At 40.0% G+C, this 509281-nt stretch overlaps 1 protein-coding gene and 1 pseudogene across 1 annotated transcript; one reads left to right on the forward strand and one right to left on the reverse strand.

The window, feature by feature from the left end:
- Positions 1-4270: 4270 nt before the first annotated feature.
- Pappa2 (pappalysin 2) lies at positions 4271-248145 on the reverse strand. The gene is made up of 22 exons (XM_027935059.2): positions 247236-248145; positions 221538-222609; positions 159275-159420; positions 139747-140040; positions 137833-138025; positions 134514-134635; positions 130970-131459; positions 127829-127957; positions 122555-122646; positions 118108-118301; positions 116004-116150; positions 95251-95386; positions 94835-95048; positions 75309-75480; positions 71793-71970; positions 70572-70785; positions 53176-53344; positions 51704-51839; positions 49955-50064; positions 41968-42039; positions 6496-6594; positions 4271-4345 (listed from the first exon to the last, which is right to left on the reverse strand). Exons 1-22 carry the CDS (start codon positions 248143-248145, stop codon positions 4271-4273), a joined length of 5364 nt encoding a protein of 1787 aa, XP_027790860.2.
- Positions 248146-315051: 66906 nt separating this feature from the next.
- Positions 315052-315498, forward strand: LOC114092329 (calmodulin-1-like; annotated as a pseudogene).
- Positions 315499-509281: the final 193783 nt, after the last annotated feature.

The raw sequence follows: 509281 nt of genomic DNA on the forward strand, positions 1-509281 counted from the left end.
GCCCATGGATGGCCATAAAGCATATAAAAGCACTTTGCAAATTGTTAGAGAGAAAGTCAGGTAAGGTTCTTTTCACTATAAAATGTTTATTTCCAACGGGAAACTTCTTTCCCAACTTACAAGCTCATATTTTCAACAATCTTGTCTATAGGTTTTTCCAAATGGCTGATAGGTGTGTTGCTCCCCCCCCCCCCGCCCCCCCCCGCCCCGGCCTTTCAAGAAGCTAGATGGGGCCTGGCATGGCCAGGGAGCTTAGAGCCATGCTGACCCAGCTACAGAAGCCTCCTCCAGAGAGCTGAACACTGGTTTATATAACATTTCCAACAATTATCTACCTGGTGTTCAGACCAAGTTTATAACCAAGCGAGCCCATGCTCTTGGTCTGCAGGCCTGCACCTGTGGGCTTCCCTTTTCTGTCAGTGATGACCACCACCAACACACTTTTCAACTCTTCCATCTTACTTATCACCAGTTTTCTTTCTCTTCATGTATCTTGGAGTTCCACAGACCAGGCTAGATTGACTTAGTCATGTGACCCAGGAGAACTTTCTCCTCTAGGCTGGGGCTTGCTGTTCTCATCTGTGAAGTGAGACTTTGTGATGTTCAGAACTGTCATGGGAATTAAATAGGTTGTGTTTACCAAATACAGGGTACATGTGAACTTGTTGGTTCTACCTTCCAGAGATATCCAATAATGCACAACCCTCTCACATCTTCAACTCTATTCTTCACCCCCAATTTCTGCCTATCAAATTATATGTGTCCTTCACATATCAGCCTCCAAATGCCTCCTACCTTTGGCATCTAGGGGCAAGGATTATTTCCTCTGAACTGTAAACAATTTTTGCACATTTTTTCACAACTCCTGAGGCATTTGACATCATCACTAAGTACTCGACTTTTGTATATATCACCTCTTGTGAATTTTCATGTTCATTTTCCTTACACAACCTATTTACTTAAAAAAATAGTTTTTAAATGACTGAAAGGAACCATCCATCCACTCATAACCAATGACTGATGCCCAGACCTGGCAGGGGACAATGGAAAGTGATTCAGAAGTGATGGAATGATTCAAACAAAGAGAAAAACACCAAACACACTTTACATTTTGTGTGCTTATTTTTTAATGAACGTCTTATAATCTTACAAAATAACTGGCTGTAGCTGTTTTACATTACAATACAGTAGATCAGCTCCTTTCACTATGTTTTCAATCAAACTGTCCCCTTGGGTGCTGACTGACACACTCAATAGTGATCACACAGAATAGAAGTGTCAAGTCCAATGCTGTACAGTGGAGGGATGAGAGGGGGCATCGAGAAGGGCTCCTGATGTCCTTTCCTGTTGGGCTCTGTCCATTCTCCCCACTCTGACCTCTCCTCTGTCTCTCTCTGATTGGAGGCTGCCATGCTAGTCATTGGAGTCAACCAGCCCTAGGCAACCTGGGCACTAGTGCCCCTTACTGTTAGGAAAAAGAAGAGACAGAGAGTGATTTTGGAACCAAGAAACAGAAGAGTCCCTGGGAAAGGCCTTCAATGACCTCATGGGTGGGTAAGAGCAGCGGAAAGACCAACACATAGAGCAAGTGTGAGTTGTCCCTGGGATCTGTGGCCATGATACCAGTCCTTTGACTCTCGATGACCTAAGGTGCTCACAACACTTGGCCAGTGAGAAGGACTGGGAGAACCTGCCACCTCTGAATGCCCACAGCTGACTATGGCTGGGCAGCCTCAGCCTCAGCCTGCTCACACTGGGAATTGTCCTCTCTATTTCCCAGGGTGGTGGTGAGTAAATTGCAGATGTTACCAATAGAGAGCAAAGTACTTTAAAATGAAGTATAGGACAGAAACCTTCTCACCATTAGTCTTATGGAGAGATGAATCCCAGCGCCTGCTGGCCCGATTCACAGGCTCCTTGTTTCTTATTGGAGGTCAGGTCTCCCTGGGCTGGGTAACGCCCAAGATAACGAGGACTCTGCCTCAATAGCAAGAAGGATTGCCCACAACAGAGCTTGACATGTGTCGAGAAATTTGGATATTTTCCCCAAGAAAACAATTTTGCAAAGTGTTTGTGTGTCTGTGTGTTTAAATGGAGAACCTAAACTTTTCCATTGTCCTCTCCATATTAAAACCTATCAGGACTATTTCTTGTCTTCCTTGGGGCACCAAGGGTGACCTAGGCAGTGAATGGTATTTAGGCTACAGTTACCCTAGTGGCTAGAATACTGGGGACAAGGGGTTTTCGGGTGGGCAAACTCTGCCCACCACTTCCCAAGGCCTGCAGCCTTTGTTCCACACAACACAGACCGATGTGTGCGGACTGCTCTATCCTCATTTTTTCCATTCCTGATATTATTTCTTGTGCTGAGCATGGATAAGATTTTGATAGTAGTGGATCATGTTTTCCTTTTCTTGTTTTTTGAAAAGCCGTTGCTTCAGTGTTGATGGGAGGAGTAGAAGACTTAATCAGAACAGAAAGCAATGGTGTAGAGGCCATGGCTGAACTCTGAGGTTTGCCTGTTCCTGGTTTTCCCTGGAGAGGAAACTTTGAAGGAAACAGGCTCAAGGCCCTTCCTAAGGTAAGACCGAGCATTGAGTAGAAATTGGCTCCTTCCTCTCTTTCCCCAAGGCCTAACCCAGAAACTATTAAAAAAAAAAAATAACTACCATAGGCCATGTGCAAAAATAGAAGAGTCCAGGATGCAAAGAAAGGCAGGGCCAATGCAATCACTCCATGTGCTATCCATCTATCCACCAGGAAAGGAGAAAGACAACAAAATGGACCCTAAATAGTTGAAATTCTTCTTTCTCCCACAGAGTGTCAGCCTTGCTCCATGTTGTTTCCATGGCTTGCCCAATTGAAATCTCTGGTCACAGGTTTTATGCACCCACTTGAATAAAATTCATTGCAGACCCCGCAATGCTCAAAGGATCCACTGTGAACTTTGGAGTCTTGGAACAAGGACCAAATTTCCTTGACTTGTTCCATCCTGTCACTCTTGGCCCTGATTTAACCTGACCCCTCACCTCTCCATGGCCTCCTTTGGCTCCTTCATCCCCACCTGTTCTTCCATCTCTTCCCATCCTTCTCCTGGGTCATTTTTAAAACGTTTTCCCCTGCAAGATCAACAGCTAGTGATGTGGGTGTGCATGATGAACAGGCTTGGGGAATTCTAACAAAGAGGCCAAGTACAAAGCGTGTGAGTTTCTGTGATCCTGGTGCTCAGAGGATGAGCCTGAACACAAACTTGCTGACCAGCTGGTAGATGGCCACATTGGAATAGGCACATATGAAAGTGCAGAAAATCCAGTTGACAGTTCTGAGAATTGGGGAGGAAACACTACATTCTTTTTTGATAGATGCTTAAGAACCACTGCCTTGTTCCCCTGGACCCACCCCCAGTGGGTGTCACGCCCAACTTCCCATGCCGTTTAGTGCTATCATTCCAACTCCCATCCACTTTAAGTGGGCCCAGCTCCCAGGGCATAAAAAGATGATTAGCTGGCACGCTAGCATACAGAATCCTATCTGATCTCCCTCTCCTCCACTTCCCATTTAACCTGCCAATCCCTACACATAGAAATATGGCAGAAGAACTTGTGTGTCTGTCCTCAAAGCCTCAGCATTCATTTTGGACATGAACTTCACAGCAGCATGTGTGGAACAATGGGTAATTTTCAGCTTAGTAAACAGCAAAAAATATAATATATAATATATTTATATAATTATGTTTAAATACTTATAAAGAATTATTAACTAACCTCATTATTTAAGAGAGACTACACAAAAGGAAGGGAAAGGCCAGTTTAGAGCAGACAAGCCCTGAAAGGTGACAATCCATTTGAAATGGGCATTGACAGAGTGTCCCTGGCAACTTTCCTTCTAGCATTCTAATAATGGATTACACGTTTGGTGGGGCTGAGCAGTCAGTGGGGTGCAGAGTGGGGAGTCGGGCAGGAGCTAAGGTGGGTGGACTAGAATATTGATGGGGAGGAGGGTCCTTGTTTATCTATCTGATTTCTCCTTCCTCTTTTAATCAACTGCCAATTTAAAGAAACTTTTGCCTATAATTCTTCCCTACTTGGACTAGTTGATATGTTAGTTGACACCTATAAATATCGTGTTTCTTAACAGATGGTCCACACGCTCTCCTTCCTCCACTTGGTGACCTTTCTCCTTCACCTGCCCTGTGTTTCCTCCTGTGGAGGCCTCTCACTCTGCCTGCCTCCAGGGCAGAGGAGGGATGGGCTCAGTCCAGGTCCCACAGTTACTGATTTTCTTCTGCCTTGGGGTCTCGGCAGGTGCACTCATCCTGGTCACAGTCAGCAGCAAATGGAATGACCTAGGGGAAGGAAAGAGAAGTTGAAATAATGGGTGTGCGTGCCAGGTGCCACATGTTTCCACTGGCTTCCACAGTTCTCACTCGGTCCTGGAGGAAGTAGGATCACAATTCAGTATCACAGAGCTGGAATGAACCCTCAGTTCTCACACACCATGTCATTTCAGACAAGATCGTCCTTCTTCACTTTGCTTTCTCCATACAGAGAGTGAGAAGGACAACATAAACAGGGTGTGTGGTTTAAGTGAACTGATGGGTGTGAGATGCTCATCGTGGCCAGACACCTAAAGTGACTACTTCTAATGATACCTCGTATGTCTTACACTATTGTTTTTGTTGCTGTTAACATCGTCACAATATTCCTGTGTGTTGGAGGGATTGATGTTAGCTCATTCCCTCCTATGGAAGGCAGGGCTACCTGCTTTAACTCAGGACAGTGGAAAGCCAGCTCTGGAGATTGTCTCTCTGGCTCCACTCTTCAGTGGTCTTGGGACACTAGGATCATCTTTGACATTTCTGAACACATGAAGTCTTGCTCTCCTGAGCCCAGGATATGCTTTGGCATGGTGCCACCCACTCACTCTTTGTGGTGGTATTGCTTCCTTTCGTGTAATTCTCCCTTCTTTGTGCCAGGAGTGGTCAAGCAAAAGTTGTCTTCTTCCTGCTTTCACTGATACCAGCAGATGAGCGCCCTATTTGAGTGTCTATAACCAGCATCAAAGAGAATTGGACATTTTGGAAACATGGTGTAAAAGATCAAAATGCATAAATGCATTCTACTGTCATGTATAACTAATTAAAACAAATAAAAATTAATTTAAAAAAGTTAGATATTTTACCCTCTGGCCACTGGCAATCAAATGAGATAAAATTGAATAGACATATCATATACAAGACTGGTCCTAGTACACTGGAGAGATGGGCTCGGGATTGGGCAAGTGGATTAGAGAATGGGTGGGGTTGTTTGGGGAAGTATCCCAGCATATTTGCACAAATGAAGTAAAGTGTGTTGTAGTAGTCAACAGAGGGGGTGTTCCTCTACACTCCAGTTCTTGTGAGTGACAGGCACTGACGTCCATTAAAGATAAGTCGTAGGTTTGCAGAATGAGAGGGGGAGAGCTGCCTGCCTTCTTCCTCCAGAATCCAAGCTTCCTGTATAAGAAAGATGGTCTCTGTCCCCAGTTATTTTCACAAGATGGAACAGAACCAGCTGGCCTGATTTCTGACCTGTGGCCCAAGCTCTTGATCTGTTTCTCTTAGTTCAGGATTTATTGATTTTTAGAGCAAATGAGGGCCAAATTGAATAGTGATATGATGAGCCCCTACATGCTTTGTACTGAATAAGTTAGTTCATTTAAATGGTGAAAATAGTGCCCAGCACACAGTGATTCAGCAAAATATATTAGCAAAGAAAGAGAAAGTATTCAGATCCACATATGGGTGACCTTGGTAGGCGTGGCTTTATTGTGGAGACAGGTAGGAGGGAGGAAGGAAATAATGGCTGCATTTTTCTGATTCATCAAGCTCGCCAACTAGCTTCAAATATCTTCAGAGCACTTGGATTTTCACCTATTTTATTATAAAATTTCAGCCTATTTAATTTTATAGACTTCACTTGAGCCTGTCTATAAATTTAACAGAGCCAAGCATAACAGCAATCAGAGGTATCAAGAAGGGGATTACGACTGTGGTCTGGTTCAGAGAGCACTCCAGGTGGTGCTCAGCAGCTGATGAACATGTGCCTGCAATACCGCTGTATGATGCCATCTGACTATTAATTTAATTATGAAGATGAATGATAGAGGGGAAGCACTTCACTGGTAACCTAGTATCCTTAAGGGCTAGAAACCATTGTTTTCCCTGCCTACAGAAGAATTTCCCGGACAATGATGAGCAGATATGAGAATTTCATTAGAAAAAGCCATTGCATTTATGATTGACAATTTAAAGGACTGGTGTTTTCTAAGACCCTATACTAAAGACTGTTACCCTCAATCTTGTCACTTTAGACATTCCAATGTTTATAACTTCTAATGTCATTATCATTCTCTTGGGGATTAAAAATCAAGTCTGCTGCACTGTGAAGCAGAGCTGGCCAGAGAACCTGCCTTCCTTCCACTGTCCCCATGCTGTCCCCAGGCACCCTCACGTACCTTCTTGGAGGAGAGTGTAGAAGAGCAGCAGTCTCCTCCATCATAGTGGCAGTAGGCCCGGTTGTTGATCGTGTCACACCAACCATCTGCTTGAAAAGGCTGTAAGGAGGCTGAGGTCAGAGTCCAGTGCAGTTTTGCTATCTCTGGCCCTCTTTCCCACTCCCCGACCCCAGCCCCCCATGGAGCTCCAGAGAGACTATGGATGAGCACCTCAGGAGCAGGACACATCCTCAAGAGGTGGAAAAACCTTGAGATAAGACCATCGGGCCTAAGAAATTGTCAGATTTATTTCTCTTGCAGAACCTGCTCCTGGCCTACTGTAAGGTCTGGGATATTCATTAAATTCCTTGATCAACTTTTTTGCCTTCTTATAAATACTAGGTCTTTATAATATGTAGGTTACAAAAAGGTTCACACATTTTAGCTTTGTTGACCTCAGAAAAGGTCTGTGTATTAGACAGGATTTGCTTTAAAAGTCCCACTTTGTCAGTGAGAAACCAGGGGTGCATAGAGATGATAGGAATCGTCTGGTCACACAGCTAGCAGCTGGGCTCAGGCAGCGCTTGGCACATAGCTTGGCTTTCTGCAGCTCCTCCCACCTTGAGAACCACAATCCCCGGCCTGTCACCTGGTGTACTCAGGACTGGTGCTTAGAGACTCTAGCAGTCCTTGGGTGTTCTAAAGACTGCAATGATGTCTGTCCGGAGTGCAGTGGTCCTAGGGTTGAGGACACCAGGGCTAGCACAGGAATGTTCCCACACACGCAGCCACCTGATGCCTAGCAGCTTGGCCCAGGGTTAGAGCAGAGAAAGTGAAACTGGTTCACTCATTCCTGTTACTGCTGCCAGTTAACAGGAACCAAAATGGGAAAGGGGCCCAGAAGAAACCAGAGTTAATGGAGTGTTTCACCCCCGAAGGGAATGTGTGATAAGAACAGCAAGGAGCAGTTACAGATAGCTCAGCAGCCCACAACTGCCTCTCCAGGGAACCACCTCTGAGGGGAGCACGGCCCACAGCACCCTGGGCGGCAGGCAGGCAGCCCACCTTCTCAGGTGCAGCAGCTGCTCACTGTCCTGAGCTCACGCCCAACTGTAAAGCCTCAGCGCACATCTCGCACACAAACTGTTTGGGTCACAAAACTCTGGGATTCTAAGGTCACCTCCCAGTTTCCATGTTCAAATCACTTTCTCTCCCCGTGGCCTCCCAAAATGTCAAATAGAAGGATTATTCCCTATTTCACTGGGCTTTGATGAGATAGATCACTGAACTCAGAAATGATCATTAAATAATTTTCAGCAATTGAGCTATGTCAGAACAGACTCGTCCCAGCGATTACTTCAACGTTTTGATGTATTCGGTGGGGCCCTGAGCTCATTTGCACAGCCCATTCCACATGCAGACCGGGTTGCCAACCTCTGCGAAGCTGCTGCGCGTGTATGGAGCACAACAGCTGCTGCACATCTGTATGGCAATGTCAGCGGAGAGCAGGAAGTGAGAATGAATTCTGTTTTCAACACAGGGCGCTCTGGGATGCAAGACAAAGATTTCGAGATGGGCGTTTGTCTTTAACACTGGAGCCTGTCCCTACAGTTCTGGAGAACTTGGACTAAATGTACATTCAGGACTTGGGTCCAAACTTGCAGCCAAATAGTCAGAGTTAAAATACAATTGGCACATCCTGTGGATGCTCTTGGATCCTCCTGGGAGGACCAGATATCTGCTGAGATTCCCCAGAGTTTCCTAGGCCTTTTTCAAGTGTTTAGAGAATATTTTTCTCATCTAACACTACATCTGTTTCTTTTCCTCCTACCTGGACTGACACATTGACAAAAACTTCATCTGTTCCTTTTTTTCTTTTCCATGTATTTTTCTATAAAAATTTAAAGAACATCCAAAACAGTTTTCTTATACACATGTAAGTATGTTCTTCAAATGGAGAATTAAAGGTGAGTCTAAAGATGTCTTCCTTTTCATAAAAACAACCTTCACTTTGAATGGGTTGAGTAAGGAATGCCTGGAAATCTTGATTTGCAGAGGCCTCACCACAGAGGGCTTCTTATCGCAAGAACACTAGGGAAGGTATTTTGAAAAGGGCAGTCATGGTCAATGTGAGCTTTTCTATGTCCCATTAGACTTCTACTGTGATGATCCCAAATGATTTCTAGAAGCTCCTTCTTTTCAACTTTTAAATGATCATTTGGGAAGAGAAGAAAATTTATGAAAAGGAGCAGAAATTCAGAGAAAAGGTTGAAAAGACCCATGTATTTAATGTACTCTATACCTATTAGAATTAATTGCTCCTCCCCAACCTGCCAAAATCAACCACTCCACCCTCAACAAACAGAGTCTCCTATGGCAACATGTGCCTGGGACTCTTGACAGCTTGAGTACAAAGTTACAATGGAAAACTAGGAGGGAAAATGACTAATTGATCCAAAGTTTGAAAGCCTCTGAAGACTGGATGTAGAGTAGGAGATTCCAACCTCAGTGACTGCAAGGTGTTGGATCTGGGCCACCACTGCTCCCAGGAAACATCCCGAGGGAGGGTCCTGGGCTTGCTCTCCAGGCACACTGTGTACGTGGCTGAGTTTCGCCACACAAACATATGCTTACTTTTTCCCATAACACCAAGTGCATTTTTCAAATACCTGAAACTTACTCTTTATGGGCCCCTTTTCCATTTTTATTTCAATTATCTTGATAAAGGAAAAAATGTTTAGGAAATACCTGTTTATCTGCCTTTTAACCACTGAGAGTACACATAGGCATCAACACAAAGACTGTTATTTTCACTGCACGGGAAAGCTCTCCTCTTTCCTAAATGTGCCTCCTTAACACACACACACACACACACACACACACACACACACACTTCAGGTCTGATTTATCTTTGAGGCAAACATTCAAGCCCTTAGAATTATAACTCATTTAAATACCTAAATCTGAGAGACAGCCTGGGCTGCCCTTCTTGTGGGGCATGAGCTTCAGGAGACCTGTCTCAATTGTCACAGGAAGGCCTGTCATGCCAGCCTCCAGAGTTAGCTGTGTTCCAGGACGTCAAGGTGGCCAAATGGATGGCTGTGTGTGAATCACGGCGCGCTTGCAGGAAAGGCTCTCCGTCCACACTACCTGTACCACTTTGGAAACTTCCCAAATGTGCACATAATTTTGTCTTTATGTATTAATGCTATTCCCACAGCAGAGCATCCTTATAGCAGGGCAAGGGCAGCCCCTTTGGCCCAGTGGCAGTTCCTATTTTAAAGCTTCTTTGCCATAAGGTGAGGGCAGAGATGGTGTCCTCTGTGATGCCTGTGGTTGTAGCTATTCATTTAATCTCTCTGTGTTCTTTACTCTGTGCCTACATGGATGAGGTGCTAATATGGGGACACGGAGATAATTAAAACATGCTTCTGCCCCTTGAGGAAACCCACTGTAAGAAATTTTAGCTAAGTGTGGTAGCTCAGAGCTAGCATCAAGAAGTGGAGAAAACTTAATTGGGGTCTTGGGGGTGGGAGAGTCTGCTGTCAGAGGTTGGTTCTGCCTAGGGCTGGGAGATTCTGAAGAGGAGGTGGTCTAAGAGGGAGGAGAGGATGAAAATAGAGGGGCGGGGGAGTCCCAGGCTGCCCATCCCAGAGCCCACCCTCAGGGAAGCTCCTCAAACTTTGATTGGCTAATAAAGCCGCCCTTACTCGAATCAGATTAAGGGCATTTTTCTTCCACATATTGCAATAGCACTGGAGACTACACTGAGGTTTTAGGAAGGCCACCTGCTCTTCAGACCTTCTGCTCTGCTCACCTACAGGTTGGGATCTCAGCCAAAAGGAACTGTCTCCCTGTAGGTAAGGTGTGGCGGGGAGAATCCTGTTCTGTTAGTCAGAGAGTGTTTCAGACAAGGAGAGGTTAAGCATATCTTCACCTGATGCCAAACACCAGTCTTTCTATCCAACTTCCCAATTTTGAGAGTAACAAATCAGACCCACATCCATTTCTTCACATTCACTAGGCTACAGCAGGCCCCAAAGAAGCCCTTTTCCAAAGTAGCTGTGGCACGGCACCTGGAGGAGCCCTTGCAGCAGGATGAAGCTCTAGGTACAGTAGATGAATCTGTGCACTTCTTCCCTTTTTCTTCAGTGCTTCAGTGAATGGTGACATTCTGTCTGATTGTCATTCTCCTTCTCATCCCATGTGGGTTGAATATCTATGCTCCCAAACGTGTGTTGATGTAATTGCCATTGCAACAATATGAAGAAGTGAGGAGTTTTAAGAGGTAATTGGGCATGAAGATTCTGTCTTCATGAAGTGTTGTGGTTTAGAAATGAGGTGTTTCCCAAAGCTTATGTGAGATAATGCGAGAAGGTTCTGAGGTGAAATGACTAAAGTATTAAAGTTGTGTCCTGATTGGTGGGAAAATCCACTGATGTGGATTAACTGGGTGAAAATTGTAGGCAGGTAGCCTGATTGGAGGAGGCAGGTCAAGGCAGGTGGGCCTTTATTTTGTCTCTGGACAACAGAGCTCCCTCTACGTCCTGATGCCACGTTGTGAGCTGCTTTCCTCCACCACGCCCTTCCACCAGGATGTGCTGCCTTACCCGGGCCCAGAGCTAGGAGTTGACCATCTGTGGACTGAAACCTCTGGAACCATGAGCCAAAATTAACTTTTCCTCCTCTACTTTGTTCCTGTCAGTTCTTTTGGTCACAGTGAAATAAAGCTAACTAAAACATGAAGGGATTGATGCTTTTATCAAAGGAAAGAGCTCCTCATGAAAGGACACATTTGCCCTCTCCCTTGCCCTACCCTACCTTCTGTTATCCTTCCACCTCTGCCATGAGTAAGCCTCACAAGATGCTGGCCCCTTGACTTTGGATTTCTCAGCTACTAGAAAAGTGAGCCAGTAAATTTCTGCTCATTTTAAATTTCCTTGGCTCAAGTATTTTGCTGTAATAGCACAAAACAGACACCATGTCTCCGCCTACTGTGTCTGTCCTGCCTGGGCTTCCTACCCAAAGACAGCAAAGAATATAAAAGGGGGAGACCTATTACAGCACCTCTCTTAGGATCTCAGGCAAAACTTGGGAGACCTTGGAGGGCCTTCAGGGACACTACTTGCTTCTCAATAAGACAGAAAATCACAAGTGCTTGCAGTGATATGGAGCAAAGGGAATCCTTGCTTACTTTTGGTAGGAATATAAATAGTACAAGCATTGTGAAAAATAGCATGGAGGCTCCTCAGCATGCCACAGGGACACAGGCCCATCAATGACCACAGCAGCACAACTCACAACAGCCAGGTTATGAAACCAGCCCAGGTGCCCATCAACAGATGACCTGATAAAGAAAATGTGGTGATATACACAATGGAGTTTTACTCAGTCATAAGGAGGAATGAAATGATGGCATTTTCTGGCAGATGGATGGAGAGCATCATGCTAATTTAAATAAGCCAGACATGGAAAGTTGAGGGTCAAGTGTTTTCACTCATATGTGGAAGCTAGAGCAAAATAAGGGGGGGGGGAGCAGATCCCATGAAGACCCAGGGGAGATCAGTGGAGTAGAGAAAGGGACTGAGGGGGAGGAGGGGAACAGGAAAGGAACAAATTGCAGAATGAAACTGACAAACTTATGCAATGAATGTACAACAGTCAATTCCAACTTTATGTATATCTATAAAGCACTAAATAAGAAGTGGAAGGCCAGTAGTAGTAGAGGAAGTGGAAAAGGGGGAGGGAGGAGAGGAGGGGAAAGAGGATGCAATTATATTCCATGCATGTATGATTATGTCAAATGGACCCCACTATTATGAATAACTACAGTATACTAATTAAAAAATTTTAAATAGAAATAGAACTACCATACAATCTAGCAATCCCACTACTGGGTATATATCCAAATGAAATGAAATCATTATGTCAAAGAGAGTTGTCCTCCCTGCACTCCAAAGGGACATAGATAAATGAAATTCTAAGAATAGATGAGCCTTGAAGACTATTTGTATAAAACCTTCATTTTATAAATGATGAAATGGAGTCTTAAAAAAATGAACTGTCTTGTGTTTAAGGATAATTAGTGGCAAACCTGGGAACAGAGCCAATTCCTTCATTCCTGGTCTGGTGTTCTCTCTGTGATGCCACATGAACACTATCTGATGATTTCACTATGCATTTAATTTGTTGGGAACAAAGGGCAACTTAAATTCCTTTGGTGTCTCTACAAAGGGGATTTAGAAATCATTACAAGTTGATATGAGGTACTCTCCAAAACCTCCTGTGATAATGCAGGAGGCAAAATGATTGCATTGTGAGGGTTTTAACCTTATCAGTGGATTAATCCATTTGATGGATTAATCATATGGATTGACTACCTGGTAACAACTGTAGGCAGGTGGGGTGTGACTGAAGTAGGTCACTAGAGGAAGAATACTTTTGGGGTTTATATTCCTCCCTGGATCCTAGCTCTATTTCTTATTCCAAGCCACCATGAGCCGAGGAGCTTTCTTCTACCCCACCCTTCCACCATGATGCTTCCCTCACCTCAGGCCCAGAGTGATGAAGTCAGATGACTATGGACCAAATCTCTGAAATCATGAGCTCAAAATAATCATTTTCCCCTCTAAATTGTTCTTGTCAGGCTTTAAAAAAATTACCTTTATTTTACTTATCTATCTACTTATTTTTTATGTGGTGCTGAGGATGAAACCCAGGGCCTCACCCATGCTAGGCAAGTGCTCTACTTCTGCGCCAAAACCCCAGCCCCTTGTCAGGTATTTTGGTTGTGATGAATAACACATACATGGGGCATTTGTGCAAAATGAATCTAGCAATCCAACACAGAGACAAAGAAAAATCATAATCTCAATTCCTCTGGGGCTCACAGCCTCATTTCTCTTTTCCTCAGTTGTGGGTCTAGTTTTATCCCAAATAAGCTCCCTGGCATTCTAGTTTCTCTGAGGCATGGGACTTGGTAGACCCATCGTTCTCTAGAGACCCATGTCTCCAGGAAGAAGCAACCTTGGGCTCCATGCACATCAAGAGCTGCTTGCAACCCAGAGCATTACTTCTGGGCCTCAGAGTGCTCAAAGCAGGTGCTGGCTGCTCACTGCAGTCCTTTGAGGGAAGGAAGGGATGGCGCTCTTGCACTTTTCCAGGGCTCACCCCATGGGATGGGAGTGTCCCGTGAAGTCATATCTTTGGGTTTGCTGCCATCTTGGAAAACGTATGATTAAAATAGATACCTTGGAGTAGATTGGGCAGGAATATTTCCTTAGCTACAACTTCCTCTGGAATATCTCATCCATCTTCCTGGATCCAAAGTTTTTCCTGCCTCCAGTTTCTATGGTTTAGTTCATGTAGGTGCATTACCGAACTTCATAGTCCAAATATACTGTCAATCAAAAGCTCAAGCTATACTATCCAAATACACTATCAAAGGCCTCTAGTTCAGTGCCTGATGTAGTATTTTTTTCAACAGATAAATTAATAGGATTGCCCTATTTGAAGGGGGAAGTTAACTTCATCATGAAGCAGGAGTACTCTTTATGTCCAGACCCCTTCCTTTCCATTATTCCTCTACTGTTAGAAAATCTGCTAGGCATGCTACTCTATAAGAATTACATAATTTAGACTCAGGTCTACTTTTAAGGGCATCTAGCACTTTTCTTCTTATTATATTTACTTTTTTTGTGTGTTTCTGGGAATGGAATACAGATATACAGCTACATCCTAGCTCCTCTTTCTTCTTATAAACATAGACACCGTGCACACTGGAGCTGAGAAAGATTTGTATACATATATCTATAAATAATGTATATATATGCAGATTTGTATATTTCTACTAGGTACAGAGTATTGTATGTATCCATTTATGGAAGTAGAAAGAAATAGGAATACACCATCTGAAAGTTCTCCCTCTATAAACCATCTAAAAATGCTGAATAAAATTTAACAACATTCCCTCGGTTCTACAGCTGGGATCTTAAGAAAGGAAGGGAAACTCCTGAGGGACCCAAATCAGAAAGAGATGAAAAACTCGAGCAGAAAGAAGGCAGCAAACCAGGGCTAGCCTGGGAACGTTTGCAAATCCATAATCAAAGAACAGAGGACTAGGTTTGGGCCCTTGCAAGGCAGGGGATTATAAGTAACTTGGCTGATATTTCATATGGAGACTCTGCAAGGACTGATAGCGAATGCCACAGTCATGCTAATGCTGCACAGGTTGGCTGGCTCACTTGGGAGCTAGGAAATCTGCTCATCAGCCCCGAAGTCTTCATGACTCAAATCCAGGCCTTGGCTAAGTCTTTAGTTGCTAAGACGCCAAGGACTTCTGGGTTACAAGCTGACAGGTGAAACTGCAGAATATCTCCTTGAAGGCCAAAGGTCAATTGTGCAAACAGCTATAAGCAAAAGTAGTTGAAAGAAGGAAAATGAGGACACACGCACTTGTTGGACAGGGGAGGGTGCAGACGTGAGGTCTGGTCTTGGGGTCTGCAGAGGGTTTCTGACCCATATGCAGTTGTGCAGCTTCTTTAAGAGGCCTCCAACCTCCACTTGTGCTGTATGCCCAACCCACAAAGATGGCAAAAGTGTATCTTTCAGGGGCCGAAGGCAAAGCCTGATTGTGATCAGCTCTCCTGGGTCTGACACTAGGACCAGAGCAAATTCCTGAAGGGTGCAAATGATAGTCACTGGAAAAACAGGTGAGATGAATTGAGTTGGAAAAAGAAAAGCTAAGAAAAACGAGATGGAATGACTTCCTTTACCTGCAATGTTCCCATCTCCTTCAAGGTGCCCAGAGCTTAACAGCTTCTGTCCAGGAAAACATCAAGACCTGGAGGTGTGCTAGTTGGACCATTGCAGAGCCCAGCCCCGCTCCTTATCTACTACCAGAATCTGGGCAAGTTACGTAGATCCAAGCAGCATCCTCGTGAGAAAACGAATAACACCCCTCACAGGATTGTTGTGAACCTATGAAGGAGTGAATGTCCGTGCCTGCCCCACAGTAAGCCCAGTACCTCATGGATTCTTGAAGGTGGCAGGAGTCTGCCATCATGCTAGCCATCCCAGGTTGGTGGGAAAGTTCTCTGCATAGACTCTGGTCAGAAAAACTTCAAACTTCTAACACCTTAGAGTCAAAACCATCAGTGCGCTCATCCCTGAGAGCCTCCTGCCCATTCCCTCACCACAAATGTACATCTGAGTGGGAAAGGGATGAGGGAAGTGGGCCTGAGGCATGTGAGAACAGACATGGGCCTTTCTAGCTTCCAGAAACTAGGGCACTCCTCAAAACCAGAGTGGTGACCTGCACATATTAGCCTCTGAAAAACCCCAAACCATTACAGGTACTTCTTCTATGACATGTGCCACAGAAAAACAGGAAGGTGAGAGAATCCTGGGGACTGATTTTCCAGTCAAAATGAACTTCCTCACAGCCCCTTTTATTTAGCTGCAAATGAAGCTGCAGAGTCACAGACTGTCCACCTTAAGTCTCAGGACACCAATCTGTGGCCCACCTACCTGTCCTCTAGGCCCAACATGGCCCAACCCGAGTGAATTGTGCCTACCCCAAGGCATGGGAGGAGTGGAGGGGGGACAGAGGTACAGTTGCAAAAAGCGAGGATGGGCAGGGGAATTTTCAGGTGAGGTCTGCGTACATCTGTGCCAGGAAACATTGGCTCAGTCAGAACCTGGCTTCTCAAGGAGAAAGGCATACACCTCCACTGGGTCCTGCATAAGCCATGGCAAGTGCCACCTGCCCCTCTGTCGAGAGCCACCGCATCAGCCACCCGGTCTAGGGCAGGTGTCCTGGCCTTCTGATGGCCCAGAGGCCTCAGTGAGGTTAGGTGCTCAGGACCTCTTGCCCTGCCCCTCTCCCCTCTTGCCACCAAGAGAGCATAGAAACCTTTGCAGGCTGTGGGTGCTCCCTGGGCTGGATTCCAGCCACCCTGTTTATTCCTTCACTCTGAGTCACTATGTGGCCTTCTGCATCGAACCCCAACTCCACGTCTTAAAACAAACAAAGCCACCAACAAAACCTTCCCTTCCCTTCCATCAGGTCACTGGTACACTCAATCCAAATTCTACAAAGGACACAGGGTCTCTGTCCTTTGCTGTCAAAATCTAACTTCATGGTAGCCTCATCTCCCTCCTTCTGGAACCACAGAACCACACTTCTCAAAATGCTGTCCAGCAACAGCAGGCAGCTGACCTCTGGGACCCCAGAGAATGGCGTTCACGGTGCAGTAGAGTCTGAGCCTGGACTCCCTCAGGAATGAGCAAGGACACTCTATCTCCCCTTGCTGATGTCTCCAGTGTGGGTGGGTGGGCCTCTTTGTTCTCAGAACTTCCTTGTCCTGCTTTCACAGCCTGAATGGTGGGCATAGGTGGCTGCAAGGTGGCCTGATACAGTCTTGCTCAGCACACCTGGCTTTCTTCTTTAAAAGAGCAAAAGCTTAGCAATTGTCTGCTTGGGAACATTTCTGACTCCTCTCCAGCTAACTGGAGCCAGCCTACTGGGTCTCCAGGTCAGAGACAGAAACCTGGAACACAGGAGGTTCCAACTCTGCAGGGACCGAAGGAAAGAGCGCTTCTTTGTTGTCCTGCTTTCTGTTTCCCTGCTTCCCTCAGCAGGAAGCTGCGCGCCATCACAGCTCCCAAACCAGTCAGTGTCTAATGAACACTTGGAGTGCATCTGGTGGAGCCGCCTCAGAATTGACTCTGTAAACTAAGAAGTGAGAACTTTTCCCACTCTTCTTGCCTTTCCCCCAAGATTAGGTCACCTTTCCCCAATCTTGTTCTCTAACTGCCGCAAGTATTTGTTCTAGCAATTACTGACCTTAAAGTATCACCTGAAAATAGCTTAGCTGACCTTCCAGAAATAGGCTCACGTAGGCTTTTAACAGACACCAAATTTAAAGATCCAGACCAACAAGACAGAGCAGAATCTCAGGCCACCGTAGGCACCAAGCTGATTGGAGCAGGACCTCCTGTGCCTGCACCTCCTAGACAGCCACGCCTTGGCCACTCCTCTCTGGGCCCTGCACCAGTTGTCTTGTGTGGAACATTTAGTGGTACCTGCTCTGCTCAAGAACTCACATGGTTCTGGAAGGAAAAGGGGAGGCTGGGATGAGAGAAAACCTGTAGCTGGGACAAGAGCAGGGAAGGCAGGTGGACCCTGGCAAGGACGGAGCCTCTGGGGACTCTGGGTCCTGCAGGCACCTGCAGCTTGTACTTCCCTCTGCTCCATCTGCTGGCTTTTTGGCCTGCCTTCAGTTTATGGCAGGTTAAGGCAGGACCGAGCTGGCCACCGGAGGTCCCACCACGGCCCCAACCCGTGTGCTCTCCACCCACACCACACTCGCACACCTGCCGGGCAGCTCGGCATTTCTTGGCTCCTGAGCTTCCAGATCCGCGGTGGAAGGTGCCCAGGGACACAGACGGTGGGAGGAAACACGGTATTCACTGTTTGGTTTACTACTTTTCTTGGCCTTTCTGCCGCTTGCTGAGTATTTTTTTCTTTCTCAATCTCTCTCATCCTCTCCCTCCTTCCACCTCTCCCTCTTTCTCCCTCTGTCCCCTTCTCAGGAGCCAGATACCCTGGGGAAACCCTGAGGAGAAAGCCGAGACTCCCAGGGCCAGAGAAGTTTCAGAACCGGAACAGCTGGCGAAGGCCTTCCCGGCCGTGGCCACAGCCCACTCTCTCGGAAGTGTTCACCAGGTGGACCTGCGCCCTCGGCTCTTGGGCTTCATCTGTGTTCATGAGATGTAGCTCAGGGCACTTGTCTCTCTTCCCCACTCCCTTTCACATATATACAGTGCATGTGGGTATACATATGTGCTTACATTAATGTATGAATATATGCCCGTACACATGCATAGTACAAATATGACACACATTGATGTTTCCTCTCATACATGTGAGACATATATAGGAGTAGCAATTACTAATACATAATTATATTACATACAACAAACATTTTTTATACACACTCACCTATACACACACACACACAATTTCTCAGGAAGTTTCAGGTACAGGGAGCAAACCTGCAGGTAAAACTTTTTATGAAATATAAACCATCATGTAGAAGCAAAGCACTATCCTTTTATTTCCTATGTGCACAGTCAGGCCTGTGCACATGATCTCACTGAATCCCCGTAATGGCCTATTGGGGTAGGTTCCATTATCTGGCTATGTTCTAAGGGAATGTCCAAAAACTGGAGCTGTAAAGGAATGAGTCTGAAGACAGGAGGTGGAGCCGCTCTCTGAGGCCCAGGCCTGACCTGCCCATGCTGCCTCCAGCTTTGTAAGTGACATTCTCCACTTTGCCTCTCAGTCCTGCTCGCCTGGGCACGCTCACTGACACCACTGGCAGGAGGCAGCCACCCTCTGTCTCAGGAAAACTCGGTGTCACACAAATGTGTAAGTGTATCACATCAGACACGAAATGGCAAACAGCTCGTAAGAGCCAGGACCAGGCTCCTGGCTAGATTCTGGGATTCCTGCCCCATACATACTTAGTGCGTCTCATGCACAAGGGACCAGTAGATTCCATGCATGATGCAGTCTATACATTAAAGAGGCTTCTGTGGGACAAGCACTGAGTAGGACCAAACTCTGACATGTGAGACAGTGCAGAAGGGTCTCTCCTGTGGTTCTAGGCAAATGGAGGGAAAATTCCCAGAGTCACTGATGGCACCAACGCTGAGAGCTACAGAAATGCCGAAAGGGAAGGAGAAGGCGCTTTTTGGAAGAGCTTTATGGAGTGCTCAGGATTAGGCCTAATCTTTGAAGGATGAATAGGATTTGGGCAGAGAAGTGGGGAGAATAATCCCCCCAGGAAGGCCAGATACCAGCCAAGAGTTGAGATGGGAAAAGAAAAGATATATCTGTGGTTTTCTGCTTTGAGTGTTAGCAATCCAAGTTTGGAACTCAGTCAAAATCTCTATCCAGGAGAATTTGGTCCATATCCTAAAGACAACAAGGAACAACTGAAGGTGATTGTTTATTTTTTTGAACAAAAGAACATGACAAAGTTATGCTTCAAAGGTTGACTCCAGGGACAATGTAGGGAAGGTTCAACAGAGAGCTAGAGGGCCCCAGAGCAGGAAGAAGTTGATTTCAAGCAACATAAACTGAGAACAGAATTGGCCATCTGTGACAGAATAGAAAGGGCAAACAGAAATGGCATTAGGGAGGAAGGTTGATGGTACTGGGTGAGTGGTTATATTTGGGGAGAAGATGGGTAGACATGAAGGTTAATGACATTTTGACTATTTAAATCATGATATGGTTTTCTCAAAAAATTTGCTCATTGTAAAGCTAGAAAGAATCTCTACCACCATCCAAGGCCTAAGTTACAGGATGCAGATCAAAATCAGGGAGCAAGTGTGTCGTAGCTCACAGTGAGAGGCTGCATACATTTTCTTTTCCCACATAAACATAGAGGGTCTCAGCACATTTCTGTCCTGCCTGATTTCCAAGCTTTCTCCACAACTTAGACACAACTATTTTATCACCCCCAGCAACAACCAGGCCCACTTGAGTTAAGGAATGACAAGAGGGGGGTATCATGTTTATTCTACAGTATTTTCTTGCCAATGTCTTGTTTCTTTTAGCCTCCGTCTAGTTTTCAGATCTGGTATCTATGGACAATTCAATTTGTGTGGCTGATTATTGTGGTTCTCATCCCCAGGATGTCATGCACTCGGGTTGTCAGCCTGCCTGTTCTGTTCTCACTAATTTGTTGATCCATCCAGACTCGCTCTCACCCACATGGAACCTATTCTCTGCGCAAGTGTCTCATTCGCGTTTCCTTTCCTCTTGCTTGTCTGTGTACCTTATGCTCTCATCTGCTGACCAGCGCATCTGGCTCCTGAGTCTCTGACCCTCACTAAGCAGGGTTCACTGGAACACCTCTTTCCCTTCTCCCTCTAGCTTAAATCTTACTAGGGAGGTGTCCTAATAGGTGGTCAGCCCCCCATGTTCCTCTCTTAGGTTTTTTTAAAAGATTTTCATTTCTAGTGTATAGGTCATGTATTCGTTTCTCTGGTTTTAGATTTCCTACCAGTTTAAAAACACAGATTGGAGAATCAGGCTACCTGGGTTCACTAACTGGCCCTGTGGTTGCTAGCTCGGGAACTTGGGAAGTCAAGTACCTTATTGGCCACTCAGTTTCCTCTTCAGTGTGACAAGATTGGTTATAAAAGTAATAATTCCTCACCATGTGCACCTTGCATACAGTAAGCACTCAGTAATGTTATTAACTATACCATGTAACCGCAGCTACTTCACCTCGCCCCCATGAGCAACAGCCTGGAACCTCTGGATATCAGTGGTTCCTTGCTTGTGAAAGCAGAGCTATCAGATAACCTAGTCATTCTTCCTCTTTTAACTATGCTCTGTAACCCAGCGAATCTTACCACTTACCTTGCCCAGTTATGGGATAGAATGATCACATGTAACGCGGCTGCAGGGCAAGCAGAGAATCTCTGCAAACCTTCCTGAAGCACACAGCATAAGCCCCGGGTTTTGCTGTTGGTAATTGAGGGGCAGCAGCAATGCTGAGCCACAGCTGATCTCTTTCCCTGGTTTCTCCTTCTCATCCATCATCCCTACCTGTGCTGAACTCCCCACCCCAGGATCAGCTTACCCATCCCCACCAGCTGACTGCACCTTCTCCTCCTCCCAAGGAAAGCAGGTGATATACTAGGAGCCAATGACTAATGTGTATGTGTGTATATATATATATATATATATATATATATATATATATAACTAAATAAAAAATATCAAGGCAAAATGAAACTTCAATTGTGAGAAGCTTGGTACTTTATGAACCACACTGAGCAGACAAGTATTTGAGGGAAAAATGAGAACATACATAGCACCCCAAAATGACCTAGTGGAGGTAGAGATCTGGTAAACAGAATTGGAAAACCCAACTCTAATGAATGGGGCATTTTCTGCCCAGGTGAAGTGACAATGAACAGAATACATGAATTTATCAATTGATCTATTTTGCTGATTCATCAACCCACAATTTTCAAAGCTCCCATCTGAAAAGAGAGGCATGAGGAGGGGGCCCGAGGAGCACAGGCAGGGCAGCTCTCCTCCTCAGTTCCCGGGCTGCTCTGGATAGGTTTGGCCCTCAGGCTGGGCACATGGGGCATGAAACCAGGACAGGGGAGAGAGGGCCAACCTGGCCAGGCTGCAGGCACCCCCTCCTTAGCTACAGTGCCATCGGGGTCACATGTGGTTCCAAAGGCAGAGACCATTTCCAGAAATCTAATGCATTTCAGACATGCACCACCAAGTTTCATATTTCTCACATTAGAAAGACTTCGGTTGAATTTAATCTCATTTTTAATTAGTCCTCACATCGCCTGGTGAGGTAGATTAATATGATTATCCATATTCCACTGATGGGGAAAATGAGACAAAGGGTCATGTCCCAAGGTCACTTGGGGAATGAGCAATACAGGCAAAAATTAAACTTAAGCATTTTAAATTTCCAAACCAGCACAGGAGAGGACGTCGGGGAGTAGGGCTCATCTCAGTTTGTTCAGGGTCTTCCACGTCTGCAGAATACACATTCAATTTACTACTTGGTGTCTCTGATTAAAAAATAAAGTAAAAAGCAAAGCACTACTTCTAGCTCTAGCTCTGAACCCCAATATTCCATATTTAATGCGTAAGGAAGTTACCAAAAAATATATGACAAGAACAGCCAAATGAGAATAAAATGAGTATCACTTAGCCAATTGTAAGTTTTTATTAACTATTTATGGAATGTTTAATATTAAATTAGATTGTACATATGGGGTGAGGTTTAAGCACAGGAGATGGAACATGCGGCCTGCTCTCCAGAAGCTGGTCTTCCTGAGCATCCAGAATAGGTACAGCAGCAGCACACTCATAAGCACTCACCCTCCAACGGTGCAGGCAGGAGCCAGGCATTTGCTTCCCACAAGGGCTGTTCAAAGCATGTATAATGAGGAGCTCTTGACTGCACTTATTTCAGAGCAAACTGAGATATTAGTGTGGCGGGTAGCCCATAGCATTGGAATACACCACCCCTGCCCTTCCAGTCCAGTTACTTTCTCTCCACCTCCATTATCATTACCATGCCCAATAATCAAACACGTGTCCTTCCATTGCAGAAATGGTTTTTCATTAAGCCTCTTTTCTCCCCTCCCTTTCCACTTCCTCAGTTGAGTGAGGTGGCCCTCCATTGTAACATTAGTTCAGGAAGGTAATGATAAGGTTTCACCTGTCTGGTCCCAATTTGCCAGTATGATCCCTTCCTGAATTACCAGTCCTCTCACCCTTTCTCTCTCATAGAGACATCGTAAGCTCACCAGTTAGCCATATGTTTCTGTATGTTTCCCTGCCTTGTTTATGGCGCTATTGAGCTCTGTGACCATGTTCTGGGAAATGGGATCAAAAATCAAAACCATGCTTTACTTTTGGCCCAAGGGACTCAAAGAGTTACTAGCCTATCTGTATTTCTTCTCTGCCTCTTTAGAGAAGATACCAGATTTCACATTAGTGAGAGGTAAATCCTTTGTGGTGTTAAAGCACAGAGGTTTCATGGTTAATTTGAGATTGTAGCCCATCCTGGTTAATCCATATTTTCCTATGTATAACCTTCGTTAGGTGCAAGGTATACAGACTCAGTGATCTACCCCGTAGTCACCTCTTTGACTTTGAATCATTGCACACTTCCCCAAGATGATATTTGTTTGCTTCACTGAGAAAACTAATAATATTTTCTGTTATATGCCACTGATATTTTGGGGTTGTCATGTGACATTATTGCAGCAATGGCTGACTGACAGAGGGATTAGTATCAGAGGTGGATGTGACCATAACAGAACTAAAACATGTGGTTTGGATCTCAAGTAGAGCAGCAAGAAGCAAAGGAACTGCCTTAGAAGGCTGGAAAACTGATGTTCCTCATTAATGCAGCAGCAAAATATTTAATACAATGTTTCCTATAGTTACTTGTGAGTAATTTACATTGCTAACTGTTATAATTTGCAGGTCAGAAAATTTATTAATACCCTATTGGCTTTGAGTAAAGAGACTTTGAAGAAGACTGTCACTAGGATTAGTTGGTGGTTATCACATTAATTTGAAAAGATATTGCAAGAAAAGATGAACTCAGAAAATGCTGCTGCTTTGCCAGCACAATTGACAGGGAATAGCAAATACTAGAAATTCTATGACTTGTAGTACTAAAACAATAAAGCTGTTTCTCAGCTCCAGCCAGCCAAAGATAAAATAGTACATCAACCTTCAGGACCCATGGGGAATGGGTCTAGGACCCCACATGTACCAAGCTTTATGGATCCTCAATCCCTTTATAAAATGGTGCAGTGTTTGTATTTAATATACACACATCCTCCATACTTTAAATCATCTCTAGATTACCTTTTAATGCCTAACATAATGTAAATGCTGTACAAATAGCTGCTATATTATATTGTATGGGAATCACGGCAAGAAAAAGCCTGCACATGTTCAGTTCAGATGCAATTATTTCCCCCAATACTTTTAAGCTACAGTTAATTGAGTCCATAGATGTGGAACACGTGGATGTGGAAGGTCAATTGTAATGCCTTGTGTTAGAAAAGCTTTCTAGGACTGAAGAGAAGACAACTTCAGGCAAAAACAAAACAAAACAAAAAATAAATAAATAAAAACAGGCCAATGGTAGACCAGGACCCCATTTGTTAGGACCTCTAATTGGATCACATGGCACCTAGGAGATCCATGAAGCCAACAAAGAAAGTTCTGAAGGGGAGACCAAGACCTCTGTCTGAGGGAAGCTGTGCAAATTCAGAAGAGCTGTAATTAAAAAAGAGGCGCAGATTGAAAAGACTTGTGAGGATAGCGCCTGACATATGAATTCGACTAGAATTAAATATATACAAAACCACAAATCTTGTAAGAGTTGAGTTTCCAAAAGCACCATTAGCTTGGATTAAAGGAGACTTATTTTTTAGAGAACAGAAAAGGACCTTTGAACTCACTATCTTCTACCAGGAGAAAGCAGATGGACAGAGCTGCCAATTTTCAAAAGGGAACGTTCCCTAGTGCTCCCTATGTGTGACCAAAGAAGAGGACAGGACTTCCATGACAAGAGCAAGGGCCATGAAGAGGGATTCCCTGGAAGCTAGGCCCAGGGAGTAGTCAAAAGTTTCTACACAAGAAGTGCTCCCGCCCCTCACGGCAGAGGTTTTTGCAACTCTTGCTCAAAGGGATTTCAGAGTTGCTGTGCATCAGTGACTTTTATGTGCCTCTCATTATTCTTCTTGAATGGGAATGTTTATTGGGGTTGTTTTGTTTCTGCTCCACTTTGTACATGAGATGAGTAGGAGAAGCAGAGTTTGTTATTTTACTGTGTGGGGCTCAGACTAAGAAAAGCTTCACTGCAATCTGATATAAATCATGAGAATCCAGATTCTAAATTGATACTACAAATGATAATATGACTTTTGCAAAGTCTTGGAGTAAGGTGGAGTGAATTTGAATTTGTGACTCGAAGGGCTGACTAGTATTGATCTACAGTTCTTTGGATGCTCCTTTCTTTGCCATGAATTCACTATTAGAGTATGTTCTACTGTCTTTGGACTTAGCCATGTGGCTTTCCTGACTAATGGAACATGAGTGACAGAGGCTACGCTCAACAAGAAGATTTAAATGCACTGGCATGCCTTAGCCCTTCCTTCTGTGCCCAGGTGTTCCAGGATGAGAAGAACAAACCTGGGTAGCTGCTGGCCTGAAACCTGGATACCTGGGTGCCTGAGAGGAAACTCATGGAGTATCCTTGAATGCATTCCATAACCTAATGTAGAGTCACGTTACCCAACCTGCAGGTGCAAGGGTGGGAAAAACATTTTGCTCCTAATTACGTTGATACTTGTGGATTCCTTGTTATGCAGAATTATTGCAGAAAATCCAATAGCTATCTCCAGCCAGCTTATTCTTGCATTTCCTTTCGCACCTTTGACTTTCCACACACTCCTCTCTCTCCTTTAAGCCCATTTCAAATGTTTGCCCTCTACGAAACCTTCACTCGTGACCAAAGTTATTTGCTTTATTCTCTGTGACCCCCATATGACTTGGCTCATATCTTTTGTGTTATTGTTCCTTGGACAGGAACTTGTGTTTTGGTCTCTGTTGTATTCACTCTCTTGGGGGCTCCTTGTTGAGTTTTGCAATCTCAACCCATGGTGGGCACTCAGAAAAATATAATTTTAAGAGAAGAAATGAGTGAACGGCCCTGTAGGAGTGACCAAAGCTTTGTTATTGTGGTGTCTATTGGGAAGGAGTCTATGACATGCCTGCAAATCTTAGTCACTGGGGTGAATGGCAAACTTGGAGACTGAGAAATGGTATGAGCCTGATACAAAAAAAGCTGGACAAAATGTTTTCTTGTGTGCTGGAATTTGGAGACCTGGTTTTTGTAGCTAAACTTGGAGAGGGGGAAGATGCTTCGCATGCATGCAGTATTGTACATTCCTGGGATAGAACATGTTTTCATTGGGGGTTGTGGTTTCTCCCCCCCCTCCATATTTCTCTCTTACTCTTCTCTCCCTAGCACTGGAAGTATCTGTGTTTGCAATAACAAAACAAAACAAAACAATACAAGTCTACTCCAGTATGAACCAGGAGAAAATTTGTACATCAGTTGGTGTAGGGAGCAGAAAACAAGAGGTGAGGGTGGGGAGAAGAAAGGAAAAACAGTTGCCATGAGGTGAAAAGAAGGAAATACCACGTGTGGCAGACACACGGCTGGCACAAGGGACAGCAAGTTCTGTTGTCAAGGACACCGGTGTGTGCATGTGTTTGTGCGTGTGAGTGTGTGTGTGTGTGTGTGTGTGTGCGTGTGCGTGTGCACACGTGAGCAGACACCCAGGGTCTGCACTTCAGGAAGCTGGCTCTTGGCTGGAGCCTTGCTCGGGTGGAATGCGGCCTCAGTGGCGGCCTCACCATGGCTTAGATCTCCAGCCAACTTCTTCTTGCAAGTATATTGCAGGCTAGAATGGGTGGTGGAAAACAAGCCTGACAGGAGCCACAAGGGCCTCCTGACCCATTTGAATCATTCTCCTGCCAAATTTTCATGGCTGATCTTAAATAAGGAGGAAAGCCATGCATAAGGCTGAGGAGGCCATGGAGAATTTCTCCTGGGAAAATGTCTTAGAGTCACTGGGCCAGGGGGACTGAGACAAGCGTGAGGTAACAAGTCTGTTTTCAAAAGAGGTATATGGTTCTTTGGTCGTGTTGGGTTCAGTTTGGTTTAGATAAATTTTCAAGGACTCATTTTCTGTCTTCTAGTCACTCTGTCAATGAATAGAGTCAAAATGTGGCAGAAGATGTGTCTGCTCTACAGAGGGTGACTCCTATTAGGAGAGCTTCCCAAGGAAGGCTCCCCAGTCGGGTTGGGGCGTTCTGCTGGGAGGCCAGGATGGAGCTGTAGTTGACTTCCTCCATTGAAGCATTGACACCAGCTTGGAGAGGAAGAACCCAGGAGAGGAAAAGCTCCCTCAGAGCTGTGGGCCTGAAAGGACCAGGTGGAGTTGAAAGAAGAAGAGCAGAGTTGTCCCTCCTCTCAGTTCTTTTTTTTTTTGTTTGTTTGTTTGTTTTTATATATGACAGCACATATAGAGCACAATTTTTCATATCTCTGGTTGTATACACAGTATATTCACACCAATTCATGTTTTCATACCTGTACTTTGGATAATAATGATCATCACATTCCACCATCATTAATAACCCCATGCCTGCTCCCTTCCCTTCCAGCAACTTTGCCCTATCTAGAGTTAGTTTTAGTTCTGCTGCAGCTTTACCTGCGCAGTTCCTGGGAGAGGCTCAGCTTCCTCTGCGGGGACTGCCAGGGGTTGGCACTAAGGGACAGCCACCTGCAGTATTGCTATGTCCAGGCTAGGCCTGCTGCAGAACCCGCCCCCACCCCTCGGGCTCCATGGTAAGGATGCCATTCCCATGCATGCGTGTGGCATTTTCTTGTCTGAAGATGCTTTCGCAAGCATTGTTTTAAGACTCAACAGAAAAAAACTTTATAAGTCAACCTAGAGAGATATTTTTTTTTCCTATAGGAGTTAAGAGACTTTGATTGAGGTCACACAACTAAAGAGAAGAAAAGCAATATATGCAACTAAGTCTTCTTTGTCCAGTGCACAAACAGCCTTCAAAGAGCTAAAGGGACCGTGGGAGTCTAAATTCCTTCCACCACACCAAAAGCCCTAAAACAGGGAGATGCTAACTATAAGCTCAACAAAAAAAGCATTCACTAGAAAAGACTCTTGAAGGAGTCATAAAACTCAGGGTCTTCTGTGAATCTTTTTACTCTGCACATGTTGGCAAAAATCCCCCTCCCCACAGTGGTGAGGCTGCTTCTTCACACCCCCAGCCCACTGCTGATGCTCTCCTCAACCTGTGGATTTCCTGCCTCATCCCTCACTGCAGATCTACTGCCACTTCACTGTGGTGAGCACTGGGGCTGTAATGATGAATAGAATACACCAGCATTCCCTCCCTGTGGAGCTCACATCCCAGAAGGGAAAATGGGCATTAAACATAACAAATACTACAAAGCAAATTAGAAAGCAGTGATTCTCTAAGAAATGATGGCAGTGTAAAGCAGTCAGGAGGGCCCTGTGCTAGGGGATGGGCAGAGGAGGAGGGACAGAGGAGAGCTGTAGTTTTCAATCCAGTGGTCAGAAAGGGGACATTGGAGGGGTCATGTAAGCCATTGTAAGGACTTTGGCTTTTGCTGTGGGTGAAATGGGGAACTGTTGGGTGCCTTAGTAGAACAATGATTTAACTTGTATAACAACAGGATGTTCTGGCTGTGGTTAAGAAGAGGCTGGGAGGAGGGGCAGTGCTAAGACCAGCCAGGGATTGTGGCAGTAGTCCTGGAAGCTGATGGTCATGGTTGACCAGAGCAGCCACAAGGGCCATGGTGCAAGGGGGTTGGCTTGTGGGTACACTTTAAAGGTACAGCCAATGGGATTGCCCAACGATGTGGTGTGGAGGGTAAGGGAAAGAGGAATTAAGATGGCATTGAGGATTTTGTCCTGAGCAACAGGATGGAAGAACTTGCCATCCACAGAAATGGGAAGTCTATACATAGAAATGAAAATCCACTGCATGCAAAATATCTCGAATTCCATCTTCCACCCCACAGATTTTGTCTGTAGCCATTGTTATTCCCTTCCCACTCGATGCAGAGGCAACAGTAGTGAAAGCCCTCTTATCGCCTTCACCTGGGGTCTCCATCCCCTCACCCCAACTCTCTCTCACAGCCAACACACAGTTCTGGTCTCTCCATGGGCAGAGCCCACTCAGGTCACCACCTCCTTGTGCTGCCTGACTTTTGGAAATAATATTTTGACTTGCTGCATACTGTGTCTTATCTATTTGTCAAATAATTGCTTCTCCTCACTGCACTGCCAGGAATTTGAGTGCCTGAATCGTGAACCTGTGTGTCCACTGTGCTACGGTGAACACTGTGCCCCAAAGCCTCCCTCCTTGTTTCCCTAAGGCCACACACTCCTCTGTTTTCTTCAAGCTTGCTAGTTACTCTTCCTCTGCCTCCTTAACCAGCTTTGCTTTCTGTGTTATTCCCTGATATTGCCTTCTGCTGGCTGCCTTCCCCGTCTGCTCTCCCAGCTCACACTCCCTATGTGACCTGGCTCACTCAGCTGCCTTAAGTGACCACCTAGACCCCCCTCAACTCTCAAGGTAAGTCCCCATAGAGACTGTATTCTTCAACTCCAGGCTTTTATTTCCAGTTCTCCTGAAGTCACTCAACCTAAAGCCAGGCCCATTCTGTTCTCCTATCGGCCTGCTTCCTTTTCTTTTTGAAGGTTAAGGTATTAAGCATACATGTACCAGGTAGTTAGATGACTTCTTTCTGTATTGCAGGTATCTGTGAGACTGGCCCTCACCATCTATCCTTTCAAATTTGTTCACTGTATTATAATCACTTTGGGTCTCATGTCATTTCTCCGTGGGCCTTATCTCTAACAATGTATCACATCTGATTTTATCACTTCCTGGTGGAGAAATGTATGAGGCTGTGAAATGCTTTCAGTAAAATGTTCATATCCCAAGCGAGGCAGCATTCACGATTACTTCCAACCTTGTCCCTGTCTCTCCTGCTTCTCCTGGTACTTCCACTTGTCCCACTCTCAGGAATTAGAAACATTGGGTACCTATACAAGCAGGGTGCAGGTGTGTGTGTATATGTGTGTGTGTGTGTGTGTGTGTGTGTGTGTGTGTGTGTGTGTGTGAAGATCTCACAGTTAAAATCCACGTTTTACATTAGAAAGTCAGTAATGTCCTAAGTCAAAATAATCAAATTTAGTAGAAGTGTTTCATATATGTTATGTAATCATATATATGCACACATATAATATGTATTAAATATACATGCAAATTCTAGAATAAATAGAATGCCACAGAAATAAAATAGACAGCGTCTCCTCTGGGAGGGAGGCAGAGGGACAGGAACTGCTGACCTTCCAGATGAATGCAGGGTGTTGAAGGGCTCTTCACACCCAGCATATGTATGACTTTTATAGAATTAAAATTAAGTTTAAGAAATATTACAAATAAACATACCTAATGAGGGTGGAGTTGAGATTTGAATCTACTAGTTAAGATTTTATATGAACATTTTCCCATTATAAATATTGTTTGCTTAACTTGAAAATAGTTGTAATCAATCATTTCAGGAGTGGTGTCCCTTTCTCTCTTGTCACTTTATTGTTGGATTCATCTAAAGAACAGATACGCAATGTACACACATACACACACACGTATGTATACGTACATTTATAGGTGGACATATACAGAATTTATATACTTAGAAAATAAGGTATAAGAAAGTTAGTAGGAAGTATTGTAGTACACGGTTATTGTAACAGACAAGAATTTAATAAAAATTATTCCACTTAAAGGAATATTCATTTTAGTAGGATGAATGAGAACGACAACTTGCATGAATTTCCCAAAGAGCTTGCCTACATAATTATTTATTAAAGGAGTCATACCAAATATCACTATGGTAAACAGTAAAATAATCAATGCCCTATAGAATTCATGAATAAGTCTCAGTGACTGCATTTGTGTCATGGTTAAAATGTATTTAAAACACATTTTCAGAACAAGAAGTTTTATGGAAAGCAGAGCAGGGAGTTATTTATAGACTAAGCTCTGCTTACTGCTCTCACAACCTCAGCATAATCATTGGGAAGAAATGGAAGGACTGGTGGGTTGAAGAAAAGAAGGTAGCAATTCCAGGATGCCCATTTTGCAGGTGAGTAATCTTCAAATTATCTGCAAGCCTGAGCTAGAAATGGAAAGGCTATAAAAACCAGAAAGACCCCACCCCCCCAAAAGGGAAAAATACTTCTGAAAAAGGGTGGGGTGGGAGGAGGGAAAGGGAGAAGGAATGTGGTAGAGAGAATGAGCAGTGTGAGCAAGTGGCTTGCCTGGAGGCACAGAGGACAGAAGTCAGATAGCCCACCAGGATGGCGTGATGGCTCCAGGAGAGCTTCAGACAAGCATAAATTCTCATGAATGTTGTTAATATAAATGAGGTTTTACAATTTGCATGGTTGTGCTTATAATATTTTTACATTTTTAAAAAGCAGAGAGAAAAAAAATAATGGTTTTAGTTTTCAAAGTGAAAACCTAGTCCTAATTAACATTTGGAGTCTGATTTTCAGAGATTCCAGCTGGAGACTCTAAAGTCAAGCCCTGAACCAAATGGGACTCTGAACAAGCCTAAAGACAGGCCTGGATTTTTAGGCTGGTGCATATATTGCACAAAACTGGCAGCAAAATTCACAAACAAATCTCAAGTGGGGTTGGAATTTGGCAGGCAGTGAGCCTGGAAGATAGTCCAACTTAAGCTAATTTTCAATTTCTCTATGGATTTTAACATGTCTAACACATATTTAGATTTAGATTTGTACACCACAGTATCCCTATCAGAAGTCCAGTATCAGTTGCCTTTATTGGCTTCTAGGACATGATGACCCCCACCTGAAGGATCATTTGTATAATTCCCTCTCAACCCTGGATCCTAAAGAACCTGGAAAGAATTAAAAGAAATGTAAGCCCAGAAGATCTGTCCTTTGAGAAGCAGTGAAGGAATGTTTATGATATCTGTTTTGTAAATAATTAAATTGTGACAAAGAGAAGTTTAATTATTGGCTATTATATAGATAATAACATATGAATTAAAAGGAAATAAGAGAAGTTTAAAAACTTCATAATCACATGATGCTCAAGTGATAAAGTTCATTTTCTTTTATCACAACTAGAATTCACTTTGCTCTTTTTAAGACGGAATTCATAAAGTCGTACTCAAGTGATCAAGATCAGCAGAAATTCCATCCAGTCACACTTGGAATTTCATATTGGATTGTTCTAATACTATCAAGTTGGCATTTGTGAAGAGTGATCTGTGCCATCCAACAATGAAAGCCATGTTATTAGAGCACAGTGACAGGAATATTGAGAAAAGAAGTGGGGAGCAGCTCTCACTACACAATTGAGGGCAACAGAAAGGAAGGATAATTTGGGAACAGTGAGGGACATTTAGCATCGGGATGTTCTCCAAGTCCCTCAAAGCTGGCTCTATTCCACTGCCACTGTCCCACTTCTGGGACCAGTGGATCTCAAACCCAAGAGTTCATGGAATCCCTGAAGAGCTTGGTAAGAATGACTGCTGGAACTTGGCTGAGCATTTCCAACTCACTTGAGATCCTGCGTTTCCAGCAAGTCCCCAGTGGGGCTGCTGCCCTGGGACTAGGCTCACACCATGGGCCATTCTGGCTCTTTGCAGGCCCAGGTTTCAACAGCTCTGATTCTGTAGTCCCGAGGCTTTGAGTTCCGTACGTGAAATGCCAAACCATCTACCTCTCATGTCTTAAGCAATTGACCTTGAGAGAAAACCCCCTTCCTGTTTTCCTACAGGTGGGTGTGAGTCTACTTCCACTGCCACAGGAATGCAGGGAGTCTGCGCTGGAGTCTGCTATGCACTCACACATTTCTTTCCACCTTCTAGAACAAAGAGCTCTCACATTCATGGCTGTGCTAACAGGTTGTAGCATCTTGATGTGGAGCCTCATGTGGTCAAGCAGGAAGACCTATTACACACACACAGACACACAACATCTTGTCCTAAAATAAGGGGATAAATCGCTAGCAAGGCAAAAGCCCTTCTTCCAAAAGGGGTCCCACAGGATCTGGAGGCCCATGTCCATAAGTATGCCTCAGACATTGTCTCAGGCAGCCCAAACTGCCAATCTCCATTGCCCTCAGTTCTCTGAGCATCTCATTTCCAATCTGTATGTAGGTATTCTACACCCCAAAATAAAACACATGCCCTAAATAGGGACTCATTAGTCAGACTTTAGTTACTCTCTACCCCTTCTGGCTCAAACTCTGGGCAAGGAAAAAAAATTGTGTAATAAAACTCAATTTTCATGCCACTATTTTCCACCTCGTGAATTATATATTGGCCCCTGCATCCCAAAGAATTACAGCAGCAAACCCATGCAGCGCCCATGAGAGATCAAGAAGCACATGTCCCAGACACAGCTAACAGGGCTACCATCTGGAATATAAATAATAAAGGGGAGGCAGAGAGAGATCCAAGACAACAGAGAAGAAAGAATCCAAGGAATGGCGCCACAGATGGAGTGAATTAGTGATGGAAGCATCGTTGGTACTAGCTACCAGAAGTGTAAAAACAGCACAATTCCCCCCTACTTTCAGTAACACAGCCCCTCCAATGCAGCTGAGTTTGTCCCTAAGGACTCATTTCCCACTCCCAATTCCCTCCTATATCAATTCCTATGGAAGTAGCACTCATAGGACTGACAGATTAAACAAAAATCTACACTGTGCTTTAAGAAAACACAAAAATCTCCACATTTAAATCCAAGGAGTGCTAGATTTAAAGGGAAAGAGAATACCAAACATCTTTGGTGTTTAATACAGGAAAAATGTTTAACCATGTCAGAGAGAGGAGGAAATGTACCCCTTTGAAACTCTCCAAAGACTAATATGCCTTTTAAACACTTCCCTTTATGACCTGTATAAACACTGGCAGGTCATTCTTCCATGGATTTACTTAAAATAGTTCATTCGGCATTTTAAGCCTATAATTTATCCTGTTTTCATTGGACAATGGTGAGTGTTAATTTTTCTCTATGTAAAATATTTAAAACATGAAAATATTTAATATATTAGTCTTTTTCCTTCTTAATTTAGGCTTAACAATCCCAGCTCTTTTGATTGTTCCATGAAGGATAAAGGTATTTTCATGCAGTTTTGATGCCTTTTTTGTCACCCCTCAGCATGTTCTGTATTTTCCAGTGACTGTGAAAACAGAATCAGATTGATGAGAAAACAAGGAAATGCTCAGTTTTTTTGGTGGGCCCACTTACTCATATTAGCTTGTTCCAAGGACAGAGCCGTACTGCTATTTTACTCATGATGAACCATAATTTAAAAATATTTTGCTATAATTTTAAAACAATCTAGGCTTTTCTGGTTTATGAAAATTGTAGTTTTGCCACTTTCTGCCAGACATTTCTACCTTTCTGAACTTGATTTTATCTCAAGTGATTCCTTCATTTACCCCAGAATGTTGGCAGAGCTATCCTTCTCTCCCACAGTGCCAGCTGGGCACTGCTATACATAACCCTCTGCTGGTGTATGAACAAATCCCTGTGCAGTGCTCCTCAATGTGCAGCTGACGACCACTTGCATTAGAAATACCAAGGGTTGGGGCTGGGGTTATAGCTCAGCGTTAGAGTGCTTGCCTCGCACATGTGAGGCACTGGGTTTGATCCTCAGCACCACATAAAAATAAATAAATATATTTTTTAAAAAAAGAAATTCCAAGGATTACTTGTTTAACAAATATGAACTCTTGGACTTCGAAACAGTCTTGACATACAAGAACAAGGAAGGAACCTATGAATCTGCATGTTAAAAATAAGCACAAGGTGTGATTCTTAAGCAGGTTTCCTTCATTCCTCCCTCCTTCCCTTTGGGGCAGTACTGAGTTTGAACTCAGGGGCACACTACCACTGAGCTATATCCCTACCCCTTTTAAAAAGTTTTTTTGTTGTTTTTCTGTTTGTTTTGAGACAGGACCTTACTAAGTTGCCCAGGCTGGCATTGATCTTCCTGCCTCAGCCTCCTGAGTAGCTGGGATTACAGGCATACCAGCTTAAGCATGCTTTAAAAAACCCTATCAGCTAAACCCATTGCCCATGGCAAAAGTTTAAAGACAAGGGGTGACGAGAACAAGTCCTGAGTGCTGCAGGGGACAGGGTGTGCAGGGTGCTGCAGGAGTGCATTTGGACCAGAAAGGATGTCTCCTTTGCCTCATGAACCAATCATTCTGTCACAGGACATAACCTCAGTATTCCTCATCAATATACAACTTGGGCTTAAAGAAATTTGTCCTAGAACTGTTTCAAGTAGCAAAATCAAACCTGTATACATGGAAATGTTATTGTTCAACTCCTTTGTCTTTAAAAATGACAGGTGCTACTTGGCTTTTCTTTATTCTTTCATGAAGATCGAGATGGAAAATCACATTCTGATGGGGTTCTAATGAAGCTGGAGCTCCAAATGGGTTCATTTAGCATCCTCAATTGGAGGTTCCCTCAGCCCTGCTTGGTTTCTTGATCTCTCATATACACACGAACCTGTGTACTGCAGGTCACTGTCTTGTGAGAATGAATAGTGGGAAAGTATCACTTTTGTTTTGAATGATAGAAGTGTTACTGATTACTGTGAGTTGGCTAATTTCTATCTCACACTCACTGTTTCTTGGACAATCATGTACCGCATACCCTTTATCATGTTCCCATGTTCCTCGCCACCGTATCTTAAACTGTTTTTTCTTGCAAGCTAGTGACAGATTGAAGGTAGTACAACCAAATTCAAGTCAGGACTGGCTGTGGACAGATACCAAGAAAGGATAGTACAGGTTTACGAATAATAATTACAAAGAAACTATAGGTTTACGAATAATCCATCCTGGGAATAAGTCAAGATGAATCATGAAGATGGCATCTCTGAACAGGAGAGCCCTATAAGAGGACCTGTACTTGTAAATAAAGACCAAGATCTATGTGGATGGCAGACCTCTCCCCAAAAATAATGTGGGCAGGCTTGCTGTTATTCCTGAGAAGTTAGCGTGAGCCATAGTCTCTGAGGTCCCCAAGTCATTATTGTGTGACTCCATTATTTCCTGAATCTGGAATCTGACAACTTAAAGAGATCCATTTCATCTAATTTAAAAGTTAACAAAACTTAAATTCAGAGAAGATAACAACATTTTCCTAGGAGCCATCCGTAAGGAGTGGGACTAAGGTTCTGGCCTGCCTCCACACCCCAGCACTCTCCTCTTCTTCTTCCTGCCACCCTCACTGCAGGGGCATGGCCTCGGATCCTACCCCTGACAGGGGTTTACTGTCCGCTTCTCCATCTGTTCCAACCCTGCTGTCATTCCACTGGGCTACTTCACAAAGCACTGGCTCAGTCTTCGGCAATCCAGGACTCTGAGAGTCAAAGTTCTGTCTTCATTTCTCCATCTCCTTCTTCAGGGAACAGAGGCAGGTGTCCCTGAAGAATCAGATCTGAGTCCTTTGAAGGGGACACACAAGTGAATAGAACATGCCTCCTGCCATGCAGGAGGCTGCGTATTGTTGGCGGCATAGACCCGTTGGATAATCTTGAAATAGTGTGTTAGGAGACCCCATGGACATTTACAAGGGAATATAAATAATTTATAGAATAAATAGCAGTTAAAGCCCAGAGAGATTTTTTTGAAATTGAGAAAAAAATCTTAAAAGTCTTCATAAATTTTATCAATGATCTCAAGAACATAAATTAACCACAGCTATCTGCAGTATTTAATAAAGAGTCATAAAGATATGAACTGGGTATAAGTGAGCTGATTCTTGAATCTTAATACGCTGTTATGATCATATCTTAACAGTTATGCCAATCTTAGGCAATATTGCTACCAATATGTTATATTATTTGGCAGTTTTATACAACACTTTAATATTCATTATTTTACCTGAGCCTCACAGGAGTTCCGAGAGAAAGCAGATGGTTACTACAAGCAGCTAACACATGTCGAGTCAGAATTTGAACTTTACTCTTTCAACATAGTTCTGCCTTTGTCCTCCACAGCTCTTTCTTTCAAAAAAGAAAAAAAGTACAACCTTACGAGAACCAGCAAAGGGTTACAGAGAGAATGTGAGAGACTGTGTCTAACATGGAGACTGCCAGGAAGAAGAAGATGGACTTGCAAGAATACGGCTGCCAGAAAACACAGAGCCAAGAAGGAGGTGGATTTCAACCAGCTGAGGGAAGGAGAGGCATCAGTGGTCAGCAAAGGAGGTGGCATGTGGCTCCATCCCAGGTGCATTCCCTAGAGATGCTCCAGGGAAGCCTGGGATTGTGTCACAATTAATAAATGCAGCTTTATGAAAGGAAAGTAAAGGGAGGAATGGTGGAAAGAGAAAGGCGGAAAGAAAGGGAGGGAGGAAGGGAAGGAAAGAAGGAAGGAGACACACACAGAGAGAATAACATTATTTTAAAATACTTTTCTATCTGATGTTACAGTATTCCCTCTTTCTCTCTTTACTCTGGGAATAGAGTATATGTTGATGGACAAACATTGGATGGAATAAGCACTATTTTTCTAAACAATTATCATAGAATATTTGTATATACAATTTTATAAGCAATTTGTAAATGAAATTGTATTTTCAATCAATGAATGTTTCTGGAACCTTGGCTGATTCTGACAACGTTGTACTTTAGCTATTCCACACACTGACTCCAACTTGCAGGTAGGTAGCCATGGTGTGTGAGGCAGACCCACCAAAACCAATGCTTCCCCCAGGGTGATAAACAGTAAAATAAAGATCAGAGCACATCGACATAGCTCAGGTGTGGTGGCGCAAGTACTGGGTGGGTGCTAGACAGCAAAGAGTCCCAGAAGAGAGAGGTCAGGAAAATGCATCAAGGGATCATAACAATGGTACCTCTGACATCTGGGGCAGGAGAGTTCTGCCTTGTGGGGCTGTCCTGTGCCCCACAGGGTGTTCAGCAGCATATCCTACCCCCCCCCCCAAGAGGTAACTAACTCCTGCTACTCTCCTAGGCATGACAACTAAAAATATCTTCAGATATTCCAAATGCCTCCTGGTGAGGGGAAGGGGGACAGAACTGCCCTTGATTGTGAATTACTGGCTTAGAGAAACATGGGGTGGGTCAGGAATACAACTCAATATGTACAAAGATACAGGGCATGAAATAACATGGGCAACACCAAAGCTAATAGAGGGAGATAATATTCATTCTGCATTTTTGTGCACAGGACCTTAGGCTGAGTTTACTGCCTCTGATACCTCATTTATCCTCACAAAAGCTGTATGAAGTGGGCATTACTATTAAACAGTTTTACAAACCCTATAAAAACATGGAGAGTAGTTAGGCACAAGGAGGTGAAGTAACTTGCCCCGTATCATCCAGTAGTGGAACCATCGTGCATACCACACCAGGAGGACCCAGAGGGTGAAGCCACGCACTTGTCACTATTGTATGGTCAAAGGCTTTTCCTGTCTGGAGTCAAGAATGCACATAGGATTTGAAAATACAGAGGTCCCGTGCTACCTACAAACTGACTATTGACAGAAATGTGAAATCAAGGGGGACAAGAGAGAAAAGGAGTTTCTGATAATTTTTCTTTCTTTCTTGTTTTTTTTTTTCTTTTCACGAAAGAGAGACACAATCTTAAGAGCCCAGTGATAGGAAAAGACACTCTGCAGGCAGCTGCTTGGCACAGATCTGGGGCAGGCAGAAGAATGAGGAACCTACTGCCACAGCCCAGAGAATGTGACCACCTCAAGTAGGAGGGCAAGAGCAGGAATGAGTAGAGCTATGCAGATCATGCTCTGGTCACCAACAGGCCTGGCAGCCCACCAGGCAGGACAGCAAACTGTCTCCAAGTGATTTGTGAGTTATGGATCCCAACAGGTCTCCATGGGAATGTCCCATTTCCCTTCTTTCTTTTCTTTCCCTTTCCCCATCCTCTGAATATGCACCTGATCATATTAAAGCCACATCAGCAACAGTGGCCCTGCTCTCTGCTTCACTTATTCAGGGAACATTCCCACAGCAGCCAGTAACTCCCGAGAAGACTCCAGGCCTAAGAGTGTGCTACAGCCAGGCGTGACACTGTTCCACGTTCACTATCACCTCAATCCCTCCCAGGGACTTCCTGAGCAGCTTCCTTCACCCACTTCCCAGGAGAGACACAACACTGAAGCTCACAGACCCAGGATTGGAATCTAGATTTGTTTAGCCTTTCCTCTGACCAAGTTGATATCCCTTGTCCATTTTTAACTTATACATGAAGCAGAAAATGCAAGTCTTCATGTCAAGAAGGTCAAATGTGAGAAGCAACTAAAACAATCGAATTTAATGTATGAACAAGTTTGGGTTGCAGATGCATGGTACACACGTGTTCTTGCTGGAACAGTGGGGACACAGTGACAATAAGGAGACAAAATTATTCCAGCAAGACTTTTTTAGAGGACACCCTGAAGGTGCCTCTTAAAGAATGTAAGAAGCAAAGAATAGTGGAGAATTGAAGACAGCCCTGCGGCAAGAGAGAGATGACACAAGGCGCAGGAGAGGCACCAGGCGAGCTGTGGGCTGGGACAGGGAGAAGGCTTATTGCCCTGGGCTTGTTGGGAAAAAAATAACAAAGAAAGCACTCTTCTTTTTCAAGGCTGAGTGGCTAAAGGGACATCTTAGAATTATATTCAGGACAAGAAAGCAAAACGGGAATCCCCTCTAGACACTGGGTAGCAAAGTGTCCCACTTGAGCACAGATTTCCACCCTGCATTTTTAGACACTCCTCCCACCCCCAGGCCCTCTGTGCTTTCTCCTGTTTCTGGGTCCATTTTTCCTCCGACTGTCTTTGACCCTTACATATTAAGCTGACTTTTTCTAGTAAAGAATGAATTATCAGCTAGGTTGACCCTAAAGGACAATAGCCTCGGCTCTCTCCCTTCTTTTCCATGCCCACTCTCTCTCTCTCTCTGCATGTCTTCCTGCTAATTTTCGCAGAGTTGTCTCTCCTTTCCCCACCCTGTCTGGTTCCCTTCCCTTTCCTTTGAGTTTAGATTTTCCTTTTCTTTCTGTCTTCCTTCCTCCCTCTTTGTGGGCTTTCTTGTTCTCACCCTTTGCTTGAAGGAACAGAATACAATAACTAGTTTTTTAAAAAATCTTGCCCTACCCAGAGAATCTGGGAATGATACTGTGAAATAATCAGAACAGTGTAGGATAATCAGAATGTAAATAATGTTGGTTGGAATTATTCCTGGACAAAGAAAGCTCCAGAATAAGAATATACAAGCTGGGAAACTTCAGTGGTCAGGGTGGTGGTTCCAAATCCCCTGGAGGGAGGGCTTGCCTGGTAAACCAGACTGCTGGGCCCCCTGCACACAGTGTCTGCTTCAGCAGGGCTGGGCAGGCCTGGAACGTGCATTTCTAACAAGTTCCCAGGAGGTGCTGAAGGGGCCAGTCCTTGTAGAAACTAGCAGCTTTCAGAAGGTCAAGGATCAGCTGTGTGTGATGGAAGTGGGACAGGGAGATGACAGAGGAAGGGAGGTCTGTTCCTTGTCACATCTGACAGAGGGACTGCAGCAGCCCAGGAAGCCCTGGCTGTGGATCAAGAGGGTGTGCTGGGTGCAGGGAGGGCAGGACAGCAGGGAAAGCATTGTACTGTACCCTGGGAACCACCAGGGCCAGCTCCAGGCCTGCCATCCATGCTCCCACTTGCAATCCCCTGATCCCCTGTGGAACCAGCAAAAGGGAATTCTCAGGCTCCCTTTGATCTCTTCCCAGCTCCACAAGGCCTCTGTCTGTTTATCTCCTCCTTCCCTGGCCTCCTCTGCCCCTTCCCCTTGCCCAGTGGATGATTCACTCCCCTCTCTGCCTCCCCACCCCTCTGCCATGTGTTTTCCTAATGATGGCCCAGGATGAGCTGTTTTGTTGGCCTGCGCTATAACAAAGCGCACTCCACGCTAGCATTTCCCCATGCTTCTCAGAACGCTGTTTTATGGGTATCATTTCCCCACCCAGTTTTCTCTTTTCTCTAAAACCCCACCCTTTCCCCTCTCTGGCCTCATGTGCATTGCAGTTTCCCAGAATTAGATCAAGGGACACAGATAAAGAAGAACAGAGGGATTAACGTGCACGTGGCCTGGGTGGATTCGGGGAGGATGTTGGAAATAGAGGGCAGCTAAACGGCTCTCTCTAGCACACCAGGAGTGGCATGGCTACTAAGTGACTTATTTTCTTCCAGAGAGAGGACTGAATGACAAAACCTGTAGTGACTGAGAATATAATATTTGTATTTCTCCTAGGGTAGGAGTGCTTAAGTGGGGAGGGTCTCCCTTCTCTGTCACCCTCCTCTGCAAGGCTCTGCCCCATTCTTGACCCTTCATTGTTAGGTTAGCTGCAGTTAACCTAGCTGAGGAATTCACAGCCCCTGAAGCGCACCACTGTAGGAATCCACTGTGTGAAGACATAGACGGGGCTCCCGAAGGGAGCAATGATCCAGTGTGGACAACTCAACAGTGGGTTACAGGTCCACCCAAGAGGCCACAACCCTGGGTCCCCTGAGATGAAGGCAAAGAAGTGTTGAGGGAAGCCCCCGGTGAGTGGACATGGTGGTGGGGGTGGGGAAGGACTGCACTCTGGGGTAGTGGATGCTATGCAGATCCAGCTAGTTGCTGCCATGATTGCTGGATGATCTTGTTCTATATGAGAAAAATCTTGCACAAAGAATGTTATTTATTTATTTATTTATTTATTTATTTATTTATTTAGTGTGTGTGTGTGTGTGAGAGAGAGAGAGAGAGGGAGAGAGGGAGAGAGAGAGAGATGTTACATATGTACATAAGAATTTTATGTAAAAATCTCAATTTTTAAACTTTGGCAACCAAAACAAAATTGGTTTTAGACACTGTGCTGGCTCAACAAAACTGTCTGTGGGCCCTTTGTCTGCAAAATCCTGATCTAATTAAGCTGCAACATGATCTAGTTAGAATCCCGAACATATCAGTAATTATGACCTTCCTTTTAACTTATTTTTATTAAGCCATTTAAAATGGAACTCTAAGATTTGGCTAAAACAAAAATTAGGATTACAGAAATCCTAATTCCTGTAAGTTTGGAATTGCAAAGGCAAATACATTAAAGAAACTAAATAAAGGGCAGAGGAGTCGGGTGGGGAACAGGATCCTGAGCTAGAGGGACTTAGTGAATCCTACAGACCCCAGCTCTTCAGCTGGGTTTGGGGAAGAAGAGGCTGACTTACCTCACAGGACTGGATGCAGTGGACCAGCAAGGGGTCTGGGTGCCATTGACGGCGGCCAGTACACACGATGCTCTAAAGAGGAAGGAGGCAAAAACAGTAACATGAACAGAGACTCCTGGTCTATGAGGGAGGGGATCCTGAGCTAGCCCACCAGTCCAACTCCATCCCTTAAGTAGCAAGAGCCTGACTATGCCCCTAGAGAGGACCCGGGCTGCCGGCCCTTCCTGTTAAAGCCTGCTGGATAGAGTAAGGCAGAAATTCTCGATGGAGATGATCTCTTCCTCCCTCTCCAAATGTCCAGAGTGTGGTTCAAAAATCACCTTCAATATTATAATGAGCTCAGTTTGTCCTTAGGCACACTACTGATTGCATTTGTTTTGAAATTTTAAACATTATAAAAAATGATAAGGTAACTTAGTTGTGTTGATGAAGCAGCACCACGGGTTTTCAAACACTGACTAATAGAAGTCTTTAACTACAGTGCATGTGATGGTCCCGGTTGGCTTGGAGGTGTGCCCACAGCTCAGGTGCTGGAGGCTTCGGGGTGTGGAGTGAAAGGTTCTTTAGGAGGTGGAGCCTGATGGGGGTCCATTCATGAGGGATGAACACAGTTCTCTGGGACTCCACTTCTCTACTTAGTTCCCAGCAGAATGAATTATAAAAAGAGCAAGACTGGCCCTTGAATCTCTCACCATTTTCTCTCCTTCTCCAGCATTCTCCTGCTATGATGCCAACTGCTATTTGTGATGCAGCCAGGAAGCCCTCCCTGACCACCCAAATCATAAGCCAAAAATCCTCCTCACTCTGTAAAGTACCCAGCCTCAGGTATTTTGGAATAGCATCAGAAAATAGACTAGCACAATGGATCTTAGGATTCCTTGATTGTGCTGTGTATGTGTGTAAAGCCAGGACCAGAGGCCAAACAGCATTCTCTGCAACTCTTGTTAGCACTATGTAACTCTTCCTTCTAGGAGACAGAATCATGTCCACACAAAATGGGTAAATAAGCTAATGTGAAGTCACCAGAACTCAAAATGCTTGAAGCGGTGGGAACATGAACACTTTCATACTGAAACACCAGTGACGCAGGTGAGCTAATGGTCATCTGTTCTTTGTTAAGTCTAATTCCATTTTCAATGAGTCTTTTCCTTTCAATATTTATATTTTAAAATTTCAAAGGACACACTGCAGGAAAAGAGAAAGTTCCATAATAAGTTTTAGAGAGAAATACAGTTTCTCTCTGGAGCCTCCTACCAACTTGCCCACCGGCAGACACTCATTCTCACGTTTTACTTCAATGCAATAAGAATTCAGTATGATTGGAAGAAAAACAGTACAAGGTGAGGGAGAAGCTTTACATAGTACTTCCAGCAACTGGGGGTGAAATTATACATCCAGAATGCTGTTCAATAATCTGATTGGAGACATTCATATATATTAATATGCAAAAATATGAATATATACTTATGGTCAGTTATGAGATTGGTAATCTATAATATTTTTCTGGAGTCATTGCTACTGCAAACTAAAATTCTTCTTTCACAGATTCCTTAAAGAGGGAAATAAATAGAATAAATATTCAAAAAGTTTGATGTCCAAAACTCTATATTATTAGAAGGTGATTTGACTTAAGTTATCAATTCAATAAAAAAGGATTATTAAAGCAGATATACAAAGTAAACACAACAGGGGTGTTCAAACTACTGAAGAAAATGCTATTTTCCTGCAAATGGAGTCACTCAAACAGAAACATCTGCATATAAACAACTGCTATGCTAAGTAGAAATGACCACTAGTGAAGGTAGCAGAAAAGAAGGCCTCAAGTTGCCACAGCCTTTCAAGGGACAAGTTAATGTGTTTTGCCAAGTCACCACTAAGTGAAGACAGCAAACAAATGTCAAACACCCATATTTTAAATAACAAAAGTCTCAACCACTGCTATATAGAGTTCCAGTGAAATCTGCTTTGAAATACAAAAAATCATTTCTACTTAGCAGAGGGTCATTCGGATGGCCTTAGGCTATGTTAGGCTGTTGCCTGGTTGATTTCTTATTAAAGGGTTAGAAACTGCTAGTAGCCAACAGAAAAAACCCAGTTATTATTATTTTTTTAATTGGCGATAATTGCTTGGCAGAAGGGGCTGCTGATCACATCAGGTCACAAAGTTCTGCCACCACCCAGGTTTGTGACAATGTCCTCCTTGCTGTATATGTATGGCTCCTTAAATAAAACAGCATTGTTTTGTATGTTTATTTGGACAAAAGCAATTTGCTTTGGTTCCTCTCCCCCGACCCCAAGACTCTCTTTCTCTCTTCCCTAGTAATGAGACCCTCAATGCCTACAGGGAACAAATCCACGCTCAGAATAGATGAAGAAAGAGACATGGAATGTCACCATGCCTGAGTCTACACCAATTTGAAGCAGTGTCACTGCAGCTGTAACACAGGGTTGTACCATCAACAGGACATTCTGGGGTCAGGGCTGAGCCTTCAGAGCCAGAGGGAGTGTGAGAGCACTTTGTGGGAAGCTACTGCTTGTTCTCTCTTCTCATTAAACCATTCTGTTTTTCAGTTAAAGGACTACTGATTCTTGGGGACAAATTTGGGAACACACAGTCAGAAATTGTGAGATCTGATATGACTGAGCAACCAGGGGGGGTGGTCCTGTGCCACCACCAGAAACCTCATTAATTTGGACCTCACTAATTTATACTTACCATAGTACTAAAAAAGAAAAGAAAAGCATTTTAAGTCTGTGAGAAAGGAATTATAAAGCAAAATAACAGAGAAAGTAAGATGTTATGATAGATGCCTTTGAACTTCTGAAGGAAACACTTTAAAATATAGTTTAAGAAAACTCATTTACATGCAAACAATTGCCACATTATGTTAAAAAAAATCTCCCCATAAAATCAGTTTCCTGAAAGACTACTACTTTGAAAGTTGAAATATTAATTTTCCTGTTTTAGACACAAGATATAATAAAACACTCTCTTGACACAGTGGGTAAGGAGAGTCATAAAAGTCCAACCTTACACAGGTCTTTGGAATGACCAAAAGGTTTTCTTTGAGAAATGGCTCAGCAGGAGCCATTCTCTTCTCTGAGCTTTTTGGCTTCAAATGCTCTGAGCAGCATGGGGTATGGTCAGACATCAAGGAGACCTGGGGATGCAGGATGAGATGTTATGCTGCCCTGAAGAACCTTACAGCTTAGCGGGGATTAGAATAACAAACAGAAGAAAAAAAATCAAGAATGAAAAAATAGGGATAAGATAATGATGAAGTACTCTCAATAGCAGTCTGAGAGGAGCTTCTCCCACACCTTCAATTCTAGACTATCAGGAGCCCAGCAGCTAAGCAGAGCAGGGAAGCAGATGTCACAGAAAGGTCTAGATCCCAGTGTTTAACAGGAGAAGGAAGAAGACAACGTTACAATAACAAAGGCCCAGAAATCATTTGGGAACCTCCAACTTGACTGTTGTCTCTCACAGCCAGCACACCCTTGAAACACTTAAAAGTAACAGCATATTTTTATCCCTCTCAGTCTCACAACAAAACCTTTTAGAAATTGCTTCTCTAGTCCCAGGCAATCCTACTGGAAATGCTGAATAATGGATTAATTCTCTTTCTTGCAAGCTCAGTTGTCAAAGGGACTGAATAAAGAGAAATGATCTAGGCATTGTCCACACACACACACACACACACACACACACACACACACAGAAACAAACGATAGAATATTTTTCTTTCTCATACAGTTAGGTGGTGATATCTTTACAGAGATGGAGGATATGTCCATGGATAAAATTTGTACTAAATGAACCAAATATCTTTCTAACTTAATGTGTGCTAAAATCTTCCCAAGATATTTCATGTGTTATTTTAAAGTTTTATAGTAATACTGCAAGATAGATAATATTTCTTTCACCCATGGGTTGAGTATATGAGGCTTTAAAGAGTAGGTCATATTGTATTTGAATCCAGAAGGACTTTATTCTTTCTTTTATGTCATTTTCTAGTTTGAGCTATTTTTCATTGAAACTCTATAATACTTAAGCTCTAAGAAATACTTCCTTTAATTTTATATATATATATAATTCTAGGATTCAGGCACCATTGGGATATCACACTGAACTAGGAGTGAGAAAAGCTCATGACATTTCTTTCTCCATTTCTTGCTAGCTCTCAAATCTTGGACACTTCATTCAAGGATCTGCCTAATGTTTATATAAAATAAAGATAATAAAACCTCCTGTCCTAGATAATGGTTTGTGATGAGATTCAAATGAAATCATACACACACATCCACACATCCACACACACACAACTTTGAAGACAATAAAGTGTTAACCAAATGTGAGGGATCATTTTTTTTTTTTATTACGAAGAATGAAGTCATTGGAAGCAGAATAAAGATAATGATGTGATTTAATCCATGCTCTGTACTCTTGCCAGATATGAAGTATTTGAAATATGGCAGATGGTAAGCATCACTTGCTTGTGACATAGGTGAGATCACTTGCTAAACAAAGGAACCACGCACCACATAGGTGTGCTTGCACCTTAAGCTGTTCACTTTGCCAGTATCTCATTTTGTGACAGTAGGTTTCCTCCAAGTGTTACAGAGGAATTACCTGGGATGCTTGTTAAAGATCCCTATTCCAAGGCAGTCCCAGTCTTCCTGGAGGGTGGAAGCTATACTACTCTTACACACTGCCCAAACGATTCTTAAGGACACAAAAATGTAAGTTTTGAGTACAATATGGAGTGATTTCCAACATGAGTCTATTTGAGTTGCAAGGATTTTACTCAGTTTGAGTAAATTTTACTCAAGCTAACACAATTGCTTTGGTTTAGGAAACATTTCTTCCTATTTATGAATACAGGGTTAGCCTGAACATCCCTCATGTGCCACTAAGTGCCACAAAAGGAGACCATGAGATCATTCATAGTTGTTCAGAGTCTGGTCCTAGAAGACCTGAGGTACATAAGGGCAATGGTGTTGTCATCATTTTTACTGCTTCTATTAACTTCATTTCCTTATTTTTTTTAATGATAGTTTCAACTTCCTAAAGGCAGAGCATCCCTGCAAGCTTTGAGCAAGACTCCTCACTGTGTTATCTACACAAAAGCTGAGCAAGCACAGGTGTCAGTAAGCACACTGACAATTTCTGTTAACTGCTAATTTTAATTATTTGATTTTATTTTGGCATAAGGGATATTGATTTGGGGTTCAGGAACACATAAAATGTTAATTACATTTTAAGCCTTTGAAATTATAACTTCTGGTTGTTTTCAGGAATAAATGACTCTTACAGGGTATGGAAAAGGTTGATTTTGAGTTACCTCACTTTTCCCCTGACAATGTTGGAAACAGCTCATTTACTTCACTTTGTTTTCACACAGAAATATGACATGCATCTAAAGAGTTCCCACTGAAGTAATTGTGCCCCTCACAAAATTGCAAACTGTGACCAGCCATGTGGTTTAGAGGTATCCCTAAACCATACAGAGCAGGGCAGTATCATCACAGGTGAGAAGAGGTGGGCATAAGTGAGGGGAGCAACCTGCCTCAGGTAAGAAGGGAAACCCATCCAGAAGGACGGTTACACACCAAGCAATTAAATTCCACCCATACACTTCTCCCTGACTCATGCTAACCCAAGGAAATAGGTATCTCCAATTACAACTGAGGAAAGGATGTTGAGAACAGGAAAGCAAGCTGCCTGAGGCTATGCAGTTCGTAGAAAACAGAGATTGTAAAGAGAAACTAATTTTTTAAAACATATTTTGTTTTAGTTGTGATTAGACACAATAATTTTATTTTATTTTTATGTGATGCTAAGGATGGTACCTAGTGCCACACCCATGCTAGGTGAGTACTGTACTGCTGAACCACAACCCAGTCCTGAGAAACTCATTTTTTAACAAATACATTTTTCATTTCAAGGCTTATAGTGTTTCTCTGATGCTATGGACAATGAATGTCAAACCAAGAGTTGACAGTGTAGACAAGAGTCATCACCAATGCAATAATACAAATGAAAATGTTTCATGTACTGGCTGGAAGAGAAATAAATATGCTACATATTCTTCCTGGGGTAGGAAACTAGACAAGGATATAATTACACAGGAGTAAGAAGCTGGTGAGTAAGAAGCTGCACTCAGTTGGAAGAGAAAATACACATTTACTTCTGAAGTAGAAAAAACAATGGTACCACAACAATTTCTTTGCTCATTCCGCCAATGTTGATAAGACACTTATATAGTGCCAGGCACTGAAAAAAAGCTCTAGGAATACAAACACAAACAAAATACTATGGGATCACAGTAAAGAATAATAATAATTATGATAATAACTCACTTATAGGATAGGTGGACAAGGCAGGCTTTCGTAAAATAGAGAAAATTGTTTTACAGTTTAGAAATGGCAGTCTCTATACTTGGCATTTCTGTTGTTTTCAGGAAGACAAATGAATCATCTTCTTCTGCATGTTCAGTTGCAAAGCAGAGGTAAAGGAGCCGCACTTTCTGGGACACTTGAATTCAGGCCACACTAACCCTGTGCCCACCCTTGGGCGGCTCCTATCTGTGTCTTGTGGGGTAGACAGTAAAAGAGTTGTGGAATGATTTCTGCAGCAGTTTGTATCCCCAAAGGAAGAAAAGCTCTCACCTGTCCAAGCCTCTCCCCATCTGGCTGTTAACAGAGAAGTCTTCGTCATAGGAAACAGGGTTCGTGGACCAGAAGAGAGAGCCAAGACCCCCTGTGCACCACAGAACGTGAGGAGTGGCTCTATCCAGGGCACCACGCCTCTAACCACCACAGCTCAGCCACACCTAAGCACACGTGGGGAGTGGACAAGGTCTAGAAGGCCAGGGAGGGGAGCCGCCGAGGGGCTTCTCTGGCCTTCCTTTCCACTCCCGAGCAGCCTGCACACTGCCCTCAGGCGTGTGGCTTGCTCCCTCTCCTCTGGAGAAGTTCTCAGAAGCCCTGCAGGACCTTGCCGGCCTATCTCTCCCTCATCTCATCCTTTCCCTCCATCTCCCCTCTCGGACACGATCACACATACCTTGTTTCAGCCACAGGGAACTTCTCACTATTCTTTACCCTCTAGAAATTTCCTCTGGATCATGTTAAAGACTCAGAGGGAAACCTCCTGCAGTTTATCCTTCCACAACTCCACCTGGCTCTGGGGCAGAAGAGTTGGTTGCTTCCTCTCGGTGTTCCCATAGCAAGTCCACAAAGGAACCATTCCCCATGTGGCACAATCATAAGCATCTGATTCCAAGGCCAGATTGTAAGTCCTCTAAACAGACAGACTACCATGTTTCATCTTCTTCTCCTAGCATCTAGCACAGTTCCATGGCACAGAGTGAGGCTTAAAAAACTTTTATTGAATAAAGGACTAATAGAAATGATAGGGCTGTGCTATTCTCCACCTCTCATCCCAAATCACACTTAGAGAATGTTTTCCCTGATCTTCTGGTTTAACTCAAATCTCTGCCAACAATAAAGCCCAACTAGCCAGTGATAAAAAAGGGGAGTTGAGAACAAAAAGGGGAGTTGGGAGTGGAACGTATGCGTCTGGAATGCATATTTTGGTGATTCTATAGGAATACCACTGTCATGCTAAAGCAGTCCCATACATGAAGCATCCAAACTCCCAGGTTTCTAACATCCCTATCCTCCCATCCTAAGAAGAACAGATGAGCTTACAAGATCGTCCCACTTAACGCTCGCTTAGCCTTTTCTATCTCTTTCTCGTAGATTCTCATCCTTTAACCTTCCTTTAGATGGACCACTTTCTTCTCAAGCTTTGTTCCTGTTTCTACTTGGCACTTTATCCTTATCTCTGTGAATGATCCACATGGTTGTTTGCTTCAAGGTTGCTTTGAAAACCTCTAAGTGCCCGCAGGGAGCATCCTGTCAGTTGAGGGCCACTTAGCAGCCTCATGTCTTGGACACATCAGAACATCCCTTTTCTCACCTGGACTCTGACAGGCTCCATCCAGTACTCCAGAGTGTCAGCAGTGATGTTCTCCGGCAGCGTCACAGGATCGCTGGGGGGGATTACGCATGACGGGGTGCAAACTGCACCTGTAGGAACACAAATTGACAACAAAGACTTCAACTTCCTGATCTCGGTCTCTTTCATCTTGCAATCAGCAGCTTTGATTTTCTAGGAGCAACTGCTTTCTCCATGGTGGGTCTGCATATTATAGTCACTACAGACAGGCCTGATACTCATCCACACTCACTGTCAACAGCCATGGTCATAAGGTAACTCTCCTTGCACCAAGTGACCCTTCTCTGCTTGGACCAATGTGCCCTCTCTTCTAGGATTCTGAATTTCTCCATGGCCCAGAAATTAAGGCTTGATTCCTGGCCCAGCAGATATCCAAGTTTGCACTCCAGGATTTTAGCTGGCCAAACTCAATCTTGATTATCCGATGCCTTGAAGTATGTTTGCTGTCGTTCCTGCTGTATGGTCTCCTGGTAAATTAACAACTGCAGAATCTACCATTGGAGAACTTGATTAGCTGGGAAAAAACATGACCCAGAAATTATGAAATTACTCCAGGGAATATCCTGTCAGTTGCTACACTGAAGATCATGAAATTGGCAGCCAGGAACCCTGTGTAATTAAAGGAGGAAGCAAGGAAAAATCAGAAGCAGAGATTTTGGTCATGTGCTGGTCTCTCAAAGGAAAATCTTTCTGTATTCCCTTGCATGTGGGGTCCGAGTAGCTCCTAAAATTCTATTCAAGGAAACACATTCAGGGTTTCTGATTCCTCATAGATAGATCTGATGATCTCTAAGTTTCTTTCCAGCTCCATGTTTCTGTTTTTAAGTTAATGTTATGGTAATAACAAATCACATCACTTCTTAGGACTTTGGAGTGAGTATGTGATATCTTAATGCAGAAATCAGAAGCTTTGAAGATGAGTCTGCTCATGAAGACTCTACTCAAGAGGCATGTCAAGCTTCCTGTACTTCAGGCCTGACCACAGATGCCACAGTGCCAACAGCGCCTTGAAATGGTAAAGAGCCCTTTCAGAAACTAATGAGGTTTCTGATGAACTCAAATGATCTTTATTGGCATTACACAGGTTAAAATGCCCTTTCATTTGCCCTACAGAATTACTTTTTGCAATTTAGAATTTAGGAGTGATCTTACAAGGTTACATATCAAACATGACTCTCTTTTATGATGTTTAGGGCCATTCAGGACAAAGTTGGGTCAACATTACTATAAGTGAGCTCTGGCCTCTAAGACCCTTAATTGCAAGTACTTGAATAAGAAGTTGCCCACAGGCTCTGGAGCCTAATCCCCATTGAGGTAGAATGATGAGCAAGCCAGGCAACTACAATCACAAATAATCTCCTTCACGAACTCTCCATATATAGGAGTCCAGCACATGTGTGGATGTGGCCACCCTTCTTTCCTCTTGGAATTACAAATCCTGCCATGAATCCATCCACTTTCAGCCCTGCAGCAGAGTGGGTAACATGACCATCTTGGTGGCTATACCAATGTTATACACAAGTGGAAGAGTAAAAGGAACAAATTTGCCGTGAATTTTGTTAGTTAGGAGCACTAACTAACAAACCCAAGAAGCAGTTAACAGTCAGTTTGCATTTCCATCCACTACTCAGGGGAACAGGGCATCTGCTCCTGCCAGGCCCAATAAGATGATGACTTGGGAACACCCTCCAGCTCCCTTCCCATCCTTACCAATCCCGTATCCCTTTTCACACTTGTACTCCACGAAATTCAGCTCTGAGGGGGGTGGTGGGCATTCCCCTTGCAGGTTCTCACACAACTTGAACTCCTGGGTCCACAGTCCCTCTTTGGTACAGAGGATGGGGAGCTAGGACACCAAAGGCAAAGAGCATCTTTATTACCGTTTACTTCATTCAGAATCGGGGAAAGGGGTCTGATTAAATGATGATGTCCTTCAACTTCTAGAACCTGGACTAAGAGATGCTATTGAGACAAAGAAGTATGTTGAAAGCAGTGAATACAAATCATGTGAAGGAGTCATAGACAATTTTGCCACTAATGAAATTTACCAACAATGTTTTCCCCTTTGGATATCAGGATACGATGAGCTCTTGATTGTAGAATTTTCCCAAGTAGGGTTTTTGACACTGATTATCCCTACTATCACATAAATGCTGGTTGTGGCAAATGTCACATTTCCTTCAAGACGAGCATCATCCAGTGAATGTAATTCACGATTTCCCTGGAGGTATGCTTTGGCCTATCTACTAGAATGAAAACATCACAGTTGCCTTTGCTGTCTTCCTTTCCTCTGTGCATGTACTGGCTGTGGAGCCCTCAGCTTCACACCCCCAATAGTCACAAAGAATGCCCTACCTAGAACAGAGAGAGGAGCACTAACTAACAAACCCAAGAAAATAAGATTTTAGAAATGTAGATAACTCTCCTTTCTCTGGCTGCCTCCTTGGCTCCATACCCAGTCCATGTACACAGATGTGTTGGATTTCTCGGAGTCTTCGTTTGTGGCCTATTCATTGCACATCTGTTCTGCAGTGCTTACCTTGGAGTGCTGGACACCAACTTAAAGACATGTGCCAAAGGAGCCAAGCCATTGATCTTTGCCTAGGAAGTCTGCTCGACTTCCTGTCTCATGGATGTGTGTGGTGCTTGAAAAGATTCTAAGACAAAATTGATTTTAGTCACACAACCACGATAAGACTGTGGTTTTCATTTGAGACCTCTTGTGCCAAAATCCTAGGGAGGATAATAGTCAAACAACACTTTGAGCTTTGCCGAGGAATTTGTGTTTCTGTTCAGGACTCTGTTCTGCTAAAAAACATATAAGCTAGCATTCCTAGCCAAGTTATGTCAGTGGCCATGCATGAGATGAGCCTGCATTACCAAATGAGGATCCCAGAACTGTTTGGAATGTCCCCTGGTGCCTTACTCATCAGGTTTTTCTTCTTATTCCAGAGGAAGTTCTGAACTTGGAAAAGAATGTTCCCAAAACATGGTACCTTCTATCCCCTTGTGAATAATATCAACACCCTTGTTTGTAATCTCAATTAGTAAGGCCCTGTCTGTTGGTCCTTTCTGGGATAGAAGAATCTTTGTTGGGATAATTTCTGCTCAACATTTTTGTCATGGTCATCAAGATCAGATTATAGCCTCATTCAAAACCAAGTTCAAGGAGCCTTCATTACCTTCGCACTTTCCTGGTTACAGTTGAGCACACACTGGCTGTCCAGGTTGAAGCCATCACTGCATTCGTACATGCCTTCAAAAACAGGAGCAGGAGGCTCACACACTACCGGGGTACAGCTGGCTTGCTCCCACAGTCCACTTTCCAGGCACTGTATCTTCAGGAACTTGCTGAAGAGACATGAAAAAAAACAGCCTATAAGAATCCCTCAAGGAGTCGTGGGAAAACTGGATCCTCAGCAATATGAGCCAAGCTTTAGCAAACAGGCAGGATCACATGGTCCTGGCCAGCCAAATGTCCCACCACGCCAGTCCAGTCTCAAAGTCACAAGGCTAAAAATAGTGACATTCATGGAGTAGCAGTGGGAGTAGGTGCTGCAGAGTGACACTAGATGTATTACTCTCATGGAAGTTGGGTAACTAGTGCAGCATCTAGATTGCCTATAGCTGGGGTTTCTTTGAGATGTTCATATGGAGAAGTCTCACATCTAAGTACCATGGGGAATGCCAGGAAATGTGGGATACAGAAGAGGTTATCACACACACTTTCAGGGGACGAATCAGACATGAAGTGGGGATCATCAGTGCTGGAATGGTGACCTAATTGCTGAAGTTGCTAAAATATTTATCTCTTCAGAGAGGAGAGAAGGTGCAGCAAGATGAATATGGTTTTAGAAGAGACCCCGCCTTGCCTTTGGAAGGACTAACCTCCCAACATTACTGCAGCTACTCTGATTGCTTTCAAGTCCAGTTTTCCTTGGAAAGGGGCTGAACCTTTCATCAGATTCCCCCAAACAGATACAACTCAATGCAGTCCTGGAGGAAGCACCCCTCCTTCTCCCTCCTTCCTCTCCTTCCCACGCACAGACATGGCCTCCAACCAGACAGTGTCGAAGGTAGATGGGAATCCAAAGAATTAGGGTTCTCATCACCACAAATTCTGTTCCACTTTGCTTCTGACTCACTGCAGTTTGGAGGTGCTTTCTAGTTTTCCTGTTTTAACATATCCACCCGATTCAGAACACTACTGGTTATAGATAAGCTTGTGATCCTAAAATATAAATAACCCTGTGGCCATTGTCTTTCTCAACCACATGGTAGCCTTAAAGTGCTAGTTTTTAGTATCATTTTAAATTTAAATATGCGCACCCTCCATGCATGCTTGTAACTTATACCTGTCAGCTGTCCCCTGTGTGCCCGTCTCTCACACCAATATGGGCTTATGAATGTCCACTTGCCAGTCTTTCCCATTAAATTAGAGGCTTCCAGAGGGCAGAAGCTGTGTCTTATTCTTGTTTTTATTCTTGGGAACTAAAATAATATCTGGCTTGTATTTGACTTTAAATAAATATTAGTGAAATTGATCATTGAACCGAAATTAACAGCATCAGACCCATTGTAAGACGCATCACATAAACTGAATCATCAAAACACTTCAGATAAAATGGTGTTTCTAATACCCATTTTATAGACAGAAACACATAGAGGGATGTTAAGTTCCTTTTTCAAGATCACATATCACAGAATGCATTTGATTTCAAATAATTTTAATAATGAAATATTTTAAAAGTTGGATATTTTAATAGTATTTACTTAGAAATAAGTGGAGTATTTTATTTATCACTAGTTATTTAAAGCCTTCCCCTTGTTTTCAGGAATATTTTAGTTTATATATATGATTTATGACTGGGGTTCTTAAGCACTGTAGTCCATGTCAACATGTATCTACTGTTAATAACAAATAGCATTTTCATCTGTATTTCACATGTTTGGGAAAAGATCTATGAACATTACTTATTTGAATCCCCCAAAGAATACTTAAAGGTACATGTTATTATCCATATTTTAGAGAAGACAGCTGAGACTGAGAGAAACAAAGGTTACTCAAAGACCCAGTGTAAAACCTTAAGGCAGGATGTGGACCTAGGTCTGTCGGCTGATGAAGCCCAAGGTCCCTTGCTGTGTCAGGATGGGGCCATTCCCACCTTGCTCTATGGTTTGCTGTGGTTATTAATAGCATCCCCATCCTGTTGAACCTTCCAGATATTCTTTGTCCCAAGGCTATATCCATACATGTGGCAAAAGAAGATTCATTTAAAAAATTTGAATGATAAATGACATATAGAAAAACACCCCCATCTTAGTATACAGATTGAGGAATTTTTACATGTGAATACAGGTGGGTAACCATGGCTCAGGTCAAGATACAGAACATTTTCAGCCCCTCAGAATTCTCCCTTGTAGCATCCCCCCAACACCCACAGCACACAGTATTCTGCAATATGCTTCCGCAGCATGGATTAGGTTTGCTTGCTCCTGAGTGCTATACAAATGAAACAGAACACTATGTATTCTTTAAAAATGGCTTCTTTATCTCAAGGAAGGTGTCATTTTAAAATGTCTTCTCAAATCTATTTTCAGTGAGGGGTTTGCAATTCTTTTCACTGAAATAAGGTTCCCTCTGTCCCTCTCCTAAACTGGATATTAACTCTTCCTTCACACTATAGTTTAAACCCTCCCAGGGACTCTCTCCTTTCTACCACCTCCCCCAGATGACATCCTTCCCCTACCTCTGCTGAATTGACATCCCCCAGCTGGAGAGAGCAGGCAATCCCACTATCACCAGGGGAGAGGCGAGGCTGTAAGATCCCTGCATGTCAGCATGGTTATAAAGGAAAACCCTTGCTTGGCCAGGATGATAATATTTTTACTTCATGTGATATTTTTCTCTGAATTGGTTGGAACACTTCAACCATGGAAATAGTCCTTCTTTTCCTTGCCCAGAGTGAGGAACCATTCAAGAATGCCAATTTTATATATTTCCTTGCCAGTTTAATAACCTCAGGGGTGAGGGCAGACAGATCAAGTTTGGATGGGGAAGAGTGAGTTTGGGTGTTTTGGGTGATACCCAGACCATGTGACAGGCCCTGTGCTGAAACCACTGGCAAGACTGGGAGGGAGACTCTTACATGGTAGAAAGAGAAGCACCACAATTCACCCCGGGGTCTCTGGGCCAGAGAGGGGGCAGAATTCTGGGAGGGAATGAAAAGAGGCTGAGAGGAGTGTTCTGATTCCTTAGAAGATCCAGTTTCCTTACGGATCCAGTTTCCTTTCCACAGTTGTTCCTATGCCCCCTCAATTTCATGGAGTCTCCTTCCTCATAGTTTCTAACCCCCTTGTGAAGAGGATGGTCTTGTACCAACGTCTCTCCAACAGCCTCTACCTCTCTCCACTTGAAGGGTGCTCCGTAGGTCCTATCCTCAGTCTTCTTCCAAGGCATCTAATTGGTTCCTCAAGGTCCAATAGCAAGGGCTGTTTCATTCTGCTTGATGCCCACCTGCTGATTCTTACGGTCTCAGTCTTGAGACTCATGATATGGAGCTTGGTGCATGAGTGCCAGGGCTTATTCTGGACATTTTGACCATATCAGGAAATCAGAGTGTCTTAGATGGTTCCCGGTTTCAGGAGGTTTGATTTCCTTCTGCGGCTGCTGAAGGAGACTGAAGTCCAAATCGCACTATTGATATTGTTTAGCTACTCAGAGCTTCGGATCAAGTGTTTGTGCCCCTCCCTAAACTCCCCAACTCATGTGGTAAAATTCAAACCCAAAGATGATGGTACTAGGAAGAGAGTCCTTGGGGGGGGGGGGGGACGAAGATGGGACTAGTTCTCCTAGAAGAGACACAAGAGTTTGCCTTCTGCACTCTGTCCTGAGAGGGCACAGAAGAAGATGGACATTGCGAATTAGAAAAAGTGCTCTCAAATAAGGGGTCCGCCAGCACCTTGATCCTGGCCTTTTCAGTCTCTAGACCTGTAAGAAATCAATGCTCATTGTTTAAACAACCTACTCCATGGTATTCTGCCATAGCAGCCCCAACTGACCAGGATGCAACCATGGCCCTATTTAGATCTCCAGCAATGCTACAGCTGCCTTCGTGTTTCTTCCAATTTGGTGATGTTGAAAACTGGTCTCTGACCAGTTTTAAGATCGTTAGTGAAGAAACCATGTTCATTCACAGTGGCCCAATCCCTTAGATCATATGTATAAGTCAGGAGCCAAGAGTTTCTTTAAAGCTATATAGTGAATGACTTTGCATCTTGAAGATTTTGGTTTGTGTACAAGGCCAATGCAAGACAGGCCCTTACCAGGACAGAGATCCCAAGACTTTTCTGAAAGCTCACTCCAAGTATCTTTTGGGTAACCCATTCTTAATCCCAGTGAAACAAGGGAAGCTAAAATATTTCATTTTAAGGGCAGGAAACTGCACATTGGTAACCAAGTAGGTGAGCCCCCCCAATATCACCTAGCCAGCAAGTCACCAGCAAAATCAAAAATAGATTTCAAAGTTTCAAGTTGTAGCAAAAATACCTCAACCTTTAGACCAATGGTTTCCAAGTGAAATTTCTTAACCAGCCCCATCAGAATCCCATAGGTGCTATTTAAAAACGTAGATTGCCAAGCCTATTGAACCAAATCCCCTGCCTCAGTTTTTTTTATATGCAGTCAGGTTGGTAAACCATCTACTCCTTCCCATGCTAGTGAAAATATGCCCCAAGTGAGAAAAACAGAGATTCAAATCAGTCACCCAGCAAGTCAGTCACTACCCTGTTTGGTTTTTGCTAAGTCCAGCCTTTGGGCAGGGTTGCTAGCTGGGCAGCCTCACTCTCTGACTTCTTACTCATTCTGCCACTGGTAGCATGAGGAGTTCGGGTTAGGGTAAGGCTTGTATTTATTTTCCCTCTAACTTCTCCAGACAAATCACCACTATTTCCAAGTTAGAAGGTACTTTTTCCAATTTCCAGAACTTGTGGTATCCACCTAGTGCTGAAAATCCAGCTGTGCTTTTTCTACTTTTTACCTCATTGCCAGAAAAAAAGATCTTGTAATCAAAACTTGGCTGCAAGTTTGATTGATGTTGCTTAGAAGCACACATGTGTCTACCCCATTCTTTTATCACCACTAAAGAGTTTTCAAAAGAAATATTTATTTTCCATTAGAGAAACAGATGATTGGTTGAGTCCAAGAGAATTATGTCTTTGCCAATCAAGGGCATCTGGTGTCTCCAATGGGCAGTCCTTCATGGATAATAACAACAACAGAAAAAAATATTGAGCACTTCAGAGAGTCATTGTATAGAAGAATGTATATCAAATAATTTTATCTCAAGCCCACCCTGTGTTATAGGGACTACTATCATCTGAGTGCTCGATTCCCTTCTCTCTACATATGCTCCTCTTCCTTCATCCCAGCTTAGTCAATGACACCACTACTTATCTTGTCACTCAAAATTGAAACTTAGGTGACATCCCGATTTCATCCTTTCTCTCAATCTTACTTTTCCTGAGTCCCGTCTGATCTAATGTAATCCATCAATTTGTCCAGTCACTGTTACCTCCCAAATATCTCTGGAATTTGTCCCAATACCTCCACATTTCCACAGTCACATATGTCACCATGAGCTACCATCTCTCACTTTCCACCTGGACAGCACACTTGTCCTCTGGCTCTCTTTCCATCTAGTCAGCAAGTACCAACTGGAGGGAATTTTCATCAAAATAAAGAAATGTATTAGATTGTGTCATTTCCTTGTGTAGAACATTTCAGTGGCTTCTGCTTGCAAGAAAAATAAAAATCTGAACTTTTCATGTTAGTCTGTGAGCCCTGCATGGTATGACCTCACTCTGTCCCCATTCCATGCCATATTCACTTTCTTTAATGCACTTCACACACTCAGGATTTAGAATTCCAAATACAACCCAAGATTTTTCCTTCCATGGGACTTGAGTGCTACTCTCTCTGCTTGTGATCCTTTTCTTTTTGTTATTCTCCTGACTAGCTCCTTCTCTTTCTTTCTATCAAGAATAATTTTCACCACCCCAGAGCATCCTTATTTTATACTTATAACTGCTTTTTAAGTCAAAGCATCGTTGTTCCTTCCATAGAATGTATAATCTATAATTGTTTTGCTTTTGGCTTTTCTCATCTCTTGCCAGTCTCCTGTTACCAAAATATAAGCTTGGTGACCTTATTTAAAGATCTTCAGTGTCCAGAACAATGCTTGGGATATAATAGGTACTGATAAGTTTTGGTTCAATATACTTTATTTCATAGGTGAAGTAAGCAAGGTGCAGATAATTAAAATAACTTGCCTGGGGTTATGGAAATAGTCAGTGTGCCACAATGAGTCTGATATCATAGCCACACAATGAGTCTGATATCCCAGGATGAAACCCCACAATGAGTCTGATATCCCAGGATGAAAGCTGTGGTGTCCCTAGAAATGGAGCTGCACATACCTTACCTCCCCTTAGTGCATTTGTGCAGTTGCCCTACCCTCAAAGGGAGATGAAAGGGAGAGAAGCCAATGGCATTATTCCTATTACACAGATTAAGAAATGGAAGTATTATCCAAAAAATGTTTCTGCATATAAATTGTACCAGAAAATAATATCAAAACATTAACCTTTCACCATTTATTTTTTTTAAAAAAAAGCAATGGAAGTGTTAACTGGTTAAGTGTTTGGCTTGACACATGGCCAGTTTCTGAACTGAAAGTAAAGAACCTCTTTGCTCAGCAGATGGACTGGACAGTTAGCACTCAGAGCGGCTGTGCAGTGTGGCAGTGCTACAGTCATCTGGGAGCCGGATAGAAAGAAATTTCAGGACTCGTCCCAGGGTGTCTCAATCAGAATCTGTATTTTAAGGCCCTAAGTGATTCCTAGGCAGGTCGCAGTTTGAGACAAACTGATCTAGACCATTTTAGAAGGCATAGTCCTCTAACCCACCCCAAAGAGAACCACCAGCACTTCCAAGCCCCTCGCCAGTGTTCCTCTTAGCAAATCGCAGGCCTGGTTTCTCCAGCCACCAGTATCCTAAAAGAGCAGCAGGCAGACCCCAGACCTGACTAGCCCAGGCTGCTCAGAGTGGTCTACACTTTCTGCCCCAGCCCTTTCCACTAGGCAAGAAGTAGCATCAGCCAGGCCACCCAGTCCAACACACTGGTTCTAGCCTTCCTTTTCACTTTTACTCAAGGGAAAAAAAAAACCCAAAAGGTCCCATTCCAAACTCTTCTGTATGTAATATACAGCTGTCCATCAGAGTGAAGAGCAAGTTACCTCCTGTAAGTGGGGACTATCGGTTCTTCATCCCACTCCTTGCTTTTATCTTTGGACTTTCTGCTGCTAAATCTTCGTCTCCAGGTTGGCGGGTGCAGTAACACCCTGTGCCCCAGGCTGAACCACCTAAGCCCAAGTTTAGGGTCCCTTCTCCGTCTTCCACTGCCATTGTCCTCCCAGCCTTTCTCACTTCAACATCAGCTGCCCTTGTTCTATCTCTCCATGACTTTCTGGTCCTTTCCACATATGACGGACAATAGTTTTTCCTACCAACATGTTCAAGTTACTCCCTGGATTGAAATCAATCTGAAGCTTCTCCAAGGCATGTGATTTAAACTGAAACACATACTACATACAATTTACTCCTCAGATCCTACTATCAACTCTTATCTGTGTGTGTTTGAGAAACTGGAGATTTCTTGGCCTTCACCATTTTCACCATTAAATTGTTTGTCCATTCATACGTCCATTCAGCAATTATTCATGAGTTGCTGGTGTATGCCTGTTCATTGCATTGGGCCCTGCAGTTGGAGAAACAAATGTAAATACTACAATAGGGCCAGAACCCATGGGAGCCCAAAAAAGTGAGGTAGCAACACTGCCTGCAGATTGCAGGGTGTCAGGAAGGGGGTAGTCTGAGGTGGTTCTTGGGTACAGAAGGAGAAGGGTGTGCCAGGCAGAAGGAACGGTGTCCACTGGAGCCCAGTGGTGTAAAGGAAGCACAGGTTCCAGCCTTTGCCAAGTGTGAATGGAGAAAGGTGTGTCCGCCTTCCTGGCTCTTCTTCCCTCCCTTGTGTAGTGCGGGGTGGGGGGGGGGTGTCAGTGCAGGGGACAGCCTGGTGGGGGTCCAGTAGGACAAAATTCTTACAGAAAAGGGTAATACACTGTGTACACTCATTTTTAGAGAGCAATTTCTCTCATTTGTGAGAAATCCCTTGCTATCTTCAAAAGTTTCAGTACCAATTTCTCAGTACAAGGATTCTTCCAGGTATTGCTGTGTCCCTAGTCTAGCTCGGTCCGACTCACAGGTGCAGGCACACACCCACACTCATGCCCAGAGTTGACCAACCAGCCACTGCCGGTGTTTCTCTGTGGGAAAGCACAGATATTGGCATGGTCCCCACTCCAGAAGCACAGCAATGAGTCCTGAGCCCACTAGTGTGTTGTCAGTGCACCTGGAAAGCCAGCATCCCTCCCTAAGGACAAGGACTGCACACAGGTGTGTCTTGTGCTTGCCACACTCCTGACATCACAGCCCTTGATGTGAGATGAAGGGAAGAGTGCTGGTCAACATTTTCCTTGCCAAGTGTCCCTGCCCAAAGAGGAAGAGTGAGAAGTCACAGGGCCCTTGGCAGGAGTGCCTGTACCAGGACCCTCTTCAGGGGCGAGTGTGGCAGAGTGGCTGAGAGCAGATGCAGCAGAACCAGGGGACTGAACCAGGCTACAGCCCTGACTGCCAAGAAGTCCCTGACTTGGAATCCATTACTTGACCTCTTGTCCTCAGTTTCCCCATCTGACGAATGGAGATAACCACACATCCCTCACAGCATCATCAGATTATATAAATGGTTGTATTTAAAGTATGTCATGAAAGGAATGTCCCACAAAAGATCTGCTCCCTCACCAAGCCCACTCCAGTTTTCTCTGTGTGCAGAGTGTGGGGTACTATCAGTATTGCCACCCTACTTATTCTTCAGTTTTCTGCTGCCCCAGAGTCCCCCATGTGACAGTTGGGCCTGGCCCCGCCCCATCCCTTCAGAGCAAGGCAAGGTCACCATGAACATGCTCCCCACTAGGCTGAAGACAAGGTGAGCAGAGCCTTCCACGTGGGGTGGGGGAAGGAAGAAAAGACAGCGTGAGTCTTACAGGGAGTTTCATGATAAGGTGCTGCCTTGCTCAGGATCAAAGGTCACAAGGAAACCTGTGAGTCCAGCAGTAGTATCTGAAGTGAGGGTCTTTGTGTCGATTGCCAGCCCTGCAAAGTCTGCAGCCACAAGTTGGCCTGGACCCAGGTGTGTTTGCATGGACAAGGCTCAGAGTGGAGGTTCAGTCATTTTGGAGCCAAAAGAAGCTGTAATAAATTAGCTTAAAGCTCACATTATCCTTCGATGGCAAGAGAATTGAAGATTCTCAGGATAAACTTTGAATATATTTACTACAAACACTAATTATAAAGCCAGAAAAAGCCTTAATGGAAAGAAAACAAATTCCCATTTCTCTCAGACGCAAGAGTGTACACAGATATTAAAGTGTTTACCCTTCTTGGCAAATTGTAGATAGCACAGGTGAAGCATAGGCTTAGCTCCTACTCATTTACATATGTGTACAATGTTATGACTCAGAGCTTAAACATTACCTTGATTATTTTAGTGATTTTTAAAAGTTGTAAGTCCATTGTCAAATGTAGTAACACATTTGCAGTTCATTAGTTGAGTCTTATTTTTTTCTTCCTATAGAAGGATAACATCAATTGTATCTCAGAAGTTCTTGAGCTATTGTTCAAAAAAATTAAGAACCAAAGTATTTGTAACATCTGCAGTACATGCCCTGGTGCTTCTCCTTCCAGACCAGCTTGATTTGCCCAGCCTAACTTTTGAAGTATGTCCAGCTCTATCTTGCTTTTTTATTTCCATTTCTTTTCTCCCATGTCCCTCTTTTTTCTTTTTATGGTCTACTTGAAGCCACTGTAGCACTTGGATTACTCATTGGGTGGCAGTGACATGATTTGAAACACACAGACAGGGCTTTGACTGGGGGAGGGATGTGTGTGTGTGTGTGTGTTTTACTATTTCATGAAATTTCTGTTTTGATGTGTGTGCTTCTTTTATTGGCAGAGGAATAGATTCTCCGCCATCTGGTAATTGAACACCTGTACTTCCCACTGTATGTGCCAGTTCCAGTCTTCCTGGTCTCTCTGCTCTTTTTCTGAAGTACAGGAGGTAGCCACAGATAGGAGCCATCAGCCACTGGTAAGAAATGTGGCTGAGCTGTCCTGTTAAACATACCAGAAGAGTGCCAGGCCAGCAAGGGGTGTTAAGCTCCTTGAAGACATGTTGGTGCTGATGGTGGTGGGGGTGGTGGTGGCAGTGGAAAACAGCAGAAGTTACTGCTGGACTAAAACTGAATATGGCCAGAAATTGTGCTCAGTTCTTTGTATCTATTATCTCATTTAATCTTCACAAAAAACCTGTAAGTGCTCCTATTAGCTCTTCTTTGTAAATAAGAATAATAATGTTCACTACAGATCAGTAACTTGTTCAAGTCAAAGAGCTAAGAAATAGAAGAATTGGAATTCAGATTGAGATATCACCAAGCCCAGAGCCTATATGATTACTAAGCCAGGAGATAAATCTTAGACTGAGTCAGTAGTTTGACTGAACTGCCTTCTTCAGAAATTGTAGGGAAGTACTTGATTTTTAAGCTCAATTCTACAACTCTCAAATATTTTTCCTAACTTTCTATTTTCAGAGGAGACATAGATCTAAGTCCTCTTGAGAGAATGATGGACCAAAACCCATCTAGAAAGGAGAATAGAACTTTGGCTGCCCATTCAGACTAGGAGCTCTCCGAAAGTCACTCTAAGATCACCTTCAGCATTTCCTACTAACTTCATGCCTGGGTGGTATTTGTGTTATAATGATGCCACCCCCCCCCCTTTTTTTTTCTGGTGATAATAAGTTGGCTATATATCACTTCTCTCCACCGTGTGGGAGCAAAGTGTTAGTTCTTCTAATTAGCTGTTTTGTTACAGAAAATAAAATACAGACTTTTTGAGCTAAAGAACATTCAGACTTTATCTTACGAATGTGGAAAAGGAGGCTGACAGAAGTGAAATGATTTCAAGATCAAAAGCCATGTTAGCCAAGAGCACAGGCTCTGGAGTTAGAGTGGTTTTAGCCACAGCCTCACCATTAATTGGCTGAGCAATAAACAGAGGGTCATAATCACATCTGAGTCTCAGTTTCCTCATCTGTAATAGGGGATAATCATATAGTAAAATGGATTATAATATGCCAAATTACATATTATTGTGTCACAATAGATTATATTAGTGCTAAAATGTATTATTGTCATGAGAACTGAATGGGGTTATATATGCAAAATACTTGGCATATGGTGAGTGGTGGTGAGGCATCCACTAATGCAGGGCCAGGCTTGGGCTTTCTGACTCCATGCCAACGAGCTTGTTGTGGGTTAGCGAGGGGTCTAGTGTGCACACCCAACTCCAGACCAGCCCTGGTTCTGCCCCCAGTCAGAGCAGGCCTGGCTCCACTGAAGGCATTCACCAACCAAGCATGAGATCAACAGAAAACACCCACAGCGTGAGGCCTCCCTATCACAGTCTTGATCTGCAGATGTGTTATAGAAGGTAAGTTGAGGTATGTGCTTTGGGAAGGTCATACCGTGGGTAATCTCAGAAAAGATGGCTACGTCCAATTATGTTCAAGCATCTCTGTCTACTCCAGCACCTTGCAGATGGCATTTCAAATGGCATGTCGAAGGAGAGGTTGCCTGAGCAAAACTGGATGGCTGTAATAGTTTAGAAGTTAAATTGTCAGCCTTAATGAGGTTAACTTAAACTGTACTCATACAGATAACATGTCATAAGAAAGAGGCCACTGTGGCCAGGAAAGATAAGGGAGAATAGGAGATGGTGCTTTTGATAACATATAAGTCAAACACATTTATGTTAGCCTTCTAGGAAGTCAGGATAATGAAAGAACAAAGGAGTGATTAATGAAAACCTGTATGTGGAAGTTAATTGTCCAAGAGGAAAAGGAGGTTTGAGTGTGTTGTGTGCTGCCAAGAGGAAAGTGTACCTGCGACTATAGACCCTTCACAGGCTCTTTGCAATTCTGTCCTTATCTTTGTTATCTTCAAAAATAAATCATTCCCAAAGTGACATGGAAAAATCTGCCAAGCAAAAGAGCTCTTGCACAAATTTTGGAAAGATAACTTTTTTACTTTATTCATTTATTGGTTAGGAAGTCCAAAATCTCACCACAATAATGTCTGAGCAGGTACGGAGTTTCCACTAGACCCGGGCTTCTCTACCCTGGCTGTGCACTGGAGTGACATGGGGGGGCTTTTCAAAACACTGACTCCTGGTTCCACCCCTGGAGACACTGATGTACTGATATCCCTGAACTTGGGATGGGTTAATAAGCCCTTTATAAACTAATATGTGTATATATATATATATACACACATATACATATCCAGAAGGTCACCCTCCTGGGCTCTGGTCATGGGGCTGACAGGAAGCCACGGTGCCTACCACAGACTGCTAAGTCAAAATTCAAAACTTGAAGTACAGTTTCTAATGCACCACGGAAAAGTCAAGAAATCATACAGTGGAACCACTATAAGCCAGGGCCCTCTGTTGGCTGGGGCATGAGCTGGACAGCAGGATTTTAAGATGTCTCTGGGTGATCCTCATGTGCAGCCAAGTGTGAGGACAGCTGATGTAGTGAACTGAGAGCCTGGCCTTCCTCTGTTATTATTAGTTTGTGCTCATCAAGTGTAAATGTCTGTGGGTAAATGAAATTAAAATTGTCTTTGGAGAAATGACCATTCCTTCTCTGATACTGCAAAAATTACTAGAAGAAAAGTGTACACATAAAATTTTAAAGTTTTCTTTCCCATTAAAGCACCTGAAATAAAGATCTCTACCAACTCAGATGAGAATCTGTCTCTTTCTTTTACCATCATTTTGAAATTAACTTTCACATCAAAATCCTACCCTGGGTTTTCTTACGAATGCAGTGCTTTCCTCCATCCACACAGTATTTCCTGAGTTCCAACCTGTGAGCACACTGAGTAGTGGGCACATAATGTGAAGCAAAATATTCATGGTCTATTGAAGAATGTGAAGGAGCAACGGGAACACTGGCAGTCAGGGGGTGGTCGATGTCACTGAGGAAGATCTGTTTGCTGTGCAAGTCCACAGAGGAGCTGTTCCTACAGTCTGGGGCATCTGGTAGGCTCCTGGACAAAAATCATACCCATGCGAAACATAGGACAGTAGAATTGGTCAGGCAAAAGGTCACTACTGGGAAGAGCTCTGGGCAGAAGGAAGAGCTTGTGGGTTGGCCCCGAGGCATGCTCCACAAAGCTTCTCAAAAGGAGCAAAAGAAGTTCAGTAGCTGTGAAGCCCAAGGTCCAGAAGGAGTGTGTGGGACTGGAAAGAATTGGCCCCAGGGAAGCAGTGAGAGCTAAGCTGGGGAGGTAAGCAAGGCCCACACAGATCACACATGACAGGAAGCCATTTCCTTTTAAGCTGTTTTCCCTGTCTAAATGGAATGGCAGAGAGGACACTTATTCAGTTTTATGTGGGCACTACCATAATTGAATTTGAGTTTTTTGGAAGACATTATTATTTTCCTTCAAATATCACATCAGAAGTGAAAAATGATAGTGGCCCATTATAGAGAAGTGGCAGCAGGGATAAGGAGCTAGGGATATATGTGAGTCAGTAAGATAATGACACTCGGTCAGAGTTCATGACTGATGAGGGTGAGAGACACCGAAGAATCAGGTGACAGGCCCCAGGGCTCCTGTCAGCCTCGTGGAACACAGATGTGCAGATTTGCAAGAAATTATTAGACGGGCATCATTATCCAAAGTACATGTATGAAGACATGAATTGGGTGTCAACCTACTTTATATACAAACAGAGACATGAAAAATTGTGGTATATATGTGTAATAAGAATTGTAATGCAAAAAAAAAGTACACATATAATGACATGAATTGGTGTGATTATACTTTATACAAAGATATGAAAAACTGTGCTCTATATGGGTAATAAAAATTTTAATACATTCAGCTGTCATGTATTTTAAAAAATAAAATCAATAAAAAATAAAGAAAATGAAAAAAAAAGAAATTATTAAGTGGTCTGTTTTATGTAGTTAAGAATTTGAGAGGCAGCTGGGATGTCCCAGTGGCCACATCTGCAGGTATTTGGCCTTACAGCCCTCATAGCTTCAAAGGCAAAAATCTATGGTGGCAGGCAAGCATTTAGAAGTCATCAGTATGTGAACCACAATCCATCCCTCAAAATTACTTATGTCAAGAGAGAAAAGAGAACTCAGAGAAGCATCAAAATGGAAGATATGGGCATAGGGGGGAAGCCAGGAAAAGAAATTGACAAGAGACAGCGAGGAAGAAGGGAAATTGGGTGTGAGATGGAATGGTTGAAGGAGGGTGTGGCCCACGATTGTTAGGGTCTGTAAACAAGTCAGGATGGCGCCTGGCATTTTGCTAGAGGGAGTGGTTTGAGAAGTAATGCCAGAGAGCCATTAAGTGTGGAGATTCCTTATTGATTGACTGCTGTATCTAGTTTATGTTAAGTAAGATAAGCTGTGTGTAATGTATATATACCCCTCCTGTCCTACAATAAACGGCTTCCACTCCTGCTGTATCAATGTACACAAGTTGCTCGTCACCTCCTGGTTATTGTGCTGCAGCCGGACTGCGGCTCACGATGGTCTCACAAGAGCCTGCCTCTGTGTATTTTTCTTTTAAAATGAAATGAACAAGGGGGCTTGGGCTGTGGCTCAGTGGTAGAATGCTTGCCTTGCAGGTGTGGGGCCCTGGGTTCGATCCTCAGCACCACATGAAAATAAACAAATAAATAAAGATATTGTGTCCATCTACAACTAAAAAAGTATTAAAAAAAAAAAAAAGAAACAAGAAGTAAGACCTGGCATAGTATATGCAGTGAACTTCAGGGTTGTACAAAATGCTTTCAATACATTACCCAACTTTCAGTCTCAAAACAGTGCTGTTTCCTTCATATGATGGATGTGAAAACTAAGACCCAACAAAGATGTTGACTCTGCTTCTCGGAGTCATGCCAATAAGTTGCAAATCTAACCATCAAGTAATAGGGCTTTTCTCCACACTACATTGTACAAATGCATAAAATTAGCATGTCCCTGCTCTCTCTGGATTGATGCCCTGCCTGCTTTTCTCCATTTCTTCTCTTCATGCATGCAAGTCCCAGGAAGAATCTTAGGGCCCCATTTGTACAATGTTGGGCTTTTCCCACATGGGAGAAACAAGGTCAGCACAGTGTGTTGGGTAAACACAAGTGGCAAGGGACAGTGATTTACACCCGACTTGCAAACTTCTGATTACCAATTCGTTGCCTGCTATGTAAACAGGTGTAAACTAAGATTTAATCAGTTTACACAGCACAGTAAATAATTTAATCTCTCCTTAGCACAGTGCTGGCGAATGTAAATGTTTAAGCCAACACTGATGCTGATGTTGCGATGAAAGTGTCCAGTTTCACAGCCAGAAAAGCTGAGTCCACATATGGCCTTCAAGTGCCCCTGACTGGGGACAGGCAGAACAACCAGAGCTCTGGGTGAAACCTCATTTTCCCCAACATAGAGCTCAGCCATTGGCCCAGAAAGCTGGAAATCACCTCTTGACCCTCAATTCCTCCTGTCCTGAGACATTATTGTCCCCCTAGATCATTCTTCACAGCACTGTTCTGCAGAGATCCCAGGGGCTGCCACTATGTAAACAGGCAGGCAAGAAGAGAGCGGGGAGAAGCCAGGGAACAGCAGCCTCGGGCTCTCTGTAAGACCATTCTCACCGGAGACTCCTGTGTGCTTCCTGCCTGGCAAGGTGTGTCTATGCAAATGGCACCTAGATCCTAGGAAAATCACCTGCAGATGTGCTCTTGGTTGTCAAAAACTATTCACTGCACCTGCTGGAGTCCCCTGCTGCAGAGGGTGCCACTTCCTATGAATTTTTCATCAGTGTGGCTTGTGTTCCAGTCAGCCTGGCTCTTCACCTGCTGGACAGGTGGGGAGGATGCCTGCTCTCTCCAATTTGAGCCTGAGCTTTTTCCTGGCGTGGAAGCCCTGGGAAAGGTCAGGGCGCCACAGGCCCCAGACTAAAATGGTAGTCCCATGGGAACCAGGCAGTAGGATGGTAAGAATCCTGATTTTCTTCTGTCCCCTTAGAGAAGTCAAGTTCACAAGTCAAGTTTGCATCTCCTGGCATTGTTGGTATGGTGTGGCTGGATTTGTTAGTTCTTGAAAAAAAAAAAAAGCTGTGAGGTCTGGGGTTGTGGCTCAGTGGTAGAGCATTGTGTCTTGCATGTGTGAGGCACTGGGTTCAATCCTCAGTACACAATAAAATAAAGGTATTGTGTCCATCTACAACTTGAAAGAAAAAAAAAAAACTGTGGTCAGGCTTTGAATTAAATCCTGGGTAAGAAATGGATTTATTTTCTTCCTGTGCTTATATTATGAATGATAGAGAAAGAATACCTATTACTTCCTAAATACAAGGAGTTTCTTTTCTCTGAAAGCTTTTTGTTGTTGCTTATTTTTTATTTGTTCAGAAAAAGCCTCTTTTTCTGAAACCATTGAGTAGGTGGCTCAAGCTGGCTCAATCCTCAACGCATCACTCTGACGTGGGTGCTATACAAAATTTACAAAGGTGATCGAGACCCAAAGAGTTAGGTAACTCACCTGAAGTTCCTCAGCTGGTAAAGAAGAGATGGGGATCTGAACCTCAGCATGACTCTTAAAGCTCTTCTTTTAAAATTATGCCTTAAAGCTTGTTCTTTCTTATCCCCCAGGCCTGTAGAGGAGGGCCCCCTGGCTATGGCTCCAGGAGTGAGCACCCATAAGGTTCAGGGAGGAGAAAGTGGAAATAGCATAACAGCAATAATAACAGCTAAAATGTGTTGCTTGTCTGTTTTAAAAATAAGCTCCCTGTTTTCTTTTACATGCACTAATTCAATTCATCCCTATATCAGCTTTATCAGGTAGCCTTCATCATCATCTTCATTTTATAGATGAGAAAACTAAGTTAGAGGAAGAACCTTCTGACCATTACGCATCTGGTAAGAGTCTGGATGGGGACCAGGCCAGGCAGTCCACCTGCCCCTCAGTTGTAAGTTGACTGATAGAGGCAGTGCAACAGGTGATATGCATGACAGGGGGGCCCCCAACACGTGATTGCAAGGAAAATGGCAACTAGGGCAGACATTCTTCAAAAAGCACCTGGATGAGACTGGAGTCTCCTATGGAGAGAATATCTGTGAAGAAAACCCAGAAGGTCACCTGCCTTTGTGACTGGAGAACATTCCTGTTCAGGGGAGGAGGGACTGTACAGAGAGCAAACAGGGCCAACAGTGGGCAGCCAGAGGGCTCTCTGTGATTTCCAAAGGAAAGTTCTGGGATTGGCCCATGGGGAAGAGGAACAAGGAGGGAGGGCAGGTAAGACTGAAGGCCCCAGCACTGCCACTTACTTCCTTGTTTTCCTCTCCACACCCCCTTCCACGTAGTAGCCGGGTTTGCACTCGTATCTGCAGATGCTGCCCACGTCGTGGCTGCCCTGGAGGCAGTGAGGCAGCAGCAGGTTGGCATTGGGAATAACAGGGGGAGCCTCACATTCCAGCTTGCAGTGGACTTCGGGGAGAGACCAGAGTCCATCTTCAAGGCAGGTCAGCCATGGGATGGGTCCTGGTTCCAGGAAAGAGAAGCATAGGGTGCTTAGAACGGAGAGGCCAAGAAGATGGTAATAGCAGAGAGAATGAAAACCCACCAACGTGTTACATTATTCAACAGACACAGTATTCCCTGGGGAGCGGCATCTCTTGTTACCATAGGACAAAGAACCCAGTGTGGTCTCTTGTATAGAACAGAGGTCACATAAACATTTGAACGAAAGAAAAGCTATCAACCAACTCCTGACTTCCCTCCCTACTTAGAGACTATAAAAAAACAGCAATGACAACATGAAAATCAGGCTCGATGACATTTTTACAGTGGCTATCAATGCCAGGCACTGATTTAAGCCTTTTACATTTGTCAGCTTGTGTAAACTTCAAACCTCAAATGACCCTATGAAATAGAGTCTGTTGTTATTACTTCTTGTGCAGATGAGGAAAGTGGGGTTCAATAACTTGCCCAAGCTTAAAGGGGCAGAGTTAGGGTTTGAATGCAAGCAGTTTGGATGCAGAGTTCTGTACTGAAACACTGCTCAGGCCTCTGTGTCATTCTGCTTTTCCAGTGCAATCCATGGCTAAGTAACATCCCCAGCCCACCCGAGACCGACAACATCTGCATCTCACAGAGGAGGGCCTGAAGTCTGCATTCATCACAAATAATGGCTAGACATGCCAAAGAAGCCTGGTGAGGTAAAGAGCAAGGCATGGGGTCAGTGAGAGCAGGTTCCATCCCACCTTCATCTCTAATTAGTGGTATAATCAGGGAAAAGTGACATAACTGTGTTTGTCTCTTCTAGAAAATAGAACAAAACCCGAATCCATAGAATAGCTGCAAATTTTAACTTTGAACAAAGGACTAAGAAAGGAGGTGCCCTTTGGGACTTTTTCTGTTATCAGGAGGGGGTGTCACCATGGAGCAAATGGGAAGGGTGTAGGGATAATGCAGAGAGCCTCAAGCTACCCCAAAGAGTGAGGGACCAAGGAGAACTTGCACACAGCTGCTGGTTGACCAGGCAGTACCTTGGAGCTTGGCTGGTGGGACACAAGAGATGGAGCAGCGTCTCAGGAAATAGGTGCCCTCCGGGCAGGAGAAGGTGGCATAGTTCACCAAAGATGAGTCAGGAGTGCCACAGTCGAGGGGTGCACAGCTCACATCCTGGCTCCAGTGCCCAGAGGAACATGTGAGCAGAATCTCCTTCTAGAAACAGAGATTTTGTCTCTGTCAAGGTCACAGGTTTCAGCAAAGTTTCAGTGGTCATTTGTCTAAACATTTAAAACAGGTAAAACTCTTCTGCCTTGCTCCCTGTTTCTGCCTCACTGTTTTTAATGTGATGCTGACAGGAGCCTGTTGCATATCAGAGGACCTGCTCCTCCAGGCCATCGTGGTTGGCTATCTCCCCTTGATTTGCCAGATCTGTTCTCTGCCTCAGGGATAATAACCAGGAACACTGGCCCCTGTGGACTTCCTGCCTCTGACTTGTGCTTGGTTCTGCCCTAGTATGCAGTGGCTGAAGGTTGGAGAGGGAGAGAGGAGGGGAAGCCTCATGTTTAATCCTTCTGCTCCCTCTGACAGAGGGGGTTGCCCATCACTCAGCTTCCCCCTTCATACAGCTTCTGCTCCTTTTCCCTATGGGTCCTGTTGCTCCCTGCATAACCTTTTAGGCCTAAGAGTGACAGCTTATCCCCTTTACCCTGGGAAACTGCACCATTTCCTATGGTCTCCCTGTATCCCGCATTAAATTCTCTCGAATATCCTACTTTCGAGCAAATCAACTGATTCTTTTTGCCATACTTATTAATAAACCAACTGAAATTATTACTGAAAATAACTACCTCCCCTGAGAATGGTGCATAGTATCTAAAAAGAGCTGACAGTCAATGCACACAAGGTACCTTGTGGTTAACTGGGAGAGTCCAGTCATTTCCTGGGGGCTGCTGCTTCATGAATAAGTATGAGTGAGTGCCCACAAGGGCCCAGTCCTGTACTAAACTAGATGATATCGAGGAGCTAAAATCCACTGGGGGAGCAGATTGTATGTTAAAACAGTGGCTAAGAAAGTGTCTAAAGGAGGAAGAATGGAAAGGAGGAGAAAAGGAACGAAGAAGTCAGAAAGGAAGTAAAGAAGGGAAATGCTAAGGATTTTGTTGTTATTGTTATAAAATACACCACTACCTACTTCTATATTGATTGGAGAAAATATGATATAAAGAATGCAAATAATAAAATAAAAGAATTAGAAAGCTGGAGTTCAGAAGGAAGAAAACATAAACATGTGAAAGTGAAGCCAAATCCTATGGTACTGTGTGGGGTGGAGTGGGCGGCACACAGGGGATGGAGGTGGGGCTGCCAGCCTTGGCAGGGAGGGACAGGCTGGGAAGTTCCACAGAGGAAGCAGCACAGAGACTGGCCTTGACAGATGATAGAACTTTGAAGCAGCTGGGATGGGGGGTGTTGGTGGAGAAGTGGGTGTTGGGGGTGTTGGGGGAGAAGAAGGTTTCCACAGCAGGGGGATGGAGTGAACATGAACCTGGCTTATTTGGAAAAATCACAGCCAACAGTCACTCTGGACACTGAGTTAGAGGTCAGAGACAGAGAGGGGAGTTTCTATGTCTCAGCCAGCCAAGAGACCACAGTGGCACCAAAAACCAAAGGCACCCCAACATCAACTCCTGGCTAGCTGCTCCTCCCTGTACCCCAATGTTTTCCTGTTGCCTGCCTGAAGAACCCAACTCAAAGCCAGACACATTTTTCTGTTTAGCTTCAGTTCTTGTGTCAACAAAGACCAAACATCCCCACTGTCTTGTGATCAGGAGCTGGGATTGTGTAATTCCCTTCTTTGGGGCAGCCTCAGGTGACAGGCGCTCTGTTGCTCACTCCACCCAGTGGCTGGCAAAGGCTGAGATCCCAGCTTCCCCTCCCAGTCAGGTTCTGCCCCTACACACTTAGCCAAGAAACCTGGCTCAAACCACAAGAAGCCACTAATCATTTAAAGAATGCTCTCGAACGTTGCATCTATTGCCTGGGTTTTCCCTGGCTTTGTACATTTTGCCTTGGATGGGCTCCTAATTTGTATGTACCCCAAATAGTGGCTTTTCTTCTCTCTCCTTCTTTATCTACCACACAAGTGTATTCACTACCTACCTTTTCCCATTCTTTTAAATTATATCTTAATTTTATAGCTTTGCCTGAGTGGAGATGAATTAAGAACAGGTGACAAGTGCTCTGCCTTTTAACCAAAGAATCCGGGACCATGAAGTTGGTACCTCAAGGTTCATTAAAATTGTTTCTCTCTAGGCAGAACCTGAACCCTCTGTAACTCAAGATTGTGTCTTTAAATTCGGATGCTCTTTAAGCAAGTGAAATGCTACTACATGCTCACTACCAGCTAAGCAATCAAATGGCACAAAATGAAAACCACTCCAATCTTCTAAACCATTGATATCTAACAATCACATTTCTACTCTTTTCTTGTGATAATAACATCTTTCCTCAAGCACCATCATCCTTTGGTTCTGTTTGAGCATGAACCTGGAAGGTTCCAAAGGATGATAATGATCTCTATCATGACCAAAACATGGCCATGTTTTCTACAGGTCATTTCTATAGTTTTATAAACCCTCTGAAGGAAGGATGGAGTGCTAACTAAGCTCTTAGTTGGGAATTCATTACCATGCTTGAAATAATGGCAGCTGAACACTAGAGTGCTATATGCTGATCATTTTACTAGAAGCTTTTAAATGATTTTCAGCCAGTCATTATAATGACTCAAAGAGATGAGTACTTTTTGTTCCAATGATTTTACAAATGTGGAAACAAGCTTAAAGAGATTAGTTTTATTTTGTTTGCTTTTATCCAAAGTTACATACCTAATACAGAGTGGAGCTAAAATTTCATTCAGATCTGTCCCTGGAGCCTGCTCTTAACCAGTGTATTCCACTACCTCCAAACTACCTTGCAGTCCTGGAACTGGTGCTGCAGAGACTTGGAACGGGGCTTGTAGAAACGTAGGAAATTCAGCCAAATCCAGCACCATGGTGGAATCTCTGCCTCAGTAACAGATTTGATGCTTTGGGGAGGAGCAGGCTGTAAGGGTCCATCCTCTGGTAAGGAGGGCTGGGGCAGGTAGGGGACAATGTACCACAGACAAGCCACTTACAACCAAGATCACCTAATGGGACAACTCTCCCCTATGGCATTCTCATCTCTAAGGCAAAAGCAGGGAAAATAATTTCTGTCAGGAAGACAGAAACCAGAGAGAAGGTCAGAAACCAGAGAGAAGAACAGAAAAAGAATTAATACCCACTGCCCACCTACAGAATACGTGTGCATCCCAGTTCATGAAAGCTGTGCATGCTCTTCTATACCCCCTTTCCATTAAGACACGCTTCTCTTCACTTTTTAGAGCCCCACATTCTCCTTTCAAATGATTCACAAACACCTACCCTTCCCTCATCCAGCCAGGGAGAAAAATATGAATAGCTTCCTGCTCCAGGAGCCCTGGCTCCATCACTTACTACCTGTGGCTCTCAACTCACCTGAATGGGCCTGAGGTACTGCCCGCTGCTGGTCTGAAGGGCAAACTCCCTTTGACAGGTGATAGCACACTTCATGTGACCTGGGCCGCTAGAGGTACAGTTCACCATATCCACGTGATCAAGCAGTAATGGTGCACAGCTGCCCTGCTCCCCACAGGGCCGACGGACGCAGCTGGGGATGACAGAAACAGAAGCATCTTAGCACTAGTTCAGAAGCCATAGGCAGCAGCAATGACTCCACAGCCCACTCTGGGAAAGCCTCCTAGACCAGAGAGAAGAATTGTTTCTCAAAACTTACATTTCACACACCATTTTCTTCTGAATTACTTAGAATTAAGGGGCATTAGAAACAAACAAGGATAGTCAACGAGTAACAGTTAAACAACTTTCTATGGCCCTTCCAGAAGAATCAAATGGTATGGGATAAAGAGGACAATGGATCTCAAGAGCTTTGGAAATGTGGTAAATGAATAGAAGAGGGTGGTACTCAAATTACTGACCAAACAGTACTTCTGATTCCCAAACTGTCTCAACAGACCCAGGGGAAAGCTTACAAGTGAATCCTGGAGACCCCTGGAGGTCAGGCATGGACCTTCCAGATGCCTGATCACAAGGAGGTCCAAGGGGGCCCTGTATGAAGGGCCTGGGTATTTGAGATGACAGAAAACACAATGTCTGTTTAATGATTGGTATGAAAATATTTTGATACAGGCTCAGTTACAGAAGTACACACCACAGAATATCAGCATAGGCTGATCGTACAGTGGCCCGTTAACAGGAAGAGGAAACACACTCACTGGATACCTATCATATATCTGACATTGTGTTAGGTACTTTCAGAGACATCCTCTCAGCAGAGATCTGCTTCCTGAATTGCTAGGGCCAACCAATCAGGAATAGGAGGTTATATAAATTACCCAGGGCTCAAGAAGACCCAGCCTGGGCCTAGACCCAGACAGCTGCAAGGACACAATGGGGCAAGAAGAGTGTCGCCTGCCTGCCATGGAGAAACAATACGAGTGTTAGCACTAGACCAAAGGGCTCAGATCCTGGCTCCATCATTTACTATCTGTGTGATTGAAGTGAGTTATTCATTCCCTAGTGTTTCACTCCTTCTATATGGGACAATAATGATCCATATCTCATAAGGTCTTTTGTTTGTTTTGGTACCAGAGATTGAACCCATGTGCACTTAATTACTGAGCCACATCCCCTGCCCTTCTGTTTTCATTTTTGTTTGTTTGTTTATTTGTTTTTTGAGAAAGGGTTTCAGTAAGAGGCTTAGGGCCTCACTAAGTTGCTGAAGCTGGCCTCAAACTTTAGATCCTCGTGCCTCAGCCTCACCAGTCACTAGGATTATAAGTGTGCACCACCACACCCAACTTCTCACAGATTCTTATTGTTTCCAGGTTACTTCCCTCTACTGTTCTACTGCCAGTGGCCGGGGCCATACCCTCAGTGTTCTGTTTTGCTGTTGGCCATTCTACCTTTTAGTCCTCCCACTTCTATTTGTTGAGCTTTCTAGAAGGCCTTCTTTTTCAAAAAAGAAAAAGAAAGAAAGAAAGAAAAAAAACCCTCCAGATATCTTCATTTAAACCTCTTAGTGAAATTATGGCAATAACTACTTTGTAACATTTCTTTTAATCTATTTTGTATTATGTATATATTTTCTTGTTTATAAATTTGTTAATTAATTAATTAATTCAATCTCTTATCTACAAGACAATTAGTATCTGAGTGTCTCCTAAATACTAAGTCTCCCAAGTAGAGCTTGCTTCCTAGAGAGAAACACTCCCTCTTATCCACTTTTATGTTCACCTAGGCTTGGCTGCAGTAGACCCAGTAAGTTTGCTAAGTTAAATATGTTAGTATTACAGACAGCAAAGTAAGTCAATGCCTGTCAAGAAGTATTAAATTACATAGTAAGAGACGGGATCTGAAATACAAAATATTACCCAACAATGTGTCAACCATCTTGTCCCATTTAATCACTCATTATTAAACATCTACTAGCACTTGCTCTTTGCAAGACACAGGTCTCTGTGCTGCTAGATTAATAAGAACCTTGCCCTTAAGGAACTCATGGCCCAGCAGGGAGCACATTTTTTTTTGCATGTGTTACCAGTGGTGCTAATTATTAGCCAAAATGACTGCTGTGAATCTCTTCACCATTAATGGGCTCTGTTTGCCCTTGGATTGTGTTAGAGGTCAATGAGTTTATCAAAGAGCTGGGTAATGCAATAAGAAAGCAGGAAATAAAATGTCATTGAATATGCACACAATATCTTGGATAATTGAGAGCTGATTTAAAAAAAAAGCACTAGCCCCAAAAGGGTGGATTTGATCTAACTTTGAAAAATTTGCTGTTTTTGATCTTATACTTTTGGGATTTAAATCACATGCCTGTGACCTTCTCATTTTTTAAATTCATGTGTGTTAGTATGAGCTGGAGGAAGTGGAGGTGGGTGATGTGAAGGAAGCTGTTTTACTCCTTTATGCCTTAGTTACTCCCTGTGATGACATGGCATCCCTTACAGGACCTGATGAGTCAAGGGAGGAGACAAGAGTTAAGAATCAGCATGACTTCCCAGGTCCAATGCTGAGTATTGGGTATGCAGTACAGGAAATAAGTCTTTGTTTCTGAGTCTTCATTCTATGTCTGAAAAAGGCAGGTAAAACCTGACCATCTTTTACAGGATGAGAGTGCCTCATTAGTGGTGCTAAAGAACTCCAAGCTCCATAGATGCTACATGCCACTGCTGTCCAAAATACATATCTTCTTCAGCATATTGAGCAGAAGGTACTGGAAAACAGAGTCATTAGCACTTTGGTTCATGTTGGCCAGCTGCCAAGAAATTATCATGGAAGAGGGCACCAAGTTGGTTTCAGTGACTGTACCTGACTGATCCACATCAGCACTGAGGACAAACATGCTGAGCCAAGACAGTGAACAAATACTTTGAGTGAGTCTCCTTCCATTCAGAGGGGTGACTGCATGGAGCACTGCTGCTGTGATCACCAGGGCAAGAAGCGCATCTAGCACTGACAGTGGGAGGAGGAGTCAGCAGGAGAGCACATGGGATGGAGAAGTGGCATGCAATGAGACCAAGGCCAGAAAAAGGAAAAAGAAGAAAAGGGACCAACCCAGACCTGTTTATGAAGTGAGAAATGGTTTTAGGGCAGCTGCTGCAAATTCTTTCACTAGCTTATATTTCCATTTGCTTCCTTTTTAAGGAATTTATTTTATGAGGACGGTGTTTGTCGGGTCGTTAGCTTCTGGTGGCATCTGGTACTAATTCTAGACTTCTCTCCCTTGCACCCCAACCCCAAAGCCCCTTTAGTGTTTCTTTTTCCACTACAAACATTGCCTTTCTGAGAGAGGTGGTTGTGTTCTCCATTATTCTGTTAGTTCTCCTTTCTCCTAATGCCACGTAAGTCCTGATGTCATAAAGACAATGTGAATAGTAAAAGTAATTCATCTTAAAACTTCTCAAAGCTTTCTTTCTATGGTTTTTGGTCAAACTTAATGAAAGTGGCAGGAGCGGCTCTCACGATGCCCCAGAGAGGCATTTCTCTTGGTTTGACAGACTAGGAAACTGGAAGCAGTTTGGAGACTGGCTGGAGGCCACACAGAGTCAAGGGAAAATCCTCAGCCAGGATCTCAGAGCCCCTCTCTCAGGACCAGCCTAGGCCTTGAGGCCATCTCCCTGGGGCTGAGATGCATCAGTTCTAGGGCAGGAGCAGGCAGCTCTGCCTCCCAGGAGCTCCTCAGCAGGACAGGCAGGGCAAAAATATAGACTGTTTATCTGTCCATCTTTGTTTGTTGCAGTTTCCTTATACAAATAAAAGTAGCAATCTTTGTCCAGCTGCAAGAACCCCTGTTAAGAGCATTTCCACCCTTAGTGACACTCATTTTTTCAAGATCTTTCCACAGGCCTCATTGCAATGAGTTCTCAGGTAGGGATATGATGAACCCAATCAGATGTGATTCACGGGCACTTCCATTTTAGCAAGGGCAAAGTTTTAAGCAAAAGGATTAAATTTTTCATGATGGAATTTTAAGTCAGGAGGCCCTTAAAAATGACATTACATAGATGGCCACCTGCCTATAATTCTAGCTTTGGTCCTGTCCCACCATTTCTCTCAGAAGCCTCTGTGCTCTTTCTTCTTGTCCTTCCTTACTCCCAAAGCCGTTGCATTGAAGGCTTTTTGTTTGGTTTGGTTTTTTTGTTTTGTTTTTGAGGGAGGAATCCCTGCTCAAAATATAATTTAACCCCAGATTAACCTCATTTCTGGAACTCATCCAGGGCCCCTAGGTCAATCCTAGCAACAATGGTATGCGGTTTTCCGTCGGTAGTTGGATACATACAGGACACTGGAGTCTGGGATCCCCAGTGGGCATGGCTCTGTCAAAGAGTGGCCCTCATGTTCTGTGAAGCAGGCTTTCTTAACCAGAGCTGTACAGCAGACTCACTGAAACAGCTTTTAAAAAATGTATATGTCCAGGCCTTATCCTGTGGGAATACTGACTCTGTAGTCCCATGGTGTGATCTAGTCTCTGTGATATTTTTAAGCTTCAAAGTTTTTGATGTTTACCAAAAGTGAAACCCAGCCCCATGAAGATCCGGATATATGTAACCTGAAAGATATGTCAATAAATTCTGTAGGCCAAGACTAAAAAATAGCATAGCTGACTCCAGAAGGAGAAAGGGCCCCCGCTTCATCCTTGTGTTTTAATGCAGTAAACATGAATTATCACATAGAAGCCACAGGGTAGATCAAAAGCATAAAACATTTGCCCTGACCTGAAGAGACTTTAAATACAACTAAAGAGAGAAAATAATTAAATCATGTGCTACTGATTATGAACTCATGACTCCTTCAGAGAAAGTTTTATCATTGCTTTTGACTGGATCTCAGTGAACGAGCAGAATTTAGAAAGGCAAGAAATGCCCTGGAAAGTTACTTTCAAGGCTTTACCGACAGGACACAGGGAAAGGCAGCAACCTCAAAGCATGCTTGGAAACCGCCCCCTACTATGGGGAACTGAACAGAATAGCATGTGTGGATCTCTTAAAATCTTACTAACAGAACAGAGCATTCTATATTGAAAGAAATCAATCTATATCTGAAGACAGACTTAAAGGCAGGTCCTAAAAGCCTTCCCATATCTTTCATTGGTTACCAGGAGATGGGTAAGGGGACACCAGAAAACAGACATCATTCTTTGCTGATGAAGTGGTCAGAACCACTAACAAACTTGACATGTGCACTTCCCCAGAGTACACCAATCCAGATGTCTCTTTTAAATTTTGCAGTTCTTGAGGCCACTTCAGGGATGTTGGCATAGCTTCTAGCCCAGGTCCACCTTGGGGAATCCCAGTAGCTCCCAACAAATGAAGGAAGTCCTGGCTGTTCTGCCTGTAGCTGCCCTGCAGTTTTGGTCCATGGTCCCTCTGAGGGTCTGGGCCACCATGGAAGGACTTCAAGAGTCTGTGACAATATTCCACTGATGATCAGAATCAGCACTAAAACCTTTGTTTCTCGGAGCTAAGAGTTGGGGAAGTTTATGGAATAAAGACTCCACTTCCTATTGTGACCGTTGCGGGTGGCAAGACATTTAACAGCCATCTTATAGCAAACTTGCTAAAACTGAAACAGATCTTAAAGATAATTCAACCTGAATTCCTCATTTTGGACATGAGAGAAGTGGGTCCAGAAGAAATGTGGGAATATTCCAGAATTTTCTACAGCGCTAAGGCTGTAATATAATAACAAACAAGCATTTAATTCATCTTTGACCCAAACTCAAAATAAGATGACATCAGTTCATGAATTTTTCTAAAGTCAATATCTCATCCTCCCTGAGGCATCCAGAAAAGTCTGCCCATAAACGTTTTTTCTTTTCCTAGAATCTAGATCAGTTTAGGAGAAACTGTCTGGCATTCATGCCACAGTTTCAAGAAATAGCCTGGTGTGGTGGAGAAAGCAATAGACGGAGGCCATGTGACCCAAGTTCTGATCTCAGCTTGCCCCTCCTGACCTTATGACCTTGGACAAGTCTCCACCATTCTGACTCTCTCTTTACAAATTTAAAAAAAATGACGGGGTCGAACCATGTTCTAACAAAGATCCCTTCCAATTTTAACATGGTGTTTAATTTCATAGATGAGGTGATGGTGGATTGGGGGTGGGAGTACAGAAAATCCATGAATAGACAGGATGTGGTGGAGAACCCAAGAAACAGTTTCTCATAAGCCTTCTTACTCAGTATAAATCATTTGCTTAATGTCCCAATTTTTCAGTTGTTTAGTTAAACAAAATATTGAATGCCTCTATCCAAGAAGTGCCACCATTGACTAACTCACAATCCCAGTGGTTTCTCTAAACCAGCTTTTTAAGGTTAAACAGTAAAAGAGGATCATATTTTTCCTCTATTCTCCAATTCTGTTTTATTGATTCTTATTGAAATAAGAGGGTGTGGGCTAAGAAAGAAAGCATGCTCTGGATTTGGCAGCAGCTGGGAGTGGGATATACAGAATACACAGTGGACAGCAAGTCACAGAGTCCTCATGAACCTCCCACTACCAACTGCAAAACCAAGAGTAACAACAATAGCATCCATCCTTGGAGAGCAAAATAAAGGATCCATTCTGGCTCTCCCTTCCACTTCTCTCCTCTGGCTTCATCTTTGCTGTGAGGGGTAAGTTAACTGCTAGGTACATTCCTAACAGCTTTCTTGGGTAAAACCAAAGCTGGTACCTTGAGGAATTTTACAGAAGGAACATGCCAGCTGGGAAGCAAAAATTGATTCAAGCTCTTCTCCCCTAAGGATTTGCATCTGAGGGAAACAGAGGAATCTCAGAAGTAATTCTGATTCTTCCCTCATATAACAGAGAAATGACAAATTACTGCACCCAGCAGGCTTTGCCTTCAATTCCTCTATGCTGAGAAAGTGGAGGATGACCATGCCCCTTCCATTAAGTCTCAGCACAGATTTCACTCTTCAGGATAGTCCTCTCCAATGACCTCTGTGTAAGGTCAGGACTGGACTCTAGTGGCCCCAGTACGGGTAATTCACTTTGCTCATTTCTAATTCTGGGCATGGTTTTTACCATGTCTGGCTGTAACACTAGAAGTTCCATCCAAATGCCCCTGTCCTAAGGAGAAACAGATTTACATCAAACAGCCAAAAGCACTCCCTGTCAAATGCCCTGCTTCACCAAGCTTTAGAACCCATGTTTTTCATGTAGATTATAAAATATGTGGGATACCAAAGAAAAAGTCAAAATAATTCAATTGCTGACTAACATGTAGAAATTGTGCTTCCTAGAACTTGGCCAGGGAAGCAGAATTACCCATTTGAAACAGCAAAAAGAGATATATCCATATCATATACACCAGGATCTACAAAGACAGGAGCTATCTCAGAAGCAGCATCTCCTAAAGGGGAATGAATGGTCACTAAAGTCCTCCAAATGATTCCCTTCCTACCTACCATTCATACCCAGATACCAGTTAAACTATTTATTTGGGAGTGACACTTCCCAGCCTGACCTGTGACTAGGGAATTGTAAAAATTGTGAAGAACAACACTGAAAAAGTTTAGTGGGCATGAGCTTCCCACAGTATCAGTCCTAGAACAGGACCTGCTGGGAAGGAGATCAGGCAGCTTGGCTTCTCTATACACTGTGGATCAGTAGAGGGCTTGAAGGTTTGATTGAGTCCCAAATTCACACAGAGAAATAGGACATAAAACACGTGCCAGGCCCCTTTGGAGCTCTCATTCTCTACTTCCACCCTTACCTTCCTTTCCTTAAAGTTTCTGGACTCCCCAGCAGAAACTTCATGCTGCTCCCATAATCCCTTAATCCCCAAATTTGCCAGTCCTTGGTTGACTTCAGATTTGTAATATTATTGCCTCTGTTTCTTGTACTCTCAAGCCTTGTGATATTAGTAACTCACTTGCTTATGAAAAAATAAAGGCTCAAAGAAAGGAAGAAACTAAAGCCATGTTTGAGCCTAGAAAATGCAGTGAAAGTGAGAGGCAGGGGTCTGGAGAGTGGGCTGTTTTTTTGTTTTTGTTTTTTTGCCTCCCCAATTGCCAGACCTCCTCTGCTGCCCTGGCTCTGGCTGTACACAAACCAGACATGGCCTCAGAGTGGGTCCAGCCAAAGTTTATGGTCAAATCTATTGATGGTGTCTGTCTGCCTGGCAGGCTGGCAAAATGACAGGACCCTGGAAATTTGTTTTGTTTTTATTTTCTGTACTATTTCCACCAGCTGCCATGAATACAGACTATACTGACAGGGCCAACCCAGGGCAAAATTGAGAAGTAGGTGACATATTTAATTAATCCCTCATTTTAGCACCACGTTTTCTTTTTTTTTTTTTTTAATTTTTTTATTGTTGGTTGTTCAAAACATTACATAGTTCTTGACATATCATATTTCACACTTTGATTCAAGTGGGTTATGAACTCCCATTTTTACCCCGTATACAGATTGCAGAATCATATCAGTTACACATCCATTGATTTACATGTTGCCATACTAGTGTTTGTTGTATTAGCACCACGTTTTCTATTGCTCCTCTTCTCCCAGAACTTCCAGGGGCCTGAACTAGGTCACATTCCAGCAGGTCCCTGGCCTACCTTTTGAGTTATCAATGTCTCCATAAGAAAACACATCTGGTACAAATAGTTGATAAAGACAGAAAACACATTTACTTTTGAGTATTTACTATTCTAAAGAGACCTCTGGAGACTTTCAAGACCTCACGAAAATAATTTCTTATGGTGGAATTTTAGAGATGAGGAGTCACTGACTCAAAGACCTTGCTTTGAAATCCATCTACCCTTTTGAGTTGGATCCTGGCCATAGGTCTCCCTAAGAGTTTTACCTGTTCCTAGCTTTTGATTGAAAGCTATCATCCAATGTGTTCTCAGAGTGTATCCCACACAGAATAATCTCAGATATGGTCATGATTTAGTAAAGTCTATTCTAGAATTGTCTTAGCCACATTCCATTAAGCCCCCAAATGAGACCATGCCATGGCCATTTAAATGTCCCTCTACAGCCCCATGAGGAAAGACTCAAATGGCTCACTGTGCATCCACTGCAGACCTGTTGGCCACCGGGCCATTTGTTATTGGCCAGGGGAATAAGAATTCTCTCTAGCGGGGTCTCCCCTTTCCCTATTATTTTAAAGGCAAATCATTCTGGGAAAAGAAAGTTAGGCAAGAAAGTTAGAACAACTGAGCAGCTATAATTCTTTCCTTGCTCAAAAAAAAAAAAAAAAAAAAAAACTGGGCAGAAACAAAAACAGATTCAATGCTAATTTGCTAAACTGCTTTGGGGAAGAAGATAATCAAATGAGTAGAAATGTAATACACATTTCATTGCTACAGTGACTTTCCCAGCAGCAAGAACATTTCCCACTACCCTGGAGCATTAAAAGGGAACCCCCCCCCCACTGCTAAAAAATAAAAGATGGGGAGCCAAAGAATAAGCCACAACTTAACTTGCAGGCCCAAAGCAAAAGAAAGGATGGAGCCCTTCACTTCATGAGGCTGTCAAAGGGAGGAAATCTGAAGACATAAGGCTGAACAGATGAAGGAGAGGTCTGGGAAGGTACTGGGATCTGGTCCAGAGGAGGAAGGGAAAGAATTGTCATTTCAAATCTGATCCCAAATAATCAAAACACTATAGGAATTGGTAAAGCATCAGCAATGAGGGCTCCAGTGAATCCTGAAGCATGAAGGTGGAGGGGCAGATAATAGAGATGGAATGATCCTATTACCAGGATGGGGCTTGAGACCTGATTCCAGCAGGATGAAGCACCAAGGCACTGAGCACACTCCAGCTCCCCACCCCTGGGTGGGGTTCCCAGGGACTATATCCAGGCCCCAGCTCTACTGAGAACTTCAAGCATAATCAGAAAGAAATATTTTCACACCTGAGCCCTTACAGCTACTAAAAAGAAAGCACACTACTTCCTCCCAGAAATTTTCTGTGCATTATTAAAGTCATGGAAGTAGAGGACAATGGGAAAACTGTTTTTCTTTCTACCTCATCCCTCTACTCCCAGCCCAAATCCCACGTCTGTAGGGAATTTTCCATGAACAGTGGAGTGTAACACATGAATCATCTGTATATGACCTATATAGCCTAAACCAGCAGACCCAACAGCTTTCGAAGGTGAAACTCATCTTTTGAGTCACAAGCATGGAGGTGCCATTGAAAGGCTATCTGAAGAAGCCAGGTGACTGAGGTAAGTCCACTGAAGAAGCACCTGCCAGATACCTAACTTCACAAATTGTGAATATAAAATTGAGTTATTTCATGGGAGCTGACTGTTGATTTTTCTCCCTGGATTATTTATTTTTCCAGATCTGAGGCTACAAAAAGACTACAAAGGTGACTAAAGTAGTATACACATACATAAATTAACAGATCTCTCTCTACCTGTGGTCCTGAGGCATTCAAACCAAACATAATATTTTTATTTATTATTCCTTTATTTAAAAAATTACTTGATTCTCTTCTTTATGCAACTGTGGCAGGTATATTAATTATGTAGCTGTATGAGCATTTTTACAATAAATATACAAGACATATAATTGCAATTGGAGTTACATATATAACTCCATTTGCTGACCAAAATATCAACCTAAGAATAAATGTTATTAATGTAAAAGGTAAATTCTCAATTTAAGGATTGTTGCTTGAGTATAGAACCATATAAGAGTACAACAAGCTGTTCATTGTTTTTCCTTTATTCAAATGTTATGTGTTCATAAATAATTTCTATAGAAAAATACAGATTTATGCTGAAAATAAAGAAAAGGAGAGAATAAAAAAAGAAGATATTTGGGGATGATATTCCTATTTACAAAAATTTTTTTGCTTAAAAAATTACACACTTTATTACAAAACTAAACATACTTTCAGCCATATGATCCATAAATTTCACTTCTTGGTATTTATCCAAAGGAGTTAAAAACTTATATCCATGCAAAAACCTGCACATGGATGCTTATAGCAGCTTTATTCCTAATTGTCAAAACTTATAAGAAACCAAGAAGTCCTCCAGTAGATAAATGGAAAAATAAAATATTGTGTGCACTCAGACAATGAAATATTATTCAGCAATAGAATGAAATGAGCTATCAAACTACAGGAAGACGTGCAGGAACCTTAAGTGCATATTTCTAAGAAGCCAATCTGCAAAGGCCACATGCTCTGTGAATCCAACATCACAACATTCTGGAAAAGGCAAAATATGGAAACAATAAAAAGATGGGCAGTTGCCAAGGAATTGGGGTGGCAGTGAGGATAGTGGTCAAGGTGAATAGGCAGAGCACAGAGGATTTTCAGGGCAGTGAAATGCTCTGTATGATTTTACGATAGCATACATATACCACTATACCTGTGTCCATGCCCATATAATGTACAATACCAAGTGTCAACTCTAACGTAAACCATTGACTTAGGGTGACTTAGGTGTCCATGCAGGTCCATCAGTTGTAACAAGTTTGGATGGGAGATGTTGGCAATGGGGGAGTTCTTTCAGAAGCAATAACAACAACTCTGTGAACTTGGAAGTAGACCTCCCCAGTCAAGCCTGCAGATAAGAATTTAATTCTGGCTGACACCTTATTGTGACCTCACAGAGGACCCAGTCAAGCCTTGCCAAGACCTCTGGACTCAGAAACAGTGAGATTATAAATGTGTTGGTTTAAGCTGGTAACTGTGGTAACAGTGCTACTCAGCAATAGAAAGCTGACACACCCATAAACCAGGTATTCAAACTTGGGGTTTCCTCTTTCTGGGTTGCTTGCACTTATTATCTCAAAGCAGACTATTTTTTTTTCTCTTCCTTAAAAAAAAAAAAAGATTCTTTTTGTCTGGGTTAAGACCACATAGGAGCTGGGTAAAACCTCTTTTCCTAATGACCCCAAGCCCTTGGATTCTGCCTATGAAATTATCCTGGTATGGGTTATACATTTCCTAAACTTGCCTCAAAGTCCAAAGTATCTTTACAATTCCATCCCTTGTAACCCCCTCCACTGAATCCTTCCACCTTACCAGCTTCACACACTGCCTTTATCTGCCTTTCACCATTTCCTCAAAATAACATCTGTTACTTCAATGTATCCAAAATACAGGTGCTCTTAATTATTCTAGGGCCAGTTAAACTCTTGTTACACCAATCCTGATATAGTTGAGGCAGCAGTAGGATTTCTTGGATGGTAGTAGATATGAATATATTTCTAAGAGTTTGCCATTGTTTGAGAGGAAGCTTTTCCTTCTAGGAACAAATGAAGAGGATTCTAGCTTTGGTTTTGCTAATCTCAACTAAGGCAAATTTGTGCACTGTAAGTTTCAGTTTCCTCAAAGGGAAATGATTCCTGTCATATTGTGGCAATTAAAAGTTTTTTAGATGATGAGTCTATCTCTTTCTATACACAGTGGCAAACACACACACCATATAGAATAATTAGGTTTTTTTGGTGGTGAGCACTGGGGAATGGACTCAGGGACACTCAACCACTGAGCTACATACATATCTAGCCCTATTTAGTATTTTATTTAGAGACAGGGTTTCACGGAGTTGCTTAGTGCCTTGCTGTTGCTGAGGCTGGCTTTGAACTTGCCATCCTCCTGCCTCAGTCTCCTGAGCCACTGGGATTGCAGGTGTGCACCACCACACCTGGAGAATAATTAGTTTCATGGTTTAATTTACATTAAACTTCTCAGAAAGTTACTTGAAATTAAAGAAGGCTTTCTTTGACTTGAAGTAAAATATAGCAATGTTTATGAAACATGAGAACCCATCTATCTATCCGTATTAGACCTAAATTGTTACGAATATCAATTCTCAATTATCTACCATGATAAAAAGAATCAAAACATGAGTATATAGGTGGGGGTAGGCAAGAGATAGAAGAAAGAACTCATGTTTCCACATGGATATTCATTTTAAAAGATTAATATCCTATTCAATTTTGGGCCTTAATAAGCTATAGTTGAAGGCAAACCTCAGTACTTGCTATACTTTTATGAGTATCCATTACTTGTTTTCCATCTCAATCAAAATGTGTACTTATACTAAGTAAGCCAATATATTTATACTTTGTCTTGGACTTACAATAAGTTCAAAACATTAAAAGAAGAAAATATGCATTTCTAATTAGCTCAATCTATTTAGAAGTTATATTTTTAAATAATCTTAATATTAAGCCCAGGAACTTAAAGGAAATCCTATCTTGAACAAAAGGCAGATGAAAGAGGATTTCCTTCTTGGCTATTTGACAAGACTGTCTGCCAGTTATCAACTTCTTGCTGCTCAGTTCCAAATCCACACCTCACTGCCCTACTCTGTAACACTAGAGACAAACCATGCTAACGTTTCTATTGACAGCCAGCATGGAGTTTACTTGGGAGCCAGCACTGGAGAGACATTGTTGATGCAAAAGTTCCTCTCTTCATACCTATGAGGCTTTCCACCCCTCCCTTCCACAGCACCCAACCTGCAGTCCTGTAGGGGAGTAGCCAGTGGTGTTTACCACCTAATAAGGCACAGTATACCCTGCACATTCTACAAGTTCCACCAGCAGCCACTGTCTCCCTAACAAGTCTCAGTGGACCCCTGTGGGTACCTTCTCCTCAAGTTTTATCAGTGCTCCATGTGCCTCCCAGAAAGTTTTAGCTACATCCTAATGGCAGTTTTCTTGCTTAGCAAGTTCCAATAGTTTCCCACAATGCAGCTTTGTAATGAGCTTTCAGCTGCAGCCCACTGGGTGGTTTCCTGACTGCCAGCTCCATCCTGCAGAAACCCAGCAGACTTCTCTACATCCACTGTGCCACATACCCTCTCCAACAAGAACTAAATTCCATCTTGGAATGGAGAGCCTCTTCCATGTTTGTTCTTTCCTTTGATACTCTTCTAATCTTCTAAAGTTAAGATTGTTTCCTTTTCCAACTATTCCTCTATTCTTTAAAGTTTTCTTTACCCCTTAGGAGTTAATCCCCTGTTGCTAGTTATTAACTATATTAAACCTTTCCTATTCTAATTATTGTGTCCTGAAATGGTGGCAGGAGACATTCACAGAGATGGGATTTGGGGATCAGTTTGGCTGTGGCTTTAGGCTTAAGTACAGTACTGAGTTCCTTGTTGATGGGTCATGGGATGCTAATAATCTATGGCACACAGTGACATCACAATAGATCCAGCCATGATCTTTGGTTGATTTTGAAGAAAAGTCAACCAAAACAAATGCCTTGGAAGCCTAAGTGGCCGTGGAGCTCAGCTGTAGGTGTCATGTGCACCACTGGCTGAACACGTCACCACAGCAAAAGAGAAGCAGCACACACACACAAAAAGAAGAAGCCAGGAAGAGAGCCACTTCCTCTCATACTCAAAGCATGCTTAAGAAATATGGCCCTGGTTGGCAAAGGATAAACACTAGCAAAACTCAGCTCTGGCATTGCAAGGCGGGTGATAGGGGTAGATTTGGAGCTGAGAGTCAATAGATTGATGAATAACTGGCACCCCTTCTAAAAGGAGGATGACTAAAAAATAAATAAAGAGGGGGAAAGCATGGAAACTGCCATTGGTGCTGCTCCCTCTTGATGCTAGAATGTTCTACAACTCCAGGTGTGTTGTTTTCAGTTAACCTCAGAATAATACAATAACTTCTGTTTCCTACTCAAAGATCAGCAAAATTGAAAAATATGAAACTCTTATCAATACCCAAAACCAAACTTGAGAGCTAGAATCTATAAGAATGTCTTCTTCATTGCAAAATTTATTAGAGTAAAACTCAGAAACATCATTGGACACTAAAGCATACATTTGTTTTCTGAAGGGGAGAAACCAAGAATGGATTCCTCTAAAGGAAAGAAGGCGTACCTTTGCTTCTTTCTCCTACACTCTCCTCCTTACTAAGAGAGGTAAACAAGTCATTCTTTCTTCATTCCCTGGCGGCTGTAAAGAACAGAACACCGAGAACTGCTTTTTATTGTCTGAGATCTGTTCTCTATCCATTATTCTCATCACCCTCCCTTTACTCGTTTCAAAACTTCAGGTCACAAAGGATAACGGTCTTGGTGAGGCAGGGAGAGGGAGAGTGGGGGTGTGCAGCCACTGACAAAAGCCATTGCATCCTGGGAGATAAACATCCCAAAGGCAACAGTGTTATAGAGCCCTAAAGGACGCTTAGGGCTCATGAGATAAATTTTCAGAATAAAGTTGTGGATTAGTTTTACACACTGCTACTATCTCTCTAAACAGTGCAGTGAAGCAATGTGCCCCGGGCTCATTGGCAGTGAAGATAAAGAAAGGTTGAAAATAAAAGAAAGGCAAATATTCATCAAACAAATACAAACAGAGGGAAAGCAGAGATGGACATTTTCATTCCAGACACAGTAGAATTCAAAGCCAAAAGCATTTAAGGAGGCAAAAGGTTTGGCAAGAAGTAGGATCCTAATAAAGACCAACCATCGCAAAAAGTTTTACACCTAACTGTGTTACATCAAATTAGAAAAAACAAAAGCTGTTTGAAATGCAAGGAAAATTTGAAAGAAGCATGATGTTTGCACTTAGAGAAATCTGGGTAAACAGAAGGGAAAGTGTAAATGTTGTAAGGAGAAGAGTAATCACAGACATTTCAGCCACTGTCGTCAGCCAGGACCTGGAAAGGGCTTTACCTCCAGCAACCCAGCACTGGGGACCCTGTGAACATGCCATAAGACAGGTCAGAGGAGTAACCATCAGTTTTTCCAAAGTATTCATGTGACTGGAAGAACAAAATCCCATTGTAGGAGACGCCTCATATCCATCAGCAATTTCCTATTGGTCAGTTCTTCTAGATTTGACCTTGTAAATTTCTAAAGTAGAAAATGAAGAGTCCTGATTATCTGCAAACCAATCCACTCCTGTAAGTAAATTAACACACTAGTGGCCTGGATTCTTTATCAGAAGCGCTCCAAATCCCAATACACTAACAAAAAAGATGGTTTCCACTTCTCAAAGAACTCATCCGAGATATTTAAAAGTCTGTCTGGTGCTAACAGTATGCAGATTGTGCAGGATCTTTCCCCAAAGTGGGTACGGCTGGAAATGGCAGGTGAGTAAGAATGATTTGAGTTCTTCTTGAGCATAAGAGCCAAAATCAGAAACACCAAGTTTGATTTTCGAAATTCATGGGATTCATGGTCAGTGGAGTAGACCATAAACTGGACAACTATCCCAACAAAGTGGGTAACAAGACCAAGACACATCAGAACCAAAGGGGTTCTCCCTTCCTTCCCTCCTTCCCTTTCTCCTTTCGTCCTTTCCCCTTCATTCCTTCCAAATCTCCACATGATCTAATCTACTTCTAAGGCCTTAATTCTTAATCGTATCCATCCCAGATTCTGTCTCACCCAGAATCACAGAGAGCAGTTGTTGGTGGATTTTCTGACATGGATGCCTGGTAGAGACGACAGATTCAAAATGATCATACCCTAATGTCTTGGTCTGCTTCTCCTTGGACTTGGCTGCAACTCAGACTGCCCATCTAAATAAATGATCCCACTGTTCACCTAAAAATCAAAACAGCCAAAGGGGCAAGGAAATGAAGAAGGAATGACTTATTTCCCTCTCTTCTTTCCGTATCTCTCTATTCCTTTCTTGACTTTTCTTTTTTTCAGAACACAAGTATATGCTTTGGTTCCAACAATGTTTCTTAATTTAATACATTTTTGCAATTAGGAGGAAACCCTCACAGATATTCTCATGGCCAGGTTGGATTTTGGTTTAGCTAAGAATTTTTCTGTAGTGTTAGTATCTAAATGGGAAGGGAGAAATTACTTTGTCCAAGGCAAAGATATGACCGTCACTGAAGAGCCAGACCTATGTTTATTGGCACGCCATTGAGATTCTGTGGGTCAGTCAGGTTGGTTAAAGATGCAATGTTAAAGTAGGGACAGAGCAACAGTCACTAATAATTAAATACAAAGTAAACAACACATCTTCTATACCCAGGCATCTTCCCTACCCATGGAATTACTAATGAAATTCAGGTCATGGGGTAAAAAAGAGGTAGCCGTGTGCAAATTTTGAGAGTTTCATATTATGGCATACCTACATTTAAAACTAATTGATACAAAGCTACAAAAAGACTTCTGTTTTTCAAAAGTACATAAGGAGTCAAACTTTAAATGACAAAATATATGAGATTTATTAGGTTTCTTGTGTATAAAAATTCACTATATTGCACTCATCTGCTGGCTGAGAGGGAAAAGCCAATTTGCATGGCTCCTGTCTGTCATATGTGGTTTGGAAATACTTACGCATTCCAGATACTCTCAGTGTAAACTGGAGAATCATATTCTATTTCCACTGGTTTGCATGCATGCATATAAAACTTATTTTCCCACAGTGCCACATGAAAATAAGTGAAGAACTAACAGCAATGATCACAATTAATCAATGTCTTTGTTGACATTTCACAGCTGTGATGCTGAGGGGGATTCTTGTCCTTCATGTCTACAGCTGTGTCTTCTACTTTGCTTGCTCCATTCTGTTCCACAGAGCATTTAAAATCAGCAACTATCATGGAACACACAGTTTCTGGTACCTACTATGTGCCAGGCCCTCTTCTAATCACCGAGAGATACTAAACAGAACTCCCACGATAGGGAGCTCATAGGCTAACGGGAAAGAACAAGAAGTAAATAATAGCGACCACCCAATGTGACAGCCACTTTTGTAGAGTTGGGGTTATATATTATGTCCTATGGAAACAGGGAGTTGCCAAAACTTCCCAGAAGGTGAACCTGAGGAGCTGCAGTGAAGGAGGACTGGAAGGCATTCCAGAAAGTGGGAACATTGTGTGCGAAGCTCATCAAGAACACATACTTCAGGGACCCGAAAGACATTCTGCATGGCTCAAGGCCAGAGGTAAAGCCAGTAGAGAAAGTAATTTGAAATCACATGAGAAAGAGGCAATAACTCTAATAAGCAATGCTATTTTAATAGTCGACATTTTTGTGTGAATGTTTAAAGGTGTTTTCTCACTAAGAAAACTTACAAGTTGCAGATGAACCAGATGATGTTACAATGCCCAGTATCCAGGCTCTGTCCCGTACTGTTTCTCTCCCAGTACTTAGAACAATACTTGGCACATAGTAAGTGTTCAACTAACACAAACTACTAATACTGCACATGATAGATAGCCTCTAAGGTGGTCCTCAGTGATTTGTGCATTGTGAAAACCCTTTCCCTTGAGTATGGGATAGACTCATTGACTCATTTGTAATGAATAGAATATGCCAGAAGTAATGAGCTGTCAATTCCAATCTCATGTTATAAAAAGACTGTGGCTTCCCTTCTGGGCAGTCTATCATGCATTCACCCTCTGGGGCTTACTTTTTCCCTTGGATCATTTGCTTTCAAGCCTCAGACACTGGACAGCTTATGGAGAGGCCCACATGACAAGGAACTGAGCCACAGCTGAGTGATAATGCCAACTGCCAACACCTATGTGAGGGACCATGGGTGGGGATCTTCTGAGGCCTACCAAGAGCTCCACACGAGAGCTTGGGAGTGAATTCTCCAGTGCCCCTCCAGGGAGCAGCAAGACTTGGCTAGCAGCTTGACTGCAGCGTCATCAGAGACCCCAAGCGAGGGGCACCCAGATGAGCTGCATCTAGATTCCTCACCCCCAGAAACTGGGAGATAACATGTGTATGCTAGACCACTAAATTTTGATAGAACTTGCCTCCGAGCAATACATAATCAAGATACTCTTGTGCTGCCTATTCCCCATTCTTCTCACAACCGGGTTCTTCTGAGGGGATGAACCCTGCTACCTTCAGTTCCCTTCCGATGACTGATGGGATGAGTCAACCCCAATCGCAGTGTAGACTGTTGTATGTATACTCCCTACCCCTGATCTTGGGCAGGCCAGTGCTGTGAAGTAGTCTCCTACAAGCTACTACTAGAATTCAGTGACCCTTGTATGTGTAGAGGGTGACGATCACAGATGTCCACAGACAGACACATGAATATATTCTTTTTTCCCCCCATAGGTAATACTAAATAATTGTGTGACATGCTTCAGCTAGTAGTTGTTAAACTTGCTGTCTACACTGTCCAGGTGGGAGCAAGTGGAACAATATACATTGCTTAGGGAACATTGAGTTTTTGGCAAAGAATTTTTGGCAGTTTATAACAATGTTGATTTGAAGTTAGTGGTTTTATATGTAAAAAAAGATGTTAAGACCTTGTAAAGATGTTAAATATTTATACAAAAATTAAGCTCAGCTAAGAAAAGAACAGAAAAATTTAAAACCCATATGTACCTTCTACAAATTATTCTAAAAAGTTCCTGGGGACTTTTTAGTAGTTTCTAAATCCTAAATTTTAGGATATTAATATCAAGCAGCCACTGTGTACACAACACTGTGCACCTAAATGGTAGCAGTACTTCATAGCCACAGGAAAAAGAGGACAAAGGAAGAAAGGGGACTTGGTACCTCTGTCCCTGATTCTGCCCCTCATGCTCTGCCATGCAGTTATCAGGAACTGAAGGACTGATGTGGGAGGATGTCCTTAGAGCCACTGCGGAGATGCCCACCAGTGGGGATGAGAAGTTCAGCAGCATGGACGTGGTATGGTGGGAGAGTACATTTGTGTGATGGCTCACATTGACAACCAGTGGGTTATGCTGGCACGACAGTTCATAGGTTCCTGAAGAGAAATAAGGAGATGAGAAATAATCCCTCCAGCCATTCAGCCAGCACTGTCTTTCCACACCTATGTCTGTTCCATCCTCTCCATAGCTGTGTGAGGCAGGCGCGCTCCTGAACAACCTTGGAGATAGACATCAAGCCAACTCCTGGGTCAATGGATCATTCTCTAGTGGCTCTAAATGGACTATTCTCAGACTCACCAAGAAAGTGGTTGCTTCCACTGACATCAGTCAGGTAGAGGGTCACTGTTGGCCGCTGATGCTCCCCAGGGGCCAGGCCATCAGACGTCAAGAAAATGAAAATTGCCGCGGCAACTCCTGGTCTATTGAAACAGACCTGGGCATAAGCACATATATGGACGAGTCATTATTTCTGTGGCAATCAAGGCATGTGCTGTGTCATCTCTTTTCTTCTCAGATGGTTCACCATTTATAAAGTAAGAGATTTCTTCTCCTTTACAAATGGGAAAAATATAGAGTAGGCACAGAAGAGCATCCAAGGTCACACCCAAAGTCAAGAAGAGAATGGAAAGAAGATAATTTTCAGCTACCAAGCATCCTATCTACCTTTTTCTGGAACTGTTTACCATAACTGTTTCTTTTTTACTTAGACCCATCATTCTTTAAATTTCCCAAAAAGATCACTCAAAGACAAGCTTGCTGGAGATAATAAACTCCACGGAGCCCTAAATTTCTCCTTTTCAGGAAAGTGAGAGAAGTAGACCAGGAGATCACTGAGCCAATATCCAAGTTAGCAAGCCAACTGGCTCTGAACTACCGTGTGTGCTGCACGGCCACACCTTGCTATCCTTCCCCATCTCCCTCTCTATCCCTCCCTCCCACCACCAATGTTTCTCAGAACCTGTAAGTCACCATGTGAACTATGACACAGAAGGAGGTTTCTGCAGGCGATTGGTTCTGAGATTAAAGCCTGACAAACTCCTTATTTTTATGCAATTGTCCTGGTGTCCCATGCTCATCCACCCTGTCCCTGCCTGGAAAATAAACCCACGCTGAGACATAGAACTACTTTGTTATAATTTATAAGGACTATTCCTAGATGGTTAGGTCGATTAATACTATAACAGACTTTCAAAGTAAACTATGAAAATTTTGTCTCTGAGAATCTTTTAATAGAAAGGTAAACATCTTAGAGGTTCGAGGATGGAATAGAGCCTTTCCACAGGCCTCTCCTAGGAGTTCAGTGCTTACTTTCCCCAAGGGACTTTCTTGATGCAACAATTCTACTTTTGTTTTGTTTTCTATATCTGCGTGTTTCCCCTGATTTCTGTAGAGAATAGTGCCATTTTTCCCTGGTGTCACATGGATGTTATATTAATAGAACAAGGATTTTAATGAAATTCTGTATGCATCTCTTTGGCTTTTTATCAGGTACTCAGGAAATTTGTTTTCAGTGTGAAAACAGGACACTGCTTCTAATGGCAGGGACCTCCTCCAAAGTGGGGAGCAGAAGAGTAAAACACATTTTCCACTTTAATGAGAATTCCCTCTCGTCCACAGACTGGTGTCCCCTGAGTCTTGGCAATGTGTTTTTAGTGTCCATTTGCACTGCTGGCTTAATCAGAGTGGTTTTATGATTTGCAGTGGTCAAGACAGCACAGTTCTCCCTTCTTCCTCTCCTCCTCGAGGGAAAGACCAGCCACACACTCTTTTTATACTCTTTTTATTTCCCTTCTTTGAAGTAATAAATATTCCTTCATAACTTCAGAAGCATCCAGACCCATAGGTTATAGGGTCCAATAGGAAGTCCTCTGTCCCTGTCTGAGTGAGGGCTAGACATGAAAGCACCCGAAGGAAACCAGGAGCCCAGGGCAATGCTCTCCACTCCAACAGCAAATGACATCAAAGCCTCCTGGGAACTCCCATAACCTCTTCCTTCTCATATACCACAAAAGAGACCTGAGCACTAGAAGAAAGTTCTGGGTCATTTCCTGAGCCAGGAACAGACCGAATCCAAACAAGTACCTGGTGGGTCTCCCTCAATAGGCCTCAGACCTAAAGAGGGGGCGGCCTCAACAGGAACAGGAGAGCTCAGTCTTCCCAGCCTCTGTTGGGCCCCAAATAAATGCCACCCACTGAAACTAGTTAGCAGAGGCAGGTCTCATGTTGTGAGCATCTCTGTCCTGAGAGCCTGTGCCCAAAGCTTCCAACCCCTGTTGCATCTCCTAGCAATGCGCCCCTGTGTTCTAAGGCTTTTTGAATACCACACCCTTGAAACTCAGAGGCTGCAATGTCTCTGTGCCATGGTTTGTGAGAAGAGGCTTAAGTAGGAAAACCACAGGTGGGACCTCCAAAGCACATGCAAGCCGAGGCATGTCAGGCTACACAAAGCGGAAGGACAAGAGTTTGATCAAGTTATGGGATGCTGAGTCTTGGATATTTCCTCCCTCAGTGACATAGGAAAGAAAACTGCAGTTCGTTCTTACCCCAAGTATGCCCTGCAGCAGCAACTAGAAGCACAAGAAACTGTAAATTCTTTCACACAACAATTGGCATCTCCAAGCACAGACTAGCCTGAATCTGCACATACGTGAATCACCGGTCCAAGCAGAGGAAAGAGGAATGAAGCAAAGCTACCGACCAGAGGGAGCTGGCCAGGCAGAAGACCTGTATGTGGCTCTTGGATTAATCTCTACTACCTGGATAAATCTGAGTGATCCATCTCTCCTGTATGAGCCTGAGGTTCCTTTGTTTCCCCACAACTGAGAAAGAGACTACCTATTTGACAGGTTACTACAAAGACTAGATGAAACTGTGTGAGAGCAAGGGAGGCATGCCTATGGCATAGTAAGGTCTAGTGTTAGATGATTTTTATACAATGTTTTTCACCTAGTTTGCGTTGTAAAAAGAAAAGGTGAAAGGACAATATTTTAAAATTAAACATTTTCATGTTTTGAAATATAGAGAATTATACTTTTCTGAATGTATAAGTTAAAAAGTTTTATTTCTGCTTTGTTCAGTTACCACTTGTAGAAATGTGGACTGTGGAAATGTGAAATGTGAACTTCAGGTTCTGGTTTCATAGAAACTGTCAATATTTGAAGTTCTTAGTATATTATGTATCTCTATTTTATAAATGGAATATATAAAATACATTTTATATATGATTCTGTTAATTAGAGAAATTTAGAAAATTTCTAGTTTGCTGTGCTTAGAGACATAAAAACTTCCAGAATTGACAGTGGAATTAGAAAATTAGAAGTATATTCTTTATTTAAAGATATTTAAAGAGTCAAGTCACAACTATTTGAATATGTTAGTAGCCTGGAGTATTTTCACTTTGTGTGAAATAGTGAATTTTACATTCTTAGACATGAAAGACAAGTAGTAGCAGGAGTAGAACAATTGGCAACAGAAAGCACTACTATTCTACCTCCATATCACCTCTGCCACTGCAAGGGTGACATCCTCTGATCACATTTAATGTGTGATTCTGCATAGCTATCCCCTCCAGGACCAAGTTCACATGAAGTACAACAGGGAGTGTTCAGACCAGGTATGTGAAAGATCCAGAATGCTAGAAAGTCAAAAGCATTGCTAGTTTTATCTTTCACATTTCAATATTTGTTCTAACAAGGAGACTACACCATAGGTTACATAGGCAATATAAAATTGATTTGATCATGTCTCTTACAGGGAAGAAAATGCATAAATACATATCAGGAAGGAGATAAGGTCTCTCAGAAAAGCGAACAGTTCTAAAGTATAAGAAATTGTTCCAAGATAGAGAGATTGTCAGTGAAATCAACTCAGTAAACCTGTCACAATGTATTTTGAAACAAAGAGAAAACACAGAGCAGAAAGATGACAGTGATGGATGACAGATATAGATAGGTAGATATAGATGATATATATAGGAAAAGATAGTTTCTAAGGAGATAGAGAAATAGACTAGATAAAGAGAAAATTAGGTAGATCTAGATAGTTTATGTAGAAATAGAGATAAATTATAGAAAGATAAGAGATGGGTGGATGGATAGATACATATTATAGAGAAAGAAAAAGATATTAGATATGATGAACTTGGTGATGGACAGACAGATCTACCACAGAGAGAGAGAAAGACACTGATAGTGGGGAAAGCCAGCCCCACACACTAAGTTGCTTTTTCATTCAAAGACTGCAAATTAACCACGCCATCTGACCACTGGCCACTGGAGAAGGGTAAGGTTGAAAGAGTATCTCTCTAATGCTGAACGGTTTGGGCTTAAGAAATCCTTCGCCAGGCTGCCTGCTGGGCACCGATACACTTGATATGCTCCCAAGTCAAGCATGTCAACTTCCAGGTCACCCTTTGTGGTGGTCACTGGATAGCAGACCCTAAAAGCACACCACAAACTTGAAAAGAATCCTCACTGAGGTTTTAAAATGCTTTTGGTTAGTGACTGGGTTGCTGTTTTCCTGTGCTTTTCCATTTTTACTCTTCTGTGGCACTTCCTGATTCCAGAGGGAAAGCAAGGCCCTGGGCCAGCAGAGAACAGGCGGCCTGACTTCCCTTTACAGACCGTGCTTTGCCGGAGCCCCCACCGGCTCCTGAGGCTCATGAGGGTTTATTCTGAGTTGAGCATTTTTATCCTCAGGATAAAAAGGTTGTATTATAGAAGTGAAAACAAAGATTCTCAAAAAGAAGTTTTTTTTTTTTTTTTCCAGGGCAAATGCTAGAGGGGAAGGAAGAAACTTGGTTTTCCCATTTTAAGGTTCGCATTCTTCTGACTGCACCACTGTTCTTAATTTGAGGTGAGCAGGACAGCATAGATTCCTTAGAAAATGTGTTGACCTTTGAGACCTCTCTCTTTCCCCCAAAATGAAATCATGTAGACACTTAGCTAACAGCTTTATACAGTTTTAGGGAGCTGAGAGATAACTTTAAAAGGCATTTGTGGTTCAATTAGGGTCTCCAGAAATCAGATTAAGAATACCTGTACTCTTGGTTAAAACATTAAATGCTTTTTTGATAGGTGGAAGGATATAAAATATTGCCAAATTCATGTCTCAATCTAATAATATATATTTGGGGATACTGGGAATTGAACTCAGGGGGCACTCAACCACTGAGCCACATCCCCAACCCTATTTTGTATTTTATTTAGAGACAGGGTCTCACTGAGTTGCTTAGCACCTTTCTATTGCTGAGGCTGGGCTTTGAACTCATGATTCTCCTGTCTCAGCCTCTTGAGCCACTAGAATTACTGTGCCCAGCATGACCTAATAATATTGTCAACTGTGTGGAATTCAGAAATTTTGACAATGTGAAGACTGACTCCCAGAGTTTCAAAGGCTCTTCCCTAAAGTCCAAATCTAATTGAGGGAAAAAGGCTGAGAGGCAACCAACTTCTTGTCTTCATGTCATCTTGGCTGTATTTATATGGGGGATGTGTCAAATGGCATGGGGAGTTTTGACTACTTCCTCCCCATGTCTAAGCCCTGCCTCTCTGAATTGATCAAAGCCCAGATGATTTCCTGCATTTTTCTTTCATGGTTCAGATAAGGCTATAAATATCATGAGCAGCAAAATGACACCAACCTTATTTTGTGGAACGAAGAGGTTCCCATTGTTAAGGCCTGCACTCACTGTCCAGGGGTACACATTAAAAAATGTGTTATTTGCCAGTTAAGAGGCTTGGATCAAATCTGATGATTGCCTCAATTCCTTCTAAGAGCAAACCATGATTTTAGACACCAATACTAAATCTACAGAGACTCTGTTAGAAGTTTCTGGGACTCAAAAGAGGGTCAGAAGGGGAGAGGACCAAGTGGATGGTCTGATGTGATACACCCCACCCCTTCTTTCGTGCCACTCAGGTCACAGCAAAGTCTTTTTCTGGAAAATGACCTCCATATTCAAGGTCATTGCATTTTCCTGGAGTGGGTGTGTGGGGGGGGCAGTCAAGTCTAATGAAAGAAGATGTCTTTTGGTAGTAGTGGCGGCGGTCGACAGGGTAAGACAACTCTGAAAGGCTACCTCAGCACCCACAGATGTTGATCTCAGGGGAATTCTGCATGCAAATCTTCATTCAGATACTGAATTCTGGGGAAACCCCATTTAAGAACAAGCCTGAAATTGAGAAAAAATAATGCTATGGAAAACAACTGGAGAAGGTCTTCTTGGGACAAGAATGCATAAGTGAGGGAGGAATGAGAGCATTGCTGGGTGAAGCAAGTGTCCTTCCTGCATGAAGAATATTCTATCCCGAGGATTCACAGAACAGGACTAGTGAATAGCTGTGAAACTGCCATGTTTGGGATTGGCAAAAGCTTCCATGTAAAATCAATGAAGAATGAGATTAGTAGCAATCAAATAGGAAAGGGGAAACCAGAGCTTTACCCTTGGGGAATAAACTATTCAGCCATGGTGACATTGACTTTTGGAGTGTACTAGGCTAGGTTTTGATGTATGTGAAAATCACATACATGTAGTCATCTCTTTGCTTTTGCAAGATTCCCAGGGAAGGCAGGTATCCAAAAATGTCAATGTTCAGAACAACAGAATATTTTTCTTTGAAAAATCTTCAAAGCACGAGAACTTTTTTAGAAATTTCAATCATGCATATAGAAAAAATTCTAATATACCTAAGAAAATTTTCTGCCCTTTTAAACAGAGAATTCTGTACTCAACTGAATTTTCTCTTGATGAATTAGAGGGAGTTTGGGAGCATTTGAAAATCAATTATTTCACTGAATGCTAAGAAAACCATCCCTAGAAGTAGTGCATTGCACAGTGAACATACACACACCTCACTGAGGATCTTGTTAGCATGCAGATCCTGCGTGAGTAGAGCTGAGACCCTATACTTCCAACAAGCTTTTTGGGAATGACATTGTGAAGTAACAGGCTTTAAATCGCTTAATAGCATCACCCTTTCCCTTAGCAGTTAGTAGTCGATGACTGTTATTTATCATATTCATTTATTAGTTTCTCTTAAAAATTCACTATCAAGGGTAAGTTTAAATGCAGACCTGGAAGGAATCATCCAGTCTAAACACACATTTGAAAGAAACTTAAAGAAAACTCAAACCCAGAGAAATTACCTAAATTATATAAGGTTACTTGACCAGTTCATGGTAAAAAGCAGAGTTTGCAGTATTGTTTTTAAAATGCACATTTTCTTCCAGTTTTGAAACCACTTTTTAGTTTGTTGTTCCCTTTCTATAGGAGACTGAAAGTTCAAATAACTAATATTGTTAGATAAGTTTCTCTAAAAGAGGGTATTTTCACCTATCTTAAAAAAAAATCCAAAGTAATGATTGGACTACTAACTGCCTTCCACATGTGACTGTTTCTCTTTTGCTAAACAATAAAATCTGGATAATTCCTGAGACATTTGTGGTCATTGCTGAATAAGTGATTAGCATCTGACTGACTAAAGAAAAATTAGAAGAGTTCTAGGCTTAGTAAAAACAAATCAAAAAACAGAATGTTCACTTCAATTCGAATATCTGATAAACAATGGATTTTTAATATTACTTTGCACAAATATTACATGAAGATATTCTACTTACATAGTAAATAATATAGTATTGATAGATATTTATACTAAAATATCATGCACTGTTTATTTGAAATTGAAGTATAACTAGATATCCTCATCTTTAATCCAGTGTTAGAACTCACTTATAAAAGTTTGATTGTGGTAATCATTTCACAGTGTATACTCATATATACGTATCAAGTACATACTGTAAATACATGCAATTTTTTTTTGGCGGGGGGTACCAGAGATTGAACTTGGGGCACTCAACCACTGAGCCACATCCCTGGCCCTAGTTTGTATTTTATTTAGAGACAGGGTCTTACTGAGTTGCTTAGTGCCTAGCCGTTGCTGAGGCTGGCTTTGAACTTGTGATCCTTCAGTCAATCCCAGAGCCACTGGAATTACAGGCATGTGCCATCGCACCCAGCTAAACACATGCAATTTTTTTTTTTAATTTTTTATTGTTGGTTGTTCAAAACATTACAAATTTCTTGACATATCATATTCCTCACTTTGATTCAAGTGGGTTATGAACTCCCACCTTCACCCCATACACAGATTGCAGAATCACATCAGTTACACATCCATTGATTTACATATTGCCATACTAGTGTCTGTTGTGCTCCGCTGCCTTTCCCATCCTCCACCATCCCCCCTCCCCACCTCTCCCCTCCCCTCCCCTCCTCTCTCTCTACCCCCTCCACTGTATTAAAAAGAAATGATGAGTTTTTACAACATACTTGTAACCAAATGATACTGAAAGCTCTATATGTCAAAATTATGGGCACAATTATTGTATAATTTAGAAGAAAACATTATCAAACACCAAGATCTATATGATTTCAATCACTATGAATTTATTGAGACTTGTTTTATGATCCAGCATATGTCCGGTGTTGGGAAATGTAATATTCACCTGCCACAGTTGTTCATTAGAGTATTTCTGTAATGTCAATGAAGCCAAAACATTGTATGGTGATATTGAAACCTGACACATCTCTCATGATTTTCTTTTGTGTTCTTGTCTTATCATTTACTAGAAAATGGATGATAAATTCCAGCTATGATTATGAATTTGGCTGTTTTTCCATCAGTTCTCTCAATTTTAAATTCATCTATTTTGAAGTTCTGTTTTTAAGTGCTTCCTTTAATAACAAGATTATTATGTCCTGATAAATTGACTATGTATCGTTATTAAATTTCCCTCTTTATCTCTCTGGCTGCTCAGTTTTGAACTCTATTTTGTCAGATATTACTAAACCACGTGAACTTTCTTGGGCTTAGAGTTTACATGGTACATCATTTTCTACCCTTTTACTTTCAATCAGCATGACTTTAATATTTAAAGTGCACTTTTTGTAGACAGCATTAATTGTTTTTTTTATTTTATATAATCTGACAATCTCTGCCTGTTCTGTGGCATCCTCAGACAATTTACATTTAATAGAATTAATGATATGGTTGGGCTTAAGTCTGCCATCTAAGTACTCGTGTTCTCTCGGATCCATCTGCTGTTGATTTTTGGCTCTTTTCCTGCCTTATTTTGGTTGAATCGAGTTATTTTATTATTCCATTTAATCCCCTCTTTGGATTTCTTGCCTACAGCTATTTGTTTTTATGTGTACTTTTTGTGATTATTCTAGAGATTATAATATATCTCCAACTTATTCTAATATACATTCAAATGACATTACTATCCTATGAATAATGTAAGGATCTTATGGCAAGCAGCATTTTCCCACTTACTCCTGCCTAGTCCTTTGTGGTCCTCTATATTCGTTCTAGGAGGGGTAGCTGAGCTTGCTCACCTTCTTTTTTCACCCATTCACAGCTCACGGTTCTTTTCCTTCCTTCCCCTAGATGTTGATTCCTAGGTCCCTCCTTTACAATTACCCTGCATGCTCAACTCTGCCTCAGAGCTCACTCTGAAGAAACCAACCTGACACAATCGAAGAGAACCATTCATTCTCCCTATCCTTGAAAGTTTCCCTTTGACTGTGCTTTTTTATTCAACCTATATTCCATATTTTTTAGAAATTTGCAAAAAAAAAAGTTCTGTGTCAGTTTTTTGCTGCTGTGACCAAATTATTTGACAAGAACATCTTAAAAGAGGAATGATTTATTTTGAGTCTCAGTTCATCGATGGACAGCTCCACTGCAGAAACATCATGGCATAAGGGTATGGCAGAGGAAAGCTGTTCAACTCACAGTAGCCAGGAAGAAAAAAGAAAAGAGAGGGAGGGAGGGAGGGAGAGAGAGGGGGAGAGGGAGAGGGGCAGAGACAGATACAGCCCCCAAGAACACACCTCCAGTGAGCTACTTCCTCCAGCCATGCCCCAACTTCCTAGAGTTCCCAACAAAATAGTTCATTCAAATTATTAATCCATCAAATGAATTAATCCACCAATGAGGTTATAGCCCTACAATCCAATCATTGCCTAAACCCCCAATTCAGAATTTTGTAGCACTGGGGACAGTTTTAGTAAGCTTTTTGTTTCTGTGACCAAAACACCTGACAAGAACAACTTAGAGCAAGAAAATTTTATTTGGGTCTCACGGTATCAGAGGTCTTAGTTCATAAATCTCTGACTCCATTACTTTGGCCCAAGGGTGAGGCAGAATATCACAGGGGAAGGGCCCAAGAGGAGAAAGCTGCTCAGCTCACAATGGGGTCAGGAAGCAGAGAGGGAGAGAGGATGCACACAGTCACAGGGAAGATGCACCTTCACAGGGCACACCCCAAGTGACCAACCTCCTCCAGCCACACCCCACCTGCCTACAGTTACCACCCAGTCAGTGCAATCAACCTAGGATGGACTGATTAGGTTTCAACTCTCACAATCCAATCATTTCACCTCTGAACACGCCTGCATTGACACAGGAGCCTTTGGGAGGACACCTCATATCCAAACTATAACAGGGCCCTTGCTTTTACATGTGAGCCTTTGAGGGGATATTCCAGATCCAAAGGATAAAGGTGCTTTCCCCCATTCTGGGCCTCAGCCACCTCCCCTTTTCAATCCAGCTCAGGCACAGTCCTACATCTTCACCTCTATTCTACATCTTGAGTAATATCAATATGCTCCCAATTGCCAAGGCTAAGACCTAATATCTCATTACCTATTCCTTAATTTACCCAACATTTTGAACATTGCAAGTAGGTTTTCTGCTCAGTGCTGGGCACAGCTCCAGGACTGCACATGATCTCTTCCTACAAGATTCATATAGTTCACAGGAGGGACAGACAGACAAGAGCAGTGAAGTATGCAGAAATGATGATACGTGTGCATTGAGTGGGGAGTGATTGACTATGCCAGCTGGGGTTCAGGAGGGAAGTTCAGGAAAGACTAGGCTTTATAAAGGAAACTATCCTTCAGCTAAATCTTCAGAGGTAAGTGTGCATTTATTGGGGAAACCAAGTGGGAGAAACATTTACAGAAAAATTAAAACAGGAATTTTCTACCCAGGAAGTTATGGAGATGTGAAAATTCTGGCATATTCCTACACTGTTCTGCCACTGTTCAAGCCCTGAAGAATGGAGCTGTCTATGGACTGAGACCTCTGAAACCATGAGCCCCTAAACAAACTTTTCCTCCTTAAAATTGTTCTTGTTAGGTCTTTTGATCACAGCAGTGAAAAAGCTGACTGAAACAGAAATTGGTACCAAGAAGTGGGGTTGTTACTGTGTCTAACCTGATCATGTGGTTCAGATGCTTTAAGAACTTTTTGGAGTTTGTGGGAGGAATTTTGGAAAGTTCAGTGACTCAAGCTAGAAAAGTTTAGATTGTTGTAAATGGAGCTTAAAGGGTGACTCTGGTGGGAGCTCAGAAGACCAGAATGCTGATAGGACTGTGCACAGTAAAGAGTAGGGTCAGAAGGTTTCAGAGAAGAACTGTATTGGTAATTTGACTAGAGGCCATTTATGTTAAATTCTGACTGAGAAGTTGTCTGCCTTTTACCTGTGTCCAGAGACTTTCTCTGAGGCTGAATTTAAAGACAATGGATTTCTTAATCTGGTGGAAGAAATTTCTAAGCAGCATAGTATTCAAGTGGTGGCATGGATATTGCTGGCAGCTTTTAGCCAAGTTTATTGAGATCACCAAGAGCGGAAAATAGATCTCACAGATTTGAAAAACGTGCAGTTTAGCCAGAAACTGTGAGTAAAACTGGGGCTAAGGAAGTGGTGGTAGTTAAAGAGATTATTGCCACTGAAGATATGGCTTGAGGGCATCTTGGGAATGGCAAGATCATCCCATCTCAGATTGATTCAAGGTTGTAAAGTAAAAATTCCTTTCAGAAAAGACCATAGGGCACCCTGCTTACACAGGGGTGCCCAGGAAGTTTTTCTCAACATGCTCAGCCACCCAAGCACTCAGAGCCTGCTGTAGCCAAGGTCCCTAGAAGCTGGGCTACTGCTCAACATGGTGGTAGACCTTGGCTGCCCAAGACGCTGGTTCTGCTGGAATGCAGGGTGCTGGAGTTAGGGGGTCACGGAGGCCTCCACCAAGATTTCAAAGGAAAGCCTGGGAGACCAGGCAAAGTACAACAGGGTCAGATCCCTGCAAGCTGCCCCTGAGAGCGCAATGTGAGGAGATGTGAGGAAGAAGCCAAAGCTGCAGTGGAGACCTCCCCCAAGATTAAGAAAGGCCAGTACTGTGGAATACCTGTTGAGAAAACCTGCCGGAATCAGAGAAGGCCAATGGAGAGTGGTGTGGACTGCAACAAGCAAAGCCATAGGGTGGAGCTGAATAAACCCCTGGGCTGCCGACGAGGGTGCCGGACTTGCCTGCCCAGCTGGATTTCCATCTTGTTTTGGTCCAGTCCCTTCTTTCTATGCCTCTATTTCTCTTTTTTTGGAATGGAAATATTTACTCTGTACTTTTATATATTGCATACATGTAACTTTTGATTTTTATGGGAGCTCATGATAAAAGTCTGCCTTGAGTTTCAGAGAAGACTCTGGATTTGAAATTTGGGCAATCTTGTAACTTTTGAGACTGAGGACTCTATTTTGTAATATGAGATGGGCATGAGCTTTTGGGGGCCAGGATAGAATGTTATGGTGTCCCTCAAAATACTCATGTTAGATAATTCAAGAAAGCTCAGAGGTTATGAGAACCTTTAACTTAATCAATGCATTAATCCCTACCAAGGGTGGTAACTGTAGGCAGGTAGGGTGGGGCTGGGGAGGAGGTGGGTCCTTGGGGGCAAGCCTTTGGGGTATGCGTGTTATCCCTGAAAAGTAGGGCTCTCTCCCTCTGCTTCCTGATCATCATATCCTGAGCCACTTTCCTCCACTACACTTTCCACCATGACATTCTGCCTCTCCTACAGCCCTGAAGAATGGAGCTAGCTATTTGTCTACGGAGACCTCTGAAACCACAAGCCCCTCAAAAAACTTTTCTTGCTTGAAATTGTTCTTGTCAGGTCTTTTGGTCACAGCAGTGAAAAAACTGACTAAAAAAAAACCCCAAAAACTGAAAGCTATTTTATGACAACAGCAGTGTGTGTGTGTGTGTGTGTGTGTGTTAAGATGTGATAAATAGAAAAACTCAGCCTAACATGAGCTTTATCTTACCTCCCTATTTCTGATTAGTTGCCATGTCTTTTGAGTCTGTTCTGTACTTTACTGTACCTGTAGCACAACCTATGACATTCTGTCTTCTACAATATTTGTGTACATATGTCTACTGCCATATATGCACCTTACAGATGAAGATGGTAATTCATTTATCTTTGAATCCCTCATATTACAGTATATTGTTTATATATGGCAGTGTTCATTACATTGAATTAAAAGTAGACATTGTCACAGTGTGGAAATAAGTACTCATAAATACCTTATAGCATTTATTGGAAACATGATATAGACCCAGGCTTAGCACACTACTGCCTGTGGGCTAGATCTAACCCATTCTGACCCCATTGCCTGTATAGCCTATGAGATAATATTTTTGTCATTGTTACATTTTCAAATGTTTGAAAAAAATGATGATTAATGTGAAAGTTATATAAAATTCAAACTTCAGTGTCCATAAATACAATTTTATTAGAACACAGCCATATTAGTTCATTATTATCCAGGACTACCTTCATACTGACAGCAGTGTCAAGTAGATGTGACACAGATTGTATGGCCCATGAACCCAAAAATTTTCTTAAGTTGGCTCTCCACAGAAAATATTTCCCAACCCCTGTTATAGAGAGGAAGAATCACCGGTTTTGGAATAAACTGAATTTGAATTTTAAGTTATCTAAAGTGTTAATCATCTCTAATTTTTAAGATAGCCATTTAGTAATGAAGAAAATTATATTTCTAAAAGATAATTTTTATGAGAATTAATAATAAAATATCTGGAATACAGTAAATTTCAATATAGGTATTTCTTCCTTCCTGCATAGTGTCAGGGATACTCATCTTTTAAGTTCAATAAATGACACATGAATTGCATTTTCTGCTTAAGATCATACTCAGTGTTTATCTAGTTGAACCCAAACAAAAAAAGAAAGAAATTACAGTTAACAGGCTTCAGACTTCATGTAGCAAGGGTTTCCAGGCAGACGTCCATAATGGGTAACTGATATGGAAGACCCTGGTGTTTAAAGCCCTGTGAGCATGTGGTGGTTTCTGTTAGGATTGCTAACCAGTCCAGCTTGAGTGAGACCTTTCTAAATTGAAGACATTTTAGAACAACCATGAAAATAAACATGAACATAAGATCTTGTATATGTTGATGGGCTCCCTGTGAACCAAACAAGTAGCTCTTGCATGTCTGCTTCTCAAATTGTTTCATTTGTTGTCCATGTTACTTGCATTCAAAACACTTTCTGGAAGAAATAATGCTTCCCCCCCCCCCCCCCCCCGTCCTTTGCTGTATCTAGAGTTTACAATAAGCACTTAATAAATGCTACAAACTAAGTTCATAGAAACATGGTCCTACAAGGATTTAGAAGGAATTCACAAAGGGAGGAAGCCTTACCTTTAGAGTCTACATTTGTCTCCTTGTTTGAGTCACATTCCCTGTCTATCCTCAGTGCTTGGTTCTGAGGTGCTTGGTATAATGCAGGTGTTTAATGAATGCTGATGGTATGAGGCAAGAGAGTATAGAGGAATGAACACAGGACCAGTCAGAGGACTGAATTTGAGCTTTAGGTTTACCATTTTGTACTTCAGTCATGTAGAAAAAACACTTTTGAATCTTTGATTCTTACTTTCCTCATCTGTAAAATTGGAAAACATTTGCCTTGTCAAGCACATAGGGCTATTGTAGGGACCAAATAAATTAGTCTATGAGACTTTGCAAACCATAAATGACTTCAAAATGTGTGTATCATTATAAATAATAAAAAGGAATCCAGGCTTCATGCTATATAAGAAAACTCATATTCTTGGCCTACTGGCTCAAGATTAGAGGAAAATAATGAAAACAGAAAATGTTACTTCAGTAAATATGGGCTACAATGATATAATTCTTATTGGGCAAGTAGCATTTTAGCAAATGAAAGATTTTGGAAAGATATTTTCAAAACTAATGTTTTCCATCACTGCTGTTTCTCACTTGTGCAATAAGTTTGTCTCTGGTCCACTGCATACAAATCATATTTGTGAATCAAATCAAGATTAAATTATACTAAAAGGAAGAAGAAAGGATCAGAAATTCTTGTAGTCCTCAGAAAACTTTTCTAAAAAGAAAAAAAAATCCTAACAGCTTATTTTTTTAAACCACATTCTAATTTTTATTTGGTATCAAATGGATTTGTGAAATTTATATTTTCTTAATAGATTTTATGTATTAGCATGACTTTCAATGATATTCAAGATTTTTTTCCCCTAATATAAAGACTTTTCCTGGATCAATTGTAAGAATAGGGTACAAACCTAAAATAGATGAGGTAGCAAATTGATGTGCACTAGTAGAATTCCAGTTGGAGATTTCTGCTTCCAGCTATGATAGAGTAGCTTATAATAGAACAAACACTCCTGACAAGAATAATCATAAAATATGAATTAAGTTAAAAAATGTTTGAAAGCATTTGAGAGCAACCAAGACCTAAGAGCCTAATACCGCCAAAGAAAAGAAATCACACTGAGGAGCTTAATGTCCTGTGCTACTTCAGCCTCAGAGGCACTTTTCATATCCCAGGCTAGCAGAATAGGTTGTTAGAAGCCAAGCAAAAGTTGGCTGGAGAGAGGCCCAAGTGCCAAGAGGAGCTTCTGGCAGATATGCACTGCTGGAGAAAGAGACTGCAACTCGGGGACTGTCCAGGTGGAGGGCCCAATGCCAGCTTCCAGTGGAGGCCCAAAGGGCTAGGCCACAGCAGAAGAGAAAGCTGTAACCTATTAGGTCTCATAAATAAAAAGCACAAGTTCAATATTCTTAATTACTTATTGGACTAAGGTGATCTTTTCTGAATCTTAAGACATGTCAAAAAAAAAAATCATCTCAAAGGTATTATTAACCAGAATCTCTACAGTGTATTTTGTGCCCAAGGGCCAGTTAAAACATTATTCAGTACCCCAGTAGAAAGACCAGATGAATGAAAATTAAGAGAGAAAGAGTCAACATAAGTGGAGCTCGGGTCACTAAGATATTGGTGCTTTCAGACACAGATTTTAAAATGATTATGATTTATTTTTAATAGACTATGGAATGAAGAACTTCAAAAACAATAAAAATATATAAGAAAAATATGTAGGTATTACTAGATATTAAAAATATCTATTTCTTATTTTAAAGAGAAAATTCACCAGGAAAATAAAGAAATTCTAAAATTATATACAGGCTGTTTCCAATTTACACAGTTCCCATATCCATAATAACATTAATAACAATTTTCTTAACTAAAACCAGTCTCTCAACAGCATGATTCAAACTTCAGTTAGCACATTATATGAACTGCAACTGAATGAAGTACGAACATCACTTCTAGCCTCTTAATCCAAATATCTCCATGCAAATAACAAATGGGCATCAGGACCCCTGACCAATCTCATCACTTCTTTCAGAGTCTGTCACTGACTGGTCATTAGGTATTTGTTATTTGGGTCACACAGACACTAAATATATCATTGTGCTGATTTCTTGCTCCCAGCGATACACCGCTAGATACTGTGAACATGGATAATCAAAAGAGAGAACTGACCAATAAGGATGAAATTGTAGCAAAGTTTGATAATGCTACAAGTGAAATGTGATCCATGGCAAACAGATCGTAGAAGGAATCACTGACTGAGAATGTTGACACTGGTGCCATTCAAGAGACTCTCAACACACAGCCTGAGAGACTCAGTGAGTGGAATTGTCATCACGAACCAGAAAAGCAGTTTTGACAAAAAGAATGAACACATCCCAGAGGAAACAATGTCAATTTGAAAAGTTCATGTTAAAGGAACTCTCACAGATGATGCATAACAGTGAAAGTGTGAAGAACAGCGGGCCAAAAACTGCGTAGCAAGGGATATGATGATTCACCAAGGCACAGGGACACTGCTGGCTTTGCAATGTATGTTGCATGGTAAGAAAAAAGGCAGGACGTGTTCCAGCTACTTATAGAACTTTTCTTTTTTAAACAAGGAAATGCAACGCTTAAATTCTCCATGTTTCTAACGTTTTGACTGATGGTAAACTAAAGAAATAGTAGTTTCACTGTTTTCTCATTGCCTGACATATGTATAACTGAAAAGTAAGAGAGCATTTCATGTTGTGGAAAAAACTTATAGGTCATGAAATGGTTGTGCTTCTCCCATGGACTACCATTTGATTTGCACAGTTTCAGCCTCATAGTCATTTGGAGGTCCTCCCACACCATCAGGTAAATTTAGGACTGCCTGCATAGTCACTAAGATAATCTCAAAGTGTATGAGTTAAAAAAAGGACAAAACTAAAGAAGAAATAGACAAATCCAAGATTTTGGTGGAAGATTTTAACATACATCTTTTAGGGACTGAGGGAAACAATGCAGAAAATATTGGGGAAATATATATAAAATGAAGATGATATAGGAAATTTTAAGAACATGATGGACCAACTTGACCTCCCAAATACACAGAATGCCATAGCGTCTGACAATTGCTAACTACATATTTCTTTATAAACAGCATTTGTCAGTATTGGCCATAACTCAAGTCTCAACAAATTTCAAAGGATTGAAACATATTAAAAAGACTGATTTATAGAATATCTGTAATTGAAACAAAAAGGTAACCAGGCATGGTGGTGTAGGACTGTAATCCCAGCTGCTAGTGAGGCAGAGACAGAGAGGATCACAAGTTCAAGGCCAGCTTCAGCAACTTTGTGAGACCCTGTCTCAAAATGAAAAATGAGAAAGGCTGGGGATGTAGCTCAGTGACAAAGCACCCTGGCTTCAATCTCCAGTACCAAGACAAATCAAAAAAATGGTAACCAAAAATCCAAAAAATGTTTTCAAGTTAAACAACCCACTTAAAAATAATTCAAGGGTCATAAAAGAAATCACAATCAAAATTTTAAAACATGCTTGAACTGAATGGTAATAGAAATAAGGTATGTGGAAACTTGTGGAATGAAGCTAAGTTGTGCTTCCAAAGAAATGTAGGTCTTAAAGGAATGACATATAAAGGGGAGGGGTAAAAATCAGCATTTTAAACATAATCTCAAGGTAGTAGAAAAAGAAAGCAAGTTAAAAGTAAACATAAAAGGAAAACCAATAGAGCTGGGGATGGAGCTAAGAGGTACAGCACTTGCGTATCCTGCACCAGACACTGAAAAAAATAAACAACAGCAACAACAAAGGGGAAGACAATAATGAAAAATAAGAGCATACATACCTTTGTTTGATTGCAAAGACACATTGATGAAAAACTTATTAAAATGATAAATGCTTAGCAAGACTGAACAAAAATACATACAAATTAATAATAGCATGCTTGAAAAAATATATCCCAGAGACATAGAAATAGTACAAAAAATAGCAAAATATCATAACAAACTTAGTAAGTTTGATATTTTAGGGGGAAAAATAGGCCAATGATTTGAAAAATTCAACTTGAAAAATTGGTCTAAGAAGATATAGAAAACCTAAAATTTCCTATGTTTGTTTAAAACTTTTTTTTAGGATATCAGAGATAATTTTATTTTATTTTTTAATTTTTAAAATTTTATTCTAATTTGTTACATATAACAGCAGAATGCAGTTCAATTAATTCATATTACATAAGCAGAGTACAATTTTTCATTTTTCTGGTTGTATACACAGTAGAGTCACACCATTTGTGTCTTCATACATGTACTTAGGGTAATGATGTCCATCTCATTCCACCATCTTTTCTACCCCCATGCTCCCTCCCTTCTCCTCCCTTCTCTTTGCCCTATCTAAAGTTTGTCTAGTAAATATTTTTGAGAGAATATTTTCACTTGATTTTAGCCGAAGGCCAAGAAGTGATAAAAAAATATTTTCAGATGACTAGTTGTATTTAAATGTAGGATAAATATATCACAGAACAGTGTTTTCCAAATTGAAGGTGCATGTGGATCACCTGGGAATCTTCTTAAGATGCAGAATTTTATTCTGGGTTGGTTTAATTTATTATTTATTTTTTTTTCCTCAAAGAAAATTCCAAGCTCAGATAGCTTCAATGAGTAAGTACCTTAAAAATCAACAAAAACCTTACACAAAATATTCCAGAGGAGTGGGAAAGAAAGACACTTATGTTAGGAGTCACACTCAGTCTTGAGCATAAAACCTGATAAAACAGTAGAATGGAGAAAATTAGGAGCCAAGCTCTCAGGGGAAAGAACAACAAAATGCCTTCAAACAGACTTCAGCACAATTTCAAAAGGGGAATACATCACCCCTAAATTGATTTTTGTTTGTTTTTTTCCTAAGGCATCTAAGGTTGGTTTAATGTTTTAAAATTTATCAGTATAAGCCAGGATATTAATAGAAAGAAGGAGAAATAAGATGATTATCTCAATAAATGCAGAAAAAGCATTTGATAAAATTTGACTCTTCCTCAGAAGACCATAAATGTTAATAAGAGAAATTAAAGTCTTAAACAACTGAAGGACTATATTAGAAGACTCAATGTTTTAGGATGAAAATTCTTTCCAAATGGATTTATAGCTCTAATGAAATCCCAGACAAAATTGCATTTATATTTTTTCACATGTGCAAATTGATAAGCTTATCCCTACCTCACACACACACAGAAATCCCAGATGAATTGTAAACCTGAACATGAAAGGTAAAGCAATTACATTTCCAGAAGACAATATGGGAAAGCAGAACTTTTGTAATTTGTGACAGGCAAAATACTTCAACCCTACCACAAAAGAAAAGACTGTCTAAAGACGTCATTAAGAGCGAGGTACAGTTCTCAGGAGGTGCTGGAAGATACTAAAGAGCAAAGAGTTGCATAGGAGTTCATACGTAGAAAATGGCAAAATATCATATCAACTAAGAAGAAAATGACACACAACCCAATAAAAAATTGAGCACAAGACCTGACCTTGCCTTTCAGAAAAAAAAGGAAAAAGATATACAGATGACCAATATAAATATAAAAGTTCCCAATCTCATTAACCATGCAATACAAATGAAAACCATGGAGGAATACCTTGACATGCTCAACAAAAGGCTAAAATTAATACTTAAAATGCTAAGTACTGATGAAAAGGTGAAGTAATTAAAACATAAACTTCTGGTAGGAGTACAAATTAGTACAACCACTGTGGGAAATTATTTGGGATTATCTACCAAAGCTGGCCTATCAGTGATCTATCATTTCTAAATATATTCATCAGTTTACATATGTTCACTAAAAGAAATGCACAGCAAAGTTTTATAGCAGAACAGTTTTTAATAGTAAAAACTGAAAAACTAGGCATTATCCAAGTATTTAATATATGAAGATAACCAATAATATGGACATTAGAACAATAAAATGTATCACAAGTTCATATATTGGAAGACTGCATTGCACTGAAAATGAACACTACCACCAGGGCAAGCAGTCAGAATTAAGTTGCATGAGAAAGACTCATACACAAGGGATATTGAGGTAAAGTTTTTCTAATAAAGTTTAAATAGGCAAAACTAATCTATGGTGATAGAAATAAAAGTAGTTGACACTCCTATAGCCTAACAATAGACAAGGCCACAAGAGAGCTGGGAATAGCTGATCCATGGGGTGGCTAGAGAGCATGTTCCACTCCTCCAAATTTACTGAGCTGTGTGTTTCTGATTTTTGCACTTTTCTGTGTGCATGCCACTTAAATACAGTGATCATGTGGACAGAAGTCCAAAATTTAAAAAGAGGTGAAAACAAATTCAAGATATAAACTCTTGGAGATAACAAAAGGAAATTTCCTGAAAAACAATTCAAATGGCAATTTTACACGCACACACATGCACTCGGGTGTGTAAGTGCATACACGTGCACTCCTATCTATAACTTTCACAGAAAGCACCGGGGCCACTTACTTTAAGCCAAACCTCATCTTCCTTCTCCAGGATACCTTCTGGCTGCTCACTCCCTTCATCCTGAGGTCTTTTTCCATTGGTAACACAGGGAAACCAGCCAGGAAGGGAATGTTGCTTGGGTAAATCTGGATGGTGTGATGTGCAAATCTGAAATGCAATTTCAATCAAAACTTAAGTGTGGAATGTAAAAGAGAAGGAAAGACAATAAAAGTCTTCAGTGCAAAACCAAGTTGTTACTCTCCTCCTAACTATTAGGAAATAGTTCCATTATTGGAAGAAAAACTTTTCTCAATGTAGAATTTCTCAATGTTCTCTGTTAGCCTCAAGATATAACTTGCTCAGATAGAAAAACATAATGACAACTCTCAATGCACTAGGGATCTTGCCCAAATAATAGTTCTGGCAGATTTCAGGTAACTGTTCCAAAGATTAGCCATAGAAGTCTTTCAGGGATAATGGTTAGGTCTTCACCATGCAGTACCCATTGGCCCTCAAATGAGTGAGGGAGTCATTGAGCATTCAGCTGAATAAAGCAGACAAGAAGCAAAACTCCAGGACACTTCTTCCACTTCACTTAGGAAAGACAGCAGGTTAGACTGAAAGCCACTTGAGAGAGCTGTCATTAACTTAGAATCTCCAAGTTCCCTAGCTTCCTGTCACTAGGCAGGAAATCTAAGGAGAAAGATGGCAAATTAGGCAAAGAGAGGGTGGCAGAAAAGTCTAGTTGCCTGATCAGATCTATTTCCCTTTACCTTCTTATTAACCAACTCCAATTTTGTTCAAGTTTATTTAGTTCATAAATACTCAGGGTTCCTTACCACTAAGCTTGACAAAGTGGCCTAGATCTGACCAATAACATGGGTGAAAGCTTACAGTGTTGAACTTCCAGAAAAGCTGCCATTTCCCCTGCAAATGGAAAGGTCTGCTGGCATGTGCCGATTTCCCTTTGGCTAGCAGCCTTCTTCTGCTTAAAATGCTGACTTCATGTGGAAGGGGAGCAGCAGGCATGATAAGAGCAGAAGGAAGAAAACTGCAAGCCAAGGATGAAAGATCTGGAATCTAGGAGGCAAGTGGGGCCTTGAACAGTCTCTGTGGGGATGTCTCCTTGTGTATAAAATGCAATGATTTCATTCTGGCCTGAAATGCTTGAAGGACTCTCTCACTTCTGTGAAAAGACTATATTGCCCATCATTAGGATGACCAGAGGAGTCTATGTGGCAGTGGAAGCATCTAGAATGATACCCGAGAGTCAAGAACCTTTAATCTTCTTTTAGTATTCGACTATAATTTATAAAGGTCAGTATAACATCTTAAGAGTCCACAGAGGATGTCCTATCTATTTAGGTGGATATTCAGCAACTATATACCCAAGGATTTGCTTTCAGGATTTCTCCAATAATAATGATTATCATTTAAATAACAGTGTACTTTGATCTTTAATATGTACTTTAAATCTTATTGGATCTTTATATTAAATCTTTCAGTTAAATGCAACAGATACTAACATATTCATTGAGTCCTGAGAAGATAAGTAACTTGCCATTACTCATCACCAATAGTGTAACCCAGGTCCTCTGACTCCTTACTGTTGTTCTCTATTATTTTGAGATAAATTGTCTCAAACACAGAACCCAACTATAATTTCTGACATGTGTACTCATGAGTGAAATTGTGAGATGCATGTCTACCTTGGAATCAGAAGTCCCTAGATGAAGCCAGGGAGGTTAAGTGGGGTGAATGCAAAGGGAGGGACTTCATGGCTAATCTGGAATCTTTTCACCTAACATGTTCTGAGATTAGTGAGGACAAAATTTGGTGTCAAAATCTAGAATATCCAGTCGTAGTGGCACTGGGAGGCTGACGCAGAAGGATCCCCCATTCAAAGCCAGCCGCAGCAAAAGCGAGGAGCTAAGCCATTCAGTGAGGCCCCGTTTCTAAATAAAATACAAAACAGGGCTGGGGATGGGATATGGCTCAGTGGTCGAGTGCCCCCGAGTTCAATCCCCAGTACCAAAAAAAAAAAAAAAATCCAGAATACAACGTGAGTGCCCACTAAGTATGTGGAAGCCTCACTTCATAAAACAGTTCATCTGGCTTCATTTACCATGGAATGAGGCTCTCCTGTTACCAGGGAGACAGGACACTTCTTCTTGTCCTCACGAGAAGAGAAAGCCTGGGTGGCCCACTGGTCCAAGTATCCTTCAGGAGTATGGAGGCCGCAGTCCCTGATGCCGGTTTCCTTCTCAAAAGGCTCACAAATCCCATCTCCCTCATACGTGTAGCAAAGGCTTGGTTCCCCTGCCGAGAAATGTGTATGACAGTGTTTTTATATTTCGTGGGGAAAAAGTCAACATGAGAGTGCTGCAGCATTTCTCCTGTGGCCCCCTGAGGTCCGGTGATTGCCAGGTAGCCTAGCGTCCACCCCAAACACACATACCACCTCTCCAAGGGAGAAGGCTCCTTTCTCATTCCTTTCATTAGAATCCACCTCATGATAAAGTCATAGAAAGGGTAGGGACTGGGAAGAGAGGACAGGCAGAACAAAAGCAGCTGTAGGTCGAGTGTGGGAAGAAATTTTAAGTTAAATACTTAGAGGAAGTTGGAGGTACAAAAGAAGGAAGAAAAAGAACAAAGAATTCAAAAAGTGGAGTATTGTATTATATGCTTAAATCCCCTTTATAGTCTTTGAAATATTAAAATATTTAAGAGGGTTGTCCATTGAATTATTTCTTTTAATCATTTTTTGGATAGTGCTTCTCTCATGTAATTGCTTTGAAACTAGATACATGGGTTTGAAGCTTATAAGGTGTCCTGTGTTTTCTTTCTCTCATGTAGGACAACCACGTGAGGTGTGCAGTTTCTGCGTGTTTCTTTAGGGGGAAACCTGAGTCTCAGCACATCTACGTGACTTGCTGAGGCACGCTTGCCCCCGGGGGCAGGTTCACTTCCTCCTGTGGCTCTGTACTGTCTCCTGTTGAGGCAGCAGACAAGTGAGAGGGGACTGTGGGGGGCTGGTGGCTGCAGAGCAAGCTTGCAGGCCCTGGGCAGGCGCGGCACTTTCAGGGTAACTCCCGCTAAGTGAAGAGTACTGACTCCACACAGACATGCAGGCTTGCTTTCTCCACAGGTGGAAAGCTGAGAAGCAGTTACGAAGCCATAGATTAAGTTCTGTTGTTCTTGAACCAAGATACTGGACAATTAATATTAAGTGCATGGTTCTTATTTCTCATACCTACCTAAATAGTAAGACATTAAAATAAGATCAAGATTGATACAAAATCAACACCAAGATGCATGTTCAGTAAGATCACTACTAAAGCTCACTGTTACTGTACCAGGCTTTCTGTCTGTATGTCCTCATGGCAAGCCCATGGGGCTACTCCAGTGATTTGTCAGCAGCTCAGCTCCATGGTGACTCTATGTCTGTGCCCAGGCAGAACACTACACAAGACGCCATGCTGTTTGAGGCCCTCTGCTCCTGCATTCCATCCAACCTATGACCTACCCCAGCCTCTCCCCAAAGTACCTTTGGAAGGACTTTCCCATATAATTCCCATCTTTCTCTCTTTATTTATAGTAATCACACACACACACACACACACACACACACACACACACACAATGTTTTTCTATTTACAACCCAGTGACTGCTTTTTTCCTGTTGTCTATTATTTTTAAACATGGAATTAAAATTGCTGTCATGTTGTTTTTTCAAATCTATCTGAAAACAATAGACTACTTTTAAGACATATTTCCAATGGTTGCTTCAAATCTAATCTTTTTTTTAATATTTATTTTTTAGTTTTAGGTGGACACAACATCTTTATTTTTTATTTTTATGTGGGGTTGAGGATTGAACCCAGCGCCCTGCGCATTACAGGCGAGCGCGCTACCGCTTGAGCCACATCCCCAGCCCTCAAATCTAATCTTTTGAAAAACTAATGAGATAGAACTATATGCTTAACAAAAAATGAGCTTATTATTCCCTGAAAAAGATGTTTAATGGTGGAACACACTGCTGTAAGTTTACCCAGTAAATAATTTAAAGATAGTCTTAAATATAGTATTTAAGTATAGTTAAAATAATTTAGATATAGTCTTACTGGAGTTAAAAGCTGAGGAAATATGAGTCAAACTTTATGGGATCCAATGCGATAGAAAAAGTAAAATCTACTCTTAGGTTAAATGAGACTTGAGCCGCACAGTGTTTGGGGAATGTATGTTTATTTTCAATATGAGACCACTATGTAACTACCAAAAAGAAACGATGCAAAGAGAGGTGGCATTAACAAATACTTGTGCACATGGGGGAGGAAATCAGCTCAGGGTATTCTGCACAGCCAAACCACATCTGGAGTATTGGATTCCTTTCTGGGCATTGACCACACAAAGCATGCCAGTTTGGGGTAGAGAGGGAAGGGTCTGGAAACCTAATCACATGAGGGGATGTTTGGGTTGGCAAGGAGAGTAATGAGGAGGCATTTGAAATATCTGAATGGTAGTCAAATAAAACAGGGAAAAAAATGTATCCTCTGTAGTCTCATAGCAAGGAAAATGCACTTGATTGAACACAGGAAAGCTGAGCTCCAGGGCTGGCTCTGCAGAGACCTTGTTGTATGCCCTAGGATGAGTCACCTAAATGTTCTGAGCCTCAGTTTACAGACTGGAAGAGGGAAAAATTTATAATAGTAAAGCTAAAGGCATTCTGCACTCTTGAATTATGTAAGTAAAAGCTAGGGGTCTCTTCCTCAGGAATTGGTAGAAGGGGTTTCTATAAGAGCGTGAAGCTAGATAGTATCATTAACGTATCAGTTCTCTTCAAGACTCTTGCATATGACGGGCACTGAATTTGTGTTACTACTGAATACATGTACATTGTGGGCATTTGTTTGTTGAACAAATGTTTGGATAGATAGATGGATGGATGGATGGTTACTAACATTCTACAATTTAGTTCTTGCTCAAGAGAGCAAGGATATTTATACGTTCTATATGTACCTGAAACCTTAATAAATTCTACATAATTGAAATCATAGCCTACTTCATCTTGAGATTTGGAGACACTGAAGTGTTTTTAAACACACTGCTGTTTAAAATAACTTTGCTGTATGGTTGTGCTTCACAGACTTGCTGTAATGCATGCCTCTGGGGATGGAAAATACCGCACTGAAGAAACCTTCAGCAATGGCTTGCATCAGAATTGGGAGAAGTGCTGTAGACTGGCTCCCGGGCCCAAGGGTCTGGAGTCAGAGTCATCTCGCCATGATCTATCACCAGAGATTCTCCTGGACTGAAATGATATGGCCTTCTGTTGTCCTTCTGAGCTTATCCATTAAGTACAGACTCAGGGAGTCAGCCTGCACTCTCTTTGGCTTGGAATGTTTCCCTACCCCTATTTGTATGTAGAATCCATGTCATTGTGCTACTTATCTGACATTTTAGTGTTACATTTGAGGGCCAAAGAAAAATCCTTGGCAACATTAAGCCAGGAAACACTAAAACCTCATAGTTTGCTATAGTTTCAATCTAGAAATGTCCCCCCAAAGCTCATGTTTTGATAACATGGTCCCCAATAAAGAGATCTACTGAGGGAGGATTGACTCACATCAATGTTTTTCTACATGGCATCTAGAACACAATCTTGAAGGGCAGTACTTTTATATTTCTATTTTGAAGATAAACTATGCATATTGTGTATCATCTTGTTCAGTGCTGCCCAATAGAAATATAATGAAAGTTACAGATATAATTTTCAATTTTCTAGTAGCCATGAAGAGTAAAAAGAAGCAGGTAAATTACTTTTAATAATATTATAGCTACCTCAACATATCTAAATGCTATCATTTTAATATGTAAGTAGTATAAAATTATTGAGGTTTTTTTTTAGGCAATGATGAGAGCTATAACCTCCTCAGTAGATTAACCCATTTTATTGATTAATAATTTGAATGGCCTACTGGGTGGTAGGCAGGTCAGGCATGGCTGGAGGAAGTAGGCTATGCCTTTGGGGGTTATGCCTTATGTAACTAGCTCCTCATGCAAGTGTGCCCACCCCCACTTCATGTCTGCCTTAAGCTGAGCAGATTTCCTCTTCTTCCATGATGTTCAGCCTCACCTCAGGCCCAGAGCAGGAGTCGGACTACTGTGGAGTGAGAACACTGAAACTGTGAGCCCCAAATAAACTTTTCCTCCTTTAAGTTGTCCTTATCAGGTACTCTGGTCACAGCAACAAAAAACTAATGTGGTTTAATTGAAATTCTAGAGCTGTATTCCCTTGGTTCAAATCCTGACTTGACCACTTCTAGCAAATAAGCACATGCAGGTTATTTAAGCCATCTATGTCTCAGTTCCCTCATAATCATGCTACATATTGAATGAGATAATATATGTGGAATACTTAGTGCCTGGGATACAATGGAAATATAAAATGTCATTGCTATTATTGTTAACATTAAGTTATATGTTAGAAGATATTAGAGACTCACAAAAATAATTCCCAGGGATGCCTCTAAAAACAAGTTATAATTCTTGCCAGGAACCCCTGAACTCACCAACACAGTTGAAGCCTTTCTCTAGTTCACATGTCCTTGAACAGCCATCTCCATTCAGCAGGTCTCCATCGTCACACTCCTCTCCCAGGCTCCTAGGAATATATATAAACACACTCAAAATGCTCTTTCCTGTTCAGTTACCATCATTTTAATTTCTTAAATCTCCCCATTACATAACAATAAGTCAAGCTGGGTACAGCAGGAGTTAAGAGAATTGTTTTACAGGGAAAAAATGCATTCAAAGTGATACAATTTCAGCAAAAATTGTTTATTGGTATGCTCAGTGGGTTGTGGAAATTCCTAGAAGTTAAGTAGCCCATGTCTCAGAAACATCTAGAAAATCCCCAGGAGAGTTCTTATTGTGTTTCTGGTAGAGGATCTTGAACTTAGAAAAGGCTTACTAACCCCAGGATGAATAGTCTTAGAAATTATTCATTTGTAACCTACAACTTGGCTAAACTTATTAGTTCCAACAGTCTAAAATCAGTAGCATTGCTAGACACTACTAGTCAATGATCTGAAATAGAAATCAAGAAAGCAATGACATTTACAATAGCTACCAAAAGATAAAATACCTAGGAATAAATTTAATCAAAAAGGTGGAAGGTCTCTAAAATGAAAATTATAGAATATTGGTGAAAGAAATTGAAAACACACACACACACACACACACACACTAAATAGCCAAAGAAATCTTAAGCAAAAAGAACAAAGCAGGAGGCATAGTACTTCAAAATATACTACACAAAACAGTATGGTACTGGCATAAAACTGACCCACAGACCAATGGAAGAGCATAGAGAGCCTAGAAGTCAACCCACATAACACAGCCAACTGATTTTCAAGAAAGGTGCTGACACATACTGGAGAAAGGGCTTTTCAATAAATGGTGCTAGGAAACTGGATTCCCCAGGCAGAAGGAAACTCGACCCTTCTTCCTCATCAGTCATAAAAATCAACTCCAAATGGATTAAGACAAGTGTAAGACATAAAATTACAAGAAGAAGACATAGGGGAAATGCTTCAGGACATTGGAATGGGTGAGGATATTTTGGACAAGACCCCAAAAGCACAGGAAACAAAAGCAAAAATAGACAAATGGGATTACATAAAAGAAAACTGGTATAGAGTAAATGAATCGGAACAGAGTGAAGAGATAACCTCCAGAATGGGAGAGAATATCTGTGAACTATGCTTCTGACCAGGAGTTAATATCCAAAACAAATAAGTTGATTAAAATGGCAATAGACTTAAATAGACATTTCTAAAAAGAAGACATACCGATGGCCAACTTGTATGGAAAAATGTTCAACATCACTTATCACCAGGAAAATATGAAAACCACAATGTCCTCACTCCAGTAAGATTGAGTATTATTTTTTTTAAGACAAAAGATAAAGTTCTGGTGAAGATATGGAAAAAGGGAACACTTGCACAACGTTGGTCGAAATATAAATTAGCACACCTCTTAAGGAAAAAAGTACAAAGGTCTCTCAACATATTAAAAATAAAACTATCATATGACCCAGCAAGCCCACTACTGGGTATGTATCCAAATAAAATGAAATCAGTATGCCAAAGAGACATCTGTACCACTGTGCTCACTACAGCACTATTCAGAACAGCTAAAACCAGAAAACAACCAAAGTATCCACTAACTGATGAAAGAATAAGGAAATATGGTACATATACAAAAGGGAATATTATTCAGCCACAAAGAAGAACAGGACCCTGTCATTTGCAGTAACATGGATAGAACTAGAGATCAATAAATAAAATAAGCCAGTCACAGAAGGATTAATGCTGCATGATTTCATTCATATGTGGAATCTAAAATAGTTAAATATTTGATCTCATGGAAGTTGAGAATAGAATGGTGGTTAGCAGAGGCTAAGCAATGGAGGGATGAGGGAGGGATAGGAGAGGTCAATCAGTGTGCACTAGTTACAGTAAGAAGTTCTGGTGTCTGTTGACAGTGGAGTAACTATCAATAATAATCATGCACTCTATAGTCAAAAAGCAAGAAGAAAGGATTTTGAATGTTTTCACCATAAGGAAATGATAAAAGTATGCTTAACCTGACTTAAACACTACACAATGTGTACATGTATCAAAACATTACATGGTACCCCGTTAGTATGTACATTTTATACTTTATGTATCAGTTAAAAATAAATTTAACTTAAAAAATCATTTGACCATTAAGAAAAGGGGAGGGGTTAAAAAAAATCCCATGTGGATTTTTTCTATTCATTTTTATCTGACATTTCTTTATATTTTAATCTCATTGTTTTTTTCCATCTAGATGTAGTTGCAAAAGTCGCAGTTTTGCAGAACTCAAATCTCAGGTCTGTTTACTACCCAGAGACTTAGGTGGTGGCCCCATTGCAGCTATATCTCAGTCCAGGACATCTGTTAAAGATTCAAATTCTGTTCTAACTCCCTACTACCACCTGGTGGAAACTACCATATATTTCAAGGGAGAAACAATGCTGAGAGAACAACGTCATTTTGGACCTCCCTGCTAATACAACTCATATAACTACACCGGGATTGAGATGGGTAAAATAGTTTAGAGTGCAGGAAACATGAAGCATGTCTGATGACAAGACATGTGTGGTTTGAGCGCTTATGAAAGAACTAAAATTTGACTGTTCTAAATGGTGCCATTTTTCTCCTTGATTTCATCATGTCCAAAAGTGAATACGTATTTTAACCCATCAAAATAAATTTTGTAATATGTAAAGACTTTCAGACACAGGACATCATCAATAGCTCCAACCATTATTTAAAATATATCTCATGGGATGGATTAACAATTAAATAATAACCTATGAGAATGCTTTAAAATGAAATTGAAGTGTACAATGGATGCAATAGTGTAATAACCATGTTTTAAATGGTAAGCTTTTAAGGGAAGAAAGGATAAAAATAAAAAAAAATTTAAGAAAACACTCTTTTTCTACATAAGGCAATGGAGTTCAATGAAAAGAGGCTACACTAGGGACCTTATCGGATGAGTGATCCCCGAGAAGTCTCCGAAATCTTTGCACCTTAGTCAGCTCATCTATAGAGAGAGGACTGACCCACATCAATGTTTCTCTACATGGCATCTAGAACACAATCTTGAAGGGCAGTACTTTTATATTTCTGTTTTGAAGATAATCTATGCATATTGTGTATTCTTGTTCAGTGCTGCCCAATAGAAATATAATGAAAGTCACAGATAATTTTTAATTGTCTAGTAGCCATGAAGAGTAAAAAGAAGCAGGTAAATTACTTTTAGTAATATTACAGCCACCTCAACATATCTAAATGTTATCATTTCAATATGTAATCAGTATAAAATTATTGAGGTATGTTACATTCTTTTTCCAATTTAAATACTTGATCTTTATGTAGAACTCATAAAATATGTAGTTGAAAGAGTAGATTCACCCACCCAAGTTATCCCAAGTCTTTAAATTAAAGGTTTTCTAATAACTGAATTGAGTTCCAGTTTTTAAACTACATTACTTAAAGTTAGATAAAATCGAATATTCAGTTTCTTAGTTGTATTTGCCACATTTCACAGCCTCAGGAGCCACATATGGCTGGCAGCTCCTGTGCTGGAAACACACACCAAGGGATCATCTTCTGAGGGGCTGCTCTAAATTCCAAGGGGCTTGCTGTGCCTGTTTTGACAGTCTTGTTGACAAGTGGTACCAGGTGGGTGGGATGGTTTGTCTGGCTCCTGTCTGATTTACATGTAATGGGTGTTTCCAGCTGAGGCAGAGCTAGGATTCAGTGATCATCTTCTTGCTGGGTGTCACAGCAGTCCTTCCTCCGCACAGAGGGAGGGTACATGCATAGGGTGAAAAGTGTATTTTGACAAAGAACTTATACAACCAAGTAGTCAAAAAGTGCTGCCTCAGTTGAAGCTACTTCAAGACACAGGAGCAAATGTGAATACATAAAGTTAGGAATAAGGTCCTGCACACTATTCTGCCCCACAACACCTAGCAAATGTGACACCCTGGGGCCTCAAGGTGGCTACATAAGAGATTGGCCTTCACAAGCCTATTACTTAAGGCAGAGTGTTTTGTTCAAGGAGGGCTCTGCCAATGCAGCAGTCAGAACACAGCCACCCAGACACCTTGACTTATGGGCTGTAGGCTTGAAATGAGATAGCCAGAACATGGAAACCAATAGCAACAGTTGGTCTCATTCTGTGTGCATAGGAAGCATCCCCAGGGAGAAACTGGATTTGAGCAGGGGAGATGCGATAGCAGGCTGAGGTGGGAGAGGCAGTGCACTAGCAAGGTTTGTGTAATGAAGTGACCTCATTTGCTTCCATGTCTGAAAGAGGTCTGGGAACGTTTAGTGTTTATACTTGTATGCAAAGGAGTAAACTTACATACAGCTTAAGGATCTTAGAAGACTGAAAAGATAAACAATGTTCAGTGATTTCTAAATGATGGGATGGGATCTCAGAATTGATTCCCATTAGGGCCGTTCACCTGGTTTGGGAAATTAAAAATAGGCTACCTTAATAGAATGAAGACTCTAAGACAAATCATAGTAACTGGCCTTCCAGCCTCCTCCTCCCAGAAGATTTACATAACTAACAAATCAGGCTACATGTGCATTAAGGATACTCTGATGTAGAGTGACAAACTGCCCCGGTTTTCCTGGGACTGAAGATTTTTCAGTGCTAAAATTGGAAAACAGAATGAATTAGTTCCCTATGTTGATATTGAAGGACAACAAGAAAGGAACATGGTATGTTAAGAAACCAAAGAGGTGTATTCCATCTTTATGTTGGTGATGTTTACAGAAAGGCTGGAAATTACATTTTAATTAGTTCTTTCAGGGGTCCAATGAGCAACTCACTTTGCTCAAAGCCATTTGGTAAAATCAAAATCATACAACTTATTAGTATAGGGTTATTAGTAAGGGTGGGCCATTGGTCCAAAATATATCCCCTTCATCATCATTTGACATGGAGCTTTCTGCATAAATTCCTCCCCTGAATAAGTGCCACAGTTATTCACTGAGGCTTTAAGGGGAGCCCTGGAGAATCAACTCCAATATCCCAATGCTCTGGGATGAGCTCTAGATGAAAGTGAAGAGGTGTCAGTGGCTTCTCAAGCTCATCCCAGGTCCCAGATTTTGTAATCTTAACACTAGAACCACCCAGGGCCTTGTCTCTACATATCTAAACAAGCCAAGCTCAAACTGGAGGCTAAACCTTTTATGACCTCGCTCACATACTCCCACACACATAATACTTACCCTGCCACCTTCCCATCTCCACAGTAAGGAGCACCGTGGATGTGGTACAGAGGAGGTGAAGCTTCTCCCAATTCTGATCCAGCCTCAGCTTGAACTTGGTACTGATACATCTGCCCAGGTATAACCTCCCTGTGGAAACCAATGGGTTGGTGACCATGACCTCCTAAAAATGGGCCTTTTGCAGATGGTTTTCAAGAATGTAAGTGAAATGTTATGGGGAACATAAGTATTAAACATACCACAATTATCTGAAGCAAAGATCAGGGGAAAATTGTATAAAGCAGCATGTTTGAATCCATATTTATTTCTATATTCCCTTAATATTCATATAGTAGATGTACAATAAATGTCTGCTGAATTAACACAAAAGGTAAATGTCCCAGACAATCTAGAAGAAGGGTATGTGAAGAGTGTTTTAACCAAGTCAAAACAAAACAACCATTGGAAAACCAGCGTTCTGTATCTTCAAAGTAATCAGCCTGGAGAGGAAAGCTGGGGAATATGGGCTCAGTTGAGGCCATTCTTGGGTGTGTGGATTATAGTTCTCTTAGCTCTCAAAGGAATTCTTGTCTTAAGGAGACGTACCCTTAGGGGTAAGAGCAACTATCTCAGAGAAGAAGGTAAGAACACCTCCCATCACCATTTTGAGGAGGCAAAAATTCATGGTTAGAAATGCATTAAATTAATGTCTATCTACAATACCAGGAACGTGGCTGCAGCAGTTGACATGAGAGATGGAGGGAGTTTCTCAGACTATCTAAAGCCTAAGTACACATATCAGGTGGAGAAAGTGAGAGGCAGGGCACTTAGAAGGGGGAAAGTTCTGGAAGGGAGCTTCTAGTTCCAAAGACAAATTCTGCTTTCATCTTAATTTTGCCCAGTGCTTTCCCTGATTGGAAATCTACCACCAAAGTCAAGGCAGGAGGAGACTACCTAGGAAGACAGGATTTCATGGGACTGCTAAGGCTGCCATTCATGGCAGCCATAAAGCCAAGACCCTCTTTGCTTTTTTTGTGGTGCTCGGGATTGAACCCAGGCCCTTGTGCACATGAGGCAAGCACTCTACTAACTGAGCTATATCCCCAGTTCAGACCCTCTTTTCTTTAACAGACTCTTCAACTCAACCACAAAGATTTCCCACCCTCACCTGATGTAGCAACAGCAAACAGGAAATGTCTTGGGATTAAAAAAAAAATACCTTTAAAAACCTCTGTACTGGTTTTTAGGAATTTTAATAGAAAAGACACTCAAATGTTAAAGACTTTTAAATTTTCAAATTAGCTCTCCTTTTAGGGGGTGGGGGAGCAAGCTTCTCATAAGAGTGCTGGATATTTTTAAAGCAAAATCAATTTTATTTTATATTCTAATCAATGCTGATGGTTTCCCTTTATAGGGGTTTTCTGTGAGACTTCTTGTCCAACCATGAATAAAAGTTGGACACTGTTATGTGGCCGAGAAAAGGATGGATGGAAACACAGGCTTGTGTTTACTGTTCTTGGGGGAAAACTTAGCAGCAGGCCTTCAGTGCTCTGAGTTTGTAAAAGGCAGTGTCCTAATTGAGGAAGCAGGGTGGAAATGCAATTCAGTTGGGAAATCAAATTTAAATCCTGAGTCTGCCATTCACCAGCTTGCAAACCAAACTGAAGTTCAGCCTCAGTTTTCTATCGATAAAATGGGATGTCACTAGCCTTAAACACTATGTGCATATGCATGTAACACCATGTGAACTGACTTGTTAGAGAAGTTCAAAAGTGATATTTTTCTTTGTACATATACCTGTGATATGTCTATATGTTCTCCCATTTGCATTAGGTTTTTCATCATTTTACCTTCTTTGAGCTCTAATTAAAAGAGCAAATATGGGAAGAAAAATGTATTGGAGCTTAAGATGAACATTTTCTTTAGATTTTATAGCTGTGGTAGTGTGCCAAAGGCCACCCCATGCAGGATGCCCCTCTTGAGAGTCTACTTTGCCAGCTCTTGAAGCTGGAGTTGTCTGTATGGCTCACTTGGGCTAGTGGAACATTGTCTTGAGCAACATAAAGCAGAGATTTGAGACATGCAGGCCACTTGGGGCTTGCCCTCCCTGCTGCTGGGAACCTTTCCACCACCATGAGAAGCAGCCCAGTCTGGGACTTGAGAGACCAGGCAGAAAGAGGCCCTCATCTTCCCAGCATGCCAGCTGTCTCTGCTGAGGCTTCCAATGTGTGCACGAGGTCATCCCAGGCCATCTGGCTCCAGCCAAGTCCATCCAGACTAGAACACCCAGCCCATCCATAGCATCATAAGAAGTAACGCTAGCTGTTCTAAGTCACTATGTTTTGTCATGATTTCTACCATGGCAAAAACTGATATAGCACCTCTGACAAAACTTTATTTTACCCTTGTTCTGCCCTCAGGGCAGTCTCTAAGGAATTATGAGGTGAAGGGAATTTGTCTTTGGAGATACCCGTCTCCAAGTACAGATGTTGAATTCTTCGTAGGTAATCCCCTTATCTGAGTCTGTGTCCCCAGCACTGAGCAGACTGTGCCAGGAACACAGCAGAACTCACTAAGCATAGGAAGAAAGAACAGAAATAAGAGAAAGGAGACTTGGAAGAGAAGAAAATAAGAAGAGAGAGGGAGAGATGAGAAAAGGGGGAAAGAATGAAACACACGTTGTGAGTGAGTCATGGGGCAGACTTTGGTGCCTGCAGGGCCTGTAGCCTGAGCTATAGCAGAGTAGACTGTAACTTGTGAATTTTACAGAAGCCATGTCAGATTGTTAGAAAGCTACAGCAAGAATCAGAAAGCAAATTGTCATGGGACCGAAGAATCTAATTCTGATGAACTTACTCTTGGCCAGTACATTCAGTCCAACTCAAAGACCTCATATACTAACCTCCTTTCCCCTTAATCATAATGATGGCCTCAGCAATCAGAACATCTGCTTGTCCCTCTCTGGGAAATATTTTTCATCTCAGACATGCCACTTGAGAATAAAATCCTCCCTGAGATTCTCAACATTTCTCCAGCTAAATGCATATCAGAAGATTAAAAAGTGGAAATCAAAAAAAAAAATAAAATTAAAAAGTGGTAATCAAATTGACTCCCAAGGTTCAGGAAGCCCCATGATTTGGAAGGCCTTGCAACCCAACTCACGTGTCTGTAAACTTCCTGCGAGGGTGTGTCACCACCATGGGCAAGCCGCTGGCAAAGGGTGGCTCCCGGAGAACCTGGTACCTCACAGGCCTGCAGCCAGAGCATAAGGGGCTGTGGGGCTGGGAAGTCAGGAGGGCCGCGTCAATCTCCATTCGCTCATCAAAGGTGTAGACTTTCACCCCTGAGACCTTCCCAGCCACATGCAGTTTGATGGTGAGTGGGGTATCACAGAAAGTGTCTAAGGGACCCAGATGCACAGACTCCTGGTGTTCCAGCAAGATCTCTGTATCAAAGAGTGCCTGGGAAGAGTCCATGGAGAGGTAAGTGACCCAGAGGGTGAGGGTGTCGGCTTGCACTGGGTGTTGGAAGAGCAGCTCCAGGCTACAGCCTTCTGCAGGGCAGGGCACCGTCATGTTCATATGGTACAGGTGGAGCTCAGGACTCCAGGCCTGCAAGCTCGGCTCACAGGGCTGATCGACATCAGGAGGCCCTGAGGCAGGGGAGCAGAAAGGCACATCAGGAACTGCTACTAAAATCTGAAAATGACCCAGAACCCCCCAAATAATAATAATAATAATAATAATAATAATAATAAAATAAAAATTTTAATCCGAAAATGAATGAGTAGCCCGTATCAGCTGTCAGAATGAGGAAAGAAGGAGGAGAGAGCCTTGAATTCCTAGGGAAGTTGGCCAGCATAGCAGATTGTGACTTAAGGACTAATAAGGGCAAAGCGTAACAGTAAAAGGAATGATGCTCTTGTCACTGTCACCTCCACCTGGTGTCCTTAAGGGATTCAGCAGGACCTGGGAATGGGACAATCAGATCCCAGGTGGAACCCTGAGACTGATGCAGAGATGTCAAGTCATGTTCTCCAGAAATTCTTGGGCAGAGGAGAATTGCATACTGAGTTCATTAATAATGTATGGTAAAATTAGTGCTTCTGAAGCCCAAGGTTAACTTCAGTTTGTCACTATCCTCTCTGTAGTGTACTTCATAAGACTTCTCCCATTCCCTAAGACCCCACTGTGGCACCTCATCTTCTCGACTGCTGGCCAGACTCTAAAACCATGTTTGAATTCTCCTGTGAGGTCAGGTGCATGTGAGCAGGTGGGAACTGCAGGGAGGAAATGCAAACACAGAGAGAGGACTGTGGGGAAAGGTGGAACTTGGTAACCAAGAAAAAATGTAATGGTGAAAAATAAAATGCAATAAGGTCAGCTCTGGAAATAATCCATAAGAATGGGTTTTATTTCATATCATGTGAAGGGAATTGAAGAAAATGTGTTGGATTAGAGATCAGCCAGGTTAGGCTCCAGGGGGCACTGTACCCTTACCTTAGCTAGGCAGCCATAGTAGGCACAGTGTTTTAAGCTTTGATTTGCTTGTTTACAAAATACGCACTAATATTTAACTTCTGCCCTATTAGGGGAGTGTAAAATATCTATACAATATTTCATAGAAATGAAGTAATTACATTTGCAAAAGTAGAATTATTTAGTCCTTCAGAATTTGGAAAATAAAGAATGGCCAAAAGCCCAGCAGAATAAGTTGAAACATGTATGTATGTGTGTAAGATGGTCCTTACTGTTTTTTATTGCCAACATTGTGAGTTGATTGATTGATTCATTAAAAACCATGTTTTGCATTACACCCTGGTGCCAATCTAGGTGCTGGAGACAAGAGTGGTGAACAAGAGTGATAACAGTCTAAGCTTCACCCATCTTACAACAGGTGATAGATGTAACAATTATTAAATGGAAGGACATAAAGTGTAACTTCAAGTAGTAATGGCATTTTTGAAGAAAAATGAAGGAATATAAAGGAATAGAGAATTATGAGGTGGGTATGGGAGCTTTTTTAGATTATGAAGCCAGAGAAGTTTTGACCAAGAACATGATAATTAAGGAAGGCATGCACTTGATTCAATTCTCTATTCCCTATAGCATTTAGAAATTAAATGGTGATCAAGAAGAGTTAAGTAAGTGCCATGAAATACATTTTGTGCCTGCATTAAATGTCTGTGCTTGCTCTGTTGAGGGTTCAATTACTTTTACTTCCTGTATTTTAATTACGACCAGGTCCTTCACTCTTTCAAAGTAAAGGAAGATCAGTTCTTTCTCATCCTAAGTTTCCAGTGCTTATCTCAAATGCCAGTAAAGAAAAGGCCTTGAAAGCCAACCCAGGGGTGGCACTGACTGTCAGAAGCTCTTTATTATAATTTCATATGAAAGGTGAAATAAAGGCTCTCAAAATTGACCTGGTTTGCCTGAAGATATAAGAATTAGGACCCAGAACTTCAAATTCTTTCACCTATGCCAGATAAATTTAGAACGCTTCCAAAAACTGAAATGAAAAAAATTCTGAGTTAATGAGTCCAACAGATATAAAAGTCCCAAACTAGATCAGTTTGCCACAGAAAGGGGACTTCTATGAAATGCCAGACTCTAAACGAGTCTATTGCAGCAATCCTACGGTGGCTCTCCATCCTCCAAGGAAATCTCTCATCTGAGAAAAGCCACACAATACATCCTGCGGGCACTTCCCTCCAGCTTTCTCCTTTAGGCTCTGTCACTTGGGTAACTGGAAGCCCAAGATGACCTCATGCAGATACTCTTAGGCCACTGTCCTTTATTTCTTGTCACAGTCAAGACTGCAAATTAATTTAAATAAGCCATGTCTAACACATCTTACTGGAGACTTTTTTGGGTCTTAAGAATTATAAGTGGGCGGGGGGAGCAAAGACAAAAGATAACTATTAGGAAAGCTGCTGCAGATGTCAGAAGACGTCAAGCCATCCATCAGGAGGTGCTAAAAGTCATGTCAACAGCATTTTCTGATCTGGAACTAGAAAACGATCCATGCTGAAATATGTCTTTGGAGCCCTGATGTGCCTATGTGAGTGCGTATGTGACTTTTTGAAAAGTTGGAGGAGGGACAGGAAAAGAGATAACGAAAAACATCTCTCTTGTAGAGCTTAGCTCATATCCAAAGCACAACAAGTACCAGTGATTAATGGACTCGTAAAACAGCATAGATGAGAACTATCAGTGTGGAACACCTAGTCCACCCCACCCCCACCCCGATGCACAGGGCCAGAGTGTTAGTTCCCAGCAACTTGCTGTGCCCCCTGTCAGTCTCCTGATACAGAGGAGGAAGAGATCAGCTTACACTGCCATATGACAAGGCTGCTCCAGAGACAATAGGCATGCGGAACACCATTGGCCCTGTCCCACCTGAAGTCACCCCTAGTTCAGCAGAATTCTCTGTCCCTGTGTGCTGTATGCTAATCTCTGCTTTATCACAGCCATTGGGCCTCATGTTGTGTGCTTATGAGACATTTGGCACACAGATGCACCAGGCAGTCTTTCTAAGGCCCTGGAGACACCCAGCAAGACACACACACACCCCTCTACCTCTCTCTCTCTCTCTCTCTCTCACTGACTGCCTGTTCCTTACCATGCCACTGCTCCCCCCTTCCTTTACTTTCACCCCCATTGTCAATGGCCACTAAGGCTCAAGTTGAAAAGCCATGGTACTTTACCCACAGCCTCCTCTGGGGTCCAGTAGCCAGAGGAATCACACACTCGCCGAGAGGAAGCCCTGTGCACGTACTGACGGAACATCCCATCTTCTGTGCAGGCACCACACACGCTGCCTGGGGCCCTGGGGAGAGGAAGCAGTGAAGGTGGACATCCATTCTGCTGAGCTGGGACAAGAAAACTGAGAAGACCCAGGGGAAGGGCCTCTTACTGTGGGAGGCCCTAGAGGGCAATGGAAGCACAAGTGTTTGTCAACTCAACTTCCTCCTTATACAGACATCAAAATTGCAAAATTCATAGTGACATCAAAATATGAAGGCCATGAAGGAGAAAAATTTAAGTCATAAAGGAGGCCTGTGGAATGTAAGTGGGTAGCTTCTGTCTTGGGAACACTAAACACAAAACAATTACAATCTGAATTGATATAAAATTTCTTTCTATACTGACTGTTGATAAATTATTAAAGACCCCTTGAATTTTCCCCACTAAAACAGACAGTAATTTTCAGAGTAAACATTGTTTCAGACTCCCTATTTTAATTACATACATAAAATAAAAGTCTGTGAAATATAATGTCCCTTATGTCTCCACTGCCTATGAGGACATATCTGAACCCCTCCCCACAATCCAAGGTATAGCACAAGTCAGCTCCAGCCTCCCCTCCTGCAGTTCCTTCATTAGAAATGAAGGAATGGTATATTTCCATCCCAAAGAACATATCATTATTCCACAAAGACATAGCTCCATGAAACACGCTGTCCCCCACTCCGAATGCCGCATGGCCTTTCCGAGCATCTCTGTCTGGCAAACTCCTATTCTTCAGGGGCCATTCTAATGTAGCCTTTGCAGGGGTACACAGGCTGTTTCCTCTAAGCGGCCAGCTCTCCCTCTTGCACCCACGGCACCCACTGGTTCCTCTCCTAGGAGTCTGCTCCGTGGTGCTGAGAATTTCCATTTAACTTCTTTCCTTTGCCGCTAAGCAAGTCCTGGCTTATTCTCTTTCCATCCCCAGCAGTCAGCATAGGGACCAGCTCAGTAGTTTGGGGAAGTGCTTGTCTTATAGATGTCTATGAAATAATTATTGGTTAATGATTAAATACAAGCACCATATTTGAGGTAGGCAGAATAAGTGGAAATAATAATAACTAAACAGCAAAGGGAAATCACTTGATAAGGCTTGTCTTTGGTACTTGGACTGCTTTTAGAAGCCCAATTTTGAACAACACATCTGAAATGCAGGCGCTGAATCAGGAACACTCAATAGGTAGCATGTTAATAGCATATATTAATGTCATATTAAACATCTTACAATGTGCTAGAGAAACAGTGTTGTTAAACAAAGGGCATAGTTATGACAGCAGCTCCCATGTATCAAATGTCTCCCATACCTGGCTGTGTGCCACATGTACTTCCCATAAATTATTTCTAATCCCTGTAACAACCCTCTGTTTACAAGGGAGACAATTCAGGCTCAGGGAGGCTAAGTAAATTGCTCAAGGTCACAAGTTCCTTAATTCTTTCAAGCAAGAGCAAGTTCCCAAACACCGTCTAGTGTCTGGTGCTTTGGCAACTAAGAGGTGTAGCTGAGGCCCCCGCTGACTCCAAATAGAACTCACTCCTAACGCAGATGCGACTCCAAACCACATGTCCCTGATGCACTTGGCCCTTCCGGAGCTGCTCCTAGTGCGTAGCTGGGGCTCCTTTCTGACATAAGGATTCCAAATACCTACTGGGGTAGAGTAAACATAACTCCAGGAATGACACAAATCACCGGGCATGTGACGTGAGTCCCCCCAACACGCGTGTTGGGAGGCCTCAAAGCTAGCCCACCTAGCTGAGGAAAGGAAGCAAATTGCAGTCCTTTCTGCCAACAGGCTCTCAGCACGCCAGCTCTGATGTCTGCTTTATCGTAACGGTTGTACCAGAGAGAGAATTGAAAGATTAAATTGTTTACATGTGTTACATAAACTGATGTAAAACTCCGGTTTGCGCGTACCCACAGAGGACTTACTGTTCAGCCAGTCCAACCGAGGCTGCACAAGGTCACACTTGCAGAAGGATGATTCTTAGACACATCGCATAGATGTGAGCTGAATCACCCAAAGCAGCTCGGGGAAGCCTGGCTTCTGATGGCAATGCAGACGGTTTGGTAGGGTTGTGAGATCTCAATGATGTCATGCACTGAGTGTGGATCAAGGTATCAGGGAAAAGGGCCAAGATCCCAGGAGGCTGAGAGTAACACTGAAAAAGTCCTCAGCAGCTCTGTCCTTTCTTCATCTCTCCCTGTTCTCTTTCCCAGGCTTGTAGTAAAGCTCCAGGGATAGTCAACTCTGTAGCTGGGCCCTGACACCCAGCGGGGAAGTATGGCACAAGGATTCAGAGAGATCATCTATTTCGTGTCCCTCGTTTCTGAATTTTCAGTGGATTCCCCCAGTTGACCTCTCTGTAGTTGTAGGATCTCAGACTGGTTGTGTGTATTCTCTAAGCCTATATTTTTTAAGTAGGAGTTGAGCCTACCACAAGGACTACATAGGACAAGTACAAGAAAATAGCTACACAATGCCTCTCCCATCCCCCACGCAGATGTCATTCATTTTCTATGCTTTGTTTTTTGGCTTTTTAAAAAATAATTACCCTGACATTCATTTATGCCAGTACACAAAAGAAAAAAAATATGATCTAGTTTTAGGTCTCATGTTTTTCTTCAATAAGCATGTAGTAGGTGTCTATTGCAGCAGGTCAAGAAACAAACAAACAAAAAAGTTCCTCTCTTACTCTTAGTCATTGCTAGATGAGTGAGGCTGACAGGAAGACACAGCTAATAAGAGTTCCATAAGCTAGTGGTTCTGGGGGTGGGAGGAAGGCACAGGGCAGCAGGAGGCAGAGATGGTAGAAGAGATGCCACATATGTCAGTTGAGCCCTGATGCAATGCCCTGTGGCATGTTGTACATTCCTACTCACCCATCTACCCGCCCAGTGGAAGCATGCATTCCTCTCTCCCCAGACACCACTGTGAAAGTAGCAAGCTACTGATGCATTGTCCCACCATGGAGGCAGGGGGCAAATGTCCTCTCAATTCCTCCCATTTATCCTGATCACATTGGCTGGCCTCTTCAGGCCCCATCCTGAGGAGCAAGTGCTAGAAGAACAGGTGCTCTACTAAGCAGCCAGAATGCAGCAGGCTGGAAGAGGCAGCCCCAAGTGGAGAAGCCCACATACATAGTCCCATGTGGGGATTCCCCTTGATTTACATTCTTCCTCTCCTACAAACCACTGCAAAGAAAATGCTGCAGCTCACCTCTGGTGAGCACCCCTCTCACCTGTCATATACAACTCCACTAATGGGAGGCAGCCAGTGGATAGTGAGGGACTTGTGGGTCTGCCCAATGACCATGGGTGGGATGGGAATGGGGGTGGGATTTCTGCTTTCACTCCACTGCTGATAAACAAGGTCCAAATAGCAGTGCATTCGGGCCACTTGATTAGGGGTGAAGCTGTCAGTGCAGTCATCATCTGTGGGGAAAAAAAGAAAAACACAAGTAATAGAGGTTTCAACCTGCAAACCACCAAGGCAGGGACAAATCCTGTCTTCTTAGTTGTTCCCAGCACCTAACCCAACACCTTGCACTTGTTAGGTTCAAAAAACACTCGTTGAAAGAATAAATACATTCTGTTCCAGAAAATAACTAAGTTAGAAGAGGAAGAGAGAAAGAACCTCCTTGTCTGCAAGCAAGGCCGTCAACTAATGTTGGGCTGGCCCAGGTGAGATTGGCACCCTGAAGCATAGGCTTGCTATGAGCAAAGATTATTTACTCAGCAAACCACAAGATGGCAGTGTTTCAGCAGAGGGCCTGAGCCTGGGGAGCATGTAAAGTTATAGACACCTGCTTTATTGCTTGGTGATATTGGCCAAGGTTAATGAATTCTCAGGGGAGACGCTGGAGGAAAAGGAAACTAAAGTGTCAAGGGAGCAACAGGGATGGGAGTGGTGGCCCAGTCTTACTTTTGGAACCAACAAATTCTTCCTACTAGGTACATTTCTCACAGAGTTACAAAGGAAGTTCTCTCAGTTTCAGGAACCTTTCCATTTAAAACACCAGTCACACACCATCTGGCTTCCTCAGTGTTTCCCCTGCCCATCTCAAAGATGGAGAACTTTATATGGAGCTCTTATCTCTGCTCCACATCATCCAGTCTCTTGCCTTGGCAAAGGCCACTATGTCCTTGCAACAAGGGAAGGCAGAGGTGTCAGTGCTTATAAATTCAATACACCTGAATTATTCACCAAAATGCAACTTGGATAGAAATATCTTGGTGGGTCACAGGAAGAACTGGTGCAACACTCTTCCCTTCAAAGCCATGATGAGGGTCTGATGATCCTTTAATGCATAGTTCTAGAAATAAGAACCTGGAACTCAAAAAAAATTATCTTCTTTCACCATAAAATAGGTCATCAAATCAAATTAGTCCTGAATTTTTGGGGACAAATTTTCAGTCCATTATAGTCTATTTCATATATTAGTGTTACTTTTTGCCAGAAACAAGGAAGATGTGAGAGACAGGAAAGAAGGAAAATCAAGGAGCTAAATTAAAAAAAAAAAAAAGCCATACAATACAGTTTTCCTAGGATGAAGAAGATACCATCTTAAAAATGAAATGCAACATTCTGGGCAGTGTATTGGAGGGCAAGCTGAGAGTCAGTGTTTAGCCAGGGTTTGAGAAGACAATCTGATTTTTTTTAAAGAACAAAACAAAAGGAATCCTGAGCTTAAATGAACTAAATGGCCTTGTTGGCCAACTGTAAAATAGTACAAAGAGCCAACTTGACCCAGAAACATCTTTCATCCATCCTTATTGGACTCTTCTTTGGAGTAAAAGCCCCAAAACATGAACAAGAACAAGAATCACCAAGTTCTAGAAGTTGAAGAGATCTCAAGAGGGCTTTTGGCTTTGTTTCATTTTTACTGTCCAAGAAAGAAGTGTGCTTTTCTTTTTTCTCCAGTGAAAAAGAATCCATTCGACAAGACCCCTTAGTATCTCAGTATTTCAACAAGATTCTTCAAGGACATGGAAGAAAAATGAACATCCCATATTAAGTACACTTCAGTTTTCTAACATTTCAACTCTCTAACTGCTTGGTAATCTCTCTGGCCCCTACTCCTCCACCCTGCCACCCCCCAGAAGCCCTCAGGTTATCTTAATGAAAAACAAAGGCACCAAGTCTGTTGGGGTACCTGTGTAGCTCATGTAGTTGCTGAATGGAGCCCCTGGGAAGTGGCTGAAGCCACAAGTGTCATTGGCAGGCTCAGGGTCCTGGCATAGCTTGCTCTTGGGAGTGGGGGCGGTGTCGGCACAGAGGTCTCCGGTTTCCATGGACGGCACCGTCTCCCTGCAGGGGTCATCGCAGGATTCTCTTTCACTGACCCCTTTGAAAACATGGTAGAGTCCCAGAACATGCCCCACTTCATGGATCATGATGTTGGTATGGCCAGGCATGCCATAGTAGGCAGGATTGAGGACAACACCACCTGCAAAGGAAGGTTTGAAAAGCATCTCTCAGCAGAGAATGAACATCAGTCCTCCCTCCAGTCTTTGATCATGTCTTCTGATCAAATCTACCAGTTCAGTCTCCAGGGAGATACTTAATAAATAACTTCCAGTGGTATCCAAGTGTTGTGCTTCCCTCTCGTCATGAATATTCTCAGAACTAATCAATACACATTTCTTTATCCCCTATCTTGGTGAGTGTAGTCCTAGATATCAGGGATATCAGAATGAACCAAACAGCAAGAAGAAAGGCCAGGATTCCCAGCCCAGTCAGCACATTAAAATCACCTCTGGACATATAAAAAGTTCAAAACCTTTACACCAAAAATCAAATAACCCAATTAATAAGTGGGCAAAAGAATTAAACAGATACTTCTCAAAAGAAGAAATACAAATGGCTAAAAAACTTGAAAAAATGTTCATCATTAGCATTAACTGCAGATATTAGGTTCAAATGTATATATCAAAATGACACCGAGATTTCATCTCATGGCAGTCAGAATGGCAGTCAACAAAAATACAAATAATAATAAATGCTGGAGAGATTGTGGAGAAAAAGGAACACTTTTACACTGTTGATAGGACTGTAAATTACTACAACCACTATGGAAATCAGTATGGAGGCTCCCAAAAGACTATGCACAGAACCACCATATGACCAGGATATACCACTCCTTGGTATTTATCCTGAAGAATTAAAGTCATCTTACTGTAGTGATACATGTATCCCCATGTTTATAGCAGCACAATATACAATAGCCAAACTATGGAATCATCCTAGATGTCCATCAATGGATGAATGGATAGAGAAAATGTAGTGTATATGCACAGTGGAGTTTTATTTAGCCATAGAGAAAAATGAAATTATGGTATTTGCAGGAAAATGGAGACCATCATGTTAAGTGAAATAAGCCAAACTGAAAAGGTCACGGGTCATATGTTTTCTATCATATGCAGAAGTTAGAGAGGAAAAAGGAAAAGAAAAGTGGGGATAGATCTCCTTAAAATCAAAGGGAGATCAGTAGAAGAAAAGGAGCAAGGATGGGAGGCAGGGATGTGGAGGAGAAGTGCTAGGGAGTTGATGTTAGTCAAATTATACCATTTTATTATGTATGTACAAATATGTAACAACAAATCCCATTATACACACAACTATAATGCACCAACAAAAATGGAGAAGAAAAATAAAATAGAATGGAACAAAAAATACAGAGGTTCAAATGCTACTCCCAAGAAATTAAATCTAAATATCTGGGGATATAATTCATGCATCAGTATTTGTTTTTAATTTTCGAGAGCCATGTGCAGGCAAAAGCTCATGGATTTAATGGAAATTAATGTCTGATACTGGCCCTCTCCATACCTGCTTTGAGGACATCTAACTGGCCTCTGAGAACCAGCTTTGTTGTTTCTAGAATGGGGATGATCACACTATTGTTTGGATTTTTTTTTAAGCATTTGGCACATTCTAGAGGTTAGTGAACGACAGTTGCCTATGCTGCTTCTGATTTCATCACCACTATTCTCAAGGACCTAACAGCCAGAGAGACAAAGCTGAGTCTTGCTACCGTGGAACTACCCCACATTCAGAATGTTGGGCACTGCAGGCACATGGCCAAAACTCACTCCCCAAAGACCTCCATGAGGACACCAAGGGAGGTGTTTTTGAGAAGAGGTATCACATTTAGCGGGGCTTAGATGAACGATGCAATGTGTCACTGTCACCTTTCAGAGAAAAGGCAAAAGCCCTCTGAGTGTCCAAACTTCTGTCTGGTTGTTAAAACTCTAATCCCTGTTTCCCTCTTCTCCCCAGGGTTGAGCCGTTGGACTTGACTGGTTTTCTTCAGCCCTCCACCGGGTCAGGATCACATTGAACCTCATCTCTGCGCTGGCTTCTTTCCTTATCACCAAGCACTCCCTACATCAATAATCTCCTAAGAAGAGTAGGCCCTCCAAAAGGACAGCCCAGGCTTCCCTTTGCCATGTTCTATACCAAGAACTATGCCCTGTTGCTGAGCTCTGTGCAATGTTTAGTAGGCAATGACAGACACAGTTTCACAGGCAGAATGTAATCACAGGTTATCCTGTGGGGGCCATTGGGTTCTATCAAATGAGTGACTTATCTGCCTTTCAGGTAACCATGTTGCTGCAAATGGCAGTTTCTAAATACAAGTTTTAGTCTTTCCTGGTGTTCTCAGACACGTGACAGTGACCCAGCTATGTGCAACAGATCCTGAGATAGTATCTACCCATCTAATCCCAGAACCAGATGTCAATCACCTTCTGTTTTTATCATGTCTACCAGTTGCAATTAAAATTCGATTCTCCAATGTTATCCTTTCCCCCTTTGTCTTTCCTTCTTCATGGTTATTCTCTGGACATTTCTTTTAGTTTATGCACCATCATTATTGTATCATGAAATCAAAGTAACCAGAAAACAGGCCTATTTCTGGAACATCCACAGTATCCAGTATTTGAATAAACCTAGTGAAAAGCTGAACTCTTACTTTCCAAGATGACTGCCCTGCATGTCTCCATACCCAATTGCAGGGATGCCCATCACCCAAGTTTATGTACAATGACATGTTCAATACTGAACTGCACAAATGACCTTCACACCCATGCGAGTCACCTGAGGGGACTGACTTCTGTTTTCTCCCAGTTGCCTTTCCAGTGCTTCCTCCCCACCCTTCTGCCTCATCATGATCCTTCATACCTCCTCCCGTCCTTCTCTCCCCGGCCCCCACCATCTCTAAGTAAGCTTTGGATAAAAAAATAAAATAAACAACATCAACAACAATAAAAAACCTTTTTTTTTCCCCAGAAATAATACTTCAAAAGTCTACCCCAAATTTTCACAAATTGGGTTCATAAATTCTGGTCTTGGGTGATACTTTCTGAAAACAGCAGCATTGTTGATGAAATGCATTCAAGAAAAATGCAGTGAGCCATATTTCTCCTGAAAACTTACAACTTCTATGAAAATTTGTATTAAAAGCTCTGAAAAGTACTGCAGTGATTTTGTTTTAACACTGTGCTTACCAGACTTATTTGAACATACAACCTGTTTAGATAGAATACACTTTGATGTCTCTGGAATACAGATTTCTTAGAGCATCACTCAGGAAACACTATAAAAGATGAACAAACTCCCATCGATAATTATTTTTTTTCACACGTGTCTTATCTCAGAGAAAACCTCAAACATTCCCTCATGCTATTCCTGGACCAGCCTGTCCTTTTGTGGAGAAAGTAATTATAGATGAACAGATAGGAGGTTCCTGAAACAAGGAATAGAAAAAGCATCAGAACCCACAGTGGAAGAATGCCCCAGAGTATGGCTTTAGGGACAGTCAGGGGAAATATAGGGGTGGCCATTACACTGATGGGCTTCCTGCTAATGGCAGAAGTTTCTGCCTAAACTCCAAGTGAGATATTTCCCAGTCTAAGGATATTTTGCAGAGGGGGTTTAGAGACAGCTTTCAATAGCCAGCGTGTATACAAGTGGAGCAAGAGCCTGACAAGGCAAGCCCTGGATACTCCTGCAGGTCCCTTCACACCCAGGAGAGCAGGGCAGGTTCCCTTCCATGCACCCTTGATGTCCCTTCCCTAAACAGGAGAATATGGAGTTAAGCAGACAGGACATAAATTTCAACTAAAAACAAGCATTTTAACACATACTTGCAACAGCTATAATTTTTATGTCAGAGCTATAGGGTTTCTGCTAAAAAGTCATCAGTGTGCCACATTTAATAATGAGCTTATAGCTGTATGTGTTATACAGAATAATGCACAAAATTTAGAAATGTGTTGAAATATAGAACAAAATATTGCTCTAATTTAGGGATAAGTGCTGTGCACATCAGTACATTTTAAGAAAAACGTCCAAGGTCCTGGGCCTCTTGTAGCCATTCTACCTGTTAGTGTACACAGTCATGAATCACCAGACTAGAGATAAAGGTACTGGGAGTGTGGTCTTGCCCTGACAAGCTTAATGGCCTTGGTTCTATGCTTCAGTTTTCTCTAGGTCTCCTCAGCTAAAACAAGAGGGGCTACATTGACTTGTTAAAGTTTTCCCTATTCTCATGCCAAGAGCTAACATGCAGGACTTTGTGAGACCATCATAAATACCACGTGAAGAAGTCTGTTATCATGGACCATCAGCCCTCTCAGCCTTATAGTCTGTGTTCCAAAACTCCCGTCTCTTAGCAGCAGATAGAAGTAGAAAGCTGGGAAGGAGATGTCACAATTCTACCTTCAGGTCTGCTGAAGATTTTCTAGTGGCCCCAATTGGCTGCCCATGAATCCTAACCCCTTCCAACCTTTATATTCCCATCTCCTCTCCTGAGAGAAGGGGTCCCACACAGTGCTCATTCACCTTTTATCCTCCCCCGCAAAACTAACCACCCTTGTTGAATTATTAGGAGAGTGTGTTTAAATCATTCCCTCTCTCTCTCTCCCTCTCCCTCTCCCTCACAAACTCACACACACACATACACACACACACTTATATCCATGTGGGCAAGAGAAAAGTGATGATTTAGTTTAGAAAAATTCTTTCATGTTTTAACAAATATCACACACACACACACACACACACACACACACACACGTATCCATGCCAAAAGCTGACTGAAGCATAAAGACTTATTGCCCAAAATCTAAAAAGAGGATTGAAAGAACTTCTTTTCTTAATTATTTAAAAAATAATAATAATAAAGAAGGAACAAGATTTAATAATAAATAATAAATAAAAATGAAATTCCCAGAAGCAAACCTCTTCCTGTCTTCCCACCATCTGGGTCCACAGGGAGGGTCTAAGGGGCTGTGCATTTCTGCCCTCTCAGGGAAAAGTATAATCCTTTCCCAGAAGCAATACTGGGGCTTGGGGATGATGGAACAACAGTAGAACATGCCTCTGGCAAGTACCATTTGATATCAGCATTCACACAGACCACCATCCCCTCAACGCCAACACCTGCAGCCTATGCTTTCCACCAGCTGCAAGGCCAGCCTCAGTAGTGACCAGCCAACCTTTACATCAGTGTGTGGAGGCTCTTCCACAGATGGTTGCTGGAGTGATCAGAGTCCCTTCTTTGGCTGTAAACATTCAGTGGAAATGTATTGATTCTTCTTAATGTCCTTTGGCGACATTCTTAAAAGCTCTTGGAGCTATTTCCTGATCTATTCAATAGTAATAACAAGAGTTCCTATCTCAAAAGGCTGTTAAGAAGATTAAAGTAGTAATGTTAATAAATGAGCATTAGGCTTATTTCCTAGAGCAAAGCAACATAAAATATATATTAGACATTCATTGACATGATTATAATTCCATGATGCAGCCAGGTAGGAAGTGCTCATTTGCTCCATCCCTGGGGCTCCTACCCAACCAGCTTCCTTCATCAGGAGAATGGAGGCTGGCCTGGCTACAGGCAGGACAGATCTCTCAAGAGGAGGGCAGTCATTCCAGGGAAGGTGGGAAAACGCCTCACAAAAGCTCGATTTGCCCCTAAGCTGCTCACCTTGCTTCCGGGTTGCTCTGATGCTAGACTCATGGGCACCCAGAAGACAGGCAGGCCTTGGTCAGGCCTGAAAATAGACAAGTTCCCTTCCCTTCAGACATCACTCAAATCATCCCTCACAGCCTGAACTAAGTGACTGTGGAATGAAAACGCAATCTTATGGAACTGGGTCTGTTAGGGTAATTCTTCATAGATCTTAATAGGAGGTTAATTTACACAGGATATCCTTGTTCTATAGTACCAATAATTTTCCTTCTCATGTGGTTATTTAGATAGGATATAATTATCATTTCTTATACTCCAAACCACAGTTCTGTTTTGTCTTTCTTTTGTCTTGGAGGATAAAATGAAACCACAGGTAAAGGGTACAATGTGGTGGTGGAATAGGGGGATGCAGTATGGATGGGACTCCCTCCTCTAATGGGACACCTGTACTATGCTCTCTGCTCTCACCTGTTACATTGAAACAGGAAATAGAAATACATGCCACTCTCTATTTTCAAATAGATACTGGTTCCTTGGTCTTCACCCCAAAGAGGTTCTTATTCTGTTCCCAATACAGAATATTTGCAGGCCAATAGAATAAGAACCCCAAACAGCAGAGGGATTTGGACTTATGGTAGTGTTGGATTCCTGAATAAGTAGCCTAGTTCTAAAGAATGGCTGATGTGAGACCAAGCAGAAAGGCGACACAGACCTGCCAGAGATTCTCTGAAGGCGAGGAATCAAGGGTCATCTCAGCTGACCAGCAACCATCTGAGGACTAAATATAAAATGTGCCATTTTCCCTGTGGTCTCGGCATGTAGAAGCCATCACCACTGGTAGGCTCAATTGACTTGGAGTAAATGTCTGCTACTCAGCAACATGGGGGCTCAAAATAGAAATTAAGTTGAATGATAGAAGAATAAAGTTACATTTCTTGCATGCCTGAATGTGTGCGCTGAGACTTGAACTTAATGCAGGCCAGTAACATCAGATTGCATATGGAACACAGAATGAATGGAGCTCCCTGGATTTAGCAACTGGTGGCCACGTGTGGCACAGCTGTTCCTTAATGGACTGGCAGGGGAAATACAAACGCACTGTCCTAGAAGATCTTTCAGCTTTGATTATGAGGGACAAGCTAAAGCAGTAAGGCAGAGTTGTTGTGTGGTCTAGAAAGTGGTGCAGAGGGAAAAAGGAAAGAGAAGTTGCTGAGTAAAGGGTGAGATCTTAGCAGCAGATGGCCAAACTTTCAAGGGGATGGTAGATTTCCAAGCTGTGACTGGTGTTCCCAGCTTTAACACAAAACGCATAAAGCTCTTTTTAAGCATAAAGACTTATTGCCCAAAATCTAAAAAGAGGATTTAGCTAGTGGCTAGTGAGAAGATTGAGTCCCAAAGCCACTTCTATTAAAAGAAGAAAGAAAGAAAAAACACCTCAGTTGGGCCATCTGAGAAAAGGACACTGGTTGAAATGACTTTAAAATGATTCTGTAAAATTTTTAGGGCCAAATGTTATATGCCCATAAACGAGGACTGGCCTGCAGGGGTCTACATAATTACTTTCAGTTACTGGTGAACATGCACTTCCCAAACAGTGAAGGGACCTGTGTGCCTTGGGACCTGAAGGAGGAGCATTCTGGGGTAGGACAAGGAAAGAAAGCAGCATAGGTGAATACAAACACAAAGGGAGAAGGAAATGGAAAAGATAAAAAAGAAGAATGTCAAAGGAGCTAGAAAAAGGAGCAGACCTTTAACAGAATCAGCCCAGGAACGGTGCATCCCTAAGCCTTGGGTTTATAGCCTCTGGTTTACTGCATGGAAGGCCATGCTCCACACAAGACTGAACCAGGACAAGAATGCGTGGAAGATGAAGATTTGCAGAGCCTGGCATTGTTTCTGTCTCCTGTGTACTCTTTCACTGACTCCCACCTGAAAAAGCACTCAGGGCTCTTAGACACCTCAGATCATGGGAGAAGAGTAATCTGATTAATTAGTACTGAAAGTGCTGTTACAGAGGCACTGGAGACTTAATATATTATCATTCCCTGGCTTTTTCATGGGGGCAATGCTTCAAACACACACACACACACACACACACACACACACACACACACACACAAAACCTCATGACAGAATTTTGGGTACTACAGAGCATGCATTGGTGAAGTTATTTTCTATAATTTATCTACTTGTTAAATATTTATTAAGTATCATTTCTCTGCAAGGCACTGTTCTAGACCACTAAAGATTCAAAGAGGTGCTTTATAAAGAAACCTTTCAAATATCCACATACAAAAGTAATTATTTACTTCTCATACTTATAAATACATGAGCCAGTCATTGGGGTCTAAAACTCTGGGGTATGAAGTTCAAATGCTAGGATTATTTTGCCCAATATTTTTATACTTCCTGTTTTCCAAACCCTAAAGCATCCAGAGTAATCCAATCTGATGAATATTATCTTCTAACAATTAAGTAATCTACAATAGCAACCAGTGAGATAATTCCCAGCAGCAGTCCTGTCTTGCTCACGTCACCCAGCCTACCTCTAAGAGGTCCCCACATAGATGCTGCACTGCAGCTCACATACTCCAGATATTCTTTCTCTCAAGGAAGAGTCACTGAGCTTTGGCATTTTAAGGAGAACAATGGATAGCAGATGAGATTGGCATTTCTTTGGCCCGACCATCTAGTGATGGCCGCATCAGTACATGAACTTGTGAACATCCTCAGGATCCATGCTTGCTGGAGTGCCTCTGAGAGGGCCCACCTCTCAGGATTTCCTCTCCCTCAGCATTCTTCCACAGGCTGTAAACATGCCAAGTCCCTTTCAATCTAAGACTTCCTTTAATTCACCACCACTGTCTAATTCTCACACTTTGCATACCAGGACTGGATGACTTCACAGCCAGACTTTTTAAAAGATGCACCTGCCCTTCTCCACCTTTGGTAGACTCACCCCCTAGCCACGTGGTTTCTGCATTGGTGCCCTACAGAAGCAATCTGGCAGAGACAACTAGAGACTTCCCTCTTGTCAAACCCGTCGCTATTTCTTAGCACCTATTGCTCTCCCACATTGTGTACCACAATCTATGTAACAATTTCAGTGTCCAACCATTTGTTAGGAGACAGTTGAGGCTCAACCTGGGGGCTCCTCTACAAAAGTTCTAAGTGGGGGAAAGGTACCTAAGTTAGTTACTGCTGTCATCCTCTTCCCTGTCTCCTATCTGCATTGCTTCCTCCTGAGAACTGCCACACCCACATCACTCCTGGACTAGCTGCTCTCCTCCAGGCCACTGAATCCAAGTCCTTCACAGCCTTTGCCCAGACAGTTGCCCACCTCCCCCAAACTGCCCACCGTCACTTGCCCTACCCTTCTCTCATGTCTAAGGAATCTCCTGTTACTTCTTATGAATAGCTCTACCTCTACAAGCAGTTGGATCTCTAAAAACACATTTATTCCCTCTATAAAAGAGTGAACATCTTTCCAGAGTATTAAAAGATCTCTGGGTTGGAGGTGTGCAGCTGGGGGCACAACCACGAAGGATCACTACAGACATATAACATTTTGAACTTCTACTATGACTATGAAAGCTAAGCCCCTACTATAGGCAAGGCATTCTTCTACAGCTGATTATCCTCATTTTTTATATGAGGAAACTAAGGTTTAGAGAGGTAACCTGATCTCTAACCCATTTGTTGTCATCTGTTTGAAGCCATGGACCACTCTGTCACTCAGGAAAATGCTTTTTCCTACAAGACATGTTACTTGGATTCTCTAGAGAATTCTTTATAATTAAACCCCCATGAAGTGTGAGCCTCTCCCACAGGTGCTGGGCCCCTTGCACACTGAGGCCTCCTGCTTGTGATCTCATTGGGTCCTGGACATTATGTGGCAGCACAGACATTTCCTTGAACAATCAGGAAGATGTTAGCCCAGAGCACTCTGAATGTCTAACTTCTCTGTCCAAATGACCCACACGGCCCTCTAACCTGACCATAATGTCTCCATACTTCATCTATACACTGGTTGATGGATAATCCATGGGGGCCTCCTCAAAACCCCCTCTCCTTTGGTTTCCCACTTCTGTGGAAGCTTCTTCTTAGCCAGATTTGTAGAATCCTCAAACTCACACATCCAAAACTAAACTGGCTCCCCACTTGCTCCTTCTCCTATGTATTTCTACCATGGCACTACCATCCATTCTCAAACAGAGTTCTTTTCCCATCCACTTATTTATGTGAACAAAGTTTCTCAGTATATAGGGGTATAGAAGAAAAAAACAGCACTATAAATGACACTACATCCTATCTCATTATAACAATACTTACTATCCATCCACAGATAAGAGAACTAATTTTGTGTGGGGGGAGCCACACTCATCTCATTAAAATGCACATTTTCCATGTATTTTGTTGTTGTTGTTCACCAGTAATTCAACAACCAGTTGAAATGCTTTTTGTCCAACTGTAGAAATTAATCATTCAAATAATTTTCCAATGGAGCAGAAATTTTCAATATGTTATAACTTATATGAGATGCTAACATTGGGAAAATGGGTAAAAGTAACTCAGAATATCTTTGTACCATTTCTTACAACTACATGTAAATCCATAATTATATCAAAAAATTAAAAGTCTGGTTTGAAAAAGTTATAATCTCCAAAGAGTTATTTTATTCAAAATGTTTTTAAGCTGAGAAACAGGTGACAAACTAAAGATAATGAAAAGAATGTAGTAAGTTACCTTGGTAAAAATTTTACAGGAGAATTGGAACAAAAACATAAATTCAAAGAGAAAACAGGAACAATAAATATTCCCCAATTACTAAAAATAGGTGCATGACCATGAATATTTAAAAATAACAGCGATTAACAAATCAGTAATGTTCTGGGGACATATTACAAAAGTAAATTTAAGATTTATTTTAAAATTGTCAGCAGTTTAAAACAAGATAATAGCAGCTGTCAGCCATGCCAGGAGCCAGTCCTCTCACTCTCAAGCCCTCCTCTGCCTGTCGCACGAACTCTGCTTGTCCTTCTCGCCTCAAGCCTCAACACTCTAGGAACCCCCTCCTGATGCCATCAGTGCAATCAACCACACTTTCTTCCATTCACCTACCTGGCGTCAGCACACAGGGTTTTCAATGTGTCTCACTGGTCTGTCTCCCAGTCACACTGTGCATCCCACAAGAGTGAATCCCTTTCATTATTCTATCTCTGCATCACCACAAAATACATTCTGCATTTGTTCCTTGAATGAATGAATGATGAATGTGTTCTCATGAGTTTGTTATTAGTGGCTTAAAAAGAGCCTGGTCACCACTAATTCATGTCTTCTGTCTTTGAAGATATATCTTCAGTTCTGTGCTGCTTATTGTGGCTAACGATGTTCAAACCACTGCACATTAGAGGTTAAGGGGATCCCATTCATTCACTGATCCATGTACAAAAAAAAAAATTCTTCCCTGCATTTGCACAGCATTAGAAGTACAAAATCTGCTAAAAGGTAGAAATGGTGTTGATGGCAAAGCAAGACCAGTCAACAAATACCTCCATGTATCTACAGAGTGACTTAAGTCAATAGTAGTTGGAATTAGATTTAATTTTCCAACTTTTGGGCTGGCACGCTGATCTGTAAGTCATTCAGCTGACCTTCAAAATGTAGGGCTTTGCATGTTGACACAAACAGATGCCACTATCTTGAATCCTGTAAAAGCTCTATTTAAAAACTTCCAAATGTCTTCTCTAACATGTTATCACAGCTGTCTGTACTACTTTATACCTGATTTAGGTCAATACAACTCCTTTATTCCATCACAGTTAGGATTGAACAAGAAGAAATAAATAAGAGCCTGAGCAATTTCATATAACTCAGATCTGCGAGCTGTTCAGTTTAGTATTCTACTCCTGAAAAGCAACATTAAGAACCAGGTCATAGGAAGCACTTTTATCCCTCAAAAGTTTACAAATAAAATATAAATACCTTCAGCTGCTGCTGCAATTCATTATGAGTCAAAAACTCATGAGAGGAGGGAAACACTACTAGAAGCCATTTACATGCAATACCTTCTCACTTGTTCACCTACCCTTTCAGTCAATGAGACTCACAGAGCGCCTGCTGAATGCAAAGTACTCTGCTTATGTATAGAGGTCACAGACTTTAGATTTCATCACTTTCTAAATGTACTCTGTATATGTATACGTGTGTGTGAGAAATTCTCTGCAGTTTTATCACACGTATACATTTGTGTAGTCATTACTGCAATCAGCTTAAAGAACTAATCCATCACTGAGATCTCTCTCCAGTTGTCCTTCATAATTTTATCCCTATATCTTACTTCCCAACCATCACTGCCCCATTCCTACCCACTGACAACTACTCATCTGTTCTCCACCTCTTTAATTTTGTCATTTTGAGAACACTCCATAAATGAAATTATACAGTATGTAACTTTTGAGACTGGCTTTTTTTTTTTTTTCACTCAGCATGATGCCCAGTCTGTCCAAGTCATCGCTTTCATTAATACTTTGTTTTTACTGCAGAGCAGTATTCCACCGTATGGATGTACCACAGTTTGTCCAGCAGCCAGTACTGAAGGACATATTTTCTCATTTCCAGTTTGGAGCTATTATACATAAAGCTGCTGTGAGGATTCATGGACAGGTGCTTGAGTGGACCTGTATTTTCCTGTCTCAGGGACTGATCACCAGGAGTACAATTACTGGCTCATATAGTAAGGGGTTCACAAGAAATTATCAGAGTGCCTGTGGCATATCATTTTCCGTAAGAATTCCAGTTTTCCTGCATCCCCACCACCATTTAGCGTTGTTTTTAATTTTTTCTTTCACTTCTACAGGCAGGTATATAATGGTGCCTCATGGTGTTTTAATGAGCTTTCCTCTAACGGGGGCTATTTTCCATCTCTGTATCCTCTGTGGTAAAATAACTGTCCATGTCTTTGTCCATTCTACCATTCTACTTCATTTTATTGTTAAGTTTTGCCAATATTTGTGCTTTACAAATAGTTCCTCCACATCTGTTGTTTCTTTATGCAAGTTAATAGAGTCCTTAGAGAAAAAGTTTTAAATTTTGACAAAGTCCAATTGGTCAGTTTTTATTTTTCTGAACCATGCTTTTGGTATCATATAAACACTCTCTGCTTAGCCCTGCCCTAAAGTTGTTTTCCTGTTTTCTTCTAAACATTGTGAGTTGTACTTTTTAAATTTAAATTTATGATGTACTTTGAGCTAGTTTCTGTATGAGTCCTGAAATTCAGTTGAGGTCCACCTTCTTTTGCCTGCCGATGTCCACTTGCTCCAATACCATTTGCTGACACTAATTGTTGGCTTTTAATGTCTATAGTAAATGTGAAGATGTTACCCCATTCACTGCCCAGCATAGTAATATATTCCTCTGGGGTCAAGTTTCTTTTTTCCTTGACAAGTAAGGCTTTCTAGGAATTTACCAATCCTTTTCCCCTGAAAGGCTTTTTGCTCTGTTATTTTTTTTCTAATAAAAGTTTATTTTCTGTTTATTTATTCTTCTCTTATTTTTATTACTTCCTTCTGTCCTTATTCTTTTAGTTCAATATTTATTCTTTGTTGGTTTCTGTAGATAGGTAATTAGTCAGAATTTCTTTTTTTCTAACATACAAAGCTATAAATTTCCCCATATAAGTCTTCTTTATTTTGTTTAAAATTTTTTCCTATTCTCATTATGATTTGTTCCTTAAGCCATTGGATAATTAGAAGTATACTGTTTAATTTCCAAATACTTGGGGATTTTCTTGTTTTTATTATCTTTTTATCATTGATTTTTAGCTTATTTCCAATGAGAGGAGAGAACAAATTTTGTGGTCTCAATCTTCTAAAATTTACTTTTTGGTACAGATACACTTAGTAAATTTTCCACGGTACATGTTTTAGTCAGCTTTTTTGTCACTGTGACCAAAAGACCTGACACAAATAACTTAGAGAAGGAAAAGTTTATTTTGGCTCATGGTCTCAGAGTTTCAATCCATGGTCAGCTGACTCCATAGCTCTGGATCTAAGGTGAGGCAGAACGTCACGGTGGAAGGACATGGTGGAGGAGAGCTGCTCAGTTCATGACATCCAAGAAGCAGAGAGCTTGAGTGCAAGGAGCCAGGGATACTATCATCTCCAAGGACACATCCCCAGTGACTTCCTTCCTCCAGCCATGCCTTATCTGCCTCCAGTTACTATGCACTAATTCATTCAAACTGTTGATCCATCAATTGGATTAATCCAATGATTAGGTTATAGCTCTCACAAACTATCATTTCACCTCTAAACATCCCTTCATTGTCTTACACATGAGCATCTGGGGAATGCCTTGTATTCAAACCATAAAAAGATAAGACAAGAATGTATATTCTATTCTGTGTTAATACACTGGTCTAAGTTTGTTACTGAGTCAAGTTTTTTAATCATGTTTTTCAAATATATGTACTGAATGTTTGTTTATTCTATCATTTTCTGAGAAAATTATTTTAGTACTTTTTTGAGAGAGAGAGAGAGAGAGAGAGAGAGAGAGAGAGAGAGAGAGAGAGTTTTTAATATTTATTTTTCAGTTTTTGGTGGACACAACATCTTTATTTTATTTTTATGTGGTGCTGAGGATCCAACCCAGCACCCCGCACATGCCGAGTGAGCTGTTACCGCTTGAGCCACATCCCCAGCCCCTGAGAAAATTAATTTAAACCAACAAGTATGATTGTGTATTATTTTATTTTTATTATCTTTTTATCATTGATAACATTTTTATCAAATGTTGTTTATATATATTCAAGGTATTGTTCTTGGCTACACTCAAATTTGTCATGTTACATTTTCCCGTTGAATTTACTTTTATAATAAAATTAGTTCTATTCAGCTCTGATGATACTACCTTAGAGTGTATTTTATCTGATGTTAGAAAGTTACACTGTCTTTTTTGGATTACTATTTGAATACATGTATTTTCCCATTCTTTTATTTTCAATCCTTAGAATTCTTATGTTTAAGATGTGTCTCTTAGAAATATCACATGGCTGGAGTTTGTTTTCAGTTTGACAATTTTTGGCTCTGAATTGGTGTGTTTAGGCCATTTATATTTAACGTAATTACTAACAGATTTGAATCAATGTCTTACAATTTGTTTCTATTGCATGATATTTATTACCATTTTCTTATCCTTTATTAACTTCTCTGGATTATCTCCTGCTTTTCTAGTTAGCTAGTTAGAGATAATTCAATTAGTCTTCAATAGATCTCTAAAGATGACAACTTAATTTTTAACTTATTACTAAAATTAGTACCTTTTCTAGAGATATAGGCAAAGAAGCGCTGTGACTTCACATGCTTTTTTCCTGTCTTTTCTGATTCTATTGGCATAATTTAATTATGCAAATATTTTAAAGCCAAAGAGACATTATTATCATGCTTTTAATATTTTTATCCTTTCCAGCATTATTAATTTCTTTCGACATATCTCTGTTTCTAACTTTGGTTATATTCTTTCTGCCTTCATAACTTTCTCTAGCATTTCCTTCTGCATTGGCATAAATTATCTCAGCTTTCATTTGTCTGAAAGTATGTTTAACTTCTTTCTTTTTAAAAGATATTTACCAAATATAGAATTGTAAGTTACTTTTTAGCATTTTAAAAAAGATATAAGTATGTTGTCTTATGACTCAGTTTTTGTTAAGAAGTCAGCAGGTCTGACTTATTGTACTTTTTAAGGTAACATATATTTTTTTCTCTTTTTTGGAGATTTTTGCCTTTGTCTTTGGTTTTTAGCTTGTAATGGACCTAGACAAAATTTTCTTTCAGTTGATCCTGTTTGGGGTTTGCAAATGACCTTGGACCAATAGCCAAGTGACTGAAAGAAAATTTCCCACGTTCTTTTTTTTATATTAAGAAAGGGGGAATATGTGGGAGGCCAACCTTACCGGTGACTGAGTTACACTCCCCAGCTGGGTGCTGAGGCGCTCAGTCACAGAAATGGGTGTGTCTTGCTACAGCCCCATGGGTGAAGCTATGCTCACCTGTTCCTTTGTAATATAACCCCTTGCCCTGTTTAGGATAGAATCTTCCATGGAAGTGCCTTGTGTGTGTCCCCTCCTCTTACTGTGCCCTTGGGTGTGGCCTACCCAGGTGTCAGTCAACCTGCTGACAGTGGACATCATGAAGATAGACTCAGCCCCCTGAAACCTGACCCCTTGCCTCATTTGAATAGCTTCTCCTCAATAAAAGGGGTCAGCGTGTGCTCTCTCTCTCTCTCTCTCTCTCTCTCTCTTTCTGCGGACCCTTAAGGTCAGAGGAGCCGTCACAGCAACCCCAAAGAAAAAGGTTAAAAAAAAACAATAACAAAACAAAACAAAAACATCTTGAATCTGTAGTTTGATTTCTTTTGTTATTTTGCAAGATGTTTGGCCATTATCTCTTTGAATATTGCTTCTGCCCCCAATTTCTTTCTCCTCTTCTAGTACTCCAACTTATATTAGAAACATTTTATTAGTTCTCAAATATTGATCAACCTCTCTTATTTTTTTTCATCACTTTTTCTCTCTGAACTTCAGCTTGTAAACTTTCTAGACCTTTAATTCTTATGCTCATAAACTCATCTACTAATTTCTTTATTTGAGTTACTGGTATTATTTTTTAGATTTAAAATAGCCACTTGATTTGTGATTCTAGATCCCAGCTCTCTGAACAAACTCTTCATCTTTTTATCTATTTTTTCATGTTAATTATAATTATCTTAAAACCTGTGTCCAATAATCCCAACATCTGAATAACCTAGGGTTTGAATCTATTGTTTGATAGTTTATTTTTGTTTTGTTTACATCATTTGACCCTGTCTTCTGGAATAACTGGTAATTTTTTATTAACGGATGGACATTGTACATGAAAACTTGTAGAGGCCCTTGATGGTATTGTCTCCCTCCAGATAATTTTTTATTTAATTTTGTTAGGCACTTAGCATATAGGAAGCTAAGCCTCTTCCAAATAAGGGTTAAGCGTATTGCGGCCTTTGTGTGACTAGGCTATTTCTGTTTCACTTGCATAGAGGGAAACCCAAGTGCCCCCTCAACAGGGCCTCTGCTCCATCTTCTTTCCCCCTGTCATGAGACTCCTGCGATCAATGTTTAGATTTTTTTTTTAATCTTTCAGAAGTTATTTTCTACTTGTTTTCTTGGCCATTGGCCCTAAGAATGTGTAGTTTAATATCTAGCAAATATTGTAAGAAAAATCACAACAGGAAATCAGGCTCACTTGTGTGCTTTCTGTTTTTCTGAAATCTTGGGCCTGAACTTGAATTTCTGTCTCCCCATTAGTGAGACTGAAGCAAGCTCCCAGCTGCTTCTCTCTAATCTGCTTTTATTCCTTTCACTGGAAATTTGACAATGTTCCTGAGTTATATACAGGGCTCACTTCGATGTGTTTTTCTTCTCTCTGGGATTAGACTCCTGAAATCCTTGTGCCTTGGCCTCTGTCTGACGCCTTCAAATAGTTAAGTTTTAACTGGTCTATTTAGTTGTTTAACATTAAATGAATCTTGCCAATGCCCCTAGCTCTGATAAAGTAAGGAAACATTTAGGGATCTGCTTCAGCCCAGTGATTCTTATCAGGCAATACTGTCTCCATGATGGGCAGGAAGATCACTTTTTAAGGTTCAGTTAGCAACAATATTCCTAGGCCCAGGGAAACTGCTTCTGAGTAACTTTTGCTGTCAGGACCCCTTACAGGTGCACCAAGAAGGTTACCTTTGGTGATTTGGGAGGTGCTGTCTTACGGCATGATGAGTACCCTCTGCAACGGTCACTTTTGATGAGGATAATTCAAGTCTCGAAAACTCACTATTCCATGGATTATTTGAATATGACCTTCTAGTCCACTCATTGCCATCATGAAGATGAGACTGGTTCACACTGGCTTTCACCTGGAGCACAGGGTCCTCTCCAGTTTACCTGACCATCTTGGATATGTGTGAAAGAAACCCACGACCCTTCTCTGTCAGCCCCACCATAATCCTTCAGATTTTTTTTTTTTTTTTTTGCTAAAACTATCAGCCACATACTGCTGCCCATCACCTACAAGTCATCTTTATGATGGCATCTATGCCCCAGCCAGCCCTCTTTCCCTGGTGATCTATCTACTTACAATAATTGCAAATGAACCTGAACACATGCTTTGGTTTGTATTGGATCCCTGGAAATACCAGGTTCTTAATTGGAGTACTTGAAAATAGGTCATCAATACAAACAATGCTCTTGCCTTAGTGGCCTCAGGTCACCAATAACATCATAAATTTCTGGTATCTCATGTACTGAGAACTAAAAATATGAAGCTCATGATGAAAGAACTGCTTTAGAACCAGAAAACTGTTTCAGATACAACAGAGCCAATAAAACTCAGCCACACATGTTAACGAAGCATTTGATTTAGACCCATATATACTTAATTTTATCCTCCCTTTCATTGCCTGAGATGTGTGTATATATGTGTGTGTGTATACCTCAAGATAGCAACCTGATTCACTTCATGGTTTTCCATGTTCTGCTTCCTTCTTTTTTTAATATATATTTTTTAGTTGTTTATGGACCTTTATTTTATTCATTTATTTGTATGCAGTGCTGAGAATTGAACCTGGTGCCTCACACACCTGAGGCAAGTGCTTTATCACTGAGCCACAACCCCAGCCCCTCTGCTAATTGACTCAACATCTTTCTCTTTTCCAATTGACAACATTAGCTATCTTTGGACACTTGCTCAGTTTTTCTTTGTTAATTCAAGTTGTCCTAGACTCGATTTCACAATGACTCTATTATACCTGGTGTGTGATAAAGCATTATCCAATATTCCTTTAATTTATTACCCTTTGCTTCACATTTTATAACCAAAAAGAGTAGCTTTACATGACCTCTTTTAAGTCACCTATAAAATGATTTCTAAATTCTAGCCATTCTCTTTGAAATATTGAAATATTACTCCTAATTATGATAATTCATCATTAAAACAAATTTTGGTATAATTATATCTAATATTCTTTGAAAATGCATACAACTTGTACTTGATAATTTTTCTTTCTTTCACATGATAAATAAACCAATTTAATGACCCTTATTAGCTGGTATGATTCCCTATAGAATAAAAAGACATTGTAAAAGGAATTATCTTTCCTAAGTATACAGTTGTTGTACTCAATGTCTGCTCTTCCTAGGTGGGCTGGCATGCCCCACCTTCTGGAATTTCACAGTTTCTCCTTGAAAGCCCAGTTCACACAAAAGCCCACCAGTTTCTGGTACAGTGATTACTGTAAAGCAGGTCCCATCATCTAGTCCCTTCTGGTTAGTTTTCCTCTTGGGGCTCTCTAAGACTTAAAATGAGTCTTATTCATGCCAGCAATTTATTTGAGTCTAAATTATAGCTTCAGTCTAGAATATCTTGGGTGTTTGCCACTGTTTGCTCTAATACCTCTTATTGGCCTACACTGAGATATTTTGATAGAATCTCCAAAAACCTATCCTCAACCAAAGCAGTTAATTCATTGAGTAAATTTATTTTGTCATTCCTTCTTCTTTCCCCAAACTCACTTTCACAAATTTCCTTCAGACCTCCTTGGGTTTTTTTTTTTTTTTTGGGGGGGGGGTTGTTTTGTTTTGTTTTGTTTTTCTGCCATATTTGGCCTTTATTTTACTTACCCAGGTGACTGACAGCTTCCTTATCCCAAGGCCAGGTGGCAGCACCTGCCAGGTCTTCCCGCACTGAGCTGGCAAAGTAGACATTGAGGAAGTGAGTACTGTTGAGCTGCAGGGCCTCCTTCAGCTCCTTCACACTCATGTATGCCCTGGATAGCGTGAAAGAAGAGAAAATGTCACACCAAAGCATAGGTAATTAGAGAAAAGGAGGGCCAGACCTAAGCACTCTGATGGAATTCCCAGCCAGCATGGCCTTTTGGAGGGATGCAGAGGCAGAGAGCAGGCTACCATGAAGATATGAAGAGAGGGGTTAATACACCTGTGGGGTATTATTCCAAGTTACATAATATGCTACATTTCATAACACTATGATATCTGTATGGATACTCAGAATTTGACATCATTCTTAATTCTCCACTTACACCCCAACTATTTCTTCAAGAAAAAAAAATCCAATGATATTACTAATTCTTTGCCTTCAGAATTATCCCCAGGTCATGGTGAAGAGCAACTTCCAACTCTTGGTCTCTGGTACTTTTCCTCACATTGAAGACTTATTACAACAGAAAGTCTAGTGAAGTCACTGTTCAAGCATATGTTTACTATCGGCACTTTTTTTTTTAAAGAGAGAGAGAGAGAGAATTTTTTAATATTTATTTTTTTAGTTCTTGGCGGACACAACATCTTTGTTTGTATGTGGTGCTAAGGATCGAACCCGGGCCGCACGCATGCCAGGCGAGCGCGCTACCGCTTGAGCCACATCCCCAGCCCATGGCATTTTTTTTTTAAGGAAAAGGGAAAATAGTGGCTAGAAAATTAAAGTGGTAAAAGAAGATTTATAGGTGTGAAGGACCTCATAAAGCCACTATAAATAATGGTAAATGTATGTACATTTCCCACTCCCACCCCTGAATCCACAGAAACTCACCCCCTACTCCTACTGCCTTGTGATATTTACTACATATCTTTATTGGTGGCCTCCAAAGCACTAGGCAATATTACATGCATACTTATGCACAGAATTAAAGCTCTATTAAAAACACATGCCTCATGGACCACAAGAAAGGAAACATGCATTTAGCCTCTTTTAGAAGCTCATATATAGTCAAAGACCTTCAGCTTTCTGGCACCAGTGAAATTTAAAACTTTCCATAAGCAAATAGAGTTTTATCATCCTCACTGAAGAGTGGTTTTAAGAAGGCACAACTTAATCAGAGCCCTGGAGCCCCTTAACCTCCCTAGTTGTTTTGCACAGTGGCCATGGTCTACTATTGCAAATGAAGGGACCTTCCAATTGTACATCAGCAGGGAAGATAGCCTCCTCAATCTGCACTGGAAATTTCCTTAATAGATTTCACTTTGCGATCACTATTCCACCAGGCATTGAAGTCTTCCAACTCAGAAGCTCACTTTAGGATACATGACCCTTCTTCTGCTGCGCTGCCTCTCTACCATGCTGTCGATGCCATCTATTCACCCATGGGTAGGATGTGCTGGCAAGGAGCATTAGAGAAATAGAGATCCCAGAGAAGACCAGTTCAAAAGGAGGAATAAAAGCAAAGAAGAAGAAAAATAAGAACCAAAGATGTTTGGGAGAAAAGGGATAGGGCTTTTCAAATAGCATTTTATTAACTTATAATATCTTGGAAAAATAATTCTCAGCCCCAAGAAATCATCCAAGCTCCATGAGGTGACGTCAGATGTGATCAGAGGGATATTCCTTCCACTGCCTTCCTGGAGACACAATGTTTTTGGGCTGTTGCCTGGTTTTCCCTGAACATTAGTCACATTCCCTTTCTCATTCCCTTTCTTCTTTATTAAAATAATTATAACTTTACTGATGGTTTGGAGTGATGACATCAAGTCAATCTTCAATGTGGAGATGTTTCAATAGGTCAGGAGAGGGGAGGGGTAAGAAGGAGAGGAAAGGAGGGAATTAAAGACCAATACTACACTCAGTCCAGGGGACCAAGGCAATCTGCACCCTTTCGCTGTTCTGAGCCAGGTTCCCAATTCAGATTGGGAATTGGAACCTGAACAGTTTTCTCTTTTAGCCTCCCTCACTTTCCCCCAATCCCCTGGGGCCTGGCACGGTCGATTGGGCTATCTCCGTGTTACTGGCTTCTCTGTCTACCATTTACCAGGCTTGGCTGGTATCCCTCTGTCCTCCCTCTACCCAGAAGTTCTGCTCATTTCTCTTGAGCACCTTCCAAGAGGCCTCCTCCTCCACCAACCTCATTAGCTGGTTCTACTCATCTCTCTTTTCTTCCTGTCCAGGCTATAAATTACCCTTCCCCAGGACAGTGCACATGTCAGTCTGGTGGCAAACAGGGTGTGGTGCTCGGATCCCTGCGTGCCACAGAAATAATGGAAGACAGCAAGTCCAAGGGAGAAAATGCATTGTAAACGCTAGAGGCGCCGGACAGGCATTAATTGAATTGATAAACAAAAACCTTATTTTGCTGGGAATAAAGATTGTGATCTAGATTACTCTCTAAATCAGAGAGGATAAAAGTGTGTGAGGTCAGGGTGACTGCTCTGCATGCAGAAGTCCCTTCCTGTTAGATCCCATGTAACCATTTCAGAGTCAATCAGAGCAAATCCAGATAAAAGTCTTAGCTTCTCAACTAATGTGACCAGAGCCTGACTCAGACTTAGAGTAGGGCAAAAATGAATACAGTTCTTAAATGCAAAGCTGAACAACTTGCTCTGATTTATTAAGGGACAAATAAGCTTAATATTCAAGGGAACAACATGAAATACATAAATGGAGTAAAATGTCCATAGGTCATGAACTGACAAGAACAATGCATTCAAAGGGATGCATTTTATCTGCTTAATTTCTGCTGGAATCCCCCTTTTTCTTACTCTCTCCATACTCCAGTTGGAGATGCTGCTTGCTCACCCTTCTGTTTGAGGGACTTGGACCACGCAAAGTGAAGTTGCATCTCAAGTTTCATAAAAATTGTCTCAGAAACCAGCCCTCCCCAAGGCTGATGCATCAAGTCATTTTGCCCCATGGCTCAAGCCTGTTATTTCTGATGAGTCCCAGGAAGAATATATGCTGCTTGACCACTCTAAGACTGATTTGCTAATTTAGGATAGGCCCTTGCCCAGTTTCCACTCCACTGTGTCTTACCATCTCCTGGGCTTTGTGCAGTCACTCTGATTGCTGCCATGCACCCTGAGCACAGACCCCCAGCCACATGCTGGCTTTTAGAGCACACACAAGTCCCAAAGCTTGTTCAGTTTCTATGTAAAAGTGCATGAAGAATGACTCATTATGCTCTCGTTTATTATCCATTAAGTAACCCTTTATAGACTGATAGAAATAACTCAAGAAGGCAGCCATTAAGAAGAAAAAGATCTTGAGCTATCTGAAGGAAGATGAACCAGTATCAAAAACTGGCATGCTGAAAATTAAGACATAAGGGATAAATGTGCATCCAAGACCAAGATCCACAGACCAGGCAGAGCAAGCCCTCACTGGGAACTGCTTGCCCTCTGCAGGTGGGGAGGTGGCCTCCAGGAAACAAAAACACATGCCCCAAGGGCACTCCATAGGTCCTCACAAAACAACTTGTGCCAAAGCTGGATGTTTTGGTTCAGTTAAATCTAAACCTTCCCGTCATTACTATAAACTATGATTCTCTATCCAAAACACACAGAAGGGTTCCTGCCATGCCTCTCATCCCATCTGCCACTCGGCTTCCTATCACCTTGACTTCTCCCTGAACCCTTCCATTGTGCCCACACCTTAGGGCTTATGTGTCTACAAAACAACAATTGGCTTCTCCCAGCTGCCCAAAGCAATTTCAGAGACTTAGCTTTCTCTCTTCCTTTCAAATTCTTTCTGCTCTCCATCACCACACCCGCTCCACTCCCCTTCATTTCCCATTTCCTGGTTATTCCATACACGAAGAGCTTCAGCATCTGGCTCCATCCTCCCTTTCACCCCAGCTCTGATCATACCCCTTAGAAATGTCCACATTTATGTGAAACACCTCTGAGAATAGTCGTATTGTTGATTTCCTTGCCTCGGATGACCTGCACCACATTCTCCTTTGGCCACCTATTCTCATCTCCACTCTTTCTCAAAAAAATTTTTTAGATTTGTGATCTCCTGCAGATTTTTCGTTTCACTTGTCTATACTTTCACTTGTTTATAATCATGTCCTCTCCAGGGATTGCTTGAAATCTTCCATATTCTTCTCTTGCCCCTGTGGGCTCAATCTCTTACTCCCTAGATAATCATGCCTTCTTCTTTGATGATAAAACCAAAGCCACTGGTCATGGACTCGTCACTCCCTACCACACCCCATACCCATGTGCTTAAACTTATTTACTTCCTTACCTATTTTTGCTCTTTCCTCTGATCCCACAGGATGAGGTTTTCTGAGCAAACTGTAACTAACACCCTGCCTTTTTCCTTCTTCCTTTCCAATTCAAACTTCCTAAGAGAATAATTTCCCCATCTCCCATTTGCTTCTTTTTTCCATCTACACTTATAATGCCATTATAACCCAGCTTTCATCTGAATCGTTTTATCAAAATTGTTTTTATTATAGTTGTCAGTGACATCTTAAGTTTTCCTCCCTATAATATAAAAAAAAAAAATTCAGGCACCCTCTTACTGGCACAGAATGCTGCATTTTTATTATTGGTTACTTCCTCCTCCCCAAGCTCTCTGTTTCCTTTGCTTTCACTGCAGTGCACTTTCCTGATTTCCTTCTATTTTTGAGACCATAGATTCTCAGTCTCCTTTGGGGGCTCTTCTTCCCCCTTCTAACCTTTAAGTTATGCCCCAGAGTCCTGTGTGTGACCTAAACTTTTCTTGTTCTCCATGTCCACCACTGAGAACTCCTCAATTTTAAATGTTCAAGCAACATCACTGCTTGGATGGCTCTAAATATGTAAATGTACCCAGTCCCACTTCTCCCTCCAAGAGTAGATTCTTACTTCCACCAATAAGTGAATATCTACCTAGTTTACCCACAGACACCTTGACATCGCCATGTCAGTGTGATGAATGGTTCTACCTAAGCACTAAACAAATTCAGACACAGAAAATTTCAGTGCATTTGGAATAGTGGTCCTTTTGGCAAAGGTGTTGTAGCCATATTTTTCCATAAGTGTATTTTCAAGAAGGGTTGAATTTTAGGTTACATGCAGAGGAGGTGCATGCCTGTGTCCATGAAAAGATAAAAGGTCAAGGACAAGAGAAAGAACACAGTGGCATTTTGTGTCACTTACCTAATTTTACAAATTGGATTCTGAGCTCCTTGGGAAGAAACTAAAATAAGTCTTCATAAGAAATTTATGAGTCCCAGGATATACAGCTATTCTGCTCTAAGGCCTAATAAAAAGTATACAACCAATTGAGGATAAGGGTCACTCTCACCACGGCTGGCAAGAAAGAAGGGCTATCAGCACCATTCTGGCACTTGGGAGTTTTACAGCCTTGAGTTGCCCTAGAAGCCAGTCTTTGAGAAGGACAGCTTTTCCCCAGAATAAATGCAAGGGCAGAATACCATCTGGAAACTGAGTGTCAGCAGATGAGGTAGAGACCATTGCAGAGTTCAGTGGCAAACAGCAGGACAGCTGAGGGCACAGATCTTTAAGGTCCACTTTTCTGGGGATTCCAAGAACTGCTAGAGGAATGGGATGTTGTATGAAGATAAGATTTTGTAATTGTGCATTGAGCTAATGTAACTTGATAGTTAATAGTAGCATGAACTTGTTCATACCCACAGATTATGTAGGCTAGAGTATATTTGTTCTTTCCAACACTAAATTCACAAGCTTCCCATGCCCATTTCTCCTGCTGGGTCCCCCTCTAAATCAGTAGTACTCTTATTACCCTGCCATGAAAAAACTAGAAAACCCAGGATTTCTCCCTCTCCTTCACTCCCTCCAAATAAGCATCCATCTGACAATGACTACGGGAAGGAAGAAGACACATATTGGTGATTATTGTTTTCCTCCCAAAGACCACCTAAAAGGACAGATATCATAATCCCTAAGACAACATCAATGGGAATATATTTATTTCTTGAAATTTATATGAAGAATCTGACAAGACTTATTATACCTAAACTATTAATTCATTTTGCTAATTCATATGAGAACAAACACTATTAAAAGGAAAATGGATTTTTCCCCTCTGGAAATGTTAAAGTTTTATAAGAACTTTTATTTAAATAAAACTAACTAAAATCTAGTGCCATAATATCTCTGGGTAGGCAGAATAATGCCCTCAAAGATGTTTGTGTCCTTGTCCCCAGAACCATAAATATGTTACTTCACATAGTAAAAACAACTCTGCATATATTACAGAGTATAGCCTTTGAGATGGGGAGAGTATTTTGAGGTATCTGAGTAGGCCCAATCTAATTATGTGAATTCTTATAAAGCAAAGGACTTCTCCCTCCTGTGGGTGGAGGAAAAGATGTGGCTATGAAAGGAGAGTCAGAGAGAAGCTATGTTGCTGGCTTTGAAGGAGGAAGGGGATTATGCTCCAAGAAATATGGACGACCTGTAGAATCTGGTCAAAGAAGAGAAACGAATTCTCCTCTAGACCTGGGAAAGAAATGCAGCTCTGCTGCCACCTGATCACCCAGGATGTCAAACTTCTGACCTGCAGAACTATGAGATAAGCCACCAAGCATGTGGCAGCTTGTTACAGCAAGACTAGAAACTTAAACATTGAGCATAAAGGAAGCAGACATCAGGCTTTTAAAGATGTTTTAGAGAATTTTTTCTTAAATCCTTTTAAATCCTTTCCTTGCTTCCATGGGTATTCACAAGGAAACTATCCTTACTATGCCTTAGTTTCCTCAGCTGTAAAATGAGGAAAATAAAAGGATCTACCTTGTATTATTATCAGGAGGGAAAAAAAGAGCAACATTAATCAAGTGTCACACATAAGCATCCAACAAACCTTTTTATAAATAGCAATACCTATGGCTTTGAATGTTCACACAGCCAGCAACAAAGTTCAAAAATCAAAATACAGGAAAGCAAGCATCATCTCAGAGATTTGGTGGAAAACTAATCATGGCTATGTCTAAAAAGGTGCAGGCCTTGCTTAAAAGAAGCAAATAAGCTGGGTATGGTGACCCATACCTGTAATCTCAGCAGCTCCGGAGGCTGAGGCAGGAGTATGGCAAATTCAGAGCCAGCCTCAGCGACTTAGCAAGGGACTAAGCAACTTAGTGAGACTCTGTCTCAAAATAAAAAATAAAAAGGGCTGAGGATATGCTCAGTGGTTGAGTACCCCTGGGTTCAATTCCTGGTACAAAAATATAAAATGAAATAAAGGCTTCATGAGGGTGGAATAAAAGGACGCAAACACATGTCCCAGACCCAGGTAAGCTCACAACAGGAACCTTTAGTGAAAACAGAACAGAAAGGAAATTCTTGGAAGCACAGTTGGCTAGTCAGACAACGAGGAATGCTGCTACTTCCCAAAAGCAGGGTCCAACCTCGACCCAGAACAATTGCATAGAGAAGAATGAGAACCTCAGGAGAGGCTCTCACCAGCAGAGGCTGACTGCCCAGAGCAATAGCACCACTTCTCATAAGTAACCTTTCTTGACTTTTGCAAATTTCAGGAAATGACAAAGAGGTATGATAGCTTGATTTTATATTTTTTCGTGACATGGAATGAATGAGTTCCTTCAATAAAAGAAAAGGTGATACCTTATTATTCCAATAGCCAAAGCTAGACAAGTCACCAAGGTCTCAGGACAAAGTAAAACAAACTTCCAAGGAGGAGGAGTGATTCCATGTCCTGGAACACTCAAGGGGGAAAAGGCCCTTTGGAAGTGGAAGGTTGTAAACCTTTAAAATCAATTTAGTTCTAGATCATCCTAACAAAGCTAGAGAGGAGATGCAAAGGGTCCAAAAGAGAACCAGATTTTGCAAGAGAATCTGCTGAACTAAAATTTTATGAGAACATATGTAGATTTTGGAAGGAGGAATTGCACAGACAGTAAAAGAAAAAGGATTAAAAAATACAAAGTTCAGAGCTAGCATAAACAAGGAAAAAATGCAAAGAAGAATAAATTTTAAAATTTATATTCTTCAGAATATTAAGCAAAATAGAAAGAGAAATCATAATTACAAGAGACAAAAAATCAGAAAGAAAAAAGCTGAGCACTTGCAAGCCTAAAGTGGAAATGTGTTCAATAATTCACTTACCTAGCAATCATTTATTTCTTTCTGAAAATAATAGTTATCATGATTAATTAAGTCCCAGCTATAGCCAGATGCTATATATATATATATATATATATATATATATATATATATATATATATATATATATATATTTCATGTAAATCTGACTATAACCTTATGTGACTAGTATAATTTTTTTTTAATTTTACAGATAAGAAAATAAAGCTTACAGGGATTAAATATCTTACACAAAACCACACATCCTGAAAGTTTGGAGAAAATTTTAAAACTCAAATTCCTCTAAATCCAAAGAATGCGTTCTTTTTTTTTTTTTTTTTCCCTGTTCTTAATTGGTTCTCCTTATTATCTGTGAGTCACCGTGTTGGGCTCTGGTAATGAAAAGGTACATGACTCTTGTTTTCAAGACGCTCATCCTAGTGAGTAAGTCAATCGTGTAAACAAATAATTAAAATACAAGGTGACAGGCACCATAATAAAAATGTGCACAAAATTATATGAGAGAATGGGGGATGAAATGGAAAATATGCTTAGAGAATGCGACAAGAATAAGGCGTTGAAGATGCTCATGATGAATGTTGTGAATTGGCTGGTGTGTGTCTGTTCTAGCCTCCTTCTAGAGTATCTAGCTATTCTATAAAATAGCACAGTTACAGTTTACTTTTTGCCAGCCTCTTACACCCAGGGATATGCATGCCATTTAGATTCTGCCTGTCCGTTGTGCTCTTGTTATAGCTAGAAGGTGGCTATGAGAGGAGGACCTTACTTCTGACTGTTTTCATTTCCTCTGTCTGCAATCATGGCTGGACTAATACAGTGTTCTGGCACCCTGCCATTAGCAGTGTGAGTCTTGAGGAGCAGGCTGTGTAGCCAGTGTACTACACCGGTGTGAATCTAGCAGACACAGCACGGCTCACCAATGGCATCGGTGGCTTCCTGATCTCTAGATGTCTGTGGAAGTAGTCATGGCTTCCATGGCAGGTCAGTCTCCACCCTTCATCTTGATAGATGTTCCTGGATACCCAGCCTCAAACCTGCAACTCTGGCTCCTACAAAAATTGTCTTAAATTAACTCGATTTTTTTTGTATTAAATTTTCTTTTGTTGTTGCTATTGCTGTTAAATAGCTATAGTGGTTTCTGTTTCCTGCAATTAACTCTGGACTGACCCAGAGACAGTATTCCAGGTGTGTTGTCAATACCTGATTTTTGTTCTCAAAGTAGGAAAACCAGAGGAGATAAATTCCTGCTGTTCAGCCACATGACTGAAACTAGAAGTTCCAGTTAACTGATTAAATAATGCAAGAATGATTTGTGAATGAGTTAGCCTCCAGAATAAGAAGAGGAAGAGAAACAGCCTCAAGTCCTAAAAGGACTCATTTTGGTGCTTATATAACAATTAACACTCATCTTTGCAGGCAATGGAGTGATGTAAAAAGGCTAAAGACTGAAATATCTCAACTTCCTGTAGAGAAAAAAAAGAAACTTGGATATTACAGATTAGTGAGCTCAATGTCAATTGTCAGAAATATTTTAAATGTATTATTAAATAAATAATTTCTATTACTTAAATAAGATGTGATTACTGGATCCACCATAAAATCATCAGAAAGAAAGATGTAAAAACACATACAATTCTTTGGTTGTTGTTTTGCTGAATTCCCTAGAACAGGATGATTCCATGGTGAGAGTATATCTTAATTCAACAAGACATTGATAAATATCTTATGAGATCTTATTAAAAGAGGGTAGGGAAAAATGGGTAGAAAGTGTGTATAAGTACAGATTTGTAATAGTTAGTACCCAATCTTGGGACTTCCCCAAAGGAAGATTTTAATAGCTTAGTCCAGATCTCTGGGTTTATTCCTATTTCATTCGGTAACTGATTCAATATCTTCTAAGAATTCATACTGTGTAGGTTTATAGAACTCACAAATGACAAAAACATGAGAGGTAATATTTAATGTCAAAATGGAGGCTCAAGTATATCTCAAAAGCTGTAATAATGGGGATTAAACACAAAATATAAAATTCCAAAGTTTCCAGGTAAAATCTGTTTAAGCATACATGCAAAATTGATAATAATTGCCCCCAAATACAGCATTAGGGTGTCTGTTTAACAACAACTAATAGGAAAAAATACCTATAGGTTTCAGTTTCCAACAGTGTGACATGGGGCAAGATGTAGACTCCTAGGCTTCAATCCTAGGCACAGACTCAGTGCACAGCCATGAACAGATCTATGTGTGATCAGTGCAACCTTCTGTAAGGATACTGGAACTTTGAGATGCCTGCCCAGAAGAGATCATTGAAAAAGGAGGCAGATCTGGCAACCACACCAGGTGAAGAATGACAGAAGAAATTGAGTATATTTAGTCTAGATGGCAGGGGTGAGTCAGGGACAGCTACAGAACTGTCTGAAAATTTGCAATTCAATTATATGTAAGAGCCTGGCTGTTTGCTCTGGAGGAAAGATTTGAGATCAATGGGTGAAAGTATGGGATGCCATATTTTGTCTCAGTATTTAGAAACTCTTACTAAATTTTAATTGAGAAATGACTTCTAGTCCCCTGTAAATAGCTAAGCAGAAGCTAAAGGGTCACTTTCTAGAGATGGTAAAGGGATAAATCTTATATTGAACAGAATACTAAGTTGAATCATCCCTCACAGCTCTGAATTATCACAATCTTGGAGATCCATTGCTTTCTCATTAATTTAATGATTATCTTAATTCAAATGATTCCTACATCTGTATCTCCGTTTTTATTTCCTTGCACTTTTTGAATATGTGCCCTGGGATAGCCATTGTTGTGGATTCAGTTGTGTCCTGCCAATGGCTGGTGAAGTCCAAACTCCATACTTGTGAATGTGATTTTATGTGGAAATAGGGTCTTTGCAGTAACCAGGCTGAAGTCATTAGGGTGGGATTTAATTCACTATGACTGTGTTTTTATAAAAGGGGACATGAGGGACGATTGCAAGTCAAGAAACACCTGGCCTGCAAGCGGCTCATGAGGGCAGCCCTCAGAAGGAGCGAGCTCTTAGGACACCTTGATCTTGGACTTCTGGCCTCCAGAACTGAGAGACAATATTAAGTGCTGTAACTTGAGCCAGTCAGTGTGTGTTACTTTGTTATGGTGGCCCAGGAAATAACATTACCTCCAATCAACAGATGGTCTACCACATGGATTTAATCTTCCCACCTGACCCAGATCTCTGGCTGAATTTAACTTTCTTTTCTATTCATATTATAATGTTCTGCTAGCTGCTTAGCTTTACACTTACAGCTAGAAACCTAACTATTCAATTAGTTGCCAACTTTTATCAAATCTTCCTCCATGAAGTCTTTAAAATACATCCCAATTTTTCTGTTCTTGTGGCCATCTCCTAGAAAAGATGCTTTTTACTTTAGTTTTGATGTTTTGAAATGTCTTCTTCTTTTCCATTCTCTAATATCACATCCACTCTAGGCCCGCCTGAACAACATCAAACTGATGGCCAAGTCCACTCTGGATTCTTGTGGTGAACATGATAAAGTCCTGTCCATTTTTTTTAGGTTGCTGCTCAAGGCCCTTTGATCTGACCCCAACCTACCTCCAGACTCGCCCCAGCACAGCTATGGCATGGATTGAAATAAATCATTTACTTTGCTTTTTATCCCCCTTTTGTTTGATTATTTTGTCCTCCTCTTACTTCTTCAATTATCAAAATTCCCACATTCAAACTCCTTTTCCTATCTCAGTTTTTCCAGGAAGCCCTCCCTGATCACTTCAGCCTAAAACTGAGCCCCTACATCTGGATCCCTTATCATTTAGTCTTCTCTGTACAAACAATAGAATTGTGACATGCAAGCCTGCTTTGATAGTGATAGTCAACAATAGAGATCCTACCTCGAGAGATCCAACATGGCGGCGGGTGCGGAAAGATCAAGTCTCTGACTTCTTCAGCTGCGCGGACATAGGGAGTCTTAAACCGTCTAAATGCTGTTTGCTCAGGATCACTAGGCAATTCTGAGCTGACGTGGATCTGGGGCGAACAGTCTGTGCCTCTCAGAACACACACCGAGCGCGGATCAGCTGAATTCAAGCTCCCGTTCGCCTGTATCTCGCAGACAAACCGCTGTGACTCAGCACTAAACGATCCCGCTGAAACAACTGGTCGGCCCTTCTGAACCTGCGGAGGTTAATACCAGCCAAGCCTTCATAGGCAGTGGCCACAGGATTGAGACGGAGCTTGGGAGAGCCAGTCAGGACCCACCCGTTGCATTGGTCACCCAGCAAAGGGAACGAACTGTCGCCATTTGCATGGGATACCACCATGGCAGAGAACTGACGTCACCAGAATGCGGCGGAGGAGATAACTTCATTGAAACCTGCGGCGACAGGTGTGTAACCCCCTAGCCTTCCCTCTCCACACAGCGGGGAAACCTTAAGGGCCCCTCCCAGCTCTCCCGTGAGCGCGATAGTCAGACCGAGGGAATCAGGAGTGGTGCGGGACCCGCGGCTCAGGACCCCGGCTACCGCTTCCACCAGTGCTGACAACTGAGGTCTCTTGCACCAGCTACCAGGGGCGTGGCTACCGGAGGGCAAGCAAAATACGCTGAGGGTTCTCAGCCCCAAGCTCCACAAACTTAGGGTCTGAGGGAATGGCAAACAGGGAGAGTGTGCCCAGTCGTTCATGAAAACAGGGCTCCCGGGATCAGCAGACCTGGTGTGTAGCCAGTATTGTAGTGAGCATCATCGGTGAGCGGGGCCTGGCTGGAGGAAAAGTGGGGAAGAGACTAGACACAAGAAAAGGCCCTAGGCATTCAGGATTGGAGATCTGCCCAGTCTGGGAGGAGGAGCTGCTGCACAGTGATTGGTTCCCGCGTATTAGGAGGAGAAGCTTGGCCCGGTGGGCACAGCTCCACCTACTGGAAGAGAAGTTAATCAAACTCTAAGACTGCATTTATTAAATTTTTTTTATCTGGGTTTTTTTAAATTTTCATTTCTTTATTTTTTAAATTTATTTATTTATTTTATTATTATTATTTTTTTATTTTTATTTTTTTGATTATTTAAAAAAATTTTTTTTATTTTTTTATTTTCTATTTTTTTCTTTTGTCTTTTCATTTCTTTTCAATTTCCTTATTCCCCCTTCCTTGAATTCTACCTGTTTACTCTCATTCTCTTTAGTGACTTCTTCCCTTCCCTTCTAATACCTTTCCTCCCAAGTATCAAATAAATTTATAGGAGTAAACAGTAACTCAGCAGTCAAACAGAACAAGAAGTAACATGAGCAGCATGAAAAAGCAAGGAAGAAAAGGAGTACAAACAATGCAGGACAGCCTAAATATTCAGGAGGACCTAGAGGCATCAGAAAAAATGGTCAAATAAAGAACTCAAGGAATACCTTAGACAGATGGAATGGAATCTTAAAGAGGATATGAGACAGCAAATTCAAGCAATGAAAGAAAACATTGAAAATGAATTACATAAACAGATAAAAGAAGCAAATAAGCATCTTTATCAGGAGATAGAGATTATAAAAAAATCAAACAATAATTCTAGAAATGAAGGAAACTATAAACCAAATTAAAAACTCAAATGAGAGTATCACTAACAGAGTGGAGCAAGTAGAAGCCAGAACGTCAGATAATGAAGACAAAATATATCATCTTGAAAAGAGTCTAGCCAACTCAGAAAGGCTGGTAAAAAATCACGAGAAAAACATCCAAGAGATATGGGATAACATAAAAAAACCAAACTTAAGAGTCATCGGGATAGAGGAAGGTATAGAGGTTCAAACCAAGGGAATGAGCAACCTGCTGAATGAAATAATTATAGAAAATTTTCCAGAAATAAAAAAGGAAACGGATGTACAAATTGTAGATGCATGCAGGACACCGAGCATACAAAATCACAGTAGACCAATGCCAAGACACATTGTTATGAAGATATCCAATATACAGAACAAAGAGAAAATATTAAAAGCTACAAGAGAAAGTAGGCAGATTACATTCAGGGGTAAACCAATAAGGTTAACACCGGATTTTTCATCACAGACACTGAAAGCAAGAAGATCCTGGAACAACATATTTCAAACACTGAAAGACAATGGATGCCAACCAAGAATTTTGTATCCAGCAAAATTAAGCTTCGGGTATGAAAACGAAATAAAAAATCTTTCATGATAAACAAAAGTTAAAAGAATTTGCAGCCAGAAAACCAGCATTGCAAAGCATCTTGAGCAAAACACTACACGAGGAAGAAATGAAAAACAATAACCAAAACCAACAGTGGGAAGTACCTCAGTAAAGCCAGAGGGTGGGGGGAAAGCTAATCATGGAGAAACAAACCAAATTAAAAAAAAAAAGATAAATAATCAAACATGGCAGGAAGTACAAACCATTTATCAATAGTAACTCTAAACATTAATGGCTTAAACTCTCCAATAAAGCGACATAGGCTGGTAACATGGATTAAAAAAACAAATCCAACAATATGCTGCCTCCAGGAGACACATCTGATTGGAAAAGACATATACAGTCTGAAGGTGAAAGATTGGGAAAAAATATACCACGCACACGGTCCTCATAAGCAAGCAGGGGTGGCCATCCTCATATCGAATAAAATCGACTTCAAGACTAAGTTAATCAAAAGGGATACGGAAGGACATTATATACTGATAAAAGGAACCATTCACCAACAAGACATAACAATTATCAATATTTATGCACCAAATAAGGGTGCTGCGACGTTCATAAAACAAACTCTCCTTAAGTTCAAGAATCAAATAGATCACAACACAATAATTATGGGTGACTTCAACACACCTCTCTCACCATTGGACAGATCCTCCAAACAAAAGTTGAATAAAGAAAATATAGAACTCAATATCACAATCAATAACCTAGACTTAACTGACATTTATAGAATATATCAACCATCATCAAGTGGATATACTTTTTTCTCAGTAGCACATGGATCCTTCTCAAAAATATACCATATATTATGCTATAGGGCAACCCTCAGTAAATATAAAGGGGTGGAGATAATACCATGCATTTTATCTGATCATAATGGAATTAAACTGGAAATCAATGATAAAAGAAGGAAGGAAAAATCCTACATCACATGGAAAATGAACAATATGTTACTGAATGATCAATGGGTTACAGAAGACATAAAGGAGGAAATCAAAAAATTCTTAGAGATAAATGAAAATACAGACACAACATATCGGAATCTATGGGACACAATGAAAGCAGTTTTAAGAGGGAAATTCATCGCCTGGAGGTCATTCCTCAAAAAAAGAAAAAAAAAAAAAAAACAAATAAATGAGCTCACACTTCATCTCAAAGCCCTAGAAAAGGAAGAGCAAAACAACAGCAAATGTAGCAGAAGGCAAGAAATAATTAAAATCAGAGCAGAAATCAATGAAATTGAAACAAAAGAAACTATTGAAAAAATTGACAAAACTAAAAGTTGGTTCTTCGAAAAAATAAATAAGATCCACAGACCCTTAACCATGCTAACAAAGAGAAGAAGAGAGAGAACTCAAATTACTAACATACGAGATGAAAAAGGCAATATCACAACAGATGCTACAGAAATACAGAAGACAATTAGAAATTATTTTGAAACCTTATATTCCAATAAAATAGAAGATAGTGAAGACATTGATAAATTTCTTAAGTCATATGATTTGCCCAGACTGAGTCAGGAGAATACACACAATTTGAACAGACCAATATCAATGGATGAAATAGAAGAAGTAATCAAAAGATTACCAACCAAGAAAATCCCAGGACCGGATGGGTATACAGCAGAGTTTTACAAAACCTTTAAAGAAGAATTAATACCAATACTTTTCAAGTTATTTCAGGAAATAGAAAAAGAGGGAGCTCTTTCAAATTCATTCTATGAGGCCAACATCACCCTGATTCCGAAACCAGACAAAGACACCTCAAAGAAAGAAAACTACAGACCAATATCTCTAATGAACCTAGATGCAAAAATCCTCAATAAAATTCTGGCGAATTGGATACAAAAACACATCAAAAAAATTGTGCACCATGATCAAGTAGGATTCATCCCTGGGATGCAAGGACGGTTCAATATATGGAAATCAATAAATGTTATTCACCACATCAATAGACTTAAAGATAAGAACCATATGATCATCTTGATAGACGCAGAAAAAGCATTTGACAAAGTATAGCATCCCTTTATGTTCAAAACTCTAGAAAAACTAGGGATAACAGGAACTTACCTCAACATTATAAAAGCTATCTATGCTAAGCCTCAGGCTAGCATCATTCTGAATGGAGAAAAATTGAAGGCATTCCCTCTAAAATCTGGAACAAGACAGGGATGCCCTCTATCAACACTTCTATTCAATATAGTTCTTGAAACACTGGCCAGAGCAATTAGACAGATGAAAGAAATTAAAGGCATAAAAATAGGAAAAGAAGAACTTAAATTATCACTATTTGCAGAAGACATGATTCTATACCTAGAAGACCCAAAAGGGTCTACAAAGAAACTACTAGAACTAATAAATGAATTCAGCAAAGTGGCAGGATATAAAATCAACACGCATAAATCAAAGGCATTTTTGTATATTAGCGACAAAACTTCTGAAATGGAAATGAGGAAAAACACCCCATTCACAATATCCTCAAAAAAAAAATAAAATACTTGGGAATCAACCTAACAAAAGAGGTGAAAGATTTATACAATGAAAACTACAGAACCCTAAAGAGAGAAATAGAAGAAGATCTTAGAAGATGGAAAAATATACCCTGTTCACGGATAGGCAGAACTAACATCATCAAAATGGCGATATTACCAAAAGTTCTCTATAGGTTTAATGCAATGCCAATCAAAATCCCAATGGCATTTCTTGTAGAAATAGATAAAGCAATCATGAAATTCATATGGAAAAATAAAAGACCCAGAATAGCAAAAGCAATTCTAAGCAGGAAGTGTGAATCAGGCGGCATAGCGATACCAGATTTCAAACTATACTACAGAGCAATAGTAACAAAACCAGCATGGTACTGGTACCAAAACAGGCGGGTGGACCAATGGTACAGAATAGAGGACACAGAAACTAATCCACAAAGTTACAACTATCTTATATTTGATAAAGAGGCTAAAAGCATGCAATGGAGGAAGGATAGCATCTTCAACAAATGGTGCTGGGAAAACTCGAAATCCATATGCAACAAAATGAAACTGAATCCCCTTCTCTCACCATGCACAAAAGTTAATTCAAAATGGATCAAGGAGCTTGATATCAAATCAGAGACTCTGTGCCTGATAGAAGAAAAAGTTGGCTCCGATCTACATATTGTGGGGTCGGGTTCCAAATTCCTTAATAGGACACCCATAGCACAAGAGTTAATAACAAGAATCAACAAATGGGACGTACTTAAACTAAAAAGTTTTTTCTCAGCAAGAGAAACAATAAGAGAGGTAAATAGAGAGCCTACATCCTGGGAACAAATTTTTACTCCTCACACTTCAGATAGACCCCTAATATCCAGAGTATACAAAGGACTCAAAAAATTAAACAATAAGATAACAAATAACCCAATCACCAAATGGGCCAAGGACCTGAACAGACACTTCTCAGAGGAGGACATACAATCAATCAACAAGTACATGAAAAAATGCTCACCATCTCTAGCAGTCAGAGAAATGCAAATCAAAACCACCCTAAGATACCATCTCACTCCGGTAAGATTGGCCGCCATTATGAAGTCAAACAACAACAAGTGCTGGCGAGGATGTGGGGAAAAGGGTATACTTGTACACTGCTGGTGGGACTGCAAATTGGTGCGGCCAATTTGGAAAGCAGTATGGAGATTCCTGGGAAAGCTGGGAATGGAACCACCATTTGACCCAGCTATTGCCCTTCTCGGACTATTCCCTGAAGACCTTAAAAGAGCGTACTACAGGGATACTGCCACATTGATGTTCATAGCAGCACAATTCACAATAGCTAGACTGTGGAACCAACCCAGATGCCCTTCAATAGATGAATGGATAAAAAAAATGTGGCATTTATACACAATGGAGTATTATGCAGCACTAAAAAATGACAAAATCATGGAATTTGCAGGGAAATGGATGGCATTAGAGCAGATTATGCTAAGCGAAGCTAGCCAATCCCTAAAAAGCAAATGCCAAATGTCTTCTTTGATATAATGAGATCAACTAAGAACAGAGCAGGGAGGAAGAGCAGGAGGAAAAGATTAACATTAAACAGAGACATGAGGTGGGAGGGAAAGGGAGAGAAAAGGGAAATTGCATGGAAATGGAAGGAGACCCTCATTGTTATACAAAATTACATATAAGAGGTTGTGAGGGGAATGGGAAAAAAAAACAAAGAGAGAAATGAATTACAGTAGATGGGGTAGAGAGAGAAGATGGGAGGGGAGGGGAGGGTGGATAGTAGAGGATAGGAAAGGTAGCAGAATACAACAGACAGTTGTATGGCAGTATGTAAAAAAGTGGATGTGGAACTGATGTGAATCTGTAATATGTATACGGGGTAAAAATGGGAGTTCATAATCTGCTTGAATCAAATGTATGAAATATGATATGTCAAGAGCTTTGTAATGTTTTGAACAACTAATAATAAAAAAAAAAAAGAGATCCTACCTCTACATCTTTATCTTAAAAAGGTATTTGTATTTTTAAAATGCACATCAAAAAGAATATGACAATTTTAAAAATATATAGTATAATGGCATAATATAGTATACTATGCTAACGGAATAGGATAATAGCAAAAGAGAATATACTACCAAAATACAAACAGCAAATTTCCATTCACATGGATCTGGAAAGATAACATTCATATCATGTGGCCATTTAAAATGATGATCTAGATCAATATTTATTAAAATGCAAAACACCCCTGTTATGGTTTGAGTTCATCCTCTCCAAAATTCAGCTGTTGAAATTTAATATTCAATGTGACAGTTTTAAGAGATGGGCCATTAAGATGTGATCAAGCCATGAGGGCTCCTTCTTATGAGTAGGATTAAGGCTTCCACCTTCTACCATGAGGACATAGCTTCCTGCCCTCCAGAGGATGTAGCAACAAGGCTTCATGTTGGAAACAGAGAGCAGCCCTCACTACACCTCTACCTGATCCTGGATTTCCAGCCCAGAACTAGAAAAAAAAAATAGGTTTCCATTTTTCATAAATTCCCTAGGCCCAGGCACTTTGTTAAAGCAGCACTAAGAGATGAAGACACCTCCCCAACATATTATTGATTGATAAAGCAGATGATAGAACAGTAAGTATGAAATCCTATCTATTCAAGCCATATTCATTTATCAAACTAGATCTCTAGAAGGGGATCAAACAGGTAATGGGATCTGAGGCAATTTTCTATGCTTTGAACACTTCTGTGTATCTTTTAAATAGTTTTCTAAAACACAATGCATTTCTGTAAGATATATAAGTGTGTGTGTGTGTATGTATATATATAGTCTAAAAATATGTATATATAAAGTTAGAGCACTCATTCTTTCATTAACTGGACAACATTCCCAGAAGGCAATTACTATGCTTTTGTCAGTGTGACAACAATTTAGTACATCATCTTGCATATTATCAAGTGTCTATTCAATATTGACTGACTATATAGTGATAGAGATGAACTCAAAGTGGAAAATAAAGCAGAACGCACCCTCATTCTACCCCTATCCCAAGTTCACTGATATTGCTGTACTGTAAAATCCCCATAAACCAGACAATACAGTTTTATCTAAAAAAGTTGAACTTGAAGGAGTATATATAGGACCTACCCCCTCTGTTAGGCAACAAGGGACAAAAAATACACCCAAGCCCAAACTCCTCTCTCAGTCCTTGACAATGCTTTGTACAGTGACTAAAGGCAGAGCATGTTCTTGGAACAAAGACTCTAGCATGATAAACTCCCAGGGCTTGGGCAGAAATGGGCAGTGCGATTCCATAGGCATGACACTGGGTTTAAAAATAGAAAGCTTCTCCCAGGAGGAGTGGCCCTTGTGGGTAAGTGGAGCAGACACAATGTGTTTCAGATAATAGTAAAAACCCATGAAGTCACTCAGTAGTTTATTCATTCTTTTGTGCCATTTTTTCTTCTCCTGAAGCTCTTCCCTCCATTTAGACAATCTTAAAAGGTTCTCTTCCACTCCTGTTTGCTAGCAAGGCATTCCTCCTGTTAATATGTCACACATGTATATGCATACAACCCCCAGAAGTCAGTTTCTTCTGGAAAAAAAAACATTAAAACTCCCAAATTAAACTCAACAAATTAAATTCCCAACTCTCTTTTTTACTGAAAGTGAATGGATCATATAAGAACACCAATGGTGGAAAATCCCTTATGCTTTGGTTTTAGAAAAGAGAACAACATGCTCATTAATTCCGAAAGGATTTATTGAACAAGTACATCTCAGGCCCTGTGCTGAATGGCCAGGAGACAAAGCTGGACAAGACCAGACAGCATGTTGACCAACAGAATCTATGGCTAATAGTGGAGCAGACTAGGAGCTCTCTGGTAAGAGAAGCAAACAATGCTGTGAGAGCCCAGGGAAAGGAGCGCCTGGTCAGGACCTAGGGTATGGAGAGGTCTTCCCAGAATTGACACCTACACCAAAACCTAGCAGATAGAAAGGGGTTTTCCTGGGTGCAGGTGGCAGGGGAGGAGGAAGGATAATCCCCAGCTCCAAGGAGTTGGTTCATGAGAGTTATACACAGTAGACAGACGGATGCTGGAGAGGTTAGCATCAGTCAGATCCTGAAAGGTCTTACAAACCTCGGAAAGACATTCAGACTTTCTTTCTTTTTCAAATTTCCCTTTAATTCAAAAGGGCTTTTTATTTATTTGTTTTTTTTTTTAATGTGGTACTAAGGAGCGAACCCAGGGTCTTGCATGTGCTAGGCAAGTGCTTTACCACTGAGCCACAACCCCAACCTCAGACTTCTTTCATGAAGGGAAGCAACATGATTAAATTGCCTTTTAGAAAGATGAGTGTTGAGAGTCTGTGGGGTTTGGTCAAGCCCACAAAACAGAGACGCTGCAAAAAGGCTGTGGTTGAATTAGAGTGATATTTATAAACAGAGCCATCAGAAATTGGAAATTCATTAGATGAGGTAGAGTGAGAAAGAGTCCACAATTATTCCTGAATTTTTAAATTTAACAACAGGATAGCTCAGTTACCCAGGAGGTCAAGGTTTGGCTGATGATCAAGCGAGAGATGCATTTAGGTAGTTGTAGATGTGAGCAGAATGTAAGTTTAGAAAGCCATAACATGTAGATAATAATGAAAGGTTAGGGATAAATGAAGAGGTCATTACTGGCTTCTTGATGGGTATACTCAGCACCACACAATGCTTAGGAAACCAGAAGAGAGAGAGATTTCATTTTCAAAAACATACCCAGAATTATGCAACCTGAACATCTAGAAGGAGGCAATATTAATCTTTCTTTGTTTAAAACGCTAACTGTTGCTGTGTATTTAATGACCCTTGAGGAGAACACTGTGACTGAAGCATCAAGCTCTAGGAATCTCGATCTTCCCTCCAGCCCCTGATGAACTACTAATCTGGGAGCTAATGGCATCTCTTCTACATGGACACCTGCCTACATGGCATGATTAGAAATTATAATGATGAAGATGATGAGTCTTCCAGATCACCCACATTCTTTTTAAGATATTTCTGTGAAGTATGTCTACCGGAATCAGGTGGAGAACTTGCTTATTCTTAAATGTTTCTCTCCCTAAGTCTCCCCAAAACACCAGTAAAATCTAGGTGTGGATTTAAGATTTGTCATTAAAAATACATAAGTAATAAAACATATACCACATACTATAACAGTACAGAACAGTGAGCTACTAATTAACATCAAAAAGGAAAATCTTTATAGAGGAAGTGGTATGTATGAGATGAAAATTTGGAGCTGAGAAATTACTCTCTTGGAATTAGCTAAATTTTTTCAAGCAAAATTCAGGGAGGAAATATCAGGTCTGTCTGTTTTTAGAAATCAGTAATGTCAACCTTTCAAAACCAAAAATCTATTGTGTATGCCACTTTTCTTCATATTTGTAATGCTGCTTAAAAATATTTCTAAGCAAAAGATGTAGACCAAAATACATTGCCTACTTCATCATCCCCTGATATAGTACATTTCCTAATAATATGGCAATATTTTAAAATGTAATACTGCTGGGCAGTAAGTAGGGTCCTGTGATGAGAAAAAAAGAATTTCAAAATTAGAAGGAAAACAGATTAAATCACACTTAGGAGTAAATGATATCTAAGAGTAGCAAAGAATAACTAGTGTACATCATTGCTTAAGGCCCTATTTCACTGAAAAGAGTACTAAATTTAAAGGGATTTATGCACATCAAAAGGGTGTTTCATCAAATTAAAACAAACTTCTTCACAATACCTGAAAGGACTTTTAAAAATGCATACAAGATAATAAATATACATGAATATCAAGAATTTTAAGGATAGAAAAACATGAGATAAAGCTGGGATCCAGTTTCATCATTTGTTTTTAATGTAGAGTACTGTACAAATAAATGCCAAGAATATAATCATCTCTGCCTCAGAGAGGTTTGTTATCTCTTGGTGGGAGAGACAACTATGTAAAAGTTAGAATAAAAAACAGCATAATAATTAGGAGCTTACTGTTCTGTAGAGTTATAGTATGTGTGGTATGTGTTTTTATTATAGCATGTTTCATCTTGTATTTTAAGTATTTGCTCATCTTCCCTAGAAGACTGTGTACTACTTGAGGTCAGGAACCATATGTGTTTATTTGTCTGTTTATTGTGTAGTGATTAGCATGGTATCTATTGGATAAACACTCTATACATTCTTATAAAATCAAAGAATACAAATTTAATAAATTATGGTGTTGTGAAAAAATACATAAGTAAATAAAATAAATAACAGTTCATCTTTTAACTGTGCATCATGGAACAGCAAAGGAAGAGATCTTCTCTGAGTTCTCAAAAGCCCATTTTGGCCAAGGAAAAGGTATATGGAGAGAGCAGAGAGGACATAGGACAAGTCTGAGGAATAGTAAATTTTAAGGAATAGGCAGAAGAGAAGCAACTGGCAAAGACATCTGAGAAGGAGCAATGAAGAAGTGGGAAGAAATCCAGGAGAGTTGGCTTCTCCAAAGCCAAGAAGGTCATTCCAAATGTTCCTGGCAATGTAAGTGAGAGAAGAACAGAAAAGTGTCTATCAGAAGTAGAATAAGGAGACGGTTGGTAACTTTGGCAAAAGTAATTTCAGAAGGATAGTGGAGACAGAATCCAGATTGTAGTGGGTTGGAGTGAGTAGGGCATGCAGAAGAAATGGTGGGTCTGGACAGGAGTCTCTGCAGGGAAGGAAGGAGGAGGCCAGCAGAGATAAGTGAGGATGGAAAGTTTTTATCATAGGAGACTTAAGCATCGCCAAAGTTGCTGAACCAGAAGAAGCCAGAAGGAAAAAAAAAGAATGAAGAGTAAGGAAAGAGTGCAGAAAATCAAGAGAATGTGATTCAGAGCCCAGCAGGAGAGATGCACTTTAGACAGGAGTGTGGTGGAGCTATTGGGTGTCACCCAAGTGGGCACCCCAGTCCCTTGCTACTGGTAGCTAACTTCTTGCCCCATCTTATAGAATCCCTGAGTTAAACAGCAACTGGCTTACGGGAGGTTATGCAGCAGCATGTAGCCAATGACTAACTTAAAGAAGGGTACAAAAAGCCAATCCTTTTCCCGATTGTGGAACTGAATCCACAGTGAATTCATGCCTCAGAACTCGCTGAGATCCAAGAGGCACACAGTTGAAATCACATTTTGCTTAGTTCCTTACCATGCCTCATCCTGTTTCTCTCACTATCCACTAAAAGATCCCTCAGTAAATCACCAGGAGCCACACGCCCAACTCAGCCTCCCCTTGTTGGAAATCCTCTTGAAGACAAAGAGGAATACTTGCCCATGCAATAGACAATAGGAGAGGAAGGGACGGAGGTGACATTGCACTACGGCGCTTGCAGGTGTGATCCAATGGCACTTAGGAATTGCCAGAAGTTGCCTGAACCAGCAGTGGAGGCTCACTGGTCATCATGCCTCAGGAGACAGAGGACTCCTATCTGCACCCTCTCCCCTGATAAATTTTCAGAAGCCCCCAGACTCTATTCAAAAATTTTGCTCCATGCCTCCTGATGAAGACACTGAGCTTTGGATGGGGAAATTTTTGTTTGCTTTTTCCATTGTCTTTTGTGAACTTTGACTCTTTTCCAGAAGGCTGCTAGACCAACCCTGCCTGTCTGAATGTGCAATTGTGGTAGTGACCCAGCAGAGAGAATTCCACATGCACACAGGGACACGCTCCATATCCTCCCTCCTGCACTCCCAACTCCTGGCTTTCTCTTTTCCTCTCCTGTCCTTTGAGAGTTAGGGGCCAGAAAGGCATATCCTTCCAGCCACTCTGCCATGTTCCTTTTCTAGGACAGGCTCGTGTTCCATCTAGAGAGCATATTTCTTCTCCTAAACCTTCACCCTCTCCCGCCCCTGACAGTCATGTTTGAAGCAATCTGAGGATCACTTCTTGGCTGAGGGATCCTATTCAGACTATGGGTGGGTGGTGACTCATGCTCTGTGGTCTCCCTGTGTTTACCATGGACGTTCTTATTCCAGCTGGGTTTCCCTTTGCCCATGAAACCTACAGCTAAGTCACTTCTCCATTTTTCTCCTTCTACCCACATATCCTTTCACCACTGATATACTCTAAAAGGCCTGTGTGTGTGTGTGTGTGTGTGTGTGTGTGTGTGTATGTACTCTGGACCAAACACCTGCAAAATCTGGACTGAGGTTCCAAATCCAGCCTATGACTAGTCTTGTATGGCCTATAAACTGAGCCTGGTTTTTATAAATTTTGGAGTTGCAACAAGAACCAAAAAAAAAATGTAGAAAAAGAAGAAAATGTAAGTGAGATTATATGTTGCATGTGACGCACAAACCCACAGACTTCAGATGTTTACTATTTGGTCATTTACATAAAAATAATGTGCACCCCTACTTTACACTAAGGTATGTTTCTAGTGTGTGGGTCTGAATTCAGTCAGACAGAGTTAAGTCCAGCTCTGCCACTCACTAGCTATGTGATCTGGACATACACCTAGCCTCTCTGAGCTTCTCATCTTCTTATTGATGTGCAGACAAAGATGGTATGCTAGATGGAGCACTTAGCATAGTACCTGCCTATAAAAAAGGGAAGAATAAACAGCAGTTTTTTGTTGTTGTTATTTTTTGATTCAGTGAGGTCTAATATATGTTTCATGTTCCTTCAGGAAAAATCAACACTCAAGAAAAGCAAAATGTGTACAAACCAATGAGTGAACCAAGTCTCTCAGCTGACTTGTGATTTAATTTCTTTGCTCTCAAACAAGTGTCATGACATGGTTCTGTAAGGAGTGGAGGTAAGGCAATGTTTGTTTACCTGACTCCACAACGTCCCTGCAAAGCTAGCTTTTCTCCTGTTGTGCTAGGGAGGAAGTCAGGAGTTGTCTTTTTTCTTCCATGTGCATTCTCACCACTTACGAGCACCCAGTTGCTGGAGCTCACCTATTTCACCTGTTATTTTCTACTCCATCCCCTTCACTTCACAGTCACTGCCAGGGGTCCTCATTTCCTTTTGTCCAGCCTATAGCAATGGTCTTTTGTCTTCTTGCCATAGTTTCGTCTTCTCCAAACTATTAACCACATAGCTGCTGGAACAACCCATCAAAGCCATAAATCTGACCAAGTAGTCGTCCTCTTCCAGCCACCTCACCTCTCGCCACAGACTCACTTGTGTTTCAGGTTCCAGCGACATCAAGCAGCTTAGAGTTCTCCACCCAGCTTCTCTGTTTAGAGCTGTTGTCATTTTGCTTGTGGTATGCCTCCTAACTAAGCACGCCTCTTTATAAAAGTACTACCTACACATTATCAATAACTTAGAATACAAAAAACAACTACAAGAAAATTATTAAGTACCCAAATTCTAATCCCTTGGAAATTACTATTATGGATATTTGGATGCATTTGCTTCTATCGTTTTTCTATGTGAGCTTTACACAATAATTGACATAATTGGGGGTACAGTATTCTATCTTGATCTGCTGGTATTTTATCCTTTTTGATCTACACAATTTTTTTCATTAACCAAATGCACAATCAACCATCCTTTCAATTATCGTCATGTAAATACCCACAAACCACATACATCAAACACTAATGCCTTCCTCAGACCTTTACTTTTTAGGACAAAATACTTTTTCATATCACTCAGATTCTTTCCCATAAAAGAAAGGACAACTTAGGCTATGCCCAGAAAAGCGGAATATTCATGGGATGAAAAGGAAATTCTTCCGGTTTCAAAATTTTATCTAAATTTGCTTATAGAGGAAAGCAGAAATTTGGTTATAGACTCAAGTAGTAATTCTGAGGTCATGTATTCACACCTTTGAGCTGGCTTTGAGGTAAAATCACACATGATCACAGAGACCTCCTTAACTGCGTGTGGAGCTCCTAATATGCTCCAAGGGTCTCAGCCTCTGTCACCAAGTGCTTCTAAAGACCAGCATGGGGATGAGACTGCTTGGTCTAGACTGAGCTTTATGAGAAGCAAAGGTTCCTCCAGTGCTGTTGGTGAAACAGGAGGGGAACATACTCCTTGCCTTATTCTAAATGCAGATGGTTAAAAGTCCTAAACCTTCTGCAAAGTGAGGAGAGTGGCGAAGTCTTAGCCCCTACGAGTCCCATGTGCCAAGGGTAATGTTGTAACCGATCAAGATTCTTGTATGTTTTTTCTCTTTCTGGTTAAAAAGTAATCAGCAAATCCTGGGAGATGGCATAATTAGTGATAAAAATTTGAGCTTGGATTAAAATGACCCAGGTTTACCAGTGTTTGTCATTTTCTCCTTGAATGATTGGGGCATTATATCCTATCTCTAAAAATCAGTTTCATGATATGAAAATGACCATGATCATTTTTAAAACAATCAAAATAGTATAAAAATGAGAATAAACATAGTATCTACCTTCTAAAATTGCTACACAGATTAAATGAAACAACATATGTAAAGCACATGGCAAATACTAAATATTTAGAAAGCAATTGCTACTTAATCTAATATTTTTCAAGCATATTTGAAAATGACAGTCAGTGAAAAGATGGAAAAAAAGTAGACAGGGAAATGAAACAAAGACAGAACTTATTACTGTTTCTTAACTGCTTGCAAATTCACAATGAGAATTTATTATTTTAGAAGAACTCAATGTTTAAAGAATAAAAAGGGTAAATTTAATTTTAGTTGGAATATTCACCCTATACTCTGAAATCTTTTTAGACGATATCCCAAAAGCAGCCTCACAATGGTAGGGCCAGGATGCACAGGCAGAGGGCCCCCAGCTGCCAAAGACTTGGAGGCTGAGCTTCTCCACATGAGAGTGTCCTGAGGCAGAATCTGGGATTCTTAGTCTCTATTATTCCCACTCTACTCTAGTATTTGGAATGAAAAGTCGGGTCAACCAATAATAACTAACAGAAAATAGAAACATTAGGGGAAAGGACCAAATGAGTTCATCCTAGTTTTTTTAATCTGGCATTTCTCCCAAGACATGCTTGACAAGCTAAACACAGGATGGATGAGTCGTCTGTTTAGCCTCATGTGTTATTTAAAAAAAAAAAAAAAAAAAAAAAAACCTCAGCATTCCCATCCCCCCAAGATCAATTCACTAAGTATTTTTGACATGATGCATTCTCATTTGCCTGCCCTATGCACACGTGTGAGTGCACACTCACATGCACTCACAGTTTCTTAGGACCCATTTTTATTTTTAGGCCAGAGACTCAGTGTTCCAGATCAAGGCTTTCTGCTCCTGAGCAGACATGCTAAAAGAGCTTTGTTGCCAGATATAAAAAGGCTGCTGTATAATTTATTAGAGGAACTTTCAGAAAGCTCTGATTACTTTTTAACCAGAAAGAGAAAAAATATACAAGAATCTTGATCCGCTCCAACACTGCACTTGGCACATGGGACTCTTGGGGGCTAAGACTTCGCCACGCTCCTCACTCTGCAGCCTGCTCATCTGCAGTGCACCATGGGAGGGTTCAAGTTTGTGGGCTTTCAGTCTTCTCTCTTCCCTGTGAATGTGCAATTCCATTTTCCTAAATAATAGGGGAAACTGGGCCAAAAAAAACTCAAAACAATACATTTGTTTAATACCTCTAATGGTTCTGCTGGGGCCTGCCAATGAAAATGCTGGCTAAATTGTTCCAGAGAGCCTTCTACCGGAGCTAAACAAAACCTGCCAAATCTCTACCCACCACCTTGTGCTTTCTGCCACTTCATTTTTTTTCTTTCTTTCTTATTTTTTTCCAGTTTGGTTTTTTCCAAGTGGAGTATGTAAGATACCCAAAAAATGTTTTTATTTTCAATATGTATTATGTCTGGGGTACAAATGCATGTTTATTTTGCAGGGTCTAGTGAGCATATTTTCAAACCAGAAGTCAGAACATGGTTTTATAGTATAAGGTACTTTGTGAAACAATAGGATAGGATATTTGAAGCCATGCACATCCTAACATGTCTAAGTTGGGTCAACCTTCATTATTAAGGACATAAACATGCCTTAAATTGCATGACACATTTTCTCTAAAAAATATTTTTTTGACAATTTATTATTTTCTATCACTATGCAAGTCACTTGGGAAGATTCTGAGATGTTTCAACTAAAATGACAAGTTCTCCACCCTAAACAATAATTAACAAGTGGACCCCACCCTCTTTTTTCCCAAGGAAAAGGGTTATGGTGACCCTTTTAAGCAAACCTAAATTAGGGATTGAAGAATCAGGAGAAAAGAGGGAAAAATGAGAAAGGAAAAAATTAAAAAACAGAATTTAGGATCAGACTATAAAATAAGAAAAGAAAAAAAGATTATGTGAGAGAGGAGAAAACTAAAATGTTCAAATAAGACAAGGGCACCAATTATTGAATCAAGAGCCAATGTTGTCCACCTATGTCTACCTTGTGTAAGAATAGCAGTTAAAATCAGACAGAATTAGAATCCATGCCTTCTCAACTTCAAATTATCAAGAGAAAGCTATCCAATTCTCTCAAAATTCCTTCAAAAGCATCAAGCTGTCACTGTGATTTGAAACATTGCTTTCAAGTGTTCTCATCCAGTGCAATTCTTATTAAAACTACACGAGTTCCCTGTTTCTACTAGGACTCACATGACATCTAAAATAGCTATAATGCCACTTTCCATGAGTTCACCTTGCTCACAAGCACTCAGAACTCCTAGTATATGTCTCACTGTTATAACGATTCAAAAGACAGGGAAGGAGAATATGGAAATGTTGCTATGTGCATCGTCCCAGAGAGAGTCTGTACGCATGCGTTGACCTGACTCAACAGTGTGTCTTCTCGAGTCCACATGTTCTCATCTGTATCCTCCTTTATTCCACCATCCTGTGCCCCACTGCAAGCTAATTTTTCAAGGAATGAGTACCAGTCATATCAGTCTCTGCTCAAAAACCAACCATGGCTCTTTATTCTCCAATAACTAGTCTCAAAATGCTTAGTTTATGTTAAAGATCTTTTGTACTCTTGTTCTTTAGCCCTCAGCAAGTACCCTAATCAGTGGAATAGTTTTACTTTCTATTCCCTGATGATACCTAGAAATTTTCTTCAAACTTTTATGCATGCTTTCCCCCACTCCCAGCAATGTTACACCTGCTCCTCACAAGTCTTCTTGATTGGTGGATTTACCACCTTCAGAAGTGCAGCTTCATTCCTCCCTCCTCACTTGGGTTGTACTATATATACAGTGAAATCTTTTACCTCATTTTAACATGTAACCATTTTTTTATCTTGTTAAGAATTAATATCAGTGTATCTCCCTGCACCAGCACATTGTGAGTTCTTTTCATACATGATTTACTCCTTTTTGTCTCTCATAAAGAATCTAGGTTCTCGAAGACTATACTAAATAAGTATTCATTTTATAAATGAATAAACCAAGGTCTTCATGTGCCAGAATGTAGCACTTGTTGAAACAGATTTCCAAATATTTTTAGCATCACAACTACCTCTGAGACTTGTCAATGTTCAGTACCCAGGATTTTTTTCAAAAAGGCTGGTGGTTCTGCTGATGATCCTGATGCTCAACAAAACAAGCAAGGTGGCAATCCACAAAGTGTGATGATGGAAGACCATTTGACTCAGTGATCTCAAGTGATCCCAAATTTAGAAGTTGAACTCAGTCCATCAGTTATACTAACTTTCTCACTGTAAGGCATGTTAACAGAATCAAAATCATTTTCTCAAAGTACCCATTCTGACTTTCTACTCAATTGATCACTCGAAGTTATTAACAGATACAGCCAACCTTTCTGAGAAAGAAAAATAATTCAGAGATATTTGACACCTAATTAAATTAATAGTGTATCCAGTTCCACTACTGAAACCTAGTCCTGGCTCTAGATCTAAATTAATAGCTGAGCAACCTTAGTTTAAGCCACTTAAACTCTCAAGCCCCAATTTCCCCAATTAAGATATGAAAACACCTCTCCCCCCAAAAAGCACAGCCAATACTACTTAAAATTCTATATTTATCTTGGCAAATCAAAGAAGTTCCAGGAGAAGTCTCTGGTAACTTATGACTATCACCTTATTATTGTGTTTACTGACAGTGTCCCTTTCAAAATCTCCAAGCAGAATGCATCCACAGTATGCTATTTTATGTGGGTGTCACAGAGGAAGAAAGAGCATTGAGACATGGCTGTTTCATGGTCTTGACTCTGGTTTCCTGGTTTCAGAATTGAAGACAAACTTCATCTGGCATTCCAGGATCTGTGGGTTCTGGGTCTCCAGGATTCATTCCTGGTAATGTCAGGTTAACTCAGGGCATCTGGCAGCTCTGTACGAGGTGCTGTGAGTAATATCAGTTTTGCAACCTCATTTGTCATATAATTAAATTATTATATAATGAAAAGTATGTACCACACAATAAAATGTTCATTCTCATATTGTGGTACAGTATACTTAAGCATAAAACAACCACAAGGGAGGATTGGAAATGACATGGAAAGGTCAGCCTTAAAATTATTTTAATTCATTTAGAAAAAAAAACAATAAAAAGAAGAACAAACCCAAGAAGAATTAATTTCCAAACCAAAGGGACCAAGGAAAGTTGAGTGAAAAACAGGAAATTAAGGGAGACAAAAACAAATATTGGGTCAGAAAAACAGAAAGAGAATGGACCTTCAAGGTGGGGCTACTGTCACAATTCTCATGACACATTACAGAAGGCCATCAATTGAGAGTCATTACTATTAGCTATTACTCTAAGATGGACTGGCCAAGCCTAAGAGCTCCCAGCACTCCTCATGGCATGGAGTGTTGATGATAGCTATAGGGAAATGTTTTCAAGCACTGGATTGGCCTAGTATTGAGTTATGAAATAAATTTAGTGGGTTGCTAACCAGCATGCATTTAAAAAATAAAAAAGGAAAAGAAAAGGGGAAATACCAGCACATTTCATACACTACTCACAATAACCCATAAGTATCTGGAAACTTATTGGTTATCCATGTCCATAAATACACACAGATCTATAAACTCAGCTGTCATAAAATATGTTTTTCTAACTGGTGGTCAGATAAAAACAAATTGAAATTTTCTACTTACATGAGTATTTTTTCTTCTTAAATCATCCTCTGTCTTCCTAGATAGATCCTTTGCTTTCTCCTGGTTTCTAATATGTAATCATTCCCCAAAAGTTTAGTCCTCAAGTAGAAATACATGAAACTTCTAGCTCCAGAATTTCTTTATTTCCAAACTACACAACTAAAATCATGAAACTAAAAGTGATTCCTGTACAATCACTTCATGCAAATGATCTAATTCCTGAAAGCCTCAGGTTGAATCCCTCAAATTATTCATACAACAATGCATACCAAGTGTAAGAGTTCTTGGTGCTCACTAGGTTTTTTAATAATTAATAGTACCCTGCCCCCTTGAGCCCAATCTTTCATCAGATTTCCAAATTTCACAAGATGTCACACCTTTCCAGAACCTGAATTATTGGAACAGTTCAGGACCCCTTTTTTCCCTTGGCCGACCTGCCACTCACTGAGTCCCTCCAATCCTGTAGGGTGCAACTTGTTCACAAACCTTTGCGTTCCTCATCTTCTCCAGAGCCAGCTCCACTTTATTCCCAAATAGACCCATCCACAGCTCCCATCTGTATGGACAAAGGTAGGAGGCTTGAAATCATTCATATCAGAGATTGGCACTGCAGGCGCCCTTCAGCAAGTGACTCACCTCTCGGTACTTCAGTGTTCTCATTTATGAAAATTGAGATAATAAGCTTTCTTAACTCATCAAGCTTCTGTGAGTATTAGATTTAAAGCACTAAGACTGGAGCCTAATACAAAGTAAGTGCTCAAAACCTTTTCCTCTTCCTCCTCTTTCTTCTCCTCACCTTTCTTCCTTTTCTTCTTCCCCTTCCTCTTCATCTTCTTCTTTACTTCCTCTTTTTCTTTACCCTCTTCTTCCTCGTTGTCTCCTTCTCCTCTTTCTCTCCTTTCTTCTTCTCCTCATCCTCCCCTATCTTCATTTTATTGTTTACTGTGGTTAATATTTTCTCCCAGATTCTTTTCTTTTTTCCTACCATTGAATTACATCCTCCATAGAACATACATTTTTAATTTTTGTTCTAAGAGTCCTAGGACCTTAGGAGGCAACTCGGTAACTTCTGAAGCAGGAAGGAGTCTGCTGAGAGGTGTGTCTTCCAACCACTTGTCCTGTTTCTACTAGAAGCTTTGTTATTGCCATTGGAGGTTGTTATTAAATTAATTCCATTAAACAAAATAGCTCCATTGCTAAAACAAGGTTTGGAACATCTCCCAGACCACTGGACCACTATTGGCATGACCAGACTTTGGTTTCTCACCAGTGGTCACACCACAGGTCATGGTGGTCAGCCATTCATCTCAATATTTGATTCTCTGGTTCTCTTTACATGCAGTGTTCCCCCAAAATTTCAAATTTGAATCAATCCCAGCATTTCTTCTTCTTTCCAGTCCCCTGAGAATTACTAGCACTTGTACACATACACACACACACACACACACACACACACACATTGGTGTCATTACTAATTCTTGGTCTTTGACCTCAGTTGAATGCTTGTTGCTGCCCACAGTCCAACATGTCTCTAGTCTCTCCTTCCTTCACTTCCTTCACTATTAAAAATCCCCCTTCCCTCCCTGAACCACTCGCCAAGCTAAACCCCTACAGATTTGCTTCTCAACTTAATGAGGAAATAGAATCTACATGGCAGAGCTTCCTGAAAATTGCTCCTGCCCAGCAACAAACGCCGCCCCCTGTCTTCTGTTTCCTTTCTCCTATAGCTTATCTCCCTTCCTTTCCCTTCCACCTGTGTAATGGGTTCTATTATCTTCTACCTCACCAAATTTCCTTCACCAGCCACCCCTCCTCATGCTTGTATCCTGAAACTTTCATACTCTCTTCTATATCAATGCAAAAAGTTCTTCCTCACTGCAAAGAAATACTGCCTTCACCCGAGCTTCCAGTCTCCCATTCATGTCTCAATGTTGAAAGTATTCATCTCTACTTTTTCACTGCCATTCGCGCCTCTCCCACTATTATCTGCATTTTACTCCCTCATATCACTTAACTTCCCACTATATTTGCAAATGATTTCTCCAAATTGTGGTAAACGAAGAGATTTTTCTGTTCTGATTTTGTTAGACCTCCCCACTGTACTTGATTTTTATACTGTGTCCCTTTTCTTTCCATTTTATTGAGATGGAACACATATACAATTCACTCATTACAGTTTGTTATTTTTGGTATAGGCAAAGATATGTGCTATCATCTACGCAGACAATTTGGGAATATTTTCAATATCACAAAGAGAATCCCCATGTCCTTTAGCTATTATCCCCTGCTCCAATCTTCCTCAGCTTTAAGAAACTGCTAATCCATTTCCTGTCTCAATAGATCTGCCAATTCTGGGCATTTAACATAAATAAAATAATACAATATGTGGTCTTTGATGTCTTGTTTCTTTCACTTAACATAATGTTTTCAAGCTTCACCCATGTTCTGGCACATATCAGTACTGGGCTCCTTTTGTGTGTCTGAATAATATTCCATTGTATAGATTCTATATTTTGTTTATTTACTATATTCTTTCAATTCTTTTATTTTAAAATTCTGAGACAACATACCCTCTGGCTTCCTTCCATCTCTGTTGTTTTCCAGTTTCTTCAAAGAGGTTTTCTTCCAACTCCTCATCATTTAACTATCTGTTGTTAACACTCAAGAGACTTTCCCTGGATGAATTTGTCTAAATGTACTTTATCAATTCTTACCAATTTCTTAATGATTCCCCAAACAATATTTCTGACCCACACACTGTCTTCTAAGTTTCAAAATGTGTATTCGATTTTTCACAGATACATTTTATCTAGCTATACTTCTAAGTATTTCAAATTCAGGGGGTTTAAAGTCTAATTTCCTTCCTATGCCCACTCCCCATTTCCATGCAAGTTACTTCTCACCAGTTCTATATTATGGTGAAGAGTGTTCTCTGTGTAGTCATCTAGGTCAAAAGCACATGAACCATTCTGTTCCCTCCTTCAGCCCCTTCCCAGATTCCATCAGTTCCAGAAGCCAGTACAGTCCTCAGTGTCCCTCACACATCCATCTTCTCTTCTACATTTCTACTTCCACTGCCATCTTATAGTTTAACCACTTGTCATTTTATGGGAGTAAATTACCAAAATAATCTCCATAATGTCCCCCCAAATTATTCTCTATATTTCTACAAAATGCCAGTCTTGTCATATTGTCTATTTAAGTAAACTTCAGTGGCTCCCCTTCATTATCCTGGCCTGATTCTCTAGTGTTATCAATAGCCTTTCCCCCAATACACCTTTTGCTCCAGCCTCACAAGTCTTGATTGTCATTTAACCCTGTGAGCTTTTGTAGAAATTTATTTGCTCTAGCAAATAATATATTACATACAATATTTTATTATCACTTTTACCTAGCTAACTTTTTCTCATTACTCAAAGTTCACTACGTAGGGATGCTTTTGCTCACCTTCCTGGTCAGTGTAGATAATGCTCATTGGTGCCTCTGGTTAAATACTGATGACATTATGATATAAAGTCTCACTTCCACTGAACTTTGTGCCCCTGACTGCTTAGCACATTAGTATGTTTGACTGGTATGTTTGACTGCCAATTATGTTTTTAGAATTTTATGTCTTACATTTTCTAGAAAGCCTTCTACCTAGTATATTTTAAATAACTGACCTATGTGCTTTCACAATCTAACCTATATATTTTGTTGTGATACCCATCACATTGTACAACCATTATTGTTTATTTCCCAGTATCAGTGTCCTCTCCAATGCCTGGTACATCATAGATAATCAATACACACTTACCTGATTAAAGAATATAATAATAAAGAATATAAATATAATAAATATATATAAATAAAGAATATATATAATATATATAATATATTATATATTATATATATAATAAATATATATAAATATAATAAATATATATATATAATAAAGAATATAAAGAGAATTAATCCGTGAAAGAAAGCCTTCATTCTAAGACTTTTACTGCTATGTGCCCTAGCATTGAACTTGGACCTGTATCATCATCCCTAGGTACCTTTCCTTATTACCTGCTCACTACCCTCAGCCCACACAAAATTAGATCCCATTCTAATTCACACAGAGACTCCTTTAAGGGTCTGACACTCTAAATATGTCTTGATATCTGAGGCTCTGACAGATCCATCTATTGCCAGTTGCCACTTGCCAACCTGCATATCTGGGATAAACATACACAAAATTTTCCAGCATCACTGTAATCACCCACATGGAGACCCCATTATTCAATATTTTAATCTGTCACTAATGATAAACAGGATACATTTCCTTTTAACAGGAAATATATTCTTATTTGGCTAAAATTATGTAAATCATGTTCTACATAATTTCAGGCAATACTAACTCAATAAAGGGGAAGCAGCTTTTGATGGACTATGTTTCTCTCAAAGACTAAGAAATCATACTACCTGTATGTCCACTTTTATTGACCTACTCAGAAGGCACCTGGCCCTGACACTATGTGTGACCTCCTACTAGCATAAAGGAGTTATTGAAGAAAATGTCTTCCTCTGGCAAAATAATAAACTACAACAGATGGGGGTCAGGTTGGTCTGTTTACACCACTTCTTGATTGCTTTTCCATTGCTGGTGAAGGCCTGTGTTTTATGGGTAGCATAAATCGCCACTTCAGCCTAGGATTCCATATTCAGCTGTTAACATAAAAGACCTGTCAAATGCAATACATCTTGTAAAGAGCTGAACCAGAAAGGAAGATTGAATTTTATCTGTAAGCAGGCCTTTAAAAATAGGAGGTTGCAAATCCATATTCAACACTGAGCAACAGTTTCAATTCCAGATGATAAACTGAATAAAAAGGGAAATATAGAATTATCTTTTTAAAGGAAACTTTGAAAGCCAGCCTTCATAGGCCAATCATATATATTTCTACTTGGCTTGATTTTATTAACCATAGATTTAATTGTACTTATATGTGTTCAAGAGAGTAATTATTAAAAGAAAGAGTCTAAGAGTAATTAGATGACAGTATCATAGAAGATAAGAACACTCACAGAGGCTTTAATTCCCTATCTCATTATATTTTTACATTATGTCCAATTAATAAATTAAATTATAAAGCACTTTAGAGCATAAATCATGGAATATATCTTTGGGTGTCCATCACATTCCCTCCCTACTCCTAGGGCAGTAGGGCAAACCTATGATTAATGAATGTAAGTAAAAGTCATACATACATTTAACCACTGTGCCCCTGTCTGAAGATAGTTCTGAACTTGGAAAATAGGTGTCAAGGAGATGAAGAGTTCTGAGGCACCGGCATGAAAGATTTTCATCATTAGACCTCTACCCAGCACACCTTTGACTTTACCTTCTCTTATTTATTTGTACTCCCTTGGCCAAACTCCAACCCTAGTTAAATCAACTTTTCAGAAGACTACCTACACTCAAGTAGCTTAAAATGGTCAGAGAAAAACACAAATATGTTTTCTGGATTCCATTTAAAGGCATGATAATAATCTAAAGTGGGCTCCTTTGCCCCCAGATCCCATTGCAATTCCCTGGTCTGCTCATTTTCCTCTTAATCACTTTACGCCTTTCTGCTCTTCAAACCTTCATCACCTACCTCCTTGCAACTTCCTCTAAGCCAATTACCTTCAAGCTTCTGCCACAGTGAAAAAGCATGAGAGGAAGATTCAACCAGGTCTCTCCATTGCATCTAACTTCCATCCTGCACACCCTTTCCTTGCTTCCTCTATTAGGCAAGGGAACTGAGCAACATCTGACCCCAAACCAATCCTCCTGTGTGTACCACACTCCATCCCCTCTCACCTTCCCTGGGACCCTCTCAGGAATTTTGTCCATGGTGAAGATTAAGTTTAAAAATAACAGGTTCCACTTCAGAGCATATCCTGGGTATTCCTTGCAAGGAAGGATAAATTACACTGTGAAAATGGATATTAAATAGTGAAAATAACATCTATGTTCAGGTTATTTTAAAAGAGTAACATCAAAGTAAAATTCAGTTTAGGACACCAACAAAATTAAATCAAAACCTGGAGGCGGCAGGAAGATCTTTGGACTGGAAACAAAGAGACCCGGGTTAAGTAACTGCTCCTGGGCAGCTCACTGAACCCTCTGGAGGTCAGACACAGAGATATTTACTATTCCATTCAGTTCTCAAATTCTTATCTAAAAGCTTTTAGTCAGCTTTTTTTGAAAAAAAAATTATGAGTAATATTGTGAACTTAATCTGACAATTATTTTCAGAACTGGTCAGTTGATAATATTTTGGATTTGATGCCAAATCAGTGAACACTCCTGGACATGGTCTTAGATCAAATCTATACAACTGAAGTTAGTTGAGTAATCATGTACCTTCTTGACAGTAAAATTCCTTTAAAAAAAGTGTCAATGTTTCTTTTGGTGCCAACAATATAAGTCTGGATGTACAGGACTGAATCATTAGAGAAATAGGAAAAAATAAAGGACACAAGAGGAAAAACAGGTGTGCTTTGCCAACTATCCACATACCCAATCTTATTGCCAAAAATTACAGGATTTCCTTCTCTGAGTACCTGGCCCAGAAATGCAGCAAGATTCTCATCACACTGCACTGTCAGAACTTGAAGTTTCCAGCTGTCCTCCCCAATCTCACGCTAATTACACACTCTCCCCTCTTCTTCATCCTTCAAATACCATCAATTTGATCTCCATGTGAAACCAATTCAGGTATAAGTTCATTGATAAGACCTTTATTTTTAACCCAATCATAGTTTAAAACTTTTTGTCAAATAAATAACCACCCTTGACATATGCTTTATTAGTTTGGCTTTTCTGAAAGAGGGGCATGGCTGTACATTATGGCTCATTCAGAAATCTCCATCCCAAGGGTGAAAGACAGACATTCTTTCTAATCATCCCAGGAATGAAATGTTAAAAAAATAGTCTTATGAATATAAAATTTAACTAAACAAGCTAGTGACATATAAAAATATATAGGAAGAGTCTATTTAAACATGGTTCAAAGCCAGGAAGGCTAACTATATAAATCTTAGGAATGTATGCATAGATGATAAAACTAAAAAATAAAAAATAATTATCAGAAAAATTATCAGGGAAAGGAGGAGGGTGAAATCATAAACAGAAGGATGTACACAGGTCTTTTCTAAGGCATGATGATGTTCTGTACTGTCATGAGGGGTAGACACCAACTCTGTAATTTTTCTTTAAATAGCTCATGTATATTTTATATACTCTTCTCTATATATGACTTTTTTTCTTTTATTTCTTTTTTATTTTGTTGTATGTAACAGCAGAATGCAATAAAATTCATATTACACACATAGAGCACAATTTTTCATATCTCTGGTTGTACACAAAGTAGAGTCACACCATTCGTGTCTTCATACATGTACTTAGGGTGATGATGACCATCTCATTCCATGGTCTTTTCTACCCCTCTCCCCCGTCCCTTCCCATACTTTCCCTTAGCCCTATCTAGAGTTCATCTAATCCTCCCATGCCCCACTCCCCAACCACATTATGAATCAGCATCCTTAAATCAGAGAAAACATTCAGCATTTGGTTTGGGGGGATTACAATAAAAAGTAAATTAATACCAACTCTATTTATGAAATAAATTCAAATTATACTTTTCAAAGATTTGGCTCAACAATGGGATGAGGAGATGGGAAGAGGAATTATACTAAACAATTTCAGATTGTATCTATAGGATCTACTGGGTTGGGTTAGTATTCTATTCAACTGTAGTAGATTATATAAGAGAGAAAGGAGGTATGTTTCTCAGAGGCTGAGAATTATGTGTGCATTTACCAATTCATGGCTTTGATCAGCATTTACTGAAAGTCTACTACATGTCAGGCCCAATATTAGGCACAAGCGATGCAAAACTGAACAAGACAAAAACGCTGTTCTGTGTAATCCGCCCCCAGAAAGTGAGTATGAGATTTACTAACGTGACCTTCTCACTGCGGTTCATCCCCACCCTCAGCTGGAGGCTTTGACATCCTCCTCCTATTGTCTCTTCATCTCCAGTTTCCAAGTCAACTATCTGGACAGGAGGGGTTTTTGTTTTGTTTCCATTGCTGGTGTGTTATTTTGTGTGTGTGTGTTTTGTTGTGTGCTTTTTTATTTGTGTGTATGTGTTTTGTATTTTGTGGGTTCTTTTTGGGGGGAGGCAGCCTTGGGACCCATCACTTGGTGGAATGTGGAACTGACCAAGTTGTCAAACTCAGTGTCCAGCAGGTCAGAGTGAGCCCTGGCCTTCTTACCCCTGTGATGCTGACTGAATCTACTGAACAAATTCCCTTCCAAGCACTGGTCTGAATTCCTTCTGTAGGCTGGACTGCCATGAATCCTGGCCCTATTCTCAGTTGAATGATCTCCCAGAATGTGGACCCTAGGTTCCTCCTATCAGAGAGGAACTCTGAAATGGCTCAGTGATCCTTGAATGCAGGACCCTTAGCTGCTAGGACTGCCTATTGCTTATGCCCACCCAACACCCTTCCACCTGCCCTCACAGGAGTCCATTCTGCAAACGTTGAGGGGCTCAGTCCCAGCCCTGCCAAGTTCTCACTTTCCCCACCTTTCTCCTGAACAGTCCCAGGTGGGTCTGCTCAAAAGCCTCCTAAAATCAGGACAACAGCCTTCCAAATGAAGCAATAGAGATGCCTATAGAGTGATGCAAAAGCAGAACAGACTGGGGGTGAGAGTAGAAGGATAGTTCAACTGGGTCTTAATAAGTTTACCAAGAAGGAAGAAAGAGGAATTCTAGCAGGCAAGAATGAATGACGGGGCTGGGAATTTAGCTCAGTGGTAGACTGCTTGCCTTGCACATGTAAAGCACTGGGATCAATCTCATCACCGCATTAAAAAATGAATAAGTAGAGATGTTGTGTCCATCTACAACTAAAAAAAAATAAAAAGAACAAAGGATATGTTCAAAAGCACAAATATAGAGAAGAAGCCTGGCATGTTTGGAAAACAATAAGATGTTTTTGGCATTTGTGGAATGGTGAAAGACAAGGATAGAACAATGGATAAAAGGAAAATAAAGAAAGATCTTAAATACATTGCTAATAAAAATATCTCAAAGTTGGTGTGCATTTAGGAAATTTTGATCATTAAAATGAGGCAGTAACTGGCCTGAAACACAAAAATGCATTCTGCTATTTGGGAATCAGTATGAATTCACTCAGTCATAATGTAAAAGGCTTAGTTTTCAAGGACCTCTAATTCTCAATGTGACAGGGTTGAGAGTATAACCAACCTAGGTCATAGCTACCATCTCTTCATTGAGGGGCTAGAAGTAGGTAGTCAGTCCACTGCCCAGATGTGCAGTTATTTAAAAGGACTTACTTAAGGTAACAAAAGAAGTGGGAGAGGAGATGCATACTAACTGCTAGTGAGTGTGATTAAACTGAATCAGACAAAATCAGATCCTCTGGGAACTCCTCAGAATCCCTAATTCTATTTCTTGGAGATCCAGGACAGCTGGATCCAGGACAGTCCCCTGTAGGAAAGCCAGCTGTACAGGGAGGGCAGTCTTCAACAGGGACAGTCCCAGGTGAAATGAGGACTGGCTGTTTTCTTGGCCCTGCCACAGTGAAGGTTGGCTCTAGCTCCTCCTGGCGTTGCTGGAGTTTACACTACTCGTTTCAATGGCCTCCTGACTGCCAGATCCTCTTTGCTGCCCAACAATCCATGTGGCCAATAGTGAATCATCGGAGACACACATGGACCTGTTCACCCCTCTGTATTAGAGGCACACTGAGTCAGCCAAAAGGATTGCTCGGAACAAAATGAGAAAGGGCAAAACACTGGGCTTGAGAGTAGGAATGAAAATGGACATTCTGGGGACAAACGTGGAATGGGTATAATAATCATAAAGAGAACAAAATATATTGAGCTATTAATTTGGTCAATGACTTCCCTCATCATTTACTATGGTCTAAATGTTTGTGTTCCTCTAAAATTACTGCACTGAAATCTAATTACCAATGTGATAGGGTTAAGAGTGATTAATTTAGGCAGGCCACACCCTCATGAATGGGGTGGGTGCCCTTAAAACAGGGGCAGATGAGAACTGGCTTGCTCCTTCCACCACATGAGGCCACAGAAGATACCGTCTATGAGGAACAAGCCTCACCAGACACAAAATAAGCCAGCACTTTGATCCTGACCTTTCTAGAACTGTGAACAATAAATATCTGGTGATTATTAATTGCCTAGTCTATAGCATTTTCTTACAGCAGCCCAAATGGGCCATTATCATTTCTCTTGGACTGAGGTGGGTATACCTGGAGTACACACTTTGGGAAGCAAATAGAAGTTGGCAAATCAATTGTACCATCATGGTTCATCAGCTCTCTGTACCTCAATTGTGCCCAAAGTCACCATCCCAACCTCAGAAGGGATCATGCATTCTATGACTCATCAGCATCACCGTAGCAATGGCATTTGCTTCAAGACAGCTTGATATCAAACAAATAAACAAACAAAAACTGGCTAATAGGGGACCTCTGGGGATAGTTGTCGGCCTAAGCTGATCATTTTAGGACCCTCAGCCCTTTAGAGATCACCCTCTGCCTCCTAAAGTCAGAGTTTTTACATTTATACTTTCAATACATTTCTGTAGCACCTATCTCTTGAGTACCTACCATGTTCTCTACATGAGACTCCATAAGCAAACTGTGAGGACATTGGCTGTTTCAGTTATTGAATGAGGACAAACTCATTTTTCAAAATGGTAATTAAATGATAAAATAGATGTAAAATACTTGGTTTCATGCCTGACACAAAAGCAGGTATTAATGGTCATTTTCTTCATTTATGGCAGTGCAGAGATAAATTGGTACACTTCTCCTTGGGGAACTCACAGGAGAAATCTCGCAGTGTCCTGAAGTACTGTGAGCTAGAGGTGGACAGCAGTTCCTGACTCAGGTCTAAGCTTAATTCCCAGCATTCTCAGGGAGACCCCCACGAGATGTTTTCTCCTGTGTACCTTCCAGTCCCAATCCTGCCACCCACTTTAGGTACTAAAGTAACAGAAAACTGTGGAATATTTTATATTTAAGTATAACTGATTAATGAGGACACCACGGAGGTGCTGTCAAGTGATGATAGACATGAATAAAAGCTCTGGCCCAACACACTTCATAATTTGAAAAAAAAAAAGTTCCTTAATTATTATTTTTAAGAGAGAAAGGCAGAGACAGCAATGTTCCCTGGCCTGTGGTGGTGTTGTATTTACTAGAGGCAGTTACTACAACAGACAGGCCATTGACCCGGCTCGACTCCTCACTGACAGAGCAGGTGCCTCAAGGGAGTCTTCTGTGCCAGAGAAAAATCACTGCCATCAACTGGTCCTTCCCAATGCTTTTAATAGAATTTTAATCTTTAATCCTAAGAAATTGACTTTGTCAAAAACAACTTCCATTGCTTCTCTCTCTCCTTCTCTTTCTCTCTCTCCTCTCCACCCCCCACCCACTTTCTCTTTTTCAAGTGTTTTTTCAAACATAGGACTTACTATGCTAGGTTACTTGGGAAAATGAAGTTTGTTTGGTGAGTAAAGATTAAAACTTATTGAGATCTCTATCATTACAGACATTGGGAAAAGAAGCCAGGAAGCCAAAGGCAATTACTGTGAGAACAGTGGCTTTGGTACTGTCTGTGACTGTGCCCAAAGCCTCATTAGGTTTTTGGATGAACCCATTCATCCTTCCGGATGTTAGACTTACTATCTTCCATTATAATGAGTGTTTGTTAGATTAAAAAACAAAACAACTACTCAGTCTGGGGATATCTCAGAAGACCCCATGAAGTTTCCAATCAATAATTATCAGATGTCCTTAATCTCAGAGAACAAATTGAGCTTTTAAAGACACACATGAAGCTGCAGTTGTTCCTATAATAAACAGATGAGCGATGCTTCCCTGAGCCTTTCAGAGCTCCCTCCAGCCTGGGGCTTGCATGGCTGCTGTCTTCTCTCTTAGGAGCCACTCTGTGGGCATCTGCTCACCTACCCCATGATCCTGCTCTGTGGAGTTTGTTACATCTTGCTGGCATCTCCAGCATCTGTCTACCTAGAGACAGAGTGTACCTTCAGTATAGAGCGCATGAAGATGTATTACATTTTTATAAGGAAAACAATGAGGAGAAATTAAGTAATATCTATCTAAGGCAATATACATGAATTTTAATGCAAATAGAAGTTTCATTTGCTATCAATCCCTTCTGAGAGTATTTGCTCTATAATAGAGTGACTTTCTGTAATTAAGTCTCATTTTCCATCTTTTCCCCCGTTGACTTCTATTGTCTAAGAGAGCTTGATATTGCCAGCACTCACCTGACATGTCAAGAATGAATTGGATAAATGTGTTCCCTAGAGCTACTTCTTTACCAAAAGAGGTATTGATAGAAATGTAGCAATAAAAATTCCAGGAACATATGCTCAGCAAACTCTTGTGAGGGCTAACAGGAAGCATTTTCATTGAACAAACTGGCCCTCGGAATGCATTGCTTTATGGGAATGGTCACAAAGCCTCAAAGAGCCTGCTAGTTGACTTCTTCGTTTAGAGACAATAGTTTCACACCGTTTTAAAAAATACTTTGTAAAGCCATCTCAGTCAACTGAATTGATCAGATGTCCTTAACCTCAGAGAAGAGATTGGCCATCACAACATGGCTTGTGGCCCTGGAAGTAGTGCGAGCTTTCATGCCCACTGCAAAAGGAGATGCTGTTTAGTTGCCAATCCAGCAGCCTCTCAGGGGCCCAGCCATGGCCAGCACAATCAGCCCTTCTGCTTTCCTGGAGGCACATTACCTGAGAGTCAGTTCTGGGCTTTAATCTTATTCTGAATTTATTTTCACATATTCTTCTAATCATCCTTTGTATATTTTTGTTCCTTCTCCAGTACTGTCTACTCTATTAACAACTATGAAATGTAACGCTGTCAATGACTGTGTTATGCAGGGCAGAAAAACATGTGACCACATAGGCAAAGGGAATCCATGTTTTCAACTTCTTCCGAGCCTCAAAGGATAGTTTTGAGACTCTGGAGTGAGACAGAGGCTGGAAAATGGAAAATCTGGGGCAGAGACTTAGACCCAGTGTCCTCTGCCTCTTGTCTAATACCTTGGGTGTTTAGGGACACTGAGGAAACAAGTGGGGCTAGCTCTGTCTGGAGACAAGCTTCCTCATTCATAACATAAAATGAAAAGTTGAACTATATCATCTCCAAAGTCCATCTGTGACATTTAATGGCTCTGAATCTAAGTAGGCTTATTATATCTTCCCAAATTTACCTGGACTGAATCTCCTTACAGATTTGTAGCAGCTGTTTTCTGAATCACTTTCTTTCATATCAGTCACTTGAGTACAAGAAGACTAATCAGGAACAATCTCCACCTCCCTCCAGCCCCTTCCCTGCTAGCTGCTTCCTTCTTTATCAGGAAGATCAAGCTCCATGCCTGCCTGGACTCATGCTTCTATGTCCACCCTCTTGTCCTTCCCCCTGGTTCTGAAAGAACATGGGCTTCCTTCAGTTCACACCCGGAGCTTGAGTTCTGAGTCCCTTCCACCCTTCTCTCCATAGGTAGCCTACTCTCTAGATAATTATTCTTCTTTAAAACTGTTCCAGGATACCCGGGCATGGTAGTGCACACCTGTAATCCCATTGGCTTCAGAGGGTGAGGCAGAAGGATCACGAGTTCAAAGCCAGCCTCAGCAATAGTGAGGCGCTAAGCAATTCAATGAGACCCTGTCTCTAAATAAAATACAAAATAAGGTGGGGATGTGGCTCAGTGGTTTAGTGCCCCTGAGTTCAATCCCTGGTACAAAAAAAAAAAAAAAAACAAACCTGTTCCAGGATAAAAGTATTCCATCAATTCTCTAAAAGGTTGAAACTGAGTACATAAAGTGTTGTTTACTTGTGCTTACAAGCAGATACCAGACTGACTCTTTAACAGAATATTAGATTTTTGCATAAGAGTTTTGTTCAAACTGCTATTCATTGTACCCCATAGTTTCCTCTGTATGTGATTCCTAGGAGAAATTTCTATCCAGTGGAATTACTCGTGCCAAGTGTTCTCTTGAGCAGCTTTGTATTCATCTTAGAAGTAGGGTGAACAATGTAACTATCTCCCTCTGTATTGATTTCGGTAAAGTCAGAGCTAAATATGTGACCTAAATCTGGCACTCTAATACATATGCAATCATTTAGCATAACAAAGTCACCACTGAATTCATACTTTTCTTATCTGTCTGATTTTTTTTCTTATCCATATTTATTATTTTAAATGTTGCTTCATGTGAAAATATAAATCCACCAAGCCCTACCTGCGGTAAGGCGTAGTATTAACTAGCACCTAAACAAATGAATAAAAATTTCTTCGGAGACCCTTCATTTAGAAATATAGATGCAAAATGTATATGGATTTCTGCAGCCAGAAATAAATAGAAATAAAGTCCTAATATATAAGAAAGTAAAACCAAGAAGACAAAGGAGTAAGTCTTGGGAAAAGATTACTTAGAACTTAAGGTTTAGTAATGTTCACATGTCTTGAAATAAGATGGTCCATCACATCGCTTGCATATAGATGCTGGGATTGCTCCCCAAGATCTGTAAAGATAGGTGACCTACAGCCACCTTAGGCTACTTAGAAAGGAAAAAATGTGATTTTATCTATTTACTTCTTTGGAAGTGCAAAAAGGTACCAGAATGACAAGACTAGGGACAATGACTTGCTTCCATTTTATTAAAATTTATGGAAAAAGTAGACCAAATTAATGAACAGAATAGTCAGGTATAATTATAAAACAAATTTAGCTGAAAATACAAGGCTCCACAGGGAGTCAGTTTAAATAGTTGTCCTAATGTTGCCCTGTGAATGCCCCACAATGTTTTCCTAATTTATAGTTATGATTAGGCTGAATAAGTGGCAGTTATTACTATGATCATTATTCCAAATCTTACACCATATGCCAGGTGCCAATTCTCTGTTGACTGTATTTTTCCATTTAATAAACTCTCCTGTCTGGCCTCTGCTACTCATCTTTCAAGAACAACTTCCCCATATTGAGTCCCTCCAGTTTGGAAGCATCGAACATGTAAATGATTCTGAGAGTGATCAATCAGATGACAGAAAATTAAATCAGAGTTAATTTGGGGCTAGGGTGAAGGGATACTAGAAATAGAAAGACAAGTTGGCCTTAGAAATTCAGATTTAGGAGTCCAGAGATGATTAGAGATAGCTCTTGATTTTATTCTCCTCTATACTGCAATTATGTGCATATGTGCCTCTCTCCCACATAAATGAGGGTAAGGATCACATCCCTAGTGTCCACTACTGTGTCTAAACCATAATACACATTCAATCAATATTTGCTATGAATTGAATAAATTAATGAGTGAAAAAGAATGGGTAGAGGGAATCAAATGCAAAAGAGGTCCCTGTGCCCTTCATACTGGCTCCTCAACCAAGTAAGAAGTAATACTGCACAGCTGACGAGAGCAGGGTCACTTTGTCATCCTGACCATTACCACTCTCCCAAACCTGGAGCTTCCCAGAGCTGAGCACAGACTCCAGACAGTCTGACCAGATCTGTGTCTCCAGATACTTCTCTTGCAGTGATCTGGATGCTTTATACTTTTTCAACAGAGTCCCAGATAGCTGGCATATTTTTAGTGGCCTCATTATGCTTTTGATTCCTATTAAGCTTATGGGCCCCTGACACCCATGACAGCAAACACAGTCTCCACCAGCTTGGTTTACAAACACTGGATATCCTCTTGGTTTACTAATGCTTTATATACTAAACTCTAAGTTCATCATGTAAGTGTCCAGGGTGTTGAGCTCAACCCAGCACTCAATCCTTTTAAAATAATTTTGAGTCCTTACCTCTGTCCTAATTCTCAATGCTATGGCCTCCATCGTCCTAAAGCTTTTCAAAATTCATTATGAAACTCGGAGTTACCTGCTAGGAGATACAGGCTTTCCTGAACAGCAAATCCTTTTGAAAGCACAGTAGAAAGGAGATGTTCGTTATACTCAGCTTTGCATTTTTATACCCATATGAAAGAGGCCTCTGAGGAAAGACCTGGCAGAAGTTCCCTATGGGCCAGAGTGATTAAGGGCTCTTGCCTCATTTCATGATGAATACTAATCAACCCTTCCCTGTGAATTCCAAACTGAAATGAACACCTTTTTCACTTTTATTTTGCAGTCACCTCTTTGACATCTCCTTAAGGACACCTACCATCTCTTCCATCTCACCACTGAATCCAAGGCAATGCCTCACCAAACACTGGCCCTTAAGAAATAGTTTCAATTTATGAATCATTTTGAGCCATCATTTCTCATTTGCATTTTGCAATATGGCTTTGAGTTTGCAGTCAGGCACTTCTTGGCGGATCCTCCAACAATATCATTCTACTGTTTTGTTGCTCTGCTGTTCAAGCCCTGCTAATGTTTGCCAGCTCCCAGAGAGAAAAACTGAAATATGTGCTACAGCCTCCTGGGCTCTCTGTGATCTCTCCTAGCAGCTCATCTCTGCTCCTTTCCTTTTAATCCACCATGCACATTCCCTGCTGCTCCCAATGCTAGGAATCAATCTCCCAGATTCCAGTGCCTTAATTTCTCCACATATCTGCTCTAATACGTCTTTTTAGTAAGGCACTCTGTGGATACCCTTTTATCGCTTCCTCCAAATACTCTGGATCCCGGGTGCTTCTGGATGTCTCCCTTCAGCACCTACTATGATATATAAATCAAGCATTCTCTTGTTTATTTGTGGATTGCTGGTCTTCTCACATTAGATTGTAAGTTCCAGGAGGGGAGGGAAAAAATTTCTTTTTCATCACCATACCTATAGGCCTCAAAAGGTACCTGGCCTAGAACAGACACTCAATGAATTTTTGTTGACTGTGAATGAATGTGAATATGACTAAGCAAATGATTCAACAATGTGACCAGATCAGAGCAAGGATTAGAATCTAATTCTCCTTGCTTCTTCTTTCCTAGTTCTTTCCATTCTGGCACAATGATCTCCCTAAGCAATTTTAACCTACTCTCTCCTGCTTAGGAGTTTACCAACATTTCCCTGCCTCCAGCCTCCCTGGTACATAATATTCATCCTGCATGCTCCCTCTACATTTGTTTTCTAGAGAATCCCAAATACTCAATGACTTAAGACATCCTTTTCTGGCATAAGATGTTATGAAGCTCTGATCATCTTGCCACTGAAAATAGCAAAAACCAATTAATAAAATACAAAAATAAATTTTACATGCATTGCCAATCTGGGAGGAAACTGAAGGATATATTCAGAGTCCACATACAAAGTAAAAACAGGAATACAGAAAAGTAAACATTTCTTGAAGACACTGGCTACCCTGAGGGATCTGCTCATTCTTGGTGTTCATAAACTTCAGTTTTATGGCTTCATGAGCATCTTGAATAGAAAATCAAAATTTAAGGCTCATTCAAGTTAGGGAGTTCAATAAGAGAGACTTGTATAAAATCAGAGCACCCAAGGACTACACTGTCTATAAGTATCAAAATGGTAAAAATTAAAACTTTCACTTTATTAAGAATTTATAAAAAAAATTCTTTCATTCCTTGGCCTTAATACAAAACATATGGGTAAAATTTTCCTCGAGAATTGGGAATAATTTGTACCCCCAATTCTAATAATCCATGGTCTAAAAAACACCTTCATGCTAATAATGAAGTGGTTTCATGTTGCTAGTGCTATAAGCAATTGCCAAAAGTAAATGAGCATATCTTCAATTTATACCCAGAAGAAAATGAACAGGTAAACTTGTAAGGAATACGGGTTAACAATCAAAAAGCATAAAGCATGGCTGGGCAATGTGGCATACAACTGCAATCCCAGCTACTCAGGAGACTGAAGCAGGAGGATCTCAAGTTCAAGGCCAGCCTCTGCATCTTAGTAATAGCCTGTATCAAAATAAAAATTACAAGGCCTGGGTATGTTGCTCAGTGAAAGAGTGTCCCTGAGTTCATTTCCAGTATTGAAAAAATAATAATAAATCATAAAATATACATGAAGAAATAAGACACCATGAGGAAGAGCCAGAAGATATGAATAACAGAATCAGACCAACTGTTGTAAAATACAGAAGAAGGCCTTAATATGTTTTAGTTGAGCCTTTTCTTCTGAGTCAATTTGTAGATATTCACATGTACTAGTAAGAGACATTGCAGAGCAATTCTGTATACACTTTACCCAGTTTCCCTCAATAATGCATCTTACAAAACTATAATGCAGTTTCACAACCAGGATATCTACATTGCACAACCCACTCATCTTGTTCAGCTGTACCCAGGTTTTCTCACACTCCTGTGTACATGTTGAGTTCTATGCAATTGTATCTCATGTGTAAGTTTGTGTGTCCATCACATTCATGTGTTTTTAAAAATAAAAGAGCATATCCATGATATGGATTAATAATAGAATTAATAAAAAATGACTAAATAAACAAGAAAAAGAACCAAATATAATCTATGGAGATAAATACTATACTAATAAAAATTAAAAATTTATTGGTGGGTTATAAGAGCAAGTTAACCAAACCTGAAGAAAGAATCAACTGTGAAATAAACTCAAAAATAGTTACTCAAATGCAACTTTGAAAAGCAAAGATATTAAAAAATCAAAGAGTTATCAAAAGATGTAGAGGGCAAAAAAAAGGGAATAATTAATATTTATTAGGAAATCCAGAAGAAGATTACAGAAAGATCAGAGAGATATACTTGAACAGATAAGACTCATTATGTCCCAGAATTGATGAGGACATGAATACTCACATTAGCTAAGGACAATAAATCTCAACTACACTAAGAAAGAAAAATCACCTCAAACATAACAGAGTGAAATTGTAGAACATCATAGATAGAAAGGAGATCTCAAAAACAGCCAAAAAAAGCCAAATAAATACAAAGGCAGGATGATTAGCTGAATTTTCAGCAGAGTCAATGAAAACAGAAAGCAATATTTCTTGGTGAGAGAAAGTGTTGAGAGAAAAAAAACAGTCATTCTAAAACTATACACCCAACACAGGTATCTTCTAAGAAGCTTGGCACAGTAAATACATCTGTAGAGATGAAAAAGAAAAGCATATGACAAACAAACATTTAATAAATGAAATTTTAAAAGATATTTTTCAGGAATAAGAAAATTTATCTTGGAAGGAAAATCTAAAGAGAGTAGCTATTTAAACTGAATATATATATATATATTTTTTTTCAAACAAAGATACATCTCTCTGTACATCTTTGACTACCAACTGCTGACTCTTCACCCTTAACCAAACATTCGATGACTATTGTCCTAATATAATTTTTCTAGTTTCTCTCCTTCTTACTGTTGTCTGGGGAACTTCCTTCCAGTGGTTATTCTAACAGTAGTCTTCATAGATCTGCATGTGACAGTGCATACCTTGTGTCACTTTATAAAGTTCCTATGATGTACTAGATATGGTAAGCTAAACAGAGGGACAAATAGAATATATGAAAGGTAACTGCTGATAACTTCAAGGAAGGGTTTAGGATCTGAAATCTCTGGATTTTAATCCAGGCTGGGGCATGAGAAGCAGAATGTAGATTATGGTCTGCTGTTCTGAGCCATGCTTGGATTATTCAAAAGGACTTTGGATTTATGGAAACATAGAAATCTGGGTTTCTATGAGGTCCTTAGGACATGGTGGAATTAATGGTCATCTCTGGACTAATTTACCCATATACAGCATCCTTATTATTACAATTAAGTCACAGAGTTTAAATTCACAGTTCTATTATACTGTTACTCTGAAGGGATCCAACTTCAACAAATGCTTTGCCAGATATTTATTGAGCAGACAGAGTGTGCCAGGCACAGAGTCCTTCACAGTTCAGTGAAGTGTAGGAAATGAGGTAGGAAGTGGGGTCAGACCAATAGATAGATAGCTAACCTGCATTAGTAATTGATGTCGATGTGCAAATATTTTCTTCACTTCTCAAATCCTACTCAACCTTCCTAACGGCTCCTGGTGAGAAACTAGAAATCTAGTCCAAAGAGGTTCCTCCCTTAAGGCTCTGAAAGAAGGAGAGAGTTTAAGGAATCCAGCATTGAACATCTGTAACCCAGATGGGCCTATCAAACACAGTATTTATCAGTCTTGGGACCAGTCAGAGGAGATGTGAATTATAGATACATTACCCAGCCAGTTGAACAGGATTACCAAGACAGAAGGACTTGGCTTGAGGTTGGGAGGGCTACATAAGCCAGATGTCTATTTCTACATACCAGTTGCCCTGAGAGAGAGGGGAGGGGAGTGTGTGTCAGTCATAGGAGTTGAAGGAAGGAAGGGGATTGAGGGTTCACTTAGGTAAAAATCACAAATATCATTGACCATTTCCTGTGGTGCATCCCAGGGAGACAAGCCAAGTGAATTTCTGTGCTGTAAGGTGAACTTGGCTTCCCTGACTTACAGGCCTCACCTTCATTTGATTGTTGTATTTCCATTATTTTTCTCTTTAAAACAAGGACTCAGAGTTAAGGTACTTGGTGCTGCACGCCCTTTCCATCCATTGCTTTCTCTCCTTTTCATCAGAGTTCAGCTATGTATTCAACTAAGTCTGGAACTATGTGCCTCCCTCTGTCTTCAGGTTTCTGAGTCTCAGATTTTATAATATTGCTGATGAAGAAAAAAAAATCACCAGATTAAAACAAATTCAAACATTTACTTTCTGAAGCCTGTGGTGGCTAACTTCTCTGTATGTTGACAGTTCCCTGTCTGGTCCCTGAGTTTTGTTGCTGGGGGTTCAAGCAACACAGAGGATGCTAGCAAATGACACACTTCTCTCTGAAGAAGACCTTAAGGATGAAGACTGGGAGGTGCCCAGCAGGGGCAAGAGAGAGTGGTACTTGCAGTTGTATCCAAGGAGAGCTCATCTTGGGACATGAGGATTGATGCATATGGCATCAAAGGGAACAGGTGGAGAAACTGGTGATGCACAGACCTAGCTGCTCAGGATTAACTGTGCTCTGTTCTCCCACACTTGGTGGCTATGGAGCCAAAGGAACGGAATGGTCAGGCTGGGCCTCTGCAGTGGTGGGTCTGTTAAACATTAGCCAGGCTTCATTATAGGTTTCTTTTGAAGTCAAGATTCAAAGTTCCCTGAAGCCAAAAAAAAAAAAAAAAAGAAAGAAAAGAAAATGCATGGGGAAAATAAGTGTAAGGGGTAGAAGAGAGCAGGGTGAAAAGAAATGGAAGGGAAACTGAACCTGAACAGCAACATAATCTCCCATTCCCCCATTTCAGTGTGCTGGAAGTATGCAGATTCTAAAGTGACATGTCTTAATTTCTCTTATGTCACCTGGCAAAGAGGATAGGAAGGAAGAAATGAGAAGACTGATAGATAAGCTCAGAAGGTTTACCTAATCCCAGAAGCATCTCTTGTTTATTTTCCTCCAGGCCAATTTCTCCACAGTTCCAATAGGTGCCATCTTAGAGTGCAAATGAAATTCAATTTTTCTGTTCACCTGGCTGTGTGTACTTTTTTCTCCAGGTGAGTGGGGAGAGGCTGTTTTTCTCCTTTTTGTGTTTGTTTCCTGGCCAAATATACAGACTTGTGAGTGAGCCATGTGGTCTGTCTGGTTACAAACATTTCCTCTTATAAAATTTTTAGGAGAGACCCTAATCTCCAACCACATTCAGTTATTCAAGGTGGCTAGGCATTTTACTTCGAGCTTGGCTGTTAGCCCTGATCCCCTGGTCAGCTGTCAGCCTGTCTCAATTGATTTCACTTAGGGATCCCTTCCTGGAATTTAACCTAGGAATCTGAAAGACAACTGCAAAGTTACAAATGTTTTCCTTTTCTCCCTCTTCCTGAGAACCTTGTTAGTGAGTTATCATAGTGCCTGAAGAAATGGAGGGGAAACTAAACCTAAAAATCTGGTTTTCTGGGGCTTCCCCTAATCCACAGCCTCTTTCTCTTGATGTCAGAGCATAGGCTGGATGGTGGAGGAGCATAGAGTGGTATGGGCATCCTTATCAGAGCTGTATGGGCGTCTTATCAGAGCACCACACCCTGGAGAAAGCTGGCAACTATTTTTGAGTTTCCTAAAGTTCAAGTTTTCTCTCCCTTCTCTTCTACTGCTCTAATAGCCATGGACCTGATTTCCGAAGCTCAGAAACCTGATAACTCCTACTTGTCCTTCAAGTCTGTCAGAATGAAATTTCCTCTTTCCTAGGAACATTCCTTCATCCTAAAATATGGCTATAGTCCCTCCCTGTATCACTTCAGATCTGCTAGGTGCCACTACCCTGCTCTTGGCCTTGCCGTCTCTCACCTGGGTCATCGCAACTGCCTCATGAGAAGTCATGATTTTTGCACTTGCATTCCCACCCAGTCTGTTTTTAACAACCAAAGTAATCTTATTAGAGTGTAACTCAGACCCAGTCAGAGGCAATGAATCGCATGGGTTCTACAGACCTACCCCGCCCAGCACCAGAGACTTCTGTGGCTTCATCTCTTGCCACTCTGTTCTGCTTTACCAGATTCCAGCCACACTGGCCTTGACTTGTCAGACATGCATGACCTTTCCAGTGGCTCTTGGCTGGAATGCTCGTCCTTCCAGATTTCTGTACGGTCGGCTTTCCCACTTCCTTCTGGGCATTTTTCAAAGTGACCTCGTAAGGGAGGCTTTCCCTGTTACCCCATCTAAAATTCCACACATTCCCTTGACTTTTAATGTTCTTTCCTGTTTTATTTTTCTTTTTAGAATTCATCACCACCAGGCTACTTTGTTTATTTCCCTTAATGTCAATCTTCATTGGAATGTAACAAAGAAAGGGTTTTTGAGTGTTTGAGTTACTATCACATCTGAGCACCTAGAACAGAAAAAGGAAGACTAAATATTCAATAAATAACTTGAATGAAGGCACAGAGTTCCTCCTCCAGTACAGTGGTTGGCAAACTACAGCCAGGAGATGAAATTTGGCCCACTATGTTCTCCTAAATAAAATGTTATTGGAACAGCCACAGCCACTTGTTTGCATAATTGTCTATTGCTACTGTCACATGGCAGAACTACATAGTTAAGACAGAGACTGCATGGTCCACAGAGTCTAAAATGTTTACCATCTGGGCCTTTACAGAAACATTTGTCTACTGCTTCCCTGGTGCACATCTTTCTTAATATACTGTAATCATCCATTGTCACTCCTCTCTTTATGCAAGAATTCAGATTCTCTGTTCATGGTTCTTGGAACACAGCAAGTGCTCAATTAACTTAGTAAAAATGGCCTAACATATTAATGGAAAATCAGTGATGAAGGACAACTGACAATGTTGGGCAAAGGCTTAAGGAGGGTAGAAACTTAAAGGCACAGAAACCTCTCTGTATTGAAAGAAGAAGGGTGTCTGGAACTCCCATTGATAATCTTTTGTTCTCATCTATCACTGTTGCCACATTCGAAAGTAGGGAAGGTAGTTGGAGATGCTTGTGGAGAGGAGCGTGTTAGAGTAGCACTAAGCCCTTGGGTCCTTTACTTAACTTTTGAGTAGCTGCACTCCAGATGGCTCTGAAAGAATGAAACATGAAGTGACTTTTGATGAGCAGAGAAGTAGTCCAGTACAATAGCCAGGAAGCAAAATGAATTCTCCTTACCTCGGGAGACAGTGAGTGAAAACACGGACCCCAAAAAAGAGATCAGATGGTCTCTACAATGATGTCACAGGTTAGCCAAGACTCTTACCAAATATTTTTGTTAGGCTTTTGCAGTTGTAAAGAAGAGAGACCACAACTGGGCATGGTGGCAAACACCTGTAATCCCAGAGGCTGGGGAGGCTCAGGCAAGAGGATGCAAGTTTAAAGCTAGTGTCAGCAATTTAGTGAGTCCCTATGCAACTTGGTGATACTCTGTTGCAAAATAAAAAGTAAGAAGGACTGGGGATATGGTTCAATCCTCATTTCCAAACAAACAAATAGACAAACAATTAAAACAAACAAACAAATAAACAAAAAAACAAGAAACTGCTGAAGTTACCTAAAAAAAAAAAAAGACATACAGGATGCCAGTGGATTCAGAAGGCTGCCCATGACAGGCAAGTTCTGGAACTCTGTTTCTCTACATCTTAATGCTCTATACCACTCGGATCTTGATAGCCAGCTACTTGGCCACTCATAGTTTCTATTGCCTCAGAGCTTCTAAAACATTTCTTCAGCTTGCTGTGGCTCCTAGTTTATCTCATTGAGTCCTTTTCTGCAGATTCATATTCTACTGGTAATTGCTGCAGTCTCTTGCAATATCTTGGTTCAAATTCAGTGAACTGTCGATGGGAATTTACCAAACTCATCATTATGTGTGAGGTCAGAAGCCATAGGCTTCTGGCCAATGTCAGGTGTCAGAAACTGTCTGTGGCCCAAAAGAGGCTGGCTGGGAAGGGATCCAGGGCAACTCCTTATCTCAGCTGGTATAGCACTCTGAGGAGAGTGAGCTGGTTTATCATATTTTCTTCTTGGAGATTAAACTCTAGATAAGCATACTTTATTGACATTTAACCTTGATATTCCTGGTCATATAAAGTCTCAGGAATTTTCATTTCAGTTATATTCCTGGGATTCCATGATTTGGAATTTAAAAGCACTTGGGTCATAGTAAGATAGTAAGTGCATTTTGCACTGGTTACTTTATTCAATCTCACAGGAGTTTAAGAAGTAAATGTTTTTATCTTCTACATTTTATATGTGAGAAAGCTGATTTAGTTAGTCAGATAACCATCAGTGGCAGGACAGAGATTAAGCTCTGACTGCAGAGTCTGTATCCCACATCGTGTGTCAGATATATGTCTCATGTCCCCAGCAAAATACTTAATTGAGGGAAACTATAAATATTTGTTGATTTTAATTATATGGTGATTGTTTCAAAGAATATGTACTTGAAGATATGAGGGAAGGAAGATATGAGCTTACTATTTAAATTAAGGACTTCATATAGGTAGTGGGTTCCCCATCATGTGCAGGAAGAGAGCAGGAGGAAGAGTTGCTTGGGCAAAGGACAAATAAGAATTTTTTAAATATTCTTCTCATTTGCCAGTGAGAGCCATAAAAAACATTTTTAATAATAAAAATTCAGCACAAACAATGTACGGCAGAAGATGGAGGAAATTCATACACAAAATAAATATGAGGGAGTGGAGAAAAAAACCTCTCCCCTCCACCATCTTTCTACCTTCAGACTTCTTCCAAAATAGGAGTTTATAGATATTTTTTTCTTGAATTATTATAAATAGATATTTAAAGCTATGGTTCTGTGAACCACACTAGACATGGTTCATGGTTTACCAGGCTGAAAGGTAGGTAGGAAAATTTTTTAGTATTATTTTTATCCTCACAAAAGTTCGCATCATTCAAATAAAAATAGACTAATACTTAAAAAAAAAAATCAAAAGATAAACCATTTCTTTAAAATGTTTGTGAACTGGAGTACATATCAGTGGTGGAACACTTGTGTAATATGCACGAAGTCCTGGGTTCTATACCCAGAACTGTCAAAAAATTTACATATACACATTTACATGTAAATATAACTATTCACATATATGTGTATATATTTATATATTTTTGCATATATCTTTAACAATAAATAAAATAATTGGAAAACAAAATCAAGGAAATATAAAAAAAAGGAACAAAATAAGAAAGGATAGAACATGAGAGAAAAAAGTAAGGTAATTAATTCAGGAGATTCATCCCCAGGTGTCTCAAGGAGAAAATATAGAACAAAGAAAAGAGAATTAAAAAATATCAAAGTAATGACTTAAGAAAAATTTTCAGAGATAAGGGTCACAGTTGTCCAAACTGAAGAAACACACTGAGTGCTCATAGAAGAGAAAAAGGTTAGCCCTTAGAAAAGTTATCATGGGATCCCTAAAGTAAGAGGCTAAGGATAATATTTAAGATTCCAAAATGGAAAAATGTGTGAATACATGTTTTAAAAGACCAAATAATAAATTATCAGAATAGATTCTAGAGGAAATTAATTTCTTTAATATTTGGGGAAAATGTTTTTTAAATCAGAATTTTATACAAAGACAAATTATCAGTTTTTTTGTAAAGGCAGAATAAAAACACTCTTGATAAGTCATTTTCAGAGAAGTTTGCCCAAAACATCTTTTCTTAGAAAGTTACGTAAGGGTATTTTCCAGTAAAATAAGGTAGTAAATTCAGAGAAATTCATGTAATTCAGGACACATTGACTGTATTTCAAAAAATTAGTGAAGTCCCAGAACAAGTATGCAGCCTACCTAAAGATAACTGGCCAATCAATATTAGAAAAATAAAATAGAAGATCTAGAAGGGAAAGCTTCAGGTTAAGTGTGTAAAAAAAAAAAAAAAAACCTGCCAGGCACGTCTATACCCCAGTGGCTCAGGAGGCTAAGACAGGAAGATCAAGAGTTCAAAACCAGCCTCAGAAATGGTGAGGCCCTAAGCAACTTAGTGAGACCTGTCTCTAAATAAAATTCAAAAATAGGGCTGGGGATTGGCTCAGTGATCTAGTGCCCCTGAATTTAATTCCTGGTATAAAAAAAAAGATACAATTAGATTGTGTGATAAAGCATTTAGAAACAATTAAGGGTATCAAGGAAGACTAAAATAAGGAAGGAGAAAAGGAAGAAGGAAAGAAAAGAAGTAAGAAGGGAGAAGAGACACACGTATAGGATAGGGGATGGGAAGAGGTTGTGCAAGAATGAAAATAGGGTGACATTTTGTTCTACATCACTGCTGTAATGTTAATACACATACAGTCATCCCTCCATGTCCAGGGGTTCCACACCTGTGGATTCAATCAAGAGTGGATCAAAAATAGTAGAGAAAAAGTTGTATCTGCACTGAATATGTATAAACTTTTCTCCTGTCATTATTCTTACAACAGATATAATAAATTATTTATATGACATTTGCATGGTATCAGGTATTAAAAGTAATCTAGAGATATGTGTATATTATACACAAATACTATGCCTTTTGTATAGGGGAATTGAGTATCTGCAGATTCCCGTGTCCTGGAACCAATTCCCTAGGGATACCAATGGATGACTATACTGACTCAACTAAAAGTAAAAAAATAATTTGATTGGAAATATGGAAAGAAAGAGACAATTTAAGAGAGTTGGTCTCATCTGTATCATAAGATCAAGTCAATTTTTAATATTGATGAATTAAACATTATAAATATATTTGGAGATATGTAGGTAACCAACAGAAGAGATAGGTAAAAGAATTATATTTGCCTACCGATGACATCAAGGCTAGAGAGTGGAAAAGAATGGGGGAGAATCAGGCAGGAGTCTCTTGTTCTTCCTAAATCTTTAGGTACGACTTGGTATTTTTTATCATAAGCATTTATTAATATTTTTAACACTCAAAACATAAATATTTAGGACTGGGAGTATAGCTCAGTGGTACAGCATATGCTTAACATGTGCAAGGTCCTGGGTTCAATCAATTCCCAGTACCACCAAAAATAAATCATATATTTTCTTTAATTCCACAAAGCAGATATTCTGTGTCAGGATAATAAAGTCTATATGAAGAAATGTTCACAAGCCTTCTGGCTTTACAGATAGAATGGGACGAGCCCTCATGGCAACTCAGAGGCAGTGAGGGGAGTGAATTGTAAACACTCAGATAAGGACAATGCAGAGGGAAAGGGCCACCCTGAGGAAAATGATGTCTGTATACCCTGAAAGACTGCTGTAGTCTGGATGGGTGTCCCCAGAGGTCCTTGTGTTAAAGGCTTGATCCCAAGGGTGGTGCTATTGGGATGTGGTGGAACCTTTGAAGGCAGGGCCTAGTGGAAGGTCTGGGGGCCATTGCAGGTATGCCCTCAGAGGGGATTGTGAGACCCTGGTCTCTTCTTCTTCCTTTGTTGGTTACTGCTTCATGAGGTGAGCAGTTTGCTCAGGCACACACTCCTTCAATGATATGCTTCTTTGTAGGGGGCCCCAAGTGATAAGGCCACCTAATCTTGGACTGTAACCTCCAGAACAATGAGTCAAAGCAAACCTTTTCTCCTTAGAAGGGGATTATCTCAGGTGTTTCCTTATAGTGGTGGACAGCAGTGGGTTGTTATAATGAGCTGGGGGAAAACTGGGAACAGGCCCAATTTCCCTATCTCCCTGGGGATCCTAAGACTTGTCAACCACTGCTATTGGTGAGGTTTAACTTATGCTCAAGATTATCAAAATCTAAAACCCAAACCCAAAGAGAATTTTCTTAAGCAACTATTTCTGTAATGTAATCAATTCCCTATGCATTATTATTATGTAACCAAAGACTTTCCATTTGTCAGTTCTAACAATACTAACTAATGTTATTTGTGTACATTGAAAATTTTAGAGGTAAAACTTCCCTGTGCTTTATTTCATTTGATTCACAAAACAACTTAAGATAAATAGCAATACAAAGTATGACTGTAGTCACCCCCATTTTGCAGGCAACTCTCCTGAATTTCAAAAAGTGCCTTTGTAACTTGCATACCAGTTCAGTAGCAAGGGCTCTAGGATTTAACTGTGTTCCTTGATTCCAAATCTTACACTCTGTCCTCAACACCATGTGCCTGAGCCACAGGCCAGTCTGTTAGTATTAACTGACAGCAGGAGGACTGCCCGTGGATACAGACACCATGAACTACTGAACAAATCATGTCCAACAGAAAGGCAGCCAGCCAGGCCCTGGGAGCTGTGAGCCAGTCCTCCTGCCACCTGCCAGCCTTACACTTTAGCTTAGGTGTTCCTTTTCATAATTCCAACAAAGGTACCAGTTGTACTAGAGACGCCTTGTCCACATAGACAGATTAACAGGTTTACTGCCTAACTCCCTCCTTTCCAACCTCTCTCCAACACCCACCCCCCCGCCTCTGGATCAGACACCAAATGAGAAGCTTTTTATCTATTTCTGTCTCAGAACAGAAGATACATCTGATGCATTCATTCATCAAAATAAACATGAGACAAATAATTCCACATTGGTGGCTGTTCAAGGCACTGGGAACATAGAGACAATACAGACAAGGCCCCTGTTCTCATGGAATCAGCAATCCAAACGGGAAAGACAGAAAAACACATGATTGCATAGAAAAAACATCTGAAGTGGTGTTGGGCAGGTGGTTAAAATTAGATGATAAGCAACTCAGTGAGGACCTGTCTCTAAGTAAAATACAAAATAGGACTGGGATTGTGGCTCAGTGATCAAGTGCCCCTGAGTTCAATCCCTGGTAACCCCCTCACAAAAAAAATGATTGGATAGCTGCTTTAGACTGGGGGGTTGGGAAAGGCTACCCCAGGAGGTAGAAGGTAGATCAGGTAGATATTAGAATGATGAGAGAGAACCCATCAAGGGAAGATCAAGGAAAAGAGAATTCCAAAAAGAATAGTCAAGGTAAAGCCTTGGGGGTGGGAAGAAGATTCATCTATTAAACAGAACAGAACAGAACAGCCAGCAAGGCTGTGCCATGTGGGCAAAGAAAGTGATAGAGAGGAAGAAGCTGGCCATGTAGAAAGGGCCCGATTGCAGCAGGATCTGTGAGCCAGAGGAGGATTTAGGTATTAAGTGCAGTGAGGAAAAAGTCAGAAGGGGAATTACAGGATCTGATTTTCCCTCTACAAAAGATCCCTGTAGATGCCACATGGCAAATGGAAATTACCAGGGAACAGTAGAAGACTTTGGGAACCTGAGGCCAGGTGTAAAGTACGCTTGTGCCCATGAATGCACTGAACTGCTCAAACTTCACCAAAGACCAAGCAGTTGTGAGATGTTTCCGTGGATTTGTCTGACTTTGGTAAGACCCTGTGACCACAGGAAGAACCGCCTAAGGGAGTGCATTGACTGGTTGCTATCATGAACTGCCGTGTTTGTTCTCCTTGAGATCCTGGCCTGGTCAGGTAGAGCGAGTCCTTCCACTCCCCTGTGCCTCAGGTACATGCTACACAGTTGTCTGCTCCACAGATCCTGAGTTCTGTGAAGACTGTCCCTTGTCTTCTGTGGCGCTAATTGCCTAACATGACACCTAGTCCTTCCTAAAAGCACAATAAAGTATGAAAGAGTGGCTTAGTGAGACCCTAAACAACTTATCCATACCCTGTCTCAAAAAAGAAAAAGAAAAATGCTGGGACATGGCTCAGTGGTAAAGTGCCCCTGGGTTTAATCCCCAGTACCAAAAAAAAAAAAAAAAAGTGTGAAGCCAAAGGGCAGAACAATGTTGGAAACGCCCACCATACAGAGGACACCCAAGCCCACTTCCTTACCTGTGGGGTGAGTCGGGGTCGAAGCAGGTCTTGCGTACGTCAGTCACCTCGGGGTCACAGCAGTCCCCATCATCAAAGTCGTTCAGCATGTTGTTGCATTCCACGTGACAGAGCCCGTCCCTTCGGTTCCAGGAATAGCAGCGGCCCTGTAGGCGGCAGTCACCTCCATCATAGCCGGTGAGAGGGTGCTCACACTCAGGGTCACAATGGTCGTTGCCAATCTTGCTGGGCTCACAGTTCACAAGCACAGCCCGGTGGCGCAGGGTGGAGTTGTGGACCTGGTGGATGCTCAGCTGCCAGCTGATGTTGTAGCGACTGAAGGCCTCAGTCAGCGCCTCGTGCTGCCTGCGGATCTGCTCCTCGCTCACAATGGGATGCCCACCTTCATCGTCACAGATGTTCACCACCTGATAGCGGATCACCTTCTCTCCCCGAAGGGGCCAGTGTTTGTTGTACTGGGAGATCAGTTCCACATTGTCACACACAGTTTGCCCACAGAGTGGGGGCTGCAGCGGTGACATGAGCTCAGGCTCTGGCTGGTGGCCCTGGAGAACCTCCAGGCGGGGATATTTCTCATCCCTAAAGGGGACCCACTGTTCCTTCAGAGGATCAAAACTGGCCGTCAGGATTAGGGTGGTCAACTCCTCCACCCCACTGGGATGCTGTGGACTGTGCTGTAGGCGACTTTGTGCCAGGGCAGTTGCCCAGAAGACCAGAGTGCCCAGGTGTCCACGGAAATAGTGCCCGTCATCAGAGCTGTCTCCCCCCAGGAGCAGGGAGCGGCAAGAAGCCATGAAGGGGCTGTTCAGGGGTCCAGACTGGTCTAGACTACTAGCCACCCGGGTGCCATCCACATACAGGGCCATGCGCTGTCCGTCGTAAGTGGCTGCCACATGTGTCCATGTACCTGGTTGGTAGCGGCTGTGGCCAGTCATGATGGTGGCTTTCTTCACACGATCAGTGCGGAGGGAGAAGAAGAAGCGAGCGTCTCGCCTTCCCTTGTCCTTCCCTGTGCGGATCCCCAGGGCCCATCCCTTATCATTGACTGTGTGGGTGCAGTTATCAAACACGCCTGGGAAAGAAGAATCAAAGGGAGACATACCAGATACAAAGGGAGATGGAGAAAAGGAGAAGAAAACCCATGTAAATGGCCAGAATATAGAGTTTTAATGGAAAAAAAGTGAGTGATACAGTTTCCCCACGTGGAGTGCTGGTCCATATCCCAAATTAGACCATCTGCCAGCTTCCATTATCAGAAGGAATCTGATTTGAGAATCCACCCAGTTTGGCCCATTCTGGTATTTTTAAATAACCAAATGGAAGCTGAAAAATGGGTATCCAATGCAAATGACAACCATCCTTTAGCACTTCATCAGGAACACTCTTCATGTGTCCGGGCTCTGAGTCCTGGCCTTCCCTTACTGATCCTAACTCCTTTCCAAATCCTCAGAAGTCTTGTGGACAGTCCCTGATTTTGCAAACAACAGTAATCTCCTGTCCCCTCCAAAAGTCTTTTTTTTCTCTATTGAACATTAAAATGATGATTCTCATAGAGAAAATAAGGAGTTGGTGACTCAAGGAGTCTGTCAAAGACTATACATAACATTGTTCCTAGCCTGCTATTTCTTGCAGTACCTCTCAATGGGCAAAAATAATTTTTTTAAATTTATGGATTTTTTATTTATATGACAGTGGAATGCATTATAATTCTTATTATACATATAAAGCACAATTTTTCATATCTCTGGTTGTACACATAGTATATTCACACCAATTCATGTCTTCATACCTGTACTTTGGATAATAATGATCATCACATTGCACCATCATTAATAACCCCATGCCCCCTCCCTTCCCTTCCAACCCCTCTGCCCTATCTAGAGTTCATCTACTCCTCCCATGCTCCCTCTCCCTATCCCATTAAGAACCAGCCTCCTTATATCAAAGAAAACATTTGGCATTTGGTTATCAATCCCAGGGAACAAATGTTTCCCAGATAAAGCAAAATGGTATCAGTCCCAGCTGAAAAAATCATGGAGTTGATTATGAGAATGACTGTTCTATACCCAAAACTGCCCACCCACTATAACCACAAGCTGAACTTCCCAGATAAATGAAGATCCCTGCCATTCACTGCCTCACCACCTTGCTCAGAGCAGGCACAGGACTGTTAAGTCTATTTGAATGAACAAAGGCAGGAATACCTGCGGATACCCAATCACTGCTATGTTGGCAGGAAGAGAGGGTATAGTATGGTCTAATGTGTCAGAGCCATGGGCACAAGGGAACCAGAGGCAATCTGGAGACCTTGAGTGCTCCCAGCAACCAGTGGCTGATTAACCCACCCTGTCTTCTGGGGGGCCTCTTCTTATAGTCTCAGGGGTTTGAATTTGTAAGATAATGAAGGCAATATACGCTGACATGGAAATATATAATAAATGTTTGTTAATCTGATGAATAAACAATGGGAGAAATCGACTATCCTTAGATTCATGTGCCCAGCAATAGTAGCAAGAGTCCTTCTTCCCCAGACTGTTGAACAAGAATTTTATTTATCCTTGATCTTTTATATAGTCCAAGCCAATACTACTCATCTATGGATGGTCTCGATTTACAAGTAGGATGCTTCCCATTCTGATGGCAGTAGCTGTATTTTTATAAATAACAGAATATCTGTTCTTATCCCAAAGTAAATTACATGTGAATTAAAAGATAAAAATTATTTTTTCCAAAGACAGCTCCTAACCGACCCAGTGATTCAAACAACAACGATACTTGGTAGAACTGATGATGAGAAGCTACGTATAATGTGATGGAGATGCTCCCATTTGGGTTTGGGTTTTACTGTTTTTATGACTAGATTTGTTAAAGAAGCTTAAAAATATTGCTTTGAAAATTCTTGTGTTAGGTAGATTTTCAAAAAGTAAGGCAAGCCTGCTCAGATGGATACTTAGCTTCCTGATTCATATTTTCTTCTTGGTTCATATATTTTTATAAGTACTACAGAGCCTTAATTATGTGTGTCTGCTGACTTGTGAATGAGTGTGCTACAGTATTTAAAATAAGTACCAGAGAGGTACTAATTTGTCAGCTATATGCTGGTTTTTAGGAAAAGAACTGGGTAGTCCAATTTATATATGTTACATTTACAGGTATGTGTATGAATTGGGGTATAAATTACTACATTTGGCATATAAATTACCAGATAATTGACTTGATTATCTGCCAGGCATCTGGTTACCATTTTGAGCACTTTAATTTACTTAAAAACTTCTATTTAATTATCAATAAAATAATTATTTCTACTTACTTTCCTCAAAGGAAACTATAAAATTCACCATTGAGTTGCAAATTTGCCACATTTGCCAATTTCTGTGGTGTAAATTACTCCCACAATGGCCAATTTCAAGTTACCACATGATGTCATAGACATGGGGCTGGAGAGAGAAACACACAATTGGCTCTGGTGAGCCAGTCTGAGCCATTTCCAGCACTGCAGGACTAAACAGGAAAGCAGATGCAAGCTGCCAGAGGTCTCCTTTTCCCTCTGACTAAAGTAGATGTGGCTGCTTTTCTGATGATCTGATTTTCCTGTGATTTTAAAAAGGGTAAATATTGCCTCCACTCTGGGTTTTGACTTTAATAAGACATCTACTTGTGAGCAGTGACCAATCATACCTGGGCACAAAATGCATCCATCCAACACCTGCTTTTCAGTACCCTTTAACCACAAGCTAGGGTCACAGCAGCTGCAGCTGCACAGCCCCCACATATCCTGAGAAGGACTCCAAGGCCTGCTTTCTCTACCTCATTAAACAGAAACAAGACAAAATATGTTTAAAAGGGAAGTTACAGAATCACCACATTCGGGAGACTTCTCTGACTTCTCAGTCTAGTACTATGAGGGCTGACAGACCAACTTCATTTAAGCCAGCACCATCTCCACGGTGCAACTCTGAGCTTGTGTAACATTGCGATTTTATAACTTTGGATGTACATGTGATGGAAGCAAGCACATTATAACTTGTTTATTCATCAAAGCCACATTCTTGGGAAGAACAGAGGGAACAAACAGATCATGAATATGATTTATGAAATCACTCAACACCACACTGAACTATGATAGCTCATCGTTAGAAAAATCAGATCAAATGATGTAACTTAAAAGATGGTGATGGTGTTGAAGCCAAACATTCGGACCACATCATCTTAAAATTTTAAGAATAATTTTTTCATCTCTTGCTTACAACTACCTTCTGTTATATGTCAACATTCATTAAATTTAAACTTGTTTTAACACCTTATCTTGTATTTAAACTGAGTTTAGAAGAAAAAGAAAGTAAATAAAGTGAGCATATCTCTTCTATTGTATTACTGCCCCCAGCTCCAGAAATCACATTTAGAGACCATGGGTATCTTAAAAGAATAATACACTCATATGTGTCCTCCACAAAAATCATTTGTATCCAGTTCTCTACTAAAACCAGCATTTGGAAATATAGAGTCAACTTTCCTCAAGGAAAAAGTCCTCTTCTAAAATTGGAATATATTCTTCCAGACTGATTATGAAAACCTCTACTGAAGTGTGACTGTCATAGTAGAGGTTCACATACAATGTCAAATGGAGAAATCGCAAGGTGTGGCTTCTATATGGGAGTAACCTTGCTTCTTTCCACTTCTTATGGTCTTTCTTTGCACTCAGGAGAACTGCTGCTTATGCCAAGAAAAAAATAGAGATTCAAACTGTCTCCCTTTGGATGTCTACTATGCTCCAACCACTGATCATGTAACAATCCTATTAAACTGTACCACAAATCTATGAGCTGGATTTCAGTATCTTCCCTTAAAGACCAAAAACTGAGCAAGTGACTCACAGTCACATCTAGCAAGTGACAGAGACAGGACCAAAACTAATTTTATTTGATCAAAAATTAAATGTCCTTTTTACTGCACTAAAATATTTCAAATACTAAACCAAAAATGTTTAGCTGTTGTTATTTGGAAACTAAAAAAGTGACATGTAGCATTAATAAATTTGTACATCACTACTGGAAGATAACTGGGATCTGAATCTTTTAAAAATGCACAAATTTACATCCATATGTACATATTTCTCCAAAAATATTTTGGAGAAGAAAACAGAGTGGTGGGCACAACAGTTCACATCTTCCTGTTAGCCAGAGCCTAAGTTGACAGGCTGCCTCAATGAATATTTGGTAGAATTTTGGGGTGGCCCCACAGGGTCTTTTGTGATATACAAGAGTCAGTAGTTACTTCTAGGAGACCCAGAGGCAGAGGGAGTTTGTTATCCTGAAGCCAGGACTGTGAGCAAAGTGGGAGATGGTAACAAGAAGATGATTCACTGAAGACTCCCCTCAGGCCATCTCTATTTCCTTTTTGTCCTTGGTTTCCCCACTAGGTATGTAACTAGTAGAAAAAGAATCTGTGCTTGAAGAGAATGTCATAAAAATAGGAAGTAGGATGGTCCATCTAGGAGCTGCTCCCACCTGGCCACTGCTCTAGCGGAACTGCCAGTGGAACTCCTAATTCTCTACCAGATCATCGCCTTCCCTCCTGACACCTTCTGTCAGTTGGTTTTGTCTGAATGGAGTTCCCTGATAAGACCAGATAGGAAGAGTGATGCATCTACAGTGCTCCTGGCACCAGAATGAAGAGAAGAGCGTTCTCTACTCCAGGAGTTGTAAAAGTCAATTATTAGGCAAGAAAAAACAATCTGAGATCTTTCAGGAATCCACAGCTTTGGCATGCTTATTTTATGCAAAAGGGAAAAGCACCATCTCATCCCTTTATTTTCCTAAAAGCAGAGAAGTATCTGTATTTCAGCTTATTTCAAAGAACTCCAACAAAGGGAAAGCCAAATTGCCTCATTCTGAAAGGCCACATGGGCCCAATGCTGAGACCAGTGCTCTGAGGCCCCATTCTCTTACGCCTCTCCAAAACTGAATCCCTCCTCCCTAGTCCACATGTGCTCCTGGCACCACGATTTTCCTAAACACTAACATGCCAAACACTAACATCCCAGCCCCAGAAATGATATCCTGTCTGCCTCATTGTCTGAAATGTCTGCCATCTATAGGCATGTCATTCCAAAATTCTGAGAAGTCCTCCCTCATTGCCCTCATCAAAGGGATTTTCTATTGCCGTTTGCTGAGCCCTGTGTCCTGCTGATATTTTCTTTATTATTATTCAAACAAGCAAGTTGAGAGTTCCTTGATGACAAGAGCCTCTCTTCGACATCAGTGGACTTCCTCCAGGGTCAAGGGAGAACAGGGTTTTGTTCTTTCATTGCTCCCATTCTGCTATGGAAGTCACATTGAGTAATGAGGGTCTTGACCCAGAGGAAGAGTGTTTCCACCAATCTTGGAGGTCCCTGGTTGCCCTGCAATTGCATGTGACTGAGAGAAATGCACCACAGGGTCTCACAGGTTCTCATTGTGGCTACAGATGGTGACACTGCCCAGAGGGTTGGGTGTGCTTTTCCTGCCATCACATAAGAAACTGCTTCCTTCTGAACCCTACTCAGGTGAATGACAACACCGTGGTAAGACAGAGGCCCACCATCGAGGGAACATCTGTCCATGCAGAGTCTGATAGATGAGATCATTCAGCATCAAGCCCAGCTGACAGAAGGTAAGGCCAGGCAGAAACAGTGAGGGAAGCTCACATCCAGGAAATGGCCCCAGTGGAGCTCTGCTCTGTGCCTCTAGAGGATTAGTCAGGAGTGAGAACCCTGCTCCTCCAGGAAGCCCCAGCAGCTTCCAAGAAGGAGAGGCTCCACTCAGCAAAACAGAGTAGTCACACATGGTGTCATCCATTCTGGTAACTCAAAAAACATGCTGTGTGGTGCAAGTTTGTTTTTAGGAGGAAAATGAGCAAAAAACAAGGCCAGGGTAGGTCATGGCCATGAATCAGCCTGCTGCAAGGCAGGGTCCTTTCTCAGGATGTCATGGCTGGGGCTGCCCCACAGAAGTGCGCTGCTTCTGCAGACCTACTCCACCCCTGCCAGAAAGGATGAGGGGGATGAAAAGGACAAAGGAGAAGGAGAGAAGCCATTCATCAAAGACCCCGCACACCTGGCAGAGAGCAGGACCATGAGCAGGAAGAGTAGGACAGAGAGAGCCCAGGGAGGTGTTTTTCAGCTGCTCTAGATAATTCTCCCTCAAGACAGGAGTAGGCTCAGATTTTCATTTATGAGTCCAAGGATTTAAGAATTAGAGCGCGGAGTGGGAGCCTCCTGGGGATGGTTTCACTGGCATCTTTGCCACAGATTATTCGTCCTCGCCTTATGGAGCACTTCTCACTTTAGTCATGGTCTCCTGTGTGCAAAGATGATAGGAACCCGGTGGAGGGGATTTCCCTGGCTTTCCACAGGCCACCCATGCACAAGGTGGGGGTCCATGAGGCAGGTTTGCAGGGAGAGGGCAGGGCTGCTTTGAAACTGCCTGAGTGAGCAAGAAAACACAAGAAGGACAAGATGGGGGAGAAGAACCTAAAGGAGTTCACAATTCAGGAAAAGCAACCCATGTGTGACACCTGTAGAAGTGTAGTTAACAGTTTCTGGCATGGTGACATTACGCGTTAGCTTCTCTGAGATATTATTGTGACTGATTGGGGGTGTGGGCAGGGCAAGGGGCTGACTCCAAAGCACACTCACCTTGTGTGCTACCTAGTATCAGAAGCACTCTCATGAAAGTCAGGCTGAAATGGCATACAAATGTCCCGGAAGATGAGGCTTCAGACCAGAGGCTCCAGTCTTCTTTGATTTTACCAGGGCTATGAAAAGCCCAGGAATTAAAGTATGTGGAATCTGTGGTGCCTGAAATCCCACCTCCCACAGGCCTCCAGGGGACTGATGTGCTGGGCCCCAGACTACACTTTGAGCAGCAGCTGTTGCTATAGCCCTTGTCATTGGTCGGGGTGAGGGGTGGTTGTTTGGTTGTTTGTTTGCTTTGTTTGATTGTTTGGGGCAGTACTGGAGATGGATCCCAGGGCCTCACACTTGTTAGGCAAGAGCTCTACCACTGAGCTAGCCCTTCAGCTTTGTTTTGTGTTTTGGCTTGTTGGTTGTTGTTTTATTTTTCTGTTGGTACTGGGGATCCAACCCAGGACACGCATGCCATGCAGATGCCCAGCAGCTAAGCTACGACTTCCAGCCCCTCAGTAGCAGGACTCCAAACCAAAGCAGACTGTGTCTCTAAGGACAGGCCTTGTCAGCAGCGAATGATGGATAAAGGTTCATCTAGTGACTATATTACAGTTCACATTCCCAGGTGAGCCTCCTGGACTCCCAGCTTCACCTCACTTATTTCACACACCACACACACACACACACACACACACACACACAGAGATGCAAACACACACCATGGACAAGTCTGTCTAGTGATCAACTGGGACACTTCTCTTTGCTTACTTATTACCTGCACAATATTGGGTGCCAACAATGGAGGAGGGAGCATAGTGGGTGTGAAGACATGAGAGGGAAAATAAGAAATAAAAATTTCAAGTGGAAATAAGAATTTCAAGTGTTCAATGTCAAAGAAATGCAAATGAAGACAAGATAAAAATTCTCATCCCTCAAGTTGGCAAAGAAAGAACAGCAATAGTCTCTAGATTAGATGATACGGTGGAGAAAAAAGGCACACTCGTGCACTGCTGGAGAGAGAGAAACTTGGTAAACCATTCTGGAGAGCCATTTGAAAATCATTTCCCAAAACATTCAGGCCCTCCAGCCCCAGCATTTCAGTCCTAAGACTCCTCTTCAGGAAAACAGTCTGCGAGGTATATTTACAGGATGGTCACAACATTATTTAATCACAGAAAAATGACATTCCGTAGCACCCTACCATTTAAAAAAAATCATACTTTTGAAGAATATTTAAGGACCAGGAAAATGTTCACAGCTTATTTATTAGAAAACAAGGTAAATTCTGAAAGAACATATATACTCTAATCCAAATTATTTAAAATAATAAATGTGTCTATTTCAAAAATTCAGATTCATAGAAAAATATTTTTTAATTTCTACAATAAATAACCTCTCTAAGTCTGCTCATCCTGAAGGATTTTAAGTAGAAAAAGTGAGATAATCGAATTTTGTTGGAAGATTAGAATAAGAAAAGTGTAAGGACAAAAATAAGTTAGCAGTTAAATAGTAAATTGACCATTTCCATTTCTACATAACCTTGAGGTTGAGTAAAGGAATTTTACATTTCCAGAAAAATCTATAGAGCAAAGGGCTCAGGTCCCTGTGAAGCCCATAGTTGTGAAGAACCAGGCCCAGTGCTGCCATGACCCTGAAATGAGTCTGAGGCAACAGGAACCTCCTTCTCCAGGAAGCTTACCTTGCCACCAAGCAAGAAGCCACATGGCTTTGGGGCTTGGCAATGACTACCCCCGTGCCTATGTTACTGTTTTCTTGCTGCGAAAGCGACCCACAGAGAGAGAGACCAAGTAGTCGACCTAGAGTTGTAACATGCCTTGCCAAGAATGACCAGTGCCTTCAGAAGCTTTCTGAGTATCTCTTAGGATAATCCTGCCCCTTTCCCAAATTCTCCAGATTCTCCAAGGCCTTAGAAACCTAGCAGCCAACTGAAAACCAAAAAGATAGCTAAATCTGTTGTAGCTGGAAGATCAGGCTATGGAGCTCAAGAAACTAGATCAATCACATACACTGGTCCTGCCACCCTGAGTAACCTGGTGCACTTCTCCAAACCTCACTTCCTCATCCACGGCAAGTGGAGGTCATAACCATACCTCACTTGGGGAAGGTTAAATGAATGCACACATGCAAAACAAAAGAGTGCTCAGTACTTACTAAGCATGCAATCACATTATTCTCTGCTAATATCATTGCTAGCCTTTTTGCATATTTAGCCCTATCTCTTCAACAGTCTAATAAGCCTGGTGAAAGCTGTAAACCAGCCTTATGCTCTCCACACTCCCATTGTGTCAGGCTGACATCTAGCCCATGTAGGAATAAGTAATACATTAATGGACTAAATCCACAAAAGAGCATCCTCCCAACTGAAAATATGTCACAAGACACTAAAAACTCCATGACCTTTAACAAAGAAAAATATCTCTTAATCCTCCCCTACCTTCTATACCGCTTACTCCCCATAGTAGGAGCAGTTACCAATCTGGCCAGCACATCTCTGCCCCCAGTACTGGTATAAAACCATGCTGGCTTTCCATCTCCTTCTCTGTTACCTAGGAGGGACTAAGAAGAATTGAGCCACCATCAGACTTGCCACCTCATGACTCTTCTGGGCAGTTTCCTCTCAAGTCAGTATTTTGCCTGATATCACCCATTATCTCAGAACATTTAGCAACTTTAATTTATCTTTCCCCACATAAGAAAATAAATAGATAACCAAAATTGAATAAGCATTGTAATGCTCCTTATGTTTAATCATTGCCATCAGGAAAAAGAGACAGACAGAGACACAGAGAAAGAGAACAGTCTTCAGTGTAATTTTAAACATGGATTTTACATATGTATTTATTTATCTACTTATTGTAATTCTATTTTGACCATTTTATATAACCTCTGAGAACAAGCAGTATGAAATTTCCTGAGCACTCAATGGGATTTGCTGGTCTTGTGACTCTGGAATTCTTTCAACAAGACATTGGTGCCCAGTGGTCAGCTAGTGTGGTCCGGAAGGAAGGGTTGAACTAATGTTCCTTAGCAGAGAAACAGACATGGATAGCTGCTCTGCCAATCAAGCTGGCTTTCCTCCTTAACAAAACTAGGAAACTATGTGCTTGAAAAATCCTCAAAAGCAAAAGGTAGATCATGAAGATAGAGTCACCAAATCACACACCAAATCATACACCTGAGAGTCTAGAATATGCTTCACCTTGATAAGTTACCCCAGCACCTGCCCATCCTGGGAAGGACAGAGTGGTACTCACAGAAGGATGCCATCACCCTTCTTCCCCAGCCTGACTCTATCTCTATCAAGGGCTGCCCAAGAAGTCTCTCTTACAGCTACTAAGCAGCAGCAGCACCACCACCACCACCACCAATTCTGTTATTTTGCTCCTCTACCAAATAAATAATTTGGATACTCTCAGAAATTTACTCTGGCATTTATTTTACCAAGTACAATTCATAGAATCAACACTACCTTAAGAAGTGCTTAAATAATATTACATACATACCCAATGATAGGAGTCACTATGTAAAGCAAGCCTGCAGGAGACCCTCTTGCAATGGAAACAACCTCCCGATTGCTTGGAGGCTGAGGGTTTCTAAAGTGAGACACTGTTTTACTCTGCCAGCATTAGCCCGCTGTGTCTTATCGTCATCCACTGTATACCCTCTCTGCTCATTTAATAATAGCTGAGCATTTTTGCCTCCTCTATGCCATCACAAGTAACCCAGAGGACTCTGATTGCCTTCTAGGGAACAAGTTGAGGCTGCTGACCCAGAGACCACACACACCAAATACTGGGGCAGTCATATACTAAATGCTCACTGCCCCTTTTCCACCAGTGTGAAAGTCTGGAGGAACTGAAGGACAGAGTGTGTGTTTCCAAATTGAACCCAGGTGAGTCTATAGAGCCCAGTGTTCAAAGAAGACACTTAAATTTGGCTCCAGGAGTAAACCCCCTGTGGTGACATAGCTTGGCCACTTAGCTCCTGAGTAAGAATGACAAAGAACAAAGGAAAATAGTGATCAATTTTATTGGCATTTCAGGTCAAATGAGGACTATGGTCTTCATCAGTTTTGTTTGTTTCATTTTCTTACTAAAAAATCTTCCTAAAAAACATTTTTCTCTGCTTTCCAATGAGAGATTTAAATCAAGCAAAGGCAACCTGGAAGAGTTGAAATCACATCATATTAGAAGGCAAGAAACCTGGGAGCATAGTCTCAGCCTGCTCCTGTGTAGCATCAGGAAGATGCCTTTCACTCTCTGTGCCTCACTGTCCCGTTTGCAAAGTGGAGACTGGGATGGGTTGTCTGTTGCATGGACAGACTGCCTGGAATCTCTGTCTCTAGGTTTACTGCAGAAGGGTTTTCAGGTCATAGCTAGAACTGTTTCTTACTACCCCACCCTTCCTTGGCTGTGGCTATAGAAGGTGGAAAGGATTGGTTTGAACCCACATGTTAATGGGCTGGGTCTTTTCCCAATGGATTCCTCTTTTGAACTCATCTTTTTATCATGTACCCATGTCTCCTAAAAAGCACAATAGCTAAAACATAGTTAAGGAGTCTGCTTAGATGAAATCCAATTAATCAGGTTTCATTACAATTACATGATAAATTGTATCATATAGATATCCATGCAATAAAAGTTCTGGAGAAGGAGAGTATGCGGAACTAGAATGGGCAGGGAAGGCCACGGGAAAGGGTAACATGAGCCAGGGCTATGAATGTCCTGACAGCCAGCTCTGGTCCCTGTGTGCCACAGAGCTCTACAGATGATAAAAACAGCAACCAACATCCAACAAGTACTCACTGTGTGCCAGGCACTGCTCCAAGCCTCCAATTCATTTTAACTTATTTAAAACATCACAACAATTTTGAGACAGAAATCACCTCTGCTTCGATTTTGCAGATGAGGGGATTGAATTTGCCAAGTGAATAGTGCTAGTAAAAAGCCTGAGCCCAATACAATCAGACCCCAGGCTCAGCATTCCTACCCACTACATGTAGGAAATGAATTTAGACAGACAGTGAGACTGATGCATGACATGAAGACAAGGGGACAGCTTGCACAAAGATCAGGAACTGGTAATGAGCAGGCCATGTGGAGGGGAGAGAAAGGGGTGCCTGGCTCAGGAACGCACCTCATGCTGAAGGATAGAGGTGACTGGAAGCCAGAGGTGCCCCCCAAAGCCTACAGGTGATCAGAGGCTACACCTGCTGCATATAGGAGGTTGAAAGGGGAAGCACAGCATGCTGTGTTGAAGAGCAGGAAGGCTGCATGCTGGCAGGAGGCAGGCTAGGAGGATGATGTTGACGGAGGTACCCAGGAATGCAAGGGCAGCAGTTGCCTCCCCCATTGGCGCCTGGGTTTCTGCAGCATGCAGCGGCACACTGTCACTGTTCAGGCCCCAGAAATGCTGAGAGCAGACAGGCAAAGAGGCAGAGAGGGTGGGATGACTACCTAGTGTCCCCTTCTCTGCCAGTGGACTAGGCTGGCCCCTGGATGAGGTCAATCAAGTGACATCCTACACTCTGCTCAAAGGCCCAACAAGACTGCCACACCCAGGAAGGAAATCCTGCTAGGATGACCTCCTCCTTTAGGATCCATGCCACAGCTGTACCATCAGGATTATAAGGATATTCTATTGTGTAATTATTCCAAATTATTAATGTGCCTTGAAACAAACAATGTCTAAAATAGACCTCTACTGTGGTTAGTGTTTATAATTATTCTGTGTGCAGTTGGAGTTCCTTTCTAAATTAGTTATTGAATACCTACTTTGTGCTCAATAAACATCTGTTGAATAAAGGAACTAGTGAGTGTCTGAATAAAAACTAAACTGATCTAGGAACTGCCAATGAATACATTAAAAGGATTTTACCCCCACAAAAAAATTTATAAAAATCCCAAATTTTAAAAGGACTAGAAAAGGAATAGCCCTGGAAAGAATTGAAGCCTAAAGAACATGCCTAGGTCCTTGCTGGCTTCTTCATCAAGCTGGTTCTAGAGGCGCCCTTCTCCACTTCCACTGAGGGAACAGTGCACAAACACACACAAAAGCCCCTCGATAATGAGAAAGAGACTATGTATGCATGCAAATCCAAAGAAGCACTTAAAGCGAATTTCTGAAATTTTGGAAATAATCTTGGTTAAGCCTAGTTGTAAATTACATGAGATTTTTTTAGATTAGTTTCCAGTCAATATTTATCAAGGATAAATATATTCTGGGTGAAAAGGGAGGAGCTGAGGCAGAGGATAAGTGCTCCTTCTAATTATTAGTGAGGAAATTTCAAATATCTTGACCATCTTCCAAATCAATAGAACTTTAAGATTACCAGGCTTTCCTTGCCTACTTTCAAATAGAATAATTCACTTTACAGTTTGTAAGACTGATTCCTTAGTGGCTTACTTATTCATTCACCTTCTTGTCAAATATTTATTGGAAGAGTTATTTGTTACTATCTGACCATGCACAAGGTGCTAGGGATGCGGCAATGAGCCAGGTACAGCCCTGGTCCCAGAAGGCTTATAGTGAGGATTGGGGAGTTAGTTTGGGATAGAAATGACCAGGAGGTAGGGCCGCATCTGTCTGTTTAATGCCTTTGCCCAGAATGTTGCCTGGCTTTCAGCAGGAGCTCAATGAGTATGTATCTCATGAACAAAAGCAAAATGGAAATTATGGTAAGTTCTTCTAAGTATGTTGATAAAGCAGAGTAAGGGTCCCAGGAAAACACACTGGAGAACAAACCTAGATCAGTCTCTAGGAAGATCAAGGTCAATTTCTGGGAAGAGATATCTGAAAACTCAGATGTTAAACAAGAGACAGACAGGTGAATATGGTTTTGGGGAATGGTTTACCATTAGACAAAGGGCAGACATCAGAGCCCAAGTCCAGAAAGAGATGATATATCTGTGCCATAACAACGGTTTGGTGCTGTTAGAAGTTAAACTGAAGGGATACATGCTTGTGAATGTATTTGATCATGGTTGTAAATGTCTGCTTGTGTGTGAGGCTGTGTATGTGAGAGTAAGCATATGAAAGTGTGCTTGTATATATATGTGTGCATGTGTACACATATGGGTGTGCACATATGTACATGAGTGTGTGTATGCTCATGTGTGTGTGTATGCTCATGTGTGTGTGTGTATGGGTGTGCATACATATATATGTGCATGGATGTATGCACATGTATACATGTAGGTGTGCAAGTGTATGCCTAGCCTAGGGGCCAGTGTGAACTTGAGGAGGTAAGTAGAGTGCCATTTGACATGAAGGTCATGAAGGTCATGAGCTTCAGCTTGAGCTGCTTTGCTTTTGAGAAAGCTCAGATAGTTTGCAGTCAAATACATGAAGAATGAATTAACTTCTCCAGGAGCTACAGGCCATAGGGATGAACATAGAAGGGCCAAAATATAGTGCAGAGGCAAACCAGACATCATTTGGTGATTGATTAGTGGTATTGTATGTGATGTGGTAGAGGGTGTGGGGCAACAAAGCAAGACAGGGACTCCCAGAGACCTAGGCAGCATGGTAGGGCCCTTCATTGACCTGTAGGAAACAGAAGAGTAGGTTTAAGACATAAGAGGGCTTCAGTTGAGCAGGTTGGGGCCCTTCACTCCTTATTTCTCCTGCTGTAAAAAATTAGAGACAGTATCACAAAGTAGAGAAGAACATGAGCTCTAGGGACAAACACCCAGGTTCAAAGCTTGGCTCTGCATGGGCTGGCCGTGTGACCTTAAGTCATGTCTTATTTCTCTCTGTGCTTCAGTTTCTCCATTTCTTCCCTTGAGGAGTTCTTGAATTGATATTTGTGAACTGACTGCTGTTGGGCCTGGCACAGAGTAAGTACTACAGACATATTTGTCAAGGAATAATATCTGCAATAATTCTTGGAATGATTGAGTTTGCATATGCATGCTTTACTTTATATTTATCTTCTGATATTTTTCTTGGTTTATGCTGTCTCCCACTTGAGTTAGTAGTTCTTTAATAACAGGCCTGAGTCTTGAATCTTTCACCACAAAATGAAACCTCTCTGAGCCTGGTTCTATTCCTAATGTCTTCCTTCCTAGCTGAAAGTCTGTATGTAGTGCCCTAGACCTGCTATCTGTCTTTATCCATCTTCTCTTCTGCATATCTCTATATACTATAATGTCAATTCTCCTCCTGGCTGCCACCTCTAGAGCAAAACTGCCCTCTCTAAAGTCATCAGTGCTTCTTGAACTCAAGGTCCAAAGAACCCACTTCAGGTCTGCAGGCTTGCTTGGTGTTCCAGCGCTGCCTGACTGTCTGACTTCCTTTATCTCCCCCACCCCCAATTCTACCATCTTCCAGCCCTTCCTCTGTCTCTCCAGTTACCTTCTTGGGCTCATCAAAACAAGTCTGGCCACTTCCACAAACCAGGATGTAATAATCCATTTATTGGAAGCCACCCACCAGACCATGAGCACCTTTCAGGTGAGCCTCTGTCTTAGCAGTTCTTGATTTCCCAGCATGTGGCTAATTATGTGCTTCATAATTCACCTAATAGAAGCTCAATAATGTTGAGCAAATGAATAAATGTATTATAGAACCAAAGTACTTCTTTAATTTCCTGTCCAGAATGTGCACCAATTACATGTATGAAACTTAGCAAGTGCTGTGTCAGGACCTAAATGATGACTGATTGATCCACTAACTTTTAAGCTCTGTGACTTCTATAATCAAGTAACTAGACTTCTAATCCAGAAATGTGGCACAATGACTGGTCTTGATATCCTAGCTGGTTGTCATGGCAATACCTCAACTTCAGAATGCTCTGAGTCTTTGGGTTCCAGTTGCCATATTGAATATCTGAGCAGAACCACTTTTCTTTACCACTCACTTCTGACTCGTAAAGAGAACTGAGATGTTTTTGATTGCTTACTGAGCTTTATTTCCTCCTTAAGAAAAAAAATCCAAAAAGGAGGATTGTTTTAAAGCAGGTAGTAAACATGGAAAGGGAAGAATGCTGTTACTTTCTGAACATGAACTTGGCATTGAAATATGCTTCTGGAAGGTGCTAGGACAAGGGTGTGTACAACACAAGCAGAAACAGATTTGATGCGCCCCCAGAGTAACCTAATTCCATGTATTCCGGGGCAGAAGCCCAGGATTTATGTACTTGTTTATGACATCAGGAACCAAAGCATGGATATTTGGCATATGAGGCTCAGGATCCAGACTAAGGTGTTGCCTTCCTCTTAATAAACACCAAATAAGGTGTTTATTTGGCCTCCTCAAGGCATGAACTAAAACAGGAAAGAGAAGGAGCCAGACCTCCTGGCATACACGTTCTGAATGAATTAGATGCTCAGAGGAACAAGAAAGAAGTGCACAGAGGAGTAAGCAGAGGTGATCAAGGATGTAGTATTGCTGGTGAATTTATTTGGGCTACCAAAAGCCCAATGAAAGTAGGTGAGTCCTATTCTCCAGCCCTGCCTCTGTCACTCTTGAGTATTTCTAACATAAAGATGTACTTCACTCTAGAACTGCACCCAGAGTCCTTATGGGTTTCTATCTCATCCCAAATTCTGAGAGTAAATACAAGGCTCAAAGAGGATGGGGAATGAGTAACCATGTTACCACCTGGGTCTGGGTCGGTTAAACCTCACTCACTACATTGTCTCTCTGGGATCAAAAGGACTTAGGAGATTCTTTCACAGTAACTGAAGGTTGGGGGAATGATGAGAGGGAGATTAATTACAGGTGGTAGGCACTGAAGCTGCAGAGTGATGAGTAGGATGTCATGTTCAATGGAAATCCCTCTTACCCCCCACACACCCCAGAAAATAGCTCAACTCCAAAGTCCTAGATAGAAGCCTGGGACACCAATTGATTTAGACACCAATCCTTTAACAGAGTGGGCCCAGGCTCTCACCTGGGGCAAGACCAGAAAAAGCCCTGGCATCATAAGTGAGCTATGTGGGCTCCATCTTCCTCCCTGCTCTGTTTCTCTTCTTTTCTTTCTATATCAGAATCTGGTACACTGTGATTCTGCTGTATCAGAATCTGGTACACTGTGGCTTTTTCTGAGTGGCTGAGTGTCCCCCATAAGCCTGTAATTCAGCATTCATAAGGTGGGAGATAACATAAAGTAATGTACTCTGGATCAAAGATGAGCTCCCCAAATGCAGATACCAGTTCATGAAAGACAGAATCCATCTTGGGATACCCTCAAGAAGCTAGAGAAGAGAGCTTGACAAGAGTCCCCATTTCAACCAGTAAAGTTCCCTGGGATTGCAGGGGCCTTGGCATCAAAGGTCCAGGCATGTCTTCTGATTGTGCAGGACAACAGCACATTTCTCCAAGACCTCATGCTTTATCAGACATTCGCAGTGACAAAGTCCTACTCACCAGTGATGCCACAGCAGACCATTTGATTTTCGAGGGACAGCATATAAAACCAAACCCTAATGAATTGGTGGGGATTGCAAAATGGTGCAGCCACTTTCTACAACAATCCAATCAATGCCTTGCAAGCTAAACATAAAGTTACCATCTGACCCAGAAATTCTTCTCCCAATATCTATCTGCCCACCAACCCCAAATAAAAAAATATGTTCCCCTGTGCATAATGTTCATAACAACTCTATTCATAATAGCCCAAAGTGGAAACAACTGAAATGTCCATGAACTAATGACTTTATAAACAAAACAGAGTATATCTATGGAGTATTGCTCAACTTCAGAAAGGAATGAAGCTCTGATGTATGGTACAATATGGCAAACCTCAAGTGAAAGAAGCTAAATACAAATAGCCATATATCTTATGAAATGTCCAGAACAAGTAAATCTGCAGAGACAGTGAGTAGATTAGTGGTGTGCCTATGCTTACGATCAATTTAGGAAGGACAGTGCTAATGGTATTTCTTTTGGGTCTGATAAATATGTCCTAAAATTAGATTGTGGTAACAGCTGCATAATTCTTTAACATTAAAGATGCTAAAAATATTAAGCATACATACACTGAAACATGCTAACTTTAAGTAATAAATAATAAGTAATAGCATATCTCAATATACTATTTAAAAAGAACCTTAAGGTGATAACTGCACATGAATTTTCATCAATAAAAATATTAAAAACTAAATAAAATACATACAAACTTTACCCATAGTTAGTGTTCATCCCTAGAAATTAGCATGACTATTTCCTGTGAACACTTTGCAAATTTTGTTTTTTAAAGCAAAAATAATATTTCCCCTCACTAGTAGTGCAAAGTCTTTCAGTTGGCATTATTCTGGATGGTGTGGCACAGGATGCAAAACAAGAGAGAACTGTAAAAGCATGGCATTTGGGGCAAACCCTCTATAGCAGGGGTAGGACAATTATTGCCACCTGTTTTTGCAAATGGGAATTTTATTGGAACACAGCCATGGCAATATATTTATGTACCTTCTTTGGCTCTTTGCATGTCCTAATAACAGAATTAAGTAGATGCAACAAGGACTGTATGGTCTGCAGAGTCAGAACAATTTTTGGCTGTCCCTCTACAGAAAAAATCTGCCCCCCTCCACACATTTTCTGCAGCAGTAGCACCTAGGAGCCTGTTAGGCAGAACCTCAAGCTGCCCCAGACCTACTGAGTCCAAACTGCATTTGGATTAGAAAGTTGTGTTAGCATAAGAAGTAGATGCCAAGACAGGATTAAATATGCAAGGATTTTATTAGAGGAGACAACTATGAGAGGAAATCTGGAAGGAGCCAGAAAAGGCTGGGAGAGCCACCAGTCCATGATGCAAGCCCGACCCTGAGAGAGGACAGAGGGAAGAGGAGCTGGGTGGAAGCCTTGTAGACTGCTGAGCAGTCGAAGAACTGCTCTGCAAAGCTTTGGAGAGTCCTGGAGCCAGAGTCAACTGTGTCCCAGGGCCTGCTCTGCCATTCTCCCTGCCACCCCCAGGGTGTGGGGCCTCCATGCAACTGCAGTGAGGCTCTTCAGAGCACAGTGCTGGGGTCCCTAGTGGATGCAAGTTTCCTTAGCTGTGCCCCTGCAAGCCATGTTCTTTATGTATCTGCTGCCAGGTATACTCCCAGAGCAGCTGTCCCAGCTGATCTCTGTCACATTGACACTCCAGAAACAATGCTGAAGAAGCAGGGGTTGGCAAATTTTTTCTTCAAAGGGCCAGGCAGTAAATATTTTAGGCTTTGCAGGCTATAAGGTCCCTGTTGAAACTACTAAACTCTGCCATTCAATAGAGAAGAAGCCACAGAAAACACATAATCAGATGTGTGGCTCTGTTCCAATTAAACTTTATTTACAAAAGGCGGTTCTGGCTTTGGAGCCAATGTGGCCCTAGACCATAATATGCCAACTCTGCTCTAGAGTTGTAGGGTTTGAATTTTCTTAAAGTCATCAAAAGTTTTCTCATCTGAAATAGGTAAGAGAGGGGCTATTCCTGATGAAGTGGAGGGGAGCCCTGGGCTCAGCGGTTTCCCTAAGAAGCCCCTAAGACATATCTGCAAGCAGCAAAAGCAGAATTTGAAAGCCACTGCTCTGGATCCTCACAAAGAGCCTCCAGCATCAGAAGTTTCCCTTTCCCTTTCACTCACCCCTGATGGGAATCCAGCAATCTAAATTTCTACATTACTCTACAAACTTAACTGAGATTCTAATACTGTGATAGATGTTTTGTGATGACAAAAGTCAATCATAAATGCATTTGGCTCCCAAGAAATTTTCAGTGGATAGAAATGACACACACATATACCTAGTAAGGAAGAAGCAACCCACACCCCAGGAAAGCGCACACAAAAGGTCGCTGGAGCAGAGAAGAGATGGCTCTCAAATGGGGAGGCAGAGAAGTCTGCAGGGACAAGGGCCTGCAGTGGGCTGCAAAAGGTCATGGTGGCACTCTGTTTTACCTCTCTAACCACACACCTCACGTCCCCATACTGCCTCTCTTCTGGAGGGTCATAAAGCCACGTGATGGGAATCCTCCTAAACTGAGTTGCTAGTTCACAGCCATCAGGCACATGCCCTCTTTGGACATAAAACTCATGTATCTTTTCATCATCACAGTGGCAAATCCGCCCCAGAGGCCAACAACACCTCGATGGCTCGTATAGCTCTTCTACACCAAGGATAGGGCTCTGTGGCCCTACTGTATAGCTAGGTCCTGGTTGGGAGCTGGCAATAGGAACTGGGCCATCCCTTTACGGTCCTATGAGGACACATGTTCTGACGTTGACTATTGCTGCATATGGGAAGAGAGCTAAGGAGGAGGGTCATAGAAACTTCATCTTCAGAGGAGCCCTGTTAAGAGTATGAATGTAAATCTGGAGTCCTGCTGGGTAAAGACAGCTACAGCACACGTGCCCCCTCCTTTCTATTTTCTTTACATCTATATGAATCTGTCTTCTGCAAAGCTCCATATTCCACTGAAAAACTCTTTACTCTGAATACAAAGCTCCCTCATTGGGAGAGAAGAGGATGTCAAGGCATCTGATAAAAATCTTATTTTTTAGATGTCATTCAAAACAGAAAAGCCATCAATAGGCTCTGAACAATGGACTAATGTCAGCAGACCCCGGCCATCAAAATCCAGAAAGCCGTAAATGTTATGTAAGCCATGTGAACATGTACATTTTTCTAGAGTGTGAGCATAGCTTTCATCAGCTTTTCAAAAGGGCTCACAGTTCCAAAGAAACTTTAGCACCATTGTCCAATTTATTTGAAATAGTACTGCTGCCCAAGCTAAAAAAAAAAAAAAGACAATTTTAAAAAATAAAATAAATGGATCCTTTTAGGCCTCTGATTCTAGTCCTTAATTATCCTGAGACCATGCTGTTTAAAAAAAAAAAAAGTTAATATCTCTAATATCTCACCTACAGAAAAATGAGAGGCTAATAGGTTAGAACCAAAGAGGAGTGGGTTGATACACAGCTCTTAGTAATGGAGCCACCCACTGTTAACACCTGCCATGTCATAAATAAGCCCCTTGGGTCAGGCCCTGTGTTGCACACTTTATATACATGACTTATTAAAACGTCATAACAACTCTGCTAGACATTATCTCATTTGTCTTCTGTTTTTCTTCTCTTTCTTTTTAAGATTTTTTTCTTATTAAGATGGAATCATACATTTATATATATTGTTGGGTTTTTTTCTCATTTTTCAATTTGAACAAAGTTCAGAACGTTCAGTGAACTGCCAAGGACCATAGCCCTGATAGTGTCAATAAAATACCTGATTCCAGATCTGTCTCCCTTCCAAATTCCACACTGGGACATTCTCTAAAACTTGGATCCTCAGAGGAGAAAAACTTGCCCTCGCCTCAGGGACAGTTTCTTAGACATCTTTGTATTCCCCACAGTGGCTCACTGCACTCTACATGGCCAGGCACTCAATAAATATTTGTTGGATGAAGAAACCTGGGCTCCAGTCCTGCCATGGACTTAGTGACTCAGTCTCCTGCATCTTGGAGCTGCAGGTGGTTACTCAGCTGGGCCACTTCAGGGAACATTTGAAATCAATTATGGGTACGGAGGAACCTATTAAATTTTCTCTTTTGTGTATGTTGGGGTTGAAGGAGAGGAAAGGAAGTTGAGAAGGCGGGAAGGGAACAGGATGGTTTCAGGGTTGAGTGCTGGAGCGACAAGTGTTCCCCCAAATATGACAGAATTTGGCTTATTCCCCTACTCAGTTCCAATGGCCCAACCAAATGGGCCCCAGGCCTCCGACTACTCTTAGTGGCACACAGCCCTAAATGGCAAGCCCTCAACCAGCTGCTTCTGGGGGGTACCCTCCAGGGGAGCCATTGCATGCAGCCCTCCCCTAGAACTCAGTTGATCTGCATCAGCCATGGGAAACAGGTACCTGCAGAAGGCCTGCCTTGCAGGAAGCCCCACCCACTTGGGGGCCAGAGAAACCCTCAGCACCTACAGTCTGTGAGCCCCACATCATCCTCCACCCTAAATAAACTATTCTGGCAGTTCATTCTGGAGTCCAGCTTCCTATTTTGAAAGAATGTGATTATTGGGGGCGGAAGGAGAGGACAACTCTGGTTGGCTTTGCTTTCTTTACTAGTTGCTACAAATACAAGTCAGTCAACCACCCCTAAAAATGCCATATTAGCTTAAAAAAAAAAAAAACCTATATGAAGCTAAACCCCAGAGGTGCCTACCAACAACATTCTGGGAGAGGATGATTAAATTGCATGCTGAGGCCAGGGCAGGACAGCCCTCCAAGAAATCACAGTCCCCCCTCGGGGGCTTCCTGTTCTCCTGTAATGAGGCAACGCTGCCACCTAGTGCCCTAAGTGGAAAGTATTCCTCAAGGCCCCACCTCTGCGGGTGGGGTCTTCTCTGCAATGGTTGATCTCTACCCAAGAGAAAACACCTCAAGTTTGGTAGAATGAAGACTGGGAAAGTGGGATTAGGTTAAGTAGGCATATGCTGATTTTTGAAAGCTGTTGTAAAAGAGTGTGGGAGCCAAATCTTTGCAGCATCTTGGACTATCCTCAAGAAAGCAGAACTGCAGTAATTGAGTCATTTGTAGCTCCCAGGGACATGATTCTGTATTGTTGTTCTGCATAGGGGAAGCCGACCATCCTAGGAACAGGTAGTGACCAGCTCAAGGACCAGTGCTAGGTGAGAAGGAATAGGGCTTCCTGTTGATAGAGGAGAGTAATTTGGTGCAATGAATTCCTGAGTCCTTGTTTGGTAACTACATGATTCTCAATCACAGGGTCCACAGGTGAGTGCCGTGGTAATTAGTATGAGTAGACAGGATGCCTAAATCCTCAGGAGCCCATCTGCTAGAATCCTGAAGGATGGTGACCTTGTTTCCAACCCCTATGTTTTACCAACTTTTACCCTAAATCCTTATGGGGTACTTCCTGATGTACACAAGACTAAAGAAGAGAACAGGGTGGGAGGTGGAGAAGAGCTGGACCTGGCTGTTCTCTGCCCTCAACCTTCCTGGAGCGAACCTAAAGGGGGAAATCCCAGTATACCACAGGAACCTCTTTGATTTGAAGAGAAGAAACCTCAGAAGCTAGACTGTCTGCAACAGATTTCCTGCCCAATTGTACATGCTTAGGGAGGTTAAGAGAGTCAGATGAACACTTTGAAGAAGGAGCGTGCGCTGTGGCTGTGTGAGGGCTGTTGAGGGTAACAGACAGACAGATGAGCAAGGGAGGGAAGCGGTATATTGGGGTGGGCTGCGGGAGGTGCATCAAGGAATGTGAGAACTGCAATCAAATCAAATCACTGCTTTCCTCTGTGTAGAGCATGAGACAAGACACAGGAGGGACAGGATAGCAGTCAGGTACCACAATCGTGAATCTGCTTCCCCAGGTTTGAGCTTTAATAAGAGCCCCTCAGAGCCTCCCACATATTTTCCTGTTGGATCCTTCTCTAATTCTTTACAGTCAGAAACTGATCCCAGGTCTCTATGTTGCTACTGCAAGAGGAGGGGTAAGCAGAGTCGTGGGTTTCAGTCTAGACGGCAAGCACGCAGTTTCCCTGGCAGATGGGTACTAGGAAGCAAGATCAGGCAGCAAGAAGAAGTCATCTGGGAGGAACTGTGAAACTGCCAGCTCTGATCAGATAATCATCTCATTATTTCTTCCATTTGGCCCCAGAAAAAGGGTTTCCTTCTACTCTTTCTCTGCTCCCACCTAGCTCACAGCCCAGCCCCTTCTCTCACCCCCCTCCCACCCCAAAATAAAGCAAAACCAAAAGACCCTAGCGTGCTCAGTGTCTGGGAATCCCAGCTTCCAACAGAGAAATCACAGCCAAAGGGGGAGAGAGAGAGTGTCCGGAAGGGATGTTCCAGCAACACTCCATTGGAAGAGGCTCCTTCCTTTTCCAGATTTCTTTCCCTCTTCTCAAACTTCTTTGCAGGGTTCCAGCAACCTGAGAAGTTTTTGTTTTGGAAAACTGTCAAGCAATTCATGGGCTCTGAAGTCCCATCCCCAGCCTACCTCTGGCATGTCTTGTTGCCTCAGTTTCTCCATCAATGTAATGGGATAGACAAAGATCAAAGGGTGCTGTGGATAATCCAAATTAATAAAATTAAATTGTTATACTATGTGTCTTGTTTTGGGGTTAGGTTCTGTCATGGGAGATCCATCCAAAAGGATAATGAGATACAAGTGATGAAATAGAAAGCCTAACCCTAAACACCTTTCTTGAATCATGCTTCCCAGTCAGAGAGGCAGCTATTCTTACTCCACTCACTTCTTTTCCCTTCTGAGTGACTTTCCAAAAAAGCCAACATCTGGGTATAGAGAAGAATAAATATAGGCAAAACTCCCAGGCAGGTGTCTCTGATTAACATCGAAGAGTTATACCAGGTTTCATTTGTAGATCCCTCTTACAACAGCCAGGGCTAGAAGCCAAGACCCTGGCTTATGAGTGCCCACCTTTTCCAGTAGACCTTACTGTTCCTAGTCTGTGTATACTGCTGTCAGGACAAAATGAAGGAGACCCCCAGATGTGGAACAGGTGGTGCCTTTCTGTGTACGTTCAGGGCTGCTCAGAGAAAAGGCAACCAGGCAGGACAAGATGGCTGTGTGCCTGACAGCCTTGTTCCCTCCCAGCCTGGACCAGCCCGGGCATGACTCACTGTGCAGGTCTTGGACTCTCCTCTATTTTCAAAGTTGTCTGGGTATCCCAAACTGACTATGAGAAACAGAGTATGAGACCCCTTCTCCTTTGACTAAAGATGAAAAGTCCTTTCCCTTTAAAAAAGGTGAGAGAGCTAAGCCAAGATCTCCTGAGGACAAGCAGGATGCATAGAACTACATGAGATCCATACCAGGGGCAATGCTGTTATGGCAGAGGTCATTATCTTCTCTTTGATGGTGTCCAGAGTCCTGCTGTGCTAATAAATAAAGGGCTTGCCCCTCCCTGTCCCTGGCCAGCTCCCTGTCCTTATTCCTAGCTTTCCTGCTCTGACCTCTTCCCCACCTTGCTCCCTACGTCTAACCCCATCAAAAATGGAGCCAGCTACTCCCCAGGACATCAGAAAGCCCAGGAGTGGGTCATTACCTGCGATGATGGCCGGGTTGTTCTGTCCTCCCTCTGGTCTCACCCAGGCTTCCACTGTGAACGCCTCCCGGGGAATCTCAGCCAGCACTTCTGGACGCAGCAGCAGCCGCTCCCGCCTCCCCGAGAAGTACAAGACAGACAGTCCTCCTTGGGGGTTAAAGGTCTCTGCTTCCCAGTCAGGGCTTCCTCCACCATCTTGTATGCTGTCCTTCAACACGTTTCTAACCCTGTGCCTAAGGGGGTGCTTAGGCCAAGGTTGGAAATGCGGAGGAGAGATACCAGGGTCTCCAGACATGTCCTCTGCCTGCCTCTTCACCACTCGGCGAGGATGCCTGGACTTGGCCCAGCCCTTTCCCTGGCTCTCCGCTTCAGGATCTTTCAGGTATGGAGAGGTGGTGGGAATGGTGGCAGCCACTGTCCAGCTTCCCCGAGCTGCGGCCTCACCTAGAGACTCCTTGAGTCCTTGTTTGCCAAGATAAGTGTCATCATCTCCCGGAGGCTCTGATTGCCCAATAGGACTGTCCCCTACCCACAGGGCTACTGGATGCTCACTCGGCTTCCCCCCCACTCCCACTGTGTTTTCAGTCAGGTCTTGGAAAACAGCCTTTCTCATGGAGTCCGGTTTAGTGCGTCCTGAATGATAGGTTCCCTGATCCCTCACAGGGTAGGACTTCAGGTAGTTCCCAGGACTGCTGGGGTACACCCCAAAGAGGTGATGCTGGGGAACAGCTCTAGGTCTCTGAGCCTTGGCCCCCAGCCAACAGCGCTCCCCTTCCAACAGCACCTGATTCAGGTGTCCCCTCTGAGCCAGGGATTTCCTGCGTGTCCAGCCCAGCTCGGAGTTGGCAGTACCGAATGCCCACCCAGCCAGGATCACCAGGCTTATCCTCAGGATCTTCAAACACATCATCCCTCCCTCAGCTCTCCCACAGAGCCGGAAGTCAACTTCTGGGTACCACACTGGGATGATGGGGAGAAAAAGAAGAGACAGCCTGCAATGAATGTGCAGTCACTGGGGAACTGTTCTGCTCACAAACCAAACTTTGTCAAGCTGCCCCAGTGGAGAGCCTCTCCTGAGGACCTGCTGCTCTGGTAGCTCTGCCAGTCACTTCCCCACTGCTGCGCGGCAGGTGCTTCCCTCATGCAGCTCTAGTTTAGTCCTTGCAGAATGAAGCTAATTGCTCTTGGTTCCTTGGACTTTCCTTCCAGAGAGCTCAGGTTTCTTTCCTTTTTCTTTTTGCTCCTTCTTCAATAATCCCTTCCCACACTGATACTAGAAAGTAGAGCATAAACCAAAGTCTCTCAAATAGCACACTCACCTATATATACCCCTGGCTGCCCCCAAGTCATTCAAAAACACAGTATTTTCCCATTTTCATTTCCTTCTCTTCTTCCTTCCCTTGGGGTTGCCTTCTTTTATGTACTCCTTCACCCAAAATAATGCTCACCTTAAAACAAATTGCTAGAATTGCTATAAACAAATTTATACACAGACACACAATTTGATGGCTATCATCTAAAAATGCAAAAAGAATCTGGGAGCACAACAATCCAAGCTGGTACTTAACTTTCCCTCTGTAGATGTCCTCAGCCAGGTCCCCATTCAGCTGCCAGTCTGCCAGCACAGGATAGGATACTACCCTCACTTGGTGCTCAGGGTTGTTGATGGCCGAAAGTATTTTTTTATCCCCTTCCAACTTGTTGGTATGTGGTAAGTCTCGGTAAAGTTCTTCTCTGGGTTGACAGTCTGCTGTTCTCTTAACCAAATGAGTCTGAGAGCCCTTGACTTCACCTTCTGGGAGCCTTGTGGATCCCTGGGAAAACAGGGAAAAGAGCAAAAAGAAGAGTGTGTACTTCAAGGACCTGTTCCCTCCGGTCTCTCCTCTCCCCTTCTCTCCCTTTCTCTCTGCCTGTAATTATCTTCTTGTTTTTTCATTTAAAGACAAGGATGATGTCAAAGCTAGTAAGTTTGGTGCATCACTCCACCTCCTCCTGTCCCCTCCTTCCTCCTGAAAACCTCCCCATCTCGCCCAGGCACAGGGGACAGCCCGTTTCCCCAGTAAACATCTTGGGCTTTCTCTCTCTCTGCAGCCGCAGCCTACACAATCAATAGCAAACAATCAATACTGTTTTGGAGCACTCTGTGTGTACCTTCTCCCTCCCTCCCTCCCTCCCTTCCTCCCTCTCTCTCTCTCTCTCTCTCTCTCTCTCTCTCTCTCACACACACACACACACACACACACACACACACACACTTTGGAAAGGACCTCCCTAATAAGCCCACATTCGCCTTTTAGGACTATTTGCATGTCTTTCTTTTGTTTTCTTACAAATCTCCTGCATTTTTTCTTATTTCAATCAATCATTTCAGATTTAAAAGAACAATACCTTAAATTCACTTCATATTGAACATTGGGAGAAAGGAGAAATCAATTATCCTGCTATGAGAAACATTAAATGGAAATGCCATGCTTTCATAGTACATAGATCTTCTTTTCCTCTCAGAAGTTCCTCAATCTGAAGTTAGTAAAAGTCACCATATGCTGAGTGAGCAAATAAACAAATGAGATGCCCAAAATAAGTAATTTACAAAAATGAACAGCTAAAGTCAAGCAACAATTTTTTTTCAACTGATTTGAAATGAATGGATAAAACAAGGAGGTAGATACTGTGATTCTAACCTCTGTCATGTTTGCCTAGATGCTCACACACCAGCTTTCTCAAAGGATCCCCATTCTTTATATACATGTATACATCTTCACACAGACAGATGGACACGCACAGAGAGCATGCTTAACCCAGGTACGTTTGACCACAGGTAGTACAAAACAGAGAGAGCAGTACACTGGGTCCTTCGTTCAGGTCCTAAGAAAAATCACTTACACTTTTAAAATCATTGCTTGTGTAGCCCACATTCCAAAACATGCAGCCCACATACCATGGAGGAAGACCTCACTGCCTCCTCAGCCTTGGGACCCCACATTGTCTTTTAAACTCCTCTACCCAGCTAATCTATTTGCTATAAGAAGGCGGTGTCCTAACCACCCCACCCCCAGCACACCTTGTTTCCCCAAGAAGCATCTACTGGAGCCTCAAAGCAAGTCCCTTTGAGGCTATCAGTCCAGGCACGTGGGCATTACTAAGCAGACACCCCTCGGTCTGGTCTGCTTATCCTTTTTCCTCTTATCACTTCTCTAGCTCCATTCACTTTTCTGACTCAGTTCTTTTTTCTTTCTCCCCCCGCCCCCCCGTAGCAGATCAAAATAGAGACTGAGTCTTTGGAGTGGGGAGAGGGGATGTATAAAGTCAGAAAAGCAGGGAAGAAAAGGGGGGAGAGAGAGAAAGAGAGAGGAGGAAAACAAGAAGAGGGAGGGAAAATATTCAGGTAAGAAAAGAAACCAGCTCCCCCTCCACCATGCCACCCCAAGGATCCTCAGAAAAAAGGTTTCCTACCATTCATTTCAGGAAGGAGGGTAACCCATCAGGGAAGAAGGATTCCGCCTGCTTCTCCCCCTGTTAGAGTGTAAGGCAGCTCGCATCCCCTATAGGTCTCTCCTGGCTCCCAGCTGCTGGTAATCCATTCATAAGGTTTCAAGAGGCAACACAAAACTCAAGCTTCCAGCTTAGTTTCTCTCTCTCCCCTTCATTCCTTTGCTCACCACTCTCCTTCAGCTCTTGGCAGTCCAAAGTTTAAAAAAAAAAATGTTGAACCATGTCTGTGTTTTCCTCCTGTTGTAACTTTGGCTGTGACATCATAACCCTGCCCACCAACACCCCACCTCTCTCCCTTTCCATCCCCCCTCATCAACCCCATACCCCCAAACACTCCCCCACCCACGGAGAAGAAGGGCTCCTGTCAGTTCCAATGTGTGAACACACAAAGCCACTGGAAGGTGCCCCCTCCTCCCCTCGGTGCCCCTCCTGGCTCCCCCTCCCTGCCTTACCCACCGCTCAGCCCGGCTCTCAAGGCTTTTAACAATGATCCCATCTGTTTGACATGTGCGGAAAGGTGGGTTGGATTCAAATAATCTGTCAAGTGAATCAGATCAAAAACACAGCACCCCCTCCTCAATTCCATCACACACAAACACACACACACACACCCCAAACCCGAGAAGTGTGAGAGAAGTCAGACTTACACAGCACCCACCCTCCATGCCAGGGAAAAAGACACCAAAAATATGCCAAGGGAAGCCCAGATCTATACATATATAAATTCTGTTGCTTATGTGTTTGTGACAAACACCCACACCCCAAGTCCCCATCCCCTCTTCCTCAAACCCGCCACTCCGCAAGTGCAGGGATTTGAAAGCTGGTAGAATCTGTTTTGAAATCTCCAACGAGAGGGTTTTTCCCCCTTTTTTTTTTTTACTCCAAAGCACTATCTGTGGCGATCAGACTGGAGCAGGGTTGCCAGCAAATGCAGGAGGCCCCTTCTAGGGTACAGGCTTTCAAACCAGCAAAGCTGGAGGGAATGAATTTAAGGACACACAGCAGGAGCTGGCTGCATTCATTTTATTTTGACGGGGGTAGTTGGGGGAGGAATATAATTTCTGAAATGCCCAAGGAATGAAGGGAGAGGATGTGGATTTCTTAAACAGTTTTTGCAAGAGGAGCGGTGTCTTGTGCTGCAGGTAAATGTATAAGGCAAGAAATGGGAGCTCACAGATAAACAAGGACCAGGACAGGACGGGAGGCAGAGGGAGGGAGAGGGAAAGAGGGAAGAGAGGAGGAAGGAGAGGGGATGGGAGATGGGCAAGGGGAGACAGGGGTGAAGGACAGAGAGGGGGCGAGGGAAAGAGAAGGGCAGGGAGGGAGGAGAGAGGAAAGAAAGGGGAAAAAGGAAGGGAGGGAGGCGAGGGGGAGGGGAGGGATGGAAGAGGGAGGGCAGGAGGGTAGGAAAAAGAAGAGAGGCTGGGAGGAGAAGGGACTGAAAGCAAGAAGTGGGGAAGAGAGAGGCAGGAGATACAGAGAGGAAGGGGAAGAGAGAGAGGTGCTGAGGCACATGAAATATGGAGACCAGGAAGGCAGTTAGACCAGGATGGCTAACCGGGAAGAAATCCCAGAGGCAGGTGAAGGGGGACACTGTGAAATGGGACAGAGAAAACAAAGGACACACACAGAGGGACTGTCTCTGGGAGATCGTCACTTTTTAAAAAATCAGACTGCAAAGCTTCAACCTTGTCTCTGTAAGGAAAGCCCCGTCCCCTCCTTCCTCCCTGCCCACACCACCTCCTTAACACCCACCTCCACCTCCCTTCCTTCACCTTGTTGTTCCTGGCAAATCCTCCCTTGGAGAATCTAGGAGTAAAATCCAGAAACCCACCCACCCTTAAGGGCCCCCTTCTTTGTTCTATGCACAAGGGTCTTGGGTCCTCTTCTCTCAAGATTGGGCTGTTTGTAATCATCTGTACTTCATTTCAATCCAAATTATAAGATGTTTCCTTTAAGCCCAGAAGGTCAGAGGTGCTCTGCATTGCTTACTGCACTGTGGGGCTGGTCAGTTTCCATTAGCATTCTCATTATTATTAGGAAGCTTTGAGCAGAGAGAGGAGCCAGTCCTGCTGGCAGCCACCTGCAGAACACAGCATTAGGGAGAAAGACAGAGCTTGAGACCCCTGAGTATGGTCACTGATCCTTTGACTTTCTGATTCCAAAATTGGATCCCTTGACGGAAAAGCTTAGCTGGGAACCAGCCAAGGAGCGTAGTAATAAAAGCCTCCCAAAACACAATCAAACACAGGATCTATATATAGGAGCCGGATCTGTTTTAGCTACTTGCAGTCTAAAATGACAACCGGAAACAAACATTTCAGCAATATGTTTATTGGAATCATGTTCAACTAGTGCTGGAAGGACTGAGCTCCTCTGAAGGATTGCGCTCCAAGGGAAGCTCTGGATCCTTGCTTTGTGTGCCCTCCCCACCGGTGGTGCTCAGAACTGGGAGTCAGTGGCTCTATCCTCCAAGGGGTAACTGGAGATCCCCTCAGGGTATCCTACCTCAGCCGCCTTTTTCATGGGTGATGTAAACTCTCAATGAATGGCAGGGCCAGATTCATCATCCAAGTCTCCTAAATCATTGTCCATTTTTTTTTCTCCTTTAGCTACACATGGGTCTTTCTGGTCAGCTAACTGCATGTCATTGGGTGGGAAGGCAGAACTAGAGACTGGCCTCCCATGTTCCACATCCAGGCAAAAATGCCCTGGAAATCTTTGTTGGTCATATGTGCTCTGTAACTCAAGCTCACATAGCACTCAGAAGGAAAATGCAAATGTGGATTTCACTCTCCTCTCTTGTGAATTTTGAGCCAAGAGAAGCCCTATCTTCTGTAGAACTGTTTGGTGCTCCGTATGTTAGATAATCCTATCTTTTTTCACAATACAATTACTATTATAAATTATTGGCAATGTTAATGGTTGTATTTTGAAAACTGCCTTTCATCCAAATAGATCAAGACCTGATTGGCTTCCCAGCACCTCAGGGGAGTGGTGTAGAAAAGGCAATATGCCAGAGATCTATATTCCCTGGTGATAGTCCTTAGTGGGTGTTTCCTGGAGGATTTTGAGCCTTGGAACCAGCTTGTGAAGCCCTTTAGCTGGGTTAGAGATTCTTCAGTGATGCTGTGCCCCGGCCTGCTCAGCACAGGAGGAAAAGCTCTACAGGGTTCACCTGTCGCCCTTCAAGGCAACACCGCAACCAGAGCAGTACATAGGCTGGTACATAGGCTTTTCCTCTTACCTAAAGCATATTTGTTTTTTTCCCCCCACAATGTTTTACTGGCAAATTATAGTTGTACATATGGTGGGATTTGTTGTTACATATTCCTACATGTACATAACATAGTATGATTTGCTCAATATCGTTTCCCAGTATTTCCCATTTTCCTCCCCTCCTCCCTCCCCCTTTTCCGTTTCCTCTACTCTACTGATCTCCCTTTGATTTTTGTAAGATTCCTCCTCACTACCACCTTTCTTTTCCTTTTTCCTCTCAAACTTCCTCATCTGAGAGAAAACATACAATTCTTGACCTTCTGAGTTTGACTTATTTCACTTCACATAATGTTCTTAAGTTCCACTCATTTTCCTGCAAATGACGTAATTTTATTTTTCTTTATGGCTGAATAAAACTGTATTGTGTATGTATACCACATTTTCTTTATCCATTCATCAGTTGATGGACACCTAAGCTGGTTCCATAATTTGGCTACTGTGAATTATACTGCTACAAACATGGGTATGCTTGTACCACTAGAGTATCATGACATTAATGCTTTAGAATAAATACCCAAGAGTGATATAGCTGGCTTATAGAGTGTAATGGAAATTTCTCGTCTTTTGGGGAAACACCATACTGATTCCCATAGTGTTGTACTAATTTACAATCCCACCAACAGTGTAAAAATGTTCCTTTTTCTCCACATTCTCTCCAGCATTTATTATTATTTGTATTCTTGATGACTGCCATTCTGACTGATGTGAGATGAAATCTCATTGTAATTTTGATTTGCATTTCCCTAATTGCTAATGATGTGAAACATTTTTACATATATTTATTGGCCATTTGTATTTCTTCTTTTGGTAAATGTTTGATTCGTTTGCCCATTTATTCATAGGGTTATTTGGTTTTTTGTTAAGCTTTTTGAGTTCTTTATATATTCTAAACATTAATCCTCTGTCAGAAGAGTAGCTCCCATTCTGAAGGTCCTCTCTTAACATTTCTAATTATTTCCTTTGCTATGCAGATATAGTTTTCATTATAGAGTACTTCACCTCCTTGGTTAGATTTATTCCTAGGGTTGGTTGGTTTGTTTTAAGGATGTTGTGAATAAAATTATTTTTCTGATTTCTTCTCAGCAGATTTATTTTTGGTATATAGGAAAGCTACTGATTTTTGCATGATGATTTCATAACCTGCTGCTTTGCTGGATTTGTTTATTAGCTCTAGCAGTATTTTAATAAGGTTTCTTGGATCTTGTAAGCACAGGATCACATCATCTGCAAACAATGATATTCTCCCTTTCCTATTTTTATCCCTTGTATTTCTTTCTCATGCCTGATTACTCTAGCTAGAATTTCTAGTATTATATTAAATAGGAGTGGTAAAAGTAGAAATCCTTATCTTGTTCCAGATTTTAAAGGAAATAAAACTGTATTGTGTATATATACCACATTTTCTTTATCCATTCATCAGTTGATGGACACCTAGGCTGGTTCCATAATTTGGCTACTGTGAATTATACTGCTACAAACATGGGTATGCTTGTACCATTTCAGTTTTTCCCCATTTACTATGAAGTTGGTTTGGGGGTCTTTTGTATATAGCCCTTATGATGTTGAGGTAAGTTCCTTCTATCCCTAGTTTCTTCAGTGTTTTTTGCCATGAATGGGTGCTGAATTCAACTTTCTTTGTTATCTACTGAGATGACTAAGTGACTTTTGTCCTAAATTCTGTTTATGTGATGAATTACATTTACTGATTTGTGTATGTTAAACCATCCTTGCATCTCTAGGATAAAACCAGCTTGGTCAGATGTACAATCTTCTTAGTTTATTGTTGAATATGATTTGCTAATATGTTGTTTAGGATTTTTGCATATAAGTTCATCATTGATTTCTAGCTCTGATCTTAATTATTTCCTGCCTTCTACTGGTTTGGGAATTGGTTTGTTTTTCATTTACATGGTCCTTGAGAAACATCATTGTTTTTTTTATTTGGAATAGTTCTGATTTTATTGTATAGATTCTCATAACTATGAACTTCCCTCCTAACACTGGCTTCATAATGTCCTAGAGGGTCTGGTATGTTGTATCACTATTTTTGTTTGATTCTAAGAACTTTCTAGTTTTTCTTCTATCATATATTTATTATTCAAAAAATGTATTGTTCAGTCTCCATGTGTTTATATCTTTCTATGGGTTTTTTTGTTATATATATCTAACTTTATTCCATTATGATCTGATAAAATGAAAGGAATTATGTCATTTTTTTGTATTTGCTAAGAATTGCTCTATGGCCTAAAATATGGTCTATTTTGAAGATGGTTCCCTGGGATACTGAGAACAAAGCTATCATTGTATAAAATATCCCATAGATGTCTGTTAGATCCATTTCATTTATATTTTTCAGATCCAAAGAGTTTTTACTGAGTTTATTAGTGGATGACCTATATATTGGTAAGAAAGCTATGCTTAAATCACCCAGTATTATTTCACTGGTGTCTGGGGCTTTATTTCAAGTAGTGTCTCTTTTATGTAATTAGCTATACCTACATTGAGGGCACAAATATTTACAATCATTATATCTTCTTGCTGAATTTACCCTTTACCAATATGAAGTGACCTTCTTTGTCTCTTCTTATTAATTTTGGTCTGAAGTCTGCTTTGTCAGATTTGAGAGTAGATACTTCTGCTAGTTTTGGACCTTCATTCCCGTAATATATTAACTTTCATCTTTTCACTTTCAGTTTGTGGCTGTCTTTGCCTGTTAGGTGAGTATCTTGCAAACAACATATAGTTGAATCTTATTTTTTAATGCATTATGCCTGTGTCTTTTAATTGGAGAGTTGAGACCATTTATATTCAATATTATTATATTGAAAGGTTTATTACTTTCTGCTGTTTTGATTTATTTGTTTAGTGTGGCCCTGTTTCTCATTTGCTCAGCTACTCCTCAAATGAGTTTTATTTTAAAAAAAACATTTGTGAGCTCCGGGATTTATTACTGATTTCTTTCATGTAGAGTATTTCTTTAAGTACATTCTGTAGTGCTGGCTTAGTTTCTGCTTATCTAGGAAGGTTTTCATTTCCTCTTCAATTTTTAAAAATAGTTTTTCTAGATATAGCAATCTTGGATTATAGTTATTTTCTTTCAGGACTTGGAACATATACACGTCATTTCAAGTCCTCCTGACCTTTAGAGTTTGTACTAGAAAATCAGAAGTAATTCTAATTGACTTTACCCTAAATTTGAAATTTTCCTCTTGAGGGTTTTAAAATTCTGTCCCTGTTCTATTTGTTACAGTTTGAATTCTAATGTGTTATAGAAAGTTTCCTTTTTTTTTTTTTTTATCTTGTCTGACTGTGGTTCTGAATGTTTCCTGTATCTGGATGTCTATCTCATTCTCAAGGTTTGGACATTTTTCTGCTATTATTTATATGAAAAGGTTATTCATTTCATTAAGCTACATCTTATACCCCTCTTCAATTCCAATAATTCTTAAATTTGGTCTCTTAATGTTGTTCCAGAGTTCTCGTATATTCTGATCATGGTTACTATTTTCTTTTCTTTAATACTTTCTGAGTGTTCAAGGCTGACCTTTGTCTTCCAGCTTTGAGATTTTGTCTTCAGCATGGTCTTCTCTATTAGCCTTTGAACTGAATATTTTATTTGCTTTATTGTGTCTTTCATTTCCAAGATTTCTGTGGTTCTTTTATAATATCTCTATCTCCTTCTTGAATTTTTCATTCATATCTTTACTTTCTTAATTCATTCAGTTGTTTTTCTGTGTTCTCTTGGAATTTACAGATCATTTTTAGAATCACTCTTTTGATCTACTTCAGTGTTTTGGAGTCAGCTGCTATTGAATTATGAACTTTAGGAGGCATCATGTTACCTTGTATTTTTCATATTTCTTGTATTACTTGGGTTTTATGCATCAGTTGTAATGGATTTCTTTTCCATTCTTATGTGTGGACCTTTTTAGGGCACAGCCTTCTCTTACCAAAGTGTCCTAGAGTGATCTAGATTGAGACCCTCTCATAGGTATTGTATCTACAGTCTTTGTGTTGATTCTGGTTTTGTTGTAGTACTGCGTGTCTGTGACTGGGAAACTGAGGGCCCACCCCTAGCCGTTTATACCTGAGACCTGGTCATTGGTTTGAGATTTTATATTTTCTATTCTTTGTTTTAAAGTATACCTGAAGTTTGAGTGTCATTAATTTGTGTGTGGAGCAAGTTGCACTGTCATTTGGCTGGGTTTAGTTCAGCAGTAGAATCTCTACCCTGTGAACTAATAATGATCCTATAGTTTCCCAGCACCTCACTGAAAGGGAGAAAACAAACCATAGCAACAACTGATGCAAGCAATATACAGTATTAAAATAAATACCTATTTCCTACTATGACATCTACAACACAGTTTTACCACAAAAAGGGGGATGGTGTTTTGCTGATTGCCAACAGCAAAACCAATAAATAACCATAAACTAGATCTGACATTAAAGCAAACAACAGGTGTTAACTATGTCATTCACAAATGTAATAACTGAAGCAATATGAATGTTGGACGCAAGTGTTATATAAAACCATTAGTTTAAAAGATAACATTAAAAATGTTATAGGAAGGTAGAAGAGAGTTAACAATGTTAAAATGTGGACATAGAATGCAGAAGAGATGTAGAAGGTAATGTTTATAAGGAAAGAGGAAAAAAAAATAGGAAAAACAACAAAGGGAGAGAGAAAGAGACAACAAGAAAATTTGGCTACTAGCAGAAGAAAGGAGATAAAGACAAACAAATAAAAACAAAACAAAACTGAAATAAGCAAACCAAAACTCTAACAATCAAAAGACAAGACAAGGAAAAATAACTATATCTAAAAAATGGTAAAACAATGAAAAAAAAGTGTATGTAATATGTCCACAAACCAATCATCATAGCAGAAAACACACACACACACACACACACACACACACACACACACACACACTACAGATTTTTAATGAAAAATGAAAGAATCCTCTCCACTGTGATGGTCAAAACAGTTGAAGAGAATGGATTGTCATTGCCTATTCCCAACTGCACTTGTTTTATTTCCTCTTGGGATAAGTATTGAGAGAAAAAGAAAGAGTAAGAGCTGAGAGTTGTTCACCCTTTACTCTTTTCATGTTACTTACTGCTTCCCTCTCACCAGTATAAGGTAGGATAGAATTGGAAGTACTATATTGCAAGTATTGCTTGACTCCTGAGCCATGGAGCAACTGAAATTGCAGGCTTCTTTTACTCCACCATCTTGAATTTCCACCCTAAAGCATATTTATGTGCATTCTTTCTTCCTAACCACGGGATATGAATGCAAGGTAAGTGCAGTGATCATTTTACACAGGATACAGAAGATAAAGGAGGCTAGGTAACTTACCTTCTGTGCTGCAGGCAGTCAAAAACAGCCAGGAAAAACCTCAAATGTATTGTACAAAGGGAAAGATTCCAGACTCAAAAGATCATGTTCTGAATAGTTCCATTTCTATGATATTCTAGAAAATGGAAGACCACAGAGACAGAGAATAGATTAGTAGCTGCTGGGAGATGAGAGTTGGGAGAAAAGTTGAATACAAATATCTTAGAGATTTTGGAGTCATGAGACTCTTTTCATCTTGATTATAGTGCTGATGACTATGCATTTGTTAAAATTTAAAGCATAATATCCTACAAATGGTCATTATCTATAAGTTAAAGCCTCAGGAAGTGGGAAGGAAGAGATGGAATCAGGGGCAAGGTCATTGAATTTTGAATACAGAGTTCTCTCTATATTTTGCAGGTGCCCAACGATCTAAGAACAGTTTGGCATTGATTGGTCATAGTTATGGGCCCCTCTGTGCCTAAACTATCCACTGATCATCTTACCTAGACTCTGAGAGGACCTCATGGAACAAGACTAGATGGACCACCAAGCTGACTTCATCAATTTAGATGATCCCAACAAGTCAAATACCAATCAGCAAATGAGGACTGGTCACAATTATGACCCTGTTCTTTTATTCAATAGCTGTCTGACCTTGGGCATGTTAATGAATTTCTCTGAGCCATCTGTAAAATGAGAAGACTGGAACTGAGTACAATGGTGCACACCTGTAATCCCTCAGGAGGCTGAGGCAGGAGGATTGCAAGTTCAAGTCCAGCCTGCACAATTTAGGCAGATCCTGTCTCAAAATAATAAATAAAAAGGACTGGTATGTAGCTCAGTGATAGAGCACCCCACCTGGGTTAAGTCCCGAGTATCATGAATAATAAATAATTTTATTAAAATGACAAGACTAGAATAGAACACCTCCCTTCTAGGTTACACCTGAGATTCTTTAAATTTTCAGCCCAAAATTTTCTTAGAATCTGTATTCTTGGTTATCAAAAACAGTCAATGTCCACTTGCTATAAATATGCCAGAGATTCAAGGGTACATAAACCTGAACACTCATGACATTTATTTTGGTCCTTAAAGACAGCCATATGTTTAAATGTAACTTCATTAAAACACTAATATGCAATAGAATAGAAGAATGAGATCAGGGGGAGGAAAGGGGAAGAACTAGAGATTGCGAATTAGCAAACTATGTTATATGCATTTACAATTATATTAAAACGAATTCCACTGCTATGCATAACTATAATACACCAATTAAAATATTTTTAAAATCCAAAATTAAAAAACACTGATAAGCAAAACATAGTTTTAGTGTTTTGCTATTTTAGCAAAAAAAAATGTCCTGTACATAAATATCATTGTCATGTATTTTACAAATAAAATATTAGAACACATGTCTTTTATATAAAAATATTTAAACTGGAGCAATTTTTAAATTTGGGACTGTACCTAAATTTTAAAACTTGGTAATTTCCCCAAGATTGAAATAACATTAACAACAGTAAAAGCTAACACTCATTACTTATAATATGGTGGTACTGTTCTGGTCACTTTGTATATATTAATTAATTCACTCCTCACAATATTTCTGTGAGGCAAGCACTTTTATTATCCTCATTTGCAAAAATAATAGCTAAAATTAATTGAGCACATATTAAACGCTCAATGCAGCATCAATGTAAATTTAAATAATGTACAAACATTATCTCATTTAATCCATCAATTGGCCTATGAGATAGCTCCACCTCAATCCTCATTTTTCAAGGCACAAAGAGTTCAAGCAATGGAACTCATCCACTGTCTCTGAGTCCTCATTCTTAATCACCATATTGCACTGCTTTTTCATAAGGGACATAAATATACACTGATTATGACTTGACTTCTAAAATTAAAAAAAAAAAAAAAAAAAACTTCTCCTAATGATTTTCCTAAAGTAATGGAAAGATTATCCTAAGGTCTTTTCTTAAAGTCTCACCTGGGTGAGGGTCTGATGCCTCCAAGAAATGTGATCACAGCTAGTAACAGCATCCCGGTGTTCTGCCAATGAGATATTTCCCACAGGTCTAAAAACTCATGGGCCACCACCCTCCCTAACAGACCCACGATCATGTCTCCATTGACACCTGAGGGACAAATAACCAACCAATTGTAAACAGAAAACCAGTCATTTCTCCTTATTAACTCCATGGGTATGGAGTTATAGCAGATGGGTAGCGTTAGCTTGTCTATTTAACTAACTCTGACCTTTAAAACTAATAGCAGCTGTTAGTTTATAGTTTATTACCATCATAAATCATACATCATATGCTGTATTTTTACCTTATTCAAGTGAAGATGTAATTATTTCTAATGTGCCCCTGATTTCTTCTACATTTCTGTATCAGTCAGCTTTAGCTAGAGTGTATTATGCTAACAAACAACTCCAAATCTCAGAGACTTACATGTTACAAGAAGCTGTGGTCAGCTGCAGCCCTACTTGTCTTATATATATTTTTTTGAATTTTAAAGTTAAGGATAAGGGAACAACTCCTATGGGACATGCCATTTTGTGTTAGGGCAGCAGTTCTTAACCAGGAATGACTGCACCTGCCCGGTGACATTTGGCAATGTCTCTAGATACCTTTGGTGGTCACAACTGAGAGAAGAATACCACTGGCATCTCGTAGATAGAGGTCAACGGTGCTGGTACACATTCTCCAACACAGGACAGCCTCCATCCCTACTTCCACCCCAACAAAGGATTATCTGGTCCACAATGTCAATAGTGCCCAGACAGAGAAACTCTGTGCAGAAGGAAAATGAGCAAAGGCAAAACCACGTACTTATTCTGAAGACTTCTGCCAGGTTCTTCACGGGCCGTTCCCGTCTATTCCCACTAAACAAAGTAAGTCATGTCCGAGCTGGAAGACCATGAGGCAGGGAAGTCAGCTCATACAAGGAGAGTCTGCAGGAAGTCAAGTGGCGATAGGTATGGTTACATTACATTCTAATAGGAATGGCAACAAGTTATTGGGAAAAATAATGCAATCTACCTCGATTTATTAACTGAATTGACACAATCAATGCACATGAAACTGGAGAGTTTTGAGCTGCCCCAGATTGGTTGCTATGTGAACAGCAGTAAAGAGAATGTAAGGAACGCTTGGAAGATGGGGACAAACCCATAAAAAGCTAGACCTTTTCAAAAGAGTCATGTTAGCTTGCTGACATAAAGCTTCCATGTTTGCAAAACAGAGGCACTAACACCTATCACACAGGTTGTCCTGGGGGCTCATGAAACACGTCACCTGCCAAGTGCACTGAAGCACTTGGCACAGAGTGAACCAGCTTTCACTGTACGGACTGACCGCCACATGCAAGCCAGAGTACTTTGGCCCACTCTTCTGATTAACTTTGACCTCATCATTTTGACTCAGTAAATGCTTTCAAAGCCCCTATTTTGGGTTCTGGGGAATAATCTGAATGCACATTATGAAAATAAATATTAAAAATTAAATCTCATTGATAATAAAAAATAAACATGAAATCAGCATTTTCCCAAAACTAATTAGATGTCAAGAGCCAAATTTATTAAGCCACTTCATTTCTTTGATAAATTCCTATTAGTGTTATTAAATGATGTTCATTATTTTCTATTTTTGTGTTTATTGTACTATAATCAACTTTCACCCAGATAATTTATTAACTATTATCTTATTTAAATAAAAATTTGATTTATAGATTATGAAGCTGTATCAGTTACAATTTCCTCTTTGTGAGTTTTCTTATGGGAAAATTACTGCTACTGAGTCAATTTTCCTAAGACAAATCTTTTATATGTAAACTTGATCATGTGCAATTTCATTCCTTATGAGATTCATTTTGCACTGATTATTTCTATTGGTAATATTCATTATGAGTTGGGTAGAATTTTTGGACTATTTTCACTTATTTACTTATCTAGCTAATCTACAAGAAAAACATGAGCAATTTTTTTTTCAAATATTCCAGAATTGCTCTCTTATTCAGGAATGATTGTCCTATCATATCCCCAAACTAACTTGTTTCCAATTACTTTGTGTGAGGCATCCTAGCTACTTTACAAGAGAAACAAAACAAAAGCATCGGCAAAAAGAAGTTCCAGGCAGCATAAGTCATAGGGTCAAACGGGTAGCAAGAATTAACTTGCTCCAGCAAAGGGTATTACTGGTTTTTAGCAGAGTTTCTCCAACTTCCAGGAAGCAGCCCTGAACAAGGGAGAGTAAAGCTCATGTTAAATTAATTAAAAATTAATCAATTTTGCATTTTACTCCGTAATCTATACATACTTATTTTGACATTGATAAGCTTTTGAGTAAGATTGGTATTCCAGGAATAAACACCCTATGCATCCTGTGTCCCTGCCTTCCCTTTGCACATGCCTGCCACCTCTTCTAATTTGAGAAGAATGCAAACAAATTGCATTTACAAGAGGAAGATCAGTGTGTATTAAGAACTGGATCCTTGGGCTGAATGCCAGCTGAGAAAAAATTACATGATGCCAACAAACTAGCAAGAAAAAATCACCACTGGAAGAGAATGCTGTCACTCACAGAGGGCACTCCCTCCACTCCCCTGCTTACCCCTTCATCTCAGATACAGAAGGCTATGTATCATGATTTATAATAAAAATAGACACAGTCCCCAATTCATGGGGGCTGAACATAGGACTTTTTGACCTTATGCTGGTATAAAAGCATGCCCATGTTACTATTCTACTTTTTCAAGTTCAGTACAGTGTTCAATTAATTAGACGACATATTCAACACTTGATTATACGACAGGCTTGGTGTTCGATAATTTTGCCCACCTGCAGGCTAATGCAAGTGTTCCAAATATTTTCAGGCAGAATATGCCAAGCTATGATGGCCAGTAGGCTGGATATAACAAATTCATTTTCTACTTATGATATTTTCAACTTCTAATCATTGTACATCAAGAAGGGTTTGTGTTTGGGCTTCATTCTCGAAGAAGAAGAAGAACTACAAACCCTTGGTCCCCCAAGTGATTGGAGAGAGAAAAATGAAAGGCATATCTTTCCTTCTAATGAATGAGCCCCTGTCTATCACTCCTTGGTCTATGCTAATGAGGTGACTTGGAGGATGAGATCTGAGTACCAGAGGAACCTACCCCTGGGAGCAGAGGGTTGGAACTTTTGGCACCAACCTGGAGATAGACTCAGTCACTAATTGTCATTAATTTAATCAATCATGCCTCCATAATGAAGCTTCCATAAACACCACAAATAATGGCTTTTGGAAACTTCCAGGTTGGTGAACATGTGGAAGTGCGGAAGCACAACAATGGGCCCAGAGAGGGCATGACAGTCCTGAGCTCCTGGTCTGCACTAACCCCAGGTAGATAGTGTCATAATTGAACTGAATTGTAGGATATCAACTGGTGTATACACAGAATTAGAGAATTGCTTGGTGCAAGGAGACAAAAAATTACACAACTGGTGGCCAGAAGTATGTGTATACAAAAAAAAAAAAAAAAAAAAAAAAGAAACCTTGTTTTTTCCTACTCAAAAGCAGTTGAAAAACGACACAAGTACCACTCAGTATTAGATCCTGGGCTAAAACCTGAAATTCTGGATCAGAACTGACTCTGTTTCAGAACCAAGGGTTAATATAACAACTAACACATCTGAAGAACCTTTTGCATCCCTGTACTAGACACTAGGCATGCATCACATCTTCAGAGGTAGATGCTGCTAATCTTGTCATTTTTATGGATGCAGGGGTTGGTTCAGACTTGGATTAGTTGAGAAACCTTTTCAAAATGATCATAGATGATAAGTGACAGGACAGAGGTAAATCAGCAGGTTTCAGGTACATGGTGCCTCTGAGAGTCCTGTAGTCAAGGTGAGGTTATTGTAGGCTTGGAATGTCAGGACTCCACAAGAGTCCTGCATCTAGAGGTGGACAGACTGGGGATATATTAAGCTCTCAGTTGAAAAAGATAAATTCCAAACCTAAATAGCTTAAATGGTAGCAAGTGGTGATTTAATGCCCCAGGTCTCTGCCATCTGGGCTCTAACCTCCCTTACAGTCCTCGAGTCCTCTGCCTTAGCCAGTGAGTAGGGAAAGAAAGGTGACCACTTCTCAACCACTTCATCTTGGAAGTAGCACAGATTATTTTCCATTGGAAAAACAGTCAGCATCCACACCTGGAAACCAAAGGGTTAGAAATGCTCCCTTGCTGAAATCAGCTTCCCGACACTCCCCCACCATAGAGGAGATGCGCAAATTCCCAACACACAGCTAGTTGTCCTGTCACAAGGGACATACTAACTAGCTCTTCCCCTATCTCAGGATGTGGCATTGGAAGTGGAAGGAGAAAGGAGAGGAAGTCCTGACCTGGGCTTTGAGGTTCTGAAAGGCTTGGGGCAGACAGTTCCTCGAAGTCAAAATGATAGGAGCAGCTGAGCTATAGCACTGAAGGAGACTCTGGGGCCCCAGAAAAATTCCAACACAAGAGGCTAGGTGCAGAGGTGAAGTTGGATCAGGGAGCCTGACATTGAAAGTATAGAGAAGAGCAAGGGGTTCAGAGAAAATGCAGCCAGAGGAGCGGGGAGGAAAGACTTGGAGGGATCTTCTCCAAAGAGGCTACTGCTTCCATATAAAGCAATGGAGGGGACAGTTGGCTAATGAAAGGGGCAGGGCAGAGTGGATGGCATGGAGGGACTTTCCCTAGACACACATATGGAGGTCTAGGGAACCACAGGTGGACTTTTTGTTCAGAGAATGGTTCCCCCTTCTTTTTCCTATGTATGCTTCTGGACAATGCCACTCTGAGACAGTCACTCTGGGACTCTAGGGAAATCAGCATTAATATTTGGTATATGTCAAGGTCATTATACTGTCATGTGCAACTAATTAAAATAAATAAATAAATAAAATAAAATGAAGATATCTTTAAAAAATAATTTAAGCATAACTAGGAAGAAAAAAATATTTGGGATTCATTTTACCTCCATCTGAAATAGAGAAACAGAGATGTGGTAGGTGGCTGTGGAACTTCTCCTGTGCTTTGAAACTACAGGAAAAGGAGCTGGGGTCCAGGAATTTATAGAGATGACAAAGTTAAAATTGTCTTTTTAGAGGAATTTCTTTGGGGAAATTTGTACGGCCTGGGGCATTTAAAATACTTTGAAAAAGAATTCTGAATTCCTTTTTGTAATAGTTGAAATAATAGTTGAAATATGGTCCATGTGGAAGTATCATTTCAAAATGGATAGGCCTTCATGTGTCTTTAGGAAAAAGAACAAGCCTATGGAAAGGACATGTGCCCTTCTTATCCCCAGCCCAGCCCACACATCATAGCCACAACAGAAGTCAAACCTCAGCAGTCTGAGGCCTTAAGCTTGTCAAGTGTCCTTGAACGTAGTCAACAGAGACCCTGTCCAGTAGGTACCAGGAAATGTTTATTTCTTATCCACAACTGAACTCTGGCTAATGAGGCAGAGTTCAGAAGGCAGGCTTTCAGAGGCTGACGGACAGGGTTTTAATCTGGGCTCTGTTCCCTGGCCTGTGGAATCCTGACAAGTCTCAGGGGTACCGAGGAGGACAAGTCCATGCCTATGCCATAGGGAAGATGCCATAACAGAATGTTTTTCAGTAACAGATCTGGCACAAAGAAAGCACTTAAGAAACATCAGTACAAGCCTAGGGCTGGGGCTCAGCAGTAGCACACTTGCCTGACATGTGTGAGGCACTGGGTTCGATTCTCAGCACCACATATAAATAAATTAAATAAATAAATAAAGGTCTATCAACAATATCAGTACAGAAGTCAGCTCCTTCAAATTTTCAGCTTGCACTAACTCCCAAGTGTCCATTTTGATGTCACTTCTCAGAGTACTCAAAAAGTAATTAGTCCTTTCCTATGTTCCAGTTGCTTTTGTGTTTGTCTAAATCTGTTGTTAGCAATCCTCCCAGTCTCAGAAACCTCATTCTTATAGCAAATACTTCATATTGAAAATTCAACCATAGCGTAACCTAACTTGTACAATAAATTACTTTTTCAGTTAATGCATTACCAGCAATGTAAAAGAAACATAAAAGTAAATAATTTGCAATGAAATAATATAAATTTTGATTTGTAAATATTTGCAATATTTGTAATATTTCTATTTTAGAGAACAAGTTGTATAATCAAATGCCTATACCTACTTTCCATGAATAGGTTTAGACTTAAAAGAAATATAAACCAGGCATGGCAGTGTAAACCTGTAGTCCCAGATGCTTGGGAGGCTGAGGTGGGAGAATTGTTTGAGTTCAGGAATTGGTGGCTTTCCCAGGGAACATAGCAAGACCTTGTGCCAAAAAAAAAAAAAAAAATGGAGGAGAAATAGGAAAACATTCAATAAAAATTATAGGATTTTTTTAATGCAGTATTGACATTGTGACTCAAGGGAGTACATTAGTTTGTTTTTGTCCAGTCAGCATGATCACAACAACTCCAAATGCTGACACAGTGGCTAACACAGGTATGTGGCATGAGTGACTCAAATACCATGGGCAGAATTGTCATCAATCGCCTGACTTTCCAAAATGGAGAAAAATTCTCAGTAAAAATTTTGAATAAGTCCAAAAATAATATTTTTCAATAACATGGTAGCTGCATTCTTAAGAATGTATATTTGAAGAGTACAAAAAATATTTTGCATAAAAGAGTTTATATCCAAAATAGAATTAGCTCCCAGGCCTACATCATTATATATGTGTTTTGCATTGACTCAGATGTTAGCAGAACACTGAAGAGTCAAGCAGGATGCATGAAAATGCATTTTATGGGACTCTCCATGCACTGTAAGGACATCTAACATCTCTAGAGCCTGCTCTCTGAATGCCAGTGGTAACTTCAAAATTTTTCAAAATGCCCCCTGGGGACAATATATCCCCCATTGAGAAACACTCATCTAAAACCAAGGCCAAAACATTCAGACCATTCTGGTTGAACCCTAGAATATGTACAGATGGTTTTTGACTTATAACAGTTCAACTTGTGATCTTTCTCTCTATGATGATGTGAAAGCTACTGATAGCATTTGAGTAGAAATCACACTTCTAATTTTGAATTTTGATCTTTTTCCAGACTACCCTTATTCAGTGGGCCATTCTCTCTTGATGCTAGACAGCAACAACACATTGCTCCTTATAGTCATTGATGTTCTAGAGAGTCCCGTATTGCTCAGAAATGATGCTGGGGAGGTTAGATATATTAAATGCATTTTTTGACTTATGACATTTTCACTCAACAATGAAAAGTAAGGTTGGAACCTGTTATTATCTACATATCCCCAGCTCTGAAAAAAAAAACAGGCCCAGTTATGGAAACATGAGACAGTTGGATGACTGGAGAGAAGAAACAGTTTGAAGGAGGCAAATGGCCCTTCCCTTTCCTCATCTTCCTGGTGGAGAGCATACAGCCCTTCCCAGCAATCTGAGATCAGAAGGGGCATACAGAGGTTGCAGTACTGCTCATGGCTGTCCAAGAGACAAGGAAAGAGAAAAATGCTATTTAAATAGCCAAAGGTTAATCTGTTCCTCATTTCTCCTTCCAGAATCAGGTTCAGCAGAGACCACAGCTGGAGGGAAGTGTGGCCTCAGCCAAGGAGTTCTGTAACTTCCCTGCCCAGCATCAGTGTCTTAACAAGGAAAAGTGGAGTCTCACAGAATGAAGAGCGGGAGATGAGTCCTGCTGCCCAGGGGAAGGAGTGCTGTCTTAGGGCAGCAGCATTTGTTTCCAAATGCATAAGTTTCTTCTCCGTGCCACAGCTCCTTGAGAAAAATCCACATTGCATTCAGTGGGAGCCTTATAGCACCTCTTTTCCTGGGAGGTCTTCTCTCCACCTAGACCGAGCTGTTTAAGTTCACAGATCTTTTCTTATTGAGCTGCATGTCCCCGGGGCCTCATATAGAACCTGGACAACAAATGGAAGCTACAGTCAATGTTCATAGAACTTAACAGAAATGGAGGCCATGTCTGAAGATCTGCTCTTCTGGGGGTGGTGTTGAGGCTCGTGCTGGTCAGGGGCATGACCTGAGCTTGTGTTTAACTCCACATGCCTTCAACTTGCCCTTGGAAACCTCCTTACTGCCAGAACCCATATATTTCATTATTTCCCAGCTCATGCCGTATACCCCACACCAACCTTGGTGGATACATGAGGAACCTAGGCAGCTTGAGTTCTCTGAGCTCTGCTGCCCAAGTGGTTCTTGTCTGCCTAGTAGAACCAGGACCCTGGCATTTGAACTGAAAGTGAGGAACTTATCCAGAAGAGAATGAAGGCCTTTCCCTAGCACCTATTTAGCTTGAATCCCAGTTTCATCCATCACAGGGTGAGCTTTAGGACCAGCCAAGACATTAGTATGTAGGTGAAAGGAAAGGGCTCAGGGGCGACTGAAGTCTCCTCAAGAATCCAAGGGATAATCCGTAAAGGTTATGTCAACAGCCATAATTTTAACTAAAACTTTTTAAACCTGTGAGGCCAAGCAAAAACAGACTGAAAGACTTTTTAGAACCAAAATCTCAGCTGGCCTCTTTTATGAGTCTGCCTTTCAAAGACCTGTGAATGAAGAGTTGGCAGCAAGGTTTATAGGTGGCTTGGATTTGTGAAATGCTGGCTAGTGGTGAGGTAAAGGGACTTTAGAGAGGGATTGCCTGATCTGAATTCTGCAGAGGAAATTTGGGCCACCACGGGTGAAGGGAAGATACTCAAGAAGAGCACAGTGACCCAAAAGGGAGTGAAGATAGTCTGTGAGTTTTGTCGCCCCGCCCCCAACTCTAAAAGCAATCATGGGAGCTTTTTCAGAGGAACATGACCCAGTTTGGCTTCAGGAAGTTCCCTGTGTTTGTTAGAGCATAGTAGACCAAGGCCAGGCCTTGGAGGGATTGATATGTGGCTCTGGAGCCTGGTGTTGTCATTACCATCTATGTGACCTTAGATAAATGCCTTCTCCCCTCTGGGTCTTGATTTCCAGGGTATAAAATGGAGAAAAGAGCATTGACCTCACAGGTTGTCATGAGGATTACAATGAGGAAGGCTCACTCTGAACAACTGGAATGGCTCCCATGCCCCTTCCCGCTCCAGGAATGAATGGGAAACCACAAAGGGACACTTGGAAGAGGCAACCCTGCCATTTGAAGTGTAAGCAGAACTAGAGAATAGGAGGGTGAGAAGCTGTGTGTCCAGCGATGTCCAGATGAGGGGCAGAGGAGAGCCAGAGGAGATCTGCAATACTCCGAGCCTCCCACCATGTTGAGATGATGAATAGAATTGGGTCGTGTCTTCCTCAGAGCTTCAGGGTCCTGAAAGAAGGGGGGAGGGGGAGGCAGGGGAAGGAAGAAAAGAAAGAAGAAAGGGAGAGAGGAAGGCAGGCAGGCGGCAGGCAGCAGGCCTTCCTAAATAGTCAGGACTTGGAACTCAAATGGGAAGAAGGAGCCCATGAAACCTGAGGTTAGATCATGCAGGAATGGGTGGAGCTGAAAGAATCACAGAGGTCCAAGTAGCCAAGGGACTAGAAGGCAGGAAGGCCCAAGTCACATGGGTCCATGCAGCAGGACTAGGGCCCCAGAGATCCCTGTACTAACAATGGAAGAGTCTTCTTCTAGGGCAAGGCTACTGTTCTGTTTGCACAGGCCTGGTTCTCAGATGAGGGCTGGTAGATAGAGCCGGGGAGAACCCTGAGTAAGGCATCTCATGAAGGGCTGTTGCTGCAAAATTGAAGGGTTGCTTCTTCTATGCTTCAGGACATGCTGCGCTTAAATCCTTCCCAAATTAATTTTATTCATGGATTCATTGTTGTCAGGAAAAGAACACACATACATGCATACGCACATGCACATCATAACTCCCGCACCTAAAATAGTCACCTTCACTCCTTTCTCTTTTCAGCAGAACACCAAGACATGGCTACTTAAGCACCGAACAGAGATGGAACATAAATGTAAGAACACAGAACTTGGTGCATAGACAAGGTACAAGATGTGCTCCAGGTTAGAATACCAATATCTGAAGTACCAGGTTGAGTGAGGGAATTTTTAAATAAGTCAATGTGGAACTGATTGAACACTTTTGTATTCAGCTGACCCACTTAAAATAGATGGCAGATGAAATAGCATGAGTATCACTAGGTCCCAAGGGAACCATTACAAAGTGGTTGATAAGAGGTGCAAGATAGTATGGCAGAGAGGACAACACTTGGGGCCCTTCACTTGTCTGCTGCCTGGGAAGTGAGTGGAATGAGAGGAGCAGCCAGTGGGCACCTGCTGAGTCAACAATGGGGAACAGAATCAAGTCTGTACCAAGTGTATTCAGAGCAAAGGAGCCATTATAGTACAGGATCATTCCTACAACATGCTTATCCCCATTATCAACCAGCTCCAGAAGATCTACCAAGAAAGATCTCTAGGAAATAAATCCTTTAGGAAAACATTCGCCTTACCTCAATGCTGCTGAGCGCAGGCAATCTGTCACACAGCCTAAATGCCTGTGCTTTGGTGTAAGATAACTGGGTTCCATGCCTACTCTATCAAACACTTAATGTATGGCCTTGCAAAGCCTCAGTCCTCATCCACAAAATCAGGATGGTAATTATATCTCTCTCACAGAGTTCTGGGAAGATTAGATGAGATGATGTATGAACAGAGCTTAGTACAGTGCCAAAGCAGACTCCATACAGGGTTGGGCATCCGTTCTCCTGCTGCTGTGTCTGGCCATGAGAGCAAGCCCAGGCTAACACAGAAGAGAGGAGCATAACCCCAGTCGCCATGGTTGAGGCCATTCTGGATCAGCCAACCACACAGGGAAGCAATCCAACCCAGATCAGCAGAGCCAGTCAGCTAACCTACATCTGGCCTCAGAAACATGAACTGGTCCAGCTGAGATGAACCCAGTCAGATCTACTAACTTACAAGCTTTTGAGCTAAATAACTATGTTGTTGTGTGCCACTGAGGTTTCTGTTATGTGACTGCTGAGTAGCATTGCAGCATGGATAACTGAGTTTGCTATTATTACTGATTTTGCTATTGTCCTCATTATTATAATCATTACTTTTAAGAGGAACAGAAAAAGACTCCCTGAGGCCTTGAGCTGTCAAAGAGAAAACATCTTTCTCACAACCTGTTATTTTTCCTGAAGAAAGGGGAAAAAATAAAAGAAAGAAAGAAAGAAAAGCAGGAGACAGAATGAGCAGGTGGCTGCAACTTCCAAGCTTTCTGCCTGCTTTCCTGACAGGCCGTTGCTAATGATACTGTAATTTCTCTCGTGAGGAGAGATGCCCATGACAGTGCAACCTCACAGGCTGTTATGATGAGTTGTTAATTAGTTTAATTAGTGAAGAACCTTTCTCCTATCAACTCAGATTCTCGCCTTATGTGTTCTCACAGGGACTTTCCAGTATGAGGTCCTAAGAAAGCGTGCCTCAGGAGACCATCAAATCAAAGGCACAAGATGGAGTGGGTCCTCAGGGCTTCCTGCCTTCCCTAGTGTGTTAGTCAGCTTTGTGTTGCTGTGACCAAAATACTCAACAGGAACAACTTAGAGGAGGGACACTTTATTTTGGGCTCACAGTTCCAGAGATTTAGTCCATGGTTGGGCAAGTCCATTGGTCTGGGCCCAAGGTAAGGCAGAACATCATGGCAGACAGGTACGTACAGCAGATGATAGCTACTCACCTCAGGGCCGTCAGGAAGCAGAGCAAGGGGGCACAAGGAGGAACACACCCCCACTGACCCACCTCCTCCAGCCACACCCCACCTGCCTATATTTACCACCCAGTCTAGTCAAACTAGGAGGGACTGATTAGGTTACCGTTCTCACAATTCAACTGTTTCACCTCTAAACAGTCCTGCATTAGCACAGGAGCTCTGGGGGATACTTGTATCCAAACCATAGACTTTGAACGGGCATATCTGCTCTGTTCAGGGCACTATGACAAGCACAGATGCACTATGCAGCATCATCTTTATGCCCACAAAAATTCAAGAGCATAAACTAGTCAGATCCCCAGTGTATGTATGAGCAAACTGAGGTCCCTAGAAGGAATAGAAACTTTCCCAAGACTACAGTAAATGCCACAGTTGGGATTAAGACCTGGGTCTGTCCCATCCAGATCTTGTAATGGTGGTAGGTGCTGCCTTTAGGACACTGGCCTCCTTTCCCCAAGTTGCTTGTCTGTTGTGTCTCTGTTATGAGAGAACTAGTTTAACTGTGAGGAAAAGCAAACTCAGAAGAATGGTAGGTAAAGCCAGATGGAAAACGTTGAGTTTACCTCTTACAAAAATGAAATCTAGAGGTCAGCAAAACAGGATAGGTGTGAGATTCCCAGTCACTGGGAATCTGGTCTCCCTCACTCCTGTTGCTGCACAACTTCAGCACACACTTTTGCCTCATGGTTCAATGGGGCTGCTTGAGCTAGAGCTATCACAGCATCTACACTCCAGTCAGCAGTGTGGGAGGAAATAAGAGGCTGTGGTCCTTTCATTTATGGACACCTTTTCTCATATTTTATTCTTTACTTCTTTTTTTACTTCTTTCTCTGCACTTTTTTCCCACAGTTTTCATTGCATCCTTCTATAGTCTCCCTCTGATTCTCTGATTCTCACTGGAAACTGAAGCATGAGGGACATGATAAAGAGGATTGGGATCTTCTTGCACCCAATTAAATGAGACAGTTAGCAGTTTGCAAGGGATTTAACTGTAATTTGAGCAGGATTCCCAGAGCCAATCATTTCCATTCCAACTATTTGCTACACCTCCCTCTTCTCATCGTTCTTCTTTCCAAATCCTGCCCCATAGAGTCATATATACATGTGTTTGTTGTTGACTCACTTGCAACAAAATTGCGGGGATCGCAGTTTACCAGTTTGGAATGGTTCCACATGAGAAAGAAGCTCTGACTCTGGGAGCTCATGCTAGTCCCAGAAATAAATTGTTATACATGGGTTGTTTTTCTCAGACACATACCTCTCATACGCTCAGATTCGGGTAAGCCACAGCTCATGTTGAAATGGGCTTTCCTGGAGTTGACAAGCCTAAATATAACTGTTCCCTTGTAACTGCAAACCAGTTCTGTTTAAGTCATCAAATGTCTTCACACGTGTTCGTTATTTTTTTTCTTTTTCTTATCTAATGGCAACCTGGACTAACCTGATGTTCTTTTCCTGTTCTAAGCAGCCAGGGTGAGTTCTTACAATCTGGAAATATTTGGGTCACCATCTAGATGAGAAGAAGCTTCTCAGAAGAAGCTATGAATGGTGGAGATTGGGAGAGAAGTCAGGACTAGATCAGAAGCAAGTGAGTAGGCTAACCCAGAAAACACGCAGAAGTCAGTGATCAGCCTAGAATCTAACATTAGAAGCTAAGGGAAATAGGCAGGGAGCCAACAGAAACCAAAACCTGGAACAACAGGGTAGGAATGGAAGAAAGCACCAGACTTCAGGATGATCCTGGCAGAGATGACTCCTCTCCTCTCGGTCACTTCTATTGGCACAACTCTCTAGATCAAAGCTATCCAATAGAAATGTAATATAAGCCCTATATTTGATTTAAATTTTCTAGTAGCCATGTTTAATGAAAGTTAAAAAATGAAATAAATCTTAATAATATGTAATGTTGTAATGTAATAAAATATATTATTAAAATTTTATAAAATCATATATATATAAATATCATCCTTTCAAAACATGAATCAATATATTAAACAATTAATAGGAAACATTTTACATCCTCTTCTATGTACTAAGTCTACAGATTCTGGTGTATATTTTACACTTATAGCAAGTCTCTGCTGTGATGAGCTGCAAATTTCAAGAGTTGAACAGTCACATGCAGCTAGTGTGTCCTTGTGCTGGACAGCACAGCCTAGACCCTTTCTGCTCAAAGTGTCAAACGTGTGGTCCAGAGACCATCAGCCCCTGGGAGCCTTCTAGAATTGCCTTCTCTGAGATTTTCACCAAATCAGAATCTGCATTTTAACAAGATCTGCAGTGACAGGCACATTCAAGTTTGAGAAGTGCTGTGGTAGCCAAAGGCTACCCTTAGAAGAAAACTTAAGTGGCAAACATGTACAAAAATATATGCTTGGCTACAGAAGCAGAAAGGAGAGGGTGAAAAATGTCCTCACTCTTTTGGCTGATTGCTCAAATAAAAATGATTATAATAACATCATGATTGAGCAACAAATCAAAACTCAGTGTCTCCTCAGCAGCCCAGGGCCTTGAAGCAGACCTGCACCCTGGGCTCAGACATTGTGAAATGGCTTTCAGTGATGGTGGCTGTGACCTAGTCCTTTGCCAAGGTAGATTCTCTGCACAGAGTCACAGGGAATATTTCAAGCACAATCACTGCCTACCCCCAAATAACTCCCTTAGCAATCTGCCAAGGGAACTAAAATCCTCACCATTTGACTCAGACATTTGGACTGAAGTGTTATTTCCAGAAAGCCCCTGGCAGCAGACAAAACTCACCCCTGGAGAGGGGCACCTGATGTCACTTCACCTATGCCCTGTGTTAAGAAGCTGTTTGTAAGACAGGTGTAGGAGAAGGCGAGTAGAAAAGCAAAGCTTTGTCAGGAATAGGGAAAGCAAGCAGAATGGCGCCCAGGAAAGACAAGCACCTGAGGAGGCGGGGGTGAGGAAGTGACTTCTGTGAGGATCCTCCAGAGCAACCTATACCACCACCATGCCATGAACCAGTTTATGTAAATTCCTCCGTGTAGAGGGTGCAGGAGTGAGCAGAGAAGCTGCTGCTTCAGTCAGGGTGCCCCATGATTATGTTGATGCTGAACACTAGAGATGGAGGCAGAGACAGAAGTGCGGATAGATCTAGGGAGCATGGAGCAGTCAGGCAGGGCCACAAAGAAGACACCATGTGGATATGTGAGTGTCTTGCATGCCTGGTGGTGGCCAGCATTATGCCACTCCTGTGTCTGAAGTGAGAAGGTGATGCTACATTATCCCAAGCCATGTGGGTACAGGAAGCTGCCTTTCAGGATCCTGCCCTGATTAGAGGTGAGGACCCAGGAAGGGCACACACGTAAGATTTTCCCTAGCACACATTCATTTCCAGTGGCCAGCAGGAGAGTCAAACAAACACTGTTTGAGCAGGTGCCCTTTTCCAAATGAAATTGCGTGTGTTATTTTTAATATCTCTTGTCCATCTGCTTTGGTTGTTTCCTCTGGCCCAGATTGGAAGGCTCCATCGCATTACCTGGACACAGATTTGACCACGCAGTCACCTTCGCAGAGCTGCAGGGACGTGCTTGGCTTCCCTAATACACAAACCCCAGGAAGTATAAATAGAAATGTTGCTTTTATTTGTAGACTTAATGCTTATGGGGAAGCTGGCTCAGAGGCATAAAAGCTTACCTCTTCCAATTCACTGAACTTTGAGCCCATAATTCTTGCAGTTCAAAAAATTAAATAGAGGTCAGCAATTTATGCCTAAGGTACCGGAGGTAGAGAGAGGGAGCAGGGCTATTAAACCCAGCAAATGTGCTTATGTGTTTTCAATTTTCTCTTGTTGTTTCTGCCGGGGTCTTCCACAACCAAATTGCTGCTGGTTTATGGACTGAAAAACCTCTGAGTGAGAGACAGCTTTTCTTTAGCGCTGTTGCCAAAACATCAGGGCCAGTTCTTGAGCTCCAGACAGCCCTTACATAGGCAGTCTCTAGGGAGCCCAGTTCCCAAGATACAGATGTGCTACCATTAGCATCAAACATCATTCAGTGCCCAAACTTGCCAGGGCGGCTCGTGCTCAGTATGATCTCCAGCAAGTACTAAAGAATATTTATTATATCAGCATCTTTAAAAAAATTGATCTATGTACTATTCACACTTCAGTGGGAAAGAAAATCCTGGAGATGAGCATAAAGAGAAATGCTTACATTTAGACCCTGTAATCAAAGGTGAGATGTGAGTTGATTATTAATCAGCAACCACAGCACATCCCCATAAGGAGTGTCCACACATGCTCGTCACTGTCCTTTATAAAGGTAGAACAGTGGCCAATTTGCTTGACAAAAATAATTGAAAATCTAGACTGTGTGGGATAACTTGAAATGGGTAAATATCATTAAGACTTTATCCTCAGCACCTAGGATGGATTTTCAATTAGTATTGCTTGACTCTCATGGTAATTCTAGGATTGCAGCCATCTTCACACCATGCACATGACATTCAAAACATCCTAGTGCCCAGATGGAGGCTCCTCTCAGATCCCTTCCTTGCTCAGGACATCATGTGTCTGGCAGCCTTAGCCTTTGATACAATACACTGAAAACCAATGATGGTGAACCCTAAACATCCCACAGGAGCCTGCGGGACTAACTTACATCAATATTAATGCAGAGCTACTGGAAGTAGGCAGAATCCAAGTTGGAACTGGCTTGCTTGCCTGCTGCTAAAAACCATGTTGGTGTGAATACTCCTGTTTACATCAAAAGAGTTCCATATTTGCTTGGCAAATAATTCAATACAAATTAGAACATTCAGTTCCAGTTTGGCCTGGAGGCCTCATGTAGATGGAACTAAAACTTGGGTTGTCTTTTATGAACCACCAAAGTGGCCTAAGATATTGGGCCTAATGAGATTTTCATGTGGTCATAGAATTGATTCTCTCAGTTGGAAGCAAGAGTAAAAAATTGTATGAAAGGGGGAAGAAAAAGAAAAGAAAAAAATGCACAAACTTCCTTAGCCCTAAAAAATTGGGGGTTCCAGTTCTTACTCTGCTTCCTATACCATTTCAACTCCAATCTCTGAGAGAACCCCATGAAATTCATGTCTCCAGTTTAGAATCATGCAATTTTTTTTAACTCGCTCAAATAAAGAAATGAAGATCCAGAGACTTTAAATGACTTTTCCAAGACCACAAAGCTATTTGCTGGAAGTCTCTGTTTCTTAGTCTCAGCTTCCTTCAACCACATAATTTAAGAAGAAAAGGAGAATCTTCAACAGGTTTTTTTTTAAAGAGATGAATGTATTTTTATTAATTTATGGAAGATGGATTGCTTTATTGCCAACTTGACAAGACTTTAAAATGAACAACACTGAAAGGTCTTCTCAAGGCACACTCTTCATTGTGGTGGAGGGGGTGCTGGGGACCAAACCCTGGGCCTGTGTGCATGCTAAGCACACTAACACTGAGCCACTCCAGCCTCCACCTAATTTTTATCTGATGCCTTTTTCCTATATAAGTCAAGTAAGCCAGGATCTCTGGAGACTGAGAGGACACATTCTGTAGTCCTTCTTTCTTCTTTCTTTTTTAATTAACTTTCTTCCAGTTGCTGTGGCTCTTGCTCTGCTCTCACGGGCCTTCTTCTATTGAGGATATTATTATGGGTTCTCATGGTTTTCTTAAAATAAAGATGGGTCTGAAGCTTTACAGATTTCACAGCTTACAACTTAAGACAGAGTTCAGGGCTTGAGGAAAGAGTAAAGTTTTCCTTTTCTTACTTGAAATCAGGATTTGCAGTCCTGGCCATCCCAAATCACTGGGTTTCCTGATCTGTGTTCTAAAAGCAGACAGCCCACCAGCCTCCAAGAAGGGCTGAACTGAGAGACTTATCTTCCTTTGTGGCCCATATCCTATGCCCACTTGCAAAAGAAATTAAAAAGAGAAGTTTCCAGAATGTGTGTGAAGTAATACTGTTGAGGTTTTTAGTCAGTCCCAGTGCATCAAGCTTTGGAACTTCTCCAGCCCATTGGTTTTACTTCTGCTGGCATCAAAGAAGGGATTAGAGAAGAAGCACTCTAAAGAAGTATGGCATAGATGGTAAAAATCAGGAGGGGGCAAAAAATAAAGAAAAAGAAAACCTTGGCCTCAAGAGAAGGTAAGTAGCAGCATGGATGCAAGCATACCCATAAAAAAGGCAAGTGGACATCCTAAAGGGATTTTTTTTAAATTCTGGTGAAGGCTCACCACGCTGGCAAACCATCCACAGCATTGAAAATAAAGCTGGCCACACAAAAACATCAGGACACCTCTGGAAGGATGGGTGTGGTGGGGAGGCACAGCAGGCCTGTTGCTGAGCACTTGCTCACACAGCCGCTCTCTGGAGTAATAGCTACTCTCCTGCTCTCACCCCAGGATGAAAGAAAATGCCATGCAACTTTATGTAACTGACATCCCCAGCACCCCGAAGTGTGGACCTGGGCGATTTCGGCAGCCAAGAGATCTGATCCAGAGCATTTTCAGATTGTCTGTTTCCATCCCTTTAATGACAGGCTGGAACAACAGAATGCCTCCAAGTGGGCTTTCAAACCACAGGGAGGTGTGTTCTGACACTTGGCTGCATGTCAGAGATCAGCCTCTGGCTCCTGCTGAGATTTTCAGGGACATTCAGAATGAAGTGGGCTGCAGTCTGTGATGTTACATCTCTTTCTATCCTTGATTTTTTCCCCACCTGATTTTCCTCAAATGCACTCCAACAAATTAGCTTTTATCACAATTACAAGTCACACTCTAAAGAAAAACTAAAAACTTCTTCCCCTGCCTCCACCCCACTTAATTATCTCCACTGCATTTCAATAAATATTTACAGAGTGCCTACTATGTGCACATTGCTATGCTAGGTTATCTTGAAGATTATAAAATAAAGTGAATAAAATAAAGTGAATGGCCTGTTTCCTGCTCACAAGGAACCTGGAATCTAGCACATTGAATTGAGTTATTGTGGGGAAAACTGAATGCAGAAAATATTGAACTTCAGAAGATCAGAAGAGGAAAGCATCCAGGAAGGTTTTGTGAGGGTTGGAAGGATGAAAGCACTTTGATAAGCCAGGCTAGGGGAGAGGGCATTCCAGGGGGAAGGCACAGCACAGGCAGATGCATAGGGGTGGAAGCATGGGACACATCCCTGCTTGGCTAAAGCACAGGCTGCATGGAAAACATTGTGGGCTCTAAGGTGAGAGCTAAGACCAGAAGGGTCTTGAATGTCAGACTGAGAAATTTAGACCCGAGGCAAGGGAAACTGGTACTGGGTCAATCTAATCAACAGATAAAGCAAAGAAAAAGTAGTTATGAAAAAGAGTGTGTCCAACAGTCCACTTGAATGATTGAAATATTTTTATTTCTGTTTAGTGTGCCTTTTCCCTTTTGAAAGAGAAAGAAAAAAAACATTCAGGCCAGACAGCCCTGTTCTATTCTACCATGATTCAGATGTGAGCCCCTGGGCAAGTCTTTTGGAGCTGATAGGAATTTGCTCACCTCCTTAGGTATAAGAAATATTACATTGTCTTCTTTTTCTAAATCTGATTAACTCTGGCTCTTCACTTGAAAGTAAGAAATGTATTCTCTGTCATGTTTAGGGGTGGGAGAAGGTTAGGGATTCAGTTGCCCGCCATGGGAAAAGTTCAAGAATCTCAGGAGATTTGTGCAGTCCAGAGAGTATGGGAAGAGACTCTGTTCTTCAGTTCATTTTGTGCAACCTGATCTTTGATGCCTGAGCCCTGCTGGTCCATTTGAATGTTGAAGGCTCCATTTTCTCCATGCCAAGCCTGGCATAACTGTCTTTAACTATGGATAGTCATATATGAAGAGAGTGACCAACTGTCTAGCTTTATTCAGGATAAAGGGGTTTCAGGATGTGAAACTTTGGATTCAATTTTTGTTTGTTTGTTTGGTTAGTTTCTTTTGTTTGCTTTTTGGTCCTGGGGATTGAACCCAGAAATTTGTGCATGCTAAGCAAGCACTCTATCACTGAGCCACATCCCCAGCCTGGGACCGGGTTTTAAAAGGAGAAAAGTCCAAAGCAAACCGGAGAAGCCAACACTTTGCCTACACTCAATGTCCAAATCAGTGACATCACATCTACCCTACCAGAGATCTTCCCCCAACAGGAGCTCTGTCGGAGAGCTAGAAAGAGGTAGAAGGAGTTGTCAGCCTGCAAGAGACTTGCTATTAACGCTCATCTATCTCTCAAATCCTCTTCTACCCCTAAATCAAAATGTCAGCTTGTGTAGGAGTTTGTTCTAAATGTCTGGCAACTTCCTTTTTTGTTTTAAAACAAAAAATCATAAAACAATTCCAAGGTTAAGGGAGTTCAGAAATCTGAACATACAAACGTGGCCATTCTACCTGTAGGTGAGAGGAAGAAGGTATGGGGGCAAAAAGCAAAGGTCGGATTACCCTTTTACTCCTCTGAGAGATTAATCCATTATTCAGCCAAACAAATACACATGGAGCATCTACTCTGTGCCAGCTCTGTGCTAAGTGCTCAGCATGCAGCAGAGAAGACATATTGGACTGACATTCTATCATTATCCTGTAGAAAGAAAGATAGGAAGGAAGGAAGGAAAGAAGGAAGGAAGGAAAGAAGGAAGGAAGGAAGGAAGGGTGAGAGGGAGGAAAGAAGGAAGGAAGGAAGATTGATTGTAAAAAAAAAAAAAAAAAATTTACCCAGTTGCAAACCTTATTTAGATGAGCCTCAATTTCTACATCTCCAAACAGGGGATAATAGTACATACCTCACAGAGTTGTCACAGTGTTGAATGTGATAATGCATGTAAAGCACTATCTGTTGAGCCTGCCACTCAACTCAGTTCAGGACTCAGTAAGCCCTGGTAGCATCCTTTGGCTTTCTGGACTTGCTATTTGAAGCAACAAACTGTTCCTCTTTGATACATCCTTCGATTTCTGCTAAACTCTAACTGCATTTCTGAAGAGTCTTTAGATTTAATGTTTTATTGCCAGATTCTTTTACATATGTTATCACATGTTATTCCCATTTCACAGGGGAAGAATGTCTGGCAGGATAAGTGATTAGTATAGGTCACACAGATCAGAGAGTAAGAAAAAACCCATTTCTTCCAACTCCAAGCCCTGAGGTTTTGCCTATATCACATCACACTCCAGTAGCTTCTTTGAAAGACCTCTTCCCTTTTCTCACTGCTATGGGGCTCTCAAATTACAAGTGGGCATTGCAGGTACAGAGTCAGCTTTAGTACCCAGGGGAGAACCACTGTTGTATTAAATCACCCAGAAACTTCAGTGCCTTCATTCAGTAGAAGTTTTTCTCCTGATAAGACTGCCTACTGAGGATGCATACAACCCTCCAGAAACCAGCTCCTTCCAAGGTAGTTCTCCTTCCATGTTGTTCTTTTATCTTGGAGGACTCTTAAATTTGCTACATTCAGCCTCAGATGGGAAAAGAGAAAGAGCCCAAAGGATTAAACTGAAGCTCAATCATTAGGCTTGGAAGTAGAACATGGAAGCAGGAGAATTTATTTTACTCATGTCCCCTTGGCCAGAACTAGTTGCATGGTCACATCTAACTGCAAGAGATGCTGGACAATGCAATGTAGCTGTGTGTCCATGAGGATACAGTGATGGGGTTTATTGAACCTATACAAGTCATTGCCAGAGTGGACAATAGCCCCAGAATTTAAATAGCAGCCATCTCCTGGAGATTATACACTCTTGGAACACTCCACCTGCAAGAGGGAGGACTCCATAGACTGTTTTCTCTGCATGGTTATTGTGAGGAATGCACCCTCAGAGACTTTGTAAGCCCTCCCAGTAGTCACCAAGGAGAGGAAGCAGCAAAAAGTGAGACAAACATGGCCTCAAGTTCTCTCTCCTGCTCCAAGTCACTGGGCAGGCTTTATAACCTCCTGAGCATGGAGCTACCTCTGAAAACATGAATACTAGTAACCCACATCACTCAGGATTCCAAAATAAATGGTTACCTATGTCCATTCAAGAAAGAGATTGGGCATAACTAAATGTGTTATTGGAGAAAGACCACAGTATTTATTTTAAATCACCCAGAAACTTCAGTGCCTTCATTCAGTAAAAGTTTTTCTCCTGATAAGACTGCCTACAGAGGATGCATACAACCGTCCAGAAACCAGCTCCTTCCAAGGTAGTTGTGATGTGATATAGGCAAAACCTCCTTTGTAGTGTTGACTTGTTTAAGCTTGTTTTCTTTGAAATACTTTCAAGGAAAAAATCTACTAAAATTTGCTAGCCACATAGCTCTTTTTCTCATAGCCTGAGTGTCAGCCCATGGCTACTGGCATAGCAGCCTGGCCCTAGCACTCTGGGCTACTTAAGAGTTAACATACCATATCATAAATGTTCCCTGATAGAGATGGGCTGCCATGCTACCTTGAGCTGAGTGCATTCCAAGAGAAGTAGTTGTATCACCAAATCCTCTTTCTGTTTGCCATTTGTTTTATGTTCATAGACAACAGTTTTGAGCCATAATGACTGATAAATTGTGTGCAAACACCAGTGCTAGAAAGAAATATATGAAAAGCACTACATGCTGGATGTTCAAAGGTAAGGCTAAAAACAGTGTGGGAATTCTGAAAGGGAATGGCCATGCATAAGAAAACAGAGAGTAAGGACAGAAAGCAAGTAGAAACTGGTGGGAGCTTTGGATGTATTAAAGGACCTAAAACATCACCTGAGAGGATGCCAGGCAATTGTATGAAAGGGATTGCAGGTCATGACTTCATGGAATTTGAAGGGGAGAGAGGAACCACTTGCTGGTGTACAAAAGGGGGAACATAATTCCACAAATGACGCCATAAATAGCCCTTGTGACATTTATTCAGTTAGCTTTCTCTATCCATCGGAGCATCAGCCTGGTTACCTGTGAGTTTCAATTATTGTATTTCTCCTACTGAATTGTAAGCTCTTTCAACAAGAGATTATATGTCTCATTCATACAGGACTTTCTTAGGTTTCTACAACAATTAGGCCAAAAAACATTTCAAAGTGGTAGAGTAATACTCCATTGTGTATATATACCACATTTTCTTTATCCATTTATTTGTTGGTATGACATTTGCCAGTAAATGGGTGGATCTGAAGATTACCATGATAAGTGAAATAAGTCAGTCCTCAAAAGCCAAAGATCGATGATATATGGAAGCTAACTCACAATAAGATGGGGAGGGAAAGAATAGAAATTCAGTAGATTAGACAAAGGGGAATGAAGGGAAATGAGGGAGGGAGGAAAAGGAAAGACAGTAGAATGAATCTGACATAATTTTCCTATGTTATATATATGAATATACCATAGTGAATCCCACCATCATGTACATCCACAAGAATCGGGTCCTAATTGGAATAAGATATATTCCATGATCGTATAATTACATCAAAATATATTATACTGTCATATATAACTAAAAAGAACCAATACAAACAGTGGGTGAATTAATTTCTAAGTGAAACAGACCACTCACCACCTCTGGCCTATCCCTTAGCAAATGGAAATAGGAGCTCCAAACATGAATGGTTTTTGTCAGAAGCTTCCCAAGTGTCAGATCTTTCAAAGGAAGACAAATCATGATGAACCCAAGGGAATCAGGCTTCTGCTGTGGAGACAGGCTGGAGTTTGTCACCTTCTCATCTTTTGGGACTAGAGATAGCAGGTCATCCCTGGTTCCCAGATGGGCCCTTTTACATTGTGATCCATCAAGGGGAACTCAGGCAGCAGGATACGCCCTATTCCCAGCAGGAATAATCTTAAACCTGGAACGCCCTAAACTGGGAACGCCCTAAACCCGATTATCCTAAACCAGGAACACCCTAAACCCGATTATCCTAAACTGGGAACACCCTAATCCTGGAACCGCCCTGGTCCTTGAGCAAGGTCACCTACATGCAATGTCACTGCAAAATGTCCTATTTCCACGAGTCCTTCCACTAAGCAACACGGGGTACGCTGGCAAGGAAATTGTCATACCTACTTGGCTAATGGCTCCCAGCAATCCATGAGAATAATTAAGGGAAATCTAGCCCCAAACTAAGAGAGTAGTCCTGTTCAGACTAGAAAACAGACTTCCTTGGCATTCAGAGGAGAAAGCAGAGAGGTGGGGGAAGTGGGAAGCGCAGCCATTATCCAAGATAGTGGCAGTCATTCCTCAGATGTGTTTAGACTTCACAAAAAAAAAAAAAAGGCCAGGCCTCATTAGATCAAAACCAGTCTATGTGGTTTGGATAAGGTGTTCTAGAAAGCCAGGAGACATTCAGCCCACCCTAGCCATAGAGAAGCAGGCACACTAGGCTTGTGCATAGGAAGAATGAGTCATGCGAGCTCCATGAATGGGGGAAGCTTTGCCTAATGGGTTTGACTCAATGAATCCATTGGGGCACTTCATGTCATGCTGAGAAGTTGCTAATCCTAAGAAGCTACCCACCCACTCCAATGGTTTGTCTATGTCCTCAAGGATGTCCCATCTTGACTGTCCCCAGATCTAGGAGAGGAGTCTGGTGTGAGTGGAAGAGGCCCTGTGTTGGGAGTTACAAAAACTCTTCCCTCTGCACCTAGGCAAGATAGAAAGGTTGGAGAGAAAGCAGCATCCCAAGAGGCACCGGGTGGGGCACTGTCCCACCCTCTAGAAGGAAAAAGGGACAGATGCAGAGATAAGTCACAGACCTAGGCTTATTGTTTGGTTTTCCTCTACTCAATATTCAGAAAAGCAGAGAGAGGAAGAGGGAGCCACAGGAGGCACCTTTGCAGGAACCATAGTAATCTGAGTTCAGTAGACAGTGGAAGACTGCTGTATTATTACTATAACTGCCAGCAGCAAAACTGCTACGGGGAGAACTGTTTTTGCTGAGTGAATATCTCCATGAGCTGCTCAAGATGGAGAAGAGACATTGACACTAATAAACAGGAGAGCAGGAAAGGAAATTCTATTTGTTTATTTGCTACTAAGAGAGAAACCATGGCATAGTCGTTCAGTAAGTAGTTGAACAGTTATTGCTTGGACATTCTTCAGTGGCAGGGCAACCAAAGACGTTTTGAGAATGAGTATGGTCTCAGGTTCAGTTAGAAGGTCATGTTTCTACAATAGCAAATTCTCTTCTTACACTCCAGAATTCTTTATTAAAATCTGCTAATCACAAAAATTGCTTTTATGAGTAGAAACTGTGGAAATTAAAGGAATATTTCAGGCTTGTGTCTAGGTTGATATTATATAAAACAGAAACCAAATAAAAGAGAGGGTAAGACCATCCATTAAAAGATGAAGCAAGAGTTTGGATGTAGGACTAATGAGGAGAAACTAATTCTCTTAGAAATTCACAGTGATCTTTGAGAGTCTTTCACAGAATGTGGAATTGGAGGTTTGAACCAATCTGAGTTAGATCTTAAGGAGAAGACCCAACAAACCTGCATAGGTTAGGGTTCCCTAGTTGATGTCTACTCATTAATGTGGAATCTCAGGATCTCACCTTCACTGACATCAAAGTCTGTGCAAATCCCCCCTGAAGTTTCTCAGGGACATTCCCCACATATTATAGAATGAGGACTTGGTGGTCATCACTTTTTTCCCTTCCCCATTTGCCCTCTGAAAGTGGTCACCCCACTGTCAACTGAACCACCTCTTACCACAGGTGAAGCTTCCAGTGGCAGCCGCCCCTACTCCTGACCAAAGTTGCACTCCAGTTAAATTATTCCTTCCAAAGTGTGGGACTCCAAACATTTTGGTTATCGAATACTGAATAACAAACCACCACAAAACTCAGGGGTTTAAAACAATGACTTACTTCTCATGATCCTAAGGGTTGACCAAGCATTTCTTCTCCTGCATTTGCTATCAGGTGAGGCACTAGAGTGACTGGAAGATCAAGCCAGGCCTCATTAACAGTAGCTGGCATTAGTGCTGGGGGCTGGTGTGAGCTCCGTCAGAGTTCTCAGCTGGGGCTTTGGTTTTCCTCTAGTAGATCTTATCACGTGGATTCCCAGGCTTCCTCACAGCGCTGTGACTGAGTCCATGAAGGAGCATTCCCAGAAAGGTGAAAGGAGAAGAGACCTGGCCTCAAGAGGCACACAGCATGATCTCTGCCACATTCCAGGGTGCCAAAGGAGGGAAAACAAACTCCACTTTCTGATGGGAAGAATGGCAATAAAGGAAGGGAAGAAAAGAGAGAAGAGAAGAGTGGAGAGGAAAGGAGAAGAGAGGAGAAGTTAAGTTGTGGTCATCTTGAATTCACCACACCACCACCCTTCTCTCTCTCTCTCTCTCTCTCTCTCTCTCTCTCTCTCTCTCTCTCTCTCTCTCTCACACACACACACACACACACACACACACACACACACACACTTACTCCAGTGCTGTGTTTTCTTACATCAAATCCCAGAGCATCTCTCTGATGCCAGCTTCTTGCAGAGGGAGAGTCTTGTGAGAACCACTTGGTCTATTTCCATTGGCTTCCTAACCACCTGAAGAGAATCTGGTCACAGGACCATCCCCTGCCAAGCAGTCTCCTGCCCAGATTCCCTTGCTTCTCAGTCAGCCACCCTTCCTCTGCGACCAGCACATTTATCACAGGGTCTGTATTTTTGTAGCTTTAATTTCACTGGCTTACGGAAAAAAAAAAAAAACATGAATTCAACATCAATCAGAAAGATATGCATATGCCATCTTTGATAAGGGGCTCACTCTAAAATGTGTCTGCTCCTCATACAATACTAGCACAGAGGTGACAAGATCGTCAAAGTGTCCAGGATAGCCATAAACCCCTGAAAGTTCCCCAGATCTACCCTCAGCTTAACTATTCTACTCTCTGAAAGTGGAGCTGAACTGTCTGAACTCAGAAAACTCTAGAAAGACTTCCAGTGAGTCAAAATTTCAAACTCAGCTGAATGGGGGTGGCTCTAGAGTTTTCAGGTAATTTTGAGATCCCCAAAAATGAAATTTTCCCACCTTCCAAAACAAATCCTTAACACTGTACAGACTCTGACCAGCCTTGTATATATCCAAGACTAGCAAGAAGCCTGCGGGGTGCAGGACATAGGAGGCAGAGTGGAGTGGGGAAGAAGAGGGATGTGAGATATCTAGAGTGAGCCAAAAGGCCACTAAGACTGCAGAGGGATGGCTTTCTTCTTGTCTCCTCTCCTGTCAGTCAAAATCTGACCTTGGCCAATTGCTAGGACTTTGCCCAAGGACAGTCACTGATTAAACAAGTTGAGCAGAGATAAGATACAGCTGTCCCAGCCAAGTTTTTCCTTCCTTACCTTATAGGAGGACAGACAAGAAGATCCAAGGAAGAAAGAAAGAAAGAGTTACTTCCTATTGTTAGTTCCAGCCAACTATCAACTGTCAGCTTTGCTATCTAGTTATGAATATTAAAAAGGAAAAGATAGAATCAGCAAGTGTGGGTAGTTTGTAATAAATCACCATACCTTGGCTTATATTGATTAATGGCAATTCATTATCCAGACAGGTGATGGGCATTTATGTTGTTTCCACTTCCTGGAGATTATCAGCTGCCAAATCTTCCAAACACTTAGGTAGGAAAATAGAAGCAATTCAAGACAGTGAATGATAGATTGCTAAATGTTTTGTTTTATTGGTTTTTTTTCCTATAATCATCTCATGGAGAAACAAATTTCTAATTCAGATAACCCTGGACCTTTATCTTGAGGCAAGAAAGCAAAATAAGTTTTCCTCTAAGGAGAAAAATGGTATAGATCAGGAAAAGCAGAGCATTTCATGCCGTGTACCTTTGCTATTGCTGTTAGGTCTGAAGGTCACGTACTCCCCACCCACCCCGCCTCCTTCCTTCTCCTCTTCACTGTCTCTTTACCTGTCCAATTCATGCTCAGACTCTATCTTCTCCAGGAGCCTCCCATGACTCCATAGGTGAGGCCAGGTGCTGGTCTTCTGTGCTCAGTTGTTTCCTGCGCACATCCCCCCTACTGCACTTACCCCATGGTGTTGAATTTGCCTGAGCATGTGTCTCCCAAGAGGAGAAGGCTGAAAAAGGGTAGGATTGTCTTAGATTCTAAACCCACATCTGGCACATGGAAAGTTAAGACCACATTGAATTCAACTGAAAGGATATTTAACATAATGCTGCTGTTTTAGCATCTTCTTTCATCTTCTTTATGTTACCAAAGAAGTTATATTAATATGCCTCACAGTGATGATGCTAAGTTAAGTGCATCTCAAAGTTATTCTAAGCCCGCCTGGTCTCTGCTCTGTAGAACAATGTGTGTGAACATCTGCATCACTATAATCTAGCAGTAGTATTTTATTACTCTTTTTTTGAGGTACCCCTTGCATGGCTTTTCCAGAAGGAAGTATCCTTTGATAAGTCATCACATGCTCTACCGAATTCCTCCTGAGCCAAAGGCAGGTGTTTGTATTCTGAGAATGCAGTCTCACTGGATGATGGAACCACCTTGTGCCTTCTCCCCACCAACCCTTAGATGCACACTTCCACACGTGGGTAGGTTCATGAACAGGAGTGTATCCATTTGTAGATGGTTTCTGAGTTTACCCTTCAAAAACCCACATGAAGCTTTTCAAAATCATAAGGACCCTGGAGGGATTTCAAATATATAGAATTATTCTACCTGTATTTAAAAGTATTAGTTTATCTTCTTGTCGAAATTACCAACATCAAACTTCAAGGCTTGAGCCTATTCAGATGTCTCCCAGAAAGGTTCTTTTTGCCTTCCAAGCTTTTCATAATCAAAGGCAACCCTACAAAAGTAGCAAAGTTTTGTGGTTGACACTCTGATGGATCTGTGTGGCCCTTACCAATTCCCTGCATTTGGGTTGAACTGTTTAGCCCCCACTATGTGACTCCCCTGATCCTGTGAGGTGTGCACAGGATGTGGTACTCCTAATCTCCTCAAATGCATTTTTATGTAAAGTTATAAATGCAGCAAGGAGTCTTGGAAAATCCTTCAGATTCGGAGTCAGGAGGTCTGTGGAAGGCCTCAAATACTTTAGAGAAAGAAGTGGTACATGAATAGGTAAATAGGTGAGCAGGTAGGTAAGTAAGGAGTAAAACAGGATTTCACTGCCAAACCTCCCTTCTGGGACTCAGTTTTCAGTTCTCTAAAATAAGAGAGGTTGAACTCTGCAAACAGTTCTGCTTTGCCCTGGAGTCTAGTAACCCATGAGCTGCTTTCCTTCTCTGTCCCCTTCCTGACATCCTTTTCCATGGATCTTTTCAAGGTGACTCTAGACCTGCCAAAGTTTGCTTTCTTAAATTCCAGATCTTTATTGCCTTGGAATTCTAAGCTCTCCTCAGTTTATGGCTCCTTCCGTTATGGTGGCCAGTCACCTTTCAACCTTTAAATGTTTTCTTCATGTTAACAAGTACCAAAGAAAGGCACCTGACTTCCGTGTTTCCTGTTGTGAGTGGATCTGAAGTGACCTGAAAAGTCAGTGCAGCTTCCTGAAGTCCTGTACATACCAGTCCCAGAGCTACAGAGTCCCTGGCAGCCCTGGCTCAGTCATTTGTTCACAATTAAATTGGTCCTTATATCAGCACAGGCTTTCCTTCCACAGTCGGGATGAGCAGGTGCAGCCTTTCCTAAACACCTTCAACCTGAGAAGGGCTGTCATGGGTATCTCCTCACATCAATAGTTTTCTTTTTAATATTTATTAACACAAAAGTATTTTCCTCTCCCCACTTGAAATGTATATATTCATTCATTAAAACGCATTGACGTTGCTGAGGTAATGGCCTGTCGACAGATTTATAGCAGGAACTAGCTTACTGCCTGCAGGCCCATGCATTTTAATATAATTAAAAGGCTTCAGTTTGGAATCTTAGCTAATTAATATTCATGTTTTCCTCCTTCCACCTGCCATTCCCGATTTGCTGTCTTTTAGCAGATTGATTGTGGACCAATTAATGCCACCATCAGGCAAAGCCAGGCAGGAGGGGAAAGATAAGGGGACCGCCATCATGGCACTAACTTTTATATGAAAAAAAGGGCACTTTAACTAATGGAAACCTTTTCCTGGCTTATGAAGGAAGCTGAGGTAGAGGCTTCATAAATATGAGAATTTGGTAAGAATGGAAATTGAACACAGAGTGTGGGTTAAGTTTCTCACACTGAAATTTACTAATCTTGAAGAGTTTTCACAAGTTTTGATTGTGCCAGAAATCACAGAAAAGGAACTTGAGAAAGCAGGTAATACATTTTTTTAATAAAGAAGGAAATAAAGTTGAAAGTAGATAAACCATTCACATAGCCACTCATACAAATGAATGACTCACACACCTAGAGCCTTTGAAAGCCAATCAGATTGCTAGGGATAGTGAGATGAGTGGGTGCATCTTTTATCTTACCTGTCATTATCTTACCCTGTTCTTCTTGCTGTAAAAAAAAATACTGCAGACTGGGAAATTAATAAATGGTATAAATTTATTTCCTACCATTCTACAGGCTGGGAATTTCAAGATCAAGGTATGGATAGATTCGGCATCTGGTGAGGGCAGCTATCTGCTTTCAAGATGGTGCCTTATTGCTGTGTTCCCCCATGAGGGATATACCCTGTGTCCTCAAATGGATGAGCCAAATTTGCTTCCTCCAATCATAAAAGCATAATTCCATTCATGAGAGTGGAGCCCTCATGACCTAACCAACACCTAAAGGCCCCAACTCTTACTATTATTGCACTGGGGCTTAGATTTCAATATGAATTTTGGAGGGACACAGCACTTAAACCATAGCAGTCTCTTAGTTTTCTTTGTCTCATAATGGAAATTGTTTTGCCTTAATAGCAAACAGTAAAGGAGAAGGGGGACAGAGGAAAGCTATGAGGACATTCACAATTAAAGTTTCCTCAGATATGTGAAAGCCTGTCATAAAGGAGAGATTTGAGATCTATTTAACTTAAAGTGATAGAAATAGAAATCATGGCAATATTTGTGATAAACATAGCCATGAACCAGTACTTGAGGGAAATCTAGGTTGAGCAGAGGCAGAAATGTCTTTGGAGATTTGCCTTCCCCACAAGTTGCTCTTCCCAATCATGGTTTATCTTGAGACATGTTGCTAGTGAAAGTGAAAGTCACCAAGAGCAACACCTCCCATTTAGGCTAGCTAACTTTGGCCTGGTTCCATAAAATGGAATAACTATATTTCCATCAGGGGACCATTGTAGGGACTGAATGAGAGTAAGCCTTCAAGTGCCTAGTGCAAGGCTCAGTCAATATCAATTCTACTCATATGTCCACTGTGGACCGAGGTGCAGAAGTGACAGTTATTCCATGTTGTACTGAAGAACATTTTTCCAGAAGAAAGAAAAGCAGATGGGGAGATAACAAACTCACTTTCTTGGCCACAAAAATGCATAAGTAAAAAAGCCAAAATGGATTTTATTACATCTCTAAGCCTGTCTTGCCCAGTGCACTGGATATTAATCATGGAACAAAGAGGGGTTACAGAAGCAAGATAAAAATAAACCAGAAAGCACCGGATTTATGCCAAAGGTACATGTAGTTTGTCCTGTTGATGAGTCACTGGTCTGAGCATCCATTTAGGTTTATCAGGAAGTCCATGGACAGGCTGCGGCTTAATTGTCCTTTCACTGTGGTCACAACCATTGTGAGCTAGGGGCTCTTTGTTTTCAAAACATCCAGATGATCACAGTCCTCCTGGATGAGATCATGTAGGGACTTTAGGCTGACCTACCCAATGAGAATGCCCTTTTATAGTTTCCGGCCATCAAACTCCCTCTCATCCCTCAGGCCAGTTCAACTCTCCCTTCTTCTGGGATGTTATCCTTACCACCCTGATCAGAAATAATGGCTCCTTTCTTTGGGTCCTGCTCTACAAATACTCATAAGTCCCTCTCCCCCAATGGCAATAATGATGCTGTTGACTGAGAGTTATTGAAGACTTGTCAAGAACCAAATACGACACTCAGTGTTTTATGGGCACTATCTCAGATAATCCCAGGTGGTCCATATTTAAATTCTCCCTATTTTACTGCAGCTAAAAGGAAAGTCTGCCAAATATTGTGAATATTTTGCCTCCCTTATGCTCATTTGCAGTCAATTCCCCCACCTCTTGTTCCAGAAAGCCAATGATCCACTTTCTGTTGTTACAGATTAGTGTTACCTGTTCTTGAACTTCTCGTAAATGGAGTGCTAGAGTGTGCATTCTTTCCTGTCCACATTCTTTGATCTGGGATACTGCTTTTGAGATTTCCCCCATGTTGCTGCATGTATTGGAAGTAGTTCCCTTCTTTTTATTGATGAGAGGTTTTCCACCCCTGGCATATCAAAATTTACCACCTGATGGATGGATATTTGGGTGAATATGAGTTTGGGACTGTTATATGAACTATCATCTACACATCTTTGTTTTCATTTCTCTTGAACTAAGATTACTGAGTCATATAAGTGTATATCATTTTACAATAAATTGCCAAAATGTTTTCCATGTTGGTTGCATAATTATACATTCGCACCAGCAATGTATGATAGTTTCAGAAGCTCCATGTTCTTCTTGCCAACACTTAATGTGGTCTTTTTTTTTTTTAAGCCCTAATAGAGTTGTAGTGGAATGCCATTATGGTTTTAATTGCTTTTCCTGATGAGAAATGATATTAATTAACATGACAAAGATATTAGCTACTTAAATGTCCTCTTTTATGAAGTGGTATAAAATATTTGCTATGTTTTAATGGATAATTTTTATTCTTATAAGAGTCCTTTATATATTCCAGGTACAAGTCGTTTTCTGACATAAATATTGCAAGTATTCCCTCCTAACCTATAGCTTGAATTTTCATTTTCAACAGCACCTTTTCTTTTTTTAATGTACTTATTTATTCTAATTTGTTATATATGACAGCAGAATGCATTTCAATTCATAGTACACATATAGAGCACATTTTTTCATGTCTCTGGTGATTCACAAAGTAAAGTCACACCATTCGTGTCTTTATACATGTACTTAGGGTAATGATGTCCATCTCATTGCACGATCTTTCCTACCCCCATGCCTCCTCCCTCCCCCTCCCTCTCCTTTGCCCTAACTGAAGTTCCTCCATTCTTCCCATGCTCCTACAACCCCCATTATGGATCAGCATCCACATATCAGAGAAAATATTCAGTGTTTGGTTTTGGGGGATTGGCTTATTTCACTTAGCATGATATTCTCCAACTCCATCCATTTACCTGCAAATGCCACGATTTTATTCTCTTTTAATGCTGAGAAATATTCCATTGTATATATATATAGCACAGTTCCTTAATTTCTTTATCCATTCATCCACTGAAGGGTATCTAGGTTGGTTCCATAATTTAGCTATGGTGAATTGTGCTGCTATAAACACTGATGTGGCTGCATCGCCATAGTATACTGTTTTTAAGTTCTTTGGGTATAAACCAAGGAGTGGGATAGCTGGGTCAAATGGGAGTTTCATTCCAAGTTTTCTAAGGAATCTCCATATGGCTTTCCAGATGGTTGCACCAATTTACAGTCTGATCAGCAAGGTATAAGTGTGCCTTTTCCCCCACATCCCCACCAACACTTATTGTTGTTTGTATTCTTAATAGTTACCATTCTGACTGGAGTGAGATGAAATCTTAGAGTAGTTTTGATTTGCATTTCTCTAATTGCTAGAGATGTTGAACATTTTTTTCATATATTTGTTGATTGATTGTATATCATCATCTGAGAAGTATCTGTTCATTTCCTTGGCCCATTTACTGATTGGGTTATTTGGGTTTTTTTTTTTTTTTTTTTGGTGTTAAGTTTTTGGGTCCTTTCTATATCCTTGAAATTAGTGCTCTATCTGATGTACATGTGGTAAAAATTTGTTCCCATTCTGTAGGCTCTCTATTCACCTCACTGATTGTTTCTTTTGCCGAGAAGAAGGTTTTAAGTTTGAATCCATCCCATTTATTGATTCTTGATTTTATTTCTTGCACTATAGGAGTCTTGTTAAGGAAGTTGGGGCCTAATCCAACAAGCTGAAGATTTGGTCTTACTTTTTCTTCTATTAGGCACAGGGCTCTGGTCTAATTTCTAGGTCCTTGATCCACTTTGAATTGAGTTTTGTGCATGGTGAGAGATAGGGTCTTAATTTCATCTTGCTGCATATAGATTTCCAGTTCTCCCAGCACCATTTGTTGAAGAGGCTACCTTTTCTCCAATACACGTTTTTGGTGCCTGTGTCTAGTATGAGATAACTGTATTTATGTGAGTTTGTCTCTGTGTCCTCTATTATGTACCATTGTTCTACAAGTCTATTTTGGTGCCAATACCATGCCATTTTTGTTATTATGGCTCTGTAGTATAGTTTAAGGTCTGGTATGGTGATACCACCTGCTTCACTCTTATTGCTAAGGATTGCTTTGGCTACTCTGGGTCTCTCATTTTTCCCAGATGAATTTAATGACTGCTTTTTCTATTTCTATGAGGAATGTCATAGGGATTTTTATTGGAAGTGCATTAAATCTTTATAATGCTTTTGATAGTATGATCATTTTGACAATATTAATTCTGCCTATCCAAGAGCAAGGGAGATCTTTCTATCTTCTAAGGTCTTCTTTAATTTCTTTCTCTAGTGTTCTGTGGTTTTCATTGTAGAAGTCTTTCACCTCTTTGATTAAGTTTATTCTCAAGTACTTTATTTTATTTTTGAGGCTATTGTAAATGGGATAGTTTTCCTAGTTCTCTTTCAGAGGATTTGTCACAGATGTACAGAAATGCCTTTGATTTATGGATGTTCACAAGTGCCTTTTCAAGAAAATATTTTATTTTGATAAAGGTAATTATCATTTCTCTTTTATGTTTTATGCTTTCTATGTCAAAAAATTTGTAATATCTCAAGGCTACAAAGAATTTTCTCTTTTGTTTTACCCTAGAAGTTTTATAGTTTAGCTTTTATGTTAAGAACTATCATCCACTTCAAGTGAGTTAATGTTTTTGATACAATGTTTTTTTCCATATAAATATTTAATAGCTCTGGCACCACGTTTTTAAAGACTTCTCTTTCTCCCATTCAATTTCCTCAGTTCTTTTGTCAATCGTATATGTGGGGTTCTTCATCTGGAATCTATTTTGTTCATGAACCATCTCTACATGAATACCACAATATTCTGAATACCACATCTCTGTAGTAATACTTAAAATCAGATAATGCAAGTCTTTCTACTTTATTTTTTCAAAATTGTATATATTTTGCAATATTTATTGCAATATATATATATACACACATATACATATATATGCACACACACACATATATATATACATGAGATTATATATATATATATATATACAGAACCAATAGATTGTATGCAGATAAACAGAAATAGATTTATTGTAAGTGATTGGTGCACATAATTATGGAAGGTAATGAGTCCCACAGGCTGCTGTTCACAAGCTGGAAAAGCAAGAAAGCTGATGTATGATTACAGTCTAATCCTGAAGGCCTGGGTACCAAGGAAGCCAGTTAGTGTACATCTCAGTCCAAGCCCAAAGGCCATAGAACCAGGAGAGCCATTTTCCAGGACCAGGAGAAATTGGATGTCCTAGGCTCAAGCAGAGAATAAACTCACTCTGTCCACCTTTTCATTTTGTTCAAGACCTCAATAGATTTGAGGATGCACCCTGGTGAGGATAGTCTTTGTTACTCAGCCTACTGATTACTTACCTTTTCCAGAAATCATTATTTTACCACCTGACTGGGCATCCATTAACCCAGTCAAGTTTACACATAAAAATGACCATCACAACCAGCTAGCACTAACATTAAAACGTTGAATAGAAGTTATGAAAACAAACGTTCTTGAGTTGTTTACAGTCTTAAGTGGAAAATATTCTAATGTTTCCCATTAAGTTTGATGCTCACAGGCTTTTTGTAGATGCCCTGTAAATCAGAAGTACAAAAAAATATGTTTCTATTTCTAGTTGGTTGAGAATTTTGATCATTTTGTATTTCTTCAAATGTTTTTGGTATCATAATTGTATCTTATTCTGAAATCTATTCTTTCTAATATTAGTATGGCAACTCTGGCACTTACTCAATTAGTGTTTGGATATTATATCTTTTCCTATCCTTTTACTTTTAATACATTTATGGCCTTACATTTAATGTATGCTTTTTATAGACAACATAAAGCAAGATTAGGAACTGTGGGTTCTTACTAATTTATTCATTCTGGTAATGTTAGTCCTAAAATTGAAGTGTTTAGAAAGTTTACAGTTAAAATGATCATTGTATGGTTAAGTTTGAATTGACTACCTTGATAGTTGATTGCTTTTGTCCCTTTGACTCTTTCTGTTCTTCTTTTTCTGCCTTTTTTGGAATCAAATTAAATACTATATCTTTTACAACTGGGTTTTCTCTCTGCTACTGGCTAATTAGTTCTACCTTTCTGCTATTTAGTTTTGTGTGTATATGAGTTTGCTAAAGAGCTTGAAATCTATATTTTCACTTATCACAGCTTGAATTTAGATGCTTATATAACACTTACATGAGTATTCTTCCAATCCCTCCTTCTCATTTATTATACTATTATATAGTTTACATCTGCATTTATTGTAAACAGTGTATTTCTAGTTTTGCTTCAAATAGTGAATTATCTTTTGAATTAATCTAAAAATATTTTTAATTTACCCACATATTAACAATTTGTTGAGATCTTTATTTCTTTCTGTATCTCTAAATTTCTCCCTCAAAAACGTCTTTTAATTTTTTTTATAGTTCAAATCTCCTGGATACAAATTATTTCAGCTTTTGCCTAAAAGCCATTATTTAATCTCCATTTAATACAGAATTTTAGTTGGACAGGATACTTTCTTTTGTTTGAATATTTTTTTAAGTTTCAGCACTTTAAAAGGTAGTATTCTACTATCACCTTTTAAATTTTCAGATTTAAATTTTTCTAGACGAGAAAACTGTGGCAACACTTACCCTTGTTTCTGTTCATAACATGCTTTACCTTCTCTGCCTACTTTTTAAGGTTTTTCTCTAAATCACTACTTTTATAAATTTGGTTATGATGTGTTAAAGGGGTTTCTCAATGTTTATACTGCTCAAAGTTCTTGGAATTTCTCAGATATGTAGGCTTATAGTTTTCACCAAATTTGGAAATTTTCAGCCATTATTTTTTAAAATATTTTTCTGTCCTCCATCCTTTTGGAAATATAAATATATATGACTGAATGAAAATGTTTCCAAAGTCACTGAAGCACCATTCATTATTTTTTTAGTTTGTTTTCCAAATATATTCATTTTGGATTGTTTTCATTATTATATTTTCAAATTCAGTTTTTTTTCCTACCTAATCCACTATTAATTCCAAACAGTGATTTTTCATTCCAGGTATTTTATTCTTAAAAATTAAAGTTTTTTATTTATATACTTAATTTTTAGCATTGATATGTTTATAATTTTCTTTCAATAATTATATATATATTTATAGTATTTGTTTTAAATATTCTTATTTGCTAATTTCATCATTTCTGTCATCCTAGGGATGCTTATAGTGACTGGTCACTTTTTTACTGGATGTGGTTTATATTTTTCTATCTTCAGATGATTACTAATTTTCAAATGAATATTGAACTTTCTTTTTGAATGCTGGATTTTGTGGTTTTCCTTTAAAGAGTGTTGAGCTTTTTTCTGGTACAAATTGCATTGCTTAAAGTCAGCTAGGTCTTTTTGAAGGTTGTTTTTAAGCTTTATAAAGTGGGTCCTGAGCAGCCTTTACCCAAAGATATGTTAACCTATTAAGGCATGGCCCCTCTGAGGTTACCACCAAATGCCCCAACATTTTAACAAATTCTCTCCATTCCAACTGCTCAGAACTTGGACACCTTGCAGCCATGTATGAGCTCTGGAAATCTTTCAGCTTATAGCACCTTCCTCATGCTTTGACTGACCACATGGATTTTTGCCCTTTGTGTACACTGCTAAGTATTCAGCAGCAGACCAATGGGAATCCCTGTGAAAGATATGGGCCTATTTTCTTATGACTCCCTCTTTTCCAATAGGGTCCCAATAATTCCAGGTCCTCAGCAACCGCTCTCTTTATCTCTGCAATTGAGCAATTCTGCAATGCTCTGCCTGGGATCCTTACCTTTGAACTAGGAATAGAAAGCGCCTTCAGACATAAAGCTGGAAAATCTTAGGCCTACTTCACTTGTTTCTCTACTTTCAGGGGTCACAGCTGCAGGTTGCCTGCTTTCTGCCATTCAAAAAAGTTGCCTCATGTACTTTATCCAATTTTTTAGTTGTTTTTGTTGAGAGGGGAAATCTGCACCCAGTTATTCTGCCATTTGCCCCAATGCATGCTTGTTTGTTTTACAAGCATGAATGTATTTATTTCTTTGATCTGGGGACAAAATAGCCTGGGAAAGTTTAAAAGAATTTATTAAACTGAATGAAAATGTTATAGATGTCAATGAGTATCATGTTATATTATTTTGGTTGGTTTTAAAAAATTATTTGATTAAATACATTTTGGAAGAGGAATCAGGAAAGAAAAGGTCACTGGAACACCATCTCACAACAGGAAGAACTATTTTGTTAAATATTTTCACATTCTTTGGCAACTCCTTAGGTTGCTTCCAACATCAAGTAGGATAGGCAAGATCATTCTTGTAACCAATAGTGGTTACTTGAAATAACCAAGTTTTATTCTCACACATGCTATCTATTCATTATGGGTGGATTAAAAGTCAGCCATACCATCTTCATGCTGTTACTCAGCAGAAGTATTTCCTTTCTGAGACTTAGTTTTATGACTGAGGAAAATAGACATGGAAAACCATAACATGACCCTTAGAACTTCTGCCTTGAAAATGACAATCTGCCTATCCTGCATTGGCTAAAGCAACTCACATGGTCACACATTACTTAAATAAACCAAGAATATAAAATCTGTCTACAGGGAGGAGAACCACAGGAAGAGGCCAAAATACATTACGCATGTTTGTACAACTTCTGGTACTCCTATACACAGAATGTCATCTTCTATTTTGGATTAGTTCTTACAAAAGAGCTAGACAGCAATAGGAAGTAAATCAACACATCTAAATGTGGCTTTCATCCAGAAACTGTACTGTCTTGCACTGAGATAACCACCAAGGCCATTACCAAAGATAGCAGGCAGCTACGCCTGCTGATATACGAAGACCTCCAAAACATACTAATTGAATGAAGATAAGATACACGCTAGTGTATATGATGTACTTTCATGAAAGGAAAGAAAAGAATATATTTGTATATCTGCAAATGTGTGCTTGGAAATATTCTAAAAGAATGCATAGGAAAGCAGATACTGCTACCCCAATGCCCTCCTACTATCCCCTGGAGGTCTTTTCTCCTAGCATGGCTGCCACTAGCACCTGGAGGTCTTCTCTCTGGGCACCAGTATCACTGGTGTTTCTGCCACCAGTCAGTTCTCCAAGTACCCCTTTTGATGACCCACCACCCACTGCTGATCTGCTGCTGCCCCTGCCCAGAGATCCACTGCTAGAATGCCTACAGGTTTGGTTACAGGCAGCCACCTCCATCTTTGGACACTGGTCAGTACCTGGAGGGCCAGGGGGCCAACATCTGCCAGTCATAAGGGGGCCGTTTGCTACCACTGTCATCTCAGGGCATAACCACCTCTAATTGGGGACACTGGCAGGGAACTGAAGGTCCAGTGTCAGAGTTCCTACAGGATTGGCTGTGCCTGGAGCCTTCCTGTTGGGTGTGCTGGTGACTGGCATTTTGCAGCTTCTTTTCAGGGTGGCTCCTCTATGTAAGTGCATCCTTGGTGGTCTCTCTGCAAATTGGAACAGCACTGAGATCTTGGGACTGCAACATGGCCAAGCCTGAATATCTGAAGCCCAGATCAGTAACTGGGTCTGTGAGGACCAGTCTGGGCTTGGCAATCCCATGAAGAATCAGAGACAGGACTGAGAAAACTTTGAACTCTGAAGCAAACAGTTGTTCAGTTTTCCACTGAGTTTTATTGTTTTGTTTTTAAATATATATTTTTTTATCTTCTCTGACATCTCTACTATTTTGGGGACCAGGTATTTCATGCATCAGTTTGTTGAGAACTGTGGTTAATGGATGGTATTTTGCAGTTTTGATGTGTATTCTTCTATTTTTAATTTTTTAATATATATATTTTTCCTCTTACTTGTCTGTTTTCCTGGACTCTCTCTCTCTTTCTTCTCCCTATAACAATGAGTCTCTTTCAATTCCTCTTCCACCTTACTATGGATTTTTGCTTCTGGCATCTCTCCTGCTTCCTCATAAACATCATGTCCTACATCACTTCTATTTTCTCTTTGTCCAACATTTGAAATTGTGAACCCTTATAACAAATTTGCTGTGTTTAGTGTGGACAGTAATTGAACCCATTGCTTCTGTTTGTTGTGAGAAAACTGTGGAAGTTTTGATAGGATCTAGATGGTTTGGAGCTGTGTTTTGTTTGCATTGGGTGCTGTTGATATTGGTCTCCCTACTTGAAGGCAAGGTGCTGGAATCCTTCAGGGACACCCCAGGTTTGGAGAGTAGAATTTGTGCTGCCTTATGTCCATATTGCTAGATTGGAAAACACATAAACAACATGAAATAACACGGGAATACAGTGCCCCAAACAAACTAAGATGCGCCAATGACAGAATACACTGACAACAGGGTAGAACAAATGTCAGAGAAGAAGTTAAGAATGTACATAGTTAAACAGATCTGTGAAGTAAAGGAGTGAAAGAAAAAATAAGGAAGTGAAAAATCACTTCAATAAAGAGTTAAAGATTGTGAAAAAATAAGCATAAATCCTCAAAATGAGGGAATCAATAAACTAAATTATAAATTCAATAGAAAGCATCACCAATAGACTAGATTACTCAGAAGTCAGAACATCAGGCAATGAAGACGAAATATACAATCTTGAAAAAAAGAGTTGACCACAGAGAGAAAATATTAAGAAATCATGAACAGAACATCCAAATTATGGGAAAACATGAAAAGACCAAATTTAAGAGCTACTGGAATAGATGAAGGAACAGAGATACAAACCAAAGGAATACACAATCTTTTAATGATATAATGTGAGAAAATTTCCCAAACCTAAAGAATGAAATAGAAAACAAAATATAAGAGGCTTACAGGACCCCAAATGTACAAAAATTACAGCAGACCCACACCAAGACACATTATAATGAGACTAACACAGAGAATAGAGATAAAATCTTAAATCTGTGAAAGAAAAAAATTAAATTACATATAAGAGGAAATCAATTCAGATCTCACCTGCTTTCTCAACCCAGACCCTCAAAGTTAGGAGACCCTGGGATAATATATTTCAAACTCTGAAAGAAAATGGATGCTAAACAAGAATTTTATATCAAAATTATAGCAAAATTAAATTTCAGATTTGAAGATAAAATTAAAACCTTCCATGATAAACAAAAGTTAAAAGAATTCATAACTAGAAAATTCACAACAGAACATTCTCAACTAAATATTCCGTGAGGATGAATTGAGGAAAAAAATGTGAAAACCAGAAAAGAGAAGAACAACACTAAAGGAATAGTCAATCAAAGAAGAAACTAAGTGAAAAAAAATAGAACAAAATAACTGGGAACACAAATCATATCTCAATAATAACCTTGAACATTAATGGCCTAAACTCATCAATCAAAAGACATAGACTGGCAGATTGGATTAAAACACAAAACCCAACAATATACTGTCTCCAAGAAACTCCCCTCACAGGCAAAGACATCCACGGACTGAAAGTGAAAGGATGGGAAAAAACATATGATTCATATGGATAGTATAAACAAGCAGGGGTTTCTATCCTCATATCAGATAAAGTGGACTTCAAGCCAAAGTTAATCATAAGGGACAAAGAAGGACATTTTATACTGCTTAAGGAAATAATCCATCAACAAGACATAACAATCTTTATGTTTATGCCCCAAACAATGGAGCATCTACATACATCAAACAAACCCTTCTTTATTTATGCCCCAAAACAATGGAGCATCTACATACATCAAACAAACTCTTCTCAACTTCAAGAATCAAATAGACCACAAAACAATAATATTGGGTTACTTTAAACACCTCTCTCACTATTCGATAGATCTTCCAAATAAAAACCAAACAAAGAAACTCTAGATCTAAATAATACAATCAATAATTTAGAATTAACAGACATATATAGAATATTTCATCCATCAATGAGCAAATATACTTTCTTCTCAGCAGCACATGGATCCTTCTCTAAAATAGACCATATCTTATGCCATAAAGCAACTCTTAGCAAATACAAAAAAAAAATAAATAAATAAAATAAAAAAGAATCAATACTCTGAATCCTATCAGATCATAGTGGAATGAAATTAGAAATCAATGATAGAATAAAAATAGAAGTTACTTTCACATATGGAGACTAAGTAATATTGAATGATGAATGGATAACAGAAGAAATCAGAGATGAAATAAAAAAATACTTAGAGATAAATGAGAACACCAATACAACATATCAAAATCTCTGGGACACCATGAAGGCAGTACTAAGAGGAGAAAAGTTCATTTCATTGAGCTAATTCATTAAAAGGATAAAAAGTCAACAAATAAATGACCTAACATTACAACTCAAATCCCTAGGGGAAAAAAACAAAAACAAATCAACACCCCAAACAGTAGCAGACAGGAAATAATTAAAATCATAGCTGTAGTCAATGAAATTGAAACAAAAGAAACAATTGAAAAATTGACAAAACAAAAATTGGTTCTCTGAAAAAATAAATAAAATTGTTAACCCTTAGCCATGCTAATGAAGAGAAAAAGAGAAAAAACTCAAATTACTAAAATACATGATGAAAAAGGAAATATCACAATGGACATGACTAAAATACAGAAGATCATTAGAAAATATTTTGAAAATATATACTCCAATAAAGTAGAAAACCTTAAAGACATTGACAAATTTCTAGAAAATATGACCTACACAAACTGAATCAAGAGGACAGACACAATATAAACAGATGAATTACAAGTATTGAAATATAAAACATCAACAAAAGCCTACAAATCAAGAAAACCCTGGATCAGACGGATTCTCAGCCAAAAGAAAGAAATTGAAGAAGACCTTAGAAGATGGAACCATCTCTCGTGCTTTTGGATAGGCAGAATTAATATTGCCAAAATGGCCATACAAGAACTTCAAAGAATTAACATCAATACTCCTCAAAGTATTCCATGAATTGAACAGGAGGAAACCTGTCCAAACTCATTCTATAAGGCTAATATCACCCTGACATTCAAACCAGACAAAGGCACATCAAAGAAAGAAAACTTCAGACCAATATCCCTGATGAACATAGATGCAAAAATTCTCAATAAAATTCTGGCAAATCACATATAAAAATACATTAAAAAGATAGTGCACCACAATCCTGTATGATTCATCCCAGGGATGCAAGGTTGGTTCAACATATGGAAATCAATAAACATAATTCATCACACCAATAGAATTAAAAACAAGAATCATATGATCATCTTGATAGATGCAGAAAAAAATATTTGCTAAAATACAGTACCCTTTCAAAACACTAGAAAAACTACAGATGGTAGGAATATACTCAACATCATAAAAGCTATATATGCTAAACCCAAGGGCAACATCATTCTAAGTGGAGTAAAGTGTAAGTATTCCCTCTAAAAACTGGAACAAGACCACTGCTATTCAACATCATCCTTGAAATCCTAGCCAGAGCAATTAGACAGGAGAAAGAAATTAAAGGGATATGAATAGGAAAAAAAGAACTCAACCTATCATTATTTGTCAATGACATAATTCTATATTTAGAAGAGCCAAAAAATCCTCCAGAAAACTTCTAAAAATCATAAATGAACTCAGCAAAATAGCAAGTTATAAAATCAACACCCATAAATCAAATGAGTTCGTATACAACAGTGATGAATCTACTGAAAGAGAAATTAGGAAAACTACCTCATTCACAATAGCTTAAAGAAAAAAAAACTTAGGAATCAATCTAACAAAAGAGGTAAAAGACCTCTACAATGAAAATTACAGAACACAAAAGAAAGAAATTGAAGAAGACCTTAGAAGATGGAACGATCTCTCATGCTTTTGAATAGGCAGAATTAATATTGTCAAAATGGCCATACTACCATTATATAAATTTAATGCCATTCCAATTAAAATCCCAACTATGTTCTTCATAGAACTAGCAAAAGCAATCATGAAATTCATTTGTAAAAATAAAAAAACAGAATAGCCAAAACAATCCTTAGCAAGAAGAGTGAAGCAGGAGGCATCACAATATCGGACCTTAAACTATACTATAGAGCCATATTAACAAAAACATCATGGTGTTGGCACCAAAACAGACACATAGACGAACTATACAAAATAGAAGTCACAGAGACAAATCCACATAAATACAGCTATCTCATACTAGACAAAGGCACCAAAAAAAATTCACTGGAGAAAAGATAGCCTATTTAATAAATAGTGCTGAGAAAATTGGAAATACACATATAGCAAAATAAAATTAAACCCCTCTCACCCTGCAGGAAACTTAACTCAAAGTGTATCAAAGACTTAGGCACTAGACCAGATACCCTGTGCCCAATAGAAGAAAAAGTAGGCCCAAATCTTCACCATGTTGGCTTTGGATCTGACTTCCTTAACAAGACTCCTAAAGTGCAAGAAGTAAGATCAAGAATCAATAAATGAAATGGATTCAAAATGAAAAGCTTCTTCTCAGGAAAGGAAATAATGAATAATGTGAAGAGAGAGCCTACAGAATAGGAGAAACTTTTTACCACATGCACCTCATTTAGAGCATTCATCTCCAGCATACATAAAGAACTCAAAAAATTTTACACCAAAAACCAAATAACCCAATCAATAAATGGGTTAAGGAACAGAACAGGCACTTCACACACACACACACACAAAAATAAATATAATTGATCAACAAATAAATGAAAAAATGGTCAACATTTTAAGCAATTAAAGGAATGTAAATCAAACTACTCTAAGATTTCATCTCACTCCATTCAAAATTATCAAGAATACAGACAACGATAAATATTGGCAAGAATGTGGGGGGAAAGGGATACTCATACATTGCTAGTGGGAATGAAAATTGGTGTAACCATTATGGATGGTAATATGGAGATTCCTAAGAAAACTTGGAATGGAACCACCATTTGGCACAGCTATCTCACTTCTCGGTTTACACCCCAAAATCTTAAAATTACCATATTACAGTTATGTAGCTACATCAATGTTTATAGCAGCTCAATTCACAATAGATAAACTATGGAATCAATCTAGGTACCCTTCAACAGATGAATGGATTAAAAAGGGTATATATAATATATATATATATATATATATATATATATATATATATATATATATATTAGATGGAATATTATTCATCCTTAAAGAAGAATGAAATTATGGCATTTGCCAGTAAATGGATGCAGCTGGAGAATATCATGCTAAGCGAAACAAGCCAATCCCAAAAAACCAAAAGCCAAATGTTTTCTCTGATAATGTGCTAATTCACAATGGTGGGGGGAGGGGCAGAGAGCTAGGGAAGAATAGAGTTACTTTAGATTACCTAGAGGGGAGTGAAGGGAGAGAAGTGGGATATGGGAGTAGGAAGGATACTAGAATGAATCAGACATCATTATCTTAAAGAACTCAAAAAACTGGTGGGATTCTTACACCATGTGTAAACAAAAGAGAAATTATACTCCATTATATATGATGTATCAAAGTGCTTCTACTGTCATGTATAACTAAAACAAAAAAATTAAAAAATGCTTAGGAAATTGATATTTCTAAAATAATATTCAGGAAAAATATTTTTTTCTGGAAATTAATGCTGTAATCTGGATTGGGAGACACCCTTTTCAACTATTTAAATTTTTTCAAAGGTGTTCATTATTTTCTTAATGACTTTTAAAAATCCCTGTATTAGCATATGCTGACAGCTTGATATCCGTGGACCAATTTCCCCAAAATGTTCCAGTATATCACAGAGAGTAAGGACAGTGGCACTTACAGAAAGACCACAGTGGAAATCAGAGACTCAATCCACAGTGAACTTGCAGAGCTACTTTAAGAAGTTCTTCCTCATTTCCAGAGATCTCCCTGATGAAAAAGAAAAAAAAACATGAAATTAAATTGTCAAGTAACTTTGTCAGGTGGGCACTTTTTGTCCCACACAGAAATGTTTAACTCATAATACACCCATAACAGAAACCAAGCAGGACTTAATGTTTATTTGTGCTATTCCTTTTCTATCAGGTTTTTCTCTCATGAAAACTGCTATTGATGAACTATTCTATTTCCTAATCTGAAGAGCCATTCTGCAGCATCTGCGTTCTGTGCGAGGGAAAATGGAAACACTTCAGAATGCCAAGTCAATCCCATGTCTACATCTTACAGTGAACATAGAACCACTTATCCCAGAATTCCTCCTTCACAGTATTCAAGTCATGACACCTATACTCAAGAATAAAGTCTATCCCACTCTGAAATAATGAAAACATTGACTAAGCAGTTCTCATTTTTTGGTGTGAATCAGAAACTTTCAGAGATACATCTATGGATATGTTTTTAAGTTTTTGAAAATTCTTGAAATTCTTCTGTTTAGGAAGGAGGCAGAAGAATGGCCATTCAAAAATGCTTACATCCTAATCCCTGTCATCTGTCAATATGTTCTGTGCAAACTACAAAAACAAATTACCTTATATGAAAATTAAGTTTGCAAGTGGAATTGCCATTGCTGTTTAGCTGTACTTAAATAGGAAGACTGTCCTAGATGATCCAAGTCAAGTGGCCCCAGTGTAATCAAAAGGTTCTCAAAAATGGAAATGGGAGGCAGAAGAGGAGTCACTGTCAGACTGATGACCAGCCGCTGCGGGCCTTGAACATGGACAAGGACCGACAGCCAAGGAATGTCAGCAGCCTCTCAACACTGTAATAGGCAAGGACAATGATGCTTCCTTGAGCCCCTAGAAGGAACATAGCCTCCCAACACTTTGATTTCAGCCCAGGGTAGTACAATGAAACCAATGTAGACTAATGACCTATGGAATTGAAGATGATATATTTTTTGTGTTGTTTTAAATTTGCAGCAATTTGTTTCAACAATAGTATGAAAATAATACAATGTATTTATTCCCTAGTTTTGTGTAAAGCACTGGAGTCTCATACTCAGGATATACACCATTTTTATTAACAAGCTTGGAAGAAAAACATGGGACATGGACTCCAAAGATATCTGATCATATTATATCACTTTGCTTCAAAGCAATTAAATGTTGAAACCCTTCTTGATAATCGCCACAAATGAACTTTAGAATCTTTAAGAAGAGGTCGTGTTTCAACTGGATGTGAAACAAGTTGTTTGAAAGAAAAAAAAACTTGATCAACCATGCCATGCACAAGTCTTCCATACTGCTTACCTGCCTTTAACTGGAGAGATGACACTGTAGTCTTACCATCTCGCCCATACCTCCTGGAGCATAGCTCAGGGTTGTTATTCACTGTAAGTTTGACCAGATGCAATATATTTCATTCAGAGTAGAGCAGGGCAGGATAAGGATACTATTAAGAAAAATATGCACAAGCTTATTTGGCATAACCCAACAAAATAAATCTTTTCCCCTCAAAAATCTGGTCAATAATTGATTGTACCAATTGTATTAACCACTTCAGGGAAGGAAGTTCTAGATAGAGGAAGTATAACAGAATGGATGAGAATACAACTAGCTCCATCTCCGTGCTCAGAGTTATGTAAAGGTTACTTGTCCCATACCAAATGCCTCATATGGACTCCCCTACACCATTTCAATTTAAAGATGTGTGAATATGAACTTCTCTGGGGGCATCTCCATTTTGTTCCAATGGTCTCAAATGAGCTATCTGACTTCTGGATAAATGTGCTGACAGATAATATATCTTGAGTCAGAGGGTAGGGGGAAAAATGAAAAATAAAACTTGCAAGGCTTTTCTTATTGCTTAGTAGGTCATACCTACATTGTTGAAAAAGCATCAGTCCTGCTGATTTAACAGAGAACAACCCCAGATGCCACTTTTTACACTACTGTAAGTGCATCACTTCTTCCCATGTATATACCACAGGAGGTGGTCTTTTATTAGCAACCGTGAGGCTGAACTACAGTGCATTAATTTTATAAATGAGAAGTTGGCGTCACTATCACAAAAGATTCAGAGAGAGACTGAAGAGTGTGGCATTGCCATGGCGACCTGCTGGGAGGGGAGGGCCTGGGGCACTGGATCACAGGAAACCCATTAGAGAGCTCCCCTCCTGAGACGTCTTGTTGTGTTTTACTCAACCACTTAAGGAATGAGCAGGGCCACAAAGCCAAGGAAGCAATCACTCTTTTCTGACTCTTACAAAGAATGAAATGGAGTCTCCGGGCTCCTCTACAACCATTTGTACTGACATAACCTCAAGAAAGGCTTCCCCATTTCTGACTGGAAAATTACATTAGCCAGAGAGAAAAGGCTTATAAATGTCAAGGGATATAGTAGTTCATTGTTAACTTGTTTGCTCCCATTTTAAGTTCCTGTAGGTTTTTTTGTTTGTTTGTTTCATCAGTTTGGACAGATATAAGAGTATGAATTTTGGAGAAAAAGTAGCCTGAGGGATGGAAATGGGGATGAAGCAAGACAGGGCTACTTCACCTAGAAGAATTCTGCAGTAATAATATATTCTTTATAAAGACCTGTTATTCCTTATTTGTTTGCAATTACCATTCAAAGTCATAGAAATGAATTAGTAAGGGGCATAACTAAAAACTAGACATGTATTTGTTAGAAGTCACTAGCTTTTAAGAGAATAAAATCAGAAAAGACTTTGGGAATTTGCTTTGCTGCTGCTCCTTCTGTGCTTTTAACTTTTGGATTCAGTCCTCTGAATGGGTTTCTATTTATTTCACATATATATTTTTTATGGTTAACATTTATAAATGAGTAGGGTTGACAACAATCAGTTAATGCTAACCAAGCAGTGTTCCAGGTACTAATATATAACAAAGGAAAACCAATTTGCTCAGACTGTTAGCAAAGCAAAGCCATATTAGTCAATATTTTAAATGAGCTGCCTCAGGATGATTTCTCAAGGCCACGTTAAACAGACATGTTAGGCATTAGCCAATTAATATCGCTGACGTCAACAGTAACCATGGTTTGGGTCTATGCTATCACATAGGTTAGGGGAAATTGGTATTGAGTCATTACTTCCAGTAAGATCTGGTTATGTTTGATTTATTGCATGACTACAGAATGTACCTCTAATCTCAGCCAGAAATTTTTTTTAATTCATGATGGTAAAAAGAGATTTGTGATAAAGAGGCCCAAATTACAATTACTATTATAAAATAGTACTAAGCTCATAAATCAGAGATGATAGGTTATACATAGGTGTACATAAATTTGGAGGTTTAAGTTTCCTTTGCAAATTGTTATGGTATTAAAAAGTAATTAGAAATAAAATATATCAGGAAATTGAATTTTTTTAGTGATCTAAAGTCACTTTTCCTTTTGTTTAGAAAAAAAATTGTGTTCTTATATTACCCATAAAATCATTGTTTTTCTGATTCTTGAAATATAAAAAACTGGAAATGGAAACATGCATAGAAAAAAATCCAACTTGGGGATGAGCAAAGAAGCATAATACAGAAAGTTATTCTTACTGAGTTAGTGAAGCTTCACAACTTTCTACATACATTTACATATTTCTAAATGTGAAAATTTTCAAAAGTGTCATCTCTCCTTTGACTTGAGTGCATTTATCTACCTAGACACACACACTCATTTATCTTAGGATTCTTGTTTCTAATTAAATTGCAAAGAGCTGTAAATATTTCAAACCTAGAGCACGGTGTTCTCATTTATTATTGAAAGAACATGATAATCTCCAAATACATACATACACACAGAGACCCATCATTGACTCCGACTCAGGGAAATGCTGCAAGTATTTGTTCAGTTACCACGAGCCTGGAGAAGGATGGTGACCTATTCAAACCCAAAAGGTTATTAGTCGCCCAATAAATTAAAAGCATGGGTTGGCCATTTGTCCAGGAAGGCCAGCCTGTGATGAGGCCGACCTTAAGCAAGTTCTCCTCTTCAAATCAGTCTTTCTAGCCTCAGGACCTTTGTGTGATGGGAGAAGTGGTGTAGAGGACAGCCGTTGAAGGGGGCTGCCAACACTGTCTTCCCTCCCTAACCACAAGACAGGTCTGGGCTGGAAATCAAAATCAGGGATCACGGATACACTCCATGGAAGCAGAGTCAGAAGCAAACAGTGCTTTCCTTCTCTTCATTAATATCTACCTAAATGTATGTTTCCTGGCCCCAGGGTAAACTTAAAATCACTTTCCCAAAATGCAATAAACTGTCTTCAAGGTTTTTGTAGGTCTTTGAAAAAGTATGAGGCAGAACCTGAAGATGCAAGAATTGAGGTGATTAATATATACTCTGGGACCATGGCATGACTAGACATGTACCTCAAAATCCCAGCCAAACAAACTGAAACCTTGTTTACTGTTAACTTAGTATATGCTAAATATAAATATTAAGAAAACATAGTTGAAGTCACTTTAGTATACAATTATTTCCCCAAAATATGTTGCCCTGAACTAATTGCTGTGGTTGTAGAAATTGTAGGAAATGAATGGCCTACCCCATTGAGGGATGAGTTGCTCTTTTAACCAGATAGCCATTGTTCACATAGTCATGTCACCTGAGAAGCTCCCAATATGTTACCTAGAATTTGTTGCTTGGGTGCCAGCTGGAGAAAGACAATTTGCATTAGCATAAGAAAATTTTTATCAAGAAAATGAAAATAAGTGAGGGAGGAAAGAAGGAGAGAATGAAAAAGGGGGAGAAAGAATAGGGAGAAAGAATAGGGAGAAAGAGGGAAAAGAAAGAAAGGGAATACACTGACTTAAATAACCAAAATGTAGAAAGAATAGCCCAAGGTATGACTGGTACCAGAGACTTTCATGATGCTACTGGGTATTTGTCCTTGAAACTCTTCTCTCCACTTCTCTCTGTGTGGTAGTTTTTTCTGACCAGCATTTCTAACAAGCTGGGAGGCTGATCTGTAGCTTCAGATTTATATCCTCACAGTCTTAGAAAACCATATTGCAAGCTCCAGCTACAAAAGTCCTCAGAAAAACTCTGTTGTGGCTTGTGGCAACAGCATTCTGATCAAGGAGAGAGGGTCTCATAGCAGTTAGCAGTTCCCAGAGTAGGCCTGACCAGGAATAGGTCCCAGAGAAGAGGAGAGAACTATGTCCAGAAGAAAGAAGATGTTATTGCAAACAAAATAGGCAATGTCTACCCTACTTCTTGCACACACAACTTACAGATTCCAAAGACACCTTTAACTTTGAAAAGGATAATAATAGTTCTATTTCTCCATCACTGTGTTCGATTCTGGGTACCTTGTTTCAAAAGGTGCCCACAGAGAGTCCAGAGAAGGGATGGTGCTGGAAGGAACTAAAGCTTTGTACCTAGAAAAAGAGAACTGAAAACAGAGTAGATTTTAAAAAGTATTTCATGTAGAAGATAAAGCAATTTGCTCCAGGCTGCCTAATTTCAGGGGTCACTAATGTAATACATGCCTCTAGGACTCAGAAAGGTAACATAAGGGAGTGAAGCTAACTAGATGCTAGAAAAACAACACTGTGTGCATGATACACTCAGCCTCAAGATGTGGATACCCCTAGGGAGTGGAGGGCTGTGGAGAACAGAACTTATGGTTCATCTAAAGAAGGCAGCACCCACCCACTTCCAGCTAAGCCCTGCCCTATAGGAATGTGGGTGCAGCATTGCAAGGTCCTTCTTTTTCAACAAGAGCCAGAAACCCTTTTTTTATGTGAAATCATTCAATTTCTTCAATAATGATTCATTATTTTTTAAAATGAGCCTAAACAAAACACAGTTTTGAAAGAGATACCCATGAAACCTCAGTCTGAAATCTCTACTCTAGAAAGTAAAACTAGATCTAGGGACTCAAAGTTCTTGAGAGACAGGTTTTTAGTATAATCTATACATATTTTAGTAACTAGAACTATTTAATCATTATATAGTAGACACTGTGAGACAAAAGGTGCATCAACTTGGGAAGGATGTAAATAGAAGCTGATGACCATCATTATGGAATAACAGATAAATCCTGCATTAGGTGAAGAAGCCCAAGATGAGTCTTATAGATTGACTCTGAAATTATTAAAACAAGCTCAGAAAATGTTCTCCAAAAGGGATTCTACAGAAGTAGAGGCAAATATACAAGAAAATGGGTGGAACTGAGAGAATACTATGTTAAGTGAAATAAAACAAGACTCAGAAAGTGAAGGGTCCTCTATTATACATGTGTGGAAGCTAGGTAGAAAAGGGAGGAAAAGGAGGGGCAGATCTCATAAAAATAGAAGGGAGACCAGTAGAGTAGAGGAAAGGGACCAGAGGAGGAGGGACAGGGTGGAGGAAGGGAAAGGATTGAGGAATGAAATTGACCAGATTATGTTATGTTCACGTACACATGTGTAACAATGAAGCCCACTTTTGTGTACAATTATAATGCATCAATTCAAAAAACTTAAAAAAAGAAAAACTAAACAAAAAAGTAGAGAAAATATATAAGAACTATATAATTTAATTGGAATTTGGACATATTTTTAAGGGACAATGAAGCAGCACATTGTCTCTTCTATGTTATTTCTGTTGTGATGTGTTGCATGTCCTGCCAATGGGATAGAAGTTTAAGAAACACAAGCCCAGGGCTGGGGATGTGGCTCAAGCGGTAGCGCACTCGCCCAGCATGCGTGCGGCCCGGGTTCGATCCTCAGCACCACATACAGACGAAGATGTTGTGTCCGCCAAATACTAAAAAGTAAATATTAAAAAAAATTCTCTCTCTCTCCCTCTTTCTCACTCTTTCTTTTTTAAAAAAGAAAAGAAACACAAGCCCAAATAAAACAGACTCAGAAAGTGAAGGGTCCTATGTTTTACATATGTCTCATATGTGGAAGTTTTTTAAGCTTCTGGCCCTATTCTGTGTTTTAGGATGTTTGGAATGAAGGGAGTAGGATTTGGGGGTTAAGTACCCTGGATTCTTGTTCTTGCTCTGTCATTCATGAGTCATGTCATCATAGACAAATCATATTCCTCACTCGACCAAAGACTTGAAATTTACCATCTTCTCAAATTCAGGATTGCTAAAATAATACCCCCACTGCCCTTCTCTCATGCTCCCTTTCTTGTTTCCTTGCATCATGGGAAGCAGTAAAAGTTGATGTCTCCCTAGAATCTACTGCCTCTCACTTGCCTGATGCCATGAGCAATGTCTGCAAGATAAGAGCACGCTGAGCTACAGAGAAAGATGGGATCAGATTGCAGGAGGACAAAGTAAGGGATTCCTACTTAAGTCAGACAATGAGGGGTCCCGCATTAGAAGCAGGTTTACTGCTGAGCCACCAGCCTCCTGAAGGTGCACCCTGGGTAACACAAAAACCAAGCCAGAGCTGGAAATTTCTCTACAGAGACTGAATTAGTTCTTAGACAAAGATTATGTTCTTTCCACTCTTGCCAGTAAGATTTGGAGCAAGATGGTTCCACCTTCTGGTTGCAGCTTTGCCTCTTGAACCTCCATATAGAGTGAATATTTATATATAAAGTTATATGTATTTGTAGATATGCTCCTATAAAGGAGAAAATGGCTACCACCCAAATTCAAAAGCAGCTATGAGAGTCAGAGTGGAGCAAGAAAGCCACAAAAGTGGTTGTATAGTCAGGTCTTGGAAACCGGTAGTGCTTACAGCACTACTGACCAACTGACTGAAGAGCAGACTGCAGAATTCAAAGAAACTTTTTCACTATTTGACAAGGATGGTGATAGCACTATAACAACAAAGGAATTAGGAACTGTAATGAGGTCTCTTAGGCAGAATCCCACAGAAGCAGAGTTACAGGACATGATCAATGAAGTGATGCTGATGGTAATGGCATAACTTACTTCCCTGAATTTCTGACAATGATGGCAAGAAAAATGAAAGACAAACAGTGAAGAAGAAATTAGAGAAGCACTCTATGTGTTTGATAAGGAGGGCAATGGCTGTATTAGTGCAGCAGAGCTTCGCAGCGCAAAGACAAAACTTGGAGAGAAGTTAACAGATGAAGATGTTGATGAACTGATCAGGGAAGCAGGTGTTGATGGTGATGGTCAAGTAAACTATGAAGAGTTTATACAAATGATGACAGCACAGTGAAGACATTGTGCAGGATGTGTTAAATTTCTTGTACAAAATTGTTTATTTGCCTTTTCTTTGTCTGTAATTTATCTATAAAAGGTTTCCCCTACTGTCAAAAAAAATGCCCTTATAGTAATTAGGATTTCATTCCTCCTTTTTTTCTTCCCTATCTTACTGTCATTGTCCTGAAACCTTATTTTAGAAAAATTGATTAAGTAACATGTTGCATGTGGCTTACTCTGAATATATCTAAGCCCTTCTGTACATCCAAACTTTAGATGGAGTTGGTCAAATGAGGGAACATGTGGGTTATGTCTTTTTAAAAAATAGGTTTTTTTAGGAATTGCCAGCATGTTGCATTGACTGAGGACAGTCAACAATGTGCACTTGAGAGTTGCACTGTTGCAAAACAGGTGGATTATCCAGGTACTCATACACTATTTTTTTGTACTGCTGGTCTTGTACCAGAAACATTTTCTTTTATTGTTACTTGCTTTTTAAACTTTGTTTAGTCACTTAAAGAAAATTTGCTTATGGCACAATTTGCCTCAAATCCATTCCAAGTTGTATATTTGTTTTTCAATTTTTTTAAATTACAATTTACCAAAGAAAAAAAGCAGTTATGAGGCTGGGTGTGGTGGTGCATGCCTGGAATCCTTGTGACTATGGAGGCTGAGGCAGGAGGGTCTCAAGTTTGAGGGCAGCATCAGCAACTTAGTGAAACCCTCATTACTGCTTTTCTTTTTGGTACTGGGGTTTGAACCCAGAGACCTTTAAGGGGATGTGACTCAGTAGTAGAGCATCTCTGGGTTCAAACTCCAGTACCAAAAAGAAAAGCAGTAATGAGAATCTTTCTAACATTGCCAAAGCATAGCCTAGGTACATTTAACTTTAAAAAGCAAGCAAACAAACAAATAAAAAACTACATACACACCCAGGCACCCAAATGAAAAATTAGCTGAAGGGGATAATGGGCTGTGTAACTTTTGTTAATTTGTTTCAATGTGCTGTATGTAAAATTTGTCTCTAAAATTCACTGCAAAATTCATCTCCCTTACTACTGAAACTATCAAGACTACAACACTTGGTTAGTCTGGGAGATTACAATCTTACTTCCCATATTAGAAAAAATTTCTGGTTCAAAAAAAAGAAAACCTTTTTCAAACAATGAAGACCATGTAAATGTTCTTGGCAAGCTCTTATTAGTAAATGTTCTTTTCTCTGTGGGATTGTCTGGCTATCAATAAGCATTACTCTACTAATAACTAATTAATGATAAACAATACCTATATTTTAACTGAGGCCACTTAGCAGAGTGAACAACAGTCTGACCTCTGGAGCCAGACGTCCTGGATTCAAATCCCAGCTCCACCACTTAGATCTGTTGAGTTTCTTAACTTCACTATAGTCTTCTCATTTACCAAAGAATAAATCTACATGGTAAGGTTGCTGAGGGTTAAATAATTTAATAAATATAAGACAGTGCTGTGCTTGACACACTTTGTAACCGCAAACCATTGTCTCTTGCCTTACAAAAATCCATTTATCCATTAGATACTTTCTGGGCTGCCTCCTCAGCCCCAGGCACAGAATGTCGTTGGTAGCATCTCCTATACCAGCAGCAGGAGACTGACATTAGCATAGGCAGTGTAATCTTAAGGGCAGAAATCAAACAGTAAGGTGGAAGTAGGTTATGATTCCTTGCCTATCTCATGGGCTGCCTAAATTAGAAGCTGAGTAAACTTCAAGAGGAGGCGACCCAGAATCTGTTTGTAAAATGTGCAGTTAAATAGTGACCCACTCACATGGCTTATACCCCATCTACTCTCCATGTGTATTTGGCTTCGATTTTTGTGTTAGATGATGCTTGAAACTGTAAGGCTCAGATCCCAATGTGGAGACAGTAAGGGATGAGTAGATCATGTTATCAGAAGGCCAGTGAGAGAGTTCTGATGTGAGCCTAGTGTGCCAGTTCTCATATGTCGATGGCCCAGGCCAAAATCTTCCCTCAGTTATGCATGCACAACTCTCATTGATGTCAGCAAGAACTGTTCATGTAACAAGAGGCAGAAATTTAGCTCTTTGATTTCAATAGAATTCAGTGCCAAAAGTTTTGCTGATGCAGGTTGCAAATTTAGATCCTGAAAGGTCAGAAAAATGCAACAGAATATTGTTCTGTTGGCAATCTCATCTGTTGCACAGGCCATGGAGTTAAGTGAATACCCAATTTTTCAAGTTGCACTTGGAAGCCCTTAATGCTATTATGCCTATGTGTTGTGTGTAGCCTCCCACTGCAGTAAGACCTTTCTGTAGGACTCCAAGATTAGTTCTGTGGCTTCAGATACAATCCTAACACACAGCTCTAATTCATTGTCGGTCACAGGATTACATTTCTAGTCTGAGCCTTAATAACAACACTGGAATTATTTAATGGTGCCAAGCAGACTCCACACCCCAAGTTAGATGATGGGTAAGCATGTAGTGAAATTATGGGCTTAGCATTCATGGAATATTCAATCTAAGTTTCAGTCTAATTCATTTTCATCATATCAATAGCTTTGTCTTCATATTTGTGTGTTTTTTAAAATTTAACATGATTTTTTGCAATAATGTTCACAATTGGGTCTCCCAAACCTGAGTATCTGGTAATAAGATTCTGAGTGGTAAAACACAAGTCAATTGCAATATAATTCAGGCTTGTGGCAATAAATAAATTCATAAATAAAATTCTCAACTAAGATGTTTCTGGTTCCTTTAACCAGTTGCTCAAAATTCTACTTTCTGGTTTGGATCCAGATGTCTCCTGACCTGTTTAGAACTGAGATGCATGCCTGAGCATGTTTCCCATGCAGCAAGTTTCCTTGTGGATGACATGACCAGCAGAGCCTTCAGAGCTGCTTCTCCCCTTCTTCCCTCCAAGGAAGGACTGAAGCCTATGAACAGTACATTTGGGGACAAGAGCAAAGCATATCTGTATATCCAATACTTCCTTCCTCTCCCACTCTCTTTGGTTATTTTCCTGCTTATGAGGAATATGAATTCTTCTCTGTCCCTCTGCTACAGATTTTTCATGAGAAGGGAAACAGTGTTGTCTGTAACTGGGGGGCAAATGGGGGAAAGGTCTGTTTTGTTTAGGAGATTGGTAATATGAATTTATACCTAAGCCATATTTCCCACAAACTTTAGGAGCCATAAAACTGCTATCTTGATATCAAGTTGTTGGCCCAATATTTTAATAAGAGATGATTAGTAGACAGAAATGCATTAGCTAAAGTTTAAAACCAACAAATTACAAACTATATTTCTAAGAACATTACTTAGAAAGTGGGGTAGGGGAAAATATCAGGTGGGGAAAAGATTTAAAAGTAGTTGGCCTGGAATGTTTTCTCTGATATGTGGATGATAATTCACAATGGGGGGGGGCACAGAATAGAGGAAATTTGGACAAGACAGAGGGGAGTGAAGGGAGGGGAGGGGCCTGAGGGTAGGAATGATAGTAGAATGGATCAGACATGATTACCCTATGTGCCTTTATGATTACATGACCTGTGTAATTCTACATCATGTACAATCAGACAAATAAGAAGTTATACCCATTCATGTATGATGTGTCAAATACATTCTACTTTCATGTGTAACTAATTAGAATATATATGTGTTTATATGTGTCTGTATGTGTGTGTGTGTGTGTGTAAAATAAATGGGAATAAAAAAAGTAGTTGGACTTAAAAATCACATCTGCGGGAGCATTGGAGCAGGGCAAGAGGTCACTGTTCTCACTTCACTTCAGGGCCTAATCTTGTTCTGATATCTATATTCAAATTAGTGAATAACTCATGATTCCATATTCTACCGTATCATGAAACCATAACACATCAGAGTAGGAGAGACTTTTTACCCAGTGTTTTCAAATTTAGAGTTACAGTGATTAGCATGTCATTAAATCAATTTATTGGGTTGTGACCAACATTTCTGAATAAAAGGAATGGAATGGAGTCAAATTGAATAGAGTGGAATAAAATAGGATAGAATGGAATAGGGTGGAATAGAATGGGATGGATGGATAGAATGGGATGGAATGAAATGGAATAAGAACAGAAGAATAGAATAGATCAAAGGACATTACAATACTCTGGTTCACAACAGAAAATGTTTTCAATTGTAGATTATAATAAACAATATTGAAGTCCATTTAGTTTTTCCAACTTCCTTCTCAACCTTGAAGCTGATCTTTAGTTCCCTTAAGGGTAATACCCATTCCATTCACCAAGCCAAGTGGTTATAACGAGAACATGCAAATGAAATGCTTTGAAATCCTTAAAGTTTGATGCATATTTAAGGTATTGTTATGATTCTGTTGCTGCTACTATTACTAGTACTACTACTGTCTGAGAGGTGTCTGAACTATCAAATCTTTAATTCTATACAGCTCTTCCACACAAAAGGGCAGCCATAGCACCAACCCCACTTACCCTTCACTCCTCTGAGAAGTTACTGATGCTGTGGAGGGTGTGGGCAGATCTTAGATCTGTCAGGCTTAGAAAGAAAGGGAGTTCTCTTCTGGAAGCTCCTGTAGGTTGCAGGAAGCACAGTGATTATGGCACACCTTGGAGTTGAGCAGACTGCCACCCAGATTTAGCTCTGCCATTCACTATGTAACTTGAGGTAAATCCTTTAATTTCTCTGAGCTTCATCAATATGATCAATACTATCATTATCATCTTTTTCAAAAGAGCTATTATTATTATATATTCTGTAAAGATGGATAAAAATTTTCTTCACTTTTACTGGAGAACCTACAGTGCCACTGAAGAGAGAGAAATCCCACCTGGGCTAAGAGGGAGCAGGGAAAGAAGAGGAAAGATGGCTGTGAGCCAGCTCTTCAACCTTCCCAGCACAGCCTAGGTGAGGCCCCGCTCTCCGCACTCCCCATGTACTGTGAGCATCAGTGACTCTGTTTCAGAGACCTTTGTCATTTCATGTCCTACCCCTGTGTTTTCCTATTCCATTCACTTGACCACTGGCATTCTGACTGAGGGTTCCATGCCTGGTGTTCAGGAGTTTCCTGCAGGCATCCAACCATGAGCTGGTACACAGAAGAGCCTGACCTCTGCTGTCAAGTGCAAGGCTGAGGGGTGGGAGGCCTCTTCTCATTTTCAGTTCTGTCAGTTTCTTATGTGACCTTTGTTAACTAATGTCATCTCTCTGTATGTCACTTTCCTCTTTCAATAAAATCAGATGAAACCAGACATAAAATCAGTCAAAGGACAATGAGTAAAAATTGGGGAACATTTGCATTTCTCAAAACAGAAGCATGTTAACAGGAGCAAAATATATGTGGTGTATGTACACAATGGTGCTCTATCCAGCCACAAAAAGGAATGGAATAACAGCATTTTTGCTGAAAAATAGATGGAACTAGAGAACATCATGTTAATAGAAATAAGCCAAATTCAGAAGGTCAAGTGTCAATTGTTTTCTCTCATATGTAGGAGCTAGAGAGGAAGAAGAAAAGGAAAAGTGGGGTGAGTCTCATGAAAATCAAAGAGAGATCAGTAGAGGAAAAGGACTGACCCAGGGAGAAAGGAAGGGATGGAAAGGGAAAATATTGGCCAAATTATATTGTTATATTGTATGCATTTATAAATATGTAACAAAAAATCCCACCATTATATAACTATAATGCACCAATAAAATATGGAAAAAGGTTTATGGATAAAATGTAAATAAATAGATTGATAAATAAATAGATTAATAAATAAAACCACTAATCTTTTAAGTAACTAATAACAATTACTTAAAATGCTGGTCTTTACTGTGTATATAAAAAAGCAACAATCTTTATTTTTCTGAGGTATATGTCTTACCAATTCAAATAACTTCCTTTGGCATTCATTAGTTTTAACTACTTATTCTTTTGTTTTTTAATATTTATTTATTTTTTTTAGTTGTAGTTGGACACAATACCTTTGTTCCATTAATTTATTTTTATGTGGTGCTGAAGATTGAACCCAGGTCTCCACACGTGCTAGGCAAGCACTCTAACGCTGAGCCACAATCCCAGCCCCCTGATTTTTGTTTTTTCTACTTACTTTTTAAACTTAATTTTCCACTGTTTCATCAACTCTTGCTCATTCTGTGCTGTGGGTACATTCAGCTTCTATATTTCCCAAACATGTCATTCATAACTGTGTTTTTGTTCATTCAAGTGTCTTCTTCCCTCCCCTAACTCTACACTTATGTTCAAGTCCAGCACAGATTTCCCCTCCTCTATGACAGCAGCTCCCAATTTCTCCCCAAGTAACTAACTTTTCCCACACCAGGATCCCATCTTACCTAATCCACAAGGATCATGCCTGCCCTACTTCAGAAGTATCTTCACAGTCTGTATTCCTCCCACTAGACTGTCCAACCCTTAAAGGCTGCAACTATCCCATACATGTTTGCATCTCAGCCTTTCCACAGTGCCTGGCCTTAGCCAGCATGTAGTGAATATCTGACATAAGAACAAAGCTATGTTCACTTCCCAAGACCTATATAGCCTGTGGGTGAAGTCACAGGCAGAGCCAGCACTTGTAATCATGTTGTGAATCATGTTTCAGGCTGTGGAGACCACCACATAGTTATCAGATACCCTGCAGGAGGTAGGATAGTCTCTAGTTTTTAATGTAAAATGTATGGTATCAAAAACCCCCAAAAGAACAAAAAAGCAACTATGTTTTTCGCATTGAAAATCTTGGAGTCCAAGTAAACTTCAGGGCTCCTACCAAGGCTGTGGAGTTATTGTCAAAGGGAAAGTCAAGTGGCCTGTTTCCCTTAATACAAAAAATCACTGAATCCTGATGGAGTCTTATTCCTACACTGGCTTCTTTGAGATCTGGTCACCTTAGACAAATGTAAACTCTGACTGAGGCAGCCTTTCCACATCCCTAGAGAACAAAAATGAACACATAGGAAATATGTGGAAGAAAAAACATAGAAATACATAACCAAGGACAAAATCATGCCAAACGTACAATGGGCTGTCTGATTTATGATTCTGCATCTGCATCACACAGATATAATCTGGGATGGTTTTATAGACAAATAGAGAAGTGCTTGTGTTAAAGAGCCTTAGTACAGTCAGGCACTTCCCACTGGCTCAGTTCTATCCTAAAACACCTCCATTATCAAGCTACTTGATACGTGGAGATCTAACATCCAAAGTCTACCATTCCTTGAATTGATACTTACTGTTTTTATTAAATGTCCCAGAAAGGATACTACATTAATCATATTATGAGTTAGTTTATTAAATGCTTTGAGAGACAGAAGATGGCACAGAGGGGTCCTGGTACATCAGCAGAGGAAATATTATCATTAATGGAAGAAGAGAATCAAAGAAAATAGACAGGATATCAAAGAGATTCACCTAAAAGTAATATAGCCCAATAAGTCCCTGTTCTAATGCCAAGGACCCTCTATTCTTGTGTCTGGTCCAGCTGGCACAGAACAAGGTCAAGATGAAGGAGCTCTTGTCTGGAGTTGCTTCACAAATTTACTTAAATCGATTTGACAAACACTTATTGAGTACGTGCTGTGTGCTAGGCCCTTTGATAATAATCTAGAGATAAATCACTAAATGAAAATCAGTTTGTGCTTTTAAAGAATTAATAGTTCAGTGGAGAGACAAATACATAAACTGGTAAGTGTCATTTAATGCCATAGACGCTATGATCAATATAAAGTTCAAATTACAAAGAGGGCACTAGTGGACCTGGGACTTGACCAATTTCTCAACACTTTCATGTCTTGGCACCAAAAATATATCATTAAAAAGAGACCTAAATGTCTAGACTGCAAAGCAAATATGTCTAACATGACCCTGTCCTTCTCTAGAGAGAGTAGACAGAAACGATTTAGTCAGAGACCTCCTCCAGCCATCTACAGTATCTGCCATGGGACCTCAAAGTATACAACCACTGCAGACTAAGGTCATTCACCTGCGAATTGGGATGTGTCACCAGCCTCCCTAGAGAGCCAATAGGATCAATATGGGGATGTCTCCAAAGCATGCTACTTCTGAGTAAAAGCCACTTGCTATAAAGTATTCATAAAGGAAATTTGAATCAAGGCTCTGGAGACTGCAGCTCTTGGGATGCATCTTTAGGCATTAGAATCCCATATATCAGAAAGGGGAGGGTGCTAAGACCAGTGTTATTTGAACTCCAATCCCAACCCATGGCTGCTTTTGAAATCAATTAACTTGGCCAAGGCATGCAATGCTTTAATGACATAGATTCAGACAGAGCAGGACAGAAAATATCAGAATATATCACACACAGTAGTGGTAACCATTACATTGTGAAACTGATGTTTCCATTACATTTGTGAATGCAGAGGCTTGTGTGTATGTGTGTGTGCGTGCACACACACATACATCTCATGTGTACACACTGGTCACTGTGTAAAATGAGAGCAGTGGCTCATAGCTTGAAAAACTGCCTTTCACAGCATGGAGCCTAGCCTCCTTGTACTGATGATAGCTGAGATCCAGAGAATTGACAATGTTTTTCATAGTGGAAGAACTACACTAGAGCCTGGTGTTCTACCAATACTAGGTTCAAATTCCCACTTCAGTGTTTTCCCCCAAATCCTAGTGCAATCCACAGAGGATTGCAATGGGGAGGGCAGGGATGGCAGAAGGTGAAGGGAAGATGGAAAGGGAGAGATAGGATAGAGAAGCTGAACCCTTGGGTCCCTTATACCAGTAGACTGGTCTTGCTAGATTTCTGTCCTTCCTCTTGCACAACCGTGTTCCATCCACAGAGGAGTAGAAATAATTGGTAGTGTCACACAGTGCTTCCTGTGGCCTTCCACCATACCTATGTAAAGTAGATCATCTTTTCCTCCCAAATACTCAGGTGAGGCAACTGAACCTCAGAGAACAAGGCCACAGAGCTCAGTGGTTGGGCCAAGACTTGCACTCAAAGCTAATTTCAGAGTCATTTCTTTTTATACTCTCTCCACCATAACCCTGTATCCAGAGGTCCCCATATTTTGACCATTTTTCCTCTTTCTGTACCTCTTAAGTTAATTTTATACATTTTATAAACCAACATCTATGTATATAATATCTACATCTATCTATATGTAGAAAGATAGGTAATATAGATAGATATATAGGTAATATAGTAATATAGGTAATATAGTAATATAGGTAATATAGTAATATAGGTAATATATAGATATATAGGTAATATAGGTAATATAGATAGGTAATATAGATAGATATTACCTATCTTTCTACATATAGATAGATATTACCTATCCCCAAACCTCATTATAGTCCACACTTCAATTTGTGCATTATAGGATAAAGCTATAGCATCCCTAGGAAATAAGAACTTAATCTCAAACCAGTACTACTGTTCTCTTATTTTAAGTAACAGAGAAGATGCCTATGAATATACAGTTACTCTGGAAATGACCTGGGTCTATTTTCTATTGACACGGTACAGTTGGAGAAAGAGCAGTACAAAATCATACTGAAAAGAATGAATGCAATAATAATGTAAAGGCTTAATAACTACAAAGGTGTGTTTGTCCTCACTCTTAAAACAGGATTTAAAAGCAATGCCTTCCATATCTTTCCGCTTACCTGCCTGAAATTTCAAGTTAGATTCCCATACTCATGGCTTCTGTTGAATTTAGATGTGGGCTCTTGCCTAACCTGGTGTTTCCTTTGGAATCTAAAGGCTGCATACTGCCAAGCTTGACCCAGCTACTTCTTCCCTTATTTAGCCCGTTTTGTCCTTAACTTCTGTGTTATTTGAATGCATTTGAATCCTACTTGGTTCTGAACCCCTTGGGAAGCAGGAACAATATTTTATTTCTTTTTGGCCCCAACCTCTACCTCAACCTGGTCCCAGTAAAATTTTTGCACATACTCACATTTAATAAATGCTTATTAGAGTAAAAACAATGAACTCCTGGGAAAAGAACCCAGTCTAATCATCTCACCAGGCCTGGCTACTAGAGTGCAGGGTAAGTCGTGTTTATTCTGTGACTACTGACCCCAGCCCTGGCCAACCACTTGGCTTTTTCTTGCTTGATTCTTTATGTGTCTGAGTACTTTTGACCAAAACCAGAGTCTCAGGGACTGGAAAAATAATAAGAATTTGAAACAATAATCAATTCTTCCAAAATATTTAGTATTTCTAGTATTTCTCATAATTAAATTTCTAATCATGATTCAGGATTTTCATTTTGGGAAATCATCCTTTTGCTTCTTAGAGTCTGACGACTACCTGACCATGGTTGCAGAGGTCAAAATGAACTCCAGCAGAGAAGGGAATGGGACCCTCAGCTCTCTTAGGACTCGAGACTACATAGTGATAAGACAACCCTGGGCAGAGATGGAGATTTGGGATGTCTGAGTGATGCTAGAGTTGAGGTCCTCTTCAAAGGGAGTTTACGCAGATACACCTGAACCCATTATTTTATACAATTAATATGCACCAATAATTATCATTTTAAAAAAGAAAAAATTATAAGATCCACCTAAAGGCAAAAACATAGTTTGAAGAGACAGACCCAAGTATCAAAACCAGGCTCAGATATGGCAGAGATGTTAGAATTATCAGAACAGGAGTTTGAAACAATTGTGATCAACATTCTAAAGACTCTAATGGATAAAATAGCACAACAGATGGGTAATACAAGCAGAGAATTGTAAATTCTAAGAAAGAGCCAGAAATAAATCCTAGAGATAAAAAAAAGTCTACAACAGAAATTAGGAATATCCTTGGAGGGGTTCTTTGTAGCCGGACTGGGCTGAGGAAAGAATCACCAGTATAAACAGAATATCTAAGACCTATGAGATCACTGCAAAAGGTGTGATACAACGGGGAATGTCCAAAGGAGAAGAAAAACAGAAAGGAACAGAAGAAATATTTGAAAGAGCAAACTGGGGATTCCATCTAGGGGGTAATACCATCGTCCAGGTGAGAGATATGGTGGCCTGGACCAAGGAGGGAGAAGTGGTGGGGTCCAGTCCTGGTGGCACTGTGTATGTAGAATCAGCAGAAGTTACTGACAGGTTAAATATGGAAAATGAAAGAAGGAAAAATTGACGACAGTGTTTGGCCTGAGCAGGTTCAAGTGTACAGCTGCAATTTACTGAGAGGCTGGTTTGATATGGTGCTATTTATTGAGGACTGGGTTCAGGTAACAGGAAGCCCTCGCCTCGCCAGCCATCATGGCCAGCTGCAGGCCACACCTTCAGCTTCTACCAGTGCTGCGCTCTCTGGCAAGTTTCTCCACCTCTGGTAGGCTTCCCTTTCCTGAAGCAGTCATGGCCCCTTCAAAGCTAGAGCTGGGGAAGGAATCCTTCCTGTTCATTTCCTTCATCCTAGAAGTTGCCGCTGCTTTCACTCTATCTCTTTGTCCCTCAGAGTCTTCTTTATCCCTTCTCTTAACCACTTTTTACTATTGCATAAAGTAATATTCTAGTAAGAACAATACACTAGCATAGGACAATTCTTTGTTTTCTATTTTTTTCTGTTCAAATCTCTGGTATAGTTTCTGTTTGGGCCCCTGATTGACACAGCCAGGGAGTGAAAGGAACCAGCAAAGGAAGAGTCTATGAAGAACAAACAGGAAAGGGTGGGAACATCCAAATCCAAATGAAGAAACCAATGCAAGATGGCAGGAGTGAACTGTGTGTGAAATGGTGCTGATTATCATGTAAGGAGAGGAGCAAAAATTGACTATGGTGTTTCAGCAATATGAAGGACATTCAATAACCCTGAAAAGGTCATATGTCAACCTTACTGGCACAGTGTCTTCCCCTCAGTTCATGGTACAAGGACACTGACTTCCCCGAGAATGCCGTTCAGCCTTCTCTCTCCTCACAAATGGTTTGTGTAGGTTTGGCCCCAGAGCTGGGCATGTGACCTGAGCCTGGCTAGAGTGCCACATCTATTCGTTACTGTGACAAGCTCAGGGATGAGTACATTACCTAGTTTGGACCAAAAGTGTTCATACCCAAGACTTTCACTGGAGCATCCAGGAATAAGAATAATTTCCCATTGGACACAAAGCTGAGAATAATAGGCAAGATGATCCTCAGCTCACCAACAGAACAGAGTCTGCCTGAGAATGGAGCCAACACAGAGAGCAGAGCTGGGGGAAAAACAAATTCCTGTGATATTTGTGTGAATCCTTGGATTCAGTTGGACCTAAAGCCACCCCCTGGACGTTTTAGTTATACGAGATAATAACCTTTATTCTCTTCATGCCAATTGGAATTTAATGTTCTTCACTTGCAACCAAGAGTCATGAGTAAAATAGTAACAGTCAATTAGTGACTGGAAAATGAAAACCAAGTGATGAGCTTAGGGATTTATCCAAGCCTATGACTACGCTGGGTCTATATGCCAGGCCTCCCAACTCAAAACTTCCTTCCACTCCACAAACCCTACTCTGAGGAAAGCAGCTGCATTTGTTACAACTGATATTTACATGTGACACTTAAAAGCTGCCATTATGCAGCCTAGAGAAGAGAAGGATTTAGACCTATAGATTTTGGTATAACTGAAAGGTTTTTCTGGATGGTGTTGAATGACTCTCTTCCCCTTATGATATGAGAAGTTCATGGTGAAAAAAGAGAATTTCAGAGTATCAAAGTGATATAACATTGTGTTCAAGAGAATGGGTGAAAACTCTTTATTTTGGTACTAATTAGGAAATTTGTAAGAACCCAATCTTGTCCAAGGTCAGAGTTACATAAGTCATAGCCTCAATATTTCTCATACCCCCAAATACAATAATCAAAGCCAATTTGCCCCTTCATTAATTCAGCTGCAAGTGGAAAGCTCATAGGACACTGGCCACCCCAGCAGTGGGCAGCCAAGGAGGTCAGCACTTCCTCAGTGAGTCACAAATGCAAGTTAAGCCACTGTTTATCTTCTGGAAACCTTGTCTTGGCCACACTAGATGTCCCCGCTTAGATATAAATTTAGATCCCTGTGAGGTAGACAGATGACTGTCTCAAAACTACCACATGGCATTAACCCAGAGCCACGTCAGAGGCCCAGGCACCAGAGGACAGCAGGAGGGCCCTGTTACCAAAAATGTGCTGTGTGTGTGTGTGTGTGTGTGTGTGTGTGTGTGTTAAAATCTCAATGCTTAAATCAACCAATGAAATATTCATGGGATCTAAAGTAGTGGGCAAGCTAACCGCTTTCTTATGGGAATATCAATATCCTTGGAGCCAGTCTCAATCCAATATTCAGAAGCCTCTCTTCCTCCTCCGTCACTTTGGTTCAGACTTATTTTCAGAAATGCTCCACTCTTCCTTAATCCTGCTCCATTAATGGGATGGGTGGTGGCAGGTGGGCTAGGGGAAAGCACCACAGGGTGTAGTGGGTCACACAGAGGGAGGTCTCCCAGAGGTCGTTACAGGCATAACCAGGAGCCATGTCTAGAGTGGTTGCTCTGGGAAGTTGGAGAATGTGTGCACAAGCGGGTGAGTGGTTTTAGTGTTTTCGTCTGGTCAATGATTCCAGGTGTGGACATAGGATTTTCCTTCCTGGCAAGAGTGTGAGAGAGGAATGGAGCGGATGGAGGGGGGTCCTAACCAGTGTCATGGAATGAAATTACTGCTGGAGAAAAATATGTTTTCCTCCATGCATTCTTGCCAAACTTGAGTGCCCCTTGTGGGTGTATAAATGAGGGCCTGGATGTATGCTACAAAGACAGACCCTGCTCAGCTGGCAACTCAAGGGCTACGTGATATCTCCTCTGTGTCCCCTTCCTCACCTAGCCCTTCAGGCTTGCCCCCTTCATTCCCCGCCACCCACAGGCCTGCGCTTGAGGTGGGGTGGAATTCTACATTCTCCTTTCCCTTCTTAGCCTCTCAGTTCAGACTGCCAAAAATGGGGCCAGTTAGGATGGTGGTTTCCTGATGTGGGTACCTGTCCCTCAGGACTGGAATTAGGCCTGCCAACTCATTCCAGGTCTGCCAGCCCAGGAGCCATGGAGCGGCCCTCTCCCTGGGGCTGCTCTGTGTTACTGAGACTTATCCAGCCTGCCCTTTCGGGTGCCCCAGCTGCTGGGGAGGCACAGAGACTTCTTGGAGACTGTTGCATAGAGCAGTACTGCCAAGCCAAGCTGCAAACTGAGGAGGCCCAGTCACAGGTCCAGAGAGGTAGGTGTGGGCAGCAGGACTGGGGAGACGGCTACTCTCCACACACTCCTCCCCACCAGTTGGCATCCCTCCCACGCTGGTGCCAATGAGCACCAGTGATGGAGGGGAGGCCTCGAAGGTGGCCAGCCAGCTGGAATCCCTGCCCTAGGTCCAGAGGAGGTAGACAGGGCCCCGAGCCACGGGCACTTCCCTATGTATTCCTCTTCCGTGGCGAAATCTTCAAATCTAAGCTTGTGAAAGTTGTTTTTAAAACTTTCTATGCTTTAAGGTAGATGTGCTATAAATTTAGGGAATACAGCAATGACAGTCAATGCTGCAAATCAAGCTATCATACATTTTATTATCTTGCATTCTGAGGCTTCCTGTCCCCAGAAATTGGAGAAGGAAAGCTCCTAAACTCAACACAGGGAACAAGGTCAACCTTATTAGGTCCTGAATAATGTAGACAGGCTAACAATGAAAAGAAGAATGAGGAGACCACAGAGGACTCTCCTTATTCATTACACTTCTCTAAGCAGCCCACTCTAGAAATGCTGGGCACACACCTGAAGGAATCCCTCAGAGTCTTGAGCTCACCACCTGTCTCCATAGCCCCCCTCCTCAGGCAATACTAAGTCAGGGTGTATGTCTTGGAGGCACTGGTATGCAGGGTCTGCTGTGTAATCATCCCCACAATTGCAAAGGCCAAACAAGAACCAACACCTTCTTTTTTTATGACTCTGGTGAGTCCTTAAAAGATGTCACTACCCACCATTTATCTACCGACACCAGCTGGAACCAATATCTATCTCTGTTGCTAATGCTGCTTTTATTCCTATTGAGTCTGGCTCATGCTTTCCTGCACCCGCTGTGTGACCTTGGGAAAATTACTTCACCTCTCAGCGCATTATCTTATCTTCAAAATGGAAATAATAGTATCTATCCTATCTGTTGCAATAATAATTAAATGAGTTAATATATATAAAAATGTGTAGAACACATAGTAATTGCCTATAGGCATAGTAGTAACTGATATTGCTACAATTAATATCACTGGTGTCTCCAAAATGTTATTGAGTGGAATTCTTGTCAAGTCCCTGTCAAGAAAATATCCTCATCAGTTGATTTATATAAAGATCTAGATGTCAGTCCCCAAAGCCCATTAGAACTTTGATCTTATGTCAGTGCAACTTAATCCAGCTCCACTTTGGTCAGCAAAGTCCAACTTCTATTTCATAAAAAGCTGATTCACATGTAAATATGTATCTGTATACAGTGTGATATAAACAGGTGATCCACATATAAATATGTATCTGTTTATAGTATAATATAAAATATCATTATAAATGAGGACTCAGTCCTCCTCCATGATCAGCTGGAAAGGCTTCATCAAGTATTGGACAAGACTGCACCTTTTCTCTGAACCCAAGAGTGAAAACCTGAGTGTGGGGAGCATGTACCAGCCTTGCTGGCCATTTTCTGTTTGCATGGCCAACTGGTCGAGAATATGGTGGCATAACACTGAAGGTCAATATAAGGTTCCTGTCCACACATTATCAAGCCTGGTTGAGGCAACATTGAGTCCACTGTGGAACCCATGTCTGGAATCCGCTGCCACGCAAATCACCACATGGCGCTGGGACTGTCTGCAATGCAGACATTTTATGTTCTGGACATTTTATATTCTTTCAATTCATCCTCACCAGCTCTCTAATGGTAGATAGATTCTATGTTTCCCATTTTACTTGAGGAGACAACTGAAACAGTGAAAGTAACTTGCCCAATCAGTGACTGAACCAGGAAGCAAACTGACGTTTACCGGACTCCTCCTGAGTCTATGATCTTAACAAGTATTCTTTACTCCTTGTTGCTTTCAAGTCACTTTTAAAAGAATTACTGAATATATACCATTGGAATGGTTTCATGAAATCAACATGGATTCTTAACAAAGATTTCTCAGTGTCTTCTTATCAAAAGAAAATTAAGCACCTTTGATGGCTCATCCCATTGTAATCTGGCAGCTGTTTCTTCCTACTCAAAATATTCAGCTCCAGATCCTAGCCAAGGTGCTCATGCCAGCAGCTTCTTCTTATCGGCAATAAGAGCTACTCATTGAGGCAGCGTCATTGTACCAAGTCTTTAAGGGCAGACAATTAAGCTGAGAACTTGTAAATAGCTCAAATTCTTCACTGCTGCTTGTTTTTTTCACATCCATGCTGAAGATAAAGCTCAGCCTGGGATCCTTACAGTAGTGTGTGTTTTTCAAATATTGGACTGAGCCCCCTCAAGGGGCCATAAAAATACTTTTGTATGTGTAAGCCAGCATTTTTAGTATTAAATAGACTAACATAGATTCAAGAATGGCATATACCACATGTGGTAAGAACAAATAGTGACCCTTGAAACTTATTAGATTTGTGTGTAAGGATAATGATGCATCATAATATAAAATGAATTTTTTTTCTGAATCACAAATAAAAATGTTTGAAAGTCACAGTTTTACAAAGGTAACCTCACAAGCCCAGCTCACCTTCCCTTTGGCTCTCCCAGGGAAGTACCAGCATAGTTGGAGGTCACAGAAAGAGGAAGTGGGGAAAATGTTAGATTTGGGTAGCAGAAATAAAGGAATCAAAACTGTTTTCCTTGTGCAGAGCTGATTCCCTTTCTTAAGAGTAGTTAGGGCTGATTCCCTTTCCTGGGATTGAGAAGGCTTTTCTGTGGATTTGCCCTCAAAAGGCTGAAGAGGATAAGGAAAGTGCCTGGGGGAAGAAATCAGTGATTGTGGCCCAGCAGAAGTTCTTGTGAAACCATTCAGAGGGCTTTGAGGTCCCCAGAGCTTTACCAAAATGGCATCAAGCTAAGAAGACCTGACTGTAGTTTTCACCAGTTAAAAATCCAAGTGTCCACAGAGGGACAAGGAGCAATTGTTTTCAAACTGGTTTCCCATCAGAATATTTTCTAAAAATAACAAATTCTAGGAGTTCCACCTTTAATATATATAAGAAAAAAAAAAACAGGAATCTGTAAATCTTCCCAAATTGCATTGATAAAGTCAACCTAGCCATGGTTCTCAAGCTGCAGTTGAGCCAAGAGAACAGTTGAAATGAAGAGACTCCTTGAAGTGAGGGTCCAAGTTCTGGCTTAGCAGCTCATCCATGGGACCAATTTCAGCAATCACGAGAGGTTGGGAGTCTTTGAGTCCAGGCAGGAAAGAGGCACAGATCAGTCCTCCCACAGAATCCCTTCTATGACCATGCATTGAGAAGCACCAGCCTACTGGCTCTGGGTGCCCAAGAACAGCAACATGCCTGCAGCTCCACTTACAGTCTGAGGCTACCTGAGGCTCCAAGCATCTGTTTTGACTGCTCCAGAGTCCTTGGCTCCCACTCATTAATTTCAGCAAACTTTAAATATGCTTTGATTTCTAGGAGTCCTTTTGTCTCAAGAATCATATTTTGTCCAACAAGTGTTACTAGAAGAAACCAGTTCAAGGAATGGGGCCAAGAATTAAGCCTTCATGGCAGAAGAGCAGTTCCCTTTCTTTCTTCTGAACGAAATCTTTCAAAGCTCTTATTACCACAGTCAAGAGCATGGCAAACTCTTCCAAAGGCTGTTGCTTACATAATTCTGAAAGCTGCATCTTAGGCTTGGATGAAGAATAGATTCCCCAGCAGGAGTCCATTCTCCCTGAGGCAGAGGAGTGTTTCTTTTCATAAGCATTAAGTGCTCTGTGCCTGAGAAGTCTGAAAGTGAAGAGGGATAGATACCTCTTCCTGAATAGAAATACAGTTTCCATTTTAACCAAAATGGCTCCTTGCTCATAACCATGTGGGCACATGAAGCACCCTCCATATGATAGTGAAGCACCCCCATCTAGAAATCCAGAGCACACAAGAGCCTTTCCATAAAGAACAGTCATTGAAATTCACCAGAACCACTTACAGTTCCCAGTTCTCATCTCCCATGCCAGTGCTCACTGTTTTCTAACTTGTTCCATTGGAATTAGGCGTCTGGTGTTTCCCTTCCTGAACTGTGACTATTGCCACCCTGATTTCCACTCCAAATGATGCTTTTCTGGACCTCCTCAGACACAGCTGTTGGTCTTGTGTTCTCCTACAGCTGAGCTGCCCATCCAGATTTTATCTCTGTCATTGTCCCATCACAATGAAGCAAGTTAAATGGAACCAGGGTCACTGGCTGTAGGAGAAAATGGCAGCACAGTCTGTTTTCCTTATCTAGGAGGGGATTTGAGCTTTAGCTCTTAAGTTCTTAGGATCAGGTATGGCAGAAAACCAAGTCTGTTCAGTCAACAACAAACAGTGGGAAGCCCCTGTGTGCTGAACACTATTCTAGCAGCAAGGTCCCCGCTGTCATGGAATGTACATTCTTGACATTAAGCACAAGTGCTTGCAGGTAGTTTCTGAACCACATTTCATCTCACTAGATGACTCAGACTTTGGAATAGTGGCAAAATGAGATAGAGGCCTTCTTGAGACTGCATTTTCTACACTTAACCTTCTGTAACTCTTTTAAAAGGACATGGGTCTGATCATCAGAAATGATGTCACACGACATGAGAAATGATGCAAGTGATATAAATCTTTTATCCACAATCTACAAAAGTCTTTGAAAGTCACAGCACCATATAACTCAGAAAAGCCAGTACTCTACTAACATTGAAAATTGCATACTTCTACAAGCCTAGTAATTACGTTTGGTTTCTGTTTCCCATTTCTATTATAGATTCTATTTAGGCATTTCAATAAAGATAATTCAGCTTATTCCCTTTTAACATTTAACCACTCTAATTTTTCAGAATTTCCAAACTAAGTGGACAAATGGCCATGACTCTTTCCCTCATCCTTAAACCACTTCCTTCTCCCATCCTCCAAAAAACAGAGTGAAAGAACATACTAAATTTGCTAAATTCTATTAAAAAGAATATAAGATGTTGGATTGTTTTCCTGGTCCAGTCAAGATATTACCAGATGACCTTTTCAATCCTTTTAACTTGTCTGGTGAGAGTTTTTGAAAATAAATATGCCTGACAAAATTGTGACCAGTTTTAATCCTGGAGAACTCCATAAGGACAGGAACTTCTCAACTCAGGGCTATCCCTGGGCATCAGGAGGATGGAGTGACAGCACAAGGGGTTCTTACAGCTTATTAAAAGAGGTCAGCGACTTTCCCCACTGCAGACCTTTCTCCTATTAGGATGCACTGAGGCCAGTAACAACTGATGCTGGGCCAAGAGCCGAGAATCTGGGCTTTTCATTTTCAGTAACACTCCATTAAAAACTCCTCACCTATACTAGGCTTTTAGTTATTTGTGAGCCAAGTCATACACACACATATGTAATCATTCATTCATTCAACAAATATTTATTGAGCACCTACTCTATGCCAGCCCAGAGCTAATGACAGTGTGGCTTTCTCACCATAGGAAACCCACTGCACTTGTTTTAGATGAGCCATCCCCAGGAACAGTTTTATGAGATGGCTTACAGGTATTGTGTGTTATATAAATTTATACTGTGTTAATTTTCCATATAGAAAGTTTTAAAAATTAAAAGAAAAATATTACCAGTTCCAATATCTTCCCTTTTTTTAGGTGTCTAGTTTTTAACCTAGTTGTTTGGTGTAAATATATATTTATCACATGCATGCAATTTTCTATCTTTCTTGTTTTCCCCATTTATAAATTATATTTTTTCCAAATGCAAAATCCTGAATCTTGACAGCACAGGTATTTCCAGAATCATGGGAGGTCACAGTGGTTTCTATGGCTTCCTCCTTCGCCGCTCAAGTTTGAAAAACATCATATTTTCTGGTAGCAGCTGCCTCACAGTTTTATACTATACCCAGTTCAAGAGTTGGCAACTGTAGCTTTTATTTAAGGACTGTTACAATCATGGAGCTTGCCATTAGCATGTGAGTCTTGGATAGGCTCTGTGGCTCCTCATTCCCACTGTTCTTGATGTCTGCAGGGCTGCCCTTCCAGGTCTGCTGGGTGCTGCCATTTTCTGCTGGATTCCAGTCTCAGACAAGGCACTGCCGTCACCACCACTGTGCTCACATTATCTGATAGAGTGTAGCGGATGAAATGGAAATCACCAAAAATCCTTGCTACTTTCCCACCTTTCCTAGGGCTCTCTCAGTCAGGAAACTGTGTGACAAATGCCTTTCAAAGGACTGTGGACAGGGAAGGTGTGTGTCACCTCTAGTCCCAAAGACAGAAGAGTCGATGAGACTCTCGCACTGATTGTAAGGCCATGTGTTGCAGAGAGTGCAACCACAAGAGGGCTTCAGTCTGGTCCTCAGTGATAGAACCAGTAAGCCCATCCCAACCTTCACTTACAGAGTGGGCAAAAAATAAGTCTTGTTGTGAAGCCCCTGGAATTTGATGCTAGTTTTTTATGCATCACAGCACTGTCTATCCTTAATGTTAGGGGCAGTTTTAATTAAAGTCTATTAAAATAATGAAATAAAAGGTTTTTATATAAAGATAAACCCCTCTATAAAAATCAGACATGTGGTCAACAGAAATAATACTCATTTCACTGCTCTTAGAATTGTCCTAATGGATTCACTCCCAGGAAATGTGCAAACAGTTTTCTAGTCACCTGTTCTACCAATTCATCAGGCATCTAAAGTCTGCAATGGAAACAGCTTAGGCTCACACACAGTGGGCAACTGACTAACTTAACACACTGACCCTAAGCATGGCACATAATCATAGGTGGGCAAAAACAAAACAAGATCAGAAAACAGGCAAAAGACCTGAATAGATAATTCTCCAGAGAAACTTTGCACGTAGCAAATAACCATATGAAAAGATGCTCAGCAACATATGTCACTGGGGAATCACAAGTTAAAAATCAATGAAGGACGGGTGTGGTGGTGCACGCCTATAGTCCCAGTGGCTCAGGAGGCTGAGACAGGAGAATCACAAGTTCAAAGCCTGCCTCAGCAATGGCAAGGAGCTAAGCAACTCAGTGAGACCCTGTCTCGAAATAGAAAATACAAAATAGGGCTGGGGATGTGGTTCAGTGGTTGAGTGCCCCTCAGTTAAATCCCCAGTACCCCCCCAAAATCAATAAAATACTACCACAAACCTATTAGAATGGTCAAAATCCAAAACAGTGACAATACCAAATGCTAAGCAGAATGCAGAGAAGCAGGAATTCTCACCCATCACTATGGGAATTTAAAATGGTACAGCAACCTTGCAAGTCAGTTTGGCATTTTCTTACACAACTAAATATGATCTTACCATGCAATCCAGCAGTCTCACTCAGTGTTTACCCAAACTTGAAAATATGTAAAATACCTGAACACAGGTATTTATTGCAGCTTTACTCACAATTTTCAAAACTTAGAAGCAACCAAGATGTCCTTCAGAAAGTTAATGGTTAATATAATAATTAACCCCGATACACAGAACAGAAATTACCTCCCAGTTCTATTTTAGGTCCACACCACAATTCATCTCCCCATCCATATCAGGGAAGGAGGCAGGCAGAGCATTGACTATAAGGAGGAAATAAGAATACAAAACAGGAAAAAAAGAAAGTGAATGACTAATCTGTGGCACATCTAGATAGTGGAACACTATGTAGCACTAAAAAATAAATGAGCTATTGAGCCATGAAAATACATGCAGGAAATATTAATCCAAATTAATAAGTGAAAGAAGCTGATCTAAAAAATAAACATATTTCTGTATGATCCCAAGTCTGACATTCTTGTCTAGGCAAAACTATGGAGCAATAAAATAATCAGTGGTTGACAGAGGTTGGAGGAGAGGGATGAATTTGTACAACCAGAATGGTTTAGGGCAGTGAGTCTATTCTGCATGATACTATAATGGTAGATATGTAGATGCATACATACTTTTTTTTGGTCAAAATCCATAGATAGTACAGCATTAGCAATGAATCCCATCACAAACTGTGGACCCAGAGTGACAATGATGTGTCACTGGCCCTTGGATTACAACAAATTTCCAAATTGCTGAGAGTGAGGAAACTGTACATGGAGGAGGGGGTTATATGGGAAATCTCTGTACCTTCTACTCAACTATTTCTGTAAACCTAAAGCCACTCTAAAAAAATATTCAAATTATAAAAAATTAAAGTCACCAAAAATAAAGATAAATTCAGAGAGCAAATGAAAAAATTTTAACTGTAAGTAACTCTAGTGGTGGTGGTTATCCTTATCAGTCTTCTGTGTTCATAAAACCTATAGTGAGAATTTCTATTGGAGGTATCTGAATGAATCCATGAGGCATGTTAGTTACCTTTGAGAATGCTTTCTGTAGCTCTGTCCACTGGAGAGTCCTAGGAACTATGACCAGTAGTTTATTATTACTATACAGTAATAATAAACATACTTTGGGCCTAGATTGTTGTTTTGTAATGCCATTTCCCACTCAAAGAAACCAGTGATTCTTAAAGAAATGGCAGATTGCAGGTGTGGGACAGGAGTCTATGAGATGAGCCTAGAACATCTTGTCAGGTGAGAGAGCAAGGAAGCTGTCAAAACCACTAACATCACATCAAAAGGATTCAAGTCCAATGCAAGAGGCTCTTGCTAACCAAAGATGAAGCAAATTAGGTTCATAAAGATAATATTTCAGTGGCTTGAAACAAATCAAATATGTTGAATATGTGTACAAATACATGGATACATGAGTTTATGATCATTAAAACTAATTTTTGAGAGGTGATGGGAAACATTCATTACCTTGAAAACTATTAAATAAAAGGAAAGAATCAAGAATTTGCTTTGCCTTTCTTATCTGAATTGTAGTACTGGTTAATGAAATAATAGACGAATGCTTTTTCATAGAAATATTCTAACTAATAAAAGAAAAATAACTAATAGAATATTTGTAGCCCACAATAAGTTTGTAAATCTAAACATTCAGCTTCAATATATGCCAAAGTAACAAAGAGAGACAAGCAGATATTAGATACCTCCTGATGGACCACCTGTTATCTTGTCAGAGGATAGACCTGGTGTCTCTTCAAACCTCCAACCAGCTGACGGTTTGCAAGAAATACAGAGGCTAGAAGAATATGTCAAACCACACATAGAGGATGCACAGTTAGACTGCAAGAAACTGTAGATCAAAAGCCCTGGGTTCTTCAACAGAAAAAATTGTAGGACAAGAAAAATATGGAGCAGAAAACTGTAGGTTTAAAGAGACTTTAGAAATATATCAAAGATTTAAGAATTGGGCTGGGGTTGTGGCTCAGTGGTAGAGCACTCACTTACCATGTGTGAGGCATTGGGTTCAATCCCCAGCACCACATAAAAATAAAATAAAGATCTTGTGTCCACTTATAACTAAAAAATAAATATTTTAAAAAAGATTTAAGTATTGACAAAACTACTGCATTTTGGAATGCCACTTGGGTGGTTAAAAAATAGAAGAAAGTGATTTCTATAGAAGTCAGTATAATAATTTCACCAGCGGAAACAATTGCTATTGCAAGGCCATGCAGAGGACTTCCAACCTGAATGATTAAGTTCTGCTCCTTAATCTGAGTGATGGTTAAAAGGTTACTTGCCACATAACAATGCATCAAGTTTTGTACGTGTTGTGCTTAAAAGATAAGGCAAAGGGCTGGGGATGTGGCATGGTGATAGAGTGTTTGCCTGGCATATATGAGGCCCTGGGTTCTTTGGTCCCCAGCACTGAAAAAACAAAAACAAGACAGCAAAAAAAAAAAAAAGACAGGACAGGGTCTGGAGTTGTGGCTCAGTGGCAGAGTGCTTGCCTTGCACATGTGAAGCATTGGGTTCGATCCTCAGCACCACATAAAAATAAAATAAAGGTATTGTGTTCACCCACAACTAAAAAATAAATGCTCTAAAAAAAAAGACAGAGCAAATAGGAGTTGGGAATGAAAATCAAACTGTCTTAGAGGGAAAGAACCTACTGAGGCAGGAACACCTGAAATCCCTCAGGCCAAGTCTGTCAAGTTCAAACTTCACCATGGACCTCCTCCCCAGAGTGTGGCTGTGTTTCACTGCCCCTGAGGGTTCTTGCTGTTCCAGGTAACAAACACTTCCATTCCCGTGTCCTTCTTGACATAAGGCATGATTCCCACCCAATAGGCACATCATGTTCACAAGCCACCACCCACTATCTGCAAGCCAGAGAAAGCAGCCCCTAGAGTCAACTGCTCCCTCACATTCTGAAGACGTGCTACTTGACCCAAGAAGCCCCTGGGGACTTGGAACTAAACCACAGGGCCAGTTCTTGTTCTCTTTCTGCCCAAAACTTTAAAAAAGGAATATTCAATGACCCAAAACAGTGGTCCCCAGATTAGAAACCAGATCCAGCCACGATTAGAGGAGACGCCACTTGGAGAGGGCTGGCGCAAAGCTGATAAGTGCAAAGTATTCTCGGAATTGTGTTTTAAAAATGATGGTGTTTTCATTTCACATTTTTTTCCATTTTTATTGGGGGTTGAACATTTCTCTGAATTCTCCTTTTTGTTGCCTGCAGGGACACGAAGTGTTTCTTTAGGAAGGCACTGCTTTCTCAATTAGGCTCTATTTTCTTTGTCTAGGACTGTTCCCTGAGGCCCAGGTGAACCTGCCTTCCAACTGGCATCCCCCAGCTCCATCACTCTCCTGTCCCCAGGTCTAGACACACCCCTCTTGTCGGCCTTCCCAACCTCCAGGTCTAGAAAGGTGGATGGTTGTGGAGACTCCAGCACTGGGAAACTGAAGGAAGGAGATTTTTTCCTTTTTTCTCCAGCTGTTCACTGGAGGATGGAGTGGAGGTGAGAATTCCTACTCCTTATTCAATGTAACCTCTAGTGGATGGAGGAAATTGGCAGAAATGGATGCCCACCTGAGCAAAATGAGAAGTTACATAGGCTGTTTACCCCCAGCCCCAGGTCTCCTCCTCAACCTTGTGGTTGTGTACGTGAGGTTTCCCCCACCCCTGCATCCTCTCTCACCTCTGCCACTAAATCTAAGACCTTCTTGCTCACGTGCTGGACCACTTCTTGTTTGTATATTCCTGTGAATTTCAGTTAGCATTTGCATTTGGGAATCCAACTAAACTGAAAGTCGTGTCTCCTGTCAGAGAAACTTTTCATGTTTTCTGGACGGTATTTTGGAGGAAGAACTCCCTCATCAAACCCATAAATTTTTCTATCAAATAGCTGGCAACTTCCTTTGCAGAGGTGTTAAAGAAGATCAATGCCAAATGGGGATTAACTTCAGAGTGCAGCACGTGGCTGGGAGTTGTGTGCTTGTAGCCCTGGAATCAGCCTTTTCTGCAGCTGTGGGAAAGCCTCTGATGCATTCCAGAATGACGTGCACCCTGGACATCTGAGGAACGTATGAAGTGTCTTGGGACCTTCCATACCTGGGAGGTGAGAACATTCTTGTACAAAAGAGTTGGGGACACTTAACCCTGTGGATGTTCTCATGTGCAATTGGTCAGGTTTCCTTTCCTTCTCTACTGGAGCTGTTCTTCCAGTCTGGGCAGAAAGTACACAACTGCTAACAGAATCCCAAAAGAGCACTTTCCCAGGTGCCACCCAAGTAACAGTCTAGCAAAAAAAAAAAAAAAAAAACTGCTCTGGTTACCTCTCCCCTAAATGCAACTAGTTCTGGACCATCTCCCACATATCATTCACGAGTGTGTTGGCACAGACGCTAGAGTGTTTTAGCGTACATATGGGTACCACACCCATAGGCTTCACATACCCACTCACAGAAATCAAGAAGAAAATACAAGCAAAGGAGAGAAGGAGGGGCAAGCGCATTTGGTGGACAATAGAAAGATCAGAGACAGTTTTTTTCCAGTTGGAAAGTACTTCTCAAGCAATTCGGTTTAAGAGGGCACTACAAAGAGTTGAGGAAAGAAAAAAAGGTTTTCTGGACAAAAAGCATATCAAGGAAATCAAAGCAGAAAGAAGCATTGGTCTCTGAGACCCACAGCACTCCCCTCCTGTGGTGCCTTCACAGGCATGCTGCTGGGTGTGTATGAGCTCCAAAATATGTGGAGGCAAGCCAGTGGGCATGTAAAAACAGTTTGAAGACAACCTGGACTTGAACCCTACTTGTTCCAGTTACCAACTACGATAAGGTATGAACTTCTCTACTCTCACTGTACTCATCCCTAAGGTGGGATAACAGTTTGTCTACCTGATGAGACTGTGTTTAATGAGATGATACATTTGAATCACAGGCTGTAGTGTACCTGATAGGTAGCTTATGATCCATTACTATATTATTATTATTGATTAAGGTACTTAGTAAAGATATATGTCTCACAGTACCCATGAAGGGCAAAAAGAAGTCTAAGCAAGGGATCAACATTCTTCATATATCCCTCCAACAGAGAAACTTTCTTTGAAAGAAAGGGTGAACCGGGACCCAGGAGGGGAGAAGGAAAGCAGACACCTCAAGGGCATGCCAACCCTTGTGGGGTGAACAGCAAGTTGTGAAACAAAGCATACTTTCATATGAGAGACAAAGGTGGGAAGGGAAGAGAGACCATTGGAGCTGCTGCTCTGCACCTGCCAGGTAGTTCCTGGTTCTTTCCTAGTCAACTTCACACACCAGAGGGTTGGAGCTGGACTAGGTGAGGAGCTCTCAGCACCACGCTGCTCAGTGTTGAAAAAGGGGTAAGAAAGAAGAGATGGGACCCACACTTGGAAAGCTATCCATGACAAGCTGAAAGCAGAACTGCCTCAGTTGACTGACATGGCTGCCTTCCAAACACATGCACCCCCTAGCTGTGGGAGATGATTCCTGTCTATTGCATTGTGCCCACTTTCTATTGTTCAGCCTTGATCTCACACCCCTGATACTTCTAATCCTCCCCTACCACCCCACTTGGGTCTCTGTGTGCAAATGCTGTCCTTCACATACTTATCAAATCCACTGGATACCATTACAGAGGAAAGGTGTCTGTGAAACTCAGTTCCTGGGCCCATATAGTAGTTGCACAAATACTTATCAAATGGATACATAAGACACCCTGTGTGTACAGCATATCAATTGCAAGGCATAGTTCACAATGTAGTTTGGGCTGAAGTACCTACACCTCTGCCCCCATCCTTGTGACTTATAAACTGACAGATCAGATTAGGAAGTAAAACTTAGGACCATTTGTGGAAACAGAGTGAAGTTAATTGATTCAACTGAGTACTGAATCCCAGACCTGAACCTCATCCACACCTTGCTCTGCTAACACTAAAGTGAACCCTGACTCTAATCCACTCAGCAGCCTATTGCCAAGATTCCTGCCCTTACAAGAGAACCCTTCTTTGGGACAAAGAGAATCGTCCACCTGTGAAAGCAGCATCTCAAAAGTTCAAATGGGGGGCTGGGGATGTGGCTCAAGCAGTAGCACGCTCGCCTGGCATGCATGCGGCCTGGGTTCGATCCTCAGCACCACATACAAACAAAGATGTTGTGTCCGCTGAAAACTAAAAAAAAATAAATAAATATTAAAAAAATTCTCTCTCTCTCTCTCTCTCTCAAAAAAAAAAAAATGTTCAAATGGGGAAACTGAAGTCAGTCCCCTGTAGCATAGCTGCTCCTGATCTAAGCTGAACATTGATTGTCATCAGTGTTCCTCACAAGGACATTAAAAGCCCAGACAGGGGACAGCATCTCTTCAACATATTAATTTCAGTTCCTTTGGATGAATACCCAGCAGTGGCATTGGTGGATCATATGGGAGTTCTATTTTCGGGTTTTTGAGGAACCTCCATGCTGTTCTCCAAAAGGCTGTCGTAGTTTACATTCCTATCAACAAGAGGTCCCTTTTCTTCACCTCCCCACCACCATCAATTTATCTTTTTAATAATACCCATTCTAACAAGAATGAGGCAAAATCTCATTGCATTTGCATTTTCCTGATGATGAGAGATGTTGAACTTTTATCATATACCTGTTGGCATTCAAACTTCTTCCTTCGAGAAATGTCCATCACGTCCCTTACTCATTTTTTACTCAACATGCCTACTTCCTGGCTGTTGAGCTAAACTCTCATGTATCTTGGACATCAGTTCCTTATCAAATATATGTTTGCAGATACTTTCTGCCACCATGGGCTATCTGTTCGCTCTGATGGTCTTTTCTGTGTGGAGCTCTTCAGTGTCAGCCTGTCCTAGGCTCCCGTCATGCTGACTTCTGGCTGGTACTTCTAAGACCCAAGAAATCATTGTCCAATCCAGTGTTGTGGAGCTTTCCCCCCTGTTCTCTTCTACTAGCTTTACAGCTTCAGGTTTTAAATTTAAGTTTTTTGTTTATTTTGAGTTGATTTTTGTAGACAGTGTGAGATAAAGGTCCCATTTCATTCTTCTGCGTGTGGATACCTGGGTTTGCCCAACACTGTTTATGAAAGAGACTGCCCTTTCTCTATTGTGCGACCTTGGTGCATTTGTTGAAAATCAATTGATTGCAATATTTGAGTTTATTTCTTTCTATCCTGGTCAATTGATCAAAAAGTCTGTTTTTAGGACAGTACCATAATACTTTTTTGATTAATAGTTTTATAAAATGTTTTTAAATCAAAATGTTTTTAAATGTTTAGTGTGATGCCTCCATATTTGTTTCTTTGCTTAAAGTTGCTTCTGTTAGTTGGTGATTTTTTCTGATTCCATAACAAATTTTAGGATTGTTATTCTACTTCTATGAAATACTGACTTGGAATTTTGATAGGAATTGCATTGAATCTATAGGTAGCTTTAGGTAACATGGATACTTTAATAATATTTATTCCTCCAATGCATTGTATATGGGGTTCAGGAGTTGTAAGAGTTCTAATGGGATCAATGAATGGGATACACTGATTTCTTTGTGTCTTCTTCAATTTTTTCTATCAGTGTTTGACATCAATACCTTGCAGAGAGATCTGCACTCCTGTGTTCATTTCAGCATCATTCTTAAGAGCCAACATATGAAGCAACTTAAATCTCCATCAATGGATGGATAATAAAGACAATGTAATGTACATACAGAGTATGTATGTATATCATCTTAAAATGAAGAAAATTCTATCATTTATAACAATGTAGACGGAACAGAAGAACATTATGCTAAGTGAAAAAAGGAGACACAGACAAACACAGTGTGATCTCTCACTCATGTGTGGAATCTGGAAAATAGTAGAACTCAGAAACAGAGATTAGAAAGGTGGTTACCAGAGGCTGAGTAAGGGAGAGGGATGGGGAAGGGGAAAATGTTGATTCAAAGGTACAAAGTTGCAGTTAATTTGGAGGATTTTTGGTTATATATGCACAGAGTTAATAATAATGTTTTGTGCATTTCAAAGTTTCCAAAATAGTTTTTTTATGTTCTCACCACAAAAAAATGATAAATTGATGAAGTGATGAATCTCTTGACTAGCATGATTGAATATTTCTATAATGTATCTATAGATCAAACATCCCATAATACCTCATAAATATACACAATTATATGTCAATTAAGACTAAAATAGAATAAAAACTCGGAAACAATTGAGAAAGAAAAAGAGGAAAAAAAAACCCTCATCTCTCTTGGATTTATTCCAGGATGGCTGGGCCTCTAAAATAGTCTCAGAGCTACAAAAATACAATATAGGATTTCTAAACAAAACAGAGGAGCCTAACACCAAAATTTCACTGTGGAGTCCCCAATTAGAGTTGCCCTTAGCTCTGGAAACTATTTTTTTCACTCTGTGTTGCAAGGAATATTTGTCCTCCCAAGATGATCAATCCCCTTTGGCCTCAATTTAACAGATAGTCTGTGCTGCAGTGAACACACAGGGCCATTTGCCCATGGCCAATCGCAGGCCCCTCCACTGGGCAGACTGGGCTCAGTCAAGGCTCACTCCCTCCACAAGGCCTTTCCTGATTCCACAACCCTTAAAAAATTCCTCCTTCTTTGATTCCCTTTTTTGAAGATATTTAAGTGTAGACCTCTTTACCACAGTATTTGAAACTTAATGTCATTTTGTCTCAGATAATATGTGATTATTTAATGGGATAATTTAACTTGACCCAGGAAAGCCTAAATGTAGGTACAAGTAACTACTCATAGAGAATTGAAAGGGCACTCACAATCACATAATGGTGCTTGAAATTTTACCATTAGAGTTACAAAGAGTGTCAAAATGACTGGCCATTATCCAGTGAGTCCAACCTCTTTCCCAATGCAAGAATCCCCTCTCCATCATCTGATATTCATTCAGTCCCTGCAGTGATTCCTGCAATTACAGGAATTTTATTTTCTTTGCAATAACTCATTCTCATATAGGATCTCACTAAGTTCTATTAAATTATTATTATAGAAAATAACAGTAGAAGGAATAAATTCCTTGCAGTAGAAGGAATAAATTCTGATCTATTAAACAGCATGGTGACTATAGTGAAAAATAAAATAGATTTGTATGTTATATGCACATTTGTATAGTATATATTTTATATTTTAAAGAGGCTGAGAGGATTTTAAATGTTCTTACCACAAAAAGTAAAAAATATTTGAGGTGATGAATATGTTAATTGGATTAATTTGATTATTACCCAATGTATACATGTATTTACCCAATGTAAACATCATATTGTGCCCATAATTATATGTATTATTTGTTAATTTAAAATAAGGCTAAGCTAAGCACTGTGGCACAAGCCTGTAATCCTAGAGATTTGGGAGACTGAGGCAGGAAGTTCACAAGTTAAAGCCAGCCTCAGCAAAATCAAGTCACTAAGCAATTCAGTGAAACTTTGTCTCTGCGGATGTGGCTCAGTGGTCAAGTGCCCCAAGTTCAATCCAAAGTACCCTTCCAAAAAAGCCAAAAACAGAAAAGAATCTCCCATATTTAAAGAATTGTTAAATGTAATATCCTTTAGCAGAAATAACATGTTAAATATGCTTCAATATCAATCACTAATTCTGCATATATCCTAATGTGTTTTTAAAAATCCAAGAGAAGTTAGCAGGTAACTAGTTTATAGATAACTAAGAGAAAGAGAAATGTTCTGATAGGAAAATGAGAAAAAGCTATAATTAGATAATTTTTAAAAGAGGTGGCATATGTGGCCCATAAATATAGGGAAAGTATACCAAATCTAACAGATAATCAAAGAAATCCTGTCACATGTCAACTTAGACAACCAAGTCATAAAATAAAAATAGGCAGTACTAGGAGATTTGTGAAGTCAGGCCTGTTGTCCACCATTGGTCAAAATGAAGATGGCTCCAGTCTCCTGGGAGATTCTGCAGGTCATGTGACTCTGTACCCTTTAACCAGGAATTCTGCTTTTTGAAATTTATCCTAAGAAAATAACCAAAGAGAGCCGCCGCCCGCGCCTGCAAGGTAAGCAGACCTGCGACAGACTGGCGGGTCAGGCCCAGCGGCCTGCCAGCGTGGTACACACGTCACCCCAACTGGAGTAGGGGCAGAGCAGAGCCTTCGCCCGCACCCGGATCAGGCCCCGCAGGTGTGGTGGTCACGTGACCCCAATTGGAGTGGGGGCGGAGTGGAACCGCCACCCGTGCCCGCAGGGTGAGCAGACCTGTGACCAACCTGCAGATCAGGCCCAGCGGCCCGCAGGCATGGTAGGAGGGGCAGGGCAGAGCCGCCGCCCACGCCTGCAAGGTAGGCAGACCTACGACAGACTAGCGGATCAGGCCCAGGAGCCCGCCGGTGTGGTACACACGTCACCCCAATTGGAGTAGGGGCAGAGCAGAGCCGCCACCCATGCCCGAAAGGTGGGCAGACCTGCGACCGACCAGTGGGACAGGCCCAGTGGCCTGCCGGTGTGACAGACACGTCATCCCATTTGGAGTAGGGGCAGAGCAGAGCCGCCACCCGCGCCTGCATGGTAGGCAGACCTGCAACCGACCGGCGGATCAGGCCCGGTGGCCTGCCGGCGTGGTACACTCGTCACCCCAATTGGAGTAGGGGCAGTACAGAGCCACCGCCCGCGCCCAGAACAGACCCAGTGACCTGCCGGCGTAGTAGTCACGACACCCCAATTGGAGTAAGGAGAGAGCAGAGCCGCCGCCCGTGCCTGCAAGGTAGGCAGACCGCCGCCCGACCCTGCAAGGGAGACTTTTCAACAATACAAGAGCAATATAAATATATAGGGGAAAAAAACATTTCAAAAACACAACAGTTTCACCAAGCATAAAGAAACGCAAGCAGTATGAAAAGACAAGGAAAGAAAGGACCACAAGCAATGCAGGTCAACTCAACTTTAGAAGAGGTAACAGCTGCAGCAGATGGAATGTCAGATAAAGAATTCAGGATATACATGCTTCAGATGATCTGGAGTATCAAGGAAGACATTAGACAGCAAAATCAAACAATGAAAGATCACTTCGACAATGAATTACACAAACAAATCCAGGAAGCAAAGGATCAACTATACAGGGAGATAGAGGTTATAAAAAACAAACAAACAGAAATCCTAGAAATGCAGGAAGCAATAAACCAACTTAAAAACTCAATGGAGAATACTACCAGCAGAGTAGAACACTTAGAAGATAGAACATCAGACAATGAAGACAAAGTATTTCAACTGGAAAAGAACATAGACAGCTCAGCAAGACTGTTAAGAAACCATGAGCAGAACATCCAAGAAATATGGGATAACATTAAGAGACCAAACTTAAGAGTCATTGGGATACAGGAAGGTACAGAACTCCAAACCAAAGGAATGAGCAATCTATTCAATGAAATAATACGAGAAAACTTCCCGGACTTGAAGAATGAGACAGAATCCCAAATCCTAGAAGCCTACAGGACGCCGAATGTGCAAAATCATAAGAGATCCATACCTAGACACATTATAATGAGGATGCCCAACATACAGAATAAGGAGAGAATTTTAAAAGCTACAAGAGAAAGGAAGCAGATTACATTTAGGGGTAAGCCAATCAGGATAACAGCTGATCTTTCAACGCAGACTCTGAAAGCTAGAAGATCCTGGAATAACATATTTCAAACACTGAAAGAAAATGGGTTCCAACCAAGAATTGTGTATCCAGCGAAATTAAGCTTCAGGATGGAAGATGAAATTAAAACCTTCCACGATAAACAAAAGTTTAAAGAATTTGCAGCTAGAAAATCAGCTCTTCAAAACATCCTCGGCAAAACATTACAGGAAGAGGAAATGGAAAATAACAATGAAAACCAACAGTGGGAGGTAGGACAGTAAAGGGGGGGGGGGATAATCAAAGAGGAAAACAAACCATGTTAGGTAACAGAAATAAACAAATATGGATGGAAGAACAACCCATATCTCAATAATAACCCTAAATGTTAATGGCTTAAACTCACCAATTAAGAGACACAGGCTAGTAGAATGGATCACAAAACAAGACCCAACAATATGCTGCCTACAGGAGACGCATTTGATAGGAAAAGACATACATAGGCTGAAGGTGAAAGGTTGGGAAAAATCATATCACTCATATGGACTTCGGAAACAAGCAGGAGTGTCCATACTCATATCAAATAAAATAGATTTCAAGCCAAAGTTAATCAAAAGGGATAAAGAGGGACACTACATACTGCTTAAGGGAACCATACACCAACAAGACATAACAATCATAAATATATATGCCCCAAATAATGGTGCAGCTATGTTCATCAAACAAACTCTTCTCAAGTTCAAGAGTCTAATAGACCACCATACAATAATCATGGGAGACTTCAACACACCTCTCTCGCCACTGGACAGATCTTCCAAACAAAAGTTGAATAAGGAAACTATAGAACTCAGTAACACAATTAATAACCTAGACTTAATTGACATATATAGAATATACCACCCAACATCAAGCAGTTACACTTTTTTCTCAGCAGCACATGGATCCTTCTCAAAAATAGATCATATATTATGTCACAGGGCAACTCTTAGACAATATAAAGGAGTAGAGATAATACCATGCATCTTATCGGATCATAATGGAATGAAACTGAAAATCAACGATAAAAGAAGGAAGGAAAAAGCATACATCACTTGGAGAATGAACAATAGGTTACTGAATGATCAATGGGTTATAGAAGACATCAAGGAGGAAATTAAAAAATTCTTAGAGATAAATGAAAACACAGACACAACATATCGGAATCTATGGGACACATTGAAAGCAGTTCTAAGAGGAAAATTCATTGCTTGGAGTTTATTCCTTAAAAAAAGAAAAAAAACAACATATAAATGATCTCATACTTCATCTAAAAATCCTAGAAAAAGAAGAGCAAAACAACAGCAAAATAAGTAGAAGGCAAGAAATAATTAAAATCAGAGCTGAAATTAATGAAATCGAAACAAAAGAAACAATTGAAAAAATTGATAAAACTAAAAGTTGGTTCTTTGAAAAAATAAACAAAATCGACAGACCCTTAGCCATGCTAGCGAAGAGAAGAAGAGAGAGAACTCAAATTACTAGCATACGGGATGAAAAAGGCAATATCACAACAGACACTTCAGAAATACAGAAGATAATCAAAAATTATTTTGAATCCTTATACTCCAATAAATTAGAAGATAGTGAAGGCATAGATAAATTTCTTAAGTCATATGATCTGCCCAGATTGAGTCAGGAGGATATAGACAACCTAAACAGACCAATATCAATTGAGGAAATAGAAGAAACCATCAAAAGACTACCAACTAAGAAAAGCCCAGGACCGGATGGGTATACAGCAGAGTTTTACAAAACCTTTAAAGAAGAACTAATACCAATACTTTTCAAGCTATTTCAGGAAATAGAAAAAGAGGGAGAACTTCCAAATTCATTCTACGAGGCCAACATCACCCTGATACCTAAACCAGACAAAGACACTTCAAAGAAAGAAAACTACAGACCAATATCTCTAATGAACCTAGATGCAAAAATCCTCAATAAAATTCTGGCGAATCGGATACAAAAACATATCAAAAAAATTGTGCACCATGGTCAAGTAGGATTCATCCCTGGGATGCAAGGCTGGTTCAATATACGGAAATCAATAAATGTTATTCACCACATCAATAGACTTAAAAATAAGAACCATATGATCATCTCGATAGATGCGGAAAAAGCATTCGACAAAGTACAGCATCCCTTTATGTTCAAAACTCTAGAAAAACTAGGGATAACAGGAACATACCTCAATATTGTAAAAGCAATCTATGCTAAGCCTCAGGCTAGCATCATTCTGAATGGAGAAAAACTGAAGGCATTCCCTCTAAAATCTGGAACAAGACAGGGATGCCCTCTCTCACCACTTCTGTTCAACATAGTTCTCGAAACACTGGCCAGAGCAATTAGACAGACGAAAGAAATTAAAGGCATCAAAATAGGAAAAGAAGAACTTAAATTATCACTATTTGCAGATGACATGATTCTATACCTAGCAGACCCAAAAGGGTCTACAAAGAAACTATTAGAGCTAATAAATGAATTCAGCAAAGTGGCAGGATATAAAATCAACACGCATAAATCAAAGGCATTCCTGTATATCAGCGACAAATCCTCTGAAATGGAAATGAGGACAACCACTCCATTCACAATATCTTCAAAAAAAATAAAATACTTGGGAATCAACCTAACAAAAGAGGTGAAAGACTTATACAATGAAAACTACAGAACCCTAAAGAGAGAAATAGAAGAAGATCTTAGAAGATGGAAAAATATACCCTGTTCATGGATAGGCAGAACTAACATCATCAAAATGGCGATATTACCAAAAGTTCTCTATAGGTTTAATGCAATGCCAATCAAAATCCCAACGGCATTTCTTGTAGAAATAGAGAAAGCAATCATGAAATTCATATGGAAAAATAAAAGACCCAGAATAGCAAAAACAACGCTAAGCAGGAAATGTGAATCAGGCGGTATAGCGATACCAGACTTCAAACTATACTACAGAGCAATAGTAACAAAAACAGCATGGTACTGGTACCAAAACAGGCGGGTGGACCAATGGTACCGAATAGAGGACACAGAAACCAATCCACGAAACTACAACTATCTTATATTTGATAAAGGGGCTAAAAGCATGCAATGGAGGAAGGATAGCATCTTCAACAAATGGTGCTGGGAAAACTGGAAATCCATATGCAACAAAATGAAACTGAATCCCTTTCTCTCACCATGCACAAAAGTTAATTCAAAATGGATCAAGGAGCTTGATATCAAATCAGAGACACGCCATCTGATAGAAGAAAAAGTTGGCTACGATCTACATACTGTGGGGTCGGGCACCAAATTCCTCAATAGGACACCCATAGCACAAAAGTTAATAACTAGAATCAACAAATGGGACTTACTCAAACTAAAAAGTTTTTTCTCAGCAAAAGAAACAATAAGAGAGGTAAATAGGGAGCCTACACCCTGGGAACAAATCTTTACTCCTCACACTTCAGATAGAGCCCTAATATCCAGAGTATATAAAGAACTCAAAAAATTAGACAATAAGAAAACAAACAACCCAATCAACAAATGGGCCAAGGACCTGAACAGACACTTCTCAGAGGAGGACATACAGTCAATCAACAAGTACATGAAAAAATGCTCACCATCTCTAGCTGTCAGAGAAATGCAAATCAAAACCACCCTAAGATACCATCTCACTCCAGTAAGATTGGCAGCCATTATGAAGTCAAACAACAACAAGTGCTGGCGAGGATGTGGGGAAAAGGGTACACTTGTACATTGCTGGTGGGACTGCAAATTGGTGCAGCCAATTTGGAAAGCAGTATGGAGATTTCTTGGAAAGCTGGGAATGGAGCCACTATTTGACCCAGCTATTCCCCTTCTCGGTCTATTCCCTAAAGACCTAAAAAGAGCATGCTACAGGGACACCGCTACATCGATGTTCATAGCAGCACAATTCACAATAGCAAGACTGTGGAACCAACCTAGATGCCCTTCAATAGACGAATGGATTAAAAAAATGTGGCATTTATACACAATGGAGTATTACTCTGCATTAAAAAATGACAAAATCATAGAATTTGCAGGGAAATGGATGGCATTAGAGCAGATTATGCTAAGTGAAGCTAGCCAATCCCTAAAAAACAAATGCCAAATGTCTTCTTTGATATAAGGAGAGTAACTAAGAACAGAGTTGGGAGGAAGAGCATGAGAAGAAGATTAACATTAAACAGGGATGAGAGGTGGGAGGGAAAGGGAGCGAGAAGGGAAATTGCATGAAAATGGAAGGAGACCCTCAGGGTTATACTAAAGTACATACAAGAGGAAGTGAGGGGAAAGGGAAAAATAATACAAGGGGGAGAAACGAATGACAGTAGAGGGGGTAGAGAGAGAAGAGGGGAGGCGAGGGGTGGGGAGGGGAGGGGGGATAGTAGAGGATAGGAAAGACAGCAGAACACAACAGACACTAGTATGGCAATATGTAAATCAATGGATGTGCAACTGATGTGATTCTGCAATCTGTATATGGGGTAAAAATGGGAGTTCATAACCCACTTGAATCAAAGTGTGAAATATGATATATCAAGAAATTTGTAATGTTTTGAACAACCAACAATAAAAAATTAAAAAAATTTAAAAAAAAGAAAATAACCAAAGATGCAGATGAAAATTTATATATAAAGGTGTTCATCCAAATGATATTTAACATAGCAAAAAATTGGAAACAACCTCAATACAACCACAATAGGGGGAGAGAGAAAATATACTGTAGCACATCCATGTGCTAGAAGTCATTTTATGACATGGGAAATGGCAAAAATGCAATTTTAAGTGAAAAGGAGGGATCCTAAAATTGCCTGAGTATTCTTATTCTACTTTTGTTTAAAAGTGTAAATATAAATAATTAAAATTGAAAACACTTACAATCTCACCATCCAGAGATGAGCACTGCATACAGGAGATGAGATCATGGATGATTTTATATTTTCCTCTTGATAGTTTTTTTACATATTACTAATTTTCTATAATAATTTCTATAAAATACTACTCTTATCACAACTCTCCTAAAAAGAAACATATTTGTGTAATTTGTAATGTTTTACAGGGAGTTAGAAGAAACTTTTTAAACTCCCAGTGAGCTAAGATTGTGCCATTAGATGCAAAAGCTACATCTGGCACCTCAAGTGCCTTGCAGGGAGCTGGTGGCAGCCAGGGAATAGTATAGGAAAAGCCTGTATCTTTTCATCTTTGCAACCCAACACTTCCTATGGTACCCCACACAGGACTGGGTAAATAATTCATGAGGTCCAGTGCAAAAGTAAAATTCAGGACTCCTTTTTCAAGAAATATTATAAATTTCAAGATAGCAACAGTAGCACATTAAACACACGTCAGGTCCTGTGTCCCAGACCCATGAGGCTGGCTCTGACCCCAGACCTTGTAGGGGGTTCAGTAAATACTCATCAAAAGAAAATAAAAGAGAGATAGAGAGAAGAGTCCCAAATACAAACTTCCCAATTGTGCCTATTGGCAAAAGTACATTCACCAAGATTTAAAATAAGGGAGAGTATGAGATTAGAGACAGAAAAGAGCCCTCCATCCAGAATTTTTCCAGACAGTGTATATCCAGACTATTCTGCCCTGTAGTTCTCATCAATATATCTGTTAGATCATGTTCTACAGCCTCTGTGTTTGTCCTGGATAATATAGAAGAACTATCATTCCTTCTGTCTATTCCAATAAGATGTTTGCTCTGACTAGTATATCCTCCCTTCTCCACTTTCCCCCTCAACCCACTTCTGCTCTTATATCCCTCTAAGCTTAGCAACAGAATCCTCCCTGTCCCCCTTTCCTTCTTGCACCCCGTACACACCCCTCCTCTGCACTCCCTCTGCTTTCAGTGCAGCCAAGCAGACTCTGAACATGAGAAGGTGTCTGCAGAGGATGTGAATAACCCCCATCCTAATCCCCCCATGGTCTTCCTGCACAGGCCTGGCCGAGGCCCAGGAGAACTGGAGTTGCCAGCTGAAGCAGTGGCAGCCTGGGTCTTCAGTTATAAGGAAAACAGAGACCATTTGTTACAATTTATTAGACTGCAGAACAAAGCCTGTAAGTGGCAAGCTGACAATTGAGGGTAGGGGAATAATGGGAAGAAAGGTTGATGCCTCATTTGCCAGGGGAGCATCTCAGCCCTCTGAAAATAGAGAAGATGAGAAGTCAAACATCCCTCACACAACCAAGTCAGCAAATGCCCAGCATTTTCCACAGGCATAGTGGGCAGGCACATTGCAGTGATGGTAATAACTGCCCCTACTACACAGGAGAGTGCTCCTTAATCACTGCCACATGTCACATCCCTTCTGATCCTCACAAGGACCTGTGATATAAGGACAGGTATTATGACCCCATTTTATAGCCTAGGAAACAGAAATATCAAGAGACTAAGTGACATACCCAAAACCAGAATTTTAACTAAAGATGGGTCCCTGGCACAAAACCAGGTTTCCTGAATTTGGTACAGTAGCTCCTTCCACACTGGTATCATTGAGGTTGGAAATCCATGTTCTTCAGGTAAGGGTGGTCTTCGAACAGTAAGGAGGCATCCGGGAGGGATGAAGGGGGAGGCAGTAGTCTCTAAGAGGAATTTCTGGGCATTTTTATGTTGATAAATAAGACCTGGGGAATTTACCATTTACCTCTCTACTTAATGGCTACTTTGCTTTTGGTTCATCACACACCAGCCAGAAGGCTGGCCCAGAGTGCAATAAACAACTGTTTTTTCATTTGGAATGATAAGTTGGTCCTGATTTTTGTTGTTTGTTGTTGCTTTATTTGAAAATAAGATTTCTAGTGGCTTGGGAACACTTTTAAACCAGGCCATAAGCCACACCTTGAAGAGCCTGGTTCATGGATGTATGCTCTGCAGCACATACTCTGCACACTGCTACCAGCAGGGGATGTGTCCCAAGCCAGCTCTCTTGCTTTCCTGACTCCTTCAGGAAGACTCTTCTTCCAAGTCTGTATTTTGCAAGCAAAGTTTCCATTATAGCAGGAATCAGATTGGAATATATTGGTCTATGTATGTGTTTCCTTCCCCATTCTTCTTCTTTGTTTTTAAGCAAATGTAGCAAGATTTATTTAAGTTTCTATCATTTTCTTAATTATTTATTAAGAAAGTGATAGAAAACTGGACTCCTCCAGAGAGGAGAGGTTTGGGGGAGCTGAAAAGCTTATGGAAGGGTGTGATTTGCCTTTTTTATAGCCCTTGGAACATCTCTTTTTTCAAAAATTTATTTATTCTAATTTTTTATACATGACAGCAGAATGCATTTCAATTCATAGTACACATATAGAGCTCAAGTTTTCATGTCTCTGATTGTTCACAGAGTCACATCATTTGTGTCTTCATTTATGTACTTAGGGTAATGATGTCCATCTTGTTGCACCATCTTTCCTACCCCCATTCCCCCTCCCTTCCCCTCCCTCCTCTTTGCCCTATCCAAAGTTCCTCCATTCCTCCTATGCTCCCCCTCACCCCCATTATGGATCAGCATTCACTTATTAGAGAAAACCTTCAGTCTTTGGTTTGGAGGGATTGGCTTATTTCACTCAGCATAATATTCTCCAACTCCATCTATTTACCTGCAAATGCCATGATTTTATTCTCTTTTATTGCTGAGTAATATTCCATTGTGTATATATACCACAGTTCCTTAGTTTCTTTATCCATTCATCTACTGAAGGGCATCTAGGTTAGTTCCACAATTTAGCTATTGTGAATTGTGCTGCTATAAACATTGATGTGGCTGTGTCACTGTAGTATGCTGTTTAATGGAGGAATGGGATAGCAGGGTCAAATGGTAGTTCCTTTCCAAGTTTTCTAAGGAATCTCCCTAAGGCTTTCCAGATTGGTTGCACCAATTTTCAGTCCCATCAGCAAGGTATGAGTGTGCCTTTTTCCCCACATCCTCGCCAACATGTATTGTTGTTTGTATTCTTAATAGCTGCTATTCTGATTGGAGTGAGATGAAATCTTAGAATAGTTTTGATTCGCATTTCTCTAATTGCTAAAGATGTTGAAAATTTTTTCATGTATTGTTGATTGATTGTATATCATCTTCCAAGAAGTGTCTGTTCATTTCCTTGGCCCATTTACTGATTGGGTTATTTGGTTTTTTGGTGTTAAGTTTTTTTAGGTCTTTCTATGTCCTAGAGATTAGTGCTCTTTCTGATGTGCAGGTGGTAAAAATTTGCTCCCAAACTGTAGGCTCTTTATTCATTTCACTGATTGTTTCTTTTGCTGAGAAGAAGGTTTTCAGTTAAAATCCATCCAATTTATTGGATTCTTAATCTTATTTCTTACACTATAGGGGTCTTATTAAGAAAGTTGGGGCCTAATCTGACATGATGAAGATTTGGGCCTACTTTTTCTTCTATTAGGCTCAGGGTCTCTGGTTTAATTCCTAGGTCCTTGCTCCATTTTAAGTTGAGTTTTGTACATGGTAGAATTAATATTGTCAAAATGACCATATTACTAAAAGCAGTATACAGATTTAATGCAATCCCAATCAAAATCCCAATGACATTCCTCATAGAAATAGAAAAAACAATAATGAAATTCAACTGGAAAATGGGAGACCCAGAATAGCCAAAGCAATCCTTAGCAAGAAGAGTGAAGCAGATGGCATTACTATACCAGACCTTAAACTATACTACAGAGCAATAATAACAAAAACAGCATGGTATTGGCACCAAAATAGACTTGTAGACTAATGGTACAGAATAGAAGACACAGAGACAAACCTACATAAATACAGTTATGTCATACTAGACAAAGGCACCAAAAACATACATTGAGAAAAAAAAGCTCTTCAACAAATGATGCTGGGAGAACTGGAAATCCATATGCAGCAAAATGAAATTAACTCCTTCTCCATTATTCTGTTATCCCTGGCATGGGCAAGATTCATACTCTAATCATCTTTATATCTCAAAAGCCTTGGAGATCGTCTAAGACAGACAAAAGTTGATAAATCTGCTTGCTAGATGAATGAATAAAACTGGTTCCTCTGAAAAGTTACTACTCTAAAGTTTTGGACCTCTTATTTGTGAAGTAAGTACCTGCCTGGCTTGCGCCACAGAAGTATAAAAAAATTTCAACATTCATTTGTTTATTGTCTGGCCCTCGCATATACATACCCCAAATGCACACACACATACACAAAAAATAGTTTTTTTAAAAAAACCTGAAGCCAGGCGTGATAGCACAAGACTGTAAAACCAGCAACTCGGGAGGCTGAGGCAGGAGGATGATGAGTTCAAAGCCATCCTCAGCAAAGGCAGGGCGTGTAAGCAACTCAATGACACCCTGTCTCTAAATAAAATAAAAAATAGGGCTGGAGATGTGGCTCAGTGATGGAATGCCCCTGAGTTCAATCCCTGGTACACATTCCCCACTCCAAAAAAGAGCCTTGAAACTTTTGTTTATAGTGTGTTTCCAATGTCTACATTGGCACCTTAGTAAGTAAGTACCCAATTGATATTTATGGAAGGAAGAGAAGTGGAACAGAAAGGTACAGGGGAATACTTTATAAACATTCTTGCCTCCATTTGAAGTTATGATTTTCCTTCTCTACAGTTTGATCTCAAATGTCTCACAAAGGTCCGTGTGTTACAGTCTTAGCCCCCAACTTGGCACTATCAGGAGGTGGTAGAAACTAAGATGTGGAACTTAGTGGGAGGTCTTTGGGCCATTGCTGATGTGATCTTGAAAGTGACTATGGGACCCCATTTCTCCCCTTCTCTCGAATTTTACAGATATGAGGTGAGCAGCTGTGCTACACACACGCTCCCGACACGATGTGCTGCCTCACCACAGTCCTAGAGGCAACAGGACCAACCCACCATGGACAGGAACCTCCAAAACTGTGAGCCAGAATAAACCTTTTATTCGTAAGTTTATCATTTTAGGTGTTTGATATATAGCACAAGAAGCTGATTAACACCCTCTCAAAGTATGATAAATTCTGATCATTCAGAAAGCATGTTGTGTTGCTGAGAGAAAAAGTCACATTTCCCATTTTGCCCACTTAGTCAAGAAGTCTTTTCTGTAATGAGGAGGATTGCACTCACCCTTCTCTTTCTCAGACAGAACCAATTTTCCTCCTTTCAAACTTGGGGATAGGGTGGGGAAGGGGGAAGCCATAGAGTCATATCAAGAAATCCAGCACCTAAGAAAATGAGCTGCCAAAACTAATCTGTGGGGTCACTAACCCAGGCTCTGAGGGACAAGGTGGTCCAGACAGAGCCTGAGGGGGAGCTGAGAGCTGTCCCAACCTATTCACCCCTGGAGCTGGGTGGGGGTGGGGTGCCCCTGTGGCCCACAGTCACTTGCAGGAAAATCAGCACAAGCACCTCCCAGGGAAACACAGAAAAAATAACACCTCAAACGACTAACCCCAGCCATCTTGTAGATCCTCAGAAATTGTACAACCAGGTGCCTGTTCCTGCTATATTAAGGTGAAATGCATTTTTAAAAAGCCTATGGATTTTTTTTTAATGGACAACAATATCACTGGTGCCTAGTGGGCCTTTCCACAGGCTGAGTGCCTCAGCCCAGAGGCCTGGTCCTTTACTCAATCATAATCCTTTCCTCTTCTTGCTATCTGCCTTTTCTTGTGCCATTTGCTTCTAGAATAAATTGGAAAACATCACATAAACTGGAAGCCTCTAGAATAAGAGAGATAAGCCCATCCAGTTTTCAAGAGAACAACATGTGAGCAGGTGTCTAAGGCTAAAGGTGGGCTCAGTGTGCAGACAGGTGGGTAGAAAATTGCAGGAGAGACTGCCAAGGTGCAGAAATCCTCAGTTGACTTCTTTGACATTGGAATTCCTAAAGAAAATGCAATTGTTAACTGGCAGGAAGAAGCCCTGAGCCATTTTTAGGCTATTAACAGCTTTGTTGCAAATGATTTGCCCCAGGCAGTGGAACCCAACACAGGTATTAATGGAGGAAGCAGGGAAGGTCAGGAATAAGAGAGGTGAAAGGGTGAAAAAAAAGTGAGGGACCTTGGAAGACACCCTCAGGTGGAGGGGCACCAGGTTCTTAGCCCACCAATGTGAAGGGCAGATGAAAAGTAAATGCAGATCTCCAGTGATTTGACTACATGAAGGATTTTTCCTAATGCTGGCTTGGGGATGGTTACAGACAAACAAACCAGAAGAGGGGCCAAGAAGAGAGGAAGAACTGAAGGTCAAAGGGGTTGGTGGGGCAAGAGAATTCTTTTTGACAGTCACAGGAAACTGAAGCTCTGAGGGTTCCATCAACTATTAGATTACCCTTTGATAAAATAAATATCTCCCCTATGACTCAATTTCTCTACCAAGACAATCTCTTTTGAGGTCAGAAAGTCACTCTGGGGGACAAAGAGTTAATATCTGAAAATCTCAAGGAGACTTTGAAGAGCAAGATTCTATTCTAAGTGTGAGGGATTCCTATTATAAGAAATTCTGTAGATTGACAAAACTAAATGGCCTCTACATCATATAACCATAATCCTCCTCAGTGTACAAAAGTCCAAAAATAAAGACCAGATGTCTTCAAATTGCTGACGTTGGTTGAGCTGGTTCCACTTGCTTAGTGATTGCTAAACCAAGATTTCCCTGGACGCAAAGCTGAGGATTTCCATCATTTTATTATTGGCTTTTTTGCCACAATTTTCTGTTCACGTATATGGGCATCCTCTGGACCTCCTTGGGTTTGGAATGGAGTTTTCCACTCCTTCAAGGCTGTGTCTGCAGAAGCTCAGTTGGATCCCAGGAAGTGTTGCGCCTATTTTGGCTCAGAGAAGCCAGTTCTCATTTGCAGCTGTTTAGCACAGGGAGGCCTCCACCAATGCACACATTCTGCTTCCCCCTGCAGAACTTCCTGAAGACTCTTCCCCAGGGCCAGCTCTCCCAACAACCCCCTCCCACCCGCCAGAGCCCAAGCTATGCTGTGAGGCCCTGGGCTTCCTGTCAGTGAGCTGGGTGGCAGTTCTCCACTGCTTATGGATCCTCCCTGTCTCTTTCTTATAAGTTGTCAAACAATGTTATTCCAGTGTCTTCCTCATCTGTGTTTGCCCTGTTAGATCATAAGCTTCTCCTCCATGAATGTTGTTCTATCATTTTTTTATTCTTCCCCTCCACTCTTGCAAGTTACACATGATATCAATACATTAAAAGGAGAGTAGATTGTGTGGATAATTTTAAGAGGGAGAGGGCTGTGGGTGTAGCTCAGTGGTAGAGCACTTGCCTAACATGTGCAAGATCCTGGGTTTGATCCCCATCACCACACACACACACACACACACACACACACACACACAACTTCAAATTAAAAATGTAGATGTAAAATAAAAAGTTAATTGTCCCAATTAATTGCAGACCACAGCCAAGTAGGTATGCCGTGTGTGTGTGTGTGTGTGTGTGTATGTATGTATGTATGTGTTTATCATGTATTCACTCATTACATAAATGTGTGTTCACTACTTACTATGTAGCAGGTACAAAATCAGGCATAGAGATACAGTGGAGAACAAGAAATATTAGGCCTGTCCTCCCTGAACACTTCTTGAGGATCTACTTTTAATAGTTTGTCTGATCCTTGAACTTCATGCTACATGTGTGTTTGTAGAGTTTATATTGTAAGAGTAAAAGAAATTGAAGTTAAAGTGTAAAAGACCGGGTATTGTAAAGTTTCTAAGCTGCAAGGCCTGAGTTAAAAAGTAAAGGACCAGGTATTGTAAAGTTCCTATGCTACACCCAAAACCTGAAATTCCTGTAGCTGTTAGGACAGTACCCAGGACTGCCCAGTAAATATCCCCCTGACCATCTAGTTGTTGAATAACCTAGGACCCTGTGTAGCTTGGCACGTAGGCATCTCAGGGCCTAAACCAATCAGTTTGAATGTGCACCCCGATTTAGAACTGACCTATCACCCCCGCCCGACCTGTTCCCGCCAATGAATGTACTAATCATGTCTAAGAATTGTTGTTTGATTTTTCCGCGCCTCATGATGATTTGCTCTGATGTATGCAAAGCCCCCGCCCTCCCCAAAAAGTGTACTTAAGCACTGCTCAACCCCTGCTCGGGGCTCTGGGCCACTCTCCCTTGTTGAGTGAGCACGGAGCCCCAGCGCGCTGGATTCTTCAATAAACCCCCTTTTGCGGTTGCATGAGTCAGTCTCTTGGTGGTCTCTTCCTCTGTCGTTCACCGGACCCTTACAATATCATAGGCTGAAAAGGGGTATTATCTTTGGATATGCATCATGCAGAGAAAAGCTTTATGTGCCCTCTGAGAATATGCTTGTTTGGGTCCAGGGGTACAAAAATCAGAAAGGGGTGTCAGCTATTATTTACAACCTAAGAGTCCCCCTGACTTGTGACTCTTAGATCATACCTGGAGGAAAGGACAGTACAACTCAAACACAAGGCCAACCAACCCTTGCTTACCACTGGATATTTCAGGAAACCCCAAAGGGAGGATTATTACAAAGACAGAAGCACCAATTTCAGGCTAACAATTTTAGGCAATAAATATATGATTTCCAACAACTTGTTTGCTGCTTAAAAGATAGAAATTGCTTTCTATCTAATCTTAGATGCAAAAGTACCAACTTCTCATTGCTTTACTTTGCAAAACATGGAGAATGACTTATAAACAGGATCCAGCGTCACTCTGATTACAACAGAAAGGTAGTTGGCGAGTATGACATCATCTTCCTGTCACAGGGAGATTGGCCAGATCACATGGTGGTGCTTTCAGGTAAGATGAGATTACAACTTCTGTGACGTACTCCTGACCATCTGCTCACCTAAGGCGCTTTCAAATTTTTATCTCAAAGATAATTTTATTTTTAACCTGAAATACAGAGTTGAACTGAGTATGTTCTTTAGTTCATAGCAAGCTGTCATTGTCATTCCATAAAGGTTTTTCTATTTATACTCCCTTTTTATACCTGATCCCACTCCTATGTCCCTCATTCCTTCACTTTATACACCTTCCTTTACTCTAAAGGCACCCACATTAATGTGTTAGAAGTGATGTATGTATGTGTTGGGGTGGGGCTTACCTTCAAAAAATAAATAGTAGTATGGTGTATGTTCATGTTTTAAATTTACTTAAAATGGTATTATGCTGAAATTTTCAATACTCTATTTCTTTCTTTCATTTGTTCTACATGTTCATGCCTCTAACTCTCTGCTTCCAACTCTGCTGCTCTTGTGAGTCCCCTTGAGCATACCCCTCTGGTAATGTGTGGGAAATACTCAGGCCTGGGGGCTCTGGCTCACACATAGGACCTATACACAGGCATTACTTCAGCAGATACTGCCGGGTTATTCTCTAAACCAGCTACACAAATGTATATTTTACCAGCAGCATATAAAAGTTCTAGCAACCCCTGCTTCTTACCAATATTTCTCATCAATATTTTAAAAATGGCATTTCACTGTTATTGTCATTTTCCTATGTCTGATTTCTGAGTTTGAGTGTATTTGTTTTCAAATTCAGATTCCCCCTGTGTGAATTGCCCATTCCTATTCTTTGTCCATTTTCTATTGAGCTTGCCAGTCTGTGTGGCTGAACTATAACAATGACTTTTCTGATCTAGATATGAATCCCTTTTTGTTGTTTTGATTAATGCAAAAATATTCTCCTAAAGTAGCCAGAATATTAATTTGATCTACGGCACTTCCATTGAAAAGAAATCCTCTAATTTGGTTGTAATTACACACGTGAGCTGTTTGCTTTGTGAATTGTGCTTTGGGTCTTATTCACGAAGGACTCCCTCCCTCCTAACTCACAAAGATGTTCTTTTTTTCATTATCTTTATGGTTCCATTCATGTTTGATCCTTCTGGAAAATTAATTAATGTCTTATAGGAATCTGACTTTATTTTTCTCCATATGGTGCCCTGATTTCCCTAACACTGTATATTAAACAACCTATTTATATGCCTATTTGTGATGTCACACTTCTCATATGCTACTTCTCCAAATAAACATGGGTCTACTTTTAATTCTTTATATTGTCATGTGGATTTATTTTCCTGTTCTTCTAATCATAATGCATTAGTTTTTACTACTATATGTGTTCATGGTATGTTTCAATATATGTTACAGTGAATTCCCATTTCCTCTTCTTTTCCAAATTTGACTCAGCAGTTCATGGGCATTTGTTAATTTCTAAAAATTTTTGACATAACTCTGGGTGACTTCTTCACCTCCGTGATCCTGAAAGATAACATGGTCTTTTATTCCTGTTCCTCCTCCAGGTCATTCATCCCTATCCTAGCCCTTTATCTCCTATCTCTTCATATTTTAATTAATAGAAACAAAACTTAAAGCAATTTAGATAAAAATAATAAGAATGAAGAAGCACTCAGGACACATCATCCAGAATCTGTCTTTTCCTCCACCTATTTTCTCTGCTTTCCTCTGGGTTGGCTTCCATCTCACACTGGTTTTCTCCTGGAGTCAGGTTTCCAGGTACATCTTATTTTTCTAGCAACGCAAGAAGAAAGTAGCTCCTTTCCTGGAAGCTTCTTCAGAGTTGCAGTGGAGTCCTCAGGCCTATTTTATCCTATCCTGAAACGAACCTTTCCTGAAAGAACTGATGTGACCATAGTATAGGAGGCCCTGGGTGGCCAGGCCTGTGTCTTTGCCTGTCCACCTCTGGATCAGCCCTATCTGATAACATGAACCAGTGAGAAAGGAGGAGTTTCCATCAAGAAAAGCAGAAATACTATTTCTAGTTGAAAGAACAAATACAGAGTAAGAAAAACTTACCAAGGACGAACTATCAAATTGTAACAATATGTTATACTTATTTATTTCTGATTCCTTCTACCAGAATGCAAACTCATTGAGGTCAGGGTGGCCCTTTATCTCTGTGGCCCCAGTTTCTGTCAGGCGCTATTCCAAACATTTATTGGATGTGATTAAGGGAACGAATAAAAGAATACTAATCAGCAATAGTGGTTAGGGCTAAGTTCCATGAGGCTGCATCTTGAATGGAAAGAAAAAAATATAGCAATGACTACATTGGACCTGTTAAATTGAGATTTAATAAGCCAAGACATTGAGCTAAGAGACAAGGGTCAACATTCCTCTATCACATGGTTATAAAATCTAAGTCAATTATACTACCTTCCCCAATGTCCCAATACCTGCTACAAAGGAAGCTAGCATCATGTTTAAGAGTTTTAGAGTCTGACACACCTGGTTCCCATCCTAACTCCGACAGTTATTAGCTATGAGAACTTGGCACATTTAATTATTTGGAGCTACAAGTTTTCTTCTTGCCCAATAGGAACTAATCTTAAAAGATTTTCAAAGATAAGTATGTAAAGAGCAGCCTGTCAACCAAACTAAAAGAAACCCATTGCTGTACCAGATATTATTCAATCAACTACTGTGCCAGGCCACCTGGTTGGCTCTGAGGAACCAAACTAGGCAAGCTCCCCTGCCAAGGTGTCAGAATCTTTCAGGAGAGAGAATTGAAAAGCAGGAACACTGAATTACACTGAGCATAATGTGTGGAGAACTGAATGTTAGATGATCTAGTCGCTGGTGATTAGGGAAGGTTTCCCAGAGGTCGTGACATTTTTTATGAAACTGGAAAGATGAATTAAAATTATCAAGGTTAAGGGTGACAGTGTTTAAAGACTATTTCAGAAAGATAATTGGGCAAAGGATGCCTCAGAATTAGAGAGACCATGGCAAATTCATAAAGAAAAGCAATTCTTAATGGTTTTCAGTAAATGTCAATTAATATTAGTATCACTATTGCTACTACAATGACATTATTAGTAATATCTACTAAGTCTTATGATACCCTGCAAGAGAATCCTTTCTCCTTTCTTAAAAACTCTTTGTTGACATTCACAAAAATACAGATTCTTTGAATTTCAAACTGGGAAAATGTACCTTGTTTAAAGGACTCATCAAAGACCCTAAGCCATAGGCAGAGGGTGGGTGCTTCCACCTAGCTCCAGGGAGCACTTGGGATGTTAACTACAGGTTCTGATGAAGAGAAGCTGGAAAAACAATGCAGAGATCTAGGAATGGGGTGACCTTGCAGTATGGTCAGGAAATTGGTACAGTAAACTTCAACGGATCTTCCATCCAAGAGAATTTTTTGCACAAAGAAAGTGGCAGCAAGAACAAGAAGGAGATGGAAAACAAGGCAGGGTTCTTGTTTTGTCCTTTTGTCTTGACTTATGACCCTGATCTGATTGCTACATATCTTGTATGTGTATTGAATTTCTATACTATACTCCATAAATATGTACAAATATTACATGTCAATATTAAAAAGGAAGTGAAGTATTTTTTTCTTTCCTGCACATTGTACTTTAATAAGAAAGTTTTCTTGTGGAAGGAAGGAAGGAAGGAAGGAAGGAAGGAAGGAAGGAAGGAAGGAAGGAAGGAAGGAAGGAAGGAAGGAAGGAAAAGAAAAAGATCTTCAAATTTATGGGCTCTCCACATTCAGTGGGACTATTACAAACGAATCATCTAAAAATCAATTAAACCTTTAGTACTTTTTTCTGATGTTTGATGTGGATGTACCCTGGTCATCTGCATGCTTTCACTCTGAAGACAGGCACCTGGCCTGGGATACAGTGAACCTTCATTTCAGTGTTGTCACTGTGCCCTGAGTAAATTCCTCTCCTCAGTGGTGTGCAATTATGGCTACATGACAGTGTCACTGCAGATTGTTTAAAGTCATGTAGCTGCCCAGACCTGAACCTTATAAAATCAGACCCATCAATCAGCATCTTTGTGAGATTCGATGCCCCCAGACCACTTCACTCTTTCCAAATGGGCCTCCTTGCTATTTCTATAAATTACCTATTGCTATGTAATGATTACCTCCAAACTTAATGTCTTAAAACAATATTTATTATTTCACATTTTCTGTTGGTTAGCTATAAGACACAGCTTATTTGTATAGTGTCTGACACATAATAGGTAACCCAACAATTGCTGAATGAGACAATTGGGGCTGTATCCAGAATATTTTTTTGTAAAACCTTGATTTCATTTGGGAACTACTTTATAGGAAAACAAGCAGCCATCCATCTATACATACCCCTCCCTCCAATAACTGTATCTTTTCTCCTAAATCCAACTACTTCCTCCTAAAATTTTTACTTTATTTTAGGGCCATTAGGACTTAAAAGCCAGGTCCTTCTTAAACAGATCTGGAAATGAAGGCTCCTACACATGTAATTTATTAAGGAAATGTTCTCAAGAGAAACTGGTGAGAAAATGAAGTAAGCAAGATGAGAATCAGCAGTGTTCAAGCAAGGGTGTGAGCAGGAAAAGTGGACCTAATCCCACAAGGAGACTGGGAACATGAGTTATGACCTCAGAATGACCAGGGATTTAAGCCTGTGACTCCACAAAGTCACCCATTGACCAGTCATCATTGACTAGTCATCCATAAACTGAGTAGCTCTGGTAAATCAAGGGCAGTTCCCTGGGTGAGGGAATGTGAGTCATTGGAAGCCTGTGTACCAGGAAGAACCAGGGCAGGGATCTGAGATCTGGAAGAGGGAAGTGTGTCCACTGAATGGACTTCAAGAAACAAGCCTCTGGTTCTCTCAAATCCAGCTACCAGTTGAATCCAGAGCATGATGAAATTGTCATTATAATACATTTAATCCTTACCTAAAGAGCTATGATACAGTTACAACTATTATTCCTGTCTTAACCGAAGCTTGAAGAAAGTAAGGAACTTGCCAAAGATCATATATTGTTAAGTACCTGAGCCAGGAATCAAACTCTGGTGTATGTGTCTCAGAACCAATTTTTTGTTACTATTTTATCATTTAAAATGTGATTTTTCTTCCAATTTTACTGATGTGATAGAGAAAACACAAGCTTAGGCCAGTTTCCATTGATGGAAAGAGGAAAGGTTGCCCAGTGTGTTGATCCCCTGCCCCAGTGCCTCCAGAATGGTAAGTACTCAGAAAATATCTGCTAATGAATGGAGAAATAAGTATATACAGGAGCTCCATCTGACAAGCAGAACTCAATATTTATAAGTTGATTGAACACAAGTCTAATTCCCATCCCAAGATGCTTAAAGGTGGGAATAATATTTTATTCTGCACTGAAGTGGTTCAATAAGATGTTTGGCATGCTGAAAAAACTCCTTGTTGTTCAGTATAGATGTGGATAAGCCTAACCCAGAAAGCTTTTTGTCTTATTTCTCCTTGCAGGTTAATTCAAATGAACCTGCAGAGAGTAACAATTCCAGAGAGAATTTTTTATAACAAGTGGATGAGAATCTGGTTTCACCAAGGGTGATGACAGAGAAGATATATGGAGATCACCAAATTCAGTCAGAAAACCTCCTGCCACAAAGGACAGATCCCCTCATTTGATCCCACCCATCTACCAGGGATGCTCTCTTGAGCAGACAGCCATCATTCTTTCCTGTCAGGTTATGGGAGCCCACCTGGTGCCCTCTAATTATACACAGGCCAAAGGTATAGAGCACCTGTGGTGGAGTGATGTGGTGATACCAGTCAACAGGGATTTTTAAACCTGTAGTTTTACTCTTGCATCCGTTTGTTGTTTGGTTTGAAATGCTGACAGGTTTACAGTAAGCTAGCCACCAACTCCATTCTTTCCAGCAATCAACAGCAATACCTTTCCTAGGGGACTCTTGAAGGCTGGAGTTTAGCTAAGCAATCACAAAACAGAATGACAAAACAGCCTGTAACTCCTTTTACCTTCTTACTCAATTTAATATATTTGAAAAAATGTGCATATATAGAGAGATTAACGAATTTTCACAAACTGAGCATGTCTAATTGCCACGGCAGGAGCCCCCGTTATGCTCTCTTCTAGTAACTGCACACATACACAAACACACACACACATACACACACACACACACACACCAAGAGCAAAAACTCTCCTGACTTCTAACACCATGAATTAGTTTAGTCTTTTTCTGTACTTTATATAAATGGAATCGTACAGCATGGATTCTTTTGTGCGTGACTTCTTTTGTGCAACATTATTTGTGGAAATTCATTGATGTCATTGCATTTAGCTGTAGATCATTTATTCTAATTTATGTATATTATTCCTTGTGTAAAAACACCACAATTTGCCCTTTCTGCTGTCAATGGGCATTGGTGACATTTCCAGGATTCGACTATTATGAATAATCTTACTGTGAACATTCTTGAGCATGGTACTTTGGTGCAATTCTTCTGGGTGCACACCCACAAGTGCAACTGCTGTGTCCTAGTGGAGGTATGTATTCAGTTTTAGCAGATAACACCAAACACTTTGAGGTAGTATTTTCACATGTGATTTGTCACTTTTTGCCTGTGATTTTCACCCTCCAACCTGAGCATTCTTAATAGGAAAACAGTACAGAACTACCCAGTTAGGAACTGTATCTCTAAGCCTTACCCTTCCTGAGAAGGTAAATCCTTGAAGAACTTGGATTTTCTGGAGTCTCCAAAAGTATTTAAATTCTGTAGATGCTCTGAAAACATTATCTTCATCCCAGCAAAGAAACAAAGGCCACTGGATGGCAGTTCTGTGCTGTTGGTGATGAGACCAGGATGGAAGGTTTACAGCATTTGAAACCAGTTTTTGCTCTTGGTAGGAGGAAAGTTTCACAAAGTCCAAAGTAATTACAAAGAAGACTTTGCAAGAGATGGAGATTGGATCAGAGCTTTTCCACTTTCCACACACACCACAGCAGAAGTCCCAGGAGGCCCATTAGAACAGAGATTGGCTGGTCCCCCTTATAATCCCAACAAGAAGCCATCCGGACAGTCTCCAAAGTGGAGTGTAAATCACAGCTGTGTGAAGCTTTGAAAATCTATCTTTTGTTGCTAAATCTCTCTGTTCTGAAAGGAGAGAGGGAGGGAGATGTATAAAGGCCTGTAACTCTCTACAAATCAACAAACAAGTTCCAGACAATAGTTCCTGCCCTTGCCAAAGTTGTGGTTCCATTTTTTTAATAAGCTCATTGGGATTTATTCTTGTTACTGTACTTTACTAATTAGCTCCTTGAAGTTACTGTTGGGTACCTCGGGGTGGAGGCCCCAAACCTCAACATTCTTCTAAAGGGCTCACCACCACAGGAGAGAGGAGGGTGGGGCCTTGCTCATGTCCTCAGCAAGGTGCCACCAGCCTGGATCTCCTCCCTGGAAAGGGAAGGAGCCCTGGGATTGGCGCCAGCATTCGTACACAGGACAGATGTAACAGGCAAGGCGTCTGCCTGCATTGAACAAGAGCTCCTCAACACATGGAGTTCCAGTGATGCAGGAGGTCTTGGGCTTTGGATCAAGCCCCCAAACATCCTGCATTGCAGTTTTTACAGTTTTCCCATGAACCCGGGGTAAAAAGAAGCCAGGGAAAAATACGCTTTGGCCCATCAGAATTGCAAAGGTGTGGAGACATCATTTCCTTGGACATTTATCTGATTAAAATCCATCTGCTACAGGGTTTCCAATCTAGGGCCATGTTTTCAATTTACTATAGTTCCATCATGGCAGTATACTTGTGAATCATTTTCTGACAGGAAGTTTATTCAAAGAGAGAGGGAAGAAGAGAAATAATAAGTGTTTTACAAAACAATGACACCAAATTGAAGTTTTATAGGAATATGCTGCACTTAGCACTTGCTGCTGCTCACCCTTCACCATAGTAACATTCTGTTATGCTCATTATGCTATTATTACATTATTCTAATGCAATTAGCCCCTTCTCGGGCTTTTTAGTGGCTTCCAAAATCAATTTAAACTTCTTGCCCTCCCTGTCAAGGCCCTTCCCCACTCAGTTCCTAGATGCATTTCATCTTGTCCCAACCTCCTCTCCTGTGTAATTCTTATACTAAAATTAAGTATATTTTTTCTGCCTCCTTTGTTTCATGCATTTTATTCTATTTACTGGGCTTGATGGAAGACCAAATTGTTCTCTAGATGCTACTTCAGCACACCTGTGACTCCATCCTGATTCTCCTTCTGGTCTATTAGAGGAAAGGAATCAGATTCATCACTCAACATATGAAAGGAGGGTGAAAAGCTCTCCTTAAAAGGGTAATGTTGTACATACATATGTTGTATATAGCAAGAAGAATCTGAAAAGACTCATAATTTTATAACACAGCCTTCCTCAAAGGTGTTTTCCAATTTGTTTTTCATTTGTCTACACATCATGCCTAAAGAATATGAGCATCATTTATTATTATACCTGATGTGAACAAAGAGACAAACAAGTAACCTGACCAGCCAGCCATCAGGAAATTGTGAGTTCATGATAAATCCTTATCAACTGAGCTCTTTATTTCAACAAGTATTCCTTACATTTACATGGCCTATTTTTATGAATTTTTACAGTTAGCCGTAAGAACTGGTAGCACACATTATCATACATGTTTTACAAAGTCTTCCAAAAATGTTAGATCTTAATTCTCACAACAATTTTTTGAGGAGGTGGAGCAACAATGGCAGGTCTAATTTTATGAAGCATTCCTGAAACACAGAGTTTAGTGGATTGCTCTTTATTTCTAGCTCCTAATTCATACTTCTTCCATTATAATATACTTCTTTATAAAATTTGAACAGCATGAAAATGCCCTGCTACATAGGTATATTACTTTAATAAGTATGTTATAACACCTCAAGTTATACCACTGTAGATCCATTCCTTTAAATATAAGTATTTAAGTCATAAACTTAAAGCCATAGTCATGAGAACTAGTTCTAACATATTTGTCATTTTCCATAGCTACAAAGAAACTAAAGAATCATAAATAAGGTGTCTAAGGTCCCAAACCTAATGTTTGCTAAAACACTAAGAAAAAATACCCTTAAAGAATAAAGTATGTATCCTGTCTTCATGATTTGTGAGTTTGTGACCTTGGGCAAATTATCTTAGAACAACAATTTCCTTGTCTGTACCTAGATGCCCTTCAATAGATGAATTGATAAAGAAACTGTGGTATATATACCCAATGGAATATTACTTAGCATTAAAAGAGAATGAACTCATGGCATTTGCAGGTAAATGGATGGAGTTGGAGAATATCATGCTAAGTGAAGTAAGACAATTCCAAAAAAAAAAAAAAAAAAGCTGAATGTTTTCTGTAATATGTGGATGCTGATCCATGGGGATGGGGGCAGAGCATGGGAGGAATGCAGGAACTTTGAATAGGGCAAAGACGAGGGAGGGGAAGAGAGGGAACATGGGGATAGGAAAGATGATGCAATGAGATGGACATCATTACCCTAAGTACATGTATGAATTTAAAGAATAGTTATACTATTAAAGTGGAATAAAGTAGTGAAGCCATAAACCAGATAAGTATACTCCAAGAACACTTAAGTTACTTCGAAAATGTTAGTTCCCACCAACATAATGAGTTAAATCATTAAGATCTTCTTAAAAGACTGATAATCTTTATAATCTAATTTGGGATTAACAGAGTCATTCTTTTTTTTTAATTTTTTATTGTTGGTTGTTCAAAACATTACAGATTTCTTGACATATCATATTCCACACTTTGATTCAAGTGGGTTATGAACTCCCACCTTCACCCCATACACAGATTGCAGAATCACATCAGTTACACATCCATTGATTTACATATTGCCATACTAGTGTCTGTTGTGCTCCGCTGCCTTTCCCATCCTCCACCATCCCCCCTCCCCTCCTCTCCCCTCCCCTCCCCTCCTCTCTCTCTACCCCCTCCACTGTATAACCCTGAGGGTCTCCTTCCATTTTCATGCAATTTCCCTTCTCTCTCCCTTTCCCTCCCACCTCTCATCCCTGTTTAATGTTAATCTTCTTCTCATGCTCTTCCTCCCAACTCTGTTCTTAGTTACTCTCCTTATATCAAAGAAGACATTTGGCATTTGTTTTTTAGGGATTGGCTAGCTTCACTTAGCATAATCTGCTCTAATGCCATCCATTTCCCTGCAAATTCTATGATTTTGTCATTTTTTAATGCAGAGTAATACTCCATTGTGTATAAATGCCACATTTTTTTTATCCATTCGTCTATTGAAGGGCATCTAGGTTGGTTCCACAGTCTTGCTATTGTGAATTGTGCTGCTATGAACATCGATGTAGCAGTGTCCCTGTAGCATGCTCTTTTTAGGTCTTTAGGGAATAGACCAAGAAGGGGAATAGCTGGGTCAAATGGTGGCTCCATTCCCAGCTTTCCAAGAAATCTCCATACTGCTTTCCAAATTGGCTGCACCAATTTGCAGTCCCACCAGCAATGAACAAGTGTACCCTTTTCCCCACATCCTCGCCAGCACTTGTTGTTTGACTTCATAATGGTTGCCAATCTTACTGGAGTGAGATGGTATCTTAGGGTGGTTTTGATTTGCATTTCTCTGACAGCTAGAGATGGTAATAACATTTAGAGAAGTTATAAAGAGTCATGGTGGCAAAGCAGTTCTTCACTATTAAGTTAAACTCCTAAGCCACAGAGCTTTTTTTTTTCCATGTAGGACATTTCCACTCATACTGTGGTCTAAGGATTCAAGTCAGGGTGGAAACAGACCTGGAAGGAAGGTCCAATGCTGTCCATGAGATTAGTTCTAGAACAAAGCTTAGCAAAGAAGGGAGACCTACAGAGCTTCCAGGGGTTTCCAAGAAACGCTAGGGGAATGACAAAGCAAATCTAATCAAACAAAGGTGAATAATAATTTTTTAGATAATAATTCAACCTCTTATTTGTTCATTTATCATTCAACAAACATTTGTTGAAAGCCAGCATTGATCCAGGTGCTTGTTAAATTTAGGGGCTTTAGTAGTGAAAAAAAAAAAAAAAGATGTGATTCTTCCCTCAGAGAGTTTATTACCTAGTTTCCATGATAAAGGAAGTATCAATCACGTAGTTCCTCAATCACATAGTTCCAAGATTAATTCTTCAAGATGTATCAAAACCCTGTCCCAATACTTAAAACAATGAAAATATTCATTAAAATCTCCCAACCATATGAATCCATTTCCTTTCCATAAATTGCCCTGATCCTCCCCACTTTGCTTACTAGTCCCTGGACCTTGCTATAAAGTATAAGGTTTCTTTCCTGCCATTTCCATGACTGGGAAAAATCTCCTAGTCACAGAGAAATCCCTCCCTGTCTTCAAAGGAATAGTGTCCATCATTCTACCTACCTATCCTCACTCCCTAGGCTTCCGCTGAATTAGACTTTAGTTCCTCTAGCATACCATTCCCATTCAGCTTCCAATCCTGCTGCTTACAAAGTGCCCCCGTCTAGGAACTGTCCCTTCTACTACCTTGACTAACTCTTACTCTCCCTTCAGGCCTTGGTTTATTATTACTGGTACAAGGAGGCCACCCTGACCCCTTGGTAGAGTTCCACTGTTCTGTCTCCTGCACCTCTCATGTGTTCCCTTCATATCCTCCTTCATGATCCACTTCACACTCATAGTCATGGTTCAATACTGAAAGCTCCACTAGGGGATTGAATTTATCCCCAGCACCTAGTACATTGTGCACCATGACATGTAATAAATACTTTTGCATGATTAACTGAATCTCAACTACCTCCTACTCTAAGATGAATTTTAAATATGTCTGCTTACTTCTCCGAGTTCACATTTTTCTCGCTAATCATGAGAGTTCATTCCTTCAGTCTATGATCTCCTAAGAGCATAGCCTTTGACCCACCATGGGCATCCATGGCACCATGGCACCATGTGTATATTAAAAGCATAATCAAATGTTCTGTAGTTGAAATATGGTGCATAAATGACTCAGTGAGAACTGTCCTTCTATTGTAGAATTAAACAAGATACAGAATGTTACATGTTGTCAGAAGAGTATGAAGTCAACAAAATCAAGATTAATGTGGATATTAGTGGCTTGCTATGTCCACAACAAAACAGGAATCTGACATCATCCTAGTTGGGGGCAGGGGGTGGTGGGGAGTAGAGAAGGTAGAAAGCTAATGTTTCTTAATATATCTTCACTACTGTGAATTGCAGAGAAGGTAGGATTATTCAGAACACATGGAGCACTAGGGGCAAAGAACACAAAACACCAAAAATTCAATTCTAAAGGAATAAATTTGTGTCCCACCAACAAAGTACACTTTTATCCAGATAGAAATTTCATGGATAAGATCAGGGAACCAAAGGAGCATTTGATTATCTGGCAACTGAGCTAGAGATGCTTTTGCATTCAAACTCTTCCTTCAGATTTTCACATCCAGCCCCTCCCTCTGCCACTTTCTACTTGGGTATCCCTGGGCATCAAATTCACTCTTCAGAGTCCTTTGCTCTCTTTGTGAGTCTCTTTGCAATCAAAGAAAGTGGAAGACTTTCTTTCACTTCTTTGCCACCTAAATGGCTCAGGTGTCATCCTCTTCATAAAATTCTGCCCCCAAATGGCGCTTCATGATGCATGTATGTGAAAGCCCAAAGAAGTATGGGCAAAGGAGGGGACCAAGGTGAGGTGCATTGATCAGGTCAAGGAGATAATGCATTCTTTCAAGAAAGAGAAAGACATCTAGACTGGCTCCACAGTTTAGTTATTGTGAATTGTGCTGCTGTAAACATTGATGTGCCTGTGTTCCTGTAGTATGCTGTTGTTAAGTCCTTTGGGTATAGTCCGAAGAGAGGAATAGCTGGACCAAATGGTGGTTCCATACCCAGTTTTCCAAGGAATCTCCATACTGCTTTCCAAATTGGTTGCACCAATTTGCAGTCCCATTAGCAATGTAAAATGTGGCATATACACAATGGAATTTTACTCAGCATTAAAAAAGAACAAAACCATGGCATTTGCAGATAAATGGATGGCATTGGGAAAGAATGCTAAGTGAAGTCATCAAATCCCCAAAAAACAAATATAGAATGTTTTCTCTGATATAAGGAGGTTGACTCATAGTGGGATTGGGAGGGAGAGCATGGGAGGAATAGATGAATTCTAGATAGGGAAGATGGGTGGGAGAGAAAAGGAGGGGCCAGGGGATTAGGAAGGATGGTGAAATGTGATGGACATCATTATACAAAGTACATGTATGAAGATTTGAATTGGGTGTCAACAGAAGTTATATACAAACAGAGATACAAAAATTGTGGTATATATGTGTATTAAGAATTGTAATGCAAAAAAAAAAGAATAGCATTACCTTAGATTAGGTAGAGGGAAGTGAAAGGAGGGGAAGGTAGGGGATGTGGAGATTAGAAAGATAGTAGAATGAAACAGACATTATTACTTTATGTATGTATGTGACTGTATGACCAATGTGATTCTACAATATGTATAATCAGAAAAATGAGAAATTATATCCCATCTATGTATGATATATCAAAGTATAGAAGTGCATTCTACTGTCATGTATAACTAACTAAAACAAATAAAAAAACAAAGGCATTGCATACAACTAAAAGAAATAAATATTGAAAAAAAGAAATGCTTTTGAAAAAAAATAGCCAAATCTGGGAGTCTGTACTTCAACTAGAGTCCCTTTCTTTAAACACAAACAGATGTGTAAAGTCCATCAGCATCCAGTGGAGCAATAAAGCCTAAGGACCTAGCGGCAGAATGTGGCTGAATCTTCATGAGGAACTATTATTTAAAGTTCCTGTTGTCTAGAGAGCTATAGTAAGGATAATCAAATTCATTCTTTATTCAGCTAACATGTACTGAGCATCTACTCTGTGCCCAGAGACCTTGCTCAGTGCCAGGGTGCTAACAGCGGTAAGAGGCCTGGGCCCTAGAAGAGCTCATAGTCGAGTGGAGGAGACAAGACATCAAAACTGTAATAACCTTGTGGGGAAGGCGAGAAAGTGGGGAGAGGGAGAAATAAGTAATGATATGGTAAGACAGGAGAAGAAGTTCCTAAATCTACCTGGGAATTCTAGGATGACCTCAGTCGATGGCATTAACATGAATAATTAATAGTGACATTAGTGATAATCATTATTATCACTTGTATTTTCATATCTTGGTGAATCTGGGATGCTATAATGATGTGAATAACATGAGTCTAGTACATTAAAATAATTCCTTTTTAGGTTAGAAAGTCCTACTATGTGAAACACAGGCAGTGAAGAACTGTGGGAAATTATTTTCGCTAATTAACAGGAAGGTCACTGTATGACAGGACTCTGACAAAACTTCAAGGAGGTCAAACTATGCCTTGCTAAAAACTTACCACTTCTAGGCCATATGTGGTATTTTAAAAGAGGCATTCAAAATAATAGAATATTGAAATTGAAAGAGACTTCAAGGGACACTGTCCTGGAGGCTGGCATTCCTTCATTACATCCATTTGTCTCTCTCCCGTCTGCCCTATTAGTCTATGTGAGATTTGAAGACAGGGTCTGTGTTGTATCTATTTTATACCTTGATGTCTTAGTGTAGTACTCAACAGAAAGGAGGAGCTCGATAACAATTTCTGGAAGACGAAAATGAGAGATCATTAGTTCAACCCTTTTAGTTTAAAGATATAAAAACTGAGCCCCAGGGTTATGAAGGACCAAAAGTCAAAACACAGTTTATTAGTGGCAAAGACAAAAGTAGAGTCCAGGCCTCTCGATCCCCCAATGACTGTCCATGACAGCAGGGTGCCCACTATAATTAATCCCTAATCAATAGGATGAGTTCAGACAGATGTTCCACCACAGGGTTTCTACGTATCGATGATCTTCTCTCAGCTTTCCCTTATGTACGCCTATTCCCTTAGATGCCAAAAGAACAGAGGTCAGATTTGGAACCTCATTGTTAAAAAGTTGTTGATCATTGAAATTCCAAATCTCATTTCTGACATTGTTCCCAAATTCCCAGATCCTTAAGACAGGTGGATGTCCCAACAAAGAATGTAAATACCAGTTGTTTTGTCCACTTTCTACTGGAAGCCATTAGCAAGATTATATTGTAGGACACAAATGTTTTTCACTGTCCTTCAAATCATACCCAAGTGGGGAGTTCCCTGCAGAATGAATGAGCAACCCTGGTCATGTGCATTCCAATTAGCACCACAGGTTCAGCTGCTCTCTCAAGTCCTAGAAAGGCTTCCTCTTGGCCTGACACTGTTTTTATTTCTATATACCTTGTACTACAAAGTTGATGATGGTGGGGGGGGGCGGGGGCGGGTGATGACTGTTATTTTCTATTTGTCTTTCATTATAATTTATTGCATTTTACATAAAGGTTTGCAAATAAAAATTTAAAACAGTAGGGGCAATAAGCTTCAAAATGTTTCATGAAGTAATAAAGGGGAAAAGTAGGTAACAATAACACTGCTTTCAACACTGTTTTGTTTTATTTTGCTACCAGATATTGAACTGAGGGACACTAAACCACTGTGCCACACCTCCAGCCCTTTTTATTTTTTTTTTATTTTGAGACAGAGTCTCGCTGAGTTGCTTAAGGCCTCACTAAGTTGCTAAGACTGGCTTTGAACTCACAATCCTCCTGCCTCTGCCTCCCCAGTTGCTGGGATTATAGGTATGTACTACCGCACCTGGCTCAACACATGTCAACATAGAGTTTTTCATCTAATTCACACAAAGCAAAGGTTTTATTATTATTTTATAAGTAAAAAAATCTAAGCCTCTGGTGACTACCCACACTCACATAGCTAATGAATGTTGGTGCTGAGATGCCAATCCAAGACTTTTTACTCCAAATCCACTTGGAAATTTGTCTAATACAAGGCAGGGCAAAAGGTAGTTAGCAAAACCTATCAGGTGAAAACTAATTTCCCTTATGAGTAAACTGAAGAACTATATCAAACTATAATTAAACGAAGACAGTTTTGAAAATTGATTTTCTTATCTCAACCTCATTCCCCATAGGGGGGCCACCAATCAACCCTAGAAAACAACAGATTTTGATCATTCTCTTGGCTTAGCAAGAAGATGAAACAACTAAAAGCAATTAGGAGAGGCAAGCAAGTAGAAGAATGTTTTGACTTCAGCTGGTGTAAAAACAGGTTCACTGGGGAAAAAATAAACAAAACACACACACAAAAAAAAAAAACACAGAAGCTGCAAGCTTCCACTGTGAGACTCCAGAATTCATTTGCCAGGATGACATCTGATATTAAATCTTAAGTGAATATTGCATAAGATTTTGAAAACTCAGCACCTCCAACTATGGCCACACCTTTGAGAACATCCTCCCAGCTGCAAAGGGGGATATCCTGAGGCAGAAAGGTACTTAATCAAGGAAGCCAACTCAGCATACTGAGTTCCTAAGTTTTTCAGGGTTTTCAGCACTTGATTCTTCAGTAAGATCTGCTAGTTGTATTGAATGTTAAATGTATTCCACTGGTGCCAGTTATTGATGTATTTATGAACACATCACCTGATACTCTCACTTAGTAAGCAAATGTTCCACAGGGAGCTTGTCCCAGGAAAACTCGCTTTTTCTTTGTCTCATCAGAGATCTCAATACATCTCTCAGAGCAACACTTATTCTCCAGGGTCACTCAGACTTCAAACATTAAATTATCCAGGGCGGGCAGGGGAACTCAGCAAATCTACACATGGCTTAAATGAACATTTGGGGAATTGCTGGAGCCTCTCAATTATATCCAGGAAGCATTCATAATATTACTCTATCTCTTTCAATTCATTGTATGTGCTGAATTACCAACCATGTGTAAAGTACTACACTAGGTGTGATAGGGTATCTGAGGATAGAAAATTGAAGGAATTCATTCATTTAATAGGAGACAAATATCTAAGACCTAGGAGGACTTTAGAGGTTGTCTAGTTAAGCTTTATACTCAGGAAGAGTACAAAAACCGTCAAACCAGAAATGCAGAGTATTCTAATAGTTAATATCTGCTCCTTTGCCACCCTCAGATTGCCTCCAGCCAAGAGTAAATACCATGCTTAGGTCTAGATTGAATTAACAGTGACACTAGTATCTGCTAATACAAAGCACACCAAGAATCTTCTGACAGGCTAGAATGACTAAGAATCAGGGTTCCCCTCCATGACTCTCCCTCTGCTTTGGCAGGCCTTCTTGCACCCAGTCTTTCTTAGCTCCTCCTCTCTCTCTCTCTGCCCAGTCTTTAGCCCATCCCACTTGCCTGGCCCTAAATTATGTGATTTGTTCTCCCCTGATTTTAGACCCTTTGCCTAAGTTTATCCCACTGCCTTGTCATGACACGTAGTAAATCCATGACATGATCGGATTGCTGAATGGGCTTCTGACTCCTGGAAAGCTTTAACATTGGTCCTTAGATCTGGCCCACTGCAGGTATTATCTCCATCTCAGTCTTCTTAGTCCTGCCTGATCCCTCCTGGGAGGTACAGACAGAGATAGCTGCAACAGAGTGTGCAGAATGCAGTGATGGAAACTGGCTCTGGATTCCATAAGAACTCTTGGAGTAATAAATATGAGCCACTTGTTTGAACAGAGATAATGGAACTAAATTATCTAAGTAAAGTGTTTGAATTAGAAGAATCTTAGGAAAATAGGATTCATCTGCATTTGACCATAAAAAATGTCAAAATTATCTAATATAACACCCAAATAATAAAAATGAGTGTTGGTCTACAGAAGCAGCTACTTTCTGAGGATTTCATCTCTTAAGGTCCCAATATATCATAAAATCAAACATCTTGAAGTTAAGGACTTTGGGTTGTCTAATTAAGCTTTGTGCTTGGTTTTAAAATCTTCTTTAGAGTATCCTTGTTAGGAAATCCTTCAACTTCACACACCACAGATGATAATTAATCATATACTCCAGGCCAGTTTCAACTAAAGTAAGAGACATAAAAATAAAAGAGAAGTCTAGGCCTCAAGAAGCTTCCAACCAGGTGAAAAATGATTGCGCTACAAAATAACGCATGCTGTGATAGACACATGCTCAGGATTCTATGGGACCCACAGGGGTAAGGAATAGAACCTCACTGAGATCAGAGTAATGGAGAGTAGGAAGAGGTATGAGGAATAGCATTTGCGGAGGGGACTCTTGGGATGAGCTGGAATGAGCTGTATAAACACAGAAGGCCAAGCATGCATGAAGGAAGAAGGCAAAACGAAAAGCAAAAGAGGTAAGCAAGAGCTGGATCACAGCCAACCTTGTCTATCCCAAGAAGTTTGAATGGAACCCTAAGGGCAGTGGGAACCATGGAAGGATATCAAGTGAGATAAACAGTAAAATATTCATTAAAAAAAAAATCACTTCCACAGCAAAGTAAAGGGTGAACTAAAGGAGAAGACTAAGCTATAGGTAAACTAAGCTTGTGCCTCTGAGGTAGAGGAGTATAGGAGACCTATACAGCTCAATCCCAGGGTCAAGAAAACATGTTGAGAAATAGGTAGGAAAAAGAAGCAAGCAGTATAGAAGCAAGAAGTATGGCCACATGCTCTGTGGCCATACCCAATTAACTCCACACCTTCTCTTCAAACCTATGGGACTTCCAGGAACGCAGACACTGTAGCATGCATGGTTTCATGGTACCTTTCTGTTTCTAAATATTTATTTTTTATTTTTTAGTTGTACTTGGACACAATATCTTTATTTATTTTTTATGTGGTGCTGAGGATCGAACCCAGGGCCTTGCACATGCAAGGCAAGCACTCTACCGCTGAGCCACAACCCCAGCCCCACGGTACCTTTCTTTAAATCTCAAGTACTCTCAGGCCCAACAGTGTCTGAGTCTTCACTCCTTCTCTGACTTTCTGACATATGACTGCTAGACAGTTTTTAATGGATCTTATTTTTCAGTCAATTTGATGCTTGCAGGAGAATGAGAATTTCTATAATGCACTTCTGTAAGGATCCGAGAATGTCAGATCTTGCACTGAGTCCCATTTTCCCCTTGCACCATTGAACTGGAGCTTACTGGAATTAAAAGACAACTATAGTAGTCCAGATTAGAAATGATGAGGGCCTGAACCAAGGCAGAGGAAGTATGACAAAGACAGGGAACATATTAGAGTGGCCAGAGCTATGCCCAATAGATACTGGAGAAGGTTAACATTTAGGCAACTTTGTACTATTTCTCTGTCTGATGCCTCCTCTGAATGGAGATGGGGAACAAGCATACTTGCTAGTCAGTGGATTATTAAAAACACGAAGGTGAAGTGCTTCCTCCTGAGGTCTATAGAGTTTGTTGGATTCAGTGGCAACACTGATCATCTTCCATTTGAGAGTGTTTGCTGGGTGCTCATTTACCCTTAATAAATAGCAACACAGATACCTTCGCACAGTTCTCCCCAGCCATGTGAACTGTTCCTAGGCTTTCCACCAGTGTTAAAACACATCATGCACAAGTTGTATTTGATCCTGTGGAACCGTTTTGGGAACTCTAACCACTGGCTCTCTTGTTTGGAGAGTGTACCAGTTTCTCCTATTGCTCTTTGATTTTTGTTGCTTGATAAATTCAGGATCTAGTTTAGGGACAGGAAATGCATTCAGGAACATCTCAGGGCAACTAATTTCCTCCTAGAATTCCACATTACCTGTGCACAAGGTGAGCAATGATTGCTGCCAAGAGTCTGTTGCAAAGGAGCTCTCTCGGATGGGCCGCCCTGAAGCATTTGATCAATTCCAGGCAAACTATGGTGGGAAATTCTATCCTGGGCTCAAGAGGTCACACAAAGAAATGCATATGTCTCAACCCTGGAAAAGTGACATCGACATTCCAGCAGCAAACTGTTTTGGAAATATTGTCTCTCAGAGGAATTCATGCCAGACCCAATTAAAGTCATGGTAAAAAAGAGTGTGGAAAGATAACACAAATAGCTATCGAGAATTGTTAAGTGTTAGGACTGAAAGAGCTGTTAGAGATAACCCAGTCTAACTCCCACATTTACAACAGAGGAAACTGAAGTCCAAAGCATAAGACTGTCCACAGCATACCACTGTCCCCAGATCTCCTGACTGCAGGTTCAGCTTCCTCCCTATTGCACAGATCCACTTTCTAGAACTCTGAAGTTGTATGTAGCAGTGCATTCTGGCTTAGATTCAGATAATCCACCATGGCACTTGTAAGCCAAGAATTAGGCACCTCCTGTTCAGAGGTCATCTGTGTGCACCAGGCCATCAAGAGTAACTGCAGTGGAATGTTTGTATCTAGCTGCATCCCTTGACTGGTATGGAGCCCAGGACCCCCAGGGAAAGAACTTGAACTGTGTCCATAATTGAAGTCTAGACAAATACAGACATTTCTGATAGATTGGGGAGGTCACAAGGGAAATCATGCTCTAAAAAGCCACAAGGACACCAAAGTTACCATAAGTGGGGAGAAGTCCTGGGAGGGATAGAATTAGTATCAGGCTCTGATTGTAAGAAAGGAAATAGTTATTCTGGGTATAAAATGAGGTTATCTTTAAAACACTCTCCATCTACCCCAGCCAGTCCACTGAGATATCTGTACATCCAAGGCAGGAAAGAGCTGCATGAAAACAAAAAGAAGAAAAATGAATCAGTAAAAATACGTGCATTTTATATGAGAAAATTACCTCCAAAGAGGGCTGGATAATGGAAATGAAAGGCTTCACCAAGAGGGAGCCAAATAGTTGTGCCAAAGGACACGTCTACAGATGAAAGACACAGGAGTGGGAACAAGTTTCCTCACCAGCCAAAGCTGCAGAGAACCAAGATAGGGAGAGAAAGAGAGAGAGAGAGAGAGAGAGAGAGAGAGAGAGAGAGAGAGAGAGAGGAGCTTCTATCTAATATCAGTGGAGTGGAGGCTGAGAACAGAGGTTCAACTCCTCCATGGCATCCACAGCCAAGGTGCCTAGTGTCACACCACAGGAAGTGAGGGCACACAGCTAACAATGCATGGCCAAGAGGAGCACAGCAGCACCCTGTGAGTGTCAACAGCAAGGCAGAGCATGTCTTAACAATGTTATCTCAGAGTGGGCCAGGATAGTTTCTGGAACAGACCCTCCGTAACCATATGCTCCTTTCACTGCTATATTCCAGACACTAACTACTTGCTCAACAGGAGAAGGAAAAAATAAAAGCAAATGTCATAGTTTGGATCTGGAATGTCCCCCAAAGTCTCACATGGTGTCTGAAGGCTACATATAGTTAGTGCAAGGAGTATCTGCAACCTTGATCAGGATTCAGTGGCGTTCATAAGTCAGAGTGAGGTTGCAAGAAGTTGTTTTGGCAGCCACATGACACTGTTGGCCTACATTATTCTTACATTCATCTGAAACTCCAACCAACTACCCTCATCTTGAATTGACACAGCTGATTTTGTTAACTTAATTATAGCACTTTTCTCCTACCCCTATTAAATTTTATCTTACTAGTTTCATCTCATTGTTCTAATCTGTCAAGAGTCTTTTGAATCTTCATTCTATCATCCAGTGTATTAGCTATTCCTCTTAGCTTTGCGACATCTGAAATTTTTGTAAGAGGTTTTTTTTTGTGTGTGCATGTCTTCTTTATAATTCAGTAATTAAAGTATAAAACATGACAGTGACAGAGCCAGAGTCCTGAAGTATATTTTTATAGATATCCTGTCAAAGTGACATAAACCTGGTAAACATTTTTGGAATATGGCTATTTTACCAACTATAAATCCACCTAACTGTGCTTCTTCACTCAGTTCATACTTGCTCTTGTCAAAAAAGAAAATGTGAGTAGAACTTGATGTGCTAGAAAGAATGCAGAATGAGTCTTGAGTTTATTCCTACTCTGCCTGTTACAAACCTGCTGTGCCACATTAGGTCATATAGTTATTCTCTCTGATCTTCCTTTTTTCACTTACGAATGAGGAATTTAATCTGGATGATCTCTAAGATCCCTATCAGATCTACAATTCCACAACTCTGGGTATCGTTTTGGAATACAATCCTTCTGTAAACTCCTAAGACAGTAAAACATGACTTTTTACCAGTGAACTTGTCCTGACTCCTAGTGAAAATGGCATGTCTTTTCTAAATTCCCAAAGCTATTTATTTAACAGTTCATTCTAAAATGTAACAGTTCTAGCTCCCCTTCTGGGCAAATGGAAACCAAGAGGCTCTGGTATTGGGCTGAAGTACAGAATCCGGGAGCTGCCACAGCATTAAGGCACCACTAATCCACCATGCTTTAACATGGGATTGGACAGGCCCACCTGGAAGGTTGTATGATTCAACTTCAACATCTCTGCTCTACAGCTCCTGAAATCTGTAGTTGCCATCCTGAAAGGTGAGATGTTTTGGGCTATCCTCTTGTGCTACTTTTGAATGTGTTCCCAAAAGTTCAGGAGTTAAGAACTCAACCCTGGGGATATGGCTCAGGCGGTAGCGCGCTCACCTGGCATGCATGCGGCCCGGGTTCGATCCTCAGCACCACATACCAACAAAGATGTTGTGTCCGCCAATAACTAAAAAATAAATAATAAAAAATTCTCTCTCTCTCTTCTCTCTCTCTCTTAAAAAAAAAAAAGAAAAAAGAAAAAAGAACTCAACACTCAATGTAACCGTATTGGGAGATGGGACCTATTGGGAATGATTAGGCTATGAGGGAAAGAGAATAGATTAATGTCATTATCAAGTTTACTTAGTTATTGTGGAGTGGGTTGTTATAGAAAGTGGAGTTTTTCCTTCTTTTGTCCCTCTCTAACCCATGTGTTGCCTTACACCATGTTATATAGCAAGAAAGTCCTCACTAGATGCTGGTCCTTTATCTTGAACTTTCTAGCCTGCAGAGCCATGAGCCAATAAATATCTGTTTATTATAAATTACTCAGTCTCTGATATTCTACTATAGCAGAATAAAATGGAATAAGGCATTCCACTCTGCCATGTTTTCTTGAAGATTATTAGTAGCAGTAATACACATACTACCCATGTTTTTACTTCCTTGTGGTATAAAGATCAACATATTTAAAGTAGTCAGATGCCCTATTGCTATTATTTATTCACCTCGGGTTCTAATTCTTTATTCTACATTTCAGGTTTTAATATTTTTTTCTTGAATAGATAATAATGAAAAAAATAGGAGTTAGATAGTCTATATTAATATTGCCTGGTACACACTTAAATAAAGAAATAAACTTTTTGTATTTTTCTTGTTCCCAATTGTGTTTCTTCAACCCTTTATTTAGTCATTTTATCTTTTACTTAGTCTTGCATGATATGATGATACTTTGTTTGATGGCTTTAAAATGTTCACAAGAAAAAAGACTGGACACTTACAGTAGTTAAGTCAAAAAGCAGAGAAGCTAGGGACTGAGGTTGTGGCTCAATGGTAGAGCACTTGCCTAGCACATGTGAGGCACTGGGTTCCATCCTCAGCACCACATGAAAATAAAATAAAGATATTAAGAAAAAAGTAGAGAAGCTGTTTTAGCCAGCATTTTTACCACTGTGACCAAAAGACCTGACAAGAACAATGTAAAGGAGGAAAAGTTTATATTGGGTTGTGTTTTCAGGGGTTCAAGTCCATGGTCAACAAACAAGTTCCATCGCTCTGGGCCCCAGCGAAGCAGAACATCATGGCAGAAGGGCATGGCAGAGGGAAACAGGTCAGGACATGGCCCAGGAGTCACAGAGAGAGCTCTTCTCACTACGGACAAAATATACACCCCAAAGTCATACCCCCTTGAACTGCCTCCTCCAGCCACACCATCTGCCTAGTTTCCACCAAGTTAATCCATATTAGTGGATTAATTCACTGTTTAGGTTATACCTCTCCTAATCATTTCACTTCTGAACATTTTTGCATTGTTTCACACTTGAGTTTTTTGGGGATACCTCATATCTAAACCATAACAGAAGCCATTAGGCAAAAATAAATAAATTACTAAACAAATAAATAAAAGGGTGTGGGGGACAAAAGAAGGAGGAAGAGATAGAACTCTGAGTTAATCAGTCAGAATCAAGCAGCTATTTGAGAAGGCCATTTCCAAGTTCTCAGAGAAGCACCCAGAAGATTAAACACAGAGGCTCTGGACTCTAGAGCGCAGACCAATAAAAATATGTGACTACCAGAAATTAAATTAATTTAGTGCATACAGAATAATAGGCATCTAAAGTCATTAAAACAACCAGTTTAATGTTTAATTTTATCTTTGCTCTGAGATTTTTATTTATGAGGGCATAAAAATAGTCATATTATGTGTTGATTTTCTGATAAAGGTATTTTAAAATAAAAACCACAGGAGAGTACAATCTAGTATTATATCCATGCCTTTCTATTACTCGTATTTAAAAGTCTACACACTGATTCTAGTCTACTTCCAACACACTCCATTGCTGATCTATCATAACTGGGCAAAAATCAGACATAGTTTCTAGAAGTTAATTTTCTCTAGAGTTAATCCAGCTCCTTTAAAGTTATTCTTTTAAGTTAATGAAATTGTCACCAAAAAAAGTTAACTATATAATATGAGATTCAAGTTTATTTCTTGGGACTAGACGTTAACCATACTGTTAACTATACCATTAGGTAGGAATGAAACTGAAAGAAGACACCAAAACTTAAAGGTTTTGGTCATTTTTCCTTACTTTGTCACCTCTTAAAATACCATAACTAAAATCACCTAAGGAAAATTCCAGGTGTTATGTTTTCCCATTTTGATCCCAGATGCCAGAAATTAGAGTTTCAGTAGGATGCCCAATTTTTTAAGCTTGTTTTTAGTGCATTATGATTGTACTTAAGAGTGCAGTTCATTTTGACATATTAATGAATGTGTATAATATAGTTTTCTCCATTTCAATTCCCAGTGCTATCCCCTTCCCTCACCTCCTAATCTTTTAAAGTGACTCCAAATTACTTTTCTAGAGCTGTATAGAAAGTAAAAGTCTAATAATCTATTTTAAAATATCCAGATTTCAAATCTCTACCCCTCAACCTAAGGAGAACAGTATAAAGGACAACTTGATAAATGCTTGAAAGAAAAGCTGGTTTATATTGATTTTCCTTATAAAGATCCCAAAATGTGATAAACAGCATCAGTAATTAATTTTGTAAAAGTGTTATACAAGAGTCTTATTAAGAAACTTGGGGCCTAATCCCACATGATGAATATTAGGGCCTACTTTTTTCTTCTATTAGACACAGAGTCTCTGGTTTAATTCCTAGGTCCTTGATCCACTTTGAGTTGAGTTTTGTGTATGGTGAGAGATAGGGGTTTAATTTCATTTTGTTGCATTGGATTTCCAGTTTTCCCAGCACTGTTTGTTGAAGAGGCTATCTTTTCTCCAATGCATGTTCTTGGCATCTTTGTCTAATATAAGATAATTGTAATTTTGTGGATTAGTCTCTGTGTTCTCTATTCTGTACCATTGGTCTACCAGTCTGTTTTGGTGCCAATACCATGCTGTTTTGTTACTATTGCTCTGTAGTATAGTTTAAGGTCTGGTATAATGATGCCACCTGCTTCACTCTTCCTGCTAAGGATTGCTTTAGCTATTCTGGATCTCTTATTTTTCAAGTTGAATTTCATGACTGATTTTTCTATTTCTATGAGGAATGCCATTGGGATTTTGATCAAAATTGCATTAAATCTGTATAGTACTTTTGAAAGTATGGTCATTTTGATAATATTAATACTGCCTATCCAAGATCAAGGGAGATCTTTCCATCTTCTAAGGTCTTTGATTTCTTTAGTGTTCTGTAGTTTTCATTGTATAGATCTTTCACCTCTTTCATTAAATTGATTCCTAAGTATCTTTTTTTTGAGGTTATTATAAATGGGGTAGTTTTCCTCATTTCCTTCTCAGAGGATTGTCACTGATATATAGAAATGTCTTTGATTTATGGGTGTTGATTTTATATCCTGCTACTTAGCTGAATTCATTTACTAGTTCTAGAAATTTTCTAGTGTAGCTTTTTGGGTCTTCTAGGTATAGAATCATATTGTCAGCAAATAGTGCTAATTTAAGTTCTTCTTTTCCTATACATATCCCTTTAATTTCTTTCGCATGTCTAATTGCTCTGGCCAGTTTTCCAAGAACTATGTTGAATAGAAGTGGTGAAAGAGGACATCCCTGTCTTGTTCCAGTTTTTAGAAGGAATGCCTTTATTTTTCTCCATTTAGAATAATGTTGGCCTGAGGCTTAGTGTAGATAGCCTTTACGATATTGAGATGTGTTCCTGTTATCCCTAGTTTTTCAAGTATTTTGAACATGTAAAGGTACTATATTTTGTCAAATGATTTTTCTGCATCTATTGAGATGATCATATGATTCTTATCTTTGAGTCTATTGATGTGATGAATTATATTTATTGATTTCTGTATGTTGAACCAACCTTGCATCCCTGGGATGAATCCCACTTGATCATGGTGCACAAACTCCTATAGTGCAAGAATTAAAACCAAGAATCAATAAATGTGATGGAATCAAACTAAAAAGTTTCTTCTCAGCAAAAGAAACAATCTGTGAGGTGAAGAGAACCTACATCCTTAGAGCAAATTTTTAGCCCTCACACATCAGATAGAGCACCAATCTCTAGAGTATATAAAGAACTCAAAAAACTTAACACCAAATAACAAATAACCCAATCAGTAAATGGGCTAAGGACCTGAACAGACACTTCTCAGAAAAGCATATACAATCAATCAACAAGGACATGAAAAAATGTTCATCATCTCTAGCAATTAGAGAAATGCAAATCAAAACTATTCTAAGATCTCATCTCACTCCAGTCAGAATGGTAGCTATGATGCATACAAACAACAAAAAGTGTTGGTGAGGATGTGGGGGAAAAGGCACACTCATACATTGCTGGTGGGACTGCAAATTGGTGCAGCCAATATGAAATCAGTATGGAGATTCCTAGGAAATCTTGGAATGGAACTACCATTTGACCCAACTATCCCTCTCCTTGGTCTATACCCAAAAGACTTAAAAACAACATACTACAGGGACACAGCCACATCAAAGTTTATAGCAGCACAATTCACAATAGCTAAACTGTGGAGCCAACCTAGATGCCCTTCAGTGGATGAATGGATTAAAAAAAAAGAATGTGGCATATATACACAATGGAATTTTACTCAGCAATAAAAGAGAATAAAATCATGGCATTTGCAGGTAAATGGATGGCGCTGGAGAAGATAATGCTAAGTGAAGTTAGCCAATCTCCCCCACCAAAAAAACCCACAAATGCCGAATGTTTTCTCTGATATAAGGAGGCTGACTCATAGTGTGGTAGGCAGGAGAAGCATAGGAGGAATAGATGAATTCTAGATAGGGAAGACAGGTGGAAGGGAAAGGGAGTGGGTAGAGGATTAATAAGGATGGTGGAATGTGATAGGCATCATTATCCAAAGTACATGTATGAAGACACGAATTGGTGTCAACATACTTTATATTCAACCAGAGATATAAAAAATTGTGCTGATATGTGTAATAAGAAATGTAATGCATTCCATGGTCATTTTTTTAATCAATAAAAAAAAGACGCTCTTAAGATGAAAATTTCAAAAATTAAAAAGTGTTATACAATCAGCCCACAAAATAAATTATGCAAATAATAGTCCCAGTGTATCATCATTAGCTATATTCACAAGAATATTAAAAAAGTATTTAAAATTTGTACAGTATAAACTGGACATCAAATAATGGATCTTTTTTTCTTCTTCTTCTTTTTCATTTTTTGGTACCATGGATTGAACCCAGGGGCACTTAACCACCAAGCCATATTCCCCAGCCCTTTTTTGTATTTTATTAGAGACAGGGTCTTGCTGAGTTGCTTAGGGCATCACTGAGTTGCTGAGGCTGGGTTTAAACTCACGATCCTCCTGCCTCAACTTCATGAGTCACTGGGATTATAGGCATGCACCACGGTGCCCAGCCAAATAATTGATCTTCAGGAGTAGAAGCATTATTGACCAACAGAAGGCATTTCCTTCTTCCAAATAACTATTTCAGGCAGTTGTAATAGACGGATTGTGGGCACTGAAAAGAACAGTTGACTTGACAAAAAAAATACTTACAAAAAACCTAGAGATGATACTATACTTAATGGTTAGAAACTCACAGCTCTTCTCCAAGATCAAGAACAAAGCAAGGATGTTCCCTCTTACCATTGGTTTTTAACATTGTACTAGAAGCCTTAGTTTGCAATAATATATGAAAGTTTTGCAAAAAGATATGAAAAGTCAATAAAGGATGGTGTTGGGGAAGAAGAAATAAAATTATCCTTGTTTGCAAATGACATTGTCATCTATGTAGAAGAACAGAAAGAACTAACAAATTAAAAAAAAAAAAAAAAAAAAAAACTCTCCTGGAACTAATAAGTGATTGTAGCAAGGCTGCAGGATATGAAACTAGTATACAAAAAAGAATTACTTTCCTACATACCATCAATGAACAAGTGGGGTTTGAAATATAAAACACATGCCATTAACATTAGCATCTAAAAAATTAAAACTTAGGTATAAAATATGTACAATATCTACACAAGGTAAACTATAAATCCTGGTGAAAGAAAATAAATAAAAATGAAATAACAGAAAGACATTCCATATCCATGAATAAGAAGACACAATATTGTCCTCTGTACCAAACAAACAAAAAAAGAAACAAATAAGCAAATATATATATGTGTGTGTGTGTGTGTAATAAGAATTATAATGCATTCCGCTGTCATTTATTTTTTTAAATCAATAAAAAAATAAGAAAAAGAAGATGCTCTTAAGATGAAAATTTTAAAATTAAAAAGTAAGTAAATAAAATAAAAAAATAAAAGTGTTATTCAATTAACCCACAAAATAAATTATGCATATATATGCATAATATTTATAAATATATTATGCATATATGTATATATGTATTTATACACACAATGTCAATTCCTCCAAACTTGATCTATATGTTTAATACAATTCAAACCAAAATCCCAACAAGTTATTTTGTGGACATTGGAAAACAAATTCTTAATTTTATACAAAGAAGAAAAAGACTCAGAACAGCCAACACAATTTTGAAAAAGAAGAACAAAGCCAGAGGATTCATACTACCCAACTTCATCACTTACTATAAAGATACAGCAATCAAGGAAGTGGTACTGGTGAAAAAACAGTCAAACAGATCAATGGAATAACATAGAGAGACCTGAAATATGTTCAATTAAACTTTGGCAAAGGAACAGAGGAAATGTAGTGGATAAAAGATAGTCTTTTAAATAAATTGTGCTAGGATAACTTCCAAATACAAAAAAAATTAAATCTAAACATAGATATTACACCTCACAAAAAATTAACTTAAAATTAATTAATTAAGACCTAACTGCAAAATGTAAAACTTTAAAAGTATAAGCTAATACAGGAGAAAATCTAGATTAATTTAATTTTGGCAATGACTTTTTAGATATACACCAAAGGTATGATCTATGAAATAAAGAATTTATTAACTGGATTTAATTAATTGAACATTTTGCTCTGCAAAAGATACCGCTGAGAGAATGAAAAGACAAGCCACAAACTGGAAGACAACATTCACAAAACACATACCTGATATAAGACTATTATCCTATACATTCAAAGAACCCATAAAACTAAACATTTAGAAAACAAACAACCCAAACAAGCAATTTTAAAAATGGGTTAAATACCTGAACAGAAGCCTCATCAGAGAATATGCACAGATGAAAATTAAGCATATAAAAGATGTTCCACATTATAGTCATCAGGAAAACAAAAATTAAAACAATAATGAGATACTACCACATGCATATCAGAATGACCAAAACCCAGAACACTAGGAATACCAAATGCTGGCAGTTCCTTACAAAACTAAACCTTCTCTTACCAAATGATCCAAAAATTGAGTTCCTTGGTATCTACCCCAAGAAACTGAAAACATGTCCACACAAAAACCTGCACACAGATGTTTATAGCAACTTTAATTATAATTGTCAGAACTTAGAAGCAACCAAGATGTTCTTCAGTAGATAGATAGATAAATAAACTGTGTTATATCTAGATAAAAATGTAATCCAGTGCTTCAAGAGCTATCAAGCCATGAAGAAACATAAAGGAAACCCAAATACATATTTCTAAGTGAAAGAAGCCACTCTGAAAAGGCTATAACGTAGTGCATGGTTCCAAACAAATGGCATTCTGGTGAAGGCAAAACCAAGGAGGCATGAGTAGGCAGAGCAAAGAATATTTTTTAAGGCACTGAAAATATTCTATATGATACTTCAGAGGTGGACACATGACATTATAAATTTATCCAAGCCCATAGAACATATCAAGAGTGAAGCCTAATGTAAATTACAGACTGGGTGATAATGATGTGTCAATGTAGGCTCATCCACCATGCCATGATGCAATAAGAAAACCCTTGCCTAATGCCAGCTCCTCAATCTTGAACTGTTTCTAGCATTCAGAACTGTAAGAAATAAATTTCTGTTCATTATAAATTACCTAGTTTGTTGCATTCTGCTATAGCAGCCCTAAGCAGCAAAAGAATGGAGGACAATATACTTATATGGAAGCAAGGAATAAGTGGGAAACCTCTGTGCCTTTTACTCAGTTGTGTGGAGAACCTAAACTTCTCAAGAAACCAAGCCAAGGGGCTGTGGTTGTGGCTCAGTGGTAGAGCATTGCCTAGCATGTGTGAGGTACTAGGTTTGATCCTCAGCACCACATAAAAATAAATAAATAAATAAAATATACTGTGTCCAACTACATCTAAAAAAATCATGTCAAATAAATAAAAATAGTTTTTTTTAAAAAAAGATATACATAAAATATACAACAAGTTATTGTGAATTATAGTCACCCTACTATGTCTTGATTCAGTCATTACACATTGTTTACATGTATGAGATTATCACACTGCTCCATATGGACAACAAAAAATGATAATGCAATAAAATTATTTCAGAAAGTTATAAAAGAAATGCCCATGTTCTAACCCACAGATTCCGAGAATATAAATTTATTTGGACAAAAGGCATTTACAAATATAACTAAGTTGTCAAGATGAGGTTATCCTAAATTGGTGTGCTTTAAAACCAGTGACAGGTATCTTAATAAGAAATCAAAGAGAAAATGTCAGAGAGAAGGTCAGGTAAAGATGGAGGCAGAGATTAATGTTAATCTTGTGGACACCTGGATTTCAGACTTCCAACCTCCAGAACTGTGAGAAAATAAATGTCTGTTCTTTTAAACAACGATGTTTGTGATAAATTTTTGCAGCAGTCACATAATGCTTACCCAGTGGTGTAGTAAAATATAATGACTGACACAGTTTCAAAGACCTATCTCCCTTTACTGGGTACCCATGTCCCTCCACCCTCTTCAAAGCCAGCAATGCTCAGTCAAGCTCTGGCATCAATGTGCTCTAACACTGCTTCCCCCGTTGCTCTACCTGCTCTTGCTCTCCTGCTTTCTTACCTCGTTCACTGAATACCTTGAAATTACATGAGTTCAATCGCATATCCAGCACAATCTCCCTATCTCAAGATCCTTTATAGAAGTCCCTTTTACCATGTAAGCAAGCATAGGCACAGGTTCTAGGAATTAAGAAAAGGACATCTTTGGGTGTTGGGGGTGGGTGTATTATTCTGCCTACCACACATAGCTAAACAAGTGCTCCTTGACAATTTACCACAGAATGATGATAAAAATTTCCACAAATCACACAGAAAGACGGAGGGAGCAAGGGATAAAGGGAAAGAAAGAGGGAAAAAATCAGCAACTACAAGGTATTCATGACAGCAGCATCTGCACAAAAGAATCAGAGGGAAATGGCAATATCTGATACATCTAAGAACATGAGATCTTCTGAGTCTTCACTAGGTATCCACTGGAAAGGGTAATGGGCTGATCCGAGAGCAGTAGCTGTTTCAGTTTGAAGCATAAGTGCAAGGAGTACACCATAAATTATAAAGGAGCTGAATCATCTAGGCTGAATGAATTCCTAAAACTAAAATGCCCATCCAGGATAAAGCCCAGCAAAGAAAAGAAATCCCTAAGAGTTTATTTAAACCAGAAAATAAGCAAGAGCAAGAAGCCATGCCAGTATAGGGGAGGAAAATCTCAGAGAGCAAGAGGCCACTTGTCATTCACCTCGTGAAAACAATAGAAGAGGAAACTTCTGACCCTTGATGTATGAAAAGCTACCTTGGCCCATCCCACCATCCTTAAAGTACAGAAAAACTCATTTCACTTAAAATGAGCCACAAACAAGAATTGTGGTCCAATCCCATAAAATGTTATAATTCTTAAAAAAGGAAATAAAGAGCAAAATAAAATCCTTTCAGAAAACAAAGGCATGCCAAAAGGTCATGTCTATGAAACAGATGAAAACTATAAACTAATATTTTAAAATGAGCTAAAAATCAACTTAAGAAATGATGGGAGCATTGAAAAAACAACATATATCATAATTGAAAACCTTGAAAAAGAGGACATAGGATTCAGAAAAGAATTATAAATAAAAGAATACATATTTTCAGGAATTAAGACTAATGGATCTAAAGATGTGCAGAAAATCCCTCTTGAGTCTTCATCTGAGTATTAATCACTCCATGCATGTGAGAAAACTGCTCAAACCAGGGAAAAAACCACCATAAAGGATTAGATGACTCATAGGGAACAGTTCTTGGGGTTCTTGGGGAGTAATTATTTTTTAATATTTAAGAAATTTTTTAAAAATTTTTCTAGCTTGCTATATATAACAGCAGAATGCATAAAAATTCATATCACACATATAAATCACAATTTTTCCATCTGTGGTTGTATACAAAGTACATGTATATTCACACCATTTGGTCTTCATACATGTACTTAGGGTAATAATGTCCATCTCATTCCACACTCATTTTTACCCCCATGCCCCCTCCCTTCCGTCCCACTCCTTTGCCCTATCTAGAGTTCCTCTAATCTTCCCATGCTCCTCCTCCCAACTCCACTATAAATCAGTCTCCTTATATCACAGAAAACATTCAGCATTTGAATTTTGGGGATTCGCTAACTTCACTTAGCATTATATTCTCCAACTCCATCCATTTACCTGTAAATGCCATGATTTTATTCTCTTTTATTGCTGAGTAATATTCTGTGTATATTTATCACATTTTCTTTATCCATTCTTCTATTGAAGGGCATCAAGTTTGGTTCCACAGTTTAGCTATTGTGAATTGTGCTGCTATAAACATTGATGTGGCTGTGTCCCTGTAGTATGCTGTTTTTAAGTCCTTTGAATATTTCTCTTTTCTAAGGGATCTCCATACTGCTTTCCATATTGGATGCACCAATTTGCAGTCCCACCAGCAGGGTATGAGTGTATCTTTTTCCCCACACCCTCACCAACACTTATTGTTGTATGTATGCATAATAGCAGCCATTCTGACTGGAGTGAGATGAAGTCTTAGAGTAGTTTTGATTTGCATTTCTCTAATTGCTAGAGATGTCAAACATTTTTTCATATACTTGTTGATTGATTGCATATCCTCTTCTGAGAAGTATCTGTTCAGGCCCTGGCCTGATTGGGTTATTTGTTTATTTTGGTGTTAAGTTTTTTGAGTTCTTTATACCCTACAGATTAGTGCTCTATCAGATATGCAAGTGGTAAAAATTTGCTCCCAAGCTGTAGGCTGTGTATTCACCTCACTGACTGTTTCTTTTGCTGAGAAGAAGATTTTTAGTTTGAATCCATCCCATCTATTAATTCTTGATTTTAATGTTTGTGCTATAGGAGTCTTATTAAGGAAATAGGGGCCTAATTCAATATGATGGAGATTAGGACCTACTTTTTCTTCTATTAGGCACAGGGTCTCTGGTTTAATTCTTAGGTCTTTGATCCACTTTGAGTTGAGTTTTGTGCATGGTGAGAGATAAGGGGTTTAATTTCATTCTGTTGCATATGGATTTCCAGTTTTTCCAGCACCATTTGTTGAAGATGCTATCTTTTCTCCAATGTATGTTTTTGGTGCCTTTGTCTAATGTAAGATAACTGTAATTATGTGGGGTTGTCTATGTGTCCTCTATTTTGTATCATTGGTCTACAAGTCTATTTTGATACCGGTACCATCCTGTTTTTGTTACTATAGCTCTGTGATATAGTTGTAATATAGTTTAAGGTCTGCTATAGTGATGCCACCTGCTTCACTCTTCTTGCTAAGGATTCTTTTGGCTATTCTGGGTCTCTCATTTTTCCAGATGAATTTCATGACTGCTTTTTCTATTTCTGTGAGAAATTTCATTGGGATTTTGATTGGAATTGCATTAAATCTGTATAATGCTTTTAGTAGTATGGTCATTTTGACAATATTATTTCTGCCTATCAAAGAACAAGGAAGATCTTTCCATTTTCTAAGGTCTTCTTTAATTTCTTTCTTTAGTGTTCTGTAGTTTTCATTGTGGAGGTCTTTCACCTCTATTGTTAGGTTGATTCCCAAGTATTTTTTCTTTTAGGCTACTGTAAATGGAGTAGTTTTCCTAGTTTCCCTTTCAGAGGATTTGTCACTGATGTACAGGAATGCCTTTGATTTGTGGTTGTTGATATTGTATTCTGCTACTTTGCTGAAAGTAGCAAATTCATTTACCAATTCTAGAAGTTTTCTGATGGAATTTTTTGGGTCTTCTAGGTATAGAATCGTATCATCAGCAAATAGTGCTAATTTGAGTTCTTCTTTTCCTATGTATATCCCTTTAATTTCTTTCATCTGTCTAATTGCTCCAGTCAGTATTTCAAGAACTATGTTAAATAGAAGTGGTGAAAGAGGGCATCCCCATCTTCTTCCAGTTTTTAGAGGGAATGCTTTCAATATTTCTCCATTTTGAATGATGTTGGCCTGGGGCTTAGCATAGATAGCTTTTATAATGTTGAGATATGTTCCTGTTATCCCTAGTATTTTTAGTGTTTTTAACATGAAGGAGTGCTATATTTGGTGGAATGCTTTTTCTGTATCTATTAAGATAATCATATGTTTCTTATCTTTAAGTCTATTGATATGATGAAGTACATTTATTGATTTCTGTATGTTGAATCAACCTTGCCTCCCTAGGATGAACCCCACTTGATCATGGTGCACTATCTTTTTGATATGTTTTGTATTTGATTTTCCAGAATTTTATTGAGAATTTTTGCATCTACGTTCAATAGAGATATTGGTCTGAAGTTTTTTTTTTTCTTTGATGTGTCTTTGCCTGGTTTTGGAATCAGGGTGATATTGGCCTCATAGAATGAGTTTGGAAGTGCTCCCTCTTTTTCTATTTCCTAAAATAACTTGAAGAGTATTGATATTAGTTCTTCTTTAAAGGTATTCTGGAACTTGACTGTGTATCCATCCAGTTCTGGGCTTTTCTTGGTTGGTAGGCTTCTGATGGCATCTTATATTTCATCGCTTGAAATTGATCTGTTTAAATTATGTATATAATTCTGGTTCACTTTGGGCAAATCATATGACTCTAGAAATTTGTCAATGTCTTTGATATTTTCTATTTTATTGGAGTACAGTTTTCAAAATAATTTATAATCATCTTCTGTATTTCTGTAGTGTCTGTTGTGATATTTCCTTTTTCATCATCATTAGTAATTTGAGTTTTCTCTCTCCTTCTCTTTGTTAGTATGGCTGAGGGTTTGTCAATTTTATTTATTTTTTCAAAAAGAACCAAATTTTTGTTTTGTCAATTTTTAAAATTTTTTCTTTTGTTTCAATTTCATTGATTTCAGCTCTGATTTTAATTATTTCCTGTCTTCTACTACTCTTGATGTTGATTTGTTCTTCTTTTTCTAGGGCTTTGAGATGTAATGTTAAGTCATTTATTTGTTGACTTTTTCTTTTTTTAAGGAATGAACTCCATGTTCCTCTTAGTACTGCCTTCATAGATTTCAACATGTTGTTATCTGTGTTCTCATTCACCTCTAATAATTGTTTAATCTCCTTGATGTCTTTTGCAACCCATTGTTCATTAGTAATTCTGATTCCCACCAGTCAACATAGAGAATTTAATCCACAGGGCATTCGGTAAAATAGTCAAAAGACTTTTGCCACAATATTGGGGAAAATTAACCCTATACCAAATGCTGTTCTGGACATATAAGAAAAATTTAAATCAGGACCAAAAAGGATCAAACAGTTTCTAAGAAATTAAATGGTGTCTTAGAATTCTGAGAGCCGATTTTTACAAAGGAACCAAAATACCCAGTACCAATGAAGTAAAACTTACAATGCACCACTATCCAATCAGAGTTTCTAGATATTAGAAAAAGGGGAAGACCTGCAATAAGGGACGGGGGAGAATACTAACCGAATGATGTCATAGATAGAATTAATAGACTAAGATATTAAATGATTATTTAATGATTATATTAAAATGATTATATTAATCATTATTTAATGATTATATTAAAATGATTATATTAAAATGATTATTTTCCAATGATGTGTTAATGTCATATCACACTGGCTCACAAGAACCAATTGTTCAATTACTCAAAATAATTGAGTATTTTGCAAGCCAATTATTAAACAGAGCCATTATTTTAAATTAAATTATATAAATTCATAATTAGCTTATATTTAATGAAAAGGCAATAAATACTAACACTCATCACTTGCTATTATTTTACTGCATTTAGCATAATCTATGGTGCTGAGGTCATTTAAGGTTATTGTATCATTGAAGATATTGTGTAATAGTGTGCTACCATTGTGCATCTCCTCCCAAACATACATTTAATGATGACATGTCAGTCATGGAGGGATCATTTAGAACACAGATAAAGGCAAATGTGAAAAATTATAGGTTTGTTATTTTCTTTTCCCAGAGAATCAGTTGTTAAACATTTGCCAGAACACTATAAATTTTAACTATATTCACTATGACAAGAAGCTAGAGAAAACACGAACTGTGGTAAGTAGAGACATTAAAAATGTGAAATATAATATAAAACTTCTAGAGATGCAATGTGTGAGATGAAAATACACTGGATAGATATGAAAGTAAATTAGACTTCAAAAAAGAAGATATTAATAAACTAGAAAAAAAGCAATAGAAACTGTCTAAAAAAGAACATACAGAGAAGAAGAAATTTCAAAAATAACAGTATCCATGAAATATAGGACAACTTCAAGTGACATGTGTGTGAGTCAAGACCCCAGGTAACATAAAGGGAAGAAACAAAAAAGCTTTGAAGGAAACAGTGGCCAAAAAATTCCAAATTTAATAAAAAAAATTAAAACCACAGTTCAGAAAAGTTTGACAAAATCCAAGTTCATGAGGGGCTGGGGTTGTGGCTTAGCAGTAGAGCGCTCGCCTAGCATGTGCAAGATGCTGGATTCGATCCTCAGCACCACATAAAAATAAATAAAATAAAAGTCTTGTGTCCAACTACAACTAAAAAATATTTTTTAAAAATCCAACTTCATGAAACATTAAGGAAAGTACATCAAGGACCATTATAACCAAATCACTTAAATCCAGAAATAAAAAACACCTAAAAAAGGATGGCACATTATATACAAAGGAACAGAGTCACCATAAATAATGTAAACCAGATGACAGTAGAGCAACACTGAAGAACTGAGGGAGAAGAAAAAACTTCAATCTAGAATTCCATACCCAGTAAAAATATCTTGCAAAAGACAAGGTAATAACATCATATATTCAATCATTGTTTAAAAGCTGAAAGAACTCATCACTAATAGACTATACCAGAAGAAAATTTGAAAAAATCCTTCAGGCATAGGTAAATGATAACAGATGGAAATGTAGATTTTATAAGAATTAAGGATACTGGAAATGAAAACTATGTGAGTAAATTAAAAGACTACTTTTATCCTTATTTAGAACTTCTTTAAAATATCATTGACTATTTAAACAAAAAGATAAGCAATGTGTCATAAAATTTATAACATATGTGTTTTATATATATGTTGTAAAATATATGTGAAAACAATAGCAAAATGCTCTGAAAGGGAGAAATAGAAATATGCTGTTCTAAGGTTCTATAGTATATACAATGTGGTGTAAAATCACTTGAGGGTAAACATTTTAAAAATATATACTGTAATCTCTAAATCAATCTCTGAAAAAAAGGAAAGAAAAAGACAGATTTAAGGATAAGAAACCCAAAAGATTAAAGATTAAATAGAATCATAAAAAGCAATCAATCCAAAAGACGACAGAAAAGGAACAAAAAACCAGATTGGACAAACAGAAAATACATTGCAAGATGGTAGTTTATACTCAACTACCTCAATTATCACAAAAACTGAATTGAAAAGAGACAAATATTATCAAATTAAAAAGCCAGTCCCAACTATTGTTTACCTATCAAGATCCATTTAAATACAAATAAAAGGATAAGAAGACAAAATAATAGAGTATGTTAATTGTGATCAAAGGAAAGATGGAATGGCTACATCCATAGCAAACAAAGTTGTTTTCAGATCAAAGAATATCACCAAGCATAAAGTTCACTTGACAATGATAAAGAGATCAATTCATTCAAACAATATAACAACACTAAAAGATCATTTGCCAATAACAAAGCTTTAAAATAAAAGTAGTGAAACCAATAGAACTGTAAAGTCAAATCCATAATTTCAGAGATTTCAATACCTATCTCTTAATAAGGATTGAACAGTAGAAAGAAAATCATCAAGTATATAGAAGATTTGAATGACATTTAAAACAATTTGATCTTATTGATATTTAGGAAACAGTTCAACACTACACATTTTGAGTGTATGAAATTTTTGCATATATAAATCATACTCTTAAGCTATTAAACTAGGCTCAATGAGCTTACAAAAATTCAAGTAATACAACAAATGTTCTCAAACCACAATGGAACTAAATTAGAAATAAAACATATAAAACTATATAATAGAAAATATCTAAACAAACTCTGGGTCAAAGAATCCCAAAAAATGTCAATTAAGAAGTATTTTAAATTTTATGATGCTGAAAAGGAAATTCTCAAAATTTGTGGGAAGCAGTCAAACAGAGATTGAAGGAAAATTTATAGTAATAAATGCCTTTATTAGAAAACAAAGTTTTCAAATTAATGACATCAGTTTCCAACTTGTCAAACTGGAAAAAAGAGATCAAATTTAACCTATTGTAAGCAGAATAAAAAGTAATAAAGATTAGAATAAGAACTAATCAAATGTATAGGAGAAAAACAGCAGAATCAATTAATAAGTAGTTCAAGAAGATAAATACAATTTATAAACTTCTAAGGAAGAAAAGAGGGAAGGAAAAATTCTCAATATCAGGAGTGAAAAAGGTGACATCACTATAGGACCTATAGATATTAAGATAACAAGAAATATCATTAGTAACTTTATGCCAATAAATTTGACAAGTTAGATTACATGGAATAATAAAGAAAAAATAAATTAGATAGTCATATATCTATTTTAAAAATTGAATCTGTACTCTAAAACCTTTCCACAAGGAAAATTTCAGCTATCATAGTTTCACTGTTGAAATCTACCAAACATCACAGAATCAATACCCGTTTTATACAAACTCTATCAGAAAACTGAAGACAAGAGAATATTCCTCTTTTATCATATAAGACCCAGATTACCCTGATTCCAATACTAAACAAAAGTAGCATCAAAAAAGTAAATATCTATCATGAACATAGATGCTCACATTCTAAACCAAATTTTATCAAAATTCCTCACTTTGTCTCCCCCTGTCTCTCTCCATGTATATGTTTGTAAAATAAAATATATAAAATAAAAATAAAGAGGGATATTTAAACTACATAAAGAATATTTATATGATACATTTGCAGAACAAACAAAGTAGAAGGATGAATCATAATTTTAAAAATTAATTACATAGAGTGAAGAATATTGTAGCTAAACTAGGCAGGGCCATTCAGGATTTCTTTGAATACATCATATTTTATAGATTTAACCTTGGAATCATGTACATAGTTGTAAAAAAAATTAATCATTTCTAAAAATGTTAAAAGAAAATGAAACTAAAAACCTAAATGTGTATCCAGCTGGTCACGGAACCACATGGAGAGGAAGACTGAAGGAACTTCAAAAATAGAATCCAAATTACATTGTTGGTGGAAAGCCTGGTGCTATTATTCTGAGACTGTTGTGTATGTATTGTGGGATAAAGCAAATGAGTAACTATGTGATATGCAATCATTTCTGTTGCAAACCAAGTATTTCCAGCAATATTTAGAGAATTAGACTTCCTATAGTCACATAACTCAGGGGATCCAAATACTGTCATTCAATATTACAGAATGCAAAGAATTGGTGAGTCTGGAAAACCTGGCCACATTAATTTACATTTGGCTCCTAAGTAACTGTGAATCTCCTATCTCTAAATTTTTGGGGAAAGATAATATTAGTAGAAATAATAAACAATGACTCAAAATTTTCATTGAAAAGTTAAGTTGTTATTTCTCCTGACTGAATAAGTACAATTAGCAATTGAGACACTAGCTCAAGTTACAAGTGGTACATTCAAGGGCAAGAATCCCAAACCTTATGTTCAAGCATTGAATTCATTAAGGTCAACTGAACTGGGGACTGTGAATTGGATAATCTCCATGGTCTCTTCAAGTTTTCTAACTCTGTCGTGGTCCCAATAAGGATCCAAAATGCCATCAGCAGCCCATTCCTTCAATTCAGTAGTTTCATTAGTAAATAGGCTGACTCATCAGCAAATGTGCAATCTCACATGAAAGGTGTATAGTATATATTTTTAAAAGCTAATGATATCTCAAGCCTCCACAACCAGACCACAGCAGAACATTGGCACCAATATGTTTATCTGGAAGAAAAAGTAATGGAGACTCTATCATTAGGGAGGATAACTACAATAAAAATCTCAGGATTGGAAAGCCTGAACAATACCAATCTACCACAAGAGTCCACAGATTGAAGGCCATGTTTGCCAGACATGGAATTCCTGAAAGGATTATCCCCTATGATGAGCCATGGTTGTCCTCAAAGGAATTTCCACGTTTTGCCAAAACATGGGATTCTGAATACTGCATAGTCAGTCCACATTACCACAGAGCCAGGCCCTTTGCAAGGGGGTAGTGGTGAAAAACTGCAAGAATGAAACACTAAAACACATTGGACCACGCTGAGACTAATGATAAAAGCCCCTGCCTCCAACTATTTGGAGCAAGGAATGCATTGTGGGCAGCCTTCAATTCCTTTCCCTAGTTATTACAGCCTTGTCATCTCCCCTCAGCACTATGGTCTATGCATGGAATGTGAAGGCCCACAGCAGCGAGTCTACCCCTCACACAAACACTGTAATACTGAATAAAAACAGATACAACAAACAACTCACACCACCAGGCCCTGGCCTAAGTCTTCAGTCTGTGTGAAATCCTATCCCTTGGAAGCTGTGTTTGACACCAAACATTGAAATAAGAGGTACTCTTGCTGGTGTTCATTATGTTTAAGAGAATGCCATAGTTCCACAGGAAATATCCTAGAAAAAAAAATCAAAGATCTGCTTAATTAGGTCAGCAACTGTGGTTTGAGAATCTAATATGGACTAGACCTGAGCTGATGGAGTACTATCCTGTGTCAGTCAAGGCTTTTTCAGTAGCAAGTAATAGAAATCATTCAGGCTCATTTAAAAAAAAGAAAAATTAGAATATATTGAGTAAATGTATGGAAGCCAAGGGCAAGTAATGAGGTTGGTTCTCAGAAGGACCATAAGTAGGAACTGGATGGATACCAGAAGTCCAGGCAGATTGGGGACCTAATCTCCAATTTTTTGTGTGCATCTTGTTTCTTCCCTCTCCTTCCTCATAGCACAAGATGGCTGTCTATGGTGGCCAGTCTCTAAGATGATTTCATTGATCCCCACATCCTAGTATACACATTACAGTAATTCTCTTTACTTGGAAGATTGAGAGTAACTCACTTCTAATCCAGAATACAACCAATATATTCACCTGTTACTTCCAAGATTAGGTTAAAAAGAATGTGGTTTCCATCCCAAACACTCTCCCTCTCTTGTTCGTTCTGATTGAAGCCTTGTGCTACCTTATTACCTGACTCATGAGGCTATCTATATGGCAAGGAATCAGCAAAAATCTCTGAATCACGGCCAGTTGGGAACTGAGGCCATCTCTTCAACAGACCATTAGAACTGAGTCCTGTCAACAACCACATGCATGACAGTGAGCTTGTCCTACCACAGCTGAGCTTTCAGATGGGACTGCAGCACTAGCTAAAAATTTGCTGATAGGCTTATGAGAGATCTTGAGGCAAAGGTACCTAACTAACCCACACTCAGCTTTCTGACTCATGAAACTTGGCATAATGAAGGCTTGTTGTGAAAAGTCATTAAGTTTGAGGATAATTTTTATGTGTAGATAACTAAGACAAATACTATAAAAATACCTGGGGAAATGGAACTAACTTTGGAACTAGGCAGTGGATAGAGATTAAAAGAGTTTTGAGGAGCATGTCTAGAGAAAACTGAAATTATCTTGAACATATTTTTAGTAGAAATATGAACTCTAGGAACCCTTCCAGTGAGGGCTGACAAAAGAAATAAGAAGTTACAAACAAAGGATCTTCTTAAAAAAACAGGTGTCTTAATCAAGCAAAGGAAAGACTGTGGGAAGAAAGAGAGTTATTAAGGATTAAAGATCTTTCTATGACCAGGAGCAAAGGGTCAGGGTATCAGGAAAGGGGCTTCTGGATCCCCATCCTGGTAGTAAAGCTTTCCAAGTGCTCAACAGTAAATATTAGCAGAATGCTGGCCTTGGTGAGTGAACAGGCAAAAAAGGGGAAGAGCAAAGGTGGGGACTGACAGCACAGAGAAGCAGGAGGGGAAAACTAGACATTCTAGAATATGCTTTGAGTGTAGAAGAAATGATAATATAATCTGGTGACTTATAGCACTAATTCCTACCTAGAAAGTGAAATTTAATAATTGTAGATAGAGTTTCAAAGAGTAGTGTTTCCAATCTGTCACTGAAGTACACTAGGAATCTACCAAAGATTCCTTGGGTATATAGCATCAATACTTACCAAAGATATAAAGAGGAAAACTATAATTATTAATTGTAAAACCCCACTCTATCCCCAACACCTAATGAAAAACTGTTCCAATTTTTTGCTGCAACTGCTTTTCCCATCCCTAGGTGGTTCACAGTGCTGGTACTACCATGACTAGTAATATCACCAACCACTGCTGCTTACCAAGTCCTTCCTGCTCAAAGCTTAAACACTGGAAAAAGCACCTGGGGTATATAATGTCACTTAGTTCTCACAATAATCATATAATATGGGTGCCATTCATATAGGTAAGGAAACTCATCTGAGTTTGTCCAATGATACACTGCTGGAATAGAAAAGATGGAATTCAAACTAACTTACACAATATATCCTTCCACGAGATTTTACTGGCTAAGCACTGTGCCAGTAGCTTTGTATACATTCTCTCTTTCTATTACAACAGCCCACAAGGTAGATTGCCATTTTACAAAAGAATAATCTGAGTACATAAAGAGATCACCAGGCTATTGTGTCCATTGACCCTCTAGCTAAAATCAACCACTACTTAAGTCATCAACATCTACAAAGAGAACACTTAATAAGAACAAGCTTTGTAGACAATATGTTCTATCATGACCATAATTGGTGAACAATGTACTAATATCATACAGGGAACCCCTGGTTCCAAGGAGTCCTGAACTCATGGTAAGCTAGTTATCTTTCTTTTTTTCACTTCAGAGGTCAAAGTAGGCCCCTTCCTGTTGTGTACGCACTTTCCCAGCTACTACTTGGTGAGTGTTTCAGGCAAGACAAGACAGATGTGGCTGCTAGGGTCCCCTGGAAGGTGAAAACCAGCATACAAACTGCTGTGCTTATGTTGTTCTATGTTGACATCTGATATGACTGTCCTTGTCTGTGTTTATACGTCCCATTCATCTGGTTCAATTAGACAGAGTTTAAGTAATATTATTGATGGTTGCCATAATAACAAGCATGTAAATATACTTTGGCTATGAAATTGTGACAAGTATTTGGTTGATCACAGTCTGTAAATTGCATCAGAGAGATGATCTCCAGGGGTGAAAGGAAACGGAACAGGACATCACCAATGGACATTTGCTTTGATCTCACTAAGGAAATTTACAGAGTGATTTCTCCTGAAAATTTCCTTTCCAGGGGCTTCCTCTGGAATTTTGGAACTGTTTGATCCTTGGACAAGAACCAATAACTCAGCCAATGCCTCCTCCTAGACTATAAATAGCACTCTGAGTTTGCATCCTCCATTTTCACTGCTCTCTCCCTCTTGACCTTCTCAGTCTCTTCAGGATTCGGAGCATTAATGGGATAAAATCAAACACTGGAAATTGGGTGAACTTTCTTTGCTGCTTTTAGGTCTGGTTTCTTGGTTGACATTCTTTTGGACAACAAATACTTGGTAAAGTGTACACTGGACATTGTGATGGGGGAGAAGAAGGGGCAAGATGATAAATACAGATTATCTGCCATGGAGGAATTTATGGTCTTGTTTAAGGTATAGGCTGACTGAGAGAGTCTTCCCAAGACCTAGGACTTTTAGTTTTAAAAAAGAAGGAAGTCCAGGACAAACAAGGATGCGTTACCCACTCTGTGAAGTGAATCTGGAAAATTCACTTCCCCTAAATGGACCTTATTTCTTTCAACTCTAAAATAATTGATTAAAGTTTTTAACTCCCTTGCCTTAATTCATAGTAATCCATATTCAAATAGAAGAAGGAACATGGATAAAACATTTTTTTAAAAAAGAACTACAGAAATTCCAACCAGGTCCAATCTTAGAATACTGGCTCCAGAGAGATAGGGAATCTGGACCCCTTGGCAAATACCTGAACATCCATGACTTCAACAGTTTAGCTTCTGCCTGGGTGCACCTGGTCTCTTTGAGGGAATGAAGTACTATTTAACAAATTAGCTCCCTAAACATGTTTAAATGATTCCCCCGATACAGCTTACACATGTAAATATCTGATTCAATCAATATTAAACTACCAATTTTGTAACTTCAATACGCCATGGATTGTTTAGTATAAGACATGATTAGAAAAACATTTTTATCACAAGTGATACAACCTAAATACAGCAAAGACAACACTGGATTGAGGTGGTCCATCTGTTGTATTGGTTGAGAAGGAAAAAGAGAAATCAGGAACAGACAGTAAAGCTATCCTATGGTTCTTTCCTACTACCATTTCTCTTCCAGTAACAGATTCCAGTAACATTCATTGGGTGCAGAATCATCTATTCTTTAGTTTCTCTAGAGAATGGGAGTGCTACAAGAATTATGGATTAATGCAGGGGAGGGTTGCATTCATATTCTGCAATGCACAATTTAGAATGTAGTTGGCAGAAAGAAGAAACAGAGTCTTCTCCAGGACAGTAGCAAGGGCAATTCAGCCCAGCCAACAAACTAAAAGATCCGTCACCCAGAGTGCTATCAGAGCTTATGGTCTTTGTGTGAATGAGGCCAAGGGAACAGCTATGATACAACAAAACTATAGAAAAACCCATCACTTTGCTTTCTGTGTTCAGGAGCACTTGAGATATAGGTTGAAGTCCCCTAAAAATATATGCTGAAGTCCAACCCCGGTGCCTGTGAATGTGACCTCAGTTGAAAATAGTATCTTTGCAGAAAATAGTGCCTAAACAAATGCAATGAGGTCATTTTGAGTTAAGATGGGCCCTAATCCAAAAACTTTTGTCCCTATAAGATGAGGAAATTTAGATATAGAATCTCGAGAACATCCTGTGACGACAAACACAGATTGGAATGAGGCATCTGAAAGCCAAGGAATGTGAAGACCACTGGCACCACTGGAAGCTGGAAGAGAGGCATGGGATACCCTCTCCCTCAAAAGGAACCAATCTCTCCAACACCTTGACTTTGGACATTGACCTTCAAAACCATAGAGAATAAACTTCTATTGTTTAAAGCCACACAGTTTCTGACAATTTGTTACAGCCACCTTAGGATGATAATACTGTCCCTGGAAAAATAATAAAGAGATATCTCTGGAACCTGAACTTCTCACTTACTTAGTATCCTCACCACTTTCCATCTTACTTACCTTCCTAGCATCCTCCATGCCTAAGCTACAGACTTAATACTGAAATTCAAATCCTTCAATAGCTTCCTACAGCTCACACAAGATAAACGTAGACCCACAAAGCCCTGCCAGATAATGGACACTGTCTAACTCTAGCCCCCTCTCTGACCTCACACTACTTCTACAGAGCCTTAAAACTACTCTTCTTCCTCAAACATTGGTGATTTCACACAGACATGGTCTTTGCCAGTGTGAAGACTTACCTCAGATATCACCTCAATAGGAATCTGTTCTTCACTCCTGTGTTGTAATTCGTCTGGTCCTTGATTTCTGATAAACTCAAATACCCTTGTAATTTCCTGGGTGGTAAGAGTGTCTTTGTCATGCAAACAATATGACTTATAGTAGTCCCCAAGATAGCTGCAGAATGGGGATGGTCATCAGAAGACAGTTGGGACTTTCAGTCATTGGACATCTAAGGAAGGGAACAGAACTTGAGAATGAGTTCAATCACATGGCCAATGATTTAATCAACATGCCCATGCAATGAAAACCCAACAAAAACTCAGACACTGAGGCTCATGGAGTTTCTGGTCATTGAATACACTAAGGTGCCAGAAAAGTAACACATACTGAGTCCACTACGACAGACCAAGGAAGTTCTACATTTCCTCCTAGATTTCACCCTGAGTGCATCCATTATAGTAAAACTATAATCACAAGCATAGCTCTTTGGTGAATTTTACATGTTATTTCAGCAAGGTGTTATAGAAATCCCCCAAATTCATACCTAGTCAGTCAGATATGCAGGTGATCCAGGGATCCCCAGAGTGCAGGTGGAGCCAGAAATAAGGGCAGTCTTGCAGAGGATTGATCCTTTAACTTGTGGAGTTGGTTTTCTCATCTGTAAAGTGAATAATATTTGAAGATGCTCTAGAGGAGAATATTCTTGACTGTAATACTTCTAAATCATTAATTAGAAACTTCAACAGTGACTGCCAAGGGCTAACTCCAGATGATTGGCATCAGAATTGTGCTGTACTACATATCTGGTTGGATTTTGAAACAGAAAAATCCCATTCCTCCTCTCCACATCCCCTCCAGCTGGTGAAGAAGTCTGTGTCAACTCTGCACTATCACAAGGAATCATTCTCCATAATCAACCCCTGTTGCATGAGTGAAACTAATCTCATTTCTTTAGCTCTAGGATAAGTATTAGACATGGACCTGGCCACTAAAAGTAACACATCTTCTCTAGTTGCTTTAGGATGGGCATGTTATTCAAGTCAGTCCAACTAGATCAACTTAATAGAAAATGTCCTCTTCCGTTAGTGTTGCTAAACTGATAAGATGTAAGATCACAGAACTCTCATCCATCCTTGGAGTCACTTGGGGATAGACTGCCTGAAAATGATGTCAACACATAGGAAAGAATAGCTGAGAGATACTGTCCTGACAAATGCTTTAGAGACTCCAAATATAGCTATGTTTGAAACCAGAATTAACTTATGGACCTTCTAGTCACATGAATCAATAATGTATCTCTTTTATTCAAATTGATTTAAGCCAAGAGTTCTGTTGGTTGTAATCAAGAGGATCCTAATAATATACCATCCTTCCAAAGCAGACCCATGGCTCTCATTTCTACCATCACACTGAGTTTAATTGTTGATTTCTTTGCCCACCTCAGTCTCTAGACCATGAATTCAGGAGAAAAGCAACCAAGTTGCATTTATGGTTAATGCCTGCAATGACTACCTCAGTGCCTAGAATCCCAGTACCTGCTCCTTGAGCTAATGTTGTATTGCTAATCACCACTTCTGTAAGTGCTCTTTTCCTCCCTTCTGACCTCCTTTTCTCTCTCTCACCTTCACCCACCCACCCAGTCTTATTCACAGGTAACAGGGAAGAAAATACATTTGTCTAAAAGTTGAAAATAATTGAATTGAAGCTCTGGTTCTGCTTTTGTCCAGACATTTAACCTTAAGTGACTCTTTTTTCTCTCTTTGGCTTCAGTTTCCTCATCTGTAAAGTGAATGATATTTGAAGTTCTTCTAGAGGAGAACTTCCTTTACTTGAATACCTGCTAAATTGTTAATTAGAACTTCAACAGCGACTGCCAAGTGCTAATCCAAGTTTTCCTTGGAGGAGCTTCATTTTAATAGATGATTCCTGAAAACTAAGAAACCTTAAAGGATCAAAGAGACACAACTACAGAGGCAGAATAATGAGATCTCAGTGGCCCCATCCATCACAGCATCCTTGGCATTTGCTATTGACAGCATTACTGCAGAGAAACAGGACAGTACAGACCACACAAGAGGATCTTTGGTCCCCAGTCTACCCAAAGAGGAGCTACCACCACTCCAGCTCATATCAACAGAATGACCCATGAACCAGAACTTGCCCCAAATCCAGAATGGATAAATGGCTTGTTCCATGGCTTTGACACTGTGGCCCCAGGCCCCAAAGAAAAGTATCTGATAAGGGTAAGAGACAGTGGAACCCAGTGACAAAAGCAGGCTAGGTTTCTCAAATCTTCTCAAACAGGAGTAATACCTGGGCCTACTGTCTACTCGGGAGATTGCCACAGGTCTCCAGCTTCTTATTAACAACATCCTTTCTTCCTGAGGGTATAAATTCTTTATTTAGGCCAAATTCTCCTCCAGGGCAAAGCCATGGAAGACTTTCAAGAGATGAACCACTGAAAAGGACACATATAATGAATCTGATGACCTAAACACCCACCTAGACTCCCAGACTGAGTCCTAAAAGGGCATCCAGAAAGTAAGCATTAACTGGGTGGAAGCCATTTTTGTACTAGCCAAAGTCAGAGTCCATGCTTGGAGGGAGAAGCAGGTAGGGGGAGAGAGAGAACCATCTCAGTTGTTTAGACCCTGGATTACTCCTACTGCCTTCCTAGAGGTCAAGGGAGAGTGGATAATGAAGAGAAGAGAGAATAAAGAGTAGGGGAGATGTTTTTCAAGTTTTCTAAACCAGATTATTATACAATTTTTACACTTTCCTTCTTAAAGCAATAAATGACACTACAAGGGGGTTCTCACAGTAGTTATAAGGTGCCAATCAAATGCAAGATTGTTCACGAGGAAAGCATTTCTTAAAACTCCAGGGAGAAAATACTGATACTCCCAAAGTTCCCTACCACCCAGGTCCCCTGGACATAGCTCAATAGAACCTTTTAGCCATAAGGTGAATGAGTTTGTATCCTTTACTAAAGTAACTTTGATGCATGAAGGAAGCCAGGAAGGAGGGAAAAGGTGAGAGAGAAACAAAGTGATAATGCATGAACCTGTGCACAAAAGAAAAAAAAGAAGGCTAACATTATTATGCTCATAACTTTGCAAAAGAAATTGTCCTATTAAGGCAAAATCAGAACTTCCACTATTATAACTACAAGTAAACTAAGAATCTCTCCTGGGGAAAACCCTACAGTTTATGGAAATATGTCCTGCACTGGAATCACAGGAAGTGCTTCTTCCATCTTTGAACATCATCAGAAAAACCTCATTTCTGAACTGTCTGTTCTTCTTTTTCCTCCACCCAGACATAATCTGGGATTATTTTATAGAGAATTAAACACCTTCCTGCCAAATCTGGCCTCTCTGACACAAGCTGTGGGAAGCTACAGGTCATTGTTCTGTACTTTTCAGTTCCTGAGCTACTGCAATCCCATTATTTCTAAAGAAAGCTACATCTTCAGGAAAGACATGCTTCAGCAGTGCCCTTAAACTGTGGAAGAACTGCCAATTTTCTCTTGGGGCAAGAGCACCCTCTGGTGGAGAATGTCTGCATTGTGCAGACATCTGGAGATTGATGCTCCTAACTGGACTCAATCACCAAGCCTTCCAGATGGAAGCTATTTCAGGATCTCTTGGAAGCAAAATGATCCACTGAACTCAAAGTTATAAGGTATGGGTTCACAACTTTTTACTAGTGTGTAGCCTTGACCTAAAAACCTCCCTCAGCCTCACTGCTATTAAAAATAGATGTACAATGCCAACCTCAGGATCAACTGAAAATGCTTGCAATTCACTAAAGCACTATATACATTAAAAATAAGAGATGCTATGATGGCTTAGCAAATGTATAAAGACTTCAGAACCAAGTGAAAAGTTCTTAATATTATTTTCTTAATGTTTTATGAGAATTGCTCTTACAAAGTTCTAAGAAGCAGCTTCTTCCAGATAACTCCCCTTGACATTTTCCTAGTCCCTTATTACTCTAAGCCTGTATTTCTGCTACAGACTGGTGTTTCTGCCTCTGGTTTCTCCTTCAAGTCACCTTGACAACTCCTCTATTAACCTTAATAGTTTGTTCAGGAAGCTACTCCCTAGCTTTGTGATCAAGGACAACTTCCCACAACATTGAGCATGAATCTACAAGAACCAAAGGTGGCATGAACAAGATGACCTTCAACCAGAGTCAACCTGGTAGTTCTCCACATCTTCCACCATCATTAATTGGCTTTGTGTTCTCTACTTTCCTGAAGGCTATTGGGTTATTTATCATCTGGCTCCTGGTCTTTTACCTCATTCTCCTCCACTCCTCCACGTGCATGCCACAGTCCACCTAAACAGATCTGTCTGTGGTTCTGCACAGTGCTTTCTCCTGCCTCCAAGCCTTTCTACATGGGTTTCCTCTGCTCAAAGCAAATTTCCCACACTTCTCTACTCATCCAACACCAGTATGAACAGCTCACAGAGGCCTCCACACTCTGCTGTCCACTCCAAGACTGACTTAGGCATATTTCTTTAAATTGCCATGGGACTTTGTGGTTGACACTATCATAGCACTTCTCCTATTGTAGTCTAATTGTCTTTTCCTTGTCTCTTTTCCTGTGTTGCCTAATATAATACTTGGCATTCGACAAGTACTCAGCATAACTTAGTGAATAAATACCAACTTCTGTGTTAACAAGGTCAAAGGACATTACTTTTGTTGCATCTTACCTGATTCTATTTTGCTCCCCTGGCTTTTGTGATACAAACTCTTCTGATGTTCTCTTAGTTCAGTCTCCTTTGCTGGAAATCCTAGATGCTGTAGTGCCTAGCACTCTGACTTGAATTTTCATTATTCTCTGTGTGTACACTTTCTCTAGGGACCTTTCATGGTCTCTTGGATTTGAATGTCACCAGTATGTCTCTAGCTCTTACCTGTCCTAGAAACCCTAGAGTGATATATTAGATAGTTTGACAGATTTCCATTGTAGACTGATAGGGAATAAATATTGGTGTCTACCCCCAAAATCCATGTTTTGGAACCTACTATCCAAAGTGATATTAACAAAAAATGGGTCTTTGGGGAAGTGATTAGTCATAATGGTTCTACTCTCATGAATGGGATTAGTGCCTTTTCAAAAGAGGTTGAAGGGAACTGTCCTGCCCTTTCTGCTATGTAAGGCTGCAGAAAGAAGATGCCATCTTTGAAGCAAAGAGCAAACCCTCACCTGACATTAAATCTGTCGCCTCCTTAATCTTGGACTTACCAACCTCCAAAACTGTGAACAGTAAATCTATGCTACTTATATAAATCACCTAGTCTAAGGTATTTTGTGTTAGAAGCCCATTGGACTCTGTGGTTACACTATCATAGCACAAAGATACATACGGATCTTAAACATAGTCAAAACAGAACTCTGTTTCCATTCCCCCATTCCCAATTTACTGTTGTTTTAGACCTTCCCATTCTATTAGGTAGCCTCAGTAGCTACCTACATGCTCAGGCCAAAACTTAAAAAATTGTCCTTAATCCTCTTTCTCCTACCTTTCAATTCATCTCCAAACTCTTTCAATTCTATCTGCAAAAGTCCCCACCCCTTTCACTGCTCAATGCCTGCACTGCTATGCCTTCTCAGCACTACCATCTTAACACAGACTTCTGGCCAACCTCCTGAACTCTGTTCTTCCTCCACTCCCACCTACTTTCCATATCATATACAGGGGGACTTAAGAAGACATACTGCAAAGTTGTAAACTGCAATGCTAGAGTTGTAACCGTTAGCCTTCATCTTGATCACTTGAGACAGTGCCTTCCAGCTTTCTCCACAGCAACATTATTACTCATCTTTGAAATTAAATAATATTTTGTGGGAGGATAATTTGAGACCATACAAAAATCTCAATTCTTGCCCTACTTTTACCCACTAGTTTTAGTATTCATTGATGTTTCTCGTATAAATTAATTATTCCTCTGATGGTTGTCCACAGTGATTGTGTAGTGCCATCATTCTTCTACAGTCTCTAGCTCTCTATTATAAGGAAGGGCTTTGTCTTCTCCCCATTTATGTATATCAATGAGAAGTCACCAGTTCCTGTTTCTTTGGTACAGTATCTCTGTAACCATCAGCTTATTTTGATACAACTTCTAGATTTGGTCCATGGGAGTCCTTCCAGCTGTTTCAGTGCCCTTGCCATGTCTCCATCATTTGTTTGTTTGTTTGTTTTCTTACACAGCAAGCCACTTTAAGGTCGCCTACTTTCTCTGACCCAGTCCCAGAGTCTAGCATTTCTTCAAGTAGAGATAATGTTTGGAAATCAAGATCTGGGCTAGAAGCTTCTAGGGTAATGCTGCTTCCAGTCTCTTTCATTGGGCAGAACTAGAAAATATATGCACATGTATAAACAAATATACACTACAGATACTACATAAAAATAACACACACATATATGAATATGTTTACACTGATTTTATGTATATCCATAAGTATAAACTTATGGATATACATAAAATTTTTACCTCCAACCCAATGACACATGGTCCATTCCATTTTAGTTCTGCCTCTTTCCATATTTTTTTCTTCCTTATCTTAAAACAAAACAAAACAAAAACATATTCTCAAACTCCCATTTTGAAGTTAATCTCCTGACCCTGCCAAGTGCTGCCCACTTGTGCCTCAAGAAAGTCCTGTTTTGTGCTATCCTCACACACCTCCCCCTATCTTATTTCTCCAAAAAGTACACACTTTTAGCCTACACTAATAGGACATAAAGGCATCTCTAGAACCTCGTGCAATTTTTTGTATATGTAAATATGAACTGGGAATCGTGGATGGTGGGAGAAGAGGAGGTGATGAATCACTGATGGACAGTACTGGCGCGGGTCCTGAAGTCTAAGTCCTATGGGATGGTAGGGGCTGTGCTTTAATGGCCTTCTTTAGGAAAAGATAATCATAAAGGAAAGCCAGTGAAAACTTTTGTATAGTAGAAGAGTTAAATTCAAAGGGCTGAAGGCATTCCCGAAAGCAAAAGAGGGAGGATTTCTGAAGTCAATCGGGAATAATATACAGACGGAATGATGAAAGGACTTCTCCAGGAAAGATATGTGATCTGCAAAGAGTTAAGAGAAAAGAAAAAGAGTAAAAACAAAAAGAACAAACAGAAAATTCAAGAAAGTGGAGTTGGTGACCAAACCATTGAAACCTTTCAGCCACCTCAGAAGATAGGGGCCCGATGTACTCCAAAATTGCAAGCAAAGAAATCTCATGAACAGAGGTGAAGTTAAAAGCTCCTGGATAACCAAAGGCCAACTGATGGCAGGAACTTGGTTACCAGGCATGGCTGCTTTCATCTTCTTACCAAAAGGTCTTGTTGAGGAGATGAAGCAATTGCATGCTCAGAAGTAAACCCCACAGCAGGACATTAAGGGGGCTCAGGAAAGTGGGGGGAGCAGTTCAAAGTTCAAGAACATCTCTACAGAGAACATGGGACTGGATCCCAGTCTTGAAGGGAAACTAGGCTAAGACAAAGAAAAGGTAAGGAATACTGAAGCAAATAGGAGGAACATAGAGAAGAAACAAGGCAGCAGGCACACGGGTGGACTGCAGAGGGGTGCTGAGGCTAATTTTTTCAACTTATGGTGAAAATATTAACACCAGATGTCCTTTAAGTAGTACCTTGCCCTCTGCCTGCCACATCATAAAACTGGGACGTCTGGGCATATGCAAGGCCCAAGGATGCAGCCACCCTATTCCTTTGGGTAACTGTGAGCCTGGCTAACAATTGTAAATACACTATAGAGAGTGTCAAAAAGGTTTTAATTGTTTCTAATAAACTTTAGAGAAAGGAGAAAACACTGTAAACTGCATTCCATTCACCAGTTCAGTTAAGAAGAGCACACTAAGGGGAAGAAGATCATGCAATGATGGCGATAACTGAGAAGGTGACCAGCATCTATGAGTGATATTATATTCCAGGAGCGGTGATTTACCTGCATGATTTCATCGTTTATCCTCACTGAAACCTCATGCTATTTATTTTTAGAACTTTTGGTAACAAATTATATGAAACCAACTCAAAATAACTTCACCACTAAGGGAATTTCTTGCAGAACCGGCAAATTCAGGGACAGATATTCCTGGCTTCAGAAATGGCTGCAACCAAGGGATCAAATGATGCTACCAGGATTCTGTCATGTTTCTTATTTCTCAGCTCTGCTGGCTGCATTTACAGTCACTCTTGACATACCTTGGGAAATTAACTGCTGGAAGCTCCAATCTAACACACCTGCAAAGACAGTCAAAAAGGAAAAGAAACATCATTGCTCACTCCCACCTTCTTGCTTTCCTTGCCTTTCCCTCTCCTCCCAATCCTGGAAACGTTATAAATGGCCTTGCTGGTCTTAGGCACCACAAACAGACCAGACACTCATGGGCCAGGCTTGAGCATCCTACCCCACTAGAGATAGGTAGATCATGGAACTGGCAGACCCACAGGCACCATGAGTTCCAGTGGAAAGCAAGCTGCCAGGAAAATTTCTACTTTAGGCAAATGCTGACATTGTTCCTATTTAGCAATGAGAAAATTTAGGCCTATCACCATTGGGTTTGAAACTAGGCTTTGGAATAAAATGGCCCATTGTTAAGCCAATATTGTTAAGGTTGGAAGCTATAAGAAAGAACTTGCTCTGAGCCCCACCCAGATAATTAACTCAGAATCCAGGAGACAAGAACAATATAATAACAATGTAATAATATAACATATAACATAATATAATGATAACAACATAGGGCTGGGGTCATGGCTCAGTGGTAGAGCGCTCGCCTACCATATGTAGGGCAATGGGTTCGATTCTCAGCACTGCAAATAAGTAAATAAAGGTCCAACAACAACTAAAAAAAATTTAAATAATAATAACAATATAATAGGTAAATGTATCTCTTCAACCTCCTCAGGTAATTCTAATATATAGCCAGTACTGAGGACTCCCATCCTCAGCATTCAGCTCCATTAGTAATGAACCTCAGACTGCGCAATATACTGTGTCCCACTTGGCCCCTGCCTTCATCCAGAGTAATGCTGAGCTGACTGTATCACTTGCCACCTCCCATGCTCATCTTTACATCAATCCATCTTTGCAGCTGCAGCCCCTGGTATGTCATCTGACATCATAGATATTCAATAAATATTTTGTTAAAGTGAATTGATGTATCTCCATGGATTTTTGAACTAATACTCTTGCTAGAAAAAAGGGTTCATTAGAAAAAATAATAAAACTATCTCCATGATGTAGCAGTGGTGATGTTGACAGAAAGGAAGAAAGGATAATAATCCATTGTCCACGTTTTCTGAATCAAAAAAAAAGGAAAAGGAAAAAAAAGAGGCGCTCAGGAGGTAAGATTATCATACTGCATAAATTACTTTTCAAATTAACATAACCCTTCAAGCCAGCTCTTCAGCTCTCATTCTGCCAAGTTGCTTAATTATGACATCTCTGTTCCCCAATTAAAGGCTAATTAAGCTTGTCAGCACCTTTCTAGAATATTAACTATTTTATTCTTTTAAATTTAGGCTTTATTAAATTGAAATCCTTTATGGAAAAGCAGTGTATTTTAAGGACTTCTTGATATCTCATTTCCTTGACTATACCATATTAAATAATACTCATATTCTTATTAAAAGTTTAAGATGAACTGTACTGCAGCAAAACTGTGTGTGTGTGTGTGTGTGTGTGTGTGTGTGTGTGTGTTTAAGCTTCTATTGGACTCACTAACTTGATAGCCATTGGTTCTGCTATCATTTCACTTTGTTCATTTCTGATCTTTCCTACAAAATAACTGGATGGTCTCAGACCCACATTTTCCCTGTAGTATTCCTAGAGTTCATGTTTCATCTCTTTCTGGGTGTGGAGGTGGGTGTAGGGCAACTAATTTTTCCTACTTGCCTGATTCTCCTTCCTAAAATGTCTCCATTTTCGGCTGTCCTGGGATTTCCCTTTAAGCTGTACCTGCCCTGAATCTATGTTCCATCCTAATGTGGGACAAGTTCATAGAGGTTTATGGGCTTGTCTGCCACAGACCACTGGCTCCAACCCAGAACATCTGCTGTTTCCTTGCCCTTCTCTCAACTTTCAGTGCCCACTGCGCTGGACTCAGGCATGTCTTCTGTCCAGAAGGTTTCTAAGTTTTGCATGTCTACAGAATCATCTGATCTTTGCTCTGCCGATGAGTTTAGTTCCAGAAAAAGGATTTGACACTAAAGTGTGTTTCAGACAACTCAGCTGTGCCTGGAGGCTAAAGAAATGTTTGCTTAAAAGGTCCCTTTCTGTGAAACCCAAAGGCTGCTGGCAATCACAGCCCCTTTTCAACATATTTTTCCAAGGTTTTTGTTCTTCCATTTTTATTGTCAGTAACCACTGAAAAGCACATTATAATTTGAATCCAGGAGAACTGCAAAAATGTACAATTTCCTTTAGAAACTCATTGTTCCCAATCCCTTGACTGCTACTGTCAACACCCAAGACTTTACACATGGTAATTAAGGAATCCCTTGATTTCTTTGCTGATAATTCTTTGTAGACTCAAATACTTCTTTCATCAGATAGTTTTATATGTTGGTAGTATCTGAGTTCAATAGGCCTTGAAGGGCCAGCATGAGAACCTACACTGCTCTTGTGGGAAAATGAGTTATGAATGCTCAGATATAAATTTGCATGAATAGGAACATGTCTGCCTACCTCATCTCCATGCTAAGTGTTCTACTTCTAACCTCAATGAAGGCATTGGACCCTTAGCAGCAATAGAAAGAACATAGCAGTTCACCTGCTCACCATTCCTTCCTATACCTCTCTTCTTAGTCCAATCTTATTCTTCCTGAGTCACATCCTTTAGCAGTTTCTGCAGCAAAATTATTTTTTTGCTAAATTCACAAAGTTATTTGTGGATTTTATTGTTATATTGTTTGGGGATTGGGGATTCCTAAAAGACAGTTTAGCTGGATATAGAATTTAGGTTAATATTTGTTTTCTCTTAACGTTGTTTAGGATACTATTCAACTATCTTCTGACTTCTATTATTGCCTCTTGAAAAGTTTTTAGCCAGTCAAATTATCATCACATTATTGGCAACTTTTCCATAATGCTAAAGTTTCTTTTATGTTATTTTTTGCCTTTGTTGTTCTGTAGCTTCACTAAGATGTGTCTATATGTGGATTTATTTTGCTTATTCTGCCAAGAAACTTGTCGTGCTTCTTAAATCACAGGACTCTGTTTTTCATTAATTCTAAAAAAATCTTATCTGATCTATCTTTAAATATTACCTCTCCACCCTCTCTTTATTCTTTCTAACTGAAACTCATAGTAGATGTTTGTTTCAACTTTTTATATGCTCAATGTCTCTTGATGGTTCATATTTTCCAAATTTTTTTTCTTTTCAGTGTTTTCCAAATAATATCCACAGATTTATCTTCTACTACATAATTTTTTTTAGCTATAACTAATGTTTAATCTATGCACTAATTTTAATGTCTATATGTTTCATTTCTATAAGTTCTAATAATTTTTTAAATATGCCTAATCTTTTTAATAATCCTCTTATGCTTTATCTTATTCCTTCTTTTGTGTCATTATAATTATGCATACACATATTTGACAGTGCCATTGATATTTCTATTGATGATACACTGTCACAGTGAATTATTTCATATATATATATATATATATATATATATATATATATATATATCACACATACACACACTTTTTTTTTTTTTGGCACCAGGGATTGAACCCAAGGGCGCTCAACCACTGAACCACATTCCCATACCTTTTTATTTTTTATTTTGAGACAGGATCTCTCTAAGTTGCTTAAGGCCTCATTAAGTTGCTAAAGGTGGCTTTGAACCTGTGATCCTCCTACCTCAATTTCCCAAGCCACTAGGATTTTAGGCATGTGCCACCACACCCAGATGGTATTTTATAATTTTGAAGTGTGATCTTACCTTCACTCTTAACTTATGTATGGAAATCTTGTGTATTCTGGGTTGTAAAATGAATTTCCAAACAAATTTTGCATTTTTTTTTTCCAATTGTGAGAGGCTAAATCTGTATGCTATTCTCTCAGGTTAGGAGTTCCTAGCTGTTGTGATTTAGACATTCAGTGTCCCCCAAAAGCTCATGTGTGAGACAATGCAAGAAAGTTTAGAGGTAAAATGATTGGGTTATGACAGTCTTAACTAATCAGTGTATTAATCCCCTCATAGGGATTAACTGAGTGGTGACTGCAGGTAGTTAAGATGTAGCTGGCAGAGGTAGGTCATTAGGGGCTATACCTTTGGGGTATATATTCTGTGAGCTGAGCTTAGTCTCTCTGCTTCCTGTGGCCATGTCCTTAGCTACTTTCCTCCACCATGATGTTCTGCCTTGCCTCAGGCCCAATCAGCTATCAATGGACTGAGACCTCTGAAACCATGAGCCTCAAAATAAACTTTTCCTCCTAAAATCTTTTTTTGTCAGGACTTTTGGTCAAAGAAACAAAAAAGTTGCCTAAAACACCAGCCAATCATTTATTTTCACATGGTTTTTGTGCTCCCCAAGGGTCAGTTTCAATCTTCACTGTCAAAATCAGTCCATAGCTGCTTCTTCAAATGTTCAGACAACAAAGCAAAACTATGAGAAACATGAAGAATCAAGAAAAAAACAATCAAAGGAAGAAAACATGTTTCTAATAACCAACCCAAACAAAAGTAGATCTATGAATTTCCTGAAAAAGAATTCAAATTAATCTTTTTTTTTGTACACAGAACACATACTTTAATTATCTTTTTTTCCTTTAATTTTTATTGTTGGTTGTTCAAAACATTACATAGTTCTTGACATATCATATTTCACACTTTGATTCAAGTGGGTTATGAACTCCCGTTTTTACCCTCTATACAGATTGCAGCATCACATCGGTTACACATCCACTGTTTTACATATTGCTACACTAGTGTCTGTTGTATTCTGCTGCCTTTCCTATCCTCTACTATCCCCCATCCCCTCCCCTCCCATCTTCTCTCTCTACCCCATCTACTGTAATTCATTTCTCCCCCTTGTTTTTTTCCCCTTTCCCCTCACTTCCCCTTGTATGTAATTTTGTATAACCATGAGGGTCTCCTTCCATTTCCATGCAATTTCCCTTCTCTTTCCTTTTCCCTCCCACCTCTCACCCCTGTTTAATGTTAATCTTCTTCTCATGCTCTTCCTCCCAACTCTGTTCTTAGTTACTCTCCTTATATCAAAGAAAACATTTGGCATTTGTTTTTTAGGGATTGGCTAGCTTCACTTAGCATAATCTGTTCTAATGCCATCCATTTCCCTGCAAATTCTATGATTTTGTCATTTTTTAATGCAGAGTAATACTCCATTGTGTATAAATGCCACATTTTTTTATCCATTCGTCTATTGAAGGGCATCTAGGTTGGTTCCACAGTCTTGCTATTGTGAATTGTGCTGCTATGAACATCGATGTAGCAGTGTCCCTGTAGCATGCTCTTTTTAGGTCTTTAGGGAATAGACTGAGAAGGGGAATAGCTGGGTCAAATGGTGGTTCCATTCCCAGCTTTCCAAGAAATCTCCATACTGCTTTCCAAATTGGCTGTACCAATTTGCAGTCCCACCAGCAATGTACAAGTGAACCCTTTTCCCCACATCCTCGCCAGCACTTGTTGTTGTTTGACTTCATAATGGCTGCCAATCTTACTGGAGTGAGATGGTATCTTAGGGTGGTTTTGATTTGCATTTCTCTGACTGCTAGAGATGGTGAGCATTTTTTCAAATTAATCTTTAGAGAGAAGAGATATCCCAATTGAGACCACAGAAATACAAAGGATCATGAAGGACTATTATGAAAATTTACATATCAACAAGTTGGATAACCTAGAAGAAATGGATAAATTCCTAGACACATACAACCTACCAATACTGAATGATGAAAAAAAATATCAACATAAAACTATGATAGGATAAACAATCAATAAGTAAGGAGACTGAATCAAGAATAACATCAATGAAAAGCCCAGGACCTGATGACTTCACTGATAAATTTTACTAAACATCTAAAGAAGAACTAACACCAGTCCTTCTCAAACTCTTTTAAAAACATGGAAGAGGAGATACTTCCCATCTAATTTTACCAGGCCAGCATTATCCTGATACTAATGCCAAACAAAAATGCTCAAAAAAAGAAAACTAAGATCAACATGTGATGAACACAGATGTTCTGTGATGAACATAGATGAAAAATTCTTCAACAAAATACTAGAAAACCAAGTTGAACAACACATTAATAGGATCATTCATCATGGTCAAAAGAGATTTATTCCAGAGACACAAGGATAGTTTATCATATGAAAATCTATAAATGACATAAGCTACTTTGACAGAGAGAAGGACCAAAGCCATATAATTATATCAAAGTACTTGACAAAATTCAACATACTTTCATAATAAAAACTCTCAAAAAATTGAGTGTAAAAAGAATACACCTCAATAAAATTAAGGCCATCAATAGCAATACTATACTATATTATAGCATACTCTATAATAAAAAGATGAGAGCTTTTCTCTAAGAGCAAGAACAAGACAAAAATGCTCACTCTCACCAGGTCTATTCAATATAATACTGGAAGTACCAGTCAAAGTGATTAGGCAAAAAAAAGGAAATAAAATGCATTCAAATTGGAAAGGAAGAAACCAAATTGTCACTGTTTGCAAATGACACTATCTCATGTATAGAAAACCCTGAAGATTTCATCAAAAATGTTTAGAATTAATAAATGAATTCAGTAAAGTTCAGGATACAAAGTCCACATACAAAAACCAGCAGGAACTAGTAACAAAGTATCCAAAAAATAAATTGAGAAAAGAAAATCATTTATAATGTCTACAAAAAATAAGATTATTAGAAATAGATTTTTCCAAGGAAGTGAAAGATCTGTACACTGAAAACCAGAAAACACTGAAGAAGACACACAAATGGAAAGATATTCTGTGTTAATAAATTAGAAGAACTGTTATTTTCAAAATGTCCATACTATCCAAAGCAATCTGCTTAAATTCATCTACCAAATTTCCCTAATTTTCTCTTTGCTTTTAAAGCCACAATTTTGTCTCCCTCGATTTTCTGTAGTGTTAAGAACACAGACTCTGAAATCTGAGAGATGTGGCTTCAAATTCTAGTGTTTTGACTTTATAAATGAGAATACATTTAGCAACATGCAGCTAAAAACCAGCTAAAAGCAGCTTAGCTGAAGAATATCTGATATTCTGTTAGTTCTGTGGGAGGTTCTGAGACAGGGTGGGGTCTGGATGGGTCAGTGTCGGGGTCCTCACATCTCTCTAGGCTGCTGTCTTCAGAATGAGCCTTTGTTTGGTATTCTCCCTCCATGTTTGTCTGAAGCCTCAAGAACTCCATGCCACAGCTTCACACCACAGCATCCAGAGACAGTAGGGTAAGGTGTTCTTTTAAGGACCAGGATAAACTTTGCAGAAGCCCCACAGTGCATTTTTCTTCATATCTCATGCACCAAATTGTTTCATTCTCTTGACTAAAACATTTATTCAGCACAGAGGATTTTGCCATGATTGATTTAGACCAACTAGAAGGCACCTGTTGTCATGAGAGAGCTGCCGGTCCCCTAATGTTGAAAAATGTTAGTAGTGTTCTTGAAAAAAAACTAAATGGAGGAAGCAGCTATTGGGTCTCTAACAAACAGTATTTTCTCATCTTTGTTCTAGCTGTGTGAACATGGAGAGGTTACCAAACATCTCTCCACCTCAGTTTCCTTAACTATTAATGAAGATAATAATTGTACTTACCATGTAGAATTTTTTGTGAGGTTTAAATGGGGTAATTCATGAACAGCACTTACCACCACACCTGGCATATAAGAATCCAATAAATGTTAGCTATTAATTTGTCACCCAATTCTCAATGAATATTGTAATTAGATAATTTTTTGATATCTCATCTGACTCTCCTTCCTCTAGCAGCTAAAAACATTATCTATAATACTTCTTCATATGATTGAAAGCTTTTCTGCTTTATGTTTATTAAGGTTTTTTTCTTTTCCACTGTCCTTTTGCCATTTATCCAGATTACTTGAAGAGAAGTACAAAAGTAGTCTCAAGGCAAAATCGAAGGACTGACAGTACTACTACTAATAAAATTACTATAACTGTGGCTATAATTCAGCTTATTCCACTTGAAATGTTCAAACAAAATGCTCATTTTCAGAGTAAGCCATTATAGATTCACCATGACTAACGGCCGCCACAGCCTCCCGCCTGGCTGTGTCTGGCACTCCATTCTCCTGGCCATTGTTTTTCACTCTACATGTCCCTATGGTTGATTTGGGATAAGCGTTTTCATTTTGCTCCATATGAACATATGGTTCCTTTAAGATACCTGCCTCAGATGCCTATGAAACAGAAGCTCCAAAGGGAAATCTTCCAAATATAAATTTTCATCAGTTTGTTAATAATATTATCCTTGTGGTGATGTAAAATTCTCAGAAATTAGGTATGCATAATTATATGCTGTTTAAAATATTGCTAAACTATGCATGTCTTAAATAAGGTGAGTAAAAAATATATAAATCATCTGCATATTTCAATGTTTTTTGTGTTCTTTTGATATTTTGTGATGATTTCTCTGGGCAACCCCTCAGGATTATTTTAATAATGTCAGCTTTGTAAGTGAGGCTTCGAGAGACAATGAAGGAACTCAGCTTGGGAAAGGTGAACTAGGATCCAGCTTTGCTGCCTGCTAATTATCTGGGTGGCATCTTCTCCCAGCCTCAGTGTCCTCATTCCCCCACTGACTTTTAAAGCTGTGATATTCTAAACAGAGCTGGTACTACCAACCTTGGCCTGTCCTAGCAGCAGCATGTTTACTTGGTGTCTGCTCCAGTGAGGTACCTGGCATGCTCTCCACACTTACAGGCAAGCTGCTCCCCTTGGCAGACAGCTGAACTGTGTCCAGGTGCTACCTTGAGAACCTGCAGTTGTGTAATCTGCTCTCTATGTGTCAGAAAACCAGATTTCTGGTGTCTTTTGAAAATGGGATCCAGCAATGCAGAAGCATGACAGCAGCAAAGCCTATTGGCAAATACCTGAAGGAAGTGTCCCCATATTTCTGACAGGCAGACTGCACAGGTCCTAGAGATCATTGAGAAACCTCCTCCACACACACCCCTCATTTTTCATATAAGAAAACATCAGCAGGTTTGAGATGGAGTAAGGCTGGAACCTAGATGGCTCGTCTCTGAGACAGTAAAATTTTCACCAAGACATGCTACATTATCCAAATATACCACAGTGTCAACATTAGGATTAGGCAATAATACAAATATAAAATAATAACAACCATGCTCACAAAGCTTTACAGTGTACTAGCAACTTGAACCTTGATTATTTCATTTGCACCTCACCTCAAAAGAAGATAACACTTGAAAGGGTTAAGTGACTTGTCCTTGGTCAGGTGGTAAAAGAGCCAGCCCCAAAGGCCAGCTCTTGGATTTCTAGTCCTGCATGTTTCCTAGACTCATCCCTGGACTTCATCAAACCAGCTGATGACCAAGGAACACAGGAGATCTTCCCACTGCCTAGGGCTCCCAAATGACCAAGGTGAAAAAGGGCTACATATACACAGCTAGTCACATGTTCTTTTAGTGGTTTTTGTTTTTTGGTAGTGCTGGGGATGGAACCCAGGGCTTTGTGCGTGCTAGGCTATTTCCCCAGCCCCCATCACATCTTCTAATCTACTAATGTCAATATGATAAGTAAGATCTCTTTTAGGAAACTCCTGAACAGGAACAGCTGATTTTTCTTCCTTCTTTCCTTCCTTCCTTCCTTCCTTCCTTCCTCCCTCTCTTCTTTCTTCCCTTCCTTTCTTCCTTCCTGCTCTAAAGCAGCTCATTACCAACAGCTTAGTCCATACCTTAGCTACGAAAGAATATCTGTGGCTGGGTAATTTATAAAGGAAAGAAGTTTACTTTGGTTCACAATTCTGAAGGCTGGCAGTCCAAGATCAGGTGGCTCCATCTTGTGATGTGTCACCACACTGTGGAAAAACAGAAGGAAAGTGGGCTCAAGCAGAAGAGGCAAAACACAGGCTCAGCCTCACATCTAACCACCTGCTCTGAGGTGGCTACTCCCATTCCACTAAGAATGGATTCATTCCTCTCAGTGACCTAATCAAGTGGGGTGCAAGGGTACTCAACTCTAATGCCAGCTACTCTGGAGGCTGAAGCAGAACAATCACAAGTTCAAGGCTAGCCTCAGCAACTTGAGGAGATCCTGACTCAGAATAAAGTAAAAAGGGTTGGGGATTTCACTCAGTGGTAAAGTGCTTATCTCATGCACAAAGCCCTGGGTTCCATCCAGTACTGAAAAAAAATTAAGAAAAAGATATATTAATGACCCAATCAGTTCTTAAAGGTCCCACTACCTCTCAGAACTGCTGCATTAGGGACTAACTTTCCAAAACATAAACTCCCAAGGACATAATCAAGCCAAAGCAGTGACACATGAAATATTAATGCATAGTGATATGAATGGGCAGTTCACACAGACAAAAATCACTGTATAAGTATTTTCGATGCAATATTTTCAGTATATAATATTGATAATTTGTTACATTTACAATAGGAACTACGGCATAATGGTCAGGGAGAGAGCTCTAGCAATCCCATCAGAGTTTGAATCATGACTCTTTTACTGGCTGTGTAACCATGAGTCACAATCCTCATTCATATGGCAGAGATAAAATTGTGACATGTATATCACAAGATTGTTAAGGGAATTAAAAGTGATATTGCCTATAAAGGCCTTAAAATTGTACTAAGCACAGAATAAGTAGACAGTAAGCATTAGGTATTGCTGTTATTGTTGTTATTTATATTAGGGTTGTCACATTATACCCATGTTACAAGTATGGAAATGGAGATCAGAGAAGTTAGTGATTTCCTGAAGCCCCCAAATCTCAAAAGGCTTTTTGGAAACTTGTCTCTTGGAACCATATTGAAGATCAATAGTGTCAGATTGATAGCAACAAGAAGGAGAGGAGTGGGGAATAACAGACTAGTTGAGTGTGAAAGATCTCTAAAGGATAGTGTGAGAGAGCCCTAGGCTGCCTGCTCCCAAACTTACACTTTCATTATATTTAATGAGAGAGCACTCTGCATAGCCTGCTTACCTCACGTGACTTGGTTTTCTCTTAGAGTGTGACAAGCACAGAAGAATCAATCAATCGCATTAGGTCACTTACTAAAACAGCCTTTAAGCAGAAAGCCTGTTATGCCTGGGTATCTACCACTTGACATAATAAATCTGCTAAAATTTAAGAGCATATCAGCCACATGGACACAATCTTCTGATGAGGTCTCTAAGTTAAGAATATTCTTGGCTTATAGTAAGGATATGTCCACCAAGCTATCTCTGATTCAGGACGAGTTGTTTTTGTTGTCTTTGTGGCTTTGTTTTCCAATCCATCCTGCCCTAGTCAATACCCTATTGAATGATATAAGTCCACTGGTCACCAGTTTTGATTTTGCAACATGTCAAAAGATCTAAGCTCTTTTTCTCCATTTATTTTCTTATCTCTTTATAGAACAGGAACAAACGATCTGTGAACTGGCACATATTAATCACAGTTCAAAAAGTCTCAGCATAAATACATGCACATTTACTGTGGACTTCATGATAAAGCCAGAGGTCATCCTAGGAGTAATTTTGGGATCAATGCCTTTAACAAAGACCAAGTTTCTTTTTCATGGTACCACTGTGCCATCAGCAGGACATTCATTTCTGTTCTTGAGCTTCTAATCTCATGACCAGGAGTCCTGATCCCTAGGTGTCCCATCCTCATTCAACATTACCCACAGCAAGAGAGAAGGATGAATCTCATTCAGAAGTGAGTCACAGGCCTCCCCTTTACCTCATACAAAGGAGAATGGGATTGCTAGTGTCATCTGAACATCCAGGACTTCAGTGAGGAAGAAGGAAGAGCTGTTGGGTAAGGATGGAAGTGTCTACTACAGAAGCCTGAGCTCAGCCCAGATCATGCAAAAGGCTTAAGAAGTCTGCCCTCAGAGATAAAGTGGCATTCTACAGGAAGATAAAGGATACATACAAATTTTTGAAAGTGATATAAATTTCATATCTGCTAGAAATTTCTGGAATTCAGAAACTACCCAAAGGCAGATCTCCTATTGATTACCTCTTGAGCAATTTTTCTCTTTTGACTTTGTAAGCCTTGTTTTCATGTTTGTAAAAAGGGAGTGGTAATAGGACTTTACTCAGGAGTGTGTTTCAAGAATTATAAATCAAGAGAAGGCTTTCTGAACAGGTTTTGGATACATGGTAGATCTAAATAAATTTAACTCTGTTACTATTGCTAAGTGGTTATGCCGATTGATTTTTTAATTTATATACAAACAGGGTCACTGTCAGAAAATGGAGATAAGTATCTGGGACCTGTGTCAAATAAATGTATAATAAGAGAAAACTGAGCAAGTAGAGAGAAAATTTATGGGCCACAATGTGACTTCTAAAGAAAGAATCAAGGCATTCACTGGAAACCGATGGATACCCAATGGACCCACCTCTGTTTCAGTGTCCGGAAAATCCCAGGAAGCAGTGTGAAGTTGCGGGCCTTTGTGGAAGTCTCACTTCCACAAGTCACTTTGGAGGCCAATCTGAAGAAGTTTTGATAAGAGCAGTCGAGCACTAGAGCTGTGATCTGCCCTTACAGGTGTTATTGAGATTGTGACACTGAGCTGTCTGCCTGAAAAGTAACTATTCCAGAAAGAAGAGACTGGAATGACCCACATGACTTTCTAAGAGATGTTGACAAGAGCAACTAGGAGGTACCATAATCAGCAGAAAGACCAGCTGTTGCAAGTCACTGGATGCAATAATATAGAGAGGAAGGGTCACCAGGAGTGAGGCCACTGTCATCCTCTGTCACTGAGGGCTATGATCCACAAAGGCTAGTGCCAGCACTTCTAAGACAGTGCTAGGAACTAGTAATGGATTTGACTCTCATTTTTTGAAGCAGCAGACTTAGGTCAAACCTGGGAGATCTTGTTGCTCAGAAGTCTCTGGCCCTTTTCACAATCATTGAAGATGAGGGAACAACACAGACTTGGAATGAGAAGACCTGGACTTGAGTTCTGGATTTTGTGTGCAATGACCTTGAGTTAGTCCCTTAAACTCACTGCTTTTCTGAGGGCTTAATGAGACAATGTATATAAAAAAGCTTTATAACATATAAAACACCATAACAATTAAAAACATCACTGTCATTATTTTTTCAGTATGTTCCTCAATGAAGAGCAAAATTAACAAGTTTTCATAAGGAACCTAATGGGAATATATAGCCACAGAAAATCTGGGTGGGAACTTAAGCCAGTTCTACAAACCTTTAACAGGAATCTGGCCCCTAAAAGAGATTTGGAGAAGTCTGTCTATTGATTTCATTTTGTCTCAAAACACACACATGTGTACACACACACACACACCTGAAAGTTTCCTAAAGAGAATTTTTTTTTTTAAGGAAAAACTCTTAGTATAACATGTCTGTGGCTTATCTTCTATCAGTAGGGTTCCTTTCAAAGTTCCTCTGGAAAATGGGAAAGCAGCGATGTTGCATCAGCTGGGAGAGGACACACCACAGGAAGCAATCACAGCTACTGAGTTAAGTTAAGACACCCTTTGATACATGCAGCCTGGTACTGGTTTGGGTATCCATGCTCCTCTGGCCTTCACCTCCAGTCTGCTAGATTTCCTGCATACATCAGACTGATGGAACCATCTCTTTGCCTCCCTTGACTTGGGCACTGTCTTCTGTTTTGGCTAGTGATGGTGCTTCTGACAGGCTCCATCTGCCTATTCACTTTGAGTTTCCACTGCTCTGACATCTGCGATTCAAAATCATTCAATCTACTGTCAACAGTCTTCCTTTTAAAAGGGGGTAAAAATAGTCAAGCAGTAAAAGAATCCAACTACTATCTAAAAGAAAACATAGAAGTAGCTTTTTTTTTTTTAATTAGGGCTCTCCATCCCTCACATGGTTTGTTCTATAATTAGAAAGTGTGTTGTTGAATGGGTGTTATGATCACCCTTTAAGAATCTTGTTTTTGTAATACTGAATTTACCACATGATAGTAATTTGGAGAATGAGAGAAAAAAAAAAAAAAACAGGAAAGCAGCCACAGCACAGAGTTCTGCAGTGCAGTGCTATGGAGTTTCAGAGGCAAAAAGAATAGCTAAAAGAATGTACACTAATGTTTTCAGACATGAAATTGTTAGTTCAAGCACTCACTGGCTCTTGCCTGGATATTTGCAATAGAACAAATTTATGATCCCAATTGTCCCTCCTCTTGACACATGGGTCCAACTATGCCCTTTCTCCAGCCAAACCTCTCTAGTTCCTCACCACCTACAGAACTAAGGCTGCCCCAAAACTTGGTAGCTCCCTCAATCAGTTTCTACAGGATGATACTACTCACCTTGAGGGCAGTTTAAAAATGTTGGGGGAGAATTATTTCTAATTATCCCCATGATTGGGAGCACTACCAGCTTTTAGAAGACTGGGACAGTCTTCCCAAATATTAGTAGCACACCCACTGAGAAACAATCTAAATTTCCAACTCCATTTCCTATTCCTTCCTTTCTCCTATCCAATACTCCATACCACTCCAGCCACTTTCATTAGTCTCATTTATTTATTTGGCAGTACTGGAGATTGAATCCAAGAGCACTCTAAACTAAGCTACATCCCAGTTCCTTCTATTTTTTATTTTAAGACGAGGTCTTGCTAAAGTACCCATGCTGGCCTTAAGCTTGTGGTCCTCCTGCCTCTCAGCCTCCTAAGTAGCCCGGATTGTAGGCATGTGTCACTGCACCAGGCTTGATCTCATTTCTAACCTTTAAGGTTGCATTCACCCTCATCTCTAATCTGAAATGTTCTTCCCAACTCACTGACCTTTGCCCCCTCAATTCTTTAAGACCCAGATGAACTGTACTGTCCGGTGCACTTTTTCTCCCACTTCTGCATGGCATGTCACATTATTATACTCCTGCTAGCACATCACTGCCTTTTTACTACTCTACTTCTTCACTGATCTACTACCAAAATATACATCTTTTGGGACTAAGGACTGTCTTTTCATCTTCATATTCCCCAAACACACAGGCACACACACACACACACACAAAAAAAAAACTAAATTTAGAAAAACTACTAGTGGATTTAATACTTAAAGTCTTACTTTTTGAGTTCTTCATAGAAAAAAAATCTGATTGAATAAATTTTTTAAATGGTTGGTTTCCTGACCCTAACAGGGTTAAATCCTTCCAGAAGTAACAGTCAGAAGGAATTAGTCTTTCAAAGTCACAAAAAAAGGAAAATGTAATTTTTTACATTTTACTGTATTACCCAGTGAGATCTTTGTGTACACATAGCTCCCCAAATGACAGAACTTTATAAATTTCACTTGAATTTAATTCAACTTTCCAAAAAAAAATTTAAGTCACCTTTGGACTTGGATGAAACATGGAAAATTTTAATTCAAAATAAGATTATTTTTTTTCTAGGAAGTTGTGAGCAAATGAAAATAAGTGTTGGCAGGAGCACTTTACCACCTCTACCAGAGGACGGTCCCAGCCAGCATTATACTCAGTGATGAGACATTTGGCAAAAGGCTTTCTGGAGAAATACAGTCTATGACTTTATTTTGCTGGAGATTTCATCTGTAAAGATTTTCTTTTCCAGTTACAAAGTTCTCCCAAGAGGGACATAGCTGCTTTTTGGAAACCTGTGAACTACTGGCAAGTCTTGCCTTGTTTACCATGGAAACTTGTGCTGGGATAGAATTACAGTGTGTGACCTGGTACAAGCATCCATGGATGTTTGATGCCTGCTATTTTCTCTTATGTTGACTTGAAAATTATAAATCACAGATTCAGATCAAATAACTTTGATCTTTCCAATTCATTCGTTCATCACAGCACAGGTCATACCTGCACAGACTTGAAAATACATTGGCAGATGACAGGACACATGTGATGATTAAGATGTATGGGTTTGGTTCTAATTAGTTTCCTGAAAAGGGAGTACACTATTTGTAAGCACAGATGAGTGCATGTCTGCTTATCTATTGTTCTCTTCTTGAGGAGTTCTAAAATGTGTTTTTGAAGTTGTATTGACAGGTTTTGTTTCTCTTTGTTTTTCTAATAGAAGAAATTAACTAGCACTGCCTACAAGCAGATATGATCTGCTTTCTTCTAAATAACTCGTTCAGCATCTGGCCCAGGATTGTGTAAGACATTTGTTTTCATGTCTTTGGGAAGCCGTTGACAGTCCAGCTCAGGACCTCATCACTGCCCGCCTGGATTGTTACAATAGCTTCTAACTTGACCCTGGACCATGGCTTCTCACACCACACCCTCAGTTCGTTTGCCACACTCCTACTGGCACTGTCATTCAAAAAACAGCCCTGGTTATGCCAATCTGCTGATCAAAACCCTCCCAAAGCTTTAGGAGGGGTTTTAGGGAAAAGTACCAAATTAGAACTGCATTCGGAGTCGTGTCCTGGCCTTACCTCTTGTCCTGCACTGTGTTCTAGCTTCACTACACCACGTGTCCCTCTCTCAGGTGTCACTCAAGTGTGGCTATCTTTGAACAAGCTGCTTCTAGGCATGCAATGATTTCTAGAACTCTCTGCCTTTCCACAGCTTGTTCCTCTTACCTTCATTCAGCTCATGGGCCACTTCCTTCAGAGACCAGCCTGAGTCTTCTCATCTAGGACAGGTGGCCCTTGCAAGTGTTCCAAGAACACTTGTGCGTATCTCTAGGGTGGCAGCTATCACACAGGCCCTGTAGCTGCCACCTTAGAGATGTTAGGCACAAGTACATACATATTTGTAGATGGACATAACACCTGTATTTTATTTATTTATTTTTATATGGTACTGAGGATTGAACCCAGTGCCTCACACTTGCTGGGCAAATGCTCTACCACTGAGCCACAACCCCAACCCCAAAGTGCTGTATTTTAATCCACTCCTCATAGCCTGCATTTCCTGCTGGCCTGAAAGTTCGCCCTTTTATCCAGAGCCCCCCCAAAAAAATCCCAGTGAGTAGAAGATCCTCAAGAAAATTCAGTCAGATTCTGAATGAACAAAAGGGTGAATTAAGGAAAATATTCTTATGTTACAATATACTTATTTGTGTTGTGGTGGTGGTGGTGGTCATTATACCTTTACACACCAATATTCTTGAACTTCCCATTTTGAAAGGATCTCAGTTAAGAATTATTTTCCCTTTCTACAATTTTGAGAAAACAAAACAGAATTAACTTCACTCGAGTCAGAATGGCAAGTATCAAGAATACAAGTAACAACAACTGATGGCAAGGATATGGGGAAAAGGAAATGCCCATATATTGCTGTTGGGACTGCAAGTTGGTGCGACCCCTCTGAAAATCAGTATGTATATTCCTCAAAAAATTAGGAATGGAACTACCATTTGACCCTGTTACCCCATTCCTTGGCAAATATCCAAAGGATTTAAAATCAGCATGCTACAGTGACACAGCCACCTCTGTGTTTATAGCAGCCACATCTGTGTGTATAGCAGCTCAATTCATGATAGATAAGTTATGGAACCAACCTAGGTACCCTTCAACAGATGAATTGGATAAAGAAATTGTGGTATATACACACAGAGGAATAAACCTTTCCAGTTTTAAGTTGATTATCTCAGGCATTTTGTTATAGTAACAGAAAGATGAATAATATTCCACCATCCACCTACCAGTTACAAAATCTTTAGAGAAAATACTTCATAATTTGAATAAAATTAAATAGGGTAATTAATTAGCACAGTAATTTGGCAACCACACTCAAACTTACTTGCAAGTGTAAAGTCAACCTTGTCTATTGCTTTTTAAGAGTGTGCCCTATACTTTCATGTAAAGCAATGAGGGTTTTTACTTCTTATACTTAAGTGTCTAGTTTTATTAGTGATGTTTCTATAAAATGGGCAAAGTTATTAGAACAAGTATGGTAATGCAGCTTGACCTCTTGGGGTTGTGTGTCCTTTCTGAGTCTTGAAACAATCCCTTCCTAGCCCATTTTCTTTGCTTTTATATTTTATTGTTTTTCTAATCTTTACTATGATCCACAACCAAGTCCCTCCTCTCCACTCTCAAGTTTTTCCTTCCTGACACATTTATCAGCCAGTGATCTCAATCTTGCCTATTTCTTTGGTGCTATTCAGCTTAATTTTTGAAAACTCTTTTCTTCTCATAAGACATACTTCTGATAGCTATCCTATAAACTTTGTGAACTGAGGCCTTTAAGGTAAGGAAGTATATATTTTAGAATTACAATAAGGCTAATAGAATTCAATTAATGGTTTTTGTATCAAAAATAGAGAGAGAAGATGGGAGGGGAGGGGAGGGGGGATAGTAGAGGATAGGAAAGGTAGCAGAATACAACAGTTACTAATAGGGCATTATGTAAAAATGTGGATGTGTAACCGATGTGATTCTGCAATCTGTATTTGGGGTAAAATTGGGAGTTCATAACCAACTTGAATCTAATGTATGAAATATGATATGTCAAGAGCTTTGTAATGTTTTGAACAACCAATAAAAAAATATATCACTTATTAAAGTAAGAGTTTCCACTGCAGATCATGTGTTTAAAACTTTCAGTCTATTCTCTTATCATAGTTTGGATTAAATAAACCATATAGTCACATGAAAAAAACTCTCCTTATAATTTAATATATTCTATATTTACATTGAATGAAAAATTATATTACTTTAATTTTTGAGATAAATCTATTTGGCTGCAATTTTTGGTGGGGGTATCATCACTATTTTCTTGTTTTTGAGGTATAGATACAAAGTAATGACCCTTATTTTCCCAAAAACAACCAAAAAGTAATTGAAGCTTGGAGATTCTTGTGTAGATTGACTTCAGTGAGGTAATTTTGGTGAAACACAGAAAAAAATAATAAACTCAAACTAAATGTGATTTGAAAACATTTCATGAGCAACAAAGAAAATATTCTTAAAGATTATCTGGATGAGCCTTAGGCATTTAGAAATTGAGTGAAGTTAAATGACTCAAGATATAACAATCCCAAACTCCAAGTGTCACCAATTACTCCAAAGATAAAGGTTTTAAAACTAATTAACTTGGATTTGCCTTTAAATGTCTGAAATAAGTATGAGGCAATAGCATTCCTCGATACAAAACATAACCAAGCAATATTAAAATGCAGAGTGACCATTTCCACTTAGCTGTCAAGCATAGATGCAGTTGTTCCTCTAGAGACAGTTCTAGAAAAGACCATTGGTCAGGAAAGTTAGCAACAGTCTCATGCCTTCAACGCTTAAAGTACATAGTATCTTCTAGAAATGCCCCAAAGAGCTAACCAGACCTGACATTCAGCATGCTTCAAAGCCTCCCACTTTCTAGTTTTCCATTCCATAATCCTACTCAAACCCTACTCTCCAGTCAAACCAAACTCCTCCGTGACCACCCTGCCTAAGATTGTCCACCCCACTCATGCAATCAAATACCTTGCTTTATTTCCTTCATAATATTTGTCTCTATCTAAAAGTATGTAATTGATTTGTTCACCACCCTCCCTCACTTCTCAGAACGTAAGTCTCATGCAAGTGAAGATTTTACCTTCTTGGTGCTGGATCTCAGGGTCGAGAACAGTGTTTGTTGCATACCAGGTTCTCTATAATCATTTATGGAATGTATGAGTGGACTTTTTCCTATAAACACCTGACTTTCATTGCCCCATCCCATGGTGTTTAAAGTATCTTCCAACTTGAATACCTACACTTTCCTCCTCCTATACATCGTCATAGTCCAGCTGAAGAATCAGAGTTTCTAGGCCTGTGTGAGAGTTACCAGTATGAAGCTTCAGCTCCTCTCCTGGAGCAGAAGATATTCAAGGGTGTCAGCCTTTGATAGTTTAAGACTTTTCACACATACGTACTCACACTAGCACAGTGTCAGTAAGCCTCTATTATATTAATGAATTAGAATGACATACCATTCAAGTTCCAAGTAGAATTAAACAAGAAAAGGGAGCCTAATATTTGGTTAGTGCTGTGTGATGGCAGGAGAAATACATAGATCACATATAGAAATATATAGATCACATATAGAAGCAGCTAGATTTGCAAAATTCTGATGTAAATTCATGTCATTAGCCATGATAAACTTATTTATTAGATCATGAGCTTCAGTTTACTTTCATCATATCAAGCTTAGTTCCTGGGACCTATCTAAGATTCCCAATGGCACTGCAGGGGGAATTTGGAAAAAGAAATAACACAAAACAGAACTTCCCAACTTTAAATAAATCTGCACAAGTCTTTTGTCTATGGGCTTATGTCAGGCTGACCTCCTCTGTGCCCTGGTTAGAGAATCAGGCTTGAATAGTTAGATATAATTTATGGTAGCAGGAATAGAAATGCTTTTGCTCACCCCTTGAACTGACAAGTAATAGTACTACGTCGGTCATTTGAATCCCACTCCTTCTCACTTCTCTATTCCCTCTCCATAAACTCAGTCTCCAACAGACTACTCAGTAATGAGATAAGTTATTTCCACTGTACTCTAAACAAGAATTCCATGACTCCTAACAATAGTGATTTTGAATAGAAAAACATCCACATTTAATCTTGTGCTTTCCCTCTGTTATTCCTCTGCTCATTATGTGCCTTGTAACACAAAAGGAATGCCCATAAAAGTGCCCTTTTTACTGGCCAAAATAAAAAGAGAGAAGACTCAAATCAACAAAATTATAAATGAAAAAGGAGATATCACCACAGACATTTCTGAAATCCAGAGAGTTGCTAGGAATTATTTTGAAAACTTATATTCCAATAAATTGGAAAATCTAAGAAATATTGACATATTTCTGGACACATATGACCTCTCTACACTGAACCAAGAAGATACAAACAGACCCAATATCAAGCAATGAGATTAAAGCAGTATTGAAAGCCTACCAACAAAGAAAAACCCAGGACCAGATGGATTCTCAGCTTAGTTCAACAACAACTTTAAAGAACTGATGCCAGTCCTCCCCAGATTATTCCAAGAAATAGGAAGGGAACCACTTGATTCTATAAAACCAGTATCATACCAAAACCAGATAATGACACATCAAGGAAAGAAAACTACAGATCGATGTCCCTGATGAACATTAACGCAAAAATCTTAATAAAAATATTAGCAGTCCATATTCAAAAGCACATTAAAAAGATTGTACAACATGATAAAATTGGTTCCATCCCAGGGATGCAAGGTTGGTTCAACATACGCAAATAATATATGCAATTTACCATATAAATAAAATTAAGGACAAAGATCATATGGTCATCTCTGCCAAATACATGGCTCTACATTTAGAAGATCCAAAAAATCCACTAGAAAACTTTTACAACTAATAAATGAATCAGCAAAGTAGCAGGATATAAAAACAATACCCATAAATTAAATGCATTCCTATACATAAGCAATCAATCCACTGCAAGAGAAATTAAGAAAACCACCCCAATTCACAATAACCTCAAAAAAATAAATAAATAAAATAGTTGGGAAGCAATCTAACAAGAGGTGAAAGACCTCTACAATGAAAACTACAGAACACTAAAGAAAAAAATTGAAGAAGATCTTAGAAGATGGAAAGATCTCCCATGCTCTTTAATAGGCAGAATTAATATAGTTAAAATGGCCATACTACCAAAACTGTTATGCAGATTTAATGCAATTCTTATTAAAATCCAAATGACATTCTTCATAGAACTAGAAAAAGCAATCTTGAAATTCACTTGGAAAAATGAGAGACCCAGAAGAGCCAAAGTAATCCTCAGCAAAAAGAATGAAGCAGGAGGCATTACAATAACAGACCTTAAACTATACTACAAAGCAATAGTCACAAAAATGGCATGGTATTGGTGCCAAAATAGACATGTAGACCAATGGTACAAAACAGAAGACACAGAGACAAATCCACATAAATACTGTTATCTCATACTAGACAAAGGAACCAAAAACATACATTGGAGAAAAAAATAGCCTAGTCAACAAATGGTGCTGGGAAACTGGAAATCCTTATATAGCAAAATGAAATTAAACCTCTAATTCTCACCCTGCACAAAAATCAACACAAAGTGCATCAAAGACTTAGACAAAAGAATAGAGACCCTAATAAAAGAAAAAGTAGGCCCAAATCTTCATCATGTTGGCTTAGGACCTGACTTCCTTAACAAGACTTCTAAAGCACAAGAAGTAAAATCGAGAATCAATAAATGGGATGAATTCAAACTAAAAAGTTTCTTCTCAACAAAGGAAATAATCAATAATGAGATGAGAGAGCCAACAGAATGAGAAAAAATCTTTACCACACACACCTAATCTCCAAGACATAGAAAGAACTCAAAAAACTTTACACCAAAAAAACAAATAACTGATCAATAAATGGGCTAAGGAACTGTATAGACACTTCACAGAAGAAGAAATACAATAAATTAATAAACATATGAAAAAAAATGTTCATCATCTCTAGCAATTAGAGAAATGCAAATCAAAACTAAGATTTCATCTCACTCCAGTCAGAATGGCAATTATGAAAAATAGAAGCAATAATAAGTGTTGATGAGAATGTGGGGGGAAAAGTACACTCATAAATTGCTGGTGGGACTGCATATTGATGCAACAACTATGAAAAGCAGTATGGAGATACCTCATAAACTTGGAATGAAACCATCATTTGACCCAGCTATCCCACTCTTAAGTTTATATCCAAAGGACTTAAAATCAGCATACTACAATGATACAGCCACATCAGTTTATGGCAGCTTAATTCACAACAGCTAAACTATGGAACCAACCTACATGCCCTCATCAGATGAATGGATAAAGAAAATGTGGCACATATATACAATGGACTATTACTCAGCCTTAAAGAAGAATGAAATTATGGCATTTGCAGACAAATGGATGGAACTAGAGAATATCATGCTAAGAGAAATAAGCCAATCCCAAAAAACCAAAAGCCAAATATTTTCTCTGATAAGTGGATACACAATGGGGTAGGTGGGGTAGGGAAGAATGAAGGAACTTTGGTTTGTGTAGAGGATAGTGAGGGAAGGGATAGGGCTCTGGGGATAAGAAGGATGGCAAAATGACAAAAAAAAAAACAGACATTATTACCCTATATACATGCATGATTACATCATTGGAGTGACTCTGCACATGTACAGCCAGAGGAATGAGAAGTTGTGCTCCCATTTGTGTACTCTATGTCAAAATGCATTCTACTATAAATAAATAAATAAATAAATAAATAAATAAATAAATAAGATGCACAAAAAGCCTTTTACACAATTCAGTACCCATCCATGGTAAAAACACTCAAAAAACTAGGAATAGAAGGAATTTACCTCAACATCACAAAGCCTATACAAAACAAACTTAAAGCCAACATCATACTGAATGAAGAAAAACTGAAAGCATTTCCTCTAAAATCAAGAACAAGACAAGGATGTTCATTCTCACCACTCATATTCAATATAGTACTTGAAACTCTAGCCATAGAAATCAGGCAAGAAAAGGAAAATAAAGAAATACAAATAGGAAAAAAAGAAGTAAATTATATGTTTGATGATGACATGATCCTATAACTACAAGACCCCAAAAGACACCATCAGAAGACTACTACAGCTCATAAATAAATCAAATAAAGTAGCAGAATTCAAGATCAACATACAAAAATCAATAGCTTTCCTTTACTCCAATAATGAATCTGCTGAAAAAGATATCAGAAACAATTCCATTCACAATAGTTTAAAAAATACTTGGGAATAAAACTAACTAAGGAGATGAAAGATCTCTATAATGAAAATTGGAGAACAATGAAGAAATAAATTGAAGGCAGAAGATAAGACTTATGTTCTTGGATAGGCAAAATTAATACTATTAAAATAGCCATAGTACCAAAAGCAGTATACAGATTCAATGCAACCTCCATCAAAATACCAATGACATTCTTCACAGAATTAGAAACAACAGCCCTAAAATTCATATGGAAGAAAAAAAATACCCAGAACAGCCAAAGCAACAGTGAGCAGTAAGAGCAAGGCTGGAAGCATGACAAGACCTGATCTCCAATCATACTCCAGAGCTAGAGTACCAGACAGTATGGCACTGGCATAAAAACAGACACATAGACCAATGAATAGAAGACACAGAGACAAACACACACACTTACAGTCATCTGATCCTTGACAAAGGTGCCAAAAACATACATTGGAGAAAAGATAGCCTTTTAACAAACAGTGCTGGAAAAATTGGTTATACATATATAAAAGAATGAAACTAGATCCCTCTCAACCTGCACAAAAATCAACTCATAATGGATCAACCTAGGAATTAGTCCAGAAACTTTCCAACTACTAGAAGAAAACAATGCTCAACATTCCAAAACATTGGCACAGGCACTGACTTCCTTAATAATACCCTAAAGCTGAAGAAGTAAAAGCAAGAATCAATAAGTGAGATGGCTTCAAGTTAAAAAAAAAATCTTCTGCACAGTAAAGGAAAAAATTAAGATTGTGAAGTGAAAGCCTGCAGAATGGTAAAAATCTTTTTACAGGAGATTAATATCCAGAATATATATAAAGGAATCCAAAACTTAACAACAACAACAAAAAACCTCTATAATAAATGGGCAAAGGAATTTAACAGACATTTCTATAAAGAAGAAATGTAAATGGTCAACAAATATATGAAAAAATATTCAATATCCTTAACTATCAGGGAAATGCAAATCAAAAGTACACTGAGATTTTATCTCACTCCAGTTATAATGCCAATCATCAAGAATACAAATAACCATAAAGGCTGGCAAGTAAAGGAAGGAGATCATGGGGGAGGGAGGAGGGATGAGAAAGTGGAGGGATGAAATTGACCCAGCAATGCTATGTGCACATATGAATACATCACAATGAATTCCACTTTTATGTAGAACTACAATACACCAATTTGAAAAATAAACTAACAGAAGAAAGACTAATAGAGTAGAATAAGGAGATCAAGAGGAGGGAGGCAGGGAAGAAAGGAGGTAGCATTGGGGTTTGAAATGGAGAAAATTATGTTATATGCATTTATAAATATGCCAAAATGAATCTCACAATTATGTATAACTATAATGCACTAATAAAAAATGTCCTTTTTAATTCAAATTGTTATTCAATGTAACTTACTGGGTACAGAGAGGAATGAAATCCATAGATGAAAGTGTGGTTGGTGCATTGTTTGGGGGTTATTTTGACAGCAAGTATGACTGTTGAGTAAAAAATTGGCCAGTGATCCCAAAGGCTCATTTTTTGATACCTAAGTCAATTATTCCCATTTATACCCAAGGGTATCATAAAATGCTTAAAACTAAATTAATTAGGATTTTCTTTTAAATTCCTAAAGTAAAAAGGGAGCAATAACATTTCCTGATACAAAACATAACTAAAGTTGCTGTGCTTGCTGCAAAGAGATTAGGAACCATTGTTCCCCAAGACAGACTGAGTCCATTTCCTAAATATTGCTCAGGTTTTTTCCTACAAGGTTCAAATGTTTTACAATGATAATAATGAATTTACATTTTCTCCAAACTACTTTTATTTTAAAAATATTTGTACTTCTTTAAACCCTTGGAAATATAAATCTGATGTTTGTGGGATAGACATATAGCTATTAGGAGTTGCACCACATATTCCAGGGTCCAGGTAGGCTTGCTGTCCACAGAAGACAGAGCAAGAGTTACTCTGTGGCAAAAACACAGAGGATCATGTGCACTGACACTAATTCATTCTGCTAATGTTGGTGTCAGACGTGAGTGTGGTTTAGTCACAATATGGCCTCCAAACATGGTCTCAAACACCTAGTCAAGTTGGGATGGGAATTAGAAACAAATAGAAAAAAGTCAAGAAAGAGTTAACCTTGCAGACTCAATCCCCACTGAATGTGCAGGAAACTGGAAAGTGTTTTACTTGGTACCAGTAAACTTAGCACAAGTAACATCTGGTGCTTATTTACTTAATATACTTAGAGCTTATTACTTAGTGTTTAGTTAGTATTTGCTATGTGCCAGGCAATGTTCAAAATCCCTCAACACATGAATCACTTAAACCTGACAGCAGCCTTAGGTGGTAGGCACACACATGAGAAGAATGATGCTAATCCAAGAGGCTGAGTTACTGCAAAGCAGAGCTGGTGGATTAATTTCAGACTGCTGTTGTTGAGATGGTACAATACTTGCATCATCAATAGGTGAAACGTGGCAGTTCCAAAACAGGGAGCCATTAGAAACCATCTAGAAAAGTTGTACATTTTTGTTGACAAATTAAAGAAGATAATGCTAAGTGAAGTTAGCCAATCCCAAAAAACCAAATGCCGAATGTTGCCTTTAATATAAGGAGGCTGATTCATAGTGGGATAGGGAGCGGGAGCATGAGAGGAATAGATGAATTCTAGATAGGGCAGAGGGGTTGGAAGGGAAGGGAGGGGGCATGGGGTTATTATTGAGGGTGGAATGTGATGATCATTATTATCCAAAGTATAGGTATGAAAACATGAATTGGTATGAATATATTGTGTATACAGAGATATGAAAAATTGTGCTCTATATGTGTAATAAGAGTTGTAATGCATTCTGCTGTCATATATATTTAAAAAAAAAGAGTGAGAACTACATTCATGACTGGCACAAAAATATCCTTCAGACAATGAGGAGCTGTAATCAGTAAAGAGCAGAATGGGTTCTCTATTACTAGCTAATTTTTCCTTTGCTATTTACTTATTTTCTATTTTTTCATTCTTTCTTCTTTCTCCTCATTGCATCAACATATGGGGTAATGATACACAACCCTCAAGAATGGACCCTCTAACTATGGTGGAGGTGGTTAGCAGCCCCCAGACATGCCTGGATTGGTGGAGCCTATCACATGTTGTGTTCACTTGGTAGAAACAAATATTCATGGAGATTACTTCATAGAGCCAGGTGGGGAAGTATTCAAATCAATGCTTTGAGCAGAGCAAAGCCTCAAAATAGTGAGTGTTAGTAAATAAATAAAATTCAACTATTCAGCAATGGGAAATGTCACAGTTGCCATTACAGTCATCACTGAGAAGAGTAATACCGCAATGCCCATGTCATTATAAGTGAAATAATTGCTTGTCTTCTAAAATATAGGTTTGATATTACAGTCAATAAGATAATCACATGAAATGCACATTTCCAATCTATTCAGTTACTTCAGTAGTTCACTTAGATGATTGTGTAGCCTTAACCTAAAATCCTGTGTTTCAAATTAGAACCACAAATATTTCATATTGATTTATTTGAGTAAAGGAAGAATTTAAAATTTAAAATTGAACTAAACCTGCAAATGGAAGACAAATTATAGAAACATATTTAATCATTTAGAAGCACCATTAAGATACTTGAATCAGAGATATTCAGAACATTTAACCACATCTTCAAATAATACCTGTTGGTGACACATGAGTTACTATTAAAAACTTCATTTAAGGCTTTCTTATTTTTAAGAAGTTCTTGACTCAAATCTTCATCAATAGTATTTTAACATTTACTACCATGCTCCCTCCATTGATATATAGCCTAATACAATTATAAATAAATGTCTTATTATCATTAAGAGCCACTAAGATAAAAATACACCATCATTCTAACATATTTCTTAATAAAAATAAAGTAATAATAACACTGAATTATGTGATGTTACAATTAGAACAGCAAAGATCTTGCATTCTTAAATTTTCTGAACTAAAACTGTAGTATAAAATCTTACTAAGGTCATAAATTAATTTAATTCATTTGTTCAAACATTCAACAAATATTTATTGAATATCTATAAAATGTATTATATTGTACTCCCAACTTTTGGTAAGTATTAAAATTCTAATTTATTGTATTTATTTGTTCATTTTATCTATTTTAATGAATAAACAATATTGTTTTTCTTAGTTATATATAATATAATCAATGATAAAATTTGTGAGGAAATAATATATAGTTTTGTTTTTTTTAATGTTGTCTCTGGAACCTATCTTTATCTGAAAAAAAAAAAAAAAGTTCATTACAATTGAGGGTGATTGGCCATGACAGGGTCTTACCCCCAAATGATTCAAAGGGAAAAAGTTACTTATACCTTTTCTGAAAGTAATATTTCCATTTCAAAATAGATTTGAGGGCTGGGCCTATAGCTCAGTGGCAGAGCCCTTGACTAGCTTGTGTGAGGCACTGGGTTCAATCCTTAGCACTGCATAAAAATAAATAATAAAATAAAATAAAGGTATGCTGTCCATCTACAACTACAAAAATTTTTTTTTTAATGACAGATTTGAAAAAGGGACAAAAAGACAGCCTGGAAATTGCATCTTTTCATTTAACAGCTCTACAAAGAATCAATCCCAGAGCTGTAAGGCCTTCTGCTCCACCTTCCCCACAATGGGCCACTTCTATCCTAGGACCTCTGCATTTAAGAAGGTTCTCTCTGAGGAAATACCAGGCCCTGAACATGTGCATGGATTTGCTCCTCACTGCACTCAGGCTCTGCTACGACATCCTCTCCTCTGGCAGTGGAGACCTCCCTTACTCTCCATTTTTCCCTGGTGCTGTAGACTTTGATGTGAATCTGTTTTGGGCCATTGTGCTTGAAATAGCAAAAAAAAAAAAATATATATATATATATATATATATATATATATATATATATATATATATATATATATATATATCATGTGTAATAGACTCAGTGTTAAGATGGCTCCATGACATGGATCCTGAAGTAAATTGTAGCATTACTCATTCTTAAACATCAATAAAGCTATTTCCAGACATAATAACATCTACTGGTTTGGAAACTATTTCCATCTTCATATTAAAAATACTATTTTATTAAAAATTTCTTGGAGATCTGATGACATTTGCAGATTGAATTGGAAAGTCAAGTATAATGAGAGGTTCCCTCTTATGTACATATGGGTTTTAAAGTTAGATCTGGCTTCAGCTCTCAGGTCTGCAATTAACTAGCTGTGTGAGCAAATTCCTGAATTTATTCTTATTAAAAGCACTGAAAACTTTCTGGTTAAATCTCATAGACATACGTCAATTCTTTGACTGCTCCGAATTATTTGATGCTAAAAACAGCTCCCTACCACTGAAATTTTATTTTCCTTCTACATTTTTGGGTGTCCCTTGTCAGTCACCTTTTCAGGCTTTGACTTTCAAATACTGACGTTCTTCAGAGTTCTGAAATAGGTGCTTTTCTTTTCACTTCACATTCTTCCTTGGTATCATTAGCCTTTCCCATTTTCAGACATCCAAAGTATTAGCTTACAGCTGTCTCATAAGGACCAAGTATGTGCACAAATATCTACTCAACATAAACATATAAACATCCCAGAGAAACTGTAAGCAGATCATGTGTCCTAACAGGAACTTTTTACCTCTTTCACAGCCTATTTTCTACTGTTCCCTGTGTCAAAGAAGGCATCATGATGCACTGAGCCAACCATTTCATAACCCTGTATCATATTTACTCCATTCTCACCTTTGTGTTGCTCTTCTCTGATGGGTAACAAAGTCTTATCCCCATCTACCTCCTATGCCTCTCAAATCTGCCTACTTCCTTATTTGCACTGCCTTTACCCTGGTTCCATGGAAAATATCCTCTCTCTCTGGGATCTCCTTCGCCATCTCCTGTCTCATTACACCCACATCAGGCTGGCTCCTTCTTACCCTGCATGCTGCATAGAGGTAACTTCCCTTTTTAATCTCTCTTGGTTTGCTGCCAGAGCCCACAGGATAGGGGTCTACACATTACAAGGCCTTTTATTTTCTGGTTTCTACTCACCTCAACAGACTCATCTCTAAGTGCTCCCTCTCCTGCATTTTACAGAGTGAATATATTTAACCACTTGCGGTTCCAACACCTGGCCTCCACACACACTATTCTATTTGCCTAGAATATGATTCCATCTTCTTTGCCCCAATATTTACTATTTGTCTTTAAGTTTTACTTCAGTATAATCATTTCCAACAAAATTTGAAAACATGCAATGGGTAGAAGGAGTGAAAGGGAGATGAGGAAATAAACATATGCCTTAGCTCACAAAGCAAGCAGGGATCTAGATTTGCAATTAGAGCTCATGGGAGATTCAAAAGGTCTTGTTTTTATAAGATGGGACAAGATGAGTATTTTTTCAAGTTTAGTGGGAAGGTGTCTACAAAGAGAGGAACAGGCAGAACTGACGGCAAAGGTCAGTGCAAAGGTAGATGGAAGGAACTAAGAAGCATAGGGTTGAGTCTCACGTGGGAAAGGAAACCTCCATGGGGGTTGCAGGACCAAGCATGGGTAGAGGCAGAAATAGGTAGTTCTCTTGGGGTGGGGAGACAGGAAGTTAAGGGAGCTCCTGTAAGACAGCTTCTGTGTCTCCAAAGAGTTAGGAGGAAAATTTGATGGAATCAATCATAGGAAGATGGTGAGGAAGTAATTTGGGGGAAAACAGAAATCTGAAATAGCCACAGAGAAGTATACAAAATAAAGGAGTGGGAAACTAGGAACTGAATTTGTTGCAATTATAAATATTTTTTTAAATTGTCTGTTACATTCTTAGATTGTGTCCCAAGCTTAAGTCCTGATAAGATAAAATCATGCCATCACTAGAGAATGCTTACACCTACAGCATTGCTATGGAAGATAGTTAATGAGCAAGTCTGAGGATTTGGAGTAAATTAGTGTTTTACTCTAGTGAATTCTGACTGTCACTAAAGGAGAAAGTCATATACTCAAAGGACTTTCGTGGGAGCCAGAGAAAAAGGCTTTGATAAGTTTAATTTGTGAGAATTAATCCTGAGGCAGAAGATAAACATTTGGGGCACTGGCTAGGACAACAAGCCACCAGACACATGTCTGGAAAGATCCAGCAATTTGATTCTACTTGGTCCAGAGTTGGTTAAACTGAGAATTGTACCAGTTAAAATTAATAAGAGATTTAGAATTAAGTGTATTAATAATGATATACTAATACTAGTCAATTGTTAGACCTATATATTAATAAGAATGTAATACCTCCTGTGACTGATTCAAAATACTAAAATTACAATTGCATAAATTTCTACTTTGTTTAAAGTATATTGTTTTAGAAAAAGCTACTATTGCTGACTTAAATCGCTACTACTCTTACAACTTAATAATAAAAGACAACCCAATTAAAAAATGGGCAAAAAGCCGTCCCTTGCCAGGTGGTTTCTTTCTTCCAGTCAGTATGCCTACCTTAGATGCTCCAGAAGAGGGACTAAGAAAATTCAAGTATCAAGGCAAAGATGTATCTGTGAGGTGGCAACAGAGATAGCAATCAGTCTGAATCTCTGGAAGGCCAAGGAAGATGAATAAGTGTTAAAGAGAAGGAATACCCCTCATTTTTCCCCCAACCGAGCTTCTGAAAAACCAGCCAAAGGCATCAGCCTCACACTGATTGAAATAATCAAAGATGTGAATAGCTCCAATCCAGTCCTATGTTTTCATGTCATCTGGGCAGCCAGGAAAATGTGATTCCAGGAAAGAAGCCCTTCTCTCAGACTGATTATCAAAGCAGAACTCTTTTCCAGAGTTATCTTCTTCTAGAGAAGATAATGCTAAGTGAAGTTAGCCAATCCCAAAAAACCAAATGCCAAATGTTGTCTTTGATATAAGGAGGCTGATTCATAGTGGGATAGGGAGCATGGGAGGAACAGATGAACTCTAGATAGGGCAGGGGGGTTGGAGGGGAAGGGAGGGGGCATGGGGTTATTATTGATGGTGGAATGAGATGATCTTTATTATCCAAAACAGGTATGAAGACATGGATTGGTGTGAATATACTGTATATACAACCAGAGATATGAAAAATTGTGCTCTATATGTATAATAAGAATTGTAATGCATTCCACTGTCATATATAAATAAAAAATAAATTTAAAAAGTGTTGAACATTTTATTAAATTTTAAAAACTTATATTTGTGATATGGTAAGAAATAGGAGTGCTGCTTCTCAAATTATCCTTTCATATTTAGTTAATGCTGCAGTTTTTTATTAAGTACTTCATGTGTTCACAGTTTTGGTTTAGTGCAAAGGTAGATGGGAAAACTGTGTCATCATCTTCTTTCTCACCAAAATGTCTCTCAAAGATTTTCAGAGCATAGGCTGGGATTGTGGCTCAGCAGTAGCGTTCTCGCCCAGCACATGTAAGGCTCTGGATTAGATCCTCAGCACAACATAAAAATAAATAAGTAAAATAAAGGTATTATGTCCAACTGCAACTAAAAAAAAATAAATATTAAAAAAAAAAGATTTTCAGAGCAGTCTGGCCAATCTGATGGTCCTGGTGAAGTTGTAAAGCCCTAATTCTGTTGACCTTCTGAGTTCTTCTACCACATAGGCTTTCCTTCTCAAACAGTTTCTCTACCAGGAGCCTGTAAGAGATGACACTGAGGATGATGAGAGTAATCTTCCATAATTGGGATAATGAGTATATTCAACTGTGGCCCCAAGATTCCAGAGTGGACAAGTGGGAACAACTGGTCCACAGTGGCCCCCATTGCAAAGTCGGCCACCATCCAGACAGATTCCTTCTGGACTTTGAATCCTCATTTTTTAACAGAGCCACTGAGGAGGCAGCAGATTAAAAGCCATCAGCTGCCAGATGTGCTGATGAGTGTCAGAGCAGTGAATAAATCATTGCTTTGGACTGTCCTGGACAGTGGATGCCCCCCTTGGGAATTTCTGATGCAAAGGTGCCAAGAAAACTGCCCATTTGGGGTGGCGCCTGTTAAGAGGAAAAATTCTGTGCCTCTGGGTTCAAACTCTAGCTGCCCAGAGGTAAATAGATATGGACATGCTCAGAGCCTTGAGGCATCAGCTGCCTGGAAGCAGAAGAGATTGAGCATGAGCTGATAACCTTTAATTGGGCTGCTCCCCTCCTGAACCTCTTTTTTGTTTATCTTGAAGAAGCTTTCTCACAAAAAATCTTTTTGATTTTTAAACCTATATAATAAACTTGTGAGCCTGCTCTGGTGACAGTCATGCCTCATCAGGGCTGGCTTTCCCACTGGGTCCCCCTTTCTCTATATTTGTGTTTTCATCTTATTTCCAATCCTCTCACCACCTATATCCAGAGAACTGATCAAACATTGCAACAGATGGGCCCCAGTGGCCACCTTGCTCAGAGCCCAGGCTGCATCCTTTTGGGTAGAACGCTCAAGGCGCTTCATGAGGTGGGTTAACACATTCAGCATGCCTGCATTGATGGCCAGTTGGGTCTGTGATCTATACCTGTGACAACATTCCCCATGGTATGGAGAGAAAGGGTCAAGATGTTGAGTTTTGAGCTGGTGATAAGCTCTACCAGCCTGGACAGAAACTCCTGGGTTAACCTCTTGGCTGGTGTGCTCATTGCAGCCATTGGTGAAGTAGGACAACCCAGTGGGTATCTGAGAAAATCTCCCTATTACAATGTGGTAAGAGGTAGAAGGGGATGGACAGCATTTGCTTGACTGTTTTCTTGAAAGAATATGGCCTCTTGTTTCAGCACAAGTTGAACAAGGACCATGTGACATTCCACAGAAATGATTGGTATGGTTGATAAAACCAGGACCAGCAGATGTGGGATGCATTGCTTGAGATAATGACATCTCTGAATTCTGGGTCATCACATACTATGTTACCAAGAGCCTGCTCACACACAGTCACAGAGGCAGAAGACAGGAGCTCAGTCAAGGATGAGATGGTGCCCTCCACAACAGTTCAGACATGTTCTGAAGTCCCTGAAGCAATGTTGGTCAGAGCCCAGGCTGCCTGGAACTGCAGGTAGGGGTGAAGTGACCACTTAGTAATTTACCTGCAAATGCCATGATTTTATTCTCTTTTATTGCTGAGTAATATTCCATGTGTATATCTGCCACATTTTTTTATCCATTCATCTATTGAAGGGCACCTAGATTGGTTCCACAGTTTACCTATTGTGAATTGTGCTGCTATAAACATTGATGTGGCTATGTCCCTGTAGTATGCTGTTTTTAAGTCCTTTGGGTATAGACCAAGGAGAGGGATAGCTGGTCAAATGGTGGTTCCATTCCCAATTTTCCAAGAAATCACCATACTGCTTTCCATGTTGGATGCGCCAATTTGCAGTCCCATCAGCAGTGTATGAGTATGCCTTTTCCCCCACATCCTCGACAACACTTATTGTTGTTTGTATGCATAATAGCTGCCATTCTGACTGGAGTCAGATGAAATCTTAGAGTGGTTTTAATTTGAATTTCTCTATTTGCTAGTGATGATGAACATTTTTTCATGTGTTTGTTGATTGATTGTACATCATGTTCTGAGAAGTGTCTCTCTTCAGGTCCTTGGCCCATTTATTGATTAGGTTATTTGGTTTTTGGTTTTTTTTTGTTGTTGTTGTTTTGTTTTTGGTGTTTAGCTTTTTGAGTTCTTTATATACCCTAGAGATTAGTGCTGTATCTGGTGTGTGAGGGGTAAAGATTCGCTCCCAAGATGTAGGCTCTCTATTCACCTCACAGATTATTTCTTTTGCTAAGAAGAAACTTTTTAGTTTGAGTCCATCCCATTTATTGATTCTTGATTTTAATTCTTGCACCAGGAGTCTTATTAAGGAAGTTGGGGCCTAATCCCACATAATGGAGATAGGCCTACTTTTCTTCTATTAGACGTAGATTTTATTCCTAAATCCTTGATCCATTTTGAGTTAAGTTTTGTGCATGGTGAGAGATAGGGATTTAATTTCATTTTGTTGCATATGGATTTCCAGTTTCTCCTTAATAAAAACTGCAGCATTAACTAAATATGAAAGGATAACATGAGAAGTGGCACTCCTATTTCTTACCATATTACAAATGTAAAACTTTTAAAATTTCATAAAACATTCAACACTTTTGTAAAAAAAAAAGAAATAAAATAGGCAAAGGATTTGGATAGATATTTCTCCAGAAAGATATACAAATAAGCATTAATTACATGAAAAAAATGTCCTACATCATTAATTATTGGAAAAATGCGAATCAAAACAACAAACTACTATCCCATATCCGCTAGGACGGATATCATCAAAAAGCCCAATACTAGCAAGTGTTGGTGAAGATGGAGAGAAATTTGAAAACTCCTGTATTATAGGCAAGAATGTTAAATGGGAAAACTTATTTAGAGAACAGTTAGGCAGCTCCTCAAAATGTTATCTTATGATCCAGCAACCCATTCCTAGTTATATGCAAAAGAGAAATGAACACATATTTACACGCACACACACACACACACACACACACACACAAAGCATGTCCACAGAAGCACCATTTATAACAACCAAGAAATGGAAACAACCCAAATGTCAATAGCTGATGAATGGATAAAGTGTGATGGATCTAACAATAAAATATTATTCATTCACAAAAAAGAATGAGTTACTAATCCATGCTATAACATTAAATAAAAAAATAACATAAAAACATAAATAAAAAAGCCAGATACCAAAAGCCACAGTCTGTATTATTCTATTCATATGAAATGTACGAATCATGAAAATCTATAGAAACAGAAAGTATTGGCTGCTCAAGACTCAGAGGAGTTAGGAGAGAAGGAAGAAGGAGTCAGGGAATGACTGCTGATGCATAAGGGGTTTCTATTGGAGGGAGAACAGAGTTCTAAAATTAGATTGTGGTAATGATTGCACAGTCCTGTTACTATGTATCAAAAAACACACTGTACATTTTAAATTGGTAATTTATGGTACGTTAGTTGCATCTCAACAAAAGTCAATTTCTTTATTAAAAAAAGAAAGAAAGAAAAGAAATAGTAACTTCATGACCTTTTAATCAATACTGTTGGTTATAAATGTGTTTGATAATCAGGGTCAGAACTGATACTCATTTAAGCCAAAAGGATTTTACTTTTCTCACAAAACAAAAAGCCCAAGGGGAGGTGACTGTTCTTGGCTCTGGTGCTCCATGGTGCCTGCATGGAGTCAGGCTTTTGGGTCCCTGGATCCTTCTGTTGAACACCTGATGATCACAAGGTGAAAGCTAAGTCTCCACACATCACCATCAAAGCCAGAACAAAACACAAGAAGGATAATGAGAGTCACTTATTTCTGTTTTAGTCAGCTTTTTCATTGCTGTGACTAAAGAATCTGACCATAAAACTATAGAGGAAGGAAAATTTATTTGAGGGCTCATAGTTTCAGAGGTCTTAGTCCATAGAAGGCTGGCTCCATTTCTCACGGCTCAAGATGAGGCTGAACATCATGGCAGAGTGGGTGGCAGAGGGAAGCAACTCACATCATGGTAATCAAGAAGCAGAGAGACAGAGACTCCGCTCTCTAGATACAAAATATATACACTATAGACATCCCCTAATTCCCATCTCCTCCAGCCACACCCCACCACTTTAATTAATCCCATCAGGGATTAACTCACTGATTGATTACAACGCAATCATTTCTTCTCTGAACCTTCCTGCATTGTGAGTTTTGGGAGGTCACCTCACATCCAAACCATAACACTGTCCTTTGTTATTATGAAAGTAAAAGCTTTCCAAGATATACCTGCAGAAACACTTGCACCTTATGGGTCAGAACTGTATCACACAGCCATTCCACCTGCAAGGTCTGCTAAAAATGTATTTTCACACTAGTGCCCCAAATGAAGTAGGAGTTTTCAGGCCATGAAGGGTGAAAGGATACTGGGTAGAAAATAAGTGTCTGTTTGAACTTCTCTCTTCATGCACATACCTTGACAACCCTACTAGCACAGAATTATATATGCAATCTTGATTTCAAAACACAGAATAGATACCAGTGTCCTAATCAGTAAAAGAAGTAGGCCAATCACCCTTCCCTTCACCTTTACTCATCCCTTTCCTGTCCACTGTGACGGCTCTCATGACACTAAGGCTATCTTCTGAATGCTTCACTTTCTAGTAGTCTCTGGAAATCCCCATTTTGGGTGTGTATTGAGTAAAGAAAAAACACAACCACACAAATCCTGACCATATGTGAAATGCTCTCTGATTTCATAAGGAGGAAGGAAGCTTGATTTCTCTGGCCATAACCTGCCTGCTTCACATCCTCCAAACCCTCTACACACACTCACACACACATACACATGAATTTCCTCCACAGACATATGTCAGTCGCTCTTTGGTCTCTCTCTATATTTACCTCATCCTCATTTTTACTGAAATAAATCCCAATATTATATCCATGTTAAAATAACCTTCATCTTTCAGAAAGAGTCGAATGTGGTGGGATTGTGGCTATTATCAGATAGATGAAGAGTTCTCTCAGAAACCATTCTGCTTCAGAGCTGCACACAGACCTGATAGTTTCTACCACCCTGTTTGAGAGTTTCCTCTAATTGAGGGAATACCTTGTTCCAGACACTATGATAAATTCCTAAGGCTCAACATCACTACTGCCCACATTAACCTCTGAGGTTAGTGTCCTGGACCCAGAGTAGTTGAGTTACTTCCCCCCATGCACACACAACCAATTATTTGCAGGCCTGAGAATTAAAGCCAGAGCTTTCTAATTTTAAAACCCACATGCGTAATGCAAGAGAGGGAACATCTCTCCTTATTCTTTCAAATTCAATCAGTGAATGTCATCAGACCTCTAAGAGACTTTTAGCAAAAGTAATAATCTTTTTTTTTTAATATTAAGGTGAAAATAGTTTCCAAACCAGTAAATGTCATTATCTGGAAATAGACTCTTCATTGACATTTAAGGATGAGTAATGCAATGATCTGCTTCAGGATCCATGTCATGGAGCCATCTTCATGCTCAGTCTGTTACACATGGATTTCTTTTTGCTCTTTATAACACAATGGTCCAATACATACTCACGTAAAATTTTATTTTCTAAAAATGAAATACTAAATACCAAATGTACTTACAAAAAAAATTTATATTATCCATTGAGGTAATTTGAAGAATGATATAACATCCCTGACTGATTTACTTTTAAAACTTTATTTTTAACTATTAATTCACTGAATTTCTGTAACTCTTAAATTATAAAGAAATTTTGAGCAGAAGCTTTTGAGATTTAATTAAATTGGAGTCCTTGATATAATTTTTTAAAATCATTTGGTATTTAGAAATGTAGGTGGGTAGTATATTCCTTAAAGTCATGAAGTACAATGCTATTGACTATTTATTCACCAAGACAGATGAATATACAGCTCATTTATTCTTAGGAAACAACTAATCATTGACATCTCTGATTATGTCACTCCTCATTATTTTGTAGGACACAATCTCTGAGATTCTTCTGATATAGAAGAATAATGTAGTTATTCTGATATAGAAGAATAATGTAGTCAGATTTTGCAATAACCTTCCCCAAAATATTCTAGTTAAGAATATTGTAACTTGAAATTATATTTTACACAAGGATGTGATCCTAACACGAGCTACTGGGTCAGCACCAAATATTGGCTAGAAAATACATAGAATTTCAATTCACTTCTGGTGAATCTAGTTGCCATACACTCTAATGTTTTAAAGGTAAAATACATTCAAACTGATTATTCAGGACATCAAAGTCACGTGCTCCCCACTGAGACTCTGAAATAAGGACAACACATTTCATTTTACTTTCCGTTCATTTTATGTCAAAAAGTATTTCTTGAACATTGTCTATACACCTACACCTCTTTCTTCACCTCCTACCTAATGAGGAAAGGAAGAAGTACCTCTCTACCACTCCCACAGCTCATAATTCCACATGGTGAGGCTGAAAATACAAGAATGCAGATTGAGATCCCCGCCACCAACACCCAACTTTCTTTTGCTTTTTCCTCTCTAGCTTCCATATATGAGAGAAAACACAGGATCCTTGACCTTCTGAGTTTGGCATTTTTTGCTTAAGATAATAATCTCTAGTTCCATTCATTTTCCTGAAAATGACATAATTTCACTTTCTTTATGGCTGAGTAAACCCCACTGTGTGGGGTGTGTGTGTGTGTGTATACACATACTACATTTTCTTGATCTGTTCATCTGTTGGTGGACACCTAGGATAATTCCATAGTTTGGCTATTGTGAATTATGCTGCTGTTAACATGGAGATGCAGGTATCATTTTAGTAGTATGACTTTAATTCTTCAGGATAAATACTGAGAAATGATATAGCTGGCTCATAGGGTGATCCATGCCTAATCTTTGGAGACACCTTCATACTGATTTCCATAGCAGTTGTATTAATTTATAGTCCTATCAACAGTGTGAGTGGTCCTTTTTCTTCACAGACCCTCCAGCATGTATTGTTTGTATTCCTGATGACTGTCATTCTGACTAGTATGAGATGAAATCTCAGTGTAGTTTTGATTTGCATTTCCCTAATTGCTAATGATGTTGAACATTTTTTTGTATGTTTATTGGCCATTTGTATTTCTTCTTTTGAGAAGTATCTATTTAATTAATTTGCCCATTTATTCATAGGGTTATTTGGTTTTGGAGTGTTAAGTTTTTTGAGTTCTTCATATATTCCAGATATTAACCCTCTGTCCAAAAAGTAGCTAGCAAAGATTTTTTTCCCATTCCATAGGTTATTTCTTCACAGCCCTAATTATTTCCTTTACTATACAGAAGCTTTTTAATTTGATGCCATCCCACTTACTAACTCTTGGCATTATTTCCTGAGCTTTTAGGGTCTTATTGAGAAAGTCACTGCCTGTGCCTATTTGCTGTAGTGTTGACCTTACATTTTCTAGAAGTTTTTTTGTGTGTATGTGATGCTGGGGATTGGACCCCAGGCCTTATGCATGTGAGGCAAGTACTCTACCATCTGAGCTATATTCCCAGCCCCTTACACTTTCTTTTAGGAGTTTTTTAGGTTCTGGTCTAATTCCTAGGCCTTTCTTCCATTTTGAGTTGACTTTTGTGCAGGGTAAGAGATAAGGGTCTATCTAGTCTCATTCTTCTATATGTGAATAACCAGTTTTTCCCAGCACCGTGTGTTAAAAACGCTCTTTTTCCCAGTGCTTGTTTTTGGTACTTTTGTCAGAGATCAGATGACTGTAGTTTGTCTTTATCTTCTATTCCATACCATTGGTCTATGTGTCTGTTTTTATGCCAATACCATGCAGTTTTGGGTATTGTAGCTCTGTAGTATAATTTGAAGCCAGGTATTGTGATGCTTTCAGCATTGCTTCTTTAGCGTAGAATTGCTTGGTTAAAACAACTACACTAAAAATGCTAAAAATGAGGAAAATAGAAACAAATATGTATGTGTATACACATCCAAGAACTAATCAGCATAGCAAGAACACACACACCAAGGAGGGGGGCCAATTCTTAATGAAAAATGAAGCAATCCTCTCTACTGACGTGGTCAAAATAGTTTATGAGAATGTATGGTCCTTGTCTATGCTTAACTGTCTTTCTTTCCATTTCTTCTTGGGTTATATACTGAATGAGATGGCTGGGGGTTGTAAACTCCTTCCCTATTTTTGTGTTGCTCACCAAGCTGCCAATTGGAGTGGCCTAAGATTGACACTGGTTGAAATAACTCAGCTTCCTTTCTCACCACTATGAGGTAGAATGGAGTGGAATGTACTGTCAGTTGGAGTTCTGTCTGCATAGAGCAATCCATGCACTCCCAGGGTGAAGCTTCTGCAGAGTTCTATGAGTGGAGTTCAAGCAGGTGGGGCTTAGGTCTAATCAGGCCTCAGGGGCTTTTTTGGGTGGTGTTTGCTCTGGTGAAATTAGATCAACACACCCCTAGGGCCTTGCAGATGCCAATCTCAGGAGCCTCCCCAAAATTCTACTCATGGGGCAAGGAAGTCAATCCTCCACATACTCTGCTGCCCAGCAGCCCTCCCAGACTTAGTCCCTGAGAGTTTTCACACCCAGCTATTCAGATTTCCAACCTGCTTCAGCTAGTCACATGAGCTGCCAGACTCAAAGGAGAAGTGAGTTAGGCTCAAATTTGCTTTTCCAACTTGAATTCCTCTGGATACAATCTTCTCTGTGCCAGTTTCACTCACATTCTGCTAAGTACACACTAGGCCACATGGCAGGTACTTGCCAGGATACCTTGGCAATGTTTGTTCTGATCTCCCAGCTCCCCAGCAGCAGCTGCAGAGAGGTCCCTCAAATGACTCTACCTCAGCTCTCTAGTCCCCTCAAGAAACAGAGCAGTGGCCTGAACTTAGTTCACAGAGCAGTCTCTGAATCAGTTAAGTTCAGGCCATGTTTATGATCTCAGGTTTTTCCCATAGCAAACCTATCCATTGTATTTCTCTATGTGTTCTCCCCTCCTCTGTGGTGAACCAGCACCACTGCCACTGCCACAATCAGCTCAGCTCCAGTGTTCTCTTTTTCTTTGTTCAATATACCCAGATGTCTGAGTCGCTAAGATACTCTGTCTGCACTATTGAATTTTAGTGAAATCACTCCTTCACTCATCTTGCTGAGAAGCAGTACTCTGCTGCTTGAATCCCAAGTCATGGAGCAACTATGAATGCAGCCTTTCTCTACTCCTCCATCTTTAAAGCAAAATATAATTTTTAAAAGGACCTATTGGCTGTGTACTACAAAACTTGAGGGATAAAACTAGTTATAGACATCAAATGGCCTGTTGGTCCAAACAATATAATCAGATTGCTTTCCCCTCCATATGTGGACTCTGCTTGTCTCAAAAATTCTCTTCTAAAAACAGTCTTCTCACCTGTGACTAGGGAAAATGGCCCCTGGAAGTACAAAATTAATTTCATTTATTCCTACTTGTTCTAGTAGAAAAGGCCTAATTTGGTATGTCAGTTTGGCTAACATTTTAGTTCTTCTAAAGTGGTTACAAAATTTAGACATTTTGCTCTATAATTCTTATAGAACCTCATAGAATAGAAAAAGATGGAAACAACTCTTAAAAAATACATTCTTTAATTTAAAACTTTCCCACATAAGCCCAAAAAAAACGCTTCTAGATTCAGATGGTTTCACAAGTGAATTCTTTCATATATTCAAAGAAGAAAGAATACCAATCTTACATAAAACAGAAGTGAAATTTTACCAATTTGTTTTATGAGGCCTGATACTAAAACCCAAAAACACATTTTTTAAAAAATGAAAATTGAAGGCTAACATTTTTTTATGAACACAGAATTTAAAAAGCCTCTACACAGTGCTAGCCAATGATACCCACCAAATAGAACAAAGATGATCATAATCAAGAAGGTTTATCCTCAAAATGCATAATTAGGTCAACTTCAGAAAACCAATCAATGAATGGGTTTCACCACATTAACAAAAGAGGAAAAATTATCATCATCTCAGAATAAAGAAAGAACACATGATAAAATTTAACAAATGTATTTATTACAGTTTGCTAGTTGCTCAAATATAAAGTTTATACTATAGTATGCAAACTTTATATTACTACATTCAAAGCAATTGTTAACTAAATTACTCAGTGATCAGGAAGCTGTGTTTAAGCATTTTACATAATATTATAATGTTATTTGTGCAAACAATAGAAAACTACACACACACACACACACATACATTCTATAAAGTTTGGATGTTTAAAACCAAAAATCTTCCTTTTCCTGGGACTTCCTCCTTCCAAGGCAGACACTGGCCACTACTGTCACACTGGCAAGTCCTGGAAAACTGACCAAAGCCAGCAGACCCCTTGCACCCCCAAGGATTCCAGCCCAGGCTGAGGCAAAATCCAATACCCTACACCAATTTTTTGTGCATATACAATGAAATTTCCCTTTTTCTGAGTAATGGTGCCTATTGATTCTCATTGCTTCAGTGTCTGGCAACAGTAATCAGTTTCACCTCCCTAAGAGTAATTGAGATGCCCTTGCTGCTTTTTTCTTTGTTGTCAGCATGCGTGACCTGCACACCAAGATATAGTTCATCAACTTGCAACTAGTTTAGAGGAAAGATCTCCTCTAAACTCTTCCTGGTCACATCCTTGTTGTCCTCATTGAGAAAAGACACTCTTCCAAAATCATCACCATGGTACTGATGGCAGCTGTCTTCTCTGGCCATGATGATGACTACCTCACCTTTTCTTTGCAGCAGCAAACACTGACTACACAGGCCTTCCTTTTTGTCTGAGACCTACAAGTAACTCCTCCATTAGCAATAACTCTTCTCTGCCCCACTATAACTATTAGCCAACTACCAACACTCTGTTGGGATCCAATTGCTGTTATCAGGATAATTTGACCTCCAGCCTACAAATCAATGCTACCTGTGGCCACCTGCTGTAGTAGCACAAAGGAAACCAGTTCTATCTGAGTCATGTAACACCTAAATTAAGTCACAAAGTGAGGGGGGGGAGGCACCTACAATTTCAGACTCCAAACCCAAGGTGTGACCCAACTCCAAATAATGTCCTCAGGGTGAAGAGTGGTTATGGGGCACATAGCTGAATAATAAATCAATATCTATGAAACAGGAAAATGAATAAACCAATTATTTGATTTTTAAAAGGAGGAGGAAGTGCTCTACCTGAAGAAAACTTAACAGGGAAGACACTTATTAGGGTATGTTTGTGCTTCTTGCACTTGGGTAAATGTCAGAAAGCAGAAAGAATGACACTATCTAAACTGCCACTTATTCAGACTAAATGGTTGACTCATTGTTTTACATGCCTATGTTCTACATAAGAGGCTTCAATGGCAAAAGGACTTGCCCACGAACAGCTGTTTTAAGATACATTTTGCTTTTTCAGAATGCTCATGTCCCTCTCCATCTCAGTTCTTTCTTTGTCACACCATGGGATGTGACTATCTCACTATGTACTCGTGTTCCCAGAAGTACACCCATTACTCCTCTTACCATGCCATTCCAGATTTAAATTCTCCTTAGTAAGGATGGCCCAGCATCTGCAATCCAATGGCCAATCCCTGCCTGGGTCCTGGAAATGGGATCCATTGGGCTGACAGCAAAAGGATCAGATAAAGACACCAAATGTAGACTTTCTTCACCTCTCTCTTTCTGGCCTCGTTAGCACTTGTACTCACCCTCCATATATGGTAAATCTTCCTCTGCAAATCCATACCAGAAGTGAGCTTATTTTGCAACTCTGAGGGGAAACATGTTTGGGGCATGGAGTCTGCTCTAGTACTAGAGTCTGTTTCTGAGTCTCACAAATGCATCCTTGGTTAAGTAGAACAGAAGCCATAACAACCTGGATAAAACCACAAAGATATAAATGAGTCTTTGAGTACTTTATGGAATGCTTTATTTGAGAAGCGGCCATTCTAGAAAAGGTCAGCAAGATGATTTACCCCTCCAGACTTCCTAAAATGATCAGTATTATAAAGAGTAATTTGTTGTTATTTTTTTTAAAAAATGAAATAGTACATGCAGAGTGGTGGCGAGGAACCTTAAAATGGAATAATAGGGAGCTCCTTCCCATTACAGACCCTTGGCCAGTTATATCTCAAAATTGCCTCTATTAAGAGTTTCTTGTTTCCATAAGTCCTATGCAGTTGCATATGTATATGTGTTTTAATAGCTATTTAGCTTGTTCCTTTGCTTTATACAAATGTATAGAAATGACTTGTTCTGTATTTTTTAACACTAAGCTATCTTTATTATATGATTCTTAAAAGCCACATATATTATCTCCTATTGCTGGACACTTAGGGTGTTTATTTTTTCTCATTACAAATGATGCTGTAATATTTTGCACACACATCTCTTTGATTATATGGGTGCACACCCATTGGATGAATTCCTGAAATTCCTAGATAAGAAGCTATGTGGGTGGTTATTGCTAAATTGCCCTCCACAATGTACTTTGTACCATTTTGTACTCATACAGGGAAAGTACACTGTATCCCTGTATCCTCAGTAACATTCTTGTATTAGTCAACTTTTTAATCTGAACTTTTCAACAATCTGATACGTAAAAAATGATACTTCTCTTGTTTTTTTTTTTAATTTCAATATGCATTTCTTTAATTGTGAATAAAGTTGAGTATACAGTCAGGTACATTTATTTCTCTGTGAAATGTCTATATTATTGGCTTTTTATTTTTATAGCATGACTATCTCTTGTTGACTTGTAAAAGTTCTTCTATGTTAAGAAAATTAGTATTTTCCTGGAGTGGTTTATATACATATAAATATATATGTTTACATATAATCATATACATATATGTGTATGTATATATATTGTAATTTTTCCAGTGGTCTTTTTACTCCATTTAGAATATTTGTTGCTATTCAGAAAGCTTCTCTTTTCTTTGATATATAGCTACTTATCAGTATTTTTTCTGCCTTTATGTTTTTATATCTTGGTTAGAAAATTCTTCCTTACTCCCAAATTATTGATTTTTAAAAGCACATGTTTTTCTTGAATATTTTCTTCTTTTTGAAACACTTATTTTTACAATTTAAAGATTGGTAGAGATTCATCTATATTATTTTTCCCTAAATGGAAATAAAGTTGATCTAATACCAAACTAATAGTCTAATACCAAACTAATAGTCCCACTGATTTGGAAATTCACATGTAATCCTGTGTTATTCTGAGCCTATCTGTACACTTTGCTATCCTCTAGAGGCAGTGTGCACTAGGCAAGCCTTCACAAGCTAAGAGGTGCCAAAAAATTGGTCCCTGTGGCCCCTAGGGCAGCTTAGCTATGGGCCTGAGGTCGCCCAAGACTTAGCTAAGCCAGCTGCCTCTGCAAGCAGCCTGATTAATTTCCCAGTATTTCATGAAAATATTTTCCTTTTCTATATGCACAGCACCCAAAGAAGGCTGGGGAGCACTGAGGCTGTGTGTAAGGATGTAGGCTTAAGTCATCTCTGGGCAAAAAGATATCTAGGTTCAAAGTTCTATCTTTATTAGTTATATAACCTTGGGTAACTGATTAACTTTATGTTCCTTTGTTTTAAATGGGAATTAATGCAACTTGCTGTTATTATTATTTACTTGTTTTTCTTTTATTAGGAGTGGATATTGAATTATAACACAATTATTTATCCCCTAATACCTTACAGACACACTACTTTAACTATTAATATATGTTTTAAATCAATAGATTTCTTAATATTGAACCATTTGTTCATTCCTATGCCTAATATATTTTGGGGTTTTTAAAAATTTTTTTTATTATACATGAACACAATATCTTTATTTTGTTTATTTATTTTTTATGTGGTGCTGAGGATCGAACCCAGTGCTTCACATGTGCAAGGCAAGCACTCTGTCACTAGCTGTAACCCCAGCCCATATATTGTTTTCTATATTAATGGATGCCATTAACTAATTGTTAGTATTCACATTGATATTCAAAAATCACATTTTTCAGTTTTCTTTCCATCATTAACGTGTTTTGGTATAACTGTTTTCTGGTGTCACAGAGAATATTTGAAAGCTTTCCTTCTCTATGCATTGGAAGAGCTAAAATAACATTAAGAGGTCCAGAAATATCTGTAAAGATCTCTGAGCTTGGGATAGGGTTGTGTCTCAGTGGTAGAGCACTTGCCTCACAAGTGTGAAACACTGGGTTTGATCCTGAGCACCACATAAAAAAATAAAGTTATTAGAAAAAAATCTCTTGGCTTGGTATTTCTTACTGAGTAACTCTTAGACAACTTTCTCTATTCTAAGAAAATCAATCTGTTTATATTTCATATCTTTGCTATTATCAAGTTTGGTGACTTATAGTTTCCTAGAAAGCTATCTATTTCAATGACATTTTCAAATGTATTTGTTTAGAATTGATCAAAGGATTCTACGATAACTCTTTCAAAGTCTTCTGTGTCTGTGGAAATTTTTCTATTCTAATATTCAATGTTGTAAACACATTCATATAATTGATAAAGTAACATGAGAATCTAACCCCTCCCAAAAATCTATTAGTATCTAGTATCTACTTAACATTATAATTGAATTGAGTAATAAGCAAAATTTTAGAGTTTTCTATATATCTCCTTTCATCAACCATAACTTGATAAGTATTTTGGTCAGCAAATATGTATTAATAATCTACTAAATAATGTTCTAGGTAACAGAAACAGAGTGGAGAAAGGGGTTTACCTACCCAAACATAATCGGAAACTTGCTCATAGTAATACAGTCATTAAATTTAGTTAGAGCTATAAATAGAAATATATCACTTTACTGAGGGATATTCATTGCAACAATTTCAAGAAAGGGAAAAAGAGACATTCAGTAACTGGATTTAGCTTGGTGTTTGCAACCTGGTATCCCTTAATACCATACAGACACACTACCTTGAAGACCCCAATGTCAGGGTCTTGCCCAAGGCAAGACTTACAAAGTCTGAGAACCTATCTACCACTTCCTCAACCACATTTTTGCATGCCTTGTAAATACAACTAGTGCTTTTCTTAAATAATAACCTATTCAATTTTATAGAATTCTTCTGTATACAAAAGTTTTCATTCAATGCAGTACATAGGTAAATAACGCACAGCTTGTTGGTGATCCTGAGGGACTCTCCCTATCAGGTTCAGGATATAAGCATCTCCTCTTACTGTATCTTCTGTACTATTTATTGCCAATTTCTCTCAGTGATACTAGTGGTAAATATGTTGGATATACCCCCTGTGCCAGCTATTAATTTACTACATTTCCACATAAAATTGACCTTTGTTGCCTGTGAGAATGAAGTTAGACCCTGAAATATTTCTCTTTGGACAGCTAACATAATGTTAATGAAGGACACTGGAGAGATGCTAAAAAGAAGGTTCTCATCCTGAATCCAATGTGTTCCTCTGGGCAGCCTCCTGCCATACTTACAGATTCTGTCTGGATCCAGCAGCACACATGGTTTCTGTAGTAGCAACACCTCTCAGTGGCCAAAAGCACATAGCAATTTCCTTGGACCAGCAGCACATGGCATCTTCCCAAGGGAAACTTCCCCCAGAATGCTCTCTGCCAGACCAGTAACTCCTCATAGACTGTTTCATAGCCTCAGCAAATTTCACCTTCCAATAAGTCACAACACAATCTCTGCGAAGTCTGGATCACAGACCTGAGGAGAGGTTTGAATCAGCTTTGCATCACACTAATGAAATACATGACGCAGGCCACTTTTGAAGTAAAAAAAGAGGTTTAATATGGTTTGGGCCTCTGGCAAAGGTAACACTTCAAAACAAGAGCCCATGTTGGAGCATATGCTCATGTCTCAAGCCAGGAAGCAATGAGAGACTGAGAGACTGGGGTACCTCAACTCCCTTTGAGGGCACACCACCAATGACCTAAGGACCTCCCCCTATGCCTTACATCTTAAAGGTCCACTGCACCTCCCAATATGGCCACGTGGGGTCTAAGCCTTTAAACACATGGCCCTTAGGGGGCATTCAACAATAAAATGGTGGCAAAAGGAAAGAGAGGTTTTCCAGAACCTGGTGACCTATCTTCCTTGAGTAATCTACCTCTTCTCTAGGGGTGGTAGCTGCAACCCATATCTGCTATTATTAGCGGTTATGGGCTGAATTCTTTCCTAAAAGAACAGAACAGGTGGAAGTCCTGACCCCAGAGTTTCTTTTTTCTCCCTCACTTTTTAAAAATTGTAGTTGTACATATTGATGGGATTTGTTGTTACACATTTGTGCATGTATACAATATAACAATATAATTTGGCTAGTATGGCTCCCCAGACTCCCCTTTCCTCCCTCACTCCTCCCCACACCTTGGTTCTTTTCCTATACTGATCTCTTTTTGATTTTCAAGATCCATCCTCATCTTTGTTTTCCTTTTTTCTCTCGAGCTTCTGCATATGAGAGAAAATATAGGACCCTTGATCTTCTGTGTTTGACTTATTTCACTTAACATGATGGTCTATTCACTTTCCTGCAAAAGCCATGATTTCAGTTTTCTTTATGGCTAAGTAAAATTCATATATATAATTTTCTTTATTCACTCTTTTGTTGTTGGACACTTAGGCTGGTTCTATAGTTTGATTATTGTGAATTTTGCTCCTATAAACATGTGTATGCATGTGTCATTGTAATAAGATGCCTTTAACTCTTCAGGGTAAATACTGAGAAATAGTATAGTTTAGTCATACAGTGGTTCCATGTCTAATCTTTTGAGGAACGTCCATACTGATTTCCATAGTTAACCCCAGTATTTTAAAATATGACTCTTTGGAGAGAAAATCTTTAAAATGTTAGTTAAGTTAAAATAAGTTTTTAAGTGTGGACCCTAATCTTTAAGAAGAAATTTAGACCAAGACACACAAGGAAAGAAAAAGACAGGAAGACACAGAGAGAAGACCATGTGAACTCATGGATAAGAAAGATATGTAGAGGTAGAGAGGGCCCCAGAATAAGGAAACCCTTCCAATACTTTGATCTTGTCTGCTAGCTTCCAGAATTATTTAAATCAAAATAAACTTCTATTGTTTAAGCCCTCAAATCTATGGTATTTTGTGAGGTCATTGCTCTAGCAGAGACTAGGCAACTAACTCCCTATTACTCTAACTTCTTGTTGTAGTCAATAATTCGATATATTAAATTTTCCTAGTTCCAATTGCTGTCTGGTTTTTATCTCTTGACTGGACTCTTACTGATACACCTGTCATATACATATTGTTTTAACAATTTTCAATTCTTTATTCTTTGTATTAACTTTTTTGAAGGGGCAGATACTGGGGTTTGAACTTAGGGGCATTCGACCACTGAGCCACATCCCCAGCCCTATTTTGTATTTTATTTAGAGGCAAGGTCTCACTGAGTTGCTTATTGCCTCGCTTTTGTTTAGGCTGGCTTTGAACTTGTGATCCTCCTGCCTCAGCCTCCCAGGCCATTGGGATTACAGGCGTTCTCCACCACACCTGGCTCAACACTTAAAATCTTGTTGATATCAAATACTTACGTGAAATGCTCAGCTTATAACATGTCTTCTTCCCATGGGACTCATCCCCAACTTTGTATTTGGTTCCTCTCTATACTTATTGTTTTTAAGTGTAAGCCCTTGACAGTCACTTCCAAACCTTTTCCAGGTTGCTGAAGACAAGCCATGAGGTGAGTTAGAAAAACAGGTAAGTCCACAACTACATTCTTCTCAGACACTTCCTACCATGCTGGGTGCTCCACAGTGCATCTCCATGCTTGCAGTGTGCCGTGCTCCACATAAATGGAGTGCTTTCTTCGTGGCCACACCATCTACATGCTTTGCTCAATGACCAGCAGATGCAAAGTAGATTGTCACTTACTTTCATCTCTTCACTGTGTCATAGCACTACTCTTCCTCATGAAATGGTAGCTTTGTTTTCAAATTCCTTAGTCCTGACTCTCCTACCACTCTATGAGGGTAGAATAAAATTCAGGTTCCATCCTAAATCTACCTACATCTAAGACTTTGCCATTCCAGTTAAGGGTATTGTTTATGCTTTTCAAGTCTGAGTCATCTATTTTGGGGAACTCTGAACTGCTCAAAAACGGAGAGATATAGATTCGTTTCACTTTTCCCTTTGTTTCATCTGACTATACAAATGTTAGTTGTACATCATCATTAGGGTTGTGATTCCTACTTACATGAAAAAAAGATGCCTTCTACTCTTTCTTTAACCTTTTAAGTGATTTCAGAGATGAAAAGGGGATAAAATTACCTAACCATCTTTAAGCACATTTCCTAATAATTAGCAACTTGAACAGTCTCTGACATTTCATTTTACCCAGATGAGAAATATAGCAACTGGAATGGGCTCTCTCCCAGGGGATCTCATCAGCCACACAGCACTGGGACTGAATTCAGTTGCAAAACACTCCTCAGCCCAACTTTCTGAAAATCACTACCAATTGACTAAAGCTGGCCCGTGACACAAGAATCATTTGCCATTCAAGGTCTATATTTGTGATTCTTACTAAGTAATTCATTTGTGAAATCCTTCATATGTAGCTTCAAATAGCCACTTGTACAGATAATTTTAGGGATATTTTCCAGTGACACCACTAGTGAATCATCTGTGCTGATGTTTGGATTCCCAAAAGTAGAACTTAATTCAGTCTTGACTTCCAACAAGATCCATAGTGGGAAAAAGTTTTAACACTTGTGCTTTTAAGGCACAGACACAGATCAGAGAAATTTAAGGAAGGAGCATTGTCAGAGGCTGGTCCAAAAGGATCTCTTCATCTGTGAGCCACAGAGATTAGTAATTTTCACTTTTGTTCACTCTTTATAGAATCTCAAGGTTTAAGCTGAAATTTATAAACTGAATATGAGTGGAACAAATTACTAAAATAAAATGAATTTTCTATTCATTCTAGATGGCCTAAAATTAGCTAAGCTTCTATCTCTAAGTTTTATATAGCCTTTGCTCTCTGAAGGATGCGTGTATTTTTTAACATCATCATTAAAAGATAATCCACAAATTTTGGATTTATTCTCTTTGTATAGATCACTTTTTAAAGAAGATATGCCTAGTAGGGTTTTACATTTTAGATTTCTTGTTCTGTTTTTAGTTCCATAGACATCCCAAAGTCTGAGAGCAACATAAAAATGACTCATATACTCACAAAAACAAAGTGCCACACTGCCTTTTCACTCATTCCTGCATATGTGCAGCTATATCTCCCAAGTGCCTACTATGGGTTAGGAACCCTTCTACAACCAATGGCATAGCACTAACCATGACAGAAAAAAATACCCACTCTGTTGCCACTTTCATTCCAGTGGACATCTGAAGACACAGGGAAACTAGTTTTTCAGTCATTAACTTCCAATTTGTCTAAGCTCTGTCTAAGAGTGCCCTGAGCATGTGGAAAGGCTCCTAAGGAGACTTTCTGTTAGAGTACTGCAAGTTCCCTCACACTTCCACTCACCTCAAGCCAATTGAGGGAGGTTGCAAAAGGACTCTTTGAAAAGTGAGTATCCATTCTCTGGAATTTGTGGAGCATAGGGGCAAGTTATCTGACCAATTACTGAATAACAAACTACAGGAAGAATCCTTCTCACTATAGTAAAAATAACTACTAACAAAAAAAGATAAACATTAGAAAACAAAGATTGGTGAGGATGTGGAGAAAAAAGGAACTATTTATGTTGCAAGTGGGAACATACATTAGTACAGCCACTATTAAAAAAAAAAAAAGGTACAGAAGTTCCCCAAAAAGCTAAACATAGAGCTAGGTATGATCTGGCTATCTCCTTCTAGGTATATATCTGAAGGAAATGAAGTCGCACACAACAGAGATACATGCATACCCACATTTAGTGTAGCCAAGATACAGAATCAGCCTAATTTCAGGACAACAAATGAATGCATAAAGAAAATGGAATATATACACAATTTGACCATAAAGAAGAAGGAAATCTTGTTATTCACAGGAAAATGAATGGAACTAGAGAATATGATGTTAAGAGAAATAAGCCAGACACAGAAAGACAAGTAACAAGACCTGGAAGTAGAAAAGAAACTCATCTCTTAGAGATTGGGAAGGCCTGGAACAGAGGGGAAAGAAGACAGAGGGGGAAAGGGTAGGGTAGAAAAAAAGCAGGTAGACATGATCAATTCATGATAATATGATGTAAGTAAATACCACAGTGAATTCCATTAATTCACACAATTAATAAGTATTAATAATTATAATTATTAAAATATATGCTTAAACTTTTAAAAAGCAAAGGTAAATGTACTAGAACTGCCTATAGAAGAAAAAGAAGGCTGTACCAGTAGCAAGAGACACAACCATTGAAAGCAAAAGTCTGGTTTTGTGGAGCAGATAGAAATCTGTAGAATGATGCTGGCTGATAGGCAAGTCAACTGGCCAGCTGTTAGTCCACCAAAATGTCCTGCCAAGAATGAGGCAGGTGAACAATAGGAGGATGGAGGAATGCCCTAGAGGCAGAGTGGCTGAAGTCAGTCACATGGAAGCAGTGTCACTCCTGCCAGGAGCCACAGATGAAAGTCTCTGGAGAGGAAGCCACTAAATCAAAGGAATCAGCCCAGGAAAGCAAAGGCAAGTCCTAGATTCTTCCTTCCCCTGATGTCTTCATCCCCAGATTATGGCATCCCAGGTCCAGAACTTTCCTGCTCTTTACCTCTCCCTCTCCTACTCTAATATTTTATTAGGTGGAAAATGCAATCAAAAAATGTCAGGTCAAAAAAGTCCCTCCCTGCCTACCTTTTCTCTCCCAAGCAGAGACAAGCCTCAGCTGAGGACAAATAAATTTTAAACTGAATAAGATTTGGGGCTTTTTAAATTTGTCAATACTGTTTTTCATTAAAGAGGAAAAAACAAATAAATTATATACTAGGGGGTATAAAGAACAAGACAAAAAGAATAAATTAAAGATACTTTGCTTCATTCTACTGAAGGCAGTTCATTAAATAAACTGTTAAATAAGTTTAGTTTCTTTTAAGTAGAAAGAAATCCAGAGTTAGGAAAACTTCTGAGTTAGATTTACAGGGAGCATAAGGTGACATGACTGTAGAATCTTTTAGTATAAAAAGTAAAGTTACGACGCCTCCTTGGCCAATTTCTAAACAATCTATGGTGATGGAAGATTACAAATACACAAAAAACTAATATATACTCCGTTATTGTGCATCATTACCAGGTTTTTCAAATAGCTCTGATTATTTCTATCATATACTGTCAGAATTGGGAGAGAACCTTAGAGCTCTCATTTTTTTCCTAATGCTAAATTTGAGTGTGAAGCATGTAAAAAGGTCAAATGGTGGTCAAATAAACAGTTCCAATCACCTGTGCAAGAGGATACAAAGTTCATCCAGAACAGGAGATAAATGAGTCAAAGATAAATTTAGTGGATGTTTTTAGATCAGCATGCCCTGGTAGGATAGATCCAGGAATATTTAAGACAGGTCCTGAACTTACCATAGAAACAATCTTTTTAAACACATGGAGGACAGCTATGAAGCCTAAAACCTGAGAAATGACACATGCAGGGCTTGCAACTAAAGAATATAAAGTCATAACCCTCAAAATTATAGCATGGTCACCTTAACTTTGATATGTGAAAAGACCAAACTCATTAATCATTTCATTAGTCTTCCAGTGAGCAGTCAGTGGGACTTTGGGAATGATTAATCAGTCAAATCTATGTAATACTGTTCTATGACAGATTGCCAGGCATTATTGATGGAAAGAAAAGAAAGAAGACTTTAATCCTGGTCTCTTGAAGGACATGCTCATAAATAAAGCTGGAGAAAATATTTTTAAAGTGCATCACTGTATGAATTCTCAACTTATTAGAAAGCACAACAGATAGAGTTTTATTATTCTCTTTTCTTTCCTGAACAAAGGCCAAGAGATATGGCTGACCCTCTACTAGATAAAAAAGAAAGGTAGGAAGGAAGGGAGAAAGAAGGGAGGGGAAAAAGAAGAGAGGGAGAGAGAAATCTTCCAATTGTTATAAATTAAGAGGGTGCAATTCATATTGCAAATGAAGAAAACACACTATAAAATGACTTTGCAGATGGATTTAAATCAACCCAGTGGCTCCCGGGGGAAAAATGAGAGAGGTTCTGGGGATTCAGAAAAAGAAAGCTAGCTGGGGACAATCAGAACAGGCTGGACAAAAATAGAGCACTTCATGGGACTGAGTAAATTTCTTCATGCTAAAGAAATGGAAAAAAGTCTAATCCCCACGGATGGAGTCACAAGAGGACCGGAATGGAGTGCAGGATTCCACTGACTCAGAGACGTGGGTGTAACCTGGAGCCAGGGGCATTACGGGGACAGAGGCATCATGGGGTTTCTCGAATTGTGGACAGAGTGTCCTCTGGAGTCCCAAAACTTGCACAAATGCTGTCTCAACTGAAACATGGCTGACTTTGATGATTCAATCACCCCACTGATCTCTTCCAAGAAGAAGGCATTCTTTTTGCCCCAGTAACCAAGCAAATAGAAGAGATAAAGCCCTGGATGTTTCTTTCTCTAAATTGTTCCATCAACAACTCGTGACAGCTTTTTACCACCCTTATCACCAGTACTTACAGGTCATGTCATATTCCTGATGCCTTCAATAAATGGTCTAGTCTCCCTATTCATCTCATTCATTATCTAATCCCACTTCCTTTCTTACTGACCTTAACAACTAGCTTTTGGGCAATCACATCCCTTAGCTCCAGGGACATCTACTTACTTCCCTTCAGTTACAAGATGCCCAGCCTCACTTTGGATTTATATCAATGCTTCACCACCAAATTCATAAAATCAGCATTTATGCTACATGACACTTTCATTGCATCATTTGTACTGAATTTTTAAAATTTTTTTTTAGTTGTAGATGCATACAATAATACCTTTATTTTATTTATTTATATGTGATGCTGAGGATCAAACCCAGTGCCTCACTTGTGCTAGATGAGCACTTTACCGCTGAGCCACAACCCCAGCTCTGTACTGAATTCTTTTTAAAATCTCATGTAACCTTGAAAAATTGAACACTAAACAAAACTAAATTAAATATAAAATTTTACACTTACAATCCTATGACTTCAATAAGTTATTCCATAACCTGAGGATTTTTTTTCAGGATGTTTCTCTGAATGACAATATACCAACTTTGCCTGACATAATTTCTCACACTCAATTCACCATTCAAAATCCATGATAACACAGAAATAATAACAATGAAAAGAAAAAAAACTCACCACAATGTTATAAACTAAAAATAAGAATTTACTACAAGTCCAAGGGGAATTTCTATTTAGACACATTGTTAATCAAAATTGATTAAGAAAAATTTTTGAACTATATATCACATTTTCCACAATCTGAATAAAACATAGAAAGGCCCAAAAAAAGGGAGAAAAAGGCTTTGACTACATGTCTCCAACTCTCAAATATAAGAAATATAAAAACCAGCCAAACAAATTAAGGTTTTCCAACTATATTAGTCAAAGCCCAAATCACAAGCAGCCATGTTATCTGACACTCTTTGATTTTCTCTTCTATATTTACTCAACAACTACATTCTCTAGAGCTCAAATAAGCAGAAAACAGACAGAGTATTTGGTGGCAGAGTGCATCCACTCATTCTTAGTTACCTAAGTAAGTCTACATGAAATCATTGAGAAATAGAAAACAGAAGTGTGCCATGATTAGTATATCTAGGGATATAATTTTTCATATCACACTACATCAGAAAAATATTATATCATGTTTTAATAAATCAAAAAACCCACTTCTTAAACAAAGATCTAATGCCCAATGCAGCTCACCTGCATAAGATAAATGTTTCCTATGTACATTTATGATTATACACACTAACCTACTCATGATAAGATAAAATATTCTCTTTAAGAAACTAATTTCATATCTTCCACAACAAGCTATAAGATAAAGCAGGAGATAGAAACATAAGAGAAAATAAATAAAGCAAGGTAAAGGGAAAAGAAAGATAACTGAAATGAGAAAATGCAAGGACATTCAAAAAACAATGCCAAATTAAAATCCACATCTGTGATGGTAAATGAAAAAACAGACATGATGGGAACTTAAATTTTAATCCAAATTTAAAACCAGCAGTAAATAAAAGGGTATGATTTTCCAACCAAATGAGGGTTCATCCTGGGAATTTAAAGTTATTCCAACATTCAAATAACAAGCAGTATAAGCAACATATTAACAGACTAAATAAGAAATAATGATCATTTCATTAGCTACAAAAAAAAAAACATTCAGCAAAATTCAACATTCATTCATGATAAAAACTCTTAGCAAAGAATACAGTTGACCTTCCATAACCTAATTAAAGATATCTATACCTACTACTACCTATTCTACATTATGGTGAGAATGAGAGACTGAATGCTTTCTCTGAGGATCATCTAGAAAATCCTGTCCATTGCAATAAGGCAAGAAAAAATAATAAAAGACATACAAATTGAAAAGAGAGAACTAGAACTACCTTTATTTGCACATAATATTTTTGTGTATCGAGAATTCCAAAGAATCTACAAAACAGTTATTAGAAATAATAAGCAAACTAAGCAAAGTCATGGGCCCAAAGTAAATATCAAGTCAATTGTATTCCTTTATATTAACAATGAACTATTGAAATTTTAAAGTAATTGAAATGATATTGCCACATCACAAAAATGTGAAACACTTAAGAATAAATCTGGCAAAATATGAACAAGTTCTATATGCTGAAAACTACAAATCATCAATAAGAGAAATCAAAGCTATAAATAATTGGAAAGATAAACACATTCATGAAAAACTCAATTATTAAGGTACCAATTTCCCCAATTTGATTCATAAGGACCACACAATACTAATAGATATCCCAATAGAATTGTTGTAGATATTGACAAGCTTATTCTAAAATTTATATGAAGCTAGATGTGATTAGACATCCTGCAATCTTAGCAACTTGGGAAACTGAAGCAGAAGAATTACATGTTCAAGGTCAGCCTTGGCAACTAAGCAAGACCCTATCTCAAAATAAATTTTAAAGGAGGTTGCCTAGGAATTTAGCTTATAGATACAATGCTCCTAGGTACAATCCCCAATACCACTAAACAAATAAATACTAAAATTTATATAAAAAGTAACTGCAACTACCAAAACAATTCTGAAAAGAAGAACAAAGTTGGTAAAATCAAGGTTATAGTAAACAAAGAGAGTATGGTATTGTCAAAGGGAATGAAGGAATATGGTTGCCATGTGAAGAGGTCTATGCTGTCCTGCTAGATACTGGAAACATGTGCCCAGCCTAGTTCCTCCACCACCTCAGGCAAGTGAGTGAATCCATTAGGGACTCCTCATTCTCCTATGCATCTTACCATCTACCTGCCCTACAAGTGAGTCCAGGAAAGACCACCAAAAGAAACTTCCAGCAGAACCCAAGAAAAATTGCCCACCCACAGACTTTTAAAATAGTAAAAATTTATTGTTTTATATTGGAAAACCAGCAAGAAATAAATAATGCTTATTTGATCTGATGGTGTTTAGACATTTTACTTTTGCAAATTTTACAAAAATATATTATCATATGAACACATTGCCCAGACCTGGCAAATTCAGTGGGAGACTGCATTTGAAGCTTCACTCAAAGTAAATCTACTTCTAGTAAGTATTATACTTAACACAGAAATACTGACAACATCTTATTTAATGTCATAGGGAATAGAGGAATGCCATCTGTAATTTTACTATTGTAGCATTGTTCTACACATCTTTCCCAGGAATGAATTACTGTTCATTGCAATTATTTTACTTAATTAATTACAACAGAGTGAAACAATTTGAGATGACTGAGAGCCAGAATACACTTCATCTGGTCATAGAAGATGCTAATGGAGGAATGGTATTCAATTGTCTACTAGACAAGGACTAAATAAAAGACAGAGGGCCAAGAAAAATTTCTCAAGTCTTCTGTGTAGTATTTGCCCCAGAAGGAATATTACTCATAGGGTACAAAAGTCATAAAAATTCCTTTTGGATATCAACCTTTACATAAATACAGCAGATTTTGAAAATTTGTTTTTTTTTTTTGTTTTTTTTTTTTAGATTTTGGATTTTAGAAAAAGGTTCACTGTTGGCCATAAACTGGACAACTTCTATGGAAGTTCTCCCTTATTCTCTGGAACTTCTCCTGGGCCAATGATACGATGACCTTATGGACATACAGGGTCTAGAGTCCTCCTCTAATACCATAATACCTACCTTTTGATGGGGAGTACTTCTAAGACCTGTAGGAACAAGTACTGAAAGTCATGTACATCATTCCTTTCTTCATATCCTTAAAATGTGAAAACTAATAAGAACTTCCTGATTCTCAAACCCAGTAAGGGAAGCAATTTAAAGAACACCTTGAAGCATTTATATATAAACATGGGCCAGCAAGAGGAATTAAGGCCTTACATCAAGGCGCTCTGTGACCACAAAGATTCAAAAAAGAAAAAAGAAAGGAAGGAAGGCAAAAATGAAGAAAGAAAAGAAAAATAATCTCTGACCTGCAGATAAGGACCCCCACCCAGGACAGCCTTTAGTATGGCCAATGACCTCCTCCTTCATCTCCAGCACCAGCAGTATAATGGAGCCTCAGGTGAAGCCACTGCCTCCAGGTGTGTACTCCAAAGGGGACTCCTCTATACCAGAAAGCTCAATGCTGAGAACCAAGTTCATCTCTGTGGTAAGAACCAGGGCTGCCAAGTACCCACTCTTGTGAACTTTATCATAAGACAACTTTGTGTCATGTCAGCCAGAAAAATCTGGCATGCATGCAGTTCAAAACAGAGCAAAGCTGATCCAATATCTCACGTAGGCAGCAGAGCCAGGAATAAAACTCAAGAATTTAAAGAGGTCAAGCCACACTCCCTGTACTTTATATGAAATATAAAGATCCTGAGTTCCATAGAGCCCTGTGACATGGTGCAAGAGATGACACAGTATAGAAGGCTGTCCAGGTGTAGGGAACAAACAACTTGAATGGGAGCTGGGCAACAAGCACATACCACTACGTGACAACAGCACACCCAGCCTAGAGGATACTACGTAGAGGAGGATGAATATGTGATGTTCTCTGAATGGGGTTCAAGTCAAGAGATTATCCAGAAATTCCATGGCATCCAAATCATTATGCAAAAAAAAAAAAAAATCTGCTGGGCTTAAATATAGAGGATGACCTGGAGCCACCTAGGAAACAAGAAGAGAGACTAGTAGGTCCTAATTGGAGGCAGGAACCCCCATGCACTAGCCTGGGAAAACTGCAGACCTGTGCCCTAACATGGGGACCTTCTTTTAACTGCTCTTCACTATATTTCTTTCATATTTGTGGGAAGGGGAGATGCTTCTTAGAAGTCACTTAAATTTGTTTCTTCCAAATCTTATAGTCAAAAGGATGGTCCAGAAAGATATTTCACAGATATTCTAATCTTTTCCATCCTCCTTGCTATGCCTGGTCCAGTTTGAGGAGTATGTAGTAATGTGTTACTTGGAGTTAGTCTGAAAAACAGAGAACTTCTACCAAGGATCATAAGAAGCCTAAGAACAGCCAGACCCAAGGACTTATCTCATGTCTGAGGGGATAGAGCATAATGAGGGGTGTTCCAAGAGGTAGGGCAGGGTGTGCCAGCTCAGGAATGGCCTATGGAAGAACGCAGATAAACAGCCAGGTGAAGAGATACATAGGGCAAAATATATGGGAAATGATGCGAAGTTTCCGTTTCTTCTAAAAGTACATTAGCTTTTTAGCACCTTGGCCTATTTAGCAACACAGCAACTCTGTGTACCCCATTCTTTGGGTTTTGTTTTGATGAAAGGTTCATTATATGGGCAGATTTATTAGGTCATTGGTCACTGATAATCAATTCACATTTAGAATCTCTTCCCTCCCTAGAATTTGGGGTATGGGGGTGAAAATTCCAACCCTATAATTACATGATTGGTCCCCCTGGGAACCAGTCCCCTTCCTGAAGCTATCTTCAGCTACCAACAATCTGACATCTCATTAGCATACAAAAAGATGCTTATCACTTTTGGTTTTAGGAGCTTTGAGACAGGAAATGGGAATGAAGACCAAATATGTATTTCTTTTTATAAATCACAATCATAAATAAAGATTGATAGATAAATGATAGAAAATAGATAGATAAATTGATATATAGATAGACTGATAGATAGTTATAATTTGGATCTTAATTATCTCCCAAAGGCTCATTTGTTAAAAGCTTGATTCCCCAGCTTGGCACTCTTGGGAGGTGGTAGTAACGTTTAGAGCTGAGGCCTAGTGGGAGGTCTTTGGGTCATTAGGAATATGCCCTTCATGGGGATTGTGGGATCCTGTTCCTTCCTTTTTCTCTCTTTTGCTTCACAGTCATGAGGTAATTTTGTTTTGCTACATGTTCCCTACAATGATGGGCTGCCTCACCACAAATTCAAAAGCAATGGAGTCAACTAACCATGGAATGGAACCTCTAAAACTATGACTGAAAATAAAACTAATCTCTTTTTAATTAATTTATTTTTATACATGATAGTGGAATGTATTTTGACATATTAGACATATATGTAGTACAACTTCTCTTTCTTCTGGTTGTTTATGGTGTGGAATTACATTGGTCATGTATTCATATATGAACATATATGAACATAGGAAAGTAAAGTCCAATTCATTAAATTAACTTTCTTACTCCCATCCCCCCTCCCTTCCTTTTATTCCCCTTTGTATAATCCAAAGTACTTCTCTTTTTCCCTATCCCCCTCATTGTGTGTTAGCATCCACATATCAGAGAAAACATTCAGCCTTTAAACCTAATCTCTTTAGAAGTGGGTTATCACAGGTATTTGTTATAGTGGCAGAAGGCTGACTAACACAGATAAGTAGGTAGATAGATAACATAGGGAAAGTCAGCTTAAACATCATTTTATTCAATTTAATTTAAATTTACCTCTTTCAATGTTCTCCATTTTTCATTTCTTTTAAATAGTGGGGATTAAACCATGGGCAGTTTACCACACCCCAAGCCCTTTTTATTTTTTGAGACAGGGTTTCACTAAGTTACTTAGGGCCTCCCTAAATTGCTAGGCTGACCTTGAACTTTGGGTCTTCTGATCTCAGCTTCCCAAATCACTGGGATTACAGACATGTGCCACCATGTCTGGCTCTATTTATTTTTCTGCCTCTGATTTTCCTTCAATTGGAAGAATACCTAGCAGAATTTCCTTTAGTGTCATCATTCAGTTTCTGTTGATCTAAAAATTTCTATATTTTAATTGCTATATCTAAAGGCTATTGTCAGTTGGCAGAGCCTTCTATTTTAGCTGTCACTTTTTCAGCACTTCAAAGATACCATCCCACTATTTTCTGACCTTCATTTTTGTTCTGAGAAGTCATCTATAAGTCTAACTGTTACCTTTTTTATGGTAATCAGCCTCTTTTCTCTAGCTGCTTCAAAGATTTTTTTCCATTTGATTTGATTTATGCAATTTCTCTGTGAAGTGTCTTTTTATTTAGCTAACATGGGATTTGATGGACTTCTATGTATTGATGTCTTTCATCAATTCTAAAAAATATCAGCTATCATCTCTTCAAATGTTTAAAAGATATTGCAAAATATCACCTTTTACAGCTTTTAATTTTCTGGCAAATTTTTCTGAGTTAGCTGTTCTGTTCATCATAGTCAGCATCATTATTTTTTAGATTGTCTGATAGGCTATAAAATATTTCAATATTCACATCTCTAAGAGTTTGTATATGTTGGTTTCTTTTTGCTAGTTTTCCAAAATTATTTTGTCCCACTGTCTGCTAGTTTTGTTTTATTATATTGAAGAAACCCAAAATATTTCTTCCCAAAATATTAAAGATTGTTGAGCTAATTACAATTAAAACACAGGGGGGCACTTTCCTGCCTTTTGTTTGCTTAACAGCAAGACATAAATTCTTCAGTACTGAAGATAGCTGCTTATTAGTTCAGAGATAGCACCAGCAGACACCAGTAAAATCTGAGAGCGGACCTTACTTCATTAGAAGACAGACCTTCCCTGTCTTTGATAGCTATACTTGATCTCTCTTATCTTTTCACTGTTCTAAGTTCTTCCTGTTTGTTAAAATGCCATTTAAGCAGGCTCCTAAGCCACGGAGCTGAGTTACTTTTCTCCCATCTGATGGGCATGGCATACATTGGTAAACAGGCTTGTTTTTTGTTGTTTTGTTCTGTTGTGTTGTTGTTGTTGTTTTGCTTTGCTTTCTTTCTCTCATTAATCTGTCTTTCCTGCCAGGAGTGTGTCTCATCTACAGACTTATCTGAGGTGGACAAAAGAATATATAATTTTCTCCCCACCAGTGTTCAATGTTTTATTTGTAAACATATTTATAGACACATTTAAGACTACAGCTATTATTTTTCTCATGATAATACTTAATTTTCTTCTTCTTGGTTCTTGTGGTCTAGGATCACCTTATTCCAAGTTTAAGAATCAAGATATCCCCAAACTCTGATTCTGGTCCTCTTAACTCCCCCAAACACTGTTCATTCTATCAACTGCCAATTTCAGAGGAGCAAAACATGATGCTGGTGTTTCTAGACTGCCCTGTATCTCAGTTCTGTAACTGTCGATTGTCTTGCATGGACAGTTTTATATATATACATTTGATTTTTCCAATAGAAGCATTTGCCCTAATGACAGTCTGGTATTATTGGTCTCTACTTTTCTATAACTAAATTCATCTCATTTTTGAGTCTCTTACTTGGTAGTGAGGGAAAGGAATTTGAACTTTCCAACTATAGTCTTTTAAGCTTTAAAATAGCAAATTGCCAGTCACGGTGGTGCACACCTGCAATCCCAGCGGTTCAGAAGGCTGAGGCAGGAGGATCACGAGTTCAAAGTCAGTCTCAGCAAAGGCAAGTGAGACCCTGTCTCTAAACAAAATACAAAATAGGGTTAGGGATCTAGCTCGGTGGTTAAGTGCCCCTGAGTTCAATCTCCAGTACCAAAACAAAACAAAACAAAGCAAAAAAAAAAAAAAAAAAAACAAAAACAACAACAACAACAACAAAAAAAAAAAAACCAGCAAATTCAACCTCCCATGGAAAGAAAAAAGCAAACTTTGGGGGCAAATATTGAGTGTTTTTTAAATTTTTGTCCACCCCTTTGCCCCAGATGTGATCAGGTATAATTGAAAGCTTAATAATCCTTAAAGAAATGAGGGAGGTACCTTGAGTTCATATGTATGATGTTAGACTAACCTCTAAAACTCACTTTTTTCCAATACTGAAATCAGTAGGAATGTTAGTGAGACTTCTATCACTGCAACAAAATACCTAAGAGAACCAACTTGAAGGAGGAAATGTTTATTTTGGCACACAGTTTTACAGGCTTTAGTCCGTGGTCACTTGGCCCTGTTGCTTTAGGCCTGTAGGGGCACAACACATCATGGCCAGAGCATGTGGTAGAGAAGGGGCGCACTACTCCTGGCATGTGGAAAGAGAGAGAGAGAGAAAGGGGCATAGGGTCCCCATATTTCCTTCAATGCCCCCCAATGAACTAATTTCCTTGTATGAGGAAATTTCCTAAGATTTCACCACCTTACAAGCATTTAAAATATGGGTTTTGGGGGGACATGTAAGATCCAAGCAATAGTGATAGATAATGAAACTCTTGGTCCATTTTCTATGTACAATTAGAGTGAGCTCTTTCTGATCAGTAAATTTATACAATTTCCCATTTTTCACTTGGATCTAAGTTCATGGAAATATTCAGATCACTTATAGAAAATGAAAATGCTATAGATTTATAAAACTTAAATCATAGCATATAAATTTCAATACCATTACAAGTTTATCAAATTTATTAACAGAGTTGCAAAGTATTGCTTATATTTTTTCACTTTTCTCAGTTTCTTGTGATTTCTCCCTCTTCATCCTGAGTTTTTTGTATTTACATTTCCTCTGTCCTTCTTGAGAGGATCAACTATTTAATAAAGTTTGTTTTCAAGAAATAAGATTATATATTTACTCTTTTTTCCTGCCTCATTTATTAGTACTTTTATCTTTAGTTGTTCCTTTTTTTTCTGTAGGGTTATTTGTTCTTTCCCAACAACTAAGATCAATATTAATTGGATTTATTTTAATTATTTCCCCTTTGCTAATGAAAGTAATTATAGGTATACATTGTCTTCTGAGTCCACCTTTTAGACATGGAGGATATAAAGAAAATTTTCATCTGCAATTCGTTGAATCCTTCTAGCAACCACTCTCATAAATAACATTATTTTATTTTTAATTATAATTATAGAATATGGTCTCTATTCTTTTGATATTTTGGATTTATTCAAGGTTTCCTTTATGACCTACCACATGGAGAAAATTTATAAATATTTTATGAGTTAGAAGAAACTGCATTATCTGTTTGCTAGGTGTAGAGCTGAAGAAAAGTATACCAACTAAAACAATCTTATTAATTCATTGCTTGTCTCCCTATCGCTCTACATATTTTTTCTCTATCACACAAGGATAGTGAGGTTAAACATTTTTCTATTAATATTATATTTTATACATTTTCTCTATATTTCTGAAAAGAATTTTTTGACTCAAATATTTGTAACATCTTCATTTTGATTATATCCTGAATTATCATAAATGACCTTTTTATCATGAATTCGTTTTTCCAGCATTATGACTGTAAGTTCCTCTTTTTAATAGCTTTTTTTTTCAAACTTTTTTTTCAGGTGTAGTTGGACACAACGCCTTTATTTTATTTACCTATTTTTATGTGGTGCTGAGGATCGAACCCAGGGCCTTACACATCTGAGGCGGGCGCTCTACCACTGAGCTACAGCCCCAACACTTGTAAGTTCTTTTATTGCATTTTACACTCATATTTTTAATTTGAATCTTTGTAAAAATCTCTTTTAAATGTTTTACTTATTTATTTATTTTTATTAGTGCATTATGGAATAGTGGAATTTATTGTGACATATTCACACATGCACTTAATTTGATCAATTTCTTTTCCTAATATTGTCCTTTTTCTTCCTATTTTCCTCCCCACCAAAACCTTTCCTTAACTGTATTGAACTGGATTGTTTGTTTGTCTGTTTGTTTTTCATTAGTCCTCTTTGTACTCTTTCTCTCAGCTATGTTCATTTTCACTTATGACAGAAAACATGTGATCCTTCACTTTCTGAGCCTGGCTTATTTCATTCAACATGTTTTTCTCCAGTTCCATCCATTTTCTTAAAAATAACATAATTTTGTCTTCTTTATGGCTGAATAAATCTCTATATTGTTTATATATACCTCATTTTCTTTACCCATTCATCTGTTGACAGATACCTAGGCTAGTTGCATAACTTAGTTATTGTGAATTTCACTGCTATAATCATGAATATGCATGTATCACTGTAGTATGCAAGCTTTCATTCTCTTGGAAAAATTCTGAGTAGTGATATAGCTGGGTCAGATGATGGTTTCATCCCTAGTCTTTTAAGGTTCCACCATACTGATTCCCATAGTGGTTGTACTAATTTACAATCTCACCAACAGTGTTTAAGTGTTCCTTTTCCCCTATACCCTTCTCAGCACAAAATATTTCTCTTATAAACAGCATATAGTTGCTTTACATTTCTTTATTTGATTGTTTCTTTATTCAGCCAATGATTTTAGTCATTTTAAGTTATGTATGTGTTTATGTGTGAATATATAGACAAAGCAAGTTTTAATTCTGTATTATTTTGTAACATTTTTCATTCTTCATTGATATTTTCTTTGATTTATAACTTTTATATAGTTTCTTTTTAATTTGTTTGCTCTTCATCCCATCTTCTGACAAAGAAATTTGGAAGCTATACTATGATTTTTAATTTTTAATAATTATAAACTTTAAAATTTTAAATAAACATATTGTTAAGGTTTAGATACTAGGTTTCCCTTGACAGCTTGAATGTTAGACAGTATAAGAAGGATTAGCAGTGAAATGATTGGGTTATGAGAGTCTTAACTAAATCAGGAATTAATCCCCTGATAGGGATTAACTGAGTGGTAACTGAAGGCAAGTATGGTATAGCTAGAGGAGATAGGTCATTGGGATTGTGCCTTTGGGGGTATATATTTTGTATGTGGCTAGTGGAATCTCTTTCTCTCTTTGCTTCCCAGTGCCATGTTCCCAGCTGCTTTCTTCTGCCACACCCTTCCTCTATGATGTCCTGACTTACTGCAAGCCCCAAAGAATGAATTCAGCCATCTATAGACTGAGACCTCTGAAACTGTGAGCCCCCCAAATAAACTTGTCCTCCTTAAAAAAATTTTTTTTAGGTCTTTGGTCACAGAAGTGAAAAACCTGACTAATACACATATATATATTCCTCAGTTTCAGAAACAAAATGGTAAAAGCATGACAACTCTCAATTTTTGGTCATGCTCCAAGATTTTATATAATTATTCCCAAATTATTATTTTTGTATTATGGAGTTTTTGTTTAAATAATCATAACTGCAGTCTGCTTTAAAATGTTTCTGCTTTTACTGAAGTTCATGTTGACAACTAATTGTTTATACTAGATCTTCTTCAGTTATACACAATTTTTTATTTTATTTTATCCTTTGGTGAAGAATTTATTTCTGTTATTGCTCATTATAATTTGGAGACAACTTAGATATAGAATTATTGGCTTACTCCTTTCGGTCAAGTATCAATTAACAAAATTACTCTTTTTTCCCAATACCAAGGATTGGATCCAGGGTTGTTTTACCACTAATATACCCCTGAAGCCCTTTTTTTTATTTTTTATTTTGAGACAGGGCTTCAATTGCTGAGGCTGACCTCGAACTTACGATCCTCCTGCTTCAGTCTTACTGAGTTGCTGGGATTAAAGGAATGTCCCACCATATTGGGCAATAAATTATTCTTGAGTATCTACATGTGTCAGTAATTGTGTTAGATGGTAGAAATAGAGAAACGATACCTGCCCTCACAAGAATGATGTTGAAGAAGTAATTTCAAGGGAGTTAAATATTTAAAAAGGTGGCAAACAGGGTGACAAAATAATCTAGAATAAAAAAATTAATATAAGCTTAAATTTAACTTTCAATGTGAAGAACAAAGAATAAAAATATATTGACACTTTATAATCACTATTATTTATGGGGTATAATTTGATGTTTCAATATATTATATATTGTATATTAATTCAATCGGAGTGCTTAGCATTTCATCACCTTATGCATTTATCACTTCTTTTGGGGAGACATATTCCTGAAGAAGTGAGACTTAAGACCTAAAGAGTGAGTAGGAATCACAGGGTAAGTGATGAGAATAGGATGGAAGAAAAGCAGGTAGATAGATGGTAGTTCGTACAAAAAGCTGAAGAGGAAAAATGACAGGTTTTCAAAAAAAATACAATAAGAAATACCTTATCTACAGAGACCTTAAAGTAAATTAAAAATTGCTAAAAATAAATATATTTTTATTAGCAGTATGGGTCAGCCATTCTAAATAATATCAATAATAAAACACTCCTCCCCACACTTCCAGTTCCAGTTGGGACATGTAAAAAGCATGAAAGTAATTATTTCTATAGTGAAGAAAAATCCAAAAAATCAATTCTCCTTGGACCTATCAGGGAAGGGCGGTTGCAGTACAAATCACATCCCCCAAAGAAACCAGTTTAAAACTTCTGACCTGAATTAGAAACTTTCACGACCATAATCTGGTAATGAGATAGTAGGGACAAAGGATATATGCACTCCTGATGCTTGGTTCATAACCTGAGAGTCACAGAAAGGTCCCAGCTTAGCTTACTATTTGTCAGATACCAAATGAGCCTCATTTATTCACCCTGAAGCAGTACCAGGTGCATCACTAGAGCTAGGGTTCTTGAACTTAGCTCATCAGGGCACCATTTATAAACCCCCTGCAAGTAGTCATTGATGCTATCTCTTTTTAGTTATAGTAATTAAGTGCTATAACTAAATATAAATATCTCTTTTTAGTTATAGTAAAAATCTTTCACTAGAAAGAAAGACACTTTCTTGTTGAAACTGTGCCTCCCTTCCTAAGTGGAGGCCACAAAATAGGGACATTTCCTGTGTATTCATACTCAAGTAACTTGATTTCATTTCTATTGTCAATTAGTCAAAGTACCCAGAACCCAGAACTTGTAGAAACATTTATAAAGTCATTGTGATGAAGTGACAGAGTCTAAGTTTCGGCTGATGTGAAAGCGAGAGGCTCCAAGGTGCCATGATCCTGGAGGGACCTCCATGTTTTCATTAGGCTTACCTCCAGAAAACCCATTATATTCTCAGGGGAATAACCCAAGCAAGATCCCCTGTGATTCTGGCAGGATTGGGGGAAGAGAGAATAATAACCATGTAATCCAGAGAATTGTGACAATAAAGGCATACTTTCCAAAGGAAAAGTACACTAAACCTATCCCACCTGTGGTAAAGGCAATTTGTGACTCTTGCCCCATTCACCCTTCCTGTCTCACTTATAGGAAGAAAAACACCAAGAAATGTTTGTGCAGCTCATAGTCCATTGACACATTCCCATTAAAAAGCTAAAATTTAATCACAATCTTCAAGAAGAAATTGCCCTTCACATACCTTATACCACACCCACAGGCCTTGAGTGCGATAACAGTGGGTTATAGCTGAAATGGTTCCTAGGCACAGACCCTCTCCAAAGAGGTCTTAGGGAAGCCAAATAACAACAAGGGAGATTAAAAACAAAGACATACAAGAATTTGAAGTTTCTAACACCTATAGCTACAGCAAATGTGAACATAACCCAATATCTAGCCAGATTAATATAAAATTTCACACTAAAGATCTTCTACCCAGGGCTGGAGTTATGGCTCAGCAGTAGAGTGCTCGCCTAGCTTGTGTGAGTCCCTGGGTTTGATCCTCAGCACCACATATAAATCAATAAAATAAAGGTATTGTGTCCACCTACAACTAAAAAAAATGTAGAAAAAAGATCTTCTACCTAATTTTTATTACCTAATCCAACATGTCCAATTTCAACAACAATAACAAGATCACAAGCCATGCTAAAAGGAAAGAAATTTGAAGAGAAAAATGCAACAGAAATACACTCAGATATAACACATTTTGGAATTACCAGACAGATAATTTAAAATAACTATAATTAACATGCTAAAACCTGTGATAGAAAAAGTAGAAAATATGCAGAAACAATGTGAGCAGGGTGATAGAATTAAGAATTAATGGGAAATACTAGAAATAAAAAACACTATAACAGAAATGAAGAATTCCTTTTAAGGTCTCATTAATTTGTACATAGTTAAGGAAAGAATCAGTGAGCTTGAAAATAGGTCAATAAAAACTTTGCAAACTAAAATGTAGAGAGAAAAAAGAATTTAAAAAAAAAGAGTTGGGGCTAGGGTTGTAGCTCAGTGGTAGAACATCTGCCTAGCATGTGTGAGGCACTGCGTTTGATCCTCTGCATCACATAAAAATAAATAAATAAAATAAAGGTATTGTGTCCATCTACAACTAAAACATCATCATCAACAACAACAACTAAATAAATAAATAAATAAATAAAGTGAAACATCTAAATGCCATGTAATCAAACTGAAATTTTAAGGAAGCAGATAGATCCCTAATAGTAGAGTTTGTTTTGCTTTTTTTTTTCTGAAAACAAAAGATTCCAATCTATATGAATCAGCATAATAAGGGAGTCCCCTTTGCTTTAACTCTTAAAAAAAGTAACCTGAAATAACCTAATATTCACCAATCAAAATTTTTATATTGTTCTTTTTACTTATTCCCATCTCATAAACCCACTGCCCAGTGGGAGTTATTTTTAAATTTTATAGAATGGAGACTACCCTAATTTATGAGTTGCATACAAGGGCCAATTAGACTTACAACTAAATTTGTTGTAATTTTGTCTTTTGACCACATCCAAACTATGAGATGATTTCAAGTAGCATAAAATATGTGTAATTGGAATACCAAAATAAAAATAAAAATAAAATGGAGAATATATATATATATATATATATATATATATATATATATACACACACACACACATACATACACACACATATGTATATTATTTGAAGTGATAATGGCCAAGAATTCTCCAAAATCAATGGCAAATATTAAAGCACAAATTCAGAAAGTTCAGGGAACATCAAGCAGGATAAATACAAAAAAAACCCCTATATTTCAGCATATTGTATTTGAAAGAATTCTCCACGCAAAGACACTTCGCCAGGAGAATTCCAATTTTATTGCAAAAAGCTGTGTGCTTATATAGAACTAAGGGGGAGATGGTAGGGCTTAGATAAATGGCAGGCAACCCGTTTATTGGCAAGTTCTTCCAGATATCAGCTCCGGAGCCCAGGAATTAGTTCTCATTGGGGCTAAGGTTCCCCGCCAGCGAGATTTGAAATTGGCACTGGCGGGAGAGTTCACACAGGCAGGAACTTTTCGCGCCACTGCAGAAAAGAAGAAGGTAGGAAGAAGAGGTCCTTAGGCGCCATGTTGGGGTTTTTTCTCTGGGGTATGGCTGCCGTTTATACTTTTCCCAACATTCCTCCCTTTTTGTTTTCTTAGGAAGTGGGGCGTCGTTGGTCAGATCCGGCTGCTTCCTGCTGTGTGGGGGCGCTGTGGGGCCTAGAAAGGGAAGTGGAGGAATGCTCGGGGGGCAGGTCTGGGGATATCATGGCAGCCAGAAATAAAACCCAGTGGCTATAGACAGCTACTTCCGTAGGGGTGAAGTCTATGAAAGTTCCCTGAAGCCACAAGTTGTCGATGGCATGGAACCAGTCCTGGATGGAGGAGATTGTTGGTATCAGCCACTGGTCCTGTAACAGAGACTCTAGGAAATACTGGAAGCATTGCCTGGACATGGCGTCACCAGCACCTGAAGAAGATCAGAGCGAATAAAAACAGAATGAAGATAAAAATTAAAGCAAAGGTCAATTTTTGGCAGAAGTTCCATGTTGGAGGACTGACAGAGAAGAGGCCAAGGGCCATGAGGAGGCTTAAAAGGACATAAAGACTCATGAATCCAGGATGGCAGATTAAGAGGTACTCCGAGCTCATTGTCTCCCGCTGTCTGATGTCCGTTGCATTCCATCGTGCCTGGTAGTGAGCTTCAGCACTGAGTGAACTGTTCTCTTGGAGATGTTGGGGGTTCATCGGTCATCAGAGGCTGGTAGTGCCTAAGCAGAAGCTGGTTGAAAGTTTGATTAGAAATTTTTTGCAGTTGGGTTTGAAGGAACTTCATTATGCAGGCAAGAGAGCACAAAAAAGGAGCATCCCAATAAGGGGCCCCAAGATAGGTAGTAAGTACGTGGCAAGAGAGGATTGGAAGAACCCCGTTATGGGATTGGAGGAGGTGGGTTTGAGCAATTGGGTCGATAATTCCTGCAATTTAACAACATTTTTTTCTATTAGCCCAGACTCATTAACATAATAGGAACATTCCTCTCTGAGGAACAGGCATGTACCCCCTTTTTCTGCAGTGAGAAGATCAATTGCCCTTCGGTTTTTGTAAAGCCACTTGTGCCAGTGAAGTAACCTGCCGCTGCAAGGAGCCCAGAGACTCAGCAGTGGTATCAAGTGCTTCCTGCAGTTTTTGTTGCAGGTCAGTGGATGCCCATAGAGCATGACCTATAGCTCCACCAGAGAGTCTGAGACTCGCCACTGAGGTTGTTAAAGTGAGGCCTACCAGAACCGGCAGAAAGACTGCCCTACGGGTGTGGGAAGGTAGGGCCAACTTTCGGAATTCGGTGGGAGTATACAAAGACAGCTGAGGAACTACAGTAACCAAGAAACAGGTGCCAGAGACATTGATCGTTGAGGTACTTAAAGACCCGTTATACCAGAGGAAATGTCCAGGTTGCATAAACGCAGGGCTCGATGGGGTGCTGTAGCTCAAGGAACAAATGGGTAAAGGATTCATTGTTGGCAGGTGGAAACAGATGAAAGGAAATGAAGTATTGGTGGAATAACTTTCCCACAGTGGGATACGTGTCACATGTAGGGGTTGTCCTTTCTTAGAGAAATTGTAGGTTTTTGCTGAAATATTTCCTGCAGCTAATGGGACCGCTGCTAGAAGTGGACGACTAAGTGAAGCACAGAGAAAGCACTGAGAAGTAGGCACAGAAAGAGGGGTGGAGTTTAATAATCGAAGAGTTTGGTGTAGCAAATTTAGCCATGTGGGAGGGGGACCTGAGGGGGTTGAAGGCTCTGAATCCTCTTTGGATGGGCTATGGATAAGATCTCGAAGTTTTGATTCTGACTCCTTAATGTGTTCGACTACCTGGATGGTTGCCTTAGGTGGCGTAATCAGGGTGCGGCCAACAGTCATCCACCCTGTGGGTCTGGCTGAGATTGTCCGAGCATAGACAGCAAACTCAACATAATTCCAACGTTTGGCCTTGGGGTCAGGTATATCTAAAGTATACCATCCATTGTTATCAGATGAAGAGCCTTTATGCCACTTTAGGTAACTAGAAGTCCACCCTTCAGGGTAACCAAGTGAGTGGTAAGAATAGCTACCACGTTCATCATGGAACCTGCATGACCAATAGGGGCACCCATTATATATCTCAGGCAACCAATAACAATAGTCTTTGGTTTGATCAAAAAGGAAGCAAATGAAAGGCCAGTTCCAGCTACCAGGGACGAAGGTCCTGGAAGGTGACAATTTTAGGGAAATAGAAGTGCAGTTGTGGATGAAGCAAGTAGTTGCATCCACTGCGCAGACCTAGTGCATGCCATGTTCTGAGTATCATTCCCGAAGAGTGAATAAATACATGGTAGGAGAGGAGGGTAAAGACCAGTCCTGACAGAGCACAGAAAATAAGCAGAGCACAAAAAACAAGCAGAGAGAGAAGACTAGGGTGTTGGGAGAGCTCATTGTGCCTTCTTTAAGAGGAATTGGGCTGCAGGGAACACCGTGTGAGCCGCAACTTAAAGGGGTGAGATGGGTGTGGAGAGCAGGAGTAAAGGGGAGGTTCAGGAGGTGATTCTTGGAGTTCCTCTGGGGTGGTCCTGTCGTCAGCAGGTGGGGCCTCCTGGTGATATGGCTTCAACCTAGAAATGTGAATCCAGGGAGTGAGACGGTTGTCTGGTAAGGAGAGTTTGGCAGCGGTGGGGGTACAGAGAATGACAGGATAGGGGCCTTCCCATTTTGGGGCAAGAGGCCCTTTCTCCTCTGGGGTATTATAATAGACTAGACTCCCAGGTGTTAAGGGAGGAGTGTTTGGAGAGGAGACTGGGTCCGGAAGAAGCCAGTCCTGATATTTCCAGAGTTCCGAGCGGAGATGAAACAAGAGAGGCAAAGACAAATCTCGGGTGAGAGGTCCTTGTGTAATGACCAACCCAGGGGGTATAAGAGGTCTTCCATACATTATCTCAAAGGGAGACAGTAAAGATGGTTTCTTAGGGAGAGCTCTGATTCGAAGCAAAGCCAAGGGAAGGAGTTTGACCCAGTCTAAGTTTAATTCCATTGTCAATTTGGTAAGGACTTCCTTTAGAGTACGATTTACCCTTTCCACTTTCCCTGAAGCCTGGGGGTGATATGACAGTGGAAATGCCACTTGAAGGAGAGGGCTTGAGAGACCTTTTGTGTGATCCTAGAAATAAACTCAGGGCCATTGTCAGATTGTAAGGAAGTGGGCATACCAAACCTGGGGATGATGTCTGTCAGTAAGATTGAAGCTACAGTGGAAGCCTTTTTATTGGAAGTGGGAAATGCCTCAACCCAACCAGAAAAAGTGTCCACAAAGACAAAGAGATATTTAGTGCGCCGTACTGTGGGCATGTTGGTGAAGTCTACCTGCCAGTCAGCAGTGGGAATGTGTCCCCGGGCTTGGTGGGAAGGGAAAGGTTTGGGCCTTAAAGGAGTATGAGGGTTGGTCCGCTGACAGATCTGACAATTAGAGGCTATATTTTGTAGCATGGCTTTGTCAGAGGGGGTGAGGGAGAAGAAGCTCTGTAAAAAGAGGGTCAAAGACTGAGAATTGGAATGGAATTGAGTATGAAGGAACTTGAAAAGATCCTTGTTCTTACTGGAAGAAGTAGGGGCTTCAGATGAGCTGTCTAAAGTGGCTATTATATGTCCCCCAGGGGGGGCCATAATTGGAAGTGGTAGCAGCCATTCGTGCCGCCTGGTCAGCTTTGGCGTTGCCCTCAGTGATAAGAGAGCCGTCCTTCTGATGGGACCTACAATGGACAACACCCAACTGGGTGGGTAAGTGGGAGGCCTCTATCAGATTGGTTATAAGAGCCGAATTAGTGATCGCATTACCTTTGGTGGTAAGTAGGCCTCGCTCCTTCCATATTGCAGCATGTGATAATAAAATATGGAAGACATATTTTGAGTCAGTATAAAGGGTGAGGGATTTGCCTTGTGCTAGAAGGCAGGCACGAGTGGCTGCTATAAGTTCAGCCTGCTGGTTGGTAGTTCCTGAAGGCAGAGCTTTGGCCTCTATAATCTCAGTGGCTGAAACTACAGAGTATCCAGAGTAATGAGTGCCGTTCTGCCTAAAGGAACTGCCGTCAGTGAACCAGATAAGGTCAGGCTTGGTGAGTGGTCCCTCAGAAATGGAAGAATGACAGGGGAGGAAATCATCTAAGGTTTCCAAACAATTATGAGTTGGTGTGTCAGATGTGGGAGTCGTTGGGAGCAGTGAGGCAGGGTTCAGTGCAGAGCAGGGGAGGAAAGTAATATTAGGGTTTTCCAGAAAGGAAGTGAGGAGTGACAGAACTCTGGATGGAGGAAGGGTTTGAAGGCCCTTATAAGCTAAAAGATCCTTTAAATGATGTGGGGAGTGGATAGTTAAAGGGGCCCCAAAAGTCAGCTTAGAGGCTTCTTTGTGTAAAATTTGTCCAGCAGCCAGAGCTCTTAAGCAAGGGGCCCACCCACGGATGGTAGGGTCTAGTTGCTTGGACAAATATGCCACAGGTGCAAATGTAGGCCCATAGTTTTGACCTAAGACCCCAAGTGCTTGCCCCCCTTTTTCATGGACATATAGATGAAATGGTCTTGAAAGATCAGGAAGGTGAAGGGCAGGTGCCTTTAAGAGGAGTTGCTGAAGCCTGTGGAAGTGGTAGTTGGGGGAGGAGGCAAGAGATTCATTAGGGGGTCCCTTTGCTAGGTCATACAGGGGTTTGGCTAGAAGAGAATAATTTCGGATCCAGGCCCTAAAATAACCTGCTAGTCCTAGGAATGATAGTATTTCGGCTTTCGTATGGGGCACTGGAAAATCAGAGAGGAGTTGCCTCCTATCCAGTGCTATTTCCTTTTTCCCGGGTGTAAGGCAAAAACCAAGATAGGTGACAGAAGACTGGGAAACCTGGGCCTTGTGGGGAGACACCCTATATCCCTTCTCTGCTAGGAAATTAAGAAGCTGGGCAGTGTGGGATTGAGAGTGTTCCCAAGAGGGACTACATAGAAGAAGGTCATCGACATATTGAAGGAGAGTAGAGTCAGGACAGGTGGGGTGAAAGGATGTGAGGTCCTGGGCAAGAACTTGGCCAAAGAGATGGGGGCTATCCCTAAATCCCTGTGGGAGGACAGTCCAGGTAAGCTGACGAGAGTGGCGGGTGTGAGGGTCAGTCCACGTAAAAGCAAAGATATCCTGAGATTCTGAGGACAAGGGAATAGAAAAGAATGCATCTTTTAAATCTAGAACTGAGAAGTGGGTAGTAGTGGCAGGGATCTGAGAGAGGAGGGTGTAAGGGTTGGGCACTAGCGGGTGGATGGGGACCACAGAGGAGTTGACAAGGCGAAGGTCTTGAACCAGCCTGTAGGACCCGTTAGGTTTCTTAACTGCCAGAATGGGGGTGTTGAAAGGAGAGTGTGTAGGCCTAAGATACCCCTTTCGTAATAAATCCTGGATGACGGGTTCTAATCTGAGGAGGGCTGTGGTTGTGAGTGGATATTGTGGTTGACTAATATATCTTGAAGGGTCCCGTAAGACAATATGAATAGGACTGCATTTAGCCATAGAGGGTGTAGTTGTGTCCCAAACCTCAGGGTTAACTGGTTTAGATAGTTGTGGAAGAGTGCGTGAAGGAGGTGTATCTGCCCCTAGGAACATCATGAGGAAATGAGAGGTAGGAGAGGTGTGGGGTGATATGTGAATGGTGACTTTTAATAGTGAGAGTATGTCCCTTCCCAGAGGGGGAATGGGGCAATGGCTCATAACGAGAAAGGAGTGTGTGAAGGACAAAAGGGATCCCTGCATATAACATGATGGGGGGGGGGGGTTTCGAGGGAAAAATCTGTTTACCTCCTACCCCGACAATAGGAGTTTTTGAGGGTGTGGTAGGACCCCAATACTCCCTCAAGACCGAAAAAGCGGCACCAGTATCTAAGAGGAAGGTAATGAAGCGTCCATCCACCAGGAAGGTGACCCTAGGCTCTTGCTTCTTGATGGTAATAGTCGGGAGGGAAGGCCCAGGGCTTCGTCAATCCTCCTCTGCCAAGCCCAGGAGAGGCTGGGGTTGTCGGGCGGCTGACCAACCTCCCTTCCGGGTTGTTGGGCAGTCTACCCCCCAGTGTCCCCTTTGATGGCATTTTGGGCAGGGGGTGGAGGGTGTCCTCGGCGAAGGACAATCCCTGGCCCAATGTCCCTCCTTACCACATTTGAAGCAAGCTCCAGGGGGTGTCTTATTGGGACGGCGTGGTGATGGCCTTCTCTGAATGACCTGGGCCAACATTTGGAATTTGGCGTTTTCAGCCCTCTGCCTACGGCGTTCGCTTTCATCCTCTCTACCATGAAAAACCTTGAAAGCGACAGAGAGGATTTTGGTCTGAGGAGTAGCAGGGCCCTGTTCAAGCTTCTTAAGCTTGGCTTTAATGTCAGGGTAGCTTTGGGCCAGAAAATATGTCATTAAGACATGACGGCCATCAGGGGTTTCTGGGTCGAGGTTTGTGTACTGTTGAAGGGCCTTGGTTAGTCTATCCAGGAATTCTGAAGGTGTTTCCTCCTTCCTTTGAATGACCTCCTGCACCTTTTGAAAGTTAACACCCTTGCGGGTGGCCTTTTTCAGGCCTGCCAAGAGGCAGGATGTAAAAAGGTCACGAGACTGTAAGCCTTCAGGGGGTGTTGTAATCCCACAGGGGATCCTGCTCTGGGACAGCATGAGGGCCCATGGGGTGGTTGGGATTGGTCCTATGATTTTCATCAGCATGGGCTTGGGCTAGCTCCCAGACCCGTCGCCTTTCCTCAGGGAGAAGTGTATTGGCCAAGAGCATGTAGATGTCATGATGAGTGAGGCTATATGCTTGCAGGACCCATTGAAACTCCCAAATGTAAGTGGTGGGGTCAGAGGTGAATGAGCCTAACTTCCTCTCTAGCTGAGTAATGTCCGACATGGAGAAGGGCACGTGGACTCTGATGACACCCTCGGGACCAGCTGCCTCATGAAGGGGTGCGATTGTCTTGGGGGTGGGAAGGAGTCCCTTAGACCTGGTAACAGGAGGACTGAAAGAGGCAGGCGGCAGACAGGAAGGAGAGGGAGGGGAAGGGAGTGTCTCTGTGGAGGAGGAGGAGGTGGAGCAGGCAGAAGAGGGCGGAGGGGAGGGTGATGAAACGGAAGGCTGAGGATCTGTGGAATCAGGCAGAGGAAGAGGAGGGTATAGCGGGAGAGAAGGGGCAGATGGGGCTGGGGGATAAGGTGGGGGTTCATCTGCTGGGTCTAATGAGGAAGAATCTGCAAAGTCAGGAGTAGAAGTAGGGGAAGAGAGGGGTTTGCAAGCAAGGAGGACCTGAGAGGGAGAGCAGGAGGAGCAGAGAGCAGGGTGCTGTGTGAGAAGGCTAAAACCTTCAACGCAGGGAATTTCCCTCCACTTTTTCAGACACTGGCAATAGTTAAAAAGGTCCCAGAGGAGGTTTGGATCTAAGGAGCCTTCTGGAGACCAATGATTGCCATTATCCAGTGGATATGTAGGCCAATCTTGGGTACAGAATTTGATTAGAAGTTTGGGCTTGATGTCTGGTGTGAGGGAGAGTGTGGCCAGATTTTTTATTAAACATTTGAGAGGTGAGGCTTCAGGTACAGACGAAGAGGTGCCCATAGTCACAGGGAGAGATGGAAGAGAGAGAAAGAGAGAGAGAGAGAGAGAGAGAGAGAGAGAGAGAGAGAATAAGAGTAAGCGAGAGAGACAAAGAGAAAACCCGGGCTGGAGCAGCTTCCAGGAAGCTCAGGGCGAACAGGGGTCAGGTGGGCATCCCCAAAATGATCAGCCGTCGCGAGGAAATACAGAGGGCACTACCCGGTCGTCATCAGTGAAGTGCGATCTGTGAGACCCAATGGGGTCGGAGCCACAGGCAACCTGACATCAGGAAAGTTTTTGACCGCAGCGGAAGAAGTCAGTAATGAAAACAGAACTCTGGCTCTGGCAGAACGCAGTTCCAGGCCGGGAGTTCAGTTTACCCCGAGCAGAAAGGCAGCTTCAGCCAGACACAGCAGCCCCGCAGGAAACAGCAACTCTAGCTGGCAGCAGCAGCGGAGGAGGAAAAACCACAGAGCCTCTCGGGTAAACTCAGAAGCCTCACGCCCCAAAGGGAAACAGATCACCAGAGGGTCCACTGCGGCCAGTAAAGGTCTTAGTGGGGGGGATTCCCTCCCCCCTACCGGGCGTCTGGAGTGTGCCGGACGATCACTGTCACAAAACCAGCGTTAGCCCAAAGGGAGTTGGCGAGCCGGGGTCAGGGGACGCTTACCTAGGTCAGATCAGTGGTGAGTGCAGGAAGCCGGCGTCTGAAAAGAGCGGACCAGGGCGGAGTGTCTCAGCAGAGCGGGGGACGGGGCTCTTGTTGGAAAGAGCTCACCCGTATCCTCACACGGGACACCAGAATGAAAGAATTCCCCATGCAAAGACACTTTGCCGGGAGAATTCCAATTTTATTTTAAAAAGCTGTGTGCTTATATAGAACTAAGGGGGAGATGGTAGGGCTTAGATAAATGGCAGGCAACCCGTTTATTGGCAAGTTCTTCCAGATATCAGCTCCGGAGCCCAGGAATTAGTTCTCATTGGGGCTAAGGTTCCCCACCAGTGAGATTTGAAATTGGCGCCGGCGGGAGAGTTCACACGGGCGGGAACTTTTCGCGCCACTGCAGAAAAGAAGAAGGTAGGAAGAAGAGGTCCTTAGGCGCCATGTTGGGGTTTTTTCTCTGGGGTATGGCTGCCGTTTATACTTTTCCCAACAGTATTCAAACTGCAGAAAACCAAAGTTTTGATAAATACAGTTTTTTTAAAAACACCTTATATATAGGAAAAGAAGGACAAGAGTTGTTGAGGGCCATAGCCGAGTAGGGATGATGCATGGCATTTTGCTAGAAGGGAGTGGTTGAGAGGTGTCCACAGCGAGCCATTGAGATAATGATGGTTATGTTAAGCTGTGTATTCAATTATGACCTTTACTGTCCGGCAATAGGGCAGCTCTTGCTGCCTCAGGCGCCCGCTACTTTGGAGTTCCCGTTGAGTTCTCACGGGTTCCGAGAGCGAGTGCGCTCGCAGCCCAGTGGAGGAGAGAGAGTTCCCGGGGAGTGTGCGTGGAGTGCTGGTGGAGTTCGGGCAATAAAGTTTCCTGTTTGAACATACAAGTGCTTTGTGGCGGCTCAGTTATTTGTGCCCAGCCAGACTGCGGCAAAGAGTTAAAGTGGGTTTCTCATCAGAAACCATGAAAGCAAGAGAGTGGTTGGAAATAAAGGTATTGAAAGAAAAAATCTTCCAACAATTTAGAATTTTGTATCCAGTAAAATTAAAAGGTAAGATGAAATAATGGTTTTCTTGTATAAATAAAAACAGAGGGAATTTATCACCAGCAGACCTGTCATTTAAGAAATATATATTAAACACAAGTTCTTCCAGGAGAAGAAAATGATATAGGTCAGAAACATAGGCCACATAAACAAAGAAAGAGCATCAGAGAAAACAAAATCAATGAAGGTAGAATGAAATTTTTTGTTGCACTTATTGGTAATTAAGATAACTTTGTTAAAAACAATAATAGTGATAATATGTTGGGTAATTGTTACACCTGGGTAAATACAATGAGCGATGGTAATGTCAGTGGAATTGGGAATGCACTAAGATACCTGCACTCTGTGTGAAGTCTCATGGTACAATTTAAGAGGGACTTATTAGCTAACAACATATACTGTAAACTCTAGGACAATCAGTAAAGACTTTTAAAAGAAGTTTAATTGATATGTTAAGAGATAAAATGTAATAATATAAAATGGGTCAGTTAAAACTACAGAAAGAGGATCTAAGAGAAATCAGAAACAAAGATCAATTGCAATAAACAGAAACTACTAAAAACAGGACAAGTATTAATTCAACCTTATCATTATTACTTAAATGTGAATTATATTGTAAGGGTCTGGCGAACATCGGAGGAAGAGACCACCAAGAGACCGGCTCATGCAACAGCAAAAGGGGATTTATTGAGGATCCAATCCAGCGCGCTGGGGCTCCAGGCTCACTCAACAAGGGAGAGCGGCCCAGAGCCCTGAGCAGAGGTTAAGCAGTGCTTAAGTACACTTTTTGGGGAGGGCTGGGGCTTTGCATACATCAGAACAAATCATCATGAGGCGCGGGAAAATTGAACAACAACTCTCAAACTTGATTAGCACATTCATTGGCGGGAACAGGTTGGGCGGGAAGGGGGGGTACATTCAAACTGATTGGTTTAGGCCCTGAGATGCCTACGTGCCAAGCTGCACAGGGTCCTAGGTTATTAAACAACTAGATGGTCAGGGGGAGTATTTACTGGGCAGTCCCGGGAATTGTTTTAACAGCTACAGGAATTTCAGGTTTTGGGGGTGTAGCATAGGAACTTAACAATACCTGGTCCTTTACATTTTAACTCAGGCTTTGCAGCTTAGAAACTTTACAATACCCGCTTTTTTACACTTTAACTTCAATTTCTTTTACTCTTACAATATAAATATACCAATTAAAAGATAGAGACTACCAATGTGTATGAGTAAACAAGACTCAAATATATGTTGCCTTAAGTTAAAGACTTAGGTAAGAAACAAAAGAATAAAGAAGAGTATAACATGCTAGAAAAAATCAAAAGAAAGCTAAAGTAGCTGCATTAATTTCAGATAAAGCAGAGTTTAGAACAAGGAAAATGATCAGGAATAAATACATAATAACAAAGGAGATGATTTTGCAAACAATAATCCTAAAGGTATATAAATCTACAACACTATATCCAAATACACACACACACACACACACACACACACACACACACACACACAAACACACAGAAGCCCCAAAATGGATTAAATTAAAAGAATAAATAGAAACATACACTATTGTAGATTTTTTCAAGGTCTACAACATCTATAATAGGTATAGTGATAGGTAAAAGGAGATAAAATGCATACAGATTGGAAAGGAAGAACAAAACCCTTTACTTACAAATGACATTATTGCTTATATAAAAAAATCCCAAAAAATTGATTTAAAAAATTCTCAAATTAAGAAGCAATTACAGGAGCTGGGTTTGTGGCTCAGTGGTAGAGCGCTCACCTGGCACACGCAAGGGCCTGGGTTCCATCCTCAGCATCACATAAAAAAATAAATAAATAAAGTAAACAGCAGATTGAATAAATATACTTTTTTTTAAAAAAAGAAGCAATTACAAAAAGGTTTTAGTATATCCTTGTGCAGAGAAAGAGAGAGAGAGAAAGAGCAAGAAAGAGAGATGAGGTAGTGTGTGTGGGTGGGGGAGATTCCATTACAAACCTATTTAAACAGCTAAAATCCTAAACATTAGTGAGGATGTCAAGTATCAATGTTAATGGACTGGAGTGTTCTGGGAAACAGACAGCACAAAGACCTCCCCTTCAACCCTCATTCTTGCGATCAAGTTGTTGAATTCTACCAGACATTTAAAAAGAACTAATACCAATTATTCTCAAATTATTCCAAAAAGTTGAAAAGAAGGGAATTCTTCCAAACTCATTCTGTAAGAAGGAAAGGAAAGGGAAGGAAAGAGGAAGGTATGGAAGGAAGGAAGGAAATGAGCTAGCAATAGCCAATATTACTGAGAAACAGATGCAAAAATTCTCAACAAAATACTAGCAAGTCAAATCCAACATCATGTTAAATAGATTATTCACCATGTAATGGGAACTTATCCCAGGGACAATTGATCAACATATGCAAATCAATAACTCTGATATACATACAACAGCATGAAGGACAAAAACCATTTAATCATCTTGATAGATACAGAAAAAAAAGTTTGATGAAATTTAACATCCCTTCATGATAAAAACTCTGAATAAATTAGCCAGAGAAATAACCCCTTTTAATTTGTCTCACACTTTCTCTTCTTATAAAGCCACCAGTACCAAATCATGGAGCTCCACCTTGACCTTATATAATCCTAATCACTTCCGAAGACTACACTCTTAATTATTATAGTAAGATCAAGATTACACCTGCTAATGCCTAACAGGATAAAACTCCAACATGAGTTTCAAAGAAGACAAGCCATAGTCATATCATGGCATTACCTCACCATCTTTTAGGAATTTATTTATTTACTGATTATTTTAATGAAATCTTTGCTCTTCAGATACACACACCTCATACACATATATACCCCCTATAAACACATACTGCTAAATCTACGATTGCTCCTTAGAGAGGTGCAGCTTTGGGTACAATCTCTCACACTGGGATGGCATTTGCTCTCTTCCTCTCTATCCCTGTCTTCTGCCATCCCTGCTAAAATTCTTCTAATTGCTGGATGATTGCTCTATTGTTTTCAACAATGCCTGGGAGCATCAATCATTCTACAAATGTATTCAATCCAACAAGACTCCTTTTCAGGAATGGTTTCCTTCTTTCCTTTTTTTTTTAAACTAGGGATCAAACCCCAGAGGCTCTTTACTACTGAACTACATCCCCAGCCCTTTTTATTTTTTATTTTGAGACAGGGTCTCAATAAATTTCTTAGGGCCTTGCTAATTTGTTGAGGCTGGTCTTAAAATTGTGATCCTCCTACCTCAGCCTCCTACCTCAGAGTTACTGGGATTACAGGCATTCACCACTACACCCAGCTTGCAGGAATAGTTTGTGAGGTCAATATCCAATATTTTTTCTGACCCATGAGGACTCCTTCCAGCTGTTTTACTCCCTAATTCTCTTATAAGCCATCCAGTTTCCAGTCTAGTTTGTCTTTCCATTAAATCCATAAATATCCTCCCAACTGCCCTTAGACTTTAACTTCCCTATGTGTTTTTGTAATCAGTTCCTTTGGGAAGAGATTAAAAGTTATTTATTTTATAGCCTACTTTTCCTCCCAGGCAAAATTTCTGAGCCAAGGGTTTAGAATGGAGTTGGGGACAATGGCAATCTTCTTTCTGAATGACACCCATGCTCTAGGACCTGAATGCTTGATTTAGCGGGGCAAGGCATCAGTCTGAGTTCCTCTCCAGGTCCATGAGGCCCCAGTATTCCAGTACAATGTGATGAAGGTCCTAGAGTATTCTCAACTCACACAATAGCCTCTGCCTTCCAAGTTAGCAGTCATTTAAGTCATTCTTGCGTCATCAGCTCAGCAGTGTCATGAACACCCACATGTGTTCCTTTGATATTAATAGAACATTTCAGTCCATTCTCTCTTCTGCCTACTGCAGTCAGAATGTCCAAATTTATAAATTATTCCTTTATAACAACCAGAAATTCTCATTCTTTTCTGTAAAATAAGGGCTGTAAAATATGGGTTTCCTGCCATCTTTCCTTTGGAAAGTGTGAAACAATCAAACCTTTATTGATACTCAATTTTTTTTTAATCAGGTTGAGATATCATCTTTTTCCCAATCTTTTTATACTTCTCTATCCTAAAAAATAGAACTTTCTGAGCTTTATTTCAATAATAATAATAATAATAATAATAACAACAATAGTAAACAGTTTAATATTTGTTATATATTTGTCTTTACTGAAGAATTTCTTACAAGGTAGCATGATACCTGAAGTCTGAAAAGTAAATTAGGGATGTAGAAGCTGAAGGCTGAATTCTTTAATATTCAATTTGAAAGGCTATAAATTAATATTGAAGTGAATTGTAGTGAAAGGGAATATCAAAATACACTGGTACACAGATTACTACATATGTTGTCTCAAATATGAGTCTGAAAACCTTTTGGTCAAGTAGGGGCATGTGAGTTGTGAGATTCACATGGTGAAGCTTCCCTTACATCCTTTCTGCAAACACATGGCAATGAAAAAAGTGCACAAAAATTTAAAGGACTTAGATGAGCTTAAAAACAAGATAAGCATTACTTTGATTCATAAACAGACCAGAAGGGCAGAGATCTACCTATGAAGCTTCAGACTTGGGGTCTGGAATAAAAAAAAAAAAGCACTATCACCAGTGATAGACCCAACCTGATCTTTTCTTAAAATTGGGCATCTCGCCACAAAACCATGAAAAGATAATTTCGGCTTTACTATAAATTACTGCAAATTCTGAACCTGCTTGGAATGCCTGCCTGTGCCTTGAACTCACCCATGCCTGGCTCTCTGACCAGATAGCAGCCCTCTCTGAAACTTAGTGACACCTCATAAATATTGGCCTTCCCTGGCCAGACAACGACCCTCTCTGAGGCTCTAATGGTCCTCATAAATTCTGATGTTGGGGCCAGCAAAAAATGTAAACTACCATGTGTGTGATGCTTGTCAGAGTTCTGTTATCTGTAACCCCCCTTTGTGTAACATTCTGGGCTATAAAGCTGGGCTGCAGGAAAGCTGGGGTGCTGTCTTGTTCCCGCCGTTTTGGGAGGGAGAGGCAGCCCGGCCCGTCGAAATAATAAGCTTGCTTTAATTTGATTTTAATTGGAGTCAGTGGTCTTTTCTTGCATCCTGGTCTAACACCAGAAGGGATATAAGAATGTCGCAGAGAGGAAGACTTCAATTCAGGATGACAGGGTCCTTGACATATGTAAAAGAAAAGAATTGTAGTCCATCAGATTTTGAGGCACAGATTTATTTATGAAAGCAAGGACTACACATTTGAGGGATAATATGGCCCATGTGGAGAATCAGAGATGATTTTGGAGTTCTCAGGCTCTTCTTTTAAAGGAAACTTGGTGATGGGTGGGCATGGGGAGGAATGTAGAGATGACATCAGTCTGTCATTACAAGATGGTTTATGGTGGTTTGGCAATTCTCAAGATCCTTAGGTTAACATCTTCTCCATTATATTATCAATAGATCATGTTGAGAAAATACCCAATATATCTGGGAAAGTACCCTATATCATAGGGTTTGCATATCCCTTTATTCAATCTGTTCTAAAAATACATGTACTAGTGAGTTCATTAACAGTGCACAGGGTAATTTTCCTAAGTGTGTGAATTTCTAGTAACTTTCAGATTATTAGTGAAGATACATATATTTCCCAGAAATTTAGAAGTGACAAAACTGGGAGAGAGAACTGTCCTGAGGAATGAAGATATGAGGAACAGGCTTTTAGATTAAAGTTATATTTACCTTCTACTTTCTTTGTCTGCTTTTTACCTAGATATTTTTTCTATCCTACTTCAGAAAGTGTACAATGGCTACGGCCATGAGTGATTATCATAGTGAACAATTTTGTGTTTTAAGAAAGTGATACTAGGCTTCTGATTATCAGTAACATGGAAAATGGGACAAATCAGTGAGAATGTATATAAAATATAATTCATCCTTATCTTATTCAGGAAGATAGAGAAATATCTTTTTTCAAATAATGCAACATAGGAAAGAAGAGGGGAAAGAATGAAATAAATAAAAGAATAAATTAAAAATTAAAATATTATCATAATTAATAAATCCACAAAGATTAATAATCACTATAAATACAAATGGATTTAAAACATGTATTGAAAGAGACAATCATATTAAATTTTAAAGCCATCTCCATGCTTTCTATGAAGTACAAAAAATATGAAAAGTAGAAAATAAAGGAAATAATAACTAAAAGAAAACTGGGGTTAGATATTATTAACAGAAAAATTTAAATTTAAGAGACTACTTAACAGCAATAAAAATGATACTACATCATTGTAAAAGGAACAATGCCCACCAAGAAGAAATTATAATGGGAAACTATATATGAATTAAATATTATACCTTTTAAATATGTAAAGCAAAAACAGATAAAAATCACAAAAAGAAAGATTTGAGAAGCTGATAGCACAAGCATATGAAATTTTAGTAAGAAGGGGCTGGGTGTGGAGCTCGGTGGTAAAGCTACTGCCTACCAGCGTGCACCAGGACCTGGGTTCAATCCTCAACAACTCAAAAAATATTAATAATAAACTAAAATTTCAGGAAGAATATGTAAAAGACTTGAAAATACAATGCTAATATAGAACAGTACATCTAATATATGGAGTTTATATATTCTTCTTGAAAAGACACAGAATGTTGAAAGCAATAAGCATGTGCTAGAACACAAAGGTCTGATTCCAGGGAACTGATTTATACAGACAAATTCTGTGATCATAATACAATTACATTAGAAACTAATAACAAAAGATGAGCATATATGCTACCAAGTTGTATATTATATTTACAGCTTTATATTATATTATATTATATTATAAATAACCCATGAGTTGAAGGAATTAAAATGCAACTCAGTGATACAGGATAAACTAGCCACCCCTCTAAAAAAAGGAAGTGTGGCATAATCAAAACTAATAAGACATAAAAAAAACATGCTACATCATAGAATTGTCCTCTGCAGACATTAAAGTAGTATTATATTTTTTACTATGACCAGAAGGAATAAAAATAAATAAATGATAATTTCAGAAGAATAACAGAATAAACACAAATAAAGTAGGTGTTAATTCTTTATTTAATAGACTAAGGGAAAAGAGACTCACATCAGACATTAACTGGGGAACGGTGTTCAATTAAACATACAAATTCATAGCAAGAACAACCAAGAAAAAAAGAAAAGGAAGAAATACACAAATAATAAAAGCATATATGAAAAGTGGAAGATATAGCAGCACAAAATATAGAATTGGTAGAGATTTAAGAATCATAAGCAACTTAATGTCAACAAATTTTAATATTTAGATCTAAGAAATTATTTTAGAAACAATACATTATTGATTAAATTATCAAAATAAATTATAGAAAAATAAACTGAACAGCTATGCCAAGGTACTTTGAAAAAAAAAAAAGAAGATGATAACGTCTGATTCTCCTTTAGACTTTCAGAGAAATGAGGAGGAAAGTTATTTAACCCTTTTTGTGAACTTAAATTGATATCCAAATTAGATATATAGGACCAATAGCAAAACAGAAAACATGACCAATCTCATTGTTAACATAGATGCAAAAATCTCGAAATATGAGATGATTGAACTAGTAGTATACTTTAAAAATTATGATGACGATCAGACAGAGTTTACTTTAGGAAGAAAAAAAGATAAAATTTGCTAAACTAGCAGATTGAAAGACAAAAACACATGATAAATTACATGTGGAGGAAGTATTTGGCCCAGCACAACTGTTCTTGACAGAAGCTCTTTCAGCTCAGAAACAAAACATATTCAGGTTTTTCAGTGTCTACCTGATATCCATCTACAACAAAAAGCGATATAAAGAAATACTGTAGAAATACTTTCATTAAAACCAGTAACAAGAATGCTGTCTATAAAGCAGGGAAAAGCAATTTGCAATTCATAAAAAGCCATTTTCCCCAATATTTAAAGAACCCTCATAAATACAAAAAAAAAAAAAAAAAAGTTTGCATCTCAACTAGAACGAACTCTTCATGAGGACAGAAAGTATCCTATTCACTTTTTTATTCCGAGGACATAAAATGATGCCTGGCATACTGAATACTTATTTCTATTTGCTGAAGGCAGTAGATTGCCAAAATAGCTTTGTTGTTGTAAGGAAAGAGAGTAATGATTTCTTTACATTTTAAAGCTGAAGCCAGAAGCCAAACACCTTTTTGGACACATTGCTTTTGAGTAAAGCTTTTAAACAGTGGAAAGTGGGGGTATGTGCAAAACACAGTAATTTGAACTCACTCCAATCACTTGCATTTGAAAGGAAGCCTTGGAAACATAGTTAAGAATCCAAGAATTCATGGCTGTCCTAACTCCCAGGCCTCTACTAAAAATTTCAGCTTTTAAAGCCCAGTCTGTCACACCTTTTCACTTCTGAGCACTAAGCATCTAGTTTCCTAAATTACATTTTCTGTCCAACAGGACCTGCAGACCCTGAGGCAATTCCAGCCTCCTTGTACAAAACAAAAAAAAAACCTTGGTCAGTCAGAAGAGTATGATGTTCCTTAGTAAAATTTTGCTTAAACTCTCTGTTTCCTCCAGTCCCCTGCACTTTGTCCCATCACCAGCCCTTCCTGAGAACAAAGGGATCTTAGGGTGAAATATTCTCTCATCTACCATCGGAAAGTACCACCCATTCATTCTACTTACTGGTATCTGCTTCTTTCTATCTTTGTTTATTTCTAGCTATAAAAGCAAAAGGTTTTGCTTGACTCTCAAGTCACTTGTAGGCCTACAGCAAAGCATTTTCCTGATTGTGCTGGGTGTGGTGGCACATACCGGTAATCCCAGCAACTCAGGAGGCTGAGGCAGGAGGATTACAAGTTCAAAGTCAGACTCAGAGGACTAGTGAGGCACTTAGCAACTCAGCGAGACCTGTCTCTAAATAAATTTTTGTTTTTTTAAAAGGGCTGGGGATGTGGCTCAGTGGTTAAGCCCCCTGGTTCAATGCTCAGAAAAAAATAAAAAGCATTTTCCTGATTGCGATAGTTTCCTTCCCCTGTTACAATAGTCCCTTGGCCCTGTTGCAATAATCTTTTTCAAACAAGTCTCTCCTTATTAAGTCCAGATTTAACTTTTATTCCACAGTTTCACCAGTGATTTTTCTTGGTATTGTCTACTCTGTGACATCTTGAATTTAAGGGTTCTACATTTTACATTTAACCTTAGGTTAATATTCAGAATAAAATAATGAGACAAATATATGCAGTATTACTTAGCACCTGCAGTTAGAATAAAATAATGAATCCAAGTGAGACCTGAAGAATTTCCCATCTGAGCTCAGTAGAAATTGCTAAACCGTAGTGTCATGAATTAAGTGCATGGATGTTGTTTAAGGCTTATGAATGGTTGTTATGAAGCAATAGATTAATGATACATACATTATTGCATACAGCAGTAGATTCATGACAGAAAAAATTAACCAATGAATAACATTAATCTGGAGATTACATTTAAGAATTCCCATGAAGGAAGAAGGCAAACAAGGACTTCCAAAGCAGATTGTTACTAGGGTTCCTAGTCTGAGGTGACACATAGGATATGAACTAACAAGAACAAAAATACATCTTTTTGGTGTATTTTTGAAACTTTAATTGCTATGGAGATGTTTGAGAGTGTATTAAATGGTGTCACCCACCAAAAATATGGAATCATGATATTAAGAGTTCTCTGAGTCATGCATTCATCCTAGACTAAAAAATATCTTCATGATGTTGTACAGAATAGTCAAAATTAAATAAGAATTTGGATTCATCTTTATGACAATTTTTAAAATATGAAAGTATATTAATTCAACATCTATTCAGGAAAAACATATTAACCCTGCTTTCTATATACCTGGTACTTTGCCAAATACTGGGAATAGACTAGAAAAGACATAGTCAAGAATCTGACAGTCTAGTTGAAATATACTGATAACTTACATGCTAACTACCATGACAGAAGAAATTTACTGCCTGTGTAAATATACATTTTGGGGTAGTGCTAATAGCAAGCATGACATGAAGCCCATGAGGCAGGAAACTTCTATAATCAGTATACAGCTTGATATAGCAGCTGATGAATGGTAATACTTGCCCAATTAAATGCCCAACAAGTATTTATAGAATGAATGAATATTATTCCTAAAGGACACATAGACTAAACCACTGAACATTTTTTGAATGAATAATTATTGGATGTTATCTACCAAATTTATCAGTTTATTTAGTAGAAGTGCAATAGTTAATAGGAGAACAACTGATGGATCCAGCCATAGAACAATTTAGTGAGATAAGATAGAGAAACTCTCCTAGAAAAGAAAAAGTGAAGAGCACAGGAAAAAGCTAAGAGGCATAGAAGATAGAAATACTAGTGCCAAATCCAACTGATAAAAATCTCGGAAAGAAAAAGAACAAAATATATGATGAAGGAATAAACATTAACTTCTTCAAAATAAAGATGAACACTGCAGATTTAAAAGGCTGATAGAGTAATAAACAGAAGAGATAAGAAAGAATAATCTGATTTTAGATTGAAATACTAAGAGGGTGGGGGAATGACACAAATGTAAGCAAGCCTTCTCCTACCCTACTCCAAAGCCTGTGATTATACTCACTATAACCTAAGCATTGTAGTATACTAATATTATAAGATTATGAAAATGAGCAAAGTGCAATGCAAAATTTTAAGATGCATGCATATATAATCCTAGCAACTAGGGGGACTAAGGCAGGAGGAATGCAACTTCAAGGTCAACCTCAGGAACTCAGCAAGACCCTGTCACAAAATTAAAAACTGAAAGAGCTAGGGATGTATCTCAGTAGTAAAACTCCCCTGGTCTAAATCTCCAGTTCCAGGGGGAAAAAAAGCTCAAAAATAATAGCTATTATCTGAAACTTTGATTTGTCTTGGCTATATTTTTTGCATGGTGTGAAGTAGGGATTTAACTTATTCTTCTAAATGGACAATTGCTCCTTATTTATTGACTAATGACAGTACAGTCTCTTATGTCTAATACTTCTTATTCCTTTTACTTTTTCAGTTCTTGCTAGGAATTTGAAAAGCATGTTGAAATTTTTGTGAATCAGAATTTCATACACTAGTTGCTGCAACCCACAAACCTTCACATTTCAGATATTTTGTGTGAGCTTTGGGATGCTTTCTCCAGCCTCAAGTAGTGTCCTCACAGGAAAGTACCATTCAGCACTCAGTTACTAGTTGAAGGCTTGAGAAAGAAGCCTTTCAGATGTCATGAGCTCTTTGTACAGCTTTTTCCTTTCTTGGATACCTCCGTGAAAACACTAGCCACCAGATTCCCAGTCACTTCTCAGACTCCCACATCTTTCTCCTTATCTGAGAGCAAGCAGCTAGCACTGCCTAAGTACCTACTCCCTTTCTTCTGGAGTAAGTGGAGGCAATTATAGGCCTTACCTCATTTCTGGACCTCCAAAACTATGAGTTAAAATGAACTTTTCTTCTTTAAGTTGTTCTTGTTTTTTGTTTGTTTGTTTTTTGATCAGAGCCAAAAAAGCTGACTAGCTCACTGAAGCAAGCAGATAAGGGGTGGACTCTCACAAATGACAAAGATTTCATTCAAGTGGTGATATTCTCTATGGCATTTAATTATGTAGTGAAGGTTAAATTTCCATCTTTCTTCTTTTTTCCCCTTACCTTATGTCCATCACGTGAGTTCAGAATTATCTCAGGATTTATTTGGCCCATGTCTTTCCACAGCCTCACCCATGTTAGAAACCTACTTATCCTTATCCAGATAATGCCTTTTTTTTTTTTTTGCTTTTGCAGTACTGGGGATTAAGCTAAACAGTACCCATGATTCACTTGCTTTTGAGAGCTCTTCTTATTTTTTAGCTTAGGCGCAAATACTATTACTAATAGCCTTCTAATACACAGCTGAATGGGGAAGAACTTAACTAGACCAAAGGTTCCAAAGTCACATAATTATAATTAATGGTAGAGGGTTTTATCACATTTGGGGTTTTATTGGGGAAAAAGTCTTTTTGCTTTGCAATAAATCAATACATTTTGGACTATGATCTCTTCTACTCTGAGTTGTTCATTAGTATACTATCTGTGACATACACACATATATTATATATATATTTATACATATATACATATACACATATATGTATACACATATGTAT

The sequence above is a fragment of the Marmota flaviventris genome, chromosome 12 (assembly GCF_047511675.1).
Source record: "Marmota flaviventris isolate mMarFla1 chromosome 12, mMarFla1.hap1, whole genome shotgun sequence".
NCBI lineage: Eukaryota > Metazoa > Chordata > Mammalia > Rodentia > Sciuridae > Marmota > Marmota flaviventris.

What these genes read in the sequence shown, in the direction of transcription:
- Pappa2 (XM_027935059.2), bottom strand. Translation starts at nt 248,145, where the DNA reads ATGATGTGTTTGAAGATCCTGAGGATAAGCCTGGTGATCCTGGCTGGG. An exon ending in GGAGATGGGAAGGTGGCAGG is followed by an intron (nt 122,647 to 127,828) that starts GTAAGTATTATG and finishes ATATATTCCTAG; the next exon opens with GAGCCTGGGAGAGGAGTGTG. An exon ending in CTACACTCTCCTCCAAGAAG is followed by an intron (nt 4,346 to 6,495) that starts GTACGTGAGGGT and finishes TCCTTCCCCTAG; the next exon opens with GTCATTCCATTTGCTGCTGA.